Source organism: Talpa occidentalis, unplaced genomic scaffold (assembly GCF_014898055.3).
Source record: "Talpa occidentalis isolate TD23 unplaced genomic scaffold, MPIMG_talOcc4v2.1 talOcc4.4, whole genome shotgun sequence".
Lineage (NCBI taxonomy): Eukaryota > Metazoa > Chordata > Mammalia > Eulipotyphla > Talpidae > Talpa > Talpa occidentalis.
The window spans coordinates 21298720-21875435 of NW_023604295.1; the positions used below are offsets into that span (position 1 = coordinate 21298720).

General features: G+C 36.6%; 2 protein-coding genes and 2 pseudogenes across 2 annotated transcripts in view; 1 reads left to right on the plus strand and 3 right to left on the minus strand.

Moving 5' to 3' along the window:
* Positions 1-55345: 55345 nt before the first annotated feature.
* SPATA16 (spermatogenesis associated 16) lies at positions 55346-297019 on the minus strand. Its single transcript, XM_054700710.1, is given in 12 exon segments — positions 55346-55656; positions 86595-86678; positions 89317-89481; positions 95432-95544; positions 96595-96741; positions 116351-116498; positions 145743-145827; positions 205385-205474; positions 240883-241028; positions 296257-296801; positions 296804-296886; positions 297015-297019. Coding segments are annotated over 12 exon segments (1734 nt in total). The 3' UTR covers positions 55346-55533.
* A 62059-nt stretch (positions 297020-359078) lies between these two features.
* Positions 359079-359623, minus strand: LOC119256765 (protein LZIC-like; annotated as a pseudogene).
* A 92157-nt stretch (positions 359624-451780) lies between these two features.
* Positions 451781-461274, minus strand: LOC119257133 (40S ribosomal protein S24-like; annotated as a pseudogene).
* Positions 461275-533387: 72113 nt separating this feature from the next.
* Positions 533388-576716, plus strand: part of NLGN1 (neuroligin 1) — an 882121-nt gene continuing 838792 nt past the window's right edge. Inside the window, exon 1 of the mRNA XM_054700369.1 lies at positions 533388-534028. The gene's annotated coding sequence lies outside the window, so the exon portion shown is untranslated. The remainder of the gene's footprint in view (positions 534029-576716) is intronic.

Consider the following 576716-nt stretch of genomic DNA (forward strand, 5'->3'; position numbering starts at 1 on the left):
CTCATAAATATTCAGCTACCATACCTTCCCCCAGTCAGAGATTTATTCATTATATTGAATTGCAATCTCTCCCTTCCTTTCTGCTCCTTTGTAAAAAGAAAGAATATTTCGGCAGTTTTTGCAACGCTTCAGTCTTGAGGGAATGTAAATATAAGCATAATTGATTTTCTGAACTTGCTTCCCTCCCCATGTTCCAGTGTTTTATGCATTATAGGTGGAATGATTGACAAATCAGCTCTGATTGCTAATTAGAAAGCAGAATATATTAAAAGCATAGCACATATATCTAGCTTGCTCTCAACCCTGGAAATGTAACGCCTTTCAATGCTCTAGTGCTTGCCGTCTAATTACCTGCTCTTTTCTTTGACTCAACCATTCAGGAATTACACTTGCTGTGTCTGACAGTTCAGGGGTGATTGCTAATTAAATGGAGAATTCACTTTGCCTCACCTTGACTCATCTTTCTTTCCCCTGCCCCCTCCAAAGTGACACTTTACCTCAAAAAGCATTTTTTTTCCCTTCACGTGTTGGCCAGATAATGAAGCCTGGTGCTCTTATCCCTGTTTGAAGCCCAAATTCTCAGGGTAATTTTACTTTAAGGATTGGTGAAATAGGAATTCTGCCTTTTCCTCTTTCTAACTCCTGGTATAAAGGGATTTTTTTGTGTGTGTCAGTGCCCTTAATGGCAAGGCAAGACCCCTGGGGTTCCTATTCTTCCCTGCATCACCTCAGCAATCAGCCAGAGGCCCTGAAAGGAGAGGCCATCTTTGCCTTTGTGTCTTAAATAAGAGTTCACTATTCACACCAGGAAATCCGTGGGCACCTGCAGACTGAAAAGGAAGAATTGATTTCCTCTCACCCTCCCACTAATCTGAATGTCACCTCAGAAGTTACCAGGATTTAATTGATCTGTGACAACTTCCTGCAACGAGGCCCCCTATTGAATGATTAAGAATATTAAAGAGGTTGGAGACACTAGTGACCATAAAAAGGTAGGATTCTGCCTCTTCTCCTGGGACTCCATCATTAAGCATTTGAAAATATTCTGACAGCTAGTTTCTTTTTGTTTATTTGAAGATGACTTTGAAGCATTATGGAAGACTGAACCATAAAAAAATTGCCAATGTTTATGGTTTTTTTTAACTTTAAAGGAGGCATTTTTGTGTAGTTCAACTTAATATTAGCTACTCTCAGAGAAATGGAAGATTGAAGTCTGAATAGATGAAATGAATTCTGAGTTCCCATCTAGAATCTTTGTCTTTGTATCTGATAGGTTAGTGAAGCCACTCTTTTATTTATTAACAAGACACTTGTATTGAGTATTAAAACAACGATGCTAAGATTTGGGTCCCTAACTGCTTAATAACCCAATAGGCATATTAGGCATGCTTGCAGCTCTCCCCCCAGCCACACCCCCAATGAGGTGTTATATTCTTTGTAATTTAGATAAAAACTATTAGCATAGAAAGTGTGATACATATGCATGAGTGTAGTTAGTTTAACCTACCTCCAGGGGCGACTTGCTAATATTTGAAGTACTACCTTAATCAGAAATATATACTCCAGGGGAGGTGAGTTAGCATTTGAAAGACTCTAATCAGGCAGTTACTGTAAATGTTTAACTCTCAGCCATCTCAACTAGCACTGAAGGGTTATTAACTAGCCTGAGGGATCACTAGAAATTTTAAATTGGTGAGATAAGTGCTATTCTAGATCAGTATATTGGTTAGGAATGTGGCACAGACACCATCACCATTGCATGAAGAACTATAAGAATTGAGAGTGTCTTGGACCCAGGACTCTGATTTCCATTAGAAGATTGACTGAATCCAGTTATAAGGATTTCTTTGCATTTGCCTTCAATGAACCTTTCAGGAAAGGACAGACAAAGGAGAAATTTGGGGAACTTACACCACTGGATATATTATTGGGCGTGTTTTCAGAAAAAACACTGATAGCAGTGCAGAGGATGTATCAGGGTGTGTAGCAGTTAGAGAGAGCTCAAAGAGAAGAGTCCAGTTAGGAGGCCACAGTAATTGCATAACAATGAAGGCCTGAACTCAAGTTGTGGTATGTGAGTAAATGGAGTGGAGAGGGGGGATTTGAAAGCTATATAAGAAAGTTAATGGATCTATTTAATAATTGCAAATGGGGAGAAGATATGTGGAAAGAGGGAAACCCCAGGTGTCTGATTTGCCTGATTTCATTTACTAAAATAAAGAACCAAAACAAAGGTAATGAGAAGCCTGGGGGGCAATTTGAGTAAAACAATGTGCGATGCCTCTAGGACATTCAGATGGACTAGTCCAATAGGTAGATACTCAATATGCACATACCCAAGAACACATACACACATTAATTGTCTGAGCTAAGGAGAGAAACTTGGCTGAAGATAGATTTTCAATGCATTCAACAAATATCTACTAATAATTTTCTATGCCTCATGCCAAAATTGGTATAGTCATTGACCTTATGATGACTATAGTATTTGGCAGACACAGTATAATAGTGTAGGGTAAAGAAAATATCAGGCTTTTCTGCCCTTCCGCCATCAGGATAGATGATGGATCCTTGTCCTGAATGCATGCCTGATGGCGGGCACCTGGAGTAGGGTGTGGGCAGATGTAGATAGGATTCACCTGGGCTAAGACTGTGCTTTTTTTTTTTTTAAAGGCGGCATCACGGGGATGCCAGTAGCAGCAGGAGAAGCAGCAGCAGAAGCCGAAGCAGAAGCCGAAAGAGAAGCTGAGAAGAAGCAGAACTAACGCCAGAGAGCCCAGATAGAGTGAAGACTTGCTGGGGGCTGGGAGGCCTGCCAGCCTCCCAGCCCCCCAGCCAGCACCCCTGCCTGTCATATGCCTGGTGAACTCCAATAAAAGACCTGCAAAAAAGCCACTGAGGACTCTGACTCCTCCTTTACCCGGTCTGCATGGGATCAGAAAACCTGCACTGTGTCCTGTCCGGCCTTTACAAATAGGCACATATGAAGTCTTGGATCAGGTCATCTAAAGAGATTATAATTAAAAATGCAGAAGCAGGATCCTGTGAATGTTTAACATTTAGGATACAGGAAGGAAGGATGATAGGAATGATATTGTTCAAGTGAAAATGGGGGGTGGTGGTGAGAGGACTGACCAAATAGGAGGAAAATGGGAACAGAATGACACCAAGGCAGTCAACAGATATAAAGTCTCCCAAAAGGGTATTGCGAAAAGTGTCAAATGTTGGGCCTTTCCTGGTGGCACAGGTGGTTGAGCGCAGCACTGCGAAGTTGTTCTCAGCCTCTGCAGCGCCGGTTCAATCCCCACCAGTCTCGGAGCAACCTACATGGCGAGCAGACCTCTCCCATCTCGCCTGCTGCTCCCCTCAGCAGTGTAATTCAGTCAGTCTGCCTGTTCTGTTCCCCACTCTGTCTCTGGTGAATCCTCTCACCCTCCCACAAATCTGGCCTGTACCCTGGTTCTTGTATAAATATATAAATAAATCTTTTTTTAAAAAGTGTCAAATGTTGTGGAGATCAAATGAAGAAAGAAATATCCATTCAAACAACTCTTTGGAGGTGCAGGAATGAGACCAATTTCCTATAGTTGGTGGAAATAGCATGTTGAATGCTGACTACTGAGCAAAGAACAAGAAGTGATGAAGTGGAAATGAATCTTTAAAAAGATTGACCATAGAGGAATACTAAAACTTTTATTGGGCAAGGGTTTTTGGAGAGAGACTCAGCCAGCGTTCTGCTTCCTGATTCACGCAATAGAGAGGCAGAACTCTATAAAATCACCTTGAATGGAAATAAACTAGGGTAAAATTAAACAACAACAACCACCCAAAAAATGAACTACTAAAACTATTAATTATTAATTAATTTCAAACTTTGTTTACTTTAAAGAAGACGAATGCCCTGGACAGCCACCTGTTTTATTTTTTTATTTTTTTTTTTTCAAATATTAAATTTTATTTTTATATTCCCCCATACAATTGCAAACGCCCCATTCTGACCCCAATCCTTCCCTCCCGCCCCCCACCCCCAAAAAGTGTCTCTGGTTCATAGTTTTTGTTGATTTTGATTTTCACTTTCTTATATTCATTTCCTGGTCCCTTATTTAAGTTTTCTAGATTCCTGCTATGAGTGAGACCATCCGGTATTTTTCTTTTTCTTTTTGGCTTATTTCGCTGAGCATGATCCCTTCCAGCGCCATCCATGTTGCTGCAAATTGCATGTGTTTATCTTTTTTGACAGCCACCTGTTTTAGAATGCAACCGGAGAAGTATTAACTTCTCTAACACAGGCCTATCATGTCAGCTTCAAGCAGCCAGAATGTGTCTTTGCTGCAGTGAGGGGGAAGAGGTGGCATGCCTGGAGAGGCCCTTTCCTGTCTGCTAGAGCTCTGACAGGCCTCTCTATAGGGGACATGGTTCCAGGAATGATGTTCCATTACAAGCGAGTCAGCATTTCTGGGACTGTCACACTTTTACTGGAAGCAAGTACTCCCTTATCTTCTTGAGCAATTGCTTTCAAGAAATATGATGTGAAAAATTTCAAAACTCTGACCTCTCCAAATTTACTCTTTATTTTTTCAAATTCTCTGTAAAATTGTTCATGATTAAGAACTGTTTTCATTATAAAGTAGATGTGGAGTCTGTTGGCAATTAAAAGCAGACAAATATAGCTCTAGGAACAAAGGTGAAATACTACTTAGAAACAAAAACATGGCTTTGAGGACAGATGAGCTTGGGTATCTGTGTGACCTTGGGCAAGTTACTTAGGTTCTCTGAGATGTAGTTTCCTCAGCTGCATAATTAGGGATAATATGAACAACTTTAGAAGAATCTTGTGAAATAATATACTTGAAGTGTTTGGGAAAAAGAAGTGTGCTCAATTGCCATTTTTGGGGGGTGTATGAATTTGCTCAGCTTGATTAGTTAAATTTCAGCAACATTTTTTCAGTATCTGTGATAAGTGTAAGTCTGTCTACTTACATTACAAAAAGTTGAGGAATAGCTAGTATGAAAGATGGTAAAGACTCTTTTAAATTTATACCCGTAGATATAGAAAGGATGGATAGAAATTGATGTAGGAGGGATTTATTAAGTGTCAATTACAGCAAATATAATTTCAAACTAGAGTGAAATTCAATCATGTCATTATAAAGAGAGTCAATAAGAAGCTGTTAATGGAGATTTAAAAGAAAAGGATAGTAGTTGTTACTTTGAGATGATTTAAGTGCTACTAGGAAATGATGATATTTCCATGGTTTTGTGCTATCATTATTATTTTATATTTTCAAAGCATCCTGGGCCACTTCCATATTTTAAGTATCCTGTTTAATGGAGAAATGTCAAAAGAGGTCAAGAATGGTGTTGTATTTTAAAATATGTATTATGTATGTATGTATGTATATTTTTATCAATCACCTCTCTATCTCTCCATGCATCAATAGACTTTTTGCAAGATAGTCCCAAGATTTATAAAAACTTAAAGTCCACTACAGGCACTAGAAGACCATTTTCTTTCAGTCTTGCCAGTGTTTTCTTGAGATCGCATCACAGCTGACATTTGATTGGATGTCATTTGCCTCTATGCACATGAGGTCTGGGCCAGTGGTCTATTGCCACAAACTCTTGGTTACAGATTGACCAGTACCTTTAAAATCTCATTTTCTAGTATAACACAGATATATTGGGAAAAGTCTGTTGAAGTGTAAGGTAAGGTAAAAAGTATCAGGTTTTTCTGCCCTCCCACCATTAGGGTTAATGATAGATCCTTGTTGTCCTGAATGCATGCCTGATGGTGGGCACCTGGAGTAGGGTGTGGGTCTATGTAGATGGGATTCACCTGGGCCTAGGTCGGGGCTTATAAGGGTGGCACAGCAGGAGTGCAGTGTGGTGGTGCGGTGCAGAGGATGGAGGACTGCAGTGGAGAGTGGCGGAGCGCGATGGAGTACAGCGACGACAAACAGCAGAAAGCATGAAGACAACGTGGCTGCTAGAACCGGTAAAGAACCTATTCGGTATGGGTTGGTTGCGTTACATGAAGTAATCACTGAATTTTAATGTGCTGGTCACCACCTAGCAGCTGGAGATATTTAAATTTTGTGTGATGCTAGATTTGGTAACAACTAGAGATTCCTTTCATTTTACAAAGGGAAACAACATATTGCCTGTGCTGGGCTTCTGCACCCTGTCTGGGTGACTGCCTTTGACCTGGAGAGTGCTCAGAAGACAGGAAGTGGAAAATAGTGAGGGACACGGACAAAGTTTCAGCCTCAGTTTACTTGGGCTTGTTACTAGTTGGAGTGCTCAAAGATTTTGATTTTTTTTTTTAAGACACAAATGACATAGCATCAACCTTGCAGTAAGCTAATAGAAGTCAATTCTATCACCAGCAGCATCTGGGTATTCCTAATTTCCTTAAAAATAAAAAGAAACCCATCTGTTTTTAAATACAAGTCTTCTCTCTAATCTTTAATCCCATTCTTACGGCAAAGGTGTGCCAGCTCCAGAGACACAGTTACCACCTTCTCATGTCCTGTATCCAGGATAGACCTTGCCAACTGACCTCATGCAAGATGCTTGCTGTCATTGAAGCTAGACCTTTTCTAGCTCAATGTGATTCACTTCCGACAGAGAGAAATCAGGGTAAAACATTTAAATCCTCCTTAAATTGATGCAGCTTAGCAGGCTCAGCTTTGAAGCCTTCTGAGTCCCAAGGGCCTCGTTTTCCCATTCTAGATGGAATAATGCTTCTGTTCATTCCCCCAAAGTAGGTAATTAATTCTTGGGGTGTGCTGGAGAGAAGGTGAAGTCAGGTTGCTTTAGTTTGGGGTTTTTCAAAGACTCCTGTCTCCTTTACTCATGGGATCTTTAAATATTTCTGGGTACAAGAGGTAGGAATAGTGATCAGTAATAATAAGAAGCCCATTATAATTTTGGATTTAAAGTTACCCATCCACAGAAATCTGTAGATTTAAAAAAGTATGGTTAACCTACACATCAGCCTCCCTAAAGGTGAAAGAAAAAAGCAGATTCACTTCACTGAGAAAATTCAATTTAGTGAACATTTATTGAATGTTCAGTATGTGTTTGATTTTATATTAGGCATTTTGACTGGAAGAATATAAAGCTGATTCTGGATTATGGTCTTTGTTCGAAAAATCTAAAAGTGGAGGCAAACTTGCACCCAAGAAATGGAGCCAGGGAGCGATCAGTGCCCAAGCCTTGTCCTCTGTCATTTTACTGTCTCTTCCCTCTCTCCTTTTTCTCTTTCCTTTAACCACCCTTTACTGATTTGTGTCAGGTCCAAGGCACCCACTGTTATGTTTTGTACATTAGATCTCAAGATCTCAAGAGTTTATTCATCTTACATAATTGAAACTGAACTCCTTTGATCAGCATTTCCCCATGCACCTCCCTGCCCCCAACTTCAGTCCCTCATAACCACCATTCTACTATCTGTTTTTATGATATTGAAGAGTGCTTATTTTATTTTTAAAAAAATACTTATATATATATATATATATATTACACCATTGTTCATTTTTGTGCAATGTTTGATTTCTCCTCTCAGGTGTAGTCCCCGTAGAATTCCCACCACGAAGTCCCCAGGAAACCATCACAACCATCTTGTGCTCTTGCCACCCCAGTTTTAATCCTTCTCCCTCCCCCTCCCTTGCTGAATGTCTCCAATTTATAGTTTCCTGCTAGTTTTTTCTCTCCTCCTAACCCCCCCATCCCTTATTTGGTTCCCCTATATCCCTCCTATAAGAGATACCATCCGGTTTTTTTCTTTTTCCTTCTGGCTTATTTCGCTGAGCATAATCTCTTCCAGCTCCATCCATGTTGCTGTGAATGGCATGAGTTTATCTTTTTTGATTTGCTGAATAGTATCCCCTTGTGTATATGCACCACATCTTCTTGATCCAATCATTTATTTTTGGGCATTATGCTGTTTCCGTATATTACCTATTGTAAATAGTGCTGCAATAAACATAGGAGTGCAGGTTTCCTATTTTGTGTGTCTTTAGAGTAGATTCCTAGGTGTGGGTCCTTTGAGTAGATTCCTAGGTGTGGAATTGCGGGGAGATATGGAAGCTCCATTTTTAGTAATTTGATGAGCCTCCACACAACTTTCCCTAGTGGTGGGACCAGTTTGCATTCCCATCAGCATTGTAAGAGAGTTCTTTTTTCTCCACATCTGCACCAGCATTTGTTGTTGCTGGTTTTTAAATATGTGTCATTCTCACTGGTGTGAGGTGGTGAGATTGAGGAATCGTTTAGATTTCACATGTAAGTGAGATCATGCAGTATTTGTCTTTATGTATCTGACATTTCAATTAGCTTAATATCTTCAGGGTTCTTTTATGTTGCAAATGGCAGGATTTTCTTCTTTGTAAGTAAGGGTGACTACTATCCCAATGTATATACACAGCACATTCATTTGCTCATTGACAGATATTTCAGTTGCTTCCATATCTTGGCTATTGTGAATAATGCTGAAAGAAACATGGCAGTGTAGATAGCTCTTAGAATCTTGATTTAATTTCCTTAGGATATATGCCCCGAAGTGTGGTTGTTCAATCATATGATAGATCCATTTCTAATTTTTCAGGAATCTTAATACTTTTCTCCATATTGTCTGTGCCAATTTACATTCCCATTAATAGTGCACAAGGCTTCCCTTTGCTCCACATCCTTGCCAACTCTTATTAACTTTTTCATTGTGATAATAGCCATTCTCACTGTGGTTTTGAATTTTGTTTCCCTTATGATTAGTGCAATTGAGCACCTTTTTATATATCTGTTAGTGATTTGTATGTTTTCTTTTGAGATATGTCTATTGAAATTCCTTTTCTATTTTAGAATTAGAATATTCTTATTACTAATGTTATTAGTAGTATTTAACTATTGAGTAGTATGAGTTTCTTATGTTTTAGATATTAATCCCTTATCTGAGATACAGTTCACAAGTATTTCCTCTCATTCTGTAGGTTGCCTTTTCACTCAGTTAATTGCTTTTTTAAAAATTTATTTATTATTTGAGCAGAAAAGGTGAATTTATTGAAATACCCTGCAAGGGATCAGGGGGCATGATGGGAGATACTGTCTGTGCCAAAGAAGGGCTTGAGGCTCTCTTTCATACTCTCTTGGGGTGCCAATTTGTGCCCATTTTTTGCTGGGATTTTAGGTCCTGACTCTGCTTCTGTATTCCTGTAGCTGGTTATGGTGATTACAATTATGATCTGGTTCCCCTGGCATCTTTATCAATTCTCATTTTCTATTGAAACCTCCCATACTTGACTGCTGGGCAAGGAGTGAGGGGCATAGTTTTTAATCTTAGTGATATCCTGACATTTCTCCGTCTCCTGAGAGAGCAGTGACAAATCCTTGGAAATGGGGCCAAGATCGGACTTCTGTAGTTGCTTTCAGCTGAATTTTGGGACATAGGACTGTCCTTATCTAGATTGTTGTCATCTTGGGAAAGTAGGGAAGGGGTGTGAAAGGAACTAGACAGTCCTACTTGGGGTTTTAGAACGGGGTCAATTTTAGCTGCTGTATTATTCTGCGAGGCTCCAGGTGGCACCACTTGTCCAAAATAAACTGCCCAAGAGACCAGGTCGATGTATGCTGTGGCCATTTGTGCATTGAGGTCTCAATACTAGCTGACCAATACTCCATGACTGGAAGCTGTAGTTTGATGTTGGTTAACAATGCAGGGACTTAAAAGACCCAACTGGAGGAATTTTTGTATAAGAGGTTGTAATTCCCTTTGGATTTTTGGCCTGAGGGGACTTTGTGTCTTCCTAGGTAAGATATAAAAGTCCTTTAATTGCACTCTAAGACTGTCTCTTTAGTGAAGTAAGCAGTGTTCCAAGCTCATAATTTCACCCTAACAGGGGTGGCAAAAATAGTTCATCCAGGGACTGTAATGTCCCAAATATCTGGAGGTGCTATAGCCTGAATGGGGAATGAGTGGGTTCTTGGGTTCCTGCACTAGTCCTATAACAGGCTGCAGCAGAATTCTAACATAATAACTCTCTGCATGTAAAAGACACAAAGACAAAGACACAGAGATCTCTTCATTTTTGTTTTTTAAGATTTGTTTTTTTATGCATACAAGAGCTGGGGTATAGGCCAGAGAAGTGGGGGTGAGAGGATTCACCAGAGACAGAGCAGGGAACATAACAAGCAGATTGACTGAAATGTACTGCTGAGGGGAGCAGCGGGTGAGACAGGAGAGGTCTGCTGCACCATGTGGGTTTCTCCCTGGCCATCTGGGGATCGAACTCATGCTGCAGAGGCTGTGGATTGCTTCATAGTGTGGTGCTTAACCCCTTGCACCACCAGGGAGGCTCGAGATCTCAATTTTTATTTAATTGTAACAAATAATTATTTTCCCAATATTTGTGAAGACACTGAGAACTTTCATTGATTTAATTTCAAAGTAGTTCTTCTTTACTAAGTCATTGAGATACGTAAACATTCCTTTAAGTATGCATTTCTAAGAAATTATGCTTTGACTTTAAAGAAGGTAGAGCAGAAGATTTGCATTTAGCTTCCTAAGACCCCATTTTCTTCTTTACATTCCTAAAGAGATTTTTGGATGGGTGGCAGTTTCACCGAAGCCACACCCATTTTTACAAGTAAGATAGTTTGATTTCTCAAATTTAAGATTTTGGTTTTAGTTTTGATATTAAGTTTGATAAAAGCATTTAGCTAAGTTCTCCTTCAATATACTTTTATATCAAAGAAGTTTGCAATATAAGATGAAAGCTAAGATCCTTACATCATAGAGTAAGTGTTCATTTTAACCATTACCAAAACCTATAAGGTCTAAGGTGAGGACCATTTTAAAGATCAGAAAAAAGTCCTTGTTTTTGCTTGGTCTCACTGAGACTATGCCTGTTTTGAGAAACACACAAAAATACTTTATTCTTAGACCATGCGCTGGGCAGGTGAGGGGCTAGATTAAAATCTCTTATTTTGCATTTCATTAGCCATAGTCAGAAATCTGAGGTTTGGAATTTAGCTCACAAAAAGTCACATTTCCTCTCCATAGTTCTCTTTAACCAAATTACGTTTATTAAAAAACTTAGATTTAAAAGAATCTCTAAAGTTTTATAGGCCCAATAACCAATTTAGAAAGTTTACCAACTAGCCAATAAGCATACTTCATAGCTTATTAGTAAGTTCAAAGTAATTCAATAGTTTTTTGTTTAATAGTCTGAAAGTGGCCTTTTTCAAGACTAGGATAACATGGGGAAAAACAGATGTTCCTCCCCATGAGACAGACCACAACATTATCTCAAGGTGGACAAAAAGATTTTAATCTTCCCTGAGAGCTGGAAGGCAGCAGAGACATACCATGATTAGCACTGGCATAGGAGTCCAGGTAGCACTGGCCAAATTTCTTGGTGCTCTAATTTGTACTGGGGCCAGGCAGTATTATCAAGAAGAGTAAGCACATTTTCTTTCGAGTCTGAGGATTGAATTTGCTCATTTCTAAGAATGCATGCCGAGGGCAAGTTCTGCAGAGCTGAACTAGATTGTCCTGTAACCCTGTAGCAACAAAGGGAGGACCTTCGATGCCTAGAAGATAACCCTGTGGCCTGGGGATTTTCCTCCTGGGAAATAGAGGTCTGAGTTCTCACTGCAACCTTCTCTACCAGATGGGAAAGTGTTGGGTCTGGGATGACTCACCAAATGTCAAGCTGAGGATCAGGAGCAGGGGTCTGCTGTATGGAGCAATAGACTCCATTGCTGGCCATAGTGGTAAAGGCAAAGAGGAGGCAACCACCTGCAGTCCAGCTGTGGTGGATTTAGCCAAATCGTGGGGACCTTTCAGGGATTCCTAGGGATTCCCTGGTCAGACCCCTACAAGTTGTTGTCCAGCAATCAAATAGCCCATTGAGGATTTTAATGGAGGAAAAGGCTGTTCTCCACTCATTTGAGCCACAGTGGTCTTTGCGGGTACCTGAAAACTTTCAGCAATGTTGAGTTGTACCCTGACCAGATTCTTTCAGTTGTTTCAAGATTTCCTTGCTGTCCACCAAAGAAGGAGAAAGGGAGAGAAGTAATAAGGGGTCTCTATGATACCGTAATTTCAGGTTTTCAGGTCTAGTCTCCCAGCCAGGAACGCATCCAGGCTGCAGTGGCAGCGCTGAGTCCCAGACACTAGACCACCACAGGTTGGTGTCTCACGAAGCCACAGCAGAAAATTTGCTGACCCTCAGGCAAGCAAGCAAAAAGGAAAATTTGTTCAGAGAAAGAAAAATTTTATTGAGAAGAAAAGGAACAGAAATAAAGTGGGACTCACAGGCCATGGAACCAGGCCAGGGAGGTGCAAGAAAGTGGAAATGGAGTTGTGCCTCAGGGAATATGCACCTTATTTCCCTAATAATTCTAAAGCCCCTTCAGTCTCTGTGACTGGATAGTTCTCAGTGGTCTCAGTCACTGCCTAAATGTCTCTGTGCCCAGAACTAAGCCTCTGTGTCCCAGTCCTTATCTTTGTATACTTTTCTTTACCTTCCTTGTTCCAGAAAATCCTGTTGCCCCTAGTGGGGGGGGGGGGGAGGCGGGTTTGTGTTTGATTAGTCCCCTTTGGAATTTGTTTCCCTTACTTCTGGAGCCCTCCTTAACTCTCCGAAGTCCCTGCCTGCACTGTGCTTAAAGTTGCCTAGGACTTACCCATATCCAATTCCCTGTATGGATCACCAATTGTTGAGGGGATATCAGGATTTAGGCCAAAGGCATGGGGGTGAAAGATTTCATCAGAGAAAGAGTGAAGAATAGAAAAGGTGGATTTATTGACATAGCCTGCAAGGGAGCAGGGAGCTAGATAGAGATATCACCTGCCAGCTTTTTAGTTTTAGTTTGATGCAGTCTCTTTTATTTGTTTTTGCTTTTGTTACTCGTGTTTTGTATCATATTGAAAAAATTCATTTGACCAATGTCAAAATGATTTCCTTTTGTTTATCTAGGAGTTTCATAATTTCATGTTTTCTATTTAAATCTTTAATCCATTTTAAGTTGTTTTTTAAATATGGTATAAGATGAGGGTCTAATTTTCTGATTTCATTCTTCTGCTTGGATATTTAGTTTACCCAACACCACTTATTGAAGAGACCAATCTTTTCACATTATGCCTTCTTGGCAGCTTTGTTGAAGACCAGGTGACTGTTTTAATGTTAGAACCTTACTCTTTGGATATTGTAGCTTTGCAAAATATCTTTAACTCAGGGAGAGTGTGATGTCTCCTATTTTGTTCTTCTTACTCAAGATTGGTTGGGCTATTTGATGTCTTTTTGGTTCCATATTAATTTTAGGATTGCTTTTTCCTCTTCCTGAAAGAATGAATATGGGATTTTAATAAGGATTGCATTGTTTCTGTAGATCACTTTCTATAATATGAACATTTCAACAATATTCTTCCAATCCAACACAAGAGATCTTTCCACTTATCTGAGTCTTTAATTCCCTTCATCAATATTTCATCAAGTTCTTTAACTTAAATTTTGTGATTCTCTATGGTTTGGTCTTTGACTACATTTCTAGCTTGTTATTCTGTTACTCTTTAATTGACCATGCATTGATTGAACTGCACTGCCCCCTGAATATATGTATATATTTTTGATTTAATGACTTTTTAAAAAAAGATTTATTTATTTATACAAGAACCGGGGTATAGTCCAGATTCTCGGGAGTGTGAGGATTCACCAGAGACAGCAGGGAATAGAACAGGCAGACTGATGAAATACACTGCTGAGGGGAGCAGCAGATGAGACAGGAGAGGTCTGCTGTGCCATGTGGGATTCTCGCTGGCCAACTGGGATCCAACCAGTGCTGCAGAGGCTGTGGACAGCTTCACAGCACTGCGCTCAACTGTCTGTGTCGCCAGGGGAGGCCCAACTTAATGACTTTTAAGATAGAAGGAAACATCTATGAGGATGCCTTTTTCCACCCTCAATACATCCTTCTGTTTATCTGTTTGAAGGATATCCAAGGTATCCTTCAAACGCCATCCTCTGACTCCATGAAATCCTAATTTATACACAGAAAGAAGCCATATCCTTCTCTCTTAAAACTAATCACACCAATTTGAATCTTTTTCAAACCTGTGTGACAATTTTCTTTTATGTCTCCTCCATAATGAACCACAGGCCTATCAAAGACAAAGACCTTATCTTGATCATTTTTGTGCAGTGCCTTGCACATAGTAGAAACTCAAAAGAAATTTGTCAATAAATATATATTCTCAGAATTCAAAATTGGAGATTTGGGATATTTTGGGCGACTATCTTAAATTATCAGTGATTTAACTCCTCTCCTAAACCTGGTTCTCATCTTACGGTATTTATCCTTGATTTATTCTTTTGCACCCAGGCTCCCTAGAGCTGTCTCTGAATAGAGCTGTCAGTTTCTATACCTGGTTAAATTTTCATTTAATAGGATCTGTCTTTGTCTAAACCTTAATTGTTTGAGGTTTTCTAATCGTCTGTTCAATGATTATATTGACTGCTCCCTTTTCCTCTGCAGTGTCCCTTCCCATGACCCAACAAATCCAGAATCACTTTTCTAGCACATAATAGTAATAACAATTAGTATTTATTGAGTACATGTGAAGTATTAGGTATGGTGTTACATGTTGTATCTCATTTTATCTTTCCAAAGCCTGTCAAATAGTATTATAGTGTGAATGCTTGGGTTCAATAAAAATTCATACACTAAAGTTCTGCCTCCAAAGTGATACCATTTGGAGGCAGAGCCTGGAAGAAAGTAATTAGAATTAAATGAAGTTTTAAGGGTTGGGGCCTATATAGGGCTAGTATCCTTATAAGGAGAAAACATTAACAAGTTAACAAGTTCTCTCTCTTCACCCATGTGGAGGTGCAGTGAGAAGTAGTTGTCTGCAGGCCAGAAAGGAAGCCCTTTCTGGAAACCAACTCTGCGGGTGCCTTGACTTGTACTTTTCACCTCCAGAACATTGAAAAAACTGTTGTTTAAGCCACCCAGTACATATGTTTATGGCAGCCTGAACAAACTGATATAAGTAGTGTGCAACATTATCCCATTTTAAGAATGAGGATAATGAGACTCAGGAGCTAAATGACTTGCTCAAATTCTCTCATCTTCTAGATTGTTGAGTTAGAATATTAACCCATGTCTCCTCAATTCCAGATTCTTGTTTTAACCACTAAGCTATTTTTTTTCATGCCTTCATATTTTACTTTCAACAGTGTGTTTGATAATTTACTTTCTGATGAGCAGGAAAAAAAAAGCCTGTTTTATAGTGTCCATCAATTTCTATGGTGTAAATACTCCCATATTTCAAGCTACCAATGGCTTAGTTACTAGTTCTGAGTATATAATAATTGACTGTTGCAGGTCAGTAAAAACTCCCTAAGGAAAAAAAAAATTTTTTTTTTGTAAGAATAAAAGCTCTGAGGGCAGGAGCAATGTTTGCTTTTTTAGTAAGCACAAGAGATCATCCATAATATTGGCTGAATATTTCTTAGCTGCTTCTGAGATTTCATGTTTGTTATTTCAATTAACTAATGGTCTAGCGGGTAAGTATTTTTATCCTTATTTTAAAGATTAGAAATATAAATTTTAGTGTAATAAATAATTTGACATCTTTCCATTCTTTCTATGGGGCAAAAATTTTGCCACCCTTGTGGTTTCAACAAAGCAAATCTTTAAATAAGAGTTCAATAAATATTTGATGGATGATTACTTGCATCATCTTGAAACTTTTGAGTCCTAAATTTGTGAATGCACAACTATTCTTGTTAAGTGTTTAGATCTTGTTTTGTATACATGATCTGTGTGCTTGTGTGAACGTGTGTGCTGGCTGGCATATGCATACCTATGTGCAGTACCAGAAGAAAAAATCATTGGAAAAGGAGAAAATAAAAAATGATAGTGCCTTTTAAAAATCTGCCTGGAAACATTCAATCTAGAAACTGAGTAAGAGACACTTTTTTTTTATGACTCTGACAGTGAGGGCTAAGAGTATACTCCAGCACCAGAGAAAAGCCAAATCCAGGGACTGACCTCTTTTTGGAGAGAAAATAAAAGATAGTATTAACTGGAACAATATTTAGTGCTACTCTGAGAACTTGTCTGGTATCCTTACACTTAACCTGAGACAGATTTCTATGCCTGACCTGGGGAAAAGACATTCAAGCCTGATTAATTTATATATCTGTATTAAAGTGTATATCTTCTGGCCCAGAACTAGAACTAGAAGAAATGCTGGGCTTCAACTACTAGCTCCATGAGGAACAACTAAGATAAGAGGGCTGTGTCTAGTACTGTGAGTGGGAAGCCTGATGCAGAAGGTAATACTAGCTATATATTATATTTGAAATACTGTTATAGGACAGGGAGAGGGGCAGCCCAAACCCCACAAACCTGCCTATTCTACATGGGTTCTGCCATCCGCCGCATCAACACAAAACATAGGAGACTTTAATGGGAGGGAACTTTAATAAAACTAGGAAACAATACAGGTAAGGCAAAGAGTCTAGTTTCTAAATGAAGCACCCAAAGTTACCCATCCCCTCGTGGGTAAAAGTCCATCCAAATGGGATTGGCCCAGAACAAGGCCCCAAAGCCTGCTAAAAGTCTAAAGCATCTTCCAGTGGGGACCCACAGCAAAGGGTCACAAACAACCGGACAAGCCCGGAAGGAAAAGAGCAAAATCAACATCAAGATAAAAGCTGCCATGGTCACCTCCCCACGGGTCTCACCCACATCTGTGTCACCCAGTCCACGACCAAAAGACAAGCGCAGTTTCTTTACGTGTCTCTAGGCTCCATGCGCCTCCTCCAGGTCTCCTGGCTCCATCCTGCTTCCTTCCTTAGTCTCTTCTTCAGCTTCTTCTCTTCCTGCTCCGCTCCACCCTTCCTTGGGTGGGGCAGGGAAGCTGGAACCTCCCCCTTTCCTGGGGACCACCCTGTTACAATACCATTGGACTCTCAATCTATTCAATAAATGAAAGTTTATTAAAGGTCTAAGGATAAAATGGAGGAATACTGCTATCTCAAATTTAGCTATAAAGTCATCATAATACATTTGTATTATGAAGCTGAAAAAAAGGCATTCCTTCCTTAAAACACTTTATTGACATTCATCTAGAAATTTTCATAATGAGTGGACATACCTATGACAAATGGTATAGGTATGTTGCTCCCCAGAGCCATGCAGTGCATAATTTACACAGCCATATGTTGTTCTACAGAGATTGTCCAAAGTATGTAACAATTATGATAGTATGGAGGACAAAAGAGTGATCAGGTGAGAATATGAATTTAGTCAAATTAAAACAGGTTTCTTATCTAGATTTTATAATAAGATGCAACATTTATATGATCTCTTTCATATTCTGTGTGAACATGAAGAAGTTAAAATCTAATTAGCTTTTAATGTAATAATCTGAAGATTATTATAAAAATTTTAAATGGATCAAAGTGAATCAGGGAATGCAAGTGCCTGGCCCTTGGCTGTTGAGTGGCTGCAGGTAAGACATCAGTGTGACTTCTCCAGCTCTCTATGAGAAGAGAATGATTTTTCTCATTTCTCCCAGCCATGCAGATTAGACTTAAAGCAAAGCTCTGAGATACAAGTGAAAAGTGGCAAAGGTGAACATATAAATAGATTTGAGGAAGGTTTGGATAAATTTATAGCTGCTAGACCCCTATTGGTAACCAAGGGAGATAAGCATGCCTGAGGCTTATCCCTAACTTAATTGCATGTGGTAGCCACACCAAGAATGGCTTGAGGGGCAGCTGGCAGAGTTAGAAAACTAGATCTTGCTGCACCTCCCCCTGCAGTGACCTTTAGGGCTAACCGGCCCTAGGTCCAGCTGGGCAACCAGCGCGCAGGGGGAGAACAGCAAAACCCTACATACCTGCTGCACCTCCCCCCGCAGTGATCTTTAGGAATGGCTTTCGCCACGGTCCCTAGATCCGGCTGGGCAACCAGCGCGTGGGGGGGGGGGGGAGGGGGGCGGAGAACAGCCTGAAGCAGAGGAAGTGCAACGGAAGTTCCCTGAAAAGGCAGAAGCTTATCAATAGATAACGACCACCAAGAACCACTACAAGAATGCTAAAAATCTTATCCCTCTTCCTAGAACTACAAACTTTAATCCCTTATTTGTCTTTCTAAACTTCCTTCTTTCTTCTATAATGGTCATTGCTTGTTATGTAGATCACCTCCCTGATAGTGGTAGACTGAGCCCATGAGCAAGCTAATTTCCTTGATAACTCATTCCTGTGCTTTTGGAAAACATATATATACTGGTCACAAATTTAGAGAAAATTACACTCAGATTTTCACTCTTGAAGTGTGTCTGTTTGTCATTTCTTTCGCCGACGCCCTGACCACCCTGCACGCTTCTCTCAACCCTGAGGTGGCCTCATCGTCTACTGCCTACTGCTGTGCTGGTCCGCGGCAAGATCTAGTTCAGGGTTGGGGGATGTCTGTTTCCTATCACTGTGGGCCACCTTAAAGTTCCATTTATTAATGTCTTTCTCCCTCCCAACTTTCCCTAATTTTTTTTTAAAGATTTATTTATTTACAGAGACACACTATGGTGGGGGAGGGGAGGAGGGATTAGGGTCAAAATAAGGTGGGTGGGAATTGTATGGGGAATAAAAGCAAGATAAAAATGCATACATTGTGCAAAAATGAAAAATCATGTAAAAAATACATAAAATAAAAAAAACTTAAAGATTATTTATGCATGCAAGAATTGGGGTACAGGTCAGAGGTGTGGGGGTGGTGAAAGCCTTCACTAGAGATAGAGTGGGGAGCAGAACAGGAGGATTGACTGAAACACACTGTTGAGGGGAGCAGTAGGTAAGTCAGGAGAGGTCTGCTGTGCCATGTGGGTAGCTCCCTGGCTGGGGATGGAATTCGTGCTGCAGTGGCTGTGGCTAGCTTCATAGGTTGCTCTTAACCCCTTGTGCCACCAGGGAGGCACTCCTTTCCCTACTTCTTTATTGTTATTATTGATATAAAAATCTCCTGTGGACACAGGCTATGGCTGCAAAAAGAACAGAGCTGCGACTGTGTTTCTAGCTACCTCAGAATCACAGATCATTTGCCCAAAAGGTCTCTTCCTGTTTCTTGGAATATCCATCATGATTCATGATCTTTGCTCTTGCAGTCGGGGTTTCCTTATTGGGTGAAAAAGTGGAAAAGTCAGGCCACATGAAATCCCAGTGTTGATTTTAGCTTCCCATTTTTTCTTCCTTCATTTATTGTTTTACTGATTAATCATTCTTTCGATGGAAGTAGCAAATAATTTGATGCATAAAATATTTGACCATGGCTTATCAAGATGCATAAATCATGGTTCCCAGTCTAAGGAGTTATATCACAATGATGATGTCAGGCTAATAAAAACAGCAACAGCATATATTAAAGTCTTCTTATGTGTTAGGCCCTGAACTAACTTCATTACCTATAGATGTTAATCTTATTTACGATGATGCTGTAAAATAGTTAATATCTCTTTTTTGTGGATTGATCAATAGAATCTGGAATACAGAGATGGGAAGTAGCTTTACCATTAGAAATCTAGTAAATGAGGAAGGGGATAAGCTGTAAAAACTGTTAAACAAGGAAGACAATTAAGAGGAACAAAAGAGAAGATATACTCTGAACCAGAAATTCACAACAGGAGACATGTGTTCATACTTTAAAATGATGTTTGACTGGGACTTGAAGGATAGGCAGAGAATAGAAGGTAAAAAATGAGCCATGCGTAGATAATGTATCATAGATATTTGTTGCTTTGGGATGCCTAGCCTCTATTATTTGTTCTTTATGTACTAACACTGATCTGTTTTTTGGGAACTCTCTTCTCCCATTGGATCAAATTTGTAAAATTTTCTATCCAAGTGCTCTGATTTTCTCTAGCCAGAGCTAGGTTGACTGAATACCCTTTGGAACCAAAATCTGAGCACAATGATATAAAAACAAATCAAGAGAAAAATGCCAAATTCTAGGGCTCGTTATTCATTTTGGCTGTGTCCTAAAGAGCATGTCCAACAGATCCTGTGACTGAGTCCCCTCTCCCTTGGACAATTCCGGTTCCTGCCCTTTCAGTGACTCTTCCGTGAACTCTCCCGTGTTGTACCAACACACCTTCTCTTAGGTAGTCAAAGACAGCTTTCAGCAAACAACTCAAAGTGGCAAGAGCAGAGGCGTGTGTGGGTCATTGCAGAGTGCCAAACCATCCAGATTGTCAGCAGTATGGACTATGTGAGAGTAGTGAGAGACACATCTGGAAACGCCATATAGAGCCAGTTTGTATGAGGTTGAATGCCCAGTTAAGGGATTGAATTCACTTGATGAAAAATGGAGAATTATTGAAATGGCCAAGTTGGGGTGATATGATTGTACCTCTCCTTCAAGATTAATCTGGCAACAATGTGGCTATACAAATTTGAGAATGTGGATATGGATATTGCCCATAAGCTGCCAGTTGGGAAGCTATTTCCATGGTCTAAATTCGGGGTCATGAAGGCCTGCACTTGTGATGTGGAGGTGGCAATGAAAAGGAATGCATGGATGAAAGAACTTCTTGTTCTTCTGGACATGAACTGAGGTGAGAGAATACTGATTTATAAGTCAGTGGGTAACATCGCCCATAAGTATTCAGAGCTAATCAATTCTGCTGCATCAGATCTTCAGCACCCCAGAGAAGGAGGCTGAGCTCATAAAGAGGAATGCAGAAATTCAATGTGGAGATTGTTGGTTGGAATTGGACCAAATTTATATCTTGAGTAGTTGATTCTGATGCTTCGACCACTCCCTTGACAATGATTTTTGGTTGAGGCAGCAGGCAAGAGAAGATCCCATTTGGAAGATATGGTATTTCTGTGGTTCCTTCTCCTGAAAAAATTAAAATAGAAGCCCCATTTTTAAAAGTGGTTCATAAAAAGTTGCAAAAGGGAAAAATTATTGTGCAATAAAAGGTATGTTTATGCGTATTTGTAAGAAGAGGGCTAGATGCCAACTCCCATAAATGCGTTCGACTTGTACTATATAGTACTGAACAATTACAAGAACCCAAGAGGCTCCAATTTCACTTGGAGAGTGTAATAGAGACAGCCGCTACCGTCCTTCTGGGCTAATCAACTTGATAGATTGAATTATGGAGCCTGCCCCTTTAAGTGTCGACAGAGGCACAACTGTGATATTAGCAAAGTTGGTCTTTGGAGTCTAGTTCTCTCTAATTTCTTTCCTGGCTTGGCAAATACCTGTGTCTCCACGCATCCCCTGGTGTATCCTCCATGTCCCCATTGGTGTTTCGGTCAGTAGCTCTGGTCTGAGCCTATCTCAACTGGTAGCTTCCCCTGTTTAGGACACTGTCAAGTGACATTTTGTTGCCCATCACAAATGGTTTTCCATTGTGAAAACTTTTGCTATGCAGTTATGTTTATTTATTTTTAACAGAAAGCAGGGATGGTGCCCTATTCAATTAGCTCTGATGCTACTTTCCCAGTTTTCAGGACTCAATAGAGAAGCAGCAGAGGCATTTTGGGGGAATTTGATTTCTCATGGAATCATACTACAGAAGCCACTGCTCATTTCTTGTAGAAGCAAGAGTAAATCTGCTTTCCACAATAGGTATTACCTCAAATGCACAAAGGCTTTGGAGGACAAAGATTTTGTCTTTTATTTGTTGTCAGATTTTGGGGTTCCTAGATTCTAGGTTTCCTCAATCCTTGCCTATGACATGAGAAGAATTCAAAGCCACATCTTTAGCAAAAGCAAAGTTTATTTAGAGACAGAGTGAAATTATGACCAGGGAGAGATCCTGGTTGGGCACAGACCATGGAAGAATAACAAGGGAATGTTATTCCAGGGGTTTTCCTGGATTTTATAGGGCATGGGAGCTATTTACCCCAGCCCTTCCTGGGGTGTTCTGTGCAGGCACTTCTTGGGTGTTGATTTATCTGTCCAGGCAGCAGTTTCTAAGTCACTCCATCTTCTATTGTGCTCTGGGGGTATAGTTTTTTTTTTAAGATTTATTTTATTTAAAAATAGCTGGGGTACAGGCCAGAGGCACAGGAGGGTGAGAGTATTCACCAGAGACAGAGTGGGGAACAGAACAGGCAGATTGACTGAAACACACTGCTGAGGGGAGCAGCGGGTAAGGAGAGGTCTGCTGCGCCATGTGGGTTGCTCTCTGGGGATGGAACTCATGCTGTGGAGGCTGCAGACTGCTTCATCATGCTGTGCTTAACCCCTTACACCACCCTCGGGGGGTATAGTTTTATCAGCAGAAGGTTGGGACAGGGGCTGGGGGTAGAAGGAAAGGGGAGGGGTGGGGAGGGACATGGGGGGTAGAGCATTTGGAGTTGCCATGGTGTAAACCAGTTTCGCCCATCTCTTGGGAGGGGGAGAGCATTTGGTGTTTTCCTGAAACTGTTTGACCTGCTTTATCACTCAGAAACTTGCAAATTTTCAGGAATTCCTCCATTTTGGATGCTTCTTGCTCTCCTCGGTTTTATTGGCCTGTCTGTAGTGTTGGGTGTGGGGCTGCTTTTCACCCCTCTGGGTGTTTCTTAGCTCTCCCTGGGCTTTATCAGCTCTGGCCAGTGTTTACTGGGTTATGGGTATAGTTGGCCATTTAATTTTCTTTAAGCATTGCCCTTTAAGCCATGCCCTAAATGTCTACCATTGTTATATGACTCCTTTTTAGTCCTTATCAATTACAAACTTTCTGGTAAAACAAGATTAAAGGCCCTCTTCAAGGCAAAAACTGACAGTAAAAAATGCCTCAGCTAAAAATTTTTCTTCCTTGGGCCTCCCCGGTGGCGCAGCGGTTGAGCACTGGGTTGTGAACCTGCCCGCGGCCTCTGAGGCACCGGTTCGATTCCCGGCTGCTCCCCGGCCACCGGAGGAGGGTCCCACATGGCGCGCAGACCTCTCCTGCCGCCCGCTGCTCCCCTCAGCAGTGTACTTCGGTCCTTCTGCCTGTTCTGCTCCCCGCTCTGGCTCTGGTGAATTCTCTCACCCTCCTGCGCTTCTGACTGTACCCAGTGCTTGTATAAATAAATAAATAAATAAAAACTTAAAAAAAAAAAAAAAGACTAATCTGATTACATAATTAAAAAAAATTTTTTCTTCCTTTTGCATAAGTCTTAGATAGTTGAGTCTATTAGTTTCTTGTTGCTATTCTATAAATTCTGTACATTTACTGGCTTAAACAGCACAAACTTATCCTATGGTTCTAGAAATGAGAACAGAGCTAAAAGAAAAACTCAGTACTGCAGTCCTTTATGGAAGCTCCAGGGAAAATCTATTTTCTTGTCTTTTCCAGCTTCTAGAGGGCCCCATCCTCACTGGTCCTCACACCAGTTTTAAGGGCCTTTGTGATTATATTGGGTCTACCCAGATAATCCAAAAAAAATTGTCCTATTTTAAGGTCAGTTGATTAGCAACCTTAATTCCATCTGCATCTTGGACTTCCTTCACCATGTAACATGATCTGTTCCTGGGTTCTGAGAATTAGGAGCTGGCCATCCTTGGGATCCGGTCATTTTCCACCCACAGTAAGGAAGTGAGACACAGGGCAAGCTAGGAATTAGGCAGTTTTAGGGACACTGCAGGAGGGGACCTCAGAGAATTGAGGAAGGCTTCAGATAAGGGCAGCAAGAGGAGTGTAACTAATTCCATTTGGAAAAACAAACCTCTCAGGACCAAGGACAACATTGTTAACGCTGGCCTTGGTTTCCTTCAGATGGTAAAGGGAGGCAGAGATTGGAGAAATAGAGAATGGTTTCATTTATGGACAACTTAAAAGGGCAGCTGTTTAACTTCAATGCAGAGATGCTCATCCGAGGACTGGGCCATAAAGATAAAGAAGTAACAAATGGGGAAAGAGAAAGCTGTTAGGTAGGGAATGTGAAGATCCCCCGCTCAGTAGCAAATTAAGTAAAACAGCCGAGAACTAACCAATCACAGAGAGACTGGTGGAGCTTTAAAATAATTAGGGAAAGAAGGTGTATATTCCTTGGGACACTACTCCACTTTGGCTTCCTTGCCCCTCCCAGGCCTGGTTTCATGGCCTGGGAGTCCTACTTTGTTTCTGTTCTTTTTCTCCTCAATAAACTTTTTCTTTCTCTAAACAAACCTGCCTCTTCTCGCTTGCTTGCCTGAGAGTCTGCAAAGTTCCTGCTGCGGCTTTGTGAGGCACCAACCCGTGGGGGGCTAGTGGCTGGGACTCAGCGCTGCCCCTGCAGCCTGGGATCCATTCCTGGCTGGGAGACTAGGCCTGACAATTCCAGTATCAGAAGGATGAGAAAATCTTCCCCCCTTCCCTTCTCTGTTCTGGTTGCTCAAACATTTTAAAATTCTTGAAATGTATTCAAAGTACAATAGTTCATAGGCTTCAAAAGTAGAACACCAAAAAAACAAAACAAAACATCAAATGGCTTCAGGGTGCAAGGTGCTGTGCCAGAGGGTATTGAAGGCACAAAGGGGAATGTGTGGGTTACACGGTCTTTCAGGAATTTTTACACATTCTGTGAGTGGATGAGACAGACACGCACGGACAACAGAGCAGAGCAGATGTGATAAATGTCATGGAATGGTTTAGCCAATTGGTGCCACGGGAGTTCAGGAGAAGGAGCGGCATACTGAATGCCATTCACTGAACATTTCCCCTCCCGACTTGCATCGCTCCATCCAGTGGAACATTTCAATAAAGCTTCATGGGAGCAAATTTTCTCTATTATTTTTTATTACAACAGGTATCCTCCAGCACAGGGGGTATCAAAGGGGGAGAGCAAATGCCAAGTATCTGAGCAAGCTGGCCCCAGACAGCTATAACTTACACAAGCCTACCTTTGTACTACAAAGTGCTAGAGAGATTTCTTCCCTTTCCTTCTAAAACAGCCAATTCCTTCAGACTGATAAGAGGTGGCAGAAATCTGAGAGCAAGAGTTCATTGGTACAGCTGTCAGGGTAAACGAGGAGAGAGAATCACTTCATGAAGGGGTGGCAGGGCAAGAGAATTTGCTGGAAACCTGTAAGCACTTTCAGTTGTGACCAGAGGAAAGAAGTAAACAGCAGCTATAAGTAATTTTTGCTCCAAATGTTTTGGGGTCCTTTGGGTTGCCTTCATCTTTGAGCATTTTTTGGTATTTGACATTGTTGGTGAGGGATGGGATGGCTCTAAGGGTCTTTGGGGATAGGTAGTCCATGTAACCCCTTCAAAAAGGAGTCTTTTGGTCCTCCTCCTAGTCTTCCCTTATTTGTAGAACAATGTACCTAAAACTGTGCTGAGAGTGTAACAGGGTGGTCCCCAGGAAAGGGGGAGATTCCCTGCCCCACCCGAGGGAGGGTGGAGCTGAGCAGGGAGAGAAGAAGGCAGAGGAGACTGAGGAAGGAAGGAAGCAGGATGGAGCCAGGAGACCTGGAGGAGGCGCATGGAGCCTAGAGACACGTGAAGAAACTGCGCTTGTCTTTTGGTTGTGGACGGGGTGACACAGATGTGGGTGAGACCCGTGGGGAGGTGACAAAGGCAGCTTTTATCTTGATGTTGATTTTGCTCTTTTCCTTCTGGGCTTGTCTGGTTGTTTCTGACCCTTTGCTGTGGGTCCCCACTGGAAGATGCTTTAGACTTGTGGCAGGCCTTGGGGCCTTGTTCTGGGCCGATCCCATATGGATGGACTTTTACCCACGAGGGGACGGGTAACTCTGGATGCTTCATTTAGAAACTAGACTCTTTGCCTTACCTGTATTGTTTCCTAGTTTTATTAAAGTTCCTTCCCATTAAAGTCTCCTATGTTTTGTGTTGATGCGGCGGATGGCAGAACCCATGTAGAATAGGCAGGTTTGCGGGGTTTGGGCTGCCCCTCTCCCTGCCCTATAACAAGAGGACTGCTGAGCTAAATGCAGTGGGTGGGAGCAGTACATTCCTGTCCAGTACATCAAACTTCCTACCTTTGACCAGTTTCCAGCAACAATACTGTTACAGGGGAGGATGAGAGGCACCCCAGCACCCCAAAACTGGTTTACTTTCTAAATAGGTTCTGCCATCTGCCACCATCAAGACAAAACATACTCTAGTGCATGTCATATTTAATAGAAAATAGCTTTAATACAATTAGTGTGCCATAGAGAGAGGAGAAAAAAAATAGTTTCTAAATAAAGCACCTAAGTTACTCATCCCCTTTTAGGTAAATGCCCAACCAAAGAGGGTTGGCCCAAAGCAGGACCACTGAGGCCCAAAAGCCTGCCTCAGTCTAAGGCACCTCCTGGTGGGGTACCACAGTAAAGGAGCAGAAGGGCCAAGCAAGTCTGGGACAAAGGAGCAAAAGTAAAATACAAGCCAAGGTAAAGGCTGCCATTTTCAGCCTCCCCACGGGTCTCTTAACCAAGTCTCTGTCTCTCTTAAATGTCTCCTTCCATGTTGTCCAAATTCCTGTTACAAGTCCAAGGCTGAGAAGCAAGGATAGCTTCTCCTTTACATGTTCTCTGCTCTATGTGCTTCCTCCAATCTTCTTCCTTCTCAGTTTCTCTCCACTTTCCCTCAGCGAGGTTTTTCTCTCTCTCTCAGTCCTCTCCATCTTTTTCTTGCCTTCCCTTCTGCCCAGCTCCACCTTCCTTAGGGTGGGGCAGGGAACCTGGAACCTCCCTTTTCCCAGGGTATTACCAGTTACAATTCCCTCTGGTGTAACAGAATGCAGGAATGCCTTCTCTTCTTCTGATGCCGAAGTTCCTTCCTTAACCTCCCCACAGGTACATGCTCTGCAAATGAAAGAATGGAAGATTTCAGATCTTCCAATAAGCAGCAAATAGATGTACAGAGGTGACTTTAGTTAACATGAAACATTTGTATGGTGTGTCATTTTAGTTTGTGGAAGGGAATGATTTCTGAAACTGAATTCTTTTTTATCCAGAATGCTTCAATTTGAGAATATTTCATTCCCAGTAAGCAAACCTGCCAAAGGATGAAGAAGCAACTTTGGAGACCTGAACTCCAGTATGGTTGAGGGAAGGCCATGAGAATAAAGAAAGCACAAGAAAAATGTTTTCCAACTCCTGTTCTACTTTCATAATCTCATAGGTTGTTAGCTTCCCACAGTGACTGAGCATCCCCAAAAGAGCAACAAAGACTCGCAGCTTGACCCCCTGACCTGTGCTCAAGCAGAGTCTGAGTTTACGTCCCTGGGAAATGCAGAGTCAGCAGCATTTCAAATTTCTGACCCCTTGACTTCCTTTGAATCTTTTGTGACTTCTTCCTATGCTAGTTCCTTGGTAATGCTTGAAGCCAAACATTTATTTTCTTCTTCATTCAGAGTGACAGTAAACTGTATTTAGGAAGTCGGGTGCATTACCTAAACCATGGCTGTATAGATGATTTCTTTTTCTACAGCTAGCAATGCTGCCTGTTATAGGGCTCTCAGTCAAAGACAAATTAGATACTGCAACTGATTTTTTTTGTCATAGGAAAGCAGTCCTATAATCATAGACTTGTCTAGAGGGGAGGAACATTAATGGTTACTATTCTTTCTGTCAAAGAACATATTCTTTCCATATCATGCAGATCCAGACTCTACTGAATACATCCCATAATGGGACTCTCAACCACATCAGTAGAACAGGGATCACCACATTTTTGTAAATGGCCAAATGTCAAACCTTTTAGGCTTTTTGCAGTTCTCAGGGTTTTGTTGCACTACTCAATTCTGCTATTATTTGCAAAAGCAGCTATACACAATATGTAAACTAATGGGTGTTTTACAATAAAACTTTGTTGACAAACAAGCAGTGAACTGTATTTGACCCTCAATCATCCTGATCATAAGAGTGCTCTATGCTTTCTTTTGTGAGACAACCCTAGTCATTAGAAAGTTCTACTTTGCACCCAAAATTTCCTCCATTTAAATTAGTCACAGCCCTTTATATCTGCTACCAGGCAAAACTGAGGACTGCCCAGGGACCTCAGACTGTTAAGTGTTAAGTCCATGTTGCCTGTTCTAAGGCTTTGTGCATGCCTGCAGACATAAAAGCACAGAAGTTGAACTCTAGAATGCCCAAAGATCTTTAATCAGTGAGAGGTTCAAAGGGACTAGAGGGAGGGCGAAGAGGAATGGGGAAGGGAAGGATTTCAAAATATGGACTCCCAGTCAAATTCCAAAGTCAACTATCCTTTTGTGGGCAAGTGTAACCAAAATTCAAAATGTACTGCCCAAGCTGAGTCTACCATGAGGTCAAGATGATAGCCACCATCGTCTCTGAGGAGAGAGATCATGCCACCTGGCAAATCATTGGAGCTGGGAAAAGAGCCACAGGTAGGAGTTGCCTGACAGACCTTGATTGGCAGACATGGGAGGTCCCCCAGAAAAAGCAACCCGGGCCTCCCCTGGTGGCGCAGGCAGTTGGGCGCCGTGCTGTGAAGCTGTCTGCAGCCTCTGCAGTGCTGGTTTGATGCTGGCCGGCAGACCTCTCCTGTCTCGACCGTTGCTCCCCTCAGCAGTGTATTTCATCAGTCTGCTTGTTCTGTTCCCCACTCTGTCTCTGGTGAATCCTCTCACCCTCTTGCGTATCTGGCCTGTGCCCCAGTTCTTGTATAAACGAATAGATAAATCTTTAAAAAAAAAAAAAAAAGCAACCAACAGTCCACTTGGTTCCAGCTGTCCCTGTTCAAGATAGAAGTCGGTACATCAAATTAAAGAGCTTCTGCACAGCAAAAGAGACTATAACAAAAACAAAGAGAAACCCCACCAACTGGGAGAACATTTTTGCACCCAACACTAATGATAAAGGACTGATCACAAAAATCTGCAAAGAGCTGATAAGACTCAACAACAAAGAAAATAATCCAGTCAAAAAATGGGCAGAAGAGCTAAAAAGAAACTTCTCTGAAGAGGAAATGCAAATGGCCAACAGGCATATGAAAAAATGTTCAACATCACTTGTAATCAGGGAAATGCAAATCAAAACTACCATGAGATACCATCTTACACCAGTGAGAATGGCACATATTAAAAAAACTAGCAACAACAAATGTTGGCGAGGGTGTGGAGAAAAAGGAACTCTCCTGAACTGTTGGTGGGAGTGCAAACTGGTCCAACCACTATGGAGAGCTGTGTGGAGATTTCTGGACCTACTAAACATATAGCTTCCATATGATCCAGCAATTCCACTCCTTAGGTATTTACCCAAAGGACACAGAAATATCAATTCCAAAGAGCACATGCACCCCTATGTTTATAGCAGCACTGTTTACAATAGCTAAGCTTTGGAAACAGCCCAAATGCCCAAAAATAGATGACTGGATCAAGAAGATGTGGTCCATATATACCATGGAATATTACTCAGCATTCAAAAAAGATAAACACATGCAATTTGCAGCAACATGGATGGCGCTGGAAGGGATCCTGCTCAGTGAAATAAGCCAGAAAGAAAAAGAAAAATACCGGATGGTCTCACTCATAGCAGGAATCTAGAAAACTTAAATAAGGGACCAGGAAAATGAATAACTATAAGAAAGTGAAAATCAAGATCAACAAAAAACTATGAACCAGAGACACATTTTGGGGGGGTGGGGGGTGGAAGGGGAGGGATTGGGATCAAAAGGGGGGGGTTGCAATTGTATGGGGAATATAAAAATAAAATTTATTATTTTTTTAAAAAAAAAGAAGTCAGGGTGATGGACCGAGACTCGTGACTTTCTTCCCATTTCCCTCACGTGTCTTTATTTGAGAGGTCACTGTGGGGAGTGGTGAGACTCACAGCTCTCTTACAATCCCCTCATGCATTACTTTGCAAAACTCTGCCCTTTATGTTGAAATTATTCATAACACATAAATTCTCCAACATGTGTCATTTTTTCCCTAAAGACTATATGATTAGGTACTAGGGATGTAAAAATGAAAAATATTTCACCTACGAGAAGTAACAGTATTATGGAAGTAGATAGTAAATAAATGGAAGAAAAAGGTATGGTAGAGATACTTACAAGGGCCTAAGGTAGCACAAAGGAGTAGTACCCACCCAACGGGGCAGAGAGTTAGGAAGGATGGGAGGGTTTCCTAAAGGAGGTTGCATTTAAGTTGAGTTTTAACCAGTTGCTCAGAGTGAAATTCACAGTGTATTTTGAGAATCGTACATGCAAAGGTACGCAACTGACAGACTATAGCTTTGTATTTCAGGGACCACAAGTCATTTGCTGTAACTATAGAGTGCAGTGTACTTGGGTTAGTGTCAGGGTGAGTATGATCGCTTCCAACTGCATCCATGTTGCTGCAAATCGCATGAGTTTATCTTTTTTGATTGCTGAATAATATTCCATCGTGTATATATGCCACATCTTCTTGATCCAGTCATCTATTTTTGGGCATTTGGGTTGTTTCCACAACTTAGCTATTGTAAATAGTGCTGCTATAAACATAGGATAAGCCAGAAAGAAAAAGAAAAATACTGGATGGTCTCACTCATAGCACGAATTTAGAAAACCTAAATAAGGGACCAGGCAGAAGGCTAATTACAATAAAGAAAAATTCAAAATCAACAAGCAACTATAAACCAGAGACATACTGGGGTGCAGGGAGGGGAGGAGAGGAGGGATTAGGGTCAAAATAAGGGGGGGTGGGAATTGTATGGGGACTATAACCCAAATGAAAATGCATACATTGTGCAAAAATGAAAAATGATGTAAGAATTATATAAAATAAAATATATTTAAAAAAAATGAAAAGTAGACACTTGCATAGACACCAGCAGGCAGCAATCTTAAAGAGCAAGTAATACCCTTATATACCTGTTCTTTAGTGGAATTTTATCACTTTGTGAAATTTATTACTGTGGAGTTGAGTTGGGGTGGTTTTCTGTAATGGCTGATAATCTTCTCTGTCCCCACCTCTGATTCCTGGCCTTTTGAAACTGCCATCGCTGGTTTAACAAATCATTAATTCCACATCTCTTGTTTCTGGCCTTGTGAAACTTTCAGGCTAAATTTTCTACTTTAAGCTTCCATCAACGTACCCCACCCCCATCCATATCCAGTCCAAAATGATTTAGATAGTTGAAGCAGGAAGGCTGATCTTTTATAACTTCTATAGGTTGGAGTGGGACTAGGGCTGTCTCTACCTATGGGACCTGGGGTATGATCTCTCTAGAGCTAGCCCCTAAATGGCTGGTGATTGTTTCTTTCTTTTTTATTATTTTATTTTATTTTTTTGTGGGACCCTCGCTGGTGGCCGGGGATCGAACCAGTGCTGCAGAGGCTGCGGGCAGCTTCGCAGCCCAGCGCTCAACTGCTGCGCCACCGGGAAGGCCCGGAGGCCCTCTTTCTTTTTTTTTTTTTTAAAGATTTATTTTTATTTATACAAGAGCCAGGGTACAGTCCAGATGCATGGGAGGGTGAGAGGATTCACCAGAGATAGCCGGGAGCAGAACAGCAGACTGATGAAATACATTGCAGAGGGGAGCAGCGGGCGAGACAGGAGAGGTCTGCCATGTGGGTTACTCTGAGGCTGGTGGGTATCGAACTGGCACTGCAGAGGCTGCAGAGAGCCTCACAGCACAGTGTTCAACCACCTGCACCACCAGGGAGGTGCTGGCTGGTGGTCGTTTCTAATGGTACTGGAAGGAGGTATAAGCAGAGTCCAAGGAGTGGGGTGTGTGGGTCAACTGTTATCCCTCTTGGAGAAGTCATTGGAGTTTAACAGTCTCTAAACAAGAAGAGACAAATTTTTAAAAAATATTTATTTTTTATTTATGCATACAGGAACTGGGGTTGCAGGCCAGAAGTGTGGGGAGAGGGATGAGAGGATTCACCAGAGACAGAATGGGGAACATAACTGGTAGATCTACTGAAATACACTGCTGAGGGGAGCACCGGCTGAGACAGGAGTAGTCTGCCGTGCCATGTGGGTTAGCTCCCTGGCGAGGGATCAAACTCATGCCCAGGACTGGGGATAGCTTGATAGCACTGAGACTTTAACCCCTGAGCCACCAGGAAGGACCCAGATGAAACAAATTTAACATTGAAATTGAGTAGGCAAGTTTCCAAGAGGAAGGCGAGAAATGTAGTGACTCAAGGTCCAAGGACAGGCAGAACCCATGGGAAGGCCTGATTGTAAATTCCCATATCCTCAAGGGGAAAGAATTTTGTCCCATGCCTGTTACCTTCTCATTTTGCTTTGGGCTTAGTAGATGTAAATGTTTGTTGAACAAATGAATGAATGAGTTAGTCTGTTGCCTAAGAAGAGTAGTGATTGCTAAAAGATTCGGTTGACAAGACTTTTTTCAAATACTGCTTGCTAAATCTATATGCAAATGAAGCACAGAGAGTACATTTCATTTACATTTGTGTAACGACCACAATTAGAATAAACAAACAACAACAGGCTCTTTAGATATCCAACAGGAATTCCTGAGGCTATCATATCCATCATAAAACACTGTGTGGAAAGGCTTTAGTAAATTCCTTGCTATGCCACAGTGGTATTATGAACCCTAAACTTTGCAGCCTCCGTGGGGAACGGAACCTCCCAAATGTCACATGTGTATAAAGTAACCCAGGGGCAGTTGGAGTAAAAGTGATGGAGATCAGAGTGCAATTCTATAAAGTCAGGTCAGCTGTGGGAATGCTACCAGTTTCTTATGCTCAATATATTTTCTACACTATAAAAGTCTAGGCAATCTAGCTGGACCAAGAGTTGAAAATAAAATGAACAGAAAGAAGAAAAGGTTAATGGGTTAATGTTTCCTTTCCAGTTTAGGAATTACTGGATTTTTATATTATCCTTGCGTTTACCCAATAGTAAGATTTCGGTAACACCTGAAAAATGTGCCATATTCCTTGTCTTCTTTTTTTCATTTTTCTTGCATTGGTGCAGCTGTCGTTTTCCAGATGGTTGCATATATAGCACAATAATACAGGTAGGTGCAAACTTTTGTGACCCAACTTTAGGCTGTAATAGTTAATGACCAGACCAAAGGCCAGAGGAACAGAATCTAAAACTTCTGCATTTATTTTTTCGCATGTAAGCTTTTATACTTTCATAGGTGCAATTTGTGAGCAGCAAATTTTTACAGAAATAGAGAATTTTGGTTGTTAGAAAGGTTCTCATCGATTTTATAGAACATCCTTCAATACAATGAAAAGCAGATTGAATTGGAAAAAAGTCCCTACTAAGGAATAAAAGACATTGCTGTAGGAAAGAGTGGGGTAAAAATTTCCCTAAGGTTTATTGACATAAATTTTATGTGACCAGAAAGCATTAGAAGAAGAATTCTATTTTGCAGCAATTCAGGAAGAGCCTTGTTTGGTGCCATTTCTTGTAATTACAGACTGGGAACCCAGAACAAGATATCAGAATTGAACACATAAACTAGTTTGTGCAAAGCACTAAGCAGCAGGCTTTCTGCTTTAACCTTTTTAATATTCTGGAAGCTAATTGTCCAGTCATCTCACCCTTCCAGGTTAATGAGGTGCCTAACTGGCCACAACAGAAAATGACTGCCCCATCATACTATGACAAACAAGGGAGGGGGGTGGAAAGGGAAAATAAAAACCCAAACAAAAGGTCTGAAGTTACATGGGCTTTTATTGTCTTTCAAAGAATGTACTGCCGCACTGCCATTCTGTTGTCTCCTCCTGATGGATTACAAAAAGAATCAGAAAAGGCACAACATGAATCTGCTCTCAGGACAATGATTGTAATCAAAATAGGAAATGGTACAAATGTAACCCATTCTCCTGGCTGTTTAAAGATTATAAATCCCTATTCATCTGCTATGATCCGGGGCCTACTTGTGATTTTTATAGTTCTTGACACGCTCAGAATTTTAAAACTGTAATGTAAAGGGGCTACAGCTGTTCTCTTTCCGATTTGGATATTTAATCCCCGCTTGGAGCGTTGCACCCTCATCTCCTCTCCCTCTGCCCATCTGCAGCCACAGCCACTGCCAAAGCCTCACACACAGCAGACATTTAGCACACCACAGTCGCTTCCTCTCCAAGTGATGGATAGGCAGCACCTACTCCCTCAAGTAAAGGGCCCTGGAAAAATCGAGGAGTCCCAGCCAAGGGTTTTGCTCTTTCTCTGAGAAATGAGCCATTCTCATGATGATTCCATGATTTTAAGTGAAAGCAAGAGATGTAGACGGTTTGGATGCAGAAGTCCTGGATTTTTTTCTTCACTGTGCCTCTTTTTAGGAACATGACCTTGCTCTCCTGAGCGATTGTTTTTCCATCAGGAAAAGAACTGCCCTCCCTCTTTCATAGCACCTGACTGTTGATGATCAAAGAAACAATGCCTCCTGGAGGTGCTTTGGGAACCTGGACTAGCTTTTCAAGTGTAAAATGTTTGTACTGATATCTGGCAGCAAGGTGAAAAAGTCAGCTGGGACATCATAGCAATAGTGATTTGCCACCTTGTAGAATGCTACCAGGTAGATTTTGCTGTTAAAGACTTAACTGTGAATGAAGACCTTTGGGAGACATTGGGTCTAAGAAAGGGGTCTCCTTAGCTGTGTCTGAAGGAACTGAACAGGTGACACACTTTCCAAGGGGCTCAATTTATTCCCTGGAAGAATCTTGCTCATTGGATCTTTTGTTCTTATGGGCATTTTTAATTTTTTCTTCAAATTGAAATTCTTCAGAGAAGATCAAGATAAATATTCATACCTCCTGAATATTGATGAATGCATTATAGGAGGTTTTATGCTTATGTTAAACTAAAAAACAAATGGAGATCAGCTTAGAAATACTCTGACCAGAGAAAATCAATTTAATCACAGAAAACTTACTTGAGCTTATTTTGAGAAACTAATTTGACCTGAAACATTTCTTTTCAATGCCTCTGAATCATAAGCAAAGTTTCCTAAGGCAACCATGACCAAGTCCCTACGGGTTAAGAAAATTTTAGTATTAAAATCAATCACTGTGGAGGCCTCCCCAGTGGCACCGCGGGTTGAGCACAGCGACGTGAAGCTGTCTGCAGCCTCTGCAGCTGGTTTGATTCCCGGCCAGCCAGGGAGCTAACCCACATGGCTCAGCAGACCTCTCCTGTCTCGCCCACTGCTCCCCTCAGCAGTGTGTTTCACTCAGTCTGCCTGTTCTGTTCCCTGCTCTGTCTCTGGTGAATTCTCACACCCTCCCATGCCTCTGGCCTGTACCCCAGTTCTTGTATAAATAAATAAATCTTTAAAAAAAATAAATAAATGTGCTTAAAAAATAAATAAAATCAATCACTGTGAAGAATAAACAGTCACTGCTTCCTCACTGCACAAGCTGCTTTGTAACCATGTACCCCTGAGTCTCATCTTTCCCTGTTTTGATTTGAGTGGCATTGGTTTGCAAACTATCTTTTTGGTGGGTACACAATAAACTTGAGTTACTGCTTCGTTAATTCATTGGTTTTACTTTAGCTGTTTCTGAACTTATTCCAACACTTTTCAGTGTGAAATGTTTTCTATTGATCATTAGTCATATTTTGAAAATGATGTCAAAGCTTAGCTACTAATGCAATTGTACCAAATGCATCCTTTCCTATTCTTAGAGGATCCCACCTCCATGTGTTCCATCCTTCCAACACTATTGTATGTTTTGCCTGCTCTGACTCTTATTAAATATACCTTCCTGGCAACTAATTAAAGGTTTGACTGTGCTGTAATATCAAAGCCCCTATTTTCTAGTCATACATAGCTCCTTTACTTGCAGTTGTGTCTTCCAATATAACCCATGTGGTTTTATGAATCATGAAGAACTTCTTATTTCATGATTACTGTTCGATACTTTTAACTACGAGCATGTTTGAGTTGTATGTCCTGACACTTTCACATTTGGGGAGAACATTTTATTTTGTGACTGTTTTGGCTTTACATTTCAATTTGCATTCCTGATTTCTTTCATTTCTTACTTCTGTGTAGGGAAGAGTAGTTTTAAACCTGCCTTTTACCAGGTAGTCTCATGATTTTAAAGAATCTCTACACATTAAAATTCCATTTTTATGTAATATCATTTTAATAGAAATGCTCATTTTATGGAGGTAAAATGACTGATAAAAATGTGAATGATTCTTAGGAGCCTCTTATACCCCTTTTATTGCATTTTGATGTGGTTTAATTCATTAATAAAGGGGGATGAGTTGGAACTGTGGCATGTTTTATCTGCTTTCATTATTCAACAAGAGAATATTTTTTCAATAAAAATTTTAGAGCAATTTCCAATTTTCCTTTTCTGTAAAGTACATTTTCCAAAAATACAATGACCTTGGAATCAATTCAAAATTGGATTTTACAGCCACTCTTTCAATTCATCTACTACCAGAACAGGCCCAGGGAGGCAAGATCTATTATTGTTATTATTTCTATTTTGTAGATGGGCTGATGACAGCATAGTAACTTTCTCTCTTGGAAGTAGGCTAAAAACCAATTGTGTTAAATCGTAAACTCAATTGCTAAGCATCCTTTTTCTCTTTTCTTCTTGTGCACCATTTCTGTGCTTTTCTTTTCTATAAATATTTTTGGAAAAGTCACTCTATTCTAGATATTTGGGGGATCAACAGGTATATCCATGTGTCCACCAAAAGTCATCACTATAATGGAGAAAAACAATATGTATACAATTCATTCTTATATGACCAGTGTTACTTGAGAAAAAGTGTGATTAAATCTGTTTTGGGTTGTAGAAGAGAAAAGTGAGTGAATGTAGATTTTCAAGAACAAGTAATTTTTTTAAAGATTTATTTATACAAGAACTGGGGTACAGGCCAGATGTGCAGGAGGGTGAGAAGATTCACCAGAGACAGAGTGGGTAGCACAACAGGCAGACAGACCAAAGACACTGCTGAGGGGAGCAGTGGTTGAGGCAGGAGAGGTCTGCCACGCCATGTGGGTATCTCCCCAGCTGGCCTGGAATCAAACAGGTGCTGCAGAGGCTGCAGACAGCTTCACAGCATTGTGCTTATCCCACTGCGCCACTGGGGAGGCCCAAGAATAAGTGACATTTTGAACCAAAGTTTGGAATGTAAAGAAAAGAAGGGAAGAAGGGAAACGGCATAGACTAGAAATAGTAAGAGCAAGTCAACTAAGGCAGAATAAAATTGTTTGGGTGTGGCACCTGGCATCACTGAGATAAAGGGTAGTCCAGGGTAGGGCTGCTTGTGAGACTGGGCAGGAATTCAGGTCCGACTGTGTTTTGATGTCTCAGTCTACTGCAAGTGACGTGGGCTGTGCTGTAGAAATGGAGAGCTGCTGGTGGGGTGGCTGACACTTGTGGGATTCTACCAGGTCATCCTTGTCACAATGTGGAAGAATTGGAGTGAGGAGAAACTGGGAAAATGAGGCCCATCTGATATATATATTTTTAAAGATTTTTTTATTTATGCATACAAGAGCTGGGGTAAAGGCCAGAGGTGTGGGGGGGCGGGGGCGGAGGTGAGAGGATTCACCAGAGACAGAGTTGGGGAACAGAACAGGCAGATCTACTGAAATACACTGCTGAGGGGAGCGTAGGTGAGACAGGAGAGGTCTGCTGAGCCATGTGGGTATCTCCCAGGCCAGGATTGAACTTGTGCTGCAGTGGCTGTGGGTAATTTCATAGTGCTGCTACTTAACCCCTTCTGCCAACAGGGAGGCCCTCTATCAGAAATATTAACAACACATGGAAAATGCCAGAAAGCCTGAACTAAGACAGCGACCATAGGAATCAAGGGAGTGGTGTGAAAAGATGAGGTTTTGAGAGAGAATAGAAAAAATAAAGGTGCCTAGTTGTAAAGAGAAGACATGTTTCTATATTACAAAGCTGTAAAATAGGACAAAACGCAACATGTGTAGTTTAAAATTGTGATTATTTGGAACGCAGCTCATTAAATATCTCAAATAATTGGTTTTTCTGTGCTCAACATTTATGAGGGAGGCAAAGGACAAGAAAACAGGCTGAAAGCAATTCTATTTTCAAGGGAGCAATTCCTACATTTCATTCTGTGATCGTTGATATCAGTTCAATTTTGTATATCATCTGTGGCACATTTCTACCCTCTCTTGCCCTCTTGTACATCTGGGTGTCCTGCACTCACATCCACGCAACAGTGGCCCTTTCCTGCTTCCCTGCACTGTGGTCAGAGCACAATTACACTAGCCGTGGCACAGCTGGGGCTGCCATGTGCCCTCCCTGAGCCCCAGGGCAAGTTAGGGTTAATTAGGCAGTTTTGGGGACAGTACAGGCAGGGACTTCAGGAGAGTTAAAAGAGACTTCTGAAATAAGGACAGTAAATTCTAAGATGTGCTAACCAAAACATACTCCAGAGTTGAGGTCAGAGAGTCTGGGAGGACTAAACAAAGACAGTAGAATAGGAAAAAAAAAGGTTTAAATACCCCTTAGACACAGGCCCACAATGGCTTCCTTGACCCTCCCAGGCACAGCGTACCTGGGAGTCCTTACTTTCTTCCTTCAAATAAACTTTTCTTTACTTTCTTAAACAAAGTTTGTTTCTTCCTGCTTACTTATCTAAAATGTCTGTGAATTCCTTTTTACAGCTTTGTGGGACAAGAGCTTGTGGTGGCTCAAGGGCTAAAATAACAGCGCGAACCCATATCACTCCGGCCCTAGTGTTAATGTTGCCAGGGCAGGGACTGTTTTCTACTCATTTCGCTCTCAAAGGGAGGGCACTAATATTTAAGTAGTCTCTAATAAGTGTCTCAACTTTCCAAGCAATTAAAATACATGATCAACTTAAGGATCTCAATACCCAAATGAAGACTATTGTCATTGTTTAGCAGATTAGGAGACTGAGACCCAGATCACATTATGAGAAAGACAATGCTTTTTATATTATTTCATATTACTCTCCTTATGTCTAATCAATGTCCTGGCATATAACAGAATGCTCTCAGTAGGTGTTTAATTACCATTTATACAGAGGTGGGTTTTCTCACCAATGGGTACTTCTCTGTCATTCTTGCCAGTAGACAGTGATTCCTCTGTCCCTGGCATATATAAACAGTACTGTGTTTCAATTTTGAGTCAAATGCAGTATTGTATATTACAACAGGAATTTTGCTTTGCTGTCACTCATGTTTTTTTTTTTAGAATAATTTATTTATTTATTAAAAGATTTATTTATTTATGCATACAAGAGCTGGGGTACAGGCCAGAGATGTGGGGAGTGAGAGGACTCACTGGAGACACAGTGGGAAACAGAACAGGCAGACTGATAGCAATACACTGCTGAGGGGAGCAGCGGGTGACTCAGGGGAGGTCTGCCTCGAATGCCACTTACGTTTTTATGGCATAATGTAGCTCAGGGGACTAACACTGGTTATGAATGTAGCAAATATGTCCTTAGCTTCTCCTGTGGTTTTTCATTTACCACATTGACAACAAAGGTCAGTGCTCTTTGAGCATCTAACTTCCTATTAGTAGTAAGTTCAGTCTTTTCCCAAGATCCTTCTTTCCCAGTACCCCAGGAGACCTTGTTGTGCAAGGTGTGTTCCTTTGCGCTTAACGTCTATCATGAGCCCAGGTAAATCCTACAGTTCTGTGATGTAGAGAGGCTTTGTTAGGGACAGTTAAAGCAAGCTTCAGTAAGATGTGTTCATGACTACCAAATAAAAGCCAGTTGGGTGCAGGGCACTGTGTTGGTATGCATTCCAGGAGCAGGGCCTGCCTCGTGTAGAGCTCATCTTTTTTTTTTTTTTTAAGATTTATTTATTTATGCTTACAAGAACTGGAGTACAGGCCAGAGGTGCAGGGGGTGACAGGAGTCACCAGAGACAGAGTGGGGAACAAAACATGGAGACTGACTGAAATACACTGTGAGGGGAGCAGCAGGGAAGTCAGGAGAGGTCTGCTGCGCCATGTGGGTTGCTCCCTGGCTGGCTGGGGATTGAACTCGTGCTGCAGAGATTGTGGATAGCTTCATAGTGCTGTGCTTATCCCTTTGAGCCACCAGGGAGGCCCTAGATCTCATTTTATAAGGCAAGAATGAGAGAAGCTCATCAAAGGGGCTACTAACAGCCTTTAGGGTTTGCAGATCAGTTGTCTGGGAAAGCCAATGGCCCTGCATAAGAAATTATGAGTTAAATCAGGCTATTTTTGCTTTCCAAACAATAGACAGCTGCACCTTGAAATGTATCAGTGATGTTCTCCACCTTTTGGGACATCCAGCAAACAACAGATGGGCCTTGCATGCACAACAGTGTATCAGTTATGTAACTATGGGCACACAACCATTTAAAGGGGGCTAGGCGGCTTGGTTGCTATTCTGCCATTCTGCCTTTGGGCGGTTCAGTTTTTTCCGGCTCCCTGCCTGCTGCCTGCGGCCTGCGTAGCAAGTCCCCTGTTCAGCCTTATAGGCATGTCAGAGGTACCCAAGGCTCTAAGATTCTTCTACCATTTTGCTGTCTGGCTTGGGATGGTTGCACAACACCCTGCCTCAGGGGATTTGGGGCCCATACTAACTGACAGCTATTGTAGGAAGGCCAGTATTCTGATCAGTCCCTGCCTGGACCTAGTTCTAGCTGATTTATTGTCTAGGGTAGTGCTAGTCAGTAGACATAAAATGCAAGCCACATATGTAATTTTGAGTGTTTTAGTAGTGATAGTTAAAAAGTAAAAGGAAACAGGTCCTCCCTGGTGGTGCAAGGGGTTAAATCTCAGCACTATGAAGCTGCCCACAGCCACTGCATCGTGGGTTCGTTCCCTGGTCAGGGAGCTGACCACATGGTGCTGCAGACCTCTCCTGACTCTCCCGCTGCTCCCCTCTAGCAGTGTAGTTCAGTAGATCTGCCTGTTCTGCTCCCCACTCTGTCTCTGGTGAGTCCTGAGCAAACTCCATACAGGCTTTGTGGACTCCACCCCCACAACACTGGAACTACAAATCCTATGATCACCAAAGGGAAAGTTGTGAGGACCTGAGGGCGGAGTTAAGCAACTAGGCTCTCCATTTGGGTATTTAGCTGGCATGTGGCTGGGGAGTCGTGGACTTGGCCACGAGGTGTCCTAGGTTTTCGCCAGATCAGCGGGTCATTGGGATTCCAGGTCAGCGGAACAGGTAGGACCCATTTACAAATTTATCTCCCTCTTTTTCTCCCTGAGTTATTCATTTCCCCATTCCCCCTTCCCTTGTAAATAAACTTTTTATCAACCTTTTGTGTATGTCTGCAGTTTAGCACTAATAAGTCCACTTTAAGCACGCGGGTGAGGACCCACAATTAGGCAACCCCATTTTATATCGGGGTTTGCCCTGTAACACTCTCACCCCCCGCACCTCTGGCCTGCATGCCAGCTCTTGTGTTCATAAATAAATAAAATAAATCTTAAAAAAAAGTAAAAAGAAACAGGTGAGATGAATTTTATATTTTCTTTGAACCACAAAATGTTTCAACATGTAAATCTAATCTGGTTACTGAGACATTTTACATTCTTTAAAAATGTTATTTATTAAATTAACGTTGCTTTATAATATTACCTTTCCAGTGTGCATTATTAAAAATAAAGATGTGTATATATACTGTTGTTTCACCACTAAAAGTCCAGTTCTATACCTCACTATAAAATTGACTTCTTTGACCTGATACACCTGCTCCCTTCTCTTCCCCCTTCCCTTTCTGGCAACCATTGATTGGTCTTACAGCCTAAAAGCTTATTTTGTTCTACTTAGTTCATCTGTTTATTTTCTCTATATACTACAAACGAATGAAAAATCATATGGTGGTTGTCTTTCTCCATCTGACTGCATTCACTAGCACAATACCCTCTAGGTCTGTATAAGTTGGTGCAAATGGTAAGTTTTCATCATTTTTTTTTATATAACTGAGTAGTAATCTATTATTTTTGTATAGCACACCCTCTTTATCCAATTGACTGTTGATGGGCACTTACCTGGTTTTCCAACTCTTGACTATTGTAAATAATGTTGCAATAAACATGGGGTTACAAATATCTCTTCAAATTAGTGTTTTTGTTGGGTAACTGGATCTAATAGAATTTCTATTTTTAATTTTTTGATGAATCTTCATACCACTTTCCACAATAGTTGCACCAATTTACATTCCCATCAACAGTGTATAAAGGATCCCTTCTCTCCATATTCTCTCCAACACTTATTTTCTTCTTTTGAATAATAGCTATTCTCACAGGTAATGTATCATTGTTGTTTTGATTTGCATTTACCTAAATAATAAGATGATGAACATCTTTTCATATACCTACTGAATATCTTTGTCTTCCTTTGAGAATATTATGTATAGGTTCTCTGCTCTTATTTTTATTTATTTGATTTTTATTGTTAATTGTATGAGTTCTTTGTATATTTTGTTTATTAACCCTTTGTCAGATGTATAATATACAAATATGTTCCCCCATTCGGTAGGATGTCTTTTTAGTTTTGATGCAAGTTTCTTATAATTTGCAGGAGCTTTTAAGTTTGATGTAATCCCATTTGTTTATTTTTGCTCTTGATTGCCTTGTGTAAGGAAAAGCTAGTCCCCAAACACATTTCTAGGATGATATTAAGAAGCATATCACCTGTTTTATTCTATGTGTTTTATGGTTTCAGGTCTTATATCCAAGTCTTTAATCTATTTTGTATTATTTTTTGTGTATGGTCTACACAAGTTAATGGTCTAGTTTAATTCTCTTGCATGTCAATGTCCTCTTTTCCCCCAAACTGTTTATTGAAGAGAATTTCCTTACTTCCCTGTACGTTCCTGACCCCATTATTGTAAATTTGCTGTAGTTTTTATTTCTGGGCTCTTAATTCTATTCCATTGTGTGTCTGTTTTTATTCAAATGTTATGCTATTTTAACTTATCATTGTGCAGTACAGTTTGATGTTGATAAGTAGGATACCTTTATTTTTGTTCTTTTTCTCAGGAGTGGTTTTTTTCTATTCAGAGTCTTTTGTAATTCCAAATAAATGCCATTTGTTTGTTTGTTCTATTTCTGTGAAGAATGCTGTTGGGTTTTGATAGCGATTGCATTGAATATGTATATTGCATTAGATAATATATATTGCTTTAGGTAATTGGTTTAAGTAGTCTTAACAATGGTAATTCTTCCAATCCTTGAGTAGAGAATACCATCCTTCTCTTTGTGTTTTCTGATTCTTTCAACAGTGTCATATGGTTTTCAGTGTACAGGTCTTTCACTTCTTTGGTTAAATATATTCCAAGGTATTTAATTCTTTTCCATGTGATTATAGATGGGATTGTTTCCCTGACTTCTCTTTCTGTTTGTCATATATAGAAATGAAACAGATTTTTTGTATGTTAATTTTGTAGCCTGCCACCTGTCTGTATTCATTTATTATTTCTAAAACATTTTATTTGAGTCTTAGGGATTTTCTGCATATATAATCATATCATCTGCAAATAGGATGGTTTTACTTCTCTTGTGTTCCAATTTGGATGACTTTTTTTTTTTTAAAGATTTATTTATTTATACAAGAACCAGGGTACAGGCCAGAAGCACGGGAGGGTGATTCACCAGAGACAGAGTGGGGAACAGAACAGACAGACTGACTGAAATACACTGCTGAGGGGAGCAGCAGGAGAGAACAGGAGAAGTCTGCTGTGCCATGTGGGATTCCCGCCGGCAGGCCGGTTTGAACGGGCACTGTAGAGGCTGCAGGCAGCTTCACAGTGCGGCACTCAATCACCTCCACCACCAGGGAGGCCCTGGATAACTTTTATACACTTTTCTAATTGCTCTTATTAGGACTTCTAACATTATTACACAGTGGTGGTGAGAGTGGACATTCTTGTTTGTAAGAGGGAAAACTTTCAGTTTTTCACCATTGAGTCTGATGTCGGTTGCAGCTTTTTCATATATGGCATTTATTATGTTCAAGTACATTCCTTCTATACTCATTATGTTCAGGGATTTTATCTTAAAAGTGATGCTGAATCTTGACAAATGCTTTTTCTGGGTCTATTGTATGTTGTTTATTCTCAAATTTGTGATTTTTTCCCCCTCTTCAGTTGGTTGATTTCTAGTTTCATACCTTTTATGAAATGAAAAGATGCTTGACATGATTTTAGTCCTCATAAATTATTTTTTTTTTAAAGATTTATTTATTTATTTATACAAGCACTGGGTACAGTCAGAAGTGCGGGAGGGTGAGAGAATTCACTAGAGCCAGAGGGGAGAGCAGAGCAAGCAGACGGACGAAATACACTGCTGAGGGGAGCAGCAGGTGGCAGGAGAGGTCTGCGCGCCATGTGGGACCCTCACCCGGTGGCCGGGGATTGAACCGGCACTGCAGAGGCTGCGGGCTGCTTCGCAACCCAGCGCTCAACAGCTGTGCCACTGGGGAGGCCCCTTCATAAATTATTTAAGGCTGTTATGTGTCCCAACATATACTCTATCCTTGATGACATTTGGTGAGCACTTTAAAGATGCTCTGTTGTTTTGGTGTAGAATGCTTTAAATATCCAGTTCATCTAATCTAATTTGCCACTTATGGTCATTTTTTATTCTTTCTTGATATATCTGTTTGTTCATTGCTGTAAGTGAGGTGTTAATGTTCCCTGCTAGTATTGTGTTTCTGTCAATGTCTCCCTTTAGGTCTGTTAATTGCTTTATGTGTTTCAGTGATGCTATTTTGGGTACATACATGTTAATAGTTGTTATGTTTTCCTATCGCACTGATCCTTTTATCATTTTACAATGACTGTATTGGCTCTAGCTACAATTTGGACTCAAAGTGTATTTTATCTGATATGAATATAATGGTTTCTGCCTTTTTAAATGTTTCATTGGCTTGGAGTACTAGCTTTCATCCCTTCATTTTAAGTCTAAGTTTGTCTTTATAACTTAGGTAAGCCTCTTGAAATGCAGATTTTGTTAAGTTTTGTGTTTTAATCCATCCAGCCACTCTGTGTCTTTAGTTTGGTGAGTTCAGTCCATCTATGTTTGATTGATAGATGAGGGCTTGGTATTACCATTTTGTCTTTAGTTTCCTGGTTCTCTCAATGTATCTCCTTATTTAATATTTTATGAAGTTTCTTTTTTTCTTTTCTTTATATTTATGGGAGAGATCCTTTCAACATTTTTTGGACAGAAGGTCCAGTGTTGCAAACTTCTTTAGCTTTTGTTTGTCTGGAAGATGTTTATTTCCCCCCTCATATCTGAAAGAGAGTCTTACAGGATATAATATTCTTGACTGGAAGTTTTTATCTCCAAGTATTTTGAATATATCGTTCCACTCACTCCTGGCCTTTAGAGTTTCTGCTAAGAAGTCTGATGAAAGTATTAGGGGAGTATTTTTATAAGGTAACTGCTATTTTCTGCTAGCCACCTTTTACATATATATTTTTTCACTATCTTGAACTCTTGATAGTTTAATTACTATATGTCTTGGTATAGGTCTCTTTGCATTTAGAAAGCCAAGTTTCTTTTAGCTTCATATACTTGTGTGTTCATTTCTTTCCCCAACTTTGGTAAGTTTTCAGCTATTATTTTTGAATAAATTGTTTCTTATCCCCCCTCCCCTTGTAAGATACCCTTTACCTTTCCTTTCCTAATGGAGTTGAATAACTATCTTCATTTTCTTCTTTCTTTCTTTGTTAATCTTCTTTCTTTTCTTTCACTTGAATAACTTGTATGTTACTATCTTCAAGGTCATGGATCCATTTGGTCTATTCTGGTTCCATAACTTTATTTCTATATTTTATATTCTATTGCTCTCTAGATCTCGTTTACTGCTTTCTTCACATTCTGGAATGTCCCTTATTTTCTTCTATTTCCTACCTTCTGTTCTTCAATTTGTTTCTGAGCTCATTAATTTGTTTCTTCTAGTTCTGTTCTATCTTTTAGACTTGGCTTTCTTAGTTATCTTTTATAACTTGACTTGCTTTTCTGAGTCTTCTTATAGCTCTTTGAGTTTCTTTATTATAGCCATTAGAACTCTATCTGATGGGAAGATATAAACTTTTATGTCTTTGATGTTGGATTCTGGAAAGATTTTCTCTGCTTCTTGTGATATCATAGGCCCTTGAGTTCTCAAGTTTCCATGTGTAAAATATGTTTGTCTACCCATTTTGTTATTTTAAATTTCTCTGACTTAAAAAAAAATTCTCAATTGGCAATTTAGAGACCTGAGCTGCTTATCTTTTATTTTTCCAGCAGGTGGTGCTGTGGCATAATTTAATTTTTAAATTGCACAGGGCTCCCAGAGATGCTTAGGTCAGTATTTAATAGTTGTTGTGTCAACCGGGTTGGGGGGGGGGGGCTGTATAAAGGAGGCCAATCACTGTCTTTTACTGTCTTGAACTCTTCGTAGTTTCATTGCCATAAGTCTTGGTAGAGGGGCCTGATTTGTGTTTGTAGCACCACAAATATCCATGATCTGAGTCTGGGTCCCCAGATCTGAGTCTCGGTAGTCTGTTTGCTGTCAGTGTATTCCATAATGTCAGTAAAGGTTCCAAGGGTTTACTCTCTGTGTAGAACACTCCAACTCCTATGTTATAGGCTTCACCTGGGTCAAAGGTGTGGACCTTCATACTGTCTCCACTGTCCCCTTCCCTGGATGCCTGCTGGATAGGTCTGTGTACCTCTCTTCAGACTGCAGCCTCCAGGCATTTCTCTCCATCTACCTTCTGTTAAACTGATAAATGGATCTTCTCCACATTGTCTCTAGTGCAGCCTGTGTTGGTTTCTGAGTGTACTTCAGCCTTACCACTATGCAGTGGAATCTCTCTTTCTGGTTAATTGATAGTCAATTCACTTGAGAAAGAAGCAAGAAAACCCACCTATCACCATTATTTCTACATTATTTTTAAAAATCAAATATTGAAATCAGGTGTATTTACATTTATAGCATATTTCAATTCAGAAGTTAGATTTTCATTGGATAACTCAATTGGTATTTGGATTTCATAGAACTGTAAATGGAAAAGTAAATTTTCATACCCAAGTTGTGTCAAATGTACTTCAAAGTTTTTAAATCACTGAATTGGGGATTTTAAATATAACTTTTAAAAATTAAGTTAAAATATTAAAGCTTAAATTAAAAAAATCAATTCAGGTTAAATTTCAAGGGCTTGCAATTCCTATGTGACTAGTGGCTACAGTATTGCATAAATAGCAAGCTTCTGTGGTTATTTTGGGCAACCCTAGGTTTGTATATTGTGAACATTACTTGGGACCTACCAGGTCTTAAAATCAGTAATACATGAATAAAATACAGAGAGGCAGTGTATCAAGTCCCAACTTTGGGTAAAACTGACTAGGCTTGAATTCCTGCTATGCTGCTTTCTAATTATGAGAAAGTTTCATCATCTCTTCATCTCACATTACTGTTTTATAAAAAGGGGATAATATTTCCTTCTCAGTTTTATGGTAAGGACTAAATAGGACAATGCCTAATTTATAGTGAATTGTCAATGAAGATATTATTTCTTCAGAGTGTAAAAATTATTTCATGTTTAATTTTCTTTCTTTTTTTTTTAAAAAAGATTTATTTATTTATGCATCAAGAGCTGGGCTACAGGCCAGAGATGCGGGGTGAGGGGAGGGCGGTGAGAGGATTCACCAGAGAAAGGGGAACAGAATAGGCAGACTAACCAAAGCACCCTGCTGAGGGGAGCAGTGGGCAAGCCAGGAGAGGTCTGCTGCGCCATGTGGGTTGCTCCTTGGCCGGCCGGGGATAGAACTCGTGCTGCAGAGGCTGTGGATTGCTTCATAGTGCAGTGTTCAACCCCTCGTGCCACCAGGGAAGCCCCTCTTGTTTAATTTTCTTATTTGCTCCTTATTGAAACCTTCTAAGATGGGAAAATAATTTTTATCCCTCATTAAAAAAGAGCTGGAACTTGAATCCTGGTCTTCAAAATCTAAACCTATTTTGCTTTTCACATCATGATTACTATCATCAACAGTTAACTGGAATTGAGTGACAACTATGAGAGGAACTGTTCTTAAGAGCTTACATTCAATAACTGTATTATAGCAATTTTCCTCTTATGATTTTAAAGAAGCTAGGTATAATACAACTATTCTTTTTTGTTTGTTTGTTTTAAATATTTCATCAAATGCTGTTAAATGTTTTATTTATTCACTATCAAAATGAATGAACAGAAAGGTTCAACTCTGTAAAATCTCTAAAATTCTAATGGCTTAAAGATGAAAATCTTTACAAGAGAAATTACATTGTGATGACACTTTTCAGTGGGTAATAATATCTGTAATGTACAGTTGTCCCATAGAGACCTGTGTGTGATAGAGACCTCTGTGTGTGTGATACAAGCCTTTGTGTGTGTGACAGAAACTTTTGTGTGTGTGATACAGACCTGTGTGTGTTTATGATAGAGGCCTGTGTGGTGACAGAGACCTGTCACAAAGCTATTCTTACCTGTAAAGCTGTTGTACAAGACTTAGAGAGATTGACTTTTTATCAATATCAGAGATCCAGTCTTCCCATTTCTCACTCAATATCTGCTTTTCTACTTCTCCAAATATTTATTTTTTAAAAAAGTTAGTCTTGATTAATAATGCACATTATCTGTAAATTGCCTTGGATATATGTGAAATCACAATAAAAGAGCACATTCAGTATTTAATTTTCATACCTCCATTATATATATCCAGAATATATATGTGAGAGTGATTTTGAACTCTGATTATCTCATGCAGTCTGAATGTTTCTGACTTCTTTTAAGTAAGGCACCAATACAAAATACACTTACCTTGATGACTTTTGGAATTCTCTTTGGGTCTGTTTTCTGAATTTCCCTCCTTGTGATGGTTTGTCAAAAATACATGTCTGCCCCAGGTGTCCTTATATTCTGTCCCGAACATCTTCTGTTTGTCAAGTGCGCACAATAGTCTTTTGTATCCGTGTCCCAGGGGCCCTGAGAACTGCTGAGTGGATCAGGCAACTTGTGAAATATCTGATTGAACTTGGACTCCATCATCCCCTCCCAATGAATCAAGTCACTGTAAATCAAGCTTTGCTCTGCCAGTGGTCCCTCAACTTTCAATACCTTTTGATTTAAGGGATTTTGTCTGTGATCATCTCATATTTTATGAGATGATATCCTCTGAGTACAGGGAAAGAGCGAAACAAAAACAATCAGAGGCGAAACTTATGAAGAGCACAAGCAAGAGAGAGATAACCCACACAGGATGTCATGTTGTTATTTGTAAAGGAGGTCAAACACTGTAATTGGTGGTTTGTGTAATGGTTACTTCAGCGACCTTCTGGACTGCCTGGCCCAGGGATGCTTGGTAGTGGGGATTATAAAAAATTTGTGTCACAGAGAATTCTGTGAAAAATGTTCCCATTGCTCTCTGTCTATGCAGTAGCAATTATCTGTGATAAAATTGTAACAATACATTTTTTTTCTTGAAAACAGGGAAATGTATGATGATCTGATTTTACTAAAAATTTTATTTTATCATTTTCCTAAGCAAAATGTTAACAAATAAGAATATTTTTTCCTAGGATCTCCCTGGTGGCACAGGCGGTTGAGCACAGTGCTGTGAAGCTCTCTGCAGCCTCTGCAGTGCCAGTTCGATCCCCGCCAGCCTCAGAGCAACCCACATGGTGGACAGACCTCTCCTGTCTCGCCTGCTGCTCCCCTCAGCAGTCTATTTCAGTCAGTCTGCCTGTTCTGCTCCCCACTCTGTCTCTGGTGAATCCTCTCACCCTCCCGCATATCTGGCCTGTGCCCTGGTTCTTGTATAAATAAATAAATCTTTTTTAAAAAAAAGAATATTTTTTCCTAGCTTACATTTTTTTTGTTAATTAATTTTTTATTTTTTTACATAGTCATAGTTCATTTTTAAACAGTATTTGTGTCCCCGCAACCCCTCAGGTGTAGTCCCCATAGAGTTTCCTTCCTCAATGCACCCGTGAACCATCACCTCAGTCCCCTGTGCGCCTCCCTCCCTCCCTCTCATCCCTCTCCCTCCTCCTCCCCGCAGGATGTCTCTGATTTATAATTGTCTGTTTTTGCTTTGTTATGTTTTGTACTGTTATTATTTTTTTGCACTGATGTCTTACCAAATAAGAGTATTTTAAATAATTTTTCTTTTTATCAAGGAACATAAACTTGTTGCATAATATTAAGGAAAAGATAATAAAACACCCTGTAACTGCCATTACTAAAGATAACCTTTCTTAATATCTTACTGTATTTCCTTCCAGTCTTTTATATGCATATTTTATAACCTAGTTATAATTGAGCTATATATAGTTTTTTTTTTTTAAAGATTTTATTTATTTATACAAGCACCAGGTACAGTCAGAAGCGCGAAAGAGAATTCACCAGAATCAGAGCAGAGAGCAGAACAGGCAGAAGGACCGAAGTACACTGCTGAGGGGAGCAGCGGGCGGCAGGAGAGGTTTGCGCACCATGTGGGACCCTCGCCCAGCAGCCGGGGATCGAACCGGCGCTGCAGAGGCTGCGGGCAGCTTCTCAACCCAGCGCTCGACCGCTGCGCCACCGGGGAGGCCCTATATATAGTTTTATATCTTGCTTTTTCTTTTAACATTATAAAGCCTTTTATTTTATTTATTTTTTATTTTAAAGATTTATTTTTATACAAGAGCTGGGGTACAGGCCAGATGTGCAGGAGGGTGAGAGGATTCATTGGAGACAGAGCAAGGAACAGAACAGGCAGACTGATTAAATACACTGCTGAGGGGAGCAGCGGGTGAGACAGGAGAGGTCTGCTGTGCCTTGTGGGTTGCTCCAAGGCCGGCGGGATCGAACTGGCACCGCTGAGGCTGCGGACAGCTTTGCAGCGCTGTGCTCAACCCACTGTGACACCGGGGAGGCCCTATAAAGCTTTTTAAATAATGTTATTAAGTTAAACATTAGATAGACTGTCATAAGTCATTTATTCTCTACCCTATGTTGGGAAATTTTGGTTGAGGTGACTTCATTTTTCTATTTAAAATAACCCTGTGATGAATACCTTTGAACTTTTATCTTTTTTTAAAAAAATTTATTTATTTATGCATACAAGAGCTGGGGTGCAGTCCAGAGGTGTGGGGGGTGAGAGGATTCACCAGGGACAAAGTGGGGAACAGAACAGGCAGTCTGACTGAAATACACTGCTGAGGGGAGCAGTGGGTGAGACAGGAGAGGTCTGCCGTGCTATGTGGGGATTGAACTCATGCTGCAGATGCTGCGGATAGTTTCACAGGTTGTGTCTTAACCCCCTTGCTCCACCAGGGAGGCCCTGAACTTTCATCTTTTAATACATTTTTGATTATTTCTTTAGTATAGTTTCCTAAAAGTGGAATATTGGGTCAAAAGCCACAAAAATCATTAGAGTTTATGATGCACACTGACAGATTGCTTTTTAGACAGGTTTTTAATTTCCCCAATTTTCTGTTCCATAAAAGCATACAGAAATGTATGGCAAGACAGACTTTTAATATAAACATACTAGCATGCAGTAGCAAGTACGTGTGTTTCTTAGAGGAATCACCTAGGAAAGCTATACTTTTTCAGGGCAGTTTATTCGTGTTTGCCATCACTTCAGAGGGAGGTGTCATCTTGGACACAGAATAGCATCACTCAGTTGACTGTCTACTCTATTCACCACTCAAGGTTCTGAGTTATTTTTGACTGTTTTCAAAGATTTTGTCACCTACCAGTTCTGTGGCTGATCTGCCAGCAAGTAGCAGACTTTACTATTTGCTTTTCTTTCTTCAATGGATCTGCCTCTGCTTATTGCTGCTGTGACCATCAAAGAAATGTCACGGAAAAGCTGGCAGTGATGATGATGAGGAGGGGACATTGTGGTGTGTACTGGCCACAGCCTCATCCATAGCCTCTTCCAAGTAACTGTGGTCACTCAACCGATTTGATAGAGAATTGATTTAGATCTGCAAATGGTGGATCAACACAGTGCATTAATGATAAAATAATTGTATTAAAAGAAATAACTGGTGTTTCTGCATGCTATTATAGATTTAATTTGGTAAGAGAAAAGAAGACGGAAGAGGAGGGAGGGAGAGAGTGAAACACAAGCAGTGAAGGCAAAATGCTAATACTTGGGGAATCTATGTGAAGAATTTATCAGCTATATTGCGCTATTTTTTTTTTAAAGATTTATTTATTTATGCATACAAGAACTGGGTACAGGCCAGAGGGGTGTGTGTGGAGGGTGAGAGGATTCACCAGAGACAGAGTGGGGAGCAGAACAGGCAGATCTCCTGAAATGCACTGCTGAGGGGAGGAGTGGATGAGGCAGGAGAGGTCTGCTGCACCATATGGGTTGCTCCCTGGCTGGGGATCAAAGTGGTTCAGCAGTGGCTGCAGACAGCTTCATAGGTTGCTTCTTAACCCCTTGCGCCACCAGGGAGGCCCTATATTGTACTATTCTTACCATTTTCCCATAGGTTGGAAAAGTTTGTAATGGAAATGTTGTGAAAACAAACACAAGCACAAAATGGCATTAATAAGGACCAAGGATCAAGGAATGGTTGAGAATCCTAAAGTGCTTGGCCCTAAGAAGTGGATCAGAGAGCATGATTTTCATTGTTCATGGAGTCCTTGGAGACTCCTCCTTTGGAGTTGGGACTTTGAGCTTGAATTATTTCTTCTGAAATAGTTCTCTGTCTGCCAGTGGTGCTCTCCCAAATGGACAGGTTTTATCACACTAATGTAGATAAGTTGGGAAGAATCTGTTTAGATTATTTTGAAAGACAAGTTGCCCCTAGCACTAAAAAGCAAGAGAATTGTGCTTTCTATCCAGATGCATCAGCAAGTCGGTAGTGGAAAACAATAAAGCTATTTATGTAAGCAAGCATTTAGGCCATAAACTAGCTCTATAGCTAATAATATTTAAATTTGGTTCTGACCATCCTGTGTATCTATCACTTCTGTTTGAGTAATACGTGCACAGACTACAATTCAAATATCAAATAGAGGACAGAACAGATTTTTGGAGCCAAGCAAGACATTAACTTCTGTGGTTGCATCAGTTGCAAAATGGACAAAATGCTGATATGGTGAAATTTTTATGAAGATGAAATAAAATAAGTATTCTGAAAGTACTTTTTAAATTTTGCTTTCTGAAGTATTAAGTTTTTTTCCTTTTACAAATACCCTATTGTTTTATAAATCATTCCCCTGCTGACAACTTAAAAACAGCAAGGGACAAGAGGCCAGATGCAGTAAATTATACTGCACTATTGTTATTCAAGACTCTTGACACCAGTGTTAAAACCATGGGTAAAATTCATTCCTGTGGACATTGCTCTTGCACCTGTTAAGACTGCTAATGATTTGATAGCTTGTTGTATAGGTATGGATTTTTATTTTTTTTGAAACAATGTTTTAGAAAGTTTCTTTTCAAAATTTTAGATTTCCATTCTTTATCATTCTTCCTGAGACCAAATAAAACTTCTTTCCTTATTTTATCCAAGCCCCAGTCTACATAATCAGTGGGTATTAAACACTGGATTTGGGGAAAATGGTCAAACAGTAAAGCCATAATCTAATAAAAATTATAATTGTATTATTAAAAAAAATGATCTTTAGGCACTGGAATGAGAGAATCATAATTTTCAAAGAAAAAAGCTGAAGCAGTTGAGCAGCTACTGAATATCAACAGGACTTTCAGAAAATTGCTGAGCAAACAAATAGTGTTAAGATTCAAACCCAAATTAAAAAAATCTTAAATGCTCATGTGATATTGTGATTTATAAGACATACATATTTTATCATTCTCATACACAATTGGTCTTCATCCATAATTTTTAATTCACAGCTCCCAAGACTAGGAATTGCCTATGTGGTGAGGGTGAAAAAGGGTATCCTCTTATTATGTTAATGAGGTGACATTTTCAGATGTACTTAAGAATGGGACCTGGCTGCCAGTTGGCACCAACCAAATGATTGGGTTGGAACTTCCAGTTTCGGTCCCCCCACACCCTACCCTTGGCCTCTGGGAAGGGGAGGACTAGGGCCTGGAACAGCCTTTGCTTGCTGTTGTCACCTGAAGTCGCAGAAGGGGGTTGTGGAAACTTCCAATCTGCAATTGGCCGGTCAGAAGCACAGGTAACCATTTGGACTTGTGCCTGGCACCTGAAGTAGAGGGCTGTCTTGGGCGATAGAGCCCTTAACCTGTGGAATCTGATGTGATCTCTAGGTAGAAAGTGTGTCAGAATTTATTTTTTAAGTTAAATTCTAGGGTACCCAGCTGGTGTCCAGAGAATTGTATGTGTGGGACCTCCTCATCCAACTCCTCCCTTAACATATATGCATTGGAAATTGGTCTCAGGAAACCCTTTTCATTTACAGAACATAGACATCCTTTTGAAAATGAAAACTTTAACACTAAATTTAAAATGCAAAGCTGATGAGCTTTGTTTCCTAGAGCTATTGCAAGGATTTTTTTTTTAAAATAATGGGAAATTCTTGGACAATGGTCAGATTTGTTAACAGTCTCAGTGTCAGATAGGAGCCTGAATATTTATCTTTGACTCCCACATTTGGTTAGACTCAAGTGTCCATAGAAACAATTTTTTTTCCAGTACTTACAAGAATAGAGATGAGCTGTCATGCTGGTCTGAATTTAGAAACAAAAAGGTATCCACTCTTGTCTTCAACAATTATATCAATAACTAACCTGAAGGCAGGTGGTGGCAATGATGGTATTCTCTGGGTGGGGTAGGGTAGAGAAGGGGACTGATATCTGATAAAGAATTAAAAAAAATGATCTCCAGGGAAACCAAGGTCCTGACCATTTTGTGGTCAAAATTTATGTATTTATATCTTCATTATGACTACACAAATCTAACATAATTTAAGATGATTGATTCATTTATATTCTAATTGTGTAATGAAAAATTCAGCTCTTATTCTGTTTTTTCCTTTTCATGGTGTTTATTATCAATTCACTTTGAGATCCTATTCATTTTTTCTGCACTATTTTAAAAAAGTGTTTTCTGTCTATTTTACTCTGTATCTGAGTTCCTCCTTCCTACTCTGTCCTCAAACCCCCTTGTTGTCAGCTGAGGTCTTGAGTGAAGGCTATTGACTCACTACCTTGTCAAATAATGTTAATTTGTGTGAGTAATTCAAGGGGGGGGGAATACAAAGGATGGAGAGGAAAAAATAGAGTTTTTAATGAAACAACCTAACTGATAATAACAGCCATACCACATATGAGTATATCTAATCTAGAAAGATTTATAATTTTGAAATTTGCATTTATAGTGTGTCCCCATATCTGTATATGGCATATGAATATTTTTTATAGACTACACTTAAATATGCACAAATACCATAAATATACTTGGAAAGACCTGGTTTCCCCAAGTTAATTTGAAAAAACAAGGCAGGTGAAAGAGGTTTTTTTTTAAAACTATTTAATTAAGACAAATTTGAACAAAAGTCTAGTCAAACTTCCTGAGAACATTTATTGCTGCCAGTTGAGATTAATGAAGTAAAGAATATCTTGAAGATAGGGGGTGCGGCCTCTTTTCTTTGGGGCTGGGACTTTGTTATCAGCAGGCAGGGTCAGGCAGGGGAATCCCCTTCCTCAGCTCTCTGGGCCGTCTTGTGGCAGCACCTGTTCCCCAGTGACTAGCTTTGTTGCACAGTTTGAAGCCGCTTCATTTTTGTTTTTTGCCTTCGAGCAGTTCTCAGTTTTTTAGTTTTTAAGAAATTATCCTCTAATTGGTAAAGAAAGTCTTCAATTCGTCCAATCTGGAAGAAATCAACAAGATGCAACAAGATTTATGGTTGTTTTTCTGGGTTTTGGATACTTATGAAAATGGTGAGGCATTTAAAATTAAATGGCACATACAGGTCCATGTGGAACAGAACTGGTAGGGATGGAAATGATTAAACATAAAAGCCTCCTTCTGTTTCCATTTCAGGTTCCCTTGTTTTAGGGGAACATGAAGCAGACATACAGGAGTTGGCTTTACCACAAGTGCTACATCCTGAGCCTGGGGAATGCAGGTTATCATCACGCGCTGTCTTAAATGCTCTAAACTAGGGATTGCAAAAAGAAATGACTGGTGGAAATTAATCTGTTATAAAAAAGAAGAATAAAGACAAATAAATGTACCTCCCTCCCCATCAATGCAAGAGGTTCTAGTTTTTGTATGCTCTGGTCAGCTTTGGTGAAAAATAAATATTCTACTTTGTAAGAACTATTAGCAAGAAGTACTTCTCTTTTAAATCAAAAGAAAAGTTTGAAAAAAATACATTTTTTAAAAATGCCACATTCTTGGCCTCTCAGGTGGCACAGCAGGTTGAGTTCAGAGATGTGAAGCTGTCCGAAGCCTCTGCAGTGTGGGTTCGATTCCCAGCGGGCCAGGGAGATTCCCACATGGCCTGGCAGACCTCTCCAGTCTCGCCCGCTGCTCCCCTCAGCAGTGTTTTTGGTCAGTCTGCCTGTTTTGCTTCCGGCTCTGTCTCTGTTGAATTCTCTCACCCTCCTGTGCCTCTGGCCTGTACCCCAGCTCTTGTATAAATAAATAAATCTTAAAAAAATAAATCAAGAATAAGATAAAAAATGATATACAAAACAATAATTCTTAAAACTAAATTAGTGTTCAAAGGAAACTTGAAATGATTTAGTGAGAGCTGGTTGAATGTACTATACTGCTTATTCAAAAGACTACAGAACAAATGAGTGGGATCCTGATGGAAGTCTGTATTTATACCAATTCACATTTAACCTTGACTCCCAGGCCCTGCATGTTTATAAGCTTAAAACCACTCTTTGAAGAGCCCACCATCCAAAAGTAAGCTCAAAGCAGAGCACTTACTGTTCAATGTGCACGAACATATTATCTACTTAGGATAAAAGCACTTACAATTTCAATTTTCCAATTTTGAGTTCTCCTTTTAAATCACTTGATTTATCATTCAGATATTATCCAAAAGATAATTCAGATTGTCAAAAAAAGAATAATGGATGGTAGCATTCACCTACACTATATGTTATGCTTAGATCTCTGTCACAGAAGATGAAAACACAGAAGATGTGAATTGTCCATTTACTTCCTTAAGAAAATAAGACAACTCAAACAATTCTTTTTAAAACTCTAAAATCTTCAGGTAAATTTTTCCAAAAACACATTGTTGTTTATGATGTTTGATCATTGCAACAATCATCAAAATAGTTTCTGAGAATATTTTTGGATTCTGTCATGAACTCAATGCAGTATTCTATGTATTCCATGCATTTATAAATTTCCAACTTAAACAAAATCATAAGCAAAAAATTAACATAGCCCACAATCAAAACAAACGTAATGGATGGCACTTGAATGCTACTTCAGTAGTTGAGCTGATGACTCACTGGTGTTGTTTGCATGGAAAATGCATCATTTAAATCAAAGCTCTTCGCAATTAGAATGTTTGCAATTAGCCTAAATACAATTTAAAATTATAGTCCTAATGCAACAAAAACACACAGCCTTCAATGGTACAGAAAATTAATTGTTTTTAAATATCCATTAGGTGGCTGCTTTCTTTTTATAAAAATTGTGCTTATTAAGAGCAGTGTTGACTTAATGGGCTGCCTTCATTAAAAAAGACAAGGAGGCAATACAAGATGGGTTATTGAATAGAGAATGCCGCTGAATAAAGCTGGGTAGTCTAGTGTACACACTACGTGCATGTCTTACCTGTCTGTGCTCACTTCTTACCTGGCCTCTCTGTCCTTTCAATCTATAGTCCTAATGGTATTAGGTGAAAAAAATTTTTTTAAAATATATTTATTTTTATACAAGAACCGGGGTACAGGCCAGATGCGCGGGAGGGTGAGAGGATTCGCCGGAGACAGATCGAGGAACAGAACAGGCAGACTGACGAAATACACTGCTGAAGGGAACAGAGGGCAAGACAGGAGAGGTCTGCTCGCCATGTGGGATTCTCGCCGGCCGGCTGGGATCGAACCTGCGCTGCAGAGGCTGCGGACAGCTTCACAGTGTGACGCTCAACCACCTGCGCCACCAGGAAGGCCCCTAGGTGAAAAATTTTAAAATATAAATCCAATTACATTTTCTCTTGCTTAAAATATTTAAAACAACCCCTTAGCACCTCTGGATGATCTGGATTTATTTAAGTCTATTTCTGTCTCCTGTCTGCTTAAGGTGTGGGGTACATCTCTAAGCTATTTGAGCACAAGTGTGCAGTGTTCTCTGCACCCTTAATCTTCCTAATGCAATGCCCTCTTATAGAATACTCCTATCAGAAACTGTACACATCCTCTGGATTTCAGGTTCAACATCAGTTGCCTCAGGGAAGTCCTTCTTTATAACCCAGATCAGGTTGGGTCTCAATGACATACTGACATAATCCATTCATCTTTTTACATATTAATTTTTTTCTTAACTCTTTATTATGCTTTATATAATACTGTCTTTCTATCTGGGCTTTAAGATCCATAGGTAAGGAACTAGGTCCATGTTGTCCACTATTTCCATGACCTAGAATATGATAGCCCTTCATTAATTATAATCTGTGATCATAAAAGAGTTGAAGACATTTAGAACAATGCACTTTTCCATACTCAAAGTGATACCTGGTAAGGAGCATATCAGAAGGCTTTCTTTCCTCTTAAAAATAAATCATTATTTTCATGTATCATCATGCTATTGCCATCGTTTAGTTTTGAGACTCAATGTAATGTAACAATATGGTGTGGTCTCCATACTTGAAATAGACAAAGGTAGAAAGGGCATTTGCATGAGGAGCTAAGAGTGTTGAGTTTTGTTCTTGGCCTGGTTTATCACTCAGAGATGTCACTTGGCCTTTCTGTGCCTTAGTTTTCACCAACCTTTGGTGAAGAAAGTGTAGGATAATTTCCAAGGACATAGAGCCAAAAAATTCTATGACTTGTGCTCACATCAGATCTTATAGTTCACTCTTAAGATGAGGCCATACATTTTTCAAATCAAAGGTTATTCTCTCAGATTATACCATTAGATGAATGACACAACATGCAGTAAAGTAAGTCAATTTTAGTTTCTATACTTACTGAAGTGTAGGAGAGCTGCAACATGTTTTTAGTAAAGCTGGTTCTTTATTTTCTTTTTTTAAGTCAAGGAAAGAAAAATGCTGGTTGAAGAGAAAATAGATTCATATAACTAAGAAGAACAGATTGCAAATGATAGAAATTTCTATAAAGCCTTTAGGGAAATAAAACACAAAGAAATATGTAAGTGTGTAAGGAAGGAAATGAGCCAGTTTTTGGAGCTGAGGCTTTCTTAGACTTTCTTTTCAGTAGATTCTTTTCAGAATCTACTTACTAAACTAGATCATAGTCTACCTGGTCATTCTGGGTCTAATTTTCCCATTTGTAAAATGAGTAGATAACATTTTCTTATGCATCGGCATGCCAGTGCTGACTTGGCATTACAGAGATATGGATGTCAAATCAAATGAGCTTGTAGAGAATTTTGCAATGTCAAATGGTTGGGTGGAGCTGAAGTTCTGAAGGAGAGCAGATTTTGTCCCATCATATGGCTTTCATCATAATCCACACCAAAGAGTAAGTAAAATGTAATCAATTAATTTCTCAGGGCCTTTGAATCCTACACAGACAAGTCTAGCAGTCATGAATTTTAGTGCAGATTCAAAAAGTTCCGAACAAAGATAAATATGAAACTCTAAAAGAGAAGATTACCTTAGGGGATATCAAGACTGAAATTCTAACAGTACACAAACAAACAATGCCAATTAGGAAAAAATGCAGAACTACTATACAGACTAACATATATAATAGGAACATATCTAGTCATCTCAGATTTCACAGTAAATACAGTCACTCTTCCATGCAATATTAACTGAATAGCTGCTATCTATTTGGCACTGTATTAGGGTGACAAGCCAAAATATCAAGATGTTTGTTTATGGGGAGCTCATTCAGATCAGAGAGTCAGTTAATGAGGAAAGGATTGTAATAAAGCATGAGTATTTATTTGAAAATTCTATTTTGTCTCCTTATGGGGCGACATATTGGAAGTAGTGTGGGATGAGGGAGAGATTACTCAAAGCCCATGTGGAGCAATGAGAAGCCTAGTGGGGTACACTGAAAGTAATGTGCAGCCCTCATCCAAAGGCAGTCTCATATTTATTAGCATCAAGTACAAAGGTGGGGCAAGCATGTATGGCATGTACATGCATGGAGGGTTGGGATGTAAGCTAGGATGGAGTGACCAGGGACTATTGCCTGGGGGTTCCATTATTCCTGCCACTTTTAGCATAGTATCTCTATTCTAGTATCGGCCTGCTGTTTTCAGCAGATACTGGTTTCCCAGTATGTCCTCATACCAGGACTTTTGCCCTTGGTGGGAGGCCACCTGCAGGACCCTACACCTAGCTGACAAGTAGGGACTTTGAGTATCAAGACAATAGTCCCAGGAATAACAAGGGCCAGGGGTTCCACAGTATACAAAAATTCTGCTAGCAAAAATGTCAGAAGAGTGAATTCTATCTGAAGGAATGTGAAAGTGCTTTAAAAGCAAAAGGAGATGACACTATAGGGATGTGTCTTTGCCAGGTAAGAAACAATTCCACACAGAGGAAATGGCATCTACAGGAGCAACCTGGGTTATCTACTAGGAGTGAGTCTCTTACAGCATAGATGTGGGCAGGGCCTGGAAGTGGAGATATATACAGCAGGGGATATAGACTGCGGTCAACTTGTAAAAGGCTTAAAAATATTTGTCTGTTTGGATAGAAAGATAAATATGGTGCCATATATAGAGTGGAATGTAGTCAAGGAAGTCTAAAAGCAGTTGGATCAAATTGGGGCCAGTGGAACAGGATATGAAAAATACTATGCAGACCTGAACCAAGGATTTACAAGTCATTTAGGGATAAGGAATTAAATACTTGATGAAAAATTCTGCATTGGGATAAGAAAGAAGATAGAATTAATAATGACTGTGAAGTTTCTAACTTGAGATAATAATGGTATCTTAACAAGGTAAGGAATATAATTAGATGAACATTTTTAGGGAAAAAGAATAAGGCTGATTAGTGACAAGTATAAGAGATGGAAAAAAGATCACATAATCAGAAATGAATTAAGTGGATCAGTCATTACAGCCTAGTACTAGGTTTAAAGCCAGAACAATGCAATTGAAAAACAAACAAACAAAAAAAACAACATTTTTTTAAAGATTTATTTATGCATACAAGAATGGGGGTACAAGCCAGAGGCATGGGGGGTGAGAGTACTCACTAGAAACAGAGTAGGGAACAGAACAGGCAGATTGACTGAAATACACTGCTGAGGGGAGCAGCGGGCTAGTCAGGGGAGGTCTGACCGCTGCACCATGTGGGTAGCTCCCTGGCTGGGGATCGAACTCGTGCTGCAGTGGCTGTGGATAGCTTCACAGGTTGCATCTTAACCCCTTGAGCCACCAGAAGCCCCCTCCCCCTCGCCGCCATTGTTTTGTAATGTACTTTGTGAGAAACAACCTAGAAGTTAAAAAGTACTAAGAAAAACAAAATAACGATGCTTTCATTTATTCAGAGCAAAAAGGCTGACATGGCAGAGATAGTCTCATGGTTTGAGGTCAGATCTATCTAGGTTGGAATCTTAGCTTCAGGATTTTCTTGGTATGTGAATTTGGGCAAACTTACTTAACCTCTTAGAACCTTAGTTTCCTCATTTAGCAATTGTTTCACAGGATCTTAGTGAAATTAATTAGGCAATTTACGTGAAGTATTTGCATAAGTTTGAGTTGTTGTTATTTAGTAGGAGCAATGATACTTGAACCTGGAAGTGTATGTCCAGTAAATAGAAAATAAATTAAAAAAATAGAAAAATGAAATAAAACAGCTAAACAATTTTATTAGTCACCACATTTTTGGTTGCTACTCCATGAGGGATGCTGCCTCAGTAACTGTACTCAGTGTAGGTGTTTAACATCCATCAAAGTCTTGTGATTAGTGTTCAAAATTCTGCTGTATATTCTGCTATATAGAAGGCAGAATTAGGAGAGGCCAAAGAAGGGAGTTAAACGATGTGAGCTTCTGATAATACAAGATGCAAATTCAATATAAATTAACAGTATTTGCTGATTACCTCCCTAAAAATTGACCTAATTATAGACTTCAATGTGTAAAATATGTTTGTCTCATGGTAGCAACCTAAGTGTACAAAAATGGATGAATGAATTAGAAAAATGTGGTATATATATACACACAGTGGGATATTATTCAGTCATATTAAAGAAGGAAATCCTGCCACTTGTGACAACATATATGAACCTTTAGGGAATTACATTGAATGAAATAAGCCAGACAGAAAGAAAGACAAGTGTTCTATGGTCTCACTTACATGTAGATTCTAAAAAACATTCAAAACTAAACTTACAGACACAAGGACAGATTGGTGATTGCCAATGGTAGGGGATAGGCAAAATGAGTAAAGGGGGTCAAAAGGTACAAAATTCCACTTAGAAAATAAATAAGCCAAGGACAAGATGCACAGCCTAGTAACTATAGTTAATACACTGCACTGCAATTTGAAAGTTGCTAAGAGAGTGGCTCGTAAGAGTTCTCATATGATTTTATGTGTGAAGAAATACGATTTTATGTGTGACGATCAATGTTAACTAGACTTACTGTGGTGATCATTTTGTAAGGTATACATTATATAAAAATATTGAATCATTGTGTTATATACCTCAAAAGATTATAATGTTAATTATATTGCAATACAAATATGAAAAAATAAACACTTTCAAGTGAAAGATGTCTGTCTTAAATGAGGCAATAGTTTTTTCCCTTCTCTGCTCAGTTCACATCACATTTGTACTATCATGCTTAGTTCTGGGTGTTTCCAGGGTCTTACTCTAAATTTCATGAAGAAAAGTTGAAGGATCTGGAGGTGGTTGATATAGAGCATAGACAATGTAATGGTATTTGTGGTGTGTAAGTATATCAAGGTTGTTATGTGGAAGGAAAGAGTGATGGATTTGTTTGTGTGAATTCACACATTGGAAAGAATGTTATCAAGAATTAGGTGATGTGTTTGGTTCTAAATTCTACTACTAATGATATCACTTAAATTTTCTCATCCTAGTGTGAATTACAAGCTATAGAAATGTCCTCAGTGGAAGGAGGAGACAATAACAATTTGTCTTATACCTCTTGGACAGGCACTATAGAAATGAAAGGAATCTAACACTTCTGTTGGTGTAGTATGTGATAATGAAGGATACTGAACTGGTTAATACAAACACCCAAAGATCCTGGGATTTCTGGACACCATTATATCTCACTTATAAAATGATCAAAATGAGGGCAAGACTGGATGGCAGAAGAGAGAAGCCACAGGGTTCAACATCTTCACATACTCACAGCTAGATTGCAGCAGATCAAAGCCAAAAACTCCTGAAAGAAAAACAATCACAGCATATGCTAGGAGTAACATCTAGAGGAGGTGAGCAGTAGAATAGGCCAAACTGGTAGCCTACAGAGGCACAGAGGGTAAGGTGAGCCCTAGAGGCACAGAGGGCCATGGAAGCAGCAGACAGGTCCTTACATAATCTTCACAAACTTAAACTAGGATGGGATCCAGAAGCAGACCTTTGCAGACTTTGGCACAGCCTCAACTGGCCCTATGAAGGAATCTGAAGGCAGACCCACTGGAGCAGGCATCTGTAGAAATCAGTGCAGCTTGGGTGAGCCCTGGGAAAGTTTCAGAAGGCAGACCCACCACAGCAGGCCTCACAGACATTGGAACATCCTCTGTGAGCTCCAAGAAGGGATATTCAAGCTGAACCTTCACAGTAGACCTCTGCTGATATTAGCACAGACCTTAGTGAATTTGGAGTCAGCACTTGGAAACATAAGCCGCTCTTACCCCACCTCCCTCCGTTTTCAGGGAGGGTCCTGGAAATAGACATGCCAAAATAAACATTTGCAGATCTCAGTTTATCCATGCCCCAGGGGGGCATGAAAGAGGTCCTTTGCAAGGTAGGTCCTGAGAGATTTTGCAAGCCCTGGGATAGGACTGGGAAACAGGACTACCAAGGGTCCCAGGGAGCCTCAGGGAGGGTCCTAGAAGCAGTCCAATTCTGGTAGGTCCTGGAAAGCAGTGGGGCAGGCCCTGCCAAGGTGACCAGATATGATAGGCCCTGGTAGAGGCACTGCAGTGCCTGGTCCCCACAGGGTAAGGCTCTTGGGGCAGTAAACCAGAGGGACACTGTCTGGACAGATAATCTCTCCGATAGGAGTAGTACTGATTATTCCTTGGTCAGTAGAGAAGCATGCAGACTTCAGTAGAGTGTATACCGAGGAGACTCAAGTTACATTGAGTAGGGTGTGGGTGGAGAGAGGAGCCTGGGGGCTGTGGACTATGGTCTAGAGTAGGTGACAATGGTGACAGAATGGTCTGTCAGTCAGAGGCCCAGTGGAGAAGGAAGCAGAGGTTGTGAGGAGGCATGCTTCTTAGAAAGAGGGAAAAACCTTGTGGAGGAGCAGGGATGCTCTACATAGACTGGGTTCCCAGTAAAGATGATAGCAGAACAGATAATCTGACCTGTAGCCCCCTTCCCAGGCCCCATGACTGATGCCTACTCTGTGAGGTGTAGGGACTGATGAGTCTCCCATCCCAAACCCCAGAGAGGAGGAACCCTGGGGGTATGACTAACACATGCCAATACCAGTCCCACTCAACTCCACACCAACATCTGGACCCCTCCAAGACCTGCCTCATCCTGCTAAATCAGCAACTACAAGACAGATCTGAGCATATACAGGAGCCAGCAAAGGCCAAAACAAATAAATAAAACATTAAAGATAATAAAAACAACAATAAAATAGAAAGAACTCAAGTAGCAAATGCACACACACACAAAATTACACATGGAAATATGGGAACTCAAGAGAGTATGATATAAGGTGATAACAACCCTCTAAAATCTGAACACACAAAAAATTATGTGTCTCCTTATTAGGTAAAGAATTCAGAATGGCTATAATACAGAAACTCTGAAAGAATGAAGAAAATTCAGAAAGGCAAGTCAAAGTAATAGAACTCAGAAACATGACTGAAAGGTACAAAATTTAAAGATCAGAAAAACAAATTAATGAGCTCAAATACAATCAATGAACAGAAGGTAGAAATTGAAGTTTAAATTAAAAATAAAATTGAGTTTAAATTAAAAATAATCAGAAATCCAGGAGGTAAAGAGCTCATTAAATGAGATTAAGAACCCTAAAGAAAGCTATGAAGTAGATTAGATCAAAGGAAGAATGGAATCAGTGACACTGAACATAGTAATGTACTAAGGACACAGGTGGAAGAGGAAAGAAATGAGATGTAAAAGAAAAAATGAAGAGGCAATTTGAGAACTATCTGATACCATTAAGACAACATAAGAATAATGGATATTCCAGAAGGGGAAGAAAGAGAGAGAGAGTAAAAGAGAACCTATTCAAGGAAATGATAGAGGAAAACTTCCCAGACTTGGGGAGGAATGAAATATGTCTATGAAAATAAAAGAACAACTGGTTACCTAAATGCAATGAGTTCTACTCCAAGACAATAGCAATGAAACTAGCAAGAGTTCAAGATAAAGAAAGAACATTGACGGCAGCTAAAGGCAAAAACAGATAATGTATGAAAGTATTGTCGGGCCTCCCCTGGTGGTGCAGGCAGTTGAGGGCAGCTCTGTGAAGCTGTCCGCAGTCTCTGTAGCGTGTGGGTTCTATTCCCGGCTGGCCGGCGAGGGTCCCACATGGCGCGGCAGACCTCTCCTGTCTCGCCCGCTGTTGCCCTCAGTGTATTTCGTCAGTCTGCCTGTTCTGTTCCTGCTCTGTCCCTAGTGAGTCCTCTCACCCCCTGCACATCTGGCCTGTACCCCAGTTCTTGTATAAATAAATAAATCTTTAAAATAAAAAGTATTGTCATGGGGTTTACCTCAGTCTTAGTGGAAACTACAGACATGGAGAGAATAGGAAGTTGTATTCAAAATACTCAAAGATAAAAGCCTCCAGACAAGAATACTGTATTCTACAAGACCCTCTTTCCGATATGAGGGAGAAATTAAGTTTCCTAGACAAAGAAAAGTTGAAGGAGTTTGTAATCACAGTAGACCTTCCCTACCACAAATGTTGAAAGGAGCAGTCTTATCTAACATAAAGTGAAGAAAATATGCAAAAAATTACATAAGAAATAGAATCAGAAAACTAAAGACAAAATGGCAGTAGCAATTACCCTTATGTCAATAATCACTTCAAAAATAAACAGATCGAGCTTGCTAATCAAAAGACATAGGAAGGTGATTGGATCTGAAAGCAAACACAACTTTCTGTTGTCTCCAGGAGACCCATCTGAGCTCTAAAGATAAATATAAATTCAAAATAAATGTCTGGAAAACAATAATGCAAGCATATGGGACCCAAAAAAGACAAAATGACCATATTTATATTTCATTAAAACAAAAATACCCGCTACTGAATGGAAAAAAGTTTGGCATTTCATACATCTGACAAGTGGCTACTATCCAAGATCTACAAAGATCTTGTTACAATTTAACAAAAAGATAACAAAGAACCCAATCAGAAAATGCAAAGAAGTACTAGACACTTTTCCAATGAAGACATACAGATGGTGAACAGGTACATGAAAAAATATTGAACATCTCTTATTATCAGGGAAATGTAAATCAAAACCACAATATCACTTCATTCTCATGAGAATGACCAATGTATAAATAAATAGAAATAACATATATTGGTAAGGGTGTAGAGAAAAAGGAACCTTCATACACTGTTGTTTGGAATGTAGACTTCTCCAGCCCCATGGAAAGTAGTATGGAGTTAACAATTAAAAATCGATCTACCATATAATCCTAGGTATCTACCTGAAGAAAACAAAATCACTAATTTGAAGGGCTATATGCACTCCTATATTCATTGAAGCACTGTTTACAGTAGTCAATTATGGAAACAACCTAAGTGCCAAATGATAGAGCAGTGCATTAGGAAGCTGTGGTAAACAAAATGGAATTCTGCTCATCTATTTAAAAATCAAGATGGACTCTCTCCATTTGTAACAACATGGATGAACTGGAGGAGATTATGCTAAGTGAAATAAGTTAGCATGAGAAAGACAAATTCTGGATCATTTTACTCACGTGTAGACTATAGAGGGAATAAACAAACAATAAACAACAGAAGAAAACCCTAGAGGAATGGACAAAACTAAACCAAAACAAACTCTAGAAATATGACTACAGAATAGAGGCTACTGGAGGGCAAACGGGGAGAGGAGGGAAATTAAGGTGGAGGCAGCACAACAGTTTAGTGTAAAGGGCTATGGGTACTAGGTTGTTGGATGTGGGGTGGTGACGTACATCAGATGAGGTGGCCACCTATTTCCCTAGGTCATATACAATTTTTAAAATCAAAGTTACCTCAATGAAGGAAAAAATAATGTGAATACTACTGAACTGTACACTTAAGATGGTAAATGGTATATTATGTGCAATTTACATAATTCTTGAAAAAATATTAAAAATAAAGACCTCAAGATTTAAAAATATAATAAAATCATATCTGCAAGACCTACATTTTCTTTTCCAAAATATCAAAATTTTATCTCGCATCCAAAGGATCCCTATTATGAATAGCTTAACATCAGAAGGTAGTTCATAGACCACTTTAATTCTTTCTCATACTATAAATACATCAGACTACTCACTGGTACTAAAATACTTCTTTTCAGTTAATGATTTTATACTTTTTCAGCAGGTGAAACTTATTTTTTTAATAGGATCCTTAGATAAAAGATAACATTTTTTACAGATTAAAATAACATTTTTCTATAAGTAACATTTCATAGTCACTTTTGATACAAGCTTGCTACAAGGTACTTGAATAATTTCTTCAATAACCTTTTACTCTAAAATTGGTTTATATCTTAAATACCCAATATGGTCTTCTGTGTAGGTAGAAAAGAATGAAGGTGCCCTAGTCTCAGGTGACTCTGTTCACTTGAGAAATTTCTTGTGAAGGAAGATAGCTATTGAGAATATCATTCATTAGCATACAAATCTCATTAGGTAACTGAAGCCATGTGAGCCTGGGGTAAAAACAACATTATGACTTTCCATTTACTCTGTGAAGGTTGGTCCTGAGACCAAGGGCATTGCTGAGGCAGAGACTAAGTCTAGGACAACAAAGAGTTAGGGAAGGAAAAACTAAGCAAAGAAATGAAACAAACATGAGCAAAGCTGATGAGCGATGATAACAGTAAGAGACAATACACAATGGTCTAATAGAACTTTGAGAGGGGAGTCATTTAGTTGGGGTACAGGAGTTGGAGAATCACTGTGGGGATTTGGGGGGCCCTTTTCCTCTCAAAGTCATTTATATCAAACACTACTGTGATGAGTTGAATTGCATTCCCCCCAAATTCTCATGTTGAAGTGCTAAGCCCCAGTGCTTTAGAATGTGACATTATTTTGAGATAGAGTCTTTACAGAGATGATCACATTAAACGGAAGTCATTAGGGTGGGCCTAATGCAAATGACTGGTGACATTTTGAAAAGGGACACTTGGTCATAGAGATGCACACAGGGAGAATGCCATGTGAGGATGACAGGAGAGATGGGGTGAAGCTACTGTAAGATGAAGTACAATCAAGAATGCCAGCAGACCACCAGAAACCAGGTGAGAGGAGGAACCAACTCTAATGACACTTTGATCTCATACTTCCAGCCTCCAGATCTGTCAGATAATAAATTTCTCTCAGTTAAGCTATGCAGTTTGTGGGATTTTGTTACATCAGTCTGGGGAATCTAGGGCAAATTCTAAGCCACAAAGTGAAAGGGTGCTGAACTAAGTTTGAATTTCCTCCTCAAACTTGATTTTATGCTTCTACCATTAACTTTTCCCACTGGTTGATGCTCCCTACTTGGTTGGTACCCCTTGCACAGGCTCTCACTTTGGCAAGCAGGATGGTTTCTTTCTAATAGTAGCAATGAGAGGAAGTTGATCTCAAACATGAGAGCATGGGCAATTGCACTAGGAAGGATGACAGTGGGCTTGAATTAGGATTTCCTATTGGATTTCATGCAGCCTGGATCAAGGAGATAGGATTAAGTGTGTTTATCAATGTTTATTTACACTTATTCATGCCTCAGGAATTGGGTGCTCAAAGACTTTTCTTTAGTAAAGCTTTAATGATGTTTTTAAGAAGAAAAAAGGTAGATGAAATAAAAATTGAATCTTCAGAATAAATATCAGGTTTATATGACTGTAGTGGCGGTTACAGAACGAGAATGTGTTTACAGAGATTAGCAGTGTGGACCAAAATCCTCTCGGCAAGACAGACATTTCACTTCACCACAGTGGATTTGATAACATTAGTTTCCTTGCTCTGTTCCAGTTTAGTTTCCAGACCAAATGTTTTTAAATATTTATCATCCAAAATGGTTTGAATTTAAATTCTTATTAGAATTACAATTGTTTTCAAACAGGCTTGAAATTAATTTCTAAAATAAACTTAGTTTCTGAAACGAAGTTGTTTCTGCTATTCACATTGTAGCTGTTTCCTTTAGTTTTTGGCTAACATTCAAACAAGTCCCATATTTCTCCTTTTTCACTTGGTGAATTTGGTATGTTTTCAATATTTTAATCATAAAAGTAAAATGTGAAAATATGAGAAACATACCCCTGGGATGTTACAAAATATAAAAAAAAAACCCCTCTCTTGCTAAATAGTATTACCAATTCTTGGTCAAAAGTGTTTTTAATGATAACACTTTTTATTAGCTTTTAGTACAGAGTTAAAGATTAGTTGGCAAATCTTGCTATCACTTTGTCCAAGAAACCATACATCATGACTTTTTAAATTTTTCTTCAACATTTAATGCTATAACTTATCTGGTTTTTATTATGTATTTTTTAACTTTTTATTTTGAAGTGATTTTAAATTCACATACATCGGTAAGAAGCAATACAGGAAGAACCTATGTGCTCTTTATGCAGTTTGTGTCAATGGTAACCTCTTGCAAAACTGTAAGAGAATATTATGGTCAAGATACTGTCATTGATCAATAATAAATCAAGATACAGAAGAGCTTCATTACCACAAAGATCTCTCATGTTGTCCTTTTATAGCTGCTTTTACTTTCCTTGTGATACCACCCTCTGTAACCCCTGGCAACTACTAATCTGTTATCTATTTCTATATTTGCCACTTTCAGAAATTATATACATGAAATATATATACTGGATACTTATTATCTGGATACTTATTCAGTTTGTGTCAACAATTTGTTCTTTTTATTGCTTAGTAGTATTCCATGGTATGGATTCATCATAGTTTAATCACCCTTTGAAGAATATCTAGATTACTTCCAATTTTTGGTTATTATGAATGCAATTGCTAAACACTTGTATACAGGTCTTTGTATGAACATAAGACTTCATTTCTCTAGGATAAATGCCCAAGAATATAATTGCTAGATTTTATGGTAGTTGTATATTTAGGTTTGTTTTTCCTTAAAAAACTGTCCTATTGTTTTCTACAGTACCCGGACAATTTCCCATTCCCATTAACAACATGTGAGTGATCCAATTTGTTTTCTCCTATCCTTCTGGGCCTCAATGATATGAATGCTGGATCTGTTGCCATAGTCTTGCAGGCCCTTGAGGCTCTGTTTAATACCCTCCACTCTGTCTACTTTCTCTTGTCCAATCCTCATTTCAGTGATTCTTTACTCTGTCCCTTCATTCTCCTGTCAGGACATTCAACTGAATTTTCAAATTTTTGGTTATGGTAGTTTACAATTCTAGAATTTTGGTTTGGATTTTCTTATAGCTTAAATTGCTTTGCTAAGACTTTTTTTTTTTTGCTGATACTCTATTTTTTTTCATCTGAAGTGTTTGTAATGGCTCATTAAAACATTTTTATTATAGCTATTTTAAAATCTTTGCCAGTCAATTCTAATATCTCTAATATGTCTGTGTTAGCATTTATTGGTTGTCTTTTTTCATTCAGTTTGAGATGTTCCTGGTTCTTGGTATGATAAGTAATCTTTGACTGAAATCTGGACATTTTAGGTATTATGTTATGAAACTTCAGATATCACTTAAACCTTCTTATTTAGTTGGATTTTCTGACAATGATATGGCAAGGGATGTAAGGGACACTGCTGGGTGGGGACAGAAGTCCAGGTTCCCCAAACAGCCTAATTGGACACCTGAGAGGTTTTCCCAATTACTTATGGATCAGATTGAACTGTCAAAATTCTCATTGATATGTCCTCTGCTGGGAAGGGCAGGGGTAACTCATCACTGCCCCCCACATGGTCTTCACTGACACCCCTCACATGAGTACTGGAGGGTGGTAAACATCCTATCTCCTTACTAAGCCTCCTTTGACACCATGTCAGGTTGGGGATAGGGGATGACTTACTACTTAGTGAGAATGAAAGTCCAGGCTCCCTATTTCACCTTCTCTGTTATTATCTTATTAGGGTAGGAAGGTTGGGACCCCTTGTAGAAGCCTAGTGAGGGTAGAAGTCTAGCTCCTCACTGGTCTCTGCTGACAACAGCAGGGGTCAGAGTACCATTTTTTTCTGTGGTGTTTGTCTGAGAATTTTCTATCTTGCGAGGCTGCCCCTTTCCTTGTCCTTTAATTAGAGAGAGTGGGTTTTATTGGGCTTTTTTTTTGATCTGCACACATTAGCATTTCTGGGTTATTGGACTTTTTAGCAACAATTTATATGGCAATAAAAATCCAATGAGTTTACCCCAACGCCATTCCTCAAGTCTACATGTCCCTAAGCTGTGTGCCTTTGCAGAGTCTTATATTTGTTTTACATGTAATTTCCATGGTTTTCAGTTGTAGTCTTTGGAGGAACAGTGAAAAGCAGGTCTACTCCATATTATGAGAAGCAGAAGTCTTCTATCATGGCTTTTTAATAAATATCTGACCTCTCTACCTCAGGGAGATGCACTTTTGTTTCTGGAATTAGTTTTCCCTTTGCTTCTAAGTGTCTTCATCAACATGATGAAGTGAATCATTGTCAAGCTGAAGGAGTCTTTTCTCCAATTAAAAAGGCTAGGGAAGTTGAAAACCTCACAAATTCCTTCTGATTCAATAAGCGAGGAGCCTAACTTTATCCTCTGTAACATAGGTCTGTAGCCATGTCGTGATCCTCTCCACAGCATTTTCTGCAACCAGAAAGTCAGTTTAGCTGAGTATGTATAAGTCTCACACATACAGACTTATGATGATGCTAAGAACTATGGGTGTTTTTGTGTTTATGACATTTAAATATATTTTAAATGACAGTCTTTTCCTCTCCTCCACATACATAATTTTAAGACTGTCATAATCAGAATGATAAATTACCCATACCTTCTTTTAGGGCTGCATGTTAAAGCATTTTCACATTTGCCCTTCTCCAAAAATCAAAAGGTATAATGAATACACTATCAATGACTCAATGAGCTACAAGTCAATTGCTCTGAACTCTGTATGTATCCCACTTTCAAGACAGAATGGAAGATGTCCTACGGTTCATTTAGCTACCAAGTGGTATAAGCTCTTATTCTGTTATTCTTTAGAATTAGAAAGTATTGTAAAACTTAATGTATAAAATATGTGCAATAAAAGACTGGGCTGCCAAGAAAAGACACTTTTGGTAATTTAAAGACAGTAATTTTTAGGATGAACCACAACTCACTCTTCTACTGTACAACTGTACTACTCACTCTTCTACTATACTGCTAATACTACTGAGATACATTCTTCCTTCCCTCACCCCAGAATATTTCACTGAAATTCTAAAAGATGCAAGTATGAAACACTAACAGGTTTGGAGTTTCCAATTTCTGTTTCAGTCACCTCCCTATATTAGTGGGACATAAAGGAGTGAAGCCAGGCAGTGAAGGAGGTAAATAGTGTGTTGTTTCTCAAGGCCCCATGTGTTGTGGGGGTAAAAGTTCAGAGGGGTGAGGGCAACATGTGCTTCCAAAATTGTGTTTTCATTGCGAGACTGGTGCATTTCAGAATGCTAATTCAGATAACTCGCAGAGTGACCCTCAGAGCAACAATGAGGGCATTACAAGAATGACAAGCCTCCTAAGCTGCTTTCTTGAAGTTCTGATATTGCAGGGAGAGGGAAAGTGGTGAACTATGAAAGCAAAACTAAACCTTATATATACAAGGGGAAGGGAAGAAAGTGCAGTATGACCCAGAGGATAGTGGGTACTGGGGTTCAGATTTGGCAAGGCAGCTGCCACAAAGCTGTCCAGTTATGTTCCCAGGTAGGCAAGTAAGTTGTGATGGAGGGACAAGGATGCCTACAATAGTCTCTGAAACTTCTATCCCACTCACTGTCGGCAAGCAGAGTTAAAGGTCATGTAATTGGCTGTCTTATGGAAGCTCAGCTGGGCTCAGTCAATGTTCTTTGTGCCATTGACTTTTAGTAGCTGCATTTGGCTTAACATAAGTGTTTTAGCTAATGATTAGGAACAGAACCATTGACCCAAACACATTTGATTCAAAACCCAACTGTGGCACTACAAAGTTGGGGTTGTTTCCTCATTAGATCTTCAAAGTTATTTTCCCTCAGTTTTCAGAGGAAAGATGAAGCAGTCTCCTTTCTAAGATTGTTGCAATCATTAAATGTGATAACTTGTTGCAGTGCTTGGCATATACTAAGAGATCAATAGCAGTCATTGATAATATCTGTCATTGCAGGTTGAGTTAAAAATCAGACTTTTTAAAAAACCCTTCCACTACCAGCTTCCATGGCTGGCACCTGTGGTCTTGCATGTCTCCCATGATTATGGACACTGGGGTCCAAAGAGCATAGGTGTGAACATGTGTTAATGTGCACACCTGGGCCTAGAAGGAAGGGATAAAAGGGCGGTGTCACTCTGGGAACAGGTAAAGGTGCTGGGGCCTTAGAGACAGGAAGGAGATACTCATGAGGAAAGAATTCCTCTGGAATGATAGGATACCCTTCCCCAGGGAGGATGGAGTGGATCATCCCTCCGATTGTGGTATTAGCCTTGACCTTCCTGTGTGTAGGGTAAGTGGAAATTATCAGGATTTTCCGCCCTCCCACTATTAGCATTAATGATGGATCCCTGTGGTCCTACATTCATGCCTGATGGCAGACACCTGGAGTGGGGTGTGGGCATGCATAGGTGGGCGCAGCTGGGCTGAGAGACTGGGCTTATAAGAGTGGCATCACAGGGATGCCAAGAGAGAAAGTAGGAGAACGAGAGCAGAACCAGCAGAGCAGCAATGAAGAAGCAGAGAAGCAGAGCCCACGAGAGAAGGCCAGAGAGCCCAGAAAGAGGGAAGACTTGTGGGGGGCTGGGAGGCCTGCCAGCCTCCTGCCCCCCTGATCCCTGCCCCGCTGCCTGCCGTGTACTTGGGTGCCGCACTACAAATAGTGTAAAAAGGTCAATAAAAGCCTGAAAAAGCCATTGAGGGCTCCAGTTATGCCACCTTTACCTGTCTGCCTAGATCATAGAGATCCTGCTCTGTGCCTTCTTGCACTACACTGTGCTTCCTCCTCCTCATTGCTGTGTTAGTTTACTGGAGGCTGCAAGAACCGACGGTGAAACTACCCATCCTGGGATGGTTGCACAACAGTCACCATCATTTTATTTATTTATTTATTTTAAAGATTTATTTATTTATACAAGCACTGGGTACTGTCAAAAGCGTGGGAGGGCGAGAGAATTCACCAGAGACAGAGTGGGAAACAGAACAGGCAGACTGAAGAAATATACTGCTGAGGGGAGCAGCAGGTGTGGCAGGAGAGGTCTGCGCGCCATGTGGGACCCTCACCGGTGGCCGGGGATCTAACCAGCGCTACAGAGGCTGTGGGCAGCTTTGCAGCCCAGCACTCAACCGCTGCGCCACCAGGGAGGCCCCACCATCATTTTATTAACTAATTTATTTGAAAGAAATTTTTCTATAGTTTGTTTCAGTGGTGGTAGTTATTCATAAATAAGGTTCAAACATCCTCACATAGTTTGATATTTGTTGGGTAGCACAGATACATGAGCACAATGGAAGATACAAGATAATTATCAGATACATGAGCACAATGGAAGATTAACTTTGCCCCTTTCCATGCTCCCTACATGAGTGCCATGCTAGAATTGGTCTCCTGTGCAGAAATGCTTCTGCAGCATCAATTTCTCGCCAAATCATCAAAGTTCTAGAATACTCTCACAGCTAACAAAGTCTATAAAAGAGGTATTCCCAGTGCTGGAGGAAGGGCTAAGTACAGGTGGGAAGTGAGTGATTTCCAAATGCAGCTGTTGAAAATGCTTAACAAATTAATCACAGACTTCTCCCTTTAAGTCAGAGGACAAAGATATTGTTTGGTTTACATGATCATTGAAATTTACCATCTAGATTTGGAGCACTGTGCTGCAGTTGGGAGAGATGGCCGAGCCAAGATTCTGGGTTTTCTCACTTCCCAGACTAGACTTGGGCTTTGCTGAGAGTAACACAGGAGGAGGAGATCTGCCCCCGGGGTCTCATTGTCTTGGGGCTCAGCATCTGACCACAATGAGGAGGTTCTGCCAGGGCTTTGTGGGGGCTCTTTATAGATGCCCCTTGGGCACCTCCTGGTAGAAACTGCAGTGATTTATCCCAGGCACCTGCCTCTTTAGTCCCTGGGGCTTTGCCTCCCTCCTTGCCTGCTGCATCTGCCCCTTCCCTCCCCACAGCACGGTCAGCAACAAGCGCACTTAGGTTTCTCTGCTCGATCTGCATTATGCCATGGACAGAACTGCTTAGCAGTGCTTGCAGCACATGCTGTAAAGGAATTTGGGGATATGGTAATGAGGAAGTCCATAACCAGAAGCTGAGAATATTCACAATCAAACTGCAATAAATCTGTGGAGACTCCTTAAAGAACAAGACACACAGGAAAAGCTTGATTTCTGGAAAAACTGCTTTGCGAATGAGTGGTACAACTGCTAGATCTTTGAAAAGATAGTGGTGCTTTCAGAGTGAGACAACGGAATGCCCTCACCACATATTAGTCACCCAAATGACTCATTGATGAATGAAAGTGCCACGTGCACAATCTCTCTCCGAGGAATTCTGGAAGGACTCAGGTTTGAATGTTAATATGGGAAGTAAATAAAATGTTCCAATTTGCTATTCCCTTCCCCTCCTCAATCAACTGCCTCGGTCCATCTCCTAAATTTGTACTCTCTGCTACTCATTTTGCCTAAATCTATAATCTTGGACAGAACAGAGTTGCTAAGTGATAAACAACTCTACCCCATTTTCATCTTAAAAGATCAAATTAGTATGTCAGTGAATGTCATATCTGTGTGATGATGAGTATGACTTACAAATTAAGATTTTGAGATAAAAATGAACATAAAAACTAAATAACTTTGGATAAGTTCATATAGATGGTTTAAAGATATCCACCTACATGCCATTAGTTGGAGTCATGGAATATTATGATGTACTAAGTTATAACATTTGATGAAATTTTAAAGTAACATTTCTTCGCGAAAATTCACAGGACCGTTATTATATGCAAGAATATTTCTCTCACTATTTTTGAAATAACAAGTTTCATTCCTCCCCATTTAGTCTCAAATCAGTGATTCAGAGGCATATCAGAATAGGATAATAGTTTACATTATACCAGATTAAATTCTGATCTTCTCAGTGTAAAATTTAGACTTTGGAAATGAAAAGCAATATAACTTTTCTTCTGAGTTTCAGACAGAGGGTTGCTTAATTGTTACTCTTAACCAATTCTCTGGTGGAGAGATAGAAGAATGTTCCAACTTAACAGTTGGCACATTTTTTTTTAAAGACTCATTTTACTAAAGACCTCTTTTTCTGTTTGTCTTCAGACCTAGTTCACAAAGCTTCAATAGACCTTAGGATTCAATGTTAAGTAACACACAAATCATAGACTCTAAAGGTGGTAAGAATATGAACGCATTATATTTATGTGTAAGTTTGTTATTTACCTAACATACTATGAGTTGGAACTGAATAAAGGATTTGCAGATTTAGGCTCTTTATTTTTTCTGATTATACATGGAAAACTAAGGAGCATAAAAGGAGGATCCCCTATAGAAGAATGACAAAAATAGAGTAAATCAAGGATTCCTTTTATTTTTTTTTTTTTGCTGAGATTTAAAGAAATTTACTTTGGGAACTGAAGTCAAACAAACTAGACTAGTTTATGAGTCAGAGTCCATTTTGGAGGTCACTGTAATTCCCATTTGATCTGTCACCTGAAAGCTCAACTACACATAAGACAATGTTGGTCAGTCAGACTTTTCAGGGACCAGAAATCTTGGGCACCTATCAAGAAAGAATTTAGGCTCTAGGGCCAGATGATATCCTGGCTCTACAACTTAATTTTTTAAAAAAATTTTTTTTTAAGATTTATATATTTGTTTATATAAGCACTGGGTACAGTCAGAAGCGCGGGAGGGTGAGAAAATTCACCAGAGCCAGAGCGGGGAACAGAACAGACAGACTGATGAAATACACTGCTGAGGGGAACAGCGGGTGCGACAGGAGAGTTCTGCCCACCATGTGGGATCCTTGCCAGGCGGCTGGGGATCGCACTGGCACTGCAGAGGCTGCAGGCAGCTTCGCAGCCCAGCGCTCAACCACTGCGCCACCAGGGGAGGTCCTACAACTTAATTGTTGTGTGACTTTAGGCAAACTGTTAAATTTCTCTGATTAATAAGTTATATCTTTTACCTCATGTGAGGATTCGTGAACGATATATGTGAAATAAACAGGAAAGTGTTGGCACATATTATGAGGTCAGTAAGAGGTCTGGTTTTGAAGATATCCATTCATTCAGAACTGGGGAGAGATTTAGGAAGCTTTAGTTCAATGTCTTTACTCTCCTCTTACATGAGAAAACTGAGGCCCAGAGGAAGAAAGTGGTTGAGGTAATTTATGACAGGCCCAGATCTAAGGCGCTGGCTTTTTAAAATTGTACCAGCCTCCTTCTAATGAAGTCCTTGTTTTTCTGGATAGAAGACAGACTCTGACCATTTCTTACCCCCACTGCCATCATCTGGACTCAAGGCTCAAGTCATCCAAACTTGGGGTCAAGTCACCATAATCACTCACCTGTATCATTGCAATCACCTATTTTTTTTTTTATTTTAAAATGCTAATTTATTTATTTTTTATTTTATTTATTTATTTTTTTTAAATAATAAATTTTATTGTTATATTCCCCATACAATTGCAGCCCCCCCATTCTGACCCCAATCCCTCCCCTCCCGCCCCCGCCCCCCTAAAAGTGTCTCTGGTTCATAGTTTTTTGTTGATTTTGATTTTCACTTTCTTATAGTTATTCATTTTCCTGGTCCTTTATTTAAGTTTTCTAGATTCCTGTTATGAGTGAGACCATCCGGTATTTTTCTTTTTCTTTTTGGCTTATTTCGCTGAGCATGATCCCTTCCAGCGCCATCCATGTTGCTGCAAATTGCATGTGTTTATCTTTTTTGAATGCTGAGTAATATTCCATGGTATATATGTACCACATCTTCTTGATCCAGTCATCTATTTTTGGGCATTTGGGTTGTTTCCAAAGCTTAGCTATTGTAAATAGTGCTGCTATAAACATAGGGGTGCAGGTGTTCTTTGGAATTGATATTTCTGTGTCCTTTGGGTAAATACCTAGGAGTGGAATTGCTGGATCATATGGAAGCTCTATGTTTAGTAGGTCCAGAAATCTCCACACAGCTTTCCATAGTGGTTGGACCAGTTTGCACTCCCACCAACAGTGCAGGAGAGTTCCTTTTTCTCCACACCCTCGCCAACATTTGTTGTTGCTAGTTTTTTTAATATGTGCCATTCTCACTGGTGTAAGATGGTATCTCATGGTAGTTTTGATTTGCATTTCCCTGATGACAAGTGATGTTGAACATTTTTTCATATGCCTGTTGGCCATTTGCATTTCCTCTTCAGAGAAGTTTCTTTTTAGCTCTTCTGCCCCAAAACCAGTAGAAGAAAAGAAATAATAAAAACCAAAGCAGAAATAAATGAAATTGAAACTAAAAAAACAATCCAAAAGGTCAATGAAACCAAGAGCTGGTTCTTTGAAAAAATCAATAAAATAGACAAACCCCTAGCCAGGCTCACAAAGGAAAAAAGGGAGAAAGCACAAATAAACAGGATCATCAATGAAAGAGGAGAAATCACAACGGACACAGCAGAAATCAAAAGAATAATCAGTAACTACTATGAACAGTTATATGGAAACAAGTTTAACAATCTAGAGGAGATGGACAAATTCCTACAACTCTACAATCACCCAAAGCTAGATAAAGAAGAAATAGAACACCTAAACAGACCAATTACAAGCAGCGAAATTGAAATGGTAATCAAAAACCTCCCCAAAAACAAAAGCCCAGGACCTGATGGATTTACAAATGAATTCTACCAAACATTCAGAGACGAATTAGTGCCTATCCTTCACAAACTCTTCCAAAAAATTGAGAAGGAAGGGACAATACCAAACACGTTCTATGAAGCCAACATTACACTAATACCAAAACCGAACAAGGACAACACAAAAAAGGAAAACTACAGGCCAATCTCCCTAATGAACACTGATGCAAAAATCCTCAATAAAATTTTAGCTATCAGAATCCAACAATGTATCCATAAGATAATTCACCACGACCAAGTAGGATTCATTCCAGGGACACAAGGATGGTTTAACATCCGAAAATCAATCAGCGTTATCCAACACATCAACAAAAAGAAATATAAAAACCATATGATAATATCAATAGATGCTGAGAAAGCTTTCAACAAAGTGCAACACCCATTCATGATAAAAGCCCTTGAAATTCTTGGGATACAAGGAACATACCTCAACATCATAAAGGCCATCTATGACAAGCCAACAGCCAGTATCATTCTCAATGGTGAAAAGCTGAAAGCAATTCCATTAAGATCTGGAACAAGACAAGGATGTCCACTCTCACCACTGCTTTTCAATATAATACTGGAAGTCCTAGCCAGAGCAATAAGACAAGAGAAAGACATCCAAGGAATCCAAATAGCAATCACCTATTAACTAGTCTCCCTGATTTTATTCTTGCTCCTTTCAATCTATTCTCAACTCAGCAGCTTAGGGTACTTTTGACACTTTGTTCAACAAAGCATTTTACCCTTTCTTCTCACTTCATCTTCTTTTACTCTTGTTCATTCCATTTAGTCACCCTGCCCTTACAGTTCTGTGCACATTCCAGACACACTCCAATTTCAGGATTTTGCATTTGCTCTTTCCTTTGCTGGGAATACTTTTCAGTAGTTACTTACATGGCTTGCCCTCTTATTTCTCTCAAATTTTTGTTCCAATGTCACCTTAGTGACTTCCCTGACTCTGCTATTATATTTGTAATCCTCTGACACTACCCATGTTCTCCTGCTTCCCCCACCCATGTCACTTATATTCTATATTTCTTTAGGTAGTTTATTGTCTACTTTCGTATATTAGCAGGCAAACATCACCAGGACACTGCTTTTTCATGGGTGTATCTCCACTGTCTAGAACAGTGTCTGATCCAGAGGAGGTGCTGGTAAAATGACAAACGCATGAATGAGCAGTGTGTTAACAGGACCTGTGAGATGTCTGAAGGGGTGTATTTTTCTCAGATTTCATTATTGACTAAAACTAAGCAAAGTGTGATCTTCTTAATTACAGAGTCCTGCTGTGACATGGGGACTTTCCAAAACAAGAAAATTTACTTTTTAAAATGTATATATACCCTGCTTATTTTTATATTTGAGCAGCTAAACCAACATCCATATATCTTCCTTAAGTTAATTACTAGAAAGGAAATACTTGGTAAAGGCAAACCAAAATAAGAGTTACTTTGCTAAACTTTGTAAAGAATATATTTCAGTATTAGTGAATTAGGGAACAACACAATTGTCTCATTCTTTTTCTTTCTGGATTCTTAGAGAAATCTCAAAGAAAACAAAATGTAGAGAGTAGGTCAGTAAACATGAATCAGATTGCATCTTGACAGGCTTTTTATAGACCTATAACAAAGTAGAATCCTGAAAATTGTGTTAGATAATGGGGATTTTGACAGACCCTTTAACTATATGGAACTAGGAGGTGCTGCTATATAATTCTGCTGCTTCAGATGAAAATTTCAAGTGTTTTCATTAGGTACAACAGCTGTTTCTATTACAGATAACAGATCTCAGAGGTGGTGATGCTGATATCAACTTCTAGTGGGCTCAGAACACAGTGTAGCTTGTACAATTAGCCTTTTTTTTTTAATTATTTTTTTCCTACACATGCAAATTAACTCTAGCAGTAAAAGGAAATTACTTACTTGCTACCAGGATTGTCTGAAAGTGATACGATCATCCTTTGTAGAGTCACATTAACCAAATTAAAAACCCTTGGGAGAAATTTGGCACCCTGTTTTTTCCCATTCACATCTTCCTAAAGACCTCTCAGAACTTCCATTTAGAAAGCTAGGATCATTACCAGGGCTTTTCATTTGGAAAGATTGGCTGCTCACCAGTGAATCTTTCTATAAGCCCAGTGGTTGGGTGGAGTGGCTCTGCAGTGTGCCAATCTCAGGGGCCTTGAAGGCCTTCCCTTTAGTACCCTCCACACCCCTGCTTGCTTGCAGGTATGTTTTCCAGCCTGGAACACAGAAAACATCGCTCTGCTACTAGAACTTGTCTCCAAGATGGTCATTTCACTATCTCAGTGAATGTATGTATGACTTCTCCCTGGAGAAGTGGAATCTTTTCCCACAACCTTTGATTCTGGCCTGGCCTACATATGCTTTTGCAAGTAGGCTGCAGTGGAAATTACTATGGTAGTTCTGGGCCTTACCTTCATAAGACTGATAGTTTCTATGTCCTTTGGCTTGAAATATTTTCTCTTGGAAGCCAGCCTAATTCACAGGTTGAGTTCACACTGAAACTCACCAGCCAACTATCTTAGCTGACTAGTGTCTGCTCACAGCCAATTGAGTGAGCCATCTTGGAGTCTAATTTGTATTAGATGTCAGAGGACTCCAGATCCGTGATAAAAGCCATCTGACTGAACTGCAGAGAGGCACTGGGCTAGACTCACTTAGCTGAGTCTTGTCAACCCAGTGTATAAGAGATAATGCTGAATTGTTATTCTAGACCACTATATTTGCAGTGATTTGTAACAACAATAAATGACTGCAATAGGGGCAAAGTGGGTCAAAAACACTAGCTTAGCATGAGTTGGAATTGGTGGTTACATACAAGTTATAGAATTGACAGACTCAATCTCTCTTGCACCGTTCTGGCTGGCCCTTGGAATTTCATCATTGGACTGTTGTTCTATTATCATTTGGATTTGATATTTCTGGGAGAGGTAATGGTCTAAATAAACCAGGATACAGAGAACTTTCTTTGTATGAGGTCAGATAGTAGATATTTTAGATATTGTGAGCTATGCTGACTTTTTGGCAACTGGTTACTTGGCCAAGGTGACATATAAGATATCTAAATGAATGGCATTGTTGTGTGCAATAATCTCCATTTGCCAAAACAGGTATTTGATCAATTTTGACCTGAAGGCTGTAGTTTATTGACCCCTGTTCCCCCAAATTATTTTTATATGCATTATAATTTTTATAAAATTATATATATATATACACACACATAGAGAGAGAGAGAGAAAGAGTGCGCCAAAAGTTATATTTTGTTATATTATTATTTGATTCTCAACATCATTGGACTTGGTTAACTTTTCCAATCTCTTTTGCTATTCCTTATTAATCTTTTTTTATTATTATTTAAATTTTATTTTTATATTCCCCTGACAATTACAACCCCCTTACTTTGACCCCAAGCCCTCCTTTCCTCACCTCCCACCCCCCATAGAGTGTCTCTGGTTCATAGTTGTTTGTTGATTTTGATGTTTTCTTTCTTATAGTTATTCTTTTTCCTGGTCTCTTATTTAAGTTTTCCAGATTCCTGCTATGAGTGAGACCATCCAGTATTTTTCTTTTTCTTTCTGGCTTATTTCACTGAGCAGGATCCCTTCCAGCTCCATCCATGTTGCTGCAAATTTCATGTGTTTATATTTTTTGAATGCTGAGTAATATTCCATGGTGTATATGTACCACATCTTCTTGATCCAGTCATCTATTTTTGGGCATTTGAGTTGTTTCCAAAGCTTAGCTATTGTAAATAGTGCTGCTATAAACATAGGTGTGCAGGTGTTCTTTGGAATTGATGTTTCTGTGTCCTTTGGGTAAATACCTAGGAGTGGAATTGCTGGATCATATGCATTCCTTATTAATCTTTATTGTAGGGTTCCCCTACTAAGGTTTCAAATATAATCCTCAAGGTTCTCTGTGCTTCTTATTCTATGCTCTTTCTCAGCCATGTCACCCACTCAAATGATTTCAGCTAACACCAGTTTGCAATGACTAAGAAATCTCTATTCAGTCTTTTATCCAGAACTCCAGGCTCCTGTACTTCTTCTTAGATATCTCACCAGCACCCCAAAATCAGGGCAGTTTTGTGCTAGTTATTAGTCTCTGGTCTCAACTCTAAACCACCTTTCTGTAGTGAGGTCTGTGATGCTGAGGCTGGAACCCTGCTAGCCCCATTTCTGTTTTGCCTGCTGTTAGTTTCTGTCACTAGGGTGATTGACACTGCAGTGAACAAAATAGAAAAGAGGGATTTGCTGCTTTTTCTTTGCTGCTGACTTCCTGTCAGCTTGGGGCTCCTGAGAGCCATCTCTTCAACAAACTTATTTTTCTACAAATTACATTCTTTCTGTAGTAGCAGTTGTTTTTCATTTTTTTCTAGATCAGAATTACTACCATTACCATTTGCCCTTCCTCACCCACATCAGTGGGTTAGTGCCCTCTCCTGGGTCTCCGCCCTTCAGAACCCATCCTTCACTCTCAGAGACATGAGTACCCACTGAATAGCACCTCCAATGGGAACTCCAAGTATTGGCCCATCAGGGTACCTGCTCCACATTTTTAAGTTTTAGCAATTCCAATCTGCTTCCTTTAATGGCTTCCTCTGTGATAAATTATTATGCTCCTTTGCTTTTTCAGTCATTTAGTTAATAATTTCATAGCAAGTTAAACATTCTCTATATTAAATTCCCTTACAACTATCTGGCATGGTTTCTGTCTCCCTACTGGACTCTGAAGGAGTTTGTATTCTCAGCCAAAAGCTGTTCCTCTCACAGTGTTTCCTTTCTGAGAGAGTGGCGCTGGCAAATCCCTCCCCATTTCTTGCCCAGTGGCTCAAGTCAAATATCTGGACATCACTTTTAACTCTATTTTTTAAACCCTCATATATTATCAATGTTCAGGCCTGTTGATTTGGTTTCCTGACTTTTTTTTTTTTTAAAGATTCATCTATTTATTTATACAAGCATTGGGCACAGTCAGAAGTGTGGGAGGGTGAGAGAACCCACCAGCGCCAGAGCGGGGAACAGAACAGGCAGACCAACGAAACACACTGCGGAGGGGAGCAGCGGGAGAGACAGGAGAGGCCTGTTGCACCATGTGGGACCCTTGCCGGCGGCTGGGAGTCAAACCTGTGCTGCAGAATCTGTGGGCAACCTCACAGCCCAGTGCTCAACTGCTGCACCACCAGGGGAACCCCGGTTTCCTGACTTTTTAACAAAAAACAACTTAATTTTAAGCCTTTATTTTTATTTTATTATTTTTTTTAAATGTGTTTTTTTTTTTTTTTTAAGATTTATTTATTTATACAAGCACTGGGTACAGTCAGAAGCACGGGAGGGTGAGAGAACTCACCAGAGCCAGAGAGGGGAACAGAACAGCAGACCGACGAAACACCCTACTGAGGGGAGCAGTGGGCGGCAGGAGAGGCCTGTGCGCCATGTGGGACCCTCACTCGGTGGGTGCCTGGGGATGGAACTGGCGCTGCAGAGGCTGCAGGCAGCTTCACAACCCAGTGCTCAACTGCTGCGCCACCGGGGAGGCCCTTAAGCCCTTTATTTTTAAAAGCAATTTTAGGTTTATAGCAACAAAAGAGGAAAGTACAGAGAATTCCCACGTATACACATATTTGTGGCTTTCTTCATTATGAACATCACTCAAGAGAATCGCACATTTTTCTTTACCAAGAATGAACCCACACTGATATCATAATCATCCAAATTCCATAGTATATCTTAGGGTTCACTGTTGATTATTTCTAATGTGTCTTTCCTATCCATCTTGATGCCCTCCACTGTAAATTAACCCACCATTATAACTGACCTCCCTACATTTCCCTAGCCCCTCAATCTCATATTCTCATGACAACCTCAGGCTTGTCTCAAAAATGTTTTCCAGTCAAATAGTCTCTGAAACATTCCCATCCTTAACATAATTTATAGGCCTTGTGCGATTTGATTTCTCCTGCCTCTGGACTTCATATTGAAATATATTCCCTGCTCCTTTGTTAGTTTCTGAGTGTGCCATGCTGTCTATGCATTCTTGGCTAAACTTCATTGTGTTTAGAAATCTCCCTTTTCTTCTGGTTTACTACCATATATTCTTCAAAATTTGCATAAATATCACTTTCTTAGAGAAGGCTTTTTTGACTTTCCAGATCAGACATATTCCCTTATTGATTTCCATAAGTCACTGAACACCCACTTTTTAACTATCATATTCAGTAAACTTACAATCAACTCTTTTACAACTGTCTTCTTTCCTAAATAATGAGGCACAGAGACCGCCGCTGTGATTGTTTTCCCCGGCACAAGTCTTAACACCTACGGCTTCCTTTTCTGGCACAGTAGACAGTCAACAAATATTTGCTGAGTTCATTTGATTCCTGATTTATGCATTTGTCATATGGCCTCTGAACCGATTACAGAAGACACACATTTCCTCAGGTATGCCTGGATTCATCTGGACTGACTGTTACTTTTTAAAAGGAACATTCCTCTTTTTTTCTCCTCTCACATCACCTGGTATCAGGTAGATTCTTACAGTGATTGGGGGGAGACTTACAGTGAGTGAGAGTAGATTGATCAGAATTTATTCCCTGTAGCTGAACTGGAGACTCAACCCTATATTGTCAGGGGGCTCTGCAGTGTCACATAATTCTCCTAAGTATCTGTGGCCAGGTGCTTGTTTTATTTAAATCCTAGGGGCCAATAAAAAGATATTCCTCTGCTTCTTACAATCATTGGGTCATCCCTCCTCCCAAAACATCAATGTGCTGGTTTCTGTGTAGTTCCTTAAAATGTAGCCATTATTCCTTAAGTGACGAAAAATGGGGGAAAGGGTTGTCAAGTGCATTAAAACAGCCATCAAAGGGCTTTAGAAATCTATAACAACCAATAATGAAGGAGCAGATATTAAACTAGAATATGAAATGAGGATGACAAGAAGACACACGAAAGCATATGACTGCAGTCTGCTGGAAAAGAAGTAGACCTGAGGGAACAGATTAAATAAATCCATATTTGATTTTGGTTACACTCGCAGGGAGAGAGCTGCATTTATTTAAAAAAAAAAAAAAGAGGAAACAAACGCTAACACAACAAACACAGCCTTTCTTTGCTTTTTATCTTCTAAATAGATATGACCCAAGATGGACATTTTCTCTGAGAATAATATATCTTTTTCCTTCAGCTGGAAGTTTTACCTTTTGGATTGTATTCCACACACGTTCTTTATCATCTCTTCTTCCTTCAAGGGTGTCCATAGCATCTGCCATTAGTGACTGCAGCTGTAGTACCAAGATAAAAATTATCAGTGTGGAATTCACACAGAAATAACTTCTCTAAATACACAGATTAAAACCTAATTAAAAAATCATTTGTACGCTGATGATTTTATTACTCATCTTTCCGACAATGAACACTGCCACCTCATCTTTGCTTCAGTCATTACGGAGTATTATTGCAGATATAAAATATTGAAACAATGAAAAGGTTCTTCTTGAAAATTTGTAGAAAACATATAGGTTTTAATGCAGTAAGTGTTGATGTTTTGTTACAACAGATTTGGGTTGTAAAGAATGAAGGCGGTAGTTAATTCTCTCAGGAAATAGCATGTAGTACATGAACGCATTTTAGTATTTTCTCCTGAGGCTAATGTATCATAATTCTAGACATTATGCAAAAGCTCACCAGAGGACGATACTAAAATTGTGCTGTTTTATTGCCTCTTAAAGGATCTAGCTCATTTAAGTTCTTTTACTATTTTCTAAGATTTTAAAATAATCAAATTTTCTTTCTAGGCTCCATTCAAGTTTTTGAAATTCCACGCTTTGCCCACAACTGTCATATTCCAATTTAAAACAATCCTATATACACAATGTATTTGTGACTACAAAGTAATGAAGCCATATCAAGTCATGTAATATTCAAAGCCTAAGAAAAAGAAAGTTGTTTAAAAGAGAACAAATGCCAGGTAGGTTCACTGTGGCATCAAACAGTGTGAGTCCTTAGATAATCTTTCTGAACTATAGATATTGCAGTGCTTAAGCAGGTGGGCAGAGAGCTGAGTCACTCACAACTCTTCTATTTAGCAGCCACTGTTTATGGAGGTCCATGCAAGGTATTACCAGGATCTATTTTCTAGGTTAACCCATGCTTGGAAGTTAAAAAATAAAAGCTACTACTTAAAGAGATGAAATCATGAACCTTTATAATGAAATCATATATTGTGCTGTAAACCAACATGGCTTCAACAAAAAATAATACAAAGAGAGAGAGAGAAAGAGAAGAGGAGAGAGAGAGAGAGAGAGAGAGAGAGAAAATGTGACCAACATGAATAATTCATATCCATTTACTTTTTTCATATAACATATTAAAATATCCCATGAAATCCTATTTCCAAGTTTTCAGATAGTGCAATACTGCACTAACATGTTAAGAGGGATGTCGTAATGCTAGTTTGGGACTCTTTGTTTATATTTTGAAATGTAAGTATCTCCAGAAAAAAGAAAGGCACAGCTGTGTGGTTAAGAAGAACTTAAGTGCAGAAGCCTCCTTGTGATTTCCATTTAAACCTTGAATGTGTTTTTCAGGAAAACAGAATCAACATCATGCCAGCTTCTTAAATTAACATTTTCTTTGCTTTATCTTAACTCAGAGGAGCATTAAGCACCTAAAAATGGCTATAATAGGTACTTTTAAAGCCCATCCTGACTCTACTCCTGAATGCCGTGTGAATGGTGGAACAAACAACCTCTTGGAAGGCATTGCTCTGCACACAACCATAAAGGTTGCCAGTGTGGACTTAGTAATTCCTGGGTTAATAGGCTTTTTGCATAGTTTTAATCTTTACAATGCATAGTTTCATCAGTCAGATAATTTCAAATGCTTAGTCTGAATAACAGTATCTAATATGGTTTAACAAGTTCAGATGGACATTATAAATGCTGACAGCTCATTTCTTGATTGATGAACTTGTTACACCTTTAAGCTCAAAGAGGGAGGGTTTTTTTAGTTATCTGAAAATTACAGGGGATCAGTGTGGGCTGTTCTCATCCATGCTTTGTGAATTCAATTCAAGTGTTTAATTAGTTTAGCTACCTTTGATTAAAGTCTCTAAGAGTCCCTTCCTACGACACATTAAGATCTCCATATGGAGTATTTTACCTTTCCTTGAATGCTCAGTATACTGGCTAGTAATTGTTTTTTAAAAGAGGTGCTATTGTTTGTAATATTAATTAAGTATATATTAGTTAATATATTAATTAATTAAGTATATATTAATTAATACATACTTCTGTTTGAAGATTGTTTCTGTGAGATATTCATTCCCTAGGTTTGGCTGGCTTTGTGTTTTTCTAAGATATTTGGTCAATTTGGTTTAAACAAAGAACAATCCTTTGACTCCAAGAAAAACAACTCAAAGCAAACAACTGTTTTATCTAAATGTGTGTGAGTGTCAACATGGCTGACACACATGTGTCACTAGAAGTGAATTAGAAAACCCTTGAGACTATTTTGTAGAGTGAGTTTTCTCTACACAGTTACTCTCATCCTCTCACATTTTCATAGAAGAGAATCTTATGTTAACATATGTTGGAGTTTAAAAACAATTTATTAAAATTTAACTTGACATACAACAAAAAATCTGACACACAATATGAACAATCTGTCCTTTTCTGAGTGTTTTTACACATCACAAAGCTCTTGCTCTAAGATGCTGGCAGCAATGGGAGCAAACATTGCACATCTTCTTACAATTCCCAGTTTCTCCACTGGAATGCTTCAAAAGCACAGGAGAGTTTGCCCTCAGCCTACATTTATTGAGACAATTATTTTCATGCCATTTTCATACCATATTTCATACCATACCATTATGGGCTCAGGACCCATAAAAGCCTTAGAGAAAGAAAAACAAATACTTACCAAGTCTGCCTCTTGTGGGCTAATGTCCTGTAGATAGGGAATGGTTGCTAGCTCGGCCATTGCCTGATTGATCACCTGGGACTGCTCCTTCACTCTCTGCAGCCGGCTCAGGAGGCTGGCGTAGTGCAATTTCTCCATCACCCCTGAGCATGCACGGAAACTCCCCTAGTACCCAGCATAAGGAAATGTTTTAGAGGAAAAAAAAAATCCCACAGAAATAGAAATAGATCTCTCCCTGGAGATTGAAGCTAGAGCTTGTTATAATTTATTTACCTCCTTTGAAGCGATGGTATCTAATGCAAACAAATGTTTTCTTCTATCACTTTTGAAAATTGTCTATATCCTCCCTTCCAACAGATAGATGTATGTAAAAGGGAACACTTGGCAGGATTGTTGAGGATGATTTGCTCAGGGGAAAGGATTGAGGGGAAAGAGAGGTCTGAAGTTAAATCTGTGCTCTACTCTCCCAAAGGCAAACCAACAGGACCGTGTCCACGGAAGGGACAACTTTATTTACATCACTAAGGCATTGTAAGAGTTAAAATTTGCCCCCTAATTTTTTAATACAAAACATTTATGCAAGGTGAATCCTGAAAAAATTTATGCAATTTGAAGTCTGCTTACCCCAATGGCTTATGTTAAACCTCCAACTCTGCTTTTACCTTTAGTTCCCACTGAATGACTTTGACTCTGCCCCTCTTCTTGAGGTACTTTATTCTGGCTACTAGACCATCCTAGCAACTGACATGATCCATCTCAAAATATATTATTGTGCACATCTGCAAGGATCACCAACCCCATGAATCTATGGATATTTTGGACTTTCTCAAAATGGAGCACACTTATAGTAAGATGGCCCACCTCTGTGTTTGGTAAGCCACCCATAAAAGAAATATTACCTCCTCTAAAAGATGTAATGCACATTGTAATGCTTGATAGGACAGACAAAGTTTAGAAAAAATTCTCACATTTATATCTAGGAAAAAGTACCTCTGATATATGGGAGCAAGCAGCTGAGGATGAAAAGAAAAGTGTTGGGTTACTGCTGTGTTTGGAGGTGGATAAGAAGAGGGAAGTCAGGCGTTTTAGTTGGGGGTGTGCTTTCCACATCCTTGTGCTCAGAGGAGGAAAGCTGGATGGCCCACATCCCTTTATGAAAAAATTCCTCCTGAACCACCTGAATAGGAATCACTGGGCATGTCTATTAACTAGGCTGAGTCCTGGTCTTGCTCAATGAGTGACAATCTCTAGATCTGCCTTAGAAATAAGGATTTTTTAGCTAGGTGCCCCTAAAATAGTGAAATATATCAAACAGAAGTTGGAGAACAAGTTACTACCTTAAAGCTTAGCATCTGAGCAAGCAATATTTTAGTTTATGAATACTTGTAAAACAGAATTTTTCTAGAAATTAGAGAAGGCACACATGATTTTTCCTTCTTAAAATAGAATATCTCCTATTGCTAAGGAGAAAAATTATTAGAAACTAACAATACTAAGGAACATCTGAATTTCAACTTCTATTTAAAAAGAAGTTCTTTCTGAAGTGTTATATTCATATTTTGATTGATACCAACCTCTAGACGCTGGCGCTTTTCTAGAATCTTGGTAATGAAGGTTGAGCATGATTACCCCGAATTTGCTTTATTTCTCCCTAATGCCTATCTATACCATTCGACTGATGTGCTTCTAGCCCTGCTAATTTGTTCTTTCTGATTAAACATTTATCTGAAAATCTATAAACCTATAGGAGTGATGATTGCAAATTGTGGATTTGGATTACAAATTCTGAATTGATGAAACAGCTAGCCAACCCACTTAGTTTAAGCATGTAGCTAAACAATGGGATTCTGTCAAACAGAGGAGAGTAAGTTGCAGGAGAAACAGTCTTCTTTCTGAAGAAAAATTGCTTTCTTTGTCCTTCTTGAAAGTAAACAATGGGGCTAGTTGTAGTAAAGTGGTGTAGTGACTGAGCTCCAAAGACCAGAGACAACCTCAAGTCTACTCAGGGAACATAATCTATCAGTGTAATTTTCCCAAACATCAGGAAAATTAAAATAGTGGAAGAAAATGTTAGCTTAGTGTTGGGTGCAAAACAAAACAGGAAGTATTCCATGTGAGGAAGATTCTAGGGAAAGAACATAGTGGACTCCTGATAGACATCTATCCTGCCCTGAGCCAAGCCAAATGATTTTTGTCGTCAGGAAACTACAGATTAATATCTTATCTACACAAATGGGGGTTTTTGAGAGAAATCAAAAAAATTCAAAATCTAAAGCCAGCAGGTATGTTTGAATGCTGTTGCCTTATGAAAATAAAGGAAATGATGAAAAATGAAGGAGTTGCTAAAACATCGAATGCTAGCAAGGGCTAACTCTAAGGGAGGGAGCTCTCTCAGTGAGACTTCAGGAGGGATCAAAGGGTTCCTGAGCTGCTGGAGAGAGTATAATAAAGTGGCTGAGATTGAAGCTAAAACTTCATACAGTTACAATGAAGCTTAGGTAAATAGCAAGCTCAAATGAAGGCTTCAGTCAGAGAATTGCTTAGATGTAATAGCAGGCAGGGATAAATGTTTAGCAAATAGGTGGAACTGTAAAATAGTGCTGAAAAAGGTCTTTGAAATATATTTCCATTTGGCATAACATATAGAAACAATAATTGCAAAAAATAAAGAGTAGGAAAGACCTATTATTGTTCATTTCAAATGTGCTTATGTAAACAATTTTTATGCTTCACTTGGAGGGAATTAAAAGTAAAATTAACGAAGTATTAAAAACATGGTTAGTTAGGTCATTTTTTGGCAAGTCAGCCTGTGAAGGAAGCTCCATGCATGGCAAGAGATTTTATTATTTTAACTCTGTAACATTTAACCCAGGAAGCACAGTACATAAGGTTTGTTACTGACAGCAGCCGCTAAAATTAATGAATGGAAAGGCACAGTGGCATACAGGCAAATGTGAAATAATTAGGACAAAGATTCAGAAAAGGAAAAATAACATTAGAACAGAACTACTGAGGGATAAAGTGGGTTGATGTTCAATGGGGATTAAAAACCACCATGTAGGAAGGTAATAGAATATTTTAGATTCTAACTCTTAAAGGGCATAGTTATTCTTGTTTGCCCATGTGTGCCCCTCAAAGGAGGCTGTAAAGAGAAGGAAACTGGTGTCAGAGTATAAAGAGACTTATTGCCTGAGACTTAGAATCTCTCTGATACAAGGAATGTCCTTTTTTCCTTCATCAACTTTTTATCACCTCATGGCAAAAAGGTGAAAATTCATATTCCTGAGGAAGTCCTATTACGGTCAGTAGATCTACTCCATAGCTGGAGAAGACTCCTCTCTAATCCTGCCTTTGTGACACTCAGCACATTCCAAATCCACATGCCACTTGCACTATCTTCATTTCAGAATATGTAATCTCAAAGTTGTATAGTTTCTAAAAAGATAGAGAGGTCTATAGCAAGTTAAAACAATGTTTATGTTAAAGCAGACTAAAACCATTAAAACCCAACAATAAACAATAATTAAAACCAGTAATTAAATGAAAAGCAACAACTGAAAGTTCTAAAATGTATACTTTACAAGGTACTTCAACATGGGTTATGTGCTTTTAGTTTCACAACAACTCTATGAGGTGGGCCTGGAATGTTAAGTGACTTGCCCTATGGTTACATAGGTAGAGCACAGTCTCGGACAAAGTCATCATGTACAGGTGTCAAAAAACAATTGACGAGGACAATACAAAGCCTAAAACTTCAAGTGGATGGCATTTGATGTCTGACAAGTAAAAACACACCTCAGGGGATCTTAAAAACACTATAGAGGGCTACCTGGGTCACAGTGAATGGTACCATGTAGGAATAATTTCCACTCACCAGCTCATTACTTGCTTCATTAAGCTAGGTTACCTTTGTAGCTAATTTTATTCAGTGCAGGTTTATGAAGCTGTTTTTGGGTATATGATAAGAAACCCAGAGACCAATATTTGGATGTACTTGTGGCCTGTAGGTATCTCAGACTCACTTGCCTCAATTGCATTTAACCTCTTTGATGCTTCAATTCTATTAAAGATCTTTAAGACCATCTTCCCAGAACTTTTATTTCCCATAGAAGCAAACATAGAAAGGCTGATGAAGTTCCGTGCAGTTAGCAAAGTGGTACTGACTCGCACTAAAGAAAACTGAGTAATTAATTAGATGTTAATCTTGTTAATGATGTTTTTCAAGTCTTTTTAATACACACATAAAGATACATGCAAGTACAGTTTTCTGAGTGGCCAGAGTGCCTTTTGAAAGGTGAGAAGAAAATGAGTTAAGAACACCTAAAATGTTCTTAATGCTGAGTCAGCCCCAACCTGCATTCACAGACCAGTGAGATCTGAGCTGGAAACAGATGAAGGGGTCAGTTTTCTAACAAGTAACAAGGCCAGACAGTTACCATCCCAAATAGACAGGGCACAGGCAGATCACCTCTGAACCTTCAGCATACTGTGTCTGCTGAGCTAATGATGTGTGGATGTGATGAATTAATGATACACCATGGCAGTTCTTGTTAGGAAAGTTTCCATGGCTTCTACAGGTCAAAGGAAGAAAGCAGTGATGTGTGTGGGTATTTAATTGGGGCGGGAAGGTTGATGAAAGTGTTCATGTGTCTATCTGTTTGAGAGAGCTCTTTAATAGAGTGAAAATTGGAGAGTAGGACCCCAAATTTGTAGTAGAAACAATGAGATTATTATAAGCTTAATCTTTGTGTCCACACAAAATCCATGTGTTGAAGTCCTAACCCCCAATGAGATGGTTTTTGGAGATGGAGACTTTGGGAGATAGTTATGAGGTTAGTTGAGCTTAGGTGATAATTATGGGGTTAGATGAGAGAGGGGTCCTTGTGATAGGATTAGTACCCTTGTAAGTAGAGAAAATAGAGAGTTTGCTCTCTTCAATGGGAGGACAAAGAGAGAAGATGGACAAACCAAGAAGAGGGTCTTTCTCAGAACTTGACTATGCTGACACCCTGATCTCGGACTTCCAGCTTCCAGAATGAGAGAAAATAAATTTCTGTTAAGTTATTCAGTCTATGGCGTTTTGTTATAACAACCCAAGATGACTAAGGCAGAAATGAACCTCTTACTAATAGAAATATAGGGGATAATTGAGTAGAAAACAGTTGTGGGAGGAAGGGAGCAATGTGGTAGGAAAATCAGTACAAATGGGCTTTTGTAATTGTAATGCATAGAATTATGAGTCATGCAAATAGATTACAGGCTTTATAGCTTTTCTAAAATGCTGAATAATGTTATTGAGCAGATAAACTGTTGAACAGATGTTAAGTAGCTGTGTGTGATGACCCCCTAGGTCCCCCTTATTGTAAGATAAGAACATCAAATCAATGATGTAATACAAAAGTCACAAAAATTTCTTTAAATTTTCCAGCTTACAGGCTTTTTGAAAAATATTTAGAAAAGGGAAATATGCAGTCGTTATAGCCTGTTAACGAGAGAAATTCCCCCAACATACTTTCAGTACGATATTTCGTATTTGTAAAATTGCATGGGTCTTATATTTGGACTTTTTTTTAAACACTGAAAAGTGAAAAAAGGAACATTTTCCCTGGATCAGAGAAAAGGATTATATCATCTTAAGGATATAGAAATACCAATTACCAATGTTTGCGTAACAGCTAATTTATCAGTGTAGTATGGAGACCCTGGCTTAAAAAGCTCTTAATTCTTAATTAAGTAACTAGATGGTTATATGCATTAGTCCAATATATGAAAAAGGGAAAACACTGCATTTGCTAAAATTCTGCTATTGATTTGAAATGAGAAATTCAGTGCAACCTTGAAATAGATATTAGAAATGTACAAGGGAGAGGGTTTTTTTTAAGAGACATTAGCCTAATAAATGCTAGAAATTACAAAGCATAGCATTGTGATATGTTTTAAAATATAAAAGGAATAAAATCATTAGCTAAACTTTGCTTGACTTCGCAAATGAGATTTACTGTGAATGTTTCTAAAATCTTCCAGTACTTGCAATATTTGCACCATCAACTTTCCATATTTCTAGAATTGTTTAATATTTGTACATTAGACAACCAGAAAATACTCATATACCTACATTCAATTGGGTGCTTCTAATAAAATCCAATATTGGCAAAATTCGCTTCCCCATTGTCTCCATGTGTCTCACTGTGTCTTCTCTGGTTAGCACACCGAAGGGAGTTTTATGTTCTAAAAATTGTAACAATAAACTTTTATACTATTTTTTCCAGACTGCCATTTCAAAATGCTTTCTTTATCAAGCTATAAACAGATATCTGAGAGATAATAGGTATGAAATATTTAGTATAGAAACTAGTCCCATCCCTATACCATAAAGATCTATGAGGAGAAAGGCAGAGGAGACATTGCCCTTTAGAGACTACCCTTTATTCATTTTGTTGTGCTTTCTGATTGAGAGGTCTGAGAGACAGCCTATTACAATTCCCTTCTCTCTGCAGAGTATGTTTTTCCTGAGTTGTGAAGAAATGTTGTCATAAATGTGTCTGATTCTTGTCTTGTTTCTCCCAGGTATTATTCAAGTGTGCAGGTACCATTGACTTTGAATGTGGCTCAAAGCTGAGATAAGCCTCAGAGAATAGAGTGCCAGACAAAACACAAATCCTTAATTATGTGGGTAGAGCTGAAGGAATACATTCAATCTGGTTGTGAATTCAGCCCAGAAGATTGAGATTTCAACTCCTTGTGATTTTTTTTGAAAGTTTCAATTGGAATTACTGAATAGCATTTAACTATACTACTGTTCAGGAAGTCTAAGTTCTTGAATAATCACAGGAAGAAAAGAGTGGAACAGTTATTAATACAGTAGCAGATAATCTAAGTGATTTGAGGTTATTGTGATTGGTTATATTTTTTTATTTTATTGAACTGTTTTGTTTCATAATTTTCTCTTATGTTTGCTAATTGATGGTGGCAAATGCTTATATTCTTTAAGAGCTCTGTGATTAGACATTGATGACAGTGTTGTTGGGGTGAGCTGGTTGGAGTGAGGAGATGGGCACTCTATGAAGATGTTTGGGTTCATAGGAAGCTTTCCAGAACCAGAATTCCAGATATTGATAACTGAACCATGGAGAAGATTGGAAGGAGCTTATCATATTCTGGGAGACCCAGGGCTCTTCTATATGCTAGGGCTTGTGATAAATGAGACTTGAAGAATAACACACAATTCCTGCCTTTTATAATAGTGCCGACCAATAGTAGGAAGTCTAGCTGATTTACCTGTGAATGTTGGCAGCTTTCTACTTGATACTTTTTCTAAAAACTTCCCATCTTCTTTGTTTTTGAACCCAAGAGTTAAGAGATATTGTTGGGTAGGCAAAGATGACCAGTTAACTGTTTGAGGCAACATGTGGAGTCCTTGAAGATCTGAAAAAGACAGAAAAAGTCCTGAAGCCTCCATTATTATTTTATGGCCTTTGGATTGTTCCCCCTAGTTTTCACGAATTGTACTTGGAAAAAAATGATAAATACAAGCATTAAAGATACAAAATTAAAAGGATGTGCAATAAAATGTCAAATAATTGATAAATCAAAATTGTGTTTCACTATATTTTTCTTAAAAATATACAAATATAGGGCCTCCCTGGTGGCGCAGGGGGTTGAGTACAGCACCGTGAAGCTATCCACAGCCTCTACAGCACGAGTTTGATTCCCGGCTGGCCAGGGAGCTACCCGCATGGTGCAGCAGACCTCTCCTGTCTTGCCCACTGCTCCCCTTAGCAGTGTATTTCAGTCAGTCTGCCTGTTCTGTTCCCTACTCTATCTGTGGTGAATCCTCTCATCCCCTGTCACCTCTAGCCTGTACCCCAGTTCTTGTATGCATAAATAAATTAAAAAAAAATTAAAAAATATATACACATATATACAAAATATATATACAACTTTATTTGTGTATTTTACAAATATATATGCAAATATATATTTGTATATCTACATAAATATAAACATATATAAAAATATTAATGAAATATGGCTCAAAGATGTGGTTATCTTTTCTAATGTTGAAAATAGAAAATTCAGAACCAGCTTTCAGGCTCAATATTTTTCTGTGTGACTCTTTCTAGGAGAATTTGATTTTTGTGTTCATAGAGTAAGATTTAAGGGAACAATGTTATATACCAGGAAAGAGAAAATTGCCAAGTGAAAATTAAGATATAAGGCTAATTAATTTAGTTACCATCCCTCCTGTAGATGTAGAAGGAAATTTGAAATGATACATGTACTGACTCCTGTAATTAGACTTGGAAATAACTCAAGTGTCATGAAAATGGTTCTAAAACACTCAGCTCTTAATGACCATAAGAGCTAATATTTACAAGTACTATTTTCTACTTTCCCCTGTTTTAAATATTTTGTGTGCATTGCATTTATAAATTGTCATAATCACTCCCAATTTAGGAACAGGAAGTTGAGGAACACAGATGGAAAGTGACTTGGGGCAGAATATAGTAGGACTTGGACAGGTCAGGATTTACACCCCAACAATATAACTCCAGGAGCCACAGGCCTAAGTAGTGCACTCTGCTTTAGGCTGACTTAGCTCTGGATTACTTTTGGGATAGGGACAAATGTCAACTGTAGAGTCTTGGAGGCAGACTCACTTGATTCATTTCTATTCTGAGTAAAAATGCTTTGGTTTATTATAATAGACTTCTCAAATGAAGAATGATGAGCAGAGGATTTAATGAGCCCTCCCTACTTAACACTGCCAGGAAGGAAAAAAGATGAAATTCCAAATATCCTTGAATTATGATTTAGTTAAAGGTCACTTTTTAATGTGGAATCAGAACTGAAATGATAATCATTCAAATATAACATCACTATTTATTGTAATATTTCTTTAAAAAAATAGACACAGTAAATCAGAAGAGTTTTTATCCATTCTTCCTCCACCTCCCTGCCTTTTAGGTACAGAATCCTTTGTTCAAACTAAAATTTACTGAGAAGTCCAATATTTAAAACAGATAAAGTACAGTTGTTTCCTGGCTATGCTTTGTCTTTAATGATATTCCTCCCTAGCTCGAAGGCCCAGGCCCTCCTGGCCATGCTGGTAATGATGTCCTATGGGGAGGTACTTGGCTTTCTAGGTAGGTCTGGGTGTCCAGAGGCCCCCTGAATGGGTTTGTGTAGGTGTATGCCTCCCCTGATGACACAGACTCAGTGTGTATCTAGTGTGTATCTAGCTTGCTGATATAGAAGTCACTGGATTGCAGTTATCCTGAAATCTCCCATCAGCACCTGCTTCTGGCTCAGAAAGAGTTCCCTGTTGGATACCTCAAAGACTTCACGGCCCCCATTAGAGTGATCATGGAGGCCCCAGAGTCCTAGGATTTAGATTTGATAAGGGTGTGCTGTGCATGGACAGGTGTTTGCAGTAGGTTGTAGAAGGCAGCTAGTGATTTGGTGTTTTGGGGGGAAGCTCTATTATATAAGTAACATAAAGACTTTGAGAGGTTGATCTCTTCTTGTTTTCAAATATTCATTGGAAAAAAGAAGGGACAGATACTAACAGTGGTAGTGATTGTATCTATTAGAGGAAATAGTGGCAGAATTATAGTTTACTTATTATAAAATATGCCTCCAAAATAACTATTTTCTGTTCCTTTTACTCCTATGTTTCATCCTCTGAGTCTTCAATCCATGATTAACTTTCAGTTGAAATTTTAAAATGTGAGAGCCCCCTACCTACAAACTCTTACATTAAAAAATATATTTTTTAAAGTGTCATTCTTATCCCATTTGTATGCAGAGTGAATTGCAGTTGTATGAACATTTAGCCTGGCAGGTGGTCTATGACCCAAAATGACGCCACACTTACCAGATGTTGAATCTCATGTAACATTAATTTGAGTGCTAATTGTTCTCAATTTTATGCTCATAAACCTCTACTTACGTCCGAAAAGCCCTGTGCCTTTGATGGCTGTGAAAGTTAACCAGATTATATTGTCCTTTGGTAGGAAAGTTGAATTGTTTAAAAATGTCTTCTTGGCTCCTGTCATGTCAGATGAAAACTTGGAAGAAATCACTCCCTTAATTTATTCCTTCACAATTTATCACTATGGAAGATGAAATGGAGATGACTATGGCCATATTTACTCTTCAAAAATCAGTTTGCAAGTATGACTGAGTTCCAAATTTTATCATTGGGCAAGTGAATGCTTTAAAAAAGAATATGAGGGGCCTTCCTGGTGGCGCAGGCAGTTGAGCACTACACTGTGAAGCTGTCCATAGCCTCTGCAGCATGGGCTCGATCCCGGCCGGCCAGGGAGAATCCCACATGGCGCAGTAGACCTTTCCTGTCTCGCCCACTGCTCCCCTCAGCAGTGTATTTCGTCAGTCTGCCTGTTCTGTTCCCCACTCTGGCTCTGGTGAATCCTCTTGCCCTCCCACACATCTGGCCTGTACCCCAGTTCTTGTATAAATAAATAAATCTTAAAAAAAATAAGATAAAATAAAAAAGAATATGAAAGATAGATTTTTTCCCCCTAAATTAAGGATGTCTGTCAGCTAAAGAGGATTAAATTTGCTCTTTAACACAAATTCTGTATTGTAGCAAAGAATGCTGGAGTAGACCAGTTTTCAGGTCCTCAAGTCATTCATGTTCTGGACCTTCTGTTCTGTTCCCCTTTCTTTCAGGGACAGTGACCTCTCTGTTCTCTGTCCATCTCTGTCTTTCGTTGTCTCTGTCCATCTCTCTCTGTCTCTCTTTCTCTCTGTGTTTGTCTGTCCTCTCTCCTCACACTCACATGCTAGCTCCCATCCCCCCTTTCTTGTGCTTTCCATTCAGCTGCCTGGCGTTATGATACAGTCTTCACACATATGCTCTTGGGCAGTTGACTCTAGTGGCTTTAACTACTACTTCTAACCATTGGGGATCAATGCTATCATCTCATCTGAAAGTTTTCACAAAATTCAAACACACCATTTCCAAAGGCCCACTGGGATGTTGCTATTTGGAGAGTCACCTCAAATACAGCAAATGTGTTCCTCAAAAGTGATTTTTATAATCTCCACACCATCCTTCTTCCTGGTTTTTCACCAATGCATTATAAGATAGCTTTTATTCACACAATTATTCTGGCTTAAGAATTCAAAGCCATTGTTGGCTTTACTTTCCTCTCATTCCCTGACATGTAGTGAGTCTCAAAAACTAATGAAATCTGCCCATTGTCATACATCTCATATTTACCCCTTTATTTGTGTGATTAGTGCTACAACTCTGGTCAAATTTCTGAACACATAAGATCTAGGTTATAGAAAAGGTCTCTGCCACCAGTATCATTTCATGCCTGTGTATCTTTACACTACCACTCCATGAATAGTTTTTGTGTACTGTCATTGTCAATCCTTCCTCAGGAAGTTCAGTGACTTTTCCTTATATTCAAGGTTCTCAATTGTGTGTATCTGTTTTACAGTATATATACCTCATTCCTATGTTTTCTGCAAGATAAATCTTTATCATCAGTTCAGCCAATTACATTATGCACCAACCTGTGCTTATCCTGCCTCTTACCTGTTGTTATTGCTTTTCCACACAGAAAATCCACTTATTCTTCCAATGTGTCTAAGTCCCATCTTGTCCATGAAGGGTTTCCTGACTATTTTAATGCCCACTTTAAAACTTGTAAAGAACATCCATTGCATTCACTCCAGGTTGAATGGGAGTATGTTTTATCTCCCCCACAAGTTTTAATCTCCTGGCTCCAAGCACTGAGTAGGTGCTCGGTCAATACTTGAATCTGAAACAAACTTTTGTAAATTCTGAATTTTTATTATTCAAATAAGAATAGGACTTTAAAAAATCAAAACTAATGAAATGTTCAGAGTTTATGACATATGATTTATTTCTCTGCCCTCTAAACTTAGAAAAGAATATCGGTCTTTTTTCTTTTAATCAAGTGTTTAGAAATTTCTTTTCAACTTACAAAGGGTAAATGAATAAAATGTTCTATATCACATAACTCAGTGGAGTGGATGCTCAAGTGAACAGAACAGCTTTGCCTAGATGGTAAAATTAGTTTCATATTCAGGTTTTACTCTTGCTATGGTTTGTTCTCTGGGAAATCTGAACTCTTAGTCACAAAAGAAAATTGGATTAATAATAGAGTTTGACTTAGTAAAAATGTTGGCAGTACTGGAAAAGCATCTACAAAAACATCTCCACATATGAGGGATAGTTTTATTTGCTGTGAAGTTATATATCTGTAAAATAAAAAAAATTGAGCACCTGGAAGTAAAGTCCAAACATTAATGTCATCATCATCAATCATTTTTTTTTGGTCATCTCATAATCACAGATAACTGATTGTGGATGAGCTTTTCTGAACAATTTTTTTTTAAAAGAAAGATCATAGAGATTTAAAAACTTTTCTAGAAATATGCAAATTTTTTAGTGTTCTATCATCATTTTTCTCCAAATTTCATTTCCTTGTCTATTATTTGGCATCTATGTCATTTCTTTACCCTTTGTCCATAACAAAATGTTCTGACATTTTGGGTTAGAATGAAATCTCATTTCTAAAGGTTCCAATTGTACAATATGAGATGGGACCATGTTAGTTTTATGTGACTCCTTTTTACTGATCAGTTTCAGAATTTAGCATCTACAGTACCTCATAATGCCAACACGTTTTCATTACTTCTTAATCATTTTCTGAGTTTTATCTTGTATTCCTGTTAATGTCAATACTTCTATCTTGGATATTATCCACAAATTCACATCAGCAAAAATATAGCAAAAGGCAGCAACTTTGCAGTTATCATTATAGCCCCCCATAAATAGTAAAATAATAAAATAGTTTCTACTTTTGAAAACAGAAATAGCATATTCTATTTTTACATTTCACATGTGCGAAAGATATATTTATAACAAATCTTTGTGTAATAAGTTATATCTTCCTTTGGACCTTCATTATAATTTCAGAGATACAGATTTAAGTGGAAAAGTTGCTTTCTGTTCCTAAGAGACTTAATTTTCAATTCAGAGTGCTAGTCTACTTCTCTAAAACCAATCTTTGCGTTTATTTAAGTTTCCTCTCACAACTAACTCATATGTAAACTGAAAAGCAAATAATCTCATGGATTTTTATGCACAGTTAATTTCAACTCATGTGGGATTTTTATTGATTACAAAATTTCATGTTTAATTAGCTGTACTGTATTTATTCTTGAGAAATTGCTTAATTGCATCCCCACCAAAGTAAATTTGAGACAGTAAAAATATTAATGATATTGCTATTTCCTTCAATATTTAGTAGACTTAAAATCAGGGAAATAACACTGCTTTGCAGTAGTCTCTCCAAATGGCTGTATTGTTGCACTCTTTAAGGGTTGAAATAATTTTGTTGATTGATTTGATTTGTCACACTTTCTCTTCTTCTCTTAATTTTCCGTTGGAAAGTTTCCTCAACTCCTAACCACTCTAAAAGTGAGGCCTAATTGACTCAACCCAATTGATCTATGGAATCCTTTTAACTTCCGTTTTAGTTCAATTATAAGCTTATAAGGCAGTTTGGGCCAATAAGAGAGTGAGTCCCAGGAATTATGTGGGAAAGGCACTCACTATTCCTCAGGATAGTGTTATTTTATATATTTAATAACATTTGAGCACTCTGCTATTAGACTCAAGATCTTAGCACTTGAGGACATGCTATAGGTAGTTGAATACCAGGTAGAAATTAAGAACTAAACCTGACTATAGAAAATAAATAACTAAACCTGACTGTAGAAAATAAAGCAGTGACTATGCTATTGGATCAAGTTGTGCTTAAATCCAGTCCTACCTATGGATATTTATTTATTAATTTTTGATTTTTTTATTATTGAAGTAACATCGGTTACTGTCATTTTTATAACAAACTCAACTGACATGCTTGTATCCTACCTCCATAGTACATAAAATCTTATTCTTAGGAACTGAAAACTGTGGAGATGAGATCAAATATCTTTACCTTAAAACTATTTAAATTATATAAATCAAAGTGTTTCATGCCTCTCCCTAGTCCCTTAAAATATATAAAGTCACTTAAAATATACACTTAAAATATATGGTCAGTCTAAGCTATTATTCCCACCAATTCAAATGTAAAATTTCTGATATAGTATTTTAGTTAGTAATTCACTGTATCTACAAATAATATGGAATTCTTAAGACACTATAACTTATATCTAAAATAGTCATAACCCCTTCAGGTTGACTATTTGGGAAGAATATTTTCCTTATTTAAAAAACACAATTATGGTGATCATTTTACAATATATACAAATATAGCTGATTATGTTGTAAGTCTGGAATAATATGTTATATGTCAATTGTACCTCAGTTTTAGAAAAGGAACACAATAGTTTGAAGGTTAGGAATTATGTTTACAGCTAATATAAAGATAGCAAATGAAATGTATTTTGTGATACCATTATTGTATCATTATATTATTGTCGATAGTTTTAAATGTATTATAGTGATAAAATAATGATGTTTAGTGTAATTTTTTAAATCTATATCATAATAATTATCCTTTTACTTTTGGTTAGATTCTACATTTTACAGAAATTGATTTTGGACTAATGCCATTATTGTCTATTGCATTGAAAGTTCAGGTCTAAGTAATAAAATCTGAAATAACAATGAGAGATGTAAATATTGGAAGCAAAAAGATCAAGTTAAGAATACACTTATTCTGTTATTCTGAATAACTCTTCCTGGTCTCCATGTGGACTGTGTCCTTGAAAGAAGCTATTGTGAAACATGAACAGGGGGACAGTATGAATAGGAATCCAACCTGAAAGACAGCCTTATGATCTGATCCCTCTTGCTAGTGCATCAGAATAGTTACAGAAAGGAGGAGATTCTAGCTGTGAATAGCCAAGCAATTATTGATGATTTGCCCAGAGTGAATAAGATTTTGGTGATAGTACCTCCTCCAGGAGCTATCAAAGACTAGATACTATTGAGAGGTTGGGACTGACTTTCAGGAGACTCAAGGAGGCTAATTATGTGGTGTGCTTTGACGGGAGGATCTAGGATCTAGGCTCTAAGATTAAGTCTTGCTTCTCTCCTAGTGGGAACAACTAATGATTAGCTAGAAAAAAATCACCAGTGAGAGAATCTCACAGCGGGGTGAGACTAAAGCATCCCTTGTAAGTCAAAAACCAAAACAGATTATATTAGTGGGTACACCGAGGAGATTCTTTTATCAATGGGCAGAAGGTTGATGGATACACATGGAAGGAATAGCCTTGTTTGGGTGATACAGAATACAGGGCCCTGGAGATGGGGACTGGAGAGTGAAAATGATAGGGAGACACATGGTGTAGACCCAAGTAAAGTCTATAGCAGTATGCTCTGGGAGAATTGGGTGCACCATACAGGTCAGGACCCTAGCAAAGAAGATAATAAAGTGCTCTAGAACACATCACTTCACTCCCTCTCCTCAGGACAAGTACTGTCAGGGATACGGGTCTCAGATCTGGGGCCAAAACTAGGAGGGATATCTGCATTTATATAAACATGAGTCAGGTCTCTCTTCCATCCCATTTGTGATGTTATCTGTTCCTCTCCTTCCTGTGCTTCCATTGTCATGACAAAGAAACTGTTAATACCAACCTAATTAGCTATCAAAGCCAATTGAAACAAAAAATAAATAAATAAAAGCGAGTCAAATAAAGTCACAGTGCCACCTGCTGGACAAGTCAAAGATAAGTTGTTTAAGATAAGTCGTTACTGATTCTGATTTTAAAAATAAAAACAGGGAGACTTACAGTAGTAAAATGAATAGAAAAAAATGGATAAAATATATAATACATGTATTATATATGTATCACACATAATGCCTAAGACCTCAAGGGAAAATGACATCATGAAAAGAACAACTTTCTAGAATCCAACCTCACAAACATGGAATATTGTCTCTTCCTATCAGATAGATAAAAATTACTATTAAAAAAACTTAGAGTGATATAAGAGAAACCAGAAATTCTAATCAAAGAGATGAAATAAAATTCAGAAAATCTAACTAATGAACTCAGAAATAAAATTAGTGAGTAGAAGATAGAAATTGAAGTTTTAAATAAATTAATGGAGATTTAGACATGAAGAAATCAATACATAAGGTCAACAGCAAGACAGAAAACTATGGAAACAGAATAAGCCAAATAGAGGAGCTTGAAAATAGTAACATGCAATTAACTCAGATGGAAGAAGAGAGCAAAAACAGATGTAAAAAAAAAATGCAGACACACTTTGAGAAATATCTGACTACATGAGGGGAAGGCAATATAAGGATAAAGGGAATCCAAGAAAAGGAAGAGAAAGAGAGAGAAGCAGAAACAGAGAGCTTTTTCAAACAAGCAACAGTGGGAAACTTCCCACACCAGAGGAAGGAACCGAATATGCAAAGTCAATGAAGCTAACAGAACTCCTGATTATCTATATGCAAATAGACATACACCAGAAAACAGTGAAAGTATCAAGAATTTAAGACAAAGGAAGAATATTAAAGATACCTAGAGGAAAAAAAAATGCGGTTAACTTATATGGGTACTCCCATCACATTTAATCAGATTCCTCAACAGAAACTCTACAGGCCAGGAAAGGGTAGAACAGCATATTTAAAATAATCAAATTAAAAAAACCCTGCCAACAACTGCTCCCAGATCTTAGGCAGAGCATGAGTGAGCTATTCATACATGCGGAGGCATGAAGCTGTCCTTCCAAAATTATAAAGTTATGCAAATCAACAAAACTTGAAAAAAAAAGGTAAATAAAAATAAAAACTGTTAGTCAAGAATATTATGTCAAGACTCTCTTTTAGATATGAGGGGGAAATAAATGCCTTTCCAGGCAAATAAAAGTTGAAGGTATTTACCACACTAGACCTTCCTTACAAGAAAGACAAGAGATCTTCAATCTAAATTAAAGAGGTTTCACAAAAAATTGAACAAGAAAATACATAGATAGAACCAGAAAATTAAAGACAAAAATAGCAGCAGCTCTCATATATAAATAATCATTCTAAATGTAAATAGGCTAACCAATCAAAGGCATAGAATGGCTGGATGGACTGAAAAACAAAACCGAACTGTATGCATACAAGAGATTCACATGAGGTATTAAAAACATAGACTTAAAGTGAATGACAGGAAACTGATATTCCAAGCCAATGAAACATTAGAAAGACAGGAACCACTATACTTACAGAAAAGACCTCCAATTAAAAAAGGTAGCAAGAGACTAAGATGTACATTGTATAATGAAAAAGGGATCAATAAAACAGGAAGATATAGCAGTGACTAAAATATATAAAACAAATATTAATGAATCTAAAGGGATACATCGATAACAACATAATAATGGCAGGGAACTTTGACATCTCACTTAACGCAATTAACAGATTATCCAGACAGAATATCACTAAGGAAGCAATGGTCTTAAGTGAAAAATTGGACAATATGAACTTAATAAATATTTACAGAGCATTCTGCCTCAAAACAACAGAATACATGCAATTTTCAAGTGCTCATGGAATATTCTCAAAAATAGACCCTATGCTGGACACAAAATAAGTCTCAATAAATTTATGAAGATTCGAAACTATGAAGCATCTTTTCAGATCATAATGATAAGAAAGTAGAAATCAACAAAAGGAGAAAAAGGGGGGGAACCACACATTGTGGAGAATAAACAACATACTGCCAAACAAATGTTGGGTCATTGAACAAATCAAAGGTGAAATAAAAAAAAAAACCTGAAGGTGAATGACAATGAAGAACCTCTGGGATGCAGCAAGAGTAGTAATAAGAGGAAAACTTTTAGTAATGCAAGCCTACCTCAAGAAACAAGAAAAAACACAAATTAAAACTCCAAATTCGCGGGCCTCCCCTGGTGGCACCGTGGTTGAGCACTGGGCTGCGAAGCTGCCTGCAGCCTCTGCAGCACGGGTTCCATCCCCAGCCACCAGCGAGTGTCCCACATGGTGCGACAGACCTCTCCTGCTGCGCCCACTGCTCCCCTCAGCAGTGTATTTCGTCAGTCTGCCTGTTCTGTTCCCTGCTCTGGCTCTGGTGAATCCTCTCACCCTCCCACGCTTCTGACTGTACCCAGACTTGTATAAATAAATAAATAAATCTAAAAAAAAAACCCTCCAAATTTGCACCTGAAGGAACCAGAAAAAATTAAAGCCAAAAGTCAGTAGCAGAAAGGAAATAATAAAAATTAGAAGAGAAATTAACAAAATAAAGATAAAAAAGACAACACAGTGATCAACAAAACCAAGAGCTGACTTTTTAAAAAGATTATCAAAAATAAACCAACCTTTAACCAGACTCACAAATTGACAGAAAACACGAATAAAAATAATCAGAAACTATAGAGGAATGTTTACGACAGATACATACAAAAAATGGGCCTCCCTGGTGGCTCAAGGGGTTAAGATGCAGCTCTATGAAGCTGTCCTCAGCCACTGCAGCATGAGTTCAATCCCCAGCCAGGGAGCAACCCACATGGCCCAGTAGACCACTCCTGTCTCACCCGCTGCTCCCTCAGCAGTGTATTTCGTCAGTCTGCCTGTTCTGTTCCCCACTCTGTCTCTGGTGAATCCTTTCACCCCACACACCTCTGGCCTGTACCACAGCTCTTGTATGCATTAAAAAAAAAATCAATAACACACACAAAAAATCTACAATGAGTAAGAGATGTGTGCCCTGGTGGGTTTTGTCCCCAGTTCTTGGCATAGACTTCCTACAAATGTTGGATTTTCCCAAGTGATAAAAGCTCACAGGAGTATTTTTTTTCTAATAAGATGACCCTTGGTGGATTTCTAATTATTTTTCTTCAAGGTAGGGGCTGGTCTCAAAAATTACCAAATTTTGATCAATAGCTTGAATCTTTAGCCCTTTTCCTAACACTTGTGGTGAGGAGAGATTGAGTTCATCATCAGTGGCCAATAATTTAATCAGTCAAGTCTACACAATGAAATTGCCATAAAAATTCCCAAATGGTCTAGAGTTCAGGGAGCTTCCATGTTGGTGAACACATTGAAATAATGAGTGTTTGGCTCCCTGATCTCCACCCCTTTGTTCCCTCCTCATATCTTCCTTTACATATCCTTGCCATTTGGCTGTTCTTGGGTTGTTTCCTTTATATTAAACTAGCAAATGTTTAAGTATTTTTCTGAGTTTCATGAGTCCTAGAAAGCTGTTGAACTTAAAGGAAGGTTTGTGAGAACCCCAAAGCTCTGGGTAGTCAGTTAGAAGTAGAGGTGACTCCCTGGCACTTGACATTGCTATCTGAAGTGGGGACAGACTGTGGGAGAAAGCTTTTAAACTTGTAGAATCTGACACTGGATCTAGGTAGATGGTGTAAGAATTGATTTGAATTGCTGAACACCAATTGGCATGGGAAAATGAGATATTTATTAGTGTCAAGAAAAATATCCCCTGGGCCTCCCTGGTGGTGCAGCAGGTTGAGCGCAGTGCTGTGAAGCTGTCCGCAGCCTCTGCAGCACAGGTTCAATTCCTGGCCAGCCAGGGAGATACCCACATGGCGCAGCAGACCTCTCCTGTCTTGATGGCTGCTCCCCTTAGTGGCGTCTTTGGTCTGTCTGCCTGTTCTGCTCTTGGCTCTGTCTCTGGTGAATTCTCTCACCTTCCTGAGCCTCTGACCTGTACCCCAGCTCTTATATAAATAAATAAATCTTTTAAAAAAAAAAGGAAAAATATCCTAGAGATGGCATAGAAATGCTAATAGAATTAGCATTTCAAGATCTTGAGTGACACAGAATATAAAATGTGTGTGGTACATGAACTGCTCCCCAAAAGCAAAAGTCCAAGTCAAGATGGTTTCACTAATAAGTTATAAATATCTTCATATTTATAATGTTTTAAAGTAGGCAAATTAAAGTCTAGACTTTAGGAATCATGGTTAGATGATAACATTGTAAAGAAAATACAGAAGCAAATATTCTAATAGGACAGTAGCTAAATTGGTGGGGGTTAGGGAGAAGTTTGGGAATTTAGAAGGGGTCAGTTGAAGATATCTGGAAAGCAGCCATTGTTTTTGCATATTGTTTTTACATTTGATGCTTGTTCTTCAATAACTAGTTAAGCCATGCATTTATTTTATGTGTTTATACGTATATAAATATTTCACAATAAAGTGCTTTTAAGAGTGAATAAAAATGCAAATGAATTTATGGGCTCTACTCTAGGTGCAAAATGCTGTGATTTTCTGTGGACCATGAAATTATCAATAATGCTCCAGCCCACTTGGTGCAGGTAAACTGTGAGTCGAGTAGGAAGAGAAGGTGGAAAGCAAAGTGTGAACTATTTGGGAAGACTATAGGTGCTTTGGTGGTTGGTGTGGTCTGGTGGCATACACAGAAAGAGGTGTGATCCTATACCTCTGAATCACAAACAGTATTGTAAACCCATGTTAACTCAATGAAAAAAATAAACAAGACTCAAATGTTGAATATGCAAAGCTTAAATTTTTTTTTAAAAGGGTAACACTACAAAAGACAAATCTCATATGTAAAACTGACTTGTAGAGATTAAAATGGATAAAGTAGAGACACTGTACTATATGATTGGGAGTTCAATCTTCAGGGATTTTAATGCTCAGTTGCATAATTTATTAGATGGCAGTGCCTAATGATTAACTGCAATAGACTAGACAGTTTAAGTGTTTCTGGGAAAATAAAGTCTCATCATAGGAGTATTTACTTCACTATACTCTTCTCTCCTAAAATGAACTCTTTGTTTAGAAATAGTCATGAAACTTTCAAATGCAGATTGGGGTTATTGTTGATGTATAAGAACCTGAAAAACTAAGGTTAGGCTACCAAGATTGACCCTGGGAAGGAACTGATCTATCCATTCAGAAGGGGATAAATTTGAGGAGTGTATCTGGGAGATGAGTAGGAAAGGAGATTTGGAGGGAAACTATATATAAGTGTATGTGTGTGTGTGTGTGTGTGTGTGCGTGTGTGCATGTGTGTATGTGTTTTCAAAGGTTTTGCTGAACATTTCTGGTTACAGTATCTATAACAGTACTAGCTATGCAGCACATTCCAAGCACTCCACCATGTCCCAAACCACTGACTTTTATTGAGAAGTTGCAGTGGAAATACATCACTTCCACTTATTTTGGATTATTGCTGGTATTTCTTTAAATACAACTCTGCCCTTCTTCAGTGACATTACATAAGAAACACAGCCAATAGGATGCATTACAGTTCCAGGGAAGTCCCAGAGAAATACAATCATAGAAGGTAAGACACAGTAAATGATGGAGATCAGAGGCAAACATGCTATAACCTATTACTGCAAAAGATAAGAGAATTGCTCATTGAGAAGTTTCTCCTTTGATTAGATAGAACAGTGCCACGATTCCCATTGGGAAGACCAACATTTAAATATTTTAAGAACAGAGATTTTTAGCCACGTATATGAGGGATTTCTTTGTATTAGGAATAATTCTTTGTATCTAACAAGAATTCTGTGATACAAATATTAGGGGATTTGTCATCGTTATAAGCAACCTGGCTATCATACTTCCATAAAAATATTGAGGATGTTAGCTCTTTAATTCTATTCCTTTTTCCATTTGAGAAATCTAGTTGCAAAGAAGAAAATACTCTGATCTTGGAAACTTTTGATCATGATAAAACCATAATATTTTAAAGAAGAAAGAGTAAAATGAAGAATTTTAATTTCATGTTTTAGAGAACACAAGAATGTATTATCTTTACGGGTAAATAATGACTGAACTAGAGTGAGGTTATAAATTTCAATGAAAAGCAATTTTTAAAGGTCTATTTTAAGATAATATATTATTCTTCTGAACATACATATTTACTCTTGGGAGTTAAATTGCATTGGAAAGTCAAAATATGACTCTATCCACCTAAGTGTTAAAGTAATTGATATCTGATCTGGAAAACTTTTCTATTAAACATTACTAAGCAAAGATCCATTACTGAATATTTATTTATTTAGCAGATAAATCTTGATATTTTCATCAAGAGGAGACAGGATATGCTTATTGAATTACTTTATTATTATTAAAATACAACCAAGCAAGAATAAGAACTATACAGAATTGCATTATTTCATTGGAATATATGAATAAAAATCTCAAGCAAAATCTTTATAAATGCAAACATAATAATTCTTGGGCTGGTGAATTATTATTTGTTTTATATACCCTGACTACTCTGCATGAATCAAACTAGATTTTTCCCTAAACAAGAAAAATGGATAGCTACATTGCTAAACATTCAGTAATTTTTTCTCCTGAAATAAAATACAATACCACTCTATTATATTATGACTTTAAGATTTTGGTGGGTCTTACCAAATCCCCAAAATAGCAAAGAATGCACATTAAATTCCTAAGCATGTATAATCCTGATTGTCCCACAAGGCAGGTTTGAATTTCAGCTTTCCTTCATCAATCCTGTAGAAGTTATAAGGGTAATATTATTCTAGTGCTTGTCCCTGAGGGTGAGCAGGTTTATCTGATAATCACTAATTAAGTTGGTTCATTCAATTAAAAAATTAAAAATATGTAGACCTATATGAATTTCAAAATGAATTTATTTTTGTACTATTCTCCTTTGCATCTGTTTTTCATGTAGAAACCCCTAACAAGGCTGACTATGGATTGGAGGCTGGCTAGAAATACGCTGTCTCTATCGTGAATACTCTTCCTGTGCTTTGCCATCATCTCTGCCAGATTTACTGGGCTCATGGCACTGTCACATGACCAAGGAGTAATAAACTCAATACTATGGAGTCTTGTGAAGGTGACCTAGAGTTGGGCAGAGTTTCTGAGTTGGAGGTTTGTCAGCCAGCCCCTGCTGGGAGAATTAAATGTGTTAGTCTCCAAGTTTTAATGATAATAACTACTTCTCCAGCAATGCTTTGATAGGTGGACTCCTCATCCAAGATCTTCAAGGTACAGATTTTATGACCTTCATCTGTGGATTGTTTATTTAGATGGCCTATAATTAGAAATTCTTACTTATGGCCTGAGTTTCTACTGTCACAATAAAGCCATGTAACTGTCGTCTTTCTTGAATTGGGTGTCAGAATCTCTTCTGAAATGTGGGTAAATGCGTAAGAACATCAATTTGTGGTTACCAGGGAAGGAGTTGTGAATGTGGGGCAGAAGAGAATGTGCACAAAATGATAATTTTTGAGGACAGAGTTTATTGTATAAGGAGGAGTTTTTATTTATTTGTGGGCTAGCATGAATTTGTGTTCGCTGATAAGAGTAGGAAAATGCTTTCTTATTGTTATTATGTAAAACAGTTCAGTGTATTCCAGTAAAACTATCTGATTTAACAACAACAAATCCCCTCAAGCAGAGTGATCTAAACCAAGACATTTTTTTTGTTGTTGTTGTTCTTGTGGGTACTCAATAGGTGATCTTCACATGGTCATTCAGGTATCCAAGCTTTCTTTCTGGTGGGTTCTTTAGTTCCATGGCCTCCTTAGTAAGCGTCTGGACTGGTAGGAGAATTCTACATGGCATGGCTTTATGAGTCAGGCCTGAGAGAGACATACATAATTTCTCTTCACATTCCACTGGTCACCTTACTCAGACACCAAGCCTCACCTAACTGTAAAGGAATCTGGAAATGTGTTCTAGTTATATGCCTGAAGGAAGAAGAAAATACATTGGTAAAAAAACTAGCCAGTGTTTACCACCTTCAGTGCAAGAACTATTTCCAAACTGCTCTCTTGTCTGTTTTCTCCTCCATCATCCTTTTAATTAGAACTAGTCTTCCATTCCTCAGTGAGTGCTTAGATTTTAATTGAAAATATTCTTTAGGAGGGAGAAAAAAACCAGTCCAATATTTACACAAAGTATAATTTACGAAAGTCTTATGATCAGGCCTCTAGTGCTACCTAAAATAGTGTCTGGAATATATGTGTTCAATATATATTGGATGAATAGATGAATAGATGTATAAACCACTCATGTCTATAGTACATTATCTTCTTATCCTGAGGATTTTGGGGTTCTGGAGCATGGAGAAGGGAGAAAGGAAAATGACAGCATAACAGCAAGTTGGAGAGAAGGTCAACTACTTCTAGTAACCAGATTTCTAGAATGAGACTCAGACGGTTATGGGATCACAAGCCAGAATTGTGGCAGAGAGAGAGAGAGAGCATCTTAGCTAATGGTTCTATGTTTGGCCAATTTGTGTGGTGGAGTGGTTGGTGTACATATAAGGGAACATTTACCCAAAGAGGCAGCAGGGGAACCAATCTAGGTCTCCTTGGTGACCCAATGGGTTGCATTAATCAATCTACTAAATTCTGTTCAAGATAACAGAGCTGCTCTCAAGTTGCACTAACCATGTGATCAGCAGTGCTGCCAGGTTTCACAAGAGGACTCAACCTTCACATGTTCAGTAACCCCTTTGGTTGCTGGGTCACTTGAACTCTGTGAAAGTTGAAACCAGATCACGGGAAAAGAAACTGCTGTGGAAAGGGCAAGGAAACTGGTGAATTTGGTTTGTTATTCAAGAGAGACTAAATTTAAGAAATGATTAGGTGGTTACTGAGTCCCCGGGGGTGTGATAGAATATATTGTTAACTGTGAGCAAATACACACACACACACACAGAGTATACATCTATATCTATCTCTATATAGTATATATATATTTATAAATATACACATTACAAAAACGTCTCATGTTTACAAACAAGAGCCATATAATTGCATGGTTACACCTGCTGCATGAACTATCTGTTGTAATAAGTAACTTAATACAATTTTGGCAGATAAAGCTTCTTAAATTCTATCTGCTATGCTAATGAAAGAAGAATACTGGTTTTCGGGAAATGCTGGCAAAATAAGGTAGCTACTCTTTCAGGTGCTCTGTGTGACTCACTATCTACTGACTTGCTACTGATGCTTGTTCCAATTATTACTCTGTATCTCCTGTGAGAGATCTCTAGATACTGAAGATAACATCTGATCTTTTCTCTTCCCATGCTTTTTATCTCATGCATCTTTGAATTGCTTGGTACGGGGGTAGGGGGACAGGGGAAGGAACTATAACGCTAAAAACTGTGCACAATAACTGTGGTTTCACCTTCTTCCAGCAATGATTGAGAAATAATCTTTAGTCATTTGCAACAGAGGCAAGTAAAGTCATCAAAGCAATAGACTTTGTTAGCCCAAAGTACAGGTTCCACAGGGCAAAGAAGCTAATCAGTCTCAATAAAATTAAAAATTCTAGATTACTTATTCTTCCTCTCCTTTTCCCTCTAGGAACCATGTCTTTTCTTTCTTGGTTCTCTAACACCGTCATATCCCAGCAATTAGTAATTATAAAATACTAGAAACAATCATTAGCAACTTATAATTATCTTCTCTTTCAAAGTATAAGATCCTTTAGCATGAATCGTTTTGCCAACAGATCATAATTCATCTTGATAACAGGTTTGATGGCGTTACGTGAGACATGAATCCGGCTCATTATGTTATTATTGTTTTTAAACTCTCGGTGGCAATAGTGCCTCCTAAGTATTAATTAATCTTCATGGCTTCTTTGTGAAATAGGTTAAATATAACTAAATTCATTTTGCCAATAGAAGAATTAGCAAACTGGTGATTTCCTCAATGAATACCTGTTAATTACCAATGGATCAGAGCGCAGAAATGGAAATAGTTAAATTTGATTGTTTTTCCATCACATTAGACAGACATGACTTTTGTGTGCTATTACCAACCCCCCCCAAACTCCCTAAAACAATGATAACATAATTATAACTTAAAGCAATTAGCAAAAAGGTGAGCTCTGAAACATTTTTTTTCTATTTCTTTCTGAAATGCTCAAGCTAAGTAAATCAGCATCAAAGCAGCCTTCATTGCACTGTTTTCAAATTCTAATGGTTTCTTGAGGGTTCACTATTCAATCATCAACAAGTTAGATTTTTTAATACTTTTTCCCTGAAGAGCTTGAGTCATTGTGGAGAAATATAAGGGCTTCATAGGACCTAAATTTAATGCTATGTCATACATTTGCTCCTATCATGAGAAAATAAAGGGTAAGAAGATCATAGGTCCAAAGCCAAGGTCAACTGTCACTGATTTTCTGTGCATCTTTGGAAAAGCTAATTGTTTTCTTTGGCTGCTATTTTCTTTTTTTAAAATGAGGATCATCTTACTTCATGAATGAGAATAACAATTGTTAATGTATGAGTAATGCTGACCATCTTAAAAATGATCATTAATGGAGTATATTATAAAATAAAATGATATAAAATGTAAAAAATAATGAGGGGATCTTATTAGGATGATGTGATATTAGATGTATGCATCTAAGGATTTTGCTTAACATAGTCATTGATGAGTGGCTCTAAATTCAGGACAGGAAAAGCCTTGCCTTAATTTAGAATAATACTTGGCCCATAATAGATAGTAAAGAAATATTTAATAGATGAATAAAAGCAATTGGTTTCAAAGATGAAAGAGGAAAAAAAAATAATACCAGAGTTGTATTCTCTATGCACGCTTGAATCTCCATATCTCATTTGGATACCAATAATCCAAGAACTAAGGAAAGAGGAAGGTTTGAGGTGAGAGATAGATGAAGGAAGGAAAATAGAAATAGCAGGCATCAGATAAAAAAATCCATCTTCAGGAAAATACTGTCATCACACAGTTTATTGATAAAGGATACAGGCAAGAGTAGCTTTTTTTTTTTAACTCTTAGAGTTTCTGGTCTTAATCTTTCCTCTTAAAATATAGAAATATGAAGACACAATGTTGTGATAGAACTAGAGGACAAGTCCTACATAAAATCTTTAAGTTCTGATTAAAATAACTTCCCATTTCAACTCATCATATTAAAACAGTATACCTCTAAAACCAACAATAATCAAATAAACCAGAAATGATCCGTATTTATTTTAATGAAAATAGAAGATAATGGAAAAGAGAAGATATTGACTCTTACCTGTGTAGATGTACTCCACATATGCAGGATGAGTTTTTGTGAAAACTTCTTTGACTTTTTCTATTTTATCAGCTCTGATTTTTGTTGCAAAGGGTGTGTACATAACTGAAAATGATTCTGCTCTGGTGATGGCTTCTTCAATCATGGCCTAAGAGGAAGCAAACAATTCATTTAGCATTAATAATAATGTATGACTTTTTAAGAATGTAAAAATATAATTAACTTTATGGATGATTTAAAAATCTATATACTGTAGTGCATAGATAACATATTTTAGTGTTGAATATTCATGAGAATGAAATTTTAATTAGTTCTAGAAATATTATTTCCTATTAAGAAGACCAATTAAATGAAGAAAGTTTGTAAATAGACACTTCTAACTGAGCTTGTTTTAAGATAAAAATAAAAAATTGATTTTCTAAGGTGTCGTTTTTTTCACTTGATCTTAAAAATCAGATTCTTCAGTGTAACATAATTACCTTACAAACAGACATTGATGAGCAATTTGTACTTTAAAAAACTAATTGAAATATCTAGAGTTAAGTGTTTTCTTTAAATAACATGACACACTAGACAAACTATACTTTTTCTTTTTCCAGTACCTGAGAAAGGCTTCTGGAAAAAGAAAAATATTTCTCACTTCCTCCCAGCAATGCTTTCCTTCTCCCCAGATCACAGGAGCCATGCAAGATGGCTTTGGCTATTTAAGAATTCCTTTACATCGTCTTTGCTCATGTTTCATTCTTGAAAAAGTCCTGCGGTCACCCGATCTTCCTGTTTTAACTAGGTCCATTACTATTTGTAACATACCAAAAAGAAAGTTATGTGAAGTTTTAAAAGAAATGTATTCCCTTCCTACAGCTTTTCTCTCTAATGAGCATTGAACATTGAATAAAAAATGGAGGTGTCTATGAGTTATCTCATTCTTCTGGAAATAGCATAAAAGCATATTATAAAAGTTCATATTTCTTTAAAGAATAATATTTTTCTCTGATAACTGAGAGTTCTACCAACCAATAAGTAACACTATTACGTTTCAACTTTCCAACAAAGGAAAGAACATTTAACAAACAGAAATGTATATTACCGACATACTATTTTGTAAAAAGGTTTCTTATTGATACAAAAAAAAGCAATAAAAGAACTGATTTTCAAATGAAAAGTCTAATTTAACTTGTTCATTGCCTACACAGTTTCTCTGTTGCTTCAGGTGACTTCCATGACTATCTATGTTGTCTGTAAAAGAGCAGCTTTCCCCGAGTTTTCTGTATGCAAAGAGTTTTCTTTCTTTCTTTTTAGAGATTTGCATTGGATGTACATTTTTTTGAGATATACATTTTCTACCTTATATTTTGAATTTGCTGCAGAGTAAATTTCGAAAGGAAGTCTCAAAAGTTCCTGAATGACTGAATGAAATAGCTTTCCAGATTCAGGGAGCTGGAAAAGGAACAAAGAATTTGATTATGGCACCAAACCCTGGGCCAGCACTTGCAAGAAGGACGGATTGTGAGTGCAGGGCTGGATGCCAACACTGGAAGGCTGACGAGCATAATGTGGGGAGCAGATATGGAGTTCACAGATGAGAGTTAAAAACTCAAATAAGGTATTTAGGTACCAGATTCTGGTCCCACAGCAGAAATGAGGAGAGAGTAGGAGAGAGAACTCCTATTGAGTAGGAGAGAGAACTTCTCCCATTTGGTGGTTATGTATGCTACCTGCTGGAGCTACTCCTGGGCTGGCTATTCCAGAGCAGGAAATTCACTAGTTGCATTTGAAGTGACGTGAAGAGGGGAACTATTCTTGACCTCAGTTCTAAAGTCATGACCTGGCTATGCATTTTTGCATGCTGTTAGTTCCTGTGTTAATTCGCTAAGGCAGAATATTATTGTCATCCAGTTACAAATGCCAGAAGTCCAAGATGAAATTGTCTGCAGTGTTGATTTTTCCCTAGGCCTCTTTCCTTTGTGTAGGTGACCATGTAGCTTTTTCTGTGTATTCACATGGCTTTTCTTCTGTGTGTGTCTGTATTCTAAACTCTCCTTATAAGGATAAAATCATTTTGGATTAAGGTCCATTTAAAGACTTCATTTTAACTTAATAAAACTCTTTAATCACCCTTTTTGCAAATACAACCACAATCTGAACAATAGGGTTAAGACTTTAGCATGTAAATTTTGGGGTGACATGATTCAGCCCGCAACAGTTCCCAAATAGCTTTTCTGATGGTCTCTGAATATTTTGGGGAATAGTACTTTGCTATCAATTCTGGATTAAAAAAATTCAGTGACGGTATCTAATCCTCTAGTTTGCTTCCAGAAAGACGTTAACAGTATCCCAGTAAGGCCAGGATGGAAGAAAACACTCTCTCCATCTCATTTCTTTTCCAACTGCTGGCAGCTTAAGTAACTGCTGGCAGGGTAGCTTTGCTAAGCCATCTCACAGCAGGGATGGTAAGACTTGTGCCCAAGAGCCTAAACTGGCATTTTTGCAAGTGGAAGAAGTGTGCTTTTTTTTCCGTGGCAGCTTGATCTGCTCGTTTACAGCTCTGCACTCCTGGTTTGATGCCCAAGGCATTGCATGCACCACCGGGCTATCCACCCAGGAGGGTAAGGGCTGGGAACAGACGACTCTGTCTTCCCTTTCAGAGTCAGTAGAAGTGGTGTTCTATTGTGGCTTCTTCCTTCCAATCTGAAGATGGGTCAGAAGTGGGAAGCGAGAAGATGCATATATAATATTAAGAATTTAATTTTCCATGGAGACAATTTCTCAAAGGAAAATATTGTAGTTCCAAGAAGAAACATGCAATATAAGTAGAAATAAGAATATAGATTATCCTTGCAGTAGATCCTGACACATCCTTACTACGTTTTAACGTGTTAGTAATTTTTGTTTTTCCCAAGATAGACTATCTTGAGGCTTTTATCCTGTATTTCATTGCTCTTGAAAAGGAATGGAATGCTATATAATTACATATATTTATATATAATTTGAAATTTACAGTTTGTATTGTCTTTCATGAAAAGTCTCAGATGTACAAATTGAAAAGTTATACTTAGGGATATTTAAAGACTAAGACACTTTGTATAATCATATATATTAAAATAAAAAAACATGAAATTTCAACTTACCATTTTTTTATCAAAGATTTTCCTTGATTTTGGAAATATGTAGAGGAAGATGAGAAATTGCAACTTAGAAAAAGTAAGCTAAACTTGAAACAAGCTATCGCAGTACAAAAGAGGGTCAAAGGACAGTGCCAAGGTAGAGGACTGGTCACTGTCTATGGTTTCTCACCCATGTGCTCAACTGCAAAACCACTCAGACACAGGGAACAACAGCAATGGGGTTTATTTAACAAACAGGGGAGACAAAGATTTTCCAAGGCCACAGGTGGCCACTATCTCACCCCAGATAGTGTCCACAGTGTCCAGAAATCCCAAACAAAAGGCTATTTGATCAAGATGGCACTGTCCTGTCAATGAAGGATGGAGCTTGTGGCATGCCATCAAGCAGAGGGCCAGGACCTAGCTCATATTGACAGCCGGAGGTGCTTACAGATGCAGCCACTGAGATGTCACTGCAGCAGCCTATAGCAGCAGATGTTGGGCTGGACAGCAAAGGTGGCAACAGCACCAAGAGACAGTGCCAGATGGTCAGAAGTGGTGTACAGCTCTCATAGGTGACCTGTTAACAGTGCCGGACAACACTGGCCCCTCGTGCTGGTCACCACTGGTCACCAGGAGGGGTATCAGGCACACCAGTGGTAACATCTCTTTTTGAGTTGTTGACTTACATCAACAACAAACCATTCTGTGAGATACCAGCCAGAGGCCCAGGGTGCTCCTTTCAGGCAGTGTTAGAAGCAGGGCCTGAGGCAGGTAAAATGGCCAATTCTCTGTGAAAATATTCAGCTTCTCTTCTTCTTTCTTTGGAGGTCAACTGCTGATCTTCATTCTTTGGAGGCCAGGAACAGAATGCCTATATCCTCTTTCAGGGTTTCCCACCCTGCAAGCCTGATTGGACCATTTTCAATTCTAAGTGACTGAAGGGACCAGTTAACACCAATCCACTCATACTTATTTCCCATTTGTATTATTAACTAATGAGCTGGACTTGAATTTGATTGGTTCATTTGACTCACAGTTGATTGGTCCATCCTACAATCTAGGAACCAAATATAAAATGGAAACCTTGGGGCCTGCATAGATCTGACTTGCCCTGATCTCAGAGCAGACTCATGGACTCATAGGCTCCAAGGAGTAATAGCCAGTGAGATCAGAGGCACTCTGCACCCCTTCAGGGGAGCTGGACACCATAAATGGTGGGGGCACTGCATTGGTCCCAGCACTGCTGCAGCATGGGCTTTGCTGGCCTGGGACTCTACTGCCTACTGCTTTAAGGAGCCACAGCACTAGAGCTGGCCCAGTGGGACATCATGCTCCTCCCTGTAACCCTGAATCCAGGGCTGAGCCTGCTGTTGCTTCCTCTAACGGAGCTTGCCCCCGCACAGGGCAACCTTTCCTCTGAAGCTGCAGTGGGACTACATGCCTGGGGTGGAATGGCAGGGGAACCACTGCTGCCCACCATCAAATCAGGCCTCTGCTGGCAGCCTGAGCCTCAGTAGGACCACTGGTGGTGGACCTTAATATGCCTGTCACCTGATGCCTTGGGCTGGCCACAAGCAGGCTGCCGCTTAGGCCCGGTACTGGAGAGGGTGGGGGTCAGGCACTCAAACCTGACTAGCACTGAGGAGGGCCTCCAAGTAGCTGTCCTGCAGGGTTGTCTGGGTGCAACCCTGAGTCATAGCTCTGGCCTTCCTTACCCCCATCTCCTCCCCTGCCCCCGCAGGAAACTCTGGAAGATGCCACTGGAGCTTGGGGACTCAGGCACTCAAAACCTGGGTGGGCTCCTGCCAGGGAAGGGGCTGTTTGTAGGCAGCAAGCTCCAGCAGGGACAGGAACTGCTGCCACCACCTCTTTTAGAACAACAGGGCATAAAACTGCCATTGCTGCTGCTATCCCCTTTCGGGGGCTTCTGCCAGCCAGTTCTCCAGCTGTACTCCATGCAAAGGGGGAGGTAAATGGGGTGTGTGGGCAAAAGGGGAGGGAGGAAGGAGAAGAGGGAAGGAGAGTGACCATCAACAAAGTCTGAACATCCTGCCAGTTAGGCGGTCGGAAAAAAACACCTGTACCCCTATGCTTATTGCAGCACTATTTACAATAGGTAAAACCTGGAAACAACCCAAATGCCCAAAAATAGATGACCGGCTCAAGAAGATGTGGCACATATTCACAATGGAATATTACTCAGCAATCAAAAAAAGATAAACTCATGCCATTGCAGCAACGTGGATGCAACTAGAAGGAATTATGGTCAGTGAAATAAGCCTAAAGGAAAAAGAAAAATATCAGATGGTTTCACTTATAGCAGGAATATAGGGGAACCAAATAAGACATCATGGGAAAAAATAATAACAGTACAAAACACAACAAAACAAAAACAATTATAAATCAGAGACATCCTGCAGGGGAGGAGGCAGAAGAGGGATGAGAGGGAGAGAGGGAGGAGCACAGGAGACTGAGGTGATGGTGCACGGGTGCATTGGGGAAGGAAATTCTATGGGGACTACACCTGAGGGGTGGGGGAAGCAAACATTGTTTAAAAATGAACAATGATGTAAATATATATATATATATATATATATAAAAATATATATAAAAAGAAAAAAGAAAGAGCTGGTCTTGCCCAGCGGCTTCTGCCACAGGGCATCTGGTTTCATACTTAAAATGGACGCAGATTTCAGATGATTGTTTTTTAATTTGCCTAAAATTTTCTGCAATTGAGGCATTCTTTCTCAATGTGTGAGCTTCTCTGTATCAATAAATGTTGCATATGCACAGAGAATGGGAAGAGCAATCAGTCCACCTGTCCTGTTGTTAAGTATACACTGCTGTTAATTGTGCTTCCTTTGCTGCTACACTAAAAGCAGCTTTAAAACTAAGTGTTAACATTTGGGAGTTCCAATAACAATTGCGATCCACACCCCAGGAGTGCTTGTGGACAACTCATTTCCTCTACAAAGAGTAACTTACAAGAATTTCTCCTCTATTTTAGCTAAGCAAAAATAACCACTTGCAATCTCCCTGACAAAATTACCTGGGATAATTGAGTAACAAGAGAGACTATGGGAAAGACAGGAGGAGAGAAATGCTCTGCCCAGAGGAAAAGAAAGGCCATCAGGGCAGAGGAAACAGATGACTGACAAAAAGGACACCAATTCACCTCTTTCTTCTAAACCCAAGATGGTGAGTTCCTCCATGTAAAATTTTATGAGCACTCAAGTGGCCAGGTTGAATTTGGCAAAAACTATAAACTTCAAACATATTCAGGATGATGGGATTATATAAATTTATCTTTTTTTATTGGAGGATTTGGACAAATCAAGACTTTTTAATCATGTATCCAGTGATTGTGTTTCAATAAGAGGAAATCCAAACTCTTAATTAGAAAATGTGATCAAATTATTATAGATTATTATCAAATGATTCCTTTAGTGCTCTCAATATCAGGTTTGACCATAATTGCAATAAATTACTCTACTTATAAGATTAGGTGAGGAATGAACCTTCAGATTTTTCCAGCCTACTTCATTAAGGTTTGCAGATACTTACAGGTCTTTTCTAATGATGAACAACTTTTCCATTTTACAGAATTTAGAATTAAGGTCTCAAATAATATTCTTCATTTTCTTTTTTGAACATTAAGGCTTTACTTCTGGGTTTTACCCTCCTGTTTAAAAAGTCATAATAAATTTTTTAATTCCAAAATATTTAGTTTTACACTATGTATGAATTTTAGGACATGTGTATGAATATGTGCATATTATTTGAAGTATATGGAGCTTTATCCTGGGCACATGGTTAGGCATTTCTAGACTCCCTTGCAGGTAAGTGCACCCTGTGGCTGAGTGTGGGCCAATGGAAGGGAGACAAGATTGATACTTTTCTAGGCCTGGTTCATAAAACCTGGCATAGTATGATCCTTTATTTTCTTTCCCTATGTGCTGCATAAAGATAGAAAACTCCCAGGACATGGACGAAGATGGCACTATACCATGGTGTGTGTGCTGGTTCTCATGTTGCAGATTGGAGGAAATGAAACAAAAAACACTCACTTAGGATGGCATTATGCACAAGAAATCAACTTTTATTGTTTTAAGTTACTGAAATTTTAGAGTAGTTTATTGCAGTAGTTAGTCTACCCAACACTAAGTGAAAATAGGAATCTCTCATAATTCCTTTTTACCTACCAAGTCTATGTATTAGAAAAGAAAGTAAAGAAAAACATGGTGTTTTAAGAGGAAAAAAATCCCTTCTTATTTGGCAGTATGGTAAATGCTATTATATATCCCATTTCTAATAATCTGCATAGAATTTATCAGAGAAAATACTGTAGTGAATGAATACTATGATGGTATGATTGTTTTATTTTCAGAGTTAATGTTATTATATCAAGGGAAGCAGTGCTATACTTGCCAGCTATAAATAATAAAGATATGAACCTTTAATATTTAATTGCTAGTATGACTCTTTGTTATTACATTAATAATGATGCAATTTTGAATGATGACCAGAATTTTCAAGAAAATGAAAAAGTAAGATTTTGTGAGCAGTGATTTTCAAATTTAATTACATTAAATATATATGAATTTAATTTGAAAGATTTCAATTTTCTTGAAATTTAGAATTAACCCAAGGAGCAGATTTTCTTAAATATTTTACCTTAAGACTTCCCAGTAAACTTATTCATAGTGTCATTTATATAGACAGAGATTTTAATAATGCTTTTATTAATATAATGATATATCAGAATGAAATGTGTAACAATTGATTGTTCATCCCTGCCTTGATGATTAACATTTTAATGCTAAAATATTTCCCTAGATTTATGGGAGTTCTTTTATTAAACCACTTCCACTATAACTTCTCTGTTTTTCTAACGTAAGGGCACATTTGGCAGCTCTGCCATTATATCTATCAGCCTGGCTATAGAAAAGTTATAAGGATCTTCCAGTAGTATAAATCAAGATATTTAAATTTTTATTTGCTTTGTCTGGAGATGATCAATGATTGTATCATTAGGTTGTATTAAAGTTAAGTACATTTCTGTGTTACTTTTTAAAATTCTCTACTTTGTAACCTATCCTGTTTAAAGGTCATAATCTATTTAATTTGCTTAAAATGTACTTAATATTGTGTGTGTGAGTGTATACCTCTGTCTGCTATCCATTGTGGTAAGATATACAGTTTTGATTATAAATGATGCTTCCGTAAACTGAATAACTTTATCATTTAATGCTAAAATTTACCCAGCATTAAATTGACATATAAATTTATATACATTATTTTGCAGCCATACAAAAATGATTTGAATTGTAGAAATTGTGAAAACTGTTTTTTTTTTTAAATCATTTATTTTCATGCCTTTTTTCAGCATAGAACTAAAGAATTACAAAGGATCGAAAACGCATGTAAAATCAGTCAGTGTTATAACCAAGGAAACTGATGTTGGTAAGTTCTGGTGACTAATCTGAGATCATAGAAATAGAGATCTAATGTCTAATCTAATGTCTCTTATACTGATCAACTTTTCATCCTTCCAGTTAGATTGTAAATAGAAGTATAAGATCAAACATTACTTTCCTTTTTCTTTTTCCATGATCATCTTATTCCTGTCTCCAAAGACAACTCTAACACTAACAACAAAGAATTCAACAAAGAATTCAAAGAATAACAAAGAATTTAACTCTAACACTAACAGAGAAACCACACATCAAACCCAAACCAAGTCAAATTCCTCTTTACAACAATAATGTTAACATAAAACAGAATATTCATCCCTCACACCTACTGGCAACAAAGAAGACTGTTTTTGCTCACTAGCCATTCTTCAGATTTAGGAATCAACTAGCATGCCTGTTTCAAAGAGAAACATTCACAAAAATTAAATAAAAGACTTCTGGATAAGGGAACAAATAATAATGTGCTTGGGTTGGTCTAACTTATTTAATGGCAAAACATATATAATTTATAAACAGAATTTAAAGTTTGTTCTCATTCTAAAGTCTGAATATTTTTTTTCTTCATATTAGAGAAACACCAGCTGATAGAATCTCAGAGTTACAAGTGTGGGTTTCAGCAGCCTCCAGACCCATTAGGGTGCCACAGAGTCTGTATTCTCTGTGAGTTGAAATGAATCACCAAAAGGTATCACAGGAATAAATAGCTACCTTACCTGTAATTATTTCATAAGCACAAAGGGTATTACTAGTGAGCTTTAGCCACTGTGTTCAGTGGTAAATGTCACCACAGTTTGGGACTCTTCATTTGTCATGGTAGATCTTATCATTTCATCTTTATACTTTATTTAGTGATATGAAAGCAATTATTCCTTTCCTTTAACAGTATGTTGTCTTATGATTGTGTTTGTTTTTTTTTTTTTTTTTTTTTTTTTTAAATTAATTTTTTTTTTTTAAAGATTTATTTATTGATTGATTGATTGATACATACAAGCACTGGGTACAGTTAGAAGCGCGGGAGGGAGAGAGAATTCACCAGAGCCAGAGCGGGGAGCAGAGCAGGCAGAAGGACTGAAGTACACTGCTGAGGGGAGCAGCGGGCGGCAGGAGAGGTCTGCGCGCCATGTGGGACCCTCCTCCCGAGGCCGGGGAGCAGCCGGGGATTGAACCGGCGCTGCAGAGACTGCCGGCAGCTTCCCAACCCAGCGCTCAACCGCTGCGCCACCGGGGAGGCCCTGTGTTTGTTTTTTTAAAAAATACATTTTATTAAGAGAGAAATTGTATTTTTTTCATAGTCAAACTTTTTTTTTTTAAATTTTGTACATCAATGTTCATTTTTAAATAGTATTTGCTTCCCCCCACCCCCTCAGGTGTAGTCCCTGTAGAATTTCCTTCACCAATGCACCTGTTCACCATCACCTCAGTCCCCTGTACTCCTCCTTCCTTCCCTTCCTCCCTCTGATCCCTCTCCCCCCTCCTCCCATGCAGTATGTCTCTGATTTATAATTGTCTGTTTTTGCTTTGTTGTGTTTTGTACTGTTATTAATTTTTTACACTGATGTCTTATTTGGTTCCCCTGTATTCCTGCTGTAAGTGAAACCATCTGATATTTTTCTTTTTCCTTCTGGCTTATTTCACTGAGCATACTTCCTTCTTGCTCCATCCATGTTGCTGTGAATAGCATGAGTTTATCTTTTTTGAGTGCTGTGTAATAATCCATTGTGTACATGTACCACATCTTCTTGATTCAGTCATCTATTTTTGGGCATTTGTGTTGTTGCCAGGTTTTGCCTATTGCAAATAGTGTGAGAAATTGTATTTCTTGATGGATGGTTTTAGATTGGGAGTGGCATGTGCGGACACACAGCTAATTAATGCAGAGTTGGAGTAAGAACCCGGTGATCTGGTTCCATCCTTTTATTTTCTCTCTTTATTTCTTCTCATCTTACTGTGTAAGATGATGTCGAGTGGAAAGTCAGAGATGCCCTTGGAAAAGAGTGTATTGGAGAAAGAATGGAAAGAATCTGAGGATATTTAATTTGTAGACAAAGCTTATGTTGCAATCTGTTTTTGTACTCTGCAATGTAGGCCTTGTTTAGTTCATCAATATATCTATAGCATTCATTTACTAATTGAATGAGTGTTCACTAAGTGCTAGATTGTTTTGTTTATTTGCTAAAATGACACTCTAGCATCATTCTCACATTTTACAGATAAGGAAGCACAGCTTTTATTTTCTACACTGTATTGTAGCTCACATGCTACTTCTGACATATGCTACACACATGCACACACACACACACACACACACACATGGACAAAGCTGGGATTCAGGTTAGTTTTGACTCAGTCAGAGCCCTGTGCTGGGAGTCATTTATGTTATGCTAACTCCTAAACGAGGTCTATAGCTCTGTCCAGAAAATACTTGAAGGGTTCTTGCTTCAATCTTAAGACAGCAGAAGTGGAATGCTTAACAGCAGGAATTAAGATTTGATAGAGCCTTCCAACAATGGGGCTGTTTATCTTGGAAATATACCTAGTAGCTCCATGGCTCTGGCCATGTGCACACAGTGGAGGGATGACAGTTTATCTGAGTCCAGTGAAAGGAATTACTGTGCCATGTGGAAAAGGGTCTCTATAGTTTAGTACCTATTACTAAAAGCTATCTTTGGTGTTCTCCTATTTTCCTCTCATTTCTTTTTCCCCCTCAAGTTTCACCTTTTCTTAGCAGCCAGACATTTGCTCTTTCTTTTTTATTTCTCTCATTTGCCTACAATTAATCTTCAGGCTATGGACTCTCCTAGAGGACTTCAAATTTTAGAAGATTGCAGGAGGAGTATATTATAGGGCAAATGTGCTCCTCAAAGTGAGTTCCCATAATTAAGATATTTCAGAGGGCCTCCCTGGTGGTGCAAGGGGTTGAAACGCAACCTATGAAGCTAGCTCCGCCAGGGAGCTACCCACATGATGCAGCAGACCTCTCCTGACTCGCCTGCTGCTACCCTCAGCAGTGTATTTCACTCATTCTGCCTATTCTGTTTCCCTCTCTGTCTCTGGTGAATCCTCTCATCCCCTTCCCACCTCTGGCCTATACCCCAGGTCTTGTATGCATAAATAAGTAAATCTTAAAAAAAAAAAAGATATTTCAGAAAGGGGATATTTGCTTCAGTGAGAAATGTGATAGTCTATCTTTATCTATCTATCTATCTATCTATCTATCTATCTATCTATCTATCTATCTATCTATCCATCCATCCATTTACCTACCTTCCTACCTACCATCTATCTAAACAAACTGCAATTTTGGGTGATATTATATGAACTGAAATAAAATGCTATCTACAAGAGACTACCCAGTTTTACTTCTAAGTTATCAGTGTCCAGTATCCAGTTCTGTCACTGATTTGTGTCTTAAATACAGCAGACTAACCAACCTGATGAAGAACGAATAAAATGACAGTTGCCATGATAATGGTGATATTTTTTATTCCTTTAGGTTTGGGTACAAAATATTCCTTCCAAGGTTTTCTGGAGGTTATTGTACCTCTTAGGTTGTTGACTCCTAGTTTAGATTTTACTATATATCGCCTGTGCTTTCTTGGATAAAAATAGATTAGCTTAACAGTTACTTTATGATCTTGAGAAAAAGTAAATCATGCCACATGTTAAAGGCTGATATTTAAAATGCCAAGGTCTCATTATTTGGCACAGATGAGATTATGAAAATTAGTCAACCAGGAACTATTCAATATAGAGTAGGTAGCCTTCAAAAATTAGTGAGTAAAGCACAAAATCATATGAAGTCAAGAAAAGAGAAGAACTTGTGTTTAATTGGTGTGGCGTATCATCAAAAGGAAAGGCTGAATATAAATAAAAACATTAAAAGCCTTGCACTTTACAGATTATCTTACACCTGGGTGAACACAGCTTAAAAAATTTTATGATTTCATGGAATAGTTATTTCACATCTTCAAATGCTAAAAAAATTGTGACTTCAATTTTTCTGCCAGCTTGTAAATCAATAACCCATAAAAATCTATGGGAAATATAAAAGATAATCATAAAACCCTGTAAATTTTGTTTGGTTCATAACAATTTTTGCTGTTCAGATGCAAAAACAAAGATGGAATCAACATGTTTGCACATTTAAACTGAAAGGCAAAGCTTTTATGTAAACAAAATAACTTCATGGCAACCTACAGAGAGCCACAGGATTCCTAGGAATCAAATAGCTATACCTATATCTATTCAAGTAAAAGAAGGTCAAAATTGCTTAAATCTCTCAAGCCCATACCTTTCTCAAATGAGAGAAAATGAAAAGAAACTTAGAGGTTACTTTTTTCTCCCTGAAGAAATGTCAGAAACCTAAATTGTCTTTTTTAGAGGGAGAAAAAGAAAGGGAAAAACTCACTCTATTAAAATGGCATGGGCTTCCTCCATCACCTAGTGATATTTCAAAATCAAACCAAAACCATTAAAACATAATAAAGCCATTAAAATATAATAGTAAATATAAATATTAAAATATTAGCCTATGTCTATATTCTTTTTTTTTTTTTTTTGAGAACAAGAGTATCTTTTTTAATATTTTATATAATTCTTACATTATTTTTCATTTTTGCACAATGTATGCATTTTCATTTTGGTTATATTCCCCATACAATTACACCCCCCCCCCCTTATTTGACCTTAATCCTTTCTCTCTCCCCCACTCCCCCACCGGTAGTCTGTCTCTGGTTTATAGTTGCTTGTTGATTTTGATTTTTGCTTTGTATTAATTAGTCTTTTTCCTGGTCACTTATTTAGGTTTTCTAAATTCCTGCTATGAGTGAAACCATCCGGTACTTTTCTTTTTCTTTCTGACTTATTTTGCTGAGCATGATCCCTTCTAGCTCCATCCATGTTGCTGCAAACTGCATGTGTTTATCTTTTTTGATTGCTGAGTAATATTCCATTGTATGTATGTACCACATATTCCATTGTGTATATGTACTATAATCTTTTTAATCCAGTAATCTATTTTTGGGCATTTGGGTTGTTTCCATAGCTTAGCTATTGTAAACTGTGCTGCTATAAACATAGGGATGCAGGTGTCCTTAGGAATTAATGTTTCTGTGTCATTTGGGTAAATACCTAGGAGTGGAATTGCTGGATAATATGGGAGCTCTATGTTTAGTATATCAAGAAATCTCCACACAGCTCTCCATAGTGGTTGGACTAGTTTGCACTTCCACCAGCAGTGTAGGAGAGTTCCTTTTTCTCCACATCCTCGCCAACATTTGTTGCTGCTAGTTTTTTCAATATGTGCCATTCTCACTGGTGTAAGATGGTATCTCATGGTAGTTTTGATTTGCATTTCCCTGATTACAAGTGATGTTGAACATTTTTTCATATGCCTGTTGACCATCTGCATTTCCTCTTTGGAGAAGTTTCTATTTAGCTCTTCTGTCCATTTTTTTTTTTTTTTTTTTTTTTTTTAGTCTTCTGATCTTTTATTGTATTGGCTTAAAATATGTTTTATGAGGCAGCAACCCAGGGTCATTCTTCCATTTGCAACACTCTAGATTTTTGGTTGGCAAGCACATTTCTTCACCAGCGGTGCTTTTTTTTTTTTTTTTATAAATTTTATTGTTATATTCCCCATACAATTGCAGCCCCCCCATTCTGACCCCAATCCCTCCCCTCCCGCCCCCGCCCCCCTAAAAGTGTCTCTGGTTCATAGTTTTTTGTTGATTTTGATTTTCACTTTCTTATAGTTATTCATTTTCCTGGTCCCTTATTTAAGTTTTCTAGATTCCTGCTATGAGTGAGACCATCCGGTATTTTTCTTTTTCTTTTTGGCTTATTTCGCTGAGCATGATCCCTTCCAGCGCCATCCATGTTGCTGCAAATTGCATGTGTTTATCTTTTTTGAATGCTGAGTAATATTCCATGGTATATATGTACCACATCTTCTTGATCCAGTCATCTATTTTTGGGCATTTGGGTTGTTTCCAAAGCTTAGCTATTGTAAACAGTGCTGCTATAAACATAGGGGTGCAGGTGTTCTTTGGAATTGATGTTTCTGTGTCCTTTGGGTAAATACCTAGGAGTGGAATTGCTGGATCATATGGAAGCTCTATGTTTAGTAGGTCCAGAAATCTCCATACAGCTCTCCACAGTGGTTGGACCAGTTTGCACTCCCACCAACAGTGCAGAAGAGTTCCTTTTTCTCCACACCCTCGCCAGCATTTGTTGTTGCTAGTTTTTTTAATATGTGCCATTCTCACTGGTGTAAGATGGTATCTCATGGTAGTTTTGATTTGCATTTCCCTGATGGCAAGTGATGTTGAACATGTTTTCATATGCCTGTTGGCCATTTGCATTTCCTCTTCAGAGAAGTTTCTTTTTAGCTCTTCTGCCCATTTTTTGACTGGATTATTTTCTTTGTTGTTGCTGAGTCTCATCAGCTCTTTGCAGATTTTTGTGATCAGTCCTTTATCATTAGTGTTGGGTGCAAAAATGTTCTCCCAGTTGGTGGGGTTTCTCTTTGTTTTTGTTATTGTCTCTTTTGCTGTGCAGAAGCTCTTTAATTTGATGTAGTCCCAGCTGTTTATCTTTGCCTTCACTATCACTGCTTTGGGTGATGTGTCTGTAAAGATGTCTTTGATGTGCAGATCACGTAGTGTTTCGCCTATATTTCCTTCTATATATTTTATGGTTTCAGGTCTTATGTCTAGTTCTTTAATCCATTTTGAGTTGATTTTTGTGTATGGTGTGAGGTAGTGGTCAAGCTTCATTCTTTTGCATGTAGCGACCCAGTTTTCCCAGCACCATTTGTTGAACAAACTTTCTTTGCTCCAATGCATAGTCTTTGCTCCTTTGTCAAAGATTAGTTGACCATAAATCTGTGGATTTATTTCTGGATTTTCTATTCGATTCCATTGGTCTGTATGTCTGTTCTTGTTCCAATACCATGCAGTTTTGATGATTATGGCTTTGTAGTATAGTTTGAAGTCTGGGAGTGTGATGCCTCCATTCCCTTTTTTTTTTTTCAGGAGAGCTTTGGCTATTCGGGGTTTTTTGTGATTCCATATGAATTTCATCAATAATTGTTCTATTTCTTTGAAGAATGACATTGAAATTTTGATTGGAATAGCATTGAATCTGTATATTGCTTTTGGAAGGATGGCCATTTTAATAATGTTTATTCTTCCAATCCACGAGCAGGGGATGTCTCTCCATTTCTTTGTGTCTTCTTCTATTTCTTTTAACAGTGTTTTATAGTTTTCTTTGTATAGGTCCTTTATCTCTTTTGTTAGATTTATTCCCAAATATTTGATTTTTTTTGTTTCAATAACAAAAGGGATGGTCTTTTTGATTTCTTCTTCTTCAGATTTATTGTTTGTGTATAGGAAGGCTACTGACTTTTGCGTGTTGATTTTGTATCCTGCCACTTTACTGAACTGATTGATGAGTTGAATTAGCTTTTCTGTGGAGTTTTTGGGGTTCTCTATGTATAATATCATATCGTCTGCAAATAGTGATAGTTTGACTTCTTCTTTTCCTATTTGGATTCCTTGGATGTCTTTCTCTTGTCTTATTGCCCTGGCTAGGACTTCCAGTATTATATTGAAAAGCAGTGGTGAGAGTGGACATCCTTGTCTTGTTCCAGATCTTAATGGAATTGCTTTCAGCTTTTCACCATTGAGAATGATGCTGGCTGTTTAGCCTATGTCTATATTCTGAATCCATAGCCATCTCTCTCATTTTCTCTCTCTCCACACACAATATATATATATAACATATATATTACATATATGTATTAATTACTTTTATTACTTATATGTTATACATGTATATATCACACATATATATGTATGCATATACATTAAAAGAAATATGTAGATAGATAGTTTTGAAGAAGAGTAAAAAGTAATTATTTTTAAGGAATGGCTAAGGATTAATATCTTACCTGAAATAGCCACTATTTTCTAACAAACGTGAATTATCAATTTACTGGTAGAGGGTTGATGCACAAGTGAAAATATGCCCCAGTAGGGCATATTTTGAGACACTACCTCAAACTTATATGATCTTGGATGCCTGGTAATGTTTTAGAAAGAGACAAAGTCCTTTCTTTCTCAGTGAGAGTTAGGTCTTCCAAAGCACACACCTTTGAAGTGGTAGTATTCTGATTGAAACTCACACCAAGGTGAAGTAGTTGCGTATTCAGCTATTTCTGAAAGAAGACTTTGGATCATGTACATGTGGGGCTGAGGGGGGTGAGATAGTATGGGGAGAAAGAAGAGTTGGGACACAAATAAAGCAGGCACACCTACTGACAGTCTAGCCAAATCAATGTCATCAAAATATATGATGCTTAAATAGTACCAAATTATAGATATGAGTTTAACATGCATATGGTTCAGGTTCCTTTCTCATCCTCCTTTATACCAACCCCCCTTCCTTCCATCTCTTTTTCCTTCTTAATGCTTGGGACACTTACAGCACATCAACAGGAGAATGCCACAAAACTATACAAACAAAAATAATGTCACGGTGACTATCTCCTTCATGGGAACACTCAACCTTGGATCAAACACATGCCTCAATTATATCTTTCATATAAAAGTGAACCTCTCCTCCTGGCACACTACCTCAAATAGCATCAAAGCAAAATGAAACACAGGCAGCATTTAACAACGCTGGTAACCATGGAAACATATCATTAAAGAATATATAAACAGGAATGAATAATTAGATGAGAAATTCATTTCTACATTTATCTTTTTTTCCCCAGACCCAGGAAAGAAAGCTCTCTTTTACCTCTCATCTCAATTTGGACACTTCCTCTTTAGCCTGTCTGCTAATTGAAAAAGATGAGAATCCGTACAATGAGAACTTTAATATTGCCTACTGTAATAGACAATTCTCTTTGTGAGCAAGTGATTAAAAAATATTGCAATGTCCATTGTTGTCTAGATGTAACATTGAATGCAGAAAAGATGCTGAAGCAGACAAGGAGTTTGCTTTGGGGATGGAAGGTGGGCAGGAAACCTTATATCGCGATGAGACAGGGAGAGCTGCTGTTAACCTTTAATAATTGGACTTTCGGTGGTGAAGTTAATGTACTATGTGCAGATGTTGATTTATAATGATACAGATCTGAAACTTATGGAATAATGTAATGTTACTTCAATAAAATTTATTTAAAAAATGGAAACCATGGAAACATATCATTAAAGAATATATAAACAGGAATGAATAATTAGATGAGATGGGCACAGGTTGCCCAACCTGTGGAAGGTCCTCTTCATAGTGGGCAGGTTCAGGGGAGAACCAGAGTCTTATGGATTATATCGATTGCACTGTCAAGAAGTATCACCTGTGCAGGTCACCTGACACTCTACCTTGGCACCTGCGTGAGCCCTCCATAAACTCTATGTCAGGTTAAGTTGGTCATTAGCTTAAAAATAAGAAATAGTCTTAGATATCATATAGCTCAAGGTTGTGTATCTGAATCATCTAGTAGTGTGACAGTAGACAAAAACAGTTTTCAACTCTTCACTTCACTCTGGGAATCTAATACTCTAAATGTTTTCCCAAGTGACTCTGCTGTAGCTGGTCACTAGAAGAGAGTCTGAGAGCTATTGACCTAGGTCAACTTCCTCATCACTCAACAATAGAAACTGAAGCAGTTGTGGCAGATTGAATTGCTAGTCTCACATTCTCTTCTTTCTGTTGCAGTGTTATATCTGCACCTTTGTCATGGCTTTTCAGGGGGCAAAAGAATCTCCTTGTCCTTGTGCTTAACCTCCTGGCTTGCTTTGGCTAATAGGACGTTAACAAGCATGGTATAAGCAGAGGCTTGACGTGTGCTTGCATGGTTTTGTTTTCTAAGAATTCTGCATTTTTCCATAGGAATAGATATCAAATCAAAAGAGGATGAAAAACATGTAGCTCACATGTTGACCTCTCTGCTGCTTGGAGCTAAGCCTAGCTGAGCCCAGCCATGACCAGCTTAGATCATTCACATCTAAGTCAGTCTGCTTATTGTTACAAGGCCCCGAATGTTAGAGTGATTTGTTAAACAACATTATTGTAGCAGTAACCAGTTGATATAGAAATGAAATGACTTATCCAAAATTGAATTATAGCATTGGAACTAGAAGTTGCATCTTGTGAATCTAAGGTCTGATTGCTTTCTACTGTTCCATGTTGCCTGTTTTCTTTTGCTTTCTTGACTTTACAGAGTTAAGTCAAAATATCCGTTACCTCTATATGGTCTTTTGTTCAGCTTACATCCCCTATATTCCAGAACATTCCATCATCTTTCCTCATCAGAGCTTACCTTCCCCTCCATTTTTTTTTTCTTTAGGATTCTGCTTTCATGTTTCCAAAGGCACTAAGAAATCTCAAATAAATGAATTCCCATAACTGTGTTCAGGGGTCACCAAAGTGTGTTAAACACTCAGATAAAATTCCTTTTGCCTAAAAGATAAACAGCTGGGACTACATCAAATTAAAGAGCTTCTGCACAGCAAAAGAGACAATAACAAAAACAAAGAGAAACCCCACTGACTGGGAGAACATTTTTGCACCCAACACTAATGATAAAGGACTGATCACAAAAATCTGCAAAGAGCTGATGAGACTCAGCAACAACAAAGAAAATAATCCAGTCAAAAAATGGGCAGAAGAGCTAAAAAGAAACTTCTCTGAAGAGGAAATGCAAATGGCCAACAGGCATATGAAAAAATGTTCAACATCACTTGCCATCAGGGAAATGCAAATCAAAACTACCATGAGATACCATCTTACACCAGTGAGAATGGCACATATTAAAAAAACTAGCAACAACAAATGCTGGCGAGGGTGTGGAGAAAAAGGAACTCTTCTGCACTGTTGGTGGGAGTGCAAACTGGTCCAACCACTGTGGAGAGCTGTGTGGAGATTTCTGGACCTACTAAACATAGAGCTTCCATATGATCCAGCAATTCCACTCCTAGGTATTTACCCAAAGGACACAGAAACATCAATTCCAAAGAACACCTGCACCCCTATGTTTATAGCAGCACTGTTTACAATAGCTAAGCTTGGAAACAACCCAAATGCCCAAAAATAGATGACTGGATCAAGAAGATGTGGTACATATATACCATGGAATATTACTCAGCATTCAAAAAAGATAAACACATGCAATTTGCAGCAACATGGATGGCGCTGGAAGGGATCATGCTCAGCGAAATAAGCCAAAAAGAAAAAGAAAAATACCGGATGGTCTCACTCATAGCAGGAATCTAGAAAACTTAAATAAGGGACCAGGAAAATGAATAACTATAAGAAAGTGAAAATCAAAATCAACAAAAAACTATGAACCAGAGACACTTTTAGGCGGGCGGGGGCGGGAGGGGAGGGATTGGGGTCAGAATGGGGGGCTGCAATTGTATGGGGAATATAACAATAAAATTTATAAAAAAAAAAAAAAAAAATTCCTTTTGCCTAAAACATGGGCCTGACAAAACACTCAATGCCAACTGATGGGAGTTTAAGCATGTTATATGGCAATTGATAAGGGAAATATTTTTAGGTGAGTGGTTTTGGTCTTTTAAAAATTATATCTATTTTAAATACTTGAAGGGTTGGGATGCTTTCAGGCACTCCTTGCCAAATTATTTTATAAACTTTCTGCCTGAAAGGGCCAAGTAAATAAATAGACCATAAATAGAGACCATTAAATAAATGCACATGTGGTATTGCTATTTTGTTCCTTTATGTGAAAACATTTTCACATGGAAGCAAATCTTAAGAGAGAACACATTTTTCTTCTCCAGAAAATGTAGGTGTTTTGTTAAAGGTAATAAAAATAAGTCAAATTCCTTAACCTTATTTTTGCTGTAATTTTAAATAGAAGATTTTGTTTTTCTTCTGAGGTCAAGATAGTATAAACTTTTACTATGAAAATCAGTACTATTGGCATGATATTACAATATCAAGAAGAAAAACAAACAACAGGAGAGAAAAAGTTCTTCATTATTAGTATAAGGTATCAACTTGTGTCAGTGTTAAGTTATTTTCCATTATTCTCTGGTCAGAAGAGAAAAATCCATTAGTTTGCTGCTGCCTTGATCATCACATTTGAAAGAAGCTAATAGCTAAAAACTTTTAGGACTTGTGAGGAGGCACCAGTGAGCATAGAAATCAATGAAACAAAAGACTCCTGCAATTCTGAAACTTTTTGGAAATATGATGATGAATCCCAAACTTAACTAAAGCATAAAAAATGTCGACAATTGCGAATTTAAAACACACACACACACACACACACACACAGAGACAGACACACAGATATTTATGTAATTCATATAAGCACTGTCTTTTAAAAATGCACACAAAACAAAAATGTTCTCAGATTTATTTCAAAAATATTTTCAAATTTATTGGTTTCAGCTTCATGCTAAACCAATATTCAACACACACACACAATTGCTTTTTTGCAATGAACTTTTATGGTATTGCATAAGAAAGACAGATGAACAAAAAGGGGTGTCTTATTTAAGTAGCAGTTGTTTTTCTTAGTACATATTTGTACTAGAATATATGTTCCTTGAAGACAGGTAGATTTTTATTTTGTTCACTGCCGTGTTTCTAACACCCACATAGCACAGTGTCTAATACATTGTCACTAAGAGCTCGATAAATATTTATTGAATGGGAATGAATGATAAACACAATTCAAGACTAATTTAAGAGGAGTCTTAACATACTGGATTGGAAACATTTCAAGCTTGAATGACTATAGTGCAGTTTAGGGAGGCATCTCTGTGACACTAACATTCTGGGTGTTATTTTTTTGCTTTAAGTGCTAGAAACAGTAAGAATCTCCTCTAGGCTCAAGATTAAAGAGCAAAAGACTGTTGCAATAGTGAGATTCATGTAAGGAGGGACAAGTGTAATAGTAACTAACCTATGGTCTGTGAACCCTGAAAATCATGGAAGGAACTTTAGAGACCCACAAACTATATACCATATTTCTCCAACATGTGTCTGGGAAAATGTTTTGTTTCTTAGTGCAATCAGCTCATAGTTTTGTACTTTGAGTATACAGTAATTACACCAGTGAAACACTTTGGTGAGCTCTCTTTGGAAACCATTGAGGCCATTGATATCTTTAAGATGGTGAACATTTCAATGCCAAGTACAACTTGAATTGGATGGGAAGCCTTGGTATTCTCTGCACAGATGGGAGACCTGTGAGATTGGCAAGGCCTCAGCCTTTCCTGCTTTGCTGATGAAAGATGCTCCGCATGTCAGGCTTTCTACATGGGCTGTGTTGGTGTCAATAGACCTTCCAACATCCCCAAAGAGGTTTCCTACTGCTGTGAAGTCTTCAGCCTCCTGAGAGCCAACATCTTGTATCAATGCCTTTTCAGGAGACTTTTGTCAAGATACAAGAGCATACCAGAGAAGAGTTTAGAAGTGATTTGGTTTGGTTAATTCATCACATATTTTAAGAGAAAAGAAATCCCTTCTTTATAACAGTTTGATAGGGAGAAGCTTCAGGATTAGCTTTATAATGGCCTGTACCTTAGTCACATATATGAGGCAATTGTTGTACTGAAATGCTGAATTTACTGTTAGAAATGCTGCTGAAAGATTTTAAGTCTTTTTTTTTTTTTTCCTTTTTGCTATTCTATATGAGGTGACTGGTGACTGGAGTCAAATACCAATATGACTTTTCCAGTAATCAGGGTAAGTCTGACAGAGTCTTGACTTTCAAGGAACAAAATCTATAGACACTCAGCAAATGGTTTATCTCTTATGAAGGTCACTTTTTGTCCAGATGCTTTTAAAATCGAAGCAAATTGCTGACACAGATAGCCTTGATGATATAGACTTAACAAAGATAATTCCATTGACTTGAGGATGAAGAAAATGATGGAATACAAATTTTGGTATTTCTTGGTACTTGCCTACCCACATGGGATATTGTGAGCTACAGGAGCTCTGACTCCAACTGCTATCAGGGACTTTGTGAATCAGGGTTTTACCTCTTCTTGCCATAAAAGTGAAGCATTGACATTGACGCAATGTCAAATATAATATTTCAACTTATCATTTCAGAAAAACTGCTCTACTTGCTCACAAGAGTCAGAAAGCCTCAAATCTCTGTAAATGCTGCTTTGACATTCTCAACATGCAGGAGATCAATTTTCAGTGCAATAATCTAAATAGTAAGCACATATTTTTTCTGTGTGTGTCTATGAGTTTTGTTTTTAGGTGGATACCTACAAATTTAATCAGATTCTCAAAGGGGTATGCGACTCAAAAACAAAAAAAGACATGTAAAAGAACAGTGAAGGTGGGGAATGAACTAACGAGGCAACTTGTCCCTGTTTAGTGGGGTTCCTGTTCATTCATTTTGTGGGACTTCTGCAACAAGATTAGCAGTTGCTCTTTTCTCATACCGCATGGCTGGGCAGTACAAAACAGCTGGTTCTATTCCTCGTATTGCAGGAGATAATGCCACACACAATGCAACCCGTGTAGCTGAGAGCATTGCTGAAAGTGAAGGCAGGAAACAGAAAAGGAAGAAGAGGCAGGTTTGTTGTTTTCCTCATGCTCTTAATTCTAGCCTTGGGGCAGTGGGCTTTGGAGGTGCACTTGAGTTTTCTATAAAGTTCTTGGAATAAAATTACTTAGGCGCAATATATACATACATAAAAGTTGCTGCTTCAAAAAAACAACTTCTTAGTCTGATTAGAGACTTTCTGTTTTGCAAATTAGCTCAGAATTGTGATGAGGTCTCTAGGTACTTGAGGAGGGTGGCTGATCACGGAAGACTAGGTAGCAGGTTGCAGAGGCTGACATGAAGGTACAGTCGTGATAGGTTTTTTCCAACCCTCTGTACCTTTGAGGAGGTGATTCTATTATAGAATAATGTGCAAACACGTTTATTCAGAGTGATACATCCCAGTGTGAGCTGTCATACAGTGCAGAGCTTTATGCCATTTTTTTTCTTGCTGGGTTGATGATATGAAAAATATTCCTAATGCAATTGCAAGTTGTTCTTGAGCTCACCAAAGCAAAGGTCTGATCTTTTGTAGCTAAGTGTTTTAAGTCAACAATCTATGGGAGTAGGTGTGGACTTGTTCTTAAATTTTCACATTCTGAAATTTTTCTGTTTCCTCTTTGAGGCCTCTAAAAAGAATAACTGAACAGAATGATAGGGATTTTATGTGGTTGAAAGGAAGATATACAGTAATTTCTTCATTTACAAAGGTAGCAAAAATAGCCTGTCTATTCAGCCATAATGGATGTCTACAAATGTACCTGCAGATATAATTTCTGGTCTGCGGTGTTTAAAGGCACTCTTGAATTCAGCAGTGTAATTCTCATGGTGGTTTGGGTAATGCACTATCTCTTTCTTTAAAGATGGCACTGTCTGGGAAGTCTATGGTAAAGCCCCAGCACCCCTTCAGATTTAGCACTGAACAAAGTTTGGGAGCTAGAATTATGCATTTCTAATAATGTTCTTTCTTTTTTTCTTAAAATTTGTGATATAATTTTTGGAAATGCCTAAAAATTAGGAGATTTTAGTATTAAAATTGCCTTTAAGAATAGACCTCAACTACTTTATGCTGGTCATCTCCTTTTCTAGCTGAAGCTCCTCCGGAGACTAACTTGCCTTAGGTTAGATAAACTTTGGTGTTAGAACTTTGAATCAGACCTGACTTCCAGGCAAGGATTCTTTTCCAATATACTAACTTGCTTCAAGTTACAGAAGAAAAAGATAATGCAAAGTGAAATATGTTTTTCTTATCTTTTATTAATGCAGAATGGTAAAATAATAGATTTTGTTCCATTTCTTTTTATATAGCAAACATGCATATATTGACACAAGTGGAGATTGTTTTCAGAGTATGAGATAAATAAAATAGGGACATTAGTACTCTTTGAAAGCTATTGGAAACAAAAAATATTGCTTACAAAATTTTCAAGTTCTTATCCTGTCTTAGGTTATACCTACATTGGATCTATTTTTTCTAGTTCAATATAGGAAACACAATAGGTACTCAATAATTGCTTAATGAATGAGTAAATTAAATCAAACATTCATTTGGGAGCTGGTATATGTCAGACCTGCTAGAAATTATCCAATACTTAATATGCAACTCTTTCCCACTTTTCCCCAGAAACTCTGAATTTTTTTAAATAAAAGTCTTCATTTACTCTATCATATATTATTTGCTTATTTTTTTATATCTAGCTATTCCTCATAACTATTTACTTTCATGCCTATAAATAACTGCTACTGTTTTTGCATGCTCCAGATTCCCATAGAAAAGTATTAAAATCATCAGCAACTTTTTTTGAGATTAAAATTTTGTCTTTGTGCATCTGAGGACTTGTGATATTATGCCTCTGAATCACAAACAGTGATATAAACCAGTGTTACATTAATAAAATAAAGCAAAATGAAATTTTGTCTACCTGAAGTCAACCTTTTTTGGTTTTATTTACTTTTAATTAATTAATATACATATATATTTTAAAGATTTATTTATTTATGCAAGAGCTGGGGTTCAGGCCAGAGGCTCAGGAGGTGAGAGTATTCACCAGAAACATAGCGGGGAGCAAAACAGGCAGACAGACCAAAGCACTGCTGAAGGGAGCAGTGGGGGAGATAGGAGAGGTCTGCCATGCCATGTGGGTATCTCCCTGGTCGGCTGGGAATCGAACCAGTGCTGCAGAGGCTGCGGACAGCTTCACAGCGCTGCGCTGAACCTGCTGCACCACCAGGGAGGCCCAATTAATATATATTTTACAGCATTGTTCATTTTTAAACAATGTTTGCATTTTTTTTTCCTTCAGGTGTAGTCCCCATAGAATTTCCTCCACCAATTAGCCCGTGCACCATCACCACAGTCCTCTGTGCGCTTCCCTCCCTCATTTGGATCTCTCTTCCTCCTCCTCCCCTGCAGGATGTCTTTGGGTTATAAGTGTGTGATTGTTTTTGTTTTGTTTTGTATTGTTATTATTTTTTTCCCCTGATGTCTTACTTGTTTCCCCTATATTCCTCCTGTAAGTGAAACCATCGATGTTTTTCTTTTTCCTTCTAACTTATTTCACTGAGCATAGTTCCTTCTAGCTCCACCTGTGCTGCTGCAAATGGCATGAGTTAATCTTTTTTGATTGCTGAATAGTATTTCATTGGGTATATATACCACATCTTCTTGATCCATTATCTATTTTTGGCCATTTGGGTTGTTTCCAGGTTTTACCTGTTATAAATAGTGCTGCAATAAACATAGGGGTACAGTTGTTCTTCTGAATCAATGTTTTTGTGTCCTTTGGGTAGAGTGGAATTGCTGGGTCATATGGTAGATCCATTTGTAGTAGACTGAGGAAACTCCAGACAGCTTTCCATAGTGGTTGGGCCAGTTTGCACTCCCATCTGCAATGTAGGAGAGTTCCTTTTTCACCACATCATTGCCAACAATAGTTGTTGCTAGTATTTTTGATATGTGCCATTATTGTGCTAGGTGTAAGGTGATATCTCATTGTGGTTTTTGATTTGCATTTCCCTGATTATAAGGATGTTGAACGTTTTTTCATATGCCTATTGGTCATTTGCATTTCCTCTTTGGAGAAGTATCTTTTAAGTTCTTCTGCCCATTTGTTAACTAGGATTGTTTCTTTTGTTTTTGTTGAATTGTGTGAATTCTTTATATATCTTTGTGATCAGTCCCTTATCAGTTGAATGGAGTGCAAAGATTTTTCCTATTCAGTGGGGTGTCTTTTTGTTTTGGTTAATGTCTCTTTAGCTGTACAGAAGCTTTTTAGTTTGATGTAATCCTAGGTGTTCATCTTTTGCTTCACTTTCTTTGCTTTGCATTATGAGGCTTTAAAGATGTTACTGAGATGTATGTCTTGTAGTGTTTTACCTATATTTTCTTCTATATATTTTATGGTTTCAGGTTTTATGTCCAGATCTTTTATCCATTTTGAGTTTTTTGTGCGTGGTGTGAGGTAGTGGTCTAGAGTCATTCTTTTGCTTAGGTTGGTCCAATTTTACCAGCACCAACTATTGAACAAACTGTCCTTGTTCCATTGCATATTCTTTGCTCCTTTGTCAAAGATAGTTGTCCATATGTGTGGCTTTACTTCTGGGCTTTCTATTTGGTTCCATTGGTCTGTGTGTCTGTTTTTGTTCCAGTATCACAGTTTTAATTATTATGGCTTTGTATGTAGTATGGTTTGAAGCTTGGAAGTATGATACCTCAATTTTCCTTTGTTTTCATCAGTAGGGCTTTGGTTATTTGTGGTTTTTTGTGGTTCCATATGAATTTCATCAGTATTTGTGATATTTCTTTGGAGAATGCCATTGAGATTTTTATTGGAATAGTGTTGAATCTGTAAATTGCTTTTGGTAGGATGGCCATTTTAATACCGTTAATTTTTCCAATCCATGAGCAGGGGATGTCTTTCCATTTCTTTGTGTCTTCTTCTATTTCTTTTAACAGTGTTTTATAATTTTCTTTGTATAGATCTTTCACCTTCTTTGGTAGGTTTATTCCCAAGCATTTGATTTTTTTTTGTTTCAGTTATAACAGGGATGGTTTTCTTGATTTCTTCTCCTTCAGACTGATTGTGTGTAGGAAGGCTACTGATTTTTGTGTGCTGATTTTGTATCCTGCTTCTTTACTAAACTGGTTGATTATTTTGATTGTCTTTCTGTGGAGTTTTCAGGGTTCTCTATGTATATTGTTATTATTTGCCTGCAAATAGTGATAGTTTTACTTCTTTTTTCCCTATTTGGATTCCTTGTATGTCTTTCTCTTGTTTTATTGCTATGGCTAGGACTTCCAGTATTATATTGAAGATTAGGGTAAGAGTGGACATCCTTGTCTTGTTCCTGATCTTAAAGTAAAGACCTGAAGTCAACTTTTTTTTAATAATCTCAGGACTCCAGTATAGTAGAGTAATTTAAAACTTTATCTTACATAGTATGTATATTGAACTCCAAATGTTTAGATGGAACTCCATAAATGATTGAGAATTTTATATGGTGAACTTAATACTTTACTGTCTGATGAAGATGACATATGATATAGAGACAGAAAACTAGGGGGATGGCATAATAGTGAAAATGTGGGAAAAATCAGAAAGCCGCAAAAGACTTGATAATTTCTTATTTTCACATTACTGTTTTAGCAGATCTTACTCTAGTTGTAGAAAAGGTTCATATTCACTTAAATCAATTCAAGGAAAAAAACCCTACAAGTCTGGAGAGGAGGAGATATGGTGGAGAAAGGTAGCTTTTATAGTAAATTTTTTCTTTTTACTGTATTTTTTTTAATTGAGGTAACATTATTTTACAGCACTGTATATGATTTAGAAGTATAGTTGTACACCTCTTCAGATGTATGTTACCACACCATGCGCACCACAAAGCCACGCATGGTACTCGACTGAAAAATTTCATTTGGCTATTTTCGTAAATTTTCATTTTTATTCTATTATTATTATTTAATATTTTATTTTATTTTATAATTCTTACATCATTTTTCATTTTTGCACAGTGTATGCATTTTCATCTTGGTTATATTCCCCGTACAATTCCCACCCCCCTTGTTTTGATATAACATTGGTTTAAAACAATGTGTATGATTTAGAATGTAAGTTCACACCTCTTCAAATGCATGTATCCACTCCACATCTACTACCACCCACAATCTTCCACCAAAAATTTCAGTATGAACTGTCTGATTTGCTAGTTTATTGAACTGTTACTTTTAGCAAATTAGCACCAGAGGTATCTTTAAAAAATGAATTTGTTGCCTGCTTTTTATACTATGTCACAAGGTCTTTGAAAAGTTAAGGATGCAATTTTGTCTTTTGAACTTTTTTTAAACACAAGGAGATCCTAATATGTTTTTCAGCATGTGCTGACATCACTTCCATGTATATATAAAATTATTCTGCTTAATCAAACTTCCACAGATTATTCATTGTTAATTTAAAATAATCACATATTTCAGTTCAACCCCTGTCCCCCAATTTAATTTGGAAATCTGTTAACATTTGATGGAATTCCTAAGCAAGTAAAAATCCAGTTTAAATGAGGAACATAGTTTAACAGCAAATTGAAGTTGGCTGAGTTCTTCACTTTGCATGTATTTCAGCATAAATTCATTGACAATTTGTGATAGTAGGATAGGATAGAACAGATTTGTAATGTCATGAGGAAATTGAACTAGTAAATTCTAAATTCTCCTTAGAATTCTAAGAAATTGTGACTCTCTTCTTGACATCTAATTAACCTTTGGTACGACTTTTTGCTACCATTTTGAAAAGTAAATCAGAAAGATCTACAGTTTTGCATTGGCTAAGTGTTCCAAATATTAAATGTTACACAGTGTGTATAAATGATCTTTGCATATTCCTTTATTATATAACTGATATCACTTCTAACATCCACTTTTATAGATAGGTCATAGATCAATAAGAATCTATGAGAATACAATGTTCATATTTTTAAGGGTTATATCATTAGAGCAGCATGCCTAGCAAAATGGTTTCTGGGATGTCTAAAATTTATACTGGGTTGTAAAACTAAAGAATGGTCCAAGGGTTAATAACCTTAAATTTTTCCCTTAAAATTAGAAAATCTACTTCATTATAAATACATTACTACTCTGTACTGTCCTTCTGATTGATATGCCAAGAGCTACCTTTTTCAGCAGTCTTTTAAGCACCAATCCTTCATTTTGATTCAAAAACTCAGAGGGGCTTCTCATCCCCAGTTGGGACATCATTTTTTTTTACCTGCCAATACAGTTTGATGAGCTTGCTTATAACCTGTTCGGTTCCTCCACACAGCCAGAACATGTAGTCAGCAATCATGGCACTCCTAAGAACAAGGACAGATTTTTAAAACACAAATTTATAGTACAGAAGAAAAACCATCTCAGGGAATATATTTATTTATATATATACACACACACACACACACACACACACACAAAAACACACACACACACGTGTGCGCGTGCACTGAGGAGGAAGATGGAATATATAAAAGTTTGACTAGATTAATATTAAGGAAAGTATTAAGCACATTTTAAAAATGCAGAAAGGAGTTTTTTTTGGGGGGAATGGGAAGTAGGTAAACTAAAACTATAAGGGAAGCAACAGGCTATTGGTCTTCTAAATTGTTTTCTGTTTGTATAGTATAAAAATATTTAAAGACTATGAGAGAATGCTTTGTTTTGGTTGCCTCTTGATAAGCTTCACAGCAGTTGTAGAATAACATATTTTATGAACTCTTAAACGCCTTCAATATAGCATTACATATACAGCTATTATACTGGTATTTAAGTATATCTAATACTTTACCTGAGTTAAATATTATTCACCTCTGATTAAATTAGCCTCCTTAAAATTGAAAAGAAAAATTTCTAATTTAACAAACACTCCCCTCCCTCAAACTTTGCATTTAATTGAATTGGCTTCAGCAGCTAGTGTGTAAAACCATTGCATTAGTCTTATTAAGCTGAGGGGATATTAAAAACTGTTGTGCAATGGATATTAATTCATTGCTTAGCACCCTTTGGAAAAACAGTTTACTTTTATGACTGTTTCTCTGCTAGGCCTCTCTATTTCTTTTCCCCAGAGATTCCAAATCCAATTAAATGTGACTAGAAGTAATCCCAAATTGTCACGTTAGCCAATTAAACGTATAATAATCCTGTGTACCTAATCACTAGCACCAAAAGTTTATTTATTTAAGTAGAGCTATCACTGTGTACCCCTGAATGTTTTTCTTATCTTTGCCTGCAGATACGTGTTGTTTCTTGACATCATTGTAAATTGAATTAGAAATTTTCCTTCCCTAAATATAGGTTGTCTCAGCCACTGCAGCTGTACACATACTACGTACTCTGTTGAAAGAATTAAAATGTTTAGATTCTTTCTCGGGATAGACAAATTAGGACTTTAAAAATTAACAATGGAAAAAAATACCACCAGCTCAGTATTTTTCTTTTCACACATGTGTTCCTGAAAAGAAGCTGCCTGCTGACATTGCAAAAGAAATAACTAATATTTTAAGAATTCAAAAACCTAGTTTAATGATAAGATAAAGTGATCTGGGAAGCCTGGATGTTGTGTGAAAATGTATGGGGTAGAAAACAAATGATAAAAACCAAAGGCTAGAGGGAGAAAAAGTGAATTTCAAACATTTTGTTTTGATAGAAACAGTTGGAAGTTTTTTCCTGTCATGAAAACTTAAAAAGGCAGTCCACCTGATGCATAGGTGCCTGTTACCTGATAGAAATCCATTTAATAAAGTCTGACATTAAGAGATCAAGGACAAACCCCAAAATCTCACTCTTAAGGACAGCACACACGATTTATAGAAGTTGGGTACTTTTAGGTGATGATTTTGCACTCCGATTCATTTGGATATGTAAAATATGGCCTCACAAACATTGTCAATGAGACCACCAACCATTAATTAAAGCAGGGGTGGACAAATTTTTCCTAGAAAGAGTAAGATAATGTGTATTTTTTGACTTTGTGGGTCATATGGTATCATACTGCCTCCACGTTGCTTTGTAGAAACAGCTGTACTCAATAAATAAACAAATGGGTGGGACTGAGATCTGTAAGACTATATTTATGAAAAAAAAAAGTGCTGGGCTGGACTGGGCTTGGCTTGCCTTACTGTAAGATAAGCTGATTTTTAGGTTAAGCAACAGGTGACAGCAATGCTATACTTGCCAGTCACAGCCAAGTTTCTACAATTCTGGCCACAGTCTTGAACTATTTAAATTTACTTCTCTCTCTTTAGGGACAATGTAACACCTTGTACTAAAATTACTGAGCAGCCTTCAGGGAAGAAACTTTACAACTTTAAAACATGCAAAAAATGTAAAATACAATCCTGGATCATGGACATAGTGGCCAAGTTAAGTTAAAGCCCAATTGTTTTTTATCATGTTAGAAATTTTCAGCTGTGGTTTAGAACAATGTGAGAGAAAAGGAGGTAGATTATCACAGTGACTGCCTAGGGCATGTCTGTATTTTTGGTATATTTGGTGATGTGGTTTGGAATTTACCATTATAAAATTAGAAGTGCTAACATTTTATTAATATTTTCCAAAAGTTTTTTTCTGTAATGAAGTATTATCAAATAGCTACATTCTTAAGTAGGTCTTTATTGGGGGCGGAAGTTATTTTTTTAAAAATACATCACCAAATTTATATTGAAACAAGTGAAGAATTAAGATTAATTGAAATTTGTTACCCTCAGTAAAGCACAAATATAATAGAAAATACATAGCAATATTAAATAACAAAATATGGTTTCATAAAGCTACTTGTTTGCTGAGATATTTTTTGTAAGTATAATGTGTTTCTTTAGTTATCTGGCTTAGATCTGTGTTCATGTTAGAGACACAATTCAGATGATAGTTGCTCTAACCCTATTTTCCTCCCAGCAGAAATGACAGTTGTGCTTTTACCACCCTCCTTCCTTATCTGGTTCCCATATAGTTATGCCCGACAGGTCAGTCTTTATGACTCAATAGAAACTTCAATGGAAGGACATGAAAGAACATGGAAATAACATTAAGCCAAGCAATATTTGTTAGGCAGGAAATGGGTTTATCATCAAGCTGAGTTGGTACCTTGCAGGATCTTGGCTCTGGGAGACTGATCTCATGAATTGAAGGTAACAGTAGTAATTCATCAGCCTTCCTAATTCCCTTCAGGTATCTCTGTTTACCTTTAGACCAATATCCTAGATGTTTACTAGTCAATGTGATTCAGTGTTGCTCCTAAATGTAGATGTCTTTGTTTCATTGTTATTTTTCTATTCAACTTACTTTCATTGTTTACTCCCTGGATTCTACTGAATGTTGTAGCTAGAAACTGAAAGATCACCTCATCTAAGCCCTTTTAATTGACAGTTGTTGGTTTAGTATCTTTCAATTCTGAGCCTTTACTAACTACTAAATACCACCATAAGCACTTTCTATAGCGGATGTTAACATACCCCACCCATAGTTTTTCACTAGTTCTTCTCATCTTATCATACCTTCCCATGCAAACTGCTCCTTCTCCCTCTCTCCTCTAACCCCTCTCTCCTACACACACACACACACACACACACACACACACACACACACACACCTCACTTTTAATTTCCCATTTTGTTTTGGAGCTTTGCTGCCAGTACATAGAAGTATGGCCCTTTCTTCCACCTTAAAACAAAACAAAATGCCCTAAAGCCCCTTATTTCTTTTTCATTCTGGGTATCATCTTACTACTGTGGGCACCCCCTACATCTGATTTCTTTCATTTTGTTCTCTCTTGAACACATTCTAGCAAAGCTTTAATTCCTATGGCTTCCTGAAACTGCTTTTGTCAGTGTTACCAATGGTCTCCAAATTGCTTAATAAAATGGTTCAATGCTCAGACCTGGTTTTCCGTGCATGCTCAGGTGCAGGGGATGCAAGTGCTTGTTCTCTCCAGGATGTGCTTGTCCGCATGGCTTCCACAACTCTGTGCTTTCTGGTTTTCCTCCTGCCTTACTGTTTGTCCTTTCCAGATTCCTTTAGCTGTCATTTTCTTATCTCCCTGGATTCTTAACTGTGGCATGCCCAGGGCACAATGCTTTAGGCCCCTTCTCTTTCTTTCTATTCTCAACCCTTTGGTGATCTCACCAGTTTCATGGTTGTAAATACCAAGCATGGGTCGACAACTCTTATATTTATATCCTGAATTTAAACCTTTTCTTGGATCTCTAGATTCTTATAGAAACAGCTTTCTCAACATCTCTACTTAGATACCTCACAGGTATTTCAAATTTAAGACTGTCAAAGGCAACATCTGCTATGCCTCACTTCCCCACCTCCAACCTTCAGTAGCTTTCTCTATTCATCCACATTCCCAGACAAAAATCTTGGAGTCATCATTATTCCTCTTTCTCTCACATGCCCTATCCAAGATACAATTCTGGTCAGGTTTTCTTTAACATATATCCGAATCTTGTCACTTCTCACCGTCCAGCATTAGCATCTGGTCCATCATCTCTTACTTTGATTATTGCAACAGCCTCCAAACTGGACTTACTGCTTCTTCACCTCTCTATTCTTAACACAGCAGCCAGAACAATCACCAAAATTAGCATACCAAAGCAGGTCACTCCTTTGCTTAAAACTGTTAAGGTTTCCTGTCTCAGAGTAAAAACCAGTCTTTAAAATGGCATTTGAGCCATATGCCATCTGGTCACATGTTACTTCACTGATTTCGTTTCCTACTTACTCTGTTCCAGACAAACTGTCTACCCTGCTGTTTCTCAAAAAGAACAAGTACATTATAGCCTCTGGGATTTTGTACTTTACAGTCCCTGTCCTGGAATGTTCTTTCCCTTAATACCCCCTGACTCTCTTGTTCACCTTTTCTAGATCTTTAATAGCGGTATTTTCTCTGTGAGAACTACTACGCCCACACTCCAGTACTATCCACACCAAAGCCTAAAATATTCACTCCCTGACTCATTTGCTGGTCTATCTCCACTGCCCTGGGAGCGTGCCTGGTGTGGTAGTCACACAATAAATGTCTGGTGACTTAATCACAACATCATCTTTTTTATTTATTTAAACTTAAAATAAATTATTGTACAAAGAACCCAAGGCCCACAGAGTTATATAGCTTATTAGAATTCTGACATAAGCAGTCTAGCTATAGATTTACGTCCCTGACCATATTTAAGAGAGTTGTTTTGTAGTGGAGGTGGTGTGGGAACAGAGGGATATAGAGGCTTTATCCAAGTCATTTGTCTAAGGTAGAATCAAATGCAACATTAACACATGTGACACTTCATATATGCTAATAGATGGTGATATATTTGTAAATCATAATTTTTTTAAAAGATTTATTTATTTATTTATACAAGCACTGGGTACAGTCAGAAGTGCAGGAGGGTGAGAGAATTCACCAGAGCCAGAGCGGAGAACAGAACAGGCAGGATGATGAAGAAATATACTGCTGAGGGGAGCAGCGGGTGCAGGAGAGGTCTGTGCCCCATGTGGGACCCTCACCAGTGGCCGAGGAACGAACTGGCGCTGCAGAGGCTTCGGGCAGCTTCGCAGCCCAGCGCTCAACCGCTGCGCCACCAGGCGAGTGTAAATCATAAATTTTTTAATAAATATTAATTTAACAAAAATTATTTTATATATTAAAAAGGAAAGTTACCAGGAATCACGTTGGCCTAATGTGTTTTACCTAAAATCATTTTAACACGCTGTCTTCTGTCTTGTTGTCAGTAATTATTATTTTTCTGTGAGTAATCAAAACACTGTTCTTTTGATACTATATTTGAATTCATTTTGCGAAATTGTTTCTGAAGTCACATTTAATTTACCTAATACATCTGCCAAATGTCTAAGGTCAGAATCTGCTTTTAAGTATATATACATATATATGAACATATGTATGTAAATGAAAGAATTTTTATGTCCTGAACTCAACTTATTGTGACTCAAATCCCATTTCTATATTAAGGCAAATATACAATAAAAGAATTCACATGTTATTATGATTAAGACAGGTACTGGTTTTGTTTTCCAGATTAATACTATAAAAGGATATTGATGAATAAGAATATTCAAGCCAGGTAATTTTACACATGGGATATTTCTAAAAACACCGTGCAGTTCTAAGGATATGAGGACATACTATTAACATTTCTCAAGGCGTAAGTTCAGATTAGAAATTCATAACATTTCTACTCAGCATGGCCACACGGTGGTGTAAAACAATAAGGTATGAGTAAACAAAAGAAAACTGCAGCACACAATCAGCTGTGGTCTCATCGGGTAGACTGGCTAGGACCTTGAAAAGTCATTCTGTTCATCACCTTGCCTTTAGGCAGGATCACACTTAAACCTTTCAAATGAGACTGATGAGAATCTATTCTGTTTTAAAGACCTCCACGGAAGGACATTGCTCTGCTTTCCTCACTGATTCCAGAGTTTCACAGCCATAAATAGCAGCTTCTGCAGTTTTAGTCTGCTGGCTTCAGCTCTCTCCAGTGTTAATGCAACTCAACGAGACCTTATCCTCTGAATAGCAGTTCTACATATGCACAGTAATTTATTAATCTTCTCTTCCCTAGGTTAATTAATTAACCCCAGTTGCTTTAATCTTTCTCCATGTATCCCCTTCCTATTCCTGACATTAGTCAGTTTCATGGTTACCTTTTCAACTTAATTTCCTCCATTCCTTTTCTTCTCCAACCAGAAATTGACTCACTTGAGAGTCTAAGGATAATTTTATGGTCTTTGTATGCAACTATTTCATTTCTAGCACTGGTGTAGGTACTTCTTAGAAGGTGTCTGTTGGTTAGTTCCAACAAACATGATTTTTTTTCTATTATCAATATGCTTAAGAGGTTTGTTTCTTTCCTTTTCTACTTAAAAAAGCACAGGGACATGCATATACATGTTATTAATTTTAGATTAATTAATATTGATGTCTCTAGAAATATATGAATATGCCTTTTGAATATAAAAAAACACACTAATAGTAAAGAGATTTCATTTTGATTTGGAGGAGAGTCAAGACAGCAAATTCATTCAAGTGATTACCATCCCCTTGCTCCCCAACCCCCCCAAAGAAAAAGCAATTTTTTTTGCAGGCTAACTTGTTTTTCACACATTAAAGAACCACAATAATCTTTTTAAAAATGTAAATGTAAATTATCTTATATAAAATCAAGCTCTCACATTTTGAGTAGGCCATTATGGATGGCCCACCACACTAATGATTGGCTAAGTCTTTGTTTCCCTCTTCAACACATTTTCTACCACCCTCCAATCAAGTACGACTTACTCAGTTTCTTGAAGCAAATGCAAAGTTTCCCACCTTAGGGGTATTGTGTATGTGTCTGCTTTTGCCTGGATCTTATTCCTTCAATTTTTCATTTGGCTGCTCCTTCTCAAGATTTTGGCCTCTAAGCTTTAGCTTAAATATTATGACCTCTTCAGTGAGGGTTTCTCTGACTGTTCTTTCCAAATAAGTTCTGCCCTGCCATCCCTCAGCCAGAACCTTATTTTTTTCCTGCATATTTTGTAATTACTTGTTAGTTTAATATCCTCTTTCCCTATGTCTTTGTTGTCCAATGTGGTAGCCAGAAGCTATATGTAGTTATTTAAATCAATTAAAATTAAAAAAATTAGTTTCTCAGAGACACTAGGCACATTTCAGGTGCTCCATATTCACTTGTGGTTAGTACTTCTGTATTGAAATATACAGAATACCTCCATCAACATTGAAGTTCTACTGGCAATACTTCTTTATACTATAAACCACAGAAGCCTGCCATTATAATGCTGTGTGTAATATCTAGTAAATAATAGGTGCTTATAATTGTGAATTTTATGTGTCAAATTCACTATGTCCTGATATTTGACTAAGCATTATTCTGGGTGTGTCTCTGAGGTATTTTTGGATGAGATTAACATTTGAATCCATTGACTGAGTAAAGCAGATTGCTCACACCAGTGTAGATATGGCTCATCCAATTTACAGAAGACTTGAATAGAATAAAAAGGTTGAGTAAGGGAGAGTTTGCTTTCTGTATCAGACTGTCTTTGAGCTGAGACATCAGTACACTTCTGCCTTGAGATTCAGACTTGGGTTGGAATTTATACCATTGTCTCTCCTGATTCTTAGGCTCTGGGACTTATGCTATCACCTCTTTGGGTCTCCAGCTTGCCAACTACAGATGCTAGGACTTCTCAAATTCCATAATAGTGTAGGCCAATTCCATATGTGTACAAATTTATATTTCAAATGTATATATAATTTCACATAAAACTAATATTTATATTACTATATACAACTGACATTAATATATATTATGATATTCTGTTGGTTCTGTTTCTCTGGAGAACCCTTACTCATAGAGCTACTCAATAATTCACATTTGTTTTTGTTTCTCTTTTGCCCTGGTTGTTCTCGTCCTCCAAGCCACTAACCCTAATCATTTGATGTTCATCAGAAGGCTCAGACTTTACAGAATTCAGAGTTCATGCATTTCAGTGGTCAATGGACGCTGAATAAATTATAATTTCATCTCTGGACTTTGCAATAAGTCTGCCCTTGTGCCTTTTTTTGCCAAATTCTAATAGCTGGAAGTTGTCCCTGAGACCAAGTCTCTACCTTTTTCTGAGCAAATTTAGTTTTTGTGTTCCTGCCTTGATTGCTATTGTCGATTTTGATTATTTACTGGGGCTTTAGCAATACTTATTCCTGCAAGATTGTCTAATAATGGATAAGTGCCTACTAGTTTGGAATTTCAAATATTGACTGTCTCTAGATTCTCAATTGATAACAAAAAATAATAATAATAATGGTTTTACTATTCCTACGTGTAACAGTAACCAAATTTACTGGGTGCTTATTGTGTACATAGTAAGTGCTTTCACTTCTCATTTATTTTTTTACAAACAAGCTATAGTATGAAGAAACTGGGGTTCCTCAATTATAAAAAGGTTAATTTTCTAAAATGTTGGTGGTAGGGTGAATATTCAACAGTTAAGATGTCATCAAATTTTGGTCTCTTAATCATGATTCTGTACTACTTCTATGTTGTCATTCTTTTCCCCTGCATCTTTTATAAGACTATTATCTTGTTGGACTTCTCTGACACTAATTTCTTACATAACTGTTGGCCACTGGTACAATCTATAAAAACTTTATTTCTGTGGTTGATTAAACAAGTCAGTAATTACTGTTGCCTAGTGAGGCGTGGTCTTGGTATGAAGGTTTAATTTTATTTTTGATCATTATTATTTTCTGTGTGAAGCCCCAAAATGATCAACATTATCAGAAAACACTTATTATGTTTGTCATAGCAACAGGTATAAGGACATGATGTTGCACTGTATGAGTTGACAATTTGATTATTGATATGACAGTCATATTTAAAAAGAGTAATGAAAATATAAGGCAGTTTTATAGTCACAAAGAACAATGCTAGTCATAAGTAAAAATTGTTAACTAAGAAGTATAGAGCATAAGTGCTATAGAATTTTAAGGGAGGAAATAATTACTTTGGCTTATTGAACTAATTTAGTGCTGAGGCCTGAAGAATGATGAGCATTATTTTTAAGTGGTGATGAAGAAAATAGCTTTTTTAAAAAAGATTTATGCATACAAGAGCTGGGGTACAGGCCAGAGGTGTGCGGGGTGAGAGGACTCACCAGAGACAGAGCGGGGAGCAGAACAGGCAGATTGATCAATGTACACTGCTGAGGGGAGCAGTAGGCGAGTCAGAAGAGGTCTGCTGGGCCATGTGGGTTGCTCCCTGGCTGGCTAGGGATCCAACTCGTGCTGTAGAGGCTGTGGACAGCTTCATAGGTTGCATCTTAACCCCTTATGCCATGAGGGAGGCCCCGAGCAAGCATTTTTTTTTTTTAATAGAGATATTGTTATGGCAGAAATTCCTGACAGGAAATAGCTTTTTTTGACCAGACATATTATATGTAAGGATACTGAAAGTGAAAAGTATTAGCATGGGATTGAATGAGAGGCAGAGGGTTGGAGTAAAGGAGAAAGAGAATAGCCCAGAAATTGTGTTGGGGATTGAGTCTGTAGGTTTTGGATTCCAGCAGGGTTTGGACTTTGTTCTATAAATACAGGAACAGTTGCAGGATTTTTGACCAGGAGAGTAACAGGGGAACTTCCAGGTTTAAAATCTCAGCCATTGCTGACCTGGATTCCATGATGGGAAAGACCAGGGCCTCTCAAGCTTGTTTGTAACAGAGACAGGCAGACTCTTGGCATAATGAGAGAATTCTGAGGGTGTACCCATTTTATTTAAGGCATGTGTTCCTATGTAATGACCATTGATATCTTGACCCTATTTGCTTTTTCCAAAATGAAGACAATGGACTGGGGAACCAGGGTCCTGACAGGGCCACATGGATAAGGAAAGGAGCTGAGCACATGTTTTTGTTAGACTCCTCTTTGCATATTGCATGAGTTCATTCTCTTCACAAAGACAGAATTCTGAGATGAACGCATTTTTCTATCATTAAGGTTAATGGGGATGCAAACATGCACATAGATGATTATATTATAACGAGTAAAGTAGAATAATTGACATATGCACTAACCCAGCTGAAAGATTAGTGCTCAGGGAGGGACCCTGTGTGAGCCTCAATTGAGAAGTAGTAGTTAGTCAAGCAAAGGAGAATAAAACTGGTAAGGGCATTCTAGGCAGAGGCTACAACTTGGACACTGGCCCTTAGAGGTTAGAAGTAGGAGGAAGAGTTAGGAACCTTAAAAGGACCATCTTGCTGGATTTAGAGCATGCAAGGGAGAAGGCATTAAAGAGCTTGGATTTCATCCTGTGGACTTTTAAGTACAGAATGACATGGGTAGTTCTGTGGCTTAGAGAACTCTTCAAAGAAGACTGCAGGTCGGAGGTCATTGGTGGAGTTTGAGAGACAACGATGGAGCCGACAGTGACTGTGGGCACAAAAAATCGAGACATTTGGCACCATTCCTAAGGATAAAATTAGATGACAAAAGCATGTGAAAAGGCATTAAGGTACTTAAATACGTAGAAAAATTCTAGTTGCTGTGTTGTCCTAATGTCAGACCTAGGAGGCACTTTCCTATAGAAGTACATCCTATTAATCTTGTGAAAAAGGAAAAACCTAAAACTGAAATTTACTCTTTTTCATAAGAATGAACTGTCTTAGTATCAAAGAAGCATAAATAATGATGGCCGGAAACCAACAGTAAAATGCTTGGGTGGAGACTGACTGTTACCACACAGACTAGCATCCCATTAAATAATGTGCCGCCATGACTCTCTGAAGACCATTGTTGGAGCCTGATGAACCTGTGAAGCTTTCTTAGTACTTATTTTTAAAGGTTTCCTTCTGGAGCATTCTTCTGGGGCATCTTGCTAGTGAGTGACCTGCCTCCTACCTGATTATATCTCAGGTCACTAACCCATGGTCAAGAATTGAGCCCTCATCCTTGGAACATTTCTTCACCAGCAGAGGGCACCCTCATCTTTTGGTATGTGTGAAAAATCTAGAGCATGTGTTTCTCTAAACTTGAATAGGACCATAAAGTATTAACCAACTACTTGTGAGGCCAAAGGAAGGGGGAATAACAGGAAAAAACAAGGAATGTCATCTTAGGTCATCCAGAAAAGGGACAAAAGCTATAGAACATTCTGGTTGTACAAAAACAGGCAATACTGAATCTAATTTTGCTTTCAGTAGTTCACACCAGCAGGTTCTGGAGCCAATATAAAATGTAAAGCAGTTGGAAAGAAGAATGCAGAGCAGAAAATAAACCCATTCACAGTAGAGGAACAGCTTACAGTGGAAGTAGCCAGAACTAACTATCTTGTTACTCCCTAGAAATAAGGAAAAAAATATAGCCTTACTTTTTCTGTTCTATCTCCTGAACTCTGCTTGGTAACAAAAATTTCAGGATATATAGAGATTATATAGTCTGATGAAACATCTTGATTATGTAGTATATTGTGCAACTGAACCACAGTGATAATCTCAGCTGCCTATTTCTCAAGAGCCTGAGATCTATAGATAAAGAGGAAGACTTAGGAAAAGAGTGACTAGCTGGCATACTTATGCTTCAATATAAGATTGTTCTTTGGAATGTGGAATCAATTTTCCAGTAGATCCAAAGTATATATACACTGTGGTGAGGATTTCAAGGCCTACGGACACCCATTTCAATGACAGTTTACTGAAATGACATATGTTTAACAGTTATACAATGTTTACTAATAAAATAAATATGAATAAGAGTGAAATGACATAGTACTTCTGAATTTGCAACTGAGTAGAAGCAGGATTCGTATTTAGTGTTTCTCAACAGTAGTCCTTTTTGAAGTTTTTGATAATTACACTTTGTGTTGTGTGGGATGGTCCCACGCATTGCTGGAGGTCCAGCATCCCTGGGTGCCCCATTACTTTGACAATCCAAGCACTCTCTTTCACTTCCCATGAGATGGAAAGGCACTGAAGATCCACTCAGCTATATTTATGGAGATTCTGAAAGGGAATCAAGGACACTTTAAATGTTGATGGAATGGAATCAACTGTGCCTTACTTTGTAACATCTCTTAGTTGAACTATATTTTCAAGATCATCTTTCTTTTCAGTTTTGAGCATGGTAGATTTTTTTTTTTAAAGATGTATTTATTTATTTATTTATTTATTTATTTATACAAGCACTGGGTACAGTCAGAAGCGTGGGAGGGTGAGAGGATTCACCAGAGCCAGAGCGGGGAACAGAACAGGCAGACTGACAAAATACATCGCTGCGGGGAGCAGCGGGCGTGGCAGGAGAGGTCTGCATGCCATGTGGTACCCTCGCCGGTGGTCGGGGATTGAACCAGCACTGCAGAGGCTGTGGGCAGCTTCTCAGCCCAGCTTTCAACTGCTGCGCCACTGAGGAGGCACATGGTAGATTTTTTTTTACTCCCTGATGGAGCAAAAATTTTAAGTTGGAAGCAAACTGCCCAAAGTTAGAAGAGTACGTATGTCTCAGAAAAGTTTCCCTGAGATTTAATAGCCTAAGTACCAAAATAGTAAGGGGAAGGAATGGGTGCAAGCATTGTCAGCATGGTCTTATGTGAAGGCTAAACCCAGGCCATGGTATCACACCGCTTATTCTTTAGGACATGCTTGACCTTGGACAGTCATTTAATTCAAGTCTTTATCATTCAGTGTTCTGTCTCCAGCATGGAGATGCTTTTAATAATATCTACATTTTGGTGGGGTTCTGTGCATATATGTGTTTATGTTTATGCCATAATATTGCACAGGAAACAATTTGAAATCTATGCAACGATCTATCTATTTTAGGTGGATGCCATTACTATTATAATTGTTAATCTGAGAGTGATTATGATGATGGTAAAGGTAAGAGATTGAGTCAGTTCCTTCCAACTTAGGCAAGCTTGGTTCCTGCCCTGAAAGGATAGGAGAGATGGGGACATTCAGATTGGGTTGGAGGTAGAGCTGGGAGACAGATGCCTTATGCCTGGGGATAGCTTTACATTAATATGGCTAAAATGGCTGCACAGTACACTTGTGACCCAGGGAGAACGGATCTTTCATACAACTCTATAGATAGAATTCTCGATATAATCCAAATAGAACTACCACCACAACATAACACCCCTCCTAATAAGAAAATCTTTTTGTGAAAGTGCCATGAAAAATACAATAATGAGTGTCCTTCAAGAGCTAACAGCTTAGTGGTGGTGGCCTGGCTCATACTTCCAAGATAGCAGAGGGCTAGGAAAATGACTGTGAACATTTGCTCACAGCTAATATACATTTCGTGGTGGCGATTAGGCAGCATTTCAATGTGTTCATATTTGCTTTCTGCACTTGTTTAGACCCTTTTCAAAAGTCCATGTCTATTTGGGCATCTCTTTTCTTTCTTTCAATGAAGTTTGCTATACTCTGGTCATGAGAGACCCCCCCACCTTTGCCTGACCTCAGGTCATTATTGTAGGTTCCAACAAAATGTTTCCCTCAAGGATTTGAATTGCTGGAAAATGACATATTAGTCACTTCTTCAGTTGAAGTATTAAATAGCATTGCACACTGATGTTTTCACTGAAGGTGAAGGCATTGTTATTCATTAATAACTGAATAAATTATTTTCATCAGATTCATAGGGATGCAATGCAGCATAGGGACTGAGAATTCAACACAGTTAAATTCCATCTGTGCTATTTTGCTGTCTGTATGACTTTGGATAAATTACTTAACTTCTCTGTGCCTCAGTTCCTTCATATTACCATGCAGATTTACTAGCTGCAACCCCAGATGATTGTCAGGAGGATCAAATGCTTCAATATATGTAGGCACACAGAACAGTTTGGGAAGCAGTCAATTGTGTTAATTTGTAAATTATTATTCTGTCCAGGCATTATTAGTAATATTTAGAAAAATGAAATACACATTGTTTCATTGAGAAACTTGTACCTAAAAAGACTTACTTAGGCTGTCTCAAAAGTGTATTACTTTTTCCATTGTTGTTAAGGTTTTCCGTGCACTTAAAAACTAACAGATGCTTGTGATAATATAGTAGTAGAGTTTTGTGAGCCTACAATGAGAATGCCATTCCATTATTGCAGATATTGTTAGCAATTATAAATATACTTGAGTATTATTATACTTAAGTAATCCTGTCTTCCATCTTGTCAGAACACTTAGCTTATAAGTCTCTTAGAACCCTTTAACTTTCCCTTGAAGGTTAGTTATTGGTATTCTTTAAAGTCATCTTCAGTAAAGTATAATTTTGTGGAGGGCAGGGATCACATCTCATTCACTATTGTGAATTCACCAGAGTCCTACACAGTGTAGGCACCTGCTATATAATTCGCAAATAAATGAATTAAAGCATCCATAAGGACAGAGATTTTCAAAGTTTTGCCTATCGCTGTATTCCCAAACATCTAGAACAGTGACTGACACATAGGTGGTCAATAAATATTTCCTGATGATTTTGTTAAATGAAGTGAGGCACAGATGTACTGCTGAAGTTAAAATGAGATTCTATATATTAAATTTCCACCGAATCACACTCAGCATTCTGAGATCTGTTCCTCCAGGAAAAATATGTGTGTCATGGAAGCAAACTATGGCACATAGCCTAGAATGTTTGCTTGCTCCTTTGGAGATTTTTCTCCAAAGGTGAGGTGAGGTGAGGGAAGTAATTGTTGTTATCCATAAAATATTCTCTCCTGTTTCTAGGCATAGTTACTACCTCATGCATCCATTCATTCATTCAACTAAAGTTATTGAGTTGCTTCATTATGGCCACTGTGGCTGATAATGGGTGCCATAAGGCAGAAAGGATATACAAAGATGTTGATTCACAGAGTTTATATCTGAGTAGCCGACATAAAATGCTGTGCACTTGCCAGTTGTGAATAAGTATGATGCTGAGTGAGTTTCTCTGAGGAACTGCCTCACCTTTACCTCCTCATGAAGGACTAGTTCTAGGTTAAATAGATCCTATTTCTCTTTTTTTTGGATCAGAACAGGCAGCTGACTTTTAGAGACAGCTGAAATCACCCAGTCAAAAAGTCTTAACCAATTCATGCATCAGTATCAATCACAAACATGTAGAAACTATGATGTTCAAAACAGAAACAGTATGTAGCAGGAGAAGAATGGAAAAGCAAAACAAAGTCTCTACCTGCACAGTCATTTAATCCAAGTCTTTATCCTTCAATGGTCCAGCCTTAGAATGGAATAGGACTCTCTACCTTCCTCTTTACTTTAGGCCACATTGATAGATACCCCCTGAGAGTATGTTTGTCAGGTTGTTGTGCTAGAAGAAAACCTCAGGAGACAGTGATTCATGATGTGATGACCATGCTCATGGCTCCTTGTGTAGGATGACCATATACTTGGGTTTTCTCATGACAGTCCTCTATAACTGTTGTCCTAGGGTAATAATAGAGTCCTTTTCACTATCAACATTGCCACAATTTAAATGATAAATGATGTGGTCTCTTATTGTTCTCTAAGGGGAGATGTTTTATTTATTTTATTTTTAAAATTTATTTATTTATTTATATTTTTATTTAAATATTTTATATAATTCTTACATCTTTTTTCATATTTACACAATATATGCATTTTCATTTTGGTTATATTCCCCATACAATTGCACCCCCCCTTATTTGGACTCTAGTCCTTCCTTTCCCTGCTCCTCCCCCCGACCCTGCCCCCCTCTATAGTGTGTCTCTGGTTTATAGTTGCTTATTGATTTTGATTTTTACTTTGTATTGATTAGTCTTTTTTCCTGGTCTCTTATTTAGGTTTTCTAAATTCCTGCTATGAGTGAGACCATCCAGTATTTTTCTTTTTCTTTCTGACTTATTTCACTGAGCATAATCCCTTCTAGCTCCATCCATGTTGCTGCAAACTGCATGTGTTTATCTTTTTTGATTGCTGAGTAATATTCCATGGTATATATGTACCACATCTTCTTGATCCAGTCATCTATTTTTGGGCATTTGGGTGCTTCCATAGCTTAGCTATTGTAAACAGTGCTGCTATAAACATAGGGGTGCAGGTGCCCTTTGGAATTACTGTTTCTGTGTCCTTTGGGTAAATACCTAGGAGTGGAACTGCTGGATCATATGGAAGCTCTATGTTTAGTAGGTCCAGAAATCTCCACACAGCTCTCCATAGTGGTTGGACCAGTTTGCACTCCCACCAGCAATATAGGAGAGTTCCTTTTTGTCCACAACCTCGCCAACATTTGTTGTTGCTAGTTTTTTTAATATGTGCCATTCTCACTGGTGGGAGATGGTATCTCACTGTAGTTTTGATTTGCATTTCCCTGATTACAAGTGATGTTGAACATTTTTTCATATGCCTGTTGGCCATTTGCTTTTCTTCTTCAGAGAAGTTTTTTTTTAGCTCTTCTGCCCATTTTTTGACAGGATTATTTTCTTTGTTGTTGTTGAGTCTCATCAGCTCTTTGTAGATTTTTGTGATCAGTCCTTTATCATTAGTGTTGTGTGCAAAAATGTTCTCCCAGTTGGTGGGGTTTCTCTATGTTTTTGTTAATGTCTCTTTTGCTGTGCAGAAGCTCTTTAATTTGATGTAGTCCCAGCTGTTTATCTTTGCCTTCACTATCACTGCTTTGGGTGATGTGTCTGTAAAGATGTCTTTGAGGTGCATGTCATGTAGTGTTTCACCTGTATTTTCTTCTATGTATTTTATGGTTTCAGGTTTTATGTCTAGTTCTTTAATCCATTTTGAGTTGGTTTTTGTGCCTGGTGTGAGGTAGTGGGTAGCTTCATTCCTATTTGTGAGGTAGCTTCATTCTTTTGCATGTAGCGACCCAGTTTTCCCAGCACCATTTATTGAACAAACTTTCTTTGCTCCAGTCCATATTCTTTGCTCCTTTGTCAAAGATTAGTTGAACATAAATCTGTGGGTTTATTTCTGAATTTTCTATTCGATTCCATTGGTCTGTGTGTCTGTTCTTGTTCCAATACCATGCAGTTTTGATGATTATGGCTTTGTAGTCTGGGAGTGTGATGCCTCCATTCCCTTCTTTTTTTTTTCAGAAGAGCTTTGGCTATTTGGGGTTTTTGGTGCTTCCATATGAATTTCATCAATAATTGTTCTATTTCTTTGAAGAATGTCATTGAAATTTTTATTGGAATAGCATTGAATCTGTATATTGCTTTTGGTAGGATGGCCATTTTGATGATGTTAATTTTTCCAATCCATGAGCAGGGGATATCTTTCCATTTCTTTGTGTCTTCTTCTATTTCTTTTAACAGTGTTTTATAGTTTTCTTTGTATAGGTCCTTTACCTCTTTTGTTAGATTTATTCCCAAGTATTTGATTTTTTTTGTTTCAATAATAAAAGGGATTTTTTTTAAATTTCTTCTTCTTCAGATTTATTGTTTGTGTATAGGAAGGCTACTGACTTTTGCGTGTTGATTTTGTATCCTGCCACTTTACTGAACTGATTGATGAGTTGAATTAGTTTTTCTGTGGAGTTTTTGGGTTTCTCTATGTATATTATCATATCATCTGCAAATAGTGATAGTTTGACTTCTTCCTTCTTTTCTTATTTGGATTCCTTGTATGTCTTTCTCTTGTCTTACTGCTCTGGCTAGGACTTCCAGTATTATATTGAAAAGCAGTGGTGAGAGTGGACATCCTTGTCTTGTTCTAGATCTTAATGGAAATGCTTTCAGCTTTTCACCATTGAAAATGATACTGGCTGTTGGCTTGTCATATATGGCCTTTATGATGTTGAGGTATGTTCTTTGTATCCCAAGAATTTCAAGGGCATTTATCATGAATGGGTGTTGTATTTGTCGAAAGCTTTCTCAGCATCTATTGATATTATCATATGTTTTTTATATTTCTTTTTGTTGATGTGTTGGATGACGTTGATTGATTTTCGGATGTTGAACCATCCTTGTGTCCCTGGAATGAATCCTGCTTGGTTGTGGGAATTATCTTATGGATACATTGTTGGATTCTGATAGCTAAAATTTTATTGAGGATTTTTGCATCAGTGTTCATTAGAGAGATTGGCCTGTAGTTTTCTTTTTTTGTGTTGTCCTTGTTCAGTTTTGGTACTAGTATAATGTTGGCTTCACAGAACGTGTTTGGTATTATCCCTTCCTTTTCAATTTTTTGGAAGAGTTTGTGAAGGATAGGCACTAATTCGTCTCTGAATGTTTGGTAGAATTCATTTGGAAATCCATCAGGTCCTGAGCTTTTGTTTTTGGGGAGGTTTTTGATTACTATTTCAATTTCGCTGCTTGTAATTGGTCTGTTTAGGTGTTCTGTTTCTTCTTTATCTAGCTTTGGGTGATTGTAGAGTTGTAGGAATTTGTCCATCTCGTCTAGATTATTGAACTTGTTTCCACATAACTGTTCATAGTAGTTGCTGATTATTCTTTTGATTTCTGCTGTGTCCGTTGTGATTTCTCCTCTTTCATTTGTGATCCTGTTTATTTGTGCTTTCTCTCAGGGGAGATGTTTTAGAGCACAAATGTGTGTTACAAATTAATCTTTTGGGGTGAAATACTCTTTGAAGTTTACTACTCTGTAATGAATTATTACTCTATTTAATTTAGTTAAATTAATTTAATCTGTAATTTAATATTGTATGTACTTATTAAATTAGATACTGGTGATTAAAATACCAATTTAATACTCTATAAAGAGAGTTACCTTTTCTCTAGTAGGACTGTAAGCTTTTTAAGTGTAGGAATCTTGTTGTCTACTCCTATTCCTTCTTTTTGACAAGAACTGATTATATAGTAGACTGTGATGTATTCTTATTACATTATATTTAAATTTTTACCTGACAAGATACTTTGGAAAAAAGTGCATAGATATTTGCATTTTTTTTATTTTTATAAGATACACCCCACACAGACATATATATTTTTTAGAGATATATGTACTTGTTCTCAGTTGACTATCTTACAGATTTCATTAAGTGATATAATACATAGGAACCTGATTTTCATGCTGAAACAGCTTTCCAAATGCTCATAGCTTTAATTTAAAGATTGTGGACTTGGAAGCAGATAGTCCAGCTAATACATTTAGATGTATTGTCATAACTTCACAGATTATCCAATACACACATAAAAATACACTAACATAAAGAAGAATTTCTATATACTGTATTGTAGATGAAAAGAGAAAAAAAAGAGGATTGAAGTAAAAAAAAAAGAGGGATTGCAGATAGGGTGAATAGCATAAAGAAATCAGTTAGCTGGGAGCTAAAATGGTACACATGTTAAAAGTAAACAACTACTTACTGAGCATTTACTACGTGCCACTTGCACTTAGTATTTATATGGTTAAGCATTTTGGAACAACATACATGGAAGACCTTAGAAACCAGATGCTAGATTCTAGCATTAAAACTGTTGAGTTTAGAAAGTAATCATCCTTTCACTCTTAGAAGTTTTTGCGCCCTTGAACTGGTTCATAGCACTGATTATAGGAAACTTTCGCATATCTTCTGGAACACAGTGTAATACCCATCTGCTTCAAGGGTGTTTAATGCAGGCAGAGATGATGCTCTTTTTCCCCCTAAACCACAGTTTGCATGATGTTTGTCTTATTTTTAATTGTTTTTAATTTTGCAAATGTGCCCAGAGGCATTAAGTAATGGTAGCATATTTATAAATTAAAATATAAATAAATAATTTTGGAAAGCAATAACAGCTGACAAGTATTTTTTTCATGTGTGCTGTTTTTCAGGAAAGAAGTAAACAGTTCTGTGGGCGTGTAGAAATAGGGTATCAGTTTACAGACGGGTAGACAGTGCAGCAAAAGCCTACTAATAAAATTTTTAAAAACTGAAGAGAAATAGAGACCAGCACCAGCACACAGCCCCGGCCGCCCGGTAAGCTTGCGCGGAAAGTGGCGCGGATCCAGACCAGATCGCAGCTGCCCAGGTCCCCGCGCCTGCGACCTAGGCTTGCGGGGAGACGGCGGAGGCCCTCCCTGAGTGAGCAGGAACAAGGCGCCCAGGCAGGGGAGCGGGATTCAAAAGGCGCCATTCCCGCGCCACTGATCTGGACTACAGCCCGCGTCCTGGAACTGAGGGCTTTGGAACTGAGACCCGGGGCACGAAATTAGGGGCGTGGGTTCCCCACGACGGTGGGGCACAAGGCAGACACAGCACCCCAAAGCCGTTGAGGTGTACCCTACCATCCCCGCTCTGCTCCCTGTCCCACGGGGTGGAAAATCAGCTCCCCAAGGGCTCTAGGAGAGATCTCTGGCGCCACCTAGCGACTTGACCCCAGCACAGGCTACTGAAGGAGCTAGTGGCCAGCTGGGGAGTTAGCCCACACCTGGCTCCTTCCGAACAAGTAGTCTGAGCCCACAGGGAGAGCGAGCACCCACAGCCGGGGCAGACCAGGCGCGCAGAAGAGTGTGCCTGAGACCAGACGCGCAGGGAGTGTGTCCCACATCACCATTTTAAACAGGGACATTTCTTCAGTAAAGACTACCTGCCGAAGGCTTCCTCAGGAGCCAGAGGTGAGCGGGGGAAGTTCGCCCACGCCAGACCCCCTCTGGCCTGCAGTCCAAGCCCAGAGGGGAGCAGGAACCCACCGCCGGGGCAGACCAGGCGCACAGGGGAGTGTGTCCCCACATCGGCATTTTAGAACAGGGACCTTTCTCCATTAAAGGCTGCTTGAAACTGACAGATGACTCCTGGAAGAACCAGAGGGGAACAGAGAAGCCCACCCAAGATGCCGGCCAGTCCCAACAACACAGTGTCCCAACGCATACGGCAAATTAGAAAACAGACAGTAGGGAGGAGAAGAACCACACGCAACCTAGCAACTCTCCAGAGAAAAAGCACACCACAAAAAGAAAGCCAGCCCCCAGATTGCAAAGACAATAACTTGGAAGAATTTCTGAGCCTTCCAGAAAGAGAATTTAAAATTGCCGTGATTAAAAAACTGACAGAAGTCATAAAGGAAAACAATGATAAGGGAAAAATAATCAACGATCAGAAGAATGCAATTGAGTCCCTAGAGAGGGAAAACAATGGTCAGAAGAAAGAAATTGAGTCCCTAAAGAGGGAAGTAAAAGAAATGCAGGAGATCAAAGAATTAATGGAAGAACTAAAGAATTCTGGGAAAAGCAATGAAAGCAGAATAGATGAAATGGAAGAACGAATAAGTACTCTTGAAGACACAGAAATAAAAAGAACCAAAACAGAAAAGGAAAGAGAAGTACGAAGGAAAAAGAACGAAGAAAGACTTCGGGAACTATCTGACTCCATGAGGAAAGGAAATATAAGAGTTATAGGAATACCAGAAGGAGAGGAGAGAGATGTAGGAACAGAGAAAATATTCAAAGAGATAATTGAAGAGAACTTCCCAAATGTGAAGAAGGAGCTGAAAATTGATATACAAGAAGCAAGAAGAACACCAAACTTCCACGACGAAAGGAAAAATACAGCAAGACACATAATAGTAAAGCTCCCAAGAATCCAGGACAAGGAAAAAATAATGAAGCTGGCAAGAGGGAAGAAACAGATAACATTCAAAGGAAAACCAATCAGGCTGACATCAGACTTCTCCGAAGAAACACTACGGGCAAGGAGAGAGTGGAGGGACATAGTCAACAGACTCCAAGAAAACAGATGCCAACCAAGAATACTCTATCCCGCAAAGCTCTCCTTCCTCTTTGAAGAAAGAATATGGACCTTCCCAGACAAACAGAAACTCCGGAATTTCATTGCAACTAAACCCCCACTCCAAAAAATACTACAAGGAGTCCTAAAGCCAGAACCTCAGAGAGACGAATAACAATGAAAGAAGGCCAAAAAAAAAAAAAGTTATTAAAAGAATAAATAAATAAAATCAAAGGAAAGACAAACACAATGGCAAATACAGATGTTAACATATCAATATTAACTCTAAATGTAAATGGACTAAACTCTTCAATAAAAAGACACAGAGTGGCAGCCTGGATTAAGAAACAAAACCCAACCTTTTGCTGTCTCCAGGAAACACATTTAGCTACAAAAGATAAAAATAGGCTCAAAGTTAAAGGATGGAAAACAATCCTACAAGCAAATGGACCAAAAAAGAAAGCAGGAACAGCTATACTTACATCAGATAAAACAGATTTCAAACTCAAAAAGATAAAAAGAGACCCCAATGGTCACTACATTATGATCAAGGGGACAATACTTCAAGAAGAAATAACACTCATTAACATATACTCACCAAACGAAGGAGCACCAAAATATATCAGACAACTGTTGTCCTCTCTGAAAACAGACATCAGAGAAAACACATACGTAGTGGGAGACTTCAACACACCACTATCAACAATGGATAGATCAACAAGACAAAAAATAAGTAAAGAAACCAAAGCTCTAAATAAGGACCTAGAGCAATTAGGCTTAACAGACATCTATAGAACACTAAACCCCCAAAAAACGGAGTACACATTTTTCTCAAGCGCACACGGATCATTCTCCAGGATCGATCACATACTGGGGCACAAGACAAACATCAACAGATACACCAAGATTGAAATCATATCAACCATCTTTTCTGACCATGAAGGCATCAAACTAGAAATAAACCATAAAAAGAAGGCAAGGAACTTTCCTACCTCATGGAGATTAAAAACCACACTACTGGAAGACCATTGGACTAATGAGGAGATCAAAGAAGAAATTAAAAAATTTTTTGAATTGAACGACAAGGAGGACACTAATATCCTAAATGTATGGGATGCAGCAAAAGCAGTAATAAGAGGAAAATATATAGCAATAGAAGCTCACATCAAGAAACAAGAAAGAACGCAAAGAAACAACCTCATCTCGAAGCTCAAAGATCTAGAAAAAGAACAACAAAAAAACCCCAAAACCAGTAGAAGAAAAGAAATAAAAAAACCAAAGCAGAAATAAATGAAATTGAAACTAAAAAAACAATCCAAAAGATCAATGAAACCAAGAGCTGGTTTTTTGAAAAAATCAATAAAATAGACAAACCCCTAGCCAGGCTCACAAAGGAAAAAAGGGAGAAAGCACAAATAAATAGGATCATCAATGAAAGAGGAGAAATCACAACGGACACAGCAGAAATCAAAAGAATAATCAGTAACTACTATGAACAGTTATATGGAAACAAGTTTAACAATCTAGAGGAGATGGACAAATTCCTACAACTCTACAATCACCCAAAGCTAGATAAAGAAGAAATAGAACACCTAAACAGACCAATTACAATTAGCGAAATTGAAATGGTAATAAAAAACCTTCCCAAAAACAAAAGCCCAGGACCTGATGGATTTACAAATGAATTCTACCAAACATTCAGAGACGAATTAGTGCCTATCCTTCACAAACTCTTCCAAAAAATTGAGAAGGAAGGGACAATACCAAACACGTTTTATGAAGCCAACATTACACTAATACCAAAACCGAACAAGGACAACACAAAAAAGGAAAACTACAGGCCAATCTCCCTAATGAACACTGATGCAAAAATCCTCAATAAAATTTTAGCTATCAGAATCCAACAATGTATCCATAAGATAATTCACCACGACCAAGTTGGATTCATTCCAGGGGCACAAGGATGGTTTAACATCCGAAAATCAATCAACGTTATCCAACACATCAACAAAAAGAAATATAAAAACCATATGATAATATCAATAGATGCTGAGAAAGCTTTCGACAAAGTGCAACACCCATTCATGATAAAAGCCCTTGAAATTCTGGGGATACAAGGAACATACCTCAACATCATAAAGGCCATCTATGACAAGCCAACAGCCAGTATCATTCTCAATGGTGAAAAGCTGAAAGCAATTCCATTAAGATCTGGAACAAGACAAGGATGTCCACTCTCACCATTGCTTTTCAATATAATACTGGAAGTCCTAGCCAGGGCAATAAGACAAGAGAAAGACATCCAAGGAATCCAAATATGAAAAGAAGAAGTCAAACTATCACTATTTGCAGACGATATGATATTATACATAGAGAACCCCAAAAACTCCACAGAAAAGCTAATTCAACTCATCAATCAGTTCAGTAAAGTGGCAGGATACAAAATCAACACGCAAAAGTCAGTAGCCTTCCTATACACAAACAATAAATCTGAAGAAGAAGAAATCAAAAAGACCATCCCTTTTGTTATTGAAACAAAAAAAATCAAATATTTGGGAATAAATCTAACAAAAGAGGTAAAGGACCTATACAAAGAAAACTATAAAACACTGTTAAAAGAAATAGAAGAAGACACAAAGAAATGGAGAGACATCCCCTGCTCATGGATTGGAAGAATAAACATTATTAAAATGGCCATCCTACCAAAAGCAATATACAGATTCAATGCTATTCCAATCAAAATTTCAATGTCATTCTTCAAAGAAATAGAACAATTATTGATGAAATTCATATGGAATCACCAAAAACCCCGAATAGCCAAAGCTCTCCTGAAAAAAAAAAGAAGGGAATGGAGGCATCAGACTCCCAGTCTTCAAACTATACTACAAAGCCATAATCACCAAAACTGCATGGTATTGGAACAAGAACAGACATACAGACCAATGGAATCGAATAGAAAATCCAGAAATAAACCCACAGATTTATGGTCAACTAATCTTTGACAAAGGAGCAAAGAATATGCATTGGAGCAAAGAAAGTTTGTTCAATAAATGGTGCTGGGAAAACTGGGTCGCTACATGCAAAAGAATGAAGCTTGACCACCACCTCACACCATACACAAAAATCAACTCAAAATGGATTAAAGAACTAGACATAAGACCTGAAACCATAAAATATATAGAAGGAAATATAGGCGAAACACTACGTGATTTGCACATCAAAGACATCTTTACAGACACATCACCCAAAGCAGTGATAGTGAAGGCAAAGATAAATAGCTGGGACTACATCAAATTAAAGAGCTTTTGCACAGCAAAAGAGACAATAACAAAAACAAAGAGAAACCCCACCAACTGGGAGAACATTTTTGCACCCAACACTAATGATAAAGGACTGATCACAAAAATCTGCAAAGAGCTGATGAGACTCAACAACAACAAAGAAAATAATCCAGTCAAAAAATGGGCAGAAGAGCTTAAAAGAAACTTCTCTGAAGAGGAAATGCAAATGGCCAACAGGCATATGAAAAAATGTTCAACATCACTTGTCATCAGGGAAATGCAAATCAAAACTACCATGAGATACCATCTTACACCAGTGAGAATGGCACATATTAAAAAAACTAGCAACAACAAATGTTGGCGAGGGTGTGGAGAAAAAGGAACTCTTCTGCACTGTTGGTGGGAGTGCAAACTGGTCCAACCACTGTGGAAAGCTGTATGGAGATTTCTGGACCTACTAAACATAGAGCTTCCATATGATCCAGCAATTCCACTCCTAGGTATTTACCCAAAGGACACAGAAACATCAATTCCAAAGAACACCTGCACCCCTATGTTTATAGCAGCACTATTTACAATAGCTAAGCTTTGGAAACAACCCAAATGCCCAAAAATAGATGACTGGATCAAGAAGATGTGGTACATATATACCATGGAATATTACTCAGCATTCAAAAAAGATAAACACATGCAATTTGCAGCAACATGGATGGCGCTGGAAGGGATCATGCTCAGCGAAATAAGCCAAAAAGAAAAAGAAAAATACCGGATGGTCTCACTCATAGCAGGAATCTAGAAAACTTAAATAAGGGACCAGGAAAATGAATAACTACAAGAAAGTGAAAATCAAAATCAACAAAAAACTATGAACCAGAGACACTTTTAGGGGGGCGGGGGTGGGAGGGGAGGGATTGGGGTCAGAATGGGGGGCTGCAATTGTATGGGGAATATAACAATAAAATTTATTAAAAAAAAAAAAAAAAAAAAAACTGAAGAGAAATAGTGTGTCCTTGAAGGAAGATACAGAGTTGGTGGGAGGAATGAAATCTAGGGTGTTACATACATTTGAAGGACAAATATTCAATATGAGTTTGCGTCTTACTGTACTCAAATAATCCACTTGACTCTGGGTAAAGGATAATTAATAGTAACCTTATAAATATACTTCTGAGGAGCTACTGCTTCCCTGAGGATGATTAATGGTAAGATAAATATCAAGGTTTTGTACAAATGGGATCCATTTCAGCCCTTTCAGAAAGGAACTCCACCCATCAAAGATGGGACTTGCCTCTCAGAAGAGACAGTATAGTTGAGCAGGGATTTGGGAATCTACTGTGATGGCCAGGATTTTACAGAATTTATTTGTGAAATGAAATATAGTTCACATAAGTCAATTGATAGGGATTTGTGACCCAAGGAATTTCTTTTAAGAAATTAAACTTAAGATACAACAAACTTGGGAAAATAATGCTATAGGATTCTTAAGAAAGAATTCAGACTACACTATCAGAGAGTGAATGTGCTTACCCCCATGTCTGGGGCTCATTTCCAGTTTCTTGGCAGGGAACACAGAGACTGAAACCCCAGTTAGCAACATGGTCACATTGTGCATGCATTTAACCTAGTTGGATTCCAAAAGTATTGAAAAAAACAAAAGGGAAGATAAAATTTAAATAGTTCCAGTGCCAGCCTGCCATTTTCTTCAAGACTAAGCCACAGGCAATGAATGGAGTGAGTCAAATGAGCAATAATCATTGCAAGTTTAAAACTAGGGCTTTCCTGATCAATGACTAAGAAATCAAACATCCGCCAAACAAGTGGGTGGTCCTGCAGGTTTTACAGGAAGAACTTAGATAATTACGGAAAAGTTAGATGAACTGATGAAGTCATCCATGGAGGATGGAATGATGATAAACAGAGTCAGCAGAATAGAATTTTATTAATTTCCTGAAGTATACCAGAGAAACCTTTGAGTGACAGTTTCTGAATGTTATGTCTCTATGGTGTTACATACTAAACATTACAATAAAAATTAAATGTTTTGAGGAGCATGCTTGTAATGAGGCTATGCACACAAAACCATGCATATGACAGTGGATAATATTGTACAGGATCTTAAAGGTTATTTTTGACTTCACCTTTTATTTTTTGCTTTAGATACTGACAAAAATGAACCTTTTCATATGCTATTCCACTCTATCCTTTTCTGAAGTGCTTGTTAGTCTGTCTACAAGGACCCCAAGTAAGCTGGAGGAGAGGTAAAATCTGGTATTATACAGATGGGGATATATACCAGTTTATTGAGTTCTTGCCATCACTATGATTTGATTTGTGTTCTCTGGTTGATAAGGCTTGGGGGAATTCAAGTCTCTTAAGATGTAGAGTAAAAAATCATAAATTTTCATTATAGAGTTGTGGCCAAATTTTTCTCAGTAAATCCTTTTGTTTTTCATAAAATTCTGGAATAAAGAGCCCCCTTTTGTTCTGTATTTTTATATAAAGACACCTGGTCTAAGGGGATTTTACCTATATTACTGTTTGACCATATTCTATTGGTATTGGTAAGGAAGCACCTTTTGAGCAACTTGTTTCTTTATAATGGTTACTTAAAATATCAGTGTGTTCTAGTATGTATTTCATTTGAGAGGATGGTCTTTTGCTGTCTTTCATTTGAGAGGACTCTAGTATGGTATATTATATGCTTTCATATGCATTCCAATTTCATAAATAATATATTAATATTGTGACTATAACATGATTGAGTAATGAAGATAATGAAGGGAAAAAGTGAATTGGTCTGTTCATCTTCTAGAAATCCATGATCTCTGAAGATAAACTGACATTTAAGGAAATAATTATGACATAGAATAATTATGACACTAAAAGTCATAAAGACAAAGCATAGATATATTGCAGATATAAAAATAATGATTCCTTTTGGGAGAAAAACAGTCACTGAAACCTTCTCAGTGGAGGTGACCCCTAAGAAAGGCTTCAGAGGTGACCAAAGAGGGAAAAACTATTCTGAGCCGAGAGATGGAATATGCAAATGTGTGCAAACATGAAATAGCATAGCATCCTGTGCTTAGGCAATACTGAAGTGTGTGTGTGTGTGTGTGTGTGTGTGTGTGTGTGTGTGTAGGACCAGACAGACAAACAGAGTCTTAATTATAACAGATATTTTAATTTTTTTGCCAGAAATTATTTTGTAGATCGTGGAGCACTATTTAAAATAATTAGTCTGGGGAGACATGTGTTTAAATTTGTTCTGTAAATATAGGAGAATACACATATTGTTTTTTAACCTTTTAAAATGAGCAATATGGTGAGGCTATCTTTCATATAAGTAAATATTTATCTGTAGTATTAATTAAAAAAAGTTGCATTGTATTCTGTGGGTATTCTCACTATTTAATTAATCAATCCCTTATGTTAGACAAGATATTGGAGAGTTAAGCTTTTTGAGAACAGTAAAGAGTTCAATTTAGAACGTCTTTTGATTGAGATGCATATTATATAACTGAATGGGAATGTCCGGAAGGTCCTTGAATATATATAAATTTAGAGCAGAGTGGCCAGATCTGAGAATGTAAGCATAGTTTGGGAATCATCAGTATTCTGAGTAGTAAAAGCCAGAAGAAGGGATTTAATGACTGAGAAAAAGTAAATGCACATTTGTATATATCTATTTAACTGATTTTTAATTTATTTTTAAATAGATTATAGATAATGATTTTTTATGGCATTAGTATTGTATTATGATAGTATTTAAGTTTCAGGTGTGCGCGTTGGGAATCAACATTTGCACATACTATATTACGTTCACCACTTATCACACCATTGTCCCTCTTTTCCTGTTTACCGATTCCCTTTTCCTCTTCCCTTCTGGTTATCACTGATTAAATGGTAAATATTTATTTTATTCAGCTCATCTATGTTTGTTTTCTCTTTATACTATGTATGAGTGAAATCATAGGTGTTTGTCTTCTTTTTTAATAGGCCAATAATATTCAGTGTATATACATGTATAATGCATAAAATATATATCACAAATAATCTATATAATAATCTATATATATATCACATCTTTATTCATGTGTCAATCAGTGGGTACTTAGGCTGTTTCCAGTTGTTTTGTAAAGTAAATAGTGCTGCAATAAAATGGGCATTCCTACATCTCTTGAAGTTTGTGTTTTTGTATTTGGTAGGTGAGTACCCAGAAGTGGGATAACTGGATGTATGAAATTTCTATTTTATTTATTTATTTGTTTAATTAATTTTTACTGAGATAACATTGGTTTACACCATATGTGATTCAAGGATATAGGACCACATCTCCTTAGATGAATGTCTCTACAACACACCCATGACCAAGGCACCCCTAGCCTTCCTCTATAGTCCATTGTGCACTATCTGTTTTTTTTTCCCATCCCTTCCCCTTATAGTATCCTCAATCACATAGTGAGATATTTTTGGGTTTGTTACTGGTTTGGTTTTGTCTGACACTTTGTTTCATTTCTCTATATTCCACATATGAGTGAAACCATCTGGTATTTGTCTTTCTCCTTCTGACTTATTTCACGTAGGATTATTCCCTGCAATTCTATCCATGTTGTCACAAATGATGAGTTCATTTTTTTTTATATCTGAGTAGTATTCTATTGTGTATATATACTATAATTTTACTAATAAACTCCTGTTCTTGGGCACTAAGGTTGTTTCCATAACTTGGGTATTTTATAGGGCTGCAATAAACACAGAACTGCATATATTCCTTCTGATTAGTATTTTTGCATTCTATAGGTGGATACCTATACTTGGAAATGGAATGGTTGGATTTTCTAGCAGACCTAATTTTAATAGTTTGAGAAACCTGATACTGTTTTCCATAGGGAATGTGCAAGTCTACATTCCCATCAACAATGTATGAGGGTTCCTTTTTTCCTCCACATCCTGGTGAGCCATTTGTTGTTCCTGGTCTTTTTGATATGGGCCATTAGGTGTGAAATGGTACCTCATTGTGGTTTTGATTTGTATTTTTTTGATGATAAATGATGATCGTTTTTCATGTGCCTATTGACCATCTGTATGTCTTCTTTGGAGAAGTATTTATTTTATTTTATTTTTTAAGATTTATTTGTTTATTTATACAAGCACTGAGTACAGTCAGAAGCATGGGAGGGTGAGAGAATTCACCAGAGAAAGAGCAGAGAGCAGAACAGGCAGACTGATGAAATACACTGCTGAGGGGAGCAGTGGGTGGCAGGAGAGGTCTGTGTGCCATGCGGGACCCTCCTCTGGTGGCCGGGTAGCAGCTGGGGATCGAACCGGCGCTGCAGAGGCTGCGGGCAGCTTTGCAACCCAGCACTCAACCGCTGCACCACTGGGGAGGCCCTGGAGAAGTATTTATTTAGCTCTTCTTCTCAATTATCCATTGGGTTGTTTTCTTTTTGTTGAATTGCATAAATCCTTTATATATCTTGAATATCAGCCCTTTGTTATATGTAATATATGCAAATATTTTCTCCCATTCAGGTGGGTCTTTGTTTTACTAATATTTCTCTCTCTGTGCAAAAAGCATTTTAGTTTCATGTAGCCCCATTTATTTATGTTTAATTTTGTTTCTTACCATTGTAGAAGTTTCCACAAACACATTCCTGAAGCCAATGCCATGGAATGTTTTTTCTATGTTTTCTTCAACGTATTTTATGGTTTCGGGTCTTACATTTAAGTCTTTAATCCATCTTGAGTTCATTTTTGTGTAAGGTGAAAGATGAAGATCTAGATTCAGTTTTATTCATTTTTGTGTAAGGTGAAAGATGAAGATCTAGATTCAGTTTTATTGCATGCATCTGTCCAGTTTTCTTAGCACCATTTGTTGAAGAGACTCTCCTTTCTTCAATGTATACTCTTAGCTCTGTCCTAGACTACTTATCCATATATATGTGAGTTTATTACTGGGCTCTCAATTCTACTCCATTTGTCTGTGTGTCTGTTTTTGTTCTACACCATGCTGTTTTGATTATTATAGGTTAGTAGTATAGTTCAAACTCAAGTGTGTGATACTGCCATCTTCCTCTTTTCTTTTTTTGTCAGGGTTGTTTTGGTTATTTGGGGTCTTTTGTGTTTTCATATAAATTTCAGAAATATTTGTTCTCTTTCTTTGAAGAATGCCAGTGGGCCTTGATAGGGATTGCTTTGAATCTGTACATTGCTTTGGGTAGGATTACCATTTTAATAATGTTGATTCTTCCCATCCATTATTTTGTGGTTTGTATTGTTTTTTTTTTTTTTTAGTTTTTTTCCAACATTTATTTAATTATGCATACAAGAGCTGGGGTACAGGCCAGAGTTGTGGAGGGTGAGAGGATTCACCAGAGACAGAGTGGGGGAACAGAACAGGCAGAACTACTGAAATACACTGCTGAGGGGAACAGCGGGCGAGACAGGAGAGGTCTGCCTTGCCATATGGGTTGCTCCCTGGCCAGCCAGGGATCGAACTCGTGCTGCAGAGGCTGCGGATTGCTTCATAGTGCGGTGCTTAACCCCTTGCGCCACCAGGGAGGCCCTGTATTGCTTTTAACAATGTTTTATAGTTTTCATTTTAGAGGTCCCTCACCTTCTTTAGTTTATGCCTGGATATTAACTGTATTTGTTGCAGTGGTGATGGGCTGTTTTCTTGATTTCTTTCTCTTCTAGCTCACTGACTGCATACAGAAACATGCTGATTTTTTTTAAAAATCAGTTTGTAACTTGATAATTTGAAGTATTGATTTATTATTTCAATTAGTTTTTTTAGTGGAGTCTTAAGAGTTTTCTATGTATGTTATCATACTGTAGGGTAAATGGAGATTACTCAGGCTTTTGTGCTTTTGGCCTCTGTGGCTATCACCTGCGGCCTTGAAGGTAGGAGGTGCTTGGGAGTGTGGGCTTGGGGTACACATGCCTGATGGTGGACACCTGGAGTATGGTGTTGGCATGAGTAAATGGGCACACCTGAGTCCGGAGGCTGAGCATATAAGGGCAGAGTCACAAAGGATGGTGTGTGGCAGAGAACGGTGTGACAGAGTGCAATGGATAATGGCTACGAGAGGATGAGACCATGAGAGAATGCCAGAGAGCCCCAGCCTCCCGGCCCCTGGCGCCCTTGCCTGCCCTGCACCTGGTTGCCTCACAGCACTGCAAATGGTGTAGAAATATCATTGAAAGCCTGAAAAAGCCATGAGGGCTCCAAGACTCTCCTTTACTCATCTGCCCAGATCCATAGAGAAGCTGCTCTGTACCCTCCTGCCAAAACATTTGGCATTAGTCAGCAGGATGATTTGATGTAGACAGTATGGTGACCTTTGAAGACCTTGGGAGGGTATGAGGGGTGGCAGGCTGCAAGCATGTAGTGCTCGGTGGCCAGACTCCTCTCTGTGTGGGCACCTCCCCACAAGTGGCCTGAGGTGGATAAGTCCCTGGTGCAGGTGAGGAGAGAACTCTGCACACAGTGGGAAGGCGTTGGGCAGACTTGATGCCTGCTTTAAGGCAGAGCTGGGGGATGAGTGTTCTCTCACAGCTCTGTAAATATGCTGGAGGCACCATGGCAGCACAGGAGGTGGACAAGGTCCCTGAGCTGTGGGACAAGACCTTGTGTGGAGGAAGAGATGGCCTATGAGGACCATCTGGCTACCTCTGAGGCAGCAGACTCGTCAGTGAAGAAAGAGGACCACAATTTGTTATTCGGAACTTGCCTAGTGCTGACCCAAGGATAGAACTGATGGACTTGGACTAAAAGTTCTGCCAGAGGTGGGGGAACTTTGGCAGGTTGATGTTATTATGTCTGTGGGACCTGGGGAAGGATGGGATCATTTGTATACCCCAGGAGATGAAAATCAAGAGGTGGCCTAAAGGAGCTGTACACTACCCAGCACTCCCAGGGCCCCAGCCCAGAGTGGCTTTGGTTAGAGTCAGAGTTGAAGAAGGGGCAGGCATGAGCACAGCCCAAGACTGGCTGAGGGAGAAAGCCCTCACCAGGAACTCTGCAACCAGACAGGAGATAATCAAAAAGTCAACTTAGGTAAGGCAAAAAAGCTAGTTCCAAGACCAGGAAGCCTTGAGTGGTTGTTAAGTAGCCAAAGGATGTTAAAGGAGGCAGGTGAGCCTCTTAAAATCACCTGTGGGTGATGCCCTGTTCACTTTTGAATAAGGGTGAGGTGCTGAGGAACCTGTCTTCAGGGGACAGGTGGGAAATGTGGCTTGTGGTTGAGACCACAGCCAAAGAGTGGGCCTGACTGAGGCCACGTGTGGAGCTTGTATCCATGGATCCCCGACCCATGTGCATATGCAAAGGGTTGGCCTTAGTGCAGGGGTCTGTGTGTCACATTGGCGGCTATGGAAGCTGAGTGTTAGAGTGTGTAGGGTAAATGATTGTCAGGCTTTTCTGCCTTCCCGCCATTAGCATTGGTGATGGATCCCTGCGGTCCTGAATGCATGCCTGTGGTGGGCACCTGGAGTGGGGTGTGGGCATATGTAGGTGGGATTCACCTGGGCTGAGACTGGGCTTATAAGGGCGGCGTCATGGGGACACCAAAAGAACAAGCGAGAGAGCAGAACAGAACCACCAGAAGAGAACAAGAGCAGCACCAGCAGAGAAGCAGGGACCATGAGAGAAGGCCAGAGAGCCCATGAAGAGTGAAGATTTGCCAGGGCCTGGGAGGCCTGCCAGTCTCCTGGCCCTCCCCAGCACCCCTGCCTGCCGTGTACCTGGTAAAATCCCAGTAAAAGCCTGAAAAGCCACCGAGGGCTCCAGGACCCTCCTTTTACCCATCTGCAGATGGGTAGAGATCCTATTCTGTCCCTTCCTGCCACTACAGAGTGTCAGCACTGAGTACCCCTGGGGATTGGGTGATTACCCCCAAAGAGTATAGAGTGTGTCGCCAATCTCAGAGTGAGCGCATCCTCACTCTGGCTTGTGGCTGAGACCATAGTCGGAGAAGGCCAGGAAGCCTGATGGCTCCTGGAGTGTGATGGCAGCTGCCGTGAGTGAATACAGTTGTTCCTCTCCCGTATTAAGCAGAGTCTTTCGTGGAAAACTTGATGTATCATTTGCTGGTGCCAATAACCATCTTGTCTTTTTTGCCCCTAGGTTGGTGCCCTGCCAGGGCTTAGTTGTATTGTATTTTGTTGTATTGTTGTATTTAGTTGTATTCTATTTACTTTGGTGTGTCAAGGCTGCAGTGTTAATATTCGCCAAGGGAAATGTGTGTAGATTGTATGGGCGAAAACCCTGAGGGGGTGGATTATAGGGTGTAGGGTAAGGAAAAAGTATCAGGCTTTTCTGCCCTCCTGCCATTAGGATTGATGACGGAACCCTGCGGTCCTGAATGCATGCCTGATGGCGGGTACCTGGAATAGGGTGTGGGCATATGTATATGGGATTCACCTGGGCTGAGACTGGGCTTTTTAAGGGCGATGTCACAGGGACGCCAGTAGAAGCCGAGAAGAGCAAAAGAAGCAGAAGCAGAGATCACCGGAGAGCCCAGATAGAGTAAGGATTTGCTGGGGGCTGGGAGGCCTGCCAGCTTCCCGGCCCCCCAGCACCCCTGCCTGCTGTGTACCCGGTAAATCCCAATAAAAACCTGCAAAACCACTGAGGACTCTGATTCCTCCTTTACCCGGTCTGCATGGGATCAGAAAACCTGCTCAGTGACCAGTTCCTGCCTTTACATAGAGTAAATGAAGATTACTCAGGCTTATGCACTGTTGGCCTCTGTGGCTGTCACCAGAGGCTTTGAATGCAGGAGTCACTTGGGAGCATGGTCTCGGGGTACACATGCCTGATGGTGGACATCTGGAGTGTGGTGTGGGCATGAGTAAATGGGCACACCTGAGCCCTGATGCTTCCCGACCCTGGCACCAGCTTTTTTGCCTTATCTAAGTTGACTTTTTGATTATCTCCTGCATGGTTGCACACAGGACGGTGTGTGGAAGAGGATGGTGTGGCCGAGCGCAGCGGAGAACGGCTATGAGAGGAAGAGACCATGAGAGAATGCTGGAGAGCCCAGGGAGAGGAAAGATTCGCATGAGGCTGCCAGGCCTGCCACCCTCCAGGCCCCCTTGCTGCCCTGCACCTGGTTGCCTCTGAGGGCTCCAGGACTCTCCTTTACCTGTTCGCCTGAATCCATAGAGAGCCCTGCCTGCACTACACAGGCCATCTGAAAATAGTGATAGTTTTATTTCTTCTCCCAAATTGGATTCCCTTTATACCTTTCTCTTGGCCAGATAAGACTTCAAAAACTATGCGGAATAGCAGTGGTGAAAATGGACATCCTTGTCTTGTACCAGTACTTAGAAAAAAAGGTTTCAATATTTCACCATTGCATGTGAATTTGGTTGTGAGTTTCTTACATAGTTGGCCTTCATTATCCTGAGGTATGTTCTTTCTATTCCCATTTTACTAAGTTTTTTTTTCTTTTTCACAGATGCTGAATCTTATTGAATGCGACCTCTGCATCTGTTTCTATGATCATATGGTTTTTGTTTCCTTTTGCTGACGTGGTGAATTACTTGATTGAATTTTGGATGTCGAAAATTCATCCCTATATCCCTGGAATGTCACTTGATCACGATGTATGATTTTTGATGTATTATTTTGTGGAATTCAGTTTGATAAGATTTTGTTGAGGATTATTTGCATCTATGTTCTTCAGGGAAGTTGGTCTGTAATTTTTTTTTGGATATCTTTATCAGGTTTTGGTATCAGTGTGATGTTAACCTCATAATGTGTTTTGAAGGACTCTTTATTTTGGAAGAATGTGAGAAGGACAGCTATTAGGACAGCTTGTAGCACATCATTGAATGTTTGAAAGAACTCACTAGAAAAACCATCTGAGTCCAGATTTTTTGGGGGGAAGACTTTTGATTATTATTTTAATTCCATTGCTTGTGATCAACCTGTTCAGGTTTTCTACTTCTTTCTTATTCAGTTTCAGAGGGTTGTAGATTTCTATGAATTCATTTCATCCAGATTTTTCAATTTGGTGGCATATAGCTGTTCATATAAATCTCTTATGATCCTCTGTATTTCTGAAATATCTATTTTTCTCCCTTTTTTTTCTTAGTGAGACTAGCTAGGGGTTTGTCTATTTTGTTGATTTTTTTTTTCAAAGAATCAGCTCTTTATCTTTTTTTTTTGAGCTGTCTTTTCTATTTCATTTATTTATTATCTAATTTTTATTATTTTCTTTCTTCTACTGGCTGTTAATGTGTTTGTTTTTCTTTTTCCAATACCTTTAGGTGAGAGGTAATGTTTATTTGAACGCTTTCTTGATACTTGATGTGAGCCTGTATTGCTATATACTTCCAGCTTAGTACTGCTTTAGCTGTGTCCCATAGGTTCTATAGGTTGTCTTCATTTTTATTCATCTCAAGATATTTTAAATAGATTTTTAAATATATGCCTTTCTTGATTACCTCTTTTATTCTAATTTGTGTTTTTCAATCTCCATATATTGGAGGTTATTTTCTGCTTTCATCTTGCTGTTGATTTCTACTTTGATACCATTGTGATGAGAGCATAAATCTTCATGAATTTATTGACACTTGTTTTGTGACCCAGCATGTGGTCTATTTTGAAAAATGTTCCATGTGCACTTGAGAAGAATATGTAATCAATGTTTTTTTTAAACTGTGTCCTATCAATCCATGTGCTCTAATTCCTTATTTAAGGCTTTTTTTCCCCTCCCTGTTGATGTTCTGTCGGGTTGATGTGTCCATTGGCGACGTGGGGTGTTGAAATCTTCAACCACTATGGTGTTGCTGTCAGTGCCTGATTTCAGATCTGATAATGGTTGCCTTATATATTTTGATGAGCCTTCATTTGGAGTATATATATTGTGGAGTGTTGTCTTCTGATGTATATTTCACTTAATCATTATATAGTGTTTGTCTCTATTTTAGCTGGAGTTCTATTTTATCCGATGTAAGTATGGCCTTTTTGGATCCCATTGACTTGTAGGATTGTTTTCCAACCTTTTACTTTGAGTCTTTGTCTTTGTAGCTCAGATGAGTCTCTTGAAGACAGGTGAAAGCTGTGTTTTGTTCTTTGATCCAACTGGCCACTCTCTGCCTTTTCATTGATGAATTCAGTCTATTTACATTTAATGTGAGGATTTGTTGTTGCCATTTTGTTCTTAGTTTTCTAATTGTCTTTAAATCTGCATTCATTTTTTTTTGAGTAAATTTTCTTCTCTTTGATTAAAATAGGAGAGCCCCTTTCAACATTTCTTATAGGGGAGATCTTCCCTTTATTTCTGTGAAAACATATCTGTGTTGTATCTGAAGGAGGGTTTTGTGAGATACAATAGTCTTAGCTGGCAATTTTTGTCATTTAGTATTTTGAATACATCTTTCCATTCTCTTCTTGCCTGTAAGGTTTCCTCTGAGAAGAATCAGTCTGGTGGGCTTTCCTTTATAGTTTAGCTTCTTTTTCCTAGCCATTTTAATTCTTTCCTTTCTTGAACTCTAGGTAGTTTAATAACTATATGTGTCAGTGTAGATATCATTATATTTAGTTAATCTGGTGTTCTTTTAGCTTCATAAACTTGTATATTGAGTTCACTCATTAGGTATGGAAGTTTTCCTATATTTGAATGAATTCTCTGCTCCCTTCTCTCTCTCTTCCCTATTTGGGATACACATTATCTTTTTGTTGCCTTGCCAGATGGGAGTCAGATAGATCTTTGACTATTTTGTTCTTTATATTTCTCTTTATTCTTTCACTTGGATCCTTTGTGCATTACAATTTTCATGGTCACTAATGTCTGAAATCCTGCCAGTTTCACCTGCATTTTGGTTGACTCCCGAAGACAAACACAAAAGTCCCCACTAGGAAGACTGAGCTCACTGTGGTAACCTGCAGTTTTTTTTTATGATTTCTAGGCCTTGGCTGAAGGATGCAGAGAGGGAGTTTGGTAGCATCCCCAGCTCCCAAAGATAGGCACAATTCCAGAAACTGTCTAGGGGACACATGAGTGGCTCTCCCTAGTGCCAGAATCAATCACTGGTGAAGTGGGTATCCTTAACTGAACAGTCAAGCAAGTTATACTCTTGCTGAGAAGTATGCACTCTCCTCTTGGATCAGAGCCATGGGAGAGCCCAGGGAACTGGCAGGGAAAAGGCACATATTCCTCCAGGTGAACTGGCACCATTCCTAACTTACTGTTTCTCAGTCTTTTCTACCCTTTCTGATGTTTTCTGTTTCTTCTTTGCTAAAAATATGTTCTTCATGTACCCAGCTCCACTTAAGATGTGACTACTTCCTCTACAAATCTATCCTCAGTGTCCCTGAAGGAAACAAAGACTCAAGGATCTTGCCTGTCTGACATCTTTCTTGTCTCTAGAAATTTGTATTTTTAAGATTTGAGTAATCTCCATAGTGCTTTTCATAATGACTGCACCAACTTCCAGCCTCACCAACAGTGTAAGTGTTCCCTTCCCTCTAATTCCAAAATCTGTTGTTTCTTGTCTCTTGGATAATAGCCATTTTCAAAGGTGTGTGATGATATGTCATTGCTTTTTTGTATTTGTTAAATGCACAACTTAAAAAAGGGTAAAGGGAATAGAGTCTTTTTTAATACTGATTTTTAAGCAGTGGGTTGAGGATTAAGAGATTGGTAAGGAATAGTCAGAGAGATAGGAAAAAACACAGAGTGTTTTGTCTGGGGATCCAGGGTAAAAAGAGGGAGCTGATTCTCATAACAACATTGGAGATATGATACTAGGTACTAACATTTTTTTTCATAACAGAGGCTAAAATTTTGCCAAGGCCAACACGATTGGGAGTGGTAAAAATTGGATTCCTTATCCTTATTATTTAGCTCCAATTCTAATGGAGTTACCACCAGATTTTGTGATTCAGGTAATTTGACAAGAGTATAAAGAATAGCAGAAAAGCTTCAGAAACTAAAATTAAGATGGAATATGTAGGAGATATAATATGTAGAAAAAGAACATGTTCTTAAATTATAGCAGGCAAAGGATATCCCAAAATAGGCTGGGAGAGAAAGATGATAAAAATGTCTTTAAAATGTTAAGTCTTGGCTTTCAAACTTAGGAATATATTGGATAAGATGATCAGAGAAACCTTACCCAGAAAAACTGATATTCTTAAACAAAATGGACTGAAAACAAACATAACAGGTGTTTTTTAAATAATTATTTGGATAAAATTTTAATTTACAGAAAACTTTCAAAAATAGTAGTGTTAACATATACCCTTCCACCCAGCTTCCCCTTGCTTCCTCTATTTTTAAAAGATTTATTGATTTATACATACAAGAACTGGGGTGCAGGCCAGAGGTATGGGGTAAGAAGATTCAACAGAGACAGAATGGGGAGCAGAACAGGTAGACCTACTGAAATACACTGCTGAGGGGAGCAGTGGGTGAGACAGAGCAGGAGAGTCTGCTGTGCCATGTGGGTCAGCTCCCTGGCCATGGATCAAACTCAAGCTGCAGTGGCTGGCAATAGCTTGATAGCACTGTGTCTTTAACCCCCACACCATGAGGGAGGCCCCTGCTTCCTCTAATTTTAACAGTGTGTAAAAACATGGTGCAATGAGTAAAACCAGGAAATTAATATTGGTACAAGCCAATTAATGAAACTACTTACTAAAGTCTTATCACTCTTTCCTTAATGTGCTTTTACTTTTTTTTAAATTTAGATAACATTGGTTTACAACTCTATATGATTCATACATATAGGTTCATATCTCTTCATATGTGCGTTACCATGACACACCCAAAAGTAAGTCACTGTGGTCCTCCACCATCATCCACTGGGCTCCCTGCCCACCTTTGCCCTTCACCTTTCCACTGCCCTGCTGGTCTCAATGCTCTTTCCTATTCTATTCCATGGTCTAAACAAGGATCCCACAGAACATTTTGTTTGTGTCCTTTAATCTTTTACATGTCCTCTTTCTGTCCTTGTCTTTCCTGGCCTTGAAAATCTTGTATTGACTAGTTATGTAGAATGTTTCCCAAATGAATTTGTCTGATGTTTTCTCATATTCAGATTGAAAATACCCATTTCAGAGAAGAATACAATAGAAGTGATGTGGTATCCTTCTCATTGCATACTATTAAGGGGGCACATAATATTGATATTGTTGTACCGGAATATTAACCCAATCACCTGATTAATGTTGTATTTGCTGGGTTTCTTCATCATAAAGTAACTAGGTTTCCTGTTCTAATTAACTAAAGCTTAGGAGAAATATTTTGAGACTATGATGATATCAAGTTTCTCCTCAAACTTTGCCTACTGATTTTAATATCCGTTATTGGTACGTTTAAATATTTTTTTAAATTTAATTTTTAAGGTTAATAAATTTTACTTTTTAAGCAATTCTGAATCCACGGCACAACTGAATACAATGTAGGGAGATTTCCCACAAACTCCCTGTCCATACACACTCAATCCATTACTATCAACATCCCATAACATATGGTACATTTGTGAGCCTTTATTGGCACATAATTGTCATTCATAGTCCATGCACATTAGGGTTCACACTTGGATCTGTACTTTCTATGGATTTGTCCAAATATATAATGTATCTACCATTGTAGCATCATAGAAAATAGTTCATGGCCCTAAAATTCATCTGTGATCTTTCCTCCCTTCTAACCTGTGGAAGATACTAATCTTTTTACTTTAGCTATTTTGGGAAGTGGTCCATTATATGACGTGTCTTTTGCAAATATTGTGTCATTATTCTCTTGACAAAGTTTTTCATAGAGAAGATAATTTTAAAATAAATCCAGTTTATTTCTTTCTTTCATGGATCATGCTTTGGCTGTATCTAAGAAGTCATTACTATTCTCAATGTTACCTAGGTTTTGTCCTGTTATATTCTTGGAGTTCTGTAATTTGTACTTTATATTTAGGTCTATGATACATTTTGAGTTCATTTCTATGAAAGCTATAGAATCTCTGTATAGATCCTGTTTTTTTTTTTTTTTTGAGATGTGTATGTCTAGTTGTTTCAGCATCATTTGTTGAAAAGCACCTTTGCTTGATGGTAGTTCCTATTTCTTTTACTTTTTGTTAGAGATGAACTAACTATATTTATGTGGGTTTCTATTCTGTTCTATTGTCAGTTTTTTTCCTCTATCTTGATTATTGTGTCTTTATGGCAAGTCTTAAAGTTGGGTTGTGTGAATCTTCCAATTTCCCTCTTTTCTAATGTGGAATTGTTTTTTCTGTCTCTTTTGTCTCTGCATATAAACTTTAGAATTAGTTTGTTGGTATCGACAAATAATTTGTTGGAATTTTGATTGGGAATGAGCTAGATTAATAGATCAGGGAGGGAAGAACTGACACCCTAACAACATTGTGCCTTTTAATCCACGAACACAGACTATTTCTCCACATATTTAATTATTTTTGATATATTTCATGTTCTGTAGTTTTCCTTACATAGATCATGAATATATTTTGCTATTTTTATTGTCATTTTGAAGAATGGTAATGTGACTTTAAATTCAAACTCCACTCAGTTATTACTGGTATCACGGAAAACAATTGAGTTTTGCGTATTCAACTTATATATTGCATCCTTGCTATAATTATTTCTTTAGTTGCAAGCTACAAAAATGACCATCATTTGCCAGCAAAGACTTTTATTCCTACATTTCCAATTGGTATATATTTTATTTCCTTTTCTTGTCTTTATTAGCTAGAACTTCCGGTTCAATGTTGTAAAGGAATGGTGAAAGGGGATATCATTGCTTTATTCCTAATTGTAATGGGAAAAATTCAATTTTCTTACCATTAAATGTGATGTTAACTGTACAGATTTTGTAGAAAGTTGTTCTTCCTCATTTGAGGAATTCAGCTCTATTTCTAGTTACTTGAGAGTTTTTAATCATGAAGTGATGTTGGGTTTTATCAGATAATTTTTCTACTTCTATTGATATGATCATGTGATTTGTCATTGTTATCCTATTGAGGTGATGGATTACATGATTTCCAAATGCTTAAAAACCTTGCATAAATCCCAATTGGTTATGGCATAATATTCTTTTTACATATTGCTGAGCCAATTAGCTAATTCTTTGCTTAGGATTTTATATCTATGTTCATGAGAGATACGTTTTATCTATAGTTTTATCTCCATATAATATCTTTGCCTTATTTTGGGACAAAGGTAATGCTGGCTTCATAGAATAAGACAAGAAGTATTTTCTCTGTTTGCATATTCTGGAAAACACTTAGGAGAATTGGTTTAATGTTTTTCTTAAATGTCTAGGAAAAATTCACCAGTGAACTCATGTAGGCTCAGTCCTTTCTGTTCGGAATGTTTAATTAAATATTAACTCAATTTTTAAACAAGGTGTATGTAGCCTATTTAAACAGCCTATTTCTTTGCAAGTTTTGGTGAGTACTTCTTTCAGAGAATAGGTCTATTTCATTTAGGTTATCAAATTTTTGAGCAGTTATTCACAGCATTCTTTCAATATTCTTTTAATATCCATGAGATCTAAGTGGTATTTCCTCCTTTATCTTTGACCATTGCAACTTGTGACTTTGTTCTTTTTTCTTAGTCTAGGTGTATTGATTTTATTGATCTTTTCAATGAACCAGTCGCCTTTATGTTTTTTTCTATTGATTTCTTGTTTTCAATTTTATTGTTTTTGGCTCTAATTTTTATTATCCCTTTCCTGCTGCTTATTTTGTATTTGATTTGCTCTTATTTTTCCACTTTAGTCAGGTGGTACTTTAGATTATTGATTTTAAATATTTCCCCCCTTAATATAGGCATTCAAGAATAAAAATTTACCTTATGTATAATTCTTGCTGAATTACACCGATTTTAAAAATAAGTTGTTTTTCCTTTTAGTTGAAGATATTTTAAAACTTTTTAAGATTTTTCATTTGGTAAATATATTATTTAAATCTCCAAGTTTAGGGGGATTTTCCAACTATTTCTCCATTATTGTTTTTGAGTTCTAATTTCACTGTGGCCTGAGAGCAGACATTGTATGATTTCTAGACTTTATAATTTGTTGAGTTGTAGTTTATGGCCTATTTTTCTCAGTGTGCCATGCAAGAGTGAGAAGAATGCATATGTACTGCTGTTGAATGAAGTAGTCTATAGCTGTCAATTATGTCCAGTTGATTGATGGTGTTGTTAAGTTCAACTTTTTCCCTATTGATTTTCTGCTTGCTGGATCTGTTGTTCATTTCTGATAGAGGGGTGTTAAAGTCTCTGACTATAAAAGTGGGTTCATCTATTTCTTCTTTCAGATCTATTATTTTTATACCATGTATTTTGACCTTCTAATATTAGGCACATACACGTTAAGGATTCTCAGGTTCTCCTGGCATATCGACATGCATATCATTATGCATTGCTCTTTTTTATGTTGAGAAATTTCCTTGGTTCAAAGTCTGCTATGTCTCGGATTAGTAAAACTACTGCTTTCTTTCAATTAATATTAGCATGGTAAATACACTTTCTGTCCCTTCACTATTCCTACACATGTTACTTTACATACAAATCTAGTTTCTTGTAGACACAATATTGCTTAGTATTATTTCTTGATCCACAACTCTGTCTTTTGCTGGTATATTTAAACTTTAAACATTTGAAATGACTATTGATATAATTGGACCACTAGCTATCATATCTGTTACTATTTTCAATTTGTTGCCACTATTCCTATTTTGGTTTTCCACACCATGTCTGTTCTTTGGGTTTTGGTTGAACATTTAGATGGTTTAATTTTCTTCTTTTAAATTAAGTTAGTTCATTTTAAAATGAAAAATAAATTTACAGCCTTGTTAATTTTTAGACAATATATGATTTATGCCCTAAGTGGGGTCACCGTAGTTCTCGGACCACCAAAGCACACATAGTTCATCATCTTGTCCTTTGTGATACCCCCGCCACTTGATTTGATCCCTTTTCCTCCTGTTGCCCTCCTGGATGCCTCATGTTTATGGTCAGCTCTCAAGTTTTATCCCTGTCTAACCCTTTGTTTGGTTTCTCTATATTCCACATACAATAGATGATTCAATTTTCTCTCCATTCTTGGCCTCTCAATTATTCTTCTGCTTTTATACCCAGTGATTGCCCAAGAATTTTTAATATACACTTAAAACTAATCCAAGAATAATTTCAAATAACACTATGCTATTAAACAGATAAGGATATTACTGAAAATAAAAAAATACTCTGAATTTTCCCCTTCCATTCCTTGTGTTTTTGCTCTCATTCATTTTCTTGTCAATAAACACACATAAGTGCCTGTAAAATATATGAATAAATAATTGAATATATTTTGCTATCATTTTGAACAAATTATATGTTAAGTCAATTAAAAATATTAAAAATAAAAATATTTTATTTTCAAGTGTTCATCCTCTGATACTCTTCCTTACTTTATACAGATCTGAGTTTCTGACTCACCAGCATGTTTCCTCTCTCTTAAGAAGTTCCTTTAACATTTTTTATAGGAATCTACTGGCAATAAAATTCCTCAATTTTGCTTATCTAAGAAAATATTTCTTCAATTTTGAAGGACACTTTTTCTAGATTCAGAATTAAGTAGGTGTTTTTTTTTTTTCCTGTCAACATTTAAAATGCTTCTTACTCTCTTCCTGCTAGTGTGGTTTCTGAGGAGAAGTTGGATCTCATATTGTCTCTTATCTTTGCTCCAAATGGTAACATGATTTTTTTCCTCATGCTTTTTTTTTTTTTTTAGTATTTGTTCCTTATCTTTTTATTTTGGAAATGGTATGCCAAGAAATACAGTTGTGTGTGTGTGTGCCAATGTGCATGTGTGCATGTGTGTGCACACACATGCATTGGTGGGGAGAGACGTAGGGCATTTATCCTAGTTGGTGTTCTCTGGGTTCCCTCGGTCTGTGTTTTGGTGTCTGACAATAATATTTGAAAACTCTCAGTCACTGTTTCAACACTATTTTTGTTTTTCCCTTCTCTCTTCTCTGGTATTCCTACAATATGTATATTATAATTTTTGTGGTTGTCCTTTTTTCCAGTCCTTTTTTTATTTGTCATAGAGTTATTATTTTGAAAGTTTCTATTATATCCTAAAGGCACAGAGATTCTTTATTCAATCACTTTCATTCTACTAAGTAGCCCATCAGTCATTTTTTTAGTTTCTGTTGCAGTTTTTTTAATTTTTGAGATCTCTTTTTAATTCTTCTTAGAATTTCCATCTCTCTACTTATATTATCCATCCAGCCTTGCATGCAATCTATGTTTTCTATTAAAACCCTTAGCTATGTGTGTAAACTTTACATATAGTTTAAAATTTTTCCTGTTCCGATAATTCCAACATTCTTCCCACATATGATTTTGAGTCTATTCTAGTATTGTTCAGTTTCTTCAAACTGTGGTTTTTCTTTTTTTGATTTCTATTATTTTTTGTAATTTTTTTGTTGAAAGATGGATATGATGTACTGGCAGAAGAAATTGCAGTCAATAGGCCTTTAGTAATGTGGTGGTAAAGTATAGGGGAGGGAAACATTCTAAGATTAGCTCTCAGGCTATGATTTGCATTATGTGAGCATGTGCCCTCGACTTTGAACTTCATCAGTGCTTCTCAATTTGGTCCCCCCCCCCATATATATGATGAAATGGCTAGAGGGGACTAGAGTTGTCTTTCTCAGATTATTAAGTCCTGTTTCTTTTGAAGAAAAGCCATGTTAAGAAGAACAAAATGCTATAGTCATTTCAAAACTGTTCATTGTCTTTTCCCCTGTTGAAGAAAGAGGGGATTTTTCTTCCATATTTAATGTGAGTACCCTGTAGAGCCCTGGAGGTAAAACTCACAAAAATATAGTGGCCTCTCTATGACTGGGTTGCCCTGGAATTGTTAGCTCTCAGAATTGTGTACATTGAGGCTGCAGCAAGTATGAGTCATGTTTTCCTGCTCTAGCAGTTGTTCCCATGGAGATTTCCACTCAGAGATTTCTCCCACAGTAAGTTGTGATTCTCTGTGTCTGTCTGTCTGTGCAATTTGGAGACATCTGGTTTGCGTACAATATCACATCTATAACACATCTAAGAAGAGTTGATTTTTCAATTTGTTTAGCTATTTATCTGTGTTTTGGATAAAGTGATTTTCTAAGTTTCTTACATGTTGGATCAAAAACTGAAAGTACGTTAGCAAATCTTGCCTATAGCAATTAATACTATGATATTTGCTTATCCTGATTTTCTCTACATATATCATTGGTTATTTTGTATGGAAGTTTTTCTTTATCCTGTATATTTATTTTTCTGTTACTATAGACTCATAGATATGGTGTTGTTTAATTCTATGAGCTATAAAATTGATACTATCAATATTTGTTTTGTTACTCAAGTTGCTTCACTTTTGGTTATCAGGAGTGTCTTTTGATTAACCTTTATCTCAAGTAGGTATTTAAAAAATGATTGGGTAATATAAATAAAGAAGCTGACACTGTTGTATTTTCTGAGGATATATATTAATATTTATAGTCTAATAATGTCCTTTTAAAGAAGATTTTATTGTTCTTTTGTGTTGTGTGTCTATATCTATATCTATACATGAGTGAGATCATCCAGTATTTGTCTTTCTCCTTCTTTCTTATTTTATTTTGCTTATCATAATTTCCTCCAATTCTATCCATGTTGTCACAAATGGCAAGAATTCATCTCTTTTTTACAGCTGAGTGGTATTCCATTGTGTGTATATGCCACATCTTCTTTTTCCATTTATCTGTTCTTGAGCACTAAAGTTGATTCCATAACTTGGTCATTAAACATCCTGTTGCAATGAACTTGAGTTAATATATCCCTTGGAATTAGTGAATTTCCATATCATGGATTAAAAACAAATAGTTGAATTGCTGTATCATATGGTTTCTCTATTTTTAATACTTTTGAGGAACCTCCATTTATTTTGCATAGGGAAATAGGAGTGCAGAATAGAGGCTACTAGAGGAGGAAGATAGGGGTGGAAATAAAGTGCAGATGGGATCCCAAAGATCTATGGTGGAGAACTATGGGTATTTTGGTGGTGAGTGTAGTGTAGTAACATAGATCTGAAGAGTTGTGAACATATTCTCCTAAATCATAAAAAGTGTTGTAAAGCAATGTTACCTCAATAGTCTTTATTGAGGTTTTTAAAATCTCACATATGAGATAATATTTAGGGATTTATAATGTAATATAGTTATACTATAATATTTAGAAGAGAATATAAAATAATATATACAATATATAATATAATATTGAGGGATTTATAATATCACATATATATATGTTAGATATACAGCATTATAAATAGACATCTATATATACTACACATTCTTATCATGGAAAGTCTGGTTTCCACCTTTCATCATCCATATAACACCTTTTACTATATTTACCTGCCCTTTCTGGCAACTAGTACTTTGTCCTTATAATCTAAGAGTTTGTTTTTGTTTTCTTTATTCATTAGTTGTGATCTTTGCTTTACATACATGAGTGAACTATTACAGTGTTTGTCTTTGCAACTGTCTTTTACAGGACATGCATATTTCAAAAAGGAGACAAAGTGTGAATTCTGAGCAGAATGAAGATTGCATTGAAGACCACCCACTACCTATATGTTTCCTTAAGAAAAGTACATTAATGAAAGAACTCTTGCAGAGCAAAAGTTGGAAAAATATGCCAGTCTTGACCTTTGAGCCTGGTGGAACACAAGGCAAAGTAAGACTTTCTTGAGAGTCCCTAAACAAAACTGACACTAACCTGATTTGGAATTCAAATTTCACAGCCGCTATGATTGTATAGAAGAGCAAAAGGTTTAGTGAAGACAAGCTATTCCTGAAGCGCTGGGGAGATTTTCTTTGCTATATATCCAGACATATAAAACCATATACACAGCAAAGTGTGTTTTTGGCAATACAACAAACATTTAGATATATGGGTAGAATAGAGGCCAGAAAAATTAAAAAAAAAAAGTGATACAGGCAGAGCCAACAATGAATATCAATAACAAAAGAATTTGTGTCAAAATAATTGGTTATTGATTGAGAGGAATACATGGAAGTAGATTCCTACCTCATTCCATACATAAAAATCAATTTTCATTGGGTCAAAACTTCAAAGGCAAAGAGAAAATGTAAGTTTTAAAGACAATGTAGGAGACTGTCTTGATAAGCTTAGTATCGGAGAGAATTTTAAAAACTTCGAGCAAATGATGAAGGAATTTGACTACACTAAAACCATATCTTTATGCTTATTTTTAATTTAAAAATGCATGATATGATTATATGTCACATACTAAACATGATTAATTGTTAATGCATATAACTAAAAATTATTAGAACTCAGGATATATAACTGTCCTAAGATTCAATGATATCAAAAGAATCCATAAAAAATGAACAAAAGATAAATATACAAATAATTATTTTGCAGAAGAGGACACATGATTTGCCAGTAAATATATTAAAAATGCACAGGATCATTGAATAAAAAAATAAATATTATGACCACAATGAAGCAATACCATTTCAAACTCACCAAATGACAAATCTGAAGTCTGACAATACCAAATGCAGCCTTTCATTCAGGAGTCAGGGTCTTGACACATAAAATTAAGCTTGAATTCCAGATTTGTTACTTATCAGTGGTATGATCTTTGACAAGTCCTTCAAACTCTAGCTTACACTTCCTCACCTACAAAATACAGAATATAACTTTGCAGAGTTGTGAGGATCAAAGATAATGTACTCAAACATCTGACATAAAGGTCGTCAAAGTATAGAGAGTCATAGAGGATAACAGCTAAAACTGAGATAAATTGATGTGGTAGTCTAGCAATACAGTGCTTATACCAGAGTTACACTCAAAAAAATTCTGACTGAATTCTGAGTATGTGACAGGGTTTTAAATATAATTTCTTCAAAACTTATAACACCACCAATAATAGTTATAGCAACAATTAATTGATGGCTTAATTTATGCCAGGTATTGAGTTTATTATTTTATGTCCATTATCTCATTTAATCTTTATGCTTACTTTGTAAAAAAGTATTATCATCTCTATTTTATGGTTGAAGACATTGAGATTCAAAGTGCTTACTTAATTAACTTGCCCAAGGTCACACGTAGTTAGTCATTTGTAAGTTTAGGAATAGAATACAGTCTTTCTGGTTTGACTATAATTCTCTAGTGTAGATGATTCCTTTTCTGCAGGCAGATACAGAAGCAGAACATTTGATTTATAAGCAATATTCACAATTAGTAACATCATGATTAATTTATGTGCATAATAGTGTGATTAACTAATCCCAAAAAAGAGGAAAAGAAACAAGGGGAATTACAGTCAAGCACTGGTAACCTGACATTCTTTCACTGTGTAATTTGAAGGTTGACTTGTTCCCCTGGGGTCTCCACACTCTAACTTTCTTCAGGAATAATTGGAATAACATCAAATGAAATAGGATCCTAAAATTTTACTCATGCACAAACATTTAAAAAACAGTCAGAATTTTGTCCCTTTTAACTCCTTATATTAGCCATAACCTTGTCCTTCTCTATTAACAATGCACTTTCAAAAAAACAGGCTTGTTGATTTTCAGAGTGAGACAGGATCTGAAAGTCTTGTGGGTCCATCTTGCCTCTTGTAGTACAATTCCTCTGCTAAAAGGTTGCTCAACATATTCTGGTTTTAATATTGAGAAACTCATTCTCTCTTGAGGTAACTTCATCTATCTTCAAAAAGCTCTAATTGGTAAAAATGACAAAAAATAGTGACAATAGTTCATTTTTATGAGGCACCAAGTACTGTGCTAAGTAGACTATATAACATCTCTCATTTACATTCATAATAAGTCTGAGACATAGATGTATCATTATTTCTAATTTGCAGATTAAAGATGACGTTTCATTCCATTTATTATAATGTTAGCATCTTCAGACTAAACGCTAACCCCTTGACAACACTTAGATAATACAAAACAGCACAGAACTCTGAGTTAAACTTCAGCCCCTTTGGGTTAAACAATCTTATGTTTAATTAATTTTATGTTTATGTTTAATCTTCTACATTCCATAATTGTGGACAATGTGGAACCAGGTGGACATCTGATTGAAAGGAAGAAACGTGGGAAGAGAAGATACTTCTTTCTTTTTTTTTTTGGTGAACTTTTTTTTTTTAATTTTATTTTTATATTCCCCATACAATTGCAACCCCCTTATTTTGACCCCAATCTCTCCTTTTCCCGCCCAGCCCCCCCATAGTGTGTCTCTGGTTCATAGTTGTTTGTTGATTTTGATTTTTTCTTTCTTAAAGTTATTCTTTTTCCTGGTCCCTTATTTAGGTTTTCCAGATTCCTGCTATGAGTGAGACCATCCGGTATTTTTCTTTTTCTTTCTGACTTATTTCACTGAGAATGATCCCTTCCAGCTCCATCCATGTTGCTGCAAATTGCATGTGTTTATCTTGTTTGATTGCTGAGTAATATTCCATGGTGTATATGTACATCTTCACAAAAATCTACAAAGAGCTGATGAGACTCAACAAAAACAAAGAAAATATTTCTTTACTCTAACAAATGTAACATCCTATGACCATTCTGTCATCTCTTTTATGTAGTCTTCATTGTTCCACCATTTTTTTTTTTAAGTTGTAAGGTTGGATCTAGGACTAAGAAAAAATGCTTCTCTGTACTCTGCCACAAGTTTTCTAGGCCAATATTTACAGAAAGTGAGCACAGTTCAGGAACTGAATTTCTAAATTATTTTAGAAATGTTTACTGCTAATACAAATGCATAATATCATTCAAAAAAGGGGAAAGAATAATTATAAAGATAACATAGGCATGATGAAGAAATCACAAAGTAAATTAATGTTTATTTTCCTTTAGTGAATTTTTTGGATGTCCTTTTCAACAGCCTTAGTCATTTTCCCCTATATTCATATAAGATCATATATCTATGTAACAATTTACCTAATTTGGGAAATATCCAAAATAGCCAACTTTTCTTAAGGCAACAGAATCTTTCTTATAAGTTAGATATTTATAAGTCTGAAACTTCAAACCCTTGAGAATAAGAGATGCTAGAAACTTGAAAATTTGGTATATATTAACCTTTTTCCCTTGAAATCAAACACTCTACCTTACATATTTAAAAACTGGGTGAACTGCAATTGTATACTTATTTAAACTAAGCTATGTGAAATGGCTAAATCTTAATGTCTGCTTTAGAAATAACATACCAAGAAGCAACACTTTTACAAGGGTTCATACACGTTTGCCATATCTAGGAAAAGGAAAAGTCACTCAGTTGTGGACTGACCATGTCCATCTTTCAGTACACAACTCTGTTACATATGACTGTCTAATGCTAACCCAGACTAAAGCTGTTGTGGCAAGGTGAATGACTTCCAATAAAGAGAAAGACATCCCTTCAAGCAGATGGCTTGTTTAAGAATGAAATTAGTCTACAGTCTTCATTTATTCTATTTGTAGGCATAACTGAGAACTTAGTTTAACCCCCAATATTTGTAATGTATTCTTACTATTCTGAGTGGTGAATGAATGGATTTTACAATTTCAATTGAATCAGAACTGAGTTAAAATAAACTCCTAACACTACTATCATCTCTTCAGAATTACTTGTCTTGAGTCTACCTGTCAGTATATTCTCCTCCTTTACAACTGCAGTTGAAGACACACAGTAATCTCACTTAAAATCATAGTTTCATGACATCAAAACCATGATGTTTCTTCTTGATTGCTATTATAGTACTACTCCTGAATGATTGTCTATAGCAACACCACTATTTTGTTTTGAGATTTCTGAACAAACACTTCATTTTTGGATTACTTGTTTTCTTTTGTCACATTGTGATTTCTGTATGTATTATGTCCAATTTCCAGTAAGATCAGCTTTCTCATTAAAAACGAAACCAGCAATGACAGCAGCAAAACCACTCTGCAAAATCCCTTGGTTTCAAGAAAGCCACCTACTCCCATATCTAATGACCTCTATTATAAAATTTGTCATGAAGGCAGTCCTCTTGAAGTATTTTGTTTTGATAGGAGAAACAGAGTGCTTGGCCAAAGAAAACTCTTAAATATCTTGTTGCTCATATAGATCCAGATGCTATGTGTTTATAATAATTCTTAATAAAAAATTGGTACTCCAACATGTCGTAACATAGGCATCGTTGATAATTTACTTCTAAAAGAATTTATTTTCCAAATAATTTATTTGAAGATTTTCAAGGAGCAGAATTCCAGAAAATTCAAATATCCTAAATCTCAAATTCAGAAAATACAGAATAAAATAAAAGCAAATGTAATCACTTATTGTTTAATGGGTATCACCAGGAGGAAAAAGTTTGGGAAACTGAACTAGATGCATTTAGAATGGTTTGTTAAGGAACAGAAAAAAGAGGACACTCACAAGGAAAGAGGAAAATTTTGAGAAAAAAGAGTCGTGAAACAAGAAGAGAAGGAGGATGAGAGAGGCAGGTAGCCAAAATGGTAAATTAGGAGCAAACGAACAGCATTGTCAGAGCTTAAGAGTAAGATAGGCAAGGCCTCCATGGTGGCGCAAGGGGTTAAGTGTCAGCACCATGAGGCTATTGGTAGCACTAGTTTGATCCCCAGTCAGGGACCTAACTTAAATGGATCAGCCAACCTCTCCCGACTCACCCGCAGCTTCCCTTAGCAGTGTATTTCAATCTGTTCTGCTCCCCACTCTGTCTCTGGTGAATCCTCTAACCCTCCACAGATCTGCCCTACACCCCAGCTCTTGTATGCATAAATCAATAAAATAAGCCTTTGAAAAAATAGTGAGAGGCAAAACTGAGAATTTGCTATGCGGAAGAAAATTCTTAAGCGTACCAATAAGCAGACTGATAAACTTATTTTTTTACATGTTATTAATTTTTGATCCTGAAATGTAATATAAAATAGCTCTGAAAGTCAGTGTTACTTAGTATACTACTTTAAAAAGGGTGAAGATAAGAAAATATTATACATTTTTACTACTTAACCTACTTTGTGCAACATCACACACATATTAAATGGTAATATTGCAAAATAAAAGTTAGAGCACACCAAATTTGTTGCAGATAGTAAATTAAATAAAATACCTTTTTCTAATGATTGACTGCTTTAGACTAAAATCTTTTTCAATGGATTAGCATAAAATTTGATATTGGAAGGAATGCTCTTGGTGGCAGAAGGAATCTCAGCCTTTATCCATCAGGGATTAAAACCTAGTATACATTTAAATATTGAAGAGATGGCTTGATCCAGGCTTCAAATCTGATGCTGTAGCCAACAGTCTTTTGTGGGTTCTAGATCAATACATAGATCATAAATTTGTTGAATGAAAAATTTATCAAGTTTGTAAATATATTTACTTGCTAAACAGTTAATTTTACCTCTTTAAAAATATAAAATAATTCTATAGATAGATTTGAAGGGAGTAGGGACTTCAGGGTTCTAGAAACTTCAATTTCTCTTTCTTCTTGTCTGTCCCTCTATGGGATTCACAATCCAGGTTGTGCTGTGTTGCTCATTGTCCATTTTCCTATCTTGGCTCTCTCTAGCTTCAGGAGATAAAGCAGAGAGCTGATACATAATCTCATTAAAATAAATTGTTGTAAATTTTATAAATAGCTAAAACAAGTTTTATTAAAATGGTAAATTTGGTCACTCTCCAAAATTTGGGAAAGAATAATTATAATAAATTCTTAGAAACAAAATATGACTTTTAAAACATTAGAAAGAAATCAATGTAAGTTGTTCAGCTTCCAAATTAAATTTTAGATTATATTCATGAACAGAAAATAGTCATAAAATATATTCAAGGAAAATAAACATATATGCAAGAACATATTCATATGGATAAACTACTATTTTAGCTTTTGAAAAATTGAACAATGAAACCAAAATCTGGTTCCTAGAAGAAAAAAACAAAATAGACAAACCTCTAGCTAGGTTCACAAAAAAGGTAAACTCAAATAAGATCAGAAATGAGAGAAGTTACAGCAGACATCTTAGAAATTCAGAGGATTATGAGATAACTATGACATTTGTGTCAGTAAGTTCAATAACACAGAAGATATAGGCAAATTCTTAGAAATATACAATCATTCAAGGTTCAATGAGAGAGAAGTTCACAACACAAACAGATCAATTACAAGCAAGAAAATTGAAACAGTAATCAAAAGCCTCTCAATAAACAAGAGTTTAGGGCCAGATGAGTTCTACGAAAACTTCAAAGATGAGTTTATATGTAAAAATGAAATATATGGTACATTTCTCTACATGAAAAAGCCCATACTTGAGAAACCCACAGCTAACATTATTCTCAACAGTGGAAAACTGGAAGTTTTTCCACTAGGTTCTAGTACAAGATAAGGATGTCCACTTCACCACTACTATTTAACACAGTATTGGAAGTCCTAGCTAAAACAATTAGGTAAGAGAGGAATATAAAAGGAATCAAAATTGGAAAAGAAGTAAAGTTATTATTTGTAGATGACATGATAATATATATAGAGACCCCTAAAGATTCCATGAAAAACTAATTGAAACAATAAATCAGTATAGCAAGGTAGCAGGTTACAAAGTCGATACACAAAAACCAGTTGCCTTCTTATATGTAAACATACAGGAAACTTTTCGAAACTTTTCGAAAACACAAACAATGCTGTAAACCAATGTTACCTCAAGTAAAAAAAAAAGGAAATTGTATGAACAACCAAAATAAAGCTAAATTTGAATAGGGTATTTCAAATAGTAATCAACAGCAATTTTAAGTTAAGAAAGGAAAATATACTCGTATTAATTGAATATTTTGAATAGAGTATTTTAGTAATCTTTAAATTTAATAAATTCTGCAAATCTGCCATTTGGCAAGTTGATTCTTCATTGAGGCAGCAATTTTACGAATAGGACTACTTCAGCTTTTTAAGATGACACTATTTGAAAAAATTAAAATTGGGTGTTTTGGTGGTGGTCATGGCATGGTAACATATATCTAAAGAGTTGTGAACCGACACCCCCCTAAAGCATATAAAGTGCTGTAAACAAAGTTACCTTAATAAAAAAGAAATAAAAAATAAAAGCCACAAAATTTCTTGGCTAGCTTTGAACTATCTCTTGAAGTCTCAAAAATCAGAAACCTTGAACCTACAGCAAAATTAGCTGGACTTAAATATGGCCACTTCCTTTGGAATTACTAGTGGAAGGGTGACTGAAAAGCCATTGTGCTCCTGACAGTCTTGGCCTTTCCTGCTTTCCTGGTATAATTATTAATAGTGTCCACTTTTCCTATCACAAATGTCCAGTTTGACAGATAAATTATATGGGCTCTGATTAGTGATCTTCATCTCTCCGTAGTTCACATCCTTCTATCTTATAATTGACTTCCTTCTCAAACTGTCTGCCTTCTCAAACTGTCTGCCTTTGTCATACACAGCTAAATCTTCAACAATGATGGATAAAGTGGCATCGCTGTGCTTTCTCCTTTAGTATTATTTTCTACTTGCTTCCTCTTACATGACATGGTTTTAACTAAGCATTCTGTGCAATGTCATCTCTTTCCCGCCTAGGGATCTTCACTATAGTAGATATTATGCTAGCAGCCCATGACTTTAACAATGATTGCTCACTCTCATCTCTACCTTTCAAATAGGGTTGTACTAGTAACTTCATGTGATATCTTCTTGTTGATACAATCAAATGGTTGTTAACTGTAATCTCAAAAGCTAGTAAATTTAATTTGCAGATCCTGAACTGATGTTTGGTGTATGCCAAACCTTGTGACGGTCTTATTGTCAAGAGTCATTTCTTATCTTTATAGATAACTTGGTCTGTTGGTTTATTTGTTTCAAATCTCTGCATATTTTTTCTTGTTTTATCCTCTTTCTTGTGTAGTACTTAATGATGGGTGTCAGTGTTGGGGGAAGAGAGACATATTTGAAAAGGACATTTTACATCAACACATATCATTTAATGTGTATAGAGATAAAAAGATGTTAAGGATATAGGTTAAGCTACTTAGTATTTCAGGTAAGGTCTCAAAAGCTACTATTTTTTTTAAGGGTGAATTATGGCTTAATACAATCTCAATTAAATTTGTAATCTGAAAATGTGTTTTCATAAATTTAACCAGTGCTAATTATCTCCTTAAGGGTGAACAGCACCCCTGAAGAGAATAAACAAAAATTAAACATCCATATCTTTATTCAGTGTTGTATCATCTATATATTTTACTCTTTCTTCTCCCAGGATGTTACTGAAAAGATTTTGATCCATAAAATAGAAGAAACTTCCCATTGTTGTAAACCTGAATGGATACCGTCCCATTCAATCATAGGGAATAGTATTTCCTCTAACATCTGTGGTTGAGAATCTGGACTTTTATGATTTTGTCTTAGAATCTTTTTTGTCCTATTCACTAGGAATTCCTTCTTGGGTGAAAATGGTTAGGCTTGGAAAACTTTAGATAGTCCAATTTAGTTCCAGGGACTGGTTACAAATGTTAAAACTTGGCTCAGATTGGAGATGATCTACTTCACTGTGAGTCATGGTCTTAAGACCTCAAAGTCAAATATTAATCACATTGTTCTATATTTGTTAGGTATGTCTTAATTTCAAAAACTTGACTACTTGCCATCCTTAAGGAAATAAACTTGATGTTAGTTTCTCCAATGAGCTTTTACGTAATGTGCTTATAAGAGGCCTGACCCAAACTATCCAAATATACAATATTGATAAGAATGCTTTATATATTTATTTACACTTATTGTTCTACATTAGAAATCTAATAGCTAAGAGACACTAAAATATTTACATTAATAGTTCATATCATTTGTTGTTTTTTTTTTGCCTCTGGGGGAAAGGATCAGTAATACAGTTTTGGAGGGCTATAACTGCCAAGGAAACCAAGGTGAGAAAAACTTGAAAATAATTATATTTATTTCTCTGTTGTAAAGTCCACATCAGCATAACAAATTATCAGGAACTTTCTCAAGTTTTGTCAGGTCAGTCATCAAATGATATTCAACAGATATACTGAGCTTCCTGCAGTGATATACATGTGAAAGACATGTATATTCATAGTCAGTTTTACATAAGAAAACTGACAGTGGACATATTCCTGATTTTCAAGATCTCATTATGTGTTTGTTTTAGGATCCAAAAAGAAATTTTGCCACTTCTTCAACTCAAATAGTTAGACTTAATATAATAAATTATAATCAATCAATTTATAATCAGTCAATTTGGCTCTTCCCCAAACCAAAAAAAATTACAGTTTTTGTAGCATTTGTCAGTTTCTATGGTGTAAAAATTTCCTGCAATGCTAATTTCTCCAATAGTGAAAAAATTAGCTCTCCCCAAATTTCTGAATATTTAACAATCAGCTTTCTAGGGTCTGTTCAAACAGACCCAGCACAACACTATCAATCTTTCAATTACATATGAAGACCACAATAAACTGACCCCTAAGAAAAACTATCTTATGGATATGCTGCTTATATTACACTATTAGCTTCATTTATAGCTAGTGACTTTTAAAATTTGTGGCAAACATATGTGGAATATAGAGAAACCAGACAAAGGGTCAGATAAAGCCAAACTCAAAAACTAGTACTTGAAAGCAAACTATAGAACGGACACATTCAGAGGGGGGAAGGAAGGTGATGGGCAATCACAAGTTGTGGAGGGAACACAGTGGACTATTGCGGTGGACTATGGGTGCTTTGGTAATGAGAGCATGGGGTAGCAGCAAGGGAAAGGGGAATCCTATACTTCCAAAATATAAACAGCAATATAAACCAAAATTATCTCAATAACAAAATGTATTTTTCAGGTTGTATTAAAATTATAAAATATATTGTCTCAAATCAGTTTATTCTAATTGAAGATATTTATAAAAATTGTAATTAAATAAATGTCTTAATATTAAATCATCTTTGAACTTATCATATGAATCCTACTTGATTATGGATAGACTTCAAATATATTGTTGAATTCAACTTCCTAGTATTTTAAGAATTTTTTTTCTGTATTTAAAGGGAACATTAATCTATTTTTTCATTGTTGTAATCTGTCTTGTTTTGATGGTATTACTATGGGGTAAATAAATTGGATACTTTTCAAAAGAAATGTGTGGAACAAAAGGAAGCTTAGTATCATCTCTTAAAGTTACCCTTGTTCACAGGTTCACAGATTTAGAAGTGTGAGGGCAGAAAGTAAACCACAGTGTCAACTCAGTGGAGAAAATGTAACAAGAAGCCATATGTGAGTATCTGAGATGAAGCATATTGGAGAAAGAATATAAAGAAAAAAATAAATTTGTACATTAAATAAATTGGTATGTTTTAAAAGTGGACATTAACAATCAGGTAAATTGGTGTGGTTATTGGCTGTTTTACTGCAAAGTAAGAGTGGTTGGGATGAATTCTGCCTCCCCAATCATTTAATTAAATTCAGGTAACTCCCAGGACCAATTTTTACAAGTGGATTTCATGTGTCAGCCTTTTGGTATCAATTGCAAGAAACCATTTTATTATCTACTTAAATTCCTTAAACTTCATTTTCTAAGAAAGTGTTCTTTGTAAATGTTCTAGAGATAGCAGACACTTGCAACCGAGCCTCCCACCCCGACACCTTCCTGGTTATTGTGAATTTGAGAGGAGTTGTGCTTGAAGTAAGTGTAGAAACCACCACAATCTTTTTTGCCTAATTCCTGAGGTGGGATGGAATAGCGAAGGTCCCAAAGAATATTGGGAAATGAAAATTCTTTGGGAGTATTAACCAAAGGAAGGGGAGTCGGATATGATAAGCTTGAACCAGGGAGGGAAAACACCTTGGTTGTCTTAGGTGAGAAGGATTCTGAGTTATCATAGAGGTTTTCATGCAATTCTTTGCCATAAGTAGATTCTGGGGATGAGAAGATTAAGAGGTGTTTCAGCAGGTTTCTACGAAACATATTGGGGTCTAGGAGATGATATTTTAGAACATCTAACGACACTTGGTCTTGTAATTATGCCACCTCCCTCTACAAATGGGCTCCTGGGGTCTTTTTCATGGAGCTGGATACAAAGAGATGGTCACAGAAGTGTCATTACAACCAGGACAAGGACTTGAGAGCAAAGAGATCAAGTTTCATTTTTCATGGACATTTTCCAATCATTACAGTGACCTCATGGTTGGAAAGTCAGAATTTTACTAAGAACCATGAACACAGAATGACATTAATTAAAGAAAAAGATAGTCAATAATTGTTGATTTGACATTTATAAGGTAATAATTCTGGTAAAATCATATTCCATGGGAGAAAAGGAATGTTCTATTACACTGTTACCAGAAGTTGAGGATTAAATTCATTTAACTTGAAATAAATCTTCACAAAAGTTATAATAAACATACCGGGCAGCTTCTGAATATCTCTCCAGACATCTAAACACTGTTGCTTGACGAAGATGATTTCGGAAATAGGCTGGATTCAAAACAATGCTCCTGTAAAAAGATAAAAGAAATGCAGATGTAATTAGATTTTAAAAAAACAACCGTTACCAGAAGTGTATAGGAATGAAATAACACGTATTCGATGTTATGCACTATGTATTTCAAATGTGACTAACAAATGAAGCCCTTTTCTTCCTGTAATTGTCAGTTAAGACAAATAAACAAGCATTATTGAAAAACTAATAAGTTTGCATGATAAAAGCAATTTTATTTATAGCATTAGATATATTTTATAGATATGGCAATAACAAAGAATTATGGATTCAACTTACAGGTAAGACATGATGTTATTTTATTTGCTTATGTTAATAAATCAGGCAAAAATCACAGGTTATTTATGGTATGTCTACATGTAATGAGGGAGGATGTGGTTACCAGCTGAATTTATGTTAAAAAAAAAAGGAACAGGAATTCAGGTGACAAGTTCCTGTGCACATCATAGTTAGGTTCTGTGAACTCTCCCTGCATGATAACATAGTACCATTAATAGAGGATTCTGGTCTTGATCTTGCCAATTTTGGTTAAGACCTTTATTCAGAAATAGGAAAATGAATTTTCATTTTTCTCTTGATTGAATAAGGTGATTTATCTATCTATATCTCTGATTATTCTGTCATCTCATAGATTCTGGAGTCCCAGTGCCTGCACAGTGGACAGATGATTATGCCCCAGCTGCCTTCTTTGCTGGAGTTAAATTTTCCAGCTTCATTGAAAGTCAGGCACTTTTCAAGGCATTTGATATGTTGAAGGGAAGTAGACAGATGCATGCTATGACCTATCACTGACTGGGAAGACAGACATTAGTGAATGTTTGACATGTGGCTTATACTACAGAGTGTCTTATGTTATTGATGGAGGACACAAAATGTTGTAGAACAAATATAGGATAATAAACATTCTTGTGAGTCTTAAACAAGTTGATGAGAGTCACTTGGAAATATTTCCTTATTGAAGGTTCTCAATCTCTTTTTTTTTTTTGAGAGGTCAAAGAACTTTTGAGAATCATGTACATGCTATGGACCTTTGCCCAGAAAATTCACAATAGACCAAATTTAATAATTCATAAGACTCATTAAGTCTATTTACGAACTCCAAATTAAAAAACAAAAACAAAACCATACAGATAAAATAATTTTAATTCTAGAAACATTACTTATTGAAAGAATAAAGTAGAAAAGAAACATCGATCAGAATCATGCAAAAAATGATACGATGATAGATGATATCATCTATGATGATAGATGGGTTGATTGAAAAATTTAGCTCACTTTAAACACAAAAGAACATAAACCACGGAGGTTAAGGGCCTTTCTGAGATCATATGCAATTTCTTAGTTGAAATGCCATGTTAAGTTTGTGTTTCTCATCTCTAGTCATAGACTTCATAGTATACCTTATTGCCTTTCCATGATGACTTCTGAATTAGTGAAGTTTTACTGTACTCCATGAATTATAATTTGCACAAATGAATGCATTAATCTAGAATACAGATTATTTGCTTCTGTCTTTTCTGATTAAAATGTTGGGAATATGCTCCCCTCCCCCGCCCACAGAGGCGGCACTCTCCGACCGGCAGAGAGGAGGAAACAACAAACCAAAACGGCCCACAAGAACAAACGACGCAGCAAGCGGGACTGTGAGTGGAAAGGAACTATTGCAGCCACCACACCCCGTGAACGGGAGCTGAGGCGAACCCTGCAGGATCCGCCGCGGCGGTGAGCGAACGGCTCCGGGCGCCATTAGAGAAGAACAAAGACCCCGGGAGACGCGCACACAGCCCGGGCTGCCGGTAAGCCTGCGCGGAAACGCGGCGCGCTCGGCGCGCTTGAAAAGCAAGTGCAGACCGGGATCGCGGCTGCCCAGGTCCCCGCGCCTGCGACCTAGGCTTGCGGGGAGACGACCTAGGCTTGCGGGGAGACGCGCGGAGGTCCTCACTGAGGTGAAGGTCCCTCCCTGAGTGAGCAGGAACCAGGCGCCCAGGCACGGGAGCGGTGCAAAAGGCGCCCTTCCCGCGCCACTGAACTGGGCTACAGCCCGCGTCCTGGAACTGAGGGCTTTGAACTGAGACCCGGGGCACGAAAATTCGGGGCGTGGTTTCTCCACGACGGTGGGGCACAAGGCAGACACAGCACCCCAAAGCTGTTGAGGTGTACCCTACCATTCCTGCTCTGTTCTCTGTCCCACGGGGTGGGGGGAGGCGAAAAACAGCCCCCCAAGGACAATAGGAGAGATCTCTGGCGCCACCTAGCGACCAGGAAAAAAAAAGTCACTAACACTCTATAAGACAGGACATTTCTTAAGACTGCTTGAAAAGGGCAGGTTTCTGGAGGACCCAGTGGCCAGCCGGGAAGTTATTCCACGCAAGGCCCCTTCCGACCAGCAGTCTGAGCCCACAGAGGGAGCAGGCACCCACGTCCGGGGCAGACCGGGGGCGCAGAAGAGTGTGCCTGAAACCGGAGGCGCAGGGACTGCATCCCGCTTCGCCATTTGAGAACAGGGACATTTCTTCAGTAAAAACTGCCTAAATCCAGCAGAAAGCTCCCCCAGAAGACAGAGATGGCTCCTGGAAGAGCCAGAGGGGAGCGGAGAAGTTCACCCAAGATGTCAGTCAGTCCGAGCAACACAGTGTCCCAACGCATACGACAAATTAGAAAACAGACAGTAGGGAGTAGAAGAACCACACGCAACCTAAAAACTCCTCAGGAAAGAAGCACACCACAAAAAGAAAACCACTCCCCAGATTGCAACGACAGCAACTTGGAAGAACTTCTGAGCCTTCCAGAAAGAGAATTTAAAATTGCCATGATTAAAAAAGTGATAGATCAGAAGAAGGAAATTGAGTCCCTAAAGAGGGAAGTAAGAGAAATGCAGGAGATCAAAGAATTAATGGAGGAACTAAAGAACTCTGGGAAAAGTAATGAAAGCAGAATAGATGAAATGGAAGAACGAATAAGTAATCTTGAAGACACAGAAATAAAAAGAACCAAAACAGAAAAGGAAAGAGAAGTACGAAGGAAAAAGAATGAAGAAAGACTTCGGGAACTATCTGACTCCATGAGGAAAGGAAATATAAGAGTTATAGGAATTCCAGAAGGAGAGGAGAGAGATGTAGGAACAGAGAAAATATTCATGGATATAATTGAAGAGAACTTCCCAAATGAGAAGAAGGAGCTGAAAATTGATATACAAGAAGCAAGAAGAACACCAAACTTCCACGATGAAAGGAAAAACACAGCAAGACACATAATAGTAAAGCTCCCAAGAATCCAGGACAAGGAAAAATAATGAAGCTGACAAGAGGGAAGAAACAGATAACATTCAAAGGAAAACCAATCAGGCTGACATCAGACTTCTCTGAAGAAACACTACGGGCAAGGAGAGAGTGGAGGGACATAGTCAACAGACTCCAAGAAAACAGATGCCAACCAAGAATACTCTATCCCGCAAAGCTCTCTTTCCTCCATGAAGAAAGAATATGGACCTTCCCAGACAAAGAGAAACTCCGGAATTTCATTGCGACTAAACCCCCACTCCAAAAAATACTACAAGGAATCCTAAAGCCAGAACCTCAGAGGGACGAATAACAACGAAAGAAGACCAAAAAAAAAAAAGTTATTAAAAGAATAAATAAATAAAATCAAAGGAAAGACAAACATAATGGCAAATACAGATGCTAACATATCAATATTAACTCTAAATGTAAATGGACTAAACTCTTCAATAAAAAGACACAGAGTTGCAGCCTGGATTAAGAAACAAAACCCAACCTTTTGCTGTCTCCAGGAAACACATTTAGCTACAAAAGATAAAAATAGGCTCAAAGTCAAAGGATGGAAAACAATCCTGCAAGCAAATGGGCCAAAAAAGAAAGCAGGAACAGCTATACTTATATCAGATAAAACAGACTTCAAACTCAAAAAAATAAAAAGAGACCCCAATGGTCACTACATTATGATTAAGGGGACAATACTTCAAGAAGAAATAACACTCATTAACATATACTCACCAAACGAAAGAGCACCAAAATATATCAGACAACTGTTGTCCTCTCTGAAAACAGACATCAGAGAAAACACATATGTAGTCGGAGACTTCAACACACCACTATCAACAATGGATAGATCAACAAGACAGAAAATAAGTAAAGAAACTAAAGCTCTAAATAAGGACCTAGAGCATTTGGGCTTAACAGACATCTATAGAACACTAAACCCCAAAAAAACGGAGTACACATTTTTCTCAAGCGCACACGGATCATTCTCCAGGATCGATCACATACTGGGGCACAAGACAAACATCAACAGATACACCAAGATTGAAATCATACCAACCATCTTTTCTGACCACGAAGGCATCAAACTAGAAATAAATCATAAAAAGAAGGCAAGGAACTATCCTACCTCATGGAGATTAAAAGCCACACTACTGGAAGACCACTGGACTAACGAGGAGATCAAAGAAGAAATTAAAAAATTCTTTGAATTGAATGACAAGGAGGACACCAATATCCTAAATGTATGGGATGCAGCAAAAGCAGTAATAAGAGGAAAATATATAGCAATAGAAGCTCACATCAAAAAACAAGAAAGAACTCAAAGAAACAACCTAATCTCGAAGCTCAAAGATCTAGAAAAAGAACAACAAAAAAACCCCAGAACCAGTAGAAGAAAAGAATAATAAAAACCAAAGCAGAAATAAATGAAATTGAAACTAAAAGAACAATCCAAAAGATCAATGAAACCAAGAGCTGGTTCTTTGAAAAAATAAATAAAATAGACAAACCCCTAGCCAGGCTCACAAAGGAAAAAAGGGAGAAAGCACAAATACACAGAATCATAAATGAAAGAGGAGAAATCACAACGGACACAGCAGAAATCAAAAGAATAATCAGTAACTACTATGAACAGTTATATGGAAACAAGTTCAACAATCTAGAGGAGATGGACAAATTCCTACAACTCTACAATCACCCAAAGCTAGATAAAGAAGAAATAGAACACCTAAACAGACCAATTACAAGGAGCGAAATTGAAATGGTAATTAAAAACCTCCCCAAAAACAAAAGCCCAGGACCTGATGGATTTACAAATGAATTCTACCAAACATTCAGAGACGAATTAGTGCCTATCCTTCACAAACTCTTCCAAAAAATTGAGAAGGAAGGGACAATACCAAACACGTTCTATGAAGCCAATATTACACTAATACCAAAACCGAATAAGGACAACACAAAAAAGGAAAACTATAGGCCAATCTCCCTAATGAACACTGATGCAAAAATCCTCAATAAAATTTTAGCTATCAGAATCCAACAATGTATCCATAAGATAATTCACCACGACCAAGTTGGATTCATTCCAGGGGCACAAGGATGGTTTAACATCCGAAAATCAATCAACGTTATCCAACACATCAACAAAAAGAAATATAAAAACCATATGATAATATCAATAGATGCTGAGAAAGCTTTCGACAAAGTGCAACACCCATTCATGATAAAAGCCCTTGAAATTCTTGGGATACAAGGAACATACCTCAACATCATAAAGGCCATCTATGACAAGCCAACAGCCAGTATCATTCTCAATGGTGAAAAGCTGAAAGCAATTCCATTAAGATCTGGAACAAGACAAGGATGTCCACTCTCACCACTGCTTTTCAATATAATACTGGAAGTCCTAGCCAGAGCAATAAGACAAGAGAAAGACATCCAAGGAATCCAAATAGGAAAAGAAGAAGTCAAACTATCACTATTTGCAGATGATATGATAATATACATAGAGAACCCCAAAATCTCCACAGAAAAACTAATTCAACTCATCAATCAATTCAGTAAAGTGGCAGGATACAAAATCAACACGCAAAAGTCAGTAGCCTTCCTATACACAAACAATAAATCTGAAGAAGAAGAAATCAAAAAAACCACCCCTTTTATTATCGAAACAAAAAAAATCAAATATTTGGGAATAAATCTAACAAAAGAGGTAAAGGACCTATACAAAGAAAACTATAAAACACTGTTAAAAGAAATAGAAGAAGACACAAAGAAATGGAAAGACATCCCCTGCTCATGGATTGGAAGAATAAACATTATTAAAATGGCCATCCTACCAAAAGCAATATACAGATTCAATGCTATTCCAATCAAAATCTCAATGGCATTCTTCAAAGAAATAGAACAATTATTGATGAAATTCATATGGAATCACCAAAAACCCCGAATAGCCAAAGCTCTACTGAAAAAAAAAGAAGGAAATGGAGGCATCACACTCCCAGACTTCAAACTATACTACAAAGCCATAATCATCAAAACTGCATGGTATTGGAACAAGAACAGACATACAGACCAATGGAATCGAATAGAAAATCCAGAAATAAACCCACAGATTTATGGTCAACTAATCTTTGACAAAGGAGCAAAGACTATGCATTGGAGCAAAGAAAGTTTGTTCAATAAATGGTGCTGGGAAAACTGGGTCGCTACATGCAAAAGAATGAAGCTTGACCACTACCTCACACCATACACAAAAATCAACTCAAAATGGATTAAAGAACTAGACATAAGACCTGAAACCATAAAATACATAGAAGGAAATATAGGCGAAACACTACGGGATTTGCACATCAAAGACATCTTTACAGACACATCACCCAAAGCAGTGATAGTGAAGAGAAAGATCAACAGCTGGGACTACATCAAATTAAAGAGCTTCTGCACAGCAAAAGAGACAATAACAAAAACAAAGAGAAACCCCACCAACTGGGAGAACATTTTTGCACCCAACACTAATGATAAAGGACTGATCACAAAAATCTGCAAAGAGCTGATGAGACTCAGCAACAACAAAGAAAATAATCCAGTCAAAAAATGGGCAGAAGAGCTAAAAAGAAACTTCTCTGAAGAGGAAATGCAAATGGCCAACAGACATATGAAAAAATGTTCAACATCACTTGCAATCAGGGAAATGCAAATCAAAACTACCATGAGATACCATCTCACACCAGTGAGAATGGCACATATTAAAAAAACTAGCAACAACAAATGTTGGCGAGGATGTGGAGAAAAAGGAACTCTTCTGCACTGTTGGTGGGAGTGCAAACTGGTCCAACCACTATGGAGAGCTGTGTGGAGATTTCTGGACCTACTAAACATAGAGCTTCCATATGATCCAGCAATTCCACTCCTAGGTATTTACCCAAAGGACACAGAAACATCAATTCCAAAGAGCACCTGCACCCCTATGTTTATAGCAGCACTGTTTACAATAGCTAAGCTTTGGAAACAACCCAAATGCCCAAAAGTAGATGACTGGATCAAGAAGATGTGGTACATATATACCATGGAATATTACTCAGCATTCAAGAAAGATAAACACATGCAATTTGCAGCAACATGGATGGCGCTGGAAGGGATCATGCTCAGCGAAATAAGCCAAAAAGAAAAAGAAAAATACCGGATGGTCTCACTCATAGCAGGAATCTAGAAAACTTAAATAAGGGACCAGGAAAATGAATATAAGAAAGTGAAAATCAAAATCAACAAAAAACTATGAACCAGAGACACTTTTTGGGGGGTGGGGGGCGGGGGGGGAAGGATTGGGGTCAGAATGGGGCGTTTGCAATTGTATGGGGGAATATAAAAATAAAATTTAAGATTAAAAAAAAAAAAAAAAAAAAAAAAAAAAAAAAAAAAAAAAAAAAAAAAAAAAAAAAATAAAATGTTGGGAATATAAAATATATGGCATAGGCCTCCCCTGGTGGTGCAGGCGATTGAGTGCAGCACTGTGAAGCTGTCCGAAGCCTCTGCAGGGCTGGTTCGATCCCGGCCCTGGCCAGGGTCCCACATGGCGCGGCAGACCTCTCCTGTTGTGCCCGCTGCTCCCCTCAGCAGTGTATTTCGGTAAGTTTGCCTGTCCTGTTTCCTGCTCTGTCTCTGGTGAATCCTCTCACCCTCCCGTGCATCTGGCCTGTCCCCCGGTTCTTGTATAAATAAATAAATAAAAATCTTTAAAAAAAAAAATAAAATATATGGCATGAATTTATTCCATATCAATATTGAGCTATAATATGTATAATAGCTCCTGTTTATAAGTTAAATTCAGAAAAAAATAGGTTTGCAAGCCTGTTTATGTATTTTAGTCTTGTAAAAGTAACCTTGTAAAATTATATTAGCGCGAGTAAGAACTGAGCACTCGCAGGGCGTGGGTCTTCTGACTGTAGCCTGAATTCTTTTCTTCCACATCATAGCTACTTCTTTTCTCTGATTCTCTAGTTATTCATTCACTTAAGCATTTTTACTAAGTGTGATAGAATAAAATCCTTATTGAATGGATCCTTTTAGCCTTTGACATCTCTGAACGAGACATAGTGCTTTGCCTTTGCTCAGCAATTCTCCAAGAATCTGCCTCAACTAGATAAGTTCTTTTGGCAAAAATAGATTAGACTGGAGAGAAAAATGGGGTGTGGTAAGCAAGAAGAGGAATGATAGAAATGTTAGTAAAATAGACAGAGGAAAAGTCATCAGAATGACTATATGTAGATAAAGGAGAAGATTTTTGTGCATAGATTGGTAAGACAAACACTGTGTTAGTATTATTCCTAAAAATAATTGATTATTTAAAATTACCTGCATTTGCAAATCCTCTTTATGGTAAAGAAAGATAAGTAGAAGACAAGAGCTGGGAAATCACTATTGCTACACTGGGTGGTTTTTTTTTTTTTTTTTTTAAGCTGTAACAACAACTGATACTGAGCCACGTGAATCCAGCTTCAAAGGAGGGCCCCAAAGAAGAATTAGACCTACTCTGAAAGATGAAGGTGTAATCATTAAAGGATCCTCAGGAATTTTGGAAGAGCTATGTATTTGGTAATTTATTATTTTTGTGTCTTATCATTTTTTCAGGATTCCCTTGTGTGCTTATAATGTGCTATTTGATATTTGGCAAGGAAAGAGTAGTAATTGTGAAACCTAGTTTTTACACTTTCATTAATTTATTTGATACTTTCTCAAATGACACTCTTTTAAAGATATATTTTCTGTTGTTCAAAATGTAGAAGACATGTTGATGTATCCTTTAAAGTTCTTAATCATTTACCAATTGCTGCCACTTGGGAAGCTACAAGAGGCAGTTTATGACCAAAATTGCCACTCTGGGTGTAGTGAGAAAAAAAATACAACCCTACCATTAAAATCAGAGATAGAAGATCTTTGTGCTGGTTGGTCTGATTTTGTCAGAGATGAAATAATTGCTTTAGCTATGCTGATAGGACTTTTCATAGAAAACAAGAATCAAGTTAGAGAGAATAGCTAAATTATAGAAGTCATTGAATTTTTGTCAAAGAAGAGAGTGAGTGTTAGCAATGAGTCACAAGTGTACTTTTGATAGAGTAGCCCTATTCTAAGAGGGCATATTCATGCAAAATAAATATAATAGCAAAATATTAATATTATAATAGATAAAAGTGCTTTTAAATCAATTTTTACCGTTATTTTTATTTGTAAATGCTTTAAAATATATTAAAGTTCACATAACTTGATGGGTGTGCACATGCTTGCAGATGTGATTATTAATTCCTAAACTTGTAATGTGAGGTCAAAATATTACTTGATTTTGGTGATTAGGTGTCTTAATTCTCTTGTCAATAATATATACTTCTCAGTGATTTGATATACCACCTTTATTATGGGCTAATTGAAAAAAGAAACTTGGAATAATGCCTGAACTCTGTACCTCACACTTTTGTTTTTTTTTTTTTTTAAAGATTTATTTATTTATTTATTTATTTATTTATACAAGCACTGGGTACAGTCAGAAGCGCGGGAGGGTGAGAGAATTCACCAGAGCCAGAGCAGGGAGCAGAACAGGCAGAAGGACTGAAGTACACTGCTGAGGGGAGCAGCGGGCAGCAGGAGAGGTCTGCGCACCATGTGGGACCCTCGTCTGGTGGCCGGGGAGCAGCAGGGGATCGAACCAGCGCTGCAGAGGCCGCGGGCAGCTTCGCAACCCAGCGCTCAACCGCTGCGCCACCGGGGAGACCCTGTACCTCACACTTTTGATCCGCTGAATTCAGTGACAGAAACAAATTGTTTTAATCATGTCATTTTCAATACACCTGAATTTTTGGAAGAATTGTCTAATGTCCTCTCTGAAAAAGCTTGATATCTAAAATAATATTTATACTTCCTGATGAATTTTATAATCTTTACTTACTTTAGTTGCAAAGAACCACATTTGGTGGTTTTCACTGGTATTAAAAAAAGGCATTAATTTTAGTAGAAAAGACATTTTTATACACTATTGTCTTCCTATTCAGGAACATGACATTTCTTCACTCAAATATTCTTTTATGTCTTCTAGTAATATTTTAATTTTCTTTTGCCTTTTTAAAAATAGTTTTACTAATTTCTTGCTAATTCTTGGTTTAGTATTACACATGAGAATTATACTTAAGAATATGTATAAATGCACGTGCATATATGTACATTATATATGTATATATATATCTTAAGTATTATCAGCAGCACCTGGAAGCTTATTAGAAATGTAAAATCTTAATTTCCCACTCCAAATTTTCTGAATTTGATTTTTAAGAGACTTTCCTGTGGTCAGTATGTACCTTAACATTTGAGAGGTGCTACATGTATGCATAATAAGAATGGAATTTTTCTATTATATTTCCTAAATTCTTATTGCTGGCATCTAGATAGGTATTTTTTAAAATACTTGTTTTGTATTATGACTTAATATGGCCGTAATTTAGTACTTTGTAAAGGGAATTTCAATAAGTGAGATAATCTAGTTATGCTTCTATGTTTCACTGATAATTAGGATTCTGGATTGATTCTATAACCGGATTCCTGCAGCATGGACCGCAGAGCAAGACTGGTGTTTTTCTGACGGCCGCCTGAGCACCAGAACCATTAGAAAAAAGTGGTGGGTTTGCCCGCCTGCGCCAAAAGCTACTGCCTGCGGGTAGCCCCTCCCTTATGTGCCGGCCAGGTTGAAATAAATGGTCTAATCAGGTTGAGGTTTCTAGGGTGTGGGGCCCTAGAAGAGGACACAAGCGAGGACAGGAGTGATCCCCGGATCCCCAGAAACTGATCCCCAAACTGGACTCCTTGAGGTCTGTACCTGACCTCAGAAAGAAGAAAGGAGGAGGAGGAAACCTTAGTAGCTGAGCTCCATAGAGAGACGAGTATCGAGGGGCAGAATTTGCTTCCAGGGTTGTTGCCGCAGTGGCTTGGAAAGATGGAAGGCCCCGGGCCTGGTTTGTTGGCCTGGGCCAAGGGCTCACGCAGAGCTGTTTATCTGATTGCTCAGCATCACGATGCCTTCCTTGTAGTTTATTACTGAGTCCAGTATTGCCGCTGGCTCCAGTGTTGTCTCAGCAGCCCCGCCCGTGAGTGTCTCTGGCTGCTAAGGTGATCCTGGCCCTGAGGCAGGATGGTGCCATTTTGAGGAATGGCCTTTTGTTTGGGGCATCTGAATGCTGTGGATACCAGCAGGGTGCCATGGGGTTTTGCAACCATCCCAAGCCAGGTAGGATCACCGTCGGTTTTAGTGATTTGAAGGAGAATTTTGTAGCCCTTGGCATCGTTTTCACAGGTTTTAATGGTAAGCAGGGGAATAAGTCACCAGGGAGAGAGCAACTTGAGCCCCCTGCGAATTTCTACGTGCACTTCTCTCTGGGCTTTCTCCGGCGTTTTTGTGTGGCCTCTTCCTTTCGTAGCTATAGCGGGTCTTCTTTTAGCCCTGCAGTATGAGCAATTGCCCCTTACAGCCCTAGATTCTGGGCACAGGTGTACACACTTGCACATGCGCACACGCGCGCTCAGGTGTCCAAGGTAGTGTGCCGGGCACCCACCGCGCCCTCCAAGTTTACAAGATCAGGGCCACAGGTGATAGCCACAGAAGCCAAAGTCATAAAAGCCTGATCAACTTCATTTACCCCACAGTCAGCCTTCTCTGGTCTTAATAGCTCTTCATTTTCTCTGTTAAATAAACCCCATTATTGTTCTCTGAGCCTGAGCGGTGTTGCAATTGTGCATGCAGGTGAGAACCCACAGACAGGCCTTGGATGGCTACAGTGCCTCTAGAGCCCTGCTTCAGTTTATGAAAAAAATGTTGAAGAGTCAGTATCAGAAATAGATGTTTAATTTTTTGAAATACCCTTTGGATCTATCAATATGATCTTTTGGACTTTGCCTTTGATCTTTTGTAGGGTTGATTTGAATTAACTTATGATTCAAAAAAGCATTAACATTCATAAAAAGAATGTTAAAGTCAAAGATTAAGAAATGAATAAAAAATAGAATTACATCCTGGACCAAAAAAGTGAACAAACATAAAATGCTTATTATTATTATATTTTGAATTTTATAAAATATTATCCTGAAATTGAGTAGCCAGAGGTTTTTCATTTTGTTACTTTTCAACTCAACTAATCTTAGATTTAGCTACTTATTTTACGGTTTTTTCTGTCTTTTAATTAATTGACTTCTAATTTTATATTCTTAATTTATTTTTGCACTCTAGGTTTTATTATATTATAATCTTTGTATTGTTAACTTGATATTCATTCCATCTATATATTTTTTCTAAATAAAGTATTTATAATTATAATTTTTTAGTGATTTTAGCATTGTAGCCTTGAAAATAATAGAAAGTTTTACTTTCATAGTTTTTTTCCAAGTATCTAAATTACAGATTTTAATTTTTCTTTAAAAATCTATTTTGGATGACACTATTCAATTTACAAGAGGCAGTTTTTCTTAGTATGCATTTGATTTGTTAATTTATCATATTATTACAATGTAAGTAGAGAATGTGTCTTTCTGTGCATTTTTTTTTTTTTGAAAGCTTGGTATTTTATTTTTTTTTTTTTAATTTTTTTTTTTAATTAATAAATTTTATTTTTATATTCCTCATACATTTGCAATCCCCCCATTCTGACCCCAATCCCTCCCCTCCCGCCCTCCCACCCCCCAAAAAGTGTCTCTGGTTCATAGTTTTTGTTGATTTTGATTTTCACTTTCTTATAGTTATTCATTTTCCTGGTCCCTTATTTAAGTATTCTAGATTCCTGCTATGAGTGAGACCATCCGGTATTTTTCTTTTTCTTTTTGGCTTATTTCACTGAGCATGATCCCTTCCAGCGCCATCCATGTTGCTGCAAATTGCATGTGTTTATCTTTTTTGAATGCTGAGTAATATTCCATGGTATATATGTACCACATCTTCTTGATCCAGTCATCTATTTTTGGGCATTTGGGCTGTTTCCAAATCTTAGCTCTGGCTAGGACTTCCAGTATTATATTGAAAAGCAGTGGTGAGAGTGGGCATCCTTGTCTTGTTCCAGATCTTAATGGAATTGCTTTCAGCTTTTCACCATTGAGAATGATACTGGCTGTTGGCTTGTCATATATGGCCTTTATGATGTTGAGGTATGTTCTTTGTATCCCAAGAATTTCAAGGGCTTTTATCATGAATGGGTGTTGCACTTTGTCGAAAGCTTTCTCAGCATCTATTGATATTATCATATGGTTTTTATATTTATTTTTGTTGATGTGTTGGATAACGTTGATTGATTTTCGGATGTTAAACCATCCTTGTGTCCCTGGAATGAATCCTACTTGGTCGTGGTGAATTACCTTATGGATACACTGTTGGATTCTGATAGCTAAAATTTTATTGAGGATTTTTGCATCAGTGTTCATTAGGGAGATTGGCCTATAGTTTTCTTTTTTTGTGTTGTCCTTGTTCGGTTTTGGTATTAGTGTAATGTTGGCTTCATAGAACGTGTTAGGTATTATACCTTCCTTCTCAATTTTTTGGAAGAGTTTGTGAAGGATAGGCACCAATTCGTCTCTGAATGTTTGGTAGAATTCATTTGTAAATCCATCAGGTCCTGGGCTTTTGTTTTTGGGGAGGTTTTTGATTACCATTTCAATTTCGCTAATTGTAATTGGTCTGTTTAGGTGTACTATTTCTTCTTTATCTAGCTTTGGGTGATTGTAGAGTTGTAGGAATTTGTCCATCTCCTCTAGATTGTTGAACTTGTTTCCATATAACTGTTCATAGTAGTTATTAATTATTCTTTTGATTTCTGCTGTGTCCGTTGTGATTTCTCCTCTTTCATTTATTATCCTATTTATTTGTGCTTTCTCCCTTTTTGCCCTTGTGAGCCTGGCTAGGGGTTTATCTATTTTATTTATTTTTTCGAAGAACCAGCTCTTGGTTTCATTGATCTTTTGGATTGTTTTTTTAGTTTCGATTTCATTTATTTCTGCTTTGGTTTTTATTATTTCTTTTCTTCTACTGGTTTTGGGTTTTTTTTGTTGTTCTTTTTCTAGATCTTTGAGCTTCGAGATTAGGTTGTTTCTTTGAGTTCTTTCTTGTTTCTTGATGTGAGCATCTATTGCTATATATTTTCCTCTTATTACTGCTTTTGCTGCATCCCATACATTTAGGAAATTGGTGTCCTCCTTGTCATTCAATTCAAAGAATTTTTTAATTTCTTCTTTTATCTCCTCGTTAGTCCAGTGGACTTCCAGTAGTGTGGGTTTCAATCTCCACGAGGTAGGAGAGTACCTTGCCTTCTTTTTATGGTTTATTTCTAGTTTGATGCCTTCATGGTCAGAAAAGATGGTTGGTATGATTTCAATCTTGCTGTATCTGTTGATGTTTGTCTTGTGCCCCAGTATATGATCGATCCTAGAGAATGATCCGTGTGCGCTTGAGAAAAATGTATACTCAGATTTTTTTGGGTTTAGTGTTCTATATATGTCTGTTAAGCCCAAGCACTCTAGATCCTTATTTAGAGCTTTAGTGTCTTTACTTATTTTTTGTCTTGTAGATCTATCCATTGTTGATAATGGTGTGTTGAAGTCTCCCACTACGTATGTGTTTTCTCTGATGTCTGTTTTCAGAGATGCCAATAGTTGTCTGATATATTTTGGTGCTCCTTCTTTTGGTGAATATATGTTAATGAGTGTTATTTCTTCTTGAAGTATTGTCCCCTTGATCATAATGTAATGACCACTGGGGTCTCTTTTTATCTTTTTAAGTTTGAAATCTGTTTTATCTGATATAAGTATAGCTGTTCCTGCCTTCTTTTTTGGTCCATTTGCTTGTAGAATTGTTTTCCATCCTTTAACTTTGAGTCTATATTTATCTTTTGCAGCTAAATGTGTTTCCTGGAGACAGCAAAAGGTTGGGTTTTGTTTCTTAATCCAGCCTGCAACTCTGTGTCTTTTTATTGGAGAGTTTAGTCCATTTACATTTAGAGTTAGTATTGATATGTTAGCATCTGTATTTGCCATTGTGTTTGTCTTTCCTTTGATTTTATTTATTTATTATTTTAATAACTTTCTTTGGCCTTCTTTTGTTGTTATTCGTCCCTCTGAGGTTCTGGCTTTAGGACTCCTTGTAGTATTTTTTGGAGTGGGGGTTTAGTCGTAATAAAATTCCGGAGTTTCTGTTTGTCTGGGAAGGTCCATATTCTTTCTTCAAAGAGGAAGGAGAGCTTTGCGGGATAGAGTATTCTTGGTTGGCATCTGTTTTCTTGGAGTCTGTTGACTATGTCCCTCCACTCTCTCCTTGCCCGTAGTGTTTCTTCAGAGAAGTCTGATGTCAGTCTGATTGGTTTCCCTTTGAATGTTATCTGTTTCTTCCCTCTTGTTAGTTTCATTATTTTTTCCTTGTCTTGGATTCTTGGGAGCTTTACTATTATGTGTCTTGCTGTATTTTTCCTTTCGTCATGGAAGTTTGGTGTTCTTCTTGCTTCTTGTATATCAATTTTCAGATCCTTCTTCGCGTTTGGGAAGTTCTCTTCAATTATATCCATGAATATTTTCTCTGTTCCTACATCTCTCTCCTCTCCTTCTGGGATTCCTATAACTCTTATATTTCCTTTCCTCATGGAGTCAGATAGTTCCCGAAGTCTTTCTTCGGTCTTTTTCCTTCGTACTTCTCCTTCCTTTTCTGTTTTAGTTCTTTTTATTTCTGTGTCTTCAAGAGTACTTATTTGTTCTTCCATTTCATCTATTCTGCTTTCATTGCTTTTCCCAGAGTTCTTTAGCGTCTCCATTAATTCTTTGATCTCTTGCATTTCTTTTACTTCCCTCTTTAGGGACTCAATTTCATTCTTCTGGTCATTAATTATTTTCCCCTTATCATTGTTTTCCTTTATGACTTCTGTCAGTTTTTTAATCACAGCAATTTTAAATTCTCTATCTGGAAGGCTCAGAAGTTCTTCCAAGTTACTGTCGTTGCAATCTGGTAGATGGTTTTCTTTTTGCGGTGTGCTTTTTTGCTGAGGAGTTGCTGGGTTGCCTGTGGTTTTTCTACTCCCTACTGCCTGTTTTCTAATTTGCCATATTCCTTGTGACACTGTGTTGCTGGTACTGGCCGGCATCTTGGGCGACCTTCCCAGCTCACCACTGGCTCCTCTGGGGAACTTCTGCTGGGTTCACAAGTCTCCAGCAAAGAAAGGTCCCTGCTCTGTCTCCTCGGTGAGCCTTCTGCTGGGTTCACACAGTCTCCAGCAAGAAAGGTCCCTGCTGCAAAATGCCGGTGCAGGGGATGCGCTCCCCTGCACGCCTGGTCTGCCCCAGCAGTGGGTGCTGCTCTCCTCTAGGCTGGAACTGCAGGCTAGAAGGTGCCCGGCGTGGGCAAGCCTCCCAGCTTACCTCTGTCTCCTCGGAGAGCCTTCTGCTGGGTTTACACAGTCTCCAGCAAGAAAGGTCCCTGCTGCAAAATGCCGGTGCCGGGGACGCGCTCCCCTGCACGCCCGGTCTCTGTGCATTTTTGTTTTTCATATGTGTTGAGAGTAAAAAATGCTTGGGTGTTGTGAATATCTTAATGGTGTATGGAAGAAATAAAATAGTCATTATTGTAAGGTACAGTTAGTTAGAAACCATTGGATGGGACACTGTATTATTTTCAGTGATCTAAATAAAACTGCTAGGTAGATACTTTACTACATTGACCTAAATTTTAATGGTAATTTTTATAATTTCAAATTCAGCTTGCTTTTAAAGGCAATATTTATTGTGTTTTTATTCTATCTTTATATGCTCAATTTTTAAGAAAATTAAAGTCTTATTTTACTACATTTTTATTTAAGGTATAATTTACATATAGAAATGTTCATTTTTTTGAAGGATAGATTTGGACTATGGTGATGAAAATAATAGTGTATACACATATTGATTCTCAAAGACAAAAAATCTGAAACTTATATATGGTTATAATGCAATACTAAATTAAAAAATAATAAAAAGAAAAAAAATCCATGAATGTATTATATACATATACAGATACACAAATAAATGAAATAAAAACATGTAGTTTGATGTGCTGTAACACATTTATAACCATCACAATAATTAATAGATATTTTCAACCATACCAAAATGTTCCCTTTTTTCTTAGAAATGAATTTTCTTCCTTTAGAAATTGTTTTCTTATTAGTGAGTTTTTTTTTTTAATTGAGGCAACAGAGGTTTTAAAATACTCTAAGTGATTCAGAGGTAAAGGATCACATCCTGCAGGTGCATGCCACCGTACCTCATCCACCACCACTGTTACTGAGTTTTAAGTTTTCTTTGTGTATTATGTGGATACCAGTATTTTAGTGTGTCTATACTTATTAGTATTGCCATCCTCAGATTAATGATTTGTCTTTTAGTTTTCTCAATAGTCTTTTGAAAGTTTGATTTTGTGATGCTGTCTAATTTACCAATTAATATTCTGTGATTTGTGGGTTTTTTAATCAGACTACTAAATTGCTTAACACAAGCTGACAAAATTTCTTTAGTGTTTCTTTTTAAAGACTATTTTTTTGAATTTTGACTTTTTTAAAAAAAGATTTATTTATTTTATGCATACAAGAGCTGGGGTGCAGGCCAGGGGTGTGGGGGTGAGAGGATTCACCATAGACAGAGTGAGGAGCAGAACAAGCAGATGTACTGAAATACAATGCTGAGGGGAGCAATGGGCGAGTCAGGAGAGGTCTTTGGGGATCGAACTAGTGCTGCAGTGGCTCTGGGTAGCTTCATAGTGCTGCGACTTAACTTCTTGTGCCACCAGTGAGGCCCCTTTTTAAAGACTATTTTGAAAGCATTTTTAGGTTCACAGCAAAATTAAGATGAAGGTAGAGATATTTGTTATATACCTTTGCTGGCACACATGCATAGCCTCCTTCATTATCAACATTTCCCACCAGAGTGGTACTATGTTATAGTTGGTGTATACCTATATTGATATAAAATGATCATCCAGTCTATATTTTACATTAGTGTTCACTCAGTATTGTACATTATGTGAGTTTGGGCAAATACATAGTGGCATGTATCCATTATTATAGTATCATATAGAGTATTTTCACTATCTAAAAGTTCTCTGTGCTCTGCCTCGTCATTTCTATCAATCCCTTTCGCCCAATGTCTGGCAATCATTGGTCTTTTATTGGTCTCCAGAATTTTGCCTTTCATAATATGTAGCATTTCCAAATTGTATTCTTTTATTTAATAATATGTATTTAAGTTTTTTCCATGTTTTTTCATGATCAGAAACCTCATTAATTTTTAGTATTCAATAATATCCCATTTCCTGGGATATGCATCACAGTTTATCCATTCATCTACTGAAACACATCTTGTTTTCTTCCAAGTTTTGGTAATTATAGCTGTTATAAACATGCTGGGTTTTTTTGGGTTTTTTTTTGGGCCTTCTTGATGGCACAAAGTTTAAGTCATAGCACTATGAAGTTACCTACAGCCATTGCACCTCGAGTTCAGTACCTGGCCATGGAGCTAACTAACCCACATGGGACAGCAGACCTCTCCTGCCTTGCATGCTTTTCCCCTCAGCAGTGTATTTCAGTCAATCTTCCTTTTCTGTTCCCCATTCAGTCTCTGGTGAATCCTCTTACCACCCCCTTCCCCTGCCCCCTAACCCCACATCTCTGGCCTGTGTGCCAGCTTTTGTATGTATAAATAAATAAATTTTAGCTATCAGAATCCAACAATGTATCCATAAGATAATTCACCACGACCAAGTTGGATTCATTCCAGGGGCACAAGGATGGTTTAACATCCGAAAATCAATCAACGTTATCCAACACATCAACAAAAAGAAATATAAAAACCATATGATAATATCAATAGATGCTGAGAAAGCTTTCGACAAAGTGCAACACCCATTCATGATAAAAGCCCTTGAAATTCTGGGGATACAAGGAACATACCTCAACATCATAAAGGCCATCTATGACAAGCCAACAGCCAGTATCATTCTCAATGGTGAAAAGCTGAAAGCAATTCCATTAAGATCTGGAACAAGACAAGGATGTCCACTCTCACCATTGCTTTTCAATATAATACTGGAAGTCCTAGCCAGGGCAATAAGACAAGAGAAAGACATCCAAGGAATCCAAATAGGAAAAGAAGAAGTCAAACTATCACTATTTGCAGACGATATGATATTATACATAGAGAACCCCAAAAACTCCACAGAAAAGCTAATTCAACTCATCAATCAGTTCAGTAAAGTGGCAGGATACAAAATCAACACGCAAAAGTCAGTAGCCTTCCTATACACAAACAATAAATCTGAAGAAGAAGAAATCAAAAAGACCATCCCTTTTGTTATTGAAACAAAAAAAATCAAATATTTGGGAATAAATCTAACAAAAGAGGTAAAGGACCTATACAAAGAAAACTATAAAACACTGTTAAAAGAAATAGAAGAAGACACAAAGAAATGGAGAGACATCCCCTGCTCATGGATTGGAAGAATAAACATTATTAAAATGGCCATCCTACCAAAAGCAATATACAGATTCAATGCTATTCCAATCAAAATTTCAATGTCATTCTTCAAAGAAATAGAACAATTATTGATGAAATTCATATGGAATCACCAAAAACCCCGAATAGCCAAAGCTCTCCTGAAAAAAAAAGAAGGGAATGGAGGCATCAGACTCCCAGACTTCAAACTATACTACAAAGCCATAATCATCAAAACTGCATGGTATTGGAACAAGAACAGACATACAGACCAATGGAATCGAATAGAAAATCCAGAAATAAACCCACAGATTTATGGTCAACTAATCTTTGACAAAGGAGCAAAGAATATGCATTGGAGCAAAGAAAGTTTGTTCAATAAATGCTGCTGGGAAAACTGGGTTGCTACATGCAAAAGAATGAAGCTTGACCACCACCTCACACCATACACAAAAATCAACTCAAAATGGATTAAAGAACTAGACATAAGACCTGAAACCATAAAATACATAGAAGGAAATATAGGCGAAACACTACGTGATTTGCACATCAAAGACATCTTTACAGACACATCACCCAAAGCAGTGATAGTGAAGGCAAAGATAAACAGCTGGGACTACATCAAATTAAAGAGCTTTTGCACAGCAAAAGAGACAATAACAAAAACAAAGAGAAACCCCACCAACTGGGAGAACATTTTTGCACCCAACACTAATGATAAAGGACTGACCACAAAAATCTGCAAAGAGCTGATGAGACTCAACAACAACAAAGAAAATAATCCAGTCAAAAAATGGGCAGAAGAGCTTAAAAGAAACTTCTCTGAAGAGGAAATGCAAATGGCCAACAGGCATATGAAAAAATGTTCAACATCACTTGTCATCAGGGAAATGCAAATTAAAACTACCATGAGATACCATCTTACACCAGTGAGAATGGCACATATTAAAAAAACTAGCAACAACAAATGTTGGCGAGGGTGTGGAGAAAAAGGAACTCTTCTGCACTGTTGGTGGGAGTGCAAACTGGTCCAACCACTGTGGAAAGCTGTATGGAGATTTCTGGACCTACTAAACATAGAGCTTCCATATGATCCAGCAATTCCACTCCTAGGTATTTACCCAAAGGACACAGAAACATCAATTCCAAAGAACACCTGCACCCCTATGTTTATAGCAGCACTGTTTACAATAGCTAAGCTTTGGAAACAGCCCAAATGCCCAAAAATAGATGACTGGATCAAGAAGATGTGGTACATATATACCATGGAATATTACTCAGCATTCAAAAAAGATAAACACATGCAATTTGCAGCAACATGGATGGCGCTGGAAGGGATCATGCTCAGCGAAATAAGCCAAAAAGAAAAAGAAAAATACCGGATGGTCTCACTCATAGCAGGAATCTAGAAAACTTAAATAAGGGACCAGGAAAATGAATAACTACAAGAAAGTGAAAATCAAAATCAACAAAAAACTATGAACCAGAGACACTTTTAGGGGGGCGGGGGTGGGAGGGGAGGGATTGGGGTCAGAATGGGGGGGCTGCAATTGTATGGGGAATATAACAATAAAATTTATTAAAAAAAAAAAAAAAAAAAAAAACAAAAAAAACATTCTGGTTATTGTGTGGATATGTTTTGACTAATATGAGTAAGTAACAGGAAAGTTATTAAGAGATGGTTTTGTAAAGAATGTTTAGTTTTATAAGAAACCATCTTCAAAATGTTTGTACCAATTTGCATTTATATTAGCAATAACTGAGAGTTCCTGTTGTTCTATATCTTCACCAGGCTTTGGTGTTGTTAGTGTTTTAGGTTTTAATCATTCCAATCGTTTATAGTTGTATTGCATTGTTGTTTTGTCTTTCCCTGATGAGTTGACATCAAATATCTGTTCCTATTCTTATTTTCTGTTTGTATATCTTTGGTGAGGTGTATGTTAAGGTCTTAGGCTCATCATTTTTTTTTCAAAGATTTATTTATTTATGTATACAAGAACTGGGGTACAGGTCAGAGGTGCGGGATGGGGGTGAGAGGATTCACCAGAGACAGAGTGGGGAACAGAACAGGCAGACTGACTGAAATACACTGCTAAGGGAAGCAGCAGGCGAGACAGGAGAGGTCTGCTGTGCCATGTGGGGTTCTCCCTGGCCAGCGGGGAATTGAACTGGCGCTGCTAAGGCTGTGGACAGCTTCACAGTGTGGCGCTCAACCACTTCACCACCGGGGAGGCCCTGCTATTTTTTCTTGACAATACCATACTATTTTTTTCAGTGTTATTTTTAAACAAATTATTTTAATTGAGGTATCAGAATACCCCATTAAGTATTATAGCCATAGTGTTCCCTCCACCAACTTTTCCAAATTCCATCACCATAGACCATTATGATTCCTTCCCTCTTTGTTTTTACCCCTCTCCAACTAACTACCCCATTGCTGCTTCAGTTCTTTAGGCAGCTATCCAAGGATTTGTTTTTCAGCTTGTCTCTATCAGTTTAGTTACTTTATATTCCACATATTAGTGACACCGTCTGGTATTTATCTTTCTTCTTCTGATTTATTTCACCTAACAGTATCTCTTAGAGTTCTATCCATGTTGCCACAAATGGCATGAGTTTATCTTTTTGATTGCTGAGTAATAGTACCTTGTGTATATATAACACAACTATTTTCTTTGATATAAGTCTGGCTATCCCTGCCTTCTTTAGAGACCTATTTGCTTGTAGAATTCTTTTCCAAACCTTTATTTTGAACCTATGTCTTTGAAATTTAGGTGTATCTCCTGGAGATAGCAGAAGACTGGGTGCTGTTTCCTGATGCTAATCAATGCTCTGTGTCCTCTAATTGGTGAGTTCAGTCCATTTACATTTAAAGTGATTTTTGATGTATTATAGTCTATTGTGCCATTTTATTCTTAATTTTTATGGGTCAATCTATTTCCTTATTTAGTTCATTGTGTGTGTTCCTCTTCAATTTCAATATATAGGCTTCTTTCAATATTTCTTGGAAGGGTGGATTTAGTGTTTGCAAAATCCTTGCGCTTCTTGTGCTGAAATTCTTCTCTGTACCTTTATTCTTTCCTCATATATGAAGAAGAGTCTTGCAGGATAGAGTATTCTTGGCTGAAAATTTTTCTCTTTAAGTATTCAAAACATATCATTCCATTCTCTCCTTGGTCATAGTGTTTCTTCAGAGGAATCTGATGTTAGCCTGATTAGGGTACTTTATTGAGTATATACGTCTTCCCCATTGCCAGCTTGAATAGTCTTTCTTCTGAACTCCTGGAAATTTTACTACTTTATGTCTTGTTGATCTTGTTTTATCTAGGTATGTGGGAGGTTAACTTCCTAGATTTATACATTTATTGTCTTTTTTCTTTCAGGACATTTTCCTCTGTTATTTTTATTTATTTATTTATTGTGGTACCCTCACCTGCGGCCAGGGAACGAACCGGCGCTGCAGAGGTTGCAGGCAGCCTTGCATCCCAGCGCTCAACCGCTGCGCCACCAGGGGAGGCCCTCTGTTATATTTTTATGTAGATTTTCTGTTTCTTTCTCTTTGGCTTCCCCCTCTGGTAATCCCATTATTCTAATGTCTTTTCTCATGGAGTCAGATAGTTCTTGGCGTGTTTCTTCTTCTTTTATTTTTTTTTACTTCATTCCTCTCTTTTCTTCTCCACCTAGGTTCATTGTACATTTGCTTCTTCAAACTACACTGACTCATTGTTCCACTTCATCTATTCTACTTCTATGTCTTTCTCCTGAAAAAAATTTTTTTTTAATTTTTTTTTAAAATTTATTTATTTATACAAGCACTGGGTACAGTCAGAAGCACGGGAGGGTGAGAGAATTCACCAGAGCCAGAGCGGGGAGCAGAGCAGGCAGAAGGACCAAAGTACACTGCTGAGGGGAGCAGCGGGCGGCAGGAGAGGTCTGCGCGCCATGTGGGACCCCCCTCCAGTGGCCGGGGAGCGGCCGGGGATCGAACCGGCGCTGCAGAGGATGCAGGCAGCTTTGCAGCCCAGCGCTCAACCACTGTGCCACCGGGGAGGCCCTCTCCTGAAAATTTTTAAAGATTTATTTATTTATTTATGCATAGAAGAACTAGAGTGTAGGCCAGAGGTGCAGGGGATGAGAGGATTCGATACAGACGGAGTAGGGAACAGATCAGGCGGATCTACTGAAATACACTGCTGAGGAGAGCAGTGGCGAGTCAGGAGAGGTCTGCTGCATCATGTGGGCTGTGGTGGTGATAGCATTGAATTTACCACCAGGGAGGCCCTCTCTTGAATTCTTATCTCCTGTATTTCTCATTTGAAATTCTGAAACTCCATTTTATATTATTTTGAGCTTCATTTTCCATGTCCAGTACTTGATTTTATTTCTTAGGACATTCATCAGTTTTTCTGAGTTTTCTTCCATTTATTTGAATTTCTTTTTCACTGCCATTCTAAATTCTGTATCTTCTAAGGAGAATATAGCTGCTATATCTGTGAATTGGGATTCTGGAGATTTGTTCCCTCTCTGTATTGTATTATTCTCTTGAGGACTCATGTTGCCATTTGTTTGGTTTTTCCTTCTACCTATTATTAACTTTGGAACCCAGCTACTGTGTGTGGCGTTTTCTCTGGACATGACTCCTTCCCTGCTCACTGGTCAGGGTTCTCAGCTATCTGGGCAAGCAGCCAGCAAGGTCTCATGGGAGATCACAAAACCTCTGGCCACTCTGGCACTCTCTCTTATGTGTGTCTGAGATCTCATTAGTCTTTGCAGGTGCTGGCTAGGATCTTGTGGTAGCTAACAAAGCCTCTGTAGGTCCAAATAGGTGCTGGCAGGATTCCACAGATGTTCACAAGGCCTCTGCCAGTCTGGGCAGGCACTGGCTGGGTGTTTTTGGATGTTGGGGACTGGCATTGTCTCCTGATTCCTCTGCCACCCTCCCCAGTTCAGTTACAGGGTTTTACCAGTCTGGGTGAGTACTGGCCAGGTTTTGTAGAAAGTTGTGAAGGCTCTGCAGGTCCAGAGGGGTGCAGGCAGTGTCTTCTGGAACGTTATGAAGTCTCTGGCTACTCTGGCATCCTTCCCAACATGCTGACAGGGTCTCTCTGGTCTGGGCATGCACTGATAGGGTCCTGTGGAAGGTCATATGGCTTCTGTTGGTCTGGGTTGGAGTGTGTGGTCTTACAGAAGGTTGTGAGACCTGTGTTGTTGTATGTATGTGTGTGTGTTGGACGGGGGGGGAGGTGGCATTATTTCAATACCATCGAGAATCCTGGTACCTATGAAAGTGACTTCACATTTTGGAGCTCTTTTTTCTCATTTCATTTGTCTTATGGAAAGAGGATTTTATATTCATCTGGAAAAACTGGAAAACAGTTATCCCTCACACTGGACTGTACCTAACTGCTTCAGGTGGCTTAACTTGCCTCTGGGAACTTGAGCAGAACAGATGATCTCACACCATCTGATTACTGTAACTTCATAATGAGTCTCAAAGTTGGGTAATACAGTTCCTCTGAATTTTTCCATCTCTTTCAATATTAAATTGACTAGTCTGGGTCTTTTGCTTCATAAAATGCTAAAATAAATTTATTGATACACACAAAATAGTTTGCTGAGATTGGGAATGAATAGGATCAAAAGATCAGTGAGAGAAGAAATGAAAATTTGACATTTATGTCTTGCCTATCATTGAACATGGTTTATCTCTCCATTTATTTGGTTTCTCTTTGAAATTGTTCATCAGAGTTTAGTAGTTTAGTAGTTTTAGTTTAGAGTTTAGTAGTTTTCCTCATATAAGTCTTACACATATTTTGTTTGATTTATACCTATTATTTAATTTGAGGGAGGTAATAGAGTAAATGTAATATGTTTTAATTTTAAACTCCCCTTGTTCATTTTTGCATACTGGAAAAAATTTACCTTAAGAATACAAGATATGTTAATATATTAACATATTAACATTAACATATTAACATATTAACATGTTAATCTAATACAAGATTAACATATCTTGTATTCTATAGTCTTGCTTTAATTATTTATTACCAGGATTTTTTTTTTCTGGTCAATTTGTTTGGATTTCTACGAAGATGATCATGTTATCTGAGAAACATTGAAAGGCAGTTACGAGAGAGGTCTTTCTTGTCTTGTTTCTGACCTCGGTGAAAAGCATTAAGCTTATCATTATTAAGTATGATGTTGTCTGTAGACTTTTTAGGTGTTCTTTATAAATTTGCAGACTTCCCCTCTGTTCCTAGGTGGCTGCAAGTTTTTATCATGAATGGGTTTTGTATTTTGTCCAATGCTTTTTCTGTATTTTAATATGGTCAAGTGAGTTTTTAAAACTTTTGAGTCAATTGATTTCATTAACTTTCACATGCTGAATCATTGTACATCTGGGATAAATTCCACTAGGTCATTCTGTGTAATTATATACATTGCTGAATTTGATTAATGTTTGTTCAGAATTTTGCAAATAAATTCATGGGAGATAAAGCTCTGTAGTTTTCTTTTTGTGTGATTTCTTTGTCTTATTTTGGCTTAGGATAATACTGACTTCATAGAATGAGCCAGGAGATACTCTCTCTGGTTCTGTCTTTTGGAAGAGACTGTAAAGACTAGCATATGTTTTTACTTTAGTATCTTGCAGTATTCCCCAAACAATGGTGCATTCTGTTTTGAAAGATCATTAAACATTGATTAAGTTTATTTAAGAGATGTTAGAGTATTCAGATCATTTATTCTACTCAGTGAATTTTAGAAAGTTTTAAGAATTTGGCTATTTCATCAAGGTTATCAAACTCATGGACATAGTGTCTTTTTAATATCTATGGGATCTGTAGTGATATCTCTTCTTTATTTTTTGATATTTGTAATTGGTATTCTCTTAGTTAATCAGTTTAGATACTTATCACTTCTATTTAACTTTTCAAAGAACGTGATTTTGTTTGTGTTGATTTTTGCTATTGTTTTCAATTTTATTGATTTCTACTTTGTTATTATTTTTCTTCTTCTGCATTTCCTCAAATTTTTGACTTTTAGATTTTATGTCTATTAACTGTATGAATTGATTTTTCTTTATGGTGGTAAAGGGAAAGACAAGATATTTTTGCTTATGTATATCTGTACTCTTTCCAGCACCACTTAGAGTGATTATGCTTCTCTTCATGGAATTTCCTTGACATCTTTATACAAAAATCAGTTGACTATATATGTAGGGATCAGTATATTCATTTATGTCAATTTATGTGCCTATCTTTATACCAGTACCACATTTTGTGGTATATATGCTATGTTTTATGAAAGAGCAAGAGTTTTATGAAAGATCTTTACATCAGGTAATTTATGTCCTCCCTGTATTTTTCCCAAAGTGGCTGGGCTTTTTGATATCATTTCATTATCCATTTAAATTTTAGAAAATAGTCAATTTGTAAAATTATCCACTAGAATTTTTATAAATCTCTATATAAATTTAAGGTGTATTGACTGAACAATAGTGAGTCTCCTGTTCAATAAACACCTGGTATGGTACTTTTCTCCATATTTTAGGCTTTTTAATTTTTGTCACAAATGTTTTTTAGCTTTCAGCATGCACATAATTTATGAATTTTATTAGATTGATCACAAAGTATTATTCATTGCCTAGTTACATCAAAACTTTTCTTAGTATCTCTCCTGGGCTCAAGAGGAAAGTTCATATCTCTTCCCTAGGGTAGACCATTTGGGATTTAAGCTTTTTTCAGTGGCGGTAGAAGCCAATCTATTCCCTAAGAGACAAAAGTGTTTTGCTGTGATTTCTTCACCAGAAACCATATTTCTCCCCTAACATTGTGAATGAGAATGTAGTTTTTTCAGGAGCATAGGGCTTTAGCTTTATGTGAGATGAGGGTATAGGGAAGAAATTTCTTATTTAAGCAAAGACAACTTAGTCTTATTCCCTTTATCTTATTTGTTTATTAGCAAAGCAAATTAGTACAGATTCATTTTTGTGAATCACACTCATCTTAATCTAATAGTAAATTGTCGACATATTTTTTATAAATAGTTGGTAGAGTTGAAGAATGCCAGTGATGTGGAATATTTTAATTTCACCAAGCATGATATCCCTGTGTATAAGATGATGGCATTTATGTTGGATAACGGCATTATTCAGTTGATCATAACCAGTTGAACAACTGAGCAATTCTGTTAGTTTGTTCTTGGTTATTGTAAAAGAAGTAACCTAATAGTGTGTTCTTTGCTCTTTTTGTGACAATATATCCATTAGTGACTAAGATTTTATGTATATAAAATTTTGTTGAGCAAGAAACTAGTATCAACTGATAACAGAAGTAGTTTTCAAAGTACTCTAGACTGATTAAGAATAAAAAGCTTATGTATATATTATAAAAATCAGTTTTATAAATATATTCATAGCTTGAGTGTGACCATGGAGGGACGGTCTGAATATTTAAACTAATCACAAGCTAAATTTATATGACAATATGATATAGCTAAAAGGAAACAAAAACAACAATCTGTATATGAAATTTTATGTTAAACCATGCATAGTTATTTTGTCTAAATAGTAAATAAGATTTTCACTGAATTGTGCCATAACCATCTCGCTGAGCTTTAATCTCTTGACTCCATCTGTAGTTCTGAGCATCTGTGAGAATCATCACCATGTTGGAGTGTTTCTAGAGTGTCCATTGCATCTGGAGAACATAGTGTGTGAATTAAATTTATATGTTTATATAGTTGAATGAGATTAGTGGAGACTAAGTAGTTTTGAATATAAAGAACTGCCATGTGGAAAATAGAATAATTATTCTATGAAATACCAAATGAAGACAGGCAAAAACCAATATTATAAAGTTATAAATAGTTCAGTTCAACATAAGGAGGGGCTTAATAACCAATGATACAACAGACTTTGAAAAGAGCTTCCTTTTACTGAAATCATTTAAGTGGTATTTAGAATGCCATCTGTCAGGCAAAATTTCTTCACTGAGTGGAAGATTAGACTAAATGACTTTCAAGTATATTCACAAAATTCTCTTATAATATACTGAGCACCATGAAGAGTCTGAGTTTTGCCTTATTTGTAAACTAACAAGGTAGCCTGATATAATTTCATGGATGCTCAAAAAGACAAGAAGCCCCAGGGCCAGACACAAATGAGTTTTTCACTCACAGCAATAACAGTAGTAGTACTATTTCCCTGGGCTATAATACTCAGATAGCAATGCAAAGAAGGCCAGCTGACAACTTTCATATGTAGTAGGTTGCATTACAGGAGAGGAATTCTGAACTGAGACAATGTAAATTTTTATAACTGACTATAAGTATGCCTCTTTTAGTTCTAGGGTAAAATATTATCCCCATGTTTTAAGTCTATAAGCATTTTTTCCCTCTATGTGTCAAATACCTTGATAGAGTAAACATGAAATGAATTCCCATTTATTTTTCATCTACATTGTAATCCAAAGACTGTCTAGTAAACACTGTTAGTAAATCACTTGGTCAGTTCTCCCAACAAAATAGTCTTTAAGTAATACAGTATATCAACCTGTCTTTTGACATTTTCATTTTTTGTTCTTGACATTTCTCTTAAAAGAGGAATACAGGTTGACCCTATTATCTTTCTTTAGAGTCTGTGAACCAAATTCCGGCTATCAGTTCTCTTGTAGAAAAGCCATCAGGACTCAGAAGCCAAAGATGTAGATGTAAGCCCTATTCATCTCTCTGTATAATACTGAGGGGGAGGTGGGTGGAGTAGTGGCAGAGGTAGTTCAAGAACAGCATGAAAATACCACGTTTTTTTTCTATTTTCTATGTCTCTTAGGTGGGATGTATTTTAGAAAGATGACTTTGAAAGGTACAGTTAATAAATTGCCCTCTGTTGTAACCTACCAGAAATTACTTATGATTCATTCAGCAACAATTATTGAGTGTAAATTTTGTTTCAGACACTGTACATATTCGAAAGAGCCAGAATAGTGAATACATAATTACACTAATATTTTGAGTAGTCCTATTGTATAGAAATGTCTACTTATAGTCTATTGTTTTGCTATATTGGTTTCAATGGACAATTATGTAAGAATCTTTAAAATGAAACGAAATTATAGTAGATTCTGCTATATAGTTTCACTAGATAATAAAATGGGATATATACATATATATATGAATCTAGAGGAATTTTTGATAACAAAATTAAAACCATTTGTTTATTATCAAATATTAAAAGTATTAAAAACATTTTTAGAGGTTAATAAATGGCATTCAAATAAAATTTTTTTTTACCTACTTTAAAGCTCTCTGTAACTCATCTGTCAAAGGAGAAATATTTAGGTAAATTCTTTTGCCTTATGAAGCAGTTGGACTTCTGTCAATTGTCTGTGATCTTCCTTTGCTGAGTTAACAGGATTAGCAGGATTGCAGCACAATGGGCACAGTGTTTATGTATACAGTGTACAACTTGGCTAAATAATGAAATTATATGCTGTAGCTTTCAAGTTTAATGAAAATTTGAGTTGAAAATATATTTTGATTATGGATAAAGTCTTCAGTATTGGATTCAGTAGTTATAGACAAAAACACCATTATTCAAAATGATTCCAGTTAGGGAGGTCTACTAATCACTGATACTATGAATGGGAAATTAGTGGTTTCTCTTTAGAATACAAAGGATATTTTTGTTTATTAAGCTTTTCTTCATTAACAAAGATTACTAAATCTCCAGTTTTGACAATCTCTTTTCTTTGCATTATTAAGAGTAATAATGATGTGTCTATATATCCTTGGGAATCTGCAGGTCACACTAACAAAGATTAACAAAGATTACTAAATTAACAAAGATTACTAAATCTCCAGTTTTGACAACCTATTTTCTTTGCCTCAAAACTGAAGTACTGAGTTGCAACCTGTTGTGACTTTTACCAAAGAAAGTATCATATTGGAAATAAATAATTTTTCAGATATTTTAAAAATTGCTGCTATTTCTGTGAATGATAGCAACAAATATTGTGCCTCTTTCATTTAAAAAATCTATGTTAGGGCCTCCCCTGGTGGCGCAGCGGTTGAGCGCTGGGCTGCGAAGCTGCCCGCAGCCTCTGAAGCACCGGTTTGATCCCCGGCCGCCGGCGAGGGTCCCATATGGCACGCAGACCTCTCCTGCTGCCTGCTGCTCCCCTCAGTAGTGTATTTCTTCATTAGTCTGCCTGTTCTGTTCCCCGCTTTGGCTCTGGTGAATTCTCTCACCCACCTGAGTTTCTGACTGTACCCAGTGCTTGTATAAATAAATAATCTTTTAAAAAAATCTATGTTAAATACTATGCTATAAATGAAAGTACTAGCATAATTGTGAAAAATTTAAAATATATATATATATATATATATTTAGTCAACCATAACCAAATTGAAACTTGCAATAGTTAAACTATGAGAGGCCTACAAAGGAGATGGAAAAAAAAACAAAATAAGTTTGAGGACGAGTTCTACAATGGTAAGAAAATGTAAAACATTTGAATAAATCAGAAAGAGGTGAGTTTTGAGCTGCACTTTGAAATGGTCTCATTTAGGGAATAGAGGTAGAAAATCTAAACCAGAAGAGAGTGGCCTTCAAACAACTTCGTGATAGAGGATGTTAAACCATATTAAAAACTGCCATCTACATTTGCTTGCTTAAGATATAAATTGATCATAGCAGAAGGTAGGAGCCTATTAAAAATCTGTTCATTAGTTAAATATTTAATTTTATGGAATAATTGCTAATGCTTCAGGGTTTACTAAGCAAGCACAGATGTGAACATTTCTAAAAAGACAGTCACTGCAACTATTCTAAAGAAAGATGGGAGATAGAAAAGCTGGGAGGCCTCTTAGGATGCTATCAACTGGTATAGTGGTTCTCAAAGTGTGACCTGCAGATTCCCAAGGATATATAGACACATCATTATTACTCTTAATAATAATCTTAACATATTATTTTCCTTATTCACTGTGTTGACATTTGCATAATATTGCAAAAGTCATGGTAGGTAAAATGATGGTTTCTTTGCAGGAATCATGCCATTGATAATAGAGTGTTGTTTACCATTACCATTAACCCCCCCGCCAAGTATTAATCCCAGTCCTTTTCTTTTAATATTTGGCATGACATGGTGGGGAATATGCACAAAGCACAACTTTGCTGCCTACCAAATTATGATGGCTGTTTCAAGGTAAAACACTTGTGCCATTGTTTGCATTTGTGAACTGATTTATCTCCTGCTTCCATGATAAACCATGTTTTGCTTGGAACAATGACTAATAAACTATGATTATCAGACTTGGAATTTGGCAGGCATGCCTCAAAAATGAAATAAGTGTGCTTGTCACTTAAAGGAACACAGCTGACAGTATTTACTGTCAGTGATAAAAGTTTCAACTTTCAAGCAAAAATTTGAATTTTGGAAAACTTCTACCTGTCACTTTGAGCTTGACAGTCACCCAGGGCTTAAAGACTCTTCTGATGAGATTGGTGATTGTAACAAATACGATTTTTAAATTCTACTCTTATATTATAGAAATTTGCGTAAAATGGTGAACCAATATTTCCCAAATAACCAATTTATGATATTACTAATTCATGCATAAGTAAACAATCCATGCAATGTGTAAGAAAGAACAATGGCTTTTTATATTATAGACTGTTGTAGAATCTGTATTTAATTAATCTTTGAGAAACTACCGCTTTAAGTATTGATGCAGTTTCAGAGAAGAATAGTCAAGATTATCTGGAAAGTCTCTTTCATTTCTAGCTGTATGTCTTATATCAGCCCAAATTTTCTTCATATACTTCAACCACATTGCATCAGACTGAATATAGACTCAGATATAAAAACCCAGTTTTCTTTTATCATGTCAGACATTAGAGAGATTTGCAAAAATGCAAAATAATGCTCCTATTCTTGTGCTGTTTTGAAAATAGTTGTTTTTCATTAAATATGTATTTATTTTAACACAATGTTTGTAACTGTTACTTTTAGTTGATTAAATAACTAAATATTTTTAATTCTACACTTTAACTCATCATGTAGTAAATATTTTTACATATAACTCATCTAAAACAGAAACTGGATAGGATCCTCAATATTATTTAAAAATATACTGGGGTCATAAGAACAAAGTTTAAGGTTGTCTGTACAAGTAAATTGCCATAATTTCTATGAAGGCTCCAAGTGTAAGAATAAAGAGGAAAAGGTATAAGAGACATACTTGTTTAATAAATTCAGCTAAATAGACACATCCTAGGGAGACATACACAAGGCCAGCTGATACCTGCAAAAAATGTTCATCATCACTTGTCATCAGGGAATTGCAAATCAAAACCACAATGCACTGTTACCTCATATTTGTGAGCACGGCCCATATCAAAAAGACCAGTAATGAGTATTGGTCTGGATGTTGAGAAACTGGACCTCTCAAATATTTATGGTAGGAATGTAGACTGCCCCAACCCAATGGATAACAGAGGTTCCTCAAAACATTAAAAGCACATCTACTCTATGATCCACTAATCCCATCCCTAGATATCTACCTGAAGAATACAAAAATACTGATTTGAAGGTATGTGCACTCTTGCATTCATTGCAGCACTATGTACTAAGTCACATACTATTTGTCAAATTCTGGAAACAACCTAAATGATCAAGGATAGATAAGTATTTTATTAAAAATGTGGTTTATATCACACAACAAATTACTACTCAGCTCTAAAAAACATAAGCCTTTCCATTTGTGTTGACATGGATGGAACTGGAAGGGATTATGCTGACTAAAATAAGTCAGAAGGAGAAAGACAAATACCAGATGATTACACTCATATGTGGAACATAGAGAAAGAAAACAAAGTACTAAAACTACACAACTGAAATCTGATTGGAGATTTGCAGTCACCAGAAGGTGAGATTAGGGCTAGGGGGCAACTGTGGGAAGGGCCCAGTGGACTATGGTGGAGGACTCTGGATGCCTTAGAGTTTTGTGTGCTGTAATATACATCTCAAGAGGCGTGACCCTTTACCTGTGAATCATATACAGTGTTGTAAACCAATATTACCACAACTGAAAAATAATACACACAGAAAAACATTAAAACAAAACAAAAAGAAGTGATATGCATCATTGGAATCTTTACAATTATGCATATCAAATTATATTTATATGACAGGAAAATAGTTATAGTCAGGTTTCTACTCTGGACAAGTTACTAGTAATGAGATATCAGTCTTAGTGAAGTTGAAAATATCTACTGATAACAGTAGCATTTGTTTGATAAGTAAGCAGCACAGAGTTGAATATATTTGGCTGGTGAGTTTAGACATCACTTTTGGTTGAAGTAAAAAATGTTATCCATATTTGTCACTTTTGATATGTTTTTAGAAGTAAATATTTTCATAGTTGTTTCCAGAGTCTTTGTATCACTTATTTTAAATGGTAGTATTTAGCTCATTAATTTAAAAATGTACATTTCCTGAATTTAAAACCAGAAAGTTATGGTTCTTGTACTCTTTTAGATGACAAAATATGCACTTATTTTTATCAGAAGCAAAGCTACATGATGGTTTCAAGCTAATTTTTGTGTTAACAAATCTCCTAAAGATATGCAGTAGACCTCACATTTACATAAAATTAAAGGATGTTCAGCAAATGCAAATAAATGCAAAAAAGGAATATTTAAATTTTGATCCATGATTAGTATCAACCATAACAATGTGGTAATAATACAAAAGCAAAATTTTGCACTCAGTGTATAACTAACAGTTACAAGCTATTTATAGACTGAGTACCCTGATTAATTAATTTATTTTGAGAAATGTATTTATTGATTATATTTCAGGCTCTTTTTAAATCTGAGATCTTTAAAAACATTTTAATATTAGAATCATATGCATTGACTTCTGCAGCTCTGCAATATGACAACCCCAACAAAATGATTTATTTCAGTTGGTGCATTATTAATTGTATGAATTGACTGTTTAACCTCTATTGATTTGCATTTCTTACTTAATGTTCAGCTTAGAAACAGTAGCAAAAGTTATTTTACAATAGAAGGAAAAGAATACAAAAATTAATCCTACCATAATAGGGAAGATCATTTTACACTTTACCATTACATATCCTCCCCTCAATAATTTTCAAGGTCTTGAAAGAGCACTCTTCGTTTTAAAACATAAGTTTCTAAGTCTAAAATAGTGAACCTATTAAAGTTAATCCTTGCATCCTCAGGAACTATAACATCTTGCTGTCTCTTACATTTGGATTATAAGTGAATTTTAAAATTCATTTTCATTACTTATTTTTGTAACACTGAATTGAGTTTTGACATAACCCCCTTAATTTATTCACTCCCTTTCTTCACTTAGTAATTTGTTACTACAATAATCTGACTTTATATTCTGCCCTACATTATGAATAATTGTTTATGTATCTATTTCTTCCATTATGTTTTGAGATGACCTTTGTGGCTTCTATGAGTGCCCAGTTTAACATAAATTAAGCATAAAGAAATATGTCTTTGTTTTTATTTAAATAGATAAAATATGGCAAGAACACTTGCAGTTTAATTAATACTTCATTTTACCTGTGTGCATGATTCAGTGCAAGGTCAGGCTTCCTCATCCGCAGATAGCATGTAACAAGCTTTGTCTCAATGAAACTTGCCACGCTTGCTATATCTTCAGCAGAAGCTTCAAATGGTTTTCCCAGAGCTGCCCCTTTGCTGCAAAGCTTTAAAAAATATAATACTTTATGCTACAACATAGATGAAACCTGCAAACATTATGCTAAGTGAAAGAAGTTTGTCACAAAAGACTACATATTATTTGATTCCTTTTATATGAAAGATCTAGAATAGGAAAATCCATAGAGATGATAGGTTAGTGGTTGCCAGGGGCTCGGAAATAGGAGTAATGGATAGTGACTGCTTATGGCTTCTTTTGGGGCCATGAAAATCTTCTAAAATTAGATATTGGTGATCATTGCCTAACTGAATATATGAAAAAGCCCCGAATTATACACTTAAAAGTGTAGTAAAGAAATTAAGTCAACAATCATTGAAAAAAATACATAATACTTTAAATTTCTCAATCTGGGCATATCATTGATCTTTTAGAAAAGCAAGACATATAGATACACATATTTCTGATAAACTACAAGTAAAATATTAATATTTTGATTGTAAATTAAATAAATTGTTCCTGTTCACTATTATGTGACTATAATATAAAATAAGTAACACATTTTACTGTAAAATGCTTCCTGAAGATATTTTAAGAGTGTGATATATTTTAAAGGGGTCCCATTTGCTAGAAATGTCTGTTTTAAAAATAAAGCACACAATAAGCAAAGATATTAACAGAAAGCCAGGTATAAATCATATTAAATACCAGTGCTTTTATGAAAACCCAGCTGAGCAATGATGTAGCACACTATCAAGTTTGATTTAATATAATAAGGAGTATCGGAAGTAAACTCCTAGGAGCCATTAACATGATCAGTGATTAATTTGAGTCTGAATCATATTCTCTAGGATGTTATTGAAAGAAAAGAAGTGAAAATTTATTAGAATTTATTGGCAGAGGCCACAGTATCTGAAAAACATGGCAAGAAAGTGGAATTCTTAATAAAAATTCCAGGAAGTCAATGGTTTCTGGGCACCATAGATAAACTGTAGAGGAAGAAAATAATTAATGTTTTTGAGAACCCCAAACATTAAGAAATGTCAGTAATGTGACTTTGAGCTTTCTGCTGTTCCATGGAATTAGAACTTGCGTTTTGTGAAAATTTGGGATATCTGCCTTTCTGCTCTTTTCTATTTCCAGCTGTGCATTTATTGGGGAAAATTTTCTCACCTGGTATAGTAATATTTGGAATTAATACTTGCTTTTATATACCTTGATGTAAAATTTCTTATATTCTGAATCCTGTTTGTTTAAATGATCTAGTTTAAACTAATTTTTCTTTTAAAGATTAAGATTGACTTATCTTGTCCATTATCATTATCATCAAATTTTTAAGTACAACTAGGTTGAGAATGACTGTATTGTATTCTAAAATGTATTACTTCTCTTAATTTTATCCAAAGACTATAACTTAGAATCTAAAGTCTATTTTTATTTTTATTTTTTTTAACAATTTATTTATTTATGCATACAAGAGCTGGTGTACAGACCAGAGGTGCAGGGAGCGGGAGGATTCACCAGAGACAGAGTAGGGAACAGAACAGGCAGACTGACTGAAGTACACTGCTGAGGGGAGCAGCGGGTGAGGCAGGAGAGGTCTGCTGCATCATGTGGGTTTCTCCCTGGCTGGCCGGGAATTGAACTCGTGCTGCAGTGGCTATGGACAGTTTGATAGGTTGCATCTTAACCCCTGTGCCATCAGGGAGAACCTCAGAATCTAAATTCTAGATGTTCAACACAACTGGTATGAATTGCTATTTACTGGATGGCTTTGTTTTTTCTCTGGATAGTCTGTCAATTATGAGAATTCGTATAATTTAAAAACCTTTTCCAATTTGATGCCTGAAAAATGTTATTTATTTTGTTCAACCAATAAGTATTTAAGTATTTAGCACTCATTGCCAAACAAAATTGACTGCCTGTACATGTTATTTTACATTACATAGTTCCGTTTTCAAACTTTGACTATTATTAGCTCCGTGTAAATTCCTATTTTTTAATTCCTTGCTTGTTACCAATATCATGTTAAACTTTCCCTACTAATTATAAGAGCTCTTTAGCATCCAATATCCAATCTCTTTTTTCTTTTTAATCCTTTTAATCCTTTTTTTTGGTAACAACTATCTACATATGATCGAATATAAGAAGTTTTCCTCTCATATTACCATTTGGAAAAGAGTCAACTTTTATTCATGTTATAAGGATTCTCAGAGTACATATTATAAAACACATTTCTCAATTATTTGGAAATAAAAAGCAAGGACTCTCTTTGGATGACCTCAATGTTGAGTTCTTTTTTTTTCAATGTTAAGTTTGGAAGCTTTTTAAAGATTACCTGATGATAATGGTGGTAAAAGAGTCAAAACATTTAACACTGATTTAGTAACTATTCCTAAATGTGTAACCTCAAAAATGTCAATGTAGTTTTAAACAGACCTTAAAATACAATTTTAGAAAGCACTGTTTAAACATTTAAACATTGCAGCTCAGACAGCATCTAATGTCTCCTATCAATCTGATCTCACAGGGCCAGGAAATACCTAAACAGTTTTTCAGAAAGAAAAAAAAAGATTTGGGGGTGGCATAGCTCTTTATAAATCCCAAATGAGTGAAAAACAAATGAGTATAAATAGTGCAGTTTTGTTACTATAGCATATGATTAAAATTCTAGATCTTTTTGACTCATTTTATCTTGTACATGAAAACAATGTATTTTCAAGTCTTAAATACCCAAACCTATACTCTTTCCATAAAATTTTATACAAACAAAAAGAGACAAAACAAAGCACACATTATATATGTTCTTTGCCATCCATCTGCTGTCTATGTTCTTCTCTAACATGATGTAAGAAACTAGTCTTTCACTAGTCTTTCCTAAACTAGGGAATAGTTTGGGAGTTAGCTTCCACGAGGAGATTCAAATCTGACATGGCAAGAGGAAGTCAACATTCGCATTTAATATTATTAAAGGCTTTATTTATGAACACTGAGAAAAAGTGAATAAATGCCTGATCTTCTGACAACTGCAATATTCTCTACATGAGATTCAAGATGATCAATTTTAACACACTAAAGAGAATACTTCCTGAAACCAAATTCTATTTCAGCAGTCAAAGACAAGGATAACTTTTCAATTCATATTAAAATGGTAAAACAGGCAACCTGCTGGTAGGTTTTGTGTATATTTGTGTTAATCTCGGCTTATGAATCAAGTTTTACAAGATTGAACTTTTACGATTTTATCAAAGATTGCTTTATTTGTCCTTGCTGAAGTGGTATATCTTTGAAATAAGCTTTATAAAAAGACAAATGAAAATGAGAAGGGAATAAACTTTTAAAGTACTTTATATAGTATATTAGTGAGAAGACTGAATTAAGAAAAAATAGTATCAGGTGTGACTTTTTTATGTCAAAAGAAAGTTTACAATGTTTTTGAATGAAGCATGACCATGGGAAAATTAAAACTATTTTAGAGAAGATGCAATGAAAACCTGTATTGGTATAGTTGCTTTGATGCATTCTATATTGAGATATTTCAGTAGTAAATAAGAATCACAAAATTAGAATCACAAAAAATTGCAATCATGTAAAAAATTATATTTTTTTACAAAATATATTTGATAAATTTCTAAAAGCAAGATGATAAAACTTTTTTCCCCTAAAGTATCTCTAAGTTCTCTTAAGAAATAGTATCAAGCCTATTTTCAGAAATTGTGGCACAAAGGAATTTCAAAGTTTGTTTAAAAACATAAAAATACCATAGAACACTATAATAGCAGAAATAATATTCAATATTACATTAAGGCTCCCATTATTAAAAACTCAGCCACAAACTTGCTAGTATCGTCTCCCTGCTTAGAAAATTGTGTGATGAGTACCTGCTCTCTCTATTTCTGGAACATAATTTCGAATGATCCCTGAATATTAGGAAAGAGAAATGAATCTTGAAAATGTGTCATTATTTGAGTTAAAAGATATCTAAAAATAACTGTGGATCATCAATACAGTCAGCAACTTTTAAAGTCTTTATATTGTTTTTGGAAATTACAAAAAAAAAATCAATAACAAATGCTAAAGCTGGAGAGTTACTCATTATCCCGTCACTATGTATAATTGCCATTAATTTTTGGCACAATTCTTTTTATACTTTCAATTTTTTTGTTTCATAATAATATTGTATATTGTTTTTGCTTTCCTTTCACATGCTATGCTTCATTATATCTTTTCAATTAAAATCTATAACCTATTAATACATAGCTGTGTTACAATTACAGCTGAATATTTCAATATTCCCCTTTCAGCAAGTATTAGAGAGAAAATCAGCAAATATTTAGAAGATCTAAACAACATAACTAACAGGATCTAATTTACAAACCCTTCAAAATACTCCAGCCAACAACAGAATACTTATTTTTTTCAAACATCCTTGAAAAAGTCACTGATATCAACAATTTCATGAGCCATAAAATAAATCTCAACAAATTAAAAAAAAACCCAACAAAATCATTTATAGTGTATTCTCTGATCGTAATGGAATAAAAGTCCAACAATTAAGAAAAAACCCAAAACATCCTCAATTAAAAATAGTTAATAAAGCAAAACCCCCAAACCAACCAATTTAAAAGTGGGCAAAAGTCACAAAGAGACATTTCACTGAAGATGACAAACAGATGGCAAATAAACACACAAAAAGATGTTTAACATTATTAGTTATTAGAAAGATGCTAAATAAAACTATAATCTTATTACTGATACCTAAAAGAATGGTTAAAATGAAAATTAGTGACACCACCAAAAGCTGAGAATGGTGAGGAAATGAACCACTTACACATTCCTAGTAAAAATGAAAAATGGTAAGCTGGTAGAGAAAGCTATATATCAATTTCTTTAAAAACTAATCATGCATCCACCATACAGTTCATGCGCAGCTCTGGAAATTATTCCAGATACATGAAGACATTGTTTTACACAGAATCCATACATGAATACTTACAGCCAGTTAATTCAAACTGGGAGCAAGTTAGATGTCCTTAAAGGGGTAAAAGATTAAGCAAATTATGGTATAAACATACATACTATGAAACACTACTCAGCAAACCAACAAGTGATATATACAACTTTAGTGAATCTCTAGGCAATTATGCTGAGTGAAAAAGCTAATTCCAAAGGTTACATAGTGTATAATTATATGAAAAAAATATAGGATTCGAGAACAAATTAGAGATTATGAAGGGTTAGGGTGTTATGGTTATAAAAAGATAACAAAAGGAATACTTATAGTTGTAGAACTCTACAGAATCCTCACTTTGGTGGAAAGATACAAGGATACACACATCATAGAACTGCACAGAACTAAGCACACACAAGTGCAAATAAAATTGGAGAAATATTAAGAGCGAGATTGTAAAGAATGTGCATTGGAGCAAAGAAAGTCTGTTCAATAAATGGTGCTGGGAAAACTGGGTCGCTACATGCAAAAGAATGAAGCTTGACCACTACCTCACACCATACACAAAAATCAACTCAAAATGGATTAAAGAACTAGACATAAGACCTGAAACCATAAAATATATAGAAGGAAATATAGGCGAAACACTACGTGATTTGCACATCAAAGACATCTTTACAAACACATCACCCAAAGCAGTGATAGTGAAGGCAAAGATAAACAGCTGGGACTACATCAAATTAAAGAGCTTCTGCACAGCAAAAGAGACAATAACAAAAACAAAGAGAAACCCCACCAACTGGCAGAACATTTTGCACACACTAATGGTAAAGGACTGATCACAAAAATCTACAAAGAGCTGATGAGACTCAACAAAAACAAAACCAAAATAATCCAGTCAAAAAATGGGCAGAAGAGCTAAAAAGAAACTTCTCCGAAGAGGAAATGCAAATGGCCAACAGGCATATGAAAAAATGTTCAACATCACTTGTAATCAGGGAAATGCAAATCAAAACTACAGTGAGATACCATCTTACACCAGTGAGAATGGCACATATTAAAAAACCTAGCAACAACAAATGTTGGTGAGGGTGTGGAGAAAAAGGAACTCTTCTGCACTGTTGGTGGGAGTGCAAAACTGGTCCAACCACTATGGAGAGCTGTGTGGAGATTTCTGGACCTACTAAACATAGAGCTTCCATGTGATCCAGCAGTTCCACTCCTAGGTATTTACCCAAAGGACACAGAAACATCAATTCCAAAGAACACCTGCACCCCTATGTTTATGGTAGCACTATTTACAATAGCTAAGCTTTGGAAACAACCCAAATGCCCAAAAATAGATGACTGGATCAAGAAGATGTGGTCCATATACACCATGGAATATTACTCAGCATTCAAAAAAGATAAACACATGCAATTTGCAGCAACATGGATGGAGCTGGAAGGGATCATTCTCAGTGAAATAAGTAAGAAAGAAAAAGAAAAATACCGGATGGTCTCACTCATAGCAGGAATCTAGAAAACTTAAATAAGGGACCAGGAAAAAGAATAACTATAAGAAAGAAAATACCAAAATCGACAAACTACTATGAACCAGAGACACTCTATGGCGAGTGGGGGGCGGGGAAAGGAGGGCTTGTGGTCAAAATAAGGGGGTTGTAATTGTATGGGGAATATAAAAAATAAAATTTAAATAATAAAAAAAGAGCGGGATTGCATCAGTATTAATATTCTGGTGGTAATATTCTATACTGTATATTGCAATATCTTACCATTGGGAGAAACTAAAGATACACGGACATTTGTGATGAATGTCATGTGATAAAATACATTTAAAAAGATGTGAACCTGTACACCCAAAATATATACAGTGGTATAAACCAGTGCTACCTCAATTAAAGCACAAAAGTTCATGGACTCTCTGCATTATTTCTTATAACTGCAATATAAATGTATAATTATCTTAAGGTTTAATTAAAAATCATGATTTTAAGACTTAGGTGTCTTTAATTTTTGTCCCTTACCCCCTTTAAGCATAATTATAATCACACTTAACAGAGTATTGAATGAGCAGATAAATCATTACTGAAAGAGATTTCCGTATAGAGTTTTTTTCTATGTAAATTATAGACCGATTCCTCCTTTTTAGGGGTAAAATCTCATGATGAGATTTGCTCTGAAGTTTTGTTCAGAAATCATGGTTAAGGATACATAAACTCTTGTATGTTCTCTTTAGTGTGGTCTTTTGTGTGAGGACATTTGCCATGAGATAAGGGTTGCTTTTGGTGATATTTGAAGAGAAAAATAAGGCAAGGCCTTTTGTTGATACCAACTTCCAACCATTATTTTCAAGAGGGCTGATGTGGATGATAAATTTTGAGCTCAAGCATAGTTGGGAATGCATTTTTGCTGACTTCACACATGTAATGAAGGTGACTCAGCATGCATTTCATGAGACATTACCATACTTTGTGTTTCCATAATTAGAATTTTTTTTCAGGAAAGTTTTCTTCATATTTCTTTTATATCTTTGATGTTTGGTCCCATTCCAACTCTTGTGTTTCCTTTCTTAAGAAAATCATTATTAAGCTGCACCTTCCATTTCTATCCTTTAGTCTTTAATTTTTTTTAATCTATGTATTCTAGGAGAGTGTCTCAAGACTGCCACATCTTTAATTTCTTTTCTCTATTATTAAAACTCACTTCTTTCTATAGAAGCGATACTCATGCTGCAGAATCTGACTGCATAATTTGGACTACAAAGGGAAAGGTGGGAAGTAGGGAGCAGAGAGTAAGGGTTTCTATGTGGTATGGTGAATGATGGATGCCTTGGTGGTGAGTGAAGAAGTGTGAATCTAGGCCCCCTAAATGATATATAGTGTTGTAAACCATCATTACATCAATAAAAATGATACAATTAAAAAAATTAAAAATGAAAACACTTAAATAGTACTTACTATGTTACAAGCAAGGTTCAAAGTGTTTTCCATCTATTATCTCATTTAACTCTCACACTATGAATCACTATTTTCATTCCAATTGTCTGAGTTCATTTGTGCTGCTTTAATAAAATACCATAGACTGGGTAGTTAGAAAAGCAAGCATTTATTTCTCAAACACTGGAGATTGGGAAGTTCAAAATGACACTGCTAATATGGTTGAATTCTAGAGAGTGGTGAGGCCCTGCTTAAGGTTGCAGACTGCTAACTCCTTATTGTAACCTCACATGAAAGAAAGACATCCAGAGAGTTCACTGAGATTGGTTGTTTTTTGTTTGCTTGTTTGTTTTTATACAGACACTAATTCTGTCCATGAGGGCTCCATTCTCCTGACTTGATCAGCTCCCAAAGGCCCACTTTCAAATATCATCACATTGGGGAATGGATGAATTTTAGGGGGATGGAAACAGTCCACAGTATTCATTTTGCAGGTAAAGAAACTGAAGCTCAGATCGTGTAAGTAATCAGCTCAGGCCACAGAGTTAGTAACTGGGATTTGTTCCTGGATGTCTCATCCCAGAATCTATGTCTTTCATCACTACACCAGTGTGACACAGTATCATTTCCTGAATTGCTGATCCATGATAAAATATAGAGAGTAAGCATTTGGAAACTTTTATGGCAATTTGACAGGGAAATACTATCTGTATTTATACTATGATGATAATCATCGTGGCAAAAATTAAATTCTCTATTTTTATATCTTATTTTTACTTCATTTTTCCTATTTATTTTGACTGTGTTGAATTGCATTATCAGTCCCCAACATATTGGTACAAAATCAAAGCGAAACAGGACTGTTTCTTTACTACAGAAAGTGAAAAGAAATCTATTAAATTGTTAGAAATTTAGATAAGAAATTATAAAGGAAAAAAGATTCATAATTCTATCATTTAAAAATAATTTACTAAATGATTAACTCATAGTTACAGAGAAAAGATTGGTGGTTGCTAGAGGCAGGTGGTGATGGGCAAGCAAAATGGGTGAAGGTGGTCATGAGACACAACTTCCAGCTATAAAATGAGTAAGTCCTGTGGGTGTAATGCACAGCATGGAGACCATAGTTCATTATACTGTATTGTTTATTTGAAAGTTGCCAAGAGATTAGGTCTTAAATTTCTTATTACAAGAAAAAAATGTGTAATTATGTTGGTGATGGATGTCAACTAGACTTATTGTGGGGATTATTTCTCATTATATACAAATAGCAAATAATTATATTGCATACCCTAATCTAATATAATGTTATATGTCAATTATATCTAAATTTATAAAATGACCATTTTTGAATATCGGTGTAAATCAATCTCACTCTCTCATCTATCTTTATCCTTTCAGTTACAAAAATGATATAATCCATTATCTGTACTATTATATAGCCTGCTTTTTTACTTGTTTCTTTGACTATATCATAGATACCTCCATATTAATAAATACAGATGTATACCAGATCCTGATTTAATATTGTCCCAATTAGAATTTATCTAGAGACCTTGAAAGTTCTCTGTCATAAACATTATACATCATATGGCCCTCTATATACATCTGAGCCCATACATCTGATTATTTCCAAACTGCTATATTCTGTCTGCTCTAATGTATTTTTATGTAATGGAATTGCTGAGTCAGAATTATACAATACAATCCAAAAATTTTTTTTTGAAAATACATCATAAAAGTACTCCCCAGGAAGTTTTATACTTTATTCAATAAGGTAATTTAAGTTATTGTTTCGCTATACCCTAACCCACACTAGGTATTAACAAATGTTTAATCTATTTCTTTGTGAATCAGATGGGCAAACATGCCACCACATTTAATTTGATTACTAGCTCAACCTCTTATGTTTATAGGCCACATGTACGTGTATACTGTTTGTTCATGATTTTATTTGTGTTTAAATAGGGCTGTTCTAATTCTTTTGACTTATTTTCATTTAGTAAATACATAGATAGACTTTTTTCAAATATGTAATTTGAGTTATCTTTATCAGGTTTTGATTTTATGCTTATGCTAGCTTTGTAAAACAAATTGGAAAGATTCTCATTTTTTTTTTAAATACTTGAACATTTTGGGCCTCCCCGGTGGCGCAGCGGTTGAGCGCTGGGTTGCGAAGCTGCCCGCGGCCTCTGCGGCGCCGGTTCGATCCCCGGCTGCTCCCCGGCCACCAGAGGAGGGTCCCACATGGCGCGCAGACCTCTCCTGCCGCCCGCTGCTCCCCTCAGCAGTGTACTTCGGTCCTTCTGCCTGGTCTGCTCCCCGCTCTGGCTCTGGTGAATTCTCTCACCCTCCCGTGCTTCTGACTGTACCCAGTGCATGTATAAACAAAAACAAAACAAAACAAACCAGCAAACAAATAAATAAAGCATGCCTCTATAAAAAAAAAAAAAAAAAAAATACTTGAACATTTTGAAATAAATAGTTGAAAAAAAATGAAGTCCTGTTCCTTTCACCTTTTTTTGATTTGATTATTGCACTATTCAGGTTTTCATTGCTTTGCATAACTTTTGTTAATTTATATTTTCCTATAAAATTATCAGTTTTACTTAGATTTTAAAATCTGTCATTATAGCTGAGAACATTATAATCTCAAAACATTTTAAATTCGTATGTATTAGTACACTCACTGTTGTGTACTTTTGTTTTCTCTGCTTATTTCTTAAATAGAATCACCAGAGGTTAGGTTATTTTGTTTTCTTTTAAATAAAAAAGTTTTTAGATTAATTTAATTTATTAATTATTTTATTCAGTGATTTGAGTTTTTATGTTGGGTTTGGTATTATTTTTTCTTTCTTGCATTGCTTAGGTTTTTTTCCCCCACTCCTGTAGTTCTTTTATTAACATCTTCAGCTGAATACTTGGCTCAATCATTTCAGTTTTTGTTATATATGTTTGCTATATTCTTCTGTGTTTTACTCAGGAAAAAAAAGTACAGCTTTATTTCCATCTCTTATGTAGCAGCTATTTAAGAAATTGTGGGTTTATTATTCTTCTCTAGAACTTTACCACCTGTTTTCCATAGTTACTTGTTAAGACAAAACTTCTCTTAAAACATATCATTAGTCATTTAGTTTTCATCATTTATGGGTGCTCAGATTCCTTGCCATTTGCCTTCCACATTCTTACTATTTTTTATGTTAATTTCTATGAACTTAATCATAGTGTTTTAGAACATTTTGCATTTCTTTTCCCATCCTACAGATTTGCTCTCCTCTGAAGATGTCTCCATTCCTCTTTCTTTACAGATATTATGACCACAGGGGCCCAATGTTAAGTAACCCTTCTTTTTTTTTTTTAAGATTTATTTATTTATTTATACAAGCACTGGGTACAGTCAGAAACGCGGGAGGGTGAGAGAATTCACTAGAGCCAGAGCGGGGAGCAGAGCAGGCAGAAGGACCGAAGTACACTGCTAAGGGGAGCAGCGGGCGCAGCAGGAGAGGTCTGTCGCGCCATGTGGGACCCTCGCCAGTGGCCGGGGATCGAACCGGCGCTGCAGAGGCTGCAGGCAGCTTCGCAGCCCAGTGCTCAACCACTGCGCCACCAGGGGAGGCCCTAAAGGACCCTTCTTTGTTACATGGGACAGTTAATTTAAAAGGCAGCATATTCTCTTGGCCACTTTGAGAAGTACTTAGGAAATTAAAAACATAAAGAAATTAAAAATAAAGCTAGAAGAAACAAGAATCATTATGTGATTAAAATCAAATTGGTAATGAGAACAATCGCTTAAAAATGGTGGTGGGTACCATATGGTGGTAATACCTGATGGAGAGAATCCTAATGATACCACAATTAAAAAATAAGCAAGTTAATAAAAAATTAACTGAAAAATGAAAATATTAAAGACTTCATTACCAATGAATTTTCATGATTTCTAAAACATTTTCATGTACATAATTACAATTAACTTCTTAGTATCTCCATGAAGAAGGTAAAATAATTTGTCCCATTTGACAGGTATTAAAACCTATGCCGTATGAGGTCTGGTGATATGCCCCTAATATTTTTTTCCCCTGGGTAGTCCCTTTTCCTCTACATCATGTTAATTGTCCTAAAGTCATTAAAATATCTTTTAAAAATCTTTACCTAGCATTTCTGTGAGATATTCAGTTGACCTTCTCATTACAACTTCCAGTGTTTTCTTTTGGAAAACTCTGGATTCTCCTTGAGTTTAATGTTCCCATTTTATCTCCATGTAGGATCTTCCCAAAGTCTATTTTTGCATGGAAGACTTGTCCAAACCAAATGATTGCTGTAGATTGGATTGTTAGTTTTGTCCTGGTTCTCTTTGCAGCTAAGTTTGATCTATTAGACCTTACATGTAGAACTTCCTTTGCTGGGAGAATGGGGAAGAGAAAACAAAACAAAGTTCAACCTCCAGAGTTCACTGTTCTTTCACTATCTTCTCATCAACTTATCTCAAAGTGAAGTAAATCATTGCTTGTCAATTTCTTTTCCCAAGTTAAAATAATTAATATTTCTGCATAGATTAAAAAAAGAGAAGCAGTAATAGTGGAATTAGGGGATAAGCTAGCACTAGAGTCCCGGAAATGAATCCTTGAAAAAAAATGGGGTCTTGCCGGACTCTGCTTATAAAATGCCCTTTATCTTTGAGTTAGACAAGTAATAGATATATGTATAATTTGCATTTTTAATTTTTTAAAAATCATCTGTTCTTCTTTGAGGCTTTCCTAGAAATCTGCCCAGTACCTGGCAGATCTGTGCAGCTATTCTAATTTTTAGAAATCTTTTCATGTGGGTTAATGCATTTGGAAGGATGAGAAATAAGAACAATAGCTAACAACCATCTTAGCCTGCAAATTTTCTTTTCTCTTTTTTTTAAGATGTATTTATTTATGCATACAAGAACTGGGGTACAGGCCAGAGGTATGGGGGTGAGAGGATTCATCAGAGACACAGTAGGGAACTGAACAGGCAGACTGACTGAAGTACACTGCTGAGGGGAGCAGTGAGCGAGACAAGTGAGGTCTGCTGCACCATGTGGGTTGCTCCCTGGCCAGGGGATCGAACTCATGCTGCAGAGGCAGCGGATAGCTTCATAGGTTGTGTCTTAACCCCTTGTGCCACCAGGGAGGCCTCCTATCCTTTAAATTCCTTTTTAAATACTAAGTTCCTACTACAAGAGGGTCTTGAAATGGATAGTTTCCAATTTCAATAAATATCTTTTTATACTCCCTTAACAGAGTGGAAAGAAACTCTACACTGTAGAATAACACCCATTGCTTTTAAATTTCTATCATCTTGTTCTATGAAAGAGGAATGAATCAAAGAGCTTATTACTTATAACTTTCCACATGGTCCCACATAGATCTACTAAAGTGTCTTCCTGGGAGAGACAGAGTATGTGGGGCTAAGAGATGTAGAGAATTATGTTCATACATCAGTGGTCTTAAAAGTACCATCGGGTTTCAGCAGCAATGCTTTTCAGTCAAGTAGGCCAAAATGTGACCTCTATTAAATTTATGGGGATTGGAGAAATGAGGTTACTCCCTGGGTGACAAACTGTTGAATGACAGTAAAGAGTAATTAATCACTCCTACTCCTATTTGTTAAAATAGCTATGCTTCAGGGTTTTTTCCAGGTAGCCTTAAAATGGAGGTGTGGCCACACAGTTGGTTCGTTCTACTATGTTTCACCTTGATCTGACCATCCAGTAATTTGCTTATGCTCTGAAGCATGTAGATGATTCACATTAACCTTCAATTTTTCCCAGGGATTCCCCTAAACTCCAGTTATCTGATGTGTAAAGCAGATTAAAAATGTGGCAGGAGTGAGATGAATTAATACAATAGATCTTTCCTTCTTGCTCCAATCTTTCAGCTCATACCCATAGTGATTTTAAAAAGAAGATGTTAATAGCATGCTTATTTTAAGGCAGTTATATATTATCACATACTAGTACAATAATTATATAGCTAGCATTTGTTGAGTGTTGACTATGTGCTTGGCATTGTGGTAAACCCTTTATGTATCGTTTTCTTCTAGATAACATTGCAAATGGTATCTCATTAAATATTATTTCTTCCAATTTTCAGATGAGAAAATTGGACTTAAGAGTGGGAAATAACTTATCAGACAGTAAATTCTAAAGTTACTCAATTTCAGTTTTGTTACTTCACTTGGACCTTATGTTATTTTTATAGTATACTTATTAGTTGGTCATTAATGTTTGTTCCCCGTCTCCCACAGCTGATATCTTAATGGTAGTCACAGTCAAATCCTAGAGGCACCAGTGTGAATCTCAACAGCTATCATTAACACTAGTTACTTTTTTATGAGTCCACCTAATTCTTATTCATCTATTTAGTGACATACGTATCCATGTATATGAATATACATCCATTGGCTATCATATATCTACATTACACACATATAATATATATCACTGGACTTGTACCAAATTATAATATATATGACTTACATATGATGTATATTATGAGGTGTGTCTGTACTTATATATCACCAACTACCATTAATGATATAGTAAGGTCGGTAGAATAGGCAGGAAAAGAGAGTGTTGGTCAGCATTAATTGAGCAGTCAGGTAAGGCACTTTTGCATATATTAAAAGCTTAATTTTTATTATCACCTATTTTTCAGATAGAAATTTGACTATTTCAAGAAACAAAGGAGGCTAGAATATGGAGAACTGGAGAGAAAAGAGAGAAAGTGATGTTGAAGTGGCTATAAGGGAGAAGTTCAAATGACTCAGGCATCTAGTTAATACTCTTTATTATCCCAAAACTTAATGTAACATAGCAATACACAATTATTTCTTATTCACATATGTGTATGTTGGCTAAGGTTAACCAACCTAGGCTGTGTTCATTTAGGTTTGTTTCTAAGATGATTGCTAACTCCAGCTTAGCTAGGACATGTAACAGCAGTTTTCTGAAACATATTCTCATGGAAAAAGGAGGAGTTGAAGAGGATAGGGCAACTGGGCAAGACTATTTAAAGCCTTGCTCGTTAAAGATCCGCTACATTCCATTGGCCAAAGAAAGTCCAATATTAATGGCTGAGGCCATGACCATTGTATGGATGTATAATATGACTTGTTGAGAGGGAGTGGAAAAGAGTTGGGAGAAATAACAATATATTAAAAGCAGTGAAATACTTCTATTTGTCTAAGAATTTCTTTTGCAAATTTCTCATCTACATACCCTCATGTGAAGATGTGGAGTACAGGTTATAACACAAGATAAAAGTCTGAATCTCTACCACTATTCTTCCTTTTCTTTTAATACCAGATTCTTTCAGGCAGAAACAGTTCTGAATTTGTATGTTCTATACTAAGTTAGGAGTTATTATATTAAAAACGTTTCTTGGATCAATAACTTAATAATAACGCTTTAGAGTAGGATTACTGAAACTATTTACATACTAATGCATATTGCAAACATCTAAGAGGGAGATATGGTATGCAATATTTCACAAATTTATTTGACTGTAGAAGGGACCATGGAAGTCCCTTCCTGAAACAAGCTATTTATTTTTTTTCAAGAACATCTTGAGGGTCTGGAGTTTTATGGAATTCATTTTGGGAAATGCTTTCCTAAAACACATTCATCTTAATTCTTTGTTCAAATGGGCAGGCATCTGGCTAATATCCCAATTCTGAGATAAATGTTTCTAAAAAGAATTTGAAGAGAGAAAGAAGCAGGTTTAGCATATCTGATCACAGGGCAAAATAATTATATCATTGATAAGAGCTTTATACTCTATTTCAATTTATGTTATCCATATTATCTTTAAGTTAATCAAACATAAGCATGTTTCACTGTCTTTTAAATGTCCCTTTTTTAATATTCCAAGAAGTTTTGTGCATATTTACAGTATACCAGAAATTAATGTTTGTGAGATTTCTGTGCTTGGACCTAGAAAGAATGGTGTTTTGGGGTCACTTAGTCTATATTGTTACACCAAGTATGGTTAATACAAAATTTTGTAAAAATCTGCAATACCAATGGATTTTTCCTTCTTAAAACGCCTTTTTAAATTAACACCTGCATGTTATGCTATGAACAATAACACTTCCATAAAAAAAAATTACCCATGAGGCTGGGACAGTTTTAGCTCAGTAGAAAATATTTTTTGCACCTAAAATCTTTATGGAATGTTATAAATCTGAAAAAAATCATTTTAAACAGCTGAGATTTTATAGCCACTCGGGCATAATAAAAAGTTTGAAGAATATATTATATTATGTAGATGAGAGGAATATATTAGTCAATATTGTGACTTTTTAAATAGTTTGCTCTTAAAAATAGGATAAAGGAAAATTATTCGCTAATATTTCTGGTAAAATGTCAGTATGTTTTTGCATAACCCTTCTCTTCTCAATATATCTTAATGCTCAAAGAAAGAAATTATGTGGTATATGATGTTCTGGTAGTAGTGAACTCCAAGCTCTCCAACAGGAGAGGGCCATGCTTGGTCTATGGTATAAAATCTTTAAAGAGACTTGTCCTAGCTAAGACTGAGGAGCAGTTGAATAGCTGATGTTGTATTATTAAAAGTTTTGGAATAGGGATTTGGCATTTATTTAGTACTTCTATAAAGTATCGTTTTCTCTTCCCTTCAGTTCTGAGGCAGGTCAGGCTAGCACTGACTCCCATTTGTGGGTAATAAAACTGAGATTCAGGGAGATTTAGTGACCTGTCCAAGTTCACACAGTTCACTGATAGCTATGGAAGAAACCAAAATAATATTTTTTATTTCAAATATAGTGCTTTCACCATATGTTTATACATTTCTTTCTGAAATGCTTGGCTTATATAAGGTTTGTTTTCTGGCTCCAGGTAAATATAGTTCATGTTATAAGTAAGACTTCATTTCTCTCTTATAACTTTAGTTTTGAAATGGTAGAGGGGGTAGGAGTTTAGAAAAAAAGGAATGTCTTCAAAATATTTTCAGATTTAAATATGGTAGGAGAAAAAGACACAAAAAACGATAAGAGGAATTGAATTCTTATGAGACTTTAAAGCAATATTTATGGAGGCATACGGAGGAACCTAAGTTTTTATAGTACATGCTAGTCATTTCTCCATGCAAGGATAAAACTTTATTTAAAGCACAACCTTTGAAGTTTCAATGGAAAAACAGGCATGCTGTTTCCCTGAGCTGGTAGAGAGACATAACAGAAAGGAGTACTTTTGCAAGAGAACTAATCAGGATTTCAAGGGATGTGAGAACAGGTGATAACTTACTTTGATGGCTCTCAGTCCAAGTGCACAAGAAGGGAATGATTACTTTCTCTCTCACCAACTAATACCCTCATATCAGAGTCTCCTAAAGCCTCTGTGAAAATGTTTTCCATTTCTAAAAGAAAGGGAAAGATTTGCCCAGACAAATAAGAAGTGAGTTTCTGTACTGACCTTGCTTAGGAAATATAGAAGCAGCATGAATTTCACATCATTTCCAATCTCCTATTTGCCTATATGCTACTAAGAGTGACTAACAACCTCTAGGATAAAATGTATGAAGGGAAAAATAATTTCTAAATCAATATTTTGGCAGGTCATAATGACGGAAGAAAATACATGAGGAAATGTGATAATTATAACATAACACTTCTAACAGTTCATTGTTATAATGTAACAAATCTTATTTCTTATAGTAAAATAGTAGCAACTTTATTGTTTATTGTTTACATGTGCTATGTATTGTGCTAAGCCCTTCCTTGTACTACCATGTGAGACAGGGATTGTATTATTTTTCACTTTATAAATGATACAGCTAGAGTTTAGGCAACCTTGAGGTTACAAAGTCATAGTAAACTACTAAGCTTGAATTAGACTCAGAGCTCAGAGCTGAGACTAGTCTTGTAATTATTGCAGTCTTAAATATTCTAGTACTTAAGTACATGCTACTAGAGTATTGAAACTAGTACTAGCTCCTGAAAAGAAAACTTATATCTCTTTGTATATAAATCTGCCACTTAGAAATCATAGCAAACTAAAAAGGTAAATGTATTGAGAAAAAAAGGGTTAAAATGTTGTATTTTTAGGATGGGAATGTCTTTGGATAAAAACATGCTGGGTGATTAAATAGAAGACTGAAGCAACTAGAAATATGTGCCAATTCAGATTTTAGTTGTTGCCACGTCATATTTATTGCGGCTCATAACTGAATTATTCTGACCGTGTAAAATCATTTCTAAACTGAAAATAATGTTCAAAATAGCACAGATGCCTGCTGACTAGGAAGGAGGGATGATATGAAGGATCCATTTTAATCCAGCAACTTCCTAATTGTCAGATTTGCACATTATCTAAGTCTGTTTTTACTGCCAGGAAATGATATCGGAATAAGTCAGATGAATGAGAATTGTTTTTTTCCCTATTTAGTATTGTAGATCTTCCATCAGGTTCTTTGTGAGCCTTGATGCCATGTCATTTTCAAAACACACCCAATGAGCAGCTGTGGACTCTGTCAAAAGACCAGTCTTTATAATGTCTTTCACACTAGGTGGATTTTTGGTAATGACAAATAGAAACAGGTCTATGGGAAAAAAGAAAGAAATCTTCATGCCATCAATTATAATTACACTATGGCTTCCCTGGTAGCCTACGGGTTAAGTCTCAGTGCTATGACCACTATGGCCTGAGTTCAATCCCCTGTCAGGGAGCTAACCCACATGGCTCAGCAGACCTCTCCTGACTCGCCCTCTACTTCCCTCAGCAGTGTATTTCAGTAAATCTGCCTGTTCTGTTCCCTACTCTGTCTCTGGTGAATCTTCTCATTTCCTGCACCTCTGGCATACATCCCAGAGGTTTTTTTTTTCATGCAAAAAAATAATTATGATTACACTAATTACAAAAATTTGGAGAAGTTTGCAATATCAACCCATTTTGCAATTCTTGCTTACATGTAATAACTAAAAATGTCTATCTTTAATGTCACCCTGAAAATGTTTTAGTTTACTAAGGAATTTCTCTAGCTTCCCAAATTTATAAAGTTACTGTCTGAAATACAATACTGTCAAAAGATTGACAGTGAGCTGATATATATAGGGCAGAGGTTCAGGTGCAATTCTCTGTATTTCTTGTGAGCTTGACAAGTCACAAAAATCTTATGTGCAGTCCTCATTATAGCTTGAAATTATTCTAGGTTCAAGGAGTACGGTGCTGACAATATTATGGTGAACATAAATAAGAAAATCATGCTTATGATGAGGTCCTCATTTAAAATAATCCAAAACTTAGACATTAATAAAATAAAACAACCTCCAGTTAATTCCCTGCCCCCCCAAAAAAAACTCCATGATCATTGATAAAATAACATTTTCTTCCTTTGTCAAGGCTTATAAAAATTTCATAGCTCACATTTTTGATGCATTAGGAAAGAAAAAGCAAAGGAATTACATGAAGTTACTCTACCTTCTCTGTAAGATTTTAGTCTGGCAACTTAATTGTAATTTTATTTTAGATGCATCATTTACTACTCAAAGTCGACTGAAATAACTGTTATAAACTGATCAACTAGTTAGTGTATAAAATAATTGTAGCTCCCAATCAATAACACAAATATGTAAACTAAAATCATTCTCATTTCCTTCATTCATATTCTACTAACAAATAAAGGAGACTATATTCCCGTCCAATTCATGATTAGTAAAATGTCAATGATTTCCTAAGCAAAATTATTACAGAAATGCAAATTTACTGTTTCTAATTTTTAAAAATATGGAATTCTTTGTGAGGGTATATGTAAAAGAAAACAAGCCTATTAGAGCTATAATAGGGTCATCAGACTTAGCACGTGAAAATACATGACATCTAGTTAACACTGAATTTTATGTAAATGAATAATTATGTAATATAATTTTGATTTATGCATTATTTATGCCATGTTATACCATACCCTAAGTTATTGACAGTGTTTATCATTGTTGAGTTGTGGAATTAAATATAATTTTGCTTTTCTTCCTCTTGATTACACACTCAATATGTAACTTGCAGAAGTCTGGGTGGGGACAGAACACAAGCCTTGTTTTTTGGCACTACCTCAAGGTAGAGATTACCTAGGTCCAGACAGGACTCCATTTACCAGAATCCATTGAAGTATCCTTCAAAAGGTAGAATCAAAAAATAGTAGAAACATTCCTCAGAGGATCAAGTAGTTACAGACATGGCAGAGTTAAGAGAGTCAGAAAGCAGGCAAATAAATTGCTGAGCTGAATGAGGTGCTTCCTTTAGAGGAGAAACCAAGGAAGGATTTTTTATGTTGAAACTCCTAAATGCTTGGCTGAGGCATCTCAGGACCCTTCCCCTGTCCTTTGATTGTTCTTTCTAAGACTTAAAGCTGTGGGCATAATGGGGATGGAGAAGAAACGGAGGATAAGGGTACTGAGAACTGAGTTCCAGCCGTGGGAAGCATCTGTTATTTTGTGGAAATAGCATCTTAGAAATCACTTTTTTTTTTTTTGGCCAAAATTAAACTTGATAAATAATGGAAAAATAAGTTTTAGGCAATTTCTGATCTTGCCAAGGCTTTGAATTTAAATGACTATGGTACTACTAGATGAATTCTGAATGGATTCTCTGATTTATGAACTTATAAAATGGTTCTTCAGGAATGCTGAAAAGCACACATCTTAAAACCCTGCCCAGTAGTTAATGTGGGACAGCTCTACATAAATATACTTGCGGTACAAAAATTAACATGGGTCCTAAATTGTCAAGGAGAAAATAATTATATCTCATACAAACCTGGAATGCCAAACTTTCTCAAAATGGACTGTGAGACAAGGCAGATTCCCAGGTCTCAAGAGTGCTATTATAAAATTCGTGAAGCCAGAAAACAAAACCCAAACTGTTGACGTCTTGTCTTTGCGTTCATTGTTGAACAACAATCCTTTTTTTGTGATTGAAATATCTAATATCAATGTTATGTGGACATTTTTATGGGGGCAGGGCAGAGGAGAGAATGACTTAATCTGCAAACACAGTAGCTAACAGATGCTGGGCAGTGACTAGGCAAACAACTTTAAAATAGACTTGTATTCTTACTCGAATTAAAAAAATGCCATGGCTTGTTTATATTTGATTAACTGCTTGTTCCTCATAGTCAACCAGGCCAGAACTTCCACCACCACTCTCCTCCTATGCCAAGTTCCTGATTACGTGCTAAGACTGGAGGGTGTAGGAAAAGATATTTGCCTCCAGCTGATTCAGATTAATAACTGAGACACAGGAACCATTTGGGAGAATAATGAGTTGCTTCCTGGTCTAAACACCAGCTCCAGGCAATGGTTGACTAAACAAATACAAAATTATAAAGAGGAAAATGAAGGCTTCCATTGAATCCTGCAAGAGGAAAATTTGAGATAGAAAAGTGTATTTTAACCAGCACGTGGTGATTTTATGGAACTCAGGCCATTAAGATCAGGTGCAGATCATCAATGACAACAAACCAGATCAAGGTAAAGACCTTTTAAACAGTGGTAGAATAAGTGAAAGCACAGTGCTTCATACTTAAAACTATTGTTTAGACTGCCAGAAAAGGACAAAGAAGTTAAGAGCTGCCAACATGAATTGGCTAGAAATTTAAGATCCATGTTCAATAATTGAGTGATGCACGCTTGTCTTTGGTTAAATTTAAAGGGAACACTGCTAGAACCTATTACTTTATTATTTAATTATGTCAGTGGGTTCGTATCAATGATTTATTTACACTATATTTATTGCTGTATTTACAGCTAAGTATGATGTAATTCTAGAATATTAAGAGTTATTTCTTAAATTTCATCAAGTGCATTTTTGGCATTTATTAAGATGAATGTATGATTTTTCTACCATTAGTCTATACAAGTAGTGGATTTCATAGGTAGAATATCCCATGACAGCCTATTCTGTCAAATCATGATTTACTCTGAGAGGCCTTCTATAACTCCCTCATTTAAGTCAGATCTCCCTCTTAGGTGTTCCCGTCTTACCCTGAACCAGGCCTCCCCCAACTTTTCCGGGCTTGGGGCAAGACTATAAATGAGGACCTATATCACATACCTTTAAATATTTCAAAACTATAATGTAAGCTAACACATTAGTAAATAAAGTATGTTCCATCTTCCTATCTTGACAAATATATCCTCAAAGCCACCTGGAAAACTAGGTTCAAATTAGAATTTTCAGAAGCCTTGGAGTTCAATAGTTGAATATGATTTCAAGGAAAAATGGTTCCTGACCTCAATTATGGTGGCTCCTCCTTCCCTTCCCCTCTTACCTCTATTCAGGATTGTAGAGGCTTCTCCTGCATGGGTGTGGACAAATAGACCACATATACACATCCTGTGCACAGTCTCTCCCATTTATGTGGCCACACCAGCATGAGCTCAATCTTGACCAGGGTGAATCTAGCAAAGTCTGCTGTGTCCTGGGTTTAAATCATTTGAATAGGGATTCTGGCATTCTTGCTACTAAGGTTGGGTCTAGTGGACATTGTGGACCCCAGTGGGGGAGTTCAGAGTGCCTTACAGAGGACCACTTGCCTGAAGGGGGAGGGACAGAGTGGGAAATGGTCCAGAGTGGGATTCTCTAAAACCCAGGAGTAAGGGCTGGGAGCTTTTTGTCTGTGTCTAAGTACAGTAGTGCTTGTTCATTCTTGCATCATCCATCCCTAGCATAGTGCCTGGCCTTAATTAGGTATTTATAAATATTTTTTTAGAAGGAAAAAAGGGGAGTGATTTAAAAATAGAACTATATCTTATAAGGTTCATCTGTGACATTTATAAAATTTATAATATTTTAGAGTTCAGTGAATAATTTTAATTAAAAATCAGTTTTGTTGACTTCAACTTTTCACTACATTGATACAAACTGTTTTAAATAGCAAACATAAAAACATATAAATAGGAAGTGAAAAATGTCTTATGTGATTAATAGAAGAAACTTAAATATTGAATGATATTTAGGAAGAAAACCGCTATGTAAGTAATATTAACATTTTCTGTGAGACAGAAAATTGGAAATGTTTTAAATCACTAGGAATTGGCAAACACTTCAGGTATAACAAATTGATGGAATGATATAAGGCAGTTAAATTCAATAATAATTAGTGATAACACAAAAGTATATAAGAAAATTTTAAGTGAAAAAGCATAATGCCAAAATATACCAGACATTTCTAATGTTATTTTTATATATAAACAGTATGGGAAAAACAGAAAAATGATTAGAGCTGCAGTAGGTAGGCAGAACTTTGGTTCAAATTTTTCTTTTAAAAATTGTTTATGGTTTTATAATAAAGCCTCTGTCCAAAAATAAAAATTCATTAAATAATACTAAATAAAACCACTTAGCTTGAGTAGATGTAGTGTGTCAAAGTACATTTGTATAAGTTAATGAGACTGGTTTTTATTTTTGTTTACTCATATTTATTTATTTATTAAAATTTTTTTTTTAAAGATCTATCCATCTATGCATACAAAAGCTGGGACACAGGCCAGAGGCATGGGGGGGGTGAAAGGATCCACCAGAGACAGAGCAAGGAACAGAACAGGCAGATTGACTGCAGTACGTTGCTGACGGGAGCAGCGGGCGAGTCAGGAGAGGTCTGCTGCGCCATGTGGGTAGCTCCCTGGCCAGCCGGGGGATCGAACTCATGCTGCAGTGGCTGCAGACAGCCTCATAGGTTGCGTCTTAATCCCTGTGCCACCAAGGAGGCCTGTTTATTTTATACTTTGATATACTTTGGAAAGTAGAAAAACTAAATTTCATTCACACACATATAATTATATACAATGGTATATTTAAAGGGTATATTTAACATCTCCTTTTGATGCTTACCTAGATGAATTTAGGCATGGGGGAGCTGCATTTGAAAAATTTCCTTATCAACTGGGGAAATTATTTAATTTCAGTTTTTAAACATTTTATTACAGAGGTTACACTGGTTTACAACACTATGATTTAGTGATTTAGGTTCACACCTCATAGTAAGTACGTTACCACACCAATTCCACCACCAAAACACCCATAGTCCTCCATCAGAGTCCATTGGGTTCCCTACTTTTTTTGTTTCCTCCTCCCACCCCATGATCCTATTATGACAGCCTCAGTTTGACTTTCAGATTTCTAGGCTTTGCTTTGATTTAATTTTGCCTGTTCTTTTGTTTAGTTTCCTTATAGTTCACATATGACTCACATCCAACGTTTGTATTTTTCCTCCCGACTTATTTTTTTGTTAACATTGCCGAAGTTATGAATATTACAAATTTCATTTATTTTTATCTTTCCCTCCACCAACTCATCCATGCCTATAATCCATTACCTCCCTACCTGATCCCCTTCTACACTTTCCCCTGTTTCCTCTGATAGACATTATCTTCCTTTTGCTGAGTTCAAATTTTATTCCTTCTATTGTTTGCATGTGATTTTTTAAAATTTATATGCCACAGATGAGTGAAGCCATCCAAATTCTTTCTTTATATTCTGGCTGATTTCATTCAAGATTATCACTTCAAGGTCCATCCATTTTTTTCCCAAATGCCACCATTTAATCTTTCTTCACAGGTGTATAACATTCCATTGACTATATTCGTCACAGTTTTTCCATCCATTCAGCTGTTGAAGGGCATTTAGGTTGGTTCCATGATTGAGCAATAGTAAATAATGTTGCTGTGTATGTAGGTGTAGATCTTATCTTTAAAATTTTCATAGTTTTTGGATAGATACCTAATAGTGGTACTGCTGGGTAATAATGGAATTTCCATTTTAATTTTCTTGAAAAGCATTTTCCATGAGGGTTATAAAAGCTCACATTCCCAACAACAGTGAATGGGAGTTCCTTTTTTACTGCATTCTTACCAACATTTGTTAATTCCACTCTTTTTTATGTGGGACAATCTCACAGGGGTGAGGTGGTATCTCAGTGTGGTTTTAATTTCCATTTCTCTTATAGTAAGTGATATTGATCATTTTTTTTCATATGTCTGTATGCCATCTGACTATTTTATTATTTCTAGAAGATTTTTTTGTAGGGCCCTTCCTGGTGGCCCAAGGGGTTAAGTGTCAGCACTATGAAGCTATCCACAGCCACGGCAGCATGAGTTCTATTCTGGCCAGGCAGGTGACGCACATGGCGCAGCAGACCTCTCCTGTCTCACCTGCTGCTCCCCTCAGCAGTGTATTTCTGTTCCCCATTCTGTCTTTGGGGAATCCTCTCACCCCCCACACAGCTCTGGCCTGTACCCCAGTTCTTATATGCATAAATAAATAAAACTTTATAAATAGATTTTTTGTAGAATCTTTTGATTTCTCTAAGTATATTAGCAAATCATCTGCAATTAGTGATAGTTTTACTTCTTTTCCACTTTGGTTTATGTCTTTTTCTTGCCTAGTTACTTCAGTGAGAACTTTCAAAACTATGTTGAATAACAGCGGTGATAGTGGACATCTCTGCCTTGTTCCTAATGTAGAGGAAATGCTTTCAGCCTTTCACCATTAAAGTATGATACTGGCTGTGGCTTTGTCATATATGATTTTCATAATATTTAGATAAGTCCCATTTATTCCCCCCCTTTTTGGAGAGTTTTCATCATAAGTGGATGTTGGATCTTATTGAATGCTTTTTTTTTTTTTTTGGCATCTAATGAGGTGATCATGTGATTTTTGTCTTCCTTTTTGTTGATCTGATGGATGACATTGATTGATTTATGTATTCTGAGTCAACTTTGCATCACTGGGATGAAGCCTACTTGATTATGATAGACAATTCTATTGATACATTGCTATATTCATTTTGCTAGGATTTTGTTAAGAATTATTGCATCTATGTTCATTAGAGATATTGGTCTATAATTTTCTTTTTATTTTGTACTATTTCTGTTTGCTTTTGGAATTAAGGTGATGTTGGCCTCATAGAATATATTAGGGAGTTTTCCTCCTATTTATTTTTTGAAAGATTTATTTATTTATGCATACAAGAGCTGGGGTACAGGCCAGAGGTGTGGGGGGTGAGAGGATTCACCAGAGACAGAGTAGGGAACAGAACAGGCAGATTGACCAAAGTACACTGGTGAGGGGAGCAGCAGGCAAGACAGGAGAGGTCTGCTGTGCCACGTGGGTTGCCGGGAATCGAACTTGTGCTGCAGAGGCTGCCGACAGCTTCATAGGTTGTGTCTTAACCCTCGCGCCACCAGGAAGTCCCCTTGCTCCTATTTTTTTTTTTTTTTGAAGAGTGTAAGGTTGGGATTTATTAGATCTTCTTTGTAAGTTTGGTGGAATTCACAAGTTTCAGAACTTGTGTTTGAACTGTTTAAGCTGTGTATTTTATCCAGGTTCAGTAATGGGGGGCTGGGTAAATATTTGTCCATTTCTTCTAGATGGTTCAATTTGTTTGCATAAGACCTTTATAATAGGTTCTTATGAGCCTGTGTATTTCTGCAATATCTATTTTAATTTTTATCTATTTCATTTCTGATTCTATAATTTGTGCTTTCACTCTTCTTGTCAATTTTGTTTATTTTTTCAAAGAACCAACTCTTTCTTTCACTGATCTTTTGGACTATTGTTTTCTATTTTGCTTACTTCTGTTCCAGTTTTTATAAATTCTTGCCTTCTACTGGTGTTTGGTGCTTTTGTTGTTCTCTTTCAAGTTTCTTCAACTGCAGTTGGAATTTTAAATTGGGGTCACTCCTTTTTAATGTGGATCTGTATTGCTGTGAACTTCCCATGCAGTACTGCTTTTAGAGTATCCCATAGAGTCCGGTAGCTTGTCTTTCCATTTTCCTTAGTCTCTAGATATTTTTTATCTCCTCTTTAATTTCTCCATTGACCCAAGGGTTATTCAAAAACATTCTATTTAGTCTCCATATATTTTGTTTTGTTCCAGAATTCCTTGTGTGGTTAGTTTCAGACTTTATAGCATTGTGGTCTGTGAAAATGCTTGATATAATTTCTATTTTTGCACATTTTCTGAGACTTGTTTTATGTCCCAGTATATGATCTATTCTTGAAAATGTTCCATGTGCACTGCAGAAGAAAGTGCATTCATTGCTTTTAGGTTGAAAAAGTCTGTAAATATCCAATGAATCCATCTGATCTAATACTTTAAGACCTTTATTTCTTTGTTAATTTTCTGTCTGAATGACCTATCCTTTTGTATCAGTGGTGTGTTGAAGTCCCTGATAATGACTATATTTTTGTTGATATGTTGTTTTAAGTCTGTTAATAGTTGCTTTACATAGCTAGGTCCTCCTATATTGGGAGCATAAATATTAGTAAGAGTTATTTCTTCTTGGTGAGTGGTTCCTTTATCATTCTATAGTGTCCATCTTTGTTCCTGATTACTTTTTACTTTTTTAAGTTGAAAATCTAGCTATCATATATGAAAATAGCATATTTTCATATTTACTCTTTGAGTTATTAACACGTGTGACCTTATTCCAGACTATTATTTTTAGTTCATTTTTTGTCTTTTGGATGGGTTTCTTGTCTCTTGTAACTCTGATGGTTGGAATGTTTTCGCTTACATTGTTAGCTATGTCTTTTTGTTGGTGAATTCAGACCATTCACATTTAAGGTGATTATTAATATGAACTGTTTATTTTCAGTTATTTTGTTTTTGATTGTTTTATTTTTCTGTTGTTTCTTTTTCCTGTTTCTCTCTACTCTTTCTGGATGGTTTTCCTTAGTATTTCTATCAGTTTATTCACTTCTTTGTCTATAGGTGTCTATTCTGGAATTTTGCTTAGTGGTTACTATGGGAGTTATACTTGAATTCCTGTTTTAGGTAATTTGTGAGCCGATATCTGCTCTCTGACATTTAACTATACTGTTTCTATCCATTTCTTCCCCTTCTCCCCTTACTGTTTTGTTGTTGACTCATAGTATTTTTGCTCCTGCTACTAGTGTTGTATTGGTATTGTCTTTTTGCTAAGGAGTTTGCACTTCAGTTTTTTTAAATATTAATTTTAGTGTTACTTGAAGAGCAGGCCTGGTGGTAGCAAATTCCATTACTTCTGATTGCCTGAGAAAACTTTTGTTACACCTTCATACTTAATTGATAATTTTGAAGGATAGAGAATTCTTGGATTGTAGTTCTTGTCTTTTAGGATGCAGATATTTCCTTCCACTTTCTTCTTGCTTAGAAAGTGTCTGGACTGAAATCCAGGGAAATTCTAATTTGTGATCTCTTCTAATTTATCTTTGTATTATTCCTTGTTTTCTGAGAATTTTTTCTTTATCTTTGATTTTTTTTATAATTTGACAGTGAGGTGTTCAGGTATAGCTACCTAGCAGTGGAATTACTGAATCATATATCTGTTTTTAACATTTGAGAAATCTCCATTCTGTTTTACATAGAAGCTAGACCAATCTACAGTGCCACCAACAGTGTATGAGTGTTTCTTTTACTCCACCCCTTCACCAACAGTTGTTTCTGGTCTTTTTGATATGGGCCATTCTCACAGATGTGAGATAGTATTCTATTGTGTTTTTGATTTGAATTTCCCTTATGGTAGTGATGATGAGCTTTTTACCCTGTGCCTGTTATGTCTTCTTTGGAGAAATGTCTGTTTAGTTCTTCTGCCCATTTTTTAAAAAATTGGGTTGTTTTGTTGTTATTGTTGAGTTGCATGAGTTCTTTATATGTATTAGATATTAACCTCTTATTGATTGTATGATATAGAAATGTTTTCACCTATTCTGTAGGGTTATTTTTATTTATTTTTAATTTTTTTTAAAGTTTTATTTATTTATGTATATAAGAGCTGGGGTTCAGGGCAGAGGGGTGAGAGGGTTCACAAGAAAGACTGGGGGGCAGAACAGGTGGGTTGGCTGAAATACACCGCTGAGGGGAGCAGTGGGTGAGACAGGAGAGGTCTGCTGTGCCATGTGGGTTGCTCCCTGGCTGGCTGGGGATGGAACTTGTGCTGCAAAGGCTGCTGACAGCTTCACAGGTTGCGTCTTAACCCCTTGCGCCACCAGGGAGACCCTTCTTCTTCTTTTTTTTTAAAATGAGTTTCTTTCACCATGCAGAAAACTTTTAGTTTGATATTTTCCCATTTGTTTATATTATCTTTTGTTTCTCTTCCTATTAGAGGTAAATTTACAAGGACATTACTAGAGTAAATTTTGGGTAAATTACTGGAGTAATTTTTGTTAAATTACTGGAGTGTTTTGGCTGTGCTTTCTTCCATGTATTTTATATTTTCTGGTTTTACATCCAAGTATTTAATCCATTTTAATTAATTTTTATGACAGTGTTAGATTTTGGTTCAATTTCATTCTTTTGCATGTGGTTGTCCATGTTTTCCCAACACTATTTATTGAAGAGACTTTCCTTTCTCCATTGTTTACTGTGGACTTCTTGGTTATAAAATAGCTCTCCATATAAATGTGGTTTTATCTCTGAGCTCTCAATTCTATTCTGTTGCTGTCAGTCTATTTTCATTCCAATACCATATTCTTTTGACTACCATGGTTCTGTGGTATAGTTTGAAATCTGGGAGCACAAAATTTCCATTTATTTTTATCAGGATTGCTTTGGCTATTCAGACTATTTTGTGGTTTCATACAAATTTCTGTAGTGTTCTGTTTTCTGATTACTAAGTACTTTTATCCTGGAGAAAACCCAGACTATACTTCATAATATTTTAGAGACAAAGTGCTCTCCCATAGCAAAGACCACATTCATTCATTCATTCATTCACTCATTCATACATTCAACATGTTTCTTAAATCCTACTATGTTTTGAGAGTCTGTTGTAGGTGCTGAAGAAGCTGTGAAGAACAATATTAGACAGGTTGAGCATCTATATAGGTTATTGTGATGTTTTGATGGGAGAGGAGATAACCAGAGGATGGAAGGCTAATTTTGATGAATTTGAACATTATCCTGGTCAGAGCTATTCAATGATAAATGAATCACATGCAATGATGTGAATTCTCTTTAGGTGACCCAATAGCAGTGATGGCATTTTAAAAAAGTAGATGAGCAGAAGACTTTTTTAAACTTTGAGATTTTCTATATCTCACGCTCAACTCAAAAACAAGTACTTCAGAGAAGATTAAAGAGGAAAAAGAAGACTTAGGCTACATCAGTAGAGAGTTGTTTTGGACATAAAGGAGATGTGAAAGCACACATCTTGAGTGGCATGTTCTCTTGGTCTCCAGATGCAAGAGTCCACAATGGTCCCCGAAAGTTTATCTCAGCTAGGCTGTTAAATGTTCTTATCTGTGGATGGCCGAGGAACTTAGTACCTAAAAGGAAGTTTTAGGAATCAAATGGGAGGCAGAGGAATCAGTGGACTTAACAGCTAAGATGGAAGGCGTGATTGCCTCTATCAATGACAGCCATCAGTGAAGATGAGATAAGGAGGAGAAAGCAGGAAGCCAGCCTTCAGATATGATGAGGAAGGAAGGCTCTGAAGAAATGGTGGTAGCAGTTTTATGTCGGGAATGGGAAAGGCAAGATGAGGAAATGTCATTGTATTTTATGGACTAGAATAAATATATTATGGGGAAGCTTGTTGAAACTTGAAGTGAAAAAGGCACTAATTGGGAAAATGACAATCAAGAGGGAAGGAATTGGGACACCATACAGGAGGAAATATAAAGCTGACAATATATTACACAAGTGTGGCTTTCCCAGACTCAGCACACATAGCCCTGTCTGCACAGATGGGCCTAAAGTATGACCAGAATTATGAGACCTGCATGAAGATTTCTGACCTGAGAAGGTTGTAAATTGCAGACTATAATCATGCTCCTGGTTTTTCAGCTGTACTATTTACCAGCAAGCCTGCTATTAACAGGTGCTGAAGAACTCCCTCAAAGAAAATTCCAAAACAAAAACCAAACAGGGTAAACCTCTAAAGAAAAATAAAAACAAAAATGCCTTACACTTATGTGTTAATATGTTTCCACACTGTATCATGTCACCTTGAGATGAGAAGCAGAGCAACACATTCTCCTTTCCTTGCAAATGAGGAAACTGAGGCTTAGGGTTCACAGAAATCAGATGTGTCTGAGCTGGATTTAAAATGCAGGTTTTCTGACTGCACTTCCTAAATTGCTGCAGTATTTTACCTGTCAAGGAAAGCTGCTGCACTTTGTCATGCTCCTTGGCAATTTGTAAGTGCTTCTTTTGTCAGTGTATTTAAATTGAAAAATTTAACATAATGATCTATCACAGTATAAGGATACGGTAAGAGTAGGGACTATTCTCCACTTCAGTTTCTCAGAGTTGTTAATGGAATAAAAAATTATGAGTGGCAGGGTTGTAATCACTACATATATAGAGGTAAATAAAATCTAGTTGGCTACTGAGCAACTCTTTTCTATGAATAAAGACTGCCAGATTTCCTTTGGTTTGACATCATCATGTTAATCTGAGGGCCATTAAATGGGAAACTGCCAACTCAACTTCTGTGTTACTATTTCTGGGGAAAAGTTGATTAAATAATATATCTTATTGCTATGCATCTACTACCATCACTTCTGTACAGAGAGGGTAGTATGTATTTCCTTTTTTTCTAAGCTAGCTCATTTTTATCATTAGTTTGCTATTTTTTAAAAAAGATTTATTTTATTTTTATGCATACAAGAGCTGGGGTACAGACCAGAGGAGCTGGGCAGGGGTGGGGGGTGGGTGGTGAGAGGATTCACCATAAATCCTTTCACAGAGTGGGAAACAGAACAGGTAGATCCACTGAAATACACTGCTGAGGGGAGCAGCGAGTGAGTCATGAGATATCTGCTGCGCCATGTATGGGTTGCTCCCTGGCTGGGGATCGAACTTGTGCTGCAGTTGCTGCGGATACCTGCATAGGTTGCTTCTTAACCCCTTGCGCCACCAGGGAGGCCCTAGATTGCTATTTTCCTTTTAGCCTTCTTTGTACTCACCAATAGAATCATGTAATCAGTTTTACCTTAGAAGAATGTCAGGAAAGGAAGAAATAGATCTACCAGCAAATTCATCCATGTTGATACTTTTAATGTCAAATATAACAATTTGTTTATCTAATTGGGTCTCTTTAACTTGTTGTGGACATTATTTACTCTCAGAATGGGTTTGCCTTTAATATGTGGAAATGCATTTATCTGACTTCCACTTCTTAATAAAGACTCTTTCCCAGTCTGTGACATTTCACATCAAGGTAATATATTAGCACCTGATTTTTTTTTTCGTAATTACATGTTTGTATTAGGATCCCAATTAGTAAATTTGCTAGTATTTATTTCCTCATTATAAACTGAGTCAAACTGTCTTTAGCTGATTTTTGCAATTTAGTCATTGGTTATTAAACTAGTGGAAAAAAAGGCAACATGTTTCATGTAGAATTATCTGGTGATAAGACAGTAACAAGGAACAGAGTAGGCACTAGAAAAATGTTTAAATACGATGTATAAATAAATGGGGTTAAGGTGAACAAAGATGGAAAAACTGGCATTTGAAAAGAGAAAAATCTTTTAACTTTATAATTAAAAAATGATTTTCAAAGAATTAATCCCTACATTTGAGAAAATGTAGACCAGGTTATTAAATGCCTAGGCAGCATAAGGATATTAGAAGATAACTTTCCAAGGGCCTCTACCTTTTTTTTCCATATCTTAGAAATTAGGTAATAACCACTCTTTTGTCCTGGAATAGCTTTTCAAGGAAATTTATATATTGAACAGTTCTGAAAGAAAGAGGTAGAGTCACCCTCTGAAAAAAAGGGGAAGTCATTCTTATTGCCCATTATAAATGATTCAGGTTTCTTAACCTTGAAATTCCTCTACATGGTGTGTGGAGGCATCCACTGGACCTCATCATTGCCACTGCCATGGGACTTGGAGATTAGGGGAACTGAAGCAAATATGATGATGCCCACATTACTTGTTTTGCCATGAATAACAAAGTCTTTTGTTTGTGATCCAGGGGTCTCGTATTTTCTACTGCCATCCAAGAACTCTGGCAGGCAATACTGTTAGCTTGCCCATGAAGTAATATCTCATACCCTTCACTGTTCTTGAACAGCCAAAAGTTGAGAAGGAAGCAATTTACCACACACCTTGTTTTCCATCAGTCAGAGGATGTGGTTTTCTGAGCAATGGCCTCCCAAAGACGTCTGCATCCTACTCTCCTGATTCTAAATATATTATGTAGCATGGCAAGGAGAAATTAAAATTGCAGATGGAATTAGGTTGCTAATTATCTGCTTTAAAATGGAGAGATTATCCTAGATTACTTGGGTGAGCTCAGTGAAATCCCAAGGGTGCTTTGAATGTGGGAGAGAGGCACAAAAGTCAATATCAGAGTCAGAGAGACTTGAAGATGCTACACTGTGGATGTGAAGATGGAGGAAGGGGCTATGAGCCAAGGAAGGTGGGCAAACTCTAGAAACCAGAAAAAGCAAGGAAACATGTTCCTTGTTCTGTGCAGTCTCTAGACTAGAGACTGCACAGAAGGGATTCAGCCCTGCCATCACCTGGGTTTTTACCCAATGAGTCTCATTCAGTCACTGGGACTAAGAAATAATGGATTGTTTAGACCACACAGTTTGTGATAGTTTTTTCAAAACATATATAGCAAACTATAGCTCACTAATACAAAAGGAACCGTGTTAAACATTTCTTGCAGAGAAGGTTTTTGTTTTTAATTTATTGCCTGTCTGGTTTATGTTTATCTTTTGGCCCTCAGTGTGAACATTCTGCCTTTTTAAAGGAGAGTTCCCGCTTCTCCTTTCCTGAAATCCCTCCTGTTAACATATGTCATAGCACTATCCCTTTTTTTTTGTAGTATTTTATACAGATTATAATTCAAATTAAATTTTGTCTTAATTTCTCTATGGCTAAAATATTATATATATTTCAGGTTAAGATCGACAAATGTCTTTTTTGTGAAAGTCTAATCTTTATCCTAACGTTCTTTAAATTTTTTTAAAAGATTTATTTATTTATGCATGCAAGAGCTAGGGTACAGGCCAGAGTTGCGGGGGTTGGGGGGAGGAGGGGAGAGATGGGAACTATTTTTTAAATTTTTAATTTAAAGGGCCTCCCCGGTGGTGCAGTGGTTGAGCTCTGGGTTGCGAAGCTGCGCACAGCCTCTACAGCGCCGGTTCGATCTCCGGCTGCTCCCCTGCCACTGGAGGAGGGTCCCACATGGCACACAGACCTCTCCTGCCACCCGCAGCTCCCCTCAGCAGTGTGCTTCTGTCCTTCTGCCTGCTCTGCTCCCCGCTCTGGCTCTGGTGAATTCTCTCACCCTCCTGTGCTTCTGACTATACCCAGTGCTTGTATAAATAAATAAACAAAACAAAACAAAACAAAACAAAAAGTTAAAAAAATTTTAATTTAAAATGTCTTTAAATGAAATAATGTTGTCGAAGGCAGTATTTCCTTTTGTCTTTCAAATGTCTTTTCTTGGCTAATAAAATGTGAGCCACCTATGTTGATGTCCACTCAAAACTATACTATGCTGATTCATAAAAAAAATGTATCTGGGAGCCACAGCTCTGGTGCTGTCAAGTGTCATATACTATCATAGCCTCTTAGTTACCTTCATTGGAACATGCGTCACATTTTATTGTCATTGGTTTTTTTATGCCCAAACTAGAATCTTCATAAAGGGATAGAACATGACAATATGGAATATATTTCCAGAGACCAACATAGTGTCTGGCACAGAACAAGCACAAATTAAAAATTTGATGAGTGACACTGAATTAAGAAATAAAAGTTTCTGAGAGATTAGTGCAATAAATATTATTTTAAGTATTAAGGTCATTGTCACCTTGAAAATACTCCCAGATAAAAAATAGAGCTAATTCTTCTGTTCTTTTCTCATCTTACTGCTTTTGCAAGAACATGCTCCTAAAATTATATTTATATTCTTAAATCAATGTCTTAAAAATATGCCAGTACTCCTTAAACACATGTAACTAATTTCTTTTAGAGCTCAACAGTTAAAAAAAATACACACGCACACACACAAAAAATACCTGTCTCTTCCATGGAGTAGTATTATTTAGAATTAGGAAATATGAGTTGGATAAGTGAGTTCCATTTCTCTCTTCACACAAGCTCCTGCTAGTATAGAATACAACTTTGTGCTCATTTGGCATACCAGGGAGCACAGACGAGGCTTTGGATTTACTCTATTTCATCTCCACACTGTATAGTTTACTTATTTTAGTTAACTGTTTAAGTAAATGAATCATAAATATTTGAACACAAGTCTTGTTTTGGACATCATAATCTCTAACATTTTAAAAAGGAAAGTAATTTTGAGTTAAAGGGATTCACCAGCATATGGTCTAAACATCCTGTAAATGACCATAAAGGACAGACATGTATTTTCCAGCAGGTTTATGTGAAAAATGTACGACAGGTTTTCTTATGAAGTGATACTGGCAAAATTTAGATGAGTTTAATTAAACAACATTTTAAGGGCTCTAAGCTTTAAGGGAAATAGGAGCTTTTTCACTACATGATGAATTAATACAGTGTGAGGCTTTAAAAGCAGGTTTTTTTTTTTTTTTTTTTTTTTTTTCCCCTATCAAACCCTTGTTTCCATGAGGTGGGAATTGGAAGATAAAATTGGTATGGAACAAACTTCTTCCAAAAAGGTGAGCTTGGGCAGGCTACAGGAATCACTCGTGGGTCCACCACACTAGCATAAAAACAGCTCCATTTTTTCTATCTAAAAGTTTTGGGCTCATAGTCAACCACTGATTGTAGTAATCTGTTTAGATAAATGTGTGCCATTTTCTGTTGTTAGATGATTTGGCTATGTTGATTATAAAATATCTTGACTATCACTGTTGGTTCTATGTAAGAATTTATTTGAAAAAGGTCTTCACTGCTAAGTAAGGTATTACAATGTAGTATTTATATTTACTATAACTACATAGGATTAAATTCAAGCTCTAACTCTGCTACTTACTGGTAGCATAATCTTAAGCAAGTTTTATGACTTCACAGACTCTTGATTTTCTTTTTTTTTTTTTAAAGATTTATTTTATTTATGCATGCATGCATGCAAGAGGTGGGATATAGGCCAGAGGTGTGGGAGAGGATTCACCAGAGACAGAGTGGTGAGCATAACAGGCAGATCTACTGAGATACACTGCTGAGGGGAACATTGTGTGAGACAGGACAGGTCTGCTGTGCTATGTGGGTCAGCTCCCTGGCCAGGGATTGAACTCTTGCTGCAGTGTCTGCCAATAGCTTCATTGTTCTGAGACTTAACCCCTTTTGCCACCAGGAAACCCCTCAGACTCCTGATTTTCTTATCTGCAAAATGGAGCTAATGATAGTCCTACTTTTTTTGGTGGTTGTGAGAATTGAAGGAGGACTAATAGAGCACACACTAACCATTTAATACATGCTGGTTTAGTGTGCAAAAACAAAGCAAACTAGAGTTAAGACCATGTATTTAAGTATTTGAATGAAAGCAATTTCAGGGCAATAATAGAAAAACTTTTTCTGCTGGGTATGAAAGTGGAGAAATATTCCTTCTGTTCTTTACTCATCTTAGAAATAGAGAATAAATAAAATAAATTTTGAAAGCTACCTATGTATCTATATCTTTTTATAAATTTCAAATCTAGAAAAAAAAATTACTGGACGAAACTGGCATTCAAAATTCAGCACTTGTCTTCTTAATATTATAGACAGAGAGAATTCCAGGCTGGGTATCATGGTTGATTTGGCCATTATTGACAGCCTTTATATTTCTTGTTCTAAAGAAATATATAGTAGGAGGAATAAAATTATTTTCCTATTTGAAATCAGTGGTTTATACCAGACACTAATTAAAATGTAACACTTTCAACAAAATTTCACAAGGAAGAAATTGCCCAGAATTTGTATCACTATGCCACCATATGCTACTGATAACACACATTATCAGATGAATGTTCCAGGTGAAATCTACTTTTAGCTAGCTGTAAGTCTCTACCATATTTACTTTACCTCTAGGGGTTTTTTAGGAGAAATGATAAAATCTCAACTTGGAGCTTTAGATACATCAAAATCTAAATGTTAAGATATCAATTAATAAAAAAATTCCAAACAGCCAAAGGTTTTTTAATCCCCCCAAATACATAAGAAAGTGTTTTTCTATGAGAATCTTATTACTGATAAAGAACTTTCTAATTTTCATAGACCAGGAAATTTTGTTCTGTTATTGCTTAATTACTATCCCATTTCTTAAAAATATGAACATGTACTTCATTTTAGAGACATTTACTTTACACTGTAAGAAATAGCCACAGGCCAGCATAGGCACTACTAAAGGATGGTAACTGAGTTCTAATGAAAGTTTATAACCAACACAAATTAAAAAGGGAAGCCATTTTCTTCCACGCTGCAGAGAATTATCAGAATTATATAGAAGAAAACTTATTTAACTAAACTTATTTAACTTTTCAAACCTGTTTTAAATTTAAAACTACTCCACTCCTAAGGCAAATACCAATAACCCTTTAGAAATTAGGGTGAAATAATAGAAATAGAAATTGGAATGGAAATAATCAGAAAAATCTAACATAAAAAACTATTATAGGGAGAAATGTTCAGCTTACTCATAATGAGAGAAATGGTTGCCTTGCACTCTGATTTTTCATCTATTATTTTGGAAAAGATTAAAAAATTGATAACAGTGGTTTTGCGGGATTAAAGAAAAACAATTTCTTCGTATACATGGTTGATAGGACTCTAACATGGTAATATTTATTAAAGTTTCAAGTGCGCAAATTTTGGATTATAATTTAAGAAATGTTGCCTGCATGTATAACTGCATTTGTGCAAAATGACAAATATGCAAGGTAATTCATTTCAGCACCACTTAAGAGCATAACACTGGACACAACTTAAATATTCTTCAGTCTGGAATATATGTATATAAACATATATATCTTTAATATAATGGGATACTATGCAATGATAGAGAGGAAGAAATATGTTATACACTAATATAGAATAGCACCTAAAACTTTTCAGGGAAAAAATCAAGTAGCAGAAAGAATACTGTATACAACCATATCATTTACATTTCTTAACTTGAAAGTTAACAACAGTTGCACATGGGAAGGTAACTGGGTGGCTGGAGGACAGGGCTGGAAAGAAGACCTTTATTGCATAGAATTTTATTCCTGTTAGATTTTAAACTACATAACTATATTATGCATTCAAAAAATAAGTGAGAAATTTACAGTATATAAAACAAATACAGTGAGTGGTCCAGCACACCTCCCACTGGGGATAGCCATGCTGTGTGGGGTGAGCCGAAGATTGTCCTGAGGACCCCACTGTGTATGTCTCTGTCATCAGGACGCACTTAAATGGTGGCTGAAAATCTATCACAGCCACCCACACCTCTCTCTAGCTAAGTCTTTTGGCATTCATTTTCTTTTTTTTTTTTTTTTTTGTATTCTTCCTTTGACAGTCTAAATTAACAAGAGGCAGTGGCAGCAACTGTGTGATTCCTTAAATGGACATCCCCACGTGGAAGTTTGTGTTCTTTGAATGCCCCCTCTGACAAGAGCTCTGCCTAAATCCATCACTTAGGGGTTGGGACCTGCTTTAGAATGTACCCTCAGTGTTAATGCCACAAAAGCAGAGAGAAATATACAATAACTCAGCTTTAAAGTATGTGTGAGGATAATTCTCTGTGGGAGCCAGAAATGCTGAACAGGCCCTTTAGTGCCAGCAATGATTTCCTGTACTCTAAGATGACATATGTCCCCAGTGCTGGAGAGCATAATATTTTACTTACTTCTTTTGCATAAGTTGATATTTGATTGTTGCTCCCATAAACTGCACAAATGGTCAGGCATTCCATTCATTCCTAATTTGAGATTAGTATCAGGGCTGAGTTACTTTAACCCACTTTGGATATCTTTTATGGTCCACAGCTGAGTGAAATTTTGAAGTTATAAAATGATTCAAATAAAAACAAAAGAATGAACTGGTGTGAAGTTACTTGCTTTCAACATTCACACCTTATGAAGGCAAGAGAAAGTGTGAATATTGATTATTTCATTAATTTCCATGTTCCACCATCCTGCTAGGTATTTTAAAAATTTATTTGCTGTGTTTAAAATCTTACACACCAACAAATAATTATCACCCTTATCTCAAAGCCAGTGGTCTAGGAAACATCCCAAAATAGGGTGTACTCAACACACAGCATACACACACACAGAGAAACACAGTATGTTAATAAAGTGGCTGAGAATTCTTATTTATCAATATTTTAAATACTAAAGGCAAATTAGAGTGATTATTTTATTAAAAATATATGCTTACTACTATATATTGATATGTTTCCTCCTAAGTAGTCATGAACAATTATTCAGTAATATTTCAAATATAAAAAGCAAGAGAAAAATCCAGCAAATACAAATGAACATGCCAAAATATACAAACAACCTTGCCGACTGACTTTAAAAGTGTATTATAAAAGCAATTTATCATTGTAGCAGTTTACATAATTCTAATAACCTTCACTGTTTTTCTATTCATGCTGTACATACATAGGGAGAAGTACAAGTAACAAAAGGAAGAAAGATTATCCCCTATGCTTTGCTCAGTATGAAAGACCTCTTTCCTCCTCCACTTCAAACTAAGATTGTTCAGTTTTCCAAGAAGAATGAGTACAAGTGGATTATATTTTGACCTTCACCTCAACTAGACCATTGACCAATCATAATGGAGGAGGGAAATAATACTCACCACCCCAAGCATGTTTCAGCCCAGGTTTGAAATCTCATTGCCACTGTTCCCTGTGCCTTCTCTTCTGAAGTCTGTCCTCTCATGGCTGCCCAGTCTCTTGCATATGGTCCCTCCCATTGTAAACCCCATATCCTTAATCAAGAAGTTGAATGGCCTCTCCATATTCTTCAATTTAAGCTGGACCCTCCAAGAACTCTTCTCTATAGCTTCTGTCACTTGGAGGTCTGTCTTTTTTGTTCCTTAGCATAATGTCACAGAACATTGCCATATAGCTATTCTACCCTTTTGAACCTTGTCATCTACCAGACTCCTGATTATTTCCCCTCATTTATTAATATGACCCCTGGGTTATGTTTCCTCTTTGCTCTTTGTCCCAATAATATCCTTAGTGAAATTCGAAAGGACACCTGCACTCCTATGTTTATTGCAGCACTATTTACAATAGCCAAGGTATGGAAAGAGCCCAAATGCTCCAAAATAGATGAACAGATCAAAAAGTTATGGTATATTTATACAATGGAATATTACTCAGCCATCGAAAAAGACAAACTCATGCCACCTGTGGCAACAGGGATGGAGCTAGAAAGGATTATGTTAGCTGAAATTAAGACAGAAGGAAAAAGATAAATACTAGATGAACTCACTTATATGTGGAATCTAGAGAAACCAAATGAAAGGTCAAGGAAAAGTCAAAACTAGCAAGCTGACCATGGAACTGAGGTATACAGCAAGGAACGGGGTGAAAAGGGGCTAAACAGAGGAGAGATGAGCACAAGGGAATATGGTGATGGTTCATGGGTGATATGGTGGCAGGGGAACTATGAGGACAACAATGATATAAGAAAAATAATCTAATTAATATATAAAAAAAGAAAAAAATACTCTTAGTTACTTCTGATACCCAGCTGTGGTTGACTCATTTAATATTCTGATTTTACTTTTTTTTAAAACTGTTCAACTCTTCTAGCTTAGCAACCCTATCCATGGAACTGTTTTGCTTATCCTCTTAAATCTTATACTTGTGTACTACTCTTTGACCAAAACTAGCCTTTCATCTCCTTCACTCTTTTATCTTTTCCTTTAACCGTTGTCCTTAAACCACCATGTACTGTCAGTCTGATGGCTCTCTACTGACCAGACCCACAATCTATGGTTATAACCATTCTCTTGTCATTAATCACAATAATAGTGCCTTGTCATCAAAAACTAGTTTAACCTCAAGTCAGTCAAAATTTGGGGGTTCTCATGGGTACATTGGAGAATATCATATAATTTTTCAGTTTGCTATCATCATAGCCATTCATCCTATGGGGTAGGTCCTGAATCTTCTGCCTTAATCCTATTTAGCTTTTGTCTAATTTGTCTCTGTTTTCTGTCCAACCTTGTATCTCAAGCTCCAATTTTTTCAACTGCCTCTGAACGACATAAAACTACTCAGCTATAAAAAAAGATAAACTCTTGCCATTTTTGGCTATGTGGATGGAACTGGAGGGGATTATGCTAAGTAAAATAAGTCAGAAGGAGAAAGACAGATACCAGGTGGTGTCACTTATTTGGTGAATATAGAGAAATGAAGGGCTGAATAATGCTAAACCATTAACAAATCCTAGAAATATCACTGCAGAACTGAGAGTACCATAGGTCTCCCTCGTGGTACAAGGGGTTAAGCACAGCACCATGAAGCAGTCCACAGCCACTGCAGCATGAGTTCGATCCCTGCCAGCCAGGGAGGTGACCCACTTAGCTCAACAGACCTCTCCTGACTCTTCCGCTGCTCCCCTCAGCAGTGTATTTCAGTCAGGCTGTCTGTTGTGCTCCCCGCTCTGTCTCTGGTGACTCCTCTCACCCCCCACACTCTGACCTGTACCCTAGCTCTTGTATGCATAAATAAATATTTTTTTTTTTTTTTAAAGAACAAAGCGGGGAAGGAGCACAGTGGACTAGGGTAGAGGGCAATGAGTGTTTTTGTAGTTGCTGTATTGACAGAAACCTGAAGGGCAAGATCCTATACCTCTAAATCACAAACAGCATTGTAAACCAGTGGTACTTCAATATAAATTAAAAAAAAAAATCAGTAAAAGTTCTCTCACTTTTCTCTCCACTCATAAAAACTCTTCCTTTCTATCTCGATGGAACAGATTTCCATGTGTTTGAATCCTATTTCCGTCTGTCTCCAGACCCCCATCATTTCTTACTTTCTTAGGAAATCTCTAGCTTCAATCATCTTTGCATTACAGAATAAACTATCTTTCTATGAGCTCTTTAAACATAATCATGTACAATGTTCATATTTTTTAAAAAGTGAAAATCAGTCATCACTCTACATTTCCCTTGAGCTACTGCGCTGCTCCTCCTCCTCTTTCAAGGTAAGTGTCTTGAACACTATTGCCACTTTTTCCCTTTTCAGTCTCACCTCTGTTTCTGGCAGTTTTCTTTTTTTCAGGACAGCTGTGTTCTACAAGGACAGTTTTCCTTTTTAGGAGATGTCATTGAGCTCAATCATGTAATGAGTGCAAGGACTAATTTTGCCAGTGTATGAAATACCAAGGTACAATTTATGCTAATTTTTAGTCCACATCCTGAACACACAGTGAGCATGGCGAGCCTAACATTTTAGGTTATTTTTATCTCATTCTCAGGATTGCTAAACTAAGTGTGTGCCCAGTTCTATTCTTGAAGAAGCAAGGCTTCCTAGCTGGGTTGCATTGATCACCATTAAAGTTGTTCCCTCTACAGACGTTTGACAGATTGTTTTTCACTTTTAATATTACTTGTAGAAATTCCTTCCTTCCCCTCACCCTTTTCCATGTTTCCTTCCTTCCTTTCCCTTCCCTTCTTCTTTCCTTGTATTTCTTCTGTTCTTCTAATGACTCTCATCTGATTCTTTTTTTTTCCCAAATGGACTACCACAGGTGCTATCATTCAGTCATTTTCCTCTCAAATCTGCCTCTATACTAGTGGTTATCAAATACTTTTTAAGCAAGATTCAAGTAAGAAATATTTTACACCCCAAGCAATACATACATAAACACACAGCTCTAGACAGCACAAATTATTTTCTATCTCTTCTTCCTATCTATATATATGTTCACATATTGACACAAGTAAGTTGACTTTCCAATATTCCATTGGATTATATCCTTACTCCTACTACTCCTGCTCTGATTTCTGTTCTATTCCATTCCATTCCACTCCAGTCCATTCTATTCTAATGTTCTGTTCAATTCAGGATTTGAATTAAAAGATAGAATCGGTCCCAACCAGTCAAACTGATTTCATAATCTAATAATGGACTATAGCCCAGAGGTTAAGCATTAATTTTGCTCACTGCATACATTAGAATGATATCACAAAATCAAAATCTGGTGCCACTATTCTGCACATTAATTCCTTGAGAGGCTTCCTGGAACTTGACAAGGGATGTATGATGGCCTGGCTATCTGCCAACCTTCCAGTCATTTCTCCCCATTCTACCTACATTTCTACCCTAACAATACCCAACTTCTTATTTTACCCTGGAATTTTTTTGGTTTCCTCATTTCCTCATCCCCGAGGCCGTCTTTCCCTAAAGTCAACACTTGAGTCATAGAAAATGATGTTTGCCGCAGAAGAGTGTAATTATATTTCAGATGTAACTGAAAAAAAAGAAAAAAAAACTATAATTTTGGAGATTAAATTTTATGTTTCCCAGTGTCAGCTGTAGTAATCTGCATAGTATTTGTAAAGTAGTAACTAAATATTTCCCTAATTGATTCTCCATAAATTAAAAAAATCATTACTTTCTTACCCAAAGATCCATCTATGGTTTTTAACACTAATTCCAATTCTTCTTTCTGTTTTTTTGGACTATCTGCAATATGTTTCTATCCATCTGCCCTATTTCATAATAATCTGGCCCACCCATCTCTTTGCCTTCCTTCTGTGGTACACTTTTTTCTCAAGTTCGCCATCCTGCCAGTAAGGCTGTTTCACATATCAGCCTCATTTTCATGACCTTCTACCCACCTCACTTTTCTATTTGCTGTTTGTAGCCCAATCAAACCTTTAATTTCACCCAAATCCATTCATGAGTTTCCAGAATACTTTATACATTTTATCTCTTTATCTTTAACAGCGTATAATAATAGTTCTCAACCCACTGAGTTGTGAAAATCAGAAGTTAACGTGAACAAAGTGCTTACCACACAGTGCACATTCAAAAATGTGTATCACAGATTCTGTTGAACTTTCCCACCCTAAACCTTTGGTCAGTGTGTCTGCTGCACATCACTGAACACTCAATACACTTCTGATCTCCTTATAGTTGTAGGACTTCTGTCAAGCTTATGTCAAAAGTTTGATTTTGAATCCCTTGAGGACCAAAATCCTGTCATATAATGTGCTGTTACTCTTGTCACCTTCAAAGTTGATAGAAAGTATCACTGAATGTAGCCACTAAATAATTTGTGATTAATTTCTTTGCATAACTTTCTCCACAAAATAAAAAATTAATTATTCACATATTAGTAGCATAGGCATCATCACCATCATCACCACTCACCAAAACAACTACTGCAGAAGTTAGTTATTTCTGGATATTAAATATAAATTGGTAGTAACTTTTAAATATGTCTCGACCAAATGTTGAAGGTATTCACAACAAATCATATGAAAGAAAGAAAACACACTGAGACAGTGTGATGAAAACCTTTCCCCTTTTTATTACCCACTTCCTAACTACACCCTATAGGAACAGAAACATCTACTAGGTAGGAACAAAGTTTTCTCAATTTTGTGAATGTCAAATGGGGCAGCAGAAGAGATAAACAATGATCAGTAGAAGTTTTCCTCCTTTTTTTCCAGGTAATCTCAATCTGAAAAGTAACCACCACTCATTCTACATGACATTTCTATGAGCAAATTCAAGGGGGTCTTATCTACTCCGTATTTGCAGAACATTAGACTGTATTGGGAGTGAGGCTGGAAAGGAGTGGAGCAAAAAGAGAGGATTGCTATTTTAAACTTAATCACATTTAGGGAGCCCTGAAATAAATTCAGAAAGTTGGTTAGTGGAAGAAATGTTTGGCAACATTATCCAATATTTGACTAAGAGTCATTTTTTGGACTTTGAAGCCTAACATAGAATAGTCAAATTGGATTTACAATTTAGGGTTATAAAGATCTAAGAGACTGGGTTGGTTGGTTTTTGGTTCACAGCAATCACAGATATATCCATATTTAAAAACTATGCTAACATGGACTGTGCTGTGAATCAAGTACATAAATACCACCTATAAACTATGGAAATTATCCTACTCATGAAAAAATCTTGCTCAGCATCCTATGGGTTAATAATTCATATTTTGTAACATCTTTGCTTTGGGGAAGAATTTAATATTTCAGAGATGCATGCTAACTACTGGCTGAAGTTTGGTATCAACCTATTTCTTAGTGTTAATAGGAAAGTGGTAAGTTAATTTGCTCTTTAAGTGGATATGAGATTATTTTCTTGATGCCTTTAAATAGGTTTATAATGTTTACTTCACTTAATTCCTTTTAAATCATACATGGGGGCTAATACCTATTGTAGGTGATTTTTTAAAGGATAATGGAGTTATGAGTATCTTCTATATTAGCAATTCTCAACTGTTGCTGCTCAATAAAATAATCTTCCACTTGTCTGGAACAGACTTTCTGAAGGTGAATTGGGCATTGATACTTGTTTAATAGCTCCCTCAGGTGACTGTAATTGTGTCAAGAATCTGTGAGGTTCATGATATTTTCATGCAGAATGTTTCTTCTTTCATCTGATTATAAATCATCATATATCAAATTATAGTGCAATCTTCTTTATTGAAAATTCTCCTATCCACCCCTCCTCCATGCTCTACCACAATTTATACAATGGAAAAATGCTTGCCTCTCTGACATAGCCAAGGCTGCCTTATAACCTGCACTTGCCAGACTTCTCTATTCTTCCTCTCCTTTATTCTCTACACATGGTGCCCACAAGCTCTCCTATGTTGTGAGCGCTAGTAGAAATAAACACTGTTGCTCATTTCCTTACTGTGTCAATGACTGACCTTGTGCAGAAAAGGGAGGGGGTGTGACAGGAGTCATACAAGTGCTTAGGAGCGATCTGGATACAAATCAAAGTCAGTAACGGACCCGGCAAAGTAAGGCCATCTTTTAATTTTTTTTTAAAGATTTATTTATTTTTACACAAGAGCTGGGGTGCAGGCCAGAGGTGTGGGAGGGTGAGAGGATTCACCAGAGACCGAGCGGGGAACAGAACAGGCAGAATGATGAAAACACTGCTGAGGGGAGCAGTGGGCGAGACAGGAGAGGTCTGCCCCGCCATGTGGGACTCTCCCTGGCTGGCTGGGAATCGAACCTGTGCTGCAGAGGCTGCAGACAGCTTCACAGCACAGCGCTAAATCCAATGTGCCACTGGGGAGGCCCCCATCTCTCTTTTTTTTTTTTAAATAACACTCAACTTGGAAAATTTTGTGGAACTTTAACCAATAGTGAATTCTGTGTAGCTTAATTCTTTTTTTGATTCCATTGGGATCAGGGTGATGACTACTGGAGGTAATTAAATTACCTAGAAATATGTTAGAAGTCTTTCTATATGTCCACTGGAAGGGTACATTTAAAAAAAAAAGTATTCTTTAAGATGTAAGTATTATTAATACACTGAACTAAAACTTTACTATATATATATCTATATAATCTGAAAATGCAAATGAAGTCCTGGAATGCACGCAAAAGGAGGCATTGTCTCTAAACTTTGGCTCCTTGAAGACAGCAACTACTCATTTATATTAGCATGCCCAGCACTTAGCACTGTCAGTCTGAAACAGTTGGCAAATGTTAGTGGTGTTAACATATTTTCTTATGATGGCAAATCCAGATTTTGCAGATTTGTTATATTTAAGTAATGTTTAACAACACCTAGGGGGGAGATCCTATACTTCTAAAATATAAACAACATTGTAGCCAATATCAACTCAATAAAAAAAAATTATTTTAGAATTTATCTAATCTTATTTTTGTGGTAAAGAGGCTATATCTCATTATACATTATATTTTGTATTTTCCTGCTATTAACTGTGCCTGCATTAAAAAAGAGTCTATTACCCATAAAACACTTGTTAGTTATGATATCCTTAGATGGAACAAAAATGGCAACAACCAAGTTAAAATCTGAAATGTTTTATCCTGAACATACAGAGTTCAACAGTCAGTTTATACCTGACAACTAAGAAAAACAAGCTATTTCTAGCATATCAATGTGTGCGTTTAAGTGAAAGCTTATATTTTTTGTCAGAAGCAGTTAATAGTTCAACACAGTGTTTGTTTAGCTCACTGCCACTGAAAGAGGGACTAGAATAGAAAACAATGAATAATTTTGGTCCCTTGTTTTGATTGGATTTTAAATATTATTCAAAAGAACACTAAATTTTTAATGTCCATTAAAGGAGAAAAAGGATATAGATTAAAACAATGCTGCTAAACATTGAGACGAGCAACTTTTTTTGGTGCTGTAGTTTTAAGTTAAATACATGCTGTAGAAGAAAATGAGGCACTTGAGGAATACAATAACAATTTGTACATGAATTTGGAGTTCATTATGCTTTTCAACAAGCAATTACGGATATTCTATGTGAAAGCACCTGTAGTTGGGCACTTGTTATCACTCCTACTTAATGGCATTCTAAGGGGTTGAATAAATTGCCCAAAGTCATACAGCATTAGGTACCAGAAGCGGCATCAAATACAGATAAACTGACTCCAAGTTCAGTGTTCTATCCATCATGGCTGTGGCTCATGTGGCTATCTAGGGCTATGCAAGCTAGAGATAAGAAGTGTTTCCCATTAACTTGCTAGAGGGGCTACAGGATTCATTTAGTGGTGTGGCCTAAATCCTTGCCACCCAGAGTGGTCCCTAGACCAGCTGCACGGGCAGTGCTTGGGAGCTTATTAGAAATGAGACATCTAGTGCCCAACCCACAGGTCCAATGCAACAGAATCTGCACTTTAAACAATATTCCTGGACAATTTTTATGAATTTTTGAAGTATGAAAAACAATAGTACAATGAATTCCAGATGTGAAATCAGGGTATCTGAATTCAGTCTTAGCCTTGTCACAGAAAAGCTATAGGACTTTAAGTTGTTTTTTTTTTAAGCTTTTAGAGCACCAATTTCTTTATCTATAGAGTGGGAAAGATAATACCTGTTTTTGAGGGTTACTATAATGATTATGTGCGGAAAAAAATGATAGGATGTTAGGAGGAGTTGAAGAAATGCATACAGAATCTAAATGCAACCTCATAGATGTCTTAAAAAAAAAACAGTTGAGGCACTCAGAATTTGGTGAACTTGATTTCATGATTATGTTGCACTAAGAACTACCTGTGTTAGAATCCATTTAAATTAAGCTTTCTGGGATATCCACATTTTCATACCCTAGAGATTTGCTACAAAATTATTCTCAGCAGAGCTATTATAGGTGAGGCTGCCCTATAATGAGATATCTTTGCTACTTCATTAAATAAACCCCCTTGGATAAGCTCCAAAATGGACCTGCCTCATACCAAATTCCATTACACTGAAAGTAATCTCATAAGGCAGCCCTGGTTCAATTGTCCTGGATACCTAACATTTACCATAAAGGGAATGTGTTCTAGAAGAGTGATTCCCAAAAGCTGGTTCTCAGACCAATGCTTACTGATCCAAGGGGAAATTTAAGTAAAAATAAGACCATTTAGTCATCTTTTCATAAAATTAAAATCTATTTTAAAAATATCCTTCATTCTGAGAGTTCCTTTCTATTTCCTTTCTATCTCTTTGGGTGTTAAACTGACCCACATTTTTATGAAATAATGATAGTAAAAGATGGTAACTTTTGCAGTGTTCTTGTTCAAGACAAATACAGTTTTAATCATCTCCCCACTCCCCAACATTAAAAAAAAATATATATATATCTCCTTGAAATCCAAAAGTTCTGGTTCCTTGCCATGAAAAAAACTGCTTACATGGAAGTTCTTTCCTATGACATTAGTAAGGGGCACAGACTATTTTAAATTAGGAACCAAATTACAAAGTTTTAATTGAAGCACAAATCTCTTTGATGTCAGCATATCACAAAGTACAGCGCTCCTCAAACTGCTGTGCGCATAGGGACCACTTGGGATCTGTTAAAATGCAGATCCTGACTCTGCAGGTCTGGCACAGTCCAAAATTCTGTATTTCCAACAAACTCACACTTAGAGTAGCAAAGGCACAGTGGTTAACTGGTGAGCTCTAAATCTAGAGCATCCTGGCTAGGTTTCTGGCACAATCACTTCTAGCTGCTGACCCTTGAGCAAGTTTCTAAATCTTAGTTTTCTCAATAGTAACAAAAGAATAATAATAGTTGTAGCTCACAGAATTGTTGTCAGAATAACATGGAATAATGATCGTAAGTATTTCCAGAATATACAATGCAGTACCTGGCACTCAAAAAGAGCTCCATCAGTGAGTTATTACTGTAACTTCCCATATCAGTGCCTGGGGCACCAAGATATTAACAGAAGATTAGCACCTCAAAGGGGTCAAAATCAGAAGAATAGAAAATTCTAGTTGAGAAGGAATAAGCTGTTATGTCTTATTTTGGCTAGGTGGAATTGTTTGAAGCTGTGAATCTTGAAGGGTATGTGTGTAGAGTTTTTTAATGCAAAGGGTGGAAACCACTTAATTACTATGGCCCTGCAAGTAATGCTGAGATGATGCTATTTGTTGGGTATATGCCACAAACTTAAAGAAACCTTGGATAATTCCTTTGAGTGTTTTTCCTATAAGTGGAAAGAAAAAGCTGATTCATATGCTCCCATATCTTTAAATTTTCTTGCAATTCTTTATTAATAAATATTCTTCTCCCCTTGAAAGTGCAGCTAGACTGTCTATTAATTTCTTCCTATGTTTTATTGACAACCAAACAACTTATTGAGTACTGTGTCTATTTCCTCATATGCAAATATGACTATATGAGGCTGGTGCCTTTCATGTTTCCTTACAGAACATGACTACTTTTTTTTTTTTTTTTTTTTTTTTTTAATAGAGGCATGTTTTATTTATTTATTTATTTGTTTGTTCATTTGTTTTGTTTATACATGCACTGGGTACAGTCAGAAGCGCGGGAGGGTGAGAGAATTCACCAGAGCCAGAGCGGGGAGCAGAACAGGCAGAAGGACCGAAGTACACTGCTGAGGGGAGCAGCGGGTGGCAGGAGAGGTCTGCGCACCATGTGGGACCCTCCTCCAGTGGCCGGGGAGCAGCCGGGAATCGAACCGGCGCCGCAGAGGCTGCGGGCAGCTTCGCAACCCAGCGCTCTACCGCTGCGCCACCGGGGAGGCCCAGAACATGACTACTTTTTATAGTGGATGAATTTTTATAGCTTTTCCCTTTAAAATTATAGGGAATAGTATGCAAGCATGAAAAATGTGATAACATGATTTTGTGGCTTTTAACGTTAGCTTAAAGTTTTGCTTTGCTTTTGCAATTTCTGATGTGAATACAAACATAAAAGCAAATGGTAGCAGATATTAGTAAAACTTGACAGAGAGTGATGAATTGGTTACAGAAGTGAGGATTAATTCTACCTACAAAACTGGTTCAAATTTAGATAGTAAAATGCATGTAGAGGAAAATTTTTTTTAAATCAAGCATATTTAAATAAAAGCCTCTTATCTTGTGAAATACTAAAAAATTAAAATTGATTGCTATTTTGGAAGCTAGACTGTTGTCTTCTGGATTCATTGTATACTATTTAATGTTAATCATTGACAAATATTATTATGAATTCATCTAGTTAGTGACTGTGTTATGAAAACAAAACAAACTAATATTTTGTCAGGAGCACAAGGAAACTAACATACAAGCCAGACTATTCCTAATGAGTATTAGCTACATTGGAATTACGTTAATTCACAAAGACGATTTTCTGGGACTTTTTGCCAGTTTTTGCTTTTCTGTTTGTTTGTTTGTTTTTTTTTTTTCTGGTCTTGCCTTTAACCACAACCAATCTTCTCTGCACTCCTTCAGCTGACTTTGTATCACTCATTTGGCAAGCATTCACTGTGCCTGATAAGAACTCCCAAGAAATAAGTACTCTATGGAAAAATTATTAGTTATCCTTCAATATACATTTCTCCCTTCTTTCTTAGTAATAGGAATGACTCCTGAATGTTAGGACCATCGTAACAAAACCACACTTTTCAACCTCTCTGCAGATGTTTGAGGCTACATGATTGGATATGTGTCAATGGAGGAAAAATACAAACGGCATGTGCAACTGCCATAAAGTTTTTTTTTTTTTTAAGAAGTTAAATTGAAAAGAAGCTCTATTCAGGTACTTATAGGGACAAGGTGTGCTTCACACTCCTTTTTCTCCTTCTGGTTGGCTAGAAGGTTGGATGCGATGACCCCCAACAAGGGCTCCCATTTTGGAACATGAGGTCAAAGCTACACATTGCAGGACAAAATAGTATCTGACACACTGATGATTATACCATACCAACACCTGACTACTGTGAGAGATTTCTGTGAGAGAAAATAAACTTTTTATGTGAGAGAAAAATAACCTTTTACTTTAGACACTGTTATAATGGATTTTCTATCACTTGCAGTGAAACCTAATCCTAACTTATACTAAAATATTCACTGATGCACTAAAATATTTCACTAAAATATTTCAGGTGTGATCCTTATTATGCGTGAATCTCTCATCCAGTATTACTCAAGACTATGTTAGGACCTAACAAAAGGGGAGCGATACATTAAATAGTACTGGAGACACTCATTATTGAAGTTAAATTTTCAGAGAAGTTAAATTAGGGGAAGAAAGGGTTAAAGAGGTTAAAAATCTTTTTTGTTCCCAGTAGCTTTGGTTTATTAAGAGACATTCTAGGTAAGATTTTAAACTTAACTCCCAAGATAATTACACAAAAGCTAAGCCAGATGTCTAAGCTAAGTTTTGGTCTCAAAATAATTACCTTTGTTAATTATCAGTAATTAGTGTCAGCATCCGAAGCTTTCCTAAAAACCCTGGAGGTAGGAGGGGTGGAGAGAGGAGAGAGAGAGAGAGAGAGAGAGAGAGAGAGAGAGAGAGAGAGAGAGAAAATATTCACAAGAGCGAATCAGAAGACAAGGATTTTCTGGTACAATTACATCTTGGGATCATTAAAAGCTGATTCAGATTTTACCATTTTGAGCACTTGGTTTTATGGAAAACTGGATATTTTCTTCTATGTAAATATCTTTGTTTCTATGTAGATTTCTTTGGAAATTTACATCAACTAAAATACACTGAAGACTATATCATTATTATAAATAGATTTCTAGCAAATCAATGCATGTGTTTTTGTATTTCATGCCCTTTTAATCGTAAAAAATATTATTTTGGGGATTAAAATTGCAAAATTTATTATTTCATATTGTCTATGAGTCAGCAATTTGGGCCAGGGTAGCTCAGGAACTCTCACAAGATGGCAATGAAGATGTCAGCTGAGTGCAGGGTTATCTGTAGCTTAATGGGAGAAGGATCTGCTTTCAAGCTCAGACAAATGGTTATTGGTAAAATTAAGTTCCACAAAGACTGTTAAGCTGAGGCTGTCTTCAGTTCCTTGCCACCTGGGCCTCTTCATATGGCCGTTTGGATCATCAGAGTGAGCCAGCAGAGGCAACGAAAGAGCACCAGCAAGAGAGAGAGTGTGGCAAAAGGCAAAAGCATAGTTTTTCATAACCTAATCTAGATAGTGACATCCCACCACTTTAACTATATTCTACTCAATATAAGCAAGTCCCTATATTCTAGTCCACATGCATGGGGAGAGAATTACAGGAGAGTGACCTTCTAGAGACAGATCACTGGGAGTCATTTTAGAAGCACTCGACAAATACATTTATGGATTTACCTATAAAGACATAGCAATAAAGAAAAGTTTGAAACATATCTAAACATATAGAAAGAACCCTTGACTATCAGACTAGAAACATGGGTTCTCATTTAAGTGCTGCTAATTTATTTCATTAAAAATTATGGTTTCACAACCCAAATGCCCAAAAATAGATGACTGGATCAAGAAGATGTGGTACATATACACCATGGAATATTACTCAGCATCCAGCATCCAAAAAAGATAAACACATGCAATTTGCGGCAACGTGGATGGAGCTGGAAGGGATCATGCTCAGCGAAATAAGCCAGAAAGAAAAAGAAAAATACCGGATGGTCTCACTCATAGCAGGAATCTAGAAAACTTAAATAAGGGACAAGGAAAAAGAGTAACTATAAGAAAGAAAATATCAAAATCAACAAACAACTATGAACCAGAGACACTCTATTGAGGGTGTGGGGGGCAGGGAAAGGAGGGATTGGGGTCAAAATAAGGGGGTTGGAATTGTATGGGGAATATAAAAATAAAATTTAAATTTAAAAAAAATTATGGTTTCATTTTTAAAAATTTTATTGAAGTAAATTTGCTTTATAACATACAAGTTTCAGGTGTGCATTATCATGAGCTCTGCTATTAATTGATCAGTCTACTGATATTTCACAGGCCCCAGTTACCTGCTGGAAGGGTTGGGGAAGGGATGGGAAAACAGAGGGTGGAGGGTCCTCAATGAACTATGAAGGAGGATTGTTGGTACTCTGAAGAGGTGTGAGTATATTACCCTAAATCATATACAATGTTGTGAACCAATATTACCTCAAAAAATGTTACCCCAAAAAAGACTATTCTTTATCTGCAGAGTTATACCTTTAACACAGTAGTCCCCTCCCCCCAAAACTTCCACTGAAAATAGCCCTCACACAGATGCCAGGATCTCTACCTGGTGCCTTTCTTTAGCCTCCTTTCATCAGTCAGAGGCTGCTGGTCTTTAGCTCAAAGGACAGTGGAGTGTTCCCAGTGATTTGTGGCTAACTTAAATTGGGGGCATGCTTTTAACATAGGTTAGAAGTGTACACAGTGTATCATTTTTTCCTTCTTGGTAGAGATGACACTTTATGAGAACATCAGTATTTATAGATGTATCTATTTTTGTGTACTTCACCACTCTGCTTCTCCTGTTTTGTGCTTAGGGTTTCTTTTCAAATACTTAAGGGTTACTTAAGGGAACTATTATCTGGTATTGTCCTTTAATTATTGATTGTAGTGATTTTAATCTGAAAATTACAGTAGAAATAATGCTTCACTCTCTAAATCTCCATCACAGTCATCTCACATTTGACTCCTGCCCATGGCTGCTCTCTGATGGGGATTTAATCACTTTTTCAAACCATCTCTAATATTTACTGGTTTGTCTTCATCACCAGGCTGTTAAAGGGAAGGGACCATTTCTTAACTCAATTTTTATCTCTCCTGTGGCCACCAGGAATATATAACATGAAATTATTATTATTATTATTATTATTTTTTTGGTGACTAGAGAAATATGTGGTCACCTATATTGTGAGGCCGTGGGATTCTGTTTACAGAGAATAGGTTCAGTACATTATGAGAGGGAGGAATTTTTCCCATTACCTATTTTATGGTTTGGTGATGATGCTCAAATTTCCTCTAGTCTATGGACTATTTCTTTATACCATGCTGTTAACCAACTAATCTGCTTGCAGAGAGAACATAATTACTCATGCAGCTCACTAGAATGTAAAGGAAAGTGAAGTTTGATGATAAAGTGGTATTATTTTGCTTTTAATAAGTATCAAGTACAAATTATCAGTCTATACTAAATAGTAAAAGATGGTTAATTTGCAGCAACATGGATGGAACTGGAGGGGATACTGCTAAGCAAACTAAGTCAAAAAGGAGAAAGACAAAGGCCAATGGTTTCACTTATATGTGGAATATAGAGAAAATGAAACAAAGGGTCAGATATAACCAAACCAATAACCAACCTTAGAAATTTGACTGCAGAACTGAGGCTACCAGAAGGGGAGGAGAAGAGGTGAGAGCAAGATAGGGAGGAGAGATAATGGACCATATTGGGAGGACGAAGGGTGCCTTGGTAGTGGGTGTGGGGTGATGACTTACATCTGAAAGGTGTGATTCTATTGCTTCTAAATCATATACAGTGTTTTAAAACAATGTTACATCCCCAACCCCCAGAAGTAGAGATGGTTATATTCTATTACTATTACTATTCTATTACTATTACTATTATATTCTATTACTATTCTATTATTATTATGGGCTATATACCAAAAGATGACAATTCATATACTCATTAACTGCCTATTTCTAGAGAATCTATATTCTTTTTTATTCTACATTCGCCACTATACTAAAACTTAATGACTTTTGTAGGTGTACATCTAAATTACAAATCTGCTTGTGTTTTTATTTATGTTATGATTTACTGCAGAGATTGCTAACAGTGAAAAAGCATGAGGTATGCCTTTGGGGTGATTTCTATATGTCCAGGGCACACCGCTATATTAATTTGCGGTCATACCTTATTTGATCTTTTACACTAGGAAATGCACCATCCTCATATCATTCAATATTTTTACCCAGTGGTCACTGTTCATTATAGGACCATCAGACCTACTAAATGTAATCTCCACTTTCCACTTCACAGCTTCCTGTTACCAATCTATGTTTAATTCCATACCTCAAGCGCTGTTCTAAACTGTCCTGCTGCCACGGCGTATTTCTTTTGTCTGTAACAAGAGCTGGCATCCTTTAAGGCTACCTGAAGCCATTTGTCAATCTGAGGCACGAAGCTGAAATTAGGTACATGCAAAGGGTCTACTATGTCAGCAGCTTGGCACGTTGACTGAACCCCAGTAGACAGGAAGGACTCTACAAACTCATAGCTGACGGCCTCTTCATCGACATAGACCAACTTGGCCTCCACATCCATGATGTTCTTTAAGGGAATGTGAGGGAGAGGCATTGTGATTAGCGGACTGTCAAGTTCTATTATCTTTGCCTCTTTCTTTCCAGGCAGCTTGTCTTCACCTTCCGCTTTCCGTTTAAAGGCCACTTTCTCTACATCATTGCTTTGCTTTTCTTTAATGTTCTTTGTCATTTTTATTCTCTCCACTGTGATTTCTACCTGTTTATCTCCACAGTTTTTCTTAATCTCTTGTGGCATTTCCAGGCTGCTGGATGGGTTTGCTAAGGTGGACATTTTCTTGCTTGTGTTTATTTTTGAACAAGCTGATCAGGATAAGTCCTACTTCCTACAGTCTCCAGATTCTTACTGCTTCCCGAATCCACCAAATCTTCCCTGAAAGTCCTATAGAGACAGGAAGAAAAATGATTTAGATATTTTGAAATTCCAATGGCTTAACTATGGTCAAATTTATTTAAACCCATGTTTTATTCATTCTAGGTATTAAACCTTTAAAGTATAACTATATGTACCTCATCTGTTGACTGTTTTACTTGGAAGTGTAATTTCAGTCTCAAAACAACCCCCGCCCAAATTTAAAAAAAAACACATTTAGACAATATCTTAAAAAAAAATTAGTCATCTGTACTTAACATTGAATGAGCATTTTTATGGGGTGCCCCAACTCATTGAACAGGAAAACTATACCTAAGTTGCTAAGGACAAAAAAGATGAAAAAAATCCATCTCAATATTAATTTCCTTACTAAGGCAGGTGGTTTAGAACTCATTATAAAATATATTGCTAACCTGCATAACAGACTTGGGAATCTAAAGACACTACAGCTGCTTCCTCCAAAAAGCTTCCAGAAATGCTGTGAGCACAATGTTTCCCCAATTTGCTTCTTTTATTAAAAATGAATATCTGAAGTTTAAACGGCTTTTAAAAATAACTGTTTTTCAGAATTGACTTGAAATCCAAAGCACACGACCTTCAACCTTGAGTCTACAGTATGGAAATTTTTGTAGCAATGGTGTTGATAGCGTGCACTATGTAAAGATGAGGTATTTTCCTAAATCACCAGTGCTCAAACGCTATAATAACTAACAAAGACTTAAACATACTGTGTCCCTAGATTAATTTCAAAATATAAAATGTCCCATGACATAGTAATTATGGAATATAGTTAGTTTCTATTTTTAAGATTTTTTTGCCTATCACATTTTGTACTGGAAAGAGCTCTGTGGAGTAAATAGAAATACAGACCACATTTTTCAAAGAAACTAAGGTGGAGAAGTTAAGTTGCTTCTCCAAGTTGTGCTGTTGATCATTAGCATAAGCTGGATTGCTAGATCCTTCCACTCACTCTCTCCAAGACTGGGGTCCTTCCTATACAGCCTGCTGTTCTTTGGGATAGCTAACATACAATTTAGGAACATAAAAAGAAGAGAAAATGCAAGAAAGAGCTGAATATGAGACCAAGATCACTGAGGTAAAAGCTAACATTCTTCATGTAATACAGACCCAGACACAAGATAAAGTCTTGACTAACTTCTCAAAGCTTAAATTTATTTATGTGTTTAGTTTCATTTGTTTGAAATAGAAGCATTTACATATAGAAAATCTTCTAAAAACCCTGGCTTTTGACTCTGTACGTTCTTCAGGACACTAAAGGAAGAAACAGAATTGCACATATGGCTCTATCTTTCAGTCCTTTCCTCCTGCATTATACACTTGTGATATTACAAAAGGTTTAAGTCAAGTGGACATATCAAAAAATCTGTGATGGTCCATATTATATCATAGGAAAGACTGAATTCCTCTCTTGGATGTTAATTTACAAAAGTTTAATACTAGAATAATATTTCCCCAGTGATTTATACTGAAATATTATTACAGTTACACATCTATGAGGGGGGAATACCTAAATGATTATTTTTGCATGTTATAATCATGACTTGGAACCATAGACCCCATCAACTTAGCCTTAATAGGGGCAAGGTACTGTTTTCTTTTCCTCTCTTGGAATTATTGCAAGCATCCAGTATATCTTTTGCACCAAATATGTGACTAGTCAGAGAGGTGAGGGTAAAAATATTAAGACCATCACTCTATGTTTGTCACATGCAATTTGGATAGAGTAAAAGATCTCTCTCTCCTTTTCCCCCCTCCTTCCCTCCCTACTTCCATCTATTTCTCCTCAAAACTCCCCTCCTCCAATGCCCCCAGATTTCCCCCACCACATGCCTTTTCTTTCTGCAAGAAGAAAATTATTGTTTTTAAGATATAGACTCCAAGCATTTTTGCATCATCTCTTAGACCTCTCTATAGAAAGTATTCTTGTAGTTTTGTAGAAGAAACAATAATAGAAGAAAATGGTATATCAAAATTTGAAGGAATAAATGTGTAAGCAAATTGTCATTTTCAAACATGGGTAGATAAATAATTCCAAATTTACCCAAGAATCAATAATTCAGGCCCTTTAAACACAGAATAAATATCCTAAGTGTGCAGACTGAAAAAAGCCTGACCAAATCCAACCATTGTTTTTTAGTGTTGATTGCAAATCAGATGATTTTAGCTTCAGATTTAGAGTCTGTTTTTTTTGTAAAAAACTGTTATACACCCATAGAAGACTTATTTAACTGTTACAGCTTTTTAAAAATAATTATAAATCTCCATTTAAATAGTCTGGAATTCAGAGCCTTTCTTTCATAGCCTAATGTGTGTTTCCAGACTTATTTGTAAACTGCTGTGAACTATTCTGTCATTAACTTGAACTTGTTATTTTCAAAACATGCCAATATTCCATTTCTCTACTAAGAATTCTCCATCTTCCTGTTCCCACCTCATTCTACCCATCCAAACCTAGTCAGAAGTTATCCATCTCTCCCTCCTCAGAATAATGATGGCATTTATACTGCTTGCATTCTCATTGCAATGATGAATTAATGACTTTTTCCTTCCAATAATCTTTCTAGAAGCAGAAATATGCTTTACTTATCTTGACATTAGTTTAATGCTTTGCGTAAAGTAGGCATTCAATAGAGGTTGATCAATAGGGATGCTCTGAATCAAAGATAATTTGCATATTTCAAGAAACACAAAATTGGGTTTTCCCAAAGGTATAGTCTATAATTTTGTAAATGTTGTTTTTAAGGTGTTTTGTTAGATTTTTTTTATTATTATTATTTTAAATTTGGTCCTGGGAAAAGTACATTTTCTTCTTTGGTAGTTTAAATGAATCATGTACCAACTAGATTTAAACTATCAACCTCTTCATTTTTTTTTAGTAGTCAAGTTGATTAACATGACATTAGTCAGTGTTCCTGAGGCACTGAGTTACACTTTAATCATTACCTCAATAAAAATACTTTTAGAGCAAACTATTACACAATCATTATGTATGTCAGAGAAGTATTCACTGATAAGATTTTGCAAAACTGTCCATTCCTTAATTTAGAAGACATCACTGTAAAATTGATTTCCTCACAGAGCCATGCCTTAAAAAAGATCTCTACCAAATATTGATATGAAACGTTAGAACAGTCTCCAAGGTTTTCTAATAAATACAGGTACAAGAAACAAAGAGAGGTTAATATTTAATCATTTCCAGGGGGGTAACCCTTTAAAATTCATTCAGTGGATTTTCAAAACATTTATTTTTTCTTCAAGCATTTCATCAAGCATTCTGTTCTATGTGGGAGTTTCTATTGCTTTATAGATACAATCAGCGATTTACATGGCTTTTAGTACCACAAATTATTCATTAGAATTTCTATTGAAATAAGCAGCTCAAACATGGACAATTCAGAAAAAGAGAATCCTTAAAAATGTGCTCTCTGAAACATTCAACACAGTTGCTATGGTTTTCCTTTTGAAAAAAAAAAAAAAAAAAAATCTAATTTTAACTTGCTGTTAAATGTAACCAGAGAGACATTATGAGGAAAAACATCTTGCTTATTAGTCCACTAGTACACCTTGATATTTTTTAAACTTACTACAAACTATTTCTTCAATGCAATATTCATTTATTGATTACCTACTACAAGCAAGATACTGTGGTAGGTAATATGAAGGAAACTAAAGATGCCCAAGACAGGGTCTTGGCATTCTAGAACGCATAGCTGGGGAGGGGTATTGGTAGATAATTTTATACAGAGAATACATTTTCTGACTAGACTGAAGTGCTGGAGAAGCAGGCATGTATCACCATCCTTTTTCTACACTGAGGTTTAGATAATTCAGAATATGAAACATACATGTCCTCAACACATGTTTGTTATTGAAATGAGTGTGTATTTGGGGCCTCCCCTGTGGTGCAGCGGTTGAGCGCTGGGTTGCGAAGCTGCCCACAGCCTCTGTAGTGCCGGTTCGATCCCGATCCCCGGCCACTGGTGAGGGTCCCGCATGGCGCGCAGACCTCTTCTGCCGCCCGCTGCTCCCCTCAGCAGTGTACTTCGTCAGTCTGCCTGCTCTGCTCTCCACTCTGGCTCTGGTGAACTCTCTCACCCTCCCGCGCTTCTGACTGTACCCAGTGCTTGTATAAATAAATAAATAAATCTTTAAAAAAAAAAATGAGTATGTAGTTGAGGTGAGTTCTATGATACCAATAATGGACTTGCTTCAGTGGGAATTGGGGCCTGGTCAGGCTTTAAGAGATTTACCTGTATTAGAGGTGGAATGAGAGGTGACCCGTTATAGGCAATTTTTCTTTTCTTTCATCCAAGTATCCATAAAGCACCATTAGAGGGAGAAAAAGTGAATTTGGCTTACCATGCTTCTTAAGAAATACCAAAAAAATACTATGTAGCATTATGTGAAGAGTAATAATAACTACCAGGTGCTCCTGGTTTCTACATTTATCTCACTGGACTATACATATATTTCTTATAACAACACTTATGCATGATTTTTATTACCTTCAACTTACTAATGAAGGAATCAAGAGGTTAAACAAATTGTTAAGATCAACAAGAGAGTTGAACTGGCCCAAGACTTGGAACTAATGTATTTGATGTCAAATTCAAAATGTCTTGAACCACAGAAAGATAAATTCCTCTGACTGCACCATCACTGATTGGGATTTGTACTTTCCCTACTTCAAACCCCTTTTTAGCTTAATAACCAGGTTATTAACTTTACTGCTATTTTATTGTGTGAGATTCCTTTTAAAATGGCAATAAAATGAATTGATAATTTATGGTTAATATGTGAACCAAATTAGTTTAGAAGGGCTTTAGATTTTAGGTGTTTTCTATTAGCTCTTTAGTTTTAAGTATAAGTATGGGCCTGTTGCATTCCAGCAGTCATTAAATTCAGGAGAAAAAAATGATGTGACCGTTACACTTCCACATAAGTGGATTCCAGGGATTTCAAACTTAAAATTGCCAAACCATTTGCTGAGCAGTAAGTCACCATATGGGAATAATGGCATCAAAGCAAATGTAGTTCTTTGTAGCCAGAACACTGTGAACATTTGCCACAATGCATCAGAAAAAGCATTAGAAAATCAGCTTCATCATGGCATTATACAGAGGAAAAAGCATTCAATTTGGAGTTGCAAGAAAGGGTTGAATTCTAGAGGTGTTATTTATTAATGGTTATGTTTTAGGGGAAATTATTCAACCTCTCTGAACTTTGTTTTTCTCTTCTGCAAGTGGGGATGATCGAATAAGCAATAATCCTGGGAGAATCAAGAGTTAATGCAATGACATATAAAGTAATAGGAGAGGGGAGATAATTATAAAAGGAGCCTCCTTAAATATCCCTCTGCTCCTTCAAAGATTAAACCCTGTTCTTTTTAATCCAATCTCTCCATCCTGTTAAAGACTGCTTTCTTGCAACTGTCACCTTTCCATATTATCTCTTCCTTTCTTGCTTAATCCTGTTAACATGCACACTTATCTAGCAACATATTTCTTTTAAGAGAAATAAGCAAACTTTCTTATTTCTGCATCTCTTTGTTCCTATTATCCCTGTACCAATCCCCTGTGTAGCAAAACACCTGAAAATACTTGTTTGCATTGTCTGTCTTCACCTTTTCATCACAGTCTCTTCTGGGCCCCCTCTCTAGGTTTCGGTTTGGTTGTACCATTCCATTAAGACTGCACTTATGCAGGTTGCTAGTGACACTCATATGGCCACTCCTCTGTCCTCATCTGCCCAACCTCGGGGCAGCAATCTTCACAGGTGATACTCTCTTTAGTGGAACACTTTCTTCTCACCTTCTAAGACATCACATTCTTCCAATTTTCACATTATTTCATTAACCACTCATTCTCAGTCTCTCTTCTGTTCTACCCAATAGCTGGAACCACTTCTTTTTTCCAACTACATTCTTTCCTTAAGGGAACTTGTTCAATCTTACACAGATATCTTTCACTTTTTTCTAAAACAGAATACAAATTCCTTATGCCTCTGCTCCCTCTGAAAATTAATGTGCCTCTCTTCCCTTGTCTGCTATGTTCCAGTCACCTGAATTTCATTTAGTTCTGCTAATTTAACAAGTTCATTCTCACCTTGGAGCCTAACTCATTGGGATGGAATTTTCTCTCCTCTCTTTTACATGTTATTCAGATCACAGCCTTAATGTCTATTCTTAAAGAAATATTCGCTGATGGATTATATTAACTGCCTCCAGTCATATATCCATTTTAAATCACTCCATACCATTTACCATAGCAATATTTACTTACATATATTTCATTCATGTCTATCTTCACCCATGAAATATAAGCACCATGAGAGCCTGTATCTTGTATGCCTATTTCACTGCTGTCTCTTTGAATATTCTTGACATGGAGTAGGTACACAGTAAATATTTGTTGACTAGACAAATGGATGATTGTATCTTAACTTATTGTACATTTAAGGAAGACTCAAATTTCTCTCTCTCTTTTTTTTTTTGGTTGTATCACATTATAAAAGTTTAGATAATTTAGTTAGGAGTCACGCCATATGAACTAGCTTTTTACAAATTAGTTTCACCATTGAGAGTTTCTCCAGGCACTGTAGTACCTGATTCTTTCTTTTTTTATGTATATTGTTTGCTGCTCTAAGTCAACAATATTTATGATGTGCCTACCCTGGTCTCTGATTCTTTGCTGACATAAAGTATGGCTCATTTAAAACCAAAAGCACCAGAAAAATCTGATCTTTTTGGGGAATTGGTAATGGTACAACTTTCTGTTTTTACGGTATGATCCATGAGGACACAACTTTACTTCTCTAAAATCTTTATTCTAATTTGATTGTAAAATAACTCATTTGCTTTGGCAGGAATATGAGCATAGGGGAAGTAATGTTTCAACATACTACAGAGACCTTTGGCTACATTTCTTCTTGAAACATAAATACAATCAGTCTACCAAATTTAAAGGCATCCTGAGAGAAAGTTTGAATCTTGTTCTGTTTCTTTGCAAATATTGCTCTGTCTTTCTATAAATGTGATCCAAGTTCCTATTTACTGAAGACGCTGAGACTGTGCATGTGTTTAAAGAAAACATCTTTCCCCTTTAACTTTGGTCAATTCTTTAATCCTGTTGATGTACCTCTTAATCATTGGATGTCTCACATTGTATTTCTTAAACTATAACCGAGAATGATAGAAGGGTAGAGATGGAGAGACTGTCCAACATACTCTAATTCAGTCTCCTTATTTTATTGATGAAGAAATGAATTATCAGACAGGTGAAATTACCTGCTTATGGTCATACAGCAAAGAAACTCTCAGAATTCTTTCTAACTCATTCCACTGCTTCCCACCACAATATGTAAGGTAATGACTATCATGATTTCCATTTCCAAATGAAGAAACATATATTGGACAGTTCAGTGCTTTGTTTGCAGAGTCACAAAATTAATGAGCAATAACCATGAAGATTTCTTATCTTTTCACTTACTTTTAAATTATTTAAATAATTGTTATTAAAGGTATTTTAAAATTAAATCTAACCAGAGATGAAAAATGTATCTTAAAAAAATAAATGTTTTATTGGAAATAGTTTTACGTTACAAAAAAGTACTTGGGATAATAGCAAGAACTCTAAATTTCCCTTTATCCATATTTACCATAATTTTAAACATTTTGGTCACATTTGTGATTTTCTCATGTGTGTATGTTTATGTGTGGGTAGGATAGACAGATAGACACATTCACTTATATAGATTTATAACATATTATTCATATCTTGAAATTATTTTTGAGGTTGCATAGATAATGCTTCATTAACGCTTATTACTTCAATGCACATATTTAAGATAGAAAATATTTCTTTTATATAATACAATATAACTATCACATTCACAGACATTAATACAATACTGTTGTTTAATCTACAGTACCTATTCCAATTTTGTCAATTGTCTTGAAGATGTCCTTTATCAGGTACAGGATAATATATTGGATTGTCATGTCTCTTTAGTCTCTTTTACTCTGGAACAATTCTTCATTATTCTTCAGTCTTTCATTGTCTTCCATGGTATTGATATTTTTGAAGAGTATGAGGCAACTATTTTGCAAAACTTGCCTCACTTTGGGTTTGTCTGATATATCCACATGAATAGATTCAGGTTAAGCATGCCTAGTCGGAGTATTACAGAATGAAATGTCCTTCTCTGGGTATCACATTTGGAGGCACATAACGTTACATGCATTTTTTTTTTTTTTTGGTGATGCCAATTACAATTACCTGGTCAAGATATTATTTAGTTTCTCCAGATGACAGTTAAAATATTTTCCTGTTGCAATTCATAAGCAGTCTGTGCCGGGACACTTTCAAATTATGCAATTATTCTGCTCCTCATCAAACTTCTTTTGATTTAGCATCCACTGATGATACTGGCCAAAACCAATCTTAATTATGATGAATGAAAAATGGTCATTTTTCTCTTCCAAATTCATGGGTATTATTAGAATGTTCAGACAAAGGGTTATCGCGGAAGTATTTGATGAATATGTGCTGAGCCTGTCTTTTTTTTTTTGCCATTCTTTTTGTTTTTGACTTTATGTATTCTCATTTTTTAAAAAAGTAAACCTGTTCTTTTAAGCAACAACAATTAAGTAAAAATGGATGAAAATATTTAAATAACAACTGCATTATGTTGACATCAAAATTTTTAAATATGAAAAATTAATTTTTAGCACTGGAAGGGAATCATAGAGTACATATACTCCAACTTTTTCATTTCAGAGGTGAGGGCCAAAGAAGACAATCCATATTTAGTGGCAACAATAGGACTTGAAGTTGGTCTACATTCTTGTTCTAAGTTTCTGTCACATCCACATTATTTTAAATTAATCACACCTTATTTGTTAAAAACGTAGTGTCCTCATTAGTTAGAAGCAAAATATTTGTGGCATAAAGTAGGCAAGATGATGGTGGATTATAAAATGGTGATTTAAAGAACCCAATTTTTCTTAAGAATTTGTTAACGCAGTCAATCCTTCCTTCATGACTCAGCAATTACTCTTTGTCCTGACCTGTGTCAACACAGGGATATGATGATGGCCAGATATCATCTCTACTTTCAAGGAGTTTGTGGTTAAGTGGGAAGTCCAACATTAATATGCATCAGAATCCCCTGAAGGATATCATGAACAAATTATAAAGAAAATACTTACATATAAAATTTACTAAAAGTGTTTAATTATTGCAGCTTTGATTTACATTGAGAAACTTAGTTTACATGCACACAGACACACATATAATCTTTATCCTTAATTTTCAATAAGTTGATGACATATTTACATATAAATTGAATCTCAAGACATTTCTGAGGATTTTGTGTTCTGGAGTGCTGTCAGTAAAATAAGCAAGCATCCAATCACAACAGTAATAACTGATCTACTTCCACTGTTACACACACCCACCAAATAGTGCATGATCCATAAAATATGCACACAATGAGTAATACATGAGTAAGTGTCATTTGCCGCTCCTACCTTACAAATAAAACCTGAGATATGAGGATAAGACAATTACTCAATTATTTTCCCCTGAGGCTGCACTGGATATTTATTTTCACCTAAGATCATCATGAATCTCTGTAAACTATCTTTTGGAGTGGGGTAGAGACAGGTAGAAAGTGCACAAAGAAACCCCTAATCTCCAAACATACAGTATACTAAAACTATCGCTGTTGTCACTTTAATATTTTATAATATGTTTGCAAGTACTTTAGTTAATACTTGCTAAATTATTCCTCCCCTTAGAGTCTGAGAATAAAGGGTCATTTTTAATACTTGAGGAACTGTTGGGTAAAATTATTTTTGTGTGATTTGCATGAAGAATGTTGGTACAATGCTATGTTGTACTCACTAAAGAAGCTGACAGGAAAAAGAGTAAGAGAGAGAGGGAGCTGGAGGGGTAAAAAAACAGACATAGATAGCTGCATAGACAGATGATAAATAGATAAGTAGGTAGATAAGTTATATACATAATATATATTACATATTTAATATATAAATAAAATATATTATAATGGTCTATTAATATACTTATCTGTACATACCAAATCATTACACATCATAGTTATCTGAACAAAAGCAGGGCTTACCTAAATCTCTGGAAGATTTTCAGTTTGATATTTACTAAAGATAATATAATTATGAAGTGCTTTCAAGCAGAACTATTTAGATCTTGTATATATTTGTCTTGTATATGCTGAAGTTATTTTTGCACAAATGACCCCTCCATTCTTAATTCTACTTCACTGCCTCCCTTCTTGAAGCCAACAGGTTCAAGTTTACAAATCTAGGAGCTACTGTTGGCTGCTGTCTTCCTTCCCAATGAAAGGCGAAATTAAGAAGCATCATGCAGCCTTCCTGACCCTCTATCACCACTCTCTCATGACTCACATTGCTTAAAGCAACATCTTCTCTCTGTCTGCAGATCTGAAACACATAGCCTCATTTCTAGGTATAGCCAGCTTCCCTTTGCTTTACTCTGGGATTTAAAAAGGAAAGAAGGAGCAAAATGTCCTCTGGACCTCTCTTCCCATATATACCACATTGTCCTTTCTCCGCTCTTCAAAAATGAAAAACGAAAAAAGAATAATTTATTACTTGTAAAGACTTTTACTACTATTATTTGAAGATTTCTTTATATTTTTTTCTAGTGTAAGTAATGATACTTATTTTGCAGAAATGCATTTGTCTTTGGGAAAAATTAATTTGGGAATTAAGATAGAGGAAATATCAAAATAATTTAGAAATATATATATTTTACTTTTTCAATAAGACTTCAATTACATTTAATGAAGATTAACAGGTTTATGGGGTTGAAAGATATTTGAACACTGCTTGTATATTCATCATCCACTAATAATTTCCCAGTTGAAATCAAAATCTATTTGGAAAAAAGTTTTGATGTGTATCAAATTTCAAAATAAAGCCATATTCTTTTTTTTTTTTTAAAGTGAGATTTATTTATTTATTTATTCATTCATTCATTTATTTATACAAGCACTGGGTACAGTCAGAAGCGCGGGAGGGTGAGAGAATTCACCAGAGCCAGAGCGGGGAGCAGAGCAGGCAGAAGGACTGAAGTACACTGCTGAGGGGAGCAGCGGGCGGCAGGAGAGGTCTGCGCGCCATGTGGGACCCTCCTCCTGTGGCCGGGGAGCAGCCGGGGATCGAACCGGCGCCGCAGAGGCTGCAGGCAGCTTCGCAACCCAGCGCTCAACCGCTGCGCCACCGGGGAGGCCCCTAAAGCCATATTCTTAAAATTACTGTATTCATAGCCTGAATTTACCAAAATATATCATTCAAACGTTTCTGGTACACCTTAGCTTAGGTTTATGAGTGGAAAGCATCAGTTCATAGCAGATAAGAACTCCTTTGTTGAGAACAAATAGAAAAGCAGGATGAAATACCAAATCATTTGAGTGTACTGAAGAGCTAGAGAAGTAATGAGAAATGAAGAGAGTATAATTCCATCTTTGAAGTGAGATGACTTTTATGGTCATTTTTATACTGGGGATATTTGCCAATTCAGCACAGGAGGTGGCTGAGAATTTCAGCATTTGACTGAAGGAAGAGCACTTCTGGGTGGTAGAGAAACCAGCTCAGCTTTGGATTGATATTTTGGGGAGCCTTGAGTATAGAGATGTTTACCACTCAGAAAAAAATGCCAATGGAAATACATGAGGGAGGGAGGATGTTAAGATTTAAGTGGAAAGCCTTTGAAAAGCAATACAAAGTTTTGGCAGTCTTGTTAGGTAAGGACCTACTGGAAGAAATTCCTCAGAGAAACATCAGACTTTCAGCTGGAAACTCTTGAGAGAGAGATTGAACCAGAAATACATTATCCAAGGCAGTGACGCAGCCCCAGAATGAAGCAGTCACTGGTCAAGTGAAGGTGAAATGTTGTGTTATCTGTCTAGTAAATGAGAGGTTAAACTCACTTTGGATGAAGGCACAGCATCTGGATCCTGAATAATCTTCTGTACACAATATTCAGCATTTAATAAAGAAATATGAATCATGCTTCCCCCAAATTCAAGGTAGCATAATTAAAAACCAAAAGAGAAAATATACTATAGAAACACTAAAAATAGGTGATCACAATATTGACGCTAGCTAAGGAATTTAAAATAATTCTAATATAATCAAGATAATAGAGAATGAGATGATGAAGAAAAGGAATTTTACCAGAATACTGGAATCTGCAAAAAAGAGTCAAATGAAAATTCCAGAACTGAGAAAAACACTATCTGAATGGACTTATTAAATGGTTTGTACTACTGATTTATTTCTTTATTTATTTTATTATTATATATATATTTAAAGATTTATTTATTTATTTATTTATTTATGCAAGCACTGGGTACAGTCAGAAGCGTGGGAGGGTGAGAAAATTTACCAGAGCCAGAGCGGGGAACAGAGCAGGCAGACCCATGAAATACACTGCTGAGGGGAAACATAGAGGAAACATAGATAAATAGAGGAAACATAGAGGAAACATAGATAAATAGTCTTAACAGATGTGTAGAAATTATAGTGAAACCACAGAGGGAACACAGAATGAAGCAGAAGCAAGAACAAATTGTAGTAAGGCATAAAGGGTGCTATTAAAAAATGCAAATGGCCAACAGGCATATGAAAAAATGTTCAACATCACTTGTAATCAGGGAAATGCAAATCAAAACTACCATGAGATACCATCTTACACCAGTGAGAATGGCACATATTAAAAAACTAGCAACAACAAATGTTGGCGAGGGTGTGGAGAAAAAGGAACTCTCCTGCACTGTTGGTGGGAGTGCAAACTGGTCCAACCACTATGGAGAGCTGTGTGGAGATTTCTGGACCTACTAAACATAGAGCTTCCATATGATCCAGCAATTCCACTCCTAGGTATTTACCCAAAGGACACAGAAACATCAATTCCAAAGAGCACCTGCACCCCTATGTTTATAGCAGCACTATTTACAATAGCTAAGCTTTGGAAACAGCCCAGATGCCCAAAAATAGATGACTGGATCAAGAAGATGTGGTACATATATACCATGGAATATTACTCAGCATTTAAAAAAGATAAACACATGCAATTTGCAGCAACATGGATGGCGCTGAAGGGATCATGCTCAGTGAAATAAGCCAGAAAGAAAAAGAAAAATACCGGATGGTCTCACTCATAGCAGGAATCTAGAAAACTTAAATAAGGGACCAGGAAAATGAATAACTGTAAGAAAGTGAAAATCAAAATCAACAAAAAACTATGAACCAGAGACACTTTTTTGGGGGTGGGGGGCAGGAGGGGAGGGACTGGGGTCAGAATGGGGGGGTTGAAATTGTATGGGGAATATAAAAATAAAAATTATTAATTAAAAAAAGGGTGCTATTAAAGGCATATTTACTCTTATTTATTTTTATAGTTATTGTGAGAATATACATATAAAATAAATACTATCAGTTAAGTGTATAAAAAAATAATAGAAGTGTCTCTACCAAGTTTAAATTGTATGTGGAATTTAAAGAAGAGCAACAATATAGAAGATGGTGGAGGGCAAATGGTTATCGAAGTGCTCTACTGTTCTAAAATTATTAGGAATTTGGTAAAATGAACATTTGTGTTAGATTATAATAAAGATTTCTGTTGCAATTTTAGGATAACATTAATGAATAGTAATAGACTATATAATGAACAAATTAATATAGGCAAAAATGATATATTTTTGATTAATCCTATGAAGCAAGAAATGAAGAAAAACAGTCAAATAAAATAACAAGTAGCAATATGGTAGATATAATCTGAAATGTATCAGTAATAACTTTAGTTTGAAAGTACTAAACATTCTAGTTAAGAATCTAAGATTATCACACTTTGAAAAAATAAAAACTTCCTTTGTAGAGGTGTGAATATATATACCTAAAACATATGTAGTGGTGTAAATGAATGTTACATCAATAAGCATAACTGAATAATTAAATAAAAGACTCCAACTATATTTGCTCAGGAGAGATACACTTTAAGGCATAGAAAGGTTAAAACAAAACCACTGCAGAAACAGCATGCAAACATCAACCTTGACAATGTAAGGGCTCTGCTTTTAAAAAGGTAGACTTTATATGACAAGAAGCATTTCTAGATATAAAGGTATACCCATTATTAATTTGTCTTTCAACTTCAAAAATATCCTTCTCCATGTTTTTATTGGAATCAAATTCTGTAGGCTATATTTCTATCTTTCTTTCTTTCTTTTTTTTGAGGTAACTTTAGTTTACACATCATCTACAATTTAGGGGTATAGTTTCACACCTCTTCAGATATGTATTCCCATACCACACCTACCAGTACAGTACCTGTGATCCTCTACCATTGTCCATTGGGTCCTTTGCCCTCTGGCTTGCCAACTCCCACCGTTGGCAAGGGGGTTAGCCTCAATTCTGCAGTCATTTCTTGGATTTGTTTTTGTTTATTTTTCTCTGTTTCTTTATATTCCATATATGAGTGAAATCATCAGTATTTTTCTTCTTCTGACTTATTTTGCATAGCCTAATCCCCTCCAATTCCATTCACATTGTTGCAAATGACAAACATTCATCTTTTTTATAGCTGAATAATATTCCATTGTGCATGGGCACAAAGGTTGTTTCCATATCATGCTTATTGTAAATAATGCTACGTTAAACATAAGAGTGCATGTGTCCCTTTAAATTAGTAAGGGGCTTTTTTTTGGGGGGGGCAGGGGTAGACACATAGATTATAATTGCTATGTCATATAGTATATCTATATTTGCCATTTTGAGGAACTTCTATATTGTTCGGACCAGTCTACATTTCCACCAATAGTGTATGGGAATTTCTTTTTTTGAAAGATTTATTTTTATTTATTTATGCACATAAGAACTGCGTTTAGGCCAGACGTGTGGGGCGAGGGGGCTGGGGCAGGCCAGTGAGAAGATTCACGGTGTCTCTAATCCATGAGAGACACCGTGGGGAGCAGAACAGGCAGATCTACTGAAATACACTGCTGAGGTGAGCAGCAGATGAGACAGGAGAGGTCTGCTATTCCATGTGGGTGGTTGGGGATCAAACTCATGCTGCAGTGGCTGCCAATAGCTTCATTGTGCTGAGACTTAACCGCTTGCACCACCACGGAGGCCTGGAATTTTTTTTCACATGCTTTCCAATACTTGATTTTTATGGTCCTTTTTTATACTTGTATTTTTACAAGCACCAGGTAGTATATCATTGTGGTTTGGCTTTGCATTTCCCTGATGAAAGGTGATCATGAACAGACAGGTGCCCCTTGGTCATCTGTATGTCTTAGAAGAAGTGCCTGCCTCCTCTGCCATTTTTTATTGGATGTTTTGTTTTCATTTTGCTGACATATGAATTCTTTGGAGATCTTAGATATTTACCTCTGGTCTGATGTAGGATGTGTAAATATTTTCTCTTACAGAGTAGTGTGTCTTTTAGTTTTCATGATAGTTTCTTTTGCTGTGTAGAACCTTTATATTTTCATTTAGTCCCATTGGTTATTTTTGCTTTTGTTTCCCTAGCCTTCGTAATTGAGGCCCCAAATATGTCATTGATGCCAATGTCTTGGAGTACTTTGCCTGTGTTTTCTTCTATGTATTTTATGGTTTCAGGTCACATACCCAAATGGATCTTTGATCCATTTGGACAAACTTTAGTGAGATAGTGGTCTAGCTGAATTCTTTTCTGTGTGTCTGTTCAGTTTTTCCAACACCACTTGTTGCAAAGGGCTTTCCTTTCTTCATTGTATACTTGGTTCCTTTGTGAAAGATTAATTCTATACATAAGTGTGGGTTTATATCTGGGCCTTCACTTCTATCCCATCAGTTTGAGTGTCTATTTTTATGACAATGCCTGTTTTGATTTATAGCATAGTTAGAAGTATCAAGTATGATTCCATGATCCCCTTTTTATGCCAGGATTATTTTAGTTATTCAGGGTCTTTTGTGGTTCCATATAAATTTCAGTTATATTGTTTCCTATTTCTTTGCAGAATGCCATTGAAATTTTGATAGGGATTGCATTAAATATATATTATTTTGGATAAAATGGCCATTTAACAATGTTAATTTCTCTAATCCATGAGCAGGCAATATCTTTTCATTTCTTTGCATCCTTTTCTATTTCTTTTAATGATGTCATAATTTTCATTATACAGTTCTTTTGCCTCCTTTGTTAATGTTATTACTAAATATTTAATATAATACAATTGTAAGTGCAATTTTTAAATTTCTTTCTTGTCTAGTTTGTTTTTTGCCTATAGAAACACAACCTATATTTGTTTGTTTATTTGTTTTTAAAGAGCTTTTTTTTTATTTATACAAGTGCTGGGGTACAGGCCAGATGCCCTGGAGGGTGAGAGGATTTATCAGAGACAGAGCGGGGAACAGAACAGGCAGACTGATGAAATACACTGCTGAGGGGAGCAGTGGGTGAGACAGGAGAGGTCTGCTTCACCATGTGGGATTCTCGCTGGCCCCTGGGATCGAACCCGTGCTGCAGAGCCTGAAGACAGCTTCACAGTGCGATGCTCAACCGCTTGCACCACCAGGGAGCGGGCCCCAACACAACCTATATTTGAATATTGATTTTGTGACCCTCTACTTCACCACTTCACTGTTCTGACTTATTGCCTCTAATAGATTTTTGGAGGAGTCCTTAGGGTTTTTATATTATGCTGTTTGCAGGTTACATGAAAATATACATAGACTACATTTCTTTTTTTCAGTTGGCGAAAATGCCCTGACAATAGAGAGTTCTGAAAAAAACACTACCAGGTTACGTGAGGAAGGAAGTTTTCCTTTTTTTAGTGTTCTGTCTCTACCAGTAGAAAGTGAATGGATTTGTAGGTGTAGCATCTGTCTCTCTGTTGGTGGCTCTCCTAAGTCAGTGGAGTTACCCTATAAGACAAATCTCCATAAACACAGTTTAGCTGCTTTCCTATTTCTGTAGCAAGGAATCTGTAAGTAGAGTTCCAGGAGCAGCCATGCCATTTCCTCAGAGGCCTGACTCTTAACCTTGCAGGACCTCTTCCAGTGTTCCAGGTTCCTTCCTTGTGCATTTCCCTCTGCCTGAAGAAGAGAAGCATACTAGATGTAGATGCCCTCTCTATAACCTGTGGAGTTCTCTATTTCTTATTATCTTTCTTATTTCAATTAACAATAATTTGTAGTTTGGGCCTCCCTGGTGGTGCAAGGGGTTAAGTCTCAGCACTATGAAGCTATCCACGGCAACTGCAGCATGAGTTCCAGCCCTGTCCAGGGAGCTACCCACATGGCATAGCAGACCTCTCCTGCCTCGCCCACTGCTCCCTTCAGCAGTGTATTTCAGTAGATCTGCCCGTTCTGCTCCTCACCCTGTCTCAGGTGAATCCTCTTACCCTCGCCCTACCTCTGGCCTATACCCCAGTTCTTGTATGCAGAAAAATAAAAATAAATCTTTAAAAAAACCCAATAATTTGTAGTGAGTTATTTTACTCTAGTTTCTGTTATTTTTTTTTTACTGTACCTTAAGTGATACAGGATATTTATGATAAAAGGGAACTACAAAAGAATATTGCATTCAGAATCTGTATTTAATCAGTAACATGGCTTAAGAATACGTAAAGCAAACCTTTATAGAATTAAAGAAGAAAGTGACAAGTTTTCAATCATAGTGAGAAATTTTAATATGCCTATTAATAGCTCATGGAATTTCAGGGAGAGAGAGGAAAAAAAAAGGAATAAAGAAGCAAAGAATCTTTAATGGACATAGAAGTTCTGAGCCGCACAAGTAACAAATGTGACCTAATTGATATATGAAGAATCTTACAACACAGAACATCAGAATATATTTTTTATCAAGTCCACTGAAACTTTTGCTAACATTGGCCTTGACTAAATCATTAGTTAAATCACAATAAATTTCACTTTATATATGTAAATACAAATGACCAGTAACAACTAAGTTAAACTTGAGAACAAAGTTTGAGTACTTAAACAGTCAGATAGTGAGATTTATTATAAAGTTATTGTAATTAAGGCAGTGTGGTTTCACTGCAAGGATAAACAATTTGATCACTCGGCAGAATAAAAACTGCAGAAATAGACCCATACATAAATGATTTGATTTAAAGTAAGAATAACCTTACCATGCAACAGAGTAAATTATAGTGTTTTAATAAATGGTGATTAGTTAAATCAAATAGAAAAAGTGAATGTGACATACATACAAATCAATTCTGGTGCATTATAAAACTAAATGCCAAAAAAAATCAATGTTTTTATAAGACAAACAAAAAATACTGTCATGACTTAGGGATAAGCAAGGATTTCTTAGACAGTACACAGAAAATAATAAATTGGATTGTTATAAGTAATAACTCTTGTTCATCAAAACACACCAGAAAGAAAATGAAAGGGCAAGTCATAGAATGGGATGAAATATTTGTCATGCATATATTTGACACAGATTCACATTCAGAATATATAAAGGGCTTCTATAAATATGAGAAAAGACAGAAAACCAAGTAAAGAAATACACCAAAAATTCTAGTAGACATGTCACAAATGAGGATTTCTAAATGACTATTAAATTATAGGAAAAATTTAGCAACTTCCTTAGTCATCCAGAGAATATAAATTGAAACCTTGTGTTGATATGACCACATGACTAGAATGAGAATTACAAAAAGTGGATACACAATATCAAATGTCGACAATTATATGGCATAACTAGAGCTCTTACATAATGTTGATATAAATTTAAATAAGTATTACCACTTTGGAAAACTGTATGGTGACATCTACTCCTCTTATATTTTATATGTGGGTAATTTGTTTCTCTACACATCCAGCACATATGCTCAACAAAAAACACAGACAGACTATGTCTTCAGTGGCACTATCCATAACAACAAGCATTGAAAATATTCCAAATAGGACCTCTCTGGTGGTGCAAGGGGTTAAGACCCAACCTATAAAGCAATCTGCAGCCACTGCAGCATGAGTTCGATCCCTGGCCAGAGACCTACCCACATGGCACAGCAGACCTCTCCTGTTCTCTCCCACTGCTCTCCTCAGCAGTGTATTTCAGTCAATCTGCCTGTTCTGTTCCCTACTCTGTCTCTGGTGAATCCTCTCACCCTCCCACACCTTTGGTCAGTACCCCAGTTCTTGTATGCATAAATAAATAAATCTTTTTTTTTAAAGAAAATATTCCAAATAAATGGTGGTATATGTATGTATGGAAAAATATTATGTGGTAGTGGAAATGAAATACAACTATAAGCAACCATGTTGAGTGAAGAAAAGCCAGGCAGAAAAGAAAATGTATTATATGATTTACTGAAATACAGGTCAAAGATAGACAAAACTGTTTTGTGGTATTAGACGTCAGATTAGTGGCTATCCTTGAGGTGGTGGATAGTAACTGAAATGGGTCGCGTAGGAGTATCTGGACTTACTGCCACCCCTATTTCTTGGTATAAGAACTGGTTACATAAGTATATTCTTTTTATAGCAAAACATATATTGAGTTGTACATTTACAAAATTTTGTGGACTTCACTAATGTATGTTATGTATTACTAGAAGGTTTATATTAAGAAAATGGCAGGTCAAGAGAACTTAAATTTTCATATATCAAAAAAATTGAATTTACCTAAGGCAAGACTTTCCAAAACACATGTTCCCTGATATCCCCATCCACAGTCTCTTTATTGTCTCAAAATGCAGTGATAAAGTAGGGAAAGGTCTTGACAGTAAGTCAGGAGATGTTGCTCTACAAGAATCTCCAGGAAGGTGAAAACATTCAAAATAAATGAAGTGAAGTTAATGTAAATGGCTTGGAAATTATTAGACTGTGTAAAGGATGGGTAGATTGGAAAAGATTCTCTTCCTGTGTCTCTAAAGGAATTGAAGAATGTGAGCAAACTGCGCTGGACATTCAGAAATTACTATCATTATGACAATTTGTTTTTTAAAAGATTTACTTATTCGTATATATGCATAGAAGAAATGGGGTGTAGGCCAGAGTTGTGGGGGTGAGAGGATTCTCTAGAGACTGAGTAGGGAGCAGAACAGGTGGATCTACTGAAATACACGACTGAGGGGAACAGTGGGGATGCTGTGCCATGTATGGGTTGGCTCTCTGGCCAGGGATGGAACTCAGGCTGTTGTGGTCATAGTGCTGAGACTTAACCCCTAGGCCACCAGGGAGGCCCCCATTATGATAATTTTTTGAAAATTTTGTTATGGTAAGGAAAAACCCCCTCTGTGTTTGCTCTCTGATGAACCATGCTTCTTGCACTGTTTGCTAAATTTATTGGTAAGTTTGATGACCTAGTGACCTCAGGAACAACCTTACTTTAGTCAACACTCAATCATGGGCAAAAGGTAGGAAGAGGGATATCTTAAAACAGGTCAGTGAAGACTAGAGAAGACACTGATGCAAAGTCCCTTCCCTTTTTTGGCAATGGTAAAGATGAACTCATTTCTCCTGTCCTCTGTCTTGGGAAAGAGAAGAAACCCATACCAATTTGAGTGGGAGAAACACACATGAAAGGGAATTTGAGCATTAATTTTATTACATATTTACCCAATGAAGTTTTTTTTAAAATATTTATTTTTATTCATGCATACAAGAACTGGGGTATAGGCCAGATGTGTGGGAGGGTGAAAGGATTCACCAGAGACAGAGCAGGGAACAGAACAGGCAGAATGACCGAAATACACTGCTGAGGGGAGCAGCAGGCGAGATAGGAGTGGTCTGCGACGCCATGTGGGTATCTCTCCTGCCTGCTGGGCTTGAACCTGCGCTGCAGAGACTGCGGACAGCTTCACAGTGCGGTGCTCAACTGCCTGTGCCACCAGGGATGCCCCCAATGAAGTTGTTTTAATTATAACTAACTTGTCTCTAATTGGCAAGTTTAAATTGTCCTTATTTTGTTCTCATGTTTCAACTTTAGCAAAGACAGGATCTCAACAATGCACTCACTGAATTCTGCTATTTAAATAAATCTTTATTATTCTTCAACTTCACTTAACCTCCCGGAGACACTGGGCAACATTTCCTGATATGTATGTCACAGACTGAAGCATCTTTCTCAAGTTAAGAGAAAGACATGAACCAGACTCCTGGAGGGACTTATTCAATCCACATTTCCTTCTTCCTATTCCCCAACTCCATCCCATTATTCTTGAGAGCATATTACAGATATGAAAGAGACAGAAGAATTGAAAAAAGTTACAATTAACGAGATGGACAGATAAGTGTAAACTGAGACAGTCACCTACCCTTAGAAGATAAAAAACAAAGTCAGAGGACCAGTTCAGTGTGGGGACTGCTTGAACAAATTCTTTGACAACAGAGTAACATGGAAGCTCATGGAAAGAAGAATCTCTGAGAGGAAAATGGAAATTCCATGAGAAGACAAAACTTCAATGAAATAAAAATCATCTTTCCTTTTCTGTATGCATGAAATTGACTACAATTGTATGGGCAATATCTAGAGGCACTCTATATTCAGGATGAAATGTTTTAAATTCATAAAGGGTGTCCTTTTTAATTCCTATCAACTCTCTCCCCTCAGTACGGTAATGACCCTTATATTTAAGATGTTACCCTTGCTGTTAACTATGTAAGTGAATATAAAGTATAGGAGAATTAACTGAGGACTGAACTTTTGAGTCTTATAATTAAGCCTGGTTCCCAGTATTTCAGGAGATTTAGATGCTTTCTATGATATGAGCCTTTCTTTCTTATCTTCCTATCCAAGAAGAATCCTAAGGACTGTAAGCACAAGCACACAAACATCTCCCTGGAGTGGAGACCAGATATATTTGGCTTGGAAATATATGTTTAGACTAACTGTGCAGGTCTTGGGACTATTGCAATCCTTTTTTCCTGCAATTTACACATAGGTTTCTAAATATCTGTTTAACAGGGATGTGAAGTGGTTATTATTCATAGTTTTGCTCCTTATGCCTTCTAGTTAACAAAATTGAGCTGATTTCTCTAACAAGTTAAATGCACACTTTTTTTTGGAAAAGGGGGTGACAATACAATGTCTTCTCAAGTTATAACTTAGGTGATCTTTAAAGACAGCATTGAATTCTTATGCTTGAGTTATGCTGGCTAATAGGAATTTAAGTGTAACTGATAGGAGAGCACTGAAGCATTCATGCATGTGAAATCAGATGAACACCCACAATGAGGAATTTCCTGAGGTAAGTTATTCTAACTGAGAAACACAGGCCTAGGGTGAATGCCAGTAATTTTTAAAGTAACATGTGGCACTATCATCCTAGTAAGTAATACCTAAAGGTACCTGAAGAAAGGCAAGACCCACATTTTCAAACATATTTTATTTTATTTTATTATTTTTTTAAAGATTTTTTTTATTTATGCATACAAGAGCTGGGGTACAGGCCAGAGAAGGGGAGGTTGAGAGGATTCACCAGAGACAGAGTGGGGAACAGAACAGGCAGACTGACAAAATACACTGCTGAGGGGAGCAGCGGGCGAAACTGGAGAGGTCTGCTCGCCATGTGGGTTTCTCTCTGGCCGGCTGGGGATCGAACTCATGCTGCAGAGGCTGTAGACTGCCTCAATGTGCAGTGCCCAACCCTCTGCACCACCAGGGAGGCCCAATTTTTAAACACATTTTAAAAACCCCAGTTCAGTTATACACAATTCCCTTCCTCTGTTGAAAGGAATTTAATCATCTTACATTCTTAATTTGATTCCACATATAAATGTTTACTCTTGAAACATTGCACATGTACAACTTATTTAAGCAACACTTAGGTAAATCAAACATATTCATTTATTTTAATAAATCTTATTTGTTAATAAGATTTAACTAATTTATTGGTAATTTAATTATCAATTTATTAATTTTTAATACATACTTTAAACAGCTAGATAGAACAACTAATTCATTTATGAAAAGGAATTGAAATCAAGAGCTCTGATTTCTATCAGTAATGCCTATTTCTATTCCGTAGTTATAATTCCAGTCTTCCTGAAGCATCTCTTTTTAAATGATCTACTTAAAACCACACCAATTTTCCACTTGTCATGCAATTCTAGTTTGCAATGTGACTTCACCCCCTACTCATTAAGGTTAAAAGGGGATGCATTCTAATACTTATTTTGTGTCAAATTAGTTTAATTGCCTTTCCAAATTACCTACAATTTGTGAAGTATTAGTAGTTTAAATACATAAATCTTGATTAATTATTATGCATGTATGTACACACAGATGTATATCACATCATATAACTTGTTAAACACATTTACCCCTTGAGACTTTCTAAAATGTAGAGCTAAAGCTGAATCTTTGCTATCCTGCTTATTTTAACCAGTTTTTCCCACTGTATAGTGAATTTGGAATGATTGATATTGATCTTGGCCATTGGGTTCTCCGCTTCCTTATTTACAAAAATGAATTAATGATAATATCCAGCTCATGTGGTTGTTGAGAATGATTATCTAAAATGCTCAAAAGATGTTTGCTATTATATGTTTGTTATTGCCATATTTACTATCACTGCCATTGTCATTGCATAGCAACTTAAAAATATATATATAATTAGAAAAATGCTCTTTCTATTGGACAACATCTGACTCATGATCCTTCATCATGTATATTTTGGAATTTAGTGAGAGCTGTGATACATTATGGTCTCTAGTAATCTTTAAGCTAGACTGCTATTTTATTTTATTAGCATCTTGGGGAAAAAATTTAATAAAGCTTTTCATGGGTGCAAAAAGTTACAACTTTTTTGTTGCAACTTGTATGTTACTTTCCAGGAAATGACTCAATAATTTTTACACTGCTTGAAAGACACTATTCTCATCTCCTTGATGTAAAAAGAGTTTAAAAACCCTTGAGCTTACGGTGTTTGTATAGTTTTTGATTTGGCAACCTACTATTGTTGGGATACCTATTCATCTACGCATTTCAACTGATGCGCCGGATAAAAGAAACACTCAAAGAAAGAAACTGTAGTCAAATTCTTTGTAGGAAGACATGGTGTTACTCATTATGTGTCTTAAATAGGAAAAAAAATGTCCTGTAACAAGGAATAAACTTTGGGTTTATTCCTGAAGATTGTCTTAAGGCTCTCTATCTTATATTATGATTCATGTTCATTTGTTGGTTTTTTAAAAATTGTAATTAAATTTCAAACACAGTGATTTTGCTGCTCAGAGGATGAACAACTTTATGAATTTAGGGCAGGTTTTGTTACACAGTTTATTTTCCATTTTAACCTGTGGCAAATAACCAATAAGAGGGGGTTTTTCCTGATTGACTTTTAAAATGATTTCTTTTTGGAAGTATCTTTGAAAATGACCAGATTGGAAGTATTAATCATTTGGCTATAATAACACTGGTGAGTACCAGATTAAACAGGATTGAACAGGTACTTCAATGAAAAGTCTACTTTGGAAACAAAACAATCTCAGTTCTATGTTGATTATGAACTTGTGTTACACACTGACACTGAATGTTTAGGCTGGGTCAATGTCCTTAAAGAAGAGACTTAAACAACACCTTAAACCTCTCTGAAATGCTGCGTAACACAATCTGGCCTCCAGTTGACTCTCTTCCATTTTAGAGTTAATATTTCATTCCTTATTCAAATCAAGACACTGAAGAAAACTGCAAGCTGTGTGCAGATTTAGGCAGTTTGAAGGATTCTGACCCATCACTTATTTTCAAGTTATTCTTTTTCTCTCCTAACCAACTCTTTAAAAAATCTTCATGCTTTTGTCACAGATGAAGAATGAAAACCCTGTAAAATCTTATTGTTGGGTCCTAATTTAAGTTACTTTTCTATTTGGAAGAAACAAGTCCATCCAGCCTGTCATAATATTTAAAAGTGTGCACCTTTATGGCATCTAAGATCTTAGTGGTGAAATTTGAAAGCTCCAAACTCCTTTGGAGAGTATATGAGTATCATTAGCACCTTAAATACAATCCTAAGGGGTTAAACAAACATATTTACAGATATAAAATTTTCATACATTTATTTCAAACGAGTGACTTTGTGAAATGGCAAACACTTTGTTGATGTTCCAAAAACAGAGATTAATACTGATACCTATAAATATTTTATAAATACAGAATGTGAAATGAGGAACTTTAAACAAGCTTGACAGCTAGTTTTTGTTATTCTTGCTTAGCCATCTTGAATGGCAAGGCTCCCTGGAGAACACATTCATTCACTCACTCATTCATCAAACAGGTCAGAGCACACTGTGCAGGTATGTCAGACTACACAGAGGAAGACATGGTCTCTGTCTCAAAGGAAGGGTGATCAGGTTGTTTACCTAAAACTCGCCTCGGTTTTAATTTAACTTAATTCTATTTCTTTTTCAAGTTTTAATTTTAAAGACTTAACATCTTTAGTCCACAGTGACATCATGAGTGAAGGCTACAATAACCCAAGACGCAAATGATATAATCTGGATGCAAATAGTTATCCTTCACTTGACAGGCAATAGATGTCCTCAACTCGTACACTTTATTAAAGCACACAAGTGAGGATAAAACAAGACAAAACCGAAAGATCTGTTTCTCAAAAACCAAAAATAGTATCTTCACCTTTCTTTCCTCATCAAATCCCAGACGGGACAAGGCGCCCCCATAGAGGACCAGGAGCCCCTTGGGAACTCCCACTCTTTAACTGCCAGCGGAAATGATTTTTTTTTGGCTGTTTATTAGGTTTATCCGCAAGCAACGCTCCTCGATGGGAAGGAAGAAAGGAACTCTTATTTGCCCCAGTTTAATCTAGTTTCGCCCCAAATCTGTCCACTCCCCCCTCCGCCCTTCCTTCCCAGCCAACGAAGTTGAAGGGTTTAATCTACTTACCAGACTGTGTCTCACCCCTGCGGGGGAGGGGCGAAGCTCTGGACGCCTCCCAGCTGCTGCATTTACCCCCACCCAGGTCCAAACGTCCCAATCCAAGAATCCCTGGCCACGCTGGCCTGTGCGCTCACGGGGCGTCGCGGTTCCAAACGTCAAGGTTCTCGCGGTCAAGGTTCTCGCGGCCCCGCCTCGCCTTTGTGCACGCGCAGGCCGGTGCATTTTGCATGTCAGTGAAGAGTCTGCTGAAAAAAGTTTCCGACAGGGGCCTCCTTGGTGGCACAAGGGTTTGAAACGCAACCTATGAAGCTAGCCGCAGCCACTGCGGTACGAGTTCAATCCCAGGCAAGGGAGGTGACCCACATGGGGCAGCAGACCTCCCCTGTCTCGCCCTGCTGCTCCCCTCAGCAGTGTATTTCAGTACATCTGCCTGTTCTGCTCCCCACTCTGTCTCTGGTGAATCCTCTCACCCCCCTCACACAACCCTGGCCTGTACCCCAATACTTGTATGTGTAAATAAATAAATCTTAAAAAAAATGGTTTCCTACATTGGATTTGGTCTCTGGATATTCTATTGGCTATCATGATTTTCTTGGAGGGATTTTGTTTGTTTTGTCTTGTTTTGTTTTGTTTTGTTTTGGAGGGGGGCAGTTATTAACCCCAAGTGTATGTATCTTCATGCATATTTTCTTTTGTGTACATTCTGTGTTCTTTCTTTTTTTTTTTAAAGTTTATTTTTATTTATTCAAGAGCTGGGGTACAGGCCAGAGTCGCGGGAGGGTGCAAGGATTCACCAGAGACAGAGGGGGAGCAGAACAGGCAGACAGACTGAAAGCACTGCTGAGGGAAGCATGGGGGGAGACAGGAGAGGTGTGCTGCGCCATGTGGGATTCTCCCTGGGCCGGCTGGATTCTCCCTGGGCCTGCTGGGAATCGAACCAGCGGTGCAGAGGCTGCGGACAGCTTCACAGTGCTGTGCTCAACCCACTGCACCACCGGGGAGGCCCGTTCTATGTTATTTCTTAAGGATTATTCCTGTAAGTGGAATTTTCAAATCATAGTACACTAACTTTTAAATGATCCAGTATTCTGTTAAAAAAAAAAAAAGAGAAAAGGTGCTAATTTATAGTCCTGCTAGTGGTGTATAACAAGTACTGTCTCATTTTAACTTCCCCATCAATTTTTATTTATCTTTGTTCATATGATAGCGAGAAATAATTTCCCATTGATGTTTACATTTGTACTTCTTGAATTGAAACATGATTATACATGTTTATTATTAATTTTCATTTCTCTTATGATGATTTGTTTATACATGTGTTTTTTTTTCCTCCAGTTTCAAGTTTTTACATCGGTTTCTCCATTAGTGGGCAACCCGGTCTGCTTGAGTCCTTCAGGTTAATATGAATGTGTGGTGATGCTTAAATCAGTGATTATGTTAAACCTCAGGGCTACCATAAACATTACTTTAGGGTTCTTTCAAATCCGTTCAACACATATGGACAGGTAGATGACAAGTTGTGCTGCTGGTTTCAATTTTATTGCTTCACTGCAGTAACTAAGGAGGTAAGTCAGATTTTACTACTGTCATATAACAGCTGAAGAAAGTGAGCCTTAGTCCATAAGTGATTTGTTAAGACTACTCAGTGGTATTTGAACCTGTATCTTCCCACTTAGATCTCTGCTTTTGACAGCTTTGAACTGAAAGGTTGCCTTTTGTCATCACAGAGAAATGGTTGAGGTTTGGCTAGGTATGGAGTCTATATATCTGAGACTGACAAGAAGTTTGCCAAACTGGGCAAAAGAATAGTAGTTGCTGATGAGAGCAAAACATAGTCGATTGCATCTTATATTTCATAAATAAGAAAATGAACCCAAGGAAATGGTGGGCATGGCCAAGCAGGATGTATGTGGCACAGCTCTAGGGTGTGAATGGTTCCCATCCCTTAGACGAGTGGCATCCGCTGGTGTGGTGCAGAACCCAACCTGCGTGATTTTATGCAGCAACTTCTTTTAATATTTTTAACTTTTATAATCACCAGTAATTTTCAAACACCAGTCATTATTAACTAGAATTAGAATAAGTGATGTTGGATTAGAAACCTTTCTTTGAACCTTTGCTTTTAATTTTTAAAAGAATGGAAACAAAAACTTGATTCACCAAGGGGTACTGTTGTAGAAAACATACAGCAATATTAAAGGCAAGAAATGTGAAACAAAGTTGTCCGCAGAAATATGGATAAACCCCTCTCGATTTGGTGTATATGAAGACCTTTCAAACAAGAGAGTGGGACAATTTATTACAAATGCCAGACAAATACAACATAGATTCTCTGACACCATTTACTTGGGTCAGTATGTAGGAAAGTATTCAGATGGATAAAAAAGTGACCATAGTGGTTAGCAACCCACATTTTATAGGCCATCTTGTCCTAGAATTACCAATTATGAGTACTTGGTCAAAGACACTCAGCATGAAAGTTTGTAGGAAGGATCAGAGATTGCTGATGACCCTAATTGAAGCAATCGACTGAGGCACTCTTGAGTTGCTATAGGAAACAGAATAATCTAATCATTACAGTGTTATGCTTTTGGTTAACCAGCTTTGCCCTCACTCCACTTGAATTGTTAAACATATCACATACTTTACTAGTTTAGAAACCTCAGTCATTAGGTGTGAGGCTGACATTTCTAGTAAGGGAAACAGTTATCATAGAAAAGAAAAAGAAAGAAACCTTGACCACAGCCAGAAGATTAGACTTGAACTATTTCATTAACAAACCAACTGAGTTTCTTTGTGGCATTTAGGCTTTAAATTAATTACTAAGATATTTTTCTGCTCTAAACCTGTAGAGCACAAAATAGATATACATGTCTAGTTTAAAATAGTCTCTTGAATTCTGAGTTAAGTATGAATTTTTAAAAAGAATAAAAAAGGAAGCTTCAATATAAACTCACTGTAGAAAAACCATCACACACACACAGTTTTGTCATATGCTTTTTTCTGATGTTATTTGTTGTCATTCTTTTACATATGCATTGTAAAAATGACTATTTTTCAATAGTAAATAAAATAACTTCTTATTAAGCCAAATAAATGAATGTTCTGTCTTGTTCATACAGGAAAATTTCATAACCAGAGTTGCCTTTAAAAGTCTTATCACAACTGGCAAAATTATTGTCATGGAAAATATAAAAATGCATTTCTTTCTTGTTATTTGGAATAAACTTAGCAATTACCTCCTGCTCAAGTACAAAAACAATGATCTGCTTGCCTTTACAAACACAGATTACGGTTTGTCCTTGTCTTGAAGTTACAGGGAAAGCAAATTAATGGGCTGTTTTGATATCATTGAGAAAATTCAGAGGTTATCCCTGCAGATGCAGGCAGAAGCTTCTTTTTACATTTGGAAACTTCACAGGCTCTGCGTGTCCTTTGGAGCCTCTGGGCATAGTTTTGCAAATTCCAGGTATAGCTATGGTTGGTCAAATAACGATTAGTTTCTGTTTGGAAGTGGGCAGAGTTTAACTTTATATCCTTCTTGCCAGTTTTGACATCTCTTTCCCACTTCCTGGGCCAGCTCAGCAACCTTGTTTGGGACAATCAACACTACGCTCTAGAAATAATGTTCCTTAGAAGAGCAAACACAAGATTTGAATTTTTCTAAAGAAAATTCAAGGGCCTCCCCGGTGGCACAGTGGTTGAGCGCTGGGCTGTGAAGCTGCCCGCAGCCTCTGCAATGCCAGTTCGATCCCCGGCCACTGGGCGAGGGTCCCACATGGCACGCAGACCTCTCCTGCCTCCCGCTACTCCCCTCAGCAGTGTATTTTGTCAGTCTGCCTCTTCTATTCCCCGCTCTGGTTCTGGTGAATTCTCTCACCCTCCCACGCTTCTGACTGTACCCAGTGCTTGTATAAATAAATAAATAAATCTTTAAAAAAAAAAAAAAGAAAGAAAATTAAAAAACACAAACAAAAATAAAAACGCACATGTTCCAGAGCATTAATTTCTAAATATTACTCATTCCATGGTCTTTCTTTGTCTTGGTGCAATTTGAGATAAACTCCTTAGATTTCTATTCTTTTTTTTTTTTTAGATGTATTTATTTATTTATACAAGCACTGGGTACAGTCAGAAGCGCGGGAGGGTGAGAGAATTCACCAGAGCCAGAGCGGGGAGCAGAGCAGGCAGAAGGACCAAAGTACACTGCTGAGGGGAGCAGCGGGCGGCAGGAGAGGTCTGCGCGCCATGTGGGACCCTTGCCCAGGGGCTGGGGATCGAACCAGTGCTGCAGAGGCTGCGGGCAGCTTCGCAGCCCAGCGCTCAAGCGCTGCGCCACCAGGGGAGGCCCTCCTTAGATATCTTTTCTGAGCTGGATTTGGATAGGCAGGGATTCTAGGGCTAAATGATGCCAGACTCTTCAAATGTCTGGCTGGCCTTACTCTTCTGCCCCAGAGAAGAGCGTCTAATCCCAGGTCATCTTCTTCAGTGGTATTCGGGGCCTCTTGAACCTGTACTACCTCTGTCAAGTTTCTTCTGCTGGGTTTTAGTCAGTGTACAGCATCAAAACAGCCCTGTAAAATGGCTCTTAGGAAAACAAAAAATCATTAATGACCTTTTCTCCATTTCCATGTATAAATATTCCTACCATGACCATTTTCAAGCTACCATGATGAACCTGTCCACATGGAGTGGGAAGGAAATGAATAAATAAGTGGAATGTTTTCAGGTGTACATGCATCATGATATTGATTGTTTTCTGATGTTCTTTGTTCCTTTAAAGCAATAAGAATCATCTGTGCCACGCATAGCCCATAACAGGGATAGAAAGCAGGGTCTTAAATCCAAGAGCTGATAAGAGCTGATTCCAGTATGCCGTGTGTGTCTGTCTTCACTGAAGCCTTCTGAGTTTTAGTCCTTTCTCCCTGACCCATTACTCTCTGTCTTCTTTAATTTTTATGAATACATTTCCTGAATTACCACCGCTAAGTGGATGGGATCTTCTTATTTGCCTGGTGAGTTTCAGCCCAGGTTTTCTGCACGATCTGCATGGTCTTTGGGTTCCTCTAATTATGCATACACTGTCTCTACCCTGGTCTGTCTACATCACATCACTCCGGCCTCCAAACAATATAAACCTATTATTCCTTCTTGTTCCAGAGCTCATGGTTACCTGCTAACTTCCTGCTTCCTAGTTAGGAAAAGTCGACTGCACTCAGTTCATTCACTGGAAAGACAGTAGACAGGTTCTGAATGTCCCGACTCAGGAGGCATTTCTTTGCTCAGAGTATTATTTCCATTGATTTCATTGAGGGCTGCATCCTTCAGGAGCCTGAAAACAGGAAGTATGATCTTGAGAATTTTATGCCTAGAATTTGACAGTATTAAAATTGTATATAGCTTGGGAAAACATAGCAGATGTCTTGCATGTGGATGTTTTATCTGTGGGGGAGGAGAGTGAGAGTTCACGGGAAGAGCATGCCCAGATTTTGACCCCATAACAGCATCTGGCTTTAAGCATTAATAAGTTGAATATATTCATTTTATGTTGACGAATATGTGTCTTTTTATGTTGATAGTTTTCCAATGTACTTTTTCAATGGCAAGTGCTATGCTACACATAACCCATCATCACAATTTAAAGGTCCTGAAGAGAAGCCGTCAGGTTCTCCAGAAACTTCTCCATTTCCATGAACACGTAGATGCTTCCAGTTGCCAATTCTCTATGTCCTCTTGTTTTACCTCCATCCCTGTGTCCTTATTTCTGGGTTAGACAATGGTTGTTTGACCTAACAGTGCTGCAATTCAATTAAGTGGATATTTATATGACCTTTAGACTTTCTTTTTTTAAATATTTATTTATTTATACATAGAAGAACCAGAGCACGGGCCAGATGTGTGGGGGGCTGGGTGAGAGGATTCACCAGAGACAGAGTAGGGAGCAGAACAGGCAGATTGTGAAGTACACTGCTGAGGAGAGCAGCGGGGCCAGTCAGGAGAGGTCTGCTGCACCATGTGGGTTGCTCCCAGGCCAGCCGGGGATCGAATTCGTGCTGCAGAGGCTGCGGATTGCTTCATAGTTCAGTGCTTAACCCCTTGCACCACCAGGGAGGCCCTGACTTTTAGACTTTCTGAGAGAAGAGCAATAACCATGTCCCACTCAACCAAGTGTGGGTGCATTTTATTAGTGGTGTCCCGAAGAAAATGATTTTTTTTTTTAAACAACCTGAGACCCATAGAAGACAAGGTGTATAGGTGATAGCAACAGCAGAACTATCGGCCCCCACCAGCTCTGCTATCCAGTGCTGTGTGTTCTCATTCAAAACACTAAGTGCCAAACCTCTGTTTTCTCAGTAGAAAATGAGGAGACTGAGTTTAGACTTGGCTGGCTAAATCCTTTCCTGCTGAGTGGTAACTTTCCTGGTGAGGCTTTTCAGGTAAATGGATGAGATGGGGTGAGACAGGTGGGATGTGACTGGCTAGGAAATAGAAAGTGATTTTTTGAGATGGCACTTCCTTGGCCACACTGGAGACCCTGGTGGCTGCTCTTCAGACCTTGTAAGAACTCGCAGCTAGTGTAGCCAAATTTAGCGAATAAAATTAGAGGATGCCCAGTTAAATTTGAGTCTTAGATAAATAATGCATACTTTTTAGCAGAAGTGTGTCCCCGATATTGCATGAGACATCAGTATACTAAACATTATTCATTGTTTAATTGAAGTCACATTTAAGCAGGTGTCTTATATTTTGTCTAGCAGCTCTAAATAATGGTAGATAACGACATATTATGTCTCGAGGTGTTGGGCTGGACAAGTAGGGCAATTTAGCAAAAAATAAATAAATAGAACAGCAATTTGTAAAGACAGAGGCTGGGTGGCTGTTTGGTAGTTATGCAGCATGAGGTAGGGGAGGTGTCATTTACTTCTTTTTTTGCCCAGGTTGTAATACCACTTCTCTGATAAAAAAAACAACTGTGTGACATTTTAGTACTGACATAAGAAGTCATCAGGCTAATCCCTGAATAGACCTAAAGACTCTACATAGAGTTGTAGATAGGAAAGGTAAGTTACCAGAAGAAGAGAAAGTTGAAAGAAATGTCTATTAGACTTTTTACTAAAACCAGTATTATTAACTTACGTCTGACTCAGGGATTGAGTTGAATAATTTTGTGGTTTGTATATTAAAATGAAGAAAGAAAACTAATAATAAAAGCAGCTAAAATTTTTAGTGAGTGTTAAATAACATTTATTTAGGGTAATGTCAGTGTTTTATTAAACTTCAGTGACTTGTGATGGTCATGTATTTGTGCAAAAGATTACTGTTTTTCTCTCTTTTATTAAGCTAGTGTCTCTTTTTTATTGATCTAGTGTATATTTTATAAATAGATCCTATCAACTAGCTAATGTGAGCCATACATTAGTGTGCTGTGACTGTTGACATTTCTGTTGTCATCCCATGGGTTGGTAGACCCTACTACTGATGGCAAGCAAGACATGCTCCAACTCCTGACCTGTCTGAGTACAACAGTCTTACACCACATCTGGTTTCCATATACAGTTTGTCCCTCATGCTGAGATATTACCATACTTTGTTTCTCTATTGTGAAGTGGATATATGGGGCCTGCCTGGTAGTGCAAGGGGTTAAGACGCAGCACTATGAACCTATCCACTACAGCACGAGTTTGATCCCTGGCCAGGCTGGTGACCCACATGGCACAGCAGACCTCTCCTGTCTCTCCCACTGCTCCCCTCAGCAGTTTATTTCAGTCAATCTGCCTGTTCTGTTACTGACTCTGTCTCTGGTGAATCCTCTCACCCCTGCTTCTCTGGCCTGTATACCAGTTCTTGTATGCATAAATAAATAAATCTTTAAAAAAATAAAGTGGATATATCAATACTTAGTCATCTAAGGAGGACACAATTTTTTACCTTCACTTCTGCATTTCTTTGGAGATTAATCATTTGTAAGTTATAGGCAATTGACAAATACCTAGTTATGGGACAATTTCATTTTTTATGTATCTAAAGATCTTTATTTAGCATTGACTCCAGTCTGTCCTGGTAGTGAGAGAAGAAAAAAGACAAGTTAATAGAAAATCATGATGTAGTCTATGTGCTTATAGAGGAATAGAACACAGGGTATTGGGTACTGAGGCACCCCTGTGGGGGTAACTAGCCTATGGCTGGGGTATAGCAAAAAGGTTTTCTGCAGATAATAATGCCCATTAGGACTAGGGACATAGAGGAAGGGGAAAACTGAGTGGGTAGAGGGGGACATTCTAGGACAAAGATTTCCATATATGCTAAGGCTTGATAGAAGAAATGAGGGCACTTGCAAGGCATTTCAGGAAGTTTAGTTAGACCATGATAGTATCTGAAGGAGCTACAAGGAGTGAGTTACCAGGTTAAGCAGGCACCAGACATTGATGGTGCTGGATATCACACACAGGCAGTTAGACATTCCCGAGGATTATGGAAAGGAACTGGAACATTTAGAAATATTTGTGTTCTAAAGCAGTCACTCTGGCTGCAGTGTGCTATACATAAGTAGGGCCACATAGGAGGCAAGGAAACAAGTCAGAAGTTGCAATAACAATTTTTTTTAAATTTTTTTTCAGTGTTGTCTTTTTTTATATATTAAAAAATTATTTATTTATTTATACAAGCACTGGGTACAGTCAGACCCGAGGGAGGGTGAGAGGATTCACCAGAGCCAGAGCGGGGAACAGAACATGCAGACCGACGAAGTACACTGCTGAGGGGAGCAGTGGGCGCGGCAGGAGAGGTCTGCGCGCCATGTGGGACCCTCGCTGGTGGCAGGGGATCAAACCGGTGCTGCAGAAGCTGCAGGCAGCTTCGCAGCCCAGCGCTCAACCACTGCGCCACCGGGGGAGGCCCTGCAATAACAATCTTGAAGAGAGTTTCCTTAGGCATCCTCTCTCCCTGACTCAAATTGACCATTTCAAATACACTCTCTTTTTATACCTCCTCTCCCATTTCCTGATCTTTCACCCTCAACACAAGATCTCTGTTCAGGAAGAGGGAGAAAGATGAGTGTGGGAGAGAGAGGGACAGTGGAAGGGGGACAGGGAAGAGAGAGAGAGTCTTTAAATTCTTCTCATCCTTGAGCTGTCCCTCCTCCCATATCTGGCTGATCCCAGCAATATCCTGGCCCCATATGTCTGACCTCCTCAGAGAATTTGCTTTCATAGTCATACCCTCCCATCACCCTCTTGATTCTTCTATACCTTTCTTTTGTTAATAGTTTTCTTTACACCTGGCATTTACCCTGGCATATTGTTGAAGTGAATTAGTCAAATAGTAATTGTCATGGATAGAAACTGGCAGATTCAAGGTGTGCTAAGAAGGAAGAATTGCATGGCTTTTATGTGTAGTGAGGAATGATGTCAGAAAATGCATATATATTACTCTTTTATAATTATTTATTTATATATAATTTACATCATTGTTCATTTTTTTTAAAACAAGAAATGTTTTATTTACATGTCGTATTCTTTTTTTTAAATTAAAAAGTGAATTTATATTTTTTTTATAATAAATTTTATTTTTATATTCCCCATACAATTGCAACCCCCCCATTCTGACCCCAATCCCTCCCCTCCCGCCCCCCACCCCCAAAAAGTGTCTCTGGTTCATAGTTTTTTTGTTGATTTTGATTTTCACTTTCTTATAGTTATTCATTTTCCTGGTCCCTTATTTAAGTTTTCTAGATTCCTGCTATGAGTGAGACCATCCAGTATTTTTCTTTTTCTTTTTGGCTTATTTCACTGAGCATGATCCCTTCCAGTGCCATCCATGTTGCTGCAAATTGCATGTGTTTATCTTTTTTGAATGCTGAGTAATATTCCATGGTATATATGTACCACATCTTCTTGATCCAGTCATCTATTTTTGGGCATTTGGGCTGTTTCCAAAGCTTAGCTATTGTAAACAGTCTGCTATAAACATAGGTGTGCAGGTGCTCTTTGGAATTGATGTTTCTGTGTCCTTTGGGTAAATACCTAGGAGTGGAATTGCTGGATCATATGGAAGCTCTATGTTTAGTAGGTCCAGAAATCTCCACACAGCTCTCCATAGTGGTTGGACCAGTTTGCACTCCCACCAACAGTGCAGGAGAGTTCCTTTTTCTCCACACCCTCGCCAACATTTGTTGTTGCTAGTTTTTTAATATGTGCCATTCTCACTGGTGTAAGATGGTATCTCATGGTAGTTTTGATTTGCATTTCCCTGATTACAAGTGATGTTGAACATTTTTTCATATGCCTGTTGGCCATTTGCATTTCCTCTTCAGAGAAGTTTCTTTTTAGCTCTTCTGCCCATTTTTTGACTGGGTTATTTTCTTTGTTGTTGTTGAGTCTCATCAGCTCTTTGCAGATTTTTGTGATCAGTCCTTTATCATTAGTGTTTGGTGCAAAAATGTTCTCCCAGTCAGTGGGGTTTCTCTTTGTTTTTGTTATTGTCTCTTTTGCTGTGCAGAAGCTCTTTAATTTGATGTAGTCCCAGCTGTTTATCTTTGCCTTCACTATCACTGCTTTGGGTGATGTATCTGTAAAGATGTCTTTGATGTGCTAATCACGTAGTGTTTCGCCTATATTTCCTTCTATATATTTTATGGTTTCAGGTCTTATGTCTAGTTCTTTAATCCATTTTGAGTTGATTTTTGTGTATGGTGTGAGGTAGTGGTCAAGCGTCATTCTTTTGCATGTAGCAACCCAGTTTTCCCAGCACCATTTATTGAACAGACTTTCTTTGCTCCAATGCATAGTCTTTGCTCCTTTGTCAAAGATTAGTTGACCATATATCTGTGGGTTTATTTCTGGATTTTCTATTCGATTCCATTGGTCTGTATGTCTGTTCTTGTTCCAATACCATGCAGTTTTGATGATTATGACTTTGTAGTATAGTTTGAAGTCTGGGCATGTGATGCCTCCATTCCCTTCTTTCTTTTTCAGGAGAGCTTTGGCAATTCGGGGTTTTTTGTGATTCCATATGAATTTCTTCAATAATTGTTCTATTTCTTTGAAGAATGACATTGAAATTTTGATTGGAATAGCATTGAATCTGTATATTGCTTTTGGTAGGATGGCCATTTTAATAATGTTTATTCTTCCAATCCATGAGCAGGGGATGTCTTTCCATTTCTTTGTGTCTTCTTCTATTTCTTTTAACAGTGTTTTATAGTTTTCTTTGTATAGGTCCTTTACCTCTCTTGTTAGATTTATTCCCAAATATTTGATTTTTTTTGTTTCAATAACAAAAGGGATGGTTTTTTTGATTTCTTCTTCTTCAGATTTATTGTTTGTGTATAGGAAGGCTACTGACTTTTGTGTGTTGATTTTGTATCCTGCCACTTTACTGAACTGATTGATGAGTTGAATTAGTTTTTCTGTGGAGTTTTTGGGTTTCTCTATGTATATTATCATATCATCTGCAAATAGTGATAGTTTGACTTCTTCTTTTCCTATTTGGATTCCTTGGATGTCTTTCTTTTGTCTTATTGCTCTGGCTAGGACTTCCAGTATTATATTGAAAAGCAGTGGTGAGAGTGGGCATCCTTGTCTTGTTCCAGATCTTAATGGAATTGCTTTCAGCTTTTCACCATTGAGAATGATACTGGCTGTTGGCTTCTCATAGATGGCCTTTATGATGTTGAGGTATGTTCCTTGTATCCCAAGAATTTCAAGGGCTTTTATCACGAATGGGTGTTGCACTTTGTCGAAAGCTTTCTCAGCATCTATTGATATTATCATATGGTTTTTATATTTATTTTTGTTGATGTGTTGGATAACGTTGATTGATTTTCAGATGTTAAACCATCCTTGTGTCCCTGGAATGAATCCTACTTGGTCGTGGTGAGTTATCTTATGGATACATTGTTGGATTCTGATAGCTAAAATTTTGTTGAGGATTTTTGCATCAGTGTTCATTAGGGAGATTGGCCTGTAGTTTTCCTTTTTTGTGTTGTCCTTATTCGGTTTTGGTATTAGTGTAATGTTGGCTTCATAGAACGTGTTTGGTATTGTCTCTTCCTTCTCAATTTTTTGGAAGAGTTTGTGAAGGATAGGCACCAATTCATCTCTGAATGTTTGGTAGAATTCGTTTGTAAATCCATCAGGTCCTGGGCTTTTGTTTTTGGGGAGGTTTTTGATTACCATTTCAATTTCGCTGCTTGTAATTGGTCTGTTTAGGTGTTCTATTTCTTCTTTATCTAGCTTTGGGTGATTGTAGAGTTGTAGGAATTTGTCCATCTCCTCTAGATTGTTGAACTTGTTTCCATACAACTCTTCATAGTAGTTACTGATTATTCTTTTTATTTCTGCTGTGTCCATTGTGATTTCTCCTCTTTCATTTCTGATCCTGTTTATTTGTGCTTTCTCCCTTTTTTCCTTTGTGAGCCTGGGTAGGGGTTTGTCTATTTTATTGATTTTTTCGAAGAACCAGCTCTTGGTTTCATTAATCTTTTTGATTGTTTTTTTAGTTTCAATTTCATTTATTTCTGCTTTGGTTTTTATTATTTCTTTTCTTCTACTGGTTTTGGGGTTTTTTTGTTGTTCTTTTTCTAGATCTCTGAGCTTCGAGATTAGGTTGTTTCTTTGAGTTCTTTCTTGTTTCTTGATGTGAGCTTCTATTGCTATATATTTTCCTCTTATTACTGCTTTTGCTGCGTCCCATACATTTAGGATATTGGTGTCCTCCTTGTCATTCAATTCAAAGAATTTTTTAATTTCCTCTTTGATCTCCTCATTAGTCCAGTGGTCTTCCAGTAGTGTGGTTTTTAGTCTCCATGAGGTAGGAAAGTTCCTTGTCTTCTTTTTATGGTTTATTTCTAGCTTGATGCCTTCATGGTCAGAAAAGATGGTTGGTATGATTTCAATCTTGGTGTATCTGTTGATGTTTGTCTTGTGCCCCAGTATGTGATCTATCCTGGAGAATGATCCGTGTGCACTTGAGAAAAATGTGTACTCCGTTTTTTGGGGGTTTAGTGTTCTATAGATGTCTGTTAAGCCCAAATGCTCTAGGTCCTTATTTAGAGATTTAGTTTCTTTACTTATTTTTTGTCTTGTTGATCTATCCATTGTTGATAGTGGTGTGTTGAAGTCTCCCACTACATATGTGTTTTCTCTGATGTCTGTTTTCAGAGAGGACAACAGTTGTCTGATACATTTTGGTGCTCCTTCGTTTGTTTGTGAGTATATGTTAATTAGTGTTATTTCTTCTTGAAGTATTGTCCCTTTGATCATTATGTAGTGACCGTTGGGATCCCTTTTTATTTTTTTGAGTTTGAAATCTGTTTTATCTGATATAAGTATAGCTGTTCCTGCTTTCTTTTTTGGTCCATTTGCTTGTAGGATTGTTTTCCATCCTTTAACTTTGAGTCTATTTTTATCTTTTGTAGCTAAATGTGTTTCCTGGAGACAGCAAAAGGTTGGGTTTTGTTTCTTAATCCAGGCTTCAACTCTGTGTCTTTTTATTGAAGAGTTTAGTCCATTTACATTTAGGGTTAATATTGATATGTTAGCATCTGTATTTGCCATTGTGTTTGTCTTTCCTTTGATTTTATTTATTCTTTTAATATCTTTTTTTTTTCCTTGCCTTCTTTCGTTGTTATTCGTCCCTCTGAGGTTCTGGCTTTAGGATTCCTTGTAGTATTTTTTGGAGTGGGGGTTTATTGGTAATGAAGTTCCATAGTTTCTGTTTGTCTGGGAAGGTCCTTATTGTTTCTTCATAGAGGAAGGAAAGCTTTGCGGGATAGAGTATTCTTGGTTGACATCTGTTTTCTTGGAGTCTGTTGACTATGTCCTTCCACTCTCTCCTTGCCCGTAGTGTTTCTTCAGAGAAGTCTGATGTCAGCCTGATTGGTTTTCCTTTGAATGTTATTTGTTTCTTCCCTCTTGTCATCTTCATTATTTTTTCCTTGTCCTGGATTCTTGGGAGCTTCACTATTATGTGTCTTGCTGTATTTTTCCTTTCATCATGGAAGTTTGGTGTTCTTCTTGCTTCTTGTATATCAATTTTCAGCTCCTTCTTCACATTTGGGAAGTTCTCTTCAATTATCTCCTGGAATATTTTCTCTGTTCCTACATCTCTCTCCTCTCCTTCTGGTATTCCTATAACTCTTATATTTCGTTTCCTCATGGTGTCCGATAGTTCCCGAAGTCTTTCTTCGTTCTTTTTCCTTTGTACTTCTCTTTCCTTTTCTGTTTTGGTTCTTTTTATTTCTGTGTCTTCAAGAGAACTTATTCGTTCTTCCATTTCATCTATTCTGCTTTCATTGCTTTTCCCAGAATTCTTTAGTTCTTCCATTAATTCTTTGATCTCCTGCATTTCTTTTACTTCCCTCTTTAGGGACTCAATTTCATTCTTCTGATCGTTGATTATTTTTCCCTTATCATTGTTTTCCTTTATGAGTTCTGTCATTTTTTTAATCATGGCAATTTTAAATTCTCTTTCTGGAAGGCTCAGAAGTTCTTCCAAGTTACTGTCGTTGCAATCTGGGGGCTGGTTTTCTTTTTGTGGTGTGCTTCTTCCCTGAGGAGTTGCTATGTTGCGTGTGGTTCTTCTACTCCCTACTGTCTGTTTTCTAATTTGCCGTATGCGTTGGGACACTGTGTTGCTGGGACTGGCGGGCATCTTGGGTGAGCTTCTCTGCTCCCCTCTGGCTCCTCCGGGAGCCATCTGTCAGTTTCAAGCAGTCTTTACTGAAGAAAGGTTCCTGTTCTAAAATGCCAATGTGGGGACACACTCCCCTGTGCTCCTGGTCTGCCCTGGCGGTGGGTTCCCTCTCCCCCTCTGGGCTTGGACTGAAGGCCAGAGGTGTTCTGGTGTGGGCGAACTTCCCCGGCTCACCTCTGGCTCCTGAGGGAGCCTTCTGCAGGCAGTCTTTACTGAAGAAATGTCCCTGTTCTAAAATGGCGATGCGGGACACACTCCCTGTGTGTCCAGTCTCAGGCACACTCTTTTGCGCGCCTGGTCTGCCCCGGCTTTGGGTACTCGCTCCCCCTGTGTGCTCAGACTACTCGTCGGCAGGGGCCCGGTGTGGGCTAACTTCCCATCTGGCCACTGGCTCCTCCAGGAGCCTCTGCTGGTTTCAAGTCACTAGGTGGCGCCAGAGATCTCTCCTAGAGCCCTTGGGGAGCTGTTTTTTTTTTTTTTTTTTTTTTTTTCCACCCCGTGGGACAGGAAACAGAGCGGGAATGGTAGGGTAAACCTCAACGGCTTTGGGGTGCTGTGTCTGCCTTGTGCCCCACCGTCGTGGAGAACCCACGCCCCGAATTTTGTGCCCCGGATCTCAGTTCCAAAGCCCTCAGGTCCAGGACGCGGGCTGTAGCCCAGTTCAGTGTCCACAGAATGGCGTCTTTTGCACCCGGCTCCCGTGCCTGGGTGCCTGGTTCCTGGATACTCAGTGAGGGACTTTCACCTCAGTGAGGGTCTTCGCACGCATCTCCCTGCAAGCCTAGGTCGCAGGCGTGGGGACCTGGGCAGCTGCGATCCCAATCCGCGTTTGCTTTTCAACAGCGCTGATTTTCCGCGCTATCCCGATCCCGATCCGCGTTTGCTTTTCCAGCGCGCCACTTTTCTGCGCAAGCTTACTGGGCGGCCGGGGCTGTGTGCTGGTGCTGGCCTCCTCCTGGGGGGGGGGTCTCTGTTTAATGGCGCCCGGAGCTCACCTCCGCGGCGAATCCTGCAGGGTTCTCCACAGCTCCCGTTCACAGGGTGTGGTGGCTGCAATAGTTCCTTTCCACTCACAGTCCCGCTTGCTGCGTAGTTTGTTCTTGTTGGTCGTTTTAGTTTGTTTTTTTCCTCCTCTCTGCGGGTCGGAGAGTGCCGACTCTGTGGTTGGGGGAGGGGAGCAGGGTTCTGCGCTTTCCTCCCTTCTAGTCCTCTTTTATGACCACTTTCTTCTTCGGGTAGTTTGCTGGAGTCACCCGTTTATCTTCCGTGTCCCAGTTCTCACTGGGACCTGCCGCTTTTCCTCCCTATTAACTTTTTTTAATGGGAGATCTTACTCGCAGCGTCTCCTCGCCGCCATGTTGCTCCGCCCTCCTCTCCATTGTTCATTTTTTTAATAGTGTTTACATTTTTTTTCTCAGCTGTAGTCCCCATAGAATTTCCACCACCAATTCACCTATGCACCATAGTCCCTTGTGCTTTTACTCCTAATTTGTACATGAAGACACACTTGCATACATATCTACATTCATAATGAGCATCTGACTTGAGAAACTGGGAAAGTTCATGGTGTTGTTTTCTAAGTCAGAGAAATTCACAGAGAACCAGAAGAGAATAGAGTGTTTGCAGCAAGCCAGATGAGTAGCTGATGAGTTATGCTTTAAGCAATGTGATTTTTAAAATTTATATATTCCACTGGAACTATCTAGTGAGTAGTTGTTCACATGGATCTGAGTTACAGCAAAGAAAACTGGGTCATAATTCTGGAAGTTATCAGCTTATAGATGTTAAACAAGTCTATGGAATTAGACTAAATAATCCAGTGAAAATAACAAAAGAAGAGAAGCAGGCTGATGGTGGAACTCATTCCTGCCTTAGGGATAGGAAGTACACCTTGCTTGGAAATGAAAATGCTTGCTGAACACGGGGGGAACATAAGAGAGTGTAATGCAGAAGGGAGAATTTGGAGAAAAAAGATTGGCAAACAAACAAAACCCCCCACAGATCAAGTTAGGAAGTATTTTTTGAGTCAAAAAGAAGAGATCATTGATAGCCTGGCAAATTTTGTACTTAGGGATGGGTCGAGATGCAAGAAATTGAGAAACTTTGGGGAGAAGAGTAAGTAGAAACAACTAGTATAGGAAAGAACTTGGGTGAGACTTGGGAGATGGGACAGAAGCTGTAAGCAGAAGAGAGGTGTTGCAGAAACAAGAAGATTTTGGTGTGAGAATGAGTTATTTGAGGTTAGACATCTGGTCCAGATCTCTCTCTCTCTCTCTCTCTCTCTCTCTCTCTCTCTCTCTCTCTCTCTCTCACACACACACACACACACACACACACCCCGGAGGAGAGTTCATATATTCAGAGTACAGATTAGGGGAAATGTTTGGAAGTATGAAGTAAGGAAAGATGTTTGAAATTGCCAAGTGTCTAGGAAAACATAGGAGGTTTGCTGGGCAGTTGAGAGTACCCAGTGGAAGCCATGAACTGGAATTGAGCCAAGAGTTTTGTGATTATTTTTCCATCAGACTCCAGAAGCACTGAGGTAGAGGCTAAAAAGGCAAACAGCAAAATTCATTTAAGTCTGGGGTGTGCCAGGCATTATAACAAATGGCAGAGAGGCCAGAGAGGCAAAATTAAGGGACATAGAGACTACGCAGTTCACATTTTCAAATGAGTAACTGAGAATTGAAAGACATGGAGAATTAAGGGTTGAGGGACATGGAAACAAGGAAATTCACATCTTCAAATAAGATGTCCACATAGCAATTTTGGTTGACAAAGATAGGTATTTGCCATGAATTTCTTGTGAAATTTATATAATTTAATTAAATTAATTAAAATTATAACAATTAGTCATATTTGAAATACTATATGATTGCAGAAAAATGGTAAAATATTATAAGGAAATGAAAATTGTCATGATGTCTATTATACATAAACATATTTTAGGAAGTTTTAGACATTGTACTTTTCCTATTAAAGGGGCACACATTACAGATAAGAGGGAATGGATTTTTTAAAATCACAACAAAATAACTACTGAAGGTCAGCAAGCAAACTGTAATTGTGCAAATGTAATTTTAAAGTCCTTTATCATTTATAAGCTTTAGTTATTAGTATAAATTTTATTAGGACCTGGGAAATTGGACAAAAATTGGTTACGTATGGTACTTGAAAAATAAACATATTGACAATATTAAGATATATAATATTAAAGCAACCCACCCTGAAGCATTTTCACTAATGTCAAAATTATGCATATTTTAGGTTAAAAGCAAGTGGTTTTCTGGAAATAGCATAAATGAGATTGGGATAAATTGCTATGTCCTCTAGAGTCTATATAAGTACTACTATTAAATTTCTTGCAACTAGTAGAATGTAGAAATATTACTTGGAATGTGTAAGTGTTCATTTTATAATGCATTTTAAAGGATAGTCAGAAAATTCTTAGAGACTTAACAATTGCTTAAATCTCGTAACATCACCAGGACAAACCACTAAGGTAATAATGGACAATATTTTAGTGTTCCATTTAATTTTTCCACATATTAAATAAAAAGTTGCTTTTCATACATTTCAAAGATGTGTAGGACTAAAAGGTGATTATGTGCTTTGGCCTTCTTTCAGTCTATGAATCTAAATCTCAGTAAACTCTACTTTAATTCAAATTGTTAATTAATACCATTTGGAATTCCATGATAAAAATGGATATTATTCTTCTTGGGTAGCTTTGTTTCAAAAACAACTTAGTGATTCTGGTGTTGAACTCCTTTAAAGTCAATAAAGCTTTATCAATATAGTCATTCTCCTAGAAACTATCTTTGTGTCAGTGTTGGAGTCTTATTTTGTGAGTGGGGTTGAAAAAATCTTCTGCTTTCCCTGAATATCTCTGGTTCTTCTACGATTTGGCTTCTTTTTCTGTGATCCACAATCTTCATCTTAGTAGCAAATTTTCTGGGAAACACAAAGGGAATGGAGACAATGTCTTTTGGAGCCCACTGATTAAATACTACCAGGAAATAGGAAGATCTTATGTCTTATTCTGTACATGGATATGTATACACAAATATGAATGCCTTCTTTTCATCCTGGTTGTATGTGGAAAACAGAGAAGATGATAGAAGGAGAGAAAATACTTGAATTTCCCTGCAGCAGTGTACATGGGTGGGATATTATGGAGAATGAAGGGTGATGGAATCTAATATGTTATATTTTACAGTTTGCATGGCACTAACCCTTATCCTTTTGTGGATAAGGAGAAAAATCATAAAATCTTGGCGGGGGCAAAGATGGCTTAATATTTATGTATGTATTAAGTTTTACAAAGAATTGTTCACAGAATGTCTCTATTGGGTGTCATGGTAAACTAAACACAATGTAAGAACCTTGAAGCTTGGACTAGGTGACTTACCCAGGTCTCAATGACTGTACAAACATCTCAACTCAGATCTTGTGGTCTTAGAACTTATATTCTTTCCACTACTTGATAAAATCCTCTGAAATAAGTGCCTATTAAATTAGTTCAATTGTTGCAAAAAATAGCAATGTTAACTCTGTTTACATCTCCCTTCCTACTTTCGTTTCTCCACTTTTCAGTTTTCTAAGGCTTTTGTACACTGACATTAGTGCTATTTTATTTGTCATGATATTTTTGTAATAACTTACTTAAATTTAAAGGGGGGAGAAGGATTGGGGATGGAGGAGGAAGAGGAGAAAAAGGAGAAGGAACTTTTGAGTGAAACACTTAGAAATTTGTAAGAGTACTTCTTCAATTACACATAGGTTTGTTAATTTTTATTTTAAATAAGTTTTCTAGGGTGTAAAACCCATGTTTTATTCTTAGCTTTGTCACTGAGTCATTCTCTGCCCTTGGACACCTCACTTAACACATTGTAACCTAGTAAGATTTTCTTCTTTTCAAAGTTAGTTTGTGTTTGGAAAGAGAAATTTTTAGTTTTCTTTGTTGTGTTGTTCTCTGTTTTCTAAAAGTACTTGAGATCCTGGGTGTCCTGCTGTGACTTGTTCAAGAATAATTTGTAACAAAAAATAAGATTGAAAGAATTCTAGACTTAATGTGAGGATCTCTTCAGAGAGTATCTTTGAAGTTGAAGTGTATAGCTAACATATCATTTCTATTCTATTATCTTATATTGGATCATCCCAAATAAGGTAACATGCAAACAATTCATTCCCCCATTCTTCCATGAGGCTCTAATGCTGGCTTAGTATGCAACAAACAGAACTTGATTATCCACATTTTAACTTGATTATTGTTTCATTAGTGGAAACAGAAGTAAATTTTGGTTTTCATTTTTAAGATGCTAAAATAATATAGAACTATCTATTTTCTTACTTATATTCCATGTCTCTAGTGACTAGTCTTCTTGTCTTCACCTTCATATCTTTAGAGAGGTCTGTGATTAGAAAACTAGGTACTCACAGTTATGAAAGCTAACATCAAAAGGTTGAACATTAAATTGAATTTTCCTAAAGTTTCTTTTTAATTCCATGTGAATCTTGCAACAGTCATCATTGAATTTTGTTAATTATTGATTTTAATTGATGTATTGGCTTGACACAACCCTTTCAAATATTCAAGTATCTAATGACAATTTTATTTTCAGGAAAACAAACAGATTCATAGCTATGTTCGGTAGATTACACTTCAAACAGTTGTAGGTTAAGTGTAGAATTAAAGGTGAAGGATTTGGTTTTATTTCTGTATAGGTGAATGTTTCAGATGGTATTTGGAGTGACAACTGTGTGCTAGGTATAGTTTGAATGACATAAATATGCTGGAAAATCAATTTCTGCTCTTGAGATACTAATAATTCAGCTGAAAAAATATTACATTTACATTAAGTGTCAGTGGGTGTTGAAAGCAATATTCATATAAAGGCTGTCTCAAAATACTATCTGATTAACTCTCAAATGAATGATATAAATAGGTAATAAAACATCACTATGTGATCTGGTAAGCAGAGCAAACCTAGATAGAAGATATGGGGCTTTTTACTAAATCTTGAAGGATTTAGTAAAATCCTTTAATAGGGAAAATCAAGGAGGCATGTGAAATAACCTGCATAAAAGTAGGGAAGTGCCAAGTGGACAATAGACTAGCTTAAGGACAAAACTCTTTCTAGGGAGAAGAGGAAATAAGGTTAATAAGGTAGGAGAAATTAAGGAAGTAGAAGAGAAATTAAGGAAGAGAACTTGAATGATGAAAATATTGTTTGTGGAGCAAAGATAATTCCAGAGGCATATAGATAGAGGAGATAAGGCCAAGATGGTGATAGAGGAGTTTATTTTGGTCCTAAGAGGAATATTAACTAGGAATACTATACCGAGAGTCCCATCACTTTGTCCAAAACTGGAACACTCCTTGAACATTAGCAACCAGCACAGACTCCACCTGGAGGTGAACACATAGGATATTTGAGCTCAATAAACAAGAGGTGAGTGGGGAGAAGCCATTGGAGGCTGCAGTTTGGTGCAATGGTGGTAAAGGTGGGGGGGTTGCAGATGGCAGGGCTACAAGCTCAACCAAGGCCCAGGGAAAGGGAGGACTGAATTATGTGGAAGCACATACTCCTGAGGACATACACATATGGAGAGCCAGGATATCCCACACAGTCAGGTGGGACCCATGTAAAAGAAACTAATACAGTGTGCTAGACTGCACTTTGCCTCCTCCAATGTCATGACAGTTACTGACCTCTTAAAGATCACTGGCAATACACAAACAGCAAAATCTTTTGGTCTGAACCCCAGAAAAGAAAGATATTGCTGGTGACACAAACATGATTCAGCCTTCCTATCCATAGCACTTTCACACACACAATTGGACACTCCCAGGTCCTCAGCAATTGCCAAGAGAGATCTCAGTACCTACAGAAACTTAAAAAGGCCAAAACAATAAATAAAACCACAATGGGACTTGCAAGAAACATAGCAGGAGTTCAAATCACTAAATTATTGGTACAGATACTTAAAAAGAAGGAGGAATTTAAAATTCTTCTTGTCTACAAAATGGACAAAATACACATGGAACCTTGACTCCTCAAGGGAATATGATAACACAGAGAGAGAACAACTCCCCAAAATCCAAGCACAAAGACATGAAAGATTTTATTTTCCTATTAGATAAAGAGTTAAAATTTTCTATAGTCAACAAAATGAAAGATATGTAAGAAAATACAGAGAGTCAAGCCAAAATGATACAAGATAAATGAGAAAAGCTAGAGGAAAAGATACTTAAAATTCAGAAAAACAAATGAATGGTCTGAGAAATAAAATTAATGGACAGAAAATAGAAATAGAATCATTGAATAAAATAGGAGATTCAGGATATAAGCTCAATAGATAAGTTAAAAATTCTAAAGAGAACTATGCATTGAATCATGACATCAAGAGTGTAATGCACAAAAGAAACAGGTGAAAGAAGAGAGAGAGATGAAGTAAACAAAAAGAAGATGAAATACTCAAAGACATTGGCTTAAGATGTCTTTGGGGATTGATGCCAAAGGCAAGGGAGACAAATCAAAAATAAATAAATTGGACTACATCAAGTTGAAAAGGTTCTGCAAGGTGAAAGACATTATCATTAAAATGATAAGACACCCACCAAACGGGAGAAGAAAGCCTGATATCCAGGATCTTTAAAGAACTCATAGAATTGAAAATAAAAGCAAGTAACCCAATTAAAAAAAAGGGCAGAAGAACTAAATAGACAAATAAATATTGGTCTAGCCACTATGGAAAATAGTAAGCAGGTTTCTCAAGATATTAAAAATGTTTCCACTCCTGGGTATCTACCAAGGAATACAAAAACACTGATTTGAAGGATCATTGTAGCACTACTTATAGCAAAGTCATGGAAACAAAGCCCAAGGACAGAGCAGTAGGTCAGAAAAGTATGGTATCTGTGCATAATGGAATACTACTCAGCTATGAAAACAATGCGGTATTGCCATTTGCACCAACATAAATGGAACTGGAGGGAGTTATGGCAAGTGATATAAGGCAGAAGGAGAAAGACAAATACAGGATGATTTCACTCATATGTAGAAGATAAATCAACCAAAAGAACAGACAAAAATGAACAAAAACAAACCCTAGAAATATGACTGTAGGATTGATGCTACCAGAGGTGGATAGTGGAGGTTATGGAGCAAAATGGGGATCCTAATGAATGGGGGTGGAGGACTATGGGTGCTTTGGCAGTGGGTTTGGTGTGGGAACTTACATCTGAAGAGGGGGGAACCTATACTTGCAAGTCATATGCAGTTTTGAAAGCCAACATTGCTGCAATAAAAATATTAATACAATTTGAAATATAAAAATATTTGTTTCCAGTGTCCTAATTCAAAAATTCTTTTCTGTTTTGTTCGTGAGAAGTCTGAATAAGTACAAGGGGTACTGACTTTTCAGAGGTTTATTACTTATTGCACTCCATTATATTCAGTAATCACTGCACCCATCCCAAGAGCTAACCAACAAAGTAAAATATTGAAAATTTTAGTTGATTTTTCTAAGGTTGGCAATAAACCTAATTGTTTCACAAGCAAAAATATAAAAGCATATATGATAAAATAGAAGATTCCTGCAGGACAATTCAATAGAGTAAAAAAGTAATAAGGACCAAGGAAATATCTTTGAAAGTGGCAAATTCTTTATATAAAAGCCGAAGTTACTTCCTTAAATTTTTTAAAGTATTTTTCATGTGGTAGGTAGCTTATAAAATGGTTCCCAATAATTTCTTCCTACTCCTGTCCTACTCTCTCCCCTTTAGTGAGGCCTAGGATCAGTGACACTCTTCTGATCAGTAAAATACGGGCTAGATATGGGATACCACTTCTGAGATTAGGTTACAGAAAGAAAGAAATCATGACTTCCATCTCACCCTCCTTTGCTTCCTCTCTCTGGTTTACTTTGAGGGGAGTCAATCGTTATTTTGTGGGAAAAACAACGTAGTAAAGAAACAATGACCCAGGCCAACAGTCAGGAAAGACCTTAGTGAATTAGTGAACGTGGAAGTATATCCTTTTCCAGTCCATCCTTGAAGTGACTGGAACTCCAACCAACCCCTTGATGGCAGCCTTATGAGAGACTCTGCTGGGATTCTTAACCATAGAAACTCTGAGTTAATAAATGTTTGTTGTTTAAAATCACCTCTCTGGCCTCCCTGGTGGTGCAGCGGGTTGAACGCAGTGCTGTGAAGCCGTCCACAGCCTCTGCAGCGCTGGTTTGATTCCTGGCCGACCAGGAGATACCCACATGGCACAGCAGACCTCTCCTGTCTTGCCCGCTGCTCCCCTCAGCAGTGTATTTCAGTCAGTCTGCCTGTTCTGTTCCCCACTCTGAAGGTACTACTGAGGTTAGCATGTGATTGACTGTTGTTGAGATTGGTTTCAAACCTATTCTTTTTTTTTTTAAGATTAATTTATACAAGAACTGGGGTATAGGCCAGAGTTGTGGTGGGTGAGAGGATTCACCAGAGACAGATTGGGGAACAGAACAGGCAGCTAAATTGAAATACACTGCTGAGGGGAGCAGCAGGTAAGTCAGGAAAGGTCTGCTGTGCCATGTGGGTAGCTCCCTGCCAGGGATCGAACTTGTGCTTCAGTGGCTGCAGATAGCTTCATAGTTTGCATCTAAACCCCTTGCGCCACCAGGGAGGCCCTGGTCTCAAACCTATTCTATCAGCCATATTATTACTCTTGTCCTCCTCCTTTTATGTAATTTAGGTGTATGTTACCTCTACATTTATTGTTCTGTTGCTTTATAATAACCTCTTTGGCACATTTTAATGTGTGGCTTATTGATAAATTCTTTTAGACTTTGACTTTCGTAAAGTTCCTTACCCTTCCTTCTGTCTTGAATATTAATCTTAGAGTGTAAAGAATTCTAGGTTGAAAAATCTTTCTCTTTGAGTATTTTAATATCTCTCCTCCCATTTCCTTCTTGCCTGTAAGTTATCTACTAAAAATTACATAGATAATCTAACTAATGTTCCCTTATAGGTTACCTTTTTTTCTCATGATACTTGTAATATTCTATATTATTTTATTTGAAACTTTATTTCTTTAAATAAATTTTCTACATCTTTCTCCTTCTCTTCTCTTCTAGGACCCCCATGATACAGACATTAACTTTGTAGGTTATTCCAAAGGGCTTTTACACTATTTTCAGCTTCCTTTATTATTTTTTTCTCTTTTTTCATTCTGTTTGTTCCCCAACATAGTGCTTTTGAACTTACTGATTCTTTCCATTGCTGGAGGCTTTCTATGGTAATTTTAAATTCAGTTATAGCAATTTTTAGAGTCATTAATTCTAACAGTACAGTATTTTGTTAGTCTTTATTCTGTTCCTGTTTACAGCATTTTTTTTTTTAAATTCAACAAGTATTTTTTAACTGTTACATTGACCTTTTCTTCAGGTATATTCTCTGCTCTTCTGCTGGATTGAGAATTCTGTAGACATATTTTTTTTTTTTTGCGCTAACATTTGAGATATATTTTCTGTGTCTTCATTTTTAGTTTTTATAGGTTGTGATAGGGATAACTTTCAGACCGCTGCCTTTGTACCTGTGCAGGTGGCTGGAGAGCTAGTGCCAGTGAGGGAGAGTAGATAGAAAGGATCCAGGGCTTTGGGACACTGATGCTCCAGTAAACATCAAGGATTCAAGCTTCCTACTGCAGGATAAAGTTGTGTGGTGGGGTCCACAGAGATTGCATCTCCTAGGCCAATCCCCCACCTCAAATGTCTCTTATTGTATCTTGCCAACCTCAGCTTCTAAGCTTCTAACCTGAAGGAGCCTCAGGTTCAAACCAGTATCTTTGTGTTGCATCCTTAGTCTGATAATTCTCCAATACTGCACTCGCTGTTCTGGATGCCCATTCTGCACACCGTTATCTGTTGCAGAGCCAGATCTCTCTCCAAAGTCACCAGTGTGCGGGCCTCCCTGGTGGCACAAGAGGTTAAGCACCTCACTGTGAAGCAATCCGCAACTTCTACTATGAAGCAATCCGCAACCTCTACAGCACAAGTTCAATCCCCGGCTGGCCAGAGAGCAACCCACATGGCTAGGCAGACCTTTTCTGTCTCACCCGCTGCTCCCCTCAGCAGTGTATTTCAGTCAGTCTGCCTGTTTTGCTCCCCACTCTGTCTCTGGTGAATCCTCTCACCCCGCCCCGCATCTCTGGCCTGTACCCCAGCTCTTGTATGCATAAATAAATAAATCTTTTTTTAAAAAAGTCCCCAGTGTGGTATTGAAGATGGTGTGCTCCATTAGTGATTACAGCTGCTGCTGTTCCTGCTGCTGCTTTTCACCCTGGTCTAGCCGTGAAAAGCCAGGAATTTAGCCCTTGAACCATCATGGGTTCTTGTCCTACAAAGTTTGTAAAAAGTGATTCAGAGACAGACTCAGATAAATAAGCAGAGAGAGGCATGTCTTTATTTAGAGAACAAAGAAATTTATTTAGAAGAAAAAGAACAAAAGTGAAGACTCCAAGGCAGTGATGCCAACAAGGGGCAAATGCCGCCGCCATGGGCCTGTGTCTAGGGGATATTTAAACTTTTCCCCTCTATTCTAAAATCTCATCATCCTCTTTGTGATTGGCTCTCTCTCAGTGGCTACCCTCCTCCAGGCAGATGTGCCCATTTTCCTAGCTCTTATCTTAGAGTTTCTCCTTTTACCTCCCCTGTTAACAATCTTATTCTCTTAAGCTTTATTGTCCTTGTTTATATATTTAGCTCTCCTTGACTTTCTGATCCCATCTCTGGAGTATGTTTTGGTCAGCACCCTTTAGAATTTACTGTCCTTATTTCAGAAGCCTCTTTAACTCTCCCAAAGTCCCTGCCTGGACTGTTCCTGAAGCTGCCTACTTAACCCTAGCTTGCCCTGGGACTCAGTATGTGCCCAGAACTAACAACTATAGGAAAGCTCTGGAATGCCCTCGCTCACTCTCATGAGCTGCACTGTCCTTGTAGCACTACAAACACAGTTCAACTATAGCTTCCCTATCCCTCTCAGCAAATTGTTGCTACTGATGAATGCTGTAGTCATCTGTTTTTCAAGAGTTATTTGTTATTTCTTATCATTTTTTCTTCTTGTGCCTGTTTAGATACTTTTTACTGATTCATTTCAAATTCACTGATAATGTCCTCTGCTGTGTCAGTCAACTTTTAATTCCAATTTTTTTGGTCATACTTTTGACACATACCTTTCTATTTATATCTATTTTATAGTTATTATATCTGCTGAAATTTGCCAATTTTTATGCTTATTATTTAACATTCATTATATTTTACATTCACCACTTGCTGTAGCTATTATATTCTTAACATTTTATCATGGTTATTTTAAATTTCTTCTGGTAATTCCAACATTTGAACTATCTTTAGATCTATTCTCTTGATTATTTCATCCCTTGTCCATTCTTCACATGTTTTACTGTTTTTTTTTTTTCATCTTGTATGCCAGATATTTTGTATAGCAGAGTAGAAGATTATGAAGTAAATTAATATTTGATTCTAGAAAAGGGCACAATTCTTAATCAGGCCAGTGGAGCAGGCACTGAGTCAATATTACCTAGCTGAGCTTGATATGTTCTTTATTTCAGCCTAGTTTAATTTTGCTTTCTCACTCTCTTCAAAAATTTTGAGTGGAATCAGGATTTTCCCTTTTGCTGTGTGTGTGGGATCAGAGCTTTGCCAAGACTCCAGAGACCTGCCTATATTTCAAAGCTGAGCCATCAGCTCTCAGTACTATAGACTATCCCTCCCGAGTTCACAGCACAGTTGCCAGATTTTTAGGTCTCTAGAGAGTTCTTTTCTTCCCACTTTTCCCTCATGTATTCTGACACATTGGGAGATCTCTCTCTAGACCTCTTACTTCCTCTTCCAACCTTTTAAAGGTTGTAGTCTTGTGTGTGTTTCTCTCAGTTCTCTCACCTCTCAGTCTTTCTTTGATGATAATTTTTTCCTACTTCCCTCACCTAAGAGTACTCCCTTGAAAGACTTGCCCCAGAAAGAGGTACTGCACGTCTTGTGGAGCTCTATGCCTCCTAGCTTTTGTTCTTTGACACCACTCCTCATGCCTGCTTTTAGTGTATTCCTTCCTACATTTGGTGAATACTCATGAGCAAGTACAGATTTGGGTCTGTGGATAGGGTTCCTCCAAATTCTAATCTTCCATATCTACCTGCATGTGATTGATAACAATTCTTGTACTTTTGTCTAATTTTAACTTATTTCCACACCTAATCTCTTCCTCATGGTTCATTTTCTACCTCATTAGGTATGGGTCATTTTACTTCTATGAATGAGTTGGAACTTTGTGGATATTATTTAAATTTAAGTTTCATTGTGTCCTTAATTCTGTAATGAGCTTCAACAAATTATGATTGTTGAATTTTATCTGACTTTTTGTTGTTTTATATTAGGGTGAGAGTGAAAATTTCTTGTAACTTTCTTATCTAATGGGGAAAGAAACTCCATTTATACTATTATTATTATGTATTAAATTTGAAAAAACTTCATTATGTATGGAATCTTTGGTATAGGTGCAATTGACACATAGAACAGAAGAATCACATATTTATAATTCCCTGTTCTCACTATGGAATGTTTTTAGGAAATTAGATAGTTTTGTTCTTTTCATTTAGCAAACTGGATTTTGTGGTACTTAAAACATGAGGGAATTCTGTAGCAGGGCATCTCAGTGACTCATGCTCTTTCCTTCTGCTTTCTTGAAATTCAAATTTGGAAACACTTAGCAGAAATATTTTGGTGCTCTGAACTGATGATGGTTATATAGAATCCTAATTGTCACTGACTCCTCCCCAAAAGATTTCCCCCTTGCATTACATTTCCTACTTCTCTAACTTCCAATAAATAATTTTGATACTTAAGGAAGACCTATAATTTCATACACTGATACTATTTTACTTTACAAATTAATACATCTTTTATATTCATGGCTATACTTTTTTAGGTATTGCAAAATTTAATTATGCTATGAATCTTTTGATTTCCAAACTTCATATATTTATGAAGGTTAGTCTTTCCTTATAAATTAATGCCTTTATCAATCTAGTTGCCTTCAGTCTTACTTGAATATAATTCATGTCATTTATATAAGATTTCTGGTGCACTTATCCAAATATATTCACAAATAGTCATGCACATATATGTGTGTATCTATCTGTATGTATATAAATATACATGCTTATGTATATTAATACACATAGATGAATTTTAGCAGACTCCATGTCAAAATAAAATTTTTCATGTTAAATTAATATCTAGACTAAAATAGAATAGGTAATTTTGTATTTGTTTTTCTCATTCAACATCCATGTTCTCATATACTGATACCCATTTTCTGGGCATTGTCACATTTATAACATTGCTAGATCATCACAGCGATTTGATCAGACACCTTGCTGTGATTGAAATCTTACTAGATAAGAATTGATATCAATTTGACACACATTTGTTTTTCTTTGATGACTATAAACCTCCCATTCTAAGAAAGGAAAATGGGTGTCTTTTTTATTTTTCAAGAATTTGTTTGCAAAATCTTCAGAGTAATTTCCATTCCTAAAATATCTTTTATTGGTTTTGTATTGATGAGTTTTCTTGTTTTAATGGCAAATAAAATTGCATATAAGCAGTGATGAACAGCTGTTTCTTTTTCATATCATAAGTATATTTCAGTCAAATTGTCCAGTGTTGGATGAGACCCAATGGACACTCTGATCCAAAGCTGATTTACCCTTCTGTGTTATCTACATACAGATGGGGTTTGAATAGTGCATACCATTGCCAAACAATATGGACAGAAGTAAATTATATGTGAAAATCCTGATTATATTAAATTTGAAACAACATGGAAGGAATTTTCCAAACTTTTGAAATTGGCTGCTTTTTCAACATATGCTCTTCTGCCACTGAAAATAACCTATGACTCACAAACTCTTGACCTGGACAAAATGACCCCCTTTATTAGACTAGCAGTTAGATATTCTTGCATAATACACATATACACAAAACTATAAAACACAGAATAAAAACAAAATAAAAGACTGTCTCTCTCACTTGGAATATGTCACTCAGTACTGACACAACATGGTCTTGAAAGGGTAGACTTGCTCAAGATCTTAATGTAAGCTTCCCAGGGATGTCCAAAATAGGACTTGCCATGACAAGTCACTTTAGCATGTGAATTATTTTGAGCTAAAGTCATTCAAGGCCCTCCAAGCTCAAGAGACACTTCCTTAACTATATAGGAGAATGAAAATTGGGAATATTATCCAGGTTTACTGTTCTCTCCAGAAATAATCTTTGTGTCAGAGAAAGGTGTCTATCAATTTCTCTTATGTGACCAGGACAACAATGGCATTTCCTTAACCAGAGCTGGCTATCTGAAAATTGAAAAATCAGAAGTAGGAGGAAATGATTCAAGGACAAGTTGAACAAAAGCCTGATTTGCAGTCATGTAGTATCAGCATGGAAACCTTGAAATTAACAGATAGCCACCAAGGAAGATTCTAGTAGTTTGCAAAGTGTATAGTCTGCAGAGTGTATAATATAGGTGACAGTGATCTCTGTGCACATATATCTTTAGATAGATAGATAGATAGATAGATAGATAGATAGATAGATAGATAGATAGATCTATAGATCTTTAGTATCTATGTTAGAAGTCTAACTCATGTGAGGGACAACATATTCTTATAGAGCATACTAGTGATATGCTATTTTTAACCTGTGCATACTTTACTTTTTCTGCCTGTAAAATGAAACCAAAAATGTTTTCCCTCTCTCACCTTGCCTTGAGCACTTTGGAAAAAAATATATAATGTATAATGTACTGTATTTGTCAGGACTCTTGGTTGAAAGCAATAGAAACTCACTTAAATTGGAAAATAAAAGTCATTTGTTGAAAATAAAAAAAGAGAAAGGCATATATAGAGAACAAACATTTAGTTACAGGACATTGGTTTTTGTCATGAGTCATCCCCTACTGATCATGTGAGTTCCCCTCTTCTCTCCTTGAACTCCATGTCTCTATCTTACTCCTTAGCCCAGGATGAATACCCTTAAGCTGTCCTGTCCACTTTAGAATTCGTATCCATGTGGATTCTCCATATTTATCTAATTAAATCTGTTCTTCTACTAATCTGTTTTATACTAATGGGATAGCTCGATCAGTTTGAGAAGAAGCCAGAGAGGTAAAAGAAATTTCCTCTTTGCCCCCACAACCTATGTTACTGAACATCTATTTTGTTAAGCAACTATATTCAAATTCCAGGACAAAGCTTCTTCATGTCTTTACTTTTATGTACTAGAAATCATGGGAAACAATCTCTAAATGTGGTGAAAGTTCCAGGATTATGCCTTCATGAACGTCACACATTGACATTGTTTTATAGCACAGGAGTGATTAGAGAGGCAGAAGTGCTTCATTGGCAGAAAAGACATGCTAATTAACTTGTCAAATGCTTCCTACCAGACAGCATAGCTGCAATAGATTTTGCAGTACAATAAAGTATTACTTTTGATTATTTTCCTGTTCTAATAAATGGTTTTGCAGGTATTAATGAAATAGTGTGAAATTTACAACAGTTGCCTATGATGACTGAGGAAATTTTTGCAATAAGAAACCATTATTATTTACTCAGAAACTTGCATATATGTATATCTGGTGGTAATTTATTTGATGTGTGTCGTCAGTTTTTACTCAGGTGTACACTGAGTGCAAGAATTAAGATTAGTTGTGATATTATCAAGATTTATATTTTCAAAAAAATAAACACAAATATCAGACTCTAATGGTTTCAGTTTTAATACTCATCACTTTAAATCTGTATTTTATAATTTTAACAGTTTATAGGCTAGATTGTAGGAAAATAACTTTTAGAAAACATAAAAATGATTTTAATTTTAAAAACATGAAATATTTTACAGCATTTGATAAAATATATTCAAACTTTTTATACTTTTGAAAATGATTGATCACATTTATTTAATTTATTTCCATGAATAGAACACAAATTATTTTAACTTATGGTCATAATGACAGAAATTAGTGTTTGAGGATATAAGGGATAGTGGTGGGGAAAATAATATTAAAAGAAGCACAAAAATGAGTAAAATGGAAAATGAAAATAATCCGTATATTGTAGAAATAGCAAAAGCCCAAGCTTCTCCATTGTTAGATACAAAGCGATCTACAATAATAAAGATAGCTCCGGGTTCTTTTTTTTGATCTGTATAGAATTCTCAGTTCTTCTTAGAACACATACCTAGATTTCTTCAGAAACCCTAAAGGGGATGAAAAAAAGATCAGTGTTGAAGTGAAATCAAGAAAAATAAATTTCATGTTGTAGGGCCTCCCTGGTGGCACAAGGAGCTAATCACAGCACTGTGAAGCTATCCATAGCCTTTGCAGCATGAGTTCCATCCCCAGCTGGCCAGGGAGCTACCCACATGGCACAGCAGACCTCTCCTGACTCCCCTGCTGCTCCCCTCAGCAGTGTATTTCAGTCAATCTGCCTGTTCTGTTCCCCACTCTGTCTGGGGAATCCTCTCATCCCTGCACCTTTGGTCTGTACCCCAGTTCTTGTATGCATAAATAAAAAAAAAGTTTTAAAAAATTTTACATTGCAAATACCTAATTTTATAATTAGGTATATCTGTATTTTATTATATATCCAAGCATTACCAGCTAACAAAGGAACAACAGATATACCCAATGATATTTAGTCATGTTTTTATTTAATGTTTTTTAATTGATTTACTTTTTATTATTTTATATATTTTGCATCATTCTTCATTTTTATATAATGTATGCTTTATCATCTCGGGTATATTCCCCACAAAATTCTCACCACCAATTCACCTGTATACCTTCACCTTAGTCCCTGATGTTCTTCCCACTCCTGCTTTCACTCTTATGAAGACCATAGCTGTATACATATTTTTCAAGGTATGTTATTACAGTGATATATTTGTCAAGTTAGAAGGACAAACATAGAATACCTAAAAATTTATTAATGTAACATAAAGTTATTCAAATTGCTAATTGCTTTTTTCCTCCTAGACAAAATGGTCTGGGTTTACTTTTTCTGAAATAATTTCAAATTATCCATCATTTACTGAGATAAGATACTCTTACAAAGGTAGAGCGACATAGCGTTTTTTTAAAAGATTTATTTATGCATACAAGAACTAGGGTACAGGCCAGAGGTTGGTCGGGGGGGTGAGAGGATTGACCAGAGACAGAGTGGGGAGCAGAACAGGCAGATTGACTGAAATACACTGCTGAGGGGAGCAGCAGGCAAGTCAGGAAAGGTCTGCTGCTCCATGTGGGTTGCTCCCTGGCCGGTTGGGGATGAAACTCATGCTGCAGTAGCTGCAGATAGAATTATAGTGCTGACGCTTAACACCTTGTGCCGCAAGGGAGGCTCCTACATAGCATTTTTTAATGCTAAAGATGAACTGTCCTTGGCTGTGTGTCTTCAATAAAAGACCTATCAACCCAACCACCTTTCTCAACTTTAATTCCTTCCTCGGAACACTTCATTGTAGTTCTTGATTTCCTCCTTTACCACCCACCTAGAATAACTATTTTACCACTCATAGGATCAAAACAAAACAAAACATTGAAATATAAGAATTGTTTTAAATGATCAGATTTCATTAAACAGCTCAGTTGGACACATGCTCATTGGAATTTGCTTCTGCTTCTACTCCAGTTCTTTCAAAATTGTAGAAAATCTTTTCCCTAAAATATTAGCTTTATACAAGAATGTCATAAAATTAGCAGCCTTAGCTTTAGTTATTGCATTCTGAGACCTTGAGATCTAAAATGAAAAAAAAAAGATTATAGCAAAATATGAAAAAGAAACACAGATTATAAGTCATTTAATAACTAAAGTTGCATAAAATTTTCTCACTTTTCACATAATTTTTCTGAATTAAATACCAAGTTTATGAAACAAATCAGATTGCATGGTGCTTGAAAGAGTTATTAAATGCTAGATTAACTCCAATGTAATACTTCTTTCTGTATTGAAACAGAAGGGAATTCATTATAGGTACTGTTACTTCCATTGAAGAAAAGAGGAAAATAAGTCTTAAATTAAGTAACCTATGAAAGGTCACATGGCTATCATGGAAAGTGTCTCATTAGCCACTGCAAACTTGGCCTCTTTTGAAGAAAGATTGAATTTAACTTCATTATTAGTTATTACTTACAAATTGAATGTGATTTGTCTTTTTAGTGACAAAATATTTCACTGATGTTGATCTTATAGAAAGTTTAATGGAAACCAAAATTAAGGAATCCAGTTCATCTAGGCCACTTTTGAAATATTTCTAATTTTCCTCATGTTCACCTGGAGGGGAAAGATTTGGAAACAGCCCAAATGCCCAAAAATAGATGACTGGATCAAGAAGATGTGGTACATATACACCATGAAATATTACTCAGCATTCAAAAAAGATAAACACATGCAATTTGCAGCAACATGGATGGCGCTGGAAGGGATCATGCTCAGTGAAATAAGCCAGAAAGAAAAAGAAAAATACCGGATGGTCTCACTCATAGCAGGAATCTAGAAAACTTAAATAAGGGACCAGGAAAATGAATATAAGAAAGTGAAAATCAAAATCAACAAAAAACTATGAACCAGAGACACTTTTTGGGAGGTGGGGGCGGGAGGGGAGGGATTGGGGTCAGAATGGGGGGGTTGCAATTGTATGGGGAATATAAAAATAAACTTTATTATTTAAAAAAAATTAAAAAAAATAAAACCTATAACAGTTCTATTCCTAGGTATATGCCCTAAAGAATTGAAAACTTGTTTTTGTTTTTGTTTTAAGATTTATTTATTTATTTTACACAAGAACCAGGGTACAGGCCAGATGCATGGGAGGGTGAGAGGATTCAGAAGAGACAGAGTGGGGAACAGAACAGCAGTGACGAAATGCACTGCTGAGGGGAGCAGAGGGCGAGACAGGAGAGGTCTGCCTCACCATATGGGACCCTCGCTGGCTGGGATGGAACTGGCACTGCCGAGGCTGCGGACAGCTTCACAGCATGGTGCTCAACTGCCTGCGCCACCAGGGGAAGCCCTGAAAATGTGTTTAAACAAATACTTATATGTAAATGTTGATAGCAGTATTATTCACAGTAGTCAAAATATGGGAAAAGGGAATATTATTCAGCTATTAAAAGAAATAAGTATTGATGCATACGACAATGTGGACTAACTCAAAAATATCCTGAGTAAAAGAAGTCAAACACAAAAAGTTACACACACTATTTATATGGAAAATTCAGAATAGGTAAACCCAGAGAGAAATGAGATTAGTGGTTACTGGAATGCTGGGAGGAACAGGAAATGAAGAATGACTTCGGCAGGTATGAAGTCTCTTTGGGGTAATGAATTTTTGTTTACACCTAGACAATGGTGGCAGTTATACAACACTGAGAATGTACTAAATAGCAATGAATTATACACTCTAAATGGGCACGGCTATTTGAGTATGCAGAGACAAGTAAACACTCAGAAGAGAAACCTGCTTTTCCTCATAACTTATTTTGTATTTCTCCAAGAACTGAAGAGTAATTAGCAGCTAAGAGTGACACTTCTGATTTCAGCAAAGAAGCACACACAGAGAGGTCCTGCAGCTGCCAAGTCCAATTGCTTCCTTCATGAAATGAGGTAGGAGGTCAGTTACTTCAAGAAATTCTCAACTGGGCTCCTATTGTGCCTACCTCCACACTCAGACACAAGGGGCCCCATATATAGGGAGAGTTTATGGGCTGGAGAATGGTACTTTAATGTCAGCTTTGTGTTAGGACATTGACTTTTCATACATAGACTTGAACAAATATGTGTTATTATTTGTTACAACCGTACAGAAAAATGAAATATAATGCAGTGGACAACAAACTGAAAGTCAGGACACCAGCATCGTATCGTAGTTCTGACTCTTATGTGACTTAAGCAAGTTGCTTTCTCTTTCTGATGTTTCTTTGTTGTAAAGTAAAAAAAAAAAAAAAATTCTACAATCACTTAGAACTCCAAAATTCTTTGAACACATGATGTCTATTGATGTTGCCACACTATTCTTTCCAACAAGTAAGGATAAATTATGAGCAGAAAATAGTCATTAATTCATAAGTTTTATTTCGTATCGACACTTAAGAACAAGGAGGCTTAGTAAAAGTCAGAGAATCTCTCGATTCTGTTCTCTTTCTTAAATGGCCAAATCACAGTGAATCAGCAACATTGACCTCCTCCATCCCAGCAAGTCCAGGATTACTCAAGCAGGTAGCCCTACGGAAAGCACAATGATGAAGTGTATACACAGAAGCCACAAGTGAGTTTTCTGTTATCGTTCCTTAGGTTATTAATAAACTCCCAAAAATCTCTTGATTTTTTTTGCAATGATGCAAATCCCCAGAAGAAAAATGCTGTTTTCAACAAAAATGTTACCCAAATCCCAAGTTTCCACACCATGTCATATTTTGTTTGTTTGTTTTTAAACCTTAAAACTTGCCAAAGCAAGAACTTTATCTCGTGAGCTGCAGTCCATAAGGACTTTCTCAAGCTGGCTAAATATGGCACCTGCATCTGTTGACAAGAAGATTTTATTAACCACAATCAGCTTCTCTCCAAGTTTCCTGAGAGCTGTTAGTATCTCTGATTTCTGCTAAGTGTATAGGTCTCTTTCCAGTTTTCCTACTATGAGATCTCTACCCATCTCTGTTAACTTTGTCTGAAGTCAATCTGCTTGCTTATTTGCAAACAATCAGATGAGCTTTGGGGTTTTAAAAGCCTGAATGATTCCTACCTAGATAACCAGTTGTATTCCACTTAGTTCGTCTACCAAAATCATATCTCCAGGCATAATTTCCATAGGGAATCATCAAATTACTCACTTGCTCCAGAGTTTCCTTTTTGGTCTCTTCATAGTCATCTGTATCAAGCAATTACAGATCTTGTAATTGCTGCTTGGCTATCCAACTGTCCTTTTAAATTCTACTTTAATTTGCTTGTCACTGTCTTTCCTCTGGAAGCCATTTTAATTTCTATCCCTTAGTCCACTGAACTTAGCACAGTGCTGACTTGCCTCAAATTACAGAAAGTTTCAGTTCTTAAAGTTCCAAGTGTTGTAAAATTGAAGAAAGCAAAATCACCCATTAGCACTACCAGAGGATCAAAGTTGAATCCCTCTGGGAATGGAGTTGGTTGAGGGACCCTGCTATGCCAACACACACAGGAGGAGCACCTCTGGTTAATATTTAGTGATTAAATATTAAGTATATCACCTTACCCCAGTGAGAATGGCATACATTAAAAAGCAGGCAACAACAAATTGGCAAGGAGGTGGAGAAAAACTGCTGATAGGAATGCAAACTGGTTCAACCACTATGAAAAGCACTATAGAGGTTCCTCAAACTTCTTGAAATGGAGCTACTGTATGACCCAGTAATTCCACTCCTGGGAATCTGCCCAAAGGACACAAAAACATTAATTCAAAAAAATACCCGCACCCCTATGTTTATTGCAGCAATATTTACAATAGGTAAGATACAGAAAAAATCCAAATGCCCCAAAATTGATTATTGGATCAAGAAGATCTGGTATAAATACATAATGGAGGACTATCAGCAATCAAAAAAGATAAACTCATGCCATTTGCAGCAAAATGGATGGAGCTAAAAGGGATCATGCTCAGTGAAATAAGCCAGAAGAAAAAAGAAAAATATTGAATGGTTTCACTTATAGGAGGAATATAGGGTAACCAAATAAGGGATCAGAAAAAAAAATCAACAATAATAATAATAACAAAACTAGCAGGCAACCATAAATCAGAAACATTCTGTGAGAGAGGGGGGAAAAGGGATCAAAACAAGGAAGAGATGAACACAAGGGATTATGGTAATGGTTCATGGGTGAATTGGTGGTGGGAATTTTAAGGGAATATACAATGATGTAAAAGATAAATAAAATTAAAATATTAAAAAATATAAATATTTAATATAAAATTTTTAATATTTAATTATGGGATATGAAGATCATTTGGCTTCTGGTTCTGCTAATGTTAGGGGTATAACTACCCCTAATTCCAAAAAACAAAAATAGTTATGAATCAGTTATACATTATGTTATCATTAATTTCTTTAGGTGTGAAAATCATTCTGCGTAATTAAACATCAGTAATTTGTAGACAAGCTTATAGAATTATTTGACCACTGAAGTGATGTAATATCAGAAGTTCACTTTAAAATACAACAAGCAACAAGCAACAGGCAAATAATGTGATTTTTATTGTTTTATATTATTTTCAGGGAAACCTGAAAAGAAAAGGAGTAGGTGTATGTTCCATTTATAAATAAGAGTTTGGCAGAACACCTATCATTTTATTTGATCTAGGATTTATTTTTATCTTTACCTCAAAATATATTTGAAATCTCTTAAAAATGTTCTGGAAGCATTAACACAGGGGTTAAAATCATGTTTTAAAATGACTCTGACCTGGGTTTCTCTCATACATTTTCACTAGCTTGTTTGACTGTGGCTAAGTTGCCTAGCCATTCTAAATCTCAATTTTCTCATTTTTTAAATGACAGTAATATTACTAACCCTGATTTCAGAACATCATAGTGAGGATTAAAGCAAAATAATGTATTTTGTTTAACACAATGCTTGACACATTGTAAGCAGCAATAAGCTGATAACTACTTAATAGCACCAGCCCAGTATTCATAGTTTAAAACTATTTAAATATTAAAGTGGTTGTTTTCTTTAGATAATAGAAATAGGTGTGTTTATAAAGCATGTAGTTTTCCTGGATACTCAGTTCATTATAATTTTAGCTAAAAGTACACCTTTGATTGTGTAAGTTACTGAACAGAAAGTTAGCATTTCTAGCCTGGAAATGGTAAAGTTCAGAAGTGCTGGGATTCTCTCAGTGGATGTTTGTGATTGAGAAAATGTTGTCTTGTTAAGTTGGGGTGAATGATAGTGGGGGAAGAGGGTTAAGGATGGATGGGAAGAGAAAGAGAATAGAAGAATAATCAAAGGTTATAAAGAACTAAAGAAAGAATTATTGTTGCCAGTCACTATAAAATGGAAGAGATTATAATAGGATAACATGTTCTAATTTTTAAAATAAATAGAATTCAGCAAACTATGTATGTAAATTACTTTTAGTATGAGCAATAGGAATGCATACAAAACATATATATGCATATATATACTTACATAAACATGTATATACACAACTTTATATATAGAAATGTATATATACAGAACATCTATACCCTGAAAAAATATATATCTATATATATATTCTGAAGGACACAGAGAATATATATACACACACACACAGAGATAATATATATATTCTGAAGGACAGAGGGAATATATATATATATATATATATATATATATATATACACACACACAGACACACACAGATAATGTGCATATATATATATATTCTGAAGGACAGAGAGAATATGTGTGTATATATATATACACACAGAGATAATATATATATATTCTGAAGGACAGAGAGAATATATATATACACACATACACACACAGAGAATATATATATATATATATATATGTATTCTGAAGGACAGAGAGAATTAGAACAAAGATATAAAAATTAATGAGGATGCACTTGCTGTCCACCATATGGGATCAGATGGCTGGGAATTTCCCTTACAGCATAACATAGAGCCAGGGATAGTAGAACACACACACACACACACACACATAATATACATATACATATTCATGGTTGATAGGTCAGTGAATCAACATACCAATAAGTCAGTGCTTGTGATTTTTCTGTAGTGTGACATAACACTAACCAAAAAATTGCTCCAAATACTCTTAGAAAATGTACACTATATTAAGCTGCTCATTTAGGAAGTCCACAGGGTAAAACTCCTGAATCTTTTTGCATATAACACTGTATTTCTTAGCTACTGCTAGAAGCTCCAGAATTCTGAGAAGTCTAAAATTGTATTCATATATGCTCTCAATTATGTGGCATATAACCTCTTGGCTTCTGATCTTGAAGTTATGAAAATCACCATTCTCTCACCCTCACATTCCAATATATGTAAGATCCTTGCATTGTGGTCATTTGTACTTTGCAATTAGCCAAGAAAGCAGTAACCTATTTCTTCTATTGCTGACAGTCTTTTCCAGTCCCAAATTCCATATGTCTAGGAAAAGCAGAAATGTTACAAAAGCAAGCCAAACAGTATGCATTACTATACAGAACAGATGCCCATGATAGAGTGAATTCTGCTGTATATTCTCTGAGGGTGAGGGAACTAGAGATAGGGTTATTTAAAGTTACCCTTCGACAGCAGGTTTGCAAGTTAACAAGTAGTAGAGGATGGCTCTTGATTAATAAGTAGCTCATCCCTCTGGAAATAGAAGCTGCTAAATGTCAATGCCCATACAATTTATAGGGAGAAATATATATCAAGGGAGTTAAAGAATTACTCCTGAGACACATTAAATTTGAGTGATGATGACATCTGTTCTGGTGATCTATAGTTTATGTGCTAGATATGTACTCAATGGTTTTGTTTTAGGTGAACATTGACTTTGTGTGTTGCAAATGTAAGTTCATCTCCATGATAGAGGTAAAGGTGAAATTTGTTTCTAGACATATTAGTCAAATAAGCATGGGGACAGAGAAATCAATGACAAGTGGGTGGAAGTTTATAACTGAAAACAAAAAGTAGAGACAAAAAGTGACAGCAATAAAATGAGCAAACAGAAAACCTATCCACCATGGGAATTTTAGTGCAGGGAATGGATTTTCTCACTGGAGAGCATAGGGATTACTTGAGGAAACTATGTCTTGCTCACATTGATGACAGGAGAAACATAGACCCCACCAATAGGAAAACTTTTCTTAATATCCTGGGAGAAAAAGACTTAACAAAAGACAACCTTTCTGTGATAGGTTAAAAAAGCAGCTGACATGACTAAAGAAGATTTTCATTTCATGTCTCAAGTTGGGAAATCCAGAATGAGTAGGAAAGAATTGTTCCCTTGTTTGCATCAATTCTGGTAACTGTCCCTCAGAAGGCACATTAAAGAAAAATCTAATCAGATGCCATCTAAATTCTAGCTCAGAAAATTTCTCCAGTTTCAATTTCCTTTCATAAATTTTGAATTCTCTCATTCAATGGACTGTTTTTCAACTGTTCTTGATTCATTAACTTCTGACCTACTTAAATTAAGATCTTGGTCTTCACCATTTTAAGTTGTTTTGCCTGGATTAGGGCATCCTGCTTCAGATAGTAGACTGTGTAACTAGGTAATGGGCTACTTAGGGTAACAGCTCCTTGGTTTTTCAGCTGGCAGACATGCACAAGGTCCTGAAATTGTGGGCAGAGCCCTTTTCCCAAGACACTACTTATTGGATCTAAAATTCCACTCATCATCCTGTCACCTTCTAGAAGGTTCAATAGAAACATCTCATGCTATTACAGAAGTATAAACAGAGTACTGTGGGAACACAGTGGTTAGAGCAGACAGCTAGGTTTATTTTAAGGCCTCTGATGTATACTTCACTTTATCTAGTGGACACTATGGGGGGAAATTACGTAAAAAGATGATAAATATATTTTTTTAATCTCATTGGGCAGCTGTCCCCAAATGAACTAATAATGCTGATCAATGAAATGAATGATGGAGTGGATCCTTTATCACAGTATTTAATAACAAGAAGATTAAAATAAAACTAAGCGGTGATATTCACTAAGGACCAAGACTTAGGAAACAATGCAGGTACCACTTATCTAACAGTTAAAATGTACTAGAGCCTTATTTATACTATCCCAATTAGTTCTCTCAAGAATGAACGACCTAGGCTATTTTTACAAATTCAGAAAGGGAAGGTAACATGCCCAGGTTTACAAATCTAGTATAAAAGAACCAGTATTTTAACTCAGGTTGATTTATGTGGAGGCCCCTTTACTTGAGTTAACGCATTTCCTTCTTATAACAACCCATTGTGTTAAAGTCTGTCATTATCTCCCTTCTACAAACAAGAAAATTGAGGGAACTCTAGCCCCAGAATTCACTAGTAGAGTATACTGTTGGCCATAATAATAACAGATAATTTGGTCCAATATAATAGTAAAAGCTTGGTTAGAACAGAAATTAAGGTTTGAAAAACCACACCTGATCTATTGTTTTGTGGATCAGAAAAAAACCTGAGTCGTAGTTGTTTTTCATGTATTAGCTATATGCCCTTGGGCAAGTATGTTAAACTCTCCGTACCTCAGACTCATTATCTATAAAGTGTGGGAAATAATAGCAACCTCCATACCTCATAAAGCTTTGGAAAGAGAAAATGAGACAAGGTATGTGAAATTGATTTGAAACTATGAGTGTTATGCAAATCTATGCTTTTGTTTTCGTTGTTTCAGAAAGGCAAGTAGTAGAAAAATATTCAATAATCTGAAAATGGTGCAATAAAAAGGGCTTTTATACTAATATGGATTAAAATAATTCAGAAACATGATTTTAAATATCTAAGGAGATAAGAGCTTGCCTTTGCAATGAAAATTAAAATTAAACACATTTAAAAGCCAAAGCCAATAAGATAACATATGAACCTGAAATACAGCTGTTTCCTTAAAATTCCTTGGACTTTACTTCTTCAATTAAAGAAAAGATAGAAAACAGAACTTGTAAACAAGGCAATCCATGGGTAGTCAAAACACAAAGGACCCTCTCACTAGACAATACACAAGGGAGTTTTTAAGAGAATAGTCTTTTGATTCCTTAAAGTGATTATAAGTCTATGTATTTTTGTAGTTGAAAACCCACTTATCAATACTATTATGCAAAATCTTATTTTTAAAAGAACAATAATTATAATCTATAATCTTTTGTCTTCTTCAGGATTTAAGAAAATATAATAAACGAGAAGTTAAATGAACTGATTTAATTACAGTAGCAGATTTTTAAAAATTTGTAATTGAAATAAAATTCAAATTTAAATTGTATGCCTTCTTTTATTTTTAAAATATGACATCTTTTCCCCAGGCTTTCCCATGTAATTGGGACATTTCTTTTTTATTTGCTTTAATCTCTGTACCTACCACAAAGAGTGACCATGACTTAATTCTTAGAATTTACTTGAAATAATATTCTGGATATGTTTGTGTTCAGAAGTTTTTAAAATTAGACTTTTCACTTCTACAAAGGAATTTCCAATTTTTTTAAAAGAAATTTTTGTTTTTACGATTTATTTATTTTTATACATGAGCTGGGGTACAGACCAGAGGCGCGGGAGGGTGAGAGGATTCACCAGAGACAGAGCAGGGAGCAGAACAGGTAGATGGATGGAAATACACTGCTGAGGGGAGCAGAGGGGGAGACAGGAGAGGTCTGCTGCACCATGTGTAAAGAGAAAATGAGACAAGGTATGTGAAATTGATTTGACACTCTATCTGTGCATAACACTCATAGTTTCAAATCAATTTCACATACCTTGTCTCATTTTCTCTCTTGCCGGCTGAGAATCGAACCCATGCTGCAGAGGCTGCGGACAGCTTCACAACACTGCACTCAACCCGCTGTGCCACCAGGGAGGCCCACATTTAAAATGTTCTTATTGGATGGCCACTATGTACCAATATTTTAAGGTAATGTAGTGGATACTAAGGGAGAAATCATTGAATGAATGAAGGAAAATGAGAGAGAAGGAAGGTGGGAGGCAGAAAAGATGGAAGGAGAGCAGGGATTAGTGAGAGCTGTAAGAGATTCCTATTGGGTTGTTAGAAAATCACCTTGATAAAGACAAGTTTAAATTTTATTCCAATTATAATGGAACTTTATTTCTTTTTTCCCACAGACACTTAGGTTCTCAACATAATTGGCTGCTGAAAATAAAAGAATTCAATAAAAATCTACTTACTAAAAAAATGAAACTCCCTACCTCTGTCCCCTCAGTGCCATCCATTTTTACACCCTCATTCCACTCCCTACTTTACCTACTGCCTCTAGAGATTAATGGATTTTCTTCGAGAAATAAAATAGAAAAGTAAATATATTGTAGATGTTAATTTTAGTAACTCCCACAATAAAATCAATAAAATTGATTTCCATAGTGAAATGAAGCCTGCCAATATAGGTTCTAGATAAATGGTTCAGGATATACACAGAGGAATATTATAAACTCATTCTTTTTTTTTTTTTGTTATTGTTTTTAATTTTCTTTTTATTTATATATTTTTTACATCATTGTTCATTTTTTTTGTATTTATTTTTTATTTTTTTATTTTTATTAGATAATAAATTTTATTGTTATATTCCCCATACAATTGCAGCCCCCCATTCTGACCCCAATCCCTCCCCTCCCGCCCCCGCCCCCTAAAAGTGTCTCTGGTTCATAGTTTTTTGTTGATTTTGATTTTCACTTTCTTATAGTTATTCATTTTTCTGGTCCCTTATTTAAGTTTTCTAGATTCCTGCTATGAGTGAGACCATCCGGTATTTTTCTTTTTCTTTTTGGCTTATTTCACTGAGCATGATCTCTTCCAGCGCCATCCATGTTGCTGCAAATTGCATGTGTTTATCTTTTTTGAATGCTGAGTAATATTCTATGGTATATATGTACCACATCTTCTTGATCCAGTCATCTATTTTGGGGCATTTGGGTTGTTTCCAAAGCTTAGCTATTGTAAACAGTGCTGCTATAAACATAGGGGTGCAGGTGTTCTTTGGAATTAATGTTTCTGTGCCCTTTGGGTAAATTCCTAGGAGTGGAATTGCTGGATCATATGGAAGCTCTATGTTTAGTAGGTCCAGAAATCTCCACACAGCTTTCCACAGTGGTTGGACCAGTTTGCACTCCCACCAACAGTGCAGAAGAGTTAACATCCGAAAATCAATCAACGTTATCCAACACATCAACAAAAAGAAATATAAAAACCATATGATAATATCAATAGATGCTGAGAAAGCTTTCGACAAAGTGCAACACCCATTCATGATAAAAGCCCTTGAAATTCTTGGGATACAAGGAACATACCTTAACATCATAAAGGCCATCTATGACAAGCCAACAGCCAGTATCATTCTCAATGGTGAAAAGCTGAAAGCAATTCCATTAAGATCTGGAACAAGACAAGGATGTCCACTCTCACCACTGCTTTTCAATATAATACTGGAAGTCCTAGCCAGGGTAATAAGACAAGAGAAAGACATCCAAGGAATCCAAATAGGAAAAGAAGAAGTCAAACTATCACTATTTGCAGACGATATGATATTATACATAGAGAACCCCAAAAACTCCACAGAAAAGCTAATTCAACTCATCAATCAGTTCAGTAAAGTGGCAGGATACAAAATCAACACGCAAAAGTCAGTAGCCTTCCTATACACAAACAATAAATCTGAAGAAGAAGAAATCAAAAAAACCATCCCTTTTGTTATTGAAACAAAAAAAATCAAATATTTGGGAATAAATCTAACAAAAGAGGTAAAGGACCTATACAAAGAAAACTATAAAACACTGTTAAAAGAAATAGAAGAAGACACAAAGAAATGGAGAGATATCCCCTGCTCATGGATTGGAAGAATAAACATTATTAAAATGGCCATCCTTCCAAAAGCAATATACAGATTCAATGCTATTCCAATCAAAATTTCAATGTCATTCTTCAAAGAAATAGAACAATTATTGATGAAATTCATATGGAATCACAAAAAACCCCGAATAGCCAAAGCTCTCCTGAAAAAAAAAGAAGGGAATGGAGGCATCACACTCCCAGACTTCAAACTCTACTACAAAGCCATAATCATCAAAACTGCATGGTATTGGAACAAGAACAGACATACAGACCAATGGAATCGAATAGAAAATCCAGAAATAAACCCACAGATTTATGGTCAACTAATCTTTGACAAAGGAGCAAAAACTATGCATTGGAGCAAAGAAAGTTTGTTCAATAAATGGTGCTGGGAAAACTGGGTCGCTACATGCAAAAGAATGAAGCTTGACCACTACCTCACACCATACACAAAAATCAACTCAAAATGGATTAAAGAACTAGACATAAGACCTGAAACCATAAAATATATAGAAGGAAATATAGGCGAAACACTACGTGATTTGCACATCAAAGACATCTTTACAGACACATCACCCAAAGCAGTGATAGTGAAGGCGAAGATAAATAGATGGGACTACATCAAATTAAAGAGCTTCTGCACAGCAAAAGAGACAATAACAAAAACAAAGAGAAACCCCACCAACTGGGAGAACATTTTTGCACCCAACACTAATGATAAAGGACTGATCACAAAAATCTGCAAAGAGCTGATGAGACTCAACAACAACAAAGAAAACAATCCAGTCAAAAAATGGGCAGAAGAGCTAAAAAGAAACTTCTCAGAAGAGGAAATGCAAATGGCCAACAGGCATATGAAAAAATGTTCAACATCACTTGTCATCAGGGAAATGCAAATCAAAACTACCATGAGATACCATCTTACACCAGTGAGAATGGCACATATTAAAAAAACTAGCAACAAAAAATGTTGGCGAGGGTGTGGAGAAAATAAACTCATTCTTATGCATAATATATTCCATGTTCTGGTCTAAGAGTTATTTTATTCTTTCACCAGAGAGTAAGCAATGTGGCAAGAGTCCAGATGACCCAAACTCCTAGACATGAATTCCATATTTCCTGAAAACTACCTGTGCCAAATTTTCCATATGTAAAATGGATATGAACATATGTAGCTAACGGTATCATAAGGGTTAAGCGAGTGAATATTGTAAATTTAGAATCATGTCTAGTCTATAGTAAGTACAATATCAGATTTTCTTAATTAAGAACAAAATCAACCAAAAAAATATTTTGCTTGTTGCAAACATTATTAATGGTTTTGCTTCTAATTAAAATTGATCATTATAGAATGTGGAGGAAAAAAAATTCACTCTTCCCAAAGGTGAATATTTTTTCCCCATGTCCATATGTATACATGTATACACATATTTGTATGTATTTTTTTAAGATTTATTTATTTATGCATACAAGAGCTAGGGTAGAGGCCAGAGATGCAGGGGGTAAGAGGATCCACCAGAGACAGAGTGGGGAAGAGAACAGGGAAATTGACTGAAATACACAGCCGAGGGGAGCAGCAGGTGAGACAGGAGAGGTCTGCTGTGCCATGTGGGTTAGCTCCCTGGCCAGGATTGAACACATGCTGCAGTGGCTGTGGGAAGCTTCATAGTATTGCATCTTAATTACCCTTGTGCCACCAGGGAGGCCCCCATATTTGCATATAGAGAGAGATAAAGTGTTATACATAACATATAAAATAATTTAGATTACAGGGTCTCTTATTTTGTTTCATGCGTTTCTACCTAATCTTGAGAAAACTTTTCCAAGTATTTATATTGTTAAGAAAGGATTTTTTAAATGACTATTATTTCATTTTAATGATTTTCATTATCTTTTTAACCATTCTGTTGTCATGCTATAGGTCAAACAGATATCTCTGACTTTATTTCATAATTTTTAGGTAGAGTCTCAGGAGTTAACTCACTTTTAATATTATGGGTATAAATTAGACATGCTATATTTTGAAACATCAAATTGAATGCCATACTAGCCTGTCTCTAAAAGTTTATGTAGATGCATATCTTACTGCCTTGAATTTTATTATGGTTTAAAATATTTTACAAGCAAAAATATGTTACATTAAATTTGGATGGCGAATAAACTTAAATTTTCCTGTTGTTAAAGAAAAAATATTCTTTTTAAACAGTAATAATTGACAGATATAATTATATATATAAAGTGTGTAGAATGTGATGAGTAGATGTACATTCACTGGCAACCACCTTTTTTGTTTTAGATTCCACAAGTACATAATAATATAATATTTTGTCTTTTTCTCTCTGGCTTATTTTACTTAGCATATTATCCTCCCAAATGATATTGTTGAAAATGACAGAATTTCCTGCCCTATGACTGAAAAATATGTCATTCAATATATTGCATCTTCTTTAAAATTGCCATTTGTCCACTGAAAGACATTTCAGTTGTTTTCATATTTTCTCTATTGTGAAAAATATTGCAATGGACGTGTGTGTGATGGTATCTCTTCAAGTTACTGATTTCAGTTCCTTTGTAAAGGAATTGCTGAGTCATATGGTAGTTCAATTTTTAATTTCTTAGGGCGCCACCGTTCTGTTTTCCAAAATGGTTTTAGCATTTTACATGCCATCAACAGTGCATAAATATGCCCTTTGTCTTCTTTCTCACCAACATTTGCTAGTTCTTATTGTTTTTATAATATTGGTCCTGACAGGTATGAGGCAATATCTCGTTGTATTTTGATGCTCATTTCCCAGCCATTTATATATCTATTAGCCATTTGTATGTGTTCTCTGGAAAAAAAATGTTTATTCAGGTTCTTTGTCCTTTTTAAAATTGGATTTTTTTCGTTATGGAGTTACATGAGTTCTTTACATTTTTTGAACATTAATTTCTTATCAGATACATGATTTGTGAATATATTTCTCTCATGCAGTAGGTTGCTTTTTCAACTTATAATTTCTTTTGCTGTGCAGAAGTTCTTTAATTTGATATAGTCCCACTTGCTATTTCTTTCTTTTGCCTGTTTGTGCCTGGTGTTTACAGCTCTTTATAGAATTTTTATTTCTCTTTTTTCCTCTTAAATTTTATTGATTTGACAATTGTTTATATAACTATATAACTTGGGGAGTACAACTTCACATTTTCATACATGCTCACGTTTCATTGACTCTCCACCAAAGTACCAATTCCAACATTCTATCATATTCCCTCTCCTGTCTGCCACCTTACCCCTCCCTGCCAGCTTCACCATTGTCTTTTGTAACTCACAGTCTATGAGTTATTTTTGTTGAATTTTGCCATTTTTCTCTTAATTTATATTTTGCAAATGAAACCATCCAGTAACTGTCTTTCACTTATACAATTACAGCTTATACCATTAACTTTGCTGGCTTTCAGGCCTATAGAGCTGTATTAGAACTATGCCATCAGCTTTCCAGTGTCTTCAGACTCTAGATTGCCAACTGCAAATCTTGGCCTTTTCAACTACCATAATCTTTATGAGATCTATCTATCTATCTATCTATCTATCTATCTATCTATCTATCTATCTATCTATCTATCATCTACTAACCTAAAAGAATTCTTGCTGAAGACATGCTAGGGTAAACAGATATCAAGGGTGAGAAGATGAAGAATTTGAAGATATTGATGAAGATGAAGATATTGATGATGAGCATACATCAAGGATGGGGAATTCCCTCTAAATTCGCTTAAAAGGATTCTTATTAAAACTAGACTATACAGCTAACAAGAATAAGGTCAAGATTAGTGTGTAGTGAAGAGGAGGGCTTTGAGGGCTTAGGTTTGGCAAAGAAGATATTCATCAGTTGCTTCTCTTGTTCAAAAAAAAAAAGATTATGCTTTCTTTTAATGAATATTTGTTAATATTATTTGGTGAACTTTGATTCATTAAGGACCAATCTAGCCATCTGTTTTACTTGGTAGTGGGGCAGTCAATTGAGAAGAATCCTAGATGTTGGGCTCAAGGCATACTGGGTGGCTCACAATACAGCATCTCTAGGCATGAAGGGTGCCCATTTATCAGCTGCAGCTTGCAGGACTTATTAGATACAAGATAAGCTAAAGTTCTGAAAGGATCTGGCAGTAAGGATTTACATTTACATGACTTAAGCAAAGATAGTAGAGGAAAAATTAGAAACCTTAGTATGGAAAATTGCAGTCAGGTATTGGAGAAAAATAAAAGAATTGAGAGTTAGTAAGGACTGAAAAAATGTGCAGAAAGGAAGGAGTTAGTTCACTTGATGGATAGATAATGAAAACCTCAAAGACAATGAAAATGGCTAGAATTCAAGTCCATAAGAATGTGCTATGGTTTTTCATTGAAACATAAAATTTCTCTTTATTGTCAGGTCCAATTTTTGATTCTTGTTTACAAAAGACATGTTTACAGATTTGGCTTAATTATTTATATAATTCTAGTAAGAATGATAATCAACTACATTGACATGCCTCAGTTTGTTCTGCAGGAAATTTTCATAAGGAATTGCAGGTGACATATTTTTAAAAGCCTCTGGAGGCCAGGAAGCCAAACCAAGAACTCACCACCAGACTTCACCTATAATATTTGTAAATTCTGGTGAATTTCTCTTTTCTGAAGTCGCCAGAATATTACAGGGGGTTCCTAGACCTTCCAGGAAGTGAAGTTTCTTACCTGTAAGTCTGGGAACCCTACATATCAGATATAGGCTTTTTTTTTTCCAAAAGGGAAATAAGAAGTGCTCCATAAATTCAGCCTTTGTTCCTTAATCTGTTCTTACTGTTCTTCAATGCACCGTCAGCTGGAGCACTGGCTCAGGAATGGAACTCATCAATGAATGCTCAATCCATCAGTCAGGAGTAGAGACATATCTTCAAAAGACACAGATAGGGTCCTGGGTGAAGAGTCTGGGGATATAATAATAAATCTGATTCTAAGTCATAGCATCATAAATATTAAAAGGAAAAAACTATTCCAACTTTTGTTAAAATGGTAAGGAAGATTTTACTCAAAACTATTGAGAAAGATGTCAAAACTATTGCAATAAAATGAAAAGATTAGGCTCAATTCCAAATACAAGCAGAACAAGTGGGGATTTTAGCAAAGGTGCTGTTGGGGAAGCAAGTCGCAAGTCAGTACATAGAAATTATTATGACAAGACATCACTGATAAGGGAAAGTCTTGCTAGACTGACCTAAAAGGATTCTTGGTGAGATAAGATATCAAAATTGGGAAATACGGAATTTGATTAGGTATCAAAAGTAATCAGAGAGTATCTATAAAGTAGCTTAGCAGAATTTGTGCTAAAAGTGGGCTATGCTAATGTGGCATGACAAGGGCAAGGTTGAGAAGTGAGCTTAGAGGATCCCTATTACAGCTTGGTCAAGAAGAAATGTTTTGTCATACTATGGGGAATGCTTGTTGTTATATGCTACCATTTTTTTTTTTTTTAAGATTTATTTATTTATTTATACAAGCACTAGGTACAGTCAGAAGCGAGGGAGGGTGAGAGAATTCACCAGAGGAAGAGCAGGGAACGGAACAGGCAGACTGACGAAATACACTGCTGAGGGGAGCAGCAGACGGCAGGAGAGGTCTGTCGCACCATGTGGGACCCTCGCCCTGTGGCCCGGGGATCAAACCGGTGCTGCAGCTTTGCAGCCCAGCGTTCAACCACTGTGCCACCGGGGGAAGCCCTATGCTACCATATTTCAAATTTCATACTGAATTAGAAAATGAAAAATGTTCCCATATTATAAAATATTTTTCATAACCAGGGATCTAAAATATTTTTTCTGTTTGACTGATCATGTGGAAAGGCATTTTTCTTAGTGAGTTATATTTCCACAAATATCAGATTATTAAAACAAAAGCCCATTAAGGGATGTGTAATTGGTGGTGCAGCAATGGTTTTCCCATTTTATCCTTTTCAACTACACATAAATTTATAGACACATTACAAATTTATTATTTTAAAGCTAATATCTAAAATATAGGAAACTTATAATCTTTCTTTTATATTGGAACTTACTATAATTTTTGTAAAGCAATGTGCTTTTTATTTTTATCCATGCATATAAAATTATACACACACACACACACACACACATATACAGAGACAAATATTTCCATATATATTTAGAGGATAGTTTTAGTGGAATGAAGTTATGAGTAATTAAAGACAAGCAATGAACACATTTAATATACTTAAGATAGAAATCTTTGCATTGATAAGCAGCATTAATAATTTTAATCATTAATTAAATTTTCAATTTAATTATGCATTTGTTTTAACTGTTTCTCTAATGATTAAGTCAAATAGCATGATGGAGGCAGTATTACTGAGAATGGAATCTGGAAAAGGAAATTGGTACAAGATTAAAATATAAGGAAGAGTAGACTTCAATTAGACACTTACTGGTCACTTCTAAAGGCATTGTTATTCTGCCAGCATGTGGATGGTATTTGTAGCATTTGAATGCATCTTCATGGTGTCCCTGCTCTACCAAACCTTTCAGGGTGGAGGCCAGGGTGTGGAAGAGGCAAAAAGGACTATGGTGGAGGACTATAGCGCTATGTGGGGTATGGGAACATACATCTGTAAAGGTGTGATCCTATACCTCTGATTCATGTACTGTGTTGTAAACCAGTGTTATTTCAATTAAAAAATTCTTTAAAAACCTTCTGTTAAGCAATAAGAAAAATTGTTATGATATCAATCAACGAATATTATTGAGTACTTAGAAAACTTCAAAGGCATCTAAGGAAAATTATATTGGTCCCTGGCCTTATTAGGAAAGTAAAGCATCCATGAGTTAAACAATTCAAGTTAAACAATTCAGGGCCTCCCTGGTGGCACAAGGGGTTAAGCACTGCACTATGAAGCAATCCACAGCCTCTGCAATACGAGTTCGATCCCTGGCTGGCCAGGGAGCAACCCACATGGCGCAGCAGATCTCTCCTGTCTTGCCCGTTGCTCCCCTCAGCAGTGTATTTCAGTCAGTCTGCCTGTTCTCTTCCCCACTCTGTCTCTGGTGGATCCTCTCACCCCCTGCATCTCTGGCCTGTACCCCAGTTCTTGTATGCATAAATAAATAAATCTTTTAAAAAAAATTCAAGGAAAGTTCACCAGATGGTGAACCGAGGAATCTTAACTGAAAATAAAGACTGACATTCAAAGCAAAAAGGACGGTGAAGAAAGGAGGTATAAGTGGTATGATTGAAGTGGTATGGAATTCAGTCTTTGTGGAGAAAATGAAATTGAGCAGGTTCTTGGTAGGTGGATACAACTTGCGTATTCAGAGAAGAAAAGAGAACATATTCCACCCATAGGGAATAAAATAATATGTGGAATTCAAGAAACTGACTTGGTTAGGCAAATAGAGGGGGAAAAAAAGACTAGAAATAAAGCTTCTATATCTCTTTTCAATGAAAAACAGGGTCTTGCTTCAATGACTTAAGCTGAGGATTCTTGGGATTGAAAATGCATAACTGAAGCATTGATTTAAGGGATAGCTGAAAAAATAACAAGGTCTTAAAAAATGAACATCATCAAAGTTGTCAATTCAAAAAAATTCTTTTGAAGTAAAGGAACTACATTTAAGTAGAGCAGGATGAAAAGAGCAAGTTTAGATGGGTACCTAGTAGACAGATGTTGTCTAATAAGTGGTCCTATATAGTCAGGGGTGCACTTAAAGAGACTAGTAGCCTTGTTTATGTTTGAAGATGAGGAAATAATGAGGATTCCAACATAACATTGGAATGCTAGTTTAGGACCAAATTATCACAGGAGAATATACAATTGGGACTATATAAAATTAAAAAGCTTCTGCACAGCAAAAGGACACTAACCAAACCAAAAAACACCTTACTGAGTGGGAGAATATTTGCATGCCATGCATCTGACAAGGGACTGATAGCAAAGATATACAAGGAATTCGAACACCTCTACAAAAAGAAAACAAATAACATAATTAAAATAAGATAAAAGATGTTCATCATTATTTATTGTCAGAGAAATGCAAATCAAAACCACAATGAGATGCCACCTTACTCCAATGAGAATTGTTCATAACAAAAAGACCAGAAACAATGAATGTTAGTGAGAATGTGGAGAAAAGGAAATCCTCCTACACTGTTAGTGGGAGTGTAGACAGTCTAATGCCTATGAAAAATAGTATGGGGATTTCTGAAAAGATTACAAATGGATGTGCAATATGATCCGGCAATTCATTCCTAGGTGTCTACCTCCAGAACACTAAAACAATAATTTGAAATGAAACTTGCACTCCTTGTTCATTTCAGCAATATTTACAATAGCCAATATATGGAAACAATCTAAGTGTCCCAAAACAGGGATTCCCTGGGAGTGCAGGGGTTAAAGATGCAGCGCTATCAAGCTATGGGCAGCCACTGCAGCACGAGTTCGATCCCTGGCCAGGGAGCTACCACATGGCACAGCACACCTCTCCTGTCTTACTCGCTGCTTCCCTCAGCAGTGTATTTCAGTAGGTCCACCTGTTCTGCTCCCTACTCTGTCTCTGGTGAATCCTCTCACCCCACACACCTCTGCCTACACCCCAGTTCTTGTGTGCATGAACAAATAAATCTTAAAAAAATAAAATAGGGCCTCCCCAGTGGTGCAGCGGTTGAGCGCTGGGTTGCGAAGCTGCCCGCAGCCTCTGCAGCGCCGGTTCGATCCCAGGCTGCTCCCAGGCCACCGGAGGAGGGTCCCACATGGCACGCAGACCTCTCCTGCCGCCCGCTGCTCCCCTCAGCAGTGTACTTCGGTCCTTCTGCCTGCTCTGCTCCCCGCTCTCGCTCTGGTGAATTCTCTCACCCTCCCCCGCTTCTGACTGTACCCAGTGCATGTATAAACAAAACAAACAAACAAACAAAATAAATAAACATGCCTCTATAAAAAAAATAACAAAAGTTTATGTTTTGTAGAAATATATTGAATATTATAGTATATATTTCCCTTTTTGTTTTCTTTTTTTTTCTGTGATCTTTTTAAAATTAATTCATTGCTCCTGTTAAAACAGAAATTTGTGATGGTCTTTATCTGGTTTCTTGGAAATGTTATTTCATTTTTTGTAGTATTCTTGAAACCAGGCATGTGGGTAGAAATGATCCCATTGAAGCTAAGGTTCACCCCACTGTTGAAATTTCTTCAGGTTACAGGTCAATTGTGGACCATCTTGTCTTTGAAAATTTTAGAAAGTTGGAAGGCAAAAGACACCAGGAAATAATAAAAGGCAGTGACCAGTGAGGTAGAAGATAGGAGAAAAGCCAATAAAACAAGATTTGAGAACAATGTTGCCGAAACTTTAATGTGCATACCATCAGCTGAGGGATTTTGTTAAAACGCAAGCTTTGAATCCAGTAGCTAAGAAATGGTCCAAGAGTCTACATTTCCAACACACTCCCAGAAAATGCTGAAGCTTCCGATACCTGAATCACATTTTAAATACCAAAGGAGTGGTCATTCATTCATTCATTCATTTTTTTTCCTCCATCAAACTGCCTGTGCTCATCTGTTTCTCTATTTCAACCTCTCTAGTCTTTTCCCTAGCCCCTCTAGTAACCATTATCTTTTATTTTTTTGCCAAGTCAAGTTTTTTCCTTTTCTATTCTTTGCAAACAAATACTTTTTTTGGCACTTATATTCGACAGATGAGTGAAACCATCTGATAGTTGAATTTCACTTTTGATTGATTTCACTCAACATAATCACCTCATGTCCATCCAATTTGTCCCAAATGCCACCATTTCATCTTTCTTAACAGCTGTGTATTACTACATTATCCACTCATCTGTTGAAGGGTACTTAGGTTGGTTCCATGACTTGGCAATTGTGAGCAGTGCTGCCATCTACATAGACATAGGTAAATCTTTTTATATGAGAGTGCTCATATTATTTGGATAAATATCTAACAAAGGCATTACTGGACCTTACAGAATTTCTCTGTGAGATCTCCATACTGTTTTCCACAGGGGCTGTACCAACTAGTGTTCCACCACCAGTGGATTAAAGTTCCCTTTTCACCACAACCTACTATTAATTTCAATCTTTTTTATATGGACCATTCTTAAAGGGGTGAAGGGTTTTAATTATTTGCAGTTCCTTATAAAACAGTGCTTTGGAACATTTTTTTCACATGTCTGTGGGCCATCTAAATACTTTCTTTAGAGAAATACCTACTGGCGATGTTTCTATATTTGTCCATTTTTTAATTGGGTCTTTTGTTTCTTTGTTGTTGGGTTGTATAAGAACTTGGCAAATTTTGGAGATTTACCCCAAGTCAAATAGCTATACAAATATGTTTTTTCCTGTTTTGTAGGTTGCCTTTTTATTTTGGTGATGGTTTCTTTAGTGGTACAAAAGCTTTTATGTTTGATGTGTCCCACTTGTTTATTTTTGCTTTTGCTTCCTTTGGTTTGGGGCTTGTATTCGCAAATCAACTTTGCTGTATATGTCCTGTAGTTTGTCCTCTATGTTTTCTTTCAAGTACTCAATGGCTTCAGTTCTTATTTCCAGATCTTTAATCCATTTTGAGTTAATTTATGTGTATGGCATTAAATATGGGTCTTTATTTTTTTGCAAAAGGCTATCCATGTTTCCCAGAACCATTTATTAAAAAGGCTGTCTTTTCTCCATAGTATGTCTGTAGCTCCCTTGTCAAAGATAAACTGTCCATATTTATATGGATTTTATCTTTGGGCTTTCAATTCCATTGCATTGTTCTGAATTTCTGCTGTTGTTCCAGTACCATACTGTCTTCATTACTGTTGCTGGGTGATATAGTTTGAAGTCAGGAAGTGTGATAACTGAATTTTTCTTCTTTTCTCTCAAAATTATTTTAGCTATTTGGGGCCTTTTGTGGTTCCCTATACATTTGATAATCATTTTTTCTATTTCCTTAAAAAAGTCATTGATATTTTGATGGGTATTGCACTAAATCTTTAAATTGCTTTGGATAATGTGGCCATTTAATGCTGTTAATCCTCCCAACACTGAGCATGAATATCTTTCCATTTCTTTGTGTTTTTTTAAATTCCTTTAATAGAGTTTTGTATTTTCAGTGTATAGGTCCTTCATGTCATTTAAGTTTATTCCACGTGTTATAAATACTGGAAAATTGATTGTAAATGGAACTATATTCCTTATTTTCTTTCTTCTGATGCAATGTTTGCATATAAAAATGCCACTGATTTTTGTGTATTGATTTTGTATTCATTTATTATTTCTAGAAGTTTTTTTTTTAGAATATTTTGATTTCTCTAAGGAGAGGATATTTAAAGAAAGTTTCTTTGCTACACATTTTCAGTGTGCCTTTTCAGATCCATCTCTGCTGTGCTTCAGAAGGCTAGCCTTTGAAGTACATCTGTGCACTATAAAGGTATATGTACATACATATGTGTGTGTATATATATATATATATATATGATACATCTCTTCTGGTTTCCTGTTCATTTTAGTAAGAGAAATCTAGTAAAACTGAAAGGTATCTGGGTAGATACAACTAGTTTTGCTGCACCAAGACATTTAAGAACTTAAAAATCATCACAAAGTGTAGAATATTGCAATTAAAACTGTAGTGTTATGGGAAAATTGTATTAGGGGAATGACACAATGAAAATGGCCTGATGTTTGATTGCAGAATTGGGAATCAGAAAAGTTGCAGTTACTGTGAAGTGGCAAAAGGAGAATTATCTAAATGGGAAGGTAAGATGCAACACCAGATGTGACCTGATGTGGCTCACACACAGAGTGAACTGAGATAACTGATAGATATTCAAGGTGTGTGTGTGTGTTGTGTATATTCCCACTCAGCAAGGTTCAGCTCTGCAATTTCTTCTGTGCACTCAGTATTTCTCATGGATGATATGTATATAAGGAAACATCAAACTCAGTTACGTTCAAATTGTTCCTTAATATAGCAATTGCATTGGAACATATTTGCGTTTCCAAAACAACAATTTTGCTGCAGGTTGCTGTAGATTGCCTTTATTTCTCTGCTTAGACGCATGGTTCTTTTAAGTATAGCCTCTCTTACAATTACAGAAATTACTTTTAGGTTCTCGTAACCATTGTTTATCTTTCCCCTTCAGAACTAGAAGTAACATCTCCCTGCTTTTTCTAACCCTAGGTGATTTCAGCATCAACTGCTACTTTCACCTAACCTTGCCTACTCATTGTAAACAGCCCCTTTAATGCATGCCCATCAATTAGCTATGATGTTTGAGTTTGTGTCTTGATGTTTGTGTCTTTCCAATCCTAGATAATGTTCAGATGTGATTAATGATGTGAAGAGATAAAAGAGAATAAAGGCTTGGTGAAAGACTTTGAAATTAATTTTTACTGGTGTTCACTAAAAAATATTTTAGTGAACTGGGTCCTCACACTGCCGCCAGAGAGACCCTTTAAAAAGAAAGTCAAATCAAGTCATCCCTTCCTCAGGATGGCTTCACAATGGCTTCCCTTTACTCTCAAGAGTACAAGCAATAGTTCTCTCAGTGGATAGTAAATCCTGCATGGTCTGGTTTCCTGTAGCCTCTGAATTCATTACTGTCCTCTAACAACTTTCCCTTTGTCTCAGAGGCGCTGGCCTCCTTATGGTCTGGAATATAAGCTTATGATTATTATGTTGACTCTCCCCTCTGCCTGGAACATTCATTCTCTGGAAGATATTTGCATGTCTAACTTTCTCCTCTGCAAGAGGACATTTATTCAAATGTCACCCTCTCAATGAAACCTATTTGGTTTCTAATTGTAGGTGCAACTCACTCCCCTGTATCATAATTCTTTTTACAATTCTTTTTCTATTTTTTTATTTTTACATAACATCACCATGTTATAACATACTACATAATTTACCTACTTATTTTTAAATTTTTTGTTGGCTGAAACATAAATTCCACTAAGAATTACTCATTTTTGGTATATTTTGTTCACTGATAACCCATATAACAAATGTAAATTGTCATTGTTATTTACCAATGAAAGTAGGATCATGAAGTCTTAAATTACTATTCTGCTTTGTCCAGTTAATCCTATTAGTTTAAATGCTGGGAACAAGAACCAAAATCTACTCTTTTATTTAATTAGCTTTTATAGAGGAATTTTTTTCAAGGTTGATTGTTTTAATTGGATTATGATATAGTTTACTCAATATAAATGCAACTTGTTAAAATGATAGCATCTAGTTTTATTGAAAAAGCAAAACCAAAAGCAATGAATTTCATACCTCAGTCCCTTTTTTTGTTAAAAATATATAGGGACAATAATTTTTCTTGAAAAATTAACAAGTACTCTGTTTTGTCTTTTTGAGCTGTTTTGAATTTGTAGTTTTATACCTTTTATCTTTCATGAACTTGAGCGATTTATTTCATATATCTGAAGTTATTAATTTGCAAAGGCTGAAATATTACCTCTCTCCTTCCATCACAGTTTTTCTTTTCATTTTTTTGAGAAATAGATACCTTATTGTAGGGTCTTATCAATAAATTTGCTTCTTCCTGAAACATGAATATATCTAAATTAAAAAAAAATAGACTATTTTATAATGAACTTCTATGTTTGAATGAAGTTAGAAGCATGTAAATGTTTATGTGGACTTTCTACCCCTTGGGGCCTCTGCACCTGTGTGTGTATGGCGCTTCTAGCACCTGTATGTGTGAAGGATTTGGATAAGGCACTCCTGAGTGACTGCCTTAAGACAATGGCCAACATCACCAGGCAACCAGGAATGCCTAGGTAGCCATTAACTGATTGTGTGACCATGGTCTAACGTAGTCTAGGAGTAGCTCAGCAATTGCACCAAGTACGTGCACAGGATGTCCTCCCTGTATTTGTGACCGACATGTCACCTCCAATTCCCCATAAAGTTGATTAGATTACCCTTTGTCTCCCCTGTACCCTGCTCCTCTTGCTATTGTCACATAATCATCATGCTTGTTTATTACTGCTAATAAATAGCAAGAGAGTCTTGCCTTGCAAACCTGAGCAGCAGAGACTTGCCTTGTAAACCTGTTCCACAACTCGTCCCTCAACGTGTCCTCTGGGACGTGTTGGCATGTTCCCAACTCAACAATTTACATTGCACTAATACATATGTTATTTATAAAATGGCAGGTCTTTCTTTTTTTTTAGATTTTTTAAAATGGCAGGACTTTATGACATAATAGACTTTATAATAATATAGGCTTTTTCAGAAATTTTCCATAATAAATGTATTTTTAATCTCAGATATACAAAACATTTTTTTCTTTCAAAACATGTGTTTTTATTTTCAAAATAAGTTTGGTGACTATTGAAGCAAGTGAGCTAATACCCACTTTGTATGTGACTTACTATGATCACTTGAAAATACTTTATGTTGGGCCTCCCCAGTGGCGCAGCAGTTGAGCGCTGGGTTGCGAAGCTGCCCGCAGCCTCTGCAGTGCAGGTTCGATGCCCAGCTGCTCCCCGGCCACCGCAGGAGGGTCCTGCAAGGCGCGCAGACCTCTCCTGCTGCCGGCTGCTCCCCTCAGCAGTGTGCTTCAGTCGTTCTGCCTGCTCTGCTCCCCGCTCTGGCTCTGGTGAATTCTCTCACCCTCCCGCGCTTCTGACTGTACCCAGTGCTTGTATAAATAAATAAATAAAAACAAATATAAATAAATAAATAAAACAAATCTTTAAAAAAAAAAAAAAGAAAATACTTTATGTTCATATGGCTTTTATATTAGCCTGAATTTTGTTTCATATCCTTATATATATGTAGAATGATAAAAAAGGCATTATTTTTATAAAACTAATTTTAAAGTATGTTAGCATAGCAAAAGTATATGCTGAATTATGGATGAATTGATTTATCATAAGATGCCACTACTGATGCAATACAGACCTCAAGTCCTTTTCAATGATATGGTGTTTGTGGAGGCATCTTAACTGGAGACATTTAAATCTATTTTTTTGTATTAGGAATATAATTGGTAACTGGGAGCATATTTTCTTAATGTGAAGGCATTTTACTGTTTTGGTTGGGTCAGATAATTTATTCATTGGCTGAAAAGATAAGTGATATTGTTCAATTAACATGTTTTCAAATCTTGCAAATGTGGCTCTAATTATGAGATAGCCACCAAAATACCACAGCTCCTGGACATCATCCCAGAAGTCCAGTGACTGACTCACGTAGGAATTATAACATCACCGCTGAAACTAGACATCCAGTCAAGGACTGGAAACATTTCAAGTTGTGCCTTATATTTTCTTAGTTCTTAATTATAAATCATTTTTAAATGCAAAAATGTATGTCTTCCTGCCCAATTGCTCCAGCTAGGCAGTATGGCAATAAAATCCTACCATCCACGCATTAAAATCAAGACTTACTTCCTTCTGTGTTAAAATTCATTTCTAAAAAGTCTGAGACTTATTACTGCACCGTCTAGCAAGTCCTATTCAGCTTTGCCTTTAGGCAGAACACAGCCAGAAGCTTGTCCACTCTACAAGTATTTACATTTTGTTAGAAAATGTTTTTTTCTCAACTTCATAAGCTATTTATTGATTTAAGGCAGACAGATAAGGGAACTTCCAGTGATGCAAATACATTACGGTTTAGAGTTTGAAAGTTTTTTTTTTTTATTTATTTGCGGTAACTTTGATTTACATCACTATATATGATTCTGAGGAAGAGGTTCACACATCCTTAGATTTGCATCAGATACCCTACCTAAATCACAGCATCCATATCCCTTTAACATGTACCCTTGGGCAGCCTCCTCACCTATTCTCACCTTTTCCTCCCCCTCTAGTGGCCTCAGTTCTACAGTAATGTCAAAACATTTGTTTTGGTTTAGTTTTCTCAGTTCCCTTGTTTTCTTTCTCTATATAACACATTTGAGTGACATCATTCTGAATCTGTCTTTTCCCTCTGGCTTCTGTCACTTAGCATAACCCCCTCCAATTCCATTCATGCTGTCAACAATTTCAGGAGTTCATCTTTTTTTTTTTACAGCTGAATAGTTTTCCATCATGTATGTCTTCTTAATCCAGTCATCTGCTGTGGGGCTTTTAGATTGTTTCCATAAAGTGACTATTTAAGTATTGCTACAATAAATATGAGAGTTAGTATGGTATCTCATCACAACAAAATTCATTCAATCAACTTTTTACTCATTTATGTTTATAAAGCATTGATTATATAGAATTATTATAGTAAAATAGCAAAAAAAGAGTTTTAATGTTATCTTTATTTTTTTCCCCTAAGGACACATTTGCCTTGAAACTGGTAAATGACAGACCTTTTGGGAAACTGAATGACAGTTTTTGCCTCCTTGTAATGAAAATCCTTCTTATGTAGAAATGCAAAGGTAAATGCTACCCTCCAGTTGTTTATTGCATATTCATTTATGTTTCACTGACTAAACTGCAGATACTCGAAGAGAAAAAATATTACAGTTATGTATTCCTGAAGTACCTAACTAAAAGCAAGGAGTGGAAACTGAATAAGTATGTGCTGAGTGATGTAAAATAATTCATGTAATCACGTGGATGTTTAGGGACTTCAACCAATGAAATGTCTGCAAAATTGAGATTGTGTTTATGCTTAGTTACTGTTACATAGACTCTGAAATTGAAAAAGTCTTTATTATGTCAATATGAAATACTAGGTATAGAGTGAATTATAGATACTATTGTGAATCTTTGGAAAAATTTTGATGTGGGAAAATTTTTAATCAGGAAATATTTCTCTTCAGATTTTGTGTTCTCTCTTTCAGAAGAGTCAGATGCTCAGGGAAAAAAAAAACATTAAAGGGGAAAACAATATAAAAAAGAAAGAAAAACTAAAAAAGGAAGGTTGAAAAATCCAGTGACATTATTTTTAGTCATTTACACCAAAAAAAGAACAGAACAGCCATTATACAATAAGACCAGATAAGGGATGCCTATAAAAGTGACATGGAATGAATTTATTCAGTATCTTTATGACAGCTGGCTTGCAGGGAGGTGGACTAGCGGGAAGTTGCACTGAGGAAGGCATTGATGGTACCGGCATTAAGTGAAGATCAACAGAAACTCACTTTCTCAGCCAATTTTCTATTCTTGTTTAAAAACAGAAAACATACAGTGAAGGGTGCAACATCTGTTGAGTTGTTTTTAATGTGCCAAGCTAGAATGGGCTTTTCAGTTTGAAAAACAGGGTTTAAAAAAGGAAATAAGGAGAAAAATGTTGCACAAAATTAGGAAACAAAATATTTATGTAAAGAAATCTTCATAAGAAATACTGTAAATTCCTGACTGAAAATAAGTTGACAGGCAACTTGATAGCATAGCTGAGGAAAACAAGACAAGAGAATCTGAGTTTCATTTTTTGTAGACAGTGACAATTGAATGCAACAGGAATTTAGTATAGTTGGGCTTTAGGGAAGACATAATTTTTTGCCACACATGATTTTCCTGCTTGCAAATTTATGGGGAGACAGTGGCATTGAAGGATTGCAGTTATCTGTCTAGGATGAAGAATCCATATAAGGTGGCAATTGTAGGTAGATGGCAGGAAGATGACAAGGTGTTGATTCCTCATTCCCAAAAGCCAAGAAGGCTTTAACAGCAAACACAAAGGCTCACTGTAGAGAAATAAGAACACAGATGATGTGATTATACTGAGTGAGGATGCCAACTGACAAGATTTCTAAGCCAAGCTTTGTGTGTGTATGTGTGTGTGTGTGTGTCTGTGTATACTGTGTAAAAATATAATCAAATGTAATTATCTACTTTGTTCAACACTGAATACAAGTTATTACCAATAAATAATTTTTTGCTTTCCTACGTAATCATATTGGTTAAAACTGATACATAAATAGTTGCCTATGTCTCCAGTAAGTACACATCAGCTATGGTCTTTTTACATAGTTCAGCACAGTTGTTGGTGGAATTTGATCATCCCATCTGGGGAGTAAGTGAGTGAAAAAACCAGAGTGAATATGAAATATTACTTGTAAAAGAAGTTACCTATAGGAGGCCTCCCCGGTGGCGCAGCGGTTGAGCACTGGGTTGCAAAGCTGCCCGCAGCCTCTGCAGTGCCGGCTCTATCCCCGGCCTCTGGGCGAGGGTCCCAGGTGGCGCTCAGACCTCTCCTGCCGCCCGCTGCTCCCCTCAGCAGTGTACTTCGGTCCTTCTGCCTGATCTGCTTCCTGCTCTGGCTCTGGTGATATATTTCTAAGAAGTCAGGTTACAGAATAATGACTTATTTCTTGGCATTTGGAATCCACATTACCATTAGAATAACCTAATACATTAATGATAAACCCTTAAAAATAAACATCATTTACTAAACAATAGTAAAGCAGTGTTTTCTCTGCAGTCTCTATTGATGTTAGAGTGGTTAGGAGTTTTATGATGCAGCAGTTCCACTCCTAGATATTTACCCAAAGGACACAGAAACATCAATTCCAAAGAGCACCTGCACCCCTATGTTTATAGCAGCACTATTTACAATAGCTAAGCTTTGGAAACAACCCAAATGCCCAAAAATAGATGACTGGATCAAGAAGATGTGGTCCATATACACCATGGAATATTACTCAGCATTCAAAAAAGATAAACACATGCCATTTGCAGCAACGTGGATGGAGCTGGAAGGGATCCTGCTCAGCGAAATAAGCCAGAAAGAAAAAGAAAAATACTGGAGTTTTAGAGGTTTTGAAAGAATATTGTCTTATTTCTATGAAATAAACAGCAGTAGTGACATTAATTCCATGTTTCAAGTGAAATAGTCTCTAGGAAAAAAATTCAATAGCATTATATTTTGAGTAACGTTCAGACTGCTTTCCACAGGGGCTGGGCAAGGCTACTTTCCAGCAACAGTACATGAAGATTCCTTTTTCTCTGCACTTTCAACACTTGTTGTTTTTGGACTGTTTGATATGACTGTTCTAACAGGTGTGAGGTGGTATCTCATCGTGGTTTTGATTTCCCAGTTGATAAGTGATATAACACCTTTTTTTTTTTTTCATGTGTCTGATGGTCATCTGTATGTCTTTGGAAAACTGCCTATTAGCTCTTCTATAATTTTTAAATTTTTTTGTTTGTTTCTTTTGTAGAGTCATGTGTTGTTTATAGATCTTGGACAAAACTTCCAGTTGGATGTGTGATGTGCAAATATTTTTATCCCATTCAGTAGAGTGTGCGTTTCTTTCAATAATAGTTATTTTCATTGTGCAGAAACTTTTTAGTTTAATATAGTCCCATTTATTTTGGATTTTTTTTGTTTGTAGGCAAGTCCCCAAAGACATCACTGAAGTCCACATAGTATAGTGTTTTTCCTTATGTTTTCTTCTGTGTATTCATTCTATGGTTTCAGGTCTTACATGCACATTTTTAATCCACTTTGAGTTAAATTTTGTAAAGATGCAAAATGCTGATCTGATTTTATTCTCTGCATGTGGCTATCCAGTTCTCCCAATGTCATTTAAGAGATTTTCTTTTCATATTAAAAATAGATCTGCCTTATGAACCAGCAGTTCCATTCCTACATATCTATCTGAGGAATAAAGAAAACACTAATTCAGAACTAATTCAAAGGGATATATGGACTTCTGTGTTTATTGCAGCACCATTTATAATAACCACGGTATAGAAAATAAAGTGCCCAATGTCAGATGAGTGGATAAAGAAGATTGGTATATGCACACAATAGAATACTAATAAGTTATTTTAAAAAAAGATGAAATCATGCCACTTGAGACAACTTAATATAACTGGAGGGTATTATGCTAAGCAGAGTAAATCAGAAGAGGAAGACGATCTCTCAGATGATTTCACTCGTGGAATTTGGAGAATCAAAGCAAAGCAACAGATAAAACTAATCCAGAATAAACCCTAGAAATCTAACTGCAGAATTGAGACTAGCAGAATGGGATGATAGGGGGTTTGTGAAGTTAAGGACCCACTGAACTATAGTGTAGGGATATGGGTGCCTTGGTAGTGGATGTTGTTTAGTTAAATACATCTTAAGAGGTGTGAATCTATACCCCATAAATCATATAATGTTGCAAGTCAATGTTACTTCAACAAAAATGATACAATCTTTTTTTATTACTTTTTTCCTTTTTTATTTATTTTATTTTTATGTATATATTTTTACATCATCGTTCATTTTTGTACAATGTTTGATTTTTCTTCTCATTTGTTGTCCCCATAAAATTACCACCACCAATACACCTGTGAACCATCACCATAGACTCTTGTGCTTTTTCCTCACATTTTCATCCCTCTCCATCCCCCTCCCCTGATGAATGTCTACAGTATATAGTTTGCCTGATAATTTGCCTGATCCCTTGTATGGTTTCCCTATGTCCCTCCTGTAAGTGAAACTATCTGATATTTTTCTTTTTCCTTCTGACTTATTTCACTGAGCATAATCCTTTCCAACTCCATCCATGTTGCTGCAAATGGCATAACATTATTTTTTTTGATTGCTGAGTAGTATTCCATTGTGTATATATACCACATCTTCTTGATCCAGTCATCTGGCTGTGAGCATTTAGGTTGTTTCCATATTTTAGCTATTGTAAATTGTGTTGCAATGAACATAGGAGTGCAAGTTTCCCTTTGAATTGTTGTTTTTGTGTCCTTTGGGTAGATTCCTAGTAGTGAAATTGCTGGGTGATATGATAGATCCATTTTTAGTATTTTGAGTGTCTTCCAAAGAGCGTTCCAAAATGGTTAGACCAGTTTGCATTTCCACCAACAATGTAAAGGGGTTCCTTTTTTGCCACATCCTTGCCAGCAAAAAAAAATGATACAATCTTAATAAATGAACATAAAATGATTTTAGAAATACAAATGCATTGCTAATGAGAGGATTTTTTTCATATTAATGCCCATGCATAAATAAATAACATAGTGAATAAGGTACATGTAAAAGTGATATTTTGAAAACACTACTTTTTGCTTGCATGTGGATTATTCAATAAAAACTACAAAACTAACTCAGGTGAAGTTTTATAACTCAAGCATATTAGTTGCAATTGTAAAAAAAAGGAAATATTAGCTTAAAAATAATCACATCTTCCTGCTTTCCACAGCCCTAAGTTCTTGAAATTATGTAACGTTGCCAATTTTTTTAAATTAATACATCAAAAAAATAGAAGAGGTCATCTCTATAGATTATTAAAGTGTATAGATAATATTTAATATCTAAAATATGAATCAGTGCACACTTCTGTGACATAAAATACAAATAGAAGAATATCATCATACTATGATAAAATAATAATAGAAATAGATGTATGTTTTCATAATATGTTAAAATTGTTCCTCCTTTAAGTGAAACTATCTGCAGAAATAAAATATCTGCAATTATCTTTATTATTTAATATTGTTAATGGAGATGGTGTCCATGCAACTAGTCAAAAGAACAAAACACAAAGTATAAAACTAGAATGTAAAAATTTTTTTTTAATAATACTTGCATTTTTTTTGAAGATTTATTTTTATTTATTTATACAAGCACTGGGTACAGTCAGAAGCATGGGAGGGTGAGAGAATTCACCATAGCCAGAGTGGGGAGCAGAGCAGGCAGAAGGACCGAAGTACACTGCTGAGGGAGCAGCGGGCGGCAGGAGAGTCTGCGGGCCATGTGGGACCCTCCTCTGGTGGCCGGGGAGCAGCTGGGGATGGAACCGGCGCTACAGAGGCTGCGGGCAGCTTGCAACGCAGCACTCAACCGCTGCGCCACCGGGGAGGCCCTAGAATGTAAAATTTTTTGCTATCAGTCAATGCTAGTGCTTTCTTAAAAACCTAAAAGAATCAATTGAAATGTTATAAGAAAACATTCAGTAGATGACTGTGTAAAGTTAAATACATAGAAATCAATGAAATTCACTTTTAGAACCATAACTAGGTAGTGTAGTTAAAACGTTTCATACAAGAAATATTCCCTTTACAAGAATAATATGATTATATATCTATAATTAAAATAATAGGAAAATATAGTAATATACACTAATATGTAAATACACATATATGTGTATATATACATATATACAGATATAACATATTTCAAGGGATACCAAAAAGAGAATGAGATGAAGTTCTTTTTTTCCCAAAGATTTATTTATTTATGCATAGAAGAACTGGGGTGTAAGCCTGAGGTGTGGGGGGTAAGAGGATTCACCAGAGAGAGTGAGGAGCAGAACAGAACTGAAATACACTGCTGACAGGAGCAACGGGCTAGGCAGGAGAGGTCTGCCTAATTATTCTAAGTAGGACTTCCAAAACTATGTTGAAGTGGACATCCTTGTCCTATACCTGGAGCTTCCTGGTATTTGTGGGGTCCTACGTTGATGCATTTGTTCTCAAGTCCTTTCTTACGACTCGCTGATGTTTGCTGAGACTTACTGCCCATAGGGCTGCTCTCAGGACCTGCACTAGTGCTTCCCAATATCTGCACTGATGTCTAACGAGCCCTAATCTGACAGGTCTACTTCTAATGGGTATATGTAAAACCTTGTATTTATGGGAAATATTTGCTCATTTCTAGCATTCTTGGAATATTTACTAAAACTGAAAAAATAGTGAGACCCAAGATATGCTTTTGGAAAATCATCATTATACATTCCTTATTTTATAACCTCAATGCAATGAAATTAGAAATTGGAGAAAAAATAAAACACAATCCCTACGGTTTCAAAATCTCAAACAAAAAATAATTGAATTCATAGGCCATAAAGGAAGTTATAATTTGAATTATAAAATAATTATGATTAAATAGTAAGGAAAATAAAAACATGTAAGATAAAGAATATAAATATTTACTTTTAAATTCAGATATTAAAAATACAAAGAAATATAATAGTTAGCTCACAAACTTGGAAAATTATCAATGGTGAGAATCCAAATACACACAAAAAAGTAGGTAAAAATATTTAATGAAAAAAGAAAGAGAAACACTGGGAGGTTTTATAAAACCAAAGCAAATCTTAACATAAAATAGGCAAATAATATGATAATATGCTCAAGGAACATTGAACAATATTAGAATGAAAAATGAGAAAAAAACACATTTACTGTACAAACTTTTTTTTTTAAAGATTTATTTATTTATACAAGAACTGGGTGGGGTACAGGCCCTAGGGGCGGGAGGGTGAGAGAATTTACCAGAGACAGAGACGGGAGCAGAATAGAAAGACCAAAAACACTGCTGAGGGGAATAGCGGGAGAGATAGGAGAGGTCTGCTGCGCTTATGTGGGTATCTCCCTGGTCAGGTGGAAATCAAACCCATGCTGCAGAGGTTGCAGACAGCTTCACAGCGCTGTGCTCAACAGGCTGAGCCTTCAGAGAGGCCCTATACTGTACAAACATTTAAAATTCCTATAATAGCAAAACAAATTTAGGTAATGGAAAAATTTTCAAAATAAATTTAAATTAACACAACTGACTCAAAAGAAAGAGAAAATCTAGTGGACCTATAACTGATGTTGGCACCAGATGATGTGAAGAGTCCTGTTGTCATAGCCAAAATGTTGTCACTTTGTGGAGTTTTGTACAGTGCGGGGTCCTTGGGTTCACTCTGGGAAAGGTTTCACTAGAGCTTGCATTTAAGCGGCACGTGGCGAGTTCTCCAGGTACATTTCTCCACAAGACAGAGACATTAGTTATATTTAAAGAGCAGGTTTATTAGGGAAAGAAAAAAGGGACAGGTTTTGCTGAGAGAGTCCTGCATGGCTGCAGGTGGGCCGCCTTGAGGAGAGCGGCCTCCTCTGAGGGAAGTCAATGAAGAGAAGTCCTGGCATGGTACAGATCATGGGCAGGCAGGAGGCTGCTGCCCTGCAGAGGGAGAGGGTTGGTGAAGAGGCACCTGCATAGTCGCAGGTGGGCAGTGGGAGTGCTGCCCCGAGCCTGTGTAGAGACTGCACTGATATGTCCTTTTTCTCTTTGGGAGGGGTCACTTGTCCATGGAGTGGCCCGCTTGTTGCTGATGTTGGGTAACAGGCAAAACTAGAAAGGGACCAGAGATTCCAGAGTGGGCCCAGTCTCCATATCTTTCCCCTCAGGCCTGTGCTCCACTCCCTATAGCATCTGATCCTGCTTGGGTCTCATGCCTTGTGATAAGGCACTGGCGCCTAAGGGTCACGACCTCTACAGCTGGGTTAATGGTCATGTTATTCCCCTCCTTGTGTGAGTCAGGTTTTAGTCTTGTGAGACCTCCTTTCCAGTTTTTCTATTTTTGCCATCCATCATAACCATTAGAGAAATTGAAGTAATATTTTAAAATTCTGTCAGTTCTTATTATTCACAATAAATATTTTCCATAAAATCATTATGAACACTAAATTAGGAATTATGAACCACTCTTCTAGGGAAAAGTACATGATTAGGCTCCTGCAAACCTCTGTGTCACAACATTTTCATCAACCAATGAATACAGTCTTGAATTATGTGTGTTTTGTTAAAAACACTGCATTTAATATATTTGATTCATCGTCATTGAGCTCACGGTCAAGATGATATTGCATGCCTGAAAAAAGCTTATATAGCATATGTATCTTTTCCATAAGGCACACCACAACCTTCTTCCACTTAGGAGCATTAGACAACACTTTTGAACACCACAATGGGGATTTATTTAAATAACAAACACAACTAATAATACAAAAATGTGGCACAAAAAGGATGCATGTTAACTTACAATATGAGATCTGAAACAAGAGTCAAAGTGTCATTTTGTTTAACCTCAGATGGGAGCGTTGCCATTCAGTGACTGCAAATTTTTACAATTCTGCACATAACTACAGAAGTACTATGAATATTCATTTTGGGCTGCAAATAAATTTTAATAAATGGATGAATTCAAATATATAGATTCTCTAATAAAGAATTATGCATATATAAGAATTATAAATAACTCCAATTTTTCTCCATAAGAAGGTTTTATGAAACTTTGAAGAAATTCATAATCCTTGCTTTATACAAATTATCCTAAAGATAAAAAGTGGAAAAACTTTCCACCTTATTTGTAAGTTTGATAGCAAAACATTAGAAATTTCACATTAATAACACTAAAAACAGAAGGAACAAATTTAAACAAAATAATAGAATTTTGAACAGTAGAACTAAAACACTGTTTAAGTGACCAAGTAGGTATGAATTGTTTCATAGCAGAAAAGAATAAAATACTTCAGAACTCACAAAGCAAAGGAGAAACACCCTAAGGTCATCTCAATAAATGCAGAAATAAACAAAAGAACTGCAAGATGGCTTCTTTTGTCATTAAAACACAAAACAAACAAAATGATACCCTGCCTTTTATTGCCAAAGACCAATGGTTTTCACATTTCAGCATATACCCAAATGATGGAGAGGGATTCCACCCCATTTCTAGCATTTCTGATTCTATAGGTCTGGAGTGGAGTCAGAAGGTGTCATTTCTAACAAGTTCCTGGTGATCCTGATATTGTTGGTCCAGACAACATTGTGAGAACTGCCACAGGACATCTAGGGCCAATTTAATCTCATTCTTGTTTTTCAAAAACAGTCAGAAATATAGACTTGTGTAAAACATCCCTTGTTTTTAAAAACACTGAACGGTCCAAACAATCATGTTTTAGGACAAGAGCTGATGTGTATATCCCTTAAAAGCTTAGAGATGAATATTTTGTGTTTTATAAGTTTTCTGCCCACTTTATGTCTACCTCAGTTTACTTTGCTACTCAAGTGATTCTGCCATTCATACTTATTCAACTGCTTTGTGATTATCAACTTGACATATGTGTAATTATCCCCATGTCAAAAATTCTAGTATGTTACCAGCATATAGATTGGATCATACAATTTTCACATAGCTTGCACATTTAAAATAGAATAGGTAACAGTTTTAAACAGAAAAAAGTTTCTTGTTATATAGATATTTATTTTGCTCAGCAGAGTTAACGCTTCATTTGTATTCAGGGAAGACTTTGGTACAAATAAGAAGTGAGAAACAACTCTGTGCATTTAACTAAGATTTTCAGTTATTTATTTGGGAAATATTGACTAAGAATATAACTGTTAATTTTTTGAAATATAATATACATTGATTTTATTATGTTTTCATTATTTTCCATCATTTCTATTTTAGATTTGTCACTCTTTGTACCCAGGCGTAGCAGTTAGCACAGCATATTTAAGTATAAAAACCAGGGAAAAACATAAGTGTTTTTCTTCTTTGGTAACATGCTAGTTGACTTTCTTATAATTACTTTTGTTCTGAAGACATTCATCATCAATGATGTATTGAAAATATACTTTATGAAGCTCATGTTAATATTTAAGATGAAACAGTATTGCTAGTAAAACTGTCATTAAAATGTTGATAAATGCAAAATAAGCATTTTTCTTTGAATTTATTATTTTATTTCTATCTAAAAGGGAAGGGGTAAGTCTTCCTGCATCAGTGATTGACAGATGGCAGAGAGAGTTCCACTTTATTGTTCAGAAGGGCAGGATCAAGTGCATAAATGCGCAAAGGGAGTCACTGGATTGGGCTCCAAATTGAACATTATGTTGATGAAAACTTATTAAAATGACAAAAAAACCCATATTGCTTCTTCATGTTATTTTATTTTTCCTGTCAATGAGAATAAACCATAAATTCTCAAATAAAATTTTGGTGATTTCAAGAAGTTAGTTGATCATTGATTAAAATTAGAGATAACTGTTCTTCATCCCTAGGTTTTAAAAAAAGAAGTTTTTCAAGAAATAAAATTCAGTTTCTTCATGAAGAGAAAAATTGAAAACAGGGGTGAGAAATACATTGGAATTCGGAAGTTATCATGAAGAGATTTCATTCATTTCCCTTAGTTTTTTTTACAGATCGATTTTCAAAATGAAACTGAAAAGAGGAATGATTTTGCATTTTTGTATGTAGAATCGATCTTTTCCATCTTCAAAAATCGTCTTCTGATCTGTAATATTTGAATTAAATCATATAGATTCTGTGGGTTACTATAAATTCTCAACTATCATTTAGATTTCTTCCTTTGGGTGGAGTTCTTCACCTATGGAGTACTTTTTAAATGACTTACATCCGTGACTTTAAATCCCTTTTTCCTAAGTGCCCTTTGAAGTTCAATGTTTTATTTTCTCCCTTCCACCACCAAGGAAAAATATGTATTAGTTTTATGTTCTCTTTATATCGCTATATTTCTAGGTTTACTTGGTGTTCTTTTTGATATCTTTTGAATTTCTGTATCACATCAGTTTCATTCTGACAGATGCAGCCTCTAAAATAAGCTGTGTGATGCACTCAAACCTAAAATAAAGCATTATTTGAGGATTAGGTGCGTCATACCTGCAAATAACCTCATTTATCTAGAGAAATGTATTTAATGCTTATTGTATAAATACCAGTGTTTCAGCATGCTCTATAATACCATCTGTCACTTCATTTCATACAATACATAATTCAATGTATCCCTTATTCCAATTTTTGAGATATAGAGTTCTTGACTACATAGCTACATGCTGTGACAAGAATCCAGGTGTACTGTGAAAATTATATCAAATATTATCCAAGATTAAATTTTAATGCATGTTGAATCAAGTACTTTCTCTGTTGCTGAGATATGCATCAAGGTAAGCTTATATCATTGACATCTTTCACCAACTTCATTTAAAGTGTATTTTAAACACAATGTTCCAGAAAGTAGAAAAGAAACTGCTGTTTCTATTAAAGAAATAGTTTGTCACTGGTTGTATGTAGGGTAAGTAAAAAGTATCAGGTTTTTCTATCCTCCCGCCATTAGATTAAATGCATGCCTGATGGCAGACACTTGGAGTAGGGTGTGGGCATGCATGGGTGGGCGCACCTGAGCCAAGAGACTGGGCCTATAAGGCCAGGGCGGCAGAGGACAGCGTGATGTGGAGTCACGTGGTGTGGAGTACGGCAGAGTACAGTGGAGAACATGAAAACAGCTAAAACACCAAGAGGGTTGCTTGAATCAGTGATGAACCTACCCGGTTTGGGATGGTGCATTAACATTGTGGCATAGGGGACTCCCCTGCTAGAGGAACAGAAGACAAGGAAATATGATGGTAACATGTTGATGGGAAATGTGCATGTTTTTATTTCTCATACTGTGCTTGAAATATTTTTTTCTCAGATAAGAGAAAGATCTAATTAGATTTATATTTATAGGAAGACAGATCAAGAATCTATATCACAAAAAGTTTAGATTAACAAAAAATTTAATGAGTAAATACGAAGTGCCAGACTTGAGGCTAGGTGAGAACCCAAAATAGACTGAGTTCCAGGTGCTCATGCTGTAATGGGGAGACACATACACAAAGGTGCAGACATCACTAGTGTTGTTGACACAAGGTGGAGAGTCTTGGAACAACAGAGCTGATGAAAGAAGTGCCTAATTCAACAGCTAGAAAGGAGGTGCCAAGGAAAACCTTCTAAGGGAGGTTTTAGCTGAGTTTCGTTTTGAAGAATAAGTGGGAGTTAATCTTTCAGGTTGTTTGTAGATCATCTATCATCTAAGCATTTTTCGGAAATAGAATTCTGAAATTATCTTGTCATGAACAATTCCGTAGGTTGGATCAAAGAAGATGGTTCATATATGTCCTCATTTTTCTGCCTCCTTATACCTGAACACACAATTTTTTTTAAATTTTTTTTTAAATTTTTTTATTTATTTTATTTTTTTTTATAGAGGCATGCTTTATTTATTTGTTTGCTGGTTTGTTTGTTTGTTTTGTTTATACATGCACTGGGTACAGTCAGAAGCGCGGGAGGGTGAGAGAATTCACCAGAGCCAGAGCGGGGAGCAGAGCAGGCAGAAGGACCGAAGGACACTGCTGAGGGGAGCAGCGGGCGGCAGGAGAGGTCTGCGCACCATGTGGGACCCTCGCCCGGTGGCCGGGGAGCAGCCGGGGATCAAACCGGCACCGCAGAGGCCGCGGGCAGCTTCGCAACCCAGCGCTCAACCGCTGCGCCACCGGGGAGGCCCACACAATTTTTTTTTAAATGTGTGGCTTTACTATCAGATATTTTGTTTTATAATTAGAACTATATGATGTACATGAGAACAAATGGTAGTTATTTTGTATTTTACCACTTTAACACAGCAAAAATTTCCTTTCTAAAGCATAATTACATATTTCTCTTCACACTGACTTTGTAAACATCAGCGCCACACCATGAACTTGTGTTCATGACACAGAAACCATTTCATTGGCTCTGGTCTTCATTTCTTTTGGACACATTATCTCAATGCTGTGTTAGATTCCTCCTTTATTTCCAAAATCTCAAGTGTGAAATTGAGGAAATGATTGCATGTTTGCTCCATAGAGTCCCTTCTAGGGAAGAAATATATTTCAACTTCAACACTTCAATTCCATACTTTTGGAGAGAGAGCAGTTGGTATCTGAACACATATATCAGTCTGATAATGAGATGCACATTTTGTAAATATGCATTTGCTATATACCTAGTTGATCTTACATAGATAGGTGTTACCTTGTGAATTTGATTTTATCATGGATAGAATAAAATATCTTAAAATATTTTTGTAAGTATGACACAGAAACCTAGAGAAAACTACTTAAATAAGTGTAGGGTAAGTAAAGTATCAGACTTTTCTGCCCTCCCGCCATTAGGACTGATGATCCCTGCAGGATCCCTGCAGTCCTGAATGCAGGCCTGATGGCGGGCACCTGGAGTAGGGTGTGGGCATACACGTAAGTAGGTACACCTGGGCTGAGAGACTGGGTGTTGCTGCAGGGCAGGACACTGAGCAGGTTCTCTAATGACCCGAGCAGGAGGGGTAAAGGAGGAGTCCTGGAGCTCTGGATGGCTTTTGCAGGCTTTTGTTGGGATTTACCAGGTACACAGAAGGCGGGGTGCCTGGGGGCCGTGAGGCTGGCAGGCCTCCCAGCCCCCAGCAAGTCTTCACTCTCTCTGGGCTCTCTGGAGTTCTCTGGTGATCTCTGCTTCTCAGATCTTGGTTCTTCCGTTTGTTCTTCTGTTTGTTCATCTGCTGGTGCCAATAATCTTGTGTTTTGCCACTAGGTTGGTGTCCTGCCTGGACTTATTTGTGCTCTGTTGTATTTTGTTATATTGTGATGTATACTCTTTACTTTCGTGGGCCATGACTGCAGTGTTCATATTGCCAAGAGAAACATATATGACTTGTATAGACTACCTGGCAGAAAACCCTGAGGGGGTGGACTGTAGGGTAAGTGAAAAAGCATCAGGCTTTTCTGCCCTCCTGCCATTAGGATAGATGATGGAACCCTGTGGTCCTGAATGCATGCCTGATGGCGGGCACCTGGAGTAGGGTGTGGGCATGTGTAGATGGAATTCACCTGGGCTGAGAGACTGGGCTTATAAGGGCAGCATCATGGGGATGCTAGCAGAATGAATGAAGACAAGGAAAACCACAGGAGAAGCAGAGCAGAGAACCATGAGAAGAGCAGAGAGCCAAGAAGCAGAGCCCCCAGAAAATGCCAGAGAGCCCAGAAAGAGTGAAGACTTGCTGGGGGCTGGTCAGCCCCCCAGCACCCCTACCTGCCATGTACCTGCTAAATCCCAATAAAAGGTTGTAAAAGCTACCAAGGGCTCCAGGACTCTCTCCTCCTTTACCTCGTCTGCTGGGATCATAGAGATCCTGCCCTGTGGACATTCCTGCCGCTACACTGGGCTTATCAGGGCGGCATCACTGGGATGGCAGTGAAACAGAGCGAGGGAGGAACAGCAGAACCAAGAGAAGAGAGAGAACAAAGCCACGAGAGAATGCTGGAGAGCCTAGAAAGAGTGAAGACTCTCCGGGGGCTGAGTGGCTGGCCAGCTTTCCAGCCCCCCAGCACCCTTGCCTGCCATGTACCTGGTAAATTCCAATAAAAGCCTGCAAAAGCCACCGAGGGCTCCAGGACTTCTCCTTCACCCTTCTGCATAGGGTCATAGAGATCCTGCCCTGAGCCATCCTGCCTCTACAATAAGTGGTCTTCAGAGAAGAGCCGTTGTCAGGTCAGTAAGAATGGTGAAATATTCTTTCTTCTCTTTATTCCTGAAAAACTTTCTATTGATTCTTCTGAGATCAATCTTTTTAAGCTCTAATTAAGCCAACATAAATACTTTAGGCCATAATGATCAATGCTTTTTTTTCCTTATTTGGCTGAATAGTTTCATAGTTATGATTTATTTTGCTTGCTAATTCATATTACAATATATTTCACACTTACAACAAATATAAAAATGATACACTATTCTCTTTTGCATATACTATGCAACTGAACATAGAAAGCAAGCAAGAAAGAGAAAATGCTTGTGGAAAGAACTTTCAGCAAAACTACTACTAGAACCTATTTTGCCACACCACCTAATTGGTAAAATATCTAAACATACTGTAGGTTAAACAAAATATAGGGCAGCAGTTACTTCTAGGCATGATTTCTTGTAATGAACATGGCTCTATACATGAAAGTGTTTCATCTATATTTGTAATGCTTTCTTTGTTAAACTGCACAGTAGATAGAGTTACAGGTAGTTTCACTATAAATTCTTCACCTCAAGCACTTTTGCTGCGTAGCTAATTGGCCATGAGGCAATTTTGCCATAAAAGGTAAAATAACTGGATGATGGTTTGGTTGCAAGTTTCTTCCAGTTAGAGATGTTACTAATGACTTTATTGAGCTGACAGATGGCAACAATTTCCTCCAAAAGGGTAGTTTCTTATTTTGAAACACATTGCAATCAAGAAGAGAGAGATGATGACCTCAAAGACCCACAATTAAACCCACATATCTCATAGAACTGTGAAATATGTATCAATGGACATGAACAGAATACCAAGAACAAACAACTGTCTAGGAGGCTTTCATAACACAATACAAGGCTCAGTTACAAATATGCATCATAGGAATCACATAACCATTTTTTTTTTAATTTGGTAAGAATTGCAGTAACTTCAGTCTTCTCTCTGACTTCTAATGTGTGATAAATTCAGGAAAGACACCATTAGAGAACACACTTGTATCTAAATTAGGTAAATTGATAGCTGATGTTCTTGAAGACAGCTCCAAATTACTAGCGCCACATTATATTTGACATAGCTTGGTAAACTTTTGGTTTTGATCAGTTGGGGGGATGAAGGAATTACAAACTGGTAAAGCTATTTTCTAGTACAGTGTTTGTCAGTTGAAATTAAACTGTCAGTCAACTATGTTTTATCGCAAAATCGTCATATGTTATATGTCTCATGTTATGAAATGTTTGCAGTGAAACTGTAGTGAAGAACTTACGACAAATCCACCATATACATGCTAAAAAATAATATAGTTTTGCATCATCAAAATATCATTTTGTGTATTTTAATATCATATCACATATACATATAGTCATATAAATATTTGTATCTATATAAACCCAGGTAACTTCTCTTATAGTGAAGTTATATATAACATATATGTAACTTCTCTTACAACTCATATTTATATGTAAAACTTACAACTCTCATTCATTTCATTTCCTTTCATTACTATATAATATTCCAATGTATGAGTTCACTTTTAATTTGTCCATTCTCAGAGGCTGGGGTCCGGGAGGCTGGCCGTTCTCCCAGCCCCTGGCAAATCTTCACACTTTCTGCACCCCTGCCTGACATGTACCTGATAAAATGGCAATAAAAGCCTGCAAAATCCACTGAGGGCTCTACAACTCCTCCTTTACCCATCTGCTTGAGTCCTAGAGATCCTGCCCTGGCCCTTCCTGGCTCTACAATTGGGTTGATCAAATATTTTTTTAATCTTAGTTTCTGAGAATTTATGCAACTGATTATTGTGGTTACAGGTCACAATTTCTTGCTTTATGGCCTTTTTAGTTATTTTTGGTTGGCTGCTGAGCATTATGATTGTATGTCATTGAGTACTTAGATTTTGTAATCTTCCTTTAAAGATTGTTGAGCTTTTTTCTAGTAGATAGCTTAAGTATTATAGATCAGTTTGATCCTTTTGAAGCTTGTCTTTAAGAATGATATAGTAGATATTGATTAGTCTTTAGTCTAGTAGTAAATTGGTCTCCCCTGACTGTGCTGGTGATAATCAAGGATGGCCCACCTTGGTTGGTCAGAGTTTGAATAACTCTTTTCTGTTTGAGCTCTGGAAATTCTGCAGTTTATAGCTGAATGATCATTATTACCTGATCTCATGGAGTTCTGTTATATACATGTATAGTTTAGTGTTTATCAAAATATTCAAAGGATGCCTACAAAGATTCTTGGAATTAATTTTTTGTTTGGAGTAGATTTTTTTCATGTATCTGGAACTCTGCATTGCAAGTTCTAACTACCTTAAATTCATTGAGCTGAAATATTTTTCTTTCAATAAGTGTGACCACATACCCTGTTTGTGATTCTTCTCATTCCATCATAGTCCAGATTGTGTCTCCAGAAAAAGAGATACAGTGCTTACAAAACTCATTTGTCTTGCTTCCATTTTTCTAGAATCATTTTCACAGTGTGTATTTTCCAGTATCTGAAAATAATTTTTAATGTGTTTTGTCTGGTGTTCTGGTTGTTTCCAGTAGTAACTTAAGCCAGGGTTAAGTCCTGTTACTCCATCATGACTAGAAGCATAAGCCTTAATGCTGTATTTTTAAAATAGACATTCATTTAAGCAGTTTTGGATTCATAACAATATTTAATAGAAAGTTAAAGATTTCCCATATACCCCCTGCCCTCAAATGTGCATAGCCTTTCCCATTAACAACATCCCCCACCAGAATGGTTCATTCAATACAATTAATGATGCTATACTGTCATAACATTATCACTCAAAGCCCATTATTTACATTAGAATTCATTCTTGTGGGCTTAGACAAATGAATCCACCATTAGAGTATCACAGTAATTTCACAGCCCTAAAAAATCTTTATGCTCCACCCATTTATCCCTCCCTCCTCCTTAATCCTTACCAACCACTGATACTTTTACTGTCTCCATAATTTTGCCTTTTTAGAGTGTCATATATTTGGAGTCAGTATATAGTCCTTTCAGATTAGCCACTTTTACTTGTAATATGCATTTAAGCTTTCTCCATGTCTTTTCACGACTTGATAGCTCATTTCTTTTTAGCACTATTCCATTGTCAGGGTGTACAATTTATTTATTCATTCTCTTACTGAGAGACGTCTTGGTTGCTTCCAAGTTTGGGTAATAATGAATAAAACTGCTATCAATATCTGTGCACAAGTTTTTGTGTGGACATAAATTTTCAGCTCCTTTGGATAAATGCCAAGGATTGCAACTGTTGAATATATGGTAAGTATATGTCTACTTCTGTAAGAAACTGCCAAATTGTCTTCGAAAAAGGCTATATCACTTGTATCCCATTAATAATCATTGTAAATTCTTGTTGTTCAACAAACTCATCGGTGTTTGGTATTGTGAATACCCTGGTTATTGGTCATTCTGCTACATGTCTAGTGGTAGCTCATTGTTATTTTAACTTGTTTCTGATAACATATGATATGAAATATTTTTGTGCGCTTCATTTTCATGGTAATGTCTTCTTTGGAGAGGTGTCTGTTAAAATTTTTGGTCAATTTTTAAATCAGACTATTTCCTATTTGTTTTATTTAAAGAGGTTTTTTTTAATATATTGGTTTACAGTCCTTTATTAGATACATCTTTGGCAAGTATTTTCCTCCAGTCTGTGGTTTGTCTCTTATTCTCTTGATATTGTCCTTTGCAGAAGAGAAGTTTTGCATTTTGTTGAAGTCTAGCTTATCAACAACTTCTTTCAAGGATCATGACTTTGGCTTGTGTCTAAAAATCCATTGTCATATTCAATATCACCTCATTTTTCTCCTATGTAATTTTCAGAGAATTATATAGTTTTTCATTTTACATTTAGGTCGCTCATATATTTTGGGTAATTTTTTTTGAGGGTATAAGATGCCTGATTATTCCAATAACATTTGTTGTTCCATTGTATTGCTTTTATTCCTTTAGCAAAGATAAGTTGTCTATATTATGTGGGTCTGTTTCTCAGCTTCCTATTCTATTCTATTGATCTGTTTACCTATTCTTTCACCAATACCACATTCTCTTGATTACTATAGTTTTATAGTAAGTCTTGAGGATGAATAGTGTCAGTTTTATGTTTTACTCCTTTAATATTGTGCTGTTATTTTCTGTCTTTTGACTCTACACATAAATTTTCAGATCAGTTTGGTTATATGCACAAAATAACCAGCAGGATTTTGGTTGGGGTTGCATTGAATCTAAAAATCAAGTTTGGAAGAATAGATGCCTTTAAAATATTCATTTTCCTTAAACAACCTAAATGTCCAAAAAGAGATCACTGGATGAAAAAGAAAATGTGGTATATATACACAATGAAATTCTACGAGCAATCAAAAAAGAGAAACTCATACCATTTGCAGCAACATGGATGGAGCTGGAAGGGATTATGCTCAGTGAAATAAGTCAGAAGGAAAAAGAAAAGTATCAGATGGTTTCCCATATAGGAGGAATATAGGGAACCAAACCAGGGTCAGAAAAAAAAAAGACAAACTGGCAGGCAGATTATAAATTGGAGACATAGTGCAGAAGAGGGAGAGAGAAAGGGATCAAAATAGGGGAGGGGAGAGCATAGGAGATTATGGTGATGGTTCTCAGGGGACTTGATGGGAATTTTATCAGAATTACAACTGAGAGGTGAAATCAAACATTGTAGAAAAGTAAAATGAACAATGATATAAATATAAATATATATTTATAATAAAAAATAAAATACTCATTTTCCTGATATTTGAACATGGAAAATCTTTTCATTTGTCTAGTGTTTCTGTAAGGGAAAGATTAAGCAGCAACCTCCATACCAGTGAGTTGCACTCATAGCTAATTGGATGTTAGAAGGTGTAGCTTTCTAGACTCCACCTCCTAATAGCCAGCAGGGCTGATGGGGAATAGAGGTTGGGCTGGCACTTTGGCAATTGAACCAATGGAGAGGAGGGTTGTCCATGGAAAAACCACCATCTTGCCACATGCCACCTTGGCATGGACCCTGGCCTCAGGTCAGCAGTCACTGTCTGGGATAGGACACACAACATCTTGTCTTGTGTTGGCCAGTGATTTCTCTTAATTCTCATTTTCTATGTAAATAAATCCCAATTTTTTTTTATTGGGTAATTTTTTTTTCTTTGTTGTAAGTATTTACAAATTTTGGAGATTAACCCCTTATCAGATGTATGGTATTCAACTATTTTTCCCATTCAATAGATGGCCTTTTTGTTTTTGTGATGGCTTCCTTTGAGGTACAAAGTTTTTAAGTTTGATATAATTCAACTTGTTTATTTTTGGTTTTATTTCCCTTGTTGCTCGGGTGGTATTCCCAAATACATCTTCCTGGTAGATATTCTGTAGTTTGTCTTCCATATTATCTTTTGAGTACTTTATGGTTTTGGTTCATATGTATACATTTTAAATCCAGTTTGAGTGAATTTTTGTGTATGGGATTAAATATGGGTCTTGCTTTTTTTTTTTTTTTTCCCCCCCGCTTGTTTGCTTTGTTTGTTTTTTGCAAGTGGCTATCCATCTTTCCCAGCACTGGGCCTCCCTGGTGGTGCAGGAGTTAAAGACACAGTGCTTGATATCAAGCTATCTTCCAGCCACTGCAACATGAGTTTGATCCCCAGCCAGGGAGGTGACCCATGTGGCACAGCAGACCTTTCCTGTCTCACCTGCTGCTCCCCAACAGCAGTGTATTTCAGTAGATCTGCATGTTCTGCTTCCTACTCTGCCTCTGGTGAATCCTCGCATACCCCCCACCCCACCTCGCACCTCTGGCCTGTATCTCAGCTCTTGTATGCATAAATAAATTTTTTAAAAAGCATATTTTCCAGCACCATTTATTATCATTTCTCCACTTTGTGGTCTTAATTCCTTTGTCAAAAATTAACTTTCCATATTTATATGGATTTTTTTCTGTGCTTTCAATTCTCCACTGCTCCACTGTTCTGAATTTCTGTTTTTGTTCCAGTACCATAAAGTTACGATTACTGTTGCTGTGTAATATTGTTTGAAGTCAGGAATTGTGATGCCTCTATTTTTCTTTTTTTCTCAATATCATTTTAGATTTTCAGGGCCTTTTGTGGTTCCATATAAATTTGGTAATTGTTCTATTTCCTTTACAAAAGTCATTGGTAGTTTGATTGGTATTGTGTTACGTCTGTAAATTGCTTTTGGCAATATAGCTATTTTAATGATATTAATTCTTCCTACCCATGAGCCAAGGTGTATCTTTCCATTTCTTTGTGTATTCTTTGATTGCCTTTAATAGAGTTTTATAGTTTTCATTATACAAATCATTCATCTCCTTCATTAGGTTTATTCCCAGGTATTTCAATCATTTTTGGCATGATTGTAAATGGAACTGTATTCCTTATTTCCCTTCTTCTGATTCATTGTTCACATATAGAAATGCCACTGGTTTTTGTGTATTGACTTTGTATCCTGCCACCTTACTATATTTATTTATTATTCCTAGAATTTTTTTTGTCGAATCTTTTGGTTTCTCTAACTAAATTAACATCATCTGAGAATAGTGACAGCTTCACTTTTTCTTTTCCAATTCAGATTCCTTTTATGTCCTTTTCTTGCCTAGTTGCTTCAGCTAGGATTTCCAGGAGTATGTTGAATAACAGTGGTGATAGTAGACATTCTTGTCTTGTTCCTGATCTCAGTGGAAATGTTTTCAGCTTTTCAGCAGTGAATATGATATCGACTATAGGTTTGTCATACATACAGCTTTTTTTTTTAAAGATTTATTTATTTATGCATACAAGAACCGGGATACAGGCCAGAGGTTTGGGGGGTGAGAGGATTCACCAGAGACAGAGTGGGGAACAGAACTGGCAGATTGAATGAAATACACCGCTGAGGGGAGCAGTTGGTGAACCAGGAGAGGTCTGCTGTGCCATGTGGGTTGCTCCCTGGCCAGGGATTGAACTTGTGCTTGCAGTGACTGCGGACGGCTTCACAGGGTGCATCTTAACCCCTTTGCGCCACCAGGGAGGCCCATACATACAGCTTTTATAATATTGACATAATATAATATTTTGTCATTTTATAATATAAAATTTTATAATATGTCATATATACAGCTTTTATAATATTTAAAAGTTCCAGTTATTCCTATTTTTTGGAGAGTTTTTATCATAAGTGAATGTTGGGTCTTGTCAAATGCTTTTTAGTATCTATTGAGATGATTATGTGATTTTCATCTTCCTTTTTGTTTATCTTATAAATGACATTGATTGATTTACCTTTGTTGAATCAGCCTTGCATCCCTGAAGTGAAGCCTCTTTGATGGTGATGGATGATTCTCTTGATATTTTGCTGTATTTGGTCTGCTAGGATTTTGTTGAGAATTTTTGCATCTAAATTTATCAAAGATATTGGTCTATCATTTTCTTTTTTGGTACTGTCTTTGTTCAGTTTTAGAATCGGGGCAGTGTTGACTTCATAGACTGTATTGGCGAATTTTCCTCCCGGTTCAATTTTTTTGAAGAGTATGTGTAAGATAGGTATTAGATCTTCACTATAGGTTTGGTAGAATTCACTGGTGAAACAATCTGGTCCTGGGCTTTTTTTCTTGGAGAGGCTTTTTATTACACTTTAAATTTCAGCACTTGTGATTGGACTGCTTAAACTGCATTTTATCCTGGTTCAACCTTGGGAAGTTAGATGAGTCTAAAAATTCATCCATTTCTTCTAGGCTGTCTAACTTGTTTGCATGGAGACTTTTATAATAGGTTCTTGTGATCCTGTGTATTTCTGCAGTATCTTGTAGTGTCAGCTCTTTCATCTCTGATTCTATTGATTCGGGTTTTCTCTTTTGTAAGCACAGCTAGTGACTATTTTCTCAAAAGAACCAACTTAGTTTCACTGATTTTCTGGACATTTTTGTTTTCCATTTAGTTTATTTCTGGTCTAGTTTTTCTTATTTTTTTGCCCTACTGGTTTTTGAGTGCTTTCTCTTGTTCTTTTTGTAGTTTCTTCAACCGCAAATTTAGATTGTAAAATTGGGATGCTGCTGGTTTTTCTCTGTGGAACTTTATTGCTATGAACCTTCCATGCACTTCTGCTTTTAAATCATCCCATAAAGTCTGGTATCTTCTCTATCTATTTTCTTTTTTTCTTTTAAAGATTTATTTATGTATACAAGAACTGGGGTACAGGTCAGAGGTGTGGGGGTTGAGAGGATTCACCGGTGACAGAGTGGGGAACAGAACAGGCAGATTGACTAAAATACATTGCTGAGGGGAGCAGTGGGTGAGTCAGGAGAGGTCTGCTGCGCCATGGGGGTTGCTCCCTGGCCGGGGATCGAACTCGTGCTGCAGTGGCTGCCGATAGCTTCACAGTGCAGTGCTTAACCCCTTGTGCCACCAGGGAGACCCACTGTCTCCATTTTCTTTAGTCCTAGATTTTTTTTTTTTAATCTCTTCTTTGATTTCTTTGTTAACCCAAAGGCTGCTCAAAAGCATTATATTTAATCTGCACATATTTTGGTTTATTTGAGGATTCATTTTATGGTTAATTTCTAGCTTGATAGCATTGCAGTATATGAAAATGTTTGATATAATTTGTTTTCAAATATTTTCTAAGATTTGTTTTATGTCCTTGTATATGATCTGTTCTTGAAAATATTCCATGTGCACTGGGGAGGAAAGTGTATCATTGCTTTTAGGATGGAAAACTAAATATCTAGACAATCTATCTGATCTAATATTCATTTAAGACCTTTCTGTCTTTGTTAATTTGCTGTCTGGGTGATCCATCTCTTTGTATCAATGGTGTGTTGAAATCTCTGACAATTGTATTTGTGTTAATATAATGTTTTAGGTCTGTTAATATGCTTATATTAAAGTATAAATATTAATGGTTTATATCTTCTCAGTAAGCTGTTCCCTTTGTCATTACATCGTGTCCATCTTTGCCCCGATTACCTTTTTTAGTTAAAAGTATAACTTAATGGATATAAGAATATCAGTTCCTGATTCACTCCCTGAGTTATTAGCAGGCATGACCTTGTTTCAGTCTGTTATGATTAGTTTGTTTCTAACTTTCAGTTTTAAATGGTTCTCTTGTAAACAAACTGCTGATGGCCAAAATTTTTTCACCCACATTATTGGCCTGTCTTTTTTATTAGTGAATTCAGCATACTCATATTTAAGTTATTTATGGTATGACCTGTTTATTTTCAGTCATTTTGTTTTTGAATTTTGGGTTTTTTTTTTTGATGTTTCTTTTCCCATTTGCTCTCTCTACTCTCCCTGGATGGCTTTCAATTTTTATTAATTTATCAATTTATTTTTATCAATTTATTCATTAGTATTTTTATCAATTTATTCACTTTTTGTCTACAGGTGTCTATTCTAGATTCTTGGTTTGTGGTTATCATGGAATTTGACACTAATTCCTCTGTTTTGGGTCCTTTATGAGCTAGTAGTGTCTGCTTTCTGATATTTAACTGTCTTATTTCTGTCCATTTCTTGCTCCCCCTTAGCGTTTGGTGTTGCTGATTCATAGTATTCTTGCTCCTAATACTGGTGTTAATTACTCATCATTTTGCTAAGAGGTTTGTGTTTGGTTTTTCTTTTCTTGTGGAAAAACACCTTAAGTATTATTTGAAGAGCAGGTTTCATCGTGGCAAGCTTCATTAGCTTCTGTTTATCTGAGAAAGTCTTTTTTACCTCTTCATACTTATAATTTTTCAGGAATGAGCATTCTTGGCTGACAATTTTTGTTTTTTAGAATTGTGAATATTTTCTCACACTCTCTCAGGCTTGGAAAGTATATGGACTGAAATCTGGGGAAATGTTAATTTGGGAGTCCCTATAAATTATTTTTCCCTTGCTTTCTAAAGTTTTTTCTTTATTTTTTGATAGTTTGACAATGATGTGTCTAGATACAGATATTGCATCTAAGAGTATAGGTGTTTTCTCTCCTTACTGGACTTCCTATTTAATTCATTCTGTAGTTTGGGGAAGTTCTCATTTATTTAAAATAAGTTCTCTTATTTTTTTGAATAGGTTTTTCTACCGCTATTTCTTTTTCCTCCCTTTCTGGGAATCTGATCATTCATAGGTTTTCTCTTCTAATTGAATCTGATATTTCTCATCAAGTTTCTCATTTTTTTTCTTTGTCTTGATGTTCTCTCTTCTAAATGTGTGATTGTTTATTTGAGGCTTCCACAGCTGAATTTCTTTCTTCCACCATTTTTATTCCATTTAAAGCACCATCTAAATTTGTTTGTGTCTCATTCAAGATCTTTTTGTGGTCTTTTTATATATTCAGTCTCTTTTGTAAAGAAATCTGTTTGTTCCTGGGTCTCCTCTCTGAGATCTTGCATCTGCCTGTCTGCCTTTCACTGACTTTCCAGTATATCATACTGGAATGGCATTAATCACCTCTATCTCTTGTTTTGTTCTACAGTAATCTGTATTCTCTGCTTAGGTTGTTTTCACTTCCTGCCCCAACTTCCTGTTGTCCCTTTCTACTGGCTGACGTGTTTACAAAGCTTGGGCTCCCAATGGGAAGGGCAATGTCTGGATCTCCAGGCTCATACATGTGAATAATTTACACTGACTCAAAGGCAGCGCTATGTGTGTTTAATGGTCAGAAGTGTGCCCACTTGACACCATGGCCGCCCACAATGGCTTGTAGCTGTTCTGCCCTTACCTCAGCTACTACTTCTGAAAGACTGAAAAGTGTATATGTTGTTGGTTTGCCTTCCCAATGGATTTATGAGTTCACTGTAAAGTCCTTCTTTCTGGTGTAGAACTATTTGTGGAGTCTGAGCTGGCTCCACCTGACTTTTCTTTGATATCTTTAATGAATGATGGGGGAGGAAGTTTCAGTAGGCACACCACCCCAATTTGGGGATTCCCAATTTTCCAGGTCAGAGTCTGATTAGCTCCCATTGCCTTGGGTTGGGGCCAGGCCCACCCTTCTTTTAGGAAAATCCCTCCAAGCTATTTCAGTGTCCTGGGTTTCCCTCGGGATGGCTTGGGAATTCAAACCCCAATCCTGACAAGTTCCCCTTGCCTCTTATTCTTTCCCTTAAGCAGCCACCAACCTTAGTTCTTGAACTCCCTATGGTTTTCCTGCATCTGTAGAGCTGCTCCAAACATCTGGATTTTTCTAGGAGCACATATCAGTGTTTTTTTTTTTTTTTTTTCTAGTTGTTTTCAAGGGAGAGAGTGATTTAAGTTTCTTTATTCTTCCATGTTGTGGGTGGAGTCTGTCAATTGAGGTTTGTATATTAATCTTCTATTTAGTATTCTTGTTTAACTCTTCTTAATTATAACAAGATGGCTGTATATATTAGCACCATTTATCTATGATAATTACAGTTCTAATTTTTCCTCCCAAATCTGATAGATTTTAGTTCTTTTTCTTGTCACCTTGGATTGACAAGAACAGTAAGTATGAAGTTAAATAGAAACAGTAATGGCAGGCATCCTTATCTTGATCTTAATTTTTAATGGTAGTGTTTCTAGAATTTTAACGTTAATTACGATAATTATTGAAGGTTTTAAAGATAATCTGTATCTCTTATGAATGTATTCCTTTGTAGGTGACAAAGAAATGTGACAAGAATCTAGTATCTCAGCCACAAAGAAATTATCTTTATTCATGTAAAAATTAGCCTAGTTGTAGAATTTTTTTCTCATGATCCAAAAATGACAGATGAAAGTTTAAACATTCAGGTCAGAACTCTTTCAAGGGAGACAGGGACAGTGAGTTTTCAGTCTATATAGTGAAAAATGGCATTGGAAAAGTAGTTGAAATTCTGTATTTCATTAACTAAAATAAAGCATCTGCATAATTCATTTTTTCAGATATGGGACATGCTCTACTTTTAGTTTGCTAAGGTTTTTGTGTTAATCATAAATTGAAGTTAATTTTTTTAGAATGTGATGGGTTTTGCTTGTACTAAAAACTGCTTTGTTTTTAAATATGTTAATGTGTTATATTACACTATGAGGGCATTCTGCATCACCCTATGGACCTAGGATATACCCAACCTAGTCATGGTTTATTTTTTAAGTATATTTCAGATTTCAATTTGCAGATATATATTTTTAGGAGTTTGTGTCTATTTTAATACGTTATGGTGAAGTCTACTGTGGGCCCAGTAATACAATAAATGCATAACACAATAATGACACGCAAATATGTTATTTAATAGAAGGAAACAATTACATTTTATAAGCAGTAGATGGACACTTGAATGATGTTCTGATTCCCTTCCTTTTTTTAGTGCATAAGTGGAGGCAAGCTAGTAACTGTCTTCTTTGATTACTGGGCTGCCCTCTTCATTAAAACCAAATTATCAGGAAGCACCTCTATGAACAAATAGGCAAAACTGGGAAACTTGGGCATTCTCACTTGTGGCCTTATATCATATATTTTGCATTTCAATTGCTTATCTCATCAGTAGAAAATTGAAATGAAGAAAAGATTCAGTCTTCATTCTTGGCAGCCTTTAAACTTAAATCACACATTTCCATTCTAGCCTCAGTTTATCTTAAAAGTGAAAATGGGTTTTTATTGTTGATTTTATATTGTTTGTTTTTGAGATTTTAAATTGTTTTTGAACGTGACTCAAACATATTTTATAAAACTACTTGAGATTTTTTTATTTTTCCAATTCTGGAAGTTTGGTATAAATTGTAGTATTACTTGATGTTGTCCTTTTTATGTTTTTTTTTTGTGTTTGTATGAATCTAAAGTTAGGTTCTTATTTATTTATTAAATTTCTTTAATTACAAGTATTTTTAGGATTTTTCCCTTTCTTTTAAAGCTAGTTTTCACAAGCTATATCTATCTGTAAGATCATTTCTTTGTCTAAGTTTTCAAATTTATTGTCTTAAATTTATTTATAGTGTTATTTAATTTTTATCCCATTATTTATGTAATTCTACCCATTTATTCATCATTATAATGTTTTTATATATCCTCGCTATTTTTTTTATCTTGACAGTTTTGTCTCTTTCATTTGTTTTTTCAAAAGTCAGTGCGTTTATTTTTTTATTTATTGATTCTTTTATTTTTAATTTTTAAAAATTAGTCTTTTTATAGCTATTGTCTTTCTTCTATGTTCTTTGGATTTATCCTTTTTCTGAAAGCATCATAAGATGAATGCCATGATGGACATTGATTTATTGACTCTCAGCTCCCAATTCATGCTTTTACTAAAAATGCCTTATAAATATTTCTCCTTTGCTCCTAAAAAGATCTTAAGGGACATTGGAGATGAATCGAGTTTTCCTTCCTGTTTCCAAAGTCATTTGCTTACAGAATCCTGGAGAATGTGCCTTTTTATCCGCTGCTTTATCTGCACAGAATCTTTAGTGCTAAGTGTCTACAGGGATCAACTTTCTCCAACATTTGGTTATTTTGTGCTTTCTGTAGTTCTTAACTCGGTCAGCAACAACATAGCTAGGAGTCTCTGACAGCGTGGGCTAGTGCCTCATCCAAGATCACTGCTGCCTGTACCATCCCCTCATCCCACTGACAAAATTCTAGGAGTCTCAATGGACCTGCCATTTGGTGGAAATGCTGTCCAAACTTTATCTCTGGCAGTTGACCCAGAGCCAGTTAGGCCCAAGCTACCCACAAGAAGAGCACTAAATTCTGACAGAGAGAAAACCCTCCAATCCTATTTCTAGTGGCAACCTGAGCAGTACCCACACTCCTGCCTGCCCTCCCTCCCCACACCTACCATTACTTCCACCCCATCTATCTCCCTGTGCCTGTTAGTCCAGCTTACTTGTACCTTTTTTTGGTGGTTTATTTCCTCTAACTTTCCCAATGTGAGCAAAACATTCGCATCTCAAATCCATAGTGATATCCTAATTCCATCTGCCACCTGCTCATCAAACTCAAATTTTCTGTGCTCCAACAGGTTATTCCTCTTTGCCTGACAAGTATAGATCAGCTCTGGCTTTATAATCTGGAAAATGTCTTTGTTACATAATTGACTGCAACTATACTTTCTTCAAACAAGTTTGAACCACCCTTTCAAATTTGTCCTTCCTTGGGCAACCTCCTTAGAACTGGGATCAACCTCCTTCTCTCTTTATAGTAACTTGCCTAACATAATAGTTTTTTAAATAAAAATGGTAAGTTCCCATGATTTCTTTCTCCTAAGCAGACCCAACCTATACAGATACTATGTAAATTTCAGCATTTTTTTTCCTGATAAAAAAATTTAAGGCTGTTCATTTCCTTCTAGTAGTGAATTTTTGTATACATTAAGATTCTTCTACCACAATAAGTATTTCTGTAATATTCTGTAATAAGAATTTGCTCATGTGTGATTGGTAAATAAGAAAATAAGGATACTATAATGCATATGAATTGCTTGATTCATACATTTTTAGGAAACCAACATGTTAATATTTTATCTTATCAAAGTAATAGTAGAGGGCCTCCCCAGTGGTGCAGCAGTTGAGGCTGGGTTGCGAAGCTGCCCGCAGCCTCTGCAGCGGCAGTTTGATCCCAGGCCACCAGGTGAGGGTCCCACATGGCGCACAGACCTCTCCTGCTGCACCCACTGCTTCTCTCAGCAGTGTACTTCATCAGTCTGCCTGCTCTGCTCTCCCCTCTGGCTCTGGTGAATTCTCTCACCCTCCCGTGCTTCTGACTGTACCCAGTGCTTGTTTAAATAAATAAATAAATCTTTTTTAAAAAAAAGTTTTAGTCGAAAACCAGAAAGCACACTAAAATAGAAAGTGCATTAATATTGCTTAATATACTAGCTATGGGTGACGTGGTACTACCATGGTACTTACCCATCCCATTTTGTTCCCCTTGCTGAGTTTAGTCATGTACTTTCCCTTAAATGGCTTATTTTGTTACTTTTTCTCATCTTTCTGCTTTTCTTCCTTACTATATATATATTTTTAAAGATTTATTTATTTATAGAAGCACTGGGTACAGTCAGAAGCACGGGAGGGTGAGAGAATTCACCAGAGCCAGAGCGGGAAACAGAACAGGCAGACGGATGAAATACACTGCTGAGAGGAGCAGCGGGTGGCAGGAGAGGTCTGCGTGCCATGTGGAACCCTCGCCCAGCGGCCAGGGATCGAACCGGTGCTGCACAGGCTGCGGGCAGCTTTGCAACCCAGTGCTCAACAGCTGCACCACTGGGGAGGCCCTTCCTTATTATATTATAGCATCCTCAAAGCATTCTTACATTCTCATCTTACATATGTCTAATTCAAAAAATAGTTTTTATGTTAATTATAATATTTATTTGAGACAGGATGTTTATTGTTTTATTAAGATTTTTATTCTCTTTGTTAGTGCTTTGGTTACACAAATTTAGCTGTTTTTCTCTTAGTCTATCTTCCTGATATACTCTGATTATTAATGGGTAATTTTAAATAAAGTCAAGATAAAGAAAAGACATGTGTGTGTGTGTGTGTATGTGTGTGTGCACATATATAGTAATACCCAGAACACCTATGATTTAATTCAAATTTAAATCTTTTCTAATTTTCTTTTTTTTTTTTTATAGAGGCATGTTATTTATTTATTTATTTGTTTGATGGTTTGTTTATACATGCACTGGGTACAGTCAGAAGCACAGGAGGGTGAGAGAATTCACCAGAGCCAGAGCAGGGAACAGAGCAGGCAGAAGGACCGAAGTACACTGCTGAGGGGAGCAGCGGGCGGCAGGAGAGGTCTGGGCACCATGTGGCACTCTCCTCTGGTGGCCGGGGAGCAGCCGGGATCGAACCGGCGCCGCAGAGACTGCGGGCAGCTTCGCAACCCAGCGCTCAACCGCTGCGCCACCGGGAGGCCCTTTTCTAATTTTCTTTATAATTTGACCCATGGCTAATTTTAAACCATGTAAGTTAATTTCAAAAATTATTAAATTTTTATTTTAGCTTTCTTATTACTGTTTTTTTGTTTTCTTAGGTATTCTTTAATTGCTGGATTCAAGGTTACATATACCAAATGCTATAGACTGAATTTTAGAGGGTCAAAATCTATCCCTCCATAATTCATATGTTGAAGTTATAACACCCATTTACTGTATTTGGCAATAAACTTCTTAGGAGGAAATTAAGGTAAAGAGAGGTTATAAAGGTGAGCTCCTAAATCTACAGCATAGTCATTTTTCAAAAAGAAGAGATGTCTCTCTCTCTCTCTCGATCTCTCTCTCTCTCTCTCTCTAACACACACACACACACACACACACTCATAAAGAAAGAGGAGACCATATGAGCACATAGTGAGGTGATGACTTTTCACACATTGAGAGAAGAGGTCTTATAATAAAACCTGCTTTCTAGCATCTTGATCTTGGACTTCCTTGGTTTCCAGAACTGTGAGAAATTTATTTCTCTTGTTTAAATCATCTAATCTACCACCTAATCATATTTTGTTTTGACAACTTGAGTGGCCTAGTGTTTTAATATATCATACTTATTAGTTATTCAGATCTCTTTATATATATTTAGATAGATAGGTGGATAGATAGATGGATGGATAGATAGATAGATAGATAGATAGATAGATAGATCAGATTTATCTGTCTCTATGTATGGCTTTTGTTTGTTGGAGTTCTTAGTTACCAAAAGAAGTTTATCACAAGCTTTCACATATAATTACAGATGTCTTATGTAAATTATGTCATTTTAATAGTTTTGAGAAATGCTATTAAATGCATACATACTTAGAATTATAAAAGCTTCCTAGAGAAATACATCTTTTAAAATTATGTAGTAAATCTCTGTATTCATAAAATCTCTTTTGACCACAGAATCTGTTTTATCTGACAATTAAAATGACACAATAACTTGCATTTGAGTAGTAATTTCTCTGTATATAATTTTCAGTGTTTTTACTGCAATCTATTTGCCTCTAAGTTTTAGATATACATTTTGTAAAACCATTTTAAAAAATCTGTTCTTGGAGTTTCTGCTTACACTGTCAACCCTGAAATATTGTGGAGTTTCCAGTTATCCTTCTTTTTCTATGAGTTGTTCTTCTTTCCTCTCTTTATATTTCAAGATTGTTTTATTTTCTTTTCATTTCCCTCCTTATACAAATTTTGAAATTTATTATTCTCTTTATAGTCTTTTAGAAACTATGCCTAAAGATTTGACATTCATGGCATATGAGATGCAATAAAGTAAAATTAATCAGCATCTCTTTTTTTGCTTTAAATCCACACAAAGATCTTTGAAAACTTTATTTTTTATTTCTCCTGTTGTACACATTACTGCTGTGATTTGTAATTGCTTTTTTGTTTATAACCTTTAAAATAATTACTGTTTTTGTTGTTTAAGTTTCTATTTATCTTCAGATAAATAGAAATACAAAGAATCCAGAAAAAGAAAAAAAGAAAAAGAGTGGATGTTATTATTATTTGCAGATAATTTGATATTATATATTAAAAACTTCAGTGACTCCAACCATAGTTACTAGAAACAAATTTGATACATATCTATCTGTTTTAACCTATGCTCTCAAAAATGTCCATGTCTATATTAAATATCATTACATTATCCAAAAAGGGAGACAACTAAGGTCTCAGCTAATGTTAAATTCAGAATCTCTGGATGATATACGATTCTCCCAAGTCAATTCTAAATTGAGGTTCTCATTGGTTTTCCCATACATGGGTAGTTTTAAAAATGTTTATTCTTTGAAATGCTTGTATAAACTTGTAGAAAGTGAACATAATTATTACAATAAAAATGAAAATGGGAAACAAAACACAGGGGTCATGATATATTTATATAATACTTGTAGTTCTTCTAGGAAGGCTGTAATAACAATGAAGAGAAAGAGGTTTACACTAGAAGAGGATTAAGTTGCTGGGTCAGCTCCTTTACTCTATTCTTGGAAGGATATTCCCTGGCCATGGTCTTCTATGGCTGCCTTTGGGACAGTATTAGAAAGCAAGTTCCAAATGGAGAGAGATCATCAACAAGCACTTATATAAAGTATCTAAGTGTACATATACACATGGTTGTATTCCTCAATTAGTCTCTAGACTCAGAGCGTAAAGACAAGTTTCATTTGCTTTGATCTCTAACATGAAATACTGTAATGGGTATGAAACAAACTTAATAAAATGTTTGCTGAAATAATTGTAGAAGGAATAAATGGTCTAAAAAAGTGATTGAATAACAGAGTTAGAAAGGCTCCTCGGAGATGACCTGATCTGCCTATATTTTCAGGAAATAAGTGTCTAAATATGGAAAGAGATGACAATAGTTATTTAGTTTATGCTGTACAAAGTTTGATATACTTTGTTTGGCATAAAATTAAATTTTCTTCTGGAATAACTATGTTGCAGTAGCCCAAGTCAGTTTGACCTATATAATAATCCTGAAGATTTTGAATTACCTTGAGGAAATACCTTTATTTCTTATACCCAAGTCAATCATATATCTGGCATCATATAAAGATTTAATTATCCACACCTCAATGAGGTTATTAATTTGGTATTTTTGAAATTGCTTTTTCTTTTATTTTGAAGAATGATCTTCAAAGCACTTGCCAATTTCTAATTCATGCATATATGTTGCTTATTTGTTATTTCAAAACATTAAAATCTTATGAATGTCATATTTTTCATCATTTTAATTACTCTTTGCCTTAGACAGGAGGCTGGATACTCACTTGAATGGGCTTTGGGCTATTGCCATTTTAATTTGATCCTCACTTTTTTTTTAATCAATTACAAGATCCTTTGGGAGATCAGCAATGTTTGGGGGATTTTTCAGTCTTTTATGTGATAATTTCAAATTTTATTACTTTTTGGATTATTTCCATTATGATTTTTGAAAAATAATAGAAACTACTATACCTTTATTCTTTTGCTTAAAATTAATTCACATTTTTAAATACCATACTTAATAAATCTTTATCCTATTATCATAATATAAAAGCAATGTCTTTTTCCACACAAAAAAGCTTACTGTAGCAATAAATTCAATAGAAGCAAGTAAAAATCATTAAATTCTAGCTAGGTATCACTGTCTCCTAAAAGCACAGAAACCTGAGATTTGATTTTTATTATGAAAAATAGAGATTAGATAATGTTAGGAGATGTTAAATAAATTTAAGTTTTAAGCTGAGACTTCATCTTTGATATTGTTAGATTGAAAGTAAAGGAAATTGTATTCTTTCTGTCTGGGGAATACTATTTTTACTATGTTCTGCTATCAAATGTCATATCCAATGTTACCAGAAGCCATATTTCTATCACCCAATTAATTCCTATTCCTCAATTTAGGGAAGTATCATTCTAAAGAAATATCTTTAGATGTGTTGTATACTGTTTTAAATTGTGTATGTATGTATGTGTGTGAGGTGTTTGTGTATTATATGGATATCAGACACCAGAACTTACAGCTTATGTATAGGTATATGAAAAAGTCCTTACATAGGACTTTAACCAGTAACCTCAAATAAAAATTTATGTATAATCTATTTTGGTTAAACATTTCCTTCACCTTTCTAATTTAACTGTTTTCATGCAAATAACTATATGTATGGTCACATAGCATGAACAATTAACATTTACCCATTTTCAATAGAGACCAACAAGATAGTTCTGGTTTCTGTTTTATCAATGTCTGCTCTTGGGTTCTCTTGTTGTGTCCCCATTCCCTCTACCCACACCTTAATGTGTCTTCCACTCAGTAACCAAGAGTTATCTTTTATGAAACCAGATAAAATTCTTGGCTCTTGGTTTGAGAAGCTCTAGCATGGGCAGATGCCATACTGATTGAAGAAGCCAGGGTCAGAAGGTGAATCACCTTTCCTTTCACCATCAGGGGCTTTCCAGGCTTGCAATCAGTTCTCCAATTACAGAGCCACACCAGCTCACAGTGACTGCTGGTTCTTGGATTTCCAGATAAAACTCTGTGGAACTTGCTGGGGGTAGTCAGTGATTGCAGCAACCTCCTGAGTTTTTTCCCCACAGCCAATGCCAGTGACTCCCTTATAGGCACTCACCTCTCCTCTACAAGCTTCCCAGGACTCATTTTCTTAGAGTAACTGCAGGAGGGTACACCTCCTGGGATATTGCTGTCTGTAGAACATGCTGGGAATGGGCAGTGACCATAGCTTCAGTCCAGGACTTGATTTCAGACTGAGTACTGCAAGCTTTCCAGAGCTGGCAGATGCAATAACTGGTGATCACTGGTCTCCTTGGAAAGTCTATGTGGAACTTGCTAGGAGCATATGGTGGTTATACCTCCTGCTTAGAGATGGCTTTTGGCCAACTCCTACAGAGCTGTGAACTACCTGTCCCTCCTTGGGTGTGGCAGGCTTCTGAACTGCCTGCCTACAACTGAGACTGCAATCTCCCACAGTACGTTCCTGAATCCAGAGCCTACAGCCACTAGCCAGTCTACTCATTCCTGAGTCTTAGAGCAAAATACTCTTTGCAGTGCCTTCTGTGATCTGAGCTAGGCTGCAGCTGAGGGATCAGCTGACTCGGGGGCTTATGGGAGTCTCTGCCAGGGACACCTGCCTTGAGCTGATAGTGACTGCAGATCCCTCCTTCAGCTTAAGCAGCTAAAGTACCCATACAGGCTTGTGCATTTTATACTTTTCAGCAGCAACCTCTTGGCTTTCTGCCTCCCCTCCCCTTGCCAAACATTTAGGCTTGATTCATGGGCCACACTGGCTCTTGAGCTCCAATCACCCTGCTAGATGAGTCTTCAGCTTATGCAACAACTGAAAGCACAATATCCAAGGCCACCATCCTAAGTCAACAACTGGGACCTTTAATTTTAGCATAAGACCATTATGACAAGACTAGGAAGGAAAACAATGTAGCTTAACCTATAGAAATGAATACAAAGCACCAGACATAATGAGGAAGAAAAGGAATTCACTGCAATCAATGGATCAAGACAGAATCCTGAGATAATGTCTTACATAACAGTACAGAATAAGCAACCAATAGAAGACTTCAAAACAATAGCATTAATGATGTTCACTGATATTAGAACATGGGTAAAAAATAAGAGCTACCACAAGGATAGAGAAAATATGAAGAAATTCCAAACAGAAATCACAGTAAAGAATATGATCCAGCATTTCCACTCCTAGGTATTTACCCAAATGACACAGAAACAGTAATTCCAAAGGGCACCTGCACCCCTATGTTTATAGCAGCACTGTTTACAATAGCTAAGCTTTGGAAACAACCCAAATGCCCAAAAATAGATAACTGGATCAAGAAGATGTGATACATATACACCATGGAATATTACTCAGCAATCAAAAAAGATAAACACATGCAGTTTGCAGCAACATGGATGGAGCTAGAAGGGATCAGGCTCAGCGAAATAAGTCAGAAAAATACTGGATGGTCTCACTCATAGCAGGAATTTAGAAAACCTAAATAAGAGACCAGGAAAAAGACTAATCAATACAAAGTAAAAACCAAAATCAACAAGCAACTATAAACCAGAGACACACTTCCAGGGGCGTGGTGGCGAGGGAGGGGCAGGGAAAGGAAGGACTAGAGTCAAAATAAGGGGGCGGTGCAATTGTGTGGGGATTATAACCAAAATGAAAATGCATACATTATGCAAAGATGAAAAAAGATATAAGAATTATATAAAATAAAATATTTAAATAAAGAATAAAAAAATAATACATTAAGTGAACTAGGAAATACAATAGAAAGTTTCAACAGATAAACAGAGGACTGAATCAGTGAGTTGGGAGATAAGACAGTGTATAGATTCATAATGTCAACAAAAAGGAAATTTAATTTATAAAATTAAGACAATATAAGCGATGCATAGGACAGCATCTAAAGGAACAGCATTTGCATCATAGGGTGTCCAGAAGAAGAAAAGAGAGAAAATGATGGAAATCTTACTTGAAGAAATACAACAGCAAGGGAAACAAAGGTAAAATAAAAAAAAATGGGACTACAGCAAACTAATAAACTTCTGCATGCAAAAGAAACATGCGTATAAAGACATCCTACTGAATTGGAGATAATTTGTAGTACAAGCATCCACTAAGGGATTAATACCAAAGATTCCTAGAGAATTCATACAACTCAACGAGAAATGCAATAACCCAATCAAAAAAATTGATTGAATAGCTGAACTGACACTTTCCTCCACAGAAGACATGCAGGTGACCAACCAAGAGACACATGAAAAAAAATGTGCATCATCACATATCAGGGAAAGCAAAAAAAAAAAAAAAAACAAAATGAGGTATCTCTTTATATCTAAGAGAATTGTCTATATCAGAATAGCCATAAACACGTGTTGGTGAGAATGTGGAGAAAAAAAGAACACTCCTACACTATTGATAGTTATATAAACTAATCCAGCTTGTATGAAAAACAATGTTGGAGGTTTCTCAAAACAGGTAAAATGTTCTGAGACAACTGGGGCTACCATATGATCTAAGTGTCCACTGAAAGATAAGCGGTTAAAGATGTGGCATGTATACACAACGAAATACTGCTCATCTATTAAAGTGGAATCTTCTCATTTGCAACAACATGAATGGAACTGGAGGGGATTATGCCAAACAAAATAAATTAGAAAGTGAAAGAGAAATACCAAATTATTTCTCTTAGATGTGGAATGTATAGAAAAAAAGCAAAGTAAAATTTAAAGCAAATCAACACAAACCCTTAAGATCTGACTGCAGAATTGAGGTTACAGTAAGGGGTGGGTGGGGCCTGGGGAGCACAGGGTAGAGGGTGTCCAATAGACTGATGGTAGGTAATATGTACTTGTATATGAGTATGATGTGTTAACACACATTTGAGGAGGTGTGAATCTGTACTCCTAAAACATACACTGTGTTGTTGTAAACTATTTTGCCTCAAATAATGAGAGGAGGAAAAAAAACTTTGTTCTTCTTTAAAACTATCATGATCTTGTAATGCAGCTTAGAATAAAATTCAGCATGCCTACCTCAATCCGAAGACTTCCAGATCCAACTCCTTAATATCCTGTATTGCCTCACTCCCCCTGACTCTGTAAGTGGAATCACTCGAACTTCATTTTGGTTTTCATTCATGACAAGCTTTTCCTGCCTTAGATCTTTTCCACTTGTGTGTATTCTTTTTTTTTTTTTTTTTTTTTTCTGAAATTTCTTCCCGTTGAGACTTCCCTTGCCTGGTCTCAGATCAGGTGAATTTATGCTTCATATTTTCCCTGTAGATCCTATAAGTGTATGATCCTCTCATATGATGTTTGTTGTACTTGCTGCCTTCTAGGCTTGGTATTTAGGATTATATATTTATCTTTGTAACTATTTTCAACATCTCTCCAAGACTTCAAGTTTTGTGAGGAAGGACAGTACTTACAGTTACTAGTTTCAATAGTATTGCATAGGCTGTGTCCTAGTACCATCACTGATACATAAAAGCACAAAATATATTGTGTGAATTAACCTCTTCACAGAGATGTTTTATCTGTTCAATAGGCTGCCCTCATAAAAATCTCACTTTTAAATAATTACTTTAAGAAAGGAAAGTGTACTGTGTTCTGCATTCATAAAGAACAAACAATTGAATGAACAGCTTCTCTTAGTTTATAGTCGTGCTTGAAACTAATTGTAGCGACTGAGCATAAGGGGCAGCATAAGCATCAAAGATATATGGTTTTGCAGAATCAAAAGCAAGACAGCAATGCTGTTTTAAATCTTCTTCTAATGATCTCCTTATAATTATGATTCTCTAAGAAGAAAATTCAACTGCTTTCTATGTTTGAAAATCTGCTTAATTATGCTTAATTCTTTTCTTTTGGCCCATCTCCAGACTGAAACTTTCTTTGCCTAACTAGGATTGCATTTGGACTTTGGTTGGAAACAGTTATTGTTATACATTTGTAGGTGTGAACAGCAGCTGCTTGTAGAAAGTTGAATTCATTAAAAAACAAGGAAAACTTTGAATCAGTGGCTTCAGCCAGAGCTGAACCTAAATTTTACTAGTGATTTTTTTGGGAAAAATCTAAATAATTGGTCAAACTCTGATATGCCTGTTACTTCATTCATTCATAATATATATATATATATATATATATATATATATATATTTACTCTGATCCAATTTCCACATGAATCTTAATACTGCTGGAAAGCATCTGCAAATGCCCATTATGAATATTTTTGCGGGACACTTTATTTTCATATATTGTACTTATAATTGTGTCATGTACTAGTGACTGACCAGTAACAATTTGTTACTGACCAGTAACAACAATCCTTGCCCTAGTGTGGAAAATGATCAGCAACAACAATCCTTGCCATAGTGTGGATAATGCCTATCCCTTGGACTATGTTTTCCAGTCTTTCTGTCTCATTTCCCTATAACAACAGGATCATTGACATTACCTCCAGGCTGAGGTAGATAAACACAGGACATAGAATCCTTAATGTTCTCTTCCCTCAGGACTGCTAACTGGATCACATGCAAGTGTCTTTGAATGGTGGAGCCAAGCATTGGAAACCGGAGTCCATGAATCACAACGCAGGCGGGCTCTCCTCCAGAGTACACCTCTAGAGCATCAGCTTTGGGCTTAATTGGACTGAAAAACAAACTTTCATTTTGTTATGCCACATAGTGACCTTTGCCAATCCAGATTTTTCTGTGCACTATCTGCCTTGATAACTATAAAGTAAATGTATAATTTCTATTGTGTAAATATGTATGTGTATTATTAAAGAGCTAATTTAGTATTCCACCTAGACCTGACAAAACTGAGGAAAAAGAGGGTTAAGCAAACTTCCCCAGGTTATAGAAAACAGCTAACCTAACTATAGTGCTTTATCCATTATAACAGAATTTACCGGGCTATGGCCCTCAGGTCAAGTCAGGCCCACTCTCTATCTTTGCAAATAAAAATATTCTTAGATCACAGTCACAACCATTCATTTACATAAAATCTAAGACTATTTTCTTGCTGCAATTGCAGAGCTGAATAGTTGCAACACAGTCCATAAAACCTGTAAATTTTAAAATATTTACTATCCAACTCTTCACAGAAAAAGTTGGCTGACACAGGATACTCTTGAATGTTCATATTTGTTTTCTTTATATTTCCTTCCTTTCTATAATTTACTTGATGCACCACGTTCTCTCTTAACTATTGTAAGGAAATGAATGGATTCAACTTCATCTCTTGCTTCTGATACGATCTATGATAAAAATCAAGGAGGCAGGATTTTAGCCCCAAACAGTGAAAGAATAAGATATACTTTTTTATTTCTACTCAAGTTCCACTTCAATGCTGAATCTAGTAACATGAAATACAGTCATTACATCAAATCCTATGACAAGGTGCCTGATCAAATGCCCAGGAAAAGAAGAAATCTGGAATTCATATTAAACTCAGAAAAAAAATTCTTTTTCCAAGTTAATTTGACATTTTTCTTCAAATATGGAAATGTTTAAGTTAATATTTCTTTAAAACACATTTCTTACCTTGTCTTATTTACCCTATTGCAGATAGAGTAAATCTGCTTAGCAGATGACTTGATATAATCTCACAGTTACAGAGGCTGTTAATAAATTTTCTTTGAATTTAGAGAACGTTGATTTATAACAGTGTATACTATTTAGTCATATAGGATCATACCCTTCAAGTGTTTTTACTACACCATACCCCTCACCAACACACACATAGTATTCTATCATAGCACATTGTGCTTTCTCCCCACTTTACTCCTTCTGCTACTGAATGTGAGAAAATATTTGTACATCATTCATCAACAAGGGGCTAATATCCAAGATCTACAAAGAACTCAATTCAACAACAAAATAAACCAATCAATAAATGGGCAGAAGAGTGAAATGTACACTTCTCTGAAGAAGACATATGGATGGTCCACAGGCAAATGAGAAAATGCTCTTCATTACTTATCATTCAGCTGTGAAGTAGTCCTTATCTAAAAGACTAGAAACAAGGGTTGGTGAGGATGTGGAAAGCTGATGGGCATGTAGACTGGTTCTTCTGTAGAAAACAGTATGGAACTTTCTCAAAATGTTAAAAATTACCATATGATCCAGCTATTCCATTGCTAATTATCTACCCACAGAATGCAAAATAACTAATTCAAAGGGGATATATTCACACTGATATTCATTACAGCACTATTTGCAATAGTCAAGTTATGACAACAACCTCTTCGGCCATTGACAAATGAGTGTGTTAGGAAGTTGTTGTATCTGTACACAGTATAATACTAAGCAACTATAAAAAGGATGAACTCTTGCCATTTGTATTGGTGACAACATTCTTCTCCCTCTAATACCAGAAGGGTGAATTTCCTTCTCGTCTCTAAGAAATTATACCTCAGAGGATAAGAAAGAAGAAGCTATTTGTAAGGCTATGAACATTTTTAATAATGTAGTCTGAATGTAAACTGAAGAAGGGAAAATGGTAGACTAAGCTTCAGTTCAAATTCAAATGGAGTCCTTATTTTTCTTGATTCTCCTAGCCTCTTCTACAGAGAAAGCTGAGCACTATGTTTAGGAATTTCTTACCAAAATGATCCAGTGTCTCTACCCTACTGGCAGAGTTAAGTTGGCTAGAATCACTGTGGAATGCATTTGCATCCCTCTAGGAGGCAGCCCTCCACACCCACCCTTGGGACAGATTTGCATTCACCCACATGTTATAATAATTGGAACGTTTGCCCACAGATTTCACTTTTCTCTAGTGTCTTAATGATCTTCCCCCAGTGCCTTTGATAGACTTAAAGATAATAGCAACCAATTTTGACTCTAATTCAATGTTCTCTGTAGGAGAGAATGACTGAAGTTTAATTACAATTTTTTTTTACCAAATGCGTGTGCATTCTCCAGCATTTGATGTGATTCCTCCAAAATTCCATCTGAAAATCATCCCTTCACTAGAATAGTCACATGCAGCCCAGTTAATTATAATAGAATGGAAGGCTTTGGGGCTGTATTCCAAACAGAATACCATAGCATCTACAAAAACAGGTTTTTGAAAAACTAATAAGCCAAGGGCCTTTGTGTTGTTTCAAATGGTTTTGTTTTATTTTGTTTTTCCCCCTTATGTAAATATACTGAAGAGGGACTAATAAAAAATGTTGGTTATTTGGCCTTTTTTCATCTATGCAGGCCATTTCATTGCCTCTAATCTTCCCTCTCTCCTATGTATAGCTATGGATGAAACTCATAGGTCCTCTGAGACCCAGAAGTTCAAACCATATTCTAGCACATGGTGAATTTAAATAACGTCCACAGTTTCTTAAAAAAAATAAATTTCTCTGATATAATTTACTTTTGAAAGAGCACATATGATGGACTATATATTGAAAGCAATAACCAGATTTTATGTTTGTGTGTTGGTCTTAAATCACAGACCTGAATGAGGGATGCTTAGCAATAAATTATTTTTCATAGATTAAATTGATAGTTTTGTGGATCATTATGTATGTATGCTTCATATATATGAATGTTAAATTTGATGGTCTGGGTTTGTATATGCCAAAAAATAAAACACATGTGAACAAAAAGGGCAGAGGTAGTACTGTTCTGAATGGACACTATCAAAAATTTTACTTCCAGCATCCAGAGATGTTGGAAACATCTCTCATGGAAATCTTATAGAATAGACAAAAATATACCTAATAGAATAGTGAGAATACAAATGCATGTACTTTTTTTTTAAGATTTATTTATTTATACAAGCACTGGGTACAGTCAGAAGCACAGGAGGGTGAGAGAATTCAGCAGAGACAGAGCAGAGAACAGAACAGGCAGACTGATGAAATACATTGCTGAGGGGAGCAGCGGGCAGCAGGAGAGGTCCGCGCGCCATGTGGGACCCTCGCCTGGCGGCCGGGAATTGAACCGGCGCTGTGAAGGCTGCGAGCAGCTTCGCAACCCAGCGCTCAACCACTGCACCACTGGGGAGGCCCACATGTACATTTTTTGATGAACCACTTAGAGTCGAAGGGGAGATCACAAGCACTGTGCTTAAGTGATACAGGTAATCAATAAACTGCATATTTATTTATTTATTGCATATGGGTCTGGTAAATCAAAAGTTTTTAATTTATTGAATGATGGTGTGAGAATTTTTCAGGCAAATAGATTAAGGACAAAGAAAATGCTCTTTCCTCTCTATCCCTTTCTCTCATTGTGCTGCCTTGTCTCTAAATAAATGATGAATGAATGCTTAAAGTCACCCAATTTGAAGAGAACCATGTTATGCATCTGCCTGAGAGGATCACATAAGTCAGTGTGTCCATCACAGTGTCTGACAGCTTAGCCATTTTAAAGACTTTGGTTCTCATTGCAGAGGTGGACACAGAAGCAACTTCTCTTACTGTTAAATGTGTGTTCCCTCATAAAGTTCCAGAATCAGAAATGTGACTAAATCTGAAACAATATGATCAAAAGAAAACATTAAGTTCCTAGGTGGAAAGCAGGTGAGGCCATCTCTCCAAATATGACTTAATGAAAGAAGCCCTGTGGGCTTAGGCCACAAAGATGAGAATGAGAACAAAAGGAAGTCTAATTACTTCATTTTGTAGTGAGGCTTATTGGTATGAATGATCTGTGATTAAATGGGGAGGGGTTGGTTCATGTCAATATACATGAACAGGTCAAATTACATTTTGATAAGCTTGTGTCATTGTTTTCATACAGAAAAACTTAAAATTTGTCATAAGGTTGAATTTTTCTTAAGTTTTTACTTTGTGAATTTTTATGACAATAAAATAACTCCGTAAACTAAAATAATGATAAAAATTGCAGTATATTTCTATATTCACTTACATTTCATTCAGAATATATACATAAATATATATATCACATGTGAAAATATATATAGACTCAGTGATTATGTAGAATGTGAAGTGGTATGAAAATGTGATTTTTAAAAATGTAATACCCTCCAGCAGATATATATATATATATATATATATATATATATAAAAGAGCACATGATGGACTATACATATACATATATAGCTATACATATATAGCTAGATAGAGTGAGCGAGAGAGAGAGAGATATCTAATTTTGGCCCTCATTTCATGAGGACTATAATTTTTTCAGTAAATGGGCCATGATTTAATTTAACCTTATAGTCTCTGTAAAGAAAAATTATATATTCATATTAAACAGAGTAAGTTGATTATATTAAGTTGTTATGATAAATGTATATAAGAACATGTAGATGCATTGTTTTGTACTTTAAATATTCTTTTTAAAAGTTCACTTAGTTTACATGCAAACTGTTGTGGTTTTAGTTAATGAAGTAACAAAAATGATATGGAAATTATTTCACCTTTCACCCACTTATAGGGAAATAAAATTGGTTGAGCAATAACTTTTAGGAAGACTATCAAGAAACATCTTATTTAAATAGAATTGAATTTGTGTTTTTCCTTATTTGTCATCTTTATCTCATTCCCATGTGAGACAAGGGAAAGGATTTCCGTGAATGAACAAGTAGACAAGAGAGTTAGTAGGGCTTACAGAGCTAAACTGAGTCTCCAAATGTTTCTTAGATATTCACATTTCCAACAAACTATTCCATTCTATTTATTCTTGCACATGTTGTTTTTCTGATTGCAGTTTTACTTTTTAAATTTAGAATTTATTGTACTTAACTTGTTTTTCACACTGGATTCAGAGCTTCTGTTAGAAGGGGTTATTTTCCTCTTCTTAGTAACAATTCCTTTGTTTATATATCACTGTTAAAATGTACTTAGTTTATTATAGAAAACCTAGACATGAGTTGACTTGATGACTGATTTGATGAATAGAATTTTGACCAGGTCCCAGATTGTGACTGGGTGATATGCCAATGGGCTAAATCTAAATAGCAGTATATAATGACTTTAAAAATAATCTGATATTGAAACCATAACCCTCAGAAAGGCCTGAACTTAATCTGGGTAATTTATTACCTACCAAAAAAATATTTTAACATCCAATATTTAACAAGATTTAGACAGAATACAGAGTCAAACTGAACATCATAAATATCCAGGATGGAAATCAAAATTCCTCAGCCTTAAGATAATCAGTAATATCAGTTCCTGGGGAAAGACAACTTATGGATGTAAATATTAACATGACACAGTTGTCAACATTGTTTAAAATGTTAAAGCAACTAGCATCAAAATGATGCCGCAAACAATTGTGAACACTTGAATAAGTGGAAAGGCAGAAAGTCTCAACAAATAGCTAGAAAATACAAAGAAGAACTCAATGAAAATTTTAGATTTGGAAACTACAATAAAAGAAATGAGAAGTGCAATAGTAGGATGTCGATAATAGATGTTCCAATGTATAGTAAAGATTAGAAATCAAAGATAGTTACATCAGAAAAAATATAGAAAATCAGCCAAATGTAGTCCTTTGAAAAGTCATTAAAGTTGATAAAACTTGATTAAGGCTGTTAAAAGATAAAAAAAGAAAAAAATTACCAGTATCAGAAATGAAAAATAGGATATTGTTACTTAACTCCAAGAGCTTAAAAGATAATAAGTAGCTATTACAAATAATTTGATACCTATAAATTTGACCATTAGGTGAAGTGGACCAAAAATTACTAATATCATTCTAGATGTAAGAAATAATATGAACTGTCATAGTTATAACAATTGGATTATTTCTTAAAATCTATCTAAATAGAAATCTCTCACTCCAGGCAGTATCACTGTTTAATTCTGTTTGTGTCCTGATTGTGGTGGTGGTTCTACAAATCTCCACATGTATTAAAATTCACAAAGTGTGTACATTGAAATTTGTAGACATGAAAGCAACAGCTCACATGTGTTAGAAATTTAATTCTCCCATTTATCTGCAGACCAGGTGAGCACTTTGTTTCCATGTCTTCCTGGGGCCCAGGCTCTCTTTTACTTCTTGTTCTATTCCTCCCTAAGATTTTGCACTGTGTGGTTACATCCCTGCTGTTGAGGGTTATAAACTTAAAATTTGCTTTAGGACATATGTAGGATCAAAAACCCCATTTATATTTGGCTTTGGTAGGCCAAACTATGGTTTATTTGTAAGAATAATCCCTTAAGAACTTCTTTAATTCAGTAACTTTCACATATATACTAAAACCCAGATGTTTTCAAGCCTTTAAAACTCATTCAGTGATCTTTCGTAGGAAAATCAGCGTCTCCATCATGTATTGATGCCATAGCAGACGTGTGACCCTGTCCTGGGAAGAGAGCCAATTTTCCCATTGTTTTGTTCATGTATATTAACCTGTACCCATAGCCTGTACACAAGTCTATTACCCTTAGCAGAACAAAGAAATGTCCCCTCCTCCACCAGTACATTTGACATCATTAGTCTTATACAAGTGTGGCCACACACACAAGCAGGGTATAAGAAGACCCCTATCAGGGTGGGTGGTATGGTTCCTGCCTTGACCTCAAGCCTGTCCACTGGTTTTATTTTATTTTTATTTATTTATTTTTTAAATTTATTTTTTTAATGGAATAACATAATTCAACACACATTTTATTTATTTATTTTGAAACACTAAGCTTGGTATTGCTTTATTTATTTATTTTTATTTATTTTATTTATACAAGCACTGGGTGTAGTCAGAAGCGTGGGAGGGTGAGAGAATTCACCAGAGCCAGAGCAGGGAGCAGATCAGGCAGAAGGACTGAAGTACACTGTTGAGGGGAGCAGCGAGCGGCAGGAGAGGTCTGCGCACCATGTGGGACCCTCCTCCAGTGGCTGGGGAGCAGCCGGGGATCGAACCGGCGCTGCAGAGGCTGCGGGCAGCTTTGCAACCCAGCACTTAACCGCTGCGTCACCGGGGAGGCCCTGTCCACTGGTTTTAGAGCTGAGGACTCTGTAATTGTGATTAATGGGCAAGCCTGTTCTTAGGACTCAAATTACCTTTTTAATTTGGGGGAACTTACTCATTTCCATAGTCACACATCTTTGTAGTGAGCTCACTTAATCTTTCTTTGATTCATTTTTATTTATTGACAATTTTTAATTAAAAAAAAGCAAGAATAACAAAAACATGGTTAGGTAGGAAAACAATAGGTTAATCTGTCTACTTAAATCTGCCTCAAACTGGCTAAAAGTGAAAATTGCCTCCTACTGTTTTATATTCAAAAGTAGATGATTTTCCAAGCCATTGAGGCCTCCAGCTATTTGGATTCTCTGTCAATTAGATGACAGACTTAGAAAGAGCCTCTCTTAGTAAAACTATTATTTTGTACCTCTGCCAGTCAACTGATTCTTGCTGTAATTCCTTGTGAAAACTAGCAAATATGTCAGCTATTCAGTTAGTAGTCTTTTCTACTGCTTTCTGTACAGATTTAGGCTTGGTTGGTATGTAATTAGTCTTCTGAGTTACTAAAAATGAAGTTTGACCAAATGTTTTGCCATGGCATAACAACAAATGTCATCAACTTTCCAGCCTACAATTCCTATTTTCCTGAGGCTTATTCCCTAACAAATAAACCAATGCCATATATGTTCAAGGTATATTATAATAGCCTGCCTGAAGCTACCATTTGCATACTAGTTAGTATACAAACTAAGCTACTAGAGAGATTCAGGAATACCACTGCTTAAACAGGATAAAAGTTATTTCCTTATATCCAGAGGAAGTCAAACAGTTCAGAGAAGGTAGCAATCTGCTAATGAGATCATTTAAGGTTTCTTCTTTGCTGACAGTTACAACATTGCCAAAGGTATTATTTTTCTGCATTATTAAAGGTAACTTGCCATCACCATGTGCATGCATAGGTGAAGTAAAACTGGAGGGAAAGAAGATCCTTTTAAAAAGATAATACCTGAAAGTTGCAGAAATAAATTCTCACTTTGTACCTAACACAATTACACTAACTCTCTAGAAGTTGGTTCATTTATTTTCTAGATAGGTATGTGTATGACAACTAAATATGGAGAGTTCCATCACTATAAGGGAGGAAAGACTGTGTTAGTAGACATAAGTTTCTGACATGTATCCTTCTTGTGTTTTTCTCCACCTTATTAGACTAGGAATGAAAATGTAAGGTCTCAGAAGGAATGGCTACTCGCCCAAGTGTTCTCAGTAGAAGTTTTTGCACCCCAAGCAGGGCAAGGAAACAATGGAGCCAGAGGATCTCAATAGGTTGGTCTGGCTTGGATCATGAGCACCGGACTATGAGCAAACTGCATTGGGTGAAGTATGGAAGGCTCTGATTATAAGACTGATTCTGAAACTGGACAAGAATAATATAATCAAATTTAGGTTGATATAAAGAAAATAAGCAATTATAAGTTTTTCTTGCAACCCCACTGCAAATGAATGCCCACTATAAAGGGCAAGATTATTTCTGAGGAGTTGATTATATTTAGCTTATGCTTGCATTTGGACATAATGTTCTTGAATATGCTGTATCCTCTGCAAGTAAATGTGGCTGAGAAGTTGGATTTTTGATTAAAATAATAGTTATATAAAAAGACACTGAGCATTAATATATGAAATTACAATTCTCTCTCTTCTCCATCCTGGTAAATTTCTTTTACCAAGATTTTCACCATCTCTCTTTTGTTAAAAATTTTCCTCTTGTATTCTCTGAAAAAATGTTTGTAGTCCTGAGATTTCTGTGCTCACAGTTAGAATGAAGCCTGCTTTCTCTGGAACTTGATATAATTCTTTTCAAGCTATTTAAGCCCTGCTTTTGAGCCTCTTAGTGTTAACCTGACTGATTATGTTGCGTATGTTCAAAATATGTTTAGCTCTGGAAAGGCCTTAGAGAATTCCCTGTAAACCATCAGCTAGACCTAAGAGGAGATCTAGTTTATGATAAAGGATGCAAATAATATACTTCTTAGATTATGGTAGACCCTAGTAAACATTTTCTGATGACGCAATGGTAGCTATAAATGTATATGTGAGATTGATTGGCAGTTATTTTATATTCTTGATGTTAATGATAATAACTAAGGGCTTACTGGTACAAGGTCTTATTCTATCAATAAGAATCTTACTTATTAAGCCTGATACAATCAAATGAAGTGATTCCCATTTTCTTATTTTCTTGATAAAGCAGGCAGAGATTAAATAATTTAACCTCAGGTCACAAGCAGCAGAACTGGGATTCAAACCAGCCTGTCTGACTCCAGAGCCCATACACTTAACTATGACATGTACCCAAGGAACTCTAGAAACATAAAATTTATGCTCCTTTCAGAAAAAAAAAGAGAATTCTGTTATGATATTACCAGAGCATTTGCCCAAGTCTGCCACATATATCAAGATGTATTCTATAGTGTGGCTTTTGTTCAATAACTAGTCTCCACCATAGACTGTTAAATGTACTTGCATATGAGGCACTGACCTCTGTAGGGAATCTTTAATCATTTTTTTTAAAGATCTTTTGTTAAGAGGTCTCCATTTAGTGATTGATTTTGTAATTTGCATAGCACAGATTTACAAAACAAATTGGTTTAATTTTCAGGTGTGAAAACTCTTTGGGAATTAGTAGCTTTCTCTTGATATAGCAAATATCTTGATCACAGAGACTAACATTTCAAATAACATCTATGTGTTTACAGTAAGGGGGCTTTATTTTATAAAGCCAATAAGATGTAATTACATCAGAGGTGTTATTGAAGAGAAAATTCAAGAAAATTAATTTATGTTGCAGAGCGCTGTGGATAATTCCACACTCATGTATTAACACAGAGAACATTAAACAGAAATATGAAACAATTCAAAAAGTTGGATACTACCAAAACCTTACAGTTTGAGAACGAGCAATAGTTTTATCGCATATTTTAAAGAAGTGTTCCGCTTTTGACTTTATCATGCAGCCTTCACAGCTTATTTCTAAATATTGTATAGGACCTTATGGAATGTTTTCAAAATTCTGCATTAGTTTCTTATTGTCATAAATAACTGCCACAGATTAGCTGGTGACATCACAAATTTATTGTACTACAGTTCTGGAAGTCAGAAGTGAAAAGCAATCTCATTGGACTAAAGCCAATGTGTTGCGAGGAATGGCTCCTACTGAATGTTCTAGGGAAGAATACATTCTTCGCTTCTTTCAGCCTTTAGAAGATACCAAAAATCTTTCACTTAATGGTGGCTTAACTTAAACTTCTGCTTCAAACACATTGCTTTCTTTCAGTTTGAGTCTCTTGTCTTACTCTCAAAGGACTCTTGGTTTTCTATTGGGAATACCAAGATAATCTAGAAAAATCTCATCTCAGAATCTTTAGTTGAATCACATCTGCAAAATTCCTTCTATCATAAAAGGTGACATATTCACAGACTCAGGATTGGAATGGTGATATGTTTGTCAAGCCAGTTAATGTACCATAGATGTGCTTTTCTATTTTATTTCGTTTCACCTAATTTTTTTCAATTCTTTAACTTGTTGAATAGTGTTATTATTAGCAATATAAAGAAGTATTTTTGAGTTGTAATTAATTAGATTATCCCATCAATTTGTGCATAATTATTATGGCTTAGTTAAATTTAATGTGCTTCCTCCACTGTACTGTCTTAACCTTATAACTAGTTTCTACAGCCAAATATTGGTAGAATAATCAGATGACTAAATACCTTTTCAGATTTTTTTTTTTTTTTTTAAAGAGAGGCATGTATTTTTATTTATTTATTTATATATTTATTTGTACATGCACTGGGTACAGTCAGAAGCGCGGCAGGGTGAGAGAATTCACCAGAGCCAGAGCGGGGAGCAGAGCAGGCAGAAGGACCGAAGTACACTGCTGAGGGGAGCAGCGGGCGGCAGGAGAGGTCTGCGCGCCATGTGGGACCCTCCTCCAGTGGCCGGGGAGCAGCCGGGGATCGAACCAGAGCTGCAAAGTCCGCAGGCAGCTTCGCAACCCAGCGCTCAACCGCTGCGCCACCGGGGAGGCCCCCTTTTCAGATTTTTAAACAGTACAAAATACTTTAATTGTTTGGCATCCATCTCTCCTGTTCCAGAGACATCTTGTTTTTACATATATTTCATCTTTTTTTTAAAGATTTTTTTATTTATGCATATAAGAACTAGGGTGCAGGCCAGAAGTACAGGGGGTAGAAAATTCACCAGAGACAGAGTGGGGACCTGAACAGGCAGACTGACTGAAATACACTGCTGAGGGGAGCAGTGGGCAAGACAGGAGAGGTCTGCTGCTTCATGTGGATAGCTTCCTGGCAGGATAGGGATCGAACTCGTATTGCAGAGACTGCAGATAGCTTCACAGTGCTGTGCTTAAACCCTTGCACCACCAGGAGGCCCATATTTAATCTTAATAAAACCCTATAGTTAAAAGATTTTAAACATGTATGAAAAAGAAATATCTTTTAAAGCTTCAATTTTGGGGAAGATTTTGAGATAGATAGCTATTAGTCTCTCTTTGATGGTTTGGTAAGAACTCATTAGTGAAACTATCTGGTCCCAGGCATTTGTATTTTGGACAATTTTTATTACTGTTTCAATGTCCCTGCTTGTAAATGGTCTGTCCATGTTTTCTATTTCTTCCTGATTGTTCCCTTGGAAGGATGCCTCTTCTAAGGTCAGATTTACTATAATATCAGAAGTAGACATGAACATCACAAAATAAGAAAACTGCAGACCACTGTCCCTAAAGATCATACATGTAAAAGTCCTCAACAACATCTTAGCAAACCAAATTGAACAATATATCAAAATAATTATAGATTATGAATAAGGATTTATCACAGAGATAAAAGAATAATTCAACATATGTAAGTCAATCAGTATAATTCACTGTATCAAGAAAAGGAAAGAAAATCATATGATCATGTCAATAGATACAAAGATAATATTTCATAATGTTCAACATTTATTTATGATTTAAAAAAAAATGTTTAGTAAAATAGGTATAGAAGAGGGCCTCCCTGGTGGCACAGCATGTTGAGCACAGCACTGTGAAGCTGTCTGCAGCCTTTGCAGCGCCTGTTTGACTCCTGACCAGCCAGGGAGCTACCCACATAGCACAGCAGGCCTCTCCTGTCTCTCCTGCTGCTCCTCTCAGCAGTGTATTTTGGTCCTTCTGCCTGTTCTGCTCCCTCCTCTGTCTCTGGTGAATTCTCTCACCCTCCTGCGCCTCTGGCCTATACCCCAGTGCTTGTATAAATAAATAAATCTTTAAAATTAAAAAAAAATAGGTATAAAATAGGTCTAGAAGAAAAACACCTGAACATAATAAAGGCAATATATGACAAACCCATAGATAACATGATACTAACAATGAAAACTGAAAGATCTGGTGCAAGTCAAGGATGTCCACTTTCACCACTACTATACAATATAATATTGGAATGTTACTAGAACAATTAGGCAAGAGAAAGACATAAAGAGAATCTAAATTGTAAAAGAAATAACACTATCACTGCTGGTAGGAGACATGATAACATACATGGAAAACCCTAAAGACATTAATATAAATATTAGAAACAATAAATCAGTACAGTAAAGTATCTTGCTTCAAAATCAATATATAAAAATTTGCTGCACTCCTTATACAAATAAACAGAAAAAAATAAATCAAGAAAATAATCCCATTTACAATTGCATCAGAAAGTATAAAATACCTAGAGCAAACATTACTGAAATTCATAAGAAACCACAAAGGACTCCAAATAGCCAAAGCAGTCTGACCAAAACAAAAATAAAAATGAAACAGAAAAGAGGTACAAAGACCCAGACATCAAACTATACTACAAGGCAAAAGTCATCAAAGCTGTGTGGTATTGGAATAAAAATTGTCACAGTTATGATTCTAGATTATGAATCAGAACAAGGACATTAGTGGGACAATTGGTGATAACTAAGTCTGGAGATTAGCTAATACCATTGCATTCATGCTAATTTCTGATTTTGAATATTGCACTCTTTATAAAAGAGAATGTCTCTCCTTTCAGAGAATGCACTCTGAAGAATGTATAGGTAAAGAGGGATCATATCTGCAAATTTCTCTCAATGGTTTCAAGGGGATAAAGTTTGGTAAATAAAGTGATACAATAAGTGTGGTAAAATGGAACATTTGCGGAATATAAACATAAGGGAAAGAAATCATACTGTTTTAATACTTTTTTTTGTAGTTTTGAGATTACATCAAAGCAATCTTCATTACTCCTCAAATAATTGTTTTGTAAGTAAATTGTCTTCATGTCCAAAATATTATTGGACAGATTATACCGCTCATGACCTTTTGTCATAGGGCTATCTGACAGAGAAAGAGGGTCTAACAAACACATTGGAAATGTGGCACTACAATTCCATGTCCCTCTTGTCACATCATTTTAACTATAACAAATAGCAAAATGAAGAAAACCCAATGAGTGATAGAATCTCCTAATGTTCAAATGCTAATCATGTACTTTTGTTTTTTGTCCTAAGTGGTTTGAGATTCAAAATATGCTATCACCAGTTTCCTTATTTTACCTGGAAAACTTTTTAATTATTAAATATGTATGCAGATATGGGGATATACTTTAATTTATTTTGCCTTACTTTAATTTGCCAGGGAATAAAGGAGAAAATAGATTATTATTTTCTGGTTATTCAAAGCTACTCTGACATTGAGCTCTGGCATAAGGTGGAAGAAGTGTAACAGATTTGACATTTTCTTTCTGATTTTATATAAGTTCTACTTTGGAATTAGACACTGAAAAGGCTGATTTTTTTAAAAAAATATTTATTTTTATTTATTTATATGTAGAAGAACTGGGGTGTAAGCCAGAGGTAGAGGGGGTGAGAGGATTCACCAGAGACAGAGTGGAGAGCAGGACAGGCAGATCTACTAAAATATACTGCCGAGGGGAGCAGCGGGGGAGACAGGAAAAGTCTGCTGTACCATGTGGGTTAGCTCCCTGGCCAGGGATAGAACTCATGCTGCAGTGGCTGGCGATAGCTTTGCTAGCACTGAGACTTTAATCCCTGAGCCACCAAGGAGGCCCAAGGCTGACAGTTTAACAATTTCCCAATCACTCTTTCTCCCACTGCCTCCCTACTCCATAAGTTTCAGTACCATGAAATGTCAGTGGAGGTATTTCAATAGAGAAGTAGCAAGAACAGTTTTGTATTTTAGAATCGTTCCCCTGGCAGAAATGAGAAGGTTGCTATGTTTTATGGAAATGATATTAGGGATGCAAAATAGGAGATTATTGTAACAAGATGATGAAAGCCTGAAATGGTGAAACTGCTCCAGAAATATTGTCTAAATTCATGGATAATTGGGCCAGTGGGGGAGAGCTTGAACTGAGACAATGAGAAAGGACCATATTCAGACCCCAACCTGCAAAAGTACACCAAGGGCAGTCTGCTGACCCACGACTGCCTGTTGGGAGAAAGACAAAGAGACTGGATATAACCTGCAAGTTTCTGACTGTAAACACAGAATGATTTTTTAATGATGACTTTTTTTTTTTCAATTTAAGATAGGTAAATATAGAAGGGAGAGAAGGAAACATGGTAAGTTCTGTCCCACCTAAGCTTGTTTTTGAGATGATCGTGGAATAGGAGCATAGAGCTGTCCAGTCAGTTCGTAGAATTGAAGGGGCCATCTAGATGGAAAAGAAGTATCTGAACTCCACAACAGAGGAGATAATTGAAGCCAATTAATTATGAGGAAAGGAATTTCTTGGGAATAATGTGTATGACAAGAGGAGGAAATAATGTCCTAGGATCACCAATTTTAAGGAGAAATCAGAGTATGAGAAGCCAAAAGAAAGACTGAGAAGTGATGATCAGAGAGACGGTGTGTTCTGCTCCACTGTTTCCGCAGTGTACACTTGTATGTCAGTTGATTATTTTGGGGGCTTATGTCCTCTCAAAAGGGGAACCATCTTACGTTATTCCAAAAGCCTAAAATGGGGCAAATAGATGATACATAAATGTCACCTAAGTGAATACATATGATTTCACTACAAGATATAATTTTGATAACTTTACATGTTATTTCCTGATGCAGTTGGTGGATGTACATGTTAATAACTTTGTAAAGCTTCCCACTTTTGTGTAACAATTTATTCTAATTATTACCCTAACATAATTGTCAGAGAAATATTAACCTTTGGTGACTGAATTTTTGGAACATTGGACCAAGCAGTAGGGGCAATAATATGAGACAGCAGCACATAACACCAATAAGATCACCGATTTTTTTCCCTACTTTTCCCTACTTTTACAAATCACCAGGAGGCCAAGGTATCTCAGCTACAACTTGACTATTGATGTAAAATACTCCCACAGAGCACAGAGCAAAAATGTTTTTCTTCTGTAAAGTGTTTAATATTCTGTACCACTCTTATAAATTAATTTGCAGTTGAAGTAATAACATTTCTACATGTGTATTTTTCATTAATGTAAATCTAAGCCTAATATTCAGGAAAATCATTTTACACTGTTAATATTATTTCTGGCTATAGCCCCATATGGCTGACACAAGATGCCTGCAAGGGTGATATCAAAAGCACTTGAACTTCCCTCTGTCCTTTCAAATATAGTCCTCATCTGCTCTCTGACTCTTATGATTTCCTTATCCTATAAGATGGCTGTTAGATAAGAATTACATTCCAGGGCCTCCCCTGGTGGCACAGGTTGTTGAGCGCTGCTCTGTGAAGCTGTCCGCAGCCTCTGCAGCGCCTGTTCGATCCTGGCCGGCAAGCGAGGGTCCCACATGGAGAGGCAGACCTCTCCTGTCTTGCCTGCTGCTCCCCTCAGCAGTGTATTTCGGTCCGTCTGCCTGTTCTGTTCCCTGCTCTGTCTCTGTTGAATCCTCTCACCCTCCCTGGCTTCTGGCCTGTACCCCGGTTCTTGTATAAATAAACAAATAAATAAATCTTTAAAAAAAAACTACATTCCAAACACCCATTTTAGAGAGGGCATAGTCACTTAATTTTTAAATAAGAAGTTATGAGCAAATGTGAGCTCTGGAAAATAGCACAACCTTCCATTTGAGCTTGCATTGGAGGAAATTGTTAGCTCTCATAGTATAATTAACCCTTGTAATCACAGGAAAATATATTCATTTAATCAATTTAGGCTTTGTACCTTTAAATAACAAAAAAAGCAGTTCTGACCATTAAATTGTAAGCTTTTTGAGGGTAAAATTGCCTCTTAATAATTTTTTTATATACGACCTTGTTACCTGCAGCTAACGGGGACTTGAAAAGAGACTAGAAAGAGGGAGGCAAACAGGTTACTCCATGAAATATGTTTCAGAGTTGGAAATGGATAAAGACAAAGCAATCACAGAATACCAAAAAAAATAAAAATAAGTGATAACATAAAATAAAATGAAGAGGGGGAAAAAGGGAAGTTTCTTTCCTTTGATAGACTGTTCAGGATTGTTCTTTGGGAAGGAGGCTTTGTCACAGGTAGGATGCTTCCTCCACAAGATATAGAACCACAGGCTATGTTTATGCTTTTTTTTTTTAAGGCCAAAGCATTTTTTTTTGAAGTTCTGATTTGCAAAAAGTGATAGAATTTAAAGTACATTTGACATGTTCATTACTCAAGGATATTAATCCATTAGTATAATCTTGCAATTAGTATAATCTTGCAAATTTAAGTCTAAGCACCAACTGAAAGAAATTATAAAGACAAGTGATTTGGGGATTCTGTGAGTTTGTCTTTTCACAAAGAGAGCTGAGTACATTTGATTCCATAAAAATAAATGGCTTTGTTTTTATTTATTTTATTATAAATAACAATAAGTCCCCCAGGGCCTCCCGGTGGCGCAGTGGTTGAGCGAGCGCTGGGCTGCGAAGCTGCCAGCAGCCTCTGCAGCGCTGGTTCCATCCCCGGCCACTGGCGAGGGTCCCACATGGCCTGCAGACATCTCCGGCCACCTGCTGCTCCCCTCAGCAGTGTACTTTATCACTCTGCCTCTTCTGCTCCCGGCTCTGGCTCTAGTGAATTCTCTCACCCTCCTGCGTGTCTGACTGTACCCAGTGCTTGTATAAATAAATAAATAAATCTTTAAAAAAAAAATAAGTCCCCCAAATGAGAAAGAAAATGTTTGCACAAGACCGGGATTTTTTCTCATCAAAAAATGATCACATTTGCCCAAGTTCCACTAAACCTTTTAAAACTGGCATCATTTCTTTTTTTTTAATATTTTATTTTATATAATTCTTACATTATTTTTCATTTTTACACAATGTATGCATTTTCATTTTGGTTATATTCCCCATACAATTGCACCTCCCCCTTATTTTGAAAATTAAACTTGTCTATCAATCCTTCCTTTCCCCGCCCCTTCACCCCCTACCCCCCCTTAGTGTGTCTCTGGTTTATAATTGCTTGTTGATTTTGATTTTTACTTTGTATTAATTAGTCTTTTTCCTGGTCCCTTATTTAGGTTTTCGAAATTCCTGCTATGAATGAGACCATACAGTATTTTTCTTTTTCTTTCTGGCTTATTTCGCTGAGCATGATTCCTTCCAGCTCCATCCATGTTGCTGCAAACTGCATGTGTTTATCTTTTTTGATTGCTGAGTAATATTCCATTGTATATATATACCACATCTTCTTGATCCAGTCATCTATTTTTGGACATGTGGGTTGTTACTATAGCTTAGCTACTGTAAATACTATCATGTTTGTGCCTAAACATAGGGGTGCAGGTGCCCTTTGGAATTAATGTTTCTGTGTCATTTGGGTAAATACCTAGGAGTGGAATTGCTGGATCATATGGAAGCTCTATATTTAGTAGGTTGAGGAATCTCCACACAGCTCTCCATAGTGGTTGGACCAGTTTGCACTCCCACCAGCAGTGCAAGAGAGTTCCTTTTTCTCCACAACCTCGCCAACATTTGTTGTTGCTATTTTTTTTAATATGTGCCATTCTCACTGGTGTAAGATGGTATCTCATTGTAGTTTGGATTTGCATTTCCCTGATTACAAGTGATGAACATTTTTTCATATGCCTGTTGGCCATTTTCATTTCCTCTTTGGAGAAGTAAAACTGGCATCATTTCTAATGCAGCAGACATTGATGATAGAAAAGTTTAATTTTCAAATGAGGACTTAGTCATGTTAATACGTATAAGTCATATTTATACACATATGTAATATATACACACATGCATGTAGTATGTCAAATACATGGAGTTCAGGGCCCCTTGTGGTGCAAGGGGTTAAGCACAGCACTATGAAGCTATCTGCAGCCTCTGCAACATGAGTTAGATCCCCTGCTGGCCACAGAGCTACCCACATGGCTCAGCGGACCTCTCCTGTCTTGCCCACTGCTCCCCTCAGCAGTGTATTTCAGTCAGTCTGCCTGTTCTGTTCCCTACTCTGTCTCTGGTGAATCCTCTCACTCCACCCCATACCTCTGGCCTGTACCCCAGTTTTGTATGCATAAATAAATAAATCTTAAAAAAAAACAAATATATGAAGTTCAAACATGTAAAGTAGCAGTTCATTTAAAAAATTCAAAGGACTAATATCAGAATGTGAATATGAATTTTTATATCATGGTTTATGAGTTGTAATATAATAAATGTTGCAGTATTTATCTTTGTGAAGTTTCATATATAATGTGCCTAATGCTGAAGTCATCAGAAAGTGGCAAAATATTTATTTACTATGTCCAGAAATTAGTTGAAGGGGCAGATGGTAATACTGAATATAAATATCCATTGGAGATACAAAAGACTTTTCTTATACTAATTCAACATTTATAAACAAAATATTAGGATATTGTTATGTAAATTTTTAATTTGCATATCAGAAACAAATAACAAATAGAGCATTTTTTGCCTAGCATAAGGTTATACTTAAGAGATTAACATTTAAATTGCACAAATGTTAATAATACATCTAAACTGTTTTCTGGTTTAATTTAGGAACTGATAATAGAACTGATAATAACTAAAACTTGTCTTAGGCAAAAACTTTCTGGGAAATCTCTTTTGACTTGTGGGCTTATGCCACCTAAATGCCATGGGATAAAGGATAAAAGAATATGTTGAAATAAAATACTATTATTAGCCCAATCCTAATTTCTAATTTTATTGATTATATTTCACATATATAAATATGAACATAGTTGTGCAAAACTTGATTAATTTTCACAAACGTAATAAATCTGTACTGTAACTATACACATATCAAATAACAGAAAATTAACACTTTGGGGTATTTACCCAAAGAATATGAAAACACTAATTCAAAAAAATATATATGTACTTTCATGTTTATTGCAGCACTGTTCACTACACCCAAGATATGGAAACAATCCAATTGCCTCAGACTGGATGAATGGATAATGAAGATGTAGTGTGTGTGTGTATATATGTATATGTATATGCATATATATATATATATATATATATATATATATATACACACACACACACACATGCACACACAGTTGAGACAATGTAGATAGACCTTAAGGATGTTATACCAAGTGAACTAAATCAGAAGAAGAAAGACAAACACTATGATTTCAATCATTTGCAAAATATAAAGAATGCTGAAAGCAAATGAACAAACACAATTAAAACAAAAATATACCCTTAGATTCTGAAAACAGAATGATCATTACCAGAGAGGCAGGAGCAAATTGGTAGACGGTGGCTAATTACTTATTAATTAATACTTGTTTTGTGACATAACTTGTGCTCTATCCTGGAAAAAGTTCCTTCTGTGTGCACTTGAGAAGAATGTACAATCAGCTTTTTTGATCAGCTTTATAGAGTCAGTGTTCTATAAATGTCTATTAAATTCCATCTGCTCTAATTCCTCATTTAAGGCTGCTGTTTCTTGTTGATTTTCTGTCTGGTTCATCTGTCCATTGATGTAAGTGGGGGTGTTGAAGAATCCTACTACTGTTGTGCTGCTGTCAAAGCCTGTTTTCTGTTTGTTAATAGTTGTTTCACATATTTTAATGTTCCTTCATTTGATATAAATCTATTGATAAGTGTTATGCCCTCCTGATGGACTGACACCTAAGTCATTATATGTCATTTCCTATCCCTTGACACATTCTTTAGCTGAAGTTTATTTTATCTAATATAAATATGGCTGTCCCTACTTTTTTGGTGGGGAGGAGTTATACCATTTGCTTGTAAGAATGTTTTCCAATGTTATGCTTTGAGCCCCATGTGTATCTTTGGAGCCAAGGTAGGTCTCTTGGAGACAAGAGAAAGTTGAGTTTTATTTTCTGATCTATCTAGCCTCTCCAGGCATTTTGATTGGTGAGTTCAGACCATTGGCATTTAGGGAAATTGCTGATATCTAAGTCTTTTTTAAAAAAGATTTATTTATTTATGCATACAAGATCTGGGGTACAGGCCAGAGGTGCGGGGGCAGGGGGAGGTGAGAGGATTCACCAGAGACAGAGTGGGAAACAGAGCAGGCAGACTAGTGAAATACTTTGCTGAGCGGAGCAGCGGGCTAGACAGGAGAGAGGTCTGCTGCATCAGGGTAGCTCCCTGGCTGGGGATCAAACTTGTGCTGTAGTGGTTGCAGATAGCTGCATAGTGCTGCGTCTTAACCCCTTGCACCACCAGGGAGGCCTCTGATATGTAAGTCTTTATTGCTAGCTTGCACTTTGTTTTCTGTATATTTTTTTGCAGTTTGTCTCTGTTCTTTTGCTCTGTTGCCTTGTATTTTGAAACTAGCCTTTGCACAGTGTTTTGAGTCTAAGTTTTTCTTCTTCTTTGTTTCTCTTAGCTATTTTTTGTTCTGTGGTTACCATTTGGCTTATATATAGAATTCTATACTTAAAACCCATCTTAAATTGAAACTAAGTTAGTCTTAAGCTCCTTATATCAGTTCCCATTTTTGTTCTCTTCCTACCCTTTACCCCCATATTTTCTGTTCTGGAGTCTTGCTGCTTCTAAGTGAGGTTTCCTGATTTTTTAAACAGAAGTCCCTTTAATATTGCTTGCAAAAAAGATTTAGGGAAGATGAATGCCTTCAACTGCTGTTTGTCTGCAAAACTCTTTTTCAATCCTTCACTTCTGAGTGTTAACCTAGTTTGAGGATTCTTGGTTGGAGAACTTTTTCATTGAACACATAGAAAACATCATGCCACTTCCTTCTGGTCTGTTAACTTGCTGCTATGAAATCTGCTGATAGTCTTATTTAGGTTCCCTTATAGGAGACTCTTTACAGCATTAATTCTTATTGATAAATAGTATCCCTTTGTGTGAATATATCACAGTTCATCTAGTAACTGTAGACATTTTATGTAGTTCTTAGTTTTAAGCTGCTATGAATAATGCTGTTATGCAAATTCTAGTATACATCTTTTGGTGAACATGTGCATGCATTTATTTGGTATATAGTTAGGAAAAAATTGCGAGGTCATGAATTAAAACCTTTAACTTTAGTGTAATGGATACTTTCAAATCATTTTCCAAAGCGCTTGTACCCCTACCTTGATACTCATTCAACCACTTTGGTCTGCTATCTACATGAGCCCTTTCTATTTACTGCAACTCTTATTCAACTTGAAATTATAACACACACAATTATTTCAAAACAAAATCCTTGAGACAAATTCAGACAAAAGTAAAACCTATAGAATAAATAAATTATGTAATTTACTTTAACGACCCTGAATGAATGACTCTTGCTTACTAATTTTGGTGCTATTTCTTGTGCAAATTAATGAAATTCAATAGTTTATCAAGGGAAATGAGTGTGGCTACCACTACTCTTACTATGCACTACATTTTCTCAGGAATCTCAGTGATCTTCACAGGAATCTCAGTATTATTCACCTAATTGTGTATGATAGAAAAATGAGTCTCAGGGAGTTAATGTGATTCCCCAAGTTAGAGGGGGCAGCCCAGAAATCCAATCTATGTCTTTTCTGATCCCAAAGACCAGATCTTCACTTCTGCCAGCTGCATCTCAAGGCAATATATTACTTGGTAATGACTTTTCATGCTGCCTGCACATGAAAAGTTAGTCCCTCTTGCACATAGATGAGTTAAATGTGAAGTTCTGTGTGGGTGGATTATGCCATGTTAATTCAGACTGGTTGTGTTCTAATAGATTGTTTATCAAATTTCATACTAAAACATATACAATATGAAAAAGAATTAAAAACATTATACAATCTTTTTTCTATATTAATACATATGCATGGATATGATCTCTAGACAAAGACATAGAAACAATAATGTTCTGATATTTTTGTTTTTAGTAATGATCATCATTTCATATTTTGAAACATTTAAAGTACAAACACTAATCCTTTATATTCAAGATCTTTTTCTCCTTTTTGAAGATATAAGCAAAGGCAATCATTATCTACATAACCATAGTTCAAAATCTGTTTTCCCATTATAATGCATTCAGGCTGCATATTTATTTATAGCTGGAATCACTAATCAGAGATACATTTGCTTTCTGTTTCCCCCTTTTGGTTTCATAATTTTGCTCAAAATGTACCACTTCATTTGTATTTGCCATACTCCAAGCTGGCTGCATGTTTTAAATGTTTCAGCACTGGATCCACTTCATTTCATCACACAGCTACTGCTGAAATCCTCTGTACCCATCAAACTCTGGAGTTTGTTGAAGCAAATAATGTTAATAGAATCCAATGTCAATACTCTGGCTTCATTCCATGACCTTCAAGTTAGTGATCCTCTCTTTCTATTTAGTGCTAATTAAGACTTTAAGTGATGTTGGTGAGATGTTCAAAGAATTAAGTGTGATTAATATAAAAGATCCAAATCGCTCATGAACATAAAGTAGATTGCATTTTATTCTATATGCCTTTACTTTGGTTTGAAATCATTTCCTTTACTTTTTTCATTTTTATTATATTATGCTGAATGGCCACATTTGCTCTAAGAAAGGATAGAATTAAATCATTGTATTGTTAATTTCCCAATGAACAAATCTTTGCCCTTGAAAAAGGTATCTGTTGAATATCATAATGTTTTGTCCTTGGTCTATACAAGTCACTATTGTCCAATATATATGAAAAAAATGATGGAAGGAATGCTTATTAAATTTTGAGGTCGCTGGAAAGTATAGTAAATTCAGTAATTCAGGAGCAGGAATTAAAATTGTTCCAGGAGATTAGACTATGTCACCAAAACAAATAGAATGGTATTTAAAATAGAAAAGGGGAAAGTTATAATTTTAAAATTAAATGAGTAATGGTATATTAGTTGTACATTTAAAAGATGTGGACACCCAGCCTAAAATAAATTTCTTCTATCTTCTGACAAAATGTGCAAGATTTAGTGTACCTGGAATTATTAGCCACAAATATGGTGCCAACTATGATCTCTCCTAATTCTACTTACTGTTATTAAGCATTACTACGTATAGGAATTTTACTAGGCAATTTTACATGTTATCTGCAGAAGATAAATAAAATTACTTCAAGTACATTTTCCTTGCAAAAATGCATCCTGTTTTAAACTAATGGCATACCACATAGAAGTAATAAACTGAAGATATATTTTTTTAGGGAGTTGAACCACCAAATTCTAGACACATTCCTATGTGGAGATATAATCACTGTAAAAAACAAAATAAAGAACTATGAGCATTCATAGAACAAATTCCATTTGTTCTAACTGTGGTTTTAACAGCTGTTGTAAGTTTATATTAGCATTTTCTAATACATCTGATTTATATTGTTGAAGAAACATTCAGGGAAATTTTTCCTCAAAAATTTTCTTTTTAAATACATACTTCCTTGTCAAATTTTTTTTAAACTTTTTTTTTTCTTTTAAAGATTTATTTATACAGGCACTGGGTACAGTCAGAAGTGCAGGAGGGTGAGAGAATTCACCAGAGCCAAAGCGGGGAGCAGAACAGGCAGAGTGACAAAATACACTGCTGAGGGGAGCAGCGGGCATGGCAGGAGAGGTCTGTCGTGCCATGTGGGACCCTTGCGGTGGCCGGGGATCGAACCAGCGCTGCAGAGGCTGCGGGCAGCTTCGCAGCCCAGCGCTCAACCGCTGCGCCACCAGGGGAGACCCTTCCTCAAATTTTTGATCAAAATTCTGAAGGAACATAAAGATGACTACAATCTGAAAATGTTGGTAGTTATTACTCATCAGCTCTCTCATGTAAAAAAAAAATGAGCATACTGTTGTCTCTATCAAAATTTAAAAAGTGTGAATAAAAGCTGTACCTGATGAGTATGTCAGTATGAATTTGTCAGTATGAATTTCAAAATATACTTCTGAAATAGGTAAATAAATGTATTCATGACACATTGCAGAGACTCATTCAAAGTTAGTCAGGAATGCTGCAGTCGTGGCTCTTATCCAGTATCAGACTACACAGGGGAACTACATTCTCAGAAAGGCTGAGATCCAATGATTCCATGTTTCTGAACAATTTCTGGACATGATTAAGTGCTAATTATTTAAGCTCCCCATAATGATATTTATGCTTTTCTGAATCACATTCACATGTATTGATTCAATGAGACATAATTTCAGTCTATTCATAAAAGCAGTGACATATGGGAGCATTTGAGTGAAACAGTATGATAGTGATTATTAAATGTGAAAAAGAATGAATTCTTAGCATGAGAAACCTTATATTCAGTAAATGTTCTAAAGCATGTCTTGTACTCTTATTCAAGGAAATGGGATTTTTGTATGCATCTTATGAACAGTATGAAGATGGCCCCTAGGGTCCAGTAAATTGGAACCATCTTTGGACAATTTCTAAGAAGGATTTCACAAAGCAACCAAAATTATTCAAAATTGATTTTCTGCAGTGTCACATGGACATCTATGAGACGTAAGACTGGAAATAGTTTTTATTGAATTATATCCCTCCTGAATATTTTAAAATTGCATGCAGCAATTGTATCTTCCTCCTGGAATATATAGATAAGAAGGGTCACAATTCCCATCTCTTTGGAATCTAAAATGGATTGCCATAAAGAAATAGCTAGTGAAAGTTAGAGAGCATGTAGCCTGAGAAGCTGCAGGCTAGAGATTAAATCCACCTTTATATAATTCAGGAGACCAGAGCAAACAATAGCTAGATACTGAAGGAAGTACATTTGAAAATATACTGAAGTTAGCAATTTGAGTCAAGGAATCATGAGAACAGAGCAATATTATGAGCTTCTAGGTATGTATTGGACTTCAAAAGACTGACAGCATAGAATTCTATCAAAGTTCTGCTTCCCTTACAAAAAAGCCGTGCATTTCTTTTTTTCCTCTTACATGAGCTGCACATTTTAAAAAGCTTTATGTTTTTTGGAAATACTTCATGCCCACTTTAAATTTTGTTTGTTGTTACTTTTTCTTACTGCACATTTAAATCTTTGAGTTCTTAGATAAGTAAGTTTCAGATCAGAAAACATGACATTTTTAGTCAGGTAAATTTATACTTTTCTTTTAGCTATGTTACACTTGGGAAAAATTGCCTAAAACATTTATTGTGGAAGTTAATTACGGGAAGGATCTTTTTTTCATGGATACTTCACTCCTCAATATGAAAACAAATAATTTTTATTTTCCCTTTGCTAATCATATATTGGAGCATCCTAGAATCAAACCTCTTTAGACTTCCAAGGGACATTAAATATTTCAAAGCTCCTTTAATCTTCTATTACAGAATCTACAGCATTTCTGCTAAATATCTCTGTAGTATGTATGACCAATACTCAATGAATGGAAACATATTACTTTTGAAGTGGTCTATTCTGCCTTTGGAGAATCTGTCCTACTAGGAAGCTCTTATTTAACAAAATACCTCTCTGACAAAGTTGGGGGGGGTGCTGTAATAAAACAAGTGTGGTATTTCTTCCCTTCTCCTCAAGTGCTTACACATTGCCATCATGAATCTTTACTTCACCTGTCAAGTTTTTTTCTGCTGCATGTCTTTCTGGCATCAATAAATCTTTCAACTCAGTATGGTTTTGAATTTTGTCACTATCTTTGTCATTCTACTCTGGTCATTCTTGTTGATGTATAACACATCAAGTATGGTGTCACATATGTCCAGAACAAAGTTGAAAGGAACTGTCACTTGCTGGCTCTATTAGAATAGCTTAAAATACATTAGACATTTCGGTGGCCATATTTACTGTTGCCGTACATTTATACTTACTGTTTACTAGAAACCCTCAAGCTTCATATTACTTACAGTTGCCAAGACACAACTCTTATCCTCTACTTGTAACTTGCTTAAGCAAAAATTTGACACAAATTGCTAGTTACCAGGCAACTTGAAAGTATCAAATAATATTTATTACTTTCATATGGTTATTCTTATGGGTTATTGTGTCCATATTTAAAGTTGGAGACACAGAAGAAATTATCACTTTGCATTTGATGTTATTTCAAATTTTATTCTTTATATTTTGCTTCTCTGTCATAGTTTAATAATATGAAAGAAAAGCTAAAATCAGGTCACTGAAATAAAATGAAAAGCACAATGCATTTGAGACAGAGCTCTTAACTAGGTATGTACGCCTAATTTGCACTAAAAGTGTACCTTCAAAAATAATTTTTAAAAATTATCACTTCTTTGACATTTGCACATGACATGCCATTACATGCAAATTTTAAGAAACTTTCATTTTTTCACTTTCTGTACTTTAAGACTCATAAAGTCACAACCCTAAAAATTGTGACTATCATGGGGCAAGTATAACTTCTGATGTTTTAGGATTCATTCTTCCTCATTTAGGGTCTTAACTAACTGACAATATATGATATTTTTTGCTTTTCCTTTTTTTTGTATTTTTAAGAGCACTATTTAAATCCTATAAACTTCCTCTTTTATTTCAGCTATTAGTCTTTTAAGTCCCAAACTAATGATACTCCTATCTTGATCATGTATGCTGATTTGTTGTTTATATGTACAACCAAAATAAAATTTTCTTAAAGTAAATGGAATAATCAAGTGAAAGGTATCATTTCTGATGGCTGTCATCCTTCTCAGATTTGTCACTATCTTTTAGCTTCTGAAATTTATCTATAACATTGCCTGTGTTAGCTCAGAGATTCAAGAACCATTAAACATAAAGTAAAATTCAAATCATGTTCTCACTCTGACCTACTAGAAACAATAGCAGCTGGCAAAAATATAAAACATAACAGTCACTAGTGTGAAGACCAGGTCTGAGAAAAGACTGGGTAAATTATGGAGATGAGATTAAAAATAATAGCTAAATGCAAAAGGAGTATTCTAACATATATAAATATCCTTCCTTAATTAACATATAAATAACAAGGAATACCTTTAACAATACAGAAGTCCATATCTATATCCCTACGTATAGACTATCTAGAAGACGTTATTGAAATGCCCAATTATATGCCACACTGACCTATTTGTTCAAACTTTTGATTTACCCGTTTAACCAATAAGGATTGTTCTAGTCTGAAATAAGTGCTATTGGCAATTCAAAAGACATTAAAAATAATTTGGGAAACAAAGAGTAAATACAATCATAATATTAGTTTTTTTTGTTTTTTTGTTTGTTTGTTTTTTTACCAGACACATAAAAAAGGTTTTATTAATCCTCTCATGAAAAATCTGCACCACAGGTACAGATAAAGTAATTACAGAATCTTTATTTCTTTTTTGGCCGCCTTTAAGTGCCCCTGACTTTTTCCATTCTGTTCTTGTGCTCATTTTGCTGTTTCCTGGAGGTCTTTTTGGTTTTTTTTCATACAGGCTATGTCTTGCAAGTCTATGTTTGGGTTCATTTTTCTTTGCATAATCCAAGGAATTGTAAATCATGCCAAAGTCAGGTGTCTTGCCACCTCCAAAATGGGTTCTGAATCCAAATATAAGAATGACATCATGGGTGGTCTTGTACATTTTGTCTAGTTTTTCCTGAAGTTCTGTCTTAGGTACTGATGCCTTTGCAGGGTGAAGGACATTGTCAATGACCATTTGTCTCTGCTGAAGCAGTTAGTTGGTCATGAACTTCCTGGTCCAGAGAGTCAATGTGTCATTGAGGATGGTGATGAATCTTCGGGCAGTCAGGGAGGAAAAGCAACATCAGTTTTTTTTAACCTTAATGTATACTATCTAATCAGTTAATAGTGATTAATGACAGTATTCATCATTTGACTAAACACAATATTGCTTGTTTTTACAATGCATATATAAATATTATATCAATAATGTATTAAATTTAGAGGAAATCAACTATATTGACTCAGGAGAGAGATTAAATAGTGTGAGGATCTGACTTTTTATTCAATAAGTGCAAGTGTTGAGGAAATACTATATATATATATATATATATATACACATACATACACACACACACACACACAACTTGCAAATCCTGTTAGTGCATATATGGTTTTTGCCATTAGAAAAAATAAAGCACTTCTGATACTTTCCCTATAATACCTGATATCTCTATGTGCTAAATACTTTGTATTGTTGATCTATATCCACCTATCAATCTCTATAAATAACAAAATGATTTCTCAAAAATATCTTGAATTAAATGCTATCTCCATCATCCCATTGTCAAGATGAAAAATCAGAAGTATTGAAAGACTAAGTGTCTTGCTCAAGGTCATAGTGTTCAGGAGAAACTTGGTCAGAAAACAGCCTGCCTTCATAATTCCTCCCGTTAACTGCTATACTCACACAGTCCACACATATTTCACTTTCAGGTTCATTATACAAGTTATTTCACAAACATCATGTGTTTGACTTTCTGAAATTTATATATTTTAGAGGAAGTCTGTGGTTTTCTTAGCTCAGGTTTTCATAATAAAATACCACAGACTGGATGTCTTAAAAGGCATAAATTTATTTTTTCACAATTCTGGAGGCTGGGAATCAAGATCAAGACCAACATGTTTGGTTCTTGGTGGGGGCCTTCTTCCTGGCTTATAGACAGTGACTTTCTCCCTGCTAGTACAGTCATAACATAATACCTTAGACTAAGTGATTTAAGCAACAGAAATTCATTTTGTTTTGATTTAGGAAGCGAGAAGCCCATTATTAAAGTATTGGCAGGTTTGGATTCTCCAGAGGTCTTTTCATCTGTGGAATATTTGGATCTTCACATGAGAAACACACTTTGTAACCAATTTTCTATCATCCATGCTACCACATATGTCTAGCCAAGATGATCCACAATAGCCCAAAAAAATCCAAATTTATTTAGGTTAGCAATATGTTCTAGATAGATAATATGTTCCAATTTAATTTTAAATTTGTTAACTATTTTCTATCATAAAATTATTTATGAACTTATTATTAAAAGGACATTATGCAAAAAATAAAGAAATCAGAGTTAGAGCTAAGTAGTTTATTCTAAATAAAGACAGAATACATTATGTTTAAATTCAGTTGTGGTAACAAAATCTCCAACGTAACAGTGGCTTTAGTGATAGAGACTTGTACTTTTCTTTCATGTGAATAAAGATCAAATAAGTGTGCGAGGGCTAACATACATGTTACAGGTACCAGAGACTCAGGTCTTATCTTTTACTCCATTTTTTGTAACCTTGCTCTCCAGTGTAAGATGAAGAGACCTACCATCTAGGAATGATGACGGGCAGAACCAAGAAGAAGATAGTAAAGGAATCATGTGCAGTGTTCCTTAAAGAAGGACCTTGAAAGCAGCTACATATCTCTCCTTTCTGCTCAGTAGTCAGAACTGGCTCTGACAAATGAGCTGTTTTCAGCAACAAGGCATGGTTGCTATAAAGCTGGAAAAATAGTCTCATTTCAAGGCAGCCATGGGCCCGGCTAAGAATTATTGTATTCTGGAAGAGAGGACAGACATGGAGGGAGGGAAACTGGCAATCAGCAGCTATTCAGTCTTTTTTGCACTCCAATGTCTTTGTATATTGTTCTTTCTACACAGAACAGCCATCCCTCTATAAGACAAATGACCCCAAAGTTCATCAAGGAATGACATCCAGTTCAAAGTCCTTATTTCTTGATGATGGATTGTCTTCTCTCTGTGGCTGTAATTTATCATAGTCCAGTGAAATAAAATTAAAATATTTGCCACCATATATTCTATATATGATGGTGGATGTAGGAGCTCCCCTGCCTGGCTCTGCTGCTGACTTACTCAGTTGGTTCCCAAAACATATGTGTCTTCTCCAGAATCAAGCTCCACAACATTCATGACTCCTGTAGGGTCTTGCTTCTGCAATACACAGTGGCCAGCAGCACCAGCTGCCAGCTGTGTCCTGTAATGTCTAGCCACACCCCTGCCCCCTGCCACCACCCCTACCCCCAGGAGCCTTTGTATACCTGATGGTAGATTGCTTCCAATTTCTGTAGCACTGTCGGATTTTCCAGAGTCAGGTTCTTGTACTGCACAGCAGTTAGCAGTGCCCTGTGACCAACAACTACCCTGATCAGACACACCTCAAGTTCATATTTGTAGTGGAGTGCCTCTATGAGTCCTGTCCCCGTGAACTACTTTCTCCAACATCCTAGAGAATGGATTTCTGGCAATTTCTACATAAAAGTTTTATAGAAAGCTACACTGGCAGGGCACCACAGAAACTGGTTCACCATTGATGGGCCATAGCCATATCTCCTCCAACAAGCTCAAAATCAGTCCTGTCAGTCATGGAGTCCCTTCCTGAGATACTCTGTCTCAGTTCCAGACAAACCAGTAGCTCTTTATCTTTTATTCTTATATTCTTTGGAATTTTCTTTCCTTCTTACTAGCCATTCTCCATTATTTCAATTCTTTGTTATAGTTGATAGTTCTTCATATTAAGCTTCCCCTATTCAAAGAACTATGTAGCTGTTTTTTCTTGATTGGATCTAGATTGACAGTGGACCATGGAGAAGATAATCATAATAAAATTTCCCACACTGAGAAAGGAGCCAATCTCAGTTATTAGCACAGAGGATTTATTAAGTTACACCAGACAGGAAGAGCAAAGACTATCTTCTCTGTCAATAAAGGATGCCTTTGGTTAGAATAACTAGCAGGTGTTGCTGTCTCAGTGGAACTGTCCTTTTCACTGGCATTCATGTTTCCTGGTAGAGGTTTCTGGTCCTCTGTATCTACTGCCCATCTTTTTCTTTTTAATTTTATTGAATTTATTTAACAAGTTGGAGAAAATTTACATAATGATGCTGAGTCTTCAAATGCACAAACATGGCACCTCTCCATTTATTTAGATCTTTTTAAATTTCCCTTAGCAATGTTTTGTACTTTTCAGTATATATTACCTACATGATTTCTGCTTTATAAGTATTTTTATACTTTATAAGTATTTTTATACTTTATAAATACTTCATAAGTATTTATATGCTGTTATAAATTATTTTTTCTTGTTTCATTTTCTAAAACTTTGTAACTGACAAAGAATCTCTCCTTGACCAAGTTTTTTTCAGGTTCCTCTGAAATTTTCAGGTAGGCCTTGACTTTTAGTTTTCTGTGAGAACTGCATTGTTCAACTGATGCTTGTTTGATTATTTGCCGGTCTAGAAGAAACCAGGGGAGTGCAGATGATTTCCTTTGCACCCAACAGTTATTAATTCAGTAATTTACTATATGAACAAATGTTATATTCCATTATCCTTTGTTAGAAAAATGGCTTACTGGCAAAAGACATTTGAAAAAATGCTTTTTACTTATAAAAGATAATTCATACCTCCTATATTGACAACTTATTTTTTTCCCTCTTTCTCTCAACCTCTCTCTGTCTCTGTCTCTCCATGCACACGCACACACACACACACACACACAGTCACATGGTCACATACATTTACTGTCCATCTTAGTCTTGGAACAGGGTGGTCCCTAGGAAAAGGGGGAATTCCAGGTTCCCTGCCCCACCCAAATGAGGTGGAACTGAGCAGGGAGGAGGAGAAGCTGGAGAGGAGACTGGGGAGAGAAGGAAACAGGGTGGAGAGCCAGAAGGAGACCTGGAGGAGGCACCTGGAGCAGAGAGACATGTGAAGAAGCTGCACTTGCTTTTGGTCCTGGACTGGCTGAAACAGATGTGGGTGAGAGAGCTGTGGGGAGGAGACAATGGCAGCTTTTATCTTGGTTTTGATTTTGCTCTTTTCCTCCCAAAAGAGGCTGTTTCTGACCCTTTTCTATGGGTCCCCACTGGAAGTGGCTTTAGACTTTGTGGCAGGCTTTTGGGCCTTACTCTGGGCCAATCCTGTTTGGGTGGACTTTTACCCACAAGGGGATGGGTAACTTTGGGTGCTTGATTTAGAAACTATACTCTTCGTCTTTTCTGTATTGTTTACTAATTGTATTAAAGTTCCTTTCCATTAAAGTCTTATATGTTTTGTGTTGATGCGGTGGATGGCAGAACCTACTTAGAACAGGATGGGCTTTCCTGGTGGCGCAGGTGGTTGAGCGCAGCTCTGTGAAGCGTTCCAAAGCCTCTGCAGCATGGGTTGGATCCCAGCTAGCCGGGGAACTACCCACATGGCATGGCAGACCTCTCCTGTCTCGCCCACTGCTGGCCTCAGCAGTGTATTTCAGTCAGTCTGCCTGTTCTGTTCCCAGCTCTGTCTCTGGTGAATCCTCTCACCCTCACGCACATCTGGCCTGTACTCTGGTTCTTGCATGCATGCATAAATCTTTTTTTTTAAAAAAAAAGAACAGGCAAATTTGGGGCTTTGGGGTGTCCTTCTCCCTGCCCTGTAGCAGTCTGACTCAGGTGGGACACTGGAGAGCAGGCAACATGACTTCCAGGTGCAAGGTGACTCTATAGGCTACTTCCTGTTAGTTCACATTTGAGATCTACACTTGCCTTGGGAATTGAAAAACTATTTTATTTCCAAACCAGGTGGTACTGCCCATAGTAACTAGTGTAGTCCTCTATAGCATTAAGGACTCAGAATTAGTTTGAGTGACTCTACCCTCTGAGACCTGGGCTTCATTGTTTAGCATGTCAGCATCTGCTACTTATAGTGAATAGAAAAGTAGTAAAGGGAAAAATGGTGAAATAGCATTAGCTCTTAAGGAGTATTCCCAAAAACTCTACAAACTACTCTTTACATATTCATCTCAGTGCATTTCTTGTCACCATGTTAAGCAAACATAGTCACAGTGCCACAGCTAATTGCAAAGGAGACTGGTTAGTGTACTCTATTCAGAGTGACTACATGTCCACCTAAAAATTCTATTAATATAGAAAAAGGTATAAAATATATTTTGGGGGGAAAGGGTAAGACTATAATTTTTATCCTCTAACATTGCAAAGCTTTTCATTTGCAAAAACAAAAAAAGAGGCTGGTTAAAATTTACTAAGCATTTTAGAGCAAATTTGAAGACATGGTAATCATATTTAGAAACAAACCCTCCCATTGTTTAATTTCAGAAACTGATTTCCAATTCTGTTTTGTGTTTCAAGAATTCTAGGTAATATCTCTAGGAGTGGTTAAGCAAAGCCTTCAAAACTTTACCATCACTGAGTCCCTCAGCACAGCATGTATTTGAGAGAGAGAGACAGAAAGAGAGAGGGAGGGGGAGAGAGAGAAATTTCCTTCAAGTTAGGATTAAAAAAGAACTGAGAGTATTCAATTCACTTATTCATCCAAGGTCATCTTGCTAAAAGAGTGACAATCTTGTTCTCTAGTTTAAAACCATTTTATGTTTGTGATGCCGGTCATATAAGCAACATAGAGAGTGTAAGATGAGTCACTTCAACGATTTTATATGTACACTGCTTGATATTAACTGAGTTTTACTGAAACTGGTAACACTTTGACAGTGTGTATTTTTAAAAACATCTTTTTACGAAAGTCTCAAAGCACTTTACAACATTGAAAGCTCAAAAAGAAAAAAAGAAATCTGAAGCAGTGGGAAGCATAGATCAATTAGGGAGTAATTACTTCAATTATTTCTAATAAAATCATTTTGTATTAAGTGAAAATAGTTCTTAAGTTTTAAACATTCATTGAGGATTAAGAATGGCAGGCTCAAGGCTTTATCTTTCCATAAAAAAGAGCCCTATTGTTCTATATTGGGTTAATAGACTTTCATAAGTTCTCTTTTTTTTTTTTGAGATAAAGGAAAGTATATAATTGCTTAGACTAATCAAGAGGGATGGCCAGATCCATTTTTCTTAAGTGCAGTCACATTGCAATAATCAAAAACTAAAAATATGGTTGACAAATTAATTTCAATGGTCATAAACTTTGCATGCGATTCCAACCCAGTATTTTTACACTTTTTGAAATATTGTCTGTCTTAACTCATTAGGAATAATGTTTAGTCTTATGGTTAAGAGCACAGATTCTGAAGGTAGTTTCTAATATCATCTAAAAAGTATGAAGTTACACAACAAAGAAAATAATCCTGTCAAAAATGGGCAGAAGAGCTAAAAAGAAACTTCTCTGAAGAGGAAATGCAAATGGCCAACAGGCATATGAAAAAATGTTCAACATCACTTGTAATCAGGGAAATGCAAATCAAAACTACCATGAGATACCATCTTACACCAGTGAGAATGGCATATATTAAAAAAGCAACAACAAATGTTGGCGAGGATGTGGAGAAAAAGGAACTCTCCTGCACTGTTGGTGGGAGTGCAAACTGGTCCAACCACTACGGATTGCTGTGTGGAGATTTCTGGACCTACTAAACATAGAACTTCCATATGATCCAGCAATTCCACTCCTAGGTATTTATCCAAAGGACACAGAAACATCAATTCCAAAGAGCACCTGCACCCCTATGTTTATAGCAGCACTGTTAAGCTTTGGAAACAACCCAAATGCCCAAAAATAGATGACTGGATCAAGAAGATGTGGTACATATATACCATGGAATATTACTCAGCATTCAAAAAAGATAAACACATGCCATTTGCAGCAACATGGATGGCACTGGAAGGGATCGTGCTCAGCAAAATAAGCCAGAAAGAAAAAGAAAAATACCGGATGGTCTCACTCATAGCAGGAATCTAGAAAACTTAAATAAGGGACCAGGAAAATGAACAACTATAAGAAAGTGAAAATGAAAATCAACAAAAAACTATGAACCAGAGACACTCTATGGGGGGGGGGGGGGAGGGGAGGGATTGGGGTCAAAATAAGGGGGTTGCAATTATATGGGGAATATAAAAATAAAATTTATTTTAAAAAAAAATGTGAAGTTACATTACCCTGGGTAATTCACAGAAACTTCCTGGCCCTTGATTCCCATTGTTATATGATGAAAATAATAATAGTAGCTAATTTACTATGTTGTTGTCAGTATGAAATAATATGTATATAGTACAGTGTCTGTCAAGATTAGTGTTATTGGAATTTAACTGTTATTAGGTTCCTTCCAGCTCTGATGTTTTATGAGTCTATGATCATCTCTAAAACATTCTTTATATGGAATGTAAGTTATTGATAGGCACTTTCTTTGTATTTTCATACAATTTACAGGCATTGACATCATGCTGTAAATAATGTAACAGTTTGTGATTTGTAATATATAAACAGTAAGAAATTTATCATATTAGAGCACTTTCTAGAAAGGGTGCTGCTTAACTGGAAAGTATATTGAGGGCTTGCAATAGTCAGGACCCACAGTTCTCTTCTGTTATTCAATAAGTGTGTGGTTTTTTTTTGTTTGCCATTATATTTATTTATATATATATATGCACATTTATATTTATGGTTATCTTTAACTATATTTATTTATATTTAACTATATTTATAACTATATATAAATATATAACATATATTTAACTATATATAGTATAAGTATACACATATATAGTGTATTACCATATACACAGCATATGTACACATATATGCTGCTCAAGGATGTATAGATAGAAAATTGCCAGTTTTATACTCTATATTTCTACCTTTTATTTTGGACTTCACTTTATTTGCTTATTTTTTAAAAGATTTATTTATTTATTTATGCATACAAAAGCTGGTGTGGGCCAGAGTTGCAGAGGGGTGGTGAGAGGATTCACCAGGACAGAGTGGGGAGCAGAACAGGCAGAATGACTGAAATTCACTGCTGAGGGGAGCAGCGGGCAAGACAGGAGAGGTCTGCAGTGCCATGTGGGCCAGCTCCCTGGCTGGAGATCAAATACTGCAGTGGCTGCCAATAACTTCATAGTGCTGAGACTTAACTACTTGTGCCATCAGGGAGGTCCCCATTTATTTTTTTGAAAGGACATTGGCTATCATTTCATTGTTGCAGAGGTCAACATCTTCAAATCTTTGTCTTAAACTATTTTGGGGTTCAAATGTGGTTTCTTTTTCACTGAGGTATTATTGGTTTACAACTTTGTGTATGATTTAAGGGGATAAGTTCACTCTTTTCAGAGGTATGTCACCACACCACACCCACCACTGCAGCACCCACAGTCCATTACCCTAGAACATTAGTGATGGAGGACAGGAATAGAAAAAAACTGAAAAAGGAGGTACCACAAGACCAGAAACCTGGCTCACACAAGGAGGTGGGGGTAGAAGAGATAAGCATAGCCACTGACACATCAATGGAAACCAAGATTCTTAGGTGCCAATGCCCAGATTACAAAGCTTAAGATCCAAGCAGGTGGGCCTCCCCGGTGGCGCATCATTTGAGAGCTGGGCTGTGAAGCTGCCCGCAGCCTCTGCAGCGCCGGTTCGATCCCCAGCTGCCCAGCAAGAGTCCCACATGGAGCGCAGACCTCTCCTGCCGCCTGCTGCTCCCCTCAGGAGCGTACTTTGTCTGTCTGCCTGTTCTGAATTTGCTGGTGAATTCTCTCACCCTCCCGCACTTCTGACTGTACCTAGTGCTTGTATAAATAAATAAATAAAATCTTTAAAAAATAAAAAAAAGATCCAAGCAGGTATCAGACTGCTGTAGGGAGTGTCTAAGGCACAGGCCCAAGGGTAAAGGTATGGAGATTGAGCCCATCAGACTCCAAAAGTAAAGATATAGAGATTGAGCTCATTGTGGAATCTCTGGTCCCTTTCAGATTCTACATAGTTATCCAAAATCAACAACTAACCTGAAGGCTCACAAGGAGTGACACCTCCCAACAGAAGACTATATCAGCGCAGTTTCTACACAGGCTCGGGCAGAAATCCCACTGCCCACCTGTGACTATGCGGGTGCCTCCTTTCACCAGCACTCTCCCTCTGCAGGGCAGCAACTTCCTTCCTGCCCATGACCTGTCAAGGCTGCCCGCCTGCAACTATGCAGGCCTCTTTTAGCAAACCTGTCTCTTTCAGGGCAGCTCTTCCTGCCTGCTTATGTCTGTGCAAGTGTCCTTTATTCTTCTGTCCCTTTCCCTGATAAACTTGTTCTTTAAATATAACTAACATTCTCTGTCTCATGGAGAAACTCGTCTGGGAAACTCGACGCTTGTCACTGAAACGGGAGCTCTGGTGAAACCTTTCCCAGAGTGAACCCAAGGACCCAGCACTCCAAACCCAGACTCCAAAAAATGACAACAGTTAGGACTCTTCCCTACTCTGTTCCCACCCCTATCCTCCCTTCACCTTGATATTTCTGTATTATAAAACATTCTACTTTCCTTTCTGTGGCCTCTGAAGTAATGGGTAAAATATGTTTTTTTCTTCTAGAATACTTGATTACAGACAATGGTAATTTTCAGTTTTCCTTCTGAATCAGGCAAACATGTGACCCATTCAAACAAATTAATCAATAGTTTAAAACCACAAAAATAAATCGATATTTCCTAAATTAAGAACTTTGTCTTATGGTATAAGACGGTTATAAAAAACTATATAAATATTTAAATGAAGTTTTATTAAAAGCCTCACCACTCAAAGTTTTTATTTTTTACTACTGTGTTCCCACTCTCCTAAAGTCCACAATGTCATCAGTATATTTTCAAATGAAAAATTTTTAAGTTCCATTGTGTGTGATAAATTTTCCTCACTTTTGCAAGAATTTTATCTTATAACTCAACTGAGTTCTTAGACTCCAAGGTGGAAGCATAACTTGATCTTCCATTCAGTGGTAGTAAAACCTGAAGGATGCCAAGTTCCCTCACAATGAAAAATGGATCCCCATGAGGCTGACACAATGTCTGAAAATCTCACCATTAACATTGCCCCTTCAGGGCACTGTGGAGACAAGCATTTTAATTAGGTTAAGGCATTGCATTTCCTGGGTAAATCATTTGCTACCCAAACACAATAGCATACATTTTTTTCCATCTTATTAAAACTCATTAACACACAACAGAACCCTGAGGAAATGACATGAAATAGAAAACAAGTGTATGTTTCAGAGAGATGAAGAGGTACAGAAAGGTCAGATGCATGTGAGTTGCTGAGTCCCAGTGGAACTTGTAGACCAAAAGGAAGAATCAGGATGTTTCAGGAACCTCCAGTGGTTTCCCCTATACTCTTCACTATAGTGTTATGATAAGACTGTTTTTCTTTTTCTTTTTTGTTTTATTTGTTGTTATTAATAACTGACTTTTTAAGACAAGAGCCACTGCATTCACTGTGACCTTGTATTACTTCTGTGTTAATCACAATCTCAAATTATTATTCTATCCTGGTACTGCTGCAAGAATTTGCTTTTGCCAAACATATCAACAAGTTTCCATGGTGCTTGAAAAAAAAAACAAAAAACAGTAGACAACATAGTGTGAAACCCAGAACATGGATAATAAATAATTTTATTGTTTTATAATTGTAAATGTGATATACCCTCCCATTTTCAGTTATAATAAATAGTCCCCAATTTTTCTCTTAAATAGAGAAATAAGACTATCACAAATCTAACAACTCAAGAAATTTAAAAACAAAAAAGGGCTAAAATCCACAGAAATAAATTGATTCTGTAGCTGTAAAACACCTGGGGGAATTTTGAAACCTCTAAAATAAGAGATTTGCATTTTATTGATTATATTGAAATGGGAGAAAGTCCTTGTTTCAATGCAAAATGAGAATTAGAGCTGACCTGTATTGAAAGTGAAATTTTTAAAGATTTTCATTCATCCTTAGTGAAAGAATAGACTAGCAAAATCTAACTCACCAATAAAGAACAGAGAAACTTCTTTGTCTTGGTTAGGGGTCTAAAAACAAACAAAGGTTTATCTTGAGAAATTGTAATTAAAGGTCACATCTCAAAAAGTTTTGAGTATCAACATTATATTATTTACATAATATATGAATATTTTAGCACAGAAAAGTTCATGCTAAGAAATTAACGTGAAGACATGTTGCTCTGTGGTGTTCTTGGTCATTGGGAAAAATACAACACAAATTCTTTCTGGAAGAATCATATCAGACCCATTGGGTTTCATCTGATAAATGTAAGGATGTTAGGATATCAATCAAGATAATTGAGGAAACTATATGATCATATCAATCAGACAAAATCCAATATTTTCTTGATAGACCTATTGGGAAACTTGGAATGGAAAGATACATTAAAAATCTCATAAAAGGCCTGTGCAAATTAACCAAAGCTAAGAAAATACTTAATGGTGAAATATTGAACACTTTTATAAAATTCCTTTATGATGTTTTTTTCTCTTAAGGAACAAGACAGGAGTATCCAATATTACCACTACTTTTCAATATTATGCAAGAAGTCCCACCCAGAGCAATAACAAAGATAAACATGTGACATATAGAAAAATAAAAGTGCAATTAAAAGTCTCCCTATATACGAATAACATAATTATTCATCAATCTAATCTCAAGTATCCTGAAAGATAAAACAAAACACAACTCCTAGTATTGTTATAGAGCAACCCCGATATTAAAAGGGTTCCTGGCTGTGGGTCCTCACCCGCGCGCTTTAAAGGGACTTATGAATACTCTACTACAGACACACACAAAAGGGTTAATAAAAGGTTTATTTACAAGAGAAAAAGAATAAGGAAAATGTACAACTCAGGGAGAAAATAGGGAAATAAAGTCTTTAATGCATCCTACCCGATCCCACGACCTGGAAACCCAAAGTCACTCTCAGAGCTGGCCAGACGCTGCGAGCTGGTGGAGAGCCAAAAATGGGGGATCCTCCAAAGCCCACATGTCTGCCTTTTATATCCACCTGGCTGCTTAACCCCACTCTCAGGTCCCAGCCACCTTCCCTTTGGTGGTGATGGGATTTGGAGTTCCCAGTGTCTTTGACTTTGACCTAGGGTGGGGGTGGAGTCCACAAAGCCTGTATGGAATTAGCTTTGGGACATCCTTTTCCCCCCTAACAGTATTAGTAAGTTTATAATGTCAGAAGAAACAAGGTTAATTATAATGCTGTTTACCAGCAATGAACTAAAGGAAACAAATTGTAGTATATTTTCAGTAGATCCCAAAAAAGCTATACTTAGAAATATATGTAACAAAATATTTGTAAGTGAACTGTATGCTAAAAATTACAAAATTTTGATTAAAACAAAGTCAAATGGATATATGTATTCATAAATTAGAATATTCAATATAGATAAATCTTTATTCAAATTAATTGAGAACAGATAAAATGCTGTAAAAGATGTCACTGATGGCATAATATGAGATTTAATTGAAAATGAACTAGAAAGGAGATAAAAAGGACTGCAAAATATGTGATCAGAAACTCAGTAATCTGTGAAGGATACATCATATGATATGACATATTTTAATTAGAATCCCAGAAGAAAGAAAGGTATGGGGAAGGAAAAAACATGAGAAGAAATAAGGAAGGTCTGAGAAAAAGATAAGAACTGTGAATCCACAAACACAAATTCTTATGCCAGAAAAGATGATAATCAAATTGGAAAGTACTAGCAATAAGTCAATTAGTTTACAACAACCAGGTAAAAAAGGTATATTAAATTTCTGGGAACAAAATTAAGAATGACTACAGATTTCACTTTGGAATCAGTGCAAACTAAAAAACAAAGGAACATTATTTTAAAATGCCCAAAAGCTGAAGAATCTAGACTTTTATATCCAGAGAAATACATTTCAAAAACAAAAGAAAACTAAAATCTTTCAGGAAAACACAATATCAGATTATTTATGACTAACATACCACATTACAAGAAATATCAAAGTTATTTATCTGTAATAGAAGAAGGAAACATGGATATACAGAAAGAAGTGAAAAAATTCTTTTCTCACTTTAAAATTTGTAAAAAAGATAATTGAGTACTTAAAGCAAAACTCCAAAACATTTATTATTTTTCTTAATATATATGGAAACTAAACCTATAACAATAAAAGAATAAAGGGCAAAATAAAGGAAATGGTAATAAATTATGGTAAGATACTTACATGTGAAATATATTATTTGTCAGAAGATAGTGTTAAGTTTATAAACCCTCAGTAAAATTATAAGAAAATAATAAAAGAAGTCTTAGCTAAATATACAGTAATACAGATAAGATGGGATGTTGAGAAATACCCAATCCAAAGAAAAAAAGGGGAAAACTGATCAGTAAATTGAGAAAAGCAGAATAACATTGTATTTATATATGTTGATTCTCAATGAATCATACCATCAATTTATATGCTACAATACAATGTTACTTCAAAATAAAAGGAAAAAGAATTGTGTGTAGCCAGTTTCTGGACTGTGGAAAAATCTTCTAAACCTCTCAGTTCATTTCTGAAAGACATTTGATGAGATTTTCAACAATCTTAACTATATAAATGGCATTATTAATAACAAGCTGTGATGCTGAGAGAAACTTTTACAAACTATCAGTAGGTGAAAAGGAAAAAAAAAAAGTACTGTTTGATAAGTCATATAAGGAGAAAGACTGCATTGTCTTTAAAGAAAATAAAATGACAAAATAAAGGATCCCTGAAGAAACACTCAAAAATTATACAGTTAAACATATGGAGAAAAGCGTTGTAAAAGATTGTCAGCCATTTAATTAATAAAACATTATATATTAAAAATAAAAACAAAAGTAGGCAGGACAGAAAGGCAGAGGGACAAAAAACATGTGAATCATAGGAAAGAAACAGCAAGATGGTAAATTTGAAATCAAACATATTAATGATAACATTAAATATAAGTGGTTTTAACACAATTAAAAGACTAATAGACTGGTTAAAACATAAATCCAAATACCTATAGTCTATGAGAAATTCAATTTATAGATGAAAATATTAAGCATATAAAAGATAGAATGCTTATATTAACATCACAAAGCAGACATAATTATTTATGGTAGCAAAAACCTGGAGATAATATAAATGACCATTGATAGGGGAAAGAATAAAAAGTAGTATTCTCAACCATTGTATCAATACAATACAAACTAACAAACCACTGACATACACAACTACAAGCCTACTTCTCAGACATGTTATATTGATAAAGAAGTTGGAAAGAAAAAATTCCATACCCTATGATATCATTTATTTAAAAGTTTAGAAATAAATATTTAGAAAAAAGAAATTTAGTGGTTTTATGGATCCAGAAATGAAGGTGGGGAGGGAATTGATTGGGAAAGGGACAGGGAGATTTTTCAACTTGATAGAAATATTCTGTTTTTAGTTTTATCTTTTTAGTTTCCCCTATGGATACTTAAAATAAGTTCATTTTATTGCTGAGAACCATATCTCCATAAATTTATTAAAAATGAATGAATGAATGAATATAGAAGTAAATAATGAATGTGCAACTATAATTCCTGAAAATAGATGTTTGAAACAATTCCCAAAGATAATAATGAAATAGAACAAAATTATTTGATAACACATGAAAATTAAATAAAAATTGAGATGTTTTTCGTAGATATAAAGCTATACAGAAGAGTAAAGATTGATGACTGTGGAAGTCAGAATGGTGGTTAGTTTGTTTGGGATGAGCTGGGCAGATAGGAAGCCTTGACTGGAAAGAGTCCTACTTAGACTTTTGGCATATAATGGAAAAGTTCCATTTCTTGACCTGAGTGTGTTCATCTGATGTTTCCCTGATAATAACTTAAGCTATTGGTTTTATACATTTTTCTCTCTGCATATTATTGGTCACAATACAAATCAGAAAGCCAACTCTGGCTGCCTGTACAGGCCTACATCGTCTCTCAAATATACAATTCATGATAACTTTCATTTCCTCAGAGTTAACTCATATTTTTAATAATTTATGAAATGTGCTTTTCCCTCTCATTTTTATAAGCTTTCCAGAGGTGATTTGGAGAGAGGGAGGGAGTCAGCATCCTGTTCTAATTTGTATTCTTAGCAAGAAGCAGAATCTTATGACATTTCTTTGAATTGGCATTTGAGTTAGCTTCTTTTTATTACTGGATTAACTACCAGTTCTCCTGACTAAATTTGATCAAAAGTCTTTGAACATACACACATACACACATACACGCACTCACCCACACGCATAAATTGAATGTATATAGAATTTATTATCTGTACTATATAAAAACATACCAATATAAAATTAATTCTCTTCAATTAATTAATGTATAATATATGCATATATGTAATATAATTATGTGATGGGTGTGTTTATAATATACATAATCTATAATATACTTAATATACATATTAATGTATATAACATGTAATATTGAGAGAACTTAATATGTTAGAAAATTTTTGCTCAGACTCTATATATGCAATATAAATATAAACATAATATTTTACTGTTTTTCATTCAATATTATATTAAATAGTTAAACATCTATAATTTGTGGTTACCATGTATTTGAACTGATGAATTTGCATGCAGTATTTTATCATTTTAATGTTTATTATTAGAAAGGTTGTTTTAAATTAACATTACTTATAATAACTCTACATTAACATCTTTGCACATAAAAATATGATTATATTTTTAGAGTAAAATCTTAAATGTGGAATTATTGGATTAAAGTTAAATTAAAAGCCACTAGGTTAAATACAGACTATTTTTAAATTTTTGATACTTAGTAATGGATTTTCTTCCAATATCTTTTTGCAATTTAAACTCTTAGCAATAATATGTGCTAATATCTAACTTAGCATGCATAGCAGTTGTAATTATTTTTAAAATTTTCCCAAGTTTAGTGGCATAAAATTGTATTTTTTGTTTTACACTTTTTACTGTTTTTTGAAATTCAAATATTTTTATGTAATTTGCACTTGTTACTGTTTTTGAAGTTCATGTAGTTTATATTTTTGTCTATTTGCCTTATTTTGTAAAATTTTTACTGAAATAGATTTGGTTTATAATGTTGTATAAATTTAAGGTGTAAATTTATTATAAATGTATAATATTGTATAAATTTAATATTGTATAAATTTAAGGTATGTATTTCTTACATTCATGTACTGTAACATGATTTTCAAAGTGCTGTTAGTTAACACCTCAATTACATCACATAATTATCTAATTTTTTTGTAGTGGAAATAATCAAAATATAGTCTCTTAGAGAGTTTGATGATTATACTACAAGGTTGTTGTCTATGTTAAATATACTTGCATTAGGTCTCCAGGACTTATTTGTTTACTAGTCACAGCTTTGTACCCTTAAATTAATTCTATTCCATTCCCTCTCCCCACCATTTCACTTTCTCTTTTTACTAATTTTTCATTTTTTATATTGCTTTAAAATTTTTTAATTGGGTAACATTGGTTTACCTCATTGTTTATATTCTGGAAATATAGAATCGCTCCTTTAAGGTGTTGTTACCAGAGCATGTGACCACAAAGCATCCATAGTCAATCACCACTATAAACCATTGCGCTCCCTCCCACTGTGTTTTCATTCTGTTTATCCCTCTGACCCTCTGGATGCCTCTGTAGTCAGTTTCAAGGGTTAGCTTTAGAGTTTGGCTTTATCTGGCCTTTCCTTTGGTTTCCCTGTTCCATGTAAAAGTAACACCATCTGGTTATGTATTTCTCCTTCTGACTAATTTGACTTGCTATATTGATGTTGCTATATTCATGTTGTTGCAAAAGTCCTGAGTATATATATATATATATTTTTTTTGATCATGGAATAATATTTCACTGTGCATATATACCACTTATCTGATCCACTCATCTGATTTAGGGCACTTAGGTTGTTCCACAGGCTATTGTAAATAGTGCTGCAATAAACATGAGAGTGTAAGTTTACTCTTTTGCGTTCCACATATAAAGATCATACCATATTGGTCTTTCTGTATGACTTGTCTCATAAATCATTTATATAGTATCCTCAAGTTACATCCATTTGCTATAACTAATAGGATTTCCTTCTTTCTCATTGATGATAATATTCCATTGTATAGCTGTTAGACAGATAGATAGATAGATACTAGATAAATGGATAAAGAAAGTGTGATATATATGTATGTGTATACATATGTCCATAAAGCAAATGTGGTAATGCACATCATCTTTATCCATTTGTCTGTTGGCAGAAAGAAACTTAGGTTGTTTTTACCTTGACTTATGTGAAATGCCATAAAAAACATGCATGTATGTCTTTGCTATCCTGTTTCCCTTTCCTTTGGATGAATCCAAAAGTGGAATTTCTTGATCATATTAACAGTTTGCTTTTTAATTTTTTGAAGAACCTCCAAATTGTTTGCATAGTGCTTGAACAAATTTACATTCCCACCAAAAGTGTACAAGGATTCCCTTTTTTCTGTAGCCTTGCAAAAACCTATCTCTTGTCTTTTTGATGACAGGCAGATAACCTAAAAATATATTTTTCAAAGATATCAATATGACCTGACCAATACCACATGAAAAGATGAACAACTTGACCAATAATCAGGGAAATGTATATCAAAACCACAGTGCAATATCACCTTATATTTGTTAGAACAGTTATAAGCATGTAAGGTGTTTATTCACTATGTTTTGTCTCCATTTTAATTGGGGATTCTCATTTTTTTTGGTAGATTACAAAATGCAATGTATAAATCCGTTGTGTTTCTATATGTAAATAACAAACAAGAAAAGAAAGAAAACAATCCCATTTACAAAACAATCCCAATTACAATTCTTAAAAAATTAGAAATAAACCTAACAAAAGAAGTTAAAGGCCTAAAAATTAAGATAAAATAAAAGAAATAGGAAAAGAACAGAGAAATGGATATATCCCATGCACATACATTGGAAGAATCAACGTTTCTTAAATAGCCATCTTACTCAAAGTACTATACAAATTGAATACAAACCCTATCAAAATATCTAGGAGTAAAACAAACAGAGGATGTGAAGGACATACATAAAGAAAACTATAAGACATTCTTAAAAGAAATAAAAGAAGGGGGCCTCCCCTGGTGGCGCAGTGGTTGAGCGCTGGGCTGCGAAGCTGCCTGCAGCCTCTGTAGCGCTGGTTCAATCCCTGGCCACCGGTGAGGGTCCCACGTGGCATGACCGACCTCTCCTGCCGGGCCTGCTGCCCCCGTCAGCAGTGTGTTTCGTCAGTCTGCCTGTTCTGTTCCCCGCTCTGGCTCTGGTGAATTCTGTCACCCTCCTGTGCTTCTGACTATACCCAGTGCTTGTATAAATAAATAAATAAATATTTAAAAAAAAATAAATAAAAGAAGGCACAAATAATGGAAAGACATACTCTTGTGGACTTCTAGTGAGTCCTGACCCGCGACGGTGAAGGAAATCAGACATGGGGGACTGTCATGTCCAGCATGCAGCAAATCTTTATTGTCTTAGTGCTTATTATATGCTATTTTAATTGTAGCAGGTGTAACATCAAAGCATACCACATAATGATAACACGTATGAATGATTAGTCTATTTTCTTACTATTATCTATTTACTTCAGACAGTAGGATACCAGGCGGTTAGTTCTCACACACATAATCTTATCGCCTCCTAGCCTGAGCCTGGGAAGTTTGCTCATTATTTTGTTGTTGTCAATCTGTGGAGATGTACACAGTTCACTTCCAGGCTCTCAACACCAAGTCCTGTCACCCAGAGGTTTTCCTCCAAGACACATGTGTTTTCACATGCCTTAGGGACTCAGGTCAAGGCCCTTCTGCTTACTGTGCAGGATCTCTCCATTTTATTATTCTCAGGCTGTGGAGATGTAGAAGCCTGACTCCACGCAGGTCACTTTCCAGGCTCTTAACACCAAGTCCTGTCACTCAGAGGTTTTCCTCCTAGACGCATGTGTTTTCACATGCCTTAGAGACTCGGGTCAAGGCCCTTTTGCTCACTACGCAGGGTGGCCGCCTCCAACATACTCTGTCATGGATTAGAAGAATCAACATTGTCAAAATGGCCTTAGTACTCAAAACAATATCTAGATTCAATGCAACCCCAATAAAAATATCAATGGCATTTTTCAAAGAAATGGAATGAATATTACTGAAACTCATATGGAAGCATGAAAGACCCTGAATAGACAAAATTTTCCTGACAAAAGCTGAAGGATCATGTTATCACACGTCCAGAATTCAAACTATAATGTAAGCCATGATAATTAAGACAGAATGGTACTGGAACAAGAAAAAATACACACACCAATGAAATAGAATTGAGAGCCCAGAAATAAACACACACACATATGGAAGGTTAATCTATGACAAAGTAAAGAATACACACTGGAGCAGCGAAAGCCTCTCCAATAAATGGTGTTGGGAAAAGAGGACAGCTGCATGCGAAAGAATGAAATTAGACCACAATCTCATACTCTACACAAAACTCAAAGTGGATAAAAAACTTGGATGTAAGACATAAAACCATAAAATACATAGAAGCAAATAGGCAGAACATTTCACAACATAAGCTTCAGTGATGTCTATAGGGATTCATCCCCAGCAGCAAAGAAAACAAAAGAGAGTAAAAACAATTCAGTCTACATAAAACTATAAAACTTCTGCACAATATAAAAAAGCTAAAACTAAAATGAAGAGAAACGATACTGAGTGGGAGAAAATATTTGCACACCTTACACCTGTCAAGGGACTGATACCAAAGATCTACAAGGAGCTCATATAACTCCATAAAAAGAAAACAAACAACCCAGGAAGAGCTCAATGGGCAATTCTCCAAAGAAAATATACACATGGCCTACAATCACATGAAAAAATGTTCATTATTTATTGTCAAGGAAATGCAAATTAAAACCAGATTGAAACACCACCTCACTCCAGTGAGAATGGCCCATATCAAAAGGACCAATAACACAAGAGATGCTGATGGTATGGAGAAAAAGGAACCCTCTTACACTGTTGGTAGGAACATAGACTGGGTGTGGGCACTATGGAAAGCAGTGTGGAGGCTTCTCAAAAGGTTAAAAATGGATCTGCCATAGAACACAGCAATTTCACTCCTAAGCCTCTACTGAAAGAACACAACAGCACTAATTTGAAAGGTAGCCTGCACAGGAGTGCATTATTTATAATAGCCAAGATATGCAAACTAAATGCTCCAGAACAAATGAGTGGATCAAGAAAATGTGGTATATATACAAAGGAATTCTACTCAGTGATCAAAAAAGATAAACTCGTGCCTTTTGCAGCAACACAGATGGAACTGAAAGGGATTATGCTAAGTGAAATCAGCCAGAAGAAGAAAGATAGATACCAGATGGTGTCACTTATATGTGGAATATAGAGACATAAAACAGAGTATCAGGCAAAGACAACCTTTAAAACTAACATGTGAAAACTGACCATAGAACTGAGGCATCCTAAAGAGGAGTGATGGGGACAATTAACAACAGGGTGGGGAGAGAGTACAATGGACTGGTGGAGGGTACAATCCCTCTGGTAAAGGGATGTAGGTGCTTTGGCGGTAGGTGTGCTATGGTGACTACACCCAAGGGGGGAAATCCTATACCTCAAAAACACTAACAAGGATGTTATCCAATGGTACTTCAATTATTTTTTTAAAAAGGAAGCAAACAAAAAAGAAATAGAGCAAACTACAGAAATTTATATGTAACTGCAAAAAGACCCTGAATTGCCAATGCACTTCTGACAAAAAGAACAGAGGTATCACACTCCTAGACTTTCATCTACATAACATCCATAGAAATCAAGAGTAATGGTATTAGAATAAAAATAATACACAGATCAGTGGAATGTAATTGAGAGCCCAAAATAAACCCACACTTATCTGGACAATTTTTTTATGACAAAGGAATCAAGTGTATATAATGGAGAAAACAAAATTTCTTAACAAGTGGAACTAGGAAAACTGGACCACTGCAAAAGAATGAAACTATACTGCTATGTAACACCATAAACAAAGATTAATTCAAAATGCAATAAAGACTTTCATGTAATACCTGAAACCATAAACAAGAAAACATTAACAAAACACACAATGGCAAAGATTTCGTTGATATCTTTAGGGACTCTATGCCAACAGTAAGGGAAATAAAAGCAAAAATAAACAAATGGTACTACATCAAACTACATCACTTTGCTTCTGCAAAGTGAAAGGAGCTATCATTAAAATGAAAAGACACCACACCAAAGGGGAGAAAATATTTGCCCATCAAACATTCTGACAAAGGGGTAATATCTAAGATCTACAACTCAACAGCAAACCAAAAAACCTAATCAAAAAATGGACAGAAGGGCCTCCCTGGTGGCTCAGGGGTTAAAGACAGTGCTATCAAGCTATCGGCAGCCACTGCAGCACAAGTTCGATCCCGAGCAGGCCAGGGAGCTAACCCACATGGTGCAGCAGACTCTCCTGTCTAGCCCATTGCTACTCCCCTCAGCAGTGTATTTCAGTAGATCTGCCTGTTTTGCTCCCCACTCTGTCTCTGGTGAATCCTCTTACATCCTGCACCTCTGGCCTACACCCCAGTTCTTCTAAGCATAAACATAAGTAAATAAAACTTTAAAAAATAATGAACTTGTGTGCATCAATGTTTTCTTTATTGCCTTTTCTTCATGTTATGTGGAGAAAAATTCTTTCCATCTTTAAGTATTCAAATTTATTCTACATGTTGGAGAGAGTTAAAATTATATACAATTATAGGACACATATAGAACATATAACGGACATACATAAAATACATGCATAATTCTTAATATATATATACATGTAACACACTTGTGTATATATACATGTACATATACATAGATGTTTATGTATGTGGATATATTACACCTTTTTCATCAAGGAAAGGAGAACGAAAAGCTCTTGGCCTTCATACCTTTTTCTCTCTCTTGTATATATGTACCTCCTATCCCTTAGTAAATGCAATTTTAACTTTAAAATTTAGGATAATTTGAAACTTTATTAGTATTTCTCAAAGAGGTAAAATGGCATATACATATAGACATGCACATATATACACTCAAACACACATAAATTTCAGAATAGAGTTTGGTTTCCAAATTGTTTCTCTAGTGAATAAAATTGTATTTTAAATTATTTTAAATTCAAGCCTAATATTTTATTTTTCATAAAAGTGTGATTTCTGGGCCTCCCTGGTGGCGCAGCAGTTGAGCGCTGGGTTGCGAAGCTGCCCGCAGCCCCTGCAGCGCCGGTTCGATCCCCGGCCACCAGGCGAGTGTCCCACATGGCGCGCAGACCTCTCCTGCCGCCCGCTGCTCCCCTCAGCACTGTATTTTGTCACTCTGCCTGCTCTGCTCTCCCCTCTGGCTCTGGTGAATTCTCTCACCATCCTGCGCTTCTGACTGTACCCAGTGCTTGTAAAAATAAATAAATCTTTAAAAAAAAATAACATTAAAAAAAGTGATTTCTTTGAATGTTTCTGGATATTTGTATACCCATATACTAAAAAAAAATTAAGGTATCACCAATATTGAATATATTTAGAAAGACATGTCAATAAAACATGATTTAAAAGATTTAGAAGAATGAGAAAAATTATTATACCAAAAATCTTGGGCATATTTATAATTGAAGTTTAGTAGGAAAGTTAGATCTGCAGATTAAAGCTCTAGAGAGAAGGCATGGGGTCATATATATCTCATAGTAAACATAAAAAAATAGAGTGTTCAGTATATACAAGACATTGTGAAGTGCATTCATGTCTCACTGAATTTTTTTAAAAAGGCAGGGTCCCTTTTTACAAATGAGAAAACCAAGACTTTAAATAGTTAAATAATTTCTTTTGTCACAAAAAGTTGAGACTAGGCCTCAAACCATGTCGATCTAATTCCAAAGCCATCATCTTAACTGCTGTGGCAGACTCCTTTAGTCATATAACAGAAAACATAAAAGTTTATCTAGTGAGACAAATACTTTCCTGTCCCTAAATTCAAAAGGAAATTTATTGTGTGGATGTTGAGTAACAGTGATGGATAATGTCTTCAACCCTTGTTTTACAGAAAATAGAGTAACATTTTTAAAATGGCCATTTCTTAAATATCAGCCTTTGATAACAGCTCAGTTCATAACATTGAATCATAACTTATTGCAGTCGTTTCTATGGACAAGGCTAAGACAGCTCACATATGTTGGTATCTACAATCATCTTGGCTCAGGAATATATTTATCATATGCCCATCAGAGGGACAGCATAGAGAATCATAAGGCAGGGTTTAATTTTAAGGAGCTATCAGGCAAACAAAAGATTCTATGAGAAAGAAAAATAAGTCATGCAGAAAAGTTAACAGTTATCTGTCCTAAGACAGTTAGCGGTTATCTGTCCTAAGACAGTTCCCTAAAAGGACAGAGTTGATCATTGAGGTCAGGTTCATTACTTGTTCTAGGCATATGAGACTTTTAAGAGGCCTATGGAGTTAAACTCAATGTCAAATCAAAAAAATGCCAGAAGGATACAAATGGCTTCGGAAGCTTTTGTGTCTGATTCACCACTGTATCTCAGCATTCAGGAAAATGCTGGGCACAAAGCATGTGTTAGATAAATATTTATGCAATAAGTGAATGAACAAATTGCATGAAAGAATGAGTGAATAATTTCCAAGGACATCTTTTTAAAGAGCTTTATATTTATCTTCCTGGTCATGTTTGGCATCATTGTAAAAAATTTCAGTAATATATGATGATTTGATTTTGGTTATAACTTCTGTTAATAATATTAATTGTCAGGAGTTTTAATGGATACTGTAACAATTTTATACCATCAGTGTACAAAATTATTCTTTGTACATCATTTTACTAAAACTTCATCAATATCATTGTGAGTTAGATATTACATTTTCCTTTTGCTGATGAGGATAATAAAGGCTGACAGAGGTTAAGCATCTTGTCCAATGTTGCACAGCGGTGAGTTGCTAAGATTTTTGCCCTGTCTTATCAACCAATGGTTCTTTATGATTCTGTGAAGCTCAATAGACTGCATTTTCTCCATTTTACTGTCTTCAAAAATGATTATGAAAGTTTCAAATTATCTTAATGTAAAAATTCCTTTCAATTAGAGGGATAATGTATAAGTGAGTGAGGGAGAAAGAAATACCAAGGTCAAAGAAAAACAGCATGAAATTTCTTTTTGTGCTTTCTGCTTTTGCCCAATTGGCAATTGACTAGCACAACTCAGTGACTACATCAACTGAGCCATTTGTTTCTTTAGGAGTAAATCACACAGTCTGGCAAAATGATAATTGCTTTCTATATGCATAACATCAGAGAAAAACTATCAACCTACCCAGCATCCTATATTTCTCTATTATGCTTACTTCTCTATTCTCAGAAATGTATATTGTATATATAATTTTACTTTTCTAATTTTTTTATTCTCTTGCCAACTACCAAGCCATTATTGCCCCCAGATAAATATGTATTTTTTAGAATTAAAAGTGATAATAAGACAGCAAAAGAAACCATCAAAAAAAAAAAAAAAGGAGACAACTTTCTAAGTGAGGGAAATATTTGCAAATCATGTATCAGATAAGGGTTTAGAATCCAACATATATAAAGAACTTAATAGAGCTAAATAGCAAAAAAAAAAAAAAAAAAAAAAAAGCAAAAACAAAAAAATAAAACCAAGGTATCCAAGGTATTCAATTAAATGTTGTGCATAATGGACAGGGAATCAGAGTAAACATTTTTCCAAAGAAGATAAGAGATTATCTATAGGAACGTGAAAACATGAAAAGGGTACTTAGCATCACTACTTATCAGGGAAATGCAAATGAAAAACACAATAAAATACTACCTAATACCTGTTAGAATATATATTATCAAAAATACAAGAAATAAGAATTGGCAATTATGTTGGAGAAAATGTGGGATTGCAAAGTGGTACAGCCACTATGAAAAACAGCACCAAGTGCCCTCAAATAAATAAAAACAGAACTATCATATGGAAAAGATCCAGTAATTCCACTTCTGGGTATTTATCCAAAGGAAAGGAAAATGCTCAATAACATAGATCTTCCTCCATGTTCATTACAGCATTATTTACAATAGCCAATAATGGAAGCAACCTCAGTGCCCATTGATAAATAAAATGCATAAATAAAATATGTGTATACAGATATAATATATGCTAAGTGAAATAAGTCAGAGATAGAAAGTGAAATGCACTCTAAAAATAAAAATCACAATTGTTTTGATTAATACTTCTCTGAAGAAGGCATTGAGGAATGGGGGAAATTGGTGAAGGTGGTCACCCATATTTCAATTATAAAATAAATAAGTCCCAGTGATATAATGTAACATAATGATTATAGTTAATAGCACTATTTTGCATATTTGAAAGTTGCTGAGAGTAGATCCTAACAATTACACACACAAAGAAATCTGTAATTATGTGTGGAGATATATGTAAATTAGACTTATTGTGGTCATAGTGCAATATATACAAATATCAAATCATTATGTTGTACTATAACAATGTAACAAAATGCAGGTGCCCCATCAGGCAGGGCAATCCGCATGGCAGGAGGGCAGAAAAGCCTGAAAATCATTTACCCTACAATGTGTATATACATATAACTGTAAATAATATAATGTTATATGTCCATTACATTTTAATTTTTAAAAGCGAGCAGATAGACAGTCTATCTTATTCATAACATAAGTTTACTAACCAACCTAAATCTGTTGTCATTTTAATTTTGTTGTGATTTGATGGAGGAAGAGTAGAACATTTCGGCATTCTGACAAAATTAGAAAACATTTTCATACATTCCTAAAACCAATTGTTGGTGGATAAACTTGTTCACACTGTGTTAATAAGTAGAGTCTAGGAGAACTGTTCTTTCAAATACTAATCCTTTTAGGTGCCCTGAACTGTATCCCTCCCAGAGAACTTGCCATTTTAATTTCTTTTCATTATGTTAAATACATTTTTAATACTGGATTTTTAACACCAGTGTAAAACAAGCTTTAATATCTTCTAGTTTTAAACCAGCAGCAATAACAAAAGGATAAACAATGTAATATTTATTTATTATCTCCCACCTGTTGTTAACCACAGTCTCCACTAACACATAGAGATAAGCTTCTTTGAAGTCTGCGTTTCTTTGCGATTAATCAAAGATTTTATTAATAATTATTTTTCCTATGAATTTATAGTAACACATTATTTTTAATTGTTATTCAAGGGAGCTGCATTGTCCATGGACTCTAGTATAAAGCTGAATTAAAATGGTGAGAACAAGCATCCCTGCTTTTTCACAATCTTAGCAAGAAAGCATTTAGTTTTTCAGCATTACAAGTGATGTTAACTGTAGGATTTGGGGTAGATGCTCTTTTTAAATCTAGGCAGTTCTGTTTCTAGTTTGCCGAGAGTTTTTATCAGAAAGTCATGTTAAATTTTGTCTACTGATCTTTCCACACTTATTAAGATGGTTATATGATTTTCCTTAGATTACAGGTATGGTAAATTGCATTGATTGATTTTCTCAAATATTATTATTGTGGCCAACATCATACAACATAAAATTTACTATGTTAACCAGTTTTAAATTTACAATGCAGTGGCATTAATTACATTCATATCATCGCAAAGCCATTACCAACATCTATCTTCAGAACCCTTTTCACTTGAAAACCTGAAATTCTAAAGCCATGAAAACAGTAGCTATTATATGTTCTCCACTCCACTCCCCTTCTTATTCTCCCTGGCAACCAGCATTCTACCACCTGTCTCTTTGATTTTGACTACTCTAAATACTTAAAGTAACAGATATCCTACAATATTTTTCTTTTTGTGAATAGCTTATTTTATGTAAACCAACGTCCTTAGCATTCATCCATATTGCAGATATGTTAAATTTTCCTTCCTTTTCAAGACTGAGTAAGACTCAATTACATGTATCTAACATATCCAAGGATACTTGGGGTACTTCTATACTTTAGTTATTATAAAAATGTTGCTATGAGCACAAATATACAAATATCTCTTTGAGACCCTGCTTTTAAATCTTTTGAGATTATAAATAGAAGTGGAATTGCTGAATCACATATTAAATTCTGGAGTTTGTGTGTGTGTGTGTGTGTGTGTGTGTGTGTGTAAAATCTCCAGAGTTTCTCTAGACTGTATAATTTTACATTCCCACCAACAGTGCACAAGAATTCCAATTACTCTACATCCCCTCTAAATGTTCTTATTATTTTCTGTTGTTTTCATAAGAGCTATCCTAATGGATGTGAGATAGTACCTCATAGTTTTGGTTTGCATTTCCTTAAATGATTATTGACATTAATCATATTTTCGTATGATCATTTGCCATTTGTATATCATATTTGGAGAAATGTCTATGCAAATTTTTTGTTCATATTTGAATAGGATTGTTTTTGTTCATATTTGAATAGGATTGTTTTTGTTACAGAGTTTTAGAAGTTTTCCATATATTCTAAATCTATTGCAAATATTTTCTCCCATTCTGCATGATGTTTTTTTATTGTCAGGAAGTAAAATTGCCCTATTTTTTATTTTGTTACCTGTGATTTGATGTCATTTTTAAAAAAGTCATTGTTAAATGCAGTGTCATTTGCACTATATTTTCTTCTAAGAATTTTACAATTTTAGGTTTTAATTTAGGTTATGTTTAATTTTTAGTTAATTATATATATAAATTGGCTCCATTTACTTATGTATTTTTAAATTTCTTCCAGAATTTTTTTTGTAGTTTTCAGTATACACCTTTTTGCCTCTTTGGTTAATTCCCAGATATTTATATTTACTTTTGATAGTATTTTATTTTTGTTGTTGTTGTTCATAGTAGCTAAAAACTGCTATCAACCTAAATGTCCTTAAACAGGGTATGATTATTCATACATATCATGGTATATTAATAAGCAGTGAATTGCTGATGCTGTTTTAACTTGAACTATTTCCTAAATTTCTTTCTCAGATTGTCCATTATCAATATTTAGGAATATAACAGACCTATATGTATATCCTGCTTGTATCATGCTACTGTGGCAAAGTTTGTTTTTTAAAGATTTATTTATTTATGCATACAAGAACTGGGGTATAGGGCAGAGGTGTGGGGGGTGAGAGGATTCTTTCATCCAATTATTTAATCCATAATGGGTTAATTGTTATATAGGATATGAGTGGTCTGATTTTATTATTTTCCATGTGGCTGTTCAATTTTCCTAACATTGTTGAAAAGATTTTCCTTCCTCCATTATATACTCTTGGATATTCTTTTGTAGGTTAACTATCCATATAAATTAGGGTTTATTTCTGGAGTCTCAAATTCTATTTCATTGATTTGTGTATCTATTATTATTTGAATAGCATACTGTTTTTATTACTATAAACTTGTAGATAGTTTGAAGTGCGAGAGTGTGATACATCCATTCCTCTTCTTTTTGTCAAGATTGCTTTATATATTTAGGATGTTTTGTGGATCCATATAAATTTCAGTAGTATTTGCTCTATTTCTTTGAAGAATTCCTTTGAAAACTTGTGAGGGATTGCACTGAATCTGTGTATTGCTCTGGATAAAATAGATATTTAAACAACGTTAATTCTCCCAATCCATAGTCTGGAATATCTTTACACTTCTTTATTTCCTCTTCTATGATGTCATAGTTTTCACTGAACATGTGTTTTACCACTTTTGTTAGGTTTATTCCTAGTTATTTAATACTTCTTGATGCAATTTGAAATTAGATTGCTTTCTAATTCATTTTTTGCACATAAGAAAGCAACAGATAGAGCCTCCCTGGTGGCACAGCGGTTGAGCACTGGACTGCGAAGCTGCCCACAACCTCTGCAGCGCCGGTTCGATCCCCGGCCACCAGCGAAGGTCCCACATGATGGCAGACCTCTCCTGCCGTGCCCGCTGCTCCCCTCAGCAGTGTACTTCATCAGTCTGCCTGTTCTGTTCCCTGCCCTGTCTTTGGTGAATTTTCTCACCCTCCCACGCTTCTGACTGTACCCAGTGCTTGTATAAATAAATAAATAAATAAATAAATAAATAAATAAATAAACAAACAAACAAACAAACAAACAAATAAATAAATAAATATTTTTTTTAAAAAAGAATGCAACAGATATTGTATAATAACTGTAGTCTGCCACATTATTATATTGATTTATTATATCTAATATTTAGTGCAGTCTTTAGGGTTTTCTTTGTGTATTTTGTCATTTACAAAGAGATAATTTTAATTATTTTCTCCAATTTGGATTGCTTTCATATCCTTTTGTTGCATAATTGCTCTTGCTAGTTCTTACAATACTATGTTCAACAGTAGTGGTGAGAGTGGACATCCTTGTCTGGTACCGAATCTTAGAGGAAAAAATTCAGTTTCTCACCATTGAGTCTGACGCCAGTTGTGGGTTTGCTATATATGGCCTTTATTATATTGAGGTATGTTCCTTTCATTCCCATTTTATTAAGATCTTTTCATCATAAATGGATTCTGAATCTTGACAAATGCATACTCTGTGCCTATTTGATATGATCCTATGATTTTTCTCTTTTTGTTGATAATGATGAATTACATTGATTTGTGGTTATTGAACTATCCTTTCATCTCTAGCATAAATCTTATTTGGTCATGATGTATGATTCCATTAATATGTAGTTGAATTTGATTTGCTAAGATTTTGTTGAGGATTTTTCATCTGTGTTAATCAGGTATATTAGCCTGTAGTTTTCTTATTTTATGATGTCCTTGCCTGCTTTTGGTATGAGTATTGTTGACATAATAAAATGTGTTGGGGAGCTTTCCCCCTTCCTCAAGTTTCTGGAAATGTTTGAAAAGAATAAGTATTTGTTCCTCTTTGAAGGTAGAACTTACTAGTAAAACAATCTAATCCTGGTGGTTTCTTGGGAGACTTGATTACTGTTTCAATATCTTGTTTATAATTTTTCTTTCATGTTGTCTTTTTTCTTCCTGATATATTATAGAAAGCTGTATACTTCTAAGAATTTGTCCATTTCTTCCAGAATTTCCAATTTGTTGTCATAAAGACATTGATAGAAGTCTCTTATGAGACTTCTATCAGAAACTCAGAAACTCTGAGTTTCTGATGTATCTGTAGGAATCCATTTTTGGTTTTCTATTTTTGTTTTCTCCCCTTTCTTAGTGAATATAAATGTGACAACCTATGGTGGCATGTCAGTTTTACTCTGCTGCTTGTAAATCCACAGGGCTGGGGGCTCATCTCATTGCTGCCCAGTGCAGGTTACCTGTTTGGCCATTCTACTGCTCATTGAGGTTCCCCCTCCTCTGGACATTAATTCTAACATGCTTGCTTTCTTTTCAGGAGTTATTACCTTTGTTTTCTGCAACCTAGCTGTGAGCACGTGGAAGAGGTGAGCCCAGCATCTTCACCATGCTGCCATCTTCCCACACTTCAGATCTGTCTTGAATAGATTTTTAAAAGACTTCATAGGGTTCACTTCATACATGATCTGGTCATATTTAAATAAAGAGAAATATTATCTCTTCCCTTCTAAAATGCATGCTTTTTCACTTGCTTAATAAAGTGGTGAAATCTGATATACTTTTTTTATTCCAGAGCTTGAGAAACTTTTAGGTTTGCAAACTAAGATGGATGTTTGTTGTAGAATTTTGTATGTGTTCATTATCAGGTTGAAGAAATTACTTTCTAGTCTGAGTTTCTGAGATTTTGTGCATCTGATTGCTTTGTTTATGGGTCACTATTTCTTGTTTTAATGTTACTAAGTTCTCGGATTTGTAATCTTCCTTTAAAAATTGTGCTGTTTCTTGATCATAGTTTAATTGCTATATTCTTGTTTTCAAAAATTGGGAAGATAGATAATAACTAGTTTTGTTCTAGAAATAACTTATTTTCTACTATTCAAGTATGACTCTCTGGGGCCTTGACTGACTGTTTTGGTGATCATCAAGGAATGTCCACACTATTTGTTCAAGTTGAATGACTTCTCTTCCTAGGTGTGTTATGGGAATTCTGCCTTTATATATAAATTGCTCTTATGTAAATTGCAGGTGTGCATCATTAAAAATCAACATGTGTAAACATTACATTAATTTTACCACTAAAATTCCAATTCTATCCTTTATCACACCATTGTTCCCATTTGCCCAATTAATTAACACCCCTTCCCCCTTCCTTTCTGGTTACCAAGAGTGGCTTTTTGACATCACTTAGACATTGTGTTACAAACACTTTTCTATCACAATAATCTAGAGTCAGTATTTATCACATTAATAAAATTGCAAGCAGTTTCCTATGGTAAATATATGAAATTTGGTATATTTAATCATTATATGTAATTCACTTTAATGAATGTGAATAAGTTTATGTTTCTTTAAGAGAGAAACATTGATTCCTAAACATTTTTATAGGATATCATTAATTTTAAATGTTGAAAAACAAAATATTTCTTCTTTCCTTTACTATCCAGTACCTGAACAAAAAAAAGTTAAAATTTTGTGAATAATATAACTTTACTAGAATTCTTGAAACACAATTGTTTCTTCCCAGTCATGTCTCTTTTATGTATTTTATGTTTTTTATTCTGACAGTTGACTTATCTTTTTGTAAAACAATTGCCTCACTTAAGCTTTGATATGGAAGCAATTACTTCAAACAGGGTTAACTCAAATAAATACATTGCCAGTCACAGGACTAGTACAGAGTCAATCTGTCTCTGCTATTGATGCTAGTTCTAGAGGAGAGAAAAAGATGGCAGACAGACAGGATCCGTGAGTCACTGCTTCCTTCAGGAATACTGAGGATAAGCACTTGGAGGGAATAGACAAATCTAAAAAGGAGTTGAGGATGTGAGGACCAGTGTCTTAGCAACAAGGAGAGCCAGAAAGGGAAGGAAAGAATGAGAAACAATAAGTCAGGAACAGAGCCAGTTCACTAGAAAGGCTGTTGGCCCTTCTCCCAACAGCCCCTTAGGCTCAGATGCCAGCCTGGACAAAGAATTTTCTCTGTGAGAGAATAGCCTGTTTTACAGTTGAACAAGGGATACTTGAGTGCCTAGAGATAGGTTCAGCAGTGGAGAGAGCCACACTGTCATACCCAGAATAGTTTCTTGATTCCCGGGAGTATCTGTGACCACCCTGTGGAGCTCCAGAAGACATTTACCTTTCCTCCTCCAACCTGCACTTCCTCCAGCCTGCACTTACAGGGAGGCTACAGGAGGCCAGAGAGAACTTGATCTGCTTAGAGGCTTGTTCAGTGCTGCCACGGGGTATATCACATATATAGACCTATCAGCAGGGTCTTCTAGACAGCAGACTTCCCAGAGACTGAGGGCACACTCACTTGCTCATCCTCCCATCCCAACATCTGGCCTGTGGTCAAAAGAAACTTCAAGCAAGTTCACCTGTATAACCTCAGTGTAGGGAAAAGTGCCAGACTGCCAGGCATATTACACACATAGACACTCTGACAAGAGTTTTTTAGATGTAAGACTTCAGAAAGATGGAGGGATACTCACCCCTCCCTCTTCCAGGACCTCTGGAACTGTGTGCAGACTGTGTAGTAAGAAACTAGAGGTATCCAGGAACAGAACCTGCAAATAAACTTCCTGGTTTCTGATTGGCAAGGTGGGTCGTACCTGTCTCCCCCTCAACATGCTCTTGCAGGTTTCCCCTGAAGCCTCCACCTGGCTATGAATTCTGGAGGAGATAACCTAATACAGCAAAATGGGCAGACAATAAAACTGAACACAAGGCAATGTGATAGCTCACGGCTACAGGTCACCGCTAGGAGGGAACAATCTTCCAGAACTCAATCTCAAAGAGACAAGAGAGCTCATTTTCCTATCAGACAGGTATTTCAAAATTTCCATGATAAAGACATTTTAAGAAATAGAAGAAAATGCAGCAAGTATAGGGAAAAAAAAGGAATGACTTGAGAAGCTAGATCCTGGTTGAATTAGATGCTTGTCCATTTAGAAACACTTGTGGATTTCACTTTTTCCTTCTTTCTCCACCCACATTTCAAATGTCTGCCTTTGTATTTTAAATTCACTAATAAAAAGTGAGCCCATGAAACCCAAGACCTGCCAAGACCCCAGACCCATTTTCTCTCTCTCTCTCTCTCTCTCTCTCTCTCTCTCTCCCTCCCCTCCTCCCAAATCCCCTACCCCATGACCTCACTGTGTGGCCACATGTTACACTGTCTATCTTCCAGTTATCGTAATTAATAGACCTTTATTTATTCAAGGTTTCCTGTGGTTATTGATGAAAGGCATCTAGCAATCATAATAAGAACCATAAGGATATATTCTGCCTTAACATCAGTATTGCTAGACTCAACCTGGCATAAAACAATATTTTTCAATTTAGTCATTAACTTGCATATTTGTTTTATAGGCTCATACTATTCTTTAATATCATCTTATTTTTTTGTTTTATAGGCTTATGTTACTTTTTAATATAGTTTTATGCAATCTATATGTTTGTATTATTTCATAAAATTATATATAATATATAATTTTAATATATAATTATTTTTCTATTTAATCATACTAAGTTTCTCTCCCAATGTCTCAATAAAAGAACATTGTTTCTACACCAATCTGATTAGTTGCTCAGTTTTCATTTTTATGGCATTATTATCATGGTACCCTGTGTATAACATACAGTCTAATTCTTGGTTTTCCCGTTTTGGTTTCTTTCATTAAACTTCACCTCAGCAGTAAAACCTCTTGGTGCTAGTTTATGTCAATGATAACTTCCAATTTGACAGAATCTTCTAGCCTAACAGAGCAATGCTGAATTTCGTTAAGAAAACTTCTTTGTTGGCTTATCTGCAAGTCATAATCAACCACAGGAATTCAAACATACTGCCTGTTACTGAGATAATATTCTTTTGGCATCTGAAATGTATATGGTTGTAAAATTTTATTCTTTTGTTATCCTGGGAAAAAATTTGATAAGGTGCTCATATTTCTCTATTAACTAAAACATTCCAACTCCTTGAAACCCTTTGAACAAATCTTACATGGAAGCTTAGTATTTGAAACAGATAAAATTTAAATTGTTCTGCCTGAAACAGGGATTGCTGTTCCCACTTCAATCTCTTCACCTGTGTCTAAAAGATGTCCACAGAATGAGAGAAATTGAGGGGGAGGGATTAATATGTTTGTTGATTTCTCATTGAGTAACTCTAATTTATGTGTCTTATCTGGGTATATACTGAAAAGTATACCTATTAACATGGGCATATGTTCAATGAAAAGAACAACATGGTAAGATGCTTTTTTTCTTTTAGCTGTAGCACTGGACAAGTTATTTGCCCTGTTTATTCCTCAGTTAACTCATCTATAAAACAGGAATAATAATAACAACCTCAATTTTGTATGGAGATTTAAATAATTACATGTAAAGACTCAGGCAAGAGCCAGGCTGCATCTATAAAGAGTTCTACAAATTTTATTTTTTTTCCTCTGTCTTTGCTATGCTCTTATTTTTCTCTCAACATTAAAATGTGTAATTTATGTAGTACAGAATTTTTAAAAATAGTTCATGACAGGACCTTCCTGGTGAGGCAAAGGGTTAAGCATAGCACTATGAAGCTATCTCAGCCTCTGCAGCAAGAGTGCAATCCCCTGCTGGCTAGGGAGATACCCACATGGCACAGCAGGCCTCTCCTGTCTCGCCCACTGCTTCCTTCAGTAGTGTTTTCAGTTAATCTGCCTGTTCTGCTCCCCACTCTGTCTCTGGCAAATCCTCTCACTCTCCTGCACCTTTGACCTGTACCCCAGTTATTGTATGCATAAATAAATAAATCTTTAAAAAATACTATATGACAAATATTGAAAGAACAGATAAGACAAGTATAAATATTTCCTAAAAATGTAAAAATTCCTCTATTTTTCTAAAACTTAAAAGCTAAGGCTAAAAATGTGTTGTGGCTACAAGACTATCTTTACAATAAATTGAAAATTAGGTTTGTTTCCAGGATTCTGTGCTAAGATATTTGTTGTTATGGGTGAGAAAATTTTTGCCAAGTTTGACCTGAATTTTACAGGTAATTAGGGTTCTGCCAAGGTGCCTTTGCTATCAGACTGACAAGGGTTCAAGATACTCTTTTTTTTCTTCCACTTGGGTGACTTCATTTCTATCAGCTTTAAATAATAGTCTTTTGGGAAAAACTACTTTTAAATAACTACAGTGGATCAACTAGAACGTGTCCAATGAATATTTGAAGCCCATCAAGCCTACAGAGATGACTCATTAGAACAATGATAATTATATGTACAATAAGCAGAAGAAATTTTTGTTAGAATAAACACTACTTGTCTATCAGAATGATTAAAGAAATCATTCTTTAATAAAATAGAATAACACAATGACCCAAAACTTATTATTTTTTTGTGGAGACTTCTGAATTTACAGTGACTCTCAAAATTCCAAGTCTAGAGATAAAAATTATTATTAGATTGCCTCATGTTCTTAGGATTTTGATGCCCAAGAAACTCTGAACTATGTCAGTGCCAGTTTTCACAAAGCAGCTCAATTTTAAAAGAACCTGTACAATTTGCTATCCCAAAAGGAGAGACTTTTCCAGACACTACTCACAGAAACTCATTTGCCAGCTCAAGTTGAGTTTTGGAGCCTCTTAGTAATGCTGAGATTACAAACCAGATGCCTCCAATCAAGATCAGATCCAGGAAATGCCTGCCCAGCTCACACTAAACAGACACACACACACACACATACACACACACACACACACACACACACACACACACACATACATATATATACATATAAAAGAAATGCTCAGAACTTTTTGGACCACACATCTATTCATGATGAATTGAAAATAAAAGGTAAAATATCTTTCTTTAGAAATCATTCAGTTTTTGTCAAGAATCTCTTTTCTAATTCACACATTTATTTACTCAAATTATAAAGAATTAAAAGTGACCTTATAGACATGGTGATTTTGCTTTTCTCTGATTCCAGCTAAAGGACTTGGTAAATGGCAGGTGCTTTATCATGAAGGCTAATAGGAATTTTGCAGAAAGAGTGTGTTTTTTCTCTGTACTGAGTACCTTTCTTGATGCTACAGTTCAGAAGCTTGTCTCTTCAAATCAGATTAATGGAATATTCTAAGTGGCACATAAATAGCCCTTTCTATCTTTCAAATAATCAGTGAAAAAGCAAGCCAGAGAGAGAAAGAATCAGATGGTAGCTTTAGGGACTATTCATGGAGACATGCCAACAGCAATATGGTAAGCAATGGCACTGAAGGAAGCAACAGTAGCAAGAACAGAAAGTTCAGGGGAAATAGACAGGGGGCAAAACAGTGTAACAGCAGAGAAATAGAGAATGTAAAAAAGTGGAAGAAGAAAGAAGACTAAGAAAAGAAAGTACACATTGGAAATTCTTATCACTTAAAGATTATGTATTTACACAGAGCACAATTGCTGCAATATAATTTATAACATCAAACATAATGTTAGACTTAAGTTGAAATTGTTGGATTTAGAAGGGAAGGGAGAGACTGAAGTAAAGACCTAATCTCAGACAAGAAAACTTATCCATCTTTCTAGGGCATAAAGAATGACTGTTAAAATGGACTTAAAATTAGCTATATTTGTAAAAAAAAAAGTGAGTGCATTTTATTTAACTGCTTCATTTGATTATAATTCATTCAGCAGCAGAGGAATTCTCCAATTATTTTTATCTAAACCCTTATCCAAAGATACAAACAGAGGCATTTGTTTACAAGCATGCTAGTGACATTTCTTTTCTTTTTTTAATTATTATTTATTATTTATTTATTATATATTTTTACATCATTTTTCATTTTTGCACAATGTATGCATTTTCATCTGGGTTATAGTCCCCATACAATTTCCACCCCCCTTGTTTTGATCCTACTCCCTTCTCCCCCACCCCATAGTGTGTCTCTGGTTTATAGTTGCTTGTTGATTTTGATTTTCACTTTATTATAATTAGTCTTTTTTTAGGTTTTCTAAATTTAGATGACTGGATCAAGAAGATGTGGTACATATACACAATGGAATATTACTCAGTAATCATAAAAGATAAACTCATGCAATTTGTAGCAAAATGGATGGAGCTGGAAGGGATCATGCTCGGTGAAATAAGCCATTTCTTTTCTTTTTAATTGAACTAAAATGTTACTTTATATACATTATAATATAATATAAATGTAATATAAATATTGCATTATAACATTATATAAGTTTCAGGCATACATCATTGAGAATTAGGGTATATCTGCTACACTAAGTTTACCACTAAAAGTACAAATCCATCTTTCACCATACCCCCTATTGCCCAATTTACCTACTACCTTCCTCCATTTCCTCTGATAACCATTAATTGATCTTATAGTCTAAGAGTTTTTTGTTTTATTTATTCATTTCTTTGTATGTCTATATACTACATATGTGTGAAATCATATGATGTTTGTCTTTCTCCATCTGGTATTTCACCAAGCATCATACCTTCTATATCCATCCATGTTGTGGAAAATGGCAGGGTTTCATCTTTTTTATAGTTGAGTAATATTCCACCATGTATATATACTGCAACTTATCCATTTGTCTGTTGATGACACTGAAGTTGTTTCCAGTTCTTGATACTTGTAAATAGTACTGCAATTTGGGATGTATTTTTGAATTAAAGTTTTTGTATTTGGGGGTAAATACCACAAGTAGGATAAATTAATTGTATGCAATTTATATTTTTAATTTCTAGAGGAATCTCCAGAGTGCTTGCCATGGTGGCTGTACCAATTTACATTCCCAGCCTTTCTATTTGTAGTAGAAACAAATGAATGAAGTTGAATATAAGTTATTTCCTGTATTCTAAAATAGTAATCATTTACTTTTTCTAAAAGTGGCTTCTTCCCCATTCTATCAAAATAACTATAATATTTTATATAGTGATGTTTGCTATTGGTGACTGACACGCACTAGACACAATAAATGTTTGCTGATAAAAGATGTATTACTTCAACAGCTCCACACTGCATATTAAAAGCTGTTATTAATAGAACCCCCAAAAGATTAGTAAATTTAAATAAACACAGTGCTTGTACTTTCTTTCTTGATTGAGTTTTCTAATCCAGAAATTTAAACTAATTTACTCCTGTGTGAGTTAAATAACTTAAAAAGTATCTTCCTACTAGAAAAAAAAAAAATCCTGGGCCTCCCTGGTGGCGCAGGCGGTTGAGCGCAGTGCTGTGAAGCTATCCGCAACCTCTGCAGTGCCGGTTCATTTCCCGGCTGGTCAGGGAGAGTCCCACATGGTGTGGCAGACCTCTCCTGCCTCACCCGCTGCTCCCCTCAGCAGTGTATTTCAGTAGATCTGCCTGTTCTGTTCCCCACTCTGTCTCTGGTGATTCCTCTCACCCCTGTACCTCTGGCCTATACCCCCATTCTTGTATGCATTAATATATCTTTTTTATTATCTTTTTGTAAAGATTTATTTATGCATACAAAAACGGGGGTACAGGCCAGAGGTACGGGGGTGAGAGGATTCACCAGAGACAGAGTTGGGAACAATACTGGTGGGCTGACTGAAAACACTGCTGTGAGCAGTGAGTGAGTCAGGAGAGGTCTGCTGCGCCATGTGGGTCACCTCGCTGGCTGGGGATCGAACTCGTACTGCAGTAGCTGCAGATAGATTCAGAATGCTGCATCTTAACCCCTTGAGCCACCAGGGAGGCCCCCAATGCAGTGTTTTTAACTATAGTTATCATGCTGTACATTAGATCCCCAGAATCTATGTATCTTATAATTGAAAACTTCTACTCTTTGACCAGCATCTACCCATGTTCCCCAACCCCTAATCCCTGCAACTCTGGTTCTAGTTTGTGTCTATGTATTTGAATTATTTATTAATTTGCTTTTTAGATTCCATATATGTGATACCACACAGAATATATCTTTCGCTGTCTGTTTTATTTCACTTGGCATAATGCCCTGTACAGCCATTTAAGTTTTCACAAATCATAGAGTTTCCTTTTTTTGAAAGGCTGAAATATTCCTCTGTGTGTATGTGCTTATATCATATTTCCTTTATCCATTCATTGATGGATAATTAGGTTGTTTCCATGTCTCTACTACTGTAAATAATGCTTCAGTGAACAAGGGAGTGCAGGTATCTTTTTTCTTTTTGAGACAGTAATTTCATCTCCTTTAGATATATATCCAGATATATATAGGATTGTTGGACAATTACTGCAGGATATCACATATGGAATCCAAAAGCCAGAACAAAGAAGTCAAATATAGAGGAAAATCACTGCTATTGTTGCTGCAGAAAAACATCAAATTTAGAAGTGCTAACTACAGAACCAAATTACCTTTGCCAAAGTCTGAATCAGCAAAATTATTCTTCATGTCCTGTGTCTGCTTCCCTCACATATTTCCAAATTCAATTCATAAGGTTGTATATTTAACTGAGAGGTGTTTTGGCATAGTGATTAAGAATATGGAATCTGAATTCAAACTGGTTTTAACTTCTATTTTACCATATTAGATTTCTCAATGCTTCAGTCTCATCTGTGAACTAGAGAAAATATTAGTTTCTGTCACACCACATTATTGTAACGATTAATGATAAATGCTTAGAATTGTTTCTGGTACACCAAAAACTGCTAGGTAAAGATTAGTGGTTGTTTCATTATTATTTTAGCAACAGCATCAAGGGAGTCTGTATTCACAGACTTGTTGGTATGAAAGACCCCATAAAAGGATGTCAGAATATCTATTCAGTTCATTGTTTTGGGCCCCATCGTTTTAAATATAAAAACTTATGCTTACTGATGTTATTGTAAATTTCATATGGATATAGATATCAACTTGGGTAGGTGTGGTTTATGAGCCACAAGCATATAAGCTTCTGAAACTAAAATAGTGTGGACCATTGCCAAATTTATTTTGAACTCACCAAAGTAGTATTACCATGTAACAACCTGTTCTCTGTGAGACATTTCTCATGTCTCATTTTCTTCCTCCCTTTAACCATAGTTGTGGCTAGGACAGGTAGAAGTAACAAAACAGTATATGACTGTGAAAAATAGGGGTATGAGATGGACTGTAACTCTGAATAAGAGAAGCACATTTAAAAGAGGTGAAGAAATAGCAGGTAAAAAAGGACAGTAAGTCTATATGGTTTGAGAATATGTATTTTAATATGTATTAGATCTAGCATATATTAGATGGTTCCAACTGATTACAGTTTACAATTGGAAATTAACATGATTAATTGGAATTTAATGTGATGGTTACCACCATATTATATCAGATGCAATGGAAACAGAAGAAATACGTTTAATCTTCCTGAGGGAATCAGGACTAGATATGCAAAAAGAATTCTTAAGCAAGAAAGTCATTGGTTTTGAGATTAAGGATCTTCAGGTCAAGGTATTAGAAGATACACTATTATTAATGCTGAATTTATTGAAGAGAATATCAAATAAAAGAAAGTTTTTTTAAGCAGAGAAAATAAATACAGGAATCAAAGAATATTTTAGGGGCAATACAAGAAATGTCACAGTGCAAAAATAATTGCTAATGCAAATAGCTATGGTATCTCAAAAAGTATATATGTGTAAATGTTATAGATGGTTCTGACCTATGTGGAGTCATTTAAGTGACATAGGAAAGGTAAAGCCAAATAATTAAAAGAAAAACCAACAAAACAATGAACACAGTTTCAATGCAGAAAAATTGTTTAGTTTGGATAAGTTTTTCTGGTTTTCAGTTGACCCAAGCACACATTATGACAATAATAAAAAGCTATACTTACCGAACAGCTGAAGATTTTTTTTTGCTTAAAATTTATATATTTATTTATTTTTAATTGAGATAATATTGGGATACCAATATTAGGTAGTGCCACTGTAGTGTGTTCACCACGAAATCACCCACAGTCCATAACCATAATCCTTTATGCTTCCTCCCCTCTTTGTTTTTACCACTCCTCCACCTCTCCCTCTTTTTGGATGTTTCAATTTTATAGTCAGCTTTCAAAGGTTAGCTTTTAAGCTTGTCTTTATACGACACTTAGGTTGATTTTTATATATTCCACATATAAGTAACATCATCTGGTATTTTCTTTCTCCTTCTGACTTGTTTCACTTAACGGTGTGCCTTCCTTGTGGCTGAACAGTCCCATCCATGTTGCTGCAAATGTCATGAGCATATCTTTTTTGATTGCTGAGTAGTATGCCATTGTGAATATATACTACATCTTCTTGACCCACTCATCTGATTTTGGACATATAGGTTGTTTTTATAATTTAGGTCTTGTAAATAGTCCAATAAGTATGGGAGGGCAAATTTCCTTTCAAATTCATGTTTTTGAATTTTGGGGTAGATGCTTTGAAGTGGAGTTCCTGGGATGTAAAGCAAATCTATTTTTAATCTTTTGAGACACTTCCATATTGCTTTTCATAAAGGCTGGACCAGTCTGTATTCCCATCAGCAGTGTAGGGTTGTTCCCTTTTCTCCATCTCCTTGCTAGCACTTGTGTCTGATCTTCTTGATGCGATCTACTCTCACTGGTGTGAGCCGATATCTCATTGTGGTTTGATCGACATTTCCCTTATGATAAATGACAATGAACAACTTTTCATGTGCTTGTTAGCAGTATGTATGTTTTCTTTGGAAAAGTGTTTGTTTACTTCTTTCTGCCCATTTTTTGATTGGGTTATTTGTTTTCTTTTTATTGAATTGTATGAGTTCTTTGTAGATCTGCTGAAGATCTTTTTTTATTCCTCTCCCTTATAAGAGGTCAGGGTCAGCAAACTTGCTATAAAATAATACCAAGAAGAGGAATAAACTTCAAGATTGCTCTTAAATCACACAAGGTGTGTTTAATCAAATGTAAAGATTTTTTTTCTCTTTCTGGGAAGAGTATCATGATGCAAATGAGTAAATTAACATTGAAATTCTAGCATAAATTACCATAGTGACTTATTGTGGAGAGAACTGACAGAATAAAGGGAAAATATTTTTTCTTAATATAACTAGGAACACAACATATTTTTATACACACACATACATCAACATGTAAAAGATAAAAGAAATCTCTCTCGCTCTCTCTGCTCTTTCTCTCAAGATTCTCTCAATCAGCACAGAAGATCAAAGCTAGGGTAATGTTACAGTTTGAGTTAGAATTCCTCAAGGAAGTGGTTATTGAGAAATTTATTATGTGTCTGTATACCTTAAAATTTCTCTTAACACCTTTATTTCATATTTCTAAATCTCCAAATTATATTGTGTTCCTTACTTAGCCTTTAATTAGTTTCTCCTCTTTCATAATCATTGTATATAGTGACATGAATTCACTCTTTCCAATATTTCCTTTTAATCTTCTGAATACTTTTATTTATATTAATGGATGATCTCATATTCATTATTCTTTCTTCATCTCTTCCTTTTAACACAAAGGTTTGACCTCATTCGTAGTTCTGTAGCTCTCAAATCTATCTTGATGATTTCAGCATCATCTTGTTTTTCTCAAATATACCTGAATCTCCAAACAGTTGTCATTTTGAGGCATAATGTATGCAACATATTATGCCCAGGCTGGTGAGTTTTGATAATTGAATAAATTTGTGTACCTACAACTCTAGAAAAAATAGAGATAATTTCACCCCAGAAACATCCCTCATTCCTCTTCCTAGTTTACCACCTTCAAGAGGTAATCAGGAAGTATTTTTCTAATACCATACATTAGTTATGCTGGTTCTTAGCTTTTGCATAAATAGAAGCAAATAGTATGTACATTTTTGTGTCTGGATTTTTCACTAAGTACAATGTTTATGAGATTTATTCCAGGTGTTGAAATTATGAGTATTTTGCTCATATATTTTTCCTAAGGTGTATTTTATTTTTTCACAATTTGTTTATCTTTTGATGGATATCTAGGTTGTTTCTACTCTTAGTTATTATAATTAAATCTGTTATCAATATTCTTATAAAATTCTTTTTCAAAAACATATTTCCATTTATATTTGGTAAGTATCTTGTGATAGAATTGTTAAATCACAGGGTATATATATATGTTAAAATTCATAAAAACATTTAGGTCAGACCAGCACTAAACTGATAAAAAAATAATAACATGTAAAAGATAAATAAGGGCACTACAATAAAAGAAAACTGCAGGTCGATATCTCTGAATATATATTCAAAAGTCTTCAATGAAATACTTGCAAACCAAAGTCAGCATCATATTATAAGGACCATATACTTAGATTAAGTGAATTGATCTCTGGAATGGAGGGATGCATATGCAAATCAATATATGCAAATCAATAAATGTGATGCATCATTAATATAATGAAAGCTATAAATCATATTATCTTCTCAATAGATGGAGAAAAATATGTTTAATAAAATTTTAACATCATTTCTCAATAAAACTTAATTAAAAAGGAAAATACTTCAATCTAATAAACACCGTATATGGCAAGCTCACTGCTAACATCATATTCAATGGCAAAAGGCTGAAATCTTTTCCCCTAAGATAAGGAACCACACAGGCTGCCACTCTCATCACATCTATTAAAGATTACTGGAAAAATGATGTAAGAAATATATTAAAAAATAAAAATTTTTAAAAAACCAAAAAGATCGTACTGGAAGCCTAGCCAGAACGATTAGACAAAAAGAAGAAGGGAGAGGAAGATGAGGATGGTTGGGAGGAGGAAAAGCATACAAATCAGAAAGGAAAAAGTAAAATTGTCTTTATTTCTATTTGCATATAGAAAACTCTAGACTCTACTAAGTAATTGTTAGAAATAATGAAAAATTTATAAAGTTGTAAGGTAGAAAATCAAAGCATAAAAATCTGTTCCATTTCCATATGCTAACAATGAAGTCTCTGAAAAAGAAATTATGAGAACAGTCTTGCTTACAAAAGCTCTTAAAAGAATACAATCCTTATAAATAAATTCAGCCAAGGGAATGAAAGATCTGTTTACCGAAACTAGTACTATTCTGATGAAAGAAACTGTTAAAGACATAAGTAGATGGAAAAATATCCTATGTTTATGGATTGGAGAGATTGACATTGTCAAAATATATATTACACAAATATACAAAGCAACCTACGGACTCAATATAACCTTGATCAAAATTCCAAAGGCATTTTTCAAGCAATATACAAACAATCTTAAAACTTGTATGGATCCAAAAGTGAAACAGAATAACCCAAACTATCATAGTTAGAAGAATAGATCTGGAGACATCACACCTCCTAATTTCAAATGTTATTATAAAACTATAGAATTATAAATGATATGGTACTGGTACAAGAATAGACATGTAGATCAATAGAACAGAATCAAGTTCCTAGAAGTAAACTCATGCATACACAGCCAACTAATCTTTGAAAAGGGGACCAAAAATAAATATCACAGATAACACAGTATCTTTAATCAATAATATAGGGAGAACTGGATATCTACATGCAAAAGAATGAAATTGGACCCTCATCTTAATTACACTGTACATAAAAAAGTACTTGAAGTGGATTAAAGACTTAGATGTAAGACATGAAGCTTAAAACTCTTAGAAGAAAATAAGAAATAACTCTTTGACATTAGTTGCAGCAATGATGTTTTGGATATAACACCAAAAGTACAAGCAATTAAAGTAAAATTAAACAAGTGGAACATGTTTATTGTTTATTGTTAAACTAAATGAAAGATGGGCTATGGAATAGGAAAAATATTTATAAAACCTACTGGACAAGGGTTAATATACAAAGCATGTGAGTAAATACTCAATAATACAAAACATAAAAGTAAATACTAAATAGTAAAAAAATAGTCTCAATAAGAAATTTGGCAAAGGGCCCAAATAGTTTTCCAAAAACACACAAAAATAGCCAATGGAATATTGAAAAGGTGTCCAATACTTGTTAGGATGTCCACTGTCAAAAAGATAAGAGAAAACAAATGTTGGGATAGATGTCGAGAAAGGAAACTTTGTGCACTGTTGGCAGAAATGTACATTGAGGACAGTATAATAGAAAAGATAAGATGGAAGGAATATGGAGGTTCCTCAAAAAAACTAAAAACAGAACTACCATATTATCCAGCAGTGCTTTCTCTGGCTATATATTCAAAATAAATGAAAACAGAATATGGAAGCGATAAATGCACTCCAATTTTCCTTGTAGCATTATTCACAATTACTAAGATACTGAAAGAACCTACATATCTGTTAGCAGATTAATGGTTAAAGTAAATTTGGTGTATCCAAAAAATAAAATATTCAACTTTGAGAAAGAAGGAAATCCTGACATTTGTGACAATATGAATTGAATTTAGGGATACTGTGCTTGGTAAAATAAGTCAGATTCATAAGTACAAATAATATATGATCTCACTATATGTGGAATCTAAAAATACAAACTATACAAGTAGAGGATAATGTGGTATTTGCCAAGGGTATAGAGGAGTGAGGGAGAAGTTGGTAAAGGGTGCCAACTTCCTACACCTTTATTTAGAGTTCATTTTGTCCCACTACTAAATAAATGTCATTTTGAGCACTCAGTGCTGTGTGAATTCTGAGGCATTTTTCTCTCCTGATGAGAACATAAACTATTCCTGCCCTGTGTTAGTACCAAAGATTGTTCAGCCTGCTCCTATCTTGTAGGTTTTTTCCCCCCCGGGTCTTAGGTAATTTTCTCATACTACACACTGATCAAGATTCAGTTAAAAGCTGTGTGAAGATTATAAATCCAATGGTTGTGGTGATTTCAGTCTCTTAGTTTTATTCAGAGATCCTCAATATACAAATTCAAGCTCAATATGTACATTCAATATATCTGAATAGCAGTAATAGATGTGATTTATTAAGCAATTTTTTTGTACAAGATATATAGGATACCACTTACAGGTAATTTAAATTTTAGTCCTCATAATACCATTATAAAGTAGTTATTGTCTTAATGTACAATCTCCAGATAAGAAAATTGAAATTGAACTGATTTAGTACATTCACAAGGCCCATATAACAAGCAAGTAGAGGGGTTTGGATTCAAGCTCTGGACTTTCTGACTCTAAAGCCTGCTCTCTTGTTGCCTCTTTTTACTTTGATAAAAGAACAAGAAACAAGTAATGCAAGTTCAAAGACTGTCTTCATTGTTAGAGTCCAGAAAAAAAAATGAAGGAAAATACTCACATTTCTAATTCCAACATGAAGGTTAACCCAAGTGTCCCTTTAGGCAACTCGCCCAGACTCTACTGCTGCTCCTCCTTACCTGGTTCTTTCAGATATTTGGCACCTCTCACATGGAGACATGAGTTCACTTTCAACATTTCTCTGATTGTGAGAGAGAGGGAAAGAAAGAGCATTGAGCTTCAAGCCTTTTTTTAGTTACATTTACTGAAATTTTTTGGAGGAATAAAGCCTGCAAAAGTGTACGCAATAAAGGGTTGCTTGGCATTTCAAAATGGTACCGTCTATATAAAGATAAGAGCATGCTATTTACAAATCTTTCTTAAGACAAATGCACATGATGTTTCATGGATTATTTTCATCGTAAAACTGAAATGCTTATCCCTTTTTTCACATCTAGTACTGTACGAGAAGTGACAGAAAAATTATAAATGTGATTCTAGCTCTGACTGCCTGTGCATTGTTATGCACAAATAGATAGAAGACTGCTCCCCCATACTAGCATTATGTGATCTTACTGAGTTATTTACTGGTGTACGATATATTTTATCTATCTGCCAGGAAGAATCTCTAGAGTGTGTGCGTGTGTGTGTGTGTATGTGTGCATGTATGAAATAAAAGGAAAATAACAGGGTGGATTATGAATATGAGAATAAAATAATAAACAGGTCTTTTGGAGCTGTAATTACAAGGCAAGGAGAATGAAGGGGCCTTTGTTTTTACAATAAAGTCACTGATAATTATCACCTGCAATGGCCATCAAAATATGTGTGTCAGGCAAGTTGTCGGGGTGATGCCAGCAAATAAACTCATAGATGTGATGTATTAATGAATGTCACGGGGAATGTTTAGAATAGAGACCACTTTAAGGTTGTATTTATCACATTGCACTAGGTTAGATGTTTGAAGGAGTGTATTTAGATATCCCTTACAAGTCTGTTATTTATTGATCTTGAGAATTACGTGAGTTAATAAGTAAATCCATCTATAGTACTATGCATTTTTGATGCTGCTAGAAACTTTCTCACTGTCACTAAGAAAACAAGTCCATGGTGTATTTCTGGGAATTCTATTGCAATTAATAAAAGAAACAAAAGTTTAGAATGGTGATATTTAAAGATCACTACATTCAACAATTCATCTTACAGATGAGGAAACACATTCAGAGAAATAAATTGTCATAAAATTTCCCAGAGTTATCTAGTGGTAAACCAGGCAGTTAAACCATTGGGATTTAATCCACTGCTCTATCTATTGCATGTGAAAATACAGTTTGTATTTACAGTGTGCAAGAAAGAACTGTGAAGTTTACTACTACTTAGAACATCACTGTGTTACATCAGCTGTTAGCATTTTATTCATTTTATTTCTCCATCAGTATAGTGGGTAAGTTAATACCTTCTTCCCAGAAGTCAGATGAATGTTGCTTGATATTTGTAATTTTGAAGTGATCATGTGGAAGGCATTCTATATATTTCAAATAACTTACATTTTTATATTTCAAGAGAGGATGAAACATAATTTTCAAGAGCAAAACCTGGGCTCACAGGAAATAGCTGAAACAGTGACTTCCTGTTTTAAATTTCCCCAATTTAATCTCACTTTTGCAACCAAATGGACATTTTAAAAAGTCAGATTTGCTCACTTCATGTCCTGTATTAAAATGCTTTAATGCTTTCTCATTGCCTGTAAGATTAAACTCCTTAACTTGGCTTAAAAGGATTTGCATGCTCTCTCTCCAAGTCTGGTTAGTGGGTATTGGGTTCAGTCTAAAATTTCCATTGAGACATTTGGTCCATGAGGAAAAATCCTTGGGTTTAAATAGTACATAACATTTGTCTGTATTTTTGGTTTAGGTTTATAGTATTAATACATTTAAAACATTGTCATCTCAGGAATCTGTTGGCATGGACCAAATGTACCAGTGGGTATTTTAGACAGAGTGAAATGTCCTGTAAGGACAATGAAACTTTCAACATCTTCTCCATTCTTGTCAGCATTCTAAGCCATGTAGCATATTTGTGTTTCTTCAAATATGCTAAGCTCTATCTCTAGGACCTTTTTACAGGTTGTGGTCTCCCTAAGTAATTGTTCCTTCCTAATCTCCCACCTCCTTCTACTAACCATTTTATAAAAAAATTGACTCAGTTTTGAAGTCTGGATAAAGAACTAAACTATGCTGGAAAAATTATAATTCAACTGTTTTTTTATTCATGATTTTATGATAATAGCCTTTAATTTTTCTGAGAATAGTGACCATAGCTCTTAAAAACACATCTTAAATAGACTTAGGTGTCAACAATGATAAATGTGGGCTAGATAGAGCCCAGAAGCTAAGAAATTTTTATATATTTGAAAATATTTTAGGTGTGTGGGTGCATGAGAGACAAGGAGAGAGGGGGAGGAAAGATAGGAAGGACAAGAAGAAGGAAGAAAGAGAAGGAGTTGGACATCTATGCATAAACCTTTGTAAAACCCCTGAATTAATAATAATTAAACAGATAAGACATGAAGATACTGAAGTATTGTTGACTCCAAATCTTGACTGTTTCAACAAACATCTCCCATATATATTTAAAATCTTCTGGTTACAGGGAGAAAGTCACCAGACATGTGGTATCCACATTCTAAATGTCAGTTTACCTCATTGATTAATAGCAATAATAAAAACCTCTGATGTGCACTGCCAAGTAATAGCAGTTAGTGGCATTAACTAGTTTCATGAGACTGACTCAAAGGCGGTTGCTTTATCTCTGCCAAAAGTATGATAAGCTTGGCAGACTACACAAAAAGTAACAGAAAATGGTTTTCGAGAGCAAAATCAACATGATAATTTTGACTCTCTTATGCTTTGTTTCCCAAAATATTTTATACATCAATTGAGAGTCCATATGTGAACGAGAAGAAACAAAGCTTTCATTTTAGTTGGCTGTGCATACTTTACTGTTTTTTACAAGAAAAGTGTGGTCTAGGTAACTTTCAAAGGAGAAAAACAGTTTTTTTTTTTTAATTTCTGTTGCTTTTTAGTATATTTTTGAAAGTTGTTATTTAAATAGCTGGCATTGTTAAGGTTTATTATGCATTCAACCACGTACACTTCAAAGTTTTTTGCCCTTAGCAACCATATTTTCATACTTCTCTGCATCAAAATGAAGATATTTACACGAAGATTTCACTTTCTGTTCCCCCCCCACCCTCCCTTAGCAAGTTTACTGCATTCCTGCTGATTCTCAAAAACATGAATTTGCAGATAAGATGATTAAATAAAATAGACTCTTGTCAGTCATTTATCAGTTTATTTTGAAAAAACGTTGCCCCCAGTGCTTTTTTTGCAAAAACTTGTAAAGATAAATCAGTGTGTGGAATATTTTCATGATTAAATGTCTTAATAGGTATTAAATAATAAAAGTTAGTTTATATTTATATTTTATTTACTACATGAATAATACCATTGAAAAACTTTAGCTTAACAATATTAGAGTGCAATTAGTGGAATGTATCAGATTGTTCACTGGGTGGCTTGCTGAAAGTCTATCAACTTTGAGGCATGATTTATGGGGTAAAATTATGATGATTCAAACTGATGTGTGCATCCAGTTAAAGTTGGGCTGTCAGAAATGGTAGTGGGTGGGATAGTGAGGTGTTTGACAAGAGGAATGAAATAGACTCTGTGCTGAAAAATCTATTGACTTTTTATGATGGAGATGATTAAAATATTGACTGTAGTCTTACCATAATCAACTAATAAGAAAATAAAAGCAGAATTCCTTAGTTGATTTGTTTGAGCAGATTCACAGTTAATTTCTATATGTTACTTAAGATAAGTGGTATATTAATCTAGCTCCAAACTACTGTCAGTCCTCTGACAGATCTCGTACTGGGAAAGTCACAGAAAATGTAGAATCTTTTACAGGTTTAGTTCAGAGAGCACAAATCATAGATTCACCACTCAGAAAATAAGTGTCGATAGTGGTCAGAAGAGAACTGATTTATTTATAATTTTTATTCATTTACTGAATCATGTGGTATTTTGTAGCACCTACCACATGCAGGATATTTCAAGAGATATACAACCAGCATCTTCTCTCAAAGAGTGAGAAGTTTAATTGGGGATAACAACCTATAAATCCTGTAATTGCAAAGAGCATTAAAAATATGAAAAATAGGCTGTGAAAATGCAGACCAGCCAGGAAAGAAGCCCATGTCGTGGATTGCTTATAAGGTTCATATTGGCAAATCAAATAGCTCTGATAAAAGGCTAGAAAGGAAACATGTTTGAACTTCAAAAAACAAACCTATTATTTCCCAAAGAGCAGAATGTTGAATGCACTCTCAATATTCTTTTTGTTGTTGTTGTTTTGATTTGCACCTTGCCAGGTAATTAGATTAAGGGCAGGAAAGATCTGGTAGATCTTGGTATCACAAAGCTTACTTTTTAACTTGAATTCCTGTGATAAAATGTTTCATACACACATTTATTTCTTAATATATACTAGAATATAATGAATAGTTGTTAGTGTTTTGCTCTCTTGATATGAGTGATAGAACTAATAATAATAATGATAATAATATCTATCTTTAATTTAGCTTATGCTAAAATCTCTGATTTTTACCAATTAAATCCTTCCAATAACTCATAAGGATGCTATTATTATCACTATTTTATATTGATGAAATTAAAGCATAGAGATATTAAGCAAATTCAGGTGCAGATAAGTCATGTGTTGGTAGGTGGATGAAAGAACTAGACTGTTGACTGACTCGAAGACATGTTTTCAATCACTATATTTTATGTAGGTAAAGGCAAAACAAACCTCAACATGCTTCTGTCTAAAATGCCAATGACAAGGGACATAGACCCAGAATAATACACCATAATTCAGCCATAGTCACTCATATGTTTGTTAAAATAAAATTCAAATGTTTTCCATTTTTTTCTCTGAGATTTTTACTCTCGATCTCTAATTATATAATTTTTTGTTTTGTTATTCACTCAATTAGAGCTTCTGACAAATCAGGAAGTTGTGCTTTTAGGATAGAGTGGGAATGTATCAATTAAAACAAATTTAGAGGGCCTCCCTAGTGGCGCAAGGGGTTAAGACACAACCTATGAAGCCATTCCTAACCACTGTAGCATGAGTTCAATCCCCGGCCTGCCAGGGAACAACCCACATGGTGCAGCAGACCTCTTCTGCTGCACCTGCTGCTCCCCTCAGCAGCGTACTTCAATCTGCCTGTTCTGTTCCCCTGTCTCTGTCTCTGGTGAATCCTCTCACCGCCCCCCCCCCCACCTCTATCCTGTGCCCCAGCTCTTGTATACATAAATAAATAAATAAATCTCTAAAAAATGAATAAAACAAATTTAGAATGGAGATTGATAAATAATAATCCAATGGGAGGTATAAAATGCTTGCTGTGAGTTAGATTACGATAGAAAGTCAAAGATGATAGTTGATAAATAGCCAAATTTTCTCTAGTTCTCAGTAACATTTATATATGTGATGTTTCCTCTTACACATGCTCCTTGATTTATTTTCAGGGGACCTCATGACTTTAGTCCCTCCCTTAACCCTTTGTGAACTTTGATTTTAGGGCTGGTTTGTGTGGCACACTCTACCCATGTGATCACTTCAGTATTCCCATTTTGCCTGGATTACCTGGGAACTCTCAGAACCAAGAGACCTAGTTTCACATTTCATCAAAGACTGAATTTTAATATAATGTCTGTGTTATTTACCTATTGCTGATATAAGAATTACCATAGATTTAGTGACTTAACACAAACTTCTTATTTTACATTTCTGGAGGTCAGAAATCTGGAGTCTCTTGCGACTAAAAGCAAGATGTCAGAATTGCTGCATTCCTTCCGAAGGCACCAGGGAGAGTTTGTTAATGACATTTCCAGATTCTGTTTGCATTCCTCAGTTCATGGCGACATCAGTCACATTTGCTTTCATTGTCACATCTGCTTCTCTGAATCTGGCTCATTTCTCTTTCCCAAATAAAGACCCCTGTCCTGATAATTGAGGATAATCTCTCTATCTCAAGAGCCATAATTTAATCATAATTGCAAAGCCCCCTTTTCCAAGTAAGGCAACAAGTGTTTTGATGATGATGATGATACCTCTTTGTATTTGTATTCTGTGTATCACAATATCCTTTATTTGGGGCCACGTTTGGTGTCCCTAAAAACAATGTGGCAAATCTTTCCAAATGGCATGTTTGTAATTTTCAAAATATTAGCAACATTCTTTTCAGTTATAATGGACCCCAAATTATCAAACTAGTTCTTCCTGTTTCTCTTCTTTCTTTGTTTCAAATGTTTGCAATAAAGTAACTAAATAGGAGAAAAGGGGTCCAGTAACACAGTAAAATATTTTGGTTTTTCTCCTCTATGGTGCTTTTTCATTCACCAAGGAAAACTGCTTCAGAGCCATCATAATCTAAAGGGAGTACACTATCGTGGAAATCTTCTACATGTGTTTTTCATGCAGAACTAACAGTCCAGCGAATTACTTGGGTATAACAACTAGCACAGGATTGAAGTCTGTTCTTGGTTTTTCCACCCCTTACAAAGTCTATTCAAGATTTCAGGAAAAAATCTTTAGTATAGCCCTTGAATGTTCACTTTGATCCTCGTAAATGCCTAATTCAGAGGTGTGCATTGAAATTGGTGCTTACTGAGACTTTTAGATATTTCCTTCCTAATCAGTTTTATACCAGATGGTTCATAAAAGAAAACGATTGGATCCCATATTCTTGATGATGCTCCTGAATTGTACATTATGAAACAAAGCTTAAGCTGGAAGATTTTGAGGGTGGGAATTTTCAAAGCAATAAAAACTAAGGTATGAAACAGTGTGCAATTTAGGGAATGACCTGTGCCCACTCCCTATATACTTCTGCACATTTCTGCACAGAAAACATGAAGCAAGAAGAATTTACTTCAGGCTGCTTGTTGCTTCATTTAGTGTTTGCAAAATGTCACTTTATTAATCCGTATTTTCATCTAGGTAAGGAGATAATAATATATAAATACTATTTTATGATTATTGAAACGAGAAGTAGTGAGACTATTTTTATTCTTTGAAAAGATTACAAGAGCATACTTATCTCCATCTTCTTAATTTTAAAAATATGATGAGCATCCATGAATAATAGTTTTCATTTTATTTAAAAACGAAAAGGTTATCTAACTTATTTCTGTGAGCTGTTGTACCAATAAGCCCTTATTAATTAACACAATAATACCTTGTTACTTGTACTTGGAAATTTATCTAGATAAAAGAACATCTAACTAATTTATTATATTTGACCAACAGTCATGTAGTGCCTACTGTGAGTTAGGCATTAGCATATAAACCAGCACTGCATATAAAAATGAGACATAGATCCTGTCTTCGAGATGCTAAAATTCCAGTACATGATTCAAATTCTATTAAAATATCAGTACAGGGCCTCCCCTGGTGGCGCAGCGGTTGAGCACTGGGCTGCAAAGCTGCCTGCAGCCTCAGCATTGCCTGTTCGATCCCAGGTGAAGGTCCCACATGGCGCTCAGACCTCTCCTGCCCCCCACTGCTCCCCTTAGCAGTGTACTTCGGTCCTTCTGCCTGCTCTGCTCTCTGCTCTGACTCTGGTGAATTCCCTCACCCTCCCACGCTTCTGACTGTACCCAGTGCTTGTATAAATAAATAAATAAATCTTTAAAAATAAATAAATAAATAACATATCAGTACAGCATTCCTGGCCAATGATAACACCAGTATAATTAAATCTGATCCCTGTCATGAGAGTCTCTGGATCTAGTGTGGAAGGCAGAAAAGTGAGTAACAAACACAATGTAGTATGAGGTATGTCTGTGGTAAATGGAAGAACTCTCATTTGGGCAGAATCAGCAGGCCTCAGAAGATTGGATAGTGTAGGCCAAAGTGTGTTTGTCATATCACCCTTGTAGGTCCAGAATCTAGACAATGTCGATGTATACGGTGGAGATGATCATCTTCTCAAACAAGCAAATTATAAATAAATTCTAGACAATGACAAATAACTCACTGAAGATGTTCTTTTGCCACAGTCAGAATTCACATATTCCAAGTCACTCCATTTTTCCATTATTGAAATACCAAAGACTTATATATAACGTGCTGTACCTGCATATTTCCTCAATATACAACGCAAGATTATGAGACAGTAAATACCATCCTCATTTTTTAAACAGAAAAATTGAAACTTAGACTAATTAAGTAATATGCCTAATTTATAGTCATGAAATCCCAAAAAAACCCCAGGATTTGTACCCAGTTCGATTCTAAAGTTGACACTTATAACTTCTATGCTATCTACTTTAAAGACTCTTCAGAAGAAACTGATTTTCTTATTTTTTTAATGTAAGCTGTTAACTCTGATTAAACTACAACTAAATGTTTAAGAAAGACATGCCTTCCTAAAGAATGTGTTATTTAAATAGTCTATACTTTTAGAGGGATGCCTTGTTTTCCAGAGTCTTATATCTGGTACCTTCTGATAACACTTGGATCAGAAGCAAAATAATAAAGTTATGACCTAGTGTGGTGGAAACAAAACAGAGAAATGTGAATGTTTTAAAACCTTCTCAATAGGAAAATGTGACTTGATGTGAATGACCTCATCGTTAACATTCCACTACAGCCTGTAATAAAGTGCCTCCAAATGATGGTGATGGTATATATTGATAAGAATTTATTTAATTTTTCTCATCTCAAGATTTGTCTGAAACCACTCTTATGCCATCCTGCTCTAAAAAAAAAAAGGTTATGATTCCATAAAGAACACTTCCATTTCCTGGTGTATATAAAGTTTTTGTCTTAATTGCAGAGTTAATGTTATTTCCCGTTGTAAGCTATTAGCGTTAATCTCTATGTACAATTTGCTTATTACAGTAAAGCTTGACTATCTGGAGACCAGTCCTCCTAAAACTTCAGGCTTTGGTCCAAATCTGAAGATGACTGGAGAAAACAGGCACAAATGGTATCACCTCTGCTGTTTCTTTTTATTTTTATCACGGAGACTTTTTTTCTGTTTCCATTTGAAATAAACAAATGAACAAAAAACTGGATGAAATGAAGACCCCCAAGTTACAGTTCCATGTTGTAATTGATTAGCACTTCAAAAGAAAGAAAGGGAGAAAAAAGTTTAGATAAAATGAGGGGGAAGTGTGAGAAAAATAGCATGTATTATATAAAAGCAAACAGATAAGTTAGGAAAAAAGAAGGAAGACAGCAATGGAAATTATTAGCATCTTTTCTATTACTGATGCTGAGAAAAATTAAGATAAGGAAAAGAGGAATCAGTATCTACTCAGAGGATCCTAGTTAAAAGCAGTATAATAAGGTCAGATGGACAAGCTAACCCAGAAAACCTGCAATAGAAAAATGTCTAAATGCTGGAAATGACTAAAGGATTAGGGAAAAAACGCTGCTTTTCCCAGAGAGAGAAGTCAAGATCAAAATTACGGGGGATATAAGTTTTGAAACCAGAAAGCAAGGTGTAATAGAAGCAAACTGACATCTAAGATAAAGTAGACAGGAGTTGTGTGTGCTAGTTTATAGCTCAGTAGTGTTTGGGGTTTGATGTGTTAGCAGAAGTTTTTGCAATCGTGGGTAAATACATTTAAACAGCCACAGTGTATTAATGAACTAACTGAAGATTGTAGACAGCAGATATACTCAAACAAAGGTGAGCAGAGCAACAATAAGAAGGCAAAAAAATAGATATTGATTTACAATGTGTATACCTGAAACCTATATGGTGTTATAAACCAATGTTACTTCAATTTTAAAAGTTTTAAAATGAGAAATATGATGGGATACATCCTAAGCCTTATGATTCTATTTTCTAACAGAAAAACATTTACTCTGTGTGTGTATTATCAATATCTGTATGTTGACACTATGAAATTCCTGACATCATTGACACTTTAAAGTAGGTTGCCTTAAAAGTTCTATCTTCACAGAATTCCCACCCCTCTTATTTTAACCTTAATCCCTCCTCTCCCACCCCCCCATAGTGTGTCTCTGGTTTATAGTTGCTTGTTGGTTTTGTTTTTTACTTTATTATAATTAGCCTTTTTCATGGTCCCTTATTTAATTTCTAAATTCCTGCTATGAGTGAAACCATCCAGTATTTTTCTTTTTCTTTCTGTCTTATTTCACTGAGCACGATCCCTTCCAGCTCCTGAAAATGCATACATTTTACAAAAATGAAAAATGATGTAAAAAATATATAAAATAAAAAAAGGAAAAAAAATAAAAATAAACACCTTACATGCCATAATGGAAAAAAAAACAAGTTCTATCTCACCATTGAACTGTTGCAACAATGTGAGTGGATGACCAAGTGAGGAGTAGGATCACATGGAAAGTGAGTATAACTTAAGACCACTGCCTTGTTAGCTGTGAAGTGTCAGAGGCCTGCCTGACTTTCCACCAGCTATCCCAGAACATGCCATCACCTGTACTCAGTCCCAAGCTCAATCATTATACCATTTCCTTGTATGCATGCTAAGTTCTTTTGGACTCCCTCCCTTCACACAACCTGATTAAATTCAACTATTTTCTGCTTCCCAGCTTGTATTTGTACAGTTCAATGTGGTTTGAGAAAATACATAGCCACAGTGTGGTAAATTCATGACTACAAACCTCAAGTGAGCCATTAATACCCTGTCACAACAATATTGCACTTCCCTATTTTAATTACTTTTTCATTCTTCCTAAATGATAGTGATCTAATTCAAGCCATGAACCTGCAGCCTCTTCAGCACCTTGAACCGTGTTAGAAATGCCGAATCTTAGGCCTTATGCCAGACCTATGGAATTTAATTCTGCATTTTAACACGATCTGCAGGTCATTCACATGCACATTAAAGTCTGAGAAGCACTAAACTTCTCACCTCTCTCTTGCTTTTCTGGCTCCTGGCTACTCCTAAAACACAACCAAATATGCTCCTGCTTTAATGTCTTTGCACTGGCTATTCAATAAATATTTGAAGAAGCAAAGGGCAAACCATGTGGAAAAGAAATACTGAACCTAAGTCCCAAACTTTAGGCTTATTGTTGTGGCCACAGTTAATTCCATTTAGATTGACATATGCTAAATTTACAAGGGAAAATCTACTAGGTAAAACCACCATTCCCTAACTTAGCTGTCTTGTTTAGTCCAAGTGTTTTTTTTAGGATTTATTTATTTTTTTATGCATAGAAGAAATGGAGTATAGGCCAGAAATGCGGGGGATGAGAGGGTTCACCAGAGATAGAGTGGGGAGCAGAACAGGCAAATCTACTGAAGTACACTGCTGAGGGGAGCAGCGGGCAAGTCAGGAGAGGTCTGCTGCGCCATGTGGGTAGCTCTCTGTCTGGGGGAGTTAACTCAGGTCACAGGGTGATAGCACTGCAACTTAACTCCTAGGCCACCTGGTAGGTCCCTAGTCCAAGTTTTTTTTTTTTTTAATCAACTTTTTAATATAGAAAGCTATACAAAGGGGTCTACTTCTCTGGCTTAATTTTTCTTTCATTCCCTCCTTTTCTGAGCCCCTAAAATGTAATGATCAAAATGTGGCTTTACATTCTCAACCTCGTCTCAGAATATTCTGCCAACCTTTTTGTTCTAACTCAAAGTTGACCCTCCCTGAGGACAACACAGATTCTGCAGAACTCTTACTTGGAAGATATTTATACACTCATATCCTACTCACCTCAGGTGGTGGTGGTGTCCTCCTTACTCCCATTAGCTGCTTTCAAACATTAGATTCTTTTCCATTCTGCCCAACTCCCTGCTCCAATGGCAACTCACTTTCTCTCCCCTGCACTGAGGTCATTAGCCTCCTGATCATCCTTCTCACTCTTTAATAACTGTGGCAAGGTTCACTGTGCAAGTCACTTCAGCGCTCCAGCTGCCATGAACTCTGGATCCTCCCTGACATTCTCCACCTCATTCACCTGCTTTCCCTGGTCTTAATAGTGATTATATTTCCCCTCACTGCTCCATTGGTAAAGTCAGTGATTCAAACATCTCACTCTCTGATGTCATCTTCCTAATTTCAAATTATCGGTTCATCTACTTCCACTATAAGTTGTCTGGCTGCATCAGGCTTTATTGGCAATGGTTCTGTCTACTTTCCTCCTGTCAGTCATCTTCTATTGCTGATTCTGTCTGTGTTCAGTGTAGAGATAGAGTTCACAGTCCACAATTTGAATCACCTTTTTGCCAATACCCTGATCCCCTCTTGCCATTTACCTGGACAGTCTGAAAACCCCACCTAAACAACTTATTTTCTGGTTTCTTAAATGCTGCTTGAGAAAACCCTGCAGTCAAAGATTTTACTCACTCTGAATTCAGCTCATCACAAACTGATTACTCAGCACCGTCTGGGAATTCTACTATGTTTTGTAGTCAGATCACTTTCATTCCCCTCAACAATTTCTAAATCCTACTTGTTTTACCTCTACCTGGGACTTTATGTTGCCTCCTAATGCACCAAAACTAATAATGATAATAACAATAAGGTGCAAGCTTAGCTTTCTCGAAAAAGTTATGACTCCAGGAGCAGCTCTCCCTTCCCATTGCCCTTCCTCAGATGAAGTCATCCTCTGTTCTCATAAGATTTCAAATCACCCTTTGTTCTTTTTCTCTCTTCCCACACATATAATTTATTTCACCAAATATGTAATTTTATTTATATCAATGTCCTATACTGAGCCCTCTAAGGTCAGTACTGTATCTATGTTGCGTATTGCTGTATCACTAGACCTGGCACAGCATTTGGCACATATGGTAGATACTCAGTGAATGAATAGACAAGTGACCTTATTATTTATATAGTTACTATAGTAGTCACTCTATGTCAGCAGCAGTGCCATGTGCTTTCTCTACATTGCTTCCCAACAAACCTATCAGGCAGACATTATTGCTTCTGTGTAATAAAGGGTCAAGGCTTTGCAAATCATGTGTACACGTATGTGAGGTGGAGGTGGTGCACAGAGCCACTTGCTTTTCAATATGTTATCTACAGGTTTTCTGTCAGTCACAGGCATGCAAAAATAAAAGACACTGCTTCATTCCTTGAGAAGCTCATAGAATGGTAGTGGAGTCCAGCCATATCATAATGGTATGGGGTAAGTGGTAAGATGCAGGCAGAGAAAACTTAAGGGAGCGTACATGTGGAGCACCCTGCACAATTTGTGGCACTAAGAGTAATAACCAAAGGAGGAATCCTATTGCAGGCAACACGTCTATTGCTCTGGTGACAAGCTAAGCCATGGCACATTATTGTAAACTTCTCTTCCTCATAAAATGCTCTGTGCACAACATCATTAAGCATCATTAAGCTTGGTATCTCAGAGAATTAATTCTACATCAACAATTACATAGAAAAAAATAGCTTAACCCCAAAGAATGTGCTAATTTTAAAACAAAATAAAAAGAAAAAGAAAAACAAGGAAAGAAAATCTTTACACATTCTTAACATAGTAGCAGTGAAAAAATAGACAATGGTCGTGATGGCCCGTGAAGAAGAGGAGGGTCGCCCTCCTCTTAGAACTGATTCTAATTCCAGTCCTGTACCTTCCTCCTTGTGTGACCACTTTAGGGTCTCTAAGCAATATTTTGAAAAATTGCAACAATAACAAATGTTTAATAGTAGTTTCAACCTCATGGAGTCATCGTGAGGATTACATGATATGCTAGTTTAGCAAGTATTTAGTAAAGGGCAGTGGTTACTATTAATCTCTGAAATGTATATCTGCTCAATACAGATAGTCCTCAATCTGTTTTTCTTATAGCTCTATCGGAAACAATTGCAAAGCTTTAGTTTTAAAAATTCTGAGTCAATGGGCCTCCCCGGTGGCGCAGCGGTTGAGCTCTGGGTTGCAAAGCTGCCTGCAGCCTCTGCAGCGCTGGTTCGATCCCCGGATGCTCCCCGGCCACCGGAGGAGGGTCCCACATGGCGCACAGACCTCTCCTGCCACCCACTGCTCCCCTCAGCAGTGTTCTTTGGTCCTTCTGCCTGCTCTGCTCCCCGCTCTGGCTCTGGTGAATTCTCTCACCCTCCCGTGCTTCTGACTGTACCCAATGCTTGTATAAATAAATAAAAAAAAAAAAAAAAAAATTCTGAGTCAATGTAGATTTGGGGTGGGGAACAGACAGTTGTAGTTTTTAAAAAAATACTCTGCATCTGATCCTGATGCACAGTCAGAGAACAGCTATTGGGGCCTCCCTAGTGGTGCAGCAGGTTGAACGCAGCACTGTGAAGCTGTCTGCAGCCTCTGCAGCACAGGTTCGATTCCTGGCCAATTCCTGGCCAATTCTAGGCCGGCCAGGGAGATTCCCACATGGTGTGGCAGACCTCTCCTGTTGCGCCTGCTGCTCCCCTCAGCATTGTATTTCAGTCCTTCTGCCTGTTCTGCTCCCCGCTCTGTCTCTGGTGAATTCTCTCACCCTCCTGTGCCTCTGGCCTGTACCCCAGCTCTTGTATAAAAATAAATGAAACTTTTTTTTTTTTAAAGAAAGAGCTATTAATGCAGCCTGCATGTGTATGATGATTTTCCACTTCACTAACCACAAGAAACACCTGCTTGGTACCTTGGAAATGCAGTTCCCAGAAACTCTACAGCATCTGTGATCAGTGTACCTGGAGAGGGCCCAGAAGGATTTGACTAAGAGGGATCAGGGCCATATCTTGAAATACTCCAGTCTTGACTGCACTCTATATTAATGATTCTCTACCAACGAATTTGAAAGTCTTAATCAAACTCACTGGAAAGGTAAATTATTTTACTGAACACATGTTAACTAAACCTTGTGGTTTTTGAATGGATACCTTAGTGATTCAGACACATAACTAGAAAGTTACTTTTTTTTTTCAAATCATCCAGAAAAATGTGACTTTAAGACTTTGTAGTATTTTCTTTTTTCTCAGAAATAACTTTTGCCTATAGCCAACAGAACCTGAGTACAAGCAGCAAAGTGGGCCAACCTGGGTAACCAAGGCTGTACGCAAGAGCAGGTCTTGCAAGCAATCTGGATTTCATGTCTTCTCTGTAGTGAGAATGTCTTTGTAAGGCAGGACTCAACCTGGATATTCCAATAAGCTTTTGTTGAATGGAAATAGACCGAATTGCTCTCTTTTCTTGCCACAAAGCTTAATAAGCTGACTTCTGATAAAAAAAAAAAAAAAAAAAGCACAGATTACAGGGCCCTAGTTAGAGTGCTAAGGCACAGAGCAGGAAGGATGCAGTAAGTGCCTCGGGCTTGCATTTTTTAGAGCTTTAAGAAGAGCAAATCTCTGTAAATCCCACAATTGTGCAGATAATGGGTTAGCTACAGATTCTGCAAAGATTACTGATGGAGCCCCCAAAAGCTCTGAATGTAAGGCAGTTCTTGCCAGGAGTTTGAGAATTCTCTAATATTGAAATTAATAATCTTAGTTCTGATCTAATATGAAACAAAAGTGTGGGATGCAGAAGAGGTCAGCAGATGGCAGCACTAGATGATGAGGAAGAGACTATGGACTGAGACATTAACTATTCTCCTTGTCACTCTTCCTGTCTCCGCCCTGCAAAATGTTTCAAGGAGAGTGCTCATGTACAATGTAATTATTTGTAGTGTTTTTTTTTATATATATAACTTCATATGTTGATAGTAATTTGAATCCTATGTATGGTTCTTTTTATAGTGCATGTATTCTGTTATTCTACACTAAGCCTTTTATTTCTTCATATATTTCCATATAGACAGTTTCCTTAAAAAAGCTTATTTAAGAATCATGCTATAAGTACTGCACTTTGTAGGTACAATTGAACTGCTGAACAGTTTTGCAATACTGACTAAAACATTCTGTACATATTTAAAGAGAGGAAACTGATTCTTTGATATAGTAATTGCTTCCAATTTTCCTAAGATTATTAGTAATTGAAAATATTGTTAGAATTTTCTATTACAATAAGCATTATTGTAATAAGAGTCTTAGAGATTGTTCATGCAAAAATTGAAGTTTCCTATGTTGATGGCAAGGGTGACTATGTAAAGGAAAACCATGAGTCATTTTATTAAATGTTAGTCAAAGAGGAAAATGACCAGGAAGTCAAGGAGTACCATACTCACAAGAAGAGTACTGCCAAATATTACATTTCAAATGAGGAAAGGTTTTGCAATCATGAAAAAAAGTAATATATCTGGAGGCAACGGTGAGCTAATAGCTAAAGTGCTTTCTGCACTTTAAGAAGACAGAACTGGGATGTATGCATGTGAACAGCCAGTACTTGACAGGTCTTCAGAGGTAGTTACTCCCCATTTTAGTTTTAGTTAGTGCAGAAAAATTGAGGAAACACTGAGTGCAAAAGATGAAAGTAAATATATTGACCACAGAAGTAGGAGTCCAGAGAGCGCTAAGACAAATTGAAAGGAAAATCAACTTGAAAAAAAAAGTCAAAGGGAAGAAATCACAGAGTTATGTGAGAATAATAAAAGTGACAAAGTAGCTCTGTATGGTGTCTTGCATTTGCCCAGTGACCATGGTGTGTATGATAAGAGATGGGTAAGAGACGTCATCATGCTGATAAGCCTTTGAAACTGCCATCTTAGAAAGATGCGTGAGGCTATTAGATTCAGCACACCGTGTGTTTCAGAATTCTGCTCTTTAGGTTTGGTGTGGCACTGTTTTGTTTCGATTTTTACAGTGAACTCTCCCTAGGTAATAGTAGGAAATACTTGGCTTTTGATATTTTTAACCTCCAAGCACATGCCAATTGCTCAATACTCTGAACAAGCTAGTGAGGGTATTGAATTTCTTTGGACAAAAATAGCTATTCTTTATAGTTATTTGTGGGTAGTTGTGGAGTATTGGTGGATCCTGAATTCTTACCTCATTACTTCATTTAATGCCTAAACAATCAAGCAATTTAAATATAACCCATTGTGAATGATGAGATTAAAATAACAATTTCAGCAGAAGAGGCCTCAAAAGGAAAAAAGGCACTGAAGAGTTAACCACTTGTACCTGAAGTTCTGCTCAAACTCAGACTCGGGGGCATAGGGAGGAAAGTGTGCCCTTTTCATGTCAGCAGTGGTGCAAACCCTATTCTAAGAGTGATACAAATGTTGATGGTTCAGGTTTAAAGCACTCTAACAAATTTTTCAAATAATAAGGAATATTTTATTTTTATACTCATCAGAGAACAGAAATGTGGATAATTATGCAGGCCGACAAGGGGTTATAAGGTCATTGACATTAGACTTATTGATTTTTTTTTTTAATAACAGTAGTAAAAACCCATGGGGTTAAACAGAAACTGGGAAGGAAATTTTCTGAAGAGTAAGAACAAGATCATTTGGCAAAATCTATATGATCTTTTATTTGATAGCTAAATTTAATTTATACTGCCCAGGAAGTCATTCAGCTTTGCACATTAATATACCTTTCATATATTCTTATATCTTTTAAAAAGAGAAAAATATAAAATCTCACATTGGTGTGGAAAATAAAAAAGATAATGCTGTCAGACATAACCTGGATCATCTGCTTCTCAGTGGCAGTGGGTTGTCCACTGTCTCTAGGAGAAAGATTCCTTGTTCTTCCTACAGTGACTGAATGCCTTTCCTCTACAGGATCGAGGGTCTGGGTGGGGCTTCCTGATTTTCTGCTGAAAGGATCTCTTTCCTCTCCCAGCCGTAAGCCAGTGAGAGAAGTTTTCCTCATTTCCAAACCTCTCTGCAATCTTATCACGATCCCCATTTGAAGTCTGGAAAGAAGAGACAACAGTTACTAGTTGTAGATTCTGCTTATGTCAAAAGTTCTCAGAGTTTGCTTTCTTACAAATTGCCTGTAGCAACTTGTGAACATTTTTAAAAATTCTGTTTATTGAGGCAACATTGGTTTATAACACTGCTTGTGTTTTAGGGGGAATATGTTCTCACCTTTAAATGTATGTTATTGCACCACACTTAGCACCAAAGCCCCAACAATACTTCACCATAGTCCACTGGGCCAACTCCCGCCTTTGCTCACATCCCTTCCAAGGGTTTGTTTTGTTTTGCTTTTGTTTTTTATGTTCCATTTTATTGGTTTATTCCACTGGATAAATGAAACTATCCAGTATTTGTCTTTGTCCTTCTGATTTATTTTTCTTAAATAATTCCCTCCAGTCTATTGATATTATTGCAAATGGTAACATTTCATCTTTTTTTTTTTTTTAGTAGCTGAGTAGTATTCCATTGTGTATACATACCACATCCCCTTTATCCACTAATTTGTCATTGGATACTTAGGTTGCTTCCACTGCTTGTTTTTCATAAATAGTGCCAGTATCAACATAGGCATGCATTTATCATTTTGAATTTGAGTTTCTGTATACTTCAGATAGATATCTAGGAAAGAAATTGTTGGATTATATGGCACATCTATTTTCAGTGTGTTGAGAAACTCCATACTTCATTCCATAGAGGCCAGAATAGTCTGCATTTCTACAGACAGTATGCAAGGGTTCCTTTTTTCTCTACATCCTTGTCAACAATTGTTTCTAATCTTAATGTTGTCCATTCTCACTTATGAGGTGGTTTCCAATTGTTATTTTAACTGCGTTTCCCTGATAATAAGTGACAATGAGCATTTCTTCATGTGCCTTTGAACCATCTGTATATCTTCTGTGAAGAAGCGTCTATCTCCTCTACCTATTTTTTGAATGAGTTATTTGTTTTCTAGTTGTTGACCTGTATGAGTTCTGTGTACATCTTGGGTATACATCTTGTTGGATGTATGATGTAGACATGTTTTCTTCCACTTAGTAAGGGGTATTTTTGTATTAATGATAGCTTATTTTGCTATGCAAAATTTTTTTTCTTAATTTTATACAGTTCCATTTGTTTACTTATGCTCTTATTCCCTTGCTTGTGTAGTCACTTTGCTAAAGATATCACTTTGTCAATGTCTCAAAGTGTTTTGCAGTCAATGTTTTAGATTGTTTTTGCTAGGTTTTCTTTCATGTATTTTATTGTTTCAAGTCTTACATCCAAGTATTTAATCCATTTTAAATTAATTTTTTTTCTGTCTCGTATGAAAAAAATCTGTTGAATGTGGTTGTTCAGTATTCCCTCCACCATTTGTTAAAGACACTTTCTTTTCTTCATTGTGTGCTCTTGACTTCTTTGTTGTAAATTAAATATCCAAATAAGTATAGGCATGTTTTTTGCCCCTGAATTTTATTCTATTAATCTGTGTGTCCATTTTTATTCTGATATCATACTGGTTTTTTTTTTTTTTTTTTTTATTTTTTTTTATAGAGGCATGTTTTATTTATTTATTTATTTATTTTTGTTTGTTTTGTTTATACATGCACTGGGTACAGTCAGAAGCGCGGGAGGGTGAGAGAATTCACCAGAGCCAGAGCGGGGAGCAGAGCAGGCAGAAGGACCGAAGCACACTGCTGAGGGGAGCAGCGGGCGGCAGGAGAGGTCTGCACGCCATGTGGGACCCTCCTCCGGTGGCTGGGGAGCAGCCGGGGATCGAACCGGCGCCGCAGTGGCTGCGGGCAGCTTCGCAACCCAGCGCTCAACCGCTGCGCCACCGGGGAGGCCCGATATCATACTGTTTTTAACGCTGTAATTTCAGGTCAGGATCATAGATCCATACTTGTTTACTGTCAGAATTGCATTGTCTTTGTTGTTCTGTACAAATTTCAATAAAATTTGCTCTATTTCCTGAAGAAAAGTTTTGGAATTTTGATAAGGATTGTATTAAGTCTGTATATCACTTTGGGTGAGATTATCATTTTAATAATTTTAATTCTTCTTATCTAAGTGCAGAGAATATCTTTCCATTTTCTTGTGTGTTTTTTTTTAACAATGCCTTATAATTTTTACTGTAGATAGGTCTTTCACCTCCTTTGTGACCTAATTCCTCTGTGACTTATTTTTTTTTTTTATGTTATTGTAAATGGGATAGTTTTTTTATTTCTTTCTCTTCTGGTTAGTTGTTTGCAAATAAGAATGCAACAGACTCAACTGCCAGTTAGTTATTCTACTTGTATCTCAAAGAGTCTTACAATTTCAACATATGCAAATAAAATGAATTATTTTCTCTTCCAAACTATTTCTCCAGAAATCTTTTTAAAAGTAACTATGCTTCATACATATCTCTGATTAAGTGCTATTATCTTTAAAGAATATATGTGCTAATAATAAATTCAAAAGCAAATAAAAGTTAAAAAGTAAAATATAAATAAATAAATAAATAAATAGTTACAATGATTGCTCATTTTCTCAAGCAGAAAATCTGGAAATAATTTTGAATGTTCTTTCTCCCTCTGTCCTCTCCATGTCCTAGCAATTCTATCTTCTGGATAGCTCTCATAATTTTCCACTTACATGCATTCCCTCAACAACCACCTTAGTATAGTCTACTGACATCCTGGTATGGATGATGTGAACATCACTAAATGACTGCAGTCACCTCTTAACTCCTCTTTCTAACATAATTATTTTGCATATTTTTGATTATCCAAAAATGTTTATGAAATATTCAATGTGCAAGATAGTCTATGTGCCAGACATGCTAACAAATATTTTAAATGTAAAATATTTTAAATGCAAAACACTTTTCATATAGGAGAGATGAGAAAAAAAATAAAAATACTATATGTCAAACACTGATGACTACAAGAAGGGCATTACAGTTAAAGTGTCAGAGGAGTTCAGAAGACAAAATGCTACCTCCACCTTGGGGGAGAAGGCAGGAGTTTTCATGGAAGAAGGGGTATCTGAGCTGAATTCTAAGATTTGGACCTCAAGATACTGAGTTGGAAAAGATAAAGGGAAGAAAATGTGTGGAAAGGGAGTGCTCCAAGAGAAGAAAACAGATTGAAAAAATATGACCTGTAGGGTGCAAGCACCTTAATCATCAAATCTGGCTGTCAGGCAGGGTGTTTGAAGGAGTTTTTGTAGAAAATGAGCTTAAAAATATAAATGCTTAGCATAATTTATGCATTGTTTCCACATTCCCGACATTTCTGTACATTGCATTTGATTGGGAATATAGAGAGGTAGAGATCCATATTTAAAAATTCTTAACCAATTGAAGATGATCCCTCTAGCCACTGCAAAAATGAATGTGACCCAGAAGGATGAACTGGTTCTTCAGTGCACATTACTCATCACATCTATCAACCTTAGAGTCACACTTTACCTGCTTCCTCCCTCCACCTGCAGCCTTAACAGAAGACTATTTCTTTAATGGAATCATTCTATACTTTGTAATACCTGCCTGTGCCTACAGAAGTAAATATGTAGTACTTTCTTGTGATTAAAATGTTTCAGTTAGCTCAAAGTGCTCCTACATAAAAAAGTGAAATCCTAGCATGTAAGAATATGGGTTTAAAGTAAAATCTGATGGGTTTCTTTTCATGACTACAACACAAATATCCAGTTCTTTGAATACATTTTCCATTGTGAGAGCAACAGAATAAATATGAACCTTTTACTTCAGACTTGCAATCCAATTCATGCATTTAAATGTTTTAATTATTATTTTTAGATATCAAGTATGGTTCTTTTATGTTTCTGAATCAGAGAAATGAGAAAGAAATGTGAGAGGGCAATTATCTTCAACTTGAATCCTAAGATATTTAAATCATCTCTTGTTTTCTTTGCATTAAATATTTATATTGATTTCCTAAACTGTAAGGGGCACATAGCACCTTTATTTATATATAAATGACTGGAAGAACACTTTCATACTTTGGCTGAAGTAGATTATTAAGAAATAGGCACTCGATATGATATGGGGAAGTATTTTGTTAATGTAGTGCATAAATTATAATTGAACATATTTAAGTCAAAATATAGGTACCAACTGCAAAAAGGAAAATTCACTCTAACCTAATCTTTGCCATTTTTAACTTAAGCCATTCTTTTAAAGAAAGGCATTTTCTACATCATTTCATCGGGACCTATCCCCCTTTTATCCAATTTTTTCATGATGAATTTAGTATATCCCACTTCATATTCCCTTTCTTTAAATATGCTCATTTCTCCTCCAACTTAAAACAGGTCTGTTCTTTGCCCCAGCACTTCTTTTATTTATTTTTTTTTCAGTTAAAAGCCCATTATTCCTATATGGATGATCAAATCTATATGCTTTTTCTGTTTGTTCATTCATTTTTTTTTCTTCTAATCATTCAAATATACATACTAAGTTTTTTGATCATTTTTGATCAAGTGAAATAATTCCTTCTTGCCGAAGAGTTCTCTAAAGTTCATTTCCCCCTCCCCTCGAATGTCTTGATCTTTTTCTGTTTCTGAATTCCCACTACTCTCTTTATTTACTTTCTTTGGTTTGTTTCATATCTTGGTCATTTGTGTGTGCTTTTTCTCTAACCTGCAAATTAAAAGCTCTTTGAAAGTAGTGACTCTGCCCCCTGTATCTTGGTGTATCCTGAATACCTAATGAATTAGACAATTCCATTCAATGCACATTCATTAGCACCTAATAAATGCAATGTATTAGTTTTTAGAATTTATATTTCATCATGCAGTACTAGAGAATAAAAAGTAAGCAAAATTTTGTGATTCAGTTTTGTAGCCTCTTATCTAGTTTTACTATATAGAAGGAACTGTAAAGGAACAAATGGGAGGAAAAAATGGAAGCAACATATGGTAAACCATTATTGTGGCTGACGCTTACATTTACTTGGAAAGATTTTTCACCTCCTTTTTCTGACAACCATCCTTTTCCTGGGGATTTCCTGCCTCAGACTCCACTCTACGTGTAAGTCATGGCAGGCCCTCTTACCTGGTGTTGGTGTGTATCATATGTCCTTGGCTTGGTAAAGGAAATTAACTCCATCCCCAGCTACAGAAAGAGTATGCGTGATCCAGGCAAGGCCATTTAAGTCCTACATAGGATTTCTTTTCTGGCGATAACAAGGTAATTTTCTCTGGGGATGACATACTGAAAGGACATATCTGGAGATGCTGACAGGCATCCTGCCCCAGATTTGAAGAGAGATGCTGGAGAATAAAGCTGAGGCAAGCTAAGGAATGAAAAAAAGCAAAGAGGAAAACTTAATGACTTCCGTTAAGCCTCCAAATACAGTCATGGTGAGAGAGAAATGCAACCTTGAACTTCTCAGTTATGTAACCCCCAAACATCAGTTTTTGTTTTTGAAAGTTTGCTTATTTTACTTAATTAGACTTTAGTTGAGCTTCTGTCAGTTGTAGTCTAGAGAGAGTAGATGATGTTGAAAGATAGTCTGTATTTTTACTGTGAAAAAAATACCATTGAAGGTAAGAAGAAAAGAACTAGTAATCAAAGTTGCGTTGGATTTCTATTCATTCATTCTCTGATTAGTCTTCTTAACTTCAAAGGTCTTCAACTTTTCTTCTACTCAAATCTTTTTTTGTTGCTAGATTCAACAACCCTTTCTCAGTTCATATTTTCCTTGACTCATTACAGTGTAATAACAGAAATAATTTATTCTTTCAATATAACCTAGGGCTATTAAGAATGCACTTTGTTTCAGATCTCAGCTTTCTCATATTTTAGTTGTGTGATGTTGAACAATTCACTTAAACATGGGACTTCGGTTTCTGTATCTATAAAATGGCCTTAGTAAAACTACCTCAGAGTTTAGTTGTGAGGATTAAGAAGGATAATAAATGGTGAGTGATTGACAGAGTGTGTTCAATGTGGGGTAGTTATCTGGTACAAAAAGTAAAAAGAATAATTTCTCACTCCTTCCCAATAGGCAAATACTGATAAAGAATTTCAAGTAAATGCTTTCATATCTTATTTTTATATTTGTATACAGTATGTTTAGCTTTATCCTTTATTAATAATTCCTCAAGTAGTTAGTTTCTTTATTTGAAATAGTTCCAATATATCCCTTCCCTTTCATTCTAATTGCTGCCATATAAGATTTGACCTGATGATCTGGATAGGTTTCTTAGTCTTTCACTTCCTCTTTTAGTCTATCATACATTCTGCTGTTAGATTAATCTTTCTAGAGCATGGATCATTTTTCATAAATAAGAACATCCATTTCTTTTTCCTACTGCCAACTGCACTGAGTCCAAGTTCCTTGGCTTCAGTATGCAAAATCTTCCATAAGGTTTCACATTAGCTTTTCAACTATGTGTCATTTCTTTATTTTTATTTAGGTCTACTTTGGAATAATTTGCATACAATAAGTTTCATCCACTTAAAATGAAGTTTGATGAATTTTGGCAATTGTATACAGACTTAAAACCACTACTATGATTAAGTAAGGAATATTTCCAGTAGTTTCAAAAGTTCTTCCTTGACCCAATTATATTGATTGACTAACCAACCCTAGTCCTAGGCAACCACTGATCTTCATTCCTTTAGAAAGGTTTTGCATTTTGTAGAATTTCATATCAATTAAATCATGATGAAAATAGTGTTTTGCTTTGAACTTTTTTCACTTAGCAGAATTTTTTGAAACTTGTTATGTTCTTTTGTTGTTGTTGAGTAGTGTCCCAAATATAGATGTTATACAGTTTGTTTGAGCATTTGCCAGTTAATATACATTTAGCATGCTTTCAGTTTGGGACAATTATGAGAAATTATCATTATGAAAATATTGGGGATCAGGTGATGGGGTTCAGTTTCTTGGGTCCCTCTGAACAAGAATTCAGCAGACATTCCCATTCATCAGCACACAGCAAGTTTATTGAGAAGAGGAAAACAAGGAAAGCGAGATGCCTGCAGACAGAGGTGGGCAGTCTTGAACAAGAACTGTATTTTGCCAAGGCAAGGAGTATTCTTTTATAATGCTCTTTGATGGAATTATTGTGGAAATTATCTCCTTGTGGGCAGATTAGGTTAGTCTTCTAAAATCGATAATCCTATCTGCCCCCACTTCTGGCTGATAATCTTTTCTGACCCCATCTTAATTTCCTGAAAACTTCCATGGCTGGCTTAGTTAAGATTTTTTAATAGTCCCTATCCACTGCTGGTGTCAGCCTTTGTGAGACCTTCCACCCTCAATTTTCCTACTCTAAGTTTCCATTAGAAATATGCATGCAAATCTTAGTGTAGACCTATCTATTTAGTTCTTATGGTAAATATTTATGTGTGGAAGTGCTGGGTTCTAGGGCAAGTATATGTTTATTATTATAAGAAACTGGTAAACTATTTTCCAAAGTGGATGTGTAATAGGGTAGTCCCCAGGAAAAGGGGAGATTCCAGGTTCCCTGTCCCACCCAAGGAAGGGTAGAGCTGAACAGGGAGGAGGAGAAGCTGGAGAAGAGACTGGAGGAAGGAAAAAGGATTGAGAGCAAGAAGGAGACATGGAGCAGATACATGGAGCAGAGAGATATGTAAAGAAGCTGCACTTGCTTCTCAGTCTTGGATTTGTACTAGAGGACTTGGGGCACATGGAAGGAGACACTTAAAACAGACGTGGGTGAGAGACCCACGTCTTGGGGAGGTTGACAGTGGAAGCCTTTATCTTGATTTTGATTTTGCTCTTTTCCTTCCAGACTTGTCTAGCTATTTCTGACCATTTTCTGTGTGTCCCCACTGGAAGGTGCATTAGATCAATGGCAAATTTTTGGGCCACAGTGATCCTGTTTTGGGTCAACTCTGCTTGGCTGGGCATTTACCCATGAGGGGATAGGTAATTTTGGGTGCTTGATTTTAAAACTTCATTCTTTCTTTTTCTTGTCTTTGTTGGACACTGATTGTATTAAAGTTCCTTTTCATTAAAGTTTTTACTCACTAGAGTATGTTTTGTCTTAACTCAGCAGACGGTAGAACCTATTTAGATTGGGCAGTTTTAGGGATTCTGGGGTACCCCTCACCCTGCCCTGTACCAGATGCACCATTTTATGTATGCCAGCAATATATGAAAGTTCCAGTATATTCTTCAAACATTGCTAGTCTCTTTCTGGTTCTCCTTCTGGCACTGATTACTAAGCAATGTGTTCACTGCTACCTGAGCTGAGTATTATGACATCAGAGTTTGAGACACCCCCAGAAAACTTTATTTGGTATTCACTGGCAATGAAATAAACTCAAATATACCTTCCTGATTTAAAAAAGTTTAAAAAGGGATTAGAATTTAGAGAAAATGAGTTAAATATTGCCTAAGGAGTGGGCTAAAAGCAAAGAAATATGGACTTGGCTGAAGTTCATTGGTTAGTTACAGGCTGTGAATGAAGAAATTTGAAAAGCTTTTCTTTGGATAACAGGAATTCTATATTTCTGTTGGTGGACCCCTTGCCTCTGGTCAGTTCCCCTCTTTGGCATTTTGTCTCTTCCAACAGAAATTGGCCTTGGAGCTCAGTTCAAGCTTATATAAACCTCCAGGCTCTTCTGTGTCTGTAAAAGCAAGTCTCAGAGAAAAGTAGAGGTACAATTTTCTTTTTTTCCTTTTGTGCTTTATGTTCTAAAAGCAGTTTAACCATTTAGCCTCAGGTACAGGTCTGGTTTATATTTCCTGTTTAGTTTCTTTGTATTTTCTTTTTCTCTACATTGGATAATAGCTATTGTTTTACCTTTAGGCAGGCTATCCAGTGAAGTTTTTACTTTATTTATAGTATTTTTCAAGTCTAGAATAGTCTTTAGTCTTCTTATCATTTATATTTCTGTTTAAATTTCCTTTTTAATTCACTACAAGCATATATTCTTATACTTCATTGGGAATAGTTATAATGTCTGATTGGAAATGCTCGTCAACTCATTCCAACATGTAATCTCCAAGTTGGTTCCAATGATTTTCTTTTTCTTAAAAACATAATCTATTTTCCAAAATTTTTTTTTTTTTTTTTTTTTTTTAAAGATTAATTATTTATTTATTTGCACAAGCACTGGGTACAGTCAGAAGCGCGGGAGGGTGAGAGAATTCACCAGAGCCAGAGCGGGGAGCAGAGCAGGCAGACTGACGAAGTACACTGCTGAGGGGAGCAGCGGGCGGCAGGAGAGGTCTGCGCGCCATGTGGGACCCTCCTCCGGTGGCTGGGGGGTAGCTAGGGATCGAACCGGCACTGCAGAGGCTACAGGCAGCTTCGCAACCCAGCGCTCAACCGCTGCGCCACCGGGGAGGCCCTATTTTCCAAAATTTTGAATGTACCAGGTAATATTGGATTATATCTTCAGGTTAATGAGTGCAGTTATGGAGATTCTGGATTCTATTGTTTTTCCCCCAAATAATATTATTTCTTTTACTTTAGCAGAAATTTATTTTGCTTAGATTCTAGTTACAAATTGAGCAGTAACTCCAGTGATAAATCAGATTTTTTTTTTAAAAACTGAACGCATGAACCTGTCCTAGGTGGTTGAAGGGTCAACAACAGAAATGAACATTCAACATTTCAGTATCTCTATATGCCTATTTTATTTTTCTGAGATTTTCCTTCTTTTTCAGTTTACCCTGGATTCAGTTCTCTGATTCCATAAACCAAGGAATCACTGGTTTTCCCACCCTTCTGACCACTTCTAGCTCTAGCCTAACTGCTGCAAAAATAAATCATTCTGTATTTTTCCCCTTTTCTGTGTGTAGATCCCTTACAAGAATCTACCACCTTCTGTTTACTATAAAATACCTCCATGTACCTGCTTTTTGGTATTATGTTCAGAATTTATTGTTATCTTAAAGAAGGTCAGACCTGAAGGATTTTATTCACAAATTCTTTCATATTTCTTAAAAATACTAATGCCCATCTAGAAGATTAATTTTTTTTTTATAGAGGCATGTTTTTGTTTATTTATTTGTTTGTTTGTTTTTTGTTTATACATGCACTGGGTACAGTCAGAAGTGCGGGAGGGTGTGAGAATTCACCAGAGCCAGAGCGGGGAGCAGAGCAGGCAGAAGGACCGAAGGACACTGCTGAGGGGAGCAGCGGGCGGCAGGAGAGGTCTGCACGCCATGCGAGATCCCCCTCTGGTGGCCAGGGAGCAGCCGGGGATGGAACAGGCGCTGCAGAGGCCGTGGGCAGCTTAGCAACCCAGCGCTCAACCGCTGCGCCACCTGGGAGGCCCTAGAAGATTAATTTATTGAGGTCATTTATCCTTGATGCCACATCTTTAAGTCAAACTGATCCTATAAGAATAAGAAGAAATTCAGTCCTTGGTTGCACTTTTTCTTGCTACAGCAGCAGGGTCTCTCTCTCTCCTTGTGTCTCTCTGTCTCTCTGTCTCTCTCTCTCTCTCTCTCTCTCTCTCTCACACACACACACACACACACACACACACACACACACATCTAGGTTTGCTAGAATTTTAGGCAATTCTTAACATTAACCATAGTATATCCTTTTAATTAACAATGTAGAATACCTAAATTTCAGACATTTATCAATATTTTCCTGCTTAAATATATTTTTCTCCTGAACACATATTAAATATTCACTTTAACCAAGTCATATTTGAAAGTCAGATTTTCATACCTGTTCCTTCCTTTTAAGTTCAGGAGGATAGTCTGTGACAGTGGTAAGTTAATTGAACTTGGAGTCCAAGGACATAGTTTCAAGTTTGAACTGTTCTGCCATGGATTTAGTAAGTACACCTGAGTCTTAGATTCTTCATTTGTGAGACAGGTACATTAAAAAAATCATCCCTACATCATTGACAGGGCCATTCACCCACCTCAAAACTTTTTTAAAACTTTCTTTTACACTCCATAGTCAATTCTTTCCCAAATGTTTCTTGTATTAATGAACTACTTTTAATGTGTTGTGGTAGAGTTATACTTAGCTTAGACACTCCCATCTCTTTTGTGTATTATTCCAACAATTTCAAAACTAGTTTCCTGCCTTTGGTTTTACCTCTTTCTCAATATATTCCATGTTGTTATAGACAGACTTTTTTTAAAAAAAATATTTATTTATTTATACAAGAACCGGGGTACAGGCCAGATATGCGGGAGGGTGAGTGGATTCACCAGAGACCCAGAGACAGAGTGGGGAACAGAGCAGGCAGACTGACTGAAATACACTGCTGAGGGGAGCAGTGGGTGAGACAGGAGAGGTCTGCTGTGCCATGTGGAATTCTTGCTGGCTGGCCAGGATCGAACCCCTACTGCAGAGGCTGCAGACAGCTTCACAGTGTGGTGCTCAACTGCCTGTGCCACCAGGGAGGCCCTAGACAGACTTTTCTAAAAGGCGTATATGAACACATTATTTCTTTGCTTAATGAAGTCTACTGTCCCTGCCTGAGTCCAAAGACAAACTTTGTTGCCTGACACACAAGTCCCCTCAATATCTGACCTTACTAATAGACAAGATCATTTCTTGCTACTCCCCTAGATACCTCCCACATTCCAGCTAACCTGAGCTACTTCCTTTTTTAAAAATTAATTTTTATTGAGTTAACATTAGTTTACAACACAGTATATGTTTTTTGAATATAGATTCATACCTATACTCAGATGTGTGGGAAACTGACCTACTTACCTTTAAAAATGACACATTTTGTCCTCTAATAAGTTCATGCCTTTACACATGTTGTTCTTCTGCTTAGAATGGCCTTTCCTGGAAAGTCTTTTCGTGTGCAGTAAGACATCATATGGGCTATGTATAATATTATATCAAAGATACTGTTCATAAATGTGGGAAGGAACTATGTCTCATAGTTCTTTTGAATCTTTAATAATTAGAGGTAATATGTATAGAAAGGGACTCAACGCGTTGGTGAGTGAAAATTCACTCAAGTAATTGAGTGCTAAATTTGACTTACTTAAGAATGAAATGGAATGTCTATTATATATGTGATTTTAGATTTTTGTAGGTACTTTTATAAATTTCAAAATTTTCAGTAAATATAAAAAAACCTAAGAAAAGAACATTATATAGACACACTATTTAAGAGTAAAAATCCATTGAAAAAGTTAGTTTTATGAAGATTTCAGCAAAAAATGAAATAGTAAAACTCTGAGCTTAAGTGAGTCGAAGTCATATGTGATAAAGTACCATTGGCTCTTAAAAGAACAGATTATCTTTGGAAATGTGGGATCATTGCTTTATGAGCCCATTTAGGACTAATATATGCCCATTCTAAACATTATCTCAAAAAGTTGGGCCCATGTCCTGTAATTATGACTTTAATGTATTTTAAGTGAGACATACATTAAAAAAAATGTTTTTCAAGAATATCTGAGCAAAATCTTGTGCCTTTATGTTCAATTATTGGCTAAAGATATGTAATCATGTTCCCTAAATTGCTATTAGTGAATCAAATTGATCCTATTCATTCATTCATTCACCCATTCAACTATTTATAGAACACAAATCAGGCATATTTCCAGGTGTTCTAGGTGTTTGGCAAACAGCAACAAATAAAACAGACATTCACTGATTTCATGGCAGTTACCTTCTGATGAAGTGAAGCAAATAAACACATAAATACAATTAGGTTACAATAAATACTCAGAAGCAATTATCAGAAGTTAAGGAGACAGTGAATGGGGGAGGGGAGTACTATTTTCAGTAGCAGAGTCAGTGACCACATCTTTTGACTGTGACACTAAACAGAGAAGTGTATGAATGTGGGAGAGAGTCATATAGTCACCAGGAGAAATAGAGGCCTAGGAGGAAGAAATGGTAAGTGCAAAGGCACCGGGGCAGAGAGTGTTTGGTACCCTGGAAATAGTTAAGGTAAGCAAAAGTTCCAGAAATAAAGGCAACTCAATATAGACTATGCAATTGCATTATGGAAGATGCACATTAGCTACATTCAGAGTAAGGGAAAATAATATCTGGTGAGGAGATCTTTGAGGTACTAATTTTTGGTAGTTTTCAGTTGATAGAGAAGGCACTTGGCTAGCACAAGATACAAAATCATGACAATTTCCCTTAGATACCAGTGAATTATATCTTTTGGAATAAATATGGGGATTAGGATGAAAAGTAATGGTAGAGAAAGCTCTGTAAATTGTTTGGAATTGAGGCCATGTTGAATTTGGTTTGCTTGTTTGTTTTTTCAGGTCAGTTAGAAATTTTAGGTTGTATTACACATTAAGGAGTTTGTGCTAGGAGATTCAGAGATGAATTGCCTAGAAAGTGTTGAATTTGTATTGTAGGATAGAAAGTCTGTATGTCACATGATAGGAAATATAGGGCATTAAGGATTTTCAGAAATGGTTTGACTTCATAAGTGCTAGATAAAAAGATGAATTTGACCATCCTGTACAGACTAGATGTGAAGGAGAGGTGGTTTGTGGATAGAGTTGGGAACCAGAGGGATTGTGACAATGGCTAATATATACTACCAGACATAGCTGGTAAAGGGTCAGGATCTGTCTTTTCTGTGTTAACATGTTTATCTTTTATCCAGATTATAATTAAACACTTCCACAAAGCTGTATAGGTGGTCCACTTGGCAATACCACAGTTCAACAAACTATTTGCTCTATTATTTCTTTCAGAACTGAAATAAGAATTCTCATTGCCCTATAAATTCCTCAGTATATGATTTATATTTTACCTATTTAAATAAAATGCATATGATTTATAAGGAAGTCAAAGTAAAATTTCATACATTGCTTTAATACTTTTTCTTCATACACCCCTTAGAAAAGATAAAACAAATGCGGTAGTCTCCTGCTGAGTCTTGGGAATTTTCCAGAGAATGAGGAATATTTTTGCTTTTCCTTTACTTTAAGTGAATATACCATTGAAATTTCTTTATTAATATAAAATGACTAGGGAAAAACATTCACCTTAATGATTTTCTAAACCAAAAGCAAACCGAGTCTACATAATATTTTACTGAAGTCTCCAAAAATACAATATAATATTCACTGTCAAGCCTAGCTTACTTTTCCAATGTTTTCATTTTTATTTCTGGGAAAAGAAATTTCTCTGTAATGGCAATTAGGTAGAATACATATAATTAAAAGTGAATTTTGTCATTCCTCTAGTGATTTTTCCCTCACTCCTACTCAGTGGATTGGCTTTTTGAGCCAGTATTTTCAGAAAATTCTATTAATTCGCATATGCGCTATATTGACATCTCTCAAATCTATAGGGGAACGGATCTGCTTGGACAAATTTCACAGGATTTTTATTTGTATTTTACATTACAGACAGTTCCAGTATTCATTCCAAACAGAGCTTGGCATGGTAAAAGACAGTAAATGAGAGCATAGTTAGGTTAAGGTCACAAGCTAGAACACTACATAATTTGCAATGTAAATCGAACCCAGTCTCCTACATTTTTATTGATGTCTTCATTGCCTATTCATGTGTTTAACATTTTGTTTCCTGTCTCATCATACACATTTAATATAATCCCTTACACTAAAATTAGTTAATAATAGACAGGTACAGTATCATAAAACAAAACAAAACAAAAAAAAAGAAAAAGCAGGGAGGATCTAGGAATTACTTTCAAATCACCAATGACTTCCACGTTGTAGGTAATACTATGCACTCAATCAAATTTCATGATCAGTTTTTAATACCTAAGCTCAAATGTTCCTACATATACCAGTGTTAGAATCAGATGTAGAAACATATCACATAGATACCAAAAATAGAGTGAATACTGAAAATAATACTCATGTGCCAAGTGGTTTCCATGCATAATTTTAGATAATCCTCACAATATTCCAATAAAGTAGGTACTCTTATTATCATTTCTATTTTGCAGAGATGAAATTTGAGATTTAGGAAGATTAAGTAACATAGACCAGGCATTAATGACTTAAATACAAATTCAGGATTCAAACTCAGCCAATCCGATTGCAGATCCTAGCTCTTGACTGCATGCCAAGGAAAGAAAATAAAATAAAAACATCTTGCTGTTTAATTGTTTTTGGAATCAAATATTACAGGATGGGTCTATTTTCCTCAAGGCATTTTGAGTAAGAAAGTGGAGAAAAAATGGGCAAGAGAAAATTAGCTTATATCCTTGTATTTACAGATTGTGATAAGTGCTGTCTGATGACAACTCTATTCTGGTAAAATTCTTTGGCTTTGTGTCAGACTCATAAAAATGAGATAATAGTGCCCAGCTGATAAAGTGTACCTGTGAAAAGAAAAATTAAAAAACACAATAATCTAGTATTCTAAATTCCAAAAAGTAGAAATGGAAAATGTTAAGTCATTAACTTTGTGTTTAGGATGTTATCCTTTGCTGACACATTTAGAAAGGGGCACTCACAGCCCAGTATATACAAAACTTAGCATTCTGTAAATTACAACGGATGCCTATAAAATCATTCTCGTTTATTTATAAAACTTGATTCTGTGGTTAGCATAACAATATCCTATCTTAAGTTACCTTAATTGTATAGTCTGATTGAATTTGAGAGACTTCTATTAGGCACTTTTGTTGATATTGGAATATTTATTTTTTATCTTTTCTAGGCAATTCCAGAGAATTCTAGAAGTTTCACAGAATTTAGTCACACCTGGGCAGTATAACACTTTCATCGAGAATCAGATACATGCTTTAATGAAATCTCACTTTTATTGAAAGCAATAGAGAAATCTACTATTTGTCAATACATCAACTAAGGGAAAAATGACAACATAGACTTATTTCTAAAATGAAGTCAGAGAAGTATGGTACTGAATTCTTTATGCATAATGAATATGCATATTTAAGTTGCTTTTAAAAATCAGATCACATGCTGGCAACTTAGGTTTTTTATTTACTGTTATTAATTACTTAAAGAGTAATATTTCAAGGTAACCGCAGCCTAAGTGTCCTTTCTTTTGCTGAATTTTACAGATTAAAGCATACATGCAGTTGAGAAATATGAAACAAGCTCTTAAACAATAAGTAAAAAAAAAAAAAAATTCTCTAGACCAAATGTCATTGATTTCTCCTAGTGATTTCGTACTCTTGGGGCTTTTTTGGGTAGGGGAGTTGTGATTATTATGCGTTGCAATCAATTCATTTAATGTTTCTGTTGGCTGGACGCCTTCCCCCAACTCATTTGCATTAAAAATGCACAGGGATAGGCTGTTAGGAGGAGGGCAAGTGTAAACAAAGTGGTATAGTGAGTCACAACTGTCACAAAAGCCAACTGATTAACTAGGATGAATTTTAAAAATGCACCTATCCAGTGGCAGAACATGTGGCGCACCCTGGGGCGTGTGTGTGAGAGAGAGAGAGATTGTGTGTGTGTGTGTGTGTGTGTGTGTGAGTGTGAGAAAGGCTGTGGCGTTGCATTTTCCCTAGTCCCACCAAACCGAGCCACAACAGAAGCTTCAATTCGGAGCTTCCTCTGCCACTCGCCAGTGGAAACAGAAAATAGGGGGCAGTTTTGTTGCGAGAGCTCAACCAAGGGTGGTGGGGGGAACCCCTAAGAGGCATAGTAGAAGGTTGTTGCCTCCAACTCTGCGCTTGACTCAGTTACCCAGACGAAAACGCCTGGAACAGGATCACAATGACGCCGAGAACAGAGAAACTCATCGCGTCCGAGGCCTCGGGCTCGGCGGCGGTGCCAGTTCACTCACTCGCTCCTCCGAGTGGTTTGGTGAACGTCACACGTGACGCCCGGGGCCCTGCACCCCTCCTGCCACCGTGGGCGCTGCGGGCAGAGGATGCTCGGTCGCCGCGGGGGGAGGCAGGGGGAGGGCGGAACTTGCACGGGGAGGGACCTGCACAGCATCACGTCTCTCGCCGCCGGACCCGCGCCCCCGAAGCCCACCCCCCACTGCAATCGAGCCTCCGACCCGGGGGAGGGGGGCGCACGGGGGAGGGATGCCCTGCAATAAACCGAGCAAGGAGGGGGTGTCGGGGAGGAGAAACCGTGGTTCGGAGGGGACCGGACGGGTCTGGAGGATGGGTCTAGCCTGATTCAGTCTCCTGCACCGACAAAGCCACGGAGAGCGGGGCGGGGGGAGAGCGCGAGGAGGTTGTGCCGTGTGTGCGCGCGTGTGTCTGCGTGTGAGTGCGCGTGTCTACAGGTAGCAGCGGCGGCGTCGGCGACCCGAGCAGGGGACGCATCTGCAGCTTCCTCCCCGCCTGTGATTTTCCGAGGCGATTGCTCACTTAGCTGACGGATCCGTGCCTTCGGGAGAGCTGCTCAGCTTCTCCATTTCCACGCGTCTTAGGCGTCTTCCAGTTTCAAGTGTGTGTTTGGGGTATTTAATTTATTTTTTTTATTTTTTCCTTCCTCTAAATCTTCTCGGGAATTCTGCGTATTGAAGCAGGTGGCTCCTGGTACGAAATCTTTGGATACGTTTGGCTTGCCAAGTTTTTGCTCTTCTCCGTTCCCTCCCGCTTTCAGAGGCATCTACGGCGCTTTTCTTTTTGGATTTATATGCAGAAAACGTATATATGTTCATATACCGACCGCATACTATATAAATACATATACGCCTGCGGGTGCCCCAGCGCTTGGTAACCGGCTCTCGTCCTGACAAAGCGGAATGTTGTGGAGCTGATGGAGAACGAGAACAGTATTAACATTCTTTTGAGCCTGCTTTTTAAAAAGGGGAGGGAGTGTGAAGAATTGTTTAACATTCGGCCTTCGTTTGGCTGCACACTAAACACCACGAAGTATTTATGGTTGCAGAGCAGGTGCAAACGGGGCTTAGAGAGAAAAAGGTAAGGGAGCTTCCTGCGTCCGCCGAGCTCCAGCGTTTATCTTAATCCCCGGGATTGCCAAGAACTTCCTACTCCTCTCTCTCTCTCTCTCTTCTTCTCTCTCTCTCTCTCTCTCTCTCTCTGTCTCTCATTTTCCAATCCCTTTTTAGCTGTTTTAGGAAACCCATATTGCCTTTTTGAAAACTCGTGCTACCTCAGTAAGCTGTTTCAAACATCACTGGGTGCAAAGCCTTACCTCTATCCTCTGACGAAATCAAAACAATAAAAAAAAAAATAATGAACTTTAATGAACTGGGTGGTTGGTTTCTTTGGTACTTGGTGGTTCATGGAGCCTCCTAAATGCTATTTTATTAAAAAAAAAAAAAAAAAAAGACAAGCTCTCAGGAGGAGTCCACGGTGGAGGAAATTCACTTGCTGGTGCTGCGTAAAGCCGATGCATTTTACTCGGAGGGTCATGGACCAGAGTTCAGGCAGACGGAGCGAGTGCCGTGCAGGGAAAACTATATGCCACTTCATTTCTTTTAAAATCCACCGTTTAGATCGTGACCCATTCCCGCTTGACGCACGTTTTCTGATTCGACCTTTTGGGGAGATGTGGCAACTTGTCCCGATATCTTCTCGCTTTTCACCCTCCTTCCTCCTGCGCTAACCCTCTCTCTCCCGGGCACTTCGGAGCCGGCCCGCGCGGCCCGCCCGTCCCGGTGGGTGTTCTCTGCGCCGCTCCGGTCCCCTCTGTCCTCTCTCCATTGGCGCTTTCGGAGCAGACGCCTCTCCTCTTTCCTCGGGCTCCCTCCAGCGCCCCGCACCCCGCCCGTCCGCCGCCCGCCCCCCGCGCTCTCCACCTGCCCCGGCTCTCCTCGCTCCTCCTCCCGCCTCCCCGAGGCGCCTTGACCCTTCCAGCCCCGAGTCCCGGCCTGCGCGCGGGGGGCGTCGCGTCCACCGCGCCGACGACCCGGCGGCCGCGGCGGAGCGCGCGGAGCTCGCGTGAGGACGCACCGCCGGCCGGGCGAGCCCGGGTCCGGGATAGGAGGCCGGGAGCCCCGCGCGCGCCGGAGAGCCGGGGAGGCGAGGAGAGCGCCCTGGCGTGGCGCGCGCGCTGCCCGAGCCCGGCGGAGGAGCGCAGTGGCCCCCGACGCCTTCGAGCGGCGCCCCAGTCACTGCAGCGTTTCACCCTAGAGCTGAGCCCAGGGACCACAGAGACCCCGCGCCCAGACGACGCAGAGAGGTACCAAAGAGATAAAGCGAGGATTGCGAGCGAGCGGGAGGGTTTCCTGGCGAAATACCGTGGCTGAGCAGATGGAGGAACAATGCCGCCTCCAGAAGAAAACCCTTGATGACGCCCGGGCGGAGCGCAGGGGAGCTGCCTGCAGCCGCTGCTCTCCCCAGGCCCTCTGGCTAGTTCGGGGTGGGTTCCTTCTCTTAGTTTGACCGGGTTAAGAAAGTTGCTCTTCTTCCCCACATTTCTGGCGAAGTGGCTTTCATATCTGCGTGGCTCGAGTCAAGATGTCACTCCCTTGATCCCCCGCGATGAGCAGCTAATAGATTATGCATTATTGGGCAATAAACTCCCCTGGGAGGAGAAGGTAGTGCAAACATTTCAAACGTTCTCCACCGGCTCCTGACCGTCCAGCCCTGCTTTGTGAGTAGACAAGAAAACCCTTCTGCAGTGAATTTAAAATGATCTAGGTTGAGGTTTTGAATTGAAATCATGTGTTCCAGAGGAGGTTGCTAGTGTGCTGTAGAGATGAGGGAAATCGTGTCTAATATTTGATTCGTTTGTGATTAGCCCAAGTCCCAAGCAGTTGGCCTCCACTCAGGTATTTTACACTATTTCTTTTTTTTTTTTTTTTTTTCCAAGACCATGGTGATACATGTAGGGCATAGGAAACATGAATTTAGAGAGCTAACCCTGCATTCTCTTACTCTGCATTTTATAGGTACTTAATTTATTCAGTTTTTCTTCTTTCATGCTAAAACTACATTAGACTATTTTTTACATAGGTTCTCATGCTGTTCACGAGAATTAGAGGGTTATATATTTCTCAAAAATCAATGATGCTTTATTATAAATAGGATCATATATATATGTATATTATTCACTAAGGAGAGGTTGGGTACATGTGTTTGAGTGTAAAATCTAATACAATTTCTTGGCATTTCAGCCAACCATTACAACCTAGCATAATACCACTTTTTGAAAGGAGCTCAGAAGCAAGAGCCATCACGTATTTAAAATATTAAATGTTAAGTACAGAAAGATTAAGTTTACCATGGCCTTTCTTAGCAGAAAATGAATCTCATTCTGCCTGCACTGCTGAGTGATTGAGTGATTCACAGAGAAAGTGGAACTTAATCATTACTCAGGTCTTCTGATTACATGGTTTGATTAAAAGAAGTAACTGTTTTCTGTAAGCCTGCAATTCTGCAGTTAGTCTTTCCAAGCCTCCTAACATAAGCAGAAATTGAGGGAAGTCAGTCTTTCAGGGAACTATATCAGACTTGTTACAGTGTGGGGTTAAGAAAAACCCTCTTTAGCACCCCTCCTTCCTATAGTGTCCTGCCTCCCCCCTTGAAAGTTCTTTCTTTCAGGCTTACTTTATTCCTTCAGTGGAGGAGTTTTATTTCATGAAATTTTTCTTTTGACATTTAAGTATTGCGTATTTTTCAACATGACTGTTAGGATTGTTTTGCAATTGAAGGTGGAATATACACTCACAGAAGGTAGGCTGAGAACTCCATTTTTGGTGGAGTGTTTGAAGGCTTGATGACTCTTTGCACGGCTGGATGACTTTCCAGAATCACTCTCTAAAGTCTCTTCCAACCCTAAAATGCTCATATTTTATTCCACTTTTATTGTTGCCTAGTGGTTATCCAGTGGCAGGGTCTACATCTTTCTTCAAATTTTCTTAGTAAGTTAGGATGTTTTATAGGATAATTATGTAGCTGTACTTAGAGATTATAGGTATAAATCTGTTGAGTTTTGTAAAAACAATTTTTCTACATAAAATCTAATGTTAACATCTTTTGTGGGAAATATTAAGACAGATGTAGGTATTTAATTGATAAATACTCCCTGGTACTTACGATTTTCTACTTTTTTAGCAAGTTATAGTAATGATTTATTTTTAGAGCTCTTTTTAAAAATTTTTACACAAAGGAATTATTTTAAGGATTACCTAAAACAACTAATTTGCAGCTCATATAAGCAAAACACAATTGGAATTAATAGTAAGATTAGAAACCACAGCAGTTCAATAATAAACATTTGCTCCATTTTAAAGTATCTTGAAGTTTGATGTCTGCATGTTGTTAGATTGTAATAGGAAGATAGGACTTCTTAGTTACATTTCAATTATTTGTAAATAGAATCACCCAGGTCCAGTCCACTAAACTTATTTTTTCTTAAAAGACATGTATGCTTCTTATGGAACTCTTATTAAGAATGGCCAGTGACTCCTGACTTCTTATAGGTAGAGTGTTGATGTCTAGAATACTGAGCCATTCAACTCTTCACAATTTACTCGTAAACGTCACCATTTAAGATTAAGACACCATATTCCTGGAACTCTTTTCCTATTTACTCTTCATTCATTCAAAAGACTCTTAATTACTATTTTTCCTAACACTACTTGCCATTTTAGGTCTCTCTAAAATTTGCTTATGCAAATCTTTCTTTCCTCCCAACTCTTTACTCACCGCACAAGTAGGACAGGTGAACTTTGTTTTGTTTCATTAGAATGGTCTTTCCTTCACGACCCTGCTTTCATCCTATGTTCTTACTCTGAGCTCACACAACATATTGTTTGCAACAGGACTAGTCTACCTTTCACATTTTCTGGTGTTTGGCTCCCTTACTGGATAGTAAGTTTCCAGAGGTCTTGGAATCAACCATTCTTGATTTATCATTTCATTCACAATACTTAGCTTCATGTCCGTACATAAATTAGACCATAAATGAATAATAAATGTATCTTATTTAAAGTTATATTTGGCTGTGAGGCAACAGAAAATCTGGCTCACAGTCCATTAAGCAAATAAGGGTTTATTTAACTCATATTAAACAACCAGAAGACAGTTGCTTCAACATTTAGTCAAGGAATCAGACGTCTTCTGTTATGTCTGGTACTTTCCTTTCGTGGCTATAAGATCATTGCTGCGCCTCTGGCATCATGTTTGCTTTCTGGGCCCAAAGAAGAAGCAGGAAAAAAAGATTTGTCAACTTTGGCACTATTGTCATTTTGGGTTACATAAGTCTTTGTCTTTGTTGTGGGGGCATATCTTCTGCACTGTAGGATGTTCAGGGGCAATCTTAGCTTCCATTCATAGGTACCAGTAGCAGACTTTACTACCCAGTTATGACAACCAAGACTATCTCCAGACATTGCCAAATGTCCCTTACATGTAAAATCATCCTGGGTTGAGAACAAATACTGTGGAATCAGAAGGAAGGAAATTCTGTTTCCTACTCCCCCATTACAGTGGTCGTGAGGATTTGTTTGAGTTTTGAACAAATGGTAGAGAAACATATGCAATTAAAAAAAAAAAGAAAAGAAAAGAAAAGGAAGAGAGGAAAGAGCCAAATAAACCTCTTCTCCTTGAGTAATTTTTCTTTTTTTGTGTGTGTGATATGCACGTTCTCCCCATAGATTTCTATTCTCATATCACTGCCAGAATTATGTCAGATGGGTACTTCTAGGCACATGAGTGATTGGAAAACATATTTCCAGTGTGGCATATTGCTACCTTGGAGGAAATCAGAATCTGTGAGAAATGAGAGCTGGATTTGGCATTGGAAACCAGAAGTGTTTGCCATTATGGCAGAGTAAATGACTATGTAAAATTCACCTAAATACACCAAAGAGAGAAGCAAAAGTAAAGAAGTAGTAAACGACCATAGAAGAGGATAGATACTGCTTTCATTAAACAATAAAATAATGCCCATACTGTAATTTGGTTTTTTAATCTCTGGATAATGTTTTACTTGGGATATAATTGGGCATGATGGAGGTCTCTTGCACTTTCTTTTATTTTTCTTTGGTTAGACAGTACCTCATCCTCAAACTTTTGAATAAAGCAATAAAGTTTGCTATTCACAGTTACAAATTAAATAATTGTCAATCATGCGAGAATTGAGGAAGGTAAAAATGCGGTCCTATTTTTTTTAAACATTCCTTTCTAATGCTTGTGTTTAGAAAGATAGCACATGCTAGCATGACTTCGAGTGAAATGATAGTTTTCTGTGCAGAGGTGTTAATATAGTCAGTAGCAAATTTTAATTAGGCTGTTCAGTTATTACCTTAGTGTGATTAAAAAATGTACTATTGGCTACCATCATGGGAACATATTACTGTGAAGACCAGTGATCTTGTGTGACTGATTACATGTTTTTCTTCTTATCCTCATCCTTCATTCTCTATTAGTGTGTTGAATGCCAAGTTTTGTTCAGTTCTTTGAGAATGTAGAAATAAAAAATGTGTGTTAAACTTTTGCATGCAAGTAATAGAATACCTAATTAAAGAACTAAACAAAACAAAATATAAAACTTTCATTATCTCCCAGAACCAAAATTTTGGAGGTATGCTTGTCCAGGATTGGTTAACCCACCTGTTCAAACTGTTCAAAGATATCAGGCCTCTGAGATACCCCTCTTGGAATCAAGATAAACAATATTACTGCTGCAGAGCCAGTATCACCTCTTCAAACAGTCCCCCTCAAAGCAAAAAAAGAAGAGGCAGTATTCTCATGCAAGTGTCTCTTTTTATCAGGAAAGAGCATTTTTCCTGAAGCTATTAACAGATTTCCCTATATGCCTGTTTATCATATGCATAAAACCACAGCCTGTTCCTTAACTAATCACTAGCAAAGAGATAATGCATTATATGGTTTTGATCAATCATACTCCCCCTGGGATTTGAGGAAAGGTCTGCTTTCCCTGTGGACATGGCAATGTCACACTTTAACAAAATCAGAGTTCTTGATAACTGGAAGGAACGAGGCAATAACTGTAACCTAGGGCACCATACATGGTGTACCATAAATATTATGCCCTGTCTTACTCAAATTTCTAATAATATGGGATGCCTATGTTAGAATCGAATGTGTACACCCACCCCCAAAACAATTAAACAAGATTGAATGGACATAGGTTGTATTTTCATATGTTCCAGGGATACTTTTTAATAATACCTGGAGTATCAGAAGTTGCAAGAATGAGCCCTGGCTAGGAGAATTACAAACACCATAAATTATTTATTTTTTTAAAGATTGATTTATGCATACAAGAACTGGGGTACAGGCCAGAGTTGTGGGGATTGGGTGGTGAGAGGATTCAGCAGAGACAAAGTGGGGAAGAGGACAGGCTGACTGACTGAAATACACTGCTGAGGGGACCAGTGGGCGAGATAGGAAAGGTCTGCTGAGCTATGTGGGTAGCTTCCTGGTGGGTTGGGGATTGAACTCATGCTGTAGAGGCTGTGGATAGCTTCACAATGCTGTGCTTAACCCCTTGCATGACCAGGGAGGCCCAAAACACTAAATCATGCTACATTACTTGTCTAAACTGAAATGACATCTTTTCAACTTATACCCACATCATATAATATATAATGATAGTTAAACCTGAGCATATTTTCCTTGCCAAGTAGATCATTTATGTTTGTCAATTATAATTCAGGAATAATGTAAAAAAAATGCTAATCCATTCTAATTATTCTCTCTTTTTTTAAAGATTTATTTATTTATGCATATAAGAACTGGGGTACAGGCCAGAGATGTGGGGGGAGAGAGGATTCACCAGAGAGAGTGGGGAACAGAACAGGCAGATGACCAAAATATACTGCTGAGAGGAGCAGCGGGCTAGCCAGGAGAGGCCTGCTGCTCCATGTGGGCAGCCCCCTGGCCAGGGATCGAACCCGTGCCACAGTGACTGCGGATTGCCCCATACGTTGTGTCCCAACCCCTTGTGCCACCAGACAGGCCCTCTAATTATTCTCTTGAAGGACTTGTTATCAGTTGTCAAATTAAAGTTACTCCTCTGCTTTGGATAAATATTTCCTTGGAGGGTTGAGAGGAGGGTTCTGATTTTTAGATCACATGCCAGTGATTATTTCTGAACATTATGAGTCTTTTTTTTAAAACAAGGTAAGTTTTAGTTTCATTTTTTTTGTCTGACTTTATGGAAGCTCAGTGCTAATTTTGTGTTCAATTAAAAAAGGTGTCATTAACTGTCTCCTTTTACCCTGCTTCATTATTTGAAAAGTTTTTCACTTAAATTTTGCTTTAAGATTTGATTGTATTTGAGCCTTTTGTTGTCAACTGAGTTAAATTATTTTAGAAGTAGAAGAACATATATGTACATGTATATTTACATGTACAAAAAAACATTATCATGTATCATTCAATAAATGTTCTTTTGCTGAATGCATGTATGTTCAGAAATTACTCAAAATTGTGTGCAGTAAGTTGCTGAATCTTGATCCCATCAATACATGTAATTTCCCTTCAGGAAAAGGAGATACCAGTAGTGTTTGGGTTATAGTGGTAGAGATACACATTGAAGTTTGCAGGCATATGTGTAACTAAGACAGGGTAGGTGGAGAAAGTATAAGTGAGCTGTACTCATCATACAGGGTTTGCTCTGTGATTGGATAGCAAGTGTTTTTCGACTTTTTCACTTCTCTATCCTTAGAATGTTAATCACCTCATTCCTGTCATTTAACTTTGTCCCCAGTGTGAAGGGGCAGATAAAACTTTTACACAAAGCTACACTGTGAAAGAACCAGAAGGTTTAGACTGGTATGTCTCTATTTGTTTCAAAGAAAAATTTGTGATGGATCTTGGCTCTCCTTGGTTTACCTTAAGCAGTTTAGGATGTATTTTCAGAGTGTCTCCTCTTTCCATTGCCAGTGCTCTATTTTCAGCTCCATGCCTGAAGCTGTTTGTACCACAGCAACTACCTCTGACCTGGGCTCCTTGCCTTCAGGGGAACTGATTTTTGAATCAGACTTAAAATGATAATTAGTACCTCCATCTGTGTTAAAGGTCAAAAATAGATGCTGCTCTTTTTTGTTTTAATAGAAGCTATATTTGAAAATGGAAGCGTAGTTAAATTGGGTTTTAAGTGGACCCACATATTAGTGGGCACTGTTGTATTAAGTGGAGACCACCAAGGGAGCCTGTTTTCTAAGCCTCTATCTGAGTTCCTCTGTTCTGAACTTTGGCACTACACTGTCTTGTACTTCAGCCAATCCACTATGAGATGATTATGGTTTGCATGCATTGACACTAAGGTGCATGTTCCTGGAGCCTTTTTTGGGGGAATAAAGTATTTAATTAAGACCTCCCTGGTGGCACAAGGGCTTAAAATGCAACCTGTGAGGCTGTCCCCAGCCACTGCATTATGAATTCAATCCCCAGCAAGGGAGCTACCCATATGGCACAGCAGACCTCTCCTGACTCGCCTGCCATTCCCCTCAGCAGTGTATTTTGGTCGATCCGCCTATTCTGTTACCCAATCTGTCTCTGGTGAATCCTCTCACCTCCGGCACCTCTGGCCTGTACCCCAGTTCTTGTATGCATGAATAAATCTTTTTAAAAAGTATTTAATTATATTTAATATACTACATTTCATCCATACTAAGGAATCACTGATTATAGGATGTGCCGTTATTTTATGTAAGCTTTAGAAAGAAGAAACAACTTAACAAAATCATTACCAAGTGCTTTCTTACCATTCAGGATTTTACACTTTTATAAAAACCAATTTAGACTGTAGTAGGTATAGATTTTTATATGTCAATCTTGTACATGAATAGAAATATAATCTTAATAATAAATACATTGGTTCAGAATTCAAAAGCACTATATATTATCCAGATACTCACTCGTCTGAATAATTGATTTTCACTTAGAACCATCTATATTCTTGTTTTTTCCAAGTTTTAGTCTCTATGTGTGTTTGTGATACACATTTTTTAAGAGTGTTTAATGATTATCTTTCAGGATCTCACTCCAAATAGCTGGTACCTTCTGAATGTTTTATGTTAGTGTTTTGTTGATCTTACTAGAATGTGACAAGGGAAGATTTTCAGACAACAGCCTGATCTCATTTTCCTTCCAAAAGTTGTCCATAAATGTTGGGGAAGAGGATTACAGCCTATTTTCATACTGGACATCAATGGCAACTATGCGTCCATTACTACTTGACTATGAGGAATTATAAACTACATCCTGATTTCACAGGGGTTAAAGTTTAAAAAGAAATGTGTCTAAGTCAATGAAATATGGCAACTTAATGATACATGTATTCTCCATTTTTAAACAAGCTAATGCAATGATGATAATTAGTTAACTAATTTATTTAATTAATCGCCAAACATTTGGATAACAGCGGTTACTACATAATTCTTAGCAGGTGTGATTAGAATCTAATTCCATCTTTTTTCATTCTCCACTCATTCTACCAGTTTGCAATATATAAAATGTCGCTAATCTTCCAAATGGATAATAGGAGGTTAAAAGAAGCATTAAACAGAAATCTAGAGATCTATGTTCACTGGGCAGACTCTTCTAATAACTGTATCGCTTTCTGTAACTCACTTCATTTCGCTGAGCCTTGGTCCCCATGTTTTAAAATGCTTGGACTAATTGAAGTGACATGTGTCTTTTGACTTTGAGAACTGTTTTGGGTAATCAGTAGTTTACTACTAATCAGGAGTAAACAATATTCATAATAATAAATATTTAAACTTACATTATATAAATATATAATAAAAGAGGTGTTACTTTAAGCTGGTAAGCTGAAGAGAAGTAATATAAATTGTATAACCTTAAGATTTATTTTTTATAGGTTTAAGATTTTGCATTTACTTGGAGGTTTACACATACCTATCTTATTTGTACTTAAAAAAAAACTGTAAGCAATGCAGAGGTTTCAATAGAATAGAGTTAGGGATTAGGACCCCTCCCTTCAAACATTTTGGATGAGACAGATGACTGAATAGATGAAGGCCAAATAAAGGATATAAAGTCAGAAGAGGCAAGGAGAAAATACATTTTCCACCAAGAACAAAGAAAACTTTCACAAGGAATTAAATATCACTATATAAAAATGTTCTGTTTAAAAAGGGAGCCATGTGTAAAAAGCAAGAGAAAATGGAAGGTAACAATGAAGTTTCCTTTTTTTAATTTTATCATTACTCAGCCACATTCCACTGATTAAAAAAAACTGAATAAAAGGAAGAGGGGTTCCTGTTGGATCAGTCAGATGCTACTATTTGTGGATATATCTTGACAGTTCTTACTGTGCTATTCACAGACAACAGTGTTTCTTCTCTGTATTGTATTTGAAAATTGTCGCTGCTCTTAAGTGGTCAGAAAGCTGGGTACTTACTTTCTGATGAATAACAAGCTCTCCAGAGGTGTGCCACTCTCCTTTCTTTCATTGTAACTGTAGTCACCACAAAGAAAACACTGGTTGCCTCTCACCTACCTATTTTTCCATAATAGCGAGTTGATTTATAGAGCATGAAGAAAATCTTTACCTACCTCCTTTTTTTACTAGATAATGTTGGAGTTACCTTTTAATACGACTAAAGGATAGATCTACATAAGATACATAATATTGTTATTAACTAAATTACTTTCATGTTCTACCTAGGTCATTTTTTTTCATAGCAGCAATATTCAAGATACTAGTTCTTAAGATGTGAATATTATTTACAGGTTCAGAGCCTTAGACCATTAGATAAGGTGCTGAGGTTATGTTGTCATTGCCATCACTTTTTTATGAGTAAAGAGGAAATTCCCAATTTTTCCCCTAGGTATTCTGTAAATTATCATAAAATGGAATAATTCATTCTAAAAATTTTTAATAAGTTTCCAATGGTATGTCCAGCTGAGAGGCTAAAAAAAGCCATAATTGTTTTTTAGATAGTTGTAGACCAAACTCCTCAGTTTAAAGGTGATAAAAAGGGCAAAAATAAATTGTTAATTTTATAAAATGATAGTTTGAACTCAAACATTCCAATCTTCATATAATTCTTCCCTGCATTAGTTTCATATATAGCATAGCAATACATATATCAGTACCATTTATGATATATAATGAGTGATTACAGTATTGTTAGTTTAAGCAATAATAAAGATGAGAGTAACCTTTTTAGGGAGGCTATGAATAAGGTGTTATTTGAAGGATATTTGGATATGAATAAATGTAGAAAGATGGAGCAAAAAATTACTTGAAGACAAGTAACAAAAATCAAGAATAAGATATTAGCAGAAGCAATAGATTATTCTGCACATTTTCAAAAATATTGAGACATGCTATTGTAGAAAAGAAAGGTGTTTATGAGAAGATACATCTCATTTTGTATTCATTTAGTTTGGCTTATGACCTCTGCATATCGGAAATATCAATTATATATTATTCTGAGATAAAGTGGTCTTTAGGAAAAGTGATTCACATTACTCATGTAAGAGGAAATACCAGGAAATAAATTATATAAATGGAAATTTTAACTTTCTGAGAATATGTGTATTCATATAACTTATTGATGCTAAATCAATATGACATCATTTGTTTATCAAGTAAGATTATTCCTATAACTACCTGCCTAGACACTGTTTTATAATCTGGATACCCTCTCCCCAGGAAGTAATGGAAATGCTGTCTCCCAAAATGCATCTTCATGCCCATGCTCCCTTTCAATAGAATACTCCAATCATTCCTTTCAGACCTGCTGAATACAGGATATTTATACTCAAAATGACCCATTTACTTAAGAGAGAGAGACTCTACTTGGTGCTCAGCTGTGGTTTAACAAACCCACTGATCATGGTCATCATCATTTTAATAATATAACTTTTTGAGGCCTATGAGGTGTAATTTCAAGTGACATATATTCCTCTGTTTCTACTAAATTGAACATGGAATCAACATGTCCCTCCTGACTTTCAAATCTACTGTCTGTAAAAACAGTAGCTTATTTTGGGAGTCGGTGGCTAGAATGACCAGCACCCAGGGAACAGAGAATCATTCAGAAGAGCATAAGTATGTCTTCTATAGAACCCTATAAATACAGCCACAATTTCTTACAAATCAGTACAACTTAGCCAGTCAGAGATAAACTGGGAATGGTCCTGGTATTCAATTTTGAATGTCAGTCCCTCATAATCTTCTCTATAACTCCACAGAAGCATGAGGCTTCATAGAATCACTACTCTCTACCATCACAGGGTGAGGTGATGCTATAGGGCAGAAAGAAGCACAGTCACTCAAAGTGGAAGTCTATCAGGAAGATAGAATAAAAAAGCATCTTACAGTTTGCAATATCCTTTCATTCTCCTGCTTCACTCAGACTTGCAAAAATAGTGTGATATGTGTATGTACACATGTGTCTGTCTGTCTGTCTGTCTGATTTACTTGAAAAATAGAAGAGTGAATATCTGATATGACAAAGCCTGAGAAGAAATGAGTACTGTTCTTAGGGATTGAGGAACTAGGACCTGGGAAAGGGGGGGTGACAAAAATGAACAAGACTGAGGAAAACAACTACTCTTCAGCTTCTGAGGTGATTTTCTTGCATGATTTTGATGCACGATTCTGTGTAATCCTCAACTTTATTTAATTTTTATATCTGTCCAGTAGGGTTGATAATGTCATCCTCATAAGGGCTGTTGTGGGGCTAAAGGAAGTAATATAGCACTTTGCCTGGCACATAATTATTTCCAGAAATATTCTCATTACTGTGATAACTGTTCACACACATACACAAACACTTTCTACTCACAAGTTATCACACACTTTTTATGTATTAGGACAAACGCGGTGCTAGGCACAGTGGAGAAAGCAAAGAGTCAAGATTCTGAAAGTCTTCTTTTTTCCCCTGATGCCCTTGAAATTAAGATGCCCAGTTTTCTACATCCTTGTTTTGACTAATGTGAGAAAGATAGGACTGTTTTTATTTTACTAGCACATGGAAGGAGGGATAAAGCATTTAGAAATGGTGAAATTGGCAGCTTTAAAAAATTCAAGGACTCTATCAGCATTCGAATGTGAAAACATTTGAGTCATAGGCTTGCTAGGGAGTGAGTGTTTAATAGGCGCCTTTGTAAGATCTTCAAACTAAGCTGTATCATTTTCTATACATGCTTAAATCTCTTAATTACAAAGCAACTTTAATTATACATAAAGTATGCCTCTTCAATCATGTTTTAATCACACATGAAAAAAATTAAATTTATCCCAAAGTTATTTTCTGCATTTCAATTCTGATTTTTAAACTCTGGCATATTCTGTACCAAAAAATTGCATTAAGCTAATGTTTATGCTTGCACATAATCCCACACTTTCAAGGCAACACTTAAAATATTCAGAAGAGCTTCACAAGAGGGAGTAGTTTAATTCTGTTGTTGACTCAGAGCCATTGTTCTTCACAGTTACAGCTCCACTGGCATAGGCTACATATGGTCACTCGTTTTCTCAGTGTACAGAGTGATAATGCAGTAACATTCTGGCTGCTGGTGGAGGCTCTGCTGTGCTTTAGAGAAATATATTGGGGAGGATGTGCAGTTTCTTGGGCAGAAACAAGGCCAAGATCAACATGGGAAAGCCTAAAGATTGCCTTCGACTAATTGTTGTGGCTTTACACTGTGGTGACTGACCTAGGAGCCTAGATTTCAAACATTGGTGAGTCCTAGGTTGAAAGAGCAGTCATCAGAGACAAATATGGATCACTCCCACAGAAGGAGATTTTGCCAGTTTCTTCTCCACTGCCATTCAGAGAAGATGTCCTAGAGTCTTCAGTTGCTGCTTAGAACACTTTATGACCCCACTTTTGTTCTAATCACTGCTCTGTAGGACACAGGTCAGAGTGGAATCTGGGTTGGTGATTGATCACCATGTAGTGTTCCATTAGAAGTACTTAAGTAGTTTCTTGGAGGTATTAGCATTGTCAGCAACAAGAATGGGGAACTCTAGCCAGGATTTGGTGAACATGACTTTTCTTTTACCTTTTGCAGCCCTTTGCATATACGAAGTGAAGAAAAAAGGCCAAGAAAGAATTTGTGTCTATTCTCGTATTGTAAAAGCCATCATCCTTCAAGGAATTTTAGTCCAAGTGGAATTGTATCCAAGAGACATTTCTAGTAATGCAGGCCCTGAGGGCTTCTTACCTCTCCCAGCTAATCTGGTTTACATCTGTGCTTGTGAATAAAAAAACTAATGCTAGTACCAGCACCAGAGGGAGCCACTTACACAATTTTGTCTCAAGCATCAGCAAAGCTGACAATAAGACTTGAAATGCAGAAATATTAAGATTTTATTGTATTTTCTAAAAAAGAATGCCAAAAAGTTGATGATATGTAAAATCTGTTAGCAGCAATTCCAAATTATGGGACCGATAACAACCATTTCGTTTCTTCCACTTGAAATATTTATAAATGGTAATTACCTGGCTGCAATCCAGAACGTAAATCATATTTCAAAATGTAAAATTGTATTTGGAACAAGAGGGGTTCCCTCTGATCCTGCCATTGTCCCTTTGCAGAATATTAACAAGTTTGTATGTTTGAAAGTTATGACAGTTTGCTGTTTTTGTGATGTAAATCATGCTACCAGAAATAAAGGTGAAGACTGAAACTTTTTATTTTTATTTTTAAAGATTTATGTATTTATACATACAAGAGTTGGGTTACAGGCCAGAGTTGTGGGGCCTGCGAGGATTCACCAGAGACAGAGTGGGGAACAGAACAGGTGGATCGACCAAAATACACTGCAGCAGGCGAGACAGGAGAGGTCTGCTGCGCCATGTGGGTAGCTCCCTGGCTAGGGATTGAACTCATGGCTGCTGTGGCTGTGGTTAGCTTCATAGGTTGTGTCTTAACCCCTTGCACCACCAGGGAGGCTCCGAAGACTGAAACTTTTTAGCAGTATGTGGTAGTGCTCAAACTCATTCTCTTTTCCTCCCTCTCCCCGCTCCACACAGACATGTCCACATACTTGCACTTGTGATTTTGTTGTAAGACACTATGACATTCTTGCAGTAAGCTTGCCCAGATCAAGGAAGGAAAAATGAGTACACCCCCTCAAAAAAAAAAAAAGAAAATTAGAAGGCATCCTTATTAGTACACTGACCTTTTTCATAAAGAATCAGTCTTGAGGGTGCTCTTCTAATTACTACTTTGACAAAATATTTCAGGACAGAGATTGATTCCAACTGTCTGTTTTAGAGGGGAGGTTTCTCATTCTGTTTTTGCCCTCTCTACCACTCTACCCAAATTATAAAAACACTGGAAAGGTACAATTGCTGCAATTCTTCTTTGAACAATAGGGCTTTATTTGGTTTTTTTTTTTTTTTTTTTTTTTTTTTTTTTTTTTTTATAATAAATTTTATTTTTATATTCCCCATACAATTTCAACCCCCATTTTAAATCCATAAGATAATTCACCACGACCAAGTAGGATTCATTCCAGGGGCACAAGGATGGTTTAACATCCGAAAATCAATCAACGTTATCCAACACATCAACAAAAAGAAATATAAAAACCATATGATAATATCAATAGATGCTGAGAAAGCTTTCGACAAAGTGCAACACCCATTCATGATAAAAGCCCTTGAAATTCTTGGGATACAAGGAACATACCTCAACATCATAAAGGCCATCTATGACAAGCCAACAGCCAGTATCATTCTCAATGGTGAAAAGCTGAAAGCAATTCCATTAAGATCTGGAACAAGACAAGGATGTCCACTCTCACCACTGCTTTTCAATATAATACTGGAAGTCCTAGCCAGGGCAATAAGACAAGAGAAAGACATCCAAGGAATCCAAATAGGAAAAGAAGAAGTCAAACTATCACTATTTGCAGATGATATGATATTATACATAGAGAACCCCAAAAACTCCACAGAAAAGCTAATTCAACTCATCAATCAGTTCAGTAAAGTGGCAGGATACAAAATCAACACGCAAAAGTCAGTAGCCTTCCTATACACAAACAATAAATCTGAAGAAGAAGAAATCAAAAAAACCATCCCTTTTGTTATTGAAACAAAAAAAATCAAATATTTGGGAATCAATCTAACAAAAGAGGTAAAGGACTATACAAAGAAAACTATAAAACACTGTTAAAAGAAATAGAAGACACAAAGAAATGGAGAGACATCCCTGCTCGTGGATTGGAAGAATAAACATTATTAAAATGGCCATCCTTCCAAAAGCAATATACAGATTCAACGCTATTCCAATCAAAATTTCAATGTCATTCTTCAAAGAAATAGAACAATTATTGATGAAATTCATATGGAATTACAAAAAAACCCGAATAGCCAAAGCTCTCCTGAAAAAAAAGAAGGGAATGGAGGCATTACACTCCCAGACTTCAAACTCTACTACAAAGCCATAATCATCAAACTGCATGGTATTGGAACAAGAACAGACATACAGACCAATGGAATCGAATAGAAAATCCAGAAATAAACCCACAGATTATGGTCAAATAGGGCTTTATTTGTAATACTTCTCTGCTCCTAGCTTTGATAGCATCAGGTAAATCCCATTACGCACAATCACAAGAAAGAAGGATTCTATAAAATAAAATGATCTTGACTGGCTCATGTAATGGCACTTTGTCAGCCTGATTGCAGTCAAGTGTGTGGTGCATAATGTGACAACAAATGCTTTCTTCGGTTCTTTTCTATGTAATAGTCATTCTTTTCAGGAAAATACTTGATAATTGTGGTTTGTGCTATAGATGGAAGGAGATGAAAGTGAAAATTAGTTGCAGTTGACTTTCTGACAGTATTTATCCTTCTTTCTTTATGACATTCTTTCATCTCTTTCTGCGTTGTTATCCTAGCCAATCTGTTCCCATCATAAACTGCTCATATCTGATGTATTTATGATGAACGTGGTTAGAGGGTAGTTGGGTCATGAGATATGTCTGTGGAACTTTGGGTTTACAAATTTACCTCTGAGTCAAGGAAACCTCAATATTATAAGGAATATGTGTGATTTATTTTTTTGTTTCTCTCTCTTTCACTTTCTCCTCTTTCATCTATTTTATTTTTTGAACTAGTACTTCTCACTCTACAAAGACCATTACTGAGGAAAGGATCCTTAGAAATTTTGCCAGCTGTGAGGAGTTGGCAGGCATTGATAGCACTTCCACTGGGGGCTTGGTCCCCAGGTGTGAAGATAACTAGAGAATTTCTGGGGTTGAATGGGAAGTGCAGGTTTTGAAGACTTCTGGTGATATGCTCGCCCTTTGGGCAGAAAAGTAGAAAGATCTCTTTTTTCTGGGAAGACGATGAGAGAAAAGTCATCAGTGGTAGTAGAGAGAGGAATACCTAAATACTGATTTGAGTGTTAAAAAAGGAGGTATTTATTACATAGTTCTTGTCTGTATTTTCTATGGTAATTTTCCTAAGGGATCAGTGGTCATATTTTGGCAGTCTACCCAGAATTACCACAATACTTTGTTTAGCAGAGGGCATATGGAGACTTCTGCCAGCCACTTCTAAGAGAAATCAGGAGATTTTTAGTAAAATGGCATTATGTATTGCATCACTTCTTCATGGTTAGTACTGGCTTCTCTTTATTTCCCTCTTGTGATTACCAGTATAACTCTTTAAAAATAAAATTTATTAATTAAAAAAAAAAAAAAGAAAATGACCCGCTTCTGTCTCTCAATAGAGCATGGCAGGAGGATTTGAATAACAACATCTCACTTTGAAGCCAGATTGTTGGAGCCAGACCAAGTAGGGTGCACTGAGTGTGTTCATAAGGCTGAAGGTGTAGGGCCTAAAAAGATAAACAGTAGGAAACATGGAAGTCTGACATGTGGGTTCTTCACACAGCAGTGGAGAGATCCTAGGACATTCACATATGAAAAGCTCCATTGGAGAAGTCCACCTGGACACTTTATCAACTACATTGATAAGAGAACTCACAGTAAGATGCACAAAGAGATAAGGGTGCTGAAGGGGGGAACTAAAAAACTATTATTCCTTAGTCTTTGGTCTGGTGTTTATGAAGCAAAATCAGGACATTTGAAGTGTATTGAAAACATTTGCTTTTCAAGTTAAATGTGATTAAAGGGTGACTTTAAATACATAGATTTAACATTCCTCCAAATAACTAACTCAGTGGTATATGGTTAAATTCTGGACCTTCTAGCAGTGCTTTCAGTCAAAAGCTCTTTGTCAAGTACAAAATAGGCAAATTTATATCTCCCTATTATATAGGCATTGCAGTTTAAATCTAATGAGATGGCAGGAAGTGGGAGGGGCTATAATTTAAGCCAACTGACATGTATTATTTCTTTCTCAGACTCTTTTTTTTTTTTAGTCCAAATATGAAGACAGATCTTGCTTGTTCCTAGAAGAAGTACAATGAAAAAGAAATTGGCGTGGTGAATAATGCACTGTTCTTGAAGTTGGGTGATGTCCATATAAGTTCTGACTTTTCCATGTGTTAGTAATGGGTGGAGGCTGCCTGACCTGACAGAGTCCTGTTTTTACCAATAAAATGGGGAAGCCAGCATATCTTTGCCTGTTTCATAGAGTACTTGTAAGGATCAGATGAGTAAAGTCTGAAAAGGCATTTTGTATTCTCTTAAATTTTGGTTGAATATAGGATATTGTTGAGAAGAGTATAGCAGAAGGCTAGCATCCTGTACTGGAATCATGAAGTAGAGTGATTCAAGCATAGACCTTGTAATCAGAGGGGCTGTATGTGAATTCCAGCTCTCAAGTTATTAGCCTTTCTATGCCTCTTCTTCCTTATTTATGAAAAAAAAAAAAGATAAGGATAACTTAATCTTTGGAGCATTGTGAAGAGTAAAGGAGAATGTATATAAAGTGCTTCATGCAGTGTCTGACAAATAAAGGGTACATAAATAAAATAAATAATTAGCTCTTACTAGGTGTAATTATTTTGTTTGTTTCTACTGAGTTTATTTATCTTGGAAATTAAAATAAACCCGTGAGATTCAGAGAAAGGAATATCAAAGCCCAATCACTACTTCTGGTAAATATTTGCATCAGTTTGTCTACGTATATAATTTAATTATTAATGGACTAAAATCTGCATATTGTATATCTGAAAATGTATAGGAATTGCACTGTTTTTTCACTTGAGGCATTTTATAACTCAGAATTTAGCATTGTATCATTGGGATCTATTTTTTTGTCTATCAGTTTAGTGGGTTGTTGCATTCTTCAGTGCTCATTTATTGGTCATATAAAAATATGACCAATATTTGGTGATTAGCTGGGTGAAAGAACATCATGGTGAATGGACAGACCTGTTTGTTCATGATGAAGGAATCCTGAAAACACTTCTTCCTCATAGAGCTTCAGTCATCTTTCTAAAACCATGAGGCAGCTAAGTCCAGTGATTATAGATAGTTTATGAAAGAGAAGGTCAGGCTTGTTTTTCTTCTCTTCTCTTCTCTTCTTTTTAATTTACTTGGCCCTATCCACCTTTTCCCCATCCCCTCTCCTTTTCTCCCTTATTTACAAAGAAAATGTTAATGTTTTATGAACTATGTGAATGTCGTTTATATCTTTTTCCAGTTAGTTGATTAAGAATTGGCAGGCTTGTAAATTATATCCTATCTATATAATCAGTGCACAAGTTTGTTTATTACCCTTATATTTGTTGACTTTGCCTTATTCCCAAAAGCTGATGTTAATGGAGCAGTAGCTATTGCTTGGATCACCCCTTGCTTCCTGAGAGCACAGTGATATAACATATCTACTTAAAGAGCTCTGGAGTTTGGAGAAACAACAGATTATTGATAAAATATTTGACTTCTGAAGCCTTTTTCTTACTTTGTTGTTCTCCCGTTGGTGAATGGACGTCTGCTGGTTTCCCTGTAAGCAGGTACCTTTGGCAGGGGAGTAGGCTTCTGAGCCTTACTGGAGAAACTGAGATCTTATTACTTGTTCTCAGCTAGCTCCCCTCAAGGTAACTTTTCATTTTTGTGATAGCACATGTTTGTAACTTCCTCATCACCATGTCTGCTTAACATGGGGAACCTCAATGCCTGACTCCCTCCCTGCTCTATTTCATACCAAAGACAGCACTCTAGTGTCCTTATGTGCTAGCATGGCACATTATCAAACGTTCCTTTACCATCCAAATTCCACGAATAGGAGGTGCTAAAGCCTGAAGTGAAGGTATGTGTCCTTCCAAAACTCATCTGTTGAAATCCCAGTGTGTTAGGAAGTTTGGTTGGTGATTAGGTCATTCAACTGCAGCCCTCAGGAATGGGTTTGCTATAGTACTTTTGTAAAGGAGAGTCCAGAGAGCTCTCTTGCCTCTTCTGCATTGTGAGGATGCAAGGATATTTCTGACCAATGAAAGCGTCCTTACGGACCTATTCTAGCATCCTGAGCTCAGACTGCCAGACTCCAGGCTGTGAGAAGTAAATTTCTACTCTTTATAAGACACCCAGACTGTGGTTTTTGTAAAACTGCCTAAACAGATTAAGATAGAAAGACTTGTGGTAATAGGTCAATATTCCTCATATTAAGCAGATTGAGAAGTTAGATCGTTCTCGGTCAATGAATCATTCTGATGTCTCCCCCAGTGGTCAGTTGTCAGGCTGGAAGACTTCTTCACAACTGCTGCTGGTAGATTTGCATAGACAGTGTAGTAAAAGCTCTCTGGTGATGACCAGTGATGTCAGGAGAAAGGGGCACCTAAATTCAATCTAAAGAAGAGCAGAAAGTTTACCATTATTGGGTTTCTGGTATGGGCTGTTCAGCTGTCCAGCTTCTCCTGGACCTGTAGATAGTGTGTAATGACAGTCCTCTTATTTTTTTAATTTTTACCCCAATTGTCTTTGAGATCTACTCCCAGAAATGTTTGTTTTGACATATAGCAGAGAAAAGGTATTGCTTTCTGAATTGCATGAGTGAGCTTCATAATTAGAATTGAGCTTGAATCCAATCTCTATTCCTGGTCATTTCATGATCTCAGATTAACTAAACTCCTTGAGCATCACTATGTTGTTATGTGTCCAATATATTGATGTGAGATGAGCTCAATAAAGGTTCATTGCCTTTGGGCCTCCCTGGTGGCGCAAAGGGTTAAGCACCGCACTATGAAGCAGTCCACAGCTTCTGCAGCATGAGTTCAATCCCTGGCCAACCAGGGAGCAACCCACATGGCACAGCACTGCTGTTCCCCTCAGCAGTATATTTCAGTCAGTCTGCCTATTCTGTTCCCCACTCTGTCTCTGGTGAATCCTCTCACACACCACCTCCCTCTCCACCCAGCTCTTGTATGCATAAATAAATAAATCTTTTAAAAAATATTAAAAAAAAAAGGTTCATTGCCTTTCATTCTTAACTAGGATTTTTCTGGACAGATACTGACTTGCTTTCCCAGAAAATGTGTGATACCTTTCACTAGCAGCTTGATATGCCGAATATTTTAAGTGACTTCTGCCCTTTATCCATTATTCTTACTCCTTCCTCTAGTAGAGATTTTTTTTAAATTCAGATCTTGAAACATTAATTTTATGTCATGGGCATACACATTTGTTCATGTGTTTTTTAAATAATCTTTTTTTTTTTAAATTTGGTTTGTCTCTGCATTTATCTTTCTTACTAATTTTTTTCACCAGATTCTATGATACATCATCATTTTTCTCTTGTGGATATTGTTTCTCTGGTCACTATTTCCTGAGAATAATTTAAGATCAAGGAATTAGACATCAAGATAGGAATCTCAGGAAGAAACGACAAATATTCAGCAGAGGATGAACATATTTTCAAGGTGTGATTCAGACTCATTAATATACCACATATTGTCATGGAGATTCTACTGGCACTGAACAATAAAATGCTATGGAATTTGTGGTAATTGACTTAGATCAACAAGGCAGTAGAAAAGATAAATGCCAAGTTATGCATTCCATTCTACCACCTTATGACTGTTTAACTGTAGGCAAGCTTCTTATCTCTTTGAAACTTGTTTCTTCATCTATAAAATGGAAACACCAATATCTTCATTTAGCATGGTGGGATTCAATGAAATAGTGTATATAGAATACATGGTGCCTCATGGGATTGATTTAATTCATTATGCTCTTTCAATGAAGGACCAAAGAGAAAATAAGGCACCCGGAGCAGTTTATTCCTTGTGCGTTTTGCTGCAAAACTTATTTTCTTTATTTTATATTTATTTTGATTTTTCAACTTCTAAATTAATCATTAGTTCATAAAATACTGCCTTTGATCATACAACAGACCCTGTCAGTTATAATTCTGAGACTTTGCCAAGTAAAAGTTCATGTAAAAATTTACATGCAAAACATGTTTATTCCTACTTAGATATCATTCCAGAACCAGTGGGTACAAGAATAGAAATAGAAGGCTAGGATATATATGGTTACAAATAATAATTGTGTAATTGGAATATCACCTGAATGCTGGCATGGGTCAAGCACAAAGATTACATCATTTTAAATTATATTGTGAAGTAAATTTAATGCAGTTTGATAGAGTTATATGGAAATCCAAGTGTCTACATTGAAATCTTCCACAAACATATTTTTGGAATTTTTTATAGAATAAATCCCTCATATCTCTGTCTTAATTCAAAACTAATGCCCTAAAATATCCATGTGTTCTCTTGTAATTTACAAAATTGAAACTTTTTGTTAGTACAAGAGGGTGACCTTGAGAATTCATTATTTGAAATTAGTACTTTGTGTTATTTGCTTAAAGGAAATGATCTATATTGTGTTTTAGGTATTACATTGGCATATTTTTCCATGTCACAAGGTATTCCTTGTGGTCTCATAAATTACATTTATATTAGTCATTCATGCTATTGAATTTAAATATCCTATAAATGTCCCAGAGAGTTTATGGCAGTAGAATTGAATTAAAAATATTTTTTTCTCATTTAAAAATGTTCTTTTTCCATTTTAAGACTATAGAATTAGATAGTCATTTAAAAGTTCACTAAAATTATTTAAAATAGTTCTTAACATCATAATTGAAATCAATACTCTAAATAATCCATTTTCATTTAAGAAGAATATTTTCTTATTCTGCTTCATTATCTGAATCATACAAGCATTTCTAATATCATGGAAACAATTGGTTTCTTTATAACTCATATTTTATCATCATGTGGATTTAAATCCTATTCTAGAAAATATGTTTGAATTACCAATGCTAATTCTTTTGGGTTGCTTAGTTTTATATCATACTCTACACAGAAATGTAAACATTTATAATAGGTTGCTTGCAATGATGACTTGCAACTTTAAAGAACTGGTTGGATCTCTACCAGTTATGTACCACTTTTGCAACAAAACAATTCTGCTGTATGTAAATTGGATATTTAATATTGAAATAAAATCTTAAGAGAATATGCTATATGAAAATTTAATTAACTGCATTACTTAGATATTTATTGCCTCTGTAAGCTTTGTCAATGAAACATTTTATAAATTTTCTGCTTCCCTATTAATTCTCACATAATGTTCTATAGTTTTTATTATTTTGGTTAAATAAGAAATATATGTTCATTTTATAATAATTAAAAAGTAACAGTTGTACAGATAGAAAATCCCAGAACCTAAGGTAACCTTCTTTTACCCATCCATTTTCCTTCTCTGACTTTCTTTTATTTCTAATTCTGAGAGTATGTAAAGTATTTGTACAAAATTGATCTGTTAATGCCCTGCCTTACATTTATTTCTCATATTTATATGTGAAGCATTAGATGACATAATTATTTGTTCATATGCTACAATTTAACACCTACTACTTGATATTTTTTTGTTTGTAATCCTCCCCCTTCAGCCTTTATCAACAAAAGATATTCATACATCTATTGCACATTTGTTTGATTATTTCTTAGGGTTAGTTCTTAATAGGGAATATTTTGGGTGAGGGATATGCACATTTTCAATCCTTTTTTTTGGTATTGTACTTGTAGTAAATTTAATACACATAGACTAAACAATACATAGATATTAAAACATTTTTATGGAGTTGAATTCTTAAAGTCCAAATGATTTTTTTATCATTATTTTTAAAATTTTATATATTTTTGCATCATTTTTAATTTTTGCACAATATATGCATTTTCATCTTGGTTATAGGCCCCATAAAATTCCCCCCCTTGTTTTGATCCTACTTCCTCCTCCGCCCACCCATAGTGTGTCTCTGGTTTATAGTTTTGCTTGTTGGTTTTGATTTTTACTTTATTGTAATTGGTCTTTTTCCTGGTCCCTTATTTAGGTTTTCTAAATTCCTGCTATGAGTAAGAGCATCTAGTATTTTTCTTTTTTTTTCTGGCTTATTTCGCTGAGCATGATCCCTTCCAGCTCCATCCATATTGCTGTGAATTGCATGAGTTTTATCTTTTTTGATTGCTGACTAATATTCCATTGTGTCTATGTATCACATCTTCTTGATCCAGTCATTTATTTTTGTGCATTTGGGTTATTTCCATTTTCAATACTTTCAATAAATATTCCCATTGTGCCCTCCCTAATGGTGGTGACAATATACTCCTCTTGCAAATGTTCAGGGTGCCCTCTTCAATATTCAGCATTTAAATTATTTTTAATATTTATGTGCCCAGTGTCTCTCTTTCTCATTGCCCAAATTAGCAAAACTTTTAGTATTAACAATTTAAACAGGTCAACATAAAAATTTTGACAAATCAGTTCCATCATTGAGATTTATCTGTTTCTCTAATCTGTTATATCTTTATTCTATTTGGGGAAATAAATTTGTAACTCTCATTTATGGTTTCTTTGATTTTAAACTTAGATGCTGTGATATCAAATTACATACATAATAACTTATGTTTTCTTCAGATTATTTTATGTTTTGAGTTTTTTACAATTAAATTGTTATTTCATCTAGAATGTGTTTTGTTGTAAAGTGTAAAATAAGGATCTAAATAGTAGAATTTAAGATTCCACCTTCCCATACACAGATGAAATGCGTCCTTTAATATGTACAAAATTTTTATATGTAGTTACATCTTTTGAACTTTATCTTCAGTGATTTTCTGTTTTTAGGAAAAATGCAACATTATTTTAATTTATTATATGTGTCTTTTGCTTATGTAATATCAAGTATTATAGGTCCATGTATTACTCTTGTTTTTCAAACATTTTCTTAATATTTTGTCACTGTTCTAGTTGGGTTGTAGGATAGCTGTTCAGTCAAAAATATTATTAGAAATACTTTGTACTTAAGTATATTTTAAATAATCTTTATAGTATCAAATTTTCAAAATCAGGAATATAGTCTGTCAATTTTTTTGAATATTTTTATTGTACACTTTTAATTTTGAAACAATCTTAAACTTGCAGAAAAGTCACAAGCAAACTAAAGATGCTGTTCTTTCTCCTGAATCATATGAAATAAAGTTGCCCATCTTCCCTTTAAATGCTTTAATGTGCATTTTCTAAAAGTAAGGACAGTCTCTTTCTTAGTCATAATATAGCCATTAAGATCAGGAAATTAATATTGATATATTACTTCATCTAACTCTCAGATCTTTCTAGTTTTTCTCAAGTATTGTACTAATGTTCTTTAAAACCAAAGGATCCAGTTTGGAGTAATGCTTTATACTTAGTTGCCCTATCTCATTAGCTTCCTTCAATCTGATGAAGTGTCTTTCTTTGACTTCATAGCTTCAATACTTTTAAGGATTATGAAGTTGTTGTTTTTGTGGTCAGTTAGTTTGGGTGTTTTATATTTCTTTATGGCTAGCTTTCAAGCTTGCATTTTTGGGAGAAACACCACAGAAAATGCAAGCCTTCTCTGTAAAGTTATTCTTTTCCATTTGTACTTCATAATTATTATGAAAGAAATGTCTTAATATTATGTAATATCCTACTCCCAACTAACTTTTAATTTATTTGTATCAGAATGTACTCATGATATTCAATTTTATTTAATGGGTTACAATAAGTTACTGTCCTTTTTTTTCTCTTTATGCTAAAATTTCTCTAAATTTGACTCCTGGAAGGACTTCAGAGTGGCTCTTGTGACATCTTGACATGTCCCTATCATGCCTGGAAAATATCTTGCTTTCTGGCACAATAAGATGCTCACAGTCATTTTGTACTTCCCTTTTCTAGTCCTGGAACCAGCCATTTCTCCAAGGAGTTCTGTTTCCTAATTTTTGTTTAAAATTTTTTTAAAAGATTTATTTATGCATACAAGAACTGAGTTATAATCCAGAGATGCCAGGGGTGAGAGGATCCACAATATACAGAGTGGGGAGCAGAACAGGAGGATCTACTGAAATACACTGCTGAGGGGAGCAGTGGGCGAGTCAGGAGAGGTCTGCTGTGCCATGTAGGTAGCTCCCTTGCCGGGGATCTAACTCCTGCTGCCGTGGCTGTGGAAAGCTTCATAGTGCTGCAACTTAAACCCTTGTGCCACCAGGGAGGCCCCTAATTCTTTTTTTTTTTTTTTTTTTGGCCATTTAATTTTCATTTTCTTTCTCTAGGGGGAAGAATAGTTTGAAGTCATTATCTGCCTTTAGAGATGTTAATTTTTTTTTCAAATGTAGCAATATATACAATATAATATTATATATTTTATTTGTGTGGCATATTTAGTGACACATCTTATTGAATCATTTTCTATAAACATTTTCCACTTTGGTGATTAAATTTTCACATGATTTTTTTGATTTATAAATAGATATTAATTTTTAGAACAGTGTTATCTTCACAGAAAAATAGAGTGGAAGGTACAGATTCCCCATATACCCCCTTCCCTGCACATATATATCCTTTCCCACTGTTAGCATCCCATACCTCACGGGTAAATTTGCTATTATTAATGACCCTATATTGGCACATTATTATCATTCAACATTCATAGTTTAGAGTTCATTGTTGGTGTTGCATATTGCACATTCTATGGGTGTTGACAAATTTATAATGATATATCATTTATATGGTGTCATAAAGAATAATTTCCCTACCCTAAATATCTTCTGTGCTCTACCTATTAATCTCTTCCTCCTCCACCCCTGACAATCACTGATATTTTTATTCTCTCCATAGTTTTGTCTTTTCCAGAATATCTTATAGTTGAAATCATATAATATGTAGCATTTACAGATTGAATTTTTCATCTAGTAATATATATATATTTGTTTCCTCTACATATTCCTCTATATATTTGTTCCTGACTTTGTAGTTAATTTCTTTTTCCTGTTGAATAATCTGTTTTCTGCATGTGGCACACTTTATTCATTGACTGAAGGACATACTGGTTGCTTCCATGTTACGGTAATTATGAGTAAAGCTCTTATAAACATCCATATGCAGATTTTTGTGTAGGCATATTTTCAATTCCTTTGGATAAATAGCAAAAAGCTTGATTGGTGGACTTTATGTTAAAATTGTATTTAGTTTTGTAAGAAACTGCCAAATTCTCTTCCATGTTGTCTATACTATTTTGTTTTCTTGCTGGCAAAGAGTGACAGTTCCTGTTTTACTGCACATCCTCCCAAGGATTTGATGTTATTGGTTGATAGTGCTCTGATTTGGCCATTTCTTTAACAATGTCTTATACTTTTCATTATATAGGTCTTTTGTCTGCTCTGTTATGGTCATTATTTTGATACTATTGTAAATGGGATTATGTTCTTGATTATGTTCTTTGTTGTTTGCTTTTAGGAACACAACTGATTTTGACAAAATGATTTTGCAACTGCCACTTTACTGTGTTGATCCATTACTTCAATTAGTTTTTACTAGAGTCTTTAGGTATCATGTCATGTCTTCAGACAATAATGATAGTTTTACTTATTTCTGAATTTGGATACCATTTATGTCTCTTTGGTCGAATTGCTCTAGCTATGATTTCCAGTGCTATGTTGAATAGTAGTGATGAAATGGTACAGTCTTGTCTTGTACCGATCTTGATGGAATTGAGTGTCCTGAGATAACCTGCACATATAATGTCCAGTTAATCTAGTTAATCTGTAACAAAGGAACCAAGATCATACGCTGGTGAAAAGAAAGTCTCTTAAACCAATGGTGTTAGGAAAACTGGACAGTCACATAGAAAAGAATGTAACCTGGATCACCATCTCACATTTCATGCAAAAATAAATTTAGTGGACTCAGACATGGGTGCAAAACATGAAATAACACAATACATTGAAGAAAACAAAGGGAAAACACCCTACCAATTGGCCTCAGTGATGTCCTTGGGGATTCATCTCTAACAGCAAGTGAAATGAAAATAAATATAAACAAGTGGGGCTACCTCAATCTAAAAAGCTCTTTACAGGGCCTCTCCGGTGGCGCAGCGGTTGAGCGCTGGGTTGCGAAGCTGCCCGCGGCCTCTGCAGCGCCGGTTCGATCCCCGGCTGCTCCCCGGCCACCAGAGGAGGGTCCCACATGGCGCGCAGACCTCTCCTGCCGCCCGCTGCTCCCCTCAGCAGTGTACTTCGGTCCTTCTCCCTGCTCTGCTCCCTGCTCTGGCTCTGGTGAATTCTCTCACCCTCCCGTGCTTCTGACTGTACCCAGTGCATGTATAAACAAAAAAACAAACAAACAAATAAATAAAAATCATAAATAAATAAAAAAATACACGCCTCTAAAAAAAAAAAAAAAAAAAAAATAAAAAGCTCTTTACAGTGAAAAAAAAAAAACAACTTACACTGAAACAAAAAGACACTCTACTGCATGTGAAAAAATATTTATATATCATACATCTGACAAGGGACTGACATCCAAGATATATAAAGAACTCAGGGCCTCCCTGGTGGTTCAAGGAGTTAAGCACTGCTCTATGAAGCAGTTCTCAGCCTCTGCAGCACGAATTCAATCCCTGGCCAGGGAGAAACCCACATGGCGAGCAGACCTCTCCTGTCTCACCTGCTGCTCCCCTCAGCAGTGTATTTCAGTAGATCTGCCTGTTCTGTTCCCCACTCTGTCTCTGGTGAATCCTCTCAGCACCACCCCAACCCCCCCCCGCATCTCTGGCCTGTACCCCAGCTCTTGTACACATAAATAAATAAATCTTTAAAAAAAAAAGAGCACACACAACTCAACAAAATGAAACCACATAACCCCATTACAAAATGGACAGAGGAGCTAAACAGACAATTCTCCAAAGAAGACATACAGGTGTCAATAGGCACTCGAGACAAATGCTCATCACTTATCATTAGGGAAATGCAAAGCAAAACCATAGTGAGATACCATCTGATACCTGTGAGAATGACTCATATCAAAAAGTGCTAGTGAGCTATGGATCAAAATGAACCCTCTTAGACCGTGCTGGGAATGTAAACTGCCCCTATAATGAACAGAATAGAGACTCCAATGTATTCTTCTTTCTGAAGAATTAAAAAACAATAATTCAAAAGGATATATGCATCCATGTGTTCATTGCAGCACTATTTATAATAGCCAAGTTATAGAAACAACTTTAAATTTTCAAGGACTAATGAATGGATTAGAAAGAGGTGGTATATATACATGATAGAATATTACTCAGTAATAAAAAAGGATGGCTATTGTATGGTATCACTTATATATGTAATATAGAGAAACCAAACAAAGGGTGAGACAAAGAAAAACTTTTAAATCAACCCTTGATAGCTGACCATAGAATTGGAACATCCATGGGGGAAGGGAGCAGCAAGATGTGGAGAGAACACAATGGACTATGGGTACTTTGGTGGTGGGTGCTGACAGTGACGATATCTGAGGAGATTATATACTTCCAAAATAGTAACAATGATGTAAACCAATGGTACATTAATAAAAAAATTAGAAAAAAATGATTTCTTGCCATTTACAACAATGTGGATGGAAGTAGAGGGGATAATGCTAAATGATAGACGTTGGAAGCAAAAATACTGGTGTCACTTATCTATGGAATATAGAGAAACAAACAAAAGGGTCAGACAAAAATCAATCCAATAAAAATCCTTTAGAAAACTGACTGTAGAGTTTAGGTTATTAAAGGGAGAGGGGAAGATCAAAATGAGCGAAGGGACAGTGAACTAGGGTGGGACTGTGGGTGCTTGATGGTGAGTATATTGTGGTGACATGTATCTGAGGTGAAGAGGTCCTTTTTGAAACCAACCTGTTTCAAGTACACCTTACCAAATGTTTTTTTCATGAACCATGCCTTTTTTATTTTAAAAGATTTATTTATTTATTTATACAAGAACTGGGGTACAGGGCAGAGGTGTAGGGGGTGAGAAGATTCACCAGAGACAGAGTGGGGAACAGAACAGGCAGATTGACTGAAATGCACTGATGAGGGGAGCAGTGGGCAATTCAGGAGAGGTCTGCTGTGCCATGTGGATAGCTCCCTGCCTAGGGATCTAACTCATGCTCCAGTGTCTGTGGATAGCTTCATAGGTTGCATCTCAAACCCTTGTGCCTCCAGGGAGGCCCACATGCCTTTGTTTCTATATCTCAAAAGTCATCACCATAGCCAGGGTCATCTTGATTTTCTCTTGTATTGTCTTCTTTAGAAGTGGTTGTTTCTTTTAGAGGAACGTTATATTTAAAAGTCAATATCTGTGTATTCTTTTCTATTAAAGTGCTACTTTTTCTAGCCTATATCAACAGTCAGAGTTGGGGAAATGTATTCACACACATTTACATCAGTCTAGCTATGTCTCTCTGCCTATCTATTGACAATAATGAGTTCACATTATGATTACATCAAATTCTAATCAAGCACTGCATAATTCACCCAGATTTCTCCCCTTTCCATATTTTCAACTTCCTTATCTGCTAGTAAATGGCTTCTAATGTTAAGATATTCACTCATTTGATCAGTTATCCTGTTTGAAACCAACCTTCCATGGCTGCCACTCCCCTTTTGTCAGCATAGATGTCTTCCTCACCCTACTTTGATTCTAGCAATCTGCCTCCGTCTTTCTCCCTTTATAAATATATACCTCATTACCTTTAGGACCCGACAACCTGTGTCTGGGTTGCCCCTCTATATTCTTCTCTATCTGGGTTGCTTCCCCTTGGAAGCCCCTCCATCAGCCCTCAAAATGTCCTCCTGCAGCCTTTGGTATATAGGAAAGTTTTTATTTAAATGCTGTGTTTAATTTATAACCAGTTAATTTCTGGTTAATTTCAAATCTATATAGATTTGATCATTTTTTCAGTTTAGGAAACATAATTTTATCTTCCAGTAGTGATCATTTTTGCTCTGCCCTCCTATATGTATTTAATTGAACTTTCTGTATAAAATGAGTTTCCCATATGATGCTATGTATAATGGGAATTTTCTTAAATAAAAAATTCTTTACAGTTGGGTATCTCTTAATTTAGGTTGTATGATTTGTATTTGAAGAAAAAAAGTTATTCAAATAAAAGTGTCCATAAAATCTATTGCTTAGTATTAAGATTTATATTTTTAATAAGATTTATTATGATTAATACATTAAGCTGTACAATACTATGAAATCTAAAAGAGTGATGGTCTTTAAAAAATATTTAAGAACCAGCTGCCATACTAACTGTATTTAAGCTTGGATTTATTTTCTTTACAGACTGTAAAAGTAGAAAATACATAATTAAACAGAATTATAGAATCAACTTTGATACAAAATCCTTAACCAGAAGGCGAGAGTTGGATAGATGGGGAGCCATGCTATAAAATCTGAGTACTGAGTAGTATTAGACAATTTTTGATTTATTTGAATTACTCTTCCAAAGGTATCAAAAGCATGACAAAGTGGATTCTAATTTTCCTATTCTTGCTCCTGAAATAATAATGAGTTCATTATGGCAGGTTTTTTTTTTTTTTCCCATTTTGCACACACGTATGAATTACCTATGTATGGGCTGGGAATTTGCATTTTAATCGAACACTCCAGGTGATTACAGATGCATGGATCTCACTTAGGAAACACTGAGACAATGTTTAAATAAATATTTCAAGAGTGTATTTTTGCTCCAAATGGAGACATGAAACAGAAGTATTTTCTCCAGTGAGGATATAAAAATTCAGGAATGGGAGGAGTCACCTGTATCCTATTAAATTTATTTCCAGAACAGGCTGTGGATATTCATCATCTCTCTGAGACCAAGAGTTAAGTTCCTATCATTTTTCAGGTTTTTTGTAAAATGACACCACATAAGCCAGTTAAAAGGAGGTGCAAAGCCACTGTACTTTGGGGTTACTTATCCAGTTTTCAGTGTTTAAGATGGTTTCTTTCTGGCAAGAATAAGTCAGATTTATCTGTGAATATCTACAGAAAGTGGTTGTTGCTTGGAAGCTTCTAAGTATAGCACATGTTTTGGAGGAAATTATTTGGTCATTTGGTCTAATGTAAAACTTAAAAGGTGGCCTGAAGTTCGCCCAACAATTTAAAATATATTGGTGCTCACTAGGGCGTAACTAATGCTCTACTTTCTCTGTTGGTCCCTTTGCTTTCTGTCACTTGTGAGGACCAGAGCTGTGAAGCTTGAGGCCACTCAGGTTCCAAATTTATGACAAATCCCCCAGGGCTCACTGGAGTGGCAGTAAGTTCTCGCAGTTTGATTTCCTTTCAACCATTGACTGTTAGAAAAGTAGCAACAAAGGCTCCCACGGAAAACAGCAATTCTGTTTCCTGAGTCTCTGCCATAGTCACGACTTAACCTCTTTTGTTCCATTGAATTTTTTTTGTTGAATAATTTAATACTTTTCTACATATATGATATAGTTTTCACAAGCTGCCATAATCCTTTAACTGTGTTTTCAGTGTAGCCATTGTTTCTCATTCTTCTTCCTTGTCCTCATCATCTGCCATAGAAAAGTTGATTTTATTTTTAAAGATTTTCTTACCCTTTTAAGTTGTAATTTTCATTTTAAGTATATGGAGTTTCAGTTAGGAAGTTTGATCTTTTTAGTAATATAGATATGTATTAAAATCACCTATGTTCACTGAAATATTATTTTGTGTTATTTTTGGTATCAGTTCAATAAAGTAATATTTAGAGAAAATATAGTATAGTCTATGCTACACAGTAAGTCATCCAAGAAGTGTAACATCATTTTTAATGAGGGAAGGAGGTTGTCAGGAGGAAATAATGTCTTTTGGGTCAGATAGAAACAGTAGCATCAAACTGTTTCGCTGTTCTTTGTGACTATATCCAGAAGCTGAGTAACTAACCTACAACACAGATAAAATCAAATAATCCATGATTTCCATTACCAATAGTATTGTTCTTTCTTTTGAGTATGTCTAAAACTCCATTTTTTCCCATTAATTTATCAAGTACTATGTGAATCAAAGACAGAAACGATCCATTGCTAAGAAATTAGGTTCAGAGCACCAATATTAAAGCATAGCAATTTTTATTATCACTATTTAAATATATTAATAAAGAATTATCTAGACTGTATTTCCCAATATTCAAATTATTTCAGACCATTTATATACAAATAAAGACTTTTACTCATTACACATTTTCTTATTGCTCTGGTTAGTGGCTTCATTCTTGGGCAAATAACACATGCCACCCATAGAAATTCTGGAATATATTTTAGTAACTCTGAATTTTCTACCAATCATGACCCATCTCTTGATTTGAGGCCCTCATGCTATAGGAAATGAAAACAAATGAGACTGAAAGGATTAGCGTGGTAAAAAGGAGAGCCAGGCCAAGTTTCTGACAGGAAGGAACTTTATTGTGCCTATTGTGGGGGAGACATGTCCTTTTATAGGGTTTGGAAAGGTTAGGAGTGAAACTGGGTATGCGGAACCGGAGTTGTTTTTGTTTTTTATATGTTGGCAGTTTTTGGTTGATCGCTATTAGATCCTGTTTGTGTCCGGTGGAGGCCTCTAGTTCCAGGAGCTGAGGCAACGGTGGAATTCCTTCTGCAGTTTCAAGGCTCCTCCTGTGCCCGCTGCCCGGGGCCCTCCCAAGGCCCCCTACACCTACCTTACAGAGATGATTTTGTATTTGTGGCCAGGAGAGTTGATTTCTAGGCATGGTTTAGCTATGTGTCCCAGTAGTGCTGTAATCTATCTGTTGGTTATTATATGTTTGTGACTTTACCCTGCACAGATGACATGCACTGTGCTGCCCTTCTGTGTTTTATTCTGTGTCCTGGGAGGTTGACTTTGACCTCTATGATCTGTGCTCTCTTGACCTGCTTTGACGGCTGATTTCCTATTGGGGGAGTTTGAATTATTTACTTTTTTTTTTAACTTTCCTTTTTGTTGTGGTTTTGGCACCTGTGGGTTTGGAGAGCGGGGTCCTTGGGTTCACTCTGGGAAAGGTTTCACCAGAGCTCCTGTTTCAGTGACACGAGGCGAGTTTCTCCATGAGACAGAGACGGTAGTTATATTTAAAAGCCAGGTTTATTAGAGAAGGGACAAAACAGTTAAAGACACTTGCATAGGCACAAGCAGGCAGGAAGAGCTGCCCCAGAAGGGACAGGTTTGCTAAAAGACACCTGCATGGTTGCAGGAAGGGCGGCCTTGACAGGTCACGGGCAGGCAGGAAGCTGCTGCCCTGCAGAGGGAGAGAATTGGTGAAAAGAGGCACCTGCATAGTCACAGGTGGGCAGTGGGATTGCTGCTCCAGCCTGTGCAGACACTGAACTGATAGAGTCCTCTTCTGTTTGGGAGGGGTCACTCCTTGTAAGTGGACAGTTGGTAAATTTGGATAACTATATAGAATTTGAAAGGGACTGGAGATTCTACAATGGGCTCAATCTTCGTATCTTTAACTTTGGGGTCTGTTGGGCTCAATCTCCATATCTTTACCCTTGGGCCTGTGCTCTAGACAGCAGTCTGTACCTGCTTGGATGTTATGCTTTGTAATCTAGGCACCTGAGCCTCAGGATACTAGCTTCCACAACTGATGGTTATGCTAAATCTCTTCTGCCCCTGCCTCCTTGTATGAGCCAGGTTTCTGGTCTTGTGGCCCCTCTTTTTAGTTTTTTTTCTATTCTTGTCTTCCATCACTTTTTTTTTTGGATCGTGATTACTAACAGTGATTACATGCTTCCATGTCTACTGCCGTGACAGGGGGCCTCTCATCTATACCTCCAGTTCTAACTTACTTTAGTAACAGTTTTTCCCTTTTGCCCTAGGCCAGGAAGTAACTATCTTCAGTTGCTTTTTTTCTGATCATTCCCTTTACCCTGCCCATCACTCTCCAAGTCATCCCTTATTAAAACATGTTGAATTGAATTCTGGTTCCTCCATAACTGACACAGCATGTAATCATAAGATGCACTACTTAACACATTTAATTGTCTAATTTCCATTCTTTGATTATAGATACAAGGTGGAAAAATTTAAGGAAGATTCTTAAAACATGATCTGTCTAGAAAGTAACTTATATTTGAAATAGCTTGACTTGCTTTCTACTGCTGCTCAGCTCCTGCTTTCTCAGTTACTGCAACCAACTCCTCAGCTATTTTATTTTTAGTGGCTCCCAGTAACTGAGTGTGTGCCAAGAACTGTCAGTGTGCCAAAGGGGGAGATCTCAGTCAGCACCTAGATTCAGGCTGATTGGAAGCCAGATCCTCAGGCAGCAGCTTTTAAACTATGCAAATCTATACAGTCCTATGGTACTACAAGTGTAGTTTCCACTGGTCACTAAATTCATGCAATCTAGAAGTGAGACCTGGATGGTGGTCTCAAAAATCAGGGCTGTAGAGGAGGGTACAAGTAAGTTCCTTTCTGAAAGATAACCATGAGCTGAAGCAAGGCAGAGGGAGAGCAATGATGACATTGACTGGCTTCCATTCCCTTAAGAACTTTGAAGTAGACTCCTAGATGTGCGGCAAACTTGAAACCTGCCCTCTCAGGCCATAGCTCCCGGAGGGAGCCTATTTCATAGAAAGACTGGGTGTGTTTTAGTCTGCAGTCTGTGCAGTGTCGTGAGTGAGTGTCGTAGCCAGCAGAGAACTGTTACTGATGGGGGCCCAGAAGCACAAGACCCTCTGGCCACCATGGCCAGGTGATCAGGGGGCATTATTTGGTGGCAGCTGCAAAAACCAAAGAATCAGACATAAAAAACGGGGGCATAGGAGAAAAAGCTCTCCCTCCAAGAATTACTGGTACTCTGAAACTTGATAGAGATGATAAAGATGATGTCCTTCTCTCTCTGAATATTCTAGCAGTCTCCTAGTTGTATGTTAAATTAGATACCTGCCCCTCAGGCTGTCACTTTAAGGTAAGTCAGTAAACTCCTTTTAAGAAAGTCTAACTCCTCTTAATGGGTTACCTTTGATCTGGGCCTTGGATTGGATGAATCCAAGCTCACAATTCCTTTAAAAACTGTATGGTTTTTGTTTTCCTTTTTCTCCAAGCTAGATTTTTTTTTTTCTTTTTTCCCCCAAAGGAAATCATTCTTGTGTAGAGGTAGATTTGGTTTGCTAAAGAGAGGAAGTAGGGTCAAGATTTTCCTGTATCACCATCATGAGTCTGACACTACTCAAATGATTCATAGGCTTCTCAGAACTCTTTTTTTTTTTTTAAAGATTATTTATGCATACAGAGCTGGGGTACAGGCCAGAGATTTGAGGGGTGAGAGGATTCACCAGAGACAGAGTGGGGAACATAACAGGCAGACTGACTGAAATACACTGCTGAGGAGCAGTGGGTGAGACAGGAGAGGTCTGCTGTGCCATGTGAGTCACCTCCCTGGCCGGGGATCAAACTCGTGCTGCAGTGGCTGCAGATAGCTTCGTAGTGCTGCGTCTTAACCCCTTGTGCCACGGGGAGGTCCTGGATTGCAATTTTTAAGAAATATTTAGGGAGCTTTCAATGGAAGTGATTCAACCTCTGAAGAAAGCTTAAAGAAATTCAAGTTAATCAATTGAAAGAAAATAGGAACATAACATTGCCTTCAGGGGTTAATGGGCTTTGAAGTTTCTATTTTCTTCCTTGAATGTAGAAGAGGGAATAGCAGTATATGTTAGTAAGAAAAGTATAAAAAAACACAGTTTCTATGTAGACACTTTTAGAATTCTCTTTTCTGAAATTCCGAAATAGCTGTAGCTGGAAATTTTTTCCAGCAATTCCCAAATTACATTCAATAAAAAACAGATTATTTTTTCCTTTAGAGGTATTCATTTTTCTAAGACTTATTTGCTCAAAGATGCTTGCAAAATATTTTATATTAGATCATCCCCCCCAATGGATTATTATTAACAACATGCATTAGCATATTGTAGGCTCTGAAAAGTCCTGGAAATAAAGGAACTTGTTGAAGTTTGTTTAGTGCTTAGGCAACAAAGTTTATTTACACAAGGGAAGAATATTTCCCTCATAACACACGTCATATTCTTTAGTTTACTCTAAACACCTGTTTAGGAGGGACTGGTTTAAAGCCTGGAAAATAATTTCCAAACCTACTGAGACCCATTGTTGACTTTTAAGATTAATTTAAGAAATGGCCATAAACTTGTGCAATTTGATCTAAGTGGTGAATGGGAATTAAATAAGATACATGTAGAAAACTATATGGAACAATTACCTTGAGGGTGAGTAAATGCTTTATGCTTCTCTTCCCATGAAATATGTGTCCTAGGATGGAGAACACATGGGGAAATGTGCTGCTTCCACATATTTGGAGAATTGAGGTTTAGTTCATATTGTTAAAAGCACTTATCCTGCACCTGTAAAATAATGGGTATTAAGTGTATGTTAAATCTTTGAAACCACCAGGCCATGCATCATGTAAATGCCCAGATGCCTTCTTCATTAATCTAATTTTAACATTTTGAAATAAACCTCAATAATTTTTTTATTTTTTTTTTTTTACAGATTGATCCATTCATGCATTCAAGAGCTGGGGTATAGGCCAGAGGCGTGGAGGTAGGGGAGTGAGAGGATTTGTCAGAGATAGAACAGGGAACAGAACAGGCAGAGGTACTGAAACACAGTACTGAGGGGAGCAGCGGGCGAGACAGGAGAGGTCTGCTGTGCCATGTGGGTCAGCTCCCTGGCAGGGGATCAAATTCGTGCTGCAGTGGATGTGGGCAGCTCCATAGCTCTACAACTTAACTCCCTGCACCACCAGGGATGCCCAAGAAATTTTTCTTATAGAAAGTCTAAGTGTATGCTAGCCATTTTAATTTAATCATGACACTTGTAGTCAAATTATATAAAATATGTGTAAACAGCAATTGACAATTCATTGCTGAGGAAATAAAAATGTTCTTGTAGGTTGGGAAAATGTCAATAAGTTTTGGGAGCTTAATTCTGCTATCTAATTTCCCCCATGCAATGATTTATGTTGAGTACTTTGTCAATTTTATTCATTTATTTATTTTCTTCAAATTTTATTAAAAATATTTGTTTACAACGGTATATAATTCAGGATTACAGCTTCATATCTGGACATGTATACATGCTTTACATATCATTTTTTGCATATAAAAAAAGATTGTAAGCCACATGTGGAATTGCTGATTAATGGGTAAGTGGATCACTCACTAAAATTTCAGGGAAAATTTGTTATATTAATAGATATATTGAATAATTTATTGTAATCATCAGAAAAATTAATTCTAGGATGATTATGTTCAAAGCCAAAATTTTAAATATTTTATACCTAGTAGCAATCATTTTTTATTACACCTATGCAGATAAGGATTTATTTATTTTTATTTTTAAAATTTTTTATTTATTATTTTTTTAAGCAATATTTGCTTCCTCCCACCCCTCAGGTTGAGTCCCCATAGAATTTCCTTCCCCAAGGCACCTATGCACCATCACCACAGTCTCCTGTGCTCCTCCCTCCCTCCCTCTGATCCCTCTCCCTCCTCTGCCCCTGCAGGATATCTCTGGTTTGTAATTGTCTGTTTTTGCTTTGTTGTGTTTTGTACTTTTATCATTTTTTTTTTGTTTTTTACACTGATGTCTTATTTTGTTTCCCTATGTTCCTGTTATAAGTGAGACCATCAATATTTTTCTTTTTCCTTCTGGCTTATTTCACTGAGCATAATTCCTTCTAGCTCTATCCATGTTGCTGCAAATGACATGAGTTTATCTTTTTTATTTGCTGAATAATGTTCTATTGTGTATATATAGCACATCTTCTTGATCTAGTCATCTGTTTTTGGACACCCCACTGATTATTTATTTTAAAGATTTATTTATTTATGCATGTAAGAACTGGGGTCTAGGCCATAGGTAAAGGGGGTGAGAGGATTCACTAGAGACAGAGTGGGAAGCACAACAGGCAGATCTACACTGCTGAGGGGAGCAGCAGGCAATAGAGGAGAGGTTTGCCGCACCATGTGGGTTAACTCCCTCGCTGGGGATTAAACTCAGACTGTGGTGGTGATGGCACTAAGACTTAACCCCTAGGCCACAAGGGAGGCCCCATATTCTTGATTTTAAAAGCATTAAATATTGAAAATTATAATGCTATAAAGAACTAGAAGAGATTTATATATATATATGAATATAAGGCTATTATAGTATATTTAAAATGTATAGATTGCTTCTTTCCCCATTGAAATACTTATTTCACTTATAATTTTCTCATATTATATTCATTCTAGGTTAAGTTGGTTTAGTTCTCCTTTTAATAAAGTAGATCACATTTTTCTTGTTTCTAGCTTAGAATAATGTATAATGCTCAGCGTGAGTAATATTCTCAAAGGAAAGAGAAAGTCCTACAGAGTAATTTTTGTAACCACGAATGGCTATACAAATGTCTGTGTTTAATAGTTTAAATTTCATTGTAATATTTTGGGACTTAAAAAAATGTTGAATTTTAGCATTAGATTCCAAATAACTACAAAATGTTTTTTTCATCATTATATTAAAACTGAAAAATTATATTATTTTTAGAAGGTGCTTGATTTATTCTTTTAATCAAAATTTTGTAAGATTTCTTGATAAGCATTATAAGATACACTATGACCTATTCTTCTAGAATTTAAGAATATTAGTAATTTGACTACAAGTAGTAGTAGTTATAAATCTTTAAAATTTATACTTCTGCCTGATTAATTATAGCATGACTTAACCACACTACTAAGATAGCACATATTATATATGTTATATTACATGTATAATACATATCATTAATTAAGACATCAACCTTTGATATTAATAAAACATAATTTGACTCAACTCCATATAACCACATTAGAGGAAATGACAGATTCTTTTGAATTGTTTGGTGTAAGAAGGTGCTTATAATTTGCCACTAATCTTTCCAGGTAGAAATTGACTATATGTTTTCAAGTAGAAACTCAAGATTTATAAAATTGAATGCAAATTTTTAATTTTTTCTTTGATAACATATTCACAAAAAGATAAATTAAAATTTTGTGATTAATTTTTAAAAATATACTTTAGTTCCAATACTGCTTACCCAACTGAACAACTATAATTTCTGTTACTTTGAGATTTTTCTAAAATTTGTATCCTAAATTTGAAAGCATGTATTGGGAAGGGATAAATGAGTAAATGAGATATATTAGTTTTTAATTTTCTTTTCTTAATTTGTCAGTTGTTTACATATCCATATAACTTTGGGGATACATTTTCACATCTCCATCTGTGCACATTCACTTACCTTAAAGAAGATATAGTTATATTTACAGTATTGATAGTGTTTGGTTTCAAGTCTACAGATTACATGTAGACCCACAAAATATTGGTTGCCCATAGCAGAACTTTAAATTTACTTTTAGACTTAAAGTTTGGACTTATAATTCCCACTTTCAGCAAAATTTACTTTTCTGTCAATTTATAAATTTCTATTATTTTAGGGGTAAAAAATATAAACATTACTGTTAATCTGGAAACGTTTTCTAGAGGACCATTTCAGTGTATTTTCTCAATAGAAAGTCTGTCTTGTGCAAGTTAAACCAATAATCATTCAGTGTCTTAAATTGTTAAAAAGAACTAGAAGGGATCAATTTTTTCAAGATAACACAATTATTAACTAAATAATTTATAACAGCTCATATTAGTTTTTTTACTTTTTTATTTATTTTTTAAATATATTTATTACATCATCCTTCATTTTTGTACAATATATGATTTCCCTGTGAAATTCCCACCACCGATTCACCTGTGCACCATCACTATAGTCCTTTGTGCTCTTCCCACCCCTGTCCTGATCCCTTGCCCTCTTCTTCCCCTACAGAATGTCTCTGGTCTATGGTTGCTTGTTGATTTTGATTTCTATTTCATTATAGTTATTTTTTTTCCTGATTGCTTATTTATTTCCTCTACATTCCTCCTATAAGTGAAACCATCCGATATTTTTTTTTCTTTCTGCCTTATTTCATTGAGCATAATCCCTTCCAGTGCCATCCATTTTGCTATGAATGGCATGAGTTTATCATTTTTGATTGCTGAGTAATATTTCATTGTGTGAAGAGAGCATACACAGGCCCCTGGGAAAACCTGTCACTACCCCCACACCCAGTGCCTGAGGTGCCAGAGATAAACAAGAGATAAGCTGAAAGCAGTAAATACTCCAGCAGACCCCTCTGGCAGTGGAGATACCTGCCCCTGGCAGAAAATCCCAGCACACCTCCTCCCAACAGGAGAGACCCCACCTCCTCTTGCTCTCAAGGACAAAACACTCAGGCAGTAGCCTAACTCTATAAAAACCTACTCTCCCATTTTGGGGCACCACTGTTGGCCTCCAGAGAGTTGTCACCTCAGAGACCTTTTTTTTTTAAAGATTTATTTATGCATTCAAGAGCTGGGGTATAGGCCAGACATGGGGGAGGGGTGGTGAGAGGACTCACCAGAGACAGAGTAGGGAGCAGAACAGGCAGACTGATGAAATACACTTCTGAGGGGAGCAGCAGGCGAGGCAGGAGAGGTCTGCTGCTCCATGTGGGTTTCTCCCTGGCCAGCTGGGGATTGAACTCTTGCTGCAGAGGCTGTGATTGCTTCATAGTGCTGTTCTTAACCCCTTGTAAAACCAGGGAGCCCACCTCAGGGACTTTCAATGAAGCCCCTTTTGTCAAATACCATTGACCTCCTTTCTTGTCTAACATTAATTCTGGTACTGAAACCTTGGACTTGCCTCCTTTCTTTTCTTTTCTTTTTTTTAAAGATTTATTTATTTATTTATACGAGCACTGGGTACAGTCAGAAGTGCGGGAGGGTGAGAGAATTCACCAGAGCCAGAGTGGGGAGCAGAATAGGCAGACGGACCGAAAACACTGCTGAGGGGAGCAGTGGGCGTGGCAGGAGGGGTCTGTGCGCCATGTGGGACCCTCGCCCGTGGCCGGGGATCAAACAGGTGCTGCAGAGGCTGTGGGCAGCTTCGCAACCTGGTGCTCAACCGCTGCGCCATCAGGGGAGGCCCTGGCCTCCATTCTTTTCTAACAATATTTATTCACTGTAACCATTCTACTCTGTAAATAACTACTCACTTAACTGGCCAGTGTACATACTTTCTTGAGTAATTAGCTATTTCTGATTGTATTGATTTTTGGTACTTATTTTTTCATGATTTTTGTTCCACCTTACTTTGGTGATGTCTATGTATGATTTTAACTTGAAAAATCTGCAAAAAAATATAGTTTGAAAAGTAGTAGGCACGTAGTCGGTACTTTTTAATAAATCCTGGCAAAATTGCTGGAATACAATACTAATATTATAAAATTTAAAATTGCAGTCTTGTTTATAAAATTCTCACTGACACTTTTTTTCCAGAATGTTCAATGCCTCTTTTTAAAGATTA